Source organism: Lissotriton helveticus, chromosome 8 (assembly GCF_964261635.1).
Source record: "Lissotriton helveticus chromosome 8, aLisHel1.1, whole genome shotgun sequence".
NCBI lineage: Eukaryota > Metazoa > Chordata > Amphibia > Caudata > Salamandridae > Lissotriton > Lissotriton helveticus.
In genome coordinates this window covers 910324282-910900997 of record NC_136069.1, presented here as the reverse complement: position 1 = coordinate 910900997, position 576716 = coordinate 910324282, and the positions used below count along the sequence as shown (strand labels likewise).

General features: G+C 44.5%; 1 protein-coding gene across 2 annotated transcripts; it reads left to right on the top strand.

The window, feature by feature from the left end:
• The first annotated feature begins 310987 nt into the window (after window positions 1-310987).
• On the top strand, window positions 310988-570988 carry COL8A1 (collagen type VIII alpha 1 chain). Of its 2 annotated transcripts, XM_078657720.1 has the most exons (5): window positions 358957-359004; window positions 359726-359855; window positions 449342-449467; window positions 541606-541933; window positions 567721-570988. In XM_078657720.1, exons 4-5 carry the CDS (start codon window positions 541609-541611, stop codon window positions 569634-569636), a joined length of 2241 nt encoding a protein of 746 aa, XP_078513846.1. In that variant the 5' UTR covers window positions 358957-359004; window positions 359726-359855; window positions 449342-449467; window positions 541606-541608; the 3' UTR covers window positions 569637-570988. The 2 variants fall into 2 exon arrangements, with proteins under 2 accessions (XP_078513847.1, XP_078513846.1); XM_078657721.1 differs by lacking the exons at window positions 358957-359004; window positions 359726-359855 and adding an exon at window positions 310988-311048.
• The last annotated feature ends 5728 nt before the right edge of the window (window positions 570989-576716 follow it).

The window sequence follows — 576716 nt, the reverse complement described above, 5'->3', positions numbered from 1 at the left end:
GACGGCGGTCTAACAGCAAAAGGGGCACAGAGCGGTTAAGCAGGGTATATGGCGAGGTGACTGGAGCATGAGGGAGCAAAGCGGAAACCCTAGCCTTGGAAAAATACAAACAAGGGCGGCGATGTAGTAACTACCTAGAGATATCATGTACCTGACTCCAAGATGGCGTACGGGAAGCAGTGAAGGCCCAGAGCTTCATTTAAGAGACATTGCATCAGCCTGAGAAAGAGGACGAACTCGCAGTGACAGCGTGGCATCCTCAATATCAGCGCGATCCTCGAGCTGGGTGCTCTTTCTGCCCTCCTGGGAATCTATTATTACGGGGGCTGGTGCAGACTGCAGTCAATACCAGTCCCGATCGAACCCTACAACAGGAGATGGTCAGCATTACAAAACAATCCCACGCTCCATAGCAATTCCTTGAGGGGAAGGGATCTGCACTGGCAGAGAGAGCTCTCTGAGGTGTCCTGGTGCCACCAAAAAAGGCGACGAACAAGGTCACCAGGTACTTCGCAGCATCAGAAAAAAGGCAGGAACAGGACCCCAGTGGACAACCAGGTGCAATGGCTCTCAACATAGAGAACCTGCTGGCCTCTCTCAAAGACATGAAAACTGAGTTATGGGCAGAAACCAAACAGGACCTGAAGAACTCAATGGAACAACTGAAGGCAGACTTCTCTGTTCGTATGTCTACCCTCCAACAGGATGTTGGCTCAATGGGCTCCTGAGTTCTGGAAATTGAGGAGCATACGCAAGACCTGGAAAGCTGCACCAAGAGGATGCAGGAAAAACAACTTGAGCTTCAATCGCAGCTTCAACAGGCCGTCCTGAAAGCAGAGAATCTAGAAAACAGGTCTCGGAGGGAGAATATTCGGATTAGGGACCTGGAGGAAGGCACGGAAGGACCAGACAAGGAGGCCTTTGTAGAAGGGCTCTTCGTCGAAACTGTGAGTCCACGTCAGCTGAAGATCAAAATAGACAGGGCACACCAAGTTGGGTATCTGCAGATGGGCGAACAACGTCGCACGAGAGATGTTCTTGTTAAGCTCCACTCCTTTCAAATTAAAGAAACAATATTACAAGCCATCAGGAAGAAGGAAGAGATTGCATTTCAGGGGCATAAATGCCAGCTGTTCTAGGGCTTGGCACCCACCACAATGACATGCAGACAACAACTTACGCCGATCACCACCAAGCTCAAGGACGACAACATACGCTACAGATGGACATTGCCATTTGGGTTGGCCTTTGAATTCAACAACAAATCTTACCATATATCCGGACTGGAGGAATCCTACGCATTTTGGGCATTCTGGCCCCTGAAGCTGATGACAGTCGAAGCACCTCAAAAGACTCAGACGTGATATTACGGCCCAGGCAACAATGGCGCACAGTCATGAAAGGCAAACCGCGTGGTAAATGAGGGCCAAGAGCGCTCCCTCGTCTGTCAACAGTTGTCCACACCTTGTTCCTTAGGAGACGGCCATGAAGACACAAGAGACAAATGTGAGAGTAACGATGTTGGTCAAAATGGACACACTCTCATTAGGATAAACAATTCGAAATAGACTTTAGCACCACAGACCACTCTTATAGCTTTTACGCTAAGCTGAAGTCATCCGTTGGTGGGGACTCTGGGCACTGCCCATGTCTCCAGTTATTAGTCTGGTATACATCATTGCTGAACTGGCTGGTGGTCCATTGGTTGCCGTGCTGAAGAATGATGGGAAGTTTGGGTTTTTCTATGGGGAGAGGCTACCTGGTGGTGGGATCAAGGACTGAGTGCTCAACCATTGCAAAGGGGGAGGGCTGGAGCGACAAACTCTGTCAAAAACAGTCATTGTAGACAGCAAACACGGATGGGTAAAGGAGGGGATCAAGGAGTCACAAAATGGTATCATGGTGATGATAGCTTCATGGAATATTAAGGGCATGAATTCGCCTCTTAAGAGGCAAAAAGTCTTGAAGTTCCTCACGGACCACCAATTTGAGGTGGAAGCGTTGCAGGAAACGCACCTGAAAAAAACAAATGGGATGTGCCTCCGCCATAAAAGCTACACACTAATCTATAGATCTTATGCCAACTCCAAACAAAAAGGGATAGCCCTGCTGTTCCACGAAATTCCAGACTGAGGCCATTAAGTCCGATCCATATGGCAGAATAATTATGGTGAAGGGGAGACTGAGAGGCTAACTCTGCACATTTATCTCCGCATATGTTCCCAACACAGGGAAAACCGCTTCCCTGACCTCACTCTTAGTTCAAATAGGCGTATTTGCAGAGGGCTCAACAATACTCATGGGTGACTTTAATCTGACATGGCAAGCAGAGGTGGACAGTACACACTCGCAGAGGGCAGCAACAAGCCTCTTTTCTAAGGGAAGCAAGCAGAAAATACAGGCTCTGGGCCTTCGTGATGCATGGCAGACGCTCTACCCCAACACCAAAGACTACACCTTTGTCTCACATGTCCACTCGACATATTCCAGGTTAGACTAAATCTTCATAAACCAGTCCCTCCTAGGCTCCCTGGAGGCCGCAAAGATACTACCGATTACGATCTCCGATCACAGCTTGGTAACTATTAGTCTGTCTTGGGGACATAATGGGGCAGGCACTCGCAGGTGGTACTTCCCGGCTCTGGTGACCAGGGATAGACTTCTGAGAGAGGAATTGAGGAAATCCATTTCTGAGCTTTTTTTAGTATAATCTCCCACAGGCCACTAAGGTCCAGAATAATTGGGACACATATAAACAGTCCTTAGGGGGAAGTGCATCGAGCTGAATTCTACTTTAAACAAGTGGTGGGCGGAGGAACGAGTAGCGCTAGAGGAGGAATTGGTAAAAGTAGAGAGGGCACATTAAACAGCGCTGTCACAAATATTGAAGAGACAACTGTGGTAAATAAAAGATTACCCTGGCAGAATTTCTAGGCATTAACAAAGTATCATGCATCAAATGAGAGACAGGATCCGTGTTGTCCAAGTTAAATGGGCTTTATTCCAATAACTCGAGTTAAAGGGAGAATATGTTCCATCACCTCTGAGGTTCAGGAAGAGTCTTCTAACAATTATTTACTGAACATAGTATATATACATTTCTTGTACATAGGCTAAGCAGAGCAAGAAAGAAAATGAGATAAGAACATGTGGGTGTACATGAGGGTGTGTACTTTGATGAGTCATAGGTAGGTGATAGGTAGGTGTCATAGGTGGGTGGGTACTTAGAGGAGGAGTTTGGATAGCTAGCTGGAACTATGCCCTAATTGTGCAACTTTGAGCATGACGTGCAATTGACGTGTAACTGGGAGGAAGCTGACTTTCAACCTAGTAGAGAGATCTCTTGTGTCAAGGCGACCAGCCCATCTAGTACAACTGATATCTAGAGTCAGGGGATGTATTATCTGATTATTCGTTCATTGCATGAGGGCTGTGAGCTCTTCTATGGATGCAAGCACTGTAATCCACTTAAACAGAGACAGAATGGCTGGGCCCTATCTATGCAGATGGGTTCTGTGTACCTTCTTCACCAGACTGTAATGTGATTCTGTAAAGCAACAGATAACTGTTATTCATAATACTGTCTTGGCAGGCCTCTTGCTGGGCTTCTTGCGGCTTTCAGTGTGTCAGGAGTCATGAAATGCAAATACATGGGCCTTATGCTACCTTAACGTTTGGGAGACTTTGATGACTGGCATTTCTAATGCAGGACATGAATGCAGAGGCCTAGTGATTCAGGCCACTACAAGGAAATGCATGGATGACATGCACATACATGTAACATAGGGTATACGCAGGGGAAACATTGGTCAGGCAAAATTTCATTTTCCTCATTCCCTCCTTGTCCCCTACGTAACCCTTTAGGATACATCTATATTCATGAGACCGTATAGTTCATCATACAGAATCATTTGTTCATCTTTAACTCTTTGTTTACGTGGATGGGGAACACAGGCAGTGGCACACAGGCCGCAAATCGCCGGGCCACACTGCAAACAGAGACAGCAACCAAATATCATAAGTAGGATCATTCCTAGGAAGGTCAGCACTTTCCATCCCCAAGCAGATATTATACCCCAGAGCCAACTGGACCAGGTCCATGTGCCTGGGTCTTGATGTATGGCATGAGCAATCTTGTGGAGCCTTGTTATTGCTTCGTACACAGATGGTGCATTATCTGGGATGAAAATGCAACAACTAGATCGGATGACTCTACAAGCTCCGCCCCTATCCGCCAAGATGACGTCTTGAACGAGGCGGTTTTGAAGAACGACAAGTCTTATAGCAGACTGTTCCTGGGTTAAGTTCGCCAGGGCAGATGCAGTCACATTCACTACTGCTTCCAGGGTTCTTGTTAATTTGCGTATCAGTTTACTGTTTTGGACGGGACCAACGAAGAAAAAGAAACCTTTGTTGAAATCTGTATATTGCTCCCAAGCTGTTTCAGTCTGATCAATCCCTGCAGAATCTGTCTCTCTCTTTTGTCTAACATGTTCTAGTCGTGAATCTCTATGATAATTTGATGGGGCTAGAAAAACGGGTGGCAATAGGAATGCTATATAACAAGTCCCACCCCAGTCTAAGGGCAGATGTACATAGGCTGTCTGACCACAAATGAAATAGGTATGGCGTGATGTTTTGAAAGAAGAAAGTCCTTTATCGTCAAACTCTACTACAGTGTTACACTCGCTATGTCCCATATGTACTGAGCCTTTCTTTTTAACACATAAATCACCTTTAGCTGGCAGGACTGAAATAAACGGTGGACCTGTATTTTGCTTGGGCTGAACATTTAACATTATAAAAATAACAGATGCATTTCCCTGTTCGTACTCTTCATTCTCTAAATCGGTTCCCTTTCTTTGGGGGAATCCGTCTTTGTCTGGAAAGCATGCTTCATTCATTACTTTATTCAGGTTTCCATATATCCAGCCACCTGGATAAGCTATGTACTTTCTATCTATTGAGGTCATTAAAGCAAACCATGCTCCACATGAACCATTGTGTGAGAACGGTAAAGGGTAGAAGGGCAGAACTCCCTTCGTTTCTTGATAAGGAGGCAGTTGGCCACATACCCAGCAATCAGTCGCATTGCTGGTCTGGTGAGAATGGTGTAACATTCGAATAAATGTATTGTTACGTAGTGCAAGTCGATATGACAATTCATGAGGAGGCAGGTCACTGAATGTGTGCTCTGCGGTGCTGTTACTGGAAGAATGTATATGTGAGGAAACGGGAAAGAAAACAAGTAGCAATAAACTGATACCAATTATAACAATGCACAGAATAAAAAAAATGATCAAGGTAACTATACATCTACTGCGTAATTTCTTGCAGTATTTTTCCTTCTTATCTCTCTTCTTGCTATTCTCATATGTGATCTTATACATGTCAGAAACCTTAGTCTAACCGATTCACCACCGGGTGGGCTTAAACAATTAAACTACGTCTGACTTACTGGATCGCTACTTAAACCTATACTCCTGCTGAGGGGTCTTTTCTAGCAAAGGTCAGTGTTCTTTATAAAAGTTCCAAAGTTCCAAATAGTCCAAAGTATCTTTTGTAGTGATGAAGGTGAGTTCGGCCTTTACGTCCTTCCACCAACTTCGGCGTCTTCCAACGTGGCTCAAGGGGACTTGAACGATCAAAATTCCGGATGCATACAAAATTCTCGGGGACAATGGCGTGTTCCTTGACCTGGGTTTTGTCAGGGAAGGCAGCTGCAACCTGTGAACAACAAGAGAGTAGTGCAGAAATCAAGGAAGCCAGGTAATCTGTCAGCATGTTACTGTCAACATCAGTTATTTACTTAAGCATAGGTGTACCCCACATATGGAATGAGCTACCATTCGCATGTAAAAGAGGGCAACCGGCAAGGCCACCATCCAATCCACGCCTTTTTCTGTACAGATCTTAGCAACTTTTGTCTTAATTGTCTGATTATGTTTTTCTACAAGGCCTGCTGCTTCTGGGTGTCGTACACAATGGAACTTCCATGTATAACCTAACAGAAGGGACACTTGTTTCATTAGTTCAGAGGAGAATGGCTGATCGTTATCTGAATAGATCACATGAGGTTATTCATATCTGGGGAAGTTCTGCGCACTAATTGTCTGGCTGTTGTCACAGCAGTATAATCTGGAACTGGATATGCTTCTGTCCATCTAGACATTGCACATACAACTACCAAGACGTACTTGTAACCTCTACATCTGTCCATTTGGATATAATCCATCTGGAGAACCTCAAAAGGGCGGTCAGGAGGATGAAATCCGCCTTGTTCCACCGGAATGCCTTTTCCTGGATTGAACTGGCAATAGATCATACATGTTCACAGATCATACATGTTCGCACTTTCTATTTCTCTGCTGCACGTAGGTGCTTGTTAAACCAAATGTTCTGTAAGCTGTCTATCATTGCCTTCTCTCCTAAGTGTGCGGGACTATGTGTTGTGTTTATTATTATTTGTACCATTGAATCTGAAAGAAACCATGTGCTTTTTCCCTTAGTCATCCAACCTTGGTCAGTCTGGACCCCTCCTTGTTCAGTCCAATACTTTATCTCATCTGTTGTGGCATGTGTCTGTATGTCAAGTACATCTTGAGTGGGATCCCTGACTGTCATACATGTTGTCAGTAATGGTACCTCTGTCCTTGTCGTGTCTGTTGGTGTCTGGGCTGTCAGTTTAGCTGTTCGGTCTGCCAGGTCATTACCCTGGGAAATGGTGTCTGTAACTTTGGTATGAGCTTTGCATTTCAGGATAGAAATGGCTGTAGGTAAATGTATGGCTTCTAACAGGGCCTGAATAAGCTGGTCATGCTGTATCTTGGCACCATGAGAGGTCAAAAGAAACCTCTCTCTTGCCACAGGACCCCAAAATCATGAACTATGCCATAGGCATATTGTGAGTCTGTATAAATGTTTACTTTCAAGTGCTTTGCTCTTATGCAGGCTTGTGTCAGAGCGATGAGCTCTGCTGCTTGTGCTGACAGGGTGTCTATTTTCTGTGTCTCTATGACTTATCAGGTCTTGTCTTGGTTTTGTCACTATATTCACAACTTCCACACAGTCATGTGGCGGTGCATTTACTGTACTTGAGGGCAAAAGTGTTGCAGGATTCAGAATGTTACAACGTCTGATCTCTATGTGTGGCTGAAATAATGTCAGTTCATAACCTGTCAGTCTCGCTACAGTCAAATGTAAAAATAAATAAAAATAAAAAAGCATAAAATGTCTACTGTGACATGGAGTCGCTAAAAACTGGCGCGTGACATAATGCTCTTTTTAATTCCGCAAATGCCAAGGTGTGTTCTTGTGTCCTAGGGAGTACAGTCAAAATGGCTGCCTTCTGTGTAGTTAACTGTATGAGTGGTTTGGCTAGATATGCATACTGGGGAATCCATTGCCTACAGTAAGAAGTAAGGCCAATAAATGGTTATGTTAGCTGTATACCTGGTGTACCCTCCTTGGAAAGCAAGTGTTGTACACCACTTGCTTTTCACAGAAAGTGTAAGACTGTCAGAGATGCAATGTCACAGTCTGGTACTGATCTTGCTGTAATCAGAATGTCGTTTATGTACTGTATCAGTGCTGTGTTGGTAGGCATATAAACACTGACTAGCTGTCGCATTAACGCTTGACTGCAAATGCTAGGACCATATGTCATCAATCCAGCAAAAATGAATTACATAAAAACAAATAAATAAATATTCTCAATTCAAAAGTGCTATTTTTATGTTGGGGAAACCTCTTTCTAAAAGCTCTGCAGTTTATAAAAAAAAAAAGTCCTACTCTAAATCCTGGTAATAGTATGACCATACTAACTACAATATGTTCTCTAAATGTGTCTGTATAAAATCTACATTATTCTTGTCATAGACAGAAGGCCTAGAGTCTCGCCACTCCTCACCTCTGTGAGAAGCAGCCCCTCCCTCTAGAATTATGTTCGCGCTCGGAGTTTTGAATCAACTCCAAGCCGGGCTACACTGTGATCTAAAATTGAATGACTGCCAGATGCTGAACCCATTGCAAGAGCAAGACTCCTGCCAATTATTCTGTTTACACTATTTTAAACTATACATTTGCAAGCGTGACTTAACTGTAAGGAAGAGCAACTATTTGTACACAAGTCAGAGGGGCTGGGGAGGTAACTTCGCTACGAACTCACTCCTTGCTAACCTACCCCTCCCCTCAGAGCCAGGAGCTGGCTCAGTGTCAAACATCACTAAGAGGAGACAAGCCTCTCACTCGTCTCTGCTTCTCTAAAATTGGGTCGCTGCCAACGCTGAGCTCATTGAAAGAGTCAAGCGTCTGCCAAGTTCCTTAAAGAGTGAGCTGCAAGCCTCCACCCTCTACATGCGAAGGAAGCTAGTGTAAGTCGGAGCAGTGGCCCTCCCTTTACATAAACAAAGGGATCGCGGAAAGAATTGGGTTATGGCCAATAATAACAAGACAGGCACAGCAAGAGGGAGTAACCCTCCCTTTACATAAACATCTGTCCATGGGAGTCAGCCAGGAGAAGTTGTTCAGCCACTTCAAGGTCAAAAAACACATTCTAAGTAATTCAAAACATAACTGTTCCCAGGACAGAGAGCTTAACCCACGTTCTCCAACTTAACTGAAACAAATTTAAAACGTTGTAAAAAGTAAATTAATAAAGATATATATTTTTTTGTAACTAAGTGACATGCTAGCACATTAAAATAATTCTGTACTGCTACTTAAAAACTCCACTTTCTAATAAACACTTTTGTCTAACTAATTCAGCTAGAAGGCAAGACATTTGAAACATGGGCATTTGTTTAGCATGCAAATTAGCACACATAAAAGGGACAATGTGCTTCTGCACACAAGGCTATGCATTTTGTAGTTGAGAGAAAAAAACGAACTATCATGGACTGTTGGGTTGGGACTGTTCTCTGCATACATCAATTGAAGTGTCTCCACTAAATGTTTATCTGTAACCATCTGTGTAAGCATTGCAGCCTAACTGACCTCTGAATCAGACATAATAAACCCTATTTACAAAGGCTGGTGAACATATAACAGGCAGCATGTTAAATGAACACTGCTTTTACCGTGCAAGAAATAACCTTTCTATCAGCAGCCTGTCAAAGTACATAGGTGAGCCTTGAAACTAAATGAATGCAAATTAAACTAATGTAGGGGACACTTAGCAATGCATTAAGATGGTAGTGTATTATAGCTATCAAAAAGGGCCACGTTCATTAATTTACAAATAGCCACTTTTCCTAAGTAAGTGTGCAAGGGCCAGATTCATAATTTTTCAAACAAAAAAAAACCCCATGTTTTCTAATTGAGTCTATTAACTGTCACAACGCTATTCTAAAGGGCAGCTTGCATTGGGAAAAATATTCTGTAGAAACATTCCTATTTAAAAAAAAACACACGGTTGCAGTACACTAATTAAAAGAACATTCTCTAATGGGTCTATTCTATAATTTCTTCTCATCCGTGAAAACATTAAAGCACTCTCCGTGCAAAAACCCTTATCTCAATAAGACTGGTTTATTTACAACTACCGACCTCTGAGTCAAACACATTAAATCAAGTGTTCCAAGGCAAACCCTTTACAAATACACTTCTTTACTCTCCATGCAAATTTTACCATTCAATCTGCAAACTGAATACGCCCATTGGATAACATGGCAAATCGCACCTCCGCACAAAACATGCATTTTCCACCACTACCACAGCTCGGATCCTTTTCAAATTTGGCATCACAGTAGTCCAAGCTATTCCCTAAATCCTCACAAAAAAGCAACCAAATCCCTCCACTGGAACGGGTACGAATTTCCGCTCAAAAACACGCCCCCCGCAAACACCAAAAAATGCCAAAATCCCTCAACACCTTGTTAAACAGCATGTTAAAACAAATACTGCCTACTCAGTACAAGATATTAACTCTTTGGCAGCTGAAGCACAATCATTCCCCAATGACTGCAGTACATGGGAAAGTCATGAACTCATTTCTCCACGTTATCACATAACACGTACGCACATCTTCAAAACGTTTTCTCCAAGTACTTGAAAGAGATCCAGCTCTCTCCTGACTAACGTAATGATAACAAGCTCTGCACAAAACATAACCACATGGCGCTATTCACAAGCCATATTTACAAGAAACTCAACATGTCACAAAAATGACACGCTATTCACAAGGCATATTTACAAGGCGCTATTTACAAGGAACTCCACAGTAAACTTATAGCTCCAACTCTAACTCTAACTAGTTCTTCTGAGAGGACGTGATTCTTTTTCTTTGGCTTTTTCCTCTGCTAGTTTATTTCTCTCTACTTTGTTGAATTCTTTCTCTGTTCTCCTATGTGACTCTTTGCGCCATAACTCAATGGCATCTTTCTGAGAGGGTCATGACCAGGTGTGTCTCTAGGCGGGATGTTAACTGACTCTTCTAGTATACCCTTTCTGGTCCCTATCTGACGTAACTTTGAAAAAAACGGCATGTTGGAACCAAAACAATGAAAACACAATACACAGAAATAAACTGTAACAAGTAACAATCATTCACACTAGAACATCATAACATGAAAACACTAAAACAGTACCATTACAGAGAGTTAAACATGTACTTGAAAAACAGTTTTGTGCACTGAAAATACAGTACAACCATACCGGTCTCAGAAATGAGACACGTCTTTACCGGGCCCACGTTTTACCGTGGGCCCGTCTTGACTGTTCTCATTTAAAATGAGCCCGTCTTGAACTTGATGCATTCCCCATAGTGGTACTCACCGGGAAAGCAGAACTTGAAACTTGAAGGCCTCGGAAACTTGACTTGACTATGCTTGCGCCTTGGAACAGGTGGACCTCTGGAGACCTCGGACCTTGCTCTCTCACGGGCTGGGCTCTGGTTGAGACGATCCGCGTTCCTCACCGCCTCACATGGGTGCCTGGTCGCAGTCCGTCTCCTCCGTGGGCCTGAGGGAGTGGCAGGAAGTCCTGCTGGAGCGCTTTGAAGTCCGTCACGGCTGTAGAAGGGGGCAAAGACTAGACCGACAACTCCGGCGAGTGGGGAAAGGGATATGGTCCTATTCGGGCGCCAAATTATGTGGTAAATAAAAGATTACCCTGGCAGAATTTCTAGGCATTAACAAAGTATCATGCATCAAATGAGAGACAGGATCCGTGGTGTCCAAGTTAAATGGGCTTTATTCCAATAACTCGAGTCAAAGGGAGAATATGTTCCATCACCTCTGAGGTTCAGGAAGAGTCTTTTAACAATTATTTACTGAACATAGTATATATACATTTCTTGTACATAGGCTAAGCAGAGCAAGAAAGAAAATGAGATAAGAACATGTGGGTGTACATGAGGGTGTGTACTTTGATGAGTCATAGGTAGGTGATAGGTAGGTGTCATAGGTGGGTGGGTACTTAGAGGAGGAGTTTGGATAGCTAGCTGGAACTAGGCCCTAATTGTGCAACTTTGAGCATGACGTGCAATTGACGTGTAACTGGGAGGAAGCTGACTTTCAACCTAGTAGAGAGATCTCTTGTGTCAAGGCGACCAGCACATCTAGTACAACTGATATCTAGAGTCAGGGGATGTATTATCTGATTATTCGTTCATTGCATGAGGGCTGTGAGCTCTTCTATGGATGCAAGCACTGTAATCCACTTAAACAGAGACAGAATGGCTGGGCCCTATCTATGCAGATGGGTTCTGTGTACCTTCTTCACCAGACTGTAATGTGATTCTGTAAAGCAACAGATAACTGTTATTCATAATACTGTCTTGGCAGGCCTCTTGCTGGGCTTCTTGCGGCTTTCAGTGTGTCAGGAGTCATGAAATGCAAATACATGGGCCTTATGCTACCTTAACGTTTGGGAGACTTTGATGACTGGCATTTCTAATGCAGGACATGAATGCAGAGGCCTAGTGATTCAGGCCACTACAAGGAAATGCATGGATGACATGCACATACATGTAACATAGGGTATACGCAGGGGAAACATTGGTCAGGCAAAATTTAATTTTCCTCACAACTCATGGCACTGAAGGGGAAAATCAAGGCGATATACACTAACCGGGCAGAATACACACTCTTGAGTCTACGGCAAATATCCAATGCTCAGGGGGGTAAAGTGAGGACCCACTTAGGAAGGCAGTTGCGCGAAAAGAGGGAGCGTGCATACATAGGGGGTATACAGGACAAGGATGGCATTATAGTCTATAAGGATACCGACAAAGCACACATATGGGATAGATTTTGTAATGATCTTTACACAGGCATGCAACCGGACATCACTTTACAACCACAGTACCTGGTCTCAGTAATTCTCTTTACGATCACGCCCGCAGAGAAAGATAGGCTGAATGGACTGATTATGGAAGATGAGGTGAGGACAGCAATTTCGAAACTCAAACTGCACAAAATGAGATGGAGAATTGCTCTCATTCCTGTGATAAGCGAAACGATAACACCTGCGTTCACCCCTGCCCTCAAGTTCAGCTGGGTGATGGCGTATTTTTTGCTGAGGTGCTATATATATCATGTGTTTAGGGCAGGCGGAAGTGGCGTGGGCGGCCGCGTGGCTATCACTGCTGCAGCCGGTGCAGTGGCATCATGTCGCGGAGGTAGGAATGGACTCAGCCTATAGAGCATTGTTCACAGAAATGTAAGTGGCCTCACGCTCCAAGTTTATAAACACAGAGCCTGCCTTTGGCATGGGTCTGCGTTTAGTCTTTGTGGAGGCCATGGGGGAGGAGTAGGTGAGTAAGGGGAATAGGGAGGAGAGTGAGGAACGGGTTGAAACGAGGGGGTAAAGACAGAGTAGAGGAGGATAGAAAAATGAGGGAAAGGGATATTGACAGGGCCGGACTGGGAACCACAACCGGCCCCGGCAAAGTACTCGGCTGCCACCCCCTCCCCACTCAGGGGGGTTGGGGGTGCCGCCGAGCTCTTTCCCGGGGGCGGTTTTCGGCCGCTTTTATTATTGCTATGCTGCAAAAACGGCCCTGTAACAAAACCGGCCCCCAGGGGCCCAAAACCGGCCCTCACCCATGCGGCGCACCGGGGGATTGCCCTGTGCCCACTATGGCCAGTCCGGCCCTGGATATTGATGAGAGAGAAAGAAGATAAGCATGAGCAAAAAAGGCAAGGCAAATGGAAAAGAAAGATGCCATAAATAAGGATGTTAGAAGGGGATGGGAGAAGTACCAAGGAGAGACAGAAGAGGGTATAGAGACACAGAGGAGACAGTAGAAGGAAGGAAGAGAGCTGCGAAGGAAATACTGGTAGAATAAAGAACTTAGGGGCATATTAGCAAGGGTCATATCGCCGCTTTAGCGACACTTTTTGCCGCTGAACCGGCAATATTTTTATCGCCCTATTAGCAAGCTGTCGTTAACAGCAGTTAGCGACAGCTTTTAGGCGATAGCGACCGGTTTGGGGCCCACTTTGCATGTCAGCGATATTTATCGCTAATGACATGCAAAGTGGGCGTACCCAAACTGTTAGCGACTGAAAGCAGTCGCTAACACAGCTATCGCCTATTAGCAAGGCAGGCTGTGCAATTAAAAAAGTTGCGATAAGCACGATTATCGCCAGAATCTAATGCCTGCCCAGACCATTACTTAACCTGTTTATCCAATGGGAGGTGGATATTCAGGTTAAGTCCCCAATAGCGTTAATACCTGAATATCGATGGATTTCCAGCGATATACATGCATTGAGCTGCTATCGCCGGATATTTTATCCCATTAGAGATAAACGTTGCTAATAGCATGTTATTTCTGTGATAATATCCGGCGATAGGCGACGATAAAAAAAAACGCGCTAAGCGTGTTTTGCAGTAAATACCGCATGTCCTTGCTAATATGCCCCTTAGAGACCCATATGCAGGAACACTAGTGCAGAGAGTGCAGTGACAGCTGAGTCCATATTGTGAGGGGCTGACTGTAACCCAAACATGTCTGTATTTGTTATTACCAACTCAGGGCAAGGGCCTATTTTCCTTGCTTGCATTAGGGCCATTGATATCCAGGCTACACCACTGGAAGGCGATTATTTAAAAGGTGAACGATGGGCCAGAATATTTTTTGAGCGGGAAAGGCGTAGTCTGTTTCTCATTCTTAACCATTGTTGACATGCTTAAAAAGACTTTTAGCCTTAGTTGAACGTTGTTCGGCTGGAGCTTTCGTAGACTTCCTTGAGAATTGTTCAGCAATACATCCATTAGGCCGAGTTTAGCAGCTACCTTGCACATTATGCCTACCTCACTGCATGTGGAGTAGGTGAATGAAAGCAAGACTGAAACACAGGAGTTGGTAAAAGATCGTTGTCACGTTAGGAGCGGGAATCTAAATAAGAAACAAGCCCTCAGTTTTCTGGTATATATGTGTAATTGCTCAAACAAGATTGCATATAGAATCCAGATTTCAAAGTAATCACAGTATCACCCCATAGAGTTCCTGGACACCACAATGCATACTTATATTGTGTTTTTTAACTGCCAGGAGGTCACGGGCATCAACAACTCTATAAGAAGCAGGGACTAGGACACACCAAAAAAGCCATTCCAGGTTTTTTTTGTTTTATTCCGGTGCCTGCACTCCCGAAGTTATAAAGGGGTTAAAACAAACTACAAATACCAGCATTCAAAGAAAAAGCCTTCACATGATAGGCAGCTCACACTTGGAATTTGTAAACTTGAGAGAACAGGGGCTTTGCCTTGTAAAATTGCAAGTTGTACATCCACATGTTTATTTAGAAAATGACTACAGACAGCATGACAGTTCCATTAAAATGAACTACACACGTATTCAATCAGCCATTCTTGCAGTGACTGCATGACAAACCAGTTGGACAGGGAAAGTAATGCGGTTTCATATTTTCCCACATGGCTGTTGTTCTAATGTTTCCTTCCTTTGGACAGTTTTTCCTTCCTCCTGTTTTTCCATCCCTAGCTTCTGACTATTCCCGCCCTCTTTAGCCGCCTGGTTGTGAAGGGCATTTGCCTAGTTAGCAGACAGTGCATGTGTGCAAGCCCTGGACATTTCGCTGCCAACATGCCCTTCCCATGTTAATTATCCGAATGCCAGATCAGCCCTCAGGGAGTCTGAAAACGTGGGGATTCTTGAAAATGTTTTGCAACCCACAACTAAGGGAAGACGGCAGAAGACACTATAAACAAGGCACAGCATTAATCCAGTCCACCTTGGGAAACAAATGTACCAGTTGGTCAGCTGTCACCCACTGTAAAAGAAGTCAGCATATGAGAATCCCTGCAAGATTAGAATTGATGCAGTTTCTCAGAGGAATGGAAAATAATTTAAATAAGTTGTGTGCGGGTGTTAACATGTGCTCATGGGAAGATAATAGTGTGTGTGCTTCTTCTGCGGTACTGGAAATGAGTGCAACCCATTGGGCCCAATAAAATCTTTTATTTGGAATAAGTTTATTCAGAATGTGCATAGCATGTGTATTATAGGAGAGCAGGAGCTCAATTGAATGTTACCATAGCACAGGCTATCTTGAGAAATCTTTGCTTCTGACTAAACCGTAGCCATGTTAGAATCGGTATTGCAATCTTAAACTTGAATATTAACTTTACAAAGCTTTAGAAACAGTTCTATCCACATGTTGTTATATGGTATCCCTTTAACAATGTAATAACTGCACTTTCACCATTGCTTTATTAACCTTCTTGCTTCTCACATTTGCTTGAAAATGCACCATTTAATCTCTCTTTGTTCAAAATTTTCTCGGGGAACCCCCCCCCCCCGAACCTCCCTTAAGATGTACGGTCTCGCTTGCTGCGCTTGCTCGACTCTGTGCACTCCACAGAAAGTTTACGCCTCATCACTTACAAATGTCACCAGCCACCACTGCCTTCAACAAAGCTTTACAGCCCAAAGGTTAACCTAATCCTGAAGCCACATCAATCCTCACATCGTGACCAAAGAGACTTGTCATAAGTGAACATTACAGCAGTTCCTATACCGGACGGTATAGTTTGGCACAAGGTTGATTACGATATATTCGGTCCAACTGAACTTTTAAAAATTTCTCAAGTATTTAAAATTTCATTAAGTGATATCATTACCCCCTGTACATTTTCTGATGATTGGGGGGACTCTGAAACTGTTAATAACATGAAGTTTAATTTTGAGAAAACTGCCGCATTTCCGAACACTGAAATGTTAGAAGGTACTGCAGACTATGACACTTTGTATTGTTACCAACATTGTGGTCATCATATCCTGCGCAAATCTATAACACCTAGAAATGTTTTTGAGTACCATCAGAGAGAACTTTGCCCTACACCACCAAAAAGCAGTTCACTAACATTTGCACAGAAATTTTCAAATTTTTCAGGGTTTAACACTTCTGACCTGACGTCATTTTATTATAAAGTTACACCGACATCGGTCACTGAAAATGATGTTGACAAACACCAAACAGATTTACTCTGCTTCCTTTATTGCCCAATTGTCTGAACAGGGTTTTGACCTAAAGAAGGATACTATAGACTTAAAATCAGTCTGTGGTTCTAGGGACTCCAGGGAACAGAAGCTCTATTTAGAGAATGCCTCATTCCACAGCAGATGATATTTCTAAATGACACTGTGCGTCAGACTTCCTGTGTTGGACTCGCCAAGAACAAGAAACTGAACACACCTTGGTTTCCAACACCATCACAGATGGAGGCTGCAATCTTTGCGGGCAGGCAATGTGCCTTGGCGTTTTATCAACAGTACGTCTCTGTTTTCTGAATATAATCTAACAGATAAACAGGTAGAAATGCCACAAAGGGGAGCTAAATATACAACGCTGCGTTTTGAAAAACTGGATAGATTACCATTTACAGTGGCTGAATCGCCATCAACGAAATGGCTAATCCACATAACTCTACCGGTCACTACTTTTCAGTTTCAATATTGCCTAGAGCAAAGGCAGGTGGGCAAATATGAAAAGACGGGTAGGGAATACATTAAGGAATCTTGGGAATTACCATTTTGATGCCGGAGCAGGGATCGAGAAGTGTTTCTAAGTGGTACAAACTGCAAGAACGCTTTAAGCGGTTCTCTCATGTGCCAGGACATTTCACTGCACAAAGCATGTAGTGGTTCGGTAACGAACTTGTCCTGCCACATGAAAGGGACTCCAGCAGCCGTGATTACTCCTGTATTCGAGCAGCTCTTTAATGGGAGTTACTTGATGCTGAATGATCAAGGTTGCTGTGGAATGCTTCCAAAACCAACCATAAAGATTGCCTCGTCACCAACATTTAAATCCACAATGGGGGAACGTTGAACACGCTAACCAGTCGTATTCAACAAGGTATTTTTATTTTTACCTGATTGAATCTTCAATTATTCAAAAAGTTCAACAAAGGACGAATAAACACATACAAAGACACTGATCTACATCACATATTCATATCATAATTACCATGTTGTTCCGCTATACAAATAAAGTGCTCAATTCACTTAAAATAAACAAACAAAAATCAAAAATCACAGTGGGTGAATAATTTGTAACACACAGAGAATTTCAGTCATATGTAACATCAAACAATACATTTGCCACTATAGAGAGCAATTAAAGCTCAAAGAAAGAAGAAAACAAGATAAATTTATAAATTTTGACATCAGCGAAAATGCTGGTAAAGGGAATTGGATCACAGAAAATCTTTTCTAACAGGCCGACGCGTTTCGATTCCAGTGAGTTATTTCCTGGAATCTCATCAGGGCGCAAACAATTCTGTCTGTGGGGAAATTAAAAAGGAAAGCGAGTTGGAATTTGGAACTGAGAACTCTACTTCCAACAACGTGACGCTAAAGTAAGGAAATGAACCTACCAGATTAAAGGGGTGCGTGATTGCACGTGGTTTCTGTCAGTGCAAAATCGGGCTTCTTAGACATCTAATAAATACACTGGACGGGGGGCCACCTGAAGGATAAGTAATTGTTGTCAGACTTATGAAATCCGTCTGGATTTAGCCACAACCGTATGTTAATGAAAGGGTGAAAGGGTGAAAGGATCAGATTGTGCACCCTGGGGAGGGGGGACAAAGAATTAGGGTAATGGATGGAGGCTTTGGCTAAGTCATTGTAGCAGGTATGTAAGAACGACGTACCTTTATTATACAACTGCGGGGCTTCGTGTCTTTCTTTCTCCGGTTGTCTTCATAAACATTCAAAATTGTGACCGCATCCGCTGGAGGAATAGCGGGACAAGTAAATTAAAAATGAATGGCTGGAAAGTTATTTTGTAAAAAAGCAAAAGCAAGCAACAGCGGAGCGTCGCCTACCTGTCACCTCTCCCGTCCCTGCCCAGGCGTTTTGTGCCGGAACCAAGATGGACGCCAGGTGTGTTTACCTGTATAAAACTCCCGGGTGAGAAATTATGCATTGTGGGAACCGTAGTTCATGGCCCCGTCAGCAAGTTGTATGCGTGTTGTTGCACAAATATTTGGTTGCATTATTGGCTAAAAGGGGGGATGGCGGCGGCAGCCCGTGACCAGTAGTTTAAAACCAAAAGAGTTTTGAGAAATCACAATGAGAGGCAATGAGGCAATGAGAGCAACCGGGGTGTCCGCGATACGCTGCGGCTCCGTGGTATTACACTCTTGTAATTTCAGAGAGAGTATTCAGACCTGTTTGTGCACTCTTAAATTTTAGGATAAGGTATGCTTCTTTTTGAAGAAGCTTTTTATCCACATCCACATCTCGGTTTGAGGATCGGAGTGTATGTAACACCGTCCACTTCAGATCATTTGCATCGTGTTTTTGTGTCACAAAGTGATCGACCATTGGGGCATTGGCGGTTTTGTTTTTGATCCTCGACCTATGCTGGCAGATGCGGGTGTTGATTTGCTGTGTGGTTTTCCCTATATAAATTTTTGCACAGGGACACTGGACTAGATAAACCACATTTTTTGTTTTACAATTTGAAAATTCACTGTGTTTCCATCTGGTCCCTTCATGATGGAACTCGTCACCTTCTATGGTGTTTGGGCACACTACGCAAGTGCCGCATCTGTGATGGCCTGTAATTGGTTTAAGGTTCCATTGAGTTAGTAGATCACTTTTCTTTTTAGGTAGAGAAACATCGGCCCTCATAATTTGTTGACCAATACTTTGGTTTTTTTTGTATGCAAACAAAGGCCGTGGAAAAGGACATTCCAGGTTTGCAAGTAAATGCCAATTGCTCAACACGGCTTTCCTCAATTTGTGGGTATCAGGTCCAAAGGTTGAAACACAAATCGATCTGTCGAGGGCAGGTTTGGTTCTTTTTTCTAACAAGGTTTCTCGGGGGGTGTAGCGTGCTCTTTTTAAAGAGTGCTTCAACAGTTTTTTCGGATAGCCTCTTTCCTTCATTTCCTGGCAGAACCTTTCTGCGTGGGATGAAAAATCTTCCAAGTGGGAGCAGTTTCTCCTAATGCGCAATAATTGCCCATAAGGTAGATTGGATTTGAGATTGCGAGGGTGGGCACTCTTGTGGTGCAGAATGGTGTTTCTATCCGTCTCTTTTTTATACAGGGATGATTTTAATTCCCCATTGATACATGTCATTTCGACGTCAAGGAAGGTCATTTTTGAATTGCTGTGTGCAATGGAGAATTTAATATCGCCATGCCTGTTATTTAACCAATCGTGGAACGCCGCCAGATCGGTCTGGCTCCCCTGCCACAGGAGCCAGACGTCATCTATGTAGCGAAACCACTGCAGGATATGATGTTTGTATGGGTTATTTCTTTCAACGAACCTCGTCTCATATTGTGCCATATACAACACGGCCATTTCTGGGGCATAAGGGCACCCCATCGCGGTGCCCTTGACCTGCATGAAAAATTCGCCATTGAATGAAAAATAATTCTTCTTTAAGGCAATTTCGGCCAATTTGAGAATAAAGGTGGTAGGCACTTGGTGTGGCCTTTCTCTCATCTCTAGATAAACTTCCATCACCTCTAACGCTTCTTCCTGAGGGATCTGCGTGTAGAGGGAGGTAACATCCATAGTGACCATTAACTGGGAGTCCCGATCGAATTTGGTGCCCTCTACTTTAAGTAAAAAATCGGTGATATCTCTCAAATAAGATTTTACTTTAGTCAAAAATGGCTTCAAAAAGAAGTCCACATACTGGGAAAGAGGTTCCAGGCAGGAGTCACACCCAGAAACGATTGGACGTCCTGGGGGATCTTGCAAGCTCTTGTGAATTTTGGGCAGGAGATAAAGTACTGGAGTTCTTGGACATTTTTTAACCAAATATTCATGTTCTTTTTTGCCCAAGAATCCTTCCTCAAAGCCATTTTCTACTGTGTCTGAGATGAGTCGTTGGATTTCTTTCACAGGATCTTCGGTGAGACGTCTATACCAAATCTGGTAGTTAACTTGTTTGGTGCCTTCCGCCAGATATTTATCGCGCGCCCAGACAACCACTGCCCCGCCCTTATGACGAGGCAATCTTTATGGTTGGTTTTGTGTAATAAGGTCCAGAGTCATCACCAGTCCCAAAGGACCTGGCTCCTTTTTTTTTGTGGAATGCTTCCAGGCATTGCCTATCTGGTCACTGTGAACTCCAGGGTTACTTGCTGTATGCAAGTATTGTTTCCCCCAATGAATACAATCAGGGAGGCGCCGCTATGGTCTTCATTGAATGTTTCCTTTATACAGTTTGATACTATGAGCAGACTGAGAGCCATGCTTTTACTGCAAACCGTACCCTTAACCTTCGCCCAAGATACCATATGGGTACCCTAATATAGGCCCGGGTAACATCATGCACCTTCACCTACATTATCCTCCCTACACTACACAATAACAGGCCTTTAGGATTGAACCTTTACCTAGTTTCAGTCTTGGGCACAGAAGGAGGGTTTTTCCTGAAAAATAGCAGTCTATAGATTCATCAATAGACTCACATAATATGAATGAATATTCATAGGTGTTCTTGGAAACCAGGCAGGGGCATAATATCTACGTACAAGGTTCATCACCATACGTCCTCCTCAAATCCAACAATGGCTAATACAAGAAACAAGGGACAAAGGAGCCCTAGATACTTTCTGTATAAATACAGCACATCTTGCTAGTGTTAGCTAGAGGGAACCAAGACTTCCAGGCTGACACACTGACCAGAGACGCTCAGGCTCCTGCATGCAGACGCTCCACCGACAGTGGTCTAAGCATCCCTTGCAGGGTGTCCGACTGGAGACCAGGACAGTGTCCCACACTCTCTTGCTTCAGGTAATGGGTTTAGACTAAAACCTAGAGGGATTCTTGGCTTCACACCTACTCACATGCTGGGTACACTTAGGTACATCTAGACAGGCATTGTAGGAGTACGCGCTTTCTTTTATCATGCATTTTATATCCATATATGTGTTTATGACTATTGCAAAATAGTAGAACTGTACTATCCTTTTATGTTCACTGTACTGCTGTCCATATATATCTGCTACTGTCTAACGGTTGTTGCAGCACATATATTTTACGCTAGAAGAACAACTGTGCAATAAATTCTTATTGTTACATGCCCAACTGTTTCTTCCGTGTAACTCTCTGAGACCGAATAAGTGAGCACTAGTGACTGAGCGAAAGATAGTACATTTTTTTCACGATCCTGGGGGATCAGGGTTGTCATGTTCTAAGCTTGCCAGAAACTATTCTCTCTCCGATAAGAGGAAATTCGAGTGGCACTGTGAGCTAGCTAATGCAAACATGCTAACATTCTCAGTGAGGGTGCTCAAAGCCAGTCTGCCACCAAACCTGCAGTGCAAATTGTCCGAACGCGCAGATTCTTTATAGGAATATATAGGGACTACACAACAGGATTGCTCCCCATAATTATTATACACAATAAATCCCTGGTATCTAGTGGGTTTCAACACAACCCTCCCCCAGCTAGTATGGACAAAACAATGGCAGGTCTAGCCTGGGGGGGGGGTGGGGGGGGCGGAAATATGGAAATAATATATTGCCCCCTTGGGAGCGACCCTCGCCCACTGGGTCACTCCCAAAAAAGGTCAAGAATGGAATCCCTGGTTCCTAGTGGGTTTCGCCCCCCCTGAGGGGGGCTGATTGGCCTAAAAAACAGCAGATTCAGCCCCAGGGGAGGATGAAACATGACTACACATTCCCCTGGGGGAGTGACCCTTGCCAACAAAGAGAAGCGTCCCTGGAGGTCCAGTGGATGGATTCCTGCTCCACAAATCGTGGGCCTCACCCACAATCATGGAGCAGGAATCCATTCAAAACAGTCACGGGGAAAGGAAGAACTCTTTCCTTTCCTCCTGCATCTGTTTTCCCAAAACATCCCCCCAGAGAAGGAGTTTGGCCAACTTTAGTGTCATTTACCGGGTGCCCACCCCGGTTTATTCTTCCTGCACCGGGTGGCTGCCCGGATTATTGCGTAACGTGTTTCCCCTTCTCCGGGCCGCTGTGCTGCCTGCGAGGACCCGGAAGTGCTGCTGTTGAGAACCGGAAGAGGACGGGAGCCCACCCCAGCGGAGTGCAGCCGAGGAGTGTGGGAGGAGAGCCCCGAGGAGCGGGAGCTCTCCGCCGGACCAAGTGAAGCACGGGGCTCCCGGGCTGAGCGAGAGCCCCGAGTGCAGCCCGACAACCAAGAGAGGAGTCCCCCGGCGAGACCCCGGTGAGTAGGGCCAAGGAGGGGGCGCCGCGAGATCCAGAGTTGTGCCTGAGCGAGGCACCAGTCCAATTGCCCCTCAGAGTGGCCACACTTGGCAGCGGGACGCTCCCACATTGTCCCGCAGGCATTTCCGTACTTCAGTGCCCACGAGGCTCAAAAGGGGGCATTTGTTTAGAGCCGGAGAGGCTCCAGCTTGTAAGGGGGCATTGTCCCTCGAGTCCTCAAACGAAGGGGGCCATTGTTGTTAGAGGGGGCGTTGGGGCACATTGCCGGTGCCCGCCCCCCTCCTGCCTGCGCTAGCTTGGTTTCTGGGCATTCTTTCCTTCGAGCCCACGAGGCTCCAGTCCCCACCGGCATTTTGTATTCAGAGCCTGCGAGGCTCCCACGTGGTTGGGGCACAGTGGTGCCAGAGCCCAAGAGGCTCCCACATTGTTCTTGGGCGCGACTGTTCTTTCCAGAGCCCCGGGAGAGAGAGCCAGGAGGCATGCTGGGGCCAGGCTCAGTCCTACAGCTGCCCAGCACTTAGTGGGCAGCTGCTCGGTTTAGGAATCTAATGGCGCAATCTTCCTTGGCTGCCTGCGCAGCCTGCCCTGACTTTTCTGGACAAAGGGCGTTTATAGCGCCTGAGAGGCCAGTTGGCCTGGGGGAACAGTTCTGATGTTGTGCCCTTGCGTGGGGTACATGTTTTTGGCCATATGTGATCTTTACGCAATTGTGATGCCCGCCTAATGTTATTGCTGCATCATGTGTAATGTTTTATACCTCTGAATGTATTGTGGTGCTTAGGAGGTTGTTTTTCCTAGCATAAGGTTATGTTAGTGAGTTTATGATTCCCTGCGTAATATTCTCCTAAGGTGGTTAGGGTTGCGTAGGTGGTACTTACCTCTTACCAGTGGTTACTGGTTGTGTGCTCTATTTTCTACTTTGTGCTACAGTTATTATTGTTCTATGCTCTAAGTGCTATTCCTACAAGTATTATTATTCCTACAAAGTGCTAATTCTACCAAGTGCTAAGTCTAAAAGTGCATATTCCTGACAGTGGTCCATGTGGCCCTGTCCTGTACATATATGCCCTGTAAATTCTGCCCGTGCCTATGGCACATTGTAAAGTGTGTGTTTCTTATCTAATGTGTTTGGTATAATACAAAGGCTATTTTTATATAACCTTGTGTGGAATTCCTTTTGTGGGGCGCCTTGGATGTTGTTGCTGGGGGTGCGTGCGCAAATACTTAACCTACATTGCCTCCGGCATAAGCTTTACTGCTCGCATCACGTTACCTAGAGGGTGAGCAGGGGTTATCTTTGGCATGTAACTCCCTTGCCCTGACTAGAGTGGTGGTTTCTACCTGACTTTGGCGCAAGCCGCAGCCAACTGGAAATCCCATTTCTAACACCACCTAGACAACAACACACACAACAGCAAAGCGCTCTTCAACATCGTGCAGGAACTCTCCAACCCCAGCTCCAACACCAACGACATCCCACCTTCGCAAGACCTGTGCGACTCCCTTGCCACCTTCTTCCATCGCAACATTGCAGACATTCACGACAGCTTCAATGTGACGACTGCCACGACAGCCACTGAGACCTCCATCCCCACAACCGCCATCCGCACCGACCCCATGCTCTCCTTGACCAACATAAACGACGACAACACCATCAAAATGATTACCACCATCCACTCCGTCAGACCCATGCCCACACCACATCTTCAACAAAGCCAGCACCACCATCGCACCTCATCTCCGGAAAGCCATCAACATCTCCTTCAAGACAGCGATCTTCCCGGAGAGCTGGAAGCATCCTGAGATCAAAGCCTTACTCAAAAAACCCAAGGCCGACCCCAAGGACCTCAAGAACTTCAGGCCCATCTCCCTGCTCCTGTTCCCGGCGAAGGCCATCGAGAAGACAGTCAACAGACAACTGTCCCACTACCTCGAGGAGAACAACATCCTGGACCCGTCTCAGTCCGGGTTCTGCAGCCACCACAGTACCAAAACTGCCTTCCATCGCTGCCACTGATGACATCAGAGACCTGCTGGACAATGGCGAAACCACGGCCCTCATCCTCCTGGACCTGTCAGCAGCCTTCGACACTGTCCGCCACCAGACACTACGCACACACCTCCACGACGCTGGGATCCGAGACAAAGCTCTGGACTCGACCACCTCCTTCCTATCTGGCAGAACCCAGATCGTCCGCCTCCCCCCTTTCCGCTCCAAAGCTACCGAGATCATCTGCAGCGTACCCCAGGGCTCATCCCTCAGCTCGACATTGTTCAACATCTACATGGCACCGCTCGCCCACGTCGCCCGACTGCACGACCTCAACATCATCTCCTACGCCGACGACACCCAACTGATCCTCTCCCTCACCAAGGACCCCTGCACCGCCAAAACCAACCTCAATGAAGGGATGAAAGCTGTCGCCGAGTGGATGAAGAACGGCCGTCTGAAGGTAAACTTGGACAAGACGGAAGTTGTCATCCCCGGCTCCACACCCTCGGCCTGGGACGACTCCTGGTGGCCAACCGCACTGGGAACATCCTCGACTCTACTCTGCCCATGACCAAGCAGGTCAACGCTGTCTCGTCCTCCAGCTTTAACACCCTCCGCATGCTCCGCAAGATCTACAGGTGAATCCCCACTGAAACAAGAAAAACGGTCACCCAAGCCCTCGTCAGCAGCTGGTTGGACTACGGAAACACCCTCTACGCAGGAGCCTCGGCCAAAACACCTGAAAAGTCTTCAATGCATTCAGAACGCCTCTGCATAACTGATCCTCGACATCCCTCGCCACAGCCACATCACACCCCACCTGAGAGACCTGCACTGGCTCCCCATCAACAAGAGGATCACCTTCAAGCTCCTCACCCACGCACACAATGATAACACACACAGAAGCTCAGTGAATTGAGCACTTGCCACTGGCATCTAGGGAAATCTAGGGACTAAACATTACGAGTTAGAGTCCTAGCTAGGCCAACATAACTGTTCCACCTTCTCGATGTAGGTGAATTGTGCAATAGTAAAACGTGTTTATTTGCAGTGCCTAGAAATGGCACAACTGCAGTTGTACGTGGTATCGAAATAACAGTTATAATAATATCATCAAATTGCTTAAATATACCAGTTCCAGTTATGTCCATCATCAGTCTTACAACTAACATCGTTTAGAAAAGGTAAATATAAATAACGGACTAAAACTGATATAACGTCTAATAAAGGCACACGTGTGGTGTGGGGGGCCTGAGTGTGGTCCCTTAGGAGCCGAGCGCTTAGAACAGGGCCTTTGTATTGGATTGGATTGAGGGGACCAAGCTGGATGAAATTTCAGGAACCATCTGCACTCACCAAAGGGACTCCATCTTTTTGAGTTACGCCACTGATCGGAGTCACGTCTGCATTCACGTTTGGAGCGGATTCCTTTCTCCGAAGTTACACTGCGGTGAGAACCCCGGGCCCACTTCACAAAACGCGCAAGGAGGCCGCCTCGCAGAAGGCAATTCTTTGAAGTAAACTCTGAAGAATAAACAATCACTTCTAGGTGATAGAAATTCCTGAGCCGGGCTCTCCACTATCTCTTATTTACTGCATTCCCCATGTTCATTGCATCCTTTTTATGCCTGGAATTTACTGCCTCAAACATTGTGTTTTAATGCAGCTAATGTCGTTTATACACACATTAATAAGTGACCTTAGAAACGCCTCATGCTCGCGCTCACTTTCTCAAGGATCGGAAAACGCCGTTTTTCCGCTTCTAAAATAGACAATGACTAGTTTTTTTTGGCGGCCTTTAAAATCATAAGAATAAAACGCAATACAAATAATTTCCCCATATATTGTAAAGTAAAGATCGTAAGCCAGGTGGAAGGGCTAGCGAAGGGGCCAAATCCTTCGCGCTATCTCTCTTCCTCTATACTAACTTTCCTATGCATCTGCTCTCTCTAAAACTCTGAAACCTTCCTCGCTTGACTGTGCTTCCAAAATCTGGAATTTTTAATTTCCTTCTGCTAAATGTACTAATCCCTCCCTCGCTGCTTTCAAATGTAAAGTTAAACTCTTCCTATTCAGAAGATTTCTTCTCTCCCATATATATCAACTTTTTGTCTTGTAGCACAATCCGACCATTGCCTTCGCTCTCCCGCCAATGTGAAGATTGCTATTTTTAGCTCTGCCTCTTTGTAAATTCTGTATATATCCTCTCAATGTCCCTCCTCATGAAAGTTGCTATTTTAAATTGTGATATATATGTATTTCTCCCTTTATCCTCTTCGTGACACTTTACTACGGACTCTGTAATCAATTGATCAACCAGTCAATCAAAATATTTTTTTCGATTATTTAAAAGTAATCATAAAAGTAAGAAACCACTCAAATCAAGCCAATCTTCAAATATTCCATTTAAAAAATCAATTAATCCTCCAACACATTCATAAAACTCAAATTAAAAACGTATAACAGTTAATGACTTCCGGAATCTAAAAAGAAAAAGAGGAAACCCGGCTTCATACTGCATGAGCTGGAAAAGAATGTGGAAAGGTTAGGGCAGGTTTACACCTTCTGAAATCCAGCTCCCTTAGGCCTGGTTGGCCAAAAAATTCCTTGGTCTGTCATAGTATTTACAGAACACTATAAAATGTAGCACACATTGCTGTGAAGAATCATCAAAAGGCATAGAGCCAGCGAGCCTGAGTCCGATTGGTTCAATGGTAAACTCAGTTGTCAAAGACCGTAGCCGGTTTCAAATCTGGCCACAATAGAACGCTTCCATGAATTGTTGACCAAGGTCAGCTATGGCTCCATTCCGGTAGTTGTCATAATTCCAACGTATTAACTACTAAACAGTTTTCGAGAACCCAGCACATTCCACTCTTTCCTCTTTTTTCCACAAAATTCTCTTATTAGCGACAGCTTGCCCAAGCTCACAAGCTCTGTAGGCTTACTAAATAACACACCCCTTCCCAGGGTTTCAAGCCTGACTTAATGTAAGAGAGCCGCGAGATCTTTAGTCCATACTCACAGGACAAACCGTCCTGAATAATATCCCTGTTTAGTTTCACATGGTGGTTGGTCCATATAGAACAACACAATAGGAGTTATGTCAGCTTCATTTGATATTCTATGTAGCCCGCTTCTAACTCTTCGTGGATGATATGATTTGAAGTACAGGGGGTATCCCAAATACCAGCTGGAAAAAAGATTCTCCTATATGTGGAGACTACTGACATACTAATAGCCTCAAATAGTAGAGCCATAATACATCACAGAGAGGAATTTACAAATACAGATTTCCCTAAGGGCCACAATCAATTTGCCACCAATATTAGTTGCATAATTAAACACAAATCATACTACCGCAAGAACAATTGCTTTCTAATAAGCAGGCAGGGATCCCAAGTCACAGCTTCGTCAAAGGTCACGCCCAAATAAGGGAAATGGTGTGCTCTTTCTAAACAATGGCCCTTAATGGCAAAAAAAACTGGCACTTGATTTTTCACGACCACAGTTCCTAAATAAAGTTTTCCTAATATTGGTTTCAAGATTAATCCTATCCATGAAATCTACAATGGCATCAATTAACTTTTCTAGGCCATTAGGGGATCTTGCAATAACTGCCACACAATTACTCAGATGAATCTAAGAATCTGCGGGGGACGCCCAAGCTGCACAAAGTGGGGGGCCATCATCATATCTTTACTTTAAAATAGTTGAAACACGATTCCACAATGAGGGGGCTCTTTCAGGCAGTCTCTGGCATCTGAAGAGCGCGTTTGTGGTGCAGGTAGCAGCAGCAGAGCAGGTCGGGGTGGAAAGGTAACTTGGGTCATACAAAAGTAGGGGGAGGGCTCTCCTGCACCTCGTGAGTTACCATAACTGAGAAGGAGGAGGGTAGAAGCTTGCCACAGTTCAATGAGTGTGTCTGAGTGAAAATATTAAGGTAATACATGCCCATGTCTCGGTCTGTTCACTATAAATTTGATTTCAGTGACGTGCTTCACAGTGAAGACGATTTTAACGTTAGTCTCACTAGAAGCTGGGACGTTGTTCACTGTGAAGGGTCTTCAGGCATAGGCGCGCTGTATTTGAAGCATTTAGCTATCTTTTATCAGAGGTTCAATAAACATCAAATGTTAGCTATCTTTCTCCCAGTGGACATTCAGCAGTGAGCAATCTTTCGCAGTGGTACACTATACATTCAGCAGTCTTTAAACACAGGTTAGTGAAGTCAAGTCAAGGAATCTTATGTAGCGCACATATTACCAGAAGTCTATGGCGCTTGCGGAGGTTTCAAAACTGGGTCATATCTAGTTCTGTTTAAAACAGCCATGTTTTCAATTCTTTGCACAGAAGTAGCCAGCTCCAAGCAGTTTAATTTCATTTAACATAGCATGCACCTCGATACTGACCTGTGCAGTTGATATCACCAACTATGACTCAAAGGTTACATTTCAAATTAGGCTGGTGGGCTTGTCCTTCTGCCTTGAGCAGATCATACGTAGGGGTCATCCCTAGGCGAGTCCCATACTCTTGTGTCGCTAGCCCCTGAATGAGACACAGGAGTCGGGAGCGTATGGTAGTACGTCTTTATTCTCCTGCTACCATACTCGTACTGTACTGTTCCTGTTCCCGTATTTCCCTTTCCGCCCCCGCCCCTTCCTCCTTGCCTGCCCTGTCTTTATACAGAGGTTAGGCATAGCGATATGACACCTCCCCCTTTTGTACAAAGTCTTACTGTCTCTCAGATCTCTTCAATGAGGCGTGTTGGTCGTCTGACCTGTCTTCTGGGGCGACCAGATTGCTCTGGCGTCCTGGTGCGGAGGTCCGTGACGTCATCAGGTCTCGCTGGGCTATAGTGATCTCGGTCACTGTTTCCACTTTGGCTCGTTGAGTCGGTGGAGGCTTCACGTGGCTGGGCCTCATAGTGACTGTTGGAGTTGCATTTCTTGAAGTGTGAGATGTTTCTAGTAAACCGTTTGTGGTCAGCTTCGGCTGTGATCATAGTTCCTTTTCGTCTGCTGACTTTAAGGGGATGAGCGAGGTAGCGACTGTCTGCTTTTGTTCTTCGGTCACGCCGGACCATCACCCAGTCTCCCTCTTGAATGTCGGTGTGTTTGGCCCATCTGCGCCGGTTGGCATAAGTCTTCATTTGTAGTTTCTTTTCATAGTCTATTTTGTCTAGTGTGTCATGATCGACGTTTACAGTTTGTGGCTGGAGTGTCCTATCCAGCGTGGGCAGTCGAGTGCGGGGAATTCTTCCTAGCATCACAGTGGCTGGGCATTGATTAGTGGTGTTGTGCGGCGTGGTGCGATATGCCCGTAGTACTTCGTTCAGGGCTTGCTGGATGTCCCGATGAGCTAGCTCTGTTTGCTGAACTGCCTTTTTCAGAGTCACCATAAAGCGTTCCACCATACCATTGGCTTGAGGCCACAATGGTGTGATTTTCTGGTGTTTGAAATTGAGGTGCTTTGCGAACTCTGCAAATTCCTGGCCGTTGAATGGGGGCCCGTTGTCAGATTTGACTCGCAGCGGGATGCCCCATGCTGCAAAGATCTCGTCGAGAACTGGGATCACTGTGGTCGCTCTGGTAGATGACACTAGGTGTGCGAATGGAATCAGGAATATTCGTCCATGACAACGACAATGTACTGGCCTGATTTTAGAGGACCAAAGAAGTCGATGGCAACCTGTTGCCATACCCCTTCTGGCAGTTCTGACATTTGGAGAGGAGCAGGTGGTTCTTCACGACTCACTAATTGGCACGGGACACAGTCTTTGAGGGTGGTCTCCACCATTTGATCTATTGTGGGGAACCAGACACGTTCTCAAAATGCCTTCTTCGTGGCACTTATGCCTCTGTGGCCTTCATGGGCGAGGTTGATCACTCCTTGTCGTAGTCCTTGTAGGATCACAATCCTCCCCCCTCTCAAGAGTAAACCGTCTTCACTGATGGATAGTTCGTCCTGGACATGTTTGAATGCTATCAGGTCACGGGTGATCTGACTGGAGTCTTGGGGGGAGTCCCGCACATGGCGTCAGGAATTGCTGCACACGCAGTCCATGGCATCTTGCAGGACTGAGTCTTGGGCGGATGCTTCCCGGATGGCGTCCAGTGGGACTGTAGGTGGGCAGGCGGTGTCAATGATAAAATGAATGTATTCTTCTGCCAAGGAGTGTGCCACGCCTGTGAGTGGTTGAGGGTGTCGGGAACTATAGTCAGCCGGATTTTCCGCTTTTCCCGGTTTGTGGACAATGGTGTAGATGTAGTCCTGGAGACGTAGTCCCCATCGTTCAATGCGCGGAGGCATCTTGGCTTTGGGGTTGCCGAAGATGGTGACAAGGGCTTGGTGGTCTGTGATGATGGTGAAATGTTTCCCATACACAAAGAGATGAAAATGTTCGCACGCCCACACCACTGCCAGGCTTTCTTTCTCAGGTTGAGAGTACTTTTTCTCAGTAGCTGTGAGGCTGCGGCTGGCGTAAGCAATGATGTGGCGTTGGTCTGAGTCCTCCTGATATTGCGCCAGAATGGCACCGAGACCCACGGGACTGGTGTCAACGGTGATTTCCGTTCTCTTTCTGGTGTCAAAATAGGCAAGATTGATGGCTGAACTGACAGCCTGTTTGATGTTTGTGAATGCATGTTCACATGCAGTCGTCCATGTGAACAGCTGACCTTGTCTGGTGAGCTCTCTGAGGGGATGGCTGATGGTAGCGTAGTCCCGGATGTAGAGTGCGCAGTAACTTGCCATTCCGAGGAATGAGCGGAGGTCACCGACGTCTCGGGGCGTTGGGGTGTCAGCCAGGGCAGACACCTTCTCTGGGTCCGGTTTCATTCCATCTCTGGAAAAGATGTGACCGTAGAATTTTAAAGTGGTCCTATGTAACTCGCATTTGTCTGCATTTAGAGTTAAGTTGGCGTTCAGCAATGCATGGCATACCCTGTCCAGAGCAGTATCATGTTCAGTCTGGTCCTTTCCAAAAACTAGTAGGTCGTCGCTGTAGTTAAAGGCGTTGGGAATTCCTTGGATGACTCGCCGAATGGCCTCTTGGAAGATTTCGGCGGCCGAAGAAATGCCAAAGTTCAGTCGCTTGTAGCGAAAAAGGCCTTGATGTGTTGTGAAAGTCGTGATGTATCGCGATTTGTCGTGTAGCTCCAGCTGGTGGTAACCTTTGTTAAGATCAAGTTTTGAGAATACCGTGGCTCCATTAAGGCGAGCAATCATATCGCTGATGTGTGGCCCCGGGTGGCGTTCCCGCTCGATGGCAGTGTTGGGCGCACGCATGTCCACACATAGACGCACTTTATTGCCTTGTCCTTTCTTGGGTACCACCACGACCGCCGATACCCACGGGGTCGGTCCTGATGTGCGCTCGATGATGTCTGTCTTTAGGAGATCTTGAAGCTCATCGTCTACAGCTTGTTGTAGATGAAAGGGTACCTTTCTGTGATGTTGAGATACTGGGGTCACACGCTCGTCGATGTGCAGTTTTACTTTGAAGCGATTGAGTTTACCTAGTCCCTTGAAGAGGTTCGGGAACTTTGCAATGATGTCGGGGGCATCTTCAGTCATGTAAAGAAGTTCCACGAGCTTTAGTCTTTCAGCTGTTGGCAAGCTGAACAGGCAGTCGGCTAGGTCTGGGCCTTCGACGACATGGACATAGGCTGGGATTGTTCGGTCCTTGTATGACAGAGTTGTGTTGAAATGACCTAAACATGGCAGCGGTTTTCTCGACATCCACGTGAATATGCGGACAGCTGCTGGTTCTAGTTTGGGTCGTGGTTTCATGCTCTGGTACTCAAGTGCGCAGATGTAATTTAGGGACGCTCCTGAGTCGAGGACAAACTTGGCAGGGTGATTTCCTATCCGGATGTCCAGCTTCGGGTACTTCTTCAGTCGATCCGGGTCCGACACCATGCAAATATATTCATCACTGTCTTGTGACACAGGTGTGTGTGACAAGGACTCACTGGACGTTGATCTTTGTGATCGATGCGAGCTTACTGATCGGACACTTGACCTGGAAGAGCTGGAAGAGCGTTATTCCCTTCCTTTTACCGCACGGGCATGATGTCGTGTGGTAGGTCGGGTTTTGGAGGGTCTTCGCCCTGACCGTTGGGTCTGACAGACCGTCTCGAAGTGATTCTCTAAAAACAAACTAAAAACCGCCGCCACCGCCGAGAGTCATACTTACCTTGAGAAGCCCACAGAAGCCGGCAGACTTCACCGCCATTACCGCCGCCACCACCAAGAGTCCAGGGGCATCGGACACCGCGCCGCCGCTCCGGGAGACTTCAAATCCCGGCAGGCATCGCGGCGGCGCGTCTGAGTGACGCGGTAGCGCCCTGTGAGCGCCAAAACAGAAGCATAAAGGAGGGAGAACCCCGGCAGAGCGGGGGAGACAAACTAAAAACCGCCGCCACCGCCGAGAGTCATACTTACCTTGAGAAGCCCACAGAAGCCGCCAGACTTCACCGCCATTACCGCCGCCACCACCAAGAGTCCAGGGGCATCGGACACCGCGCCGCCGCTCCGGGAGACTTCAAATCCCGGCAGGCATCGCGGCGGCGCGTCTGAGTGACGCGGTAGCGCCCTGTGAGCGCCAAAACAGAAGCATAAAGGAGGGAGAACCCCGGCAGAGCGGGGGAGACAAACTAAAAACCGCCGCCACCGCAGAGAGTCATACTTACCTTGAGCAGCCCACAGAAGCCGGCAGACTTCACCGCCATTACCGCCGCCACCGCCAAGAGTCCAGGGGCATCGGACACCGCGCCGCCGCTCCGGGAGACTTCAAATCCCGGCAGGCATCGCGGCGGCGCGTCTGAGTGACGCGGTAGCGCCCTGTGAGCGCCAAAACAGAAGCATAAAGGAGGGAGAACCCCGGCAGAGCGGGGGAGACAAACTAAAAACCGCCGCCACCGCCGAGAGTCATACTTACCTTGAGAAGCCCACAGAAGCCGGCTGACTTCACCGCCATTACCGCCGCCACCGCCAAGAGTCCAGGGGCATCGGACACCGCGCCGCCGCTCCGGGAGACTTCAAATCCCGGCAGGCATCGCGGCGGCGCGTCTGAGTGATGCGGTAGCGCCCTGTGAGCGCCAAAACAGAAGCATAAAGGAGGGAGAACCCCGGCAGAGCGGGGGAGACAAACTAAAAACCGCCGCCACCGCCGAGAGTCATACTTACCTTGGGAGGCCCACGGAGGCCGGCGGACTTCACCGCCATTGCCGCCGCCGCCGCCGGGAGTCCGGGGGCATCGGGCGCCGCGCCGCCGCTCCGGGAGGCTTCAGGTCCCGGCGGGCATCGCGGCGGCGCGTCTGAGTGACGCGGTAGCGCCCTGTGAGCGCCAAAACAGAAGCATAAAGGAGGGAGAACCCCCGCATCGCGGGACGCGAGCGGGACGCCCGGGGCGAAGCCCGGGCAAAGGGCGGGCCCTCTACGGCCCTCATCGGCAGGAGGAGGCAGGAGCAGGGCCAGAAACGCTGCAGGTGTCTCCTTAGTGATTCTTCTTTAAGTAAGTCTTATGTGTCATCTAATTTTATTATTCAGTCTGAGCAATGTCTAAAAAACCTGTTGCAGTTCAACAAAATAAGATAAATAATTATATGGTTCAGACTGTTCAGAAAATCAACATGCAAAGGAGGGAGTCTTTGGGGTTGAGCCTATCGCCTGATCTACTTTGCCCTTCTCCACCTATATCTGCTTCTATTCTGTCTGATGGAACAATAACGCAGGATACTCACAGCGTAGACTCTATTGCTAATATTACACCTCAAGTTATACCTGGAACTCCGGAGAATGTTACTCCGGTCTTTGAAGGCTTGCCCATTGAAGTTAATACAGACATTGACATTGATCATGACCCTGAGCAAGACACACAGTCACAGGTCTCCGTCCTAGATCAATCTCTTATAGGACATGCTGGTAGACCTAAACGCCAATGCACAAAGAATCCCTCAAAGCGGGGGGGCTTACGCTCAGGGACTAAGCGGAAGAGGGCAACCACTCCAAAACACAAACAAGTGACTCATGTTGAGGATCATCCTACTTGTTCCTCTGAGGAAGCCCTACTTGAGAAAATCGCCAATCTCATTGAGATGAAAATCAATATCATTGTTAAACCTCTCATATCTAAGATCGATAAATTGCAAGCAGAGGTCAAGAAGTTAGGCGCACTCCAAAACACAGCTGCAAGTGGTATTGAAAAAATTATTATGTTAATCACTCATCCGGATAACAACCTTAGAGGAGCTGAAGCAGGAAGTGATATGGGTGCTGGAGATGGAATAGAACTGCTTGGGGAGAATCCAACGCAACTAACCCAATCAGTTATAAATGAGGGTCCCATACCAGCATGCTCCACATCAGATCCAACTCTCTTGGTTAACAATCCTCCTGCACAAATACAAGTACATGCTCAAACTCATTCTACGGATTCCTTGCAATTCATCGTCGAGGCCACACCAGTGGTTCTGGTCCTCGCAAATGTTCCCCCAATAGAAGGGGGCACAGCTGAAAGTTCAAACTCACTTTGCAGCAAAGCCCTACACTGGTTAACCAGCAACATGCGACTAGCACCAGGGGGGAAACATCATCTTGCAAGCGTGATTAAATCTGCAACCAGGGTTCCTTGGCTAGGAAACCGGCCAAAAAAACTAAAAGGGGACTGTGTGGCGGTGAGCTTCTCAAATCCAGACGTTCTTCCCAATATTCTCGCAAATATCTTTCCTCCCCAACGAAGAAGAGGCACTGTTGTTCCCCTTACTTTGAATTTTTTTTACGGAGAACAGCAGAACGTATCTTTCCCAAGGACTCCCGCTCCAGGGTGGGATACCAACTGGGACTCTCACCTCAGATGGGGCCAAGATTTAAGGAATAACGCCTCAGTTCACCGTCATCGTCAACCTCCAATATTTAATCCTGTTTCACAGCCACTGGAACTTTTTAACCGCTTTGCGCCACTTTCATTTATGGACCAAAACGATTGACTTTTGCCAACCGGAGATAACAACTCTGAGGGTCCACAGCTTGCTCTTGGTCCGTTAGCTCATTCTTCAGTAAGTGTTGGGGTTCGAAGAATTATGAGCTGGAATATCGCCGGGCTCAGAGCTAAATTTAAAGATAAGAATTGGCTGGACTTAATTAGAAACTATGATATTCTTGCTTTCCAGGAAACTTGGGAAACATCAGATTGTTTGGCTTTAGATGGCTACTCTCATTTTTATGTACCTGCAGATCCCAGTAAAGCAGGTAGAGCAAGGGGTGGGTTGGCTGTATATATTTCACTTGATGTTAAAGGAAAACCAAGGCACAATAAGTCTAATACTAAAAATTGTTTAATGGTTGAATTGACCTCATCAAACTCCAACCCTATTTTACTTATACATTTTTATAACTCCCCAGCCAGTCAATTTCCTACCGAGCATTTGGTATCCCTAGAGGATCTCTTATCCACTTATACTCTGAATAGTTCCCACGGGTATGAGGTGATCCTCATGGGAGATTTTAATATTCACCCTTGCCAGGCAGGTTGTCAAAGAGAAACAGAGGAATCTTTTTTATATTCTCCCACGCCGCATTTCGAACACACACTTAGTGGTGAGGCTCTGGAACTCTTTTTGGCTACCTTTAACCTTCATGAATTTTGTACCTGCTCTAATGATTTGAGGTTGCCGACATATGTGGGCAAGGACCGAGGCACAATTATTGATTATATCTTTGTATCTTTTAGAGTTTTATCTGATGTATTTGTCTATAAAGTATTAACTTCTGTTTTTAGCGATCATAATCCTGTGATTTTAGAGGTTTTAGCTCAGGGAGTCTTGGGAAATAGGACGTCTGACAATTTCTGTGCAACAGACTTTGTGTTGAGAGATCAAAATCGAAGGCTTAAATGGGATAAAGTTACCCCTATAACCTTCTTACAAGACACATTGGCCAAGGCCGAAGGAGAAGTTGCCATTTGCTTAGACAATAATAACTCTAGCGTTACTATTGTTGAGGCCTTCAGTGTTATTTGTCAACAAGTCAATATAGATCTGACTGTGAAGGCAAAGTCAAACAAGACAAAGGGCCCCAAGTGGTTTGACACAAATTGTTCTAAGGCTCATTCAACTTTACTCAAAGCCTTAAAGAACAAACCTAGAAACAGAGTACTGGTAGCATTCTTAAGAAAACAATATAACTTAGCTATTCGAAAGAGGAAATCCGAGATAAAAGATGAAGCCTGGAATAATCTGCTACTGCCTGAGACACAGAAAGACAGTGCTAAATTTTGGGCAGTCATAAATCACCCGTATTTTGTAGGGCTAGACCATCAAAGAGCGGACTGTATTATCCCAGATGAACATTGGGTGACACATTTTAGTAATATTTACTGTCAAACTAATACGATTACAGAATGTGCATTTCCCCCTTCCCAATCGTCAAATCCCATCTCTCCTTTCACTCAGGATGAGGTGAAAAAAGCTATCAATGATACACTCTGCAAAAAGGCACCAGGACCAGATGGGGTTCCGGCAGACTTTTTTAAGAGCGCCCCTGATTTTAGCTCAAAGATTTTAACTAATATTTTTAACGCTACAAGGGAATTTATCTTCCCCTCTAGCTGGGCAAACTCACCATAGTGCCAATTTTTAAGAAGGGACAGAGGACAGATCCGGCTTGTTACAGGCCAATTTCCCTTATTGATTTGAGCGTAAAAATTTTGGGGAGAGTCCTCTTATCAAGACTAACCCTTATTTTAGAAAGTAAGGGCATTTTATCTAACGCACAATATGGCTTTAGAGCCAAAAGAGGAACTTTAGACCAGTGCCTTAATTTAGAACTAATTTTAAATAAATACGTGATCGCCAAGGGGGGTTCATTATACATGGCCTTTATGGACCTGTCATCAGCTTTTGACCTGGTCAACAGGGCAAAGCTGTGGAGGATCCTCCTGGCCATGGGCCTTGACCCCCCCCTTGGTTGAATACCTGGCTGAGTTACACAAGGATCTCATGACCTCAGTCAGAGTAACTAGGGAAGGAAGATGCACTTGTCACTTTAAGTCGGAGAGGGGGGTTAGGCAAGGGTGTATACTTGCCCCCCTCCTCTTCACTTTATATATTAATGACCTAGAGGCTGTAATGATAACATCCCACAGTGATATCCCGCGTGCAGGGGAGACAAAGATACCTGTACTCCTGTACGCAGACGATGCTGTCCTTCTGGCACGCTCCGGAGTTGCGTTAAACAAACTCCTTGCATCGTTTGGGACTTTTATGTCATCATTGGACATGAAAATTAATACAGATAAATCACATGTAATGATCGCGGGATCCGCAGGCAGGAAAAGAAAGTCGCCAACATTTTTCTGTGCAGGAAAGGAGGTCAAGAGAGTCCCCTCCTTCCCATATTTAGGAGTGACTTTTGACGATAGGGGCACTTGGGGCCCCCAGCTTTTGGCCAAAAGCAGCGCTGTCGCTAGAGCGGCCGCAGGGCTGCTAGGGTTTGTCAAAAAACTGGGTGCCCGTCCCATGGAAAGTATCATCAAAGTTTATAAATCCAAATGCTTGTAAGTCGCCCAGTATGGCTCTGTAATTTGGGGATATATTAGTCCAGCCAAAATACAGAATGTAGAAAATAAATTTCTGAGATCTTTGCTCTCTGTCCCCCAATCAACTTCGACCTTTGCATTACATACAGAGTTAGGTCTGGGCTATATCTCTGATATTTTAAAACTAGCCCCAGTGATTGGCTGGATAAAAACATGGCTCAACCAGGAGCTTACTTTAAATCATACCATCCTAATAGATTGCTTAGCCCTGGATAGAGCTCTCTACATTCCTTGGTTAAGATACGTTAAAACGCAGCTTACCTTGGCAGGCCGCCCGGAGCTCTTCTCTTCCCCAGAGGGGATAACTTATGATGATTTAAAATCAGTCAAAAACACCTTAACAAATTTATACGCCATGGAGAGGGAAGAAGCAGAGCTAAAAAAAACTACGGTCAGGAAATATTGTATGCTCTCCTCAGCTCCAGGAATGGAACCTTATCTCCTTTTTATTACAAATTCCTACCATCGTTTTCTCTTAACGAGATTTTGTTTTGATTTAATTCACTTCGTACTGGGTAACTTCAGAAGTTGGTCTAGACCCGATGACGCCGAACCATGCGACTGTGACCACTTCTCAACACAGGACACGATGCACTTTATTATGTTCTGCGGACATTACACTGAGATCAGGAAAAGTTATCTGCTCCCTATTTTACGTAACCAGGGCTTTATTCAGGTTAAACCAGCCCTGTTGTTTCTGCAACTTCTCCCTAATGTTAAAGTAGCTTTCTCAGTTGCTAGTTTTTTGGTTGCAGGTGCACGTTTAAACAAGCATCGCACAAGGCACAGGCACTTTATCTTTGAAAAATGAACTTTCTCTTTTTCCCATTTATCTAAATGAGTTGTGTTTTAATATGTCCTTTCTCTTAGCTCTTTTTTAGATATTTATGTATGTTGTATTGTAGATTAACTGTTTTTTATATTAATGATCGCATGTTTTAAATTTGCTAAAATGTTTTGTGCTTCAATGAAATTGTGATATGTAATACTGCTCGTTCTTTTATGATTTTTAATAATCGAATAAAGAAAAATTGACTGATTCTCCCTTCCACAGCGATGGCATCGCTGGCCGATGGCTGGGCACTGTCCTGAATGAGGGTAGTCCTGACCACTTCTGTAGCACGCTGGTGCCGTTTTGTTGGATTTCGTGTGTCGTGACTCGTGTCGGGATGATGTTCTCCTGGAGGTCGTGAAGTGAGCTGGTTTACTTGATCTGTGAGAGTCCGTCTTGTATTTCATTTCTTTGTGTGCTTGCATCCTGAATGCTTGTTCCTTCCTCTCGGTCTTGTGGGTCTCCATCTTCTTTGCGTGATCTTCTGCTTAGTCGTTGATTCTCGTCAGTTCTTCAATTTCCTCTAGAGTGTAATGTTTTTTTAGCAGCCGCCGGTGTAGAGACTCAGATTGGCAGCCTTCAATTATGCGGAGCCTCAGTGCGTCTTCAGTGTTGAAGTTGTCGAACTCACAGTGACGCGCTAGTCTTCTGATGCGCACGATGAAGTCGCACATGCACTCTTCTTTCTCTTGGGTGGCTAGGTTGAACATGTAGCGTTCATAATCTAAATTGCGTTTATGTAGAAATCTTCTATTAAGGGCTCCCTTCACATCGTCATAGGGGGCAGTGGCTGCGTTTGGCAGTTCTTTGATGATCTGCGCAATGTCTTTACCTACTAGGTTTCGTAGGGCTATTAGCTTCTGCTTGGGGTCATGTACTTGAGACCCGGTCATGTAATCTTCAAAATCCTCGGCCCAGCTCTTCCATTTGGGCCCCATGCTGTTGCCGGACATCAGTTCTAAAGGTTCTGGTGGCCGTAGGTAGGGTACTCCCATGTATGCCTGGGGAACCGGTGCTGGGTTGTCTTGAACTGCTGGGCCCGGTGGGTTGCCTGGAGCCGCCGCGCCTCCTGAGGCACCTGTAGAGCTGGTGACAGACATTCTGGTCTGTTTGCGTCACCCGGGTGGCTCCTATTGCTTAATTTGTGGTGTCTTTGAGTTTTCCTGCTTCTTCGTGGTGGCTTAAGGGTATAACTTTGGTGGCGCCTGACTCCAAAATGGCCGCCTCTCAAAAGTCATAGGGTATCTATGGTCAGTGCCTGACCTTAAAATGGCCGCCTCTCGGGACACACTGCACTGTATTTGGGCCTGGTTTCCTGTCTTTATGCCTCAATGCCCCTCCATCCACCGGCTACATACATTTGGTGAGTGTTTCAGAGTTCAGAACTCACCCCGGTGTTCTTGTGCTCACTCGGCAGGGCTGGGGGTCGTCACCGGCGCTTTCATCCGTTTCGAGCCGTTTCCGTGGCACAAGTTCTGCCACATTACACTCGGTTCAGACGAGGGGTCTGTGGCTGTCTTGGCCGTTGCTTCGTTTTCCGTGGCGCTTTCGTGCGGGGCTCGCACGCCCTCGGCAGCACCCGACACGACGCGCCGAGCGTTTCTGCTTTCGCGCCCTTTCTGCGTCGTCGGGTAACTGGCTGCAGACTCGCTGGTTAAAGGCCGTACACAGACGGCTGGGGCTGTGTCAGGTTGTGGTGGGTGCTCAGGGATCCCACCCTCGTCGCCAGTGTCGCTAGCCCCTGAATGAGACACAGGAGTCGGGAGCGTATGGTAGTACGTCTTTATTCTCCTGCTACCATACTCGTACTGTACTGTTCCCGTTCCCGTATTACCCTTTCCGCCCCCGCCCCTTCCTCCTTGCCTGCCCTGTCTTTATACAGAGGACAGGCATAGCATATGACATCCTGCAGAAGCTGAAATGCGTCTTTTCGGGACTGGTAGCCAGTGTTTGCTCTCTACTGCAACCAGACAGACATCAGTGTAAAGCAAACAGATATACTTTAATTGGCGGTGAACCGTGAGCGCTGGTAAACTCCGCCACTCAGCATAAACAGAGTTTTTTCTGAACTTCGCGCTCCAAGCGAAGTGCAGAGTGCGCAAAACTCCATGGGCCTTATTTATGAAGGTCTTGCGCAGCCAGTGCGTCACTTTTAAAATGGGAAAAAGTGACGTACCAATGGCGCAAGACCTTCATAAATGAGGCCCCATGAACTCTACCTCCAGAGCGGAGTTTACCACTCAGGGTTTGTCTTAACACAAAGGCTCTTGTTGAGCCACCCAACAGCCTAAAAGTTTGTTAATTTTCTTGTTAACTAATTTTTAGCAAAATAAAAGCAGACATTAAACGACCACCAACACATTAACAATGTCTAACTTAAAAAAGTAATTGTAAATATTACAATACACACATTACTTTTAAAACTGTTTGAACCCTACTTCCAGTCTTTGCGATTACTCAGAGAGTCGCGATGACAATCGCATCTTTTTTAAGAGGTATTAAACAAATTTATGCACACATTTAATAGTATTTTAGACACTAGGGGGTCCATTAAGGGGCAATCCGCCCGACATCCTTCCCTGAATTCCCCCCCGCCATATTACGATGGCTCGGGGGACCGCAGTGGAGCGAAACACCGCCAGCCACTTTTCCGCCCCAGTCGCCTGTACTGTTCCCGTTCCCGTATTACCCTTTCCGCCCCCGCCCCTTCCTCCTTGCCTGCCCTGTCTTTATACAGAGGACAGGCATAGCGATATGACATCCTGCAGAAGCTGAAATGCGTCTTTTCGGGACTGGTAGCCAGTGTTTGCTCTCTACTGCAACCAGACAGACATCAGTGTAAAGCAAACAGATATACTTTAATTGGCGGTGAACCGTGAGCGCTGGTAAACTCCGCCACTCAGCATAAACAGAGTTTTTTCTGAACTTCGCGCTCCAAGCGAAGTGCAGAGTGCGCAAAACTCCATGAACTCTACCTCCAGAGCTGAGTTTACCACTCAGGGTTTGTCTTAACACAAAGGCTCTTGTTGAGCCACGCAACAGCCTAAAAGTTTGTTAATTTTCTTGTTAACTAATTTTTAGCAAAATAAAAGCAGACATTAAACGACCACCAACACATTAACAATGTCTAACTTAAAAAAGTAATTGTAAATATTACAATACACACATTACTTTTAAAACGGTTTGAACCCTACTTCCAGTCTTTGCGATCACTCAGAGAGTCGCGATGACAATCTTATCTTTTTTAAGAGGTATTAAACAAATTTATGCACACATTTAATAGTATTTTAGACACTAGGGGGTCCATTAAGGGGCAATCCGCCCAACATCCTTCCCTGAATTCCCCCCCGCCATATTACGATGGCTCGGGGGACCGCAGTGGAGCGAAACACCGCCAGCCACTTTTCCGCCCCAGTCAGCTTGCGGCCGGGGCGGAAAATGTTTAATATGGTGGCGGTGTCTATTAGACACCGCAGCCATATTACAATGGGCTTTGTGAGATGCCTTTCCGCGGCGGCGCTGCCGACACGGAAAGGCATGCGGTCTTCACTCTGGGGGCCCCCTGCGGGCCACCAGAGTGAAGTACAGATGGGGGTGCACGTGGGGGGTACCTGTGGTACCCCCCTTCATTGTCATTTGCAAAGCGGCAGGCACCGCGCAGTGCCTGCCGCTCTGCAAATGACAATGTGAAAGTGCATTTTCAGCATTGTGGCGGGCGGTGCAGAGAGCACTGCCCGCCACAATGCTAAAAATACAGGATGTGCCCGCCACTGTGGCGGGCACATCCTAATGGCACCCCCGGGACCCCCGCGCTTATGGCGGGAGGTCCCGATTCACAATGGGATGATGGGCGGGCAAAGTCCGCCCGTCATCCTAATGGACCCTTAGGGGTTTGTTACTGCACTGTTTAAAGATATGTTTTTAGGGGGAGTTAGTACAAAAACAATCTTTTAAATCAATTTTCCATGTTTGTGAGCATTCTGAGTATCACAAAGACACCAGTAACCACAATGATCATGACTTTTTTTACGAAGTGTATAACATATATATGCACACATTTTACAGTATTTTAGACACAAGGGTTTATTAGTGCACTGTTTAAAATCATATTTTTTAAGGTAGTTTCTATAAAATTAATTTTTAAAATCGCTCTACCATTTTTACAGTGTCGCCGGGCATCCCAAATGTGTCCATACCAGTGACGGTACATGGGGAGGCTGCACTGGTGGTCGCGGCGTCATCGCGAATATCGTTTGTGATAAAAAAAAAAAAAAAAGGGAGACATAACTTGTGTCACCAATACCCCCATTTTTCAAACATGGGGGTCAGAGTACCTCTACCCTGAACCCTTATGCTACTTTCCAGAAACATTTTCCGCCCCGGGAACCGTGCCCGATATATTAAATGATAGCCACAACATTCTGGTCAGGATGCGTCCAGCCAATCACAGCATTCTCGTTGGTGCGCTTTTGCGATTTACCACGAACACGTCGCAGGTGAACCGCGATCACTGTGAAACCGCTGCATCTTTCTGTTAAGGTTGCGCCCAGCCAATCAGAACCTTCCTGCTGGTGCATGCATTAATGATTTACCTCAAACCTGTCGTGATTTAACCATGATCACAGCAAAATCACCAGGGCAGGGGGCAGGATGTGGGGAGCTGGCCGGTCTGACGGGGTCTTTAGTATCCCACCTTGGTCTCCATCAAAGTGTTTGGGTTCCCTGGATGAGACCAGGGTACCCGGGGTCGAAATTGGTTCGGGGTGCAGAGCTCCTCTCCCTTTACTGTTTATACATTTTTTTTTCAAAGGGGCAGGCCCCAGGGGATGTGGTCCCCAGGGCCGAAATCAGCTCTGGAGGGGGTCCATATGGCTCCCCTCCCCTTAGTAGTTTGTTTTTTTATGAAAATTACAAAGGCAAGGCTCCGGGGATGGGGTCTCCGGGGGTGAAATCGCCCTGGAAGGGGGACCGCGCTGCCCCCCCAGTAATATTTTATAAAAAAGGGAGAGGCCGGGCCCGGGAGGATGGGGTCCTGGGCTGAAATCAGCCCAGGGAGTGGGGCCACATGGCCCTCTCCCCATTCTAAAAATGCCTGGTCTCCAGGGATGGGGCCCCCGGAGCCAAAATTGACTCAGGGAAGGTGGGTTATGCAGCCCCCTTTCCCTAAATATAGAAAAAAGAAGAAAAAAATGCCCAGCAACTCACTGGAAGGTCTCTGTCCCCTTTTTCCAGCACTCTGCAAATGGGCCTCCTGGCACTCTGCTGTTTAGGGGATAAAGTCCCCTTGCCTCCAGAGGGTCCTGTGGGTAAACTTTTCAAAACACTCACAATCACTGGATGATGTAATCTGTAATATCATCAGTGATGTCATTTGAGATGTCATTAGTGATGTCATCAGTGATGTCACTGACTTTGTCATGAGTGATGCAATATGTGAGGTCATAAGCAGTGCATTGCGGTGGTGTGAGTTATACTTAGCTCACTAACTATAACAGCTGAATGTCACTGTTTTTTTATGAGCAAAACCTGAGCTCATCAGAGCTCTGCATTTCCCTGCACCAGCTCGTCATTTTTAATGATTATTCAAAAAGGACCTGCGGTCCTAGATATTAATATCTTGATTCTCTTAAATTTCTCAATAACTATGGAACAGATTTACACCAAATAACTGAAAGTGTGATCTGCATAACCACATCTGAGTCTTGGTTTGACAATAGTCTTAGGACTCAGAAACACGTTTGTCTTAGACTTGAGAAGAAAAGGCATACTCAGTATGACTCTGAGGATAAAGTCACCTATAAAAAATTGATTCACCATTATAAAAGATAGGTCTCCAATGCAAAAACGTGTTATTTTATTACCAAAATCAAGGCCTCCCTTAACATCCCTAAAGAACTTTTTGCAACTGTAACAAGTAAGCTTCCTGAACCCAAAAATATCGAAGTCGATCAAGACTTTTGCAATTCTTTAGCTGAGTTTTTTTCAGACCAAAGTAAAAGCAGTTTATGATACTTTTGTCTCCTCTCATTCTACAGAAGGGATGTCCATTGAGGAGACAACTTCTCCTATTTTGAAGGGGACCAACTCCACGGATGCACCAGCAACTAATATTCCCATTTTTTAAGCTTTTAAATCTATCTCTGAACCCACTGTTCTGACCCTTCACTGTCAAACAAGGTCAGGTTCCCCTTGGGATCCGTGTCACCCAAGATTTCTTTACTTAGTGCCTGACGTCATGGCTAATTATCTTAGAGATATCTTTAATGAGATGTTTTTGGAAGGCTATTTCCCTTGGAAGAGGGCCTTCATTCCTCTTTTGCTGAAGAAACCCAATTTGGACAGTAAAGATATTAACAACTGTAAGCCAATTTCTCTGCTTCCTCTTCCCGCAAAAAATAGTAGAGAAAGCAAAGAATATCGAACTTTCACTGTTCATTAAGAATAACAAACTCCTCGACGATGCACAGTATGGCTTTAGAAGCCAGCATAGTACAGAGTTTGCTCTGATTACCGTATTTAAGGAGATCAGGTGTATTTTGGATAAGGGTGGGAAGACCGCATTGATCCTGTTAACCCTCTTCTGCGTTTGACACGGCCAACCATTGTCTTGTTACTGATCGTCTTTTCGCCTTGGCCATCAAAGGCAAGGCGCTCCAACTTCTAAAATCTTTCCTCTCAGACAGAGAGCAGCTGGTGGAACTAGAGGAGTGAGGTTATATATATCTCCTTCTGTCTTCTGTGCAGAATCCCCCAGGGCTCATCCTTAAGCCTGACACTTTTTAACCTTTATGTCACCCCTCTTGCCTCCTTAATAAAGTCATTTGGCTTTGCAGTAGTGTCATATGCAGATGATACGAAAATTGTGGCATCACTGGCAGGTAGTCCAGATGGCACTGCTTCCATATTCCATGATTGTATGCATGAAATTGGAAAGTGGATGTCCAGTAACTGTCTTATGTTGAACTTGGGTAAAACTGAGGTCCTACTATATGGACGGTACACCTCTTTCTGGACTCCCAAATGGTGGCCCTAGTAATTTGGTGATCTTCCTATCCCAGTCACTAAAGGAAAGAATTTAGGAGTTTATTTTGATGACAAATTCTCCTTTGAGGGCCAAGTAAAGGCCATAACTTATTCTTGCTTTTTCATGATAAATCTTAGGAAAGTGTTAGCCATTATCCCTCCTGACCTGCAGAAATCAGGAATTTCCGTGCTCATATGGGCCAACATAGATTATTGCAATGCACATTTTTTCAACAAGCAATCACGATTTTTAATCAATTTGCAGGTTCTTCAAAATGTGACGGCGCGCCTTTTGCTTTCCATTCCAAAATATCAATCAGTATCACACGCCTTACCATCATTGCATTGGCTTCCAGTCAGAAGACGGATTGAATTTAAGTCCCTCTGCATTGCCTTTAAAGCACTGCATGGGCTCGGTCCAGATTATTTTAAACAAATATTTCTTTGGTATGCCCCAATTCTTTGCCTCTGGCTCTTAAGAAATAGCCTGACCTCCTTTCCTTTCGTAAAAGGCTAAAAACCTTGCAGTTTAATAAGTAAGATTTCCTTAGTTTTGTGCTACCTATCATCCTCAATACTGTCTTCTTTTCTTCTCACAAATGGAGTACCTGTGCCTAGACTCCTTTGTGTATTAGTGTGCAATATAAAATAAAATTTAATTTAATTTAATTTAATTTTCATATCTACCTTTCTGCCAAATTTGGTGTAATGCCTTCCAGTGGTTCGGGCTACAGGCTCGACTAAAGGTCCTATGGGAATGAACATAGGAGAATGCACTTTTTTGACCCCCCCTATTTCTCAGCCCCCACTTGAACGATCGCCCCAAAACTTTCCATGCACAGCAATATACAAGTCACTTATGTTTGAAAATTTTGGTAAGATCCGTCAAATGGTGCAAAGATACAGACAGGTCATAAAACACCTTTCCTATAGATACATGATCCTAACTATCACTACCTATTAGTGACCACCAGTAGGTAATATATATATATAGCTTTCAGGCAGCAATATCATCATCAAGATAACTCTTGTGATTATGCTTCAGCTAGAAAGAGAGATCAGAGTTGTGTCTAGTGGCAGTTTTGACATGCCATAAAGTAGCGCAGAGGGTTCATGTGCCTGCTGCAAAGAACAGATCTGTATTTTATGTGGATAGCTGGGTCGATTAGTGAAGCCAACTGTTACTAGTAACTGTAAAACTCTGGAACGCTTCTGGAGGCGCTCCTATGACCCCCTGGCCAAAAACATCTATAGGCAGGCTATTAAAGCATACCACAAACTCGTACAAAAGTCAAAAGCCACATTCTACACCAATTTGATTACATCTAGTCCTAATCCTTCCAAAGCCATTTTCGCTCTTATAAGTGACATGACAAAATCTCTGGCAGGAACCTACAACATAATATCCTCTAACCTGCAATGCGAATCTCTGGCACGCTATTTCATCAACAAAGTTGAGTGTATTTACAACTCACTTGACGCTAGAAGGACCGCCTCTAAACCATGGCCGCCTATCTGCTCCCCTGACCTTCCCTACTCCCTACAAGCCCTTCCATCTATGTCCTTTAAAGACCTGGAAACCCTGGCTGCGAAGGTGAAGTCTGGCTCCTCCGACCACCCTGTAAAACTGGACATCTTTAGGAAATTCCAGGACTGTATTTTGCTTGAGGGCTGGGAACTGATCAATAGATCGCTCCAGTCATCAGTAATCCCTAAATCTTGGAAACATGCCAAGGTTTTTCCTTTACTGAAAAAAACGGCACTGGATGCATCTCTGCCGGAGAACTTCCGGCCTATTTCTCTACTTCCTTACTTGGCCAGGGTAATGGAATCCCATGTTAATATTACCTTGAGCAAGTATCTGGAAGTTAATGAGATCCTGGACAGGTCACAAAACGGATTCCTGACTAAGTATAGCACGGAATCCGCCCTGCTGGCAGTCACAGAACAACTGAGGGCATCGCAGGACATGGGCAACACCTCAGCATTGATCCTGCTCGATCTGAGTGTGGCCTTCAACACGTCTCCCATGAGATTCTGTTCCATCGACTCGGGGAGATCGGGGTCAGTGGTGAGACTCTGGCCTGGTTTGCATCTTTTCTTTCTGATCGCTCTTTTCAGATCCAAGCCCCTCCAAATCTGTCCGGCCCGCACCCCCTCAATTGTGGTGTCCCCCAAGGCTCTGCTCTGAGCCCCACGTTGTTTAACTTGTACGTCCTCCCCCTGGCCCTTTTGGCCAAAGACCGGAAGATCAATATGATATCATACGCGGACAACACGCAATTGATTTTCACTTTCACTAACAACTCAGTGCTTGACCAGCTAAAATTTCGTGTAGATGTCCTGGCCATCTCAGATTGGATGGCTAACAACTATCTTCAACTTAATTCCTCAAAAACTGAGGTGCTTTTGGTTGGCCGTGACTTCCATAAATGGGACTATCAGTGGTGACCTGCGGCGTTGGGTCCTCCTCCCCAATCGAAAGGGGTAGTTAAGAATCTGGGGGTCCTGATGGACAATTCCCTCTCTTTAGAGCTCCATGCAAAAGAAATGGCAGGCACCTGCTTTGGCCACCTACGTGGACTCAAACACATTCTGGGGTTCTTCAAGGCTCCCACCCGACAAGTGATTATTCAATCAGTGGTTTTGTCACATCTTGACTATTGTAACAGGTTCTTAGTAGGCGTCAATAAAACTATCATGAAGAGACTTCAAAGGGCACAGAATACGGCGGCCCGCACCCTTTTTGCCCTCCCTAAATAATGTCACACCTCCTATTTTCTGCACCGCCTGTACTGACTGCCTGTTGAACAGAGAATTCAGTTTAAGACTCTCTGTATGACCCATAAGATCTTACATTGACAGTGCCCCCAGATACTGCAGGGACTCTGTACTTTTTATGTTTCAACACGAGCTTGTGCTCCGCAGACCTGCATTTGGCGTGTACCCCCAGGGTGCACAGGAGCAGAGCAGGATGCCGCTCCTTTAGGTCTTTGGCCCCTGCCCTATGGAATTCTATTTCACTCGAGGCGCGCAGTACACAAGATCACTGGACCTTTCGAAAACAGATTAAAACCTGGTTGTTTGCTTCCATCTAGCTAGGTATATGCGCTTGCCGTACTCTTGAAAGCGCTATACCTGTCTGTCCTTTTCTGCCCTGCCTCACCCTCCTGGTTTCTGTCTGCGAGCGCTGGGAAGCCCCATTACTGGGGTAGCCATGCACTATATAAGCACGCTCAACATAACATAACATAACTAGTGCTTTAATACAAATGAGAGAGGGGCTATGGAGGGATGAGGGGCACTTTGCTGGGTGGCAGTGAGGGAATGCACGTAGGAACTCATGGGGGGGCACTAAAAATGATTGTCGCACTTGGCATCACCAGCGCTGAAGGCTGTGATGATGGGTATGTGGCAAGGCAAAGTAATTCTATGTCTTTTTATGTTTTAGTGTCTTTGGAGAACCTGCTGATTTAGGAAAGAAGACCACGTTAGGTGATTTCGTTGTTATTTACTGTTGCACACATCACTCACGCACACACTCAACAACTGTTTCAGAACAACATATCTGCCATATGATAGTGTTTTAGATGGACAGTTTTAGCCAGTAGCAGACATGGCGTCTTGGTGGATGACTTCTGCACACGCCCTAACTCAGGTTATGGAGTTCTGATGCTGGATTAAAGATTGAAACAGCATATACTGAGACAGCATCTGGGGTAGAGGAAAATGAAGGAAAAAGGAGCAGAATCTGGAAGTGGTTATTCAATCAGTGGAGTCCCTTCCAATGACTCATCTTCCAGCTATTCTGAGGGACACGATGATGATAGTCATGCTGTCCCTTTGCAAACACAGTCTGTGCAGCGGGACAATAGTAACAGTTTAGACCAATCCAGAAAGCATGCACATGTGGCGGCAAGCAGTGACAGAGCTCTCTCTTGTCAGCCTCCTTATTTAGTTCAGCCCCAGATTTTGCTTTCTACTGGCAACGCTGGATTTAAAGTCGATACGGCCAACTTTTTGCCAACTGACTATGTCCATATCTTTTTGGATGTTGACTTCCTGCGCAAATTGTGCAGCATACAAATTTGAATGGTGAACAATTTCTGAGGGAGGCATTCTAGGGCCTTGTTCTAGGGCATGCCAGAAGACGCTCACTTCACTTGAGAAGTTCACAATATACTTTGGCCTTACGTGCAAAAAAGGGTTAGTGGAGAAACTAAATTGCTGTCCTACTGCTCTACTCGCACCTATTGGATAACCCTCATTGTTGCAGCGTACATGATCAGGGATTGTTTTTTACTATTGCAGCGCATGCTGCATTTCAAGGACAATTCTGCTGCATTGCCCCGGGACCATCCGGACTATGACAGGTTGTTCAAAATTAGGCCTGTCGTGGAACATTTTTCTGCCAGGTTTCCAGAGATTTATACTCCAGAAAAGAATATAGCCATAGATGAATCCTTGATTATGTACAAAAGGAGGCTGCTGGTCAGGCAGTACACTGCGAGCAAAAGAGCTCAAATCGGCATCAAGCTGGAAATGTTGTGTGAGAGCTCTACTGCCTATGCGTGCAGCTTGAGAGTGTATACAGGGAAAAACTTAATTCTAAACCCTATAGGTTGCCCTCCCATGCTAGGAATCTCAGAAAAGATTGTATGGGAGCTTCTCCAGCCACTTCTTTACAAAGGTTATTATAACTTGTATATGGACAATTTCTATATGTAAGTAGAACTGTTCAGTGTGTTGTACAAAGTTGGCACTGAGGCCTGCGGTACAGTTTGTTGTTGCAGCAAAGGATTCCAGCAGGAGTTTGTTTGTAAGAAGCTCCAGAAATCCCAGAGCACTGCGTTGCATTCTAATGAACTGCTCGCAGTCAAGTCCCTGGATAGGCGTGATGTGTACGTGCTCACTACAATTCATGATGAGAGCACTTCTCCTATCACAGTTTGGGGTCATATAGCCAAAGTTCACAAGCCCACCTGTATACTTGATGACAACAAGTACATGGACGAAGTGGATAAGAATGACCAGGTTCTTCAGCCATACAATGCGAGTCATAAAACTTGCACTTAGTACACACAACTGTTTACCCACCTGATCCACATGGTAACAAACAATGTGCATGTTTATTTATTACAAAAACAACAATTGATGGACAGAATGCAGAACAATGTCTTATATTCACCCCAGTACAGAGATCAGGGCCTAAATCCATTGTTTTTTTTACTCACCATGCCATTCCAGTTTGAACCCATCCCTAGGCAAATCAGCCTTGACCCTTTGCCCAATGGGAACAGTCCAGCCCGCATTGCCAGGCCAAGTCCTCCCTGGACTTGAAACAAGCATCCTAGGACCAGTTTTGGGGTTTCACCCCATATCAGCCAGGATAGCTTGACTCCAGTGGCATGAAGAGCATGGGACCTACATCTGGGCATACCCGTCCCACATCTGGGCATGGCCATCTCTTGAGGGTTTTATTTATTGTCAGACAACCACAGGAAGACTCATGTCTTTCCTTGACTTTTAGTTTTTCCATTATTGAAAGTCTTACTGCCACAGAAGCAGCAGCCTTCATTTCATATGTTTTGGAGGATGTGACAAGGCTGCAGGAGCGACATTTTGCTGATCGCATACCTGCAACAACTAAAAAGGCTAGACCATGTTGTCATTATAAAGTCTGCTCTAAGCAGGGAAAGAGGGGTGAGAGTTGTGTTTACTGTCCACTGTGTCCTATGTTTTCCTATATGCATTATGTTGTATCATGCAAAAGTGAAGTACTGGGGAATTGAGTGAGGTGAATACCTACCGTCCATGGGTCCCTACTTCACTAGACAAGCAGCTGTAGAATTTTATTTCTTCTGCTTCAAGAAATCATGGACTTCCTTATGGCCTGCTCGACACCTTTATCTGCTGTCAGAAAGTGGTTGGTGTTCTGTGCACCAATTGACAAGTGCATTATAGTCCCCACATTGCATATAATGGTGGATGGAACATAAGCCATGTTGTCACGGAGTACACTGTGGGGCAAAATTGCAAAGGCTTGATTAGATTGTGAACTGCTTTTTAGGGAACTTATATACACTTCACAAGCACCACTCTGTTTGCTCATGAGAACAAGAGTAAGTGTAATAAGGTGAAGACATGCCCTGTGGGACTTATTCACCAACCCTTCTACTTGCTTTGAAAATGTGAAAACTCATTATTAAGTTATATCATCAACAATGTTATTGAAACAGTGTTCAGTATATAATATCATGTCTGATAATTGTTTTCACATCGTAAGTATTGGCTATGAATCCAGTTAATAATTGAGTTTTCACACTTTTAAAGCAAAAGTAGAAGTGTCAGGGAACGAATCCCACAGGACATTAGTTTGGCCTAATACTTTAAGGCTCTTAGGCAGTATTCCCCAACATGTTTGCCTTAGTTTCAACGGTAGATATGCTCACTCAGTACAAGGAATTAGAACTCGCAGGAAAGCATACTTGGACACCCCCAACTTGCATCCACAAACTGGAAGGAATTGGATTTAGCACAGTGAGCGCACTAAAGGCGCATGAAAGCCTTTTACATGGAAGCCATTAGTAAAAGTTCACCAGGCATGCATTCAATATTATTCAGAAAGAATGAGATGGTTACTTGACAAGTGGTAAAATATAGTCAAACTGATACCGCCCTGTGGGGTATGAATGGGATGGACCCTTACATGGCAGCGGTATGTTGATGTGAGCGTGCTGATCTATTGGATTGGACATGTGGCTGGCAATATGAAAGTATTGTGTGCAGTGCACGAATGGTGTGTGAATGGACCACAAAGAGGTTGGTGCCGTGAAGTGGCCTATTGCTCACCTTCAGAAAGCTTGATTTCAATATTCAGATAATTTGGGGCCAGATGTAGGAGCCCTAATATCGGTCGGAAACTGACGATTTTGGCCGTTTCCGACCGGTATTAGGGTTTTCAGATGTAGGGGCATGTAATTTTAAGAATCGGTAATTTTACCGATTCGGTAAATATACCGATTCTGTAAAATACCGAATCGGTATATTTACCGAATCGGTAAATCCATATGTAGCTGACACTCCTAAGAGTGCCACAGGCCCTTAAGAGTCGGTATTTTACCACACAATCCTATTATGTGGTAAAATACCGAATTCAGGTGTGCATGCACATCTGTGCATGCACACCTGTGCCATGTGACACACAGACATGCCCTTAGGGCATGTATGTGTGCCACATGTCACACAAGCCTGTACTTGGGGTGCTAGAGGGTGTCAAAGTGACACCCCCTGCACCCTTGCAGGATTCGGTATTTACCGATTCTGTAAATACCGAATCAGTATTGCCCATTGATTCCTATGGGCTTCAAGGCCCATAGGAATCAATGGGCAATACCGAATCTTACAGATTCGGTATTCCTGAAATCGGAATTACCTAAATCTGCCCCCTTCCCATTTACAGACTCTTAAATACCGAATCGGTAAAATTCGGTATTTAAGAGTCTGTAAATGGGAATTACCTACATCTAGGCCAAGATGAGTATTTGTACTTTGAAGTCAGTATTTCTGGAGGTGCTAAAACCAAACAGTGTAAGTGGTCCACTAACTTAAACAGATTAGTTCCAGATTTCTAACTCTGGTGTTAACATGGCCCTTACTAAGAATTTGTTTTTTTGTGTTTATTGTCATTATGGGTAGCTGTGGATTTTGGGACCCTGCTAAGCCAGCACCTAGGCAAACCTGCACATTTTGTAAAACTAGACAACTAGGGGAGTCCAGGAGTGCACAACTTGTGTAGCTTGCACCAGTTTTATTTAACCAGAAACCCCTTGCAAAGCGCAAACTTTGCCTAAAAAACACATTTTCCTTGCATTTCTTTGAAGAAATGTCCTGGAATATGCAGGCAGCCACAAAATCTGCCAAGTCTCCTGAGAAAAATGGTGCCTCACTTCTATGGATGGGTCAAGTGCCCACGACAGGGAAGGGCCAAAAATGTATTGTGGAGACATCAAAATTATCTATAACAAATGATGTGGTTTTGCAAGGGGGGATATGCTTTTTGCTCCATGGCTCGGCGCCCATCTAGGGAAACCTACCAAACCCAGATACATTTCAAAACTTGACACCCAGGGTAGTCCAAGGAAGTGTTGCAGGCATGAATTAACTAAAGTGTTTTACCCAGAATTCCCTGCAAACCTCAAATTTAGCTTAAAAAGTCACATTTTCCTCACATTTCTGTGGATGAACGTTGTGGGTTTCACAAGACCCGCACAAAGTTCCTACGCCCCCAATGTTATCCCAGGTCTCTTGATACAAACACTACCCTGCATGTGTGAATGAGCCAAGTGCCTGCAACAGGGAAGTGCCCAAAACGTATTGTGGAACCATCAAAATTATCTATCACAAAACAACCTAGTTTTGAGAGGAGAGCACCTGTATTTTTGGTCTTGGACTCCGCAGCCATCTTTGGAAATCTACCAAAACCGGACATTTCTTAAAACTAGACACCCGGGGGATTCCATAGAGGTGTGGTGTGCAACCTCACTTGTGTGTGTGGGCCAAGTGCCTGCATCAGAAAGAACCAAAAATGTATTGTGGAGACATCAAAATTATCTATCACAATTCGACCTAATTTTGCAAATGGTACACCTGGCTTTATGGCCCTATGCTCGGTGGCCATCTAGGGAAACGTACCAAACCCAGACATTTCTGAAAATTAGACACATGGGGAGTAGAAGAAGGTATGGCTTCTGTGGATCCCCTACTGTTTTCCTTTCCAGAATACCCTTAAAACCTCAAATTTTACTAAAAGGTCACATTTTCCTCACATTTCTGTGTAGAAAAGTTGTGGGATCCACGGGCCAGCACATATTTCCTACCACCCAGGATTCCTCCACGTCTCCCAAAAAACAATTATGCCTCATGTCTGTGGTTGGACCAAGTGCCCACAACAGGGAAGGTCCCAGAACATACTGTGGTGATAACAAAATTATCTACCACAAAACAATCTGTTTTTGCAAGGGGGCACTTCATTTTTTGGTCCCGGGCTCGGCGGCCAATTAGTGAATCCTACCAAACCCAGACATTTCTGGAAAACTAGACAACTGGGGGAGTCCAAGGTGGTGTGACTTGCATGGATCCCCAAACATTTTCTTACCTAGATTCCCCTCCGAGCCTTGAATTTAGCTAAAAAGGTCACAATTTCCTCACATTCCTGTGTGGGAAAGTTGTGGGACCACCAGGCTGGCACAAGTTTCTTACCATCCAGGGTTCCCCCAGGTCTCCCAAAAAACAATTATGCCTCACTTGTGTGGTTGGACCAAGTACCCATGACAGGGAAGGTCCCAAAACATAATGGTCACATCAAAATTATCTACCACAAAAAGACGTGTTATTGCAGGTGGGTACCTCCATTTTGTCTCCAGGGCTCGGCGGCCAACAAGGGAATCCTACCAAACCCAGACATTTCTGAAAACTAGAGACCTCAGGGAGTCCAGGGTGGTGTGACTTGCATGGATCCCCCAACTTTTTCTTACCTAGAATCCTCGCAATCCTCAAAGTTAACTAAAAAGTCAAATTTTCCTCACATTTCTGTGTGGGAAATTGGAGGATCACAGGGCCCAGCACACATTTCCCACCACGCAGCATTCTCCCAGGTCTCCCAATATAGATGATACCTCACTTGTGTGGGTGAGCCAAGTACCAGCTACAGGGAAGGGTCCAAAACATATTGTGGGGACATCAAAATTATCTATCACAAAATGACCTGGTTTTGCAAGGGAGTACCTGCGTTTTTAGTCCCGGCTCGGCGGCCATCTAGGGCAACCTACCAAAACCAGACACTTCTGAAAACTAGCACCCGGGAGAGTCCATGGAGGTGTGACTTGCATGGATCGCCCAATGTTTTCTTACTCAGAATTCCCTGCAAACCACATACTTAGCTAAAAAGGGACATTTTCCTCACATTTCTGTGTGCGAAAGTTGTGGTTTCTCCAGGCCAGCACAAATTTACTACCATCAGGCATTTGCCTGATCTCCTGATACAAATTCTACCTCAATTGTGTAGGTGTACAAAGTTCCCAAGACAGAGAATGGCCCAACAATGGGCCTGATTCACAGAACTAACGTAAAACAAAATCCTAAACTTACTATAATTTTGGTATTCACAGAAGGCACTTATTTATTTTGGTATTCATAGAAGGGACTTACTCATTTCGGTATTCACAGAAGTTAGGAGTCCTAATTTTAGGACTCCTAAATGCCTTCTGTGAATACTGAAAGTCTTAAAATTAGGATTTTTCTCAATTTAGTAGTAGTAAAGTTAGGACTCCTAACTTTAGGACTCCTAAATGCATACTGTGAATACCGAAAGTCTTAAAATTAGGATTTTTCTCAACTTTACTACTACTAAACTGAAAAAAATCCTAATTTTTAGTCTTTCGGTATTCACAGAAGGCATTTAGGAGTCCTAACTTTACTACTACTAAATTGAGAAAAATCCTAATTTTAGGACTTTCGGTATTCACAGAAGGCATTTAGGAGTCCTAAATTTAGGAGACCTAATTTTACTACCACTAAACTGAGTAAAATCCTAACTTAAGACTTTCGGTATTCACAGAAGGCATTTAGGAGTCCTAAAGTTAGGACTCCTAACTTCTGTGAATACCGAAATGAGTAAGTGTCTTCTGTGAATACCAAAATGAGTAAGTGCCTTCTGTGAATACGAAAATGGTAGTAAGTTTAGGATTTTGTCTTAAGTTAGTTCTGTGAATCAGGCCCATTGTGCAGCCATCAAAATGATCTATCACAAAACAACATGGGGGGGCACCTGCATTTTTGGTCCCGGGCTCGGCGACCTTCTAGGAAAACCTACCAAAATCAGACATTTTTGAAAACTAGACACCCAGGGGAGTCCAGGGTGTGTGGTATGTGTGGATCTCCCAACATTTTCTCACCCAGAATCTCCTGCAAACCTCCAATTTAAGGGGAGCACCTGTGTTTTTGGCCCGCTCGACGGTCATCTAGAGAAACCTATCAAACCCAGATATTTTTCAAAACTAGATTCTCTAGGGAGTCTAGGGAGGGGTCATTTTCAAGGATTCCCCAATTTTTTTTTACCCAGAATCCCCTGCCAACCTCATATATAGCTAAAAGTCAAAATGTTCTTGCATTTCTTTGTGGGAAAGATGTGGGAACCCCGGGCCAGCACAAATTTCCAACCACGCATCGTTTCCCCAAGTCTCCCAATAGATCTTACTTGTGTGGGTGGGACAATTGTCCCTGACAGGGAAGGGCCCCAGACTTCTTATGGAGAACACAAAATAAACTATCATAAAACAACATGTTTTTGCAAGGAGGGCGCCTTCGTTTTTGGTCCCAGCCTGGGCAGCCATCTAGGGAAACCTATCAAACCCAGACATTTCTGAAAACTAGACATCCGGGAGAGTCCAGGGAGATGTGGCTTGTGTGGATCCCTCAAAGTTTTGTTACCCAAAATCTCAGATAAACCTTAAATATAGCTAAAAAGTCAAATTGTTCTCACATTTCAGTGTGCGAAAGTTGTGCGATCAAATTTCTCAAGAAAGGTACCCCCTATGAATACTTTTTAGGTCCGGGAGCCAGGGGGAAGAAGAACAACAACTACATCAAAAGTACTCCTGCCAAACCTGTATATTGTATCTAGTGGCCTGAAAACGGCTCAAACCTGGTTGTCCTACAATATTCAATCTTGCCATACATGGATATACAGTTGTTGGACTGCCATGAAAGGGCAAGTGGAAAGCGAAATTGTAATCCCAGTGGTGGAGCCGAGGCTGGCTCTGCTGCCATTTGAGGATTACTTTTCCTACCGCTGCCCTGACAGGCCCTCAGGGGTTTCCCCCCGACCTCTAGTATCATAATACAGTGGTTGGACGTAAACCTCTGATGTCAGGCAGAAAGCCCAATGAGTGGTTGGATAGCTTAACACATGGCAGAATGAGGCCCACTGTTTATAATGGAAAAATGTGATGTGCCTACGTTTAGTTTGTCTCCCTTTCTTGTTTGTGGGCACTTGGCCTACCCACACAAGTGAGGCACCATTTTTCTAGGGAGACTTAGGGTAACGCTGGGTGGTAGGAAATGTGTGGCTCCCTGCTGATTTCAGGACTTTTCCTCACAGAAATGTAGGGAAATTGTGTTCTTTTTGACAAAGTTTGAGCTTTGAACAGGATTCTTGGAAAAAACTTGGTGAGAGCCAGGCACCCCTCACTGGACTCCTCTGGTGTCTAGTTTTCAAAAATGTGCTGATTTGGTAAGGTTCCCTAGGTGCCAAGGAGCTTATCCCAAAATTCACAGCTAGCCAACTTTTAAAAAACATGCATTCTACTGGGCGAAATATGATGTCTCCTATGTCACGTTTTGGAGTGTTTTGTGCTACAGAATCAAGGCTCAGTCATACCTGTGGGGTACCATTATTTTTTTTGGGGTGTTCTCATTTGCCTTGGTCACTTCCAGCTGGCCTGTACGCTATCCCTCTGCCATAGTGTTCTTCCCTTATGGGGAATCTCAAGGCCTTAGCTTAAAAAGAACGGAGACAAACCACCATGTCATGTCATCAAATGGCTGTAATCATTGGACCAAATCGAGAGACTAGCCCAATTCGTTCACTTTCTGTTTGTGTCTAGAAATCACACTCCATAGCTCCTTCCCAGCCAGTCAAGGACGCCCACAACTTAGTAGCTTTTTTGGCTAAGGGTAGACTCAAATCCATCCTGCTTTGGAGGGCGTGCTGGTTGAATCCTCTGCTTATATATCTGTCTTTTCCACAACATGATTAAATTGAATAACAGTTTTCTCCCATAGCCTTGTGGGTCTCCAGATTTCAGCAACACCCCAAAGAAAACTAGTTCAGGGATTACCTGGATTTGGATATGGAGAAAATTATGCAAAAACTTTCTGCCGTCATTCCAAATGTTCTGGATATTAGGACAAAGTATGAACATATATATATTGTCTGCATTCCTTAGGCCACACTTCTCACAACATGCCTCTTCTGAGACCTTCAATTTTGATAATTTTTAGGGAGACCAAACAGCTCTGTGAATGGAAAACTGGTGGTTTCTTCTGAGATATGCTGGTTTAAACAAACTATATAAAAGGCGGAAAGTTACTTGCCATAACTGGTTGATCCTTGTATTCGGCACTATCTATCCCCAAAGGGAAAAGGGAGTACTATGATCTCCATCAGAGAGATTCAATATTAAGCCAATCAGCAGCCGTGGTCTGTGCAGGTAACAGCGGTGGGGCAGTGGGGCAGTTGCTCCAGGTGGGGGGGGGGTTTCGAGGGACGATGCAGAGGGAAAATGTATTATTTATTTAATTCTGCCTCGGATTCGTCCCTTGAAATCCCCCCAACGCCCCCACCATTGTTACCTACACCGTGGCTGCACACAAGGCTGCCACTTCCTTCTTTCATTGTGGTCTGTTGATTAGAAGCTCCTCCAAATCGTTGGTACCAGTCTTCTCTCCTCCTATAGCTTGAGTCCAGCTTTGTAACTGGTAAAATTTCAATCTTGATGGCATCTTTTTTAGTTATGTTCTGAAATTGATCCTAAGAGCAAAGTTTCTCATCTTGAAGGATCTAGACCCACTCAATAATGCCTCCTTCCCTTCGATCTACTGCCATTCTATCTTTCAAACATTCCAGTGTGCCTGGGGAGTCCCAGATTAGGGCATACCTGCTACAGTATGAGAGATTAGTTTCTTTTCTTTTCTTTTATTTGATGTTTTATATAGCGCGAACATGACCCATTAGGGTATCAGAGTGCTTTACAAGGAAAGATGCGTTATGTACAAGATGCCACAGGTAAATACAGAGATAGGGGTTAGGGAAATGTCAATAGTGGGACAAAGCCATGGGTATATACAAGAGTCAATACAGTTCCAAAAACAGTGAGCGACTTGAATGCAATAGGACACAGGAAAGGGATATATCTACATGAAATGGTACAGTTCCAAGTACAGGGTGGCCTAGGCAAAATACAAGGAAGAGGGTTAGGAAAATGATAATAGTGGGACAAAGCCATGGATATATACACAAATCAGTACAGTTCCAAAATTACCGAGCAACTTGATTACGAAAGGACAATGAAGAGATATGTACAATAAATGGTACAGGGAGCATTAGAAGGAGTGAAGGAGGTAACATGTGAAGGTAAAACAAAAAAGGAGATTAAGTGCTGAGATAAATCAAGAAAAGGCGGTATGTGCACCAAGGGAGCATTTTTGGAGGAATTTGCTCATTAAGAATGTTTTAGCTTCTTTTTTGAAGAGCGCCAGAGAAGGTAATCTTCTGATGGAGGAGGGAAGCGAGTTCCAGATTCCTGGTGCAGCTCCAGAGAATGCACAATTGTATGTTTTTACCTTGTGGAAGCGGGGTGGCTGGAGCACAAGGTCTGTGGAGAATCGTGAGTTTCTGGATCTCCCAGAAAACACAATTTTCTGGGCGAGATATGCCGGGGAGTTCGTGTACAAGGCTTTGTGAGTGATGCAGGCCAGCTTGAGTTGAATTCTGCCTTCAAGGAGAAGCCAGTTAAAGGCCTTCAGGTGTGGTGAGATATGGTCAAATTTTTTGAGCCAGATACAATTCTAGCTACTGCCTTGAGGCAAGCTTTAAGGGAGGCCGTTGAAGACTTAAGTGAGCCAGATAGTGTGGAGCAGCCTTATTCGATCCTGGAGATCACTAACGCCTACACAGCGGTTTGTAGGTCGACAGTTCCAAGGAAGGGTTTTAGTTTTCTCAAGTTGCTCAGATGGAATCTGGCAGTTTTGGCCAACGCGTTGATATGTTCAGTCATATTCAGGTTGCATTCCAAAGTAATCCCGTGAGATTTGGTAGAATCCACTATGGTAGGGGTGCAGTTGAGTGCTGTGATGGAGTTGGTCCATTCCAGGATGTCATTAGATTTTTTGGGGGGAGATGAGAAGAAACTCCATTTTTTGGGCATTCAGTTTGAGCTGGTTGTTGGCGAGCCAATGGACAGTCAGTTTCAGGGCATCATTTAGATGGGTGATCTCCTCAAGAGAGGAGATTTTAATGTAGATCTGAGTATCATCGGCATATATGTGGAAGGAGATGTTGGCCGAGTGGAGAATTTCAGCTAAGGGTTCGAGGTAGAGATTGAAGAGGGGTGGGGACAGAGTGGAACCTTGCGGGACACCGATGGAGATCGGGAAGGGAGCATATACATTGTTGTTGATAAGGAATCTCTGGGTGCAGTTGTGGAGGAAAGACCAAACCATTTGATAACGGTACCTCCTAGACCCATCCTATGTTTGAGGCGTTCAAGAAGTTTCTTGTGTTTGACCTTGTCCAATGCCGAGGAGAGATCCAGAAGGATCAAAAGACAGGTTTTGCCTTGGTCGAGGGCTAGGAGAGCATCGTCAACGCTTTGAAGAATAGTAGTTTCAGTGCTGTGCCCAGGCCTGAACCCAGATTGGAATTTGTCAAGTAGATTGAAATTGGCGATGTGTCGGCTTAGTTGTAGCTGCATACATTTCTCCAGTACTTTCGCGAGAAGAGGGATATTCAAGATAGGTCTGAAGCTATCTGGAATTTCCAGATTCAGAGTGGGATTTTTTAGGATGGGGATGACTTGCCCGTTTTTCAGGGAGTCCGGTATGGTCCCTTGGAGAAGGGAAGCATTGATAATGGTACTCCAGATGGGAACGATGAGTGAGGCGGTTGCTGCCAAGCAGTTGGCAGGGAGGGGGTCGTTAGTTGCTCACCTAATCTGAGCTCACGGACGAGCAGCCACCTGCAGGACATTTAGTCTCACTTTATTTAAGTATCTTTGGTTACTAAATCTATACATACATTTTGACCTTTCTTCTTCCACCTCATTTAGCAAGGCATCCCATAACTGGTCTCCGGCGAACTTAGTTCTTAGTCAGCAGAGACTTAACATTTTTCATTGAAAAGACCAAGCTCTCAAAATTAAAGAGGAACCTGTATTTTGGAAGAATAGACATTTTTACAGATTTGTTTTCCAAAATGTTGTTAATGAAAGATGAGACCAACTAAGTAATAGCCTGTTTGTTTCTGCTGCCAATGTCTTATTAAAATTCAACTCTGCAAATTTTTCAAGGAAACTACTGACTTTTATTCACAGATATTTCAGGTCCCTCTTTATCAATCTGTGGCTCTTCTCTATAATCCACACCATGACCTTTGTCTTTAGCGGATTGGCCGCATACCTCAACATGTTCCCAGACTTTGTTATCAGGTGGTCTAGGCTTTCCAATATTGTGAGTAGATCACCTGGGTAAAACCATTACATCATCTGCATATAGGGATATTTTCTTCTTCCATACACCAGGTGTAAAGGGTTTAATCCCCTGCTCCATCCTTATCTTTTTTGAAAAGGGCTCAATATATAAATTAAAAAGTAGAGGAGAAATGGGGTAGCCCGGTCTAGTTCCTCTTGTTATCTTGAAGCTTGATGTTAATTTGTCATTCAACAAAATTCTAGCCGAGGGAGCCATATAAATACCCCACATAACCCTACAAAACTTGTCGCTCAGATTGTAATTGCCCAACAGAGTGTTCTAATATTGCCAATTCAACCTGTTGAATGCCTATGGGGCACTGAGCGTGATAATAGTTAGGGAAGTCTTATTTGATGTTGCCAGGTCTATAGCCCCATTTAACTCATGGCTTGGATCATGCATAAACCTCCCTTTCTCCAAATCCCTATTGATCTTCTGCTTTCAGCCATCGAACTACTTTACCCAGCTGATTAGCCAATAAATTAGCTAGGAGCTTACAGTCACAGTTCTAAAGGGAGATCGGCCTATAAGACTCTCACATCAGTGGGTCCATTTCTGGTTTTAGGATTAATGTGACAACTACCTCCTCCCAGGATTTTGCGAGTGGGGGTCCACCATCCAAAATCCCTGCAAAGAGCTGGTTCATAACCTGGCATAACATATCCGTCAGGATTAGATAGAATTCATTTGGAAGCCCATCAGGCCCGACTGCCCTCCTTCTCTTGCATTTTATTAGTAGTCACCATAACCCTGCTAGGAGTTATCTCCTCATCAAGGGATTCCTTCTCTTCGACTAAGAGCTTTCTGACGTTCCGGCCATTCATTAACCTGAATCTCTGTCACATTCAAATCCTCTGTATATAGAGTTGTAGAAAAATCTACAAAGGCCTCCTCTTAGACTCTACTAATTTGTGTCCCATTATCCTACAATTTATTTCTCTGATCTCATTTCTCGTTAAGTCAGTCTTAGTTTTCCAAGCCAGGTGTTTTCTTGTGTTCTCGCTATACTCAAAATGTTCCAATTTACTGGCCTCCCAACGAGCTCTAACTCTTTCTTCCAAAGTGGCAGCCAAACTGAGCTTCTGCTCCTGGATCTCCTTCAGCAACCCCTTGTTTGAATCTTCCGCAACAGCCTGCTCATTACTATTTATTTCTAGTAAAGCTATCTCCTGTTCCAGATTTCCAACCACTTTCTTGTACTGCTTATTCATCTGAGTGAAGAGGTCAATTAGTACCCCCCTTATATACGCTTTGTAAGAGTCCCATACAGTGTGCAAGGGCAGCAGAATTGGTATTATTTTCGGAAAAAAATCTGCCGCCTTTGTTCTTAGAGTCTCAATTAATTCCTAATCTTTTAACAGGAAATGGTCTACCATCCACTTTCTCATATTTTTACCGGACCCTACTTTCAGATCTAAGACCACTGCCACATGATCTGATAGATGGACATCCAGAAATTGCAAATTTTTTATGTCTACTTTTACTGACTCATCTTCCAAGAAATCTCTCCTTGATTGATGTTTGTATTTCTTATTGTGATATGTATATCCTTTTATTTCACCTTTCCGCTCTCTCTCCAAATGTCACACAGACCTAGCTGGTTCATCAGGGATCTAATATATGCTTGCATTTTAGAGCAAAAACGTGCTCTGCACTTACTTGACTTATTCAAAATGTAATCCATCACAGAGTTAAACTCCCCTTACACAATTATCGGATATTGGGTTGCAGCCAACTCTAAACATAGGTTTTGAAGGGGTTCCATGTCGTCTATGTTTGAACCATAGTATCCCATCAACGTGGAATGTCTATCAAATATTTTCACAGTTGCAATGACCCATCTACTCTTCTTATCTGCCTTATAGCCTAATATAGAAACCTTCTCCTATGTTTTAGACAGAATAATCACACCTTTTGTATGGCAGTTTGTGTGCATGCAGACCAACTGCTGTAACCACGTCTGGATTTTAAAAGTGTCTAGGCATTCAGATTTGGTCAAGTGCAATTTTGTAGAACAATTATTTGGGCAGGAGCATCCCTCAAATATTGATAAATCTTAGCTCTTCTGCTCTTAACTCACAACCCATTAACATTCCAGGATGAGATTATAATTCTTTTAATACCCATCCCTGTCTTGCCGTATATCTCAGGGCATATACTGTGGCAGCACACCACCTTTACAAGCTTGCAATGCAAAAGGACACTTTTTATTTTGTTTTCTCCCTCTATGCTCATCACCCTGTGCTCCCCAACCCAGCACCCTGCATACACCCCCACCACCCCCAAGAACCCTCCCCCAACTCTTCTTGGCTATTGTAGCCATATTTGGACTCCACCAAGAAGTAGAGGGGAATAGCCTACTTCAAAAAAATACTGTTAAGAAACGAGTGAAAATGACTTGTGGGAAAAAGAGAAAAAATAACTAATATGGCCGACAAAAAACTATCAACAGATTACACTGCAGTCATAATACATAGCACCTGAGCCTCTTACAAAATTTCCCCAACCCTACGATTACACCTGATTCACCCTGATCTTCTTGAGTTAAATATCTGCTTTCTCTTGGGCTCTCAAATATATATTTTATTGTTGATCATCACACGCAAGGTTGCTGGGAGACTAAGCTGGGGGGAACCACCACTCCCCCTGCTTTTTTACCTTGTCCATCCATTCTCTTAACTCCCGCTGCCTATTCAGCGTGACTTGGGAGATATCAGATTTAATCTCAAAGGAGACGTCTTTCCCTGGTAAAGAGCCTGCGTTCAGAACCATATTCAAGATACTGTCCATAATAGCATATGTAGGAAAATATACCAGAATTCTACGTGGTTTAACTTTATCACATTCTTCCTGAAAGGGTCTCGATGGACCCTTTGTATGCTTTTAATCAAGATCTCTTCTGGGCCATTGCATGCGCCACTGCTCATCAATTGAGCAACTATAAAAATGTTAATGTCTTCTCCCTCGGTTCCTTCCGGCACACTCATCACCATGATATTGTTCATCCTTTCATTGTTTTCCAGTAACTTAAGTTTCTCCTAGTTTTCCTTAAATTTCATTTTCAGCCTGTTCATCTCTTGGCTATAATGAGTGGTGTTTACTCTCAGCTCTGCTACCGGATCCTCTAGTGCTTGTGTTATTTGCAAAAGAGATTCTAATTTCTCAGCAAGCCCCTTACAGACCTCCAGAATATCCTTTTGATTAGCTTGAGAAATAGAGAACCCACTTCTTAACTCCTCTAAAAGGGACTTCAATACCTGTTCCAGAGAGCTGGGCTGAGATAAAGGATCCACAAGATTTAGTGAGGATAGCTGGGAAGGGGTCAAGTCCTCGAAAGCAGCATACCTATTAGCGCATTGCTGGATGTCTATACCTCTTGTGCACATTCTTCAAAGGACCTAGGCCTAAGGTCCAAGGCTGTAGTTTCTATAATGTATCGGAGGGAAAAGACACACCAGAAGGGCAGATCCAAGATTGCAGCGTGATGGCTGTAGATATGCCTCAGATCCCTGCAGGGCCAAATTGGTACCAATGCTTGACAGAGTGTGAGCCAACAGAAAGTACAATAAGTACAGGTTCAAGACTAGAGGAGAGAGTAGACGAAAACACTCCATCAGTATCTACAGCCAGCAATGCGCTAAAAGGTATGGCAGTGGGGTACCATTTTTATCAGGAGACATGTGGGAATACAGAATAGTAGATAATTTGCTATTAGCAATTGGATATCGCTATGTTTGTGCCTTTCAAATATAAGCAAGAGTGTAACACAGAAGACATTTTACAAAATGCACTCTGAAACACATGCCTGTAAGGGTACCCATGAAATCAGAGATGTACGACAGCCTCTGCTCCTAAACTCAGTATCTGGTATACATTTCAGAAATACCGTTTTACTTCATATCCTTTTTCCATTCTTTATAATTTAACATATGAATAGCTGCATAGTCGGTACATACTGAAAAACCATTGTAAGATGCAGCTCCCTTGTAGGCTCTGGGTACCTTGAGCTCTTGAAGAACCTACAAGCCTTAAATATGCCTGCAACCAGAAGGGTCCATCAGATGTAACACCATATTGTATTTGAAAATCTGCCACAGTAAGGAGAAGATACAGATGAAAACGTAGACACAAATGGCTGTTTTTTTCAACTCCATTCAATATTATTTTAATTCAACTATTCATTTTTATAGGAAAACCTTGTAGGATCTGTACAAATGACCTCTTGCTTAGTTCAGAATACCAACTTAGGTGCTATTTTGCAGGCATGTAAACTCAAAGAAAACCAATTACTCCTGCACCATGCTGCTAATAATGTAATATTGCTTACAACCAATTGCACTTTAAATCAATATGTTGCTGCTGCTAAATGCCTGCCCAACCCTTTTTATATCTTTGCAGGCACAAAAGCCCAAACACAATTAATTTTACCTGTACGATGCTGCTCAAACTGTTTACAACTAATTGCACTTTATTTTTAATATGATGCTGTTGCTAAATATATGCCCAACCCTTTTTAACTTTTGAGCAGGCTTGGAAGCTTAAACATAATCAATTACATTTGTATTATGCTGTTAAAATTCCTCACATCTAATTGCACTTTATTATAATATGATGTTGCTTTTACATGCCTGTCTAATTGTTCTTAAACGTTAATTTTATTGGTTTGTTTACTTGCAAATTGCTATTATGGTAGTGGGGCCGTGTATTATGCCTTTTTATATATTGTATATAGTTGTAATTTTTCTTATAAAATTTATGTGTTCTATCTAGCCTTAGGCACCGTGGATCTAAACAACATTTTAAATATGAACCTACATGAGAATTTTAATAGGAGGTGTATTTCTGTTGGTGGTGATTGAAAAGTGCTTTTATGGATCTTTCTATCGTAATAAAGATTATTGAACTAGATAATTCAGAATATTCTCTAATTTGTAGAATTGTAAAGCTTTCCGGGATCCACCATGGATTTCACACCTGCTTTCAACACTAACTGAAAGGAGGTTGAAAGCACAAAAGATCAGAACAATGGGGTAAATTCCCAGTAAAATGTCAAAACTGTGTTAAAAGTGTGGTTTTCTGATTCAGGTCTGCCTGTTCCTGAAAGCTGGGAAGATGGTGATTTTAGCACCGTAAACCCTTTGTTGACGCCGTTTGCAGGAAAAAAACAGATGCTTTCTTCTGCAGCACTTTTCCCTATTTTGACCCAAAAAAACCAAACTTGTGTAACTTTAGACTCCCCAGGATGTTGGAAAAAAAGCACGTAAATTGGCCGTGGATAGCTTATGTGGAAAAATATATGGTAGCCTAAGCGCGAACTACCCCGAATAGGCAAAAAAAGTTCATCACTTGGGGCGGGTCATGGGAGAGGCCCAGCAACAAAGGGGTTAAAGGCATAAAAATATGTGAGGATAGTACAACTGAGTGGCATAGGTAGAGTCAGTGAGTGTGAAATCATGGGCAAAAATGGCTAAAAAGAAGACAAAATAAAAATGTGTTGGCAACTCAAATGAAAAATAAATACAAGTTAAACTAATCAAAATGAAATATACTCTTTTACCTCAGTTGGCTAAAGTTATCATTGCAGATGTCTTCATGTGTGACCAAAGAATCACAAAAATAAATCCTGATTGGTGAGATGAGGAATAGTGACTTGTTTATAGTGCTACGAGGTACCAGTCTTTGACAGAAAGCACTTTGAATGTCATTATTTTAAAATTGTATTACAATGTATAAAACAGGTTGCTGCAAAATATTTTTTAAGAAAAAAACAAGTGCTTTAAAATACAATTTATTTTACGTGTCCATTAAAAGAGTGCTCTCCTTTTAACGGACACATAAATTACCTCTCAAAAAGAATAACGATTTGTCACCATGAAGCTGAATGATTCCAATAATTAAAATTGACACTGGCTCCACAGCAGCCTTTATATCTGGTGATACACACATTTACATTTCCTCCACGTAGAGCGCACCTTGGTGAGAAGCCATATTTCTTTTCTTTACTCTCCAACTATCTGCTTCACAACAAAGGAGCCACCCTCCCCCCGCCCCCCTGAGAGTGGGCACTAGACACCAGTTATGGCAATCGTACTATGAAAATGACCATGGGGTGCATTTTCCTTGCTAGAATTAGAGCCCAGGTCGCCATTGTTGCCCATGGAACAGGGTCAAAGCAACTGGGGAGGAGGGGGGCTAATTGTGCTTTTTGTTGTTTTTTACACAAAGCAGCAGAAAACCTGCTTTGAGCATCTGGCCTAGTAGTAATGGCTCTGTTGAAGGGGCAGAGTAGCCAGCCTGCTTCGCATAGCTGCAGATATCATTGGTGTTGCAGTTGCATTGCAGCCTAGGGCATACTTGCTGAACCAGTGTTTCTTAGAGCCTTGGAGCAATGGCCCAAGGGATGGAAAAAATGAAGCAGAGGAGACACCTTGATTTAGGCATCAGAGAGAAGACAGGGAGAGGGATGATGAGAGATGAGAGGAAGAGGGATGGTGTGAGATTGAAACCCATGTTGTTAACAATGTCAGAGGGGACAGCAAGACGTTACCTATTGTTAGTGAAACAGGCGCAGTGACACTTTTGCCCAGGAGCCAACTGCATCACAATGATGAATCTTTTCCAATAAAAAGTGGGCATGGGGCTCATTTTCCTCACTAGCATTAAGGTAGATTGCACCCTTTGTGCAAAATTGAAGGGCAGCATGTAGTAGCTCATTTTCTTTCAGAGAGAGAGCAGACTTGTTTGAAGATTGAAGTGATGGTCAGACTTGGTCGGGAAGGAGTGAAATCAGAGAAGATAACCTGGTCCTCAGGGCCACAGCCATCATTAGTGCTGCAGGTGAAATGCATTCGAGACTACAGCACCTCAAATATGTCCAGTAGTGTTTTTGGTCAATTCTGTTCTAGTTTGATGCTGTTGCTTTTTTAGAAGTCCCACATTTAGGGGCCCATTAGGATAGCGGGAGGATTGCCCCCGCCAGGCTGGCGGTGTCAATCCGCCCGCCATCCGTACCTATATTCCCCCCCCGCCATATTAGGATGGCGGGGGGACAGCGGATGGAAAGACCGGGGCGGAAAAGGTTTAATATGGTGAAGGTGTCTAATAGACACCGCCAGCCATATTATGATGGGCTGCTTTAGATGCCTTTCTGCGGCCACTGTGGCGGGCACATCCTAATACCCCCCACGGGATCCCCACCCTTATGGCGGGCGGTCCCAATCCCTGTGAGGATGGCGGGCGGGCAAAGTCCACCCGCCATCCTAATGACCCCCTTAGTGTGTATGACAAGCTACAGAAAAGCACCCCTTAAAAACATCTCTTGATCCCCGGCCCCTATGATCATACCTCCTCCTCCCGCACCATAAACCCTTGCCATATAGTTTTGCAGGGGGGGGCAACTTCAAAATATTTTGCTTTCCTGGGGGGGGGCGGCAGAGCAAAAAGGTTTGAAGACATCTGTCTTAGAGAACAGCATGCACTACCTCTATATATCTAGATCCAATATAGTAAGTAGTCTGGTTAAGCTATAATCTCCAATTCGTTAGAAAAATCGAAATATTAAAGACCAAAATACCTCTAGCTTCAAACAATTAGCTAAAAGGTCTGTTAGCCCAGTTACTGACAAGCTATTGGCTGTGTGCATTAGGATTTGGGATGCAATTTCCACTAGTTTAAAGGTGTTGGTATGTAGTATACTTACTACATCGTCTTGTGTCATTTACAAGTAAGCCTCCCTGTCATCATCACCAAATACATGATTTGTTTATTTCCAGTTTTTTTGACAATCTTTGCCCGTCAATTCCTGTGCCTCACAGCATTATGGGTGAACGCAAGGAGACTGGCAAAGCATTTGGCAGATAGCCTATAGTGAAGGTTCAGGTGTTCAGTAGATCTACAGTTTGATCCAAGGAAAACAAGAATTCACAAAGTTAATAGGTCAAGCCTATTCGAGAGCTATTGACATTGCCATTGTGTTTTAGCTATGTTGTACTCCAGCGTGGCTCACGTTCAGCATGGCTAAAGTTAGTGGGGTAGAAGAGAGTGGCGTGGAGTGGTGTGGCATAGAGTGGCATCTCGTAGAGTGGTGAAGAGTGGAGTAGAATGCAGTGGTTTTGAGTGGGGTAGAGTGTTGTGGAGTGGCATAGAGTGGAGTGGCATAGAGTGGAATGGCATAGAATGAAGTAGCGTATCGTGGGGTATAGAGTTTCATAGAGTGGAGCTGGGCTTAGCATGGAGTAGTACAGAGTGGAGTGGCATAATGTGGAGCATAGAAGAAGTGTCATAGAGTGGATTGGCATAAAGTGGAGTAGAGTGGATTGGTGTAGAGTGAAGTGTTGTAGAGTGAAGTGGTGTCGAGTGGTGTAGAGCAAAGTTTCCCAAACTGTGGGTCTAGGCTTTTTTGGGTGGGTTGTCAAAGTCAAAACAATAAATAAAGATGCCTTTAAAATCTATATTTATCTTTGCTCACACATTCAGTCACAGAGGTCAAATGTTAGTCTATGTCTTCTGTTGCTTATTTTTTTTTTAACATAGAGACTGGTGTTTACAAACTTCTCTCACTTTGCAGTCGGAGCAAAAAAAGTAAAGTATGTGTCTTTTTTTGGTAACACTCAACAATACTTATAAATGAACTATGCACATTCAGCATTTAGGAAAGCACAGATGAAGCATTTTATTTGCAATTCTGAATTGGGATGGAAAAAAAGATTTTAATAGGATAAGAAGTAATCAAGACACTTTACTTTGTGCTGCACAAATAATAACCCACTTAAACCCTATTTTCGCATATTATAATTTATGTGCAATATAGTTTGTGTAATTTTAGTGATTATTTTGATGAAAAATGTGCTGTTTGTAATGACAATGCGCTACCACACAATGCTGTTGTTACATTAAAAAGTCCCCCACCTAATGTCCATTCAAGCTAGGTGAGCTGCAAAAATGTGTCATAATACGAAAAAGTGGGTCATGGTTCTAAAATGTTTGGGAAGCACTGGTGTAGAGTGCCATACAGTGTAGGGGTATAGAGTGGCATGGAGGAGAGTGTCATAGAGTAGAGTAGCATAGAGTGGGTTAAAGCGGAATACAGTCTTGTGTAGAGTAGAGTGGCATATAGTGGAGTGGAGTGGTGTGGTGTAGAGTGGAGTAGTATCATAGAGTGGCTTAGGGAGGAGTGTAGTATAGTGAAGTATAGTGACATAGTGTAGATTGGTGTAGAGTGTCATAGAGTGGAGTGGTGTACCGTGGAGTAGAGTAGAGTGTCACAGAGTGGAGTATGGAAGAATAGAGTGGCAGAGAGTGGAGTGGTGTAGAATGGAGTACAGTGTTGTAGAGTGAAGTGGCATAGAGTGGAGTGGAGTCTTGTAGAGTAGAGTGGCATGGAGGGAAGTTGAGTGACGTGGAGTGGAGAGGCATGGGTGGAGTAGAGTGTAGTCGAGTGGAGGGGTGTAGAGTGGCACACAGTGGAGTAGAGTCCCATAAAGTGCAGTGGTTAAGAGTGGAGTTCAGTGTCATAGAGTAGAGTGGCATCGAGTGGAGTTGAGATTCATAGAGTAGAGTGGCATCGAGTGGAGTTGAATTTTGTAGAGTGGTGTTTCATAGAGTGGAGTATGCAAGAGGTGGTAACACACTGCCATTACAGACAAAATACTTTTATTTTGAAATTAATGATACATTTTCACAGACATACAGTTTTACTTATAAAACTATGCAGCGTACAAATGATAATGTGTGGAAATCTGCATCATCTAGTGATCTGATTTATTTCCAATACATTTCAGCATGACAAAAAATGTGCTTCCTTTGTTTTTTTCTAATTCTGATATATTCTGAAATGTTTGTTCAGTTTGCTTAGAAGTATTTACATGTTGTTGTGGGGGAACATCCTTTACAACGCAACTTTTACTCCGCACTATCATTACGACGCAGCTACTACAACGCAAGTCATTACAACGACTTGCGCTGGAGGGCGCTGTAGGATAGGGAATAGTTTAATTTTCTATCCAACACCTTCCCTACTATCCACGGGGCCTGGAGTTGGAATAGAAAATTAAACTATTCCACTACCAGCGCCCCCCAACGCAAGTCGTTGTAACGACTTGCGTTGTAAAAACTGCGTTGTAATGGCATGCGGAGTAAAAGCATGCGTTGTGATGTCATACATCCGTTGTTGTGTACTAGAAGAAAACCCCACCATACAACCTTTTTATATTACCATACCCAGCAAGATTCCCACACACATCCTCACACTTTGCAGTCAGAGAAAGAAAAGTAAACACAAAGCTCCCTGAAAGACAGAACCTAACATTTGACCTCTGTCTTTGAATGCACAGCTAAAGTGACAGGATAAAAAACTACATTTGAAGATCGTTTATTGCTCATTCACATCTGAATTCCAGCATGGTTATTTTTGGGATGTTTTACCAAACCCCTACTTTTCTACTTCCAGTGCCTGTGGCATGGGCGCAACATTGAGGAAGAGAATTGTTTAAGTGATGCTATTAGCAAAGAGCACTGACCAAAATAATCAAGCTAATAGACAGAAAATTGTTCCTTACAGGCAAGATTGATGAACTGGAGTGGTAAAGATAAGTAGAATCAGTCAAGCATAAAGATAGAAAGCAAGAAACCTTGTCAAAGACATACAGCTTCTTTACTGCTTCCTGAACTAGCATACAAGGAGATAACTGAAAACACATCTACGTGTGTCGCATGCCTCACAAAAAAGAAAAACAGAGTTCTCAGAAAGCGAACACTTGTGGAAAAATGCAAGGAACCAGTCAGAGAGGTGATAAGCAGGCTGGGTTCCACAGGAAGGCAAACATACATGCTGGACAGTCTAAAACAAATAAAGCAAGCAAATAGAAAGCAAGCAAATGTGAGTTACAAACCACAAAGCCACTCATAATCAATGGGTGGAATACATTCCTAGTTAAGCTTTCAGAATGTCCCCCAGAAGCCTTTCACAATCTGACCGATACGCTGTCTGGTTGACTTCAAACTAAAAAAAGGGAGACTTTGCAGGAGGAAGGATATTACAAATTGCAACGTTTAGCACTTAAAATGCAGTCAAGTATTCTCCTTTGAAAGGATGCGCAAATGACTGTAAACAAACGTAGCCATATTATCACAAGAAGTGGTACACATCTATTCACAAAGGTAAATTGCACCTGTGAATAATTTGCACGTCTTACTCTTTTTAGTAACTTTACTACTTTTGACTTTTCACACAAACCGAGTGTAAAATTACTCAAAAGTGTAGCCATACACATCCCCACCCACTGAAAACATTGGTGAGCTAAAGTTACTACTGCCAAAAAAAAGATTATTATTTGAGCACCATACATTGCCAACCACTGAAATGGCAGCCCCACCCCAAAGAAAATGATGGAGACAGAGACTTAAAAAAAACCTCCTTTGGAAATAGTGTTAAATTACATTTTATTATTTAAACTAGTTACAAATATAAATGAATATAATTTAATTTTAAAAAATCTAATATGGGACTGCTGAGACATGGGTGGGAGGGATTGAGGGGGTTCATATTTTTTTTATGTTATGATCTTCATCAAACTAAAGCCTCTCACTAACCAGTGGATGTAGGCAAAGGTATGTGTTTGCAAATACCAATAAAACAGTTTGGCACAAAAATATCTGGAAAAAGTACATCATAAAATGTTTTCATAACCTTTTTTAATTAAAAATTAATATAACACTAATTTTCATAAACTATAATTACACTAATTTTAATTGATCCTTTGCATCACTTTTATAACATAACATATATATTTTTCAGAATTTATTTTGTATTTTAAAGCTAGAAAATATTTGTATATTGAATTTAATGTATTGAAATTAATAAATAAAATTAATTCAAAATTTAGTTCATAATGCTGTAACAATTTATGTATTTTGTTCTACATTTTTAAAGAAATATAAAAATGATTTACAATACTATTTAGCCTAAATATCTTTACTAATTTATCACAAAGTTTAATAAACTACTTTAAATTTTCCTATACCTTCGATGGTAGATCTCCACATTGACTACGGAGTCTCTATCAGGTGAAGTAAAGGAAAAAGTAAAAACGTCTACCACACTCAGAAAGATTTTTAAAATTATTTTATGAGAAATAATAATGTATATTATTTCCATATATGTATTCTACAAATGAAACAAAATGCTAAAATACAACACTCTTAACTTAATTTGAATTATATCTTCAATTAATTTAGTTATATAAAATTTAAAAAAACATTTTCGCAAAGTGTAAATTATTACTATAAGATAAATTCCCACCTAAAATATAAAGTAATGTTTTTAGTTTGCATTGATGAATAGAATTTATTCAAAGTCATTTAATCATATTTGTATACAAATAATGTTTTATTGATGTATGAATTCAAAAAAGGTTGTCAAAATATTTTCGAATTAAATAATAAATATGTTTATGTTTACTTTTTTTAACAGTAAATTATATTTATTTAAATGTTTAACTATTTCAAATAATTTTAAATAATTTAACATTATTTCGTATGGGATCTTATATATAATCCATTATTTTCTATGTGATGCTGTTAGAGTATCAGTATCAGTCGTGGCCCTTGTGTGGTACTTGACCTGATCTAGCTCTGAGCTGGAGTAATTTATTACTGTCAGTTTTTTGCTGTAACAACTTTAGAAGTATATTTTGTGAATAGCAATGGGCTTACTCCTTTGTGACTGGGTGCATTTCTCTCACTAAACCCACCCTTAACCTACCCTGTAGCCCCTTTATCTGACCACTCCCCCAAGTCACTTCCACATTTACTACTAAGGGCCTCATTACGATGTCGATCAGAAACCAAATCGACCAACTCCTTGTTGGTTCTGACCGACTAACGTTCGGTGAGTCCGACTGACCGATTGCGATGCTGCCAAGCACAGTTTGGAGAGTCTCCCATTGAGTTCAATGGGAGCCTGTGTTTTCCGATCGACAACTCAGACTCCCATTAAAAAAGGGGTGGTTGTGGAAAACCTTGCACCCTGTGCCGGGCACCCCGTGCATGGTTTTACAGGGGGTCCCTTGGGCATCCCCATGGCTCCCAACCAGAGACCTCAGAATAAAGGGGGGCCTGCTAGGGGACCCCAAAGTCAGTTTCCAACATTGTAATACATCAGTCGGAAACACGGTTGTTCAATTCAGCTTCGAACGACTTGGAGTTTCCAAATGCCGGGTGGAACCGATTCGGACTGACCAAACGGTTTGCTTCCGACCAAGAACATCGTAATCGATTGGTCGGAAATGTTTCTGACCGAGTTAGAAACATAGGTTCCGACATGGTTTAGGGGAATCCGAACGCCATTCAGAGCCTTTCTGACAGACAACATAATCAGCCCCTAAGTAGTAAACTGACATGTGTGAGGAGCTCCCCATACAAAAGATAGGAAAGGTGGAGATTTTCAATTGTAGGCTTGTGGATAGCATTTTGTAGTACTTTAGTTGTACAACTGTACTACAAAAAGTAGTTTGTGACTAGGTCCCACAGTTATTAGGGAACTTCAGCAATGTAAATTATTGTATTGCCATCAGGGTTAAGGGCATGTGCCATCACACTCTCGGTAGATTCATAGTCAAAGGTCACTTAATGTCACTTCCTGTGATGTATTAAGATCAAAAGGTTTGTGATGGCACTTCTGCCATGCCTGGCATTTTGGTGAATCGGCATCCACGTTAGTCAGTCAGTCATAAATATTTATTCGGTCTTACAAGAACCATAAAAGAACACAATAAAATTACTTAATGCACAATAACATTTTCATAATGTGCAGTCCACTTTTGAAAAAACATAAGAAAAAATCGTAAGTCAGACATATGGATAAAAAGAAATAAGAATTGATAATACATTTGCTGTCCTTGTGTATATAGGATGCTGTATCAGAATTACAGTTAAAAAACATAACCTCGCTATTAGCCATAACCAGAAATTTGCCTCACATACAGTACACTTTTAAAAACATATAAAGGAATCGTAAGAAAGGCATCTTTCAGAAAATGAAAATGATAATGCATAAAGCAGTTGCTGTCCCTGTTGAATACTTTACAAGGTGATTGGAGGAACAGTCCAAATATTCTGATTCGCAAGAAGGTTGTCTAACCAATCCTTTTCATTAGTTGTCAAATCCGAAAAATGAGAGTCTTGCCAATCAGTGTCATTGTAATGGGCAAAAAATGCATTTTAACACAAAGCAGTGCTTTCCAAATAAAGGGGTAACTACTAAGCATTCAGACAAAGCAGTGCAGGTTGTTGTGCTGACTTGCGTGAATGGGAGAGAGCTGAAGACACCGTATTTACAAAGATATGCCCCCCTCACGCTCTCTCCCTCTGCTGGCATCCTTGAGGCTGCCTAGTGCCAACATAAGCACCCTTGTCTCAAGAAAGTAGGGTGCCTGCCTTATGGGCAGAATGCATCATGCACAGAAAGAGGAATTAACAAGTAGAAATAAACATGTTTCTCCTCGTTGGGCCTCTCTCTGATATTCATACCAATAACATGCAATTCAAGCTTAACAAACCTTAGTAAATCTGGACTTTCATGAAAACCATGAGTGGATGCACTCTACGCTCATGCTCCACCCATTGAATGCCTACCTCTAAGAATTGTAACGTAACTCAATGCAAGTGGCTCCATAGCTTTACATTTCTTTACAAACTCACACAGGCGAAGTAAATCAAGCCTTGTGTGGCTTTGTAAATCCCAAATTTGCCTTTGCGTTGCACTGCGCCGAATTGTAACATTTAGAGAAATCCGACATCTGAAAATTCAATCAGCATAATAACAAGTGGCCAGGCCCCGAACTGTGCACATAGACCAACACTTCTCATCAGTAATTCATGTAGGATCGATTCTTTGAATGGCACCATCGGCTATTTTTCTGATATGACTGTGAAATTAAACCTTTCATGCTTTTTTTTTTTTTACAAAACGATGATGAAAACCAGAGTAAAAACAATGCTGACACCTGATTGTTTTTAGATAATTCTCCCCCTAACTACTTCGATGTATAGAGAGACTGGGAATCCTAGGAATGCTTATATCATTTACATTATAATAAATGTTAAGACAGCCTTCACTGTGCCAATGGTTTCATGTTATAAGAGTGGTAGTTTGGGCAACAGAATGGTCTGTAGCCAATTTTCCTGCAACTTATTCTCCTGAAAGTTGTTATTCATTTCCGCACAAGAAGATGTGTCCGGAATGGTTTGCAAACTTCTCTAAATGTGGAATTAAAAAAAAATGCAGCGTGGCTGATTTGTAAGATGGTGTAAAAGAAAGACAAGTAAAACATTTGGATGAAACACTTATGCGTGCAGTCCAAGGGGATTAGAATTGACAGCAAGAATCCTGCTTATAACAAAACATATTCAAAAGGATTAGGCACGCCCTTGATTAATAAGCCCCATAATTGCTTTGAGTGGTAGGCTCTTGTGTTTTTTCTTCGAAACATACACAACATAGGACAATTATTGCAACATGAAACTAATGGTTTGTTTTCTGTTGATGTAAGACTTAAAGGTCAACATGAATATCTGAGGATCCATGTTTAATCAAAGAAATACGGGGGATTAATTTGAAATTCTGAAAAATACAAGAAAAAACAGGCACAAATCAATTAAATTCATTATAATTTGCAAATGCATATACCTCCCAAGAGGCTCACCGAAAGTGGAGCTTAAATATCTTACAATTGCATATAAGGGAGTTAGGGGATCTCAGAGGTAACAATTGCTATTCACACACGCTCATAATCCTTTCCAACCATTTCATACCTTTAGCATTGCCCTGTGGTTTGACGGATCCCTGGTTAATAGCAGAGAAATACATCTATGAAGGATTTGAGCTGTCAGAGAACAGGGTTTACAGTTCAACCCAACATCATTTCCCACTTTGGATTAACAGTATCACATTGTGGATCTGAGACCTGATCAGCCAGCTGGTCCGTGGCCTATAAACATAAGGGTCCAGATAACGACTTTGGCAGTGCGGCACCTGGTCCGCACCTCTGCCGTACCGCCAAAGCCGTGGTCAGGCTGCTCGCCAGCTTAGGAGTTTCATCCTGTCTGGCTGGCTTTGTTTTTGATGTTCCCACAGCAGTGCCCTAAAAAATGGGCACTGCAATGGCAACGCCAAAAACTGTTCCTGCACGGCATGGACTGATAAGTCGATGTTGTGCAGGAACTGGAGTGCATGCATACAGGAGGGCACATGTTGTGTCCCCTGCATACATCCCAGGGTGCATAGGCACAAGGGGGCCATGTAGGGCCCCCTTTGTTTCCTCTCCACCTGAGTTTTCGTGGAGGAGGAACCGCCATGAAAACCATGGCAGAGAGGAAACTCCTAATATGCTTGGCTGGACCGCGGCGGTCCTGCCAAGCACATTGATGCTCCCTTACCGCTGGAACACAACGGTTCCCTGGTGGCTGCGGCAAGTCAATGGCACTCCGACCGCCCTAATCATAATAGTGCGGTAGGGAGACTGCCGCCACCGCGCCCCCATGAATGTGGCGTTACATGGACCACCAGACTAGTAATTAAGCGCAAAGTAACTAAACCTCTCCATTGTCCCGCTGAGCGGTAGAAGACCTACCAATCCTTCCTGGTCTAGAGATTTTATAACAGTCACTGTGCCACATACACGCCCAGATATATTAATGGTCTCCCAGATCTTAGATGTCCTATGGGGTCTACACGAAGCATGGATGGATTCCAAACAGGGAAAAGAACAAGAAATATATTCAGTTCAAAAGAAAATCTGTAACCTATAAGGTTTAAAGGATGTCACTCTTTCGCAAATTTGAGTGTTTTGATGGCTTTGATTTTTTCTTAATCCATCCCCACAAGCATGTTCCTGAACATCCTTTAGGAGTCTGTTCATTGCTTCAGCCACTGAGGCAAAATTCATGACAAATTTGACATAGAACTAGTACATGCTTATGGGTGACAATAAATGTTTTGCATATTAGACAAAGGCACTTCCTCAAGAGTTATCAACAACTGAGATCTTGGCTTTATAACTTCCCTTGGTATTACATGCCCAGAGTATTCCATGTGAGAAAAACTGCAAACTGGAAAGCCAGGACATCTTGCATGCGTTTAAACATCATGTGAAATGGAAGTAACCATCGGGTGTGTAAAAGGGAGTTAAGTTCCTTCATTCTTTGCAATTAGGTGCTGTCACTCTTTGTCTAGCACTGCTTGATGGTAAGCACATCTAAGGTAAAGTTTAATACAAATGTATGCTCAGGTTAACACACTGACCATCTCATCATGTCTTTGTTAAGTGGTGACTATTCAACCAGATGGCCTGATTGACTTTCCAAAGGTCTAGGCATCGGCATAATCATTGTTGCATTTTGCCTGTGTTCAATATTGGGGACAATAAGGTCGTAGAATTTACTTTCTGTATTACCCATTAGTCACAGGTTTTCCAACCCCTTATTTAGGTTATCTCTCACAATAAAAGGAACACACCTTACCTTATGCCATATGAGCAGTGTTCCTTCTTGCACTCATATTATATTTTCTAATTTTCCAACCTTATTAGATCTTTCTTCTTCTCCCCAAACACAGCTACATGGTTTGTTAATACTTGCGTCATACTCAATGTCTATTACACCCTCTCTTCAGATACAGCCAAAACTTCTTAGAAACCTGCTTTCAACACAATACAAAAATATTCTTTGTGATACCAACTTAATGTAGCCAGGCTGGTTTACAATACCTAGCCTTTGCTATGCCCAGATATGTCTTTGAAATGGATCATTCTTTTAAAAATGCTTGAAGGACTATTGTGCTTTCTTTTTGTCCTCCAGGATTTATTTTTATCAATTTATACACAAATTGTTATCAGAGGTATATAACCAGAGATATTGTACAGTCTCAGTTGTGAGTCTGACAACTAATGACATACTATATTGTTCCTCAGACGTACATTAGTATTCAAGTCCAGGGCAGGGATCTAAAGTGAGGCCAGTAATGCTCTCACTTTTATCTGGACAAAAACTGAATTCTACATTAATGTCTGGGTCTAAAGGGTTAGTGGTTTATCCATAAAGACAGTGAGAAGGTCATGACAAGATGGCTACAAGGAATAGGGAGTTCGTCTGAGTTACTTTTCTTCAGGAGGGCTTATTACCACAGAGGAGGCCCAGATGCTGCTGAAGGTATCAGTGTGGTCCAGTAAACAGTGTATGATTTGTTTGTGGGTAGCTGTGATTGCCACATCACGGATCGAATCATCATGGAAAGCGGAGTATGTTGTTTCAATCTATGAACAATGAACATTCTGGTGACCACTAGTGTAGTGTCACCAGCATGTTCATTCACCTCTTAATGTGTCTGCTTATGTCTGGAATGCTAGTGGTGTCATGTAAGAAAACAAGTTCAGCTGAGTGAAATAAGTTAAGTTTAGCTTACCAATAGAATTTATGGTAGTTATTACCTTGTGCCAACGTTGTTGGAGAGAGAAGGGCATGACCAAACCAGGTGTATGATGTTGCATTATTGGTGACCACATCTCCAGCAATCCAATGTTTGAGTCAGGTTGGCCTGGCACTGTCTCTTGGGGGCCCAGTGCCAATCATTCAACAGTTTATAAAAGTTAAATTTCAATCAAGCCTCCTAAGGTCCCTGTCATGGGATTAAAGGACTTAAGCATCAGAGTAGTCTTTTCAAAGTTTGGTTTTCAGGTTATGTTCAGAGAGGTCAGGAGTATTGTTCCTCCATTAAAGTTTTATACAGCCCAGAATGACCCCGGAACAAGAGCCCTATCTTCACAGGTAGTTGTAAACTGCAGATTGTGTGAGAGATGTTTGTAATGGTGCCAGTGCCTGTTGCAGACAATGCCACAGTTGCAAATATTTCCATTGCTGCTGTCCATCCAATTGAAATTCGCCATCCAGTGCTTCAAACGTTTTCAAGGCTCAATCTTGTAACAAGTGACCTAGTATGAGGATTTCTTTGATCAAATAGTCTTACCAGCCAAGCATGTGTTCGCCTATTCATATAGCCTTCTTTGCCAGATTTGGGTTTCTGTATGTAAACACAGGTTTACATGAAGGAGTTTGTGGGCAAAGGTCTACATCTGAATTGTGTCCATAATTGATGGGTTTGTTCTGCTTTAGGTGTCATTATGTCACCATACAGGACACTGTGAGCCATTCTCTGTCCCTTAAGGTGCTGTTCTATTGCTACCCAATCAGGTTTGTCTAGCTCCTTAAAAAAGAAGTATGCCAAATCAGGCAGATAGCCTTTTATCTTCTTATTTAGTTTGGAGATAACATGTTGCAGAAAGCGGACAGGTATCATCTCAATCAAGTAGTTGAAGAGGGGTGCTGTCACCATTTTTACCATTTGAATTTGGTCCCATAATGAAAGCCTGAGGTTGGACCATTTAGTGAACTCAAGCGTTGTTTTGACATGTTTTTGAGGCTGGTCAATACAAGGTCATTTGCGATGTGGATGCCCACATATTTTGTCACTGTGGGGGACACCTACATTGAGATCTCGATAAAGCGGTGGAGGGCATCATGTGATTTAAAGGCAGTGCCTCGCTTTTGATCCAATTGACTTCGCAGAGAGAGAATCGACCAAAGATATACTTAATCTTCAGTATTTTGTAGACAAGGAATCCTGGTTTGTGAGGGATAGCAAAATATTGTTCGCAAATACAAGTAGTTCACTTTCTCCTGCAGCTGTAGAGATGCCTGCAATGGGGTAGGAACCTCTATGCCAACCTATTTAATTTAATAAACGACTTATAAGGTTCTATATTACCACAGCACCCACATTATATTTAACTGTCTAGATATATATCATGGCATTTAATTTGAACATCAAACTTTTTGTGAATTTCAAAACCTTTTATTGTACATATAATTATTTTTATATATTTTATTGTATGAACACATATCTCTAAAAGTTATTACAAAGGTACACACATTTGTGATACATGCGATAACTGAATTTTCATAAATAATTTCTTGTAAATATCAATTTCTCGCTCTAAGTGCTCCAGGTGTGCCCAGACGTGGGTCCTGGGCTCACGGTGCCACTGGAATCAAGCTATCCTGGCTGAAGAGGGGTGAAACCCCAAAACCGGTCCCAGGATGCTTGTTTCCGGTCCAGGAAAGACATGGCTCAGCAGTTCGGGCTGGACTGTTCCCATGAGGCACTGGGTCAGACTGATTTGCATATGGCCATGTCTGAACTGCGGTGGTGGAGTGAGCTAAAGAATGATGATGGATTAAACCCAGATCAGTTGACTGGGGGTGAGTGCTTGCAATGTTCAACACTCCGTCCATTATCCCTTTTGGTTTTGCTATGATATATGTCTAGACAATTAAATATAATGTGGGTGCTGTGGTAATATAGAACCTTATAGGTTGTTTGTTAAATTAAATAGGTTGGCACAGAGGTTCCTACCCATTCGGTTTTTCTTGATCCCTCCCTCCTCTTGCACCTAAACGTAATTTAGGGGGGGGCTTTTTCCCTTTTGGAGATGCCTGCTATGGACAGAAAGGATTTAATGTTTGCCTCCAATGGTTCTAGTGCTTAATGGAAAGGATGTGGGGACAAAGAGCAGACCTGATAGCTTCCTATCTAAACAGCAAACTGTTCCAATCGAATATTATTATGGACCACCATTGCAGTATAGGAACAGTAGAGCTTCCCAATTTTTTTGCAGAAGATGATCTTTAAATCCAGCTTGTCATAGGGTCGGGAACAGATATAGCCTTCAACCCTGCTGGCACATTTTTGGCATCTAGGGATATTGGTTCCTCTTTGGCTTGATCTCTGTCCATCTGCCAGAATATATGAAAGCAGGCACATGCAATTAGCTGATGATCAATTCGGGACCAATGCAACTTGATTTCTTTGTTGTAAAGAGGAGGTATATTTCTTTAGGACCGCCATACTCGCAGTGGCGGTTCGAACACCACATTACTGCGGGCCAGCCTGCAATATTACGGGTGTGGCGGGCTGACCTCCACAAGACCACTGCGAACATTGGGGATCCAGGATCCAGCAGCGGTTGCGCAGTGGTCAGGAGCCACAATATGATGGAGGTGTTGTTGCAGCATCTCCAAGCATAGTCTGAGTTGACTTTCACCTCCCCTTTCATGGCGGCAAGGCCCACCATGAAAAGGGTGGCGGAGAGGCAACTAAGGGGGCCCTAACAGACACCCCTGCCACACCTGGCCCAGGCGGTGCATGCAGGGGGCATATGTTGTGCCCCCTTGACATTGCACCCCCAGTTCCTACACTGTGTGGCATGCATGCCACACCATGCAGGAATGTGCAGTCTGCACTCTCACAGCGGCGTTCTGCATGTTAGGCTCTCCTATGAAATAGAGGGGTTTGCCTGAGGAGCAAAGTGCAGGAATCCTGTCTTGATGTTTGAGACAATTTGATGTGCCAACATGGTGATGTCCATTTCTTGGAGTCCAGATTTTTTTTCAGTACAGCTGGGTCTGTAAATTCACGAGTGTGACCATCTATTGTGATTATCTTTCTTACCAGATCCAGTAATTAATATTTCCCTTTGTTTGAGTATTGTGTGCAAGGAGAGAAAATTAATTCTGATAGTGGTTGTCTCCCAGGAACAGTCAGGCGATATGTTTAACAAATGTCAGTTGTATTGGTTCGGACCATGTTGCTGAAAGAGCTGAAGGATAGATCGTTACTGTGTGTGAAAAAGCAGACAGGACATTATTAATGTGGGGGTCTTTGGCAACACGTTACCTTGTGATCATAAGCTGTGGGCTCTTTGGAATTCGAGGGGATGATCTTCATTGTTTGTAGGAGTTGTGGTAGCTATGAGGTAAGAAATTGCTTGATATCATTCACTTTTTTTCCAGAACCCAATAGATTTGAATATTTTCTCTCCAGCTCTGGTTTTTCAGCTCTGTAACTTTGTGTTGTAAGTTTCATATGTCTGTGCCCCGGTTGGGCATTTGGTCTATTCGGAGTTCCAAGTCCACAGCTCTCAGGTCGATATTATCTGGTTTTGTCTTGAAGAAGGTTAAGGGATTCTCTTTGTTGCAAAGACAATGTAGCCACCCTTGTTTTAGTGCCCAGTTTGTGGTTTGTAGCTGGGCCCAGTGAGCACCAGGGGTCACCTATGTTCTCACTTTGCTGCAGATTCCGCATTGCTGGGGACCAGGCTTGCCGGGTCAAAATGTATGTTATGGTAGCACCAGCACCTTGCTGCTTTCCTGGTAGCTGTGGCTGGTGTCAGCTATCATGAGAACTGAGGGGATGGGCACTTGTTCACATGGCCGCCATGAGTTTGGAAATGTTCTGCTCAGCAGAGCACTTCCTCGTTCTTCGTTGTTGCCAAGATCGTGCATTGGCAGCTCTGAGTCTTCACCACTGCCGACACAACACTTCCATGTTATTACTCACAAATACTGTCAAATGGGCCAGGTTGTGAGGAGCTGCTTTAAAGGACCACCATGCTGCTTTGGGTCAAGATCCACGCCAACTGTCCAGGATTTATGTGAGGGTGACACAATTGAGTAGGGTGCAGGACCAAAGCAGCACCCGACTGATGAGAAAAAATGGGATATATTGTGAGTACCTCTTTTTCTTGATCATTCTCATGCTAGCTTAACTTCAGTTCTAGGTGGTCGCAGGTCAGGATCTTATTGCTTGAGATTTAAAGAGGACGTGGTTGAGTTTCTTACACACACGTTGGAGGTTTCCGATGGTACAGAATCCCTTCTGACAATTAATAGTGAGGGTCTGACTACATTACCTACTAACTGTGAAGCTTTAAAAAGTCACAGTGCTGGGACTTCCTATAACCATAATCTACTATAGAAAGAAAGGAAGAAGAATCCTAGATACATTGTTTTTGGCTGACCTGAAAGCAAATGATCAAATGCATGTTTTCTGTCAGCTGTTATAAAAAAAATCAAACAAATTAAGTCCCAGCTGAGCCTTCCTAAGATGAGCCTTGCAGAGTTAATGCTTTTCAGACTTAGGCATACCTTTTATGGAAAGGGTAATAGATTTGGCAAGATTCTTGACAAAATCCTCCAGGTACACCTCGATCATAAACACGTGGGAGGAACTTAGAAGTGAGTCAGGAACATTAGTGAAAGGAAGTTGACAACTTGAAGGTTCTTTGAGAGTTCGCTAGATTCTTGTATGGTAGGAAATTTGAGACATAACAAAACACTCAGAGATTCCTGGTTTAACTGCAAGCCTCGGAACTCGCAGTGAAGCCCCGAGATGATCTCACTCTACCCATGGAAATGGCTGGGCTCAGGAAGTGATTAAGGTGTGATATCAAGCCGAGGCCCAAGGCGAGATGGTTGCGAAATTGGCTTTTGCAAGGCCTTTCTATACATCTTTACTGCAACTTTGTCTTACAACCAAGTAGCAGGGTCCCATCAACAATCATGGAGACCGTGATCCCCAAACTGATAAAGTACCTCTTAAACTGCTATCTCCCTATCACCCCATTGTAATTATTAGTTAGAGGTGAACATAAGACCTGCCAACTCACATGGTGCCACCATGTGACACACAAAATCTGCTCCCATCACACAGTCATCCAGTGAGAAGCCGATATCACATTGTGGCAGGGAAAATGAGCTGAAAACAACTGTAAATGCTGGATTTCCAGCTCGTTTTTCGATGCTTTGAACTGCTGATGTCCATTGAGGGGTGTGAAAACACTTCAGGACATCTGCACCAGCCATAGCAAGCTTTGTGTTTTTGGAGGAGGGGGCTTGGGGACAGGGTGGGGGCAAAAGTGCCTCTTAGGTACTTCCTGGCATGAGACCCCACCCTCCATGGCCTTGCCCCCTCCTTACATGGTGAGATTTTTGTTTGCAGGTATGAAACATGTTGACAAAAATTATCTTAATATTAGATTATAATAGTAGACTAAAAGCATTGCTAACTCTCTTTGTGGAAGCAAAACAATTAAGCTTTGCTTAGGTGTGCCAGATGCAGGATACTGTAAGGAAGATGGTTCACTTAATTGAGCCTCTTTGCAATCCTCCTGACCTTAACTGAAGAGAATGTGTCACAGAGAGTCAGCTGGGTGTTTCTGAATGTAACAGTCTAAAAATGTGGTTAGGGCAATGATTTATTGACTGCATCAATGCTAGTTCCAAAGTACCCAAGATTAGAATCCTTCTTAACAGGGTAAAAGTCACCTTTTGTCCTCCACAGTGAAACATGCTAAAGTTGCCACCTCTCCAGAATCCTATTTGCTCTGGCAATAGAACCACTCATGATAAGGTTCGACCTGTATCAAGATATTAGGCTGCCAAACTTTGGGGGCGTGGGTGTCGAGCATTTCATCCGTCTTCTTGCAGATAATGTTTTTCTTATTCTAGATGAGCCAAATAAATCATTGCAGGCTTTAATGGGTGAACTGGGGTCTCTTGAAGAAGCATTAGGGCTCAAATGAACCTCAATCAATGTCAGAATCTTAACTTTTCGCTTTGCTCAACTGAGGTGACTATGTGAAGAGTGTAGGAAACTGTCCCTTTTTGCACGGTTACCACCTAACATTTTGCCAGGTACATGATGCCAACTTGACTGAGTGTGCCCTGGATCCCTGGCAATCAGGCTCCCAACATAATAGCAGGGGCGTAGATACGCCCCCAACCACTCGCACAGCTTAATTGCGCCATTTCGGCCTATATCCTTTCTTTTTTTACTCATCAATATATTCTTTATATGCTTTCTTCTTTTCCTCTTTTGTCAACATTTATTTAAGTACTCATCCACACGTGAAATTGTGTGCCATTGTCCAAGTTTCTGATATTCATGATGTTTCCATACGGACCTTTCTACATAAATACGACTGAAGCAGGGTTCATCAAAAGGCAGAGTTTATTCTAAAAAAAACAATGCATTTCAGGCTGCAAGATCCCTTCTTCGGGACTCACTATAAAGAACAATGAAACGTGAATCAATTACACTTATGCCATAATATTGCATTTTGCTCAGTGAAACAGCACACATTCATATGCAATTTATTAAAATGAACACTTAATGTGAACTGTTTACTCAAATGTTCCCTCCAAAATACAAAACATTTCCAATAATGCAGCTAGTCTCCCCCCGTTATTAAAACAAACCAATACATTTTGAACTTTCATCTTTCCCTCCCTCCCTCTCATTCTACCAAACGATAAACTTTTCCCTGCTCGCTAACGTAATTATTTCTTCATCAGTTCTTGGAGGTTGCTGGCTGAAGGTTCAGCTTGCAGAGGTTCCGAAACAGGAGACAGGCTGGTAGGGCTGGGACCAAAGCAGTTGTCATCGTCCTCTTCTCTGCAGCACAGATCTTCGGTCCTTCTTATTCTTGTCTTGTTGAATCTAAGATGCAAGGTACAATGGTGCCTCTAAATAATTGATTTATGGGTGTTGCAGGGGTGGGCAGGTTGGGTCCAATGGGTACCTTCCCTGGGGTGTCATCACCCTCTCTATGCCACCCTCCTGTGAGCCTTGGCTGCCTTGAAGGAAGGGGAGCCGCCCCCCGTTCGAGCAAGGAGGAAGCGGGGGATAACTGCAAGGCATTGTGGTGTTGATCTCAGATGTCTTTGGGGCTCATAGAAGTCAAAGCGACTCCTCAGATAAGGCAGCCCAGATTTGTATAAGACACCGTGACCAAGAGTAAGGGAGGAACTTGAACAAAACGTGTTGCACCACAGGGAGCCAATGCAAATCCCAGAGGTGTTGCCTTGTACTTGATCTGCCCGGGATGCCCAACAGCACTCTTGCTGCTGCGTTTTGAATAGTTTGCAGCTTTTTTAGCTGGTATCTGGGAAGGCCAATATATAATGCATTGGCATAATCAATCCGCGACAAAATGAGGGCACGGGTCACCATTTCCTTAGCCGATCTAGGGAGCAATGGCAGAAATTTTCTCAGTGATTTGAGTGTGCTGAAGCACAATCCGGACAGTTTTTTTATCTGCAGTGAGAATTTGAGGTCCTCACTAAACCAGACCCCAAGATTCTTCACCGGACTGCCAGTTGAGTTCGGCCTGGGGTAGTCTGCAGGCCAAAGTACTTCTCTGAAACGGGGAGGGAAAGACCCATAAAGAAGGACCTCAGACTTGTCCTCATTGCATTTGAGCTGAGCCCTAGAGAGCCAGCCAAAAACGTCTGAGAGACAGTTTTTGGCTAAGTCGGGGGGCAAGTCTTTTTCCTTCCACGTAAAGAGGAGCTGAGTATCATCTGCGTAAGCTATGATCTTAGCTCCCAGCTCCTCCGCCAGATAGATTAAAGGTGTGATGTAAACATTGAAGAGAAGGGGGCTCAGGGTGGAGCTGTGCGGATCTCCTGTAGTCACCTTTCTTGGGGACGAGGAAAAGGGGGGCAGCCATACCTGCTGTGTTCTATCCTCTAAAAAAAGTTTTAATCCAGTCCCAAGCAAGGCCCAAGATTCCGATGTTAGAGAGGCGGACCAGAAGTTGACGATAAGGGACCGTGTCGAAGGCGGCAGAGAGATCTAATAAAATCAAGGCTGCTCTGCCGCCTGCATCCAAGCATTCTCTAATAGCCTCCGACATCTCCACAAGTGCTGTCTCCATGCTGTGTGTGGCCCTAAATCCTGACTGGGCTGGGTGGAGAGCACTGGAATCCTCAACAAAGTTGGAAAGTTGTTTATAGACAGCCTTCTCACACACTTTCGCCACTTCCGGGGGAAGAAAGATGGGTCGGTAGCTAGCCAACATAGCAGGATTTAAGGAGGGCTTTTTCAACAGCGGGAGCAGTTTAGCTTGTTTCTACTCATCTGGAACTGTGGCGGTCTGCAGCGATATGGTAATAAAATTATTAACTTCGGGGTTGACCATCTTGGCAGCTGCTGCTAAATACCTAGCTCAACAAGGATCGGCTGGTGAACCAGATTTCAGGGATCTGAGAATGGCCAGAGAATCCAACAGGGGGATGGGTGAAAAACCCATCGGAGAGAGGGGGCTGAATCCGAGACCAGGGCCTTCTGAGTAGCGAGTCCCTCCTGCCCTTGACTACTCATCCCAAAACTATCCTGGATCATTTGAATCTTGTCTATAAAGAAGCTGGACAACTCTTCACACCAAGAGTTGGAGGCGGGGAAGGCAATACGTTCTGCGCAAGGCTTCAGAAAACTTTGAACCATGAAAAACATTTTGTTTTAGTTATTTTTGGACTGAGAAATGCGCTCCGTATATAAATTGCCTTTAGCCATCTTGATAGCAGCATAGTACTCTCTCTGCGATTTCCTAAGTGCTATTTTAGCCAGTGGGCAGTAAGACTGTCTCCAGCTGCGCTCCAGTTTTTTCCAGGATTCCTTTAGCTCCTTAAACTCGCTAGAGAACCAAGGTTTCGAAGGGGTGTGTCTCACTCGCTTGTTAGGGAGAGGTGGAGAGAGCTGTTCCACAGCCTGTGAGATCCAATTATTAAAACTCCCTATAGCACAGACCAAATCCTTGGACGCGATAGGGCGGGAATCGGACAAAACTCTGCATAGTGCAGTAGGCTCTATTTTTTTAGTGGTCTGTCCCGAGTGGTTTTCTTTGCTGGATGAGGCATCTGAAAGGTCCAAGAGAAGTGAATTAAAAAGTGATCGGACCAAGAGACTGCTATAGGTTCTTCAACACTTTGAGGGAAATTGGAGCAGACTACATCTAGCGTATGCCCCCCTCTATGAGATGGGGACCTAATCCATCGGGACAGTTGAGCCAGGTTCAATGAGTTGCCCAATATCCTCATATCGTTGGCCTCAACAGAGTCCAAATGAATGTTGAAGTCTCCTAGCAACAAAAAATGTGAATACTGCAGGGCCCTCTGCACAATAACTTCGTCTAAAGCCTTCAAGAAGGCGCCAGGAGGGCCCGGAGGACGATATACCAAGGAGCCCCCCAGCATAAAGTGTGGGGATATGCTGAAGGAGAAGTCAAGCGGTTCCCCCTCGCCAATACCCTGAGTCTCACCCTGAATAAAAACCCAAGTGTCCCTAAACACTACTGCTACGCCCCCTCCTCTACCTATTTTACCGTTAGCCCTTGCTATTTTATACCGGATAGGGATGACCAGAACAGTGACCGGGGCCAAGAATTCATTAAGCCAGGTCTCGGTTATGAATAGTTGATCTAACTGAGTTTCTGATAAGAGCTCAAAGATGTCCGGGCATGTTTTACCATGGAGCGGGCATTGATTTGAGCCGCTCGTAAGCATCGGACATTCTGAAAGGCTGTGGGGGTGGGATTAGGCAGGACACTAACAGCCAATTCAGAGCCAAAGCTGAAGTTGCACTGCTTGCAAGTACTGTAAGGTTGTCCAACACCATCTAGTGTCTCCCACACTGACCTATCTGGGAGCCAATACTCAACAGTTCAGCGTGACTAAAAGTCTGATAACCGTGAGACAGCTCCATCGGGAAACGCACAGCATGGCAGGTGCTGGTTGCTTCTGGGACTCTGACGGGCCCCGACGGGCTTGCCTTAGGCGTGCCTTCCACACGCCTGCGGCGCGTCCATGCAGCACCCATTATTATGCAAGAATGCCCCCTCAGCGCCTCAGCAACTAGAGCACGCCTTCAGCACAATGGCGGCCTACATTATCCAGCCGGGACTCCCCGTGATGTGTGGTGCGTGAGTGAAAGTGATCCTTCATTTCAATTTTAAAATAGCAGTATAGCAGCAAAGTTTGTTTTAAAAATAAAGTGGCAGCTCAAGTTAGCAGCAGATGATATATTGTTTAACTATTTAGAAATAGCAAGGGCAAAAGGCATATGTTGTATGTCAGGAGGCCCTAACTAATAGATAAACGACATACTCTCGCAAAAAATCACATACCTAAAAATAATAAAAAGATTATATTTTATTGTTTTACTTTGCAGCAAGGGCAAAATGAAAATTTCCTAGGTCAGGTCCTTCCAGTTATTGTTAAAAGCAACACTCTGGCTTAAATTTTCTTCACTGTGCTATGTATAAGAACATTATCTGAGCAGCCGTTAGGGACCTAACTCAATGTAGGATATATCTCAGCCCATGTTCTGGATCTAAGGAATCATAACAGTCCGCTACAATTTTTTGAATAATACAGGGGAAATTCAAAGTGGACATACCATATGGAGAGGGAGACTGACTTGTGTAGTCCGATCCCTCAAAAGAATTGGGCTGAACTGTGAAGTAAGGCAATATGGGTTACAAATGTCAGGTCCCCGAGAATTTCTGGAAAGAAGTGCTTAGTGCCATATAATAGATTCCCAGATGTTCTGGCTTTTGTGTTGTGTTGTGGAGCCTATGAGATGTGAATTCCTCTGTATTTCCCAAGAGACTGCCTGTTAATGTACCACTTGCTGGGAGTGGCTAAGGGGCTGGCACCTTAAGGAAATCAACATCCTCAACCAGCATTTAATGTTTTAATGGGCTGTGGGATGTATTTGGTGTGGATAAACGGACATACATCACATCATATCAGAACTTTCTACCCCCAAATTCGAGAAGATTTGGGTTCACTGTTGAAGCATTTTTAAAGATGGATAGGTGTTTGACTCTCCTAGACTCTAGCTGCCTTGTTGTTTACTGGCAGCACGGGACGCCATTAACTGCTATCCGGAGGAACCCCTGGTGGGACGAGGGTCCCAGGGCCAGACTACTTAGCCCGCACCGCTACCTTCACTCTGGGGAGGACTGCAACCCCCAGGGTGCACCACTTTCTGTCGCAGCTGCAACGAGTGAGGGGGAGGCGTGGTCATCGCGCTTATAGCGCTGTCTCTCACCCCGCGGCGCAGGACGACGCCCGGACCAAGGGCGGGCCCGTCTGAGCCCATCAGAGACTGGAAGAGGCTGGGCAGGGCCATGGTATTGACACTTTGATATCCGGCAACTTTTCATATTATCATCTTGTTTCGGGATTTAACTGTCAGTTCCCACTACCTTTCTTCCATCTAGGTAAACGGACTAGTAGAGACTTGGCAATTTATTTATTGACTCTTGGCATTCATTACAGAAGGGGGGCAGGATGAATACGCAAAAATCTCTAACAGGGCAGGGGGTGGGTGGGATCCTGGACGCCTTCATATTGAGGGCATGAAGTTGCCCTAACAGAGCGTAGATTATACACTCAAGCAAAAAAGTTGGCTTACCGTGGTCACAAAACCATGCGCTAGATTTATTAAACCCCACTTTAGCAGGAACATCCAACACTGACTCACTTGAGGTCCCTTTGACCACATTGCCCCTTGGGGGAGAAACCCTGTTGACGCCATCACCCCTACCACCAGACTCACGAGTCTCACTAATTCCAGCTACAATAATTAAACCAAACGTCCAGACGAGAGGGCAAAAATTGAAGATCAGCCGGGGCAAAGGTTCAGCACCCCCACCTAAAAAAAGAAGAGGGAAGGGTGCAAATACTCACAAAACATCGCACTACAGGCATAACAGCCTAGGGATAGAGGTGGAAAATGCAGTCACCTCAGGAGGCCCCTAGGCCCACAATGGATAATCTTGTAACTGGGGGGATAACCAATATGAACCAGCTGGATTTCTGGGATAAACTAGAGGGTACCCTTTTAGCACTAATTAGACCTGTGATAACTAAGTTATCCTCCATTGAAGAAAGGCTACTGGGTTTGGAAGGGGCTATAAAATGTTCCCTAGCGTCCCCGCATCTCGCTGTGCAGAAATGTGGAGAGGCAGAAAAGATAGGCACTGGAGGAGAGCCCATAACTAACAACTCCCAGGGCACACCTGGATCAAGCCCTTTGCATAACACGCATGCATCTAACATCGCGCTCCCTGCTAATCCCATAGTTAACTCCGAGCGCAATGCAGAGATATTGGATCCCCGCACCCGGCCCGCCCAACAGTTCCATCAACTTTATTCAGATAATGGTCGTTGTGGCAGTAGAGGTGAGGCTTGTCTTGTGCGTGGTTCAACTCAGGCAAACCAGGTAAATTTGGCCAGGGAGCCGACTTGGGGGATTAGCGGGAGACAGAATGATAGCAATTTACCAAAGCTGAGGTCTTTACATCTCCCACCAGAGGCCACACCTTACACCGTTGTCATAATCAATGTACCCACACTGCAACACTGAGATCTCGAACACTGGTCTTCCCTGAAAAATAAGGCACTACATACATTGTCGATTAAGACAGGTCACACAAACGTTCTGTTTACAGAATTTAAGATGGCTCGCCGAATCCCTTGGATAGGTCGCGCACCCAAAACATTGGCAGGGGATTGCGTTGTGATCACTTTTAGTATCCTAGATGTGTCCAGGCATTTCCCAGTCAGCAAATGGGGGTGGGCGTGGTCCCTCTAGGTTTCTTCCATGTTACTTTATGTTATGTTACTTTATTTCTTTTATAGCGCACGGCAACTCCAAAGGAGCGTCCCGGCGCTTTGGCAAAGAAAGACAGCATAGAAAGCAACCACACAACAGAAAAAACAGAAAGAAAGACTATTTCCTAAAGAGCCATGTCTTCAGATCCTTTCTAAAAGTCAGAAGACAGGGAGCCGATCTCAGGGACACTGGTAATTCGTTCCATGCCTTGGGTGTCAGATAGCGGAAAGAACGACCTCCCAATCGTGCACGACGAATTACAGGAACATTAAGCAAAGACAGACCAGATGACCTGAGATTCCTGCTTGGCACATACCGGAAAATGCGTTTCCCAATATATTTGGGGCCAATACCATGAAGGGCCTTGAAGGCTACAGTCAGGCATTTAAAAAGGACACGCTTGGAGATAGGTAACCAATGAAGAGTGTTCAATAAGGCCGTGGTGCCAGCTCTCCTTGGGAGTCCAAAAATGGCACGGGCTGCCGAATTCTGGACTACTTGCAAACGGGTCATGAGATATTTTGGTAGACCCAGAAAGAGAGCGTTTGCGTAGTCCAGTCGCGACCCGATTAATGCCTGTACGACTGTTTTCCTGTGATTGAGTGACAGTAGAGGGAGAAATTTCCTCAACATCCGTAAGATGCCGAAGCACTTCCCAACAATGGACAAGATGTGGGGTCCAAAGGATAAATCACAGTCCACTGTCACTCCCAGATTCTTCGCCTTCACAGCAACCTTGTCAGGAGGAAACATATCCTGAGGCCACCAGGATTTCCAGTCATGTTCCGGTGCGCAACCGAAAAAAAGCAACTCTGACTTGTCAGAGTTGCATTTTAAGCCATGACCTCTGAACCACTCAAACACCGCACCAAGGCAATCCCTGATCTTTATGCCGTCAAATGACCCCTCCCTGTCACATGTGAACAGGAGTTGGGTGTCATCAGCGTAAGACACGATCCGGGCGCCAAAAGATTCCGCGACTTCCGCCAGAGGGGCCATAAAGATGTTAAACAGCATAGGGCTGAGAATGGAGCCCTGCGGGACTCCCACCTCTAGCGGAGCCATATCAGCGGAAAAAGGAGGCGCCCAGATTGTTTGTCGGCGGTCGGCCAGAAATGATTTTAGCCAATTCCACACCGTTCCTCGAAGGCCGCACTCCCAGAGTCTTACAAGGAGGGCATCATGAGGAACGGTGTCGAAAGCCGCCGACAAGTCAAGCATAACTAACACGGCCTTTCCCCCCGAGTCGAGTACTTCCCTGATAGCATCAGTGACCTCCAGCAGCGCCGACTCCGTGCTAAAATTAGCACGGAAGCCGGACTGCGAGGAGTGCAATAGGTCGTTTCCTTCGATGAAACTGGAAATTATCCTATGCACATACCGCTCGGCCACTTTTGCCAGAGCAGGGAGAAGGGAGATTGGCCTGTAGTTGGCATGTATCAAGGGGTCCAAGGTGGGTTTTTTGAGCAGTGGTAAAATCATGGCGCTCTTCCAGGCCTGAGGCACCTCCCCTGTCGACAGAGATGTATTCAGCAGGGGGTTCACCAAGATGTTAATGGCGGGAGCCACTTTCCCCAAGCATTTAGCCGGACATGGGTCTAGAGGAGAGCCGGATTTCAAGCCGGACAACAACTCTAAAGATGTACTAAGATCCATAGGGGGAAATGCAAAGAGGAGAGGGCCATGGTCGTCCACAGAACAAGGTGGCAGTAGATGACTCACAACCGATTGCGCACTAGAGAGAGAGGCCTGGATGGCTGTAATCTTACTGACAAAGAAGGTGGCAAGTTGTTGTATCCACGCATCCGTATGAGCGTGGCTAGGGGTACAAACCACAGGAGAGATAAAATCCTGGACCACTTTAAAAATTTCTTTGCAGACATTGTCAGCCTCATCAATACGATGCTCAAAATAGGCCTTTTTTGCGTCCCAAATAGAATGATGATAGGCTTTAATGGCTGCCCGAAATTTCAATTTCTCAGTTGGGTCGTAAGTCCGCCTCCAGGCCCTCTCAGCCCTCTTACACTCCTGACGTTGAGTCCTCAACTGAGGAGAGAACCATGGGGCAGACGCCCTACGCTCTCCCAGTTTAGACCTTTTAATGGGGATTAAGGTCTCAAATCTTGCCAAAAGCCATTTATGCAAGAGGACAAGATTCTCCTCCAAACTTCCCAACAAGGGGCAAGGTGAGGAGATGAGAGCCTCGGACAGCATGTCCCCAGAGAGCAGATGAAACGGGCGTGAAGTTCTCGTGGCCGCAATTTCTCTCTCCTGGACAAAGGTAGTAACCAGCAAAGAAAAGGAGATTAAAAAGTGATCCGACCAGAGTACTGGCTGTGTGGCACAGACCGAAATGGGTCTTGTTGAAAATACCTGATCTAAGGTATGGCCTTTATTGTGTGTAGGGCCTTTCACAAAGGGGAATAACCCTAACGAAGCCGTAATATCATTGAGTTTTATAGTGTCCGGATCGCAGCTATTGTCCATATGGACATTGAAGTCTCCAAAAAGAATACAATGATCTGACCTGAGACAAGAGACTACTAATGCTTCTTGCAGTTCGTCAAAGAAAGGCCCTATTGATCCAGGGGACCTATATATAAGTATCCCAGTGCAGGCCTGGAGGGAGGAAAGATGTAAGGTGAAACCAAGTGCTTCACAACCCTGTATATTCTCCACCAGAAAGGTAGAGCAGGGAGTATTCTTTTCCACTATAAGAGCAACTCCACCACCTCTGCCCGATGTTCTATCCCTCCTGAAGATGGTATAATTCGGAGGGATGGCATTTGCCAGGTCTGGCGCGGAGAAATCGCCCAACCAGGTCTCGGTCAGAAACAAACACTTAATGCTTGAATTATACAACAGATTCCAAATGTCGCTAGAGTGACAGTTCACGGACCTAGTATTGAGGAGGAGACATTGAAAGGGTACAGAAGTACTGTCAGGCCCGTTATCGGCTGGTGCCGGGAAACGCCATGCACATGACGGGCAACCTTTCCTTAGTTTCCTACCACCAGGAAAGATATGAGAGCATTTCCCTCGAGGGAGACGTAAAGCGAAGAGCTCAGCTGAAGAATAAGTCAGCATAATACAAAAGATAAAAACAACAATAGCCAATATAATACTGACCGCAGGGCCAGCCCCGAAAAGCCGTCCAGCCCCGTCCGCCTCCGGGACGCTGACGGGCGCAGACGGGCTGGACTCAGGCGTGACTCCGGCGCTGCGTAGGCGCACCCGCTGCGCGATCCCGCTGCGCTCGCAAGGGAGCTTTATGTAGGCGAACATCCACCCCCACCGAGCGCTAGTCCGCTCGTGGTCACCGCCCCCCTCCCGGCAAAACACCAGTCCAAGATGGCGGGCGCTGTTTTTTTCACCCCAGGACCCGGACCCGCTACAGCAGCGGTGGTAGCACGATTACAGTGCAAGTATGAGGGAAGAAACGCCCCAGTATAAAAACAGGGAATAAGAACCAAACACAAAATCCAAATCATAAGCAGGTAAGATTTAAAAAGTAAAGCGCGATGTTGAAGCGCGAAATGCGGAGCGCTATGCAGGGCAGCCTTTACCTGGCGAGGGAGAGCCTGGAAACCGGTCGCCTTATGTAGGCGAACATCCACCCCCACCGAGCGCTAGTCCGCTCGTGGTCACCGCCCCCCTCCCGGCAAAACACCAGTCCAAGATGGCGGGCGCTGTTTTTTTCACCCCGGGACCCGGACCCGCTACAGCAGCGGTGGTAGCATGATTACAGTGCAAGTATGAGGGAAGAAACGCCCCAGTATAAAAACAGGGAATAAGAACCAAACACAAAATCCAAATCATAAGCAGGTAAGATTTAAAAAGTAAAGCGCGATGTTGAAGCGCGAAATGCGGAGCGCTATGCAGGGCAGCCTTTACCTGGCGAGGTCAACCCATTTCGGCTCCCCAGCAGGCCCCAACATTTGAAGCCAGTGGCATTGCACAATATATATACGGCATTCCAACATCTAATTTTTTTGACCCCTCTATAGCCTGGATGGGGTAGATTGACCGGTGTTACCTGTAGTTACCTTTGGAGGCAGGGGAGAGCAACGAGATACCAATATTCTGGACCCCTCCCCGCAAGTGGGCCCACAGTGGAGTGAGGAATCAACCAGGGCCTTAACCCCCAAGTGTATAGAGGGATATATAAGTGGGAGGGGGAGATGCGGGGCTTCAGAGCTCCCTTTGGAGCAACATGTGGATATGTTAGGGATATCTACGCTACTTAATCTGGACTCTCCAAAGTAGCAGGGCTGACTAAAATTAAACTCCTGTGTACATCAGGCCCTAATATGAGCACTGTGGTGTTTTGGAATATCTCACACCCACTCACTAAGTTACAGAATCTACGGAAACCTAGCAAACCTATACATTTTTTAAAACTAGACACCCAGGGGAATTCAGGATGGGGTGACTCGACTGCCTCCCACCAGGTTATGTTACCCAGAATCCCTTGCAAATCTAAAAAATTGGGGAAAAATGCATTTTCTTCACATTTCTGTGTTGGATCAACACATTTCCACCCACCCCTCGTTCCCCAAAGTCTTCTGAGAAAAATGGTACCTCACTTGCTTGAGTCAGCCTAGTGCTTGCGACTGGAATCGGCGCACAACGCAACGTGGTCGCACCTCAATTTCGCAGTAAAGAATTACCCTTTTTTGGCAAAGTGCCTACCTGTAGGTTTTTAACCCTAGCTCTGCCGGCACCTAGGGAAACCGAGCATTCTATACATTTTTTAAAACTAGACACCCAGGGGAATTCAGGATGGGGTGACTCGACTGCCTCCCACCAGGTTCTGTTACCCAGAATCCCTTGCAAATCTAAAAAATTAGGGAAAAAATGCATTTTCTTCACATTTCTGTGTTGGAAAGTTCTGGAATCTGCGTGGATCAACACATTTCTACCCACCCCGCGTTCCCCAAAGTCTTCTGAGAAAAATGGTACCTCACTTGCTTGAGTCAGCCTAGTGCTTGCGACTTGAATCGGCGCAAAACGCAACATGGTCGCACCTCAATTTCGCAGTAAAAAATTACCCTTTTTTGGCAAAGTGCCTACCTGTAGGTTTTTAACCCTAGCTCTGCCGGCACCTAGGGAAACATAGCATTCTATAAAATTTTCAAAACTAGACACCCAGGGGAATTCAGGATGGGGTGACTCAACTGCCTCCCACCAGGTTCTGTTACCCAGAATCCCTTGCAAACCTAAACAATTGACAAAAAAAATGCATTTTCCTCACATTTCTGTGATGGAAAGTTATGGAATCTGCGTGTATCAACAAATTTCCTCCCACCTCGCGTTCCCCAAAGTCTTCTGAGAAAAATGGTACCTCACTTGCGTGGGTCAGCCTAGTGCCTGCGACAGGAAATGGCGCAAAACGCAACGTGGTCGCACCTCAATTTCGCAGTGTAAAATGGCCCTTTTTTGGCAAAGTGCCTACCTATAGTTTTTGAACCCTAGCTCTGCCAGCACCTAGGGAAACCTAGCAAACCTATAAATTTTTGAAAACTAGACACCCAGGGAAATTCAGGATGTGGTGACTCGACTGCCTCTCACCAGGTTCTGTTACCCAGAATCCCTTGCAAACCTAAAAAATTGACAAACAAATTGCATTTTCCTCACATTTCTGTGGTGGAAAGTTCTGGAATCTGCATGGATCAACAAATTTACACCCACCCCGCGTTCCCCAAAGTCTTCTGAGAAAAATGGTACCTCACTTGCATGGGTGAGCCTAGTGCCTGCGACTGGAAATGGCTCAAAACGCAACGTGGTCGCACCTCAATTTCGCAGTGAAAAATGACCCTTTTTTGGCAAAGTGCCTACCTGTAGTTTTTTAACCCTAGCTCTGCCGGCACCTAGGGAAACCTAGCAAACCTATAAATTTTTGAAAACTATACACCCAGGGAAATTCAGGATGGGGTGACTCGACTGCCTCCCACCAGGTTCTGTTACCCAGAATCCCTTGCAAACCTAAAAAATTGACAAACAAATTGCATTTTCCTCACATTTCTGTGGTGGAAAGTTCTGGAATCTGCATGGATCAACAAATTTGCACCCACCCCGCGTTCCCCAAAGTCTTCTGAGAAAAATGGTACCTCACTTGCATGGGTGAGCCTAGTGCCTGCGACTGGAAATGGCTCAAAACGCAACGTGGTCGCACCTCAATTTCGCAGTGAAAAATGACCCTTTTTTGGCAAAGTGCCTACCTGTAGTTTTTTAACCCTAGCTCTGCCAGCACCTAGGGAAACCTAGCAAACCTATACATTTTTGAAAACTATACACCCAGGGAAATTCAGGATGTGGTGACTCGACTGCCTCTCACCAGGTTCTGTTACCCAGAATCCCTTGCAAACCTAAAAAATTGACAAACAAATTGCATTTTCCTCGCATTTCTGTGGTGGAAAGTTCTGGAATCTGCATGGATCAACAAATTTGCACCCACCCCGCGTTCCCCAAAGTCTTCTGAGAAAAATGGTACCTCACTTGCATGGGTGAGTCTAGTGCCTGCGACTGGAAATGGCTCAAAACGCAACGTGGTCGCACCTCAATTTCGCAGTGAAAAATGACCCTTTTTTGGCAAAGTGCCTACCTGTAGTTTTTTAACCCTAGCTCTGCCGGCACCTAGGGAAACCTAGCAAACCTATACATTTTTGAAAACTATACACCCAGGGAAATTCAGGATGGGGTGACTCGACTGCCTCCCACGAGGTTCTGCTACCCAGAATCCCTTGCAAACCTAACAAATTGACAAAATAAATGCATTTTCCTCACATTTCTGTGGTGCAAAGTTATGGAATCTGCATGGATCAACAAATTTGCACCCACCCCGCGTTCCCCAAAGTCTTCCGAGAAAAATGGTACCTCACTTGCATGGGTGAGCCTAGTGCCTGCGACTGGAAACGGCGCCAAACGCAACGTGGTCACACCTCAATTTCACAGTGAAAAATGACCCTTTTTTGGCAAAGTGCCTACCTGCAGTTTTTGAACCCTAGCTCTGCCGGCACCTAGGGAAACCTAACAAACCTATACATTTTTGCTAACTTAAAAAAGGCACTCAACATCCGTCAAGCCAGATTAGATTACAGAAGGGTGCTAAAAGAAAGAAAACAAACTCTCCGAAATGATGCCTGGGATTCTCTACACAGCTCTGCCCAGCAGAAAGATAGTACTGCATTCTGGAAGGTCTTGACATCTCCCTTCTTAGCTCCAAGTAATGGCCCCTCCGTGGAAATAGCAATTACTGAAGAAACATGGATTAGCCATTTCACAAAGCTATATAATGAGCAGAGGAATCCAGGGTGGCAGCCGGATGATTGTAATACAAATATTAGCGAACAGATTGACCTAGAAATTACCCTTGAGGAGGTGTCTAGGGCCTTGGCGCAAAGCTCGAGTGGCAAAGCTCCAGGGCCCGATGGGGTACCGGTCGATGTGTTCAAACACAATGTCTCCCTGTGGGGCCTATATTGACCCAGGTCTTTTATGCTGGCATAAAGTCCTCCTTCCCCCAGCCCTGGACACAATCAATAATAATTCCAATTTTCAAAAAGGGTAACCCTGAAGATCCCGGGTGTTACAGACCTATCACCCTCCTGGACTCGATGGCTAAAGTGCTAGGGAGGGTCATCCTGGAGCGCCTTGCAGATTGGGCAGAGGATAGCCAGATACTATCCAATCCGCAGTACTGATTCCGTGATGGTCTTGGCACTATTGAACAGTCCCTAAATCTTTCAATATTGATAGGCAAGTATACCAGAGCAAAAAAAGGAAGCTTATACTTGGCCATTGTTGACCTCACCGCGGCCTTCAATTCAGTTAAGCATAACAGGCTGTGGGAGGTTCTTGAAAGGGTAGGGGTGGACCCACAAATTATCACGCTCCTATGGTGGCTGTATAGCGGTGCGTCCACAAGCGTTCGGTTTGGCCAGAAGGGTGAATGCACTGAAGCATTCGCAATTAGGAGAGGGGTCAGACAAGGTTGTGTCTCGGCCCCTTTCCTTTTGAACCTTTATGTTAATGAACTTGAAGATGCACTGCTTCACCAGGGTAAAGACTTTCCTCAAGCAGGTGGCCGCTCTATCCCCGCACTTCATTATGCGGACGATGCCGTTTTGATGGCACGCACTCAAAATGGCCTTCCGAGAGCTCTGGAAAGTTTTTGTATATTCATGAGTGACCTCGGTCTTAACACTAAATTAACCAAGACCTATGTCATGGGGTGTAAGCAAGGGACTCAGAAGACCTGTGAAATATTTATAGACGGGAAGAAGCTATCATCTATAAAACATTTCTCCTACCTAGGCGTACTTTTGAATCAGTCTGATTCCTGGGCCTCTACTATATCTGCTAAAAAACCTGCCATTTACTAGATCTACTGTGGCACTAGTAACTTTTGCTAATAAACTAGGTAGGAAACCCCCCCTAGAACTGTTACAAATATACCAAGCAAAATGTGTCACTATGGCAACTTACAGGGCTGGGTGTGGGGTTTTGTAGATATCACCCCGCTACAAACAGTTAAAAATATGTTTATAAGGTATATTCTCTCTGTACCCCCTCAGCACTTCCACATTTTCTGCCACGAGGAGCTAGCTATTCATTACATAACAGATCTTGTAAAACTTGAGCCCACACTGCTGTGGCATAGAGTCTGGTGTAAGGACCAGACAAGGCTAAACATGGAGATTTTAAAAGACACCTTGAGATAAGATGGGGCCTTAGCAATCCCTTTGATCAAATTTGTACATGATTTGATGAATGACCTGGGTCACCCAGAATATTTTTCAAACCCAACATCTATGATGGAGATTTCTAGAAAGGCCTTAAAGAAAGAGGGCCTCCAGGTATTAAAAGCAAATAGATTGACTGGGGAAATTTCTGCAAAAATCACAGTGTGGCGCCACCAGCTGATACGTACCACCCTGGGAAATGAGCCCTATCTATCATTCGTACCAGGAACTTTTGATAGATTCCTTCTAACTAGGCTCAGACTGGGTAACATTCATTGACTGGTGTCATTCCCGAAACTGAATGACTGGTCGCGCACCCTAATACTGTGTCCATGCGATAAAATCTCCAACCAGTCTACCATACACTTAGTCCTGTTTTGTAAATGCTATCTAGCACCAAGGAAAGTTTGGATTGTTCCATTCTAAAAAGATTTAGGGCTTAGGCAGTGCCGTCAAGCCATGCTTTTACTCCAACTATTGGAGAACGAGCACATAGCATGGAGGCTAGCTCAGTTTTTAAAAGCAGCGCTTCATATAAGGAAAATAATTTTATTGGAACAGTAACGTTTGCACTATGTTTTTAACTGTAAATTAATTGTATTCACTATTCTGCTGTAAATAATATGAAATGAAATTGTGTACATTGTATTTTGTGCTTTTATGACTGTTTTAAATAGCAGTCGAATAAAGCTTTCCTAGATTGGACTTGACTTGACTCTCCTATAAAGGTAGAGTGTTTCAGACTTGTACTAGAGAAAATTGCTCAGATGGTAGTGGAGTCACACTTCATTACAGAGGCTCAGTGCATGCATCTATTCCAGACAGTTACTTTTGTAAAACTGTGACCTTTAATTGCTTTATTAGATATCATTGTTCCTGCACTGATAATAATGGACTACCAGGCTCTACACCACAATTAGACTAGTTTACATTCAGTTTAGAGGATCACAAGTGTGTTTAATGAGTGGTAGCTTTGCATCAGGCTAATGTTTGATCATGATGGTTACTGGTTAGTAGTACTAAAGATATTTAGGATGAAGCCTGCAAGCTGAACCCTGATTTTACACTGCTGCTGTACATATGTTCAGTTGAGGCACTGGCCAAACACCAGTGATGCCCACTTTTAACTGTATGCGCTGATGAAGTCACTGGTTATACCTATGTGATGAAACACGGGTTGGCTAGACCCCTATTGAAGTTTATGATACATGTACAAATAAAGAGGATCCACTTTTATCCTCTTGACCTTTGATGATTGTTCAGGGTTCTCACATCTCTTGTTACAGGTTTTGGTCTTTTGTTCCGATTTAGGGCGTATGTGAGTGGCTGCTCCCAGCTCCCGTTCCTTTGCTGAGCATTGGCATATGGACATAAATACTTGTTACTCTCAAGACTAACTAGGAAGGGAGTGCATTATCATAACTATGGCAACCAGTTTTTTTGCTATAATGGATCGATCGGGTTATTAAATAAATAAAAAGATGAATACAAAAAAGTATAATCTTACTAGGCAAAGAATCACCAAACTTACCAAATAGCGAGATATTTATTTAGCAGGGCCTTAACCTCTTGCAATCCCTACTCTTTCAGAGTCAAAACTACAAAAGGGTTAATTTGCTTATTCCCAGAACAGGCCCGAGGCACTTATGTAAATCAGGCATGGTTGTATCATACTTTCCAGTCTAAATGGATACAGTTGACAAGGTTATCTCTTACATAATGATCAATGATTACAGAAAAGGGTGTGTGAAAATATAAAACTATCAGCAAACCACAAGCAGTGGAAAACGGATTCCAAGGATTCCTTGAGTTGCAAAGTAGTACTTGTTCACATTGTGTAGAGCGGATAAAGACCCATGCCCTGGACTCACAGGATCCAGCACATATCATGTGCTCATAGGGCCCAGGCACACACCCTGTGTTCCCAGTTTTTGATTATCCTCAAGAGCTGCAGTATCTACGTTAGCCTGGGATTGTGGCACATTTGTTTCTATTCTAGCTGTGCATGCTGATCTTTCCAAGTGAGTTCTCGTTTACATGTGTGTATGCGTTATGACAGGTGCCTTAGTCTAGTGGCTAGGTCTGCTGACTTTGATGCCTAAAACTCAGGTTGGAAGCACATCCTTTGGCATTGACTCAAAATCGTGTGATCCTGGGCACATTCCTCAATGTATTTTTGCCTAAATACGTGAAATGCGATGTAAGAATTTGACGTATCCCCCGTTAATGTACACAGTCTTGTACAAAGTCTCCCAAGTAAAATACAGCTCTAGGGTTGTTCTATACAAATATATACATGTTTCGTTTGGCATCTGTTTTACAGACATTATTTCTCTTTCAGTTCAAATAAATATAAACCACTCATGTGCATATATTGACTCAGCATTTCGTACCTATAAAGCTTTCTAGCCACCGCCGGATTTTTAAAATCTTTAGTATACTGCTATGAAAACCCAAAGCTTCGCAGCATTTAACGTGACAATTTTCTCAACTCAACCCTCAAAAATGATCTACTGCGTAGCTGACGTTTGAAGAAAACACAGATGTACTGGGAATGAGACAGCTAAAGCAATGCAGTCCCCAGGGATTTCTTGGCCAAACTGTGAGAACAATGAGTTAATTCACACTCAGGTGCAAGGTTTGCTTGGGAAAATAAAAGTAAATTCCTAATGCAAACATAAGTGAAACCCTCTGATTACTCTGCCGCGTCCCTGAGCTCGCTTTCTTCAGGAGGTTGAGATTCGGTTTTCAACCAGAAAGACATCGTTGGCTGCCTGTCAGATTTAAGAGACATTTGTGGTTTCTAAATCTTTGTACTCCTTTGTGCTTGCTGACCGTAAACATATTTTGTACTGGAAGACAACTGAGTACTTCTTAAAGAATAACATGTAATTTAAGCAGTGTACTAACCGTTTTTTTTTATTAAGTGGCTAAGCGAGTACATTTTCCGCATAACTTAATAACAATGTCATATCTGCGACCCATACTGCCATACAAATATAATCAAACATTAAACATAAAATTAAACCCGCTCTAAAGGAGCTATATTATTTTGTATATTTGATAGACATTCATTTGTATCAATTTGTATTCAGATTTCTGATGTTTCTCAATAATTTAAATGACAATACATAAGGTCAGCTGGTAACTAGATAGAGAACAAACACTCTGTGTCAAAGAACTCAATTTCCACTACGGAAACTCTTCTCCAGAGACTGCTGTTTTACATCATAGGCAGATGATCCTTCACAATGTCTCACAGCCAATATTTTATTCGGCCAAATCCATGCTTTAGTCAGCTCTTTGAACAATGTAATGTGCATTCGCATTTAAACTGGCATTGAACCTAACAGATCACATATCATTTTAACTATTAATGTTTTCATATGCTGCGTCGCATATATAACCTCAATGCTGCCATACTGAGTACAGAAATTGGTATATATTCCTGATGAAAGCTATCTAGGACCATGCACATGACGATGATTATTTTTATTCAGTGACATAACGTCAATTTCCTTAAAAGGTATTGTTAATCTAGTCATGGAAGTCTAGGGACATAAAAATTACATCTGTCTTACTGCATGATATTCTGCAACCCTGCTGCCACCATCAGTGTCCCAAGCACAGAACAAATCTCAAAATGTCCCTTTTAGCAGCTGTGGGCATTAACAATCCTGAAAGTTCAGGCCACGTGGACATTAATCTACACAATGAGTGGGCACTCAGCTACGGACATGGAGACATGCTAAGGATGCCTGTAAGACTCTCTGTTAGAAATGGGATTCCTGGTTCACTGAGGTATGCACCCATGCCAAGCCGGAACTACCTCTCTAGTCACGGGTAACCCAGATACACACTGAAAGATAACCTGTGCTCACCGTCTGGTAGCTTGGCACAGAGCAGGCAGGCTTATCTAAAGAGGCAATGTGTAAAGTATTTGTGCAACACACACAGCAACATAAGAAATACACCACAGCAAAAAGACTCCACTCAAGTTTAGACAGATAGAACATATTTATCTGAGCAAAATGAGACCAAAACAGCAAAAGTCCAATCAGTAGACGTCGAGACATTACTTTTTTAATATTAAATAAAAAATAGTGCTTAGAAGTAACAAGCACGTTTCAAGAAAAAGCGGTTCTGTCGGGTGGACCTGTGATTATTTCAAAATACAATACATGTAATGCATCAATTGTACTCTTAACACACACAAGGACAAGAGACCAAAACTATAAGTTTATGCTCAATTTTTTATCAGAAATTACTTCATTCTGTAACGAGCTGTTAGTTTATATCAAAAAATGAAATCGAATTATATATCAAATACAATTTAGTGACATTTGTGCATAGTGAAACAGTGAATAAGTGCGCAATATATACAATGACAGAGAAATGTTTTGTCTAAAATCAGTTGTACAAGAGAGGCCAGAGTTCAATTTATAACCACAGTTTCATCCTTGTTATGGAAACCAGGTCATTCTGGACCTAAAGATTACGTCGACGTTTCGACCCTTCTGCGCCCCTTTAGGTGGTCGCGGCGGGTCTTTTTCAAGACGGTGAAGCGGGGATTAAATGTGCATGATCCTGATAGGCATCGGGGTGCTATGCCTAAAGTGCAAATAAGCAGCACATCTGGGGGATTTAATCCGGTGTTGCGAAATAGCAGATAACGATAGACGGACCTCTGTCTCGATCATCCGTTGTAATGGAAGTCACAAGCAGTCAAAAGTATACTTGAGGCAGTGAGGGACCAGTGCAATTCCAAAGTTCAGGCCATCAGCGATCAATGGCAGACCAGCTACAGGAGCCAGTCGGCTCCACTGAAGAAATACCTTGGCTGGAACATTTGTCTACGTTGAGAGCCTACTGCATCCTTGTCGAGCTGTGCAAAGGGGGTCCCACGTCGTCGTCGAGCTCCCTTGAAGTGAATGCAATACGTCGTCACCAAGCTGCGATGAGTATCGACGGGCAGCTGGCAGGCTGTGGATCCGCTGTCCTCAAACAGCCTCGGCCTCAGCATCAAAGGATGATGCAGCGGAAATGCTCACGCAGTTGATGCAATGCATTAGATTTGGCAGAAATCCGCCGCAGATCCCACTTCTGAGGTCCAGAACTTGGAGGGGGGACCTCAGGCAAGGGTAGGACTTATGGAAGGCAGAGTCCAGCAGAACCAGCAGAATTGCAGGAAGTCTTCTGTGTCCCTTAGACTTCAGAAAACAGGAGGCAAGCAAGAAAGAGCTTGGTGATTACTTGGAGGGAAAGCAGAGTCCTTCCAGTAGAGTCCGGGAGCAGCAAGCAGCAGGGCATCAAGCAGAAAAGTATTCCTTCCAGAATAGCAGTCCAGTTGAGTCCTTTAAGCAGCACAGCAGTCCTTCTGACAGAGGTTCAGTTCAAGATTCAGAAGTGTCTGATTTGTGGGGGTCAGTGACCCAGTACTTATACCCAAAAGTGCCTTTGATGTAGGGGTGATTTCAAAGGAGCTCTCTGAAGGATTCATGTCAACCCAATCATGTCTGCCAGGCTATTTGGGAGCCTCACCTTCCTGTGGGGTTGTGGCTGTCCAGAGGGAATGCACAAAATGTAGCTGTCACCCACCCCAGACGTGCATTGGAGACATGCTTCAAAGCAAACAGAGTTATACGCACAGGGAAAATGTCCACATTCTGAAAGTGGCATTTCTAATATAGTAATGTGAAATCTAATTTCACCAGTAAAAATGATTTGTCATCACCATTCTAAACATATCAAACATGAAAACGTAACTAGTTTCTGATTAGGAGTTACCACTTAATAGTGCATACAGGAATTCCCACCAATGCTAACATGTGAGAGGAGTAGGTCTCACAATAGTGAAAAATGAAATAGGCTATGAGTCAGTACCAGGACATGCAAAACATAAAAGTACATGTTCTACCTTTTACTTACACAGCACCCTGCTCATACAGCTACCTAAGACCTACCTTAAGGGTGACCTATGTGTAATAAAAGGGGAGTTCAAAACTTAGCAAGGAGTTTTAAATGCCAACTTACAGTGGCAGTAAACTGCACACACAAACCCTGCAGCGGCAGGCAAGAGACATGTTTGAAAGGCTACTTCTGTGGGTGGCACAATCAGTGCTGCAGGCCCACTAGTATCATTTAATTTACGCCCCCTGGGTATATCGTATACCAATTCACAAGGCACGTACAAGTAAATCAAATATGCCAAACAGGTGTCAACGAATTATACCATGTTTAGAGGAGAGAGTACATGCACTTTAGCACTGGTCAGCAGTGATAAAGTGCCAAGAGTCCTAAAGCCAACAAAATGAAGGTCAGAAAAATAGGAGGAGGAAGGAAAACAGTTTGGGGTAAACCCTGCAATAAGTGCCATTTCCAAAACTCTCAGACTCATAATGTTCATAATGGCCTTTGCCTGGAGGATGCTTACGTGTAGTTTGGTGCAGTTGCCATTGTGCTGCTGGTATTTACTTTTAACCACATCACTTGGTAGGTGTTTCACCACTTTTAAAGTTGTGGATGGTGTAGGCTGTATAATCAACAGCACAAACTGTCCATCTGTAATAGCATTACTTTCATGACCACACCACTGTGCACGTTTCACTGATAAGACATTTATAACAAAATCTAGGAAATGTCTAAGGGCTCTTTTATACTTTTATACTGGAAGATGAGTGCACCATGATGGTAGGAGCATTTTGGGAATGGTATCATATGGGACCGTGGTGTATAAGCAGGGTTGGTGTGTAGCAACACCAGTCAGAGATGTGCTAATACCACAGCTCATTGGTACATTCATCCAGTAAAGCTTGTTCTACAACAGTCATAACCACTTTCAAGTGCAAACAGTTCTGCCAGCACGGTTAGTGTAATATAGAAACTGTTAGCCTTGCTCTCACCTTCACAGGGGGAAAACTCTCTTTTCACATAATTAATTTTGACATCCATCCCTGTGTTCTTGCATGTCTGTATGATTTCTGCCTGTGAACATGATACTTTAGAGCCCTTTGAGATGTGCATGCCGTTTGTGTGCTCTTGCTCCTGAAGAAAAGTTCAAGACTACATTAGGTTGGGCATAAAGCCAACAAGGAACCTCAGCAATAGTGAATGTTGTTTACTGTGCCCAAACTAGATGGTGCAGACATGGATAGTTGCTGGCATTTGTTTACATAGTTACAGGGCATAGGCTATTTTACCTGCATCTCTGGACCAGGGGCCCACATGCCCTCTTGTTGCATTTGATCCGTCTCCCTTAGCTATGACCTGTCGTACGGTTCATACTTTCTCAGCAAGTCTGTGCGTTTTGGACAACATAAAAGTCAAAATTGTGCAGGACTGGGTCCATGCACACCATTGGGATATGTTGGCCTTAGTCTTGGCTAGCTCACAGTGCACCACCTGTACCCCAAATCTGGTACGGTAACAGGTGGTATGCACAACCTCAGAACATGAAGACCCTGGCTCCCAAAGGACATTGTAGAAACAGATCTAAATCCTTTCATTTAGTAACTCATGCATGCCTAAAAGGAGACACAATAAATACTCACATTTGTATTTCAAACATTTATTGAAGCAATAAAATTCTTGTGTAAAATATGCGTGCTGCAATAATGAATGAAAGGAAACAGACCAGAGTACTCAGCATGTTAAAGAAAATGAACACTTCAACCATTGTGCTATTATATGGATGATATGCTTGCATATAATTTTAATTATGCTCCTACCTAGCGCTACCTATCCTAGTGTGCCTAAGGTGGGTGAATTTGCCAGAATCCCTTAGGGTGATCTAACTCCCCAGTTACCGGTGGGTATGTTTCATCTGGGAGCCCTTTCTAGTGTAGAGCAGGACACCATCACTCTAAGGCAGTAAACAGGATACAGATGGGCTGGAATTCTGGCATGGGGCGACCTCAACAGTGTCAGCAAAATGCTCCTCCCCTTAAACAAAGGAGTGATGTTGTTAATATACTAAACTTTACCCGTGTTACCATGCCGAAGCCCTAGTCAGGCCGTCATTACTCTTTCTATCATTCTATCTTTGCAGAGCTGTCGGGGAACAGACAACAACAAACATCAACATTTTGCGCAGTGAACTTAAGCATAGATGCATCAAGCGAATTTTCGATTGCAATGGCTGCGAAACAGCGATTGCGATCGCAAATTCCACTTCCGCAATGCATCAAGTGGATAAGCAACAATTTGCGAATTCACAAAACAGAGAATCGCTAAACCCGTAGAAACCCCCACTGTGATTCCTTAAAAGCGATTCTCCCCATATTCTGCGAAATCAATAGCGAATTAGCAAACAAATCGCTATCCACATGCATCAGCAATCGCAAATAGCGAAAACACAATAATTTGCAAAATCCGAGTCGTAATTTAAGGAGAAGCTAAACCAGGTGGAAACCATGAAGTCAAAGTGGAAAAACAAAATTGAGGGAAAAAACAAACAGGTGTTGGCTAAATCAAACACACTTAAGGAGACTCATCAGGAGCATGGGGAAAGTCACAATGGCAGGCCTATACATCGTGGCAAGGTGGGTGAGGCTCCAGGCTGCAGCCCAGAACAGAGCAGGATCCATGAACGCATCTTCCGGCTGCGGATCACACTACTGGGACAGACTGAAGATGAGATCTATTCCAAATACAGGCTCAATGGGGCAATGATCCTGAAGCTAATCAGAGACCTTGAGCCCCTGATGTAGCACCCAACACGGAGGACCAATGCCGTGCCCACCCATGTCCAGGTCCTGTGCTGCCTGCACCTCCTGGCCCCCGGCAGCTTCCAGGGGATAGTCGCAGTTGTAGGGCGTGTATCCCAGAGTACACTTTCACACTGACTACAGAGTTTCCTGGACGCCATGCTGAGCCAGATCCATCACCACATCACCTTCCCAACAACCCAACAGGACGTAATGCAAACTAAACAGGACTCCTATCACACCGCTCATTTCCCCCATGTAATTGGCTGCATCGACTGCACCCACATACACATCTGTCCACCCGCAGAGACCGAATACATGTACCGGAACCGCAAGTCATATCACTCCTTCAACATTCAGGTGGTCTGCAATGCGAAGACCATCATTACAGACATTGTGGCACAATACCCAGGGAGCATGCATGATTCATTTATCTTCCGGCAGAGCGGCATCCACACCCGCTTGGTCAGGGGTGATTTTGGCGAGGGACATCTCCTAGGTAAGTACACATGCCCACATACAGTATGTTAACACCATGTTGCTGCGCATGACAGGCACTGACCCTCTGCTCCTCCCTTCAGGTGACAGCCCCTACGCCCTCCGTGAATACCTCCTCACCCCATACCTCAACCCAGCAACACCACAGGAACGGAGGTACAATGGTGCGCATATACACAGCAGAAATGTGATTGAGCGAACATTTGGCATGTTAAAGAGTAGATTCCGCATCCTCCACAAGACTGGCGGGGCCCTCAAATACCGGCCCGAGATCTGCTGCTGCATCGTGGCCGTGTGCACCATGCTGCACAATATTGCCACCAAGTGGAGGATACCTGTTGAGGTGTCTGCTAGTGAGTCGGAGGGGGACGACCTGCCACCTGCACATGTGCATCATGCACACGGGGAGAATCCTGCTGAAGGTCACAGGTGCCGCGCGCACATCACACAGAACTATTTCTAGTGCATCCATACCCCTCACACAACACTGCACTCATGCAAGCCACATCAATGACTGACATGAGGAAGATTTTTTTGTCAAAATAAAGCCTTTGTTTAATTCACACGGTCTCACTGTGCTTCCATCAGCAACAAATAAGGGTACGGCTTTTAAACATCCAAGGTCATGTAACCTGAGCTGGCGTGCCTGGTTGCCTCACCACGGCACAGCCTGAAATGTCATGCAAATAGCGCCTCCTGCCGCACGCACCCTCCATGTTAGGCTGGTTCTGTCGGCATGCAGTGTTGGGCCGTCACTGCGCCTCCTGTCTATTTGCACCAGCATAGACAGGCTGCTAAGGCTAGATGCCCCTCCGCTGGCATCATCCCCCCCCACTTGCATTGCTATGGTCTGCCGCCTGTTGGTGATCTACAGCGTTGCTGACCTGCTCCAGGGCCCTTGCTACGTCAGCACAGCATTGGACCATCTGGATTTGCATGACCAATGATCTTCGCGAGAGCTGGGATGTGGCGTTCCCGATCAGGTGATTGGAACGGGTGTAGGCTGACAGCCGTGTGAGCAGCTGCCTGTGGCGTCTGCGGGTGACGTCCTGCTGCGCTACCATCAGCTGGTTGCTCTCCTTCACCGCCGTGGTCACTTCCTGCACACTCCCTGTGAGGAGACTGATGTTGCGTGCTGTTTTGTAGAGCTGCAGCTGCATTGCTGCCATGTGCTGCGCCTGTTTGCGGTGCACACGCAGCATCTGAACCTCAATGCCCAGGCCCACATTGTGTGCGTGTTGCTCCATGGCTGCTGTGGTGGGCACGGAGCGCTGCTGCCTTGACCTGCTGCTGGCGTGGGCCCGCACCCTTGCTGTGATTCGTGTCTGCCTTCTGGGTGGGGTCTGCTCCACTTCCTTATGTGCCAAGAACTGATGTTGTGCTCCGCCTGTAGCTGCAGGGGTGGCCCTGGGTGTCGGTGCAGGTGCAGGTGCAGGCTGCCTCTCCCCCTCCATCTCTTCAGGTGTCTCCGTGATGTGGAGGTTGTCACTGTCGGACATGTCAGTATCCGCAGCACCTGTGATGTGGATGAGTGCATGATTACTGGTATGATTCAGGCACCTGGGATGTTGCAACATGAATGCAGGCTCGCTATTGCTATAATGTCTGCATTCCCTGGCTGACTTTAAGGGTCTGTGTATCTTGATTATTCTGGCTGTGTTTGGCTATCAAGGCACATTTACACACTACAGGTTCCACAATGCATTTGTGCGTTTGGGAGGAGCAGAGACTGTCAAGCAAGTCAATAATCTTTATTTCGGTTATAGAAAAAACCATAAAAGATGTGCATACAATATAAAAACAATCAAGTTTCCTATTCCGCGCCCATCTTTCCCACGTAGTTTAATTGTACTAGTTGAGAGCCCATCAGAGGTACTCGCAAATATTAAAACAATAAATACATTTTTTGAGATCTAAAAACATGGAGCATCCATTAGATGTATCATAATCACAACATTACAGTTATCAATTAATTTGACAAATTTTATATACATGATGCTGTTCCGTTTTAAAAAGAAAAATATAAAAGTTGTAGGCAATACTGGCATTAACTCGTAATTCCATATCCCACCTTTATTGCTTATCTTGACTCAACTAAGGATCGGGCTGAAGGTCCCTATAGCTTAAAACCCCTTCTCCTCCTTACTAGGTCCACAGAAAAGACGTATCTGCTTACACTAAAGACAATAGATTGAGTTGTTTCAGTTCTAAATATTTTTCACCTCACTAAAACGTCTAACACCCAAAAGACGACAAATAGGTTTTATCCATTTTCTTCTAGGGTAAGTATAGGCAGAACAAAAGAATAATACATGTGCTTCATCCTCTATGTCACCAGTATTACAAAGTTCGCAACTCACCAGGTTATCCTTCCCTGCTTTTCATATCCACCTAGCGGTGTTTACTTTAATTTGTAATATACCATAGCAAAATTTTAAATACAGGGATTTAGCAAGACCTGGTAGGATTTCGTCCATAAAAGATTCAAATCTGCTATCTGTCTTCATAGCAAGATACCTCAAGGATAAAGTGCCTAATTCAGGGTTGTGTAAATAAGAGTTTAAAACAAACGCCCACTATCTTAGTTTTAGCACTTTTTTACAACTCAGAGTTAAGCCTTCAGGGTCTTCCCAATAATGTCTCAGCCCCAGCTTGTTAAGCCAATCCTCAATATGGGTCAACCATACCACCTTTGTATTATTTTTTATTTTCAAAATTTCTTTTAGAGCTTCTCTGTAGTCGATTAGTTTGTCTGTTGACCACACGCGGACCTAATACAAAAAGGGTCGTAAAACCGCGTGGTCATCAGTACGATGGATGTCCAAATCCATTATAAGAGGAAGTAAAGGTGTACGTGTGGAATGGCTAATAGTTTCCTAAAAAAAATATTATATACAGCTCCAATGCTGGGGACACAGCTTTAGAGTAGCTACTCTTGTGCCGCCTTGCTATTGGGACTAAATTCTGGGTGAGAATAGTTTTGCTTCTACCTACTTGAGTTTTCCAATCTAGTTTGGTGTCTAAAGTAATGCCTAAATAAATAAAATTTTGCACATATTCGATCCTTTCTGTATTAACAGTCAGTGTTTTTTAAAAAGTTCTATGAGGATTGACCGCCATATATTTGGTTTTAGACGAGTTAATCTCCAGTCCTTTGGCTTCACAAAACAATGTGAAAGTGTAAAGTAAGTTTTCTAATCCTTTGGGTGTCTGTGATAATAAAATAGTGTCACCTGCAAATAGGAGTGCAGGAACGTGGTCACCGCCCATCTTGGGAGAATCATGTTCGCAGCCCAAGAGGGTATCAGGTATATCGTTTACATATGAAGAGAATAATGCCGGTGCCAACACACATCCTTGTCCTACACCCCTATTTATATTGATACGAAATGTCAGTTCTCCATTTGTTGTAATTTGACAGCGATTAGATTGAGCATTAGCGGAAGACATCTTAGTTCTAGACGTTATCTTGACATTTAGCGGACTCCATTTTGTATTCATGGCAGCCATTTTGTTTGCTACATGATGCCTCTTGCCGACCATGTGCTTTGTTCTATCTTCCTGTTCATGGTGCTTGAATCTGCTCAGCAACAAGCTATATTTAGCATCCCCCACTTTGCCGCTGTCCGTTAGTGTTCACATCTGGTAGTGATTAGTTCCAGATAGGAATGTGTTTGTCAAGCCCCCAAGACTGTTAGCTGATCGATTGTGCCTCTCGATATTACCTTATATGTACATAAAATGTGCTCTTGTGCTTTGTACCTCCTTCTTTTGAGCCCCTGTGCAGGTATAAATAAACCATGCTTTCTTAGCTCGTGGTGCTACTTCTTGCAATACCAAAGGGTACTGTTTGAACCGCAGCACCACCTCCTGAGGTGTAATAAATGTTACGTTTTCTATTTCCAGTTTCTGTGCCAACTTCTTTCTATTTGGTCTGAGGACTTCGTGCAGAGAAGGGCGAACCCCTTGCACTAGCGGGTCTGGCTGAGGCCTGCACAGCAAATTGGCGCCCAACGTAGGGCTCATCGGCGACTCGGATGCCCGAAGGATTGGTCGTGACGAAGGTTTGGAACCTCGCTGAGGACGCGATCGCTGCCAGAAGAGACCCGAGTCTTGGCACCCAAGGCGTTTCTTCCCTTCTTTCCGATCCGACCATCCAGGCGGTGCCGGTCCTCGACTGAGATCTCTTCTGTTGGTTCGCCGTGCAGTGACCGTTTGGTCGAATTTAGAACTTTGCAGTTGGAATCTGGACACCCTATGATTGGTAAGAGCCTTTTTGCGGCACCTACTACGGGTTTTGGATGCCCTTGTATGGTAAGGTAGTTTTAGGAACACTTACTGTGGCATATTTGTATTTCGAAAATACTACGTTGTGGCATAAGTATACCAAAAAGGATCCTGAATTACGTTGGCCAATGCATGGGTCATTTGATGCACGGAAGATTGAATATGTGGAGCAATGTATGTTTGAGCGGAAGTCTAGACGTGATATGTTTGAATGCATGCGTATGTGGGAGAAAGAAGTACGACAACAAGAGAAGCGTGAGCAAGCGTTGATTGAGAAAGAGCAGCGAAAGAATGTGTATGAGAAAGCGTTGGAGTTGAGAAAGAAAGAAGTGAAAGAGTTGAGAGAGAGAGAGGAGAAAGAACACAGGTTGTAGGTATCTGGCCAATATCCTGTTCGACAGCCTATCTATCCTGTCCTTAATAAACCGCAAGATGATTTTTTGTTATTAGATTGACCTCCACCTCCGTATGTCGTTCCGTCCGCTCCGGCCGCAGGCGATGAGGATTCTGACACAGAGCAACAAAAAGCGCGGGACACTCGATCCAAGTTTTCTGCTAAGCGCGCGGCCGATATCAGACAAGCTGCTCGTAAAGCATTACGTAGTACTGATTCTGCTCCCGATCTTTCAGCTAGTATACAGGGATGGTCGGAAAAGGAGCAGTTATGTTTTATTGAGACATTTGCTACGGAGGTTGTAAATACTCTCTAGTATTAGAACCTAATGATATAGCAGCTGATTGTAAACAGATGCGTGATGGTCTTTTTGTTCTCTCCCAGGTGGGTGATACGATTAGACGGTTGGTTAAATTACGAACTGAAGCGGTTCACTTGAAGGAGAAGAAAAAGTTGAAAGACACAGCTGCGCAGTCCTATCCGTCCGGAGTGTCGCAGTCTCCTATCTTCGGAACACATAAGATAATACCAGTCGATATGAGGCCTATGCGGGAAGCCGCACCCTTGTATGTTCCTCCTAAAGGAGCGGGTGACAATGATGATAAAAATTCTGCTGATGCTAAAGGATATTTCGTTTATAATTGGGTGTACACTCCTTGGAATAGAGCAGATGTAATGGCGCTAAAAGCAGCATTACCCGATCCATGTAAAAATCCTGCCGCTTTCTATGAGGAAGTTGAAGGCGCTATAAATTCTTGTACTATGACCCTATGCGATATAGATTTATTTTTCGGTTTAATATTACCGCCAGACATGTGGCGGACTGTTCGTAAAATTGATGACCAAGTTATTCTTGGTGCCGATTGGAAGGTTTATAGAAAGGGAGCCCGCCCAAAAGCCACACCGGTTAATATTAGATCTCCCCGCAGCAATATTAACTAAGCTTAAAACAGTTATTCCCCCTAAAAAGATAGACTGGACTGTTCTAGCATTGTGTAAACAAAAGGTAGATGAATCGGTTTCTGATTTCTTTACACGCTTTGAGGAAGCTTTTCACGATTTTAGTGGTCAGTCTTTGATGGATGATACCCGCAGACATCTGTTTGTCGATAAATACATTACGAATCTGTTGCCAGGGATAGCTAGCCGCTTAAACGCCAGTGAAAGTTCTTGGATTACATCTTCTCCAGCATCTGTTTTGACGATGGCTCAATATTATGAGCGTCAAGAATTAGAAGCAAAAGGCAACGAAGAAAAGAAATCTAAAGATTTGAAAACAAAAGTCATGTTAGCTCAAGTCTATGGTCCGCCCTCTAGAGGCTATGATAGAGGCTACGATAGAGGTTACGATAGAGGCGGCCGAGGATCTTTCAATCCCCCTATACTCGTACGAATTTGTCTATTAATCAATGTGCGTATTGTAAGAAATTTGGTCATTGGATGGCTGATTGCCCAGTGTTGCGTGCCCAACAAAATTCACGGGGGCGGGGACAAATGAAAAATCATTCAGGTTTTTCAGGGCCTAGGGGAAATATGGATGATCGTGCTTGAATTGATATTAATGTACGAGCACAGAAATCAATATCAAATGTCTGATTATGTTCAGCCTGACCTTTACGATTCTGTTTATGCATAAGATTGCCTAGGATGGGGTAAGGAATCAGTTGAAGTTCCAGTAGATCAGACGGGTCCCTATGTTACAGCACATGTTTTGGGTTCTACTGATCGGTTTCTGGTTGCTACTCGTAGCGCTTTGTCTAAACAATTAGTTCCAAGGGCTCCCCTGTCTGGCGTAACTATTACTTCGATAGGTTTCAATGGAACACCTTCCCTTAGCCCATTGTCACAACCACTTGCATTTCATATCGATAAATTTAGTGCTCTATGTCCGTTTTTGCTTTCTCCAAACACACCAGATAATATTGTGGGTCTTGATAGGCTGAAGTATTTCAGAGCCACAATACGATTTTCTCCTGAAGGAGTGTGTGTCATTTTGAATGACAATCATTCCGAGCCTGAAAGGGTTTGTCTTGTTAAAGAGGATATTGCATTGGCTTCACTTCCTAAAACTTTGTGGGCTACCTCAGACACTGACGTGGGTCAAATGGTTATCCCACCAGTACATATTGGTGTCAAGGAGGGAGCTGTGTTACCTCGCTTGCCTCAATATAGGATTTCCCAGGAAGGTGAAGAAGCACTCATACGAATTGTACAATATCTTATCCAAGTTGGGGTTGTTGAGGAAGTTCCATTTAATGTTTGCAACAGCCCGATTCTTCCAATTCTGAAAAGAGACACTGACACTCGAGTTTATAGATTCATCATAGACTTGAGGGAGGTAAACAAGATTGTTGTACCGCAGTATCCTGTGGTTTCTGACATCACAACACTTCTTACTTTAGTCCCCCCGACTGCTACTATGTTTTCGGTTATAGACTTGAAGAATGCTTTCTTTTCGATCCCTATTCATCCTGACAGCCGATACTTGTTCGATTTCACTTTGAATAATCGATTGTGTAGATTTTGTAGAGTTCCTCAAGGCTATACTGAGAGTCCGAGTATTTACAGTCAAGCATTAAAAAGAGAACTTGATTCTTTTATGTTGCCCGAAGGTGTGGCTCTCATACAATATGTCGATGACATCTTGCTGGCAGCCGACATCCCAGAGCAGCGTGAAACGTGTACTTTGTCTTTGCTTTCCTTTCTTGCTTCCCATCATCATAAAGTGTTGCGAAAGAAGCTGCAATATTGTAGACCAAAGGTAACCTACTTAGGTCACCTTTTGTCTAAGGAGGGACGTGCATTGACATCAGATCGTATACAAGCTATTTTAGACACACCAGTACCTACTACACAGAAAGGAGTACGTGCATTTCTTGTTCTTACTTCCTTTTGCAGGCAATGGATTTTGGGGTTTTCATATATTGTTAAGCCTTTGTTAGCACTTTTGACTAAAGACACTCCCATACCTCTTCCATGGACAGATGAATGTGAAAATGATTTTCGACAGTTACGACAAGCCCTTTGTTCAGCACCAGTGTTAGGTACACCAGATTACACGAAGCTTTTTACGCTTTACGTGCATGAGAAAGATGAATATGCATTGTCAGTTTTAGTTCAGTTACATGGCGATAAGCAACGTCCTTGTGCGTATTTTTCAGCAGTTCTTGACCCTCTTGCTAGAGCATTACCTGGGTGTTTTCGCTCACTTGCGGCAAGAGTGAGGGAATAGTTTTATCACATACGCTGTTAGTGTTGGTACCCCATGCTGTTGATGCCCTTTTGAATCAAACAAAGACGCAGCACTTAATTAGCGCTCGTCTGACAGGGTATGAACTGACATTGCTAGCTCCTCACATTACATTGAAGAGATGTGCAACTCTAAACCCAGCTACTTTGTTGCCGTATCCGGTGACTCAGCCTCAGTCACAAGAAACGCATGATTGTATATTCCTGACTGAGGAACAGACAAAGGGTCGCATTGATTTGCAAGATACGCCCCTTCCAGATGTGGATGGTGAATTGTGGGTTGACAGGTCTTGTTTGAAATGACCAGATGGTACGACCTCAGCCGCATATGCAATCACCACGCTTGAAACAATAGTGGAGACAGCTCCCATACCACAGAAATCGGCTCAAGCAGCTGAATTGATAGTTTTGACACGAGCATGTGAGCTTAGTACTGATTTGTGTGTGAACATCTACAAAGATAGCCGCTTTGCTTTTGGAGTAGCGCATGATTTTGGCCTACTCTGGAAGGAAAGAGGCATTCTTACATCTCATGGAATGCAAATAATGCACGGAGACTTAGTGCATAATCTTTTGATTGCATTGACATGCCCAAAGAAAGTAGCCATAGTGAAGTGTAGTGCGCACAAGAAAGTGACAGATAAGATTGGACAAGGTAATGCCTTTGCAGATCACGTGGCGCGTTAAACTGCGACGCAAAGAAGCACTACTCCCATGTATGTAGTGAAGTCACAAGCTGAAAGATGGCATGATGCTAGGCAAGAAGTATTAGAGATACAGAGGACAGCCTCTGACAAAGAACGTGAACAATGGTCTAAAGAAGGAGAGTTAGATGATGAAGGTTGTTGGCGGAATAAGCAAATGGATAGATGGAAGCTGCCTATAGCTTCGTACAACCTATGGTTCAGATGGCACATGGGCTAGCACATGTTGGAGCTTCAGCAATAACGAAAATGCTTACGCAAGTTTGGGAGCATACAGAGATTGCTAGCACAGCTAAGAGAGTAGTACAGTCTTGCTTGATCTGTTTACAATATCATCCTGGAAAAGGAACGCGAGTTCCATCTGGAGGTTTTGCTACACCAATTGCACCTTTTGAAGTCTTGCAAATGGATTACATCCAACTTGAGCATTGTAATAACTTGAAGTATGTTCTAGTGGTGGTTTATACCTTTAGTAAATGGATTGAGGCGTACCCCACAAACGACAATACTGCTATTACTACTGCTAAGGTGTTAGTGAAGGAATTCTTCCCGAGATTTGGTGTTTGCAGACTCCTATGGAATGATAACAGACCTCATTTTGTTGGGGAAGTTATCAAGTATGTATTGAAGGGATTAGGAATTAAACAGAAGTTCCATACAGTGTTCCATCCACAATCAGCAGGATTGGTGGAAAGGTATAATGCTACTCTGAAGCTGAAAATAGCGAAAATTCAAGCTTCTACACACTTGACCTGGCCTGATGCGTTGCCATTGGCATTGTTGTCTATCAGATCAGTACCACATTCTAGAAAAGGTCTCACCCCATATGAAGTGGTATTTGGACGACCCATGAATATTTGGGGAGTTCCACAACCGAGTTCTGTGTAAGATGTACCTTGTGTCTTGATGAATGACTATTTGGCACAGTTAACCAACAGTTTGGTTTCTATTCATCAACAGGCTCAAGAAGCACTTCCTGACAGATCTACAGGTGAAGGCCATGAACTCCGTCCTGGTGACCTGGTGATGATCAAAGCGTTCGATAGGTCAAGCAGCTTGGAGCCGAGATGGCGTGGACCAGAACAGGTGCTCCTTGCCACGAGAACAGCGGTTCGAGTCACCAACAAGAAAAACTGGGTGCATAGTACCCATTGTCGGAAAGTATCGTCGACCTTGGTGGAACCTGCTGTGCTGACTGATCATCGAGAGATCTTGACCACGGAGAAAGGCCCTGCTGTATCACCTGACGAATCTGCAGAGTTCTTCCCAGACCAGATGATTCCTGGAGCATCGCGATACAACTTGAGACCGGGAAAAGAATCTACAGTTTTTTGAGAGAGACAGGTTGAGCAACCGCCCTGGGTAGTGGAAACGGATTGCCGATATGACAAGGGAGGGGGATCAGCCCTGCGTAGTGTAGTGACACCTGTCTTGATCTGCGGTGAAGAAAACAACGTCTACCCACGGGAGAAGTGCTCCTACGACTATTTTTGTTTTGTTCTATTTTTAGAGAAAGTTGATTTTGTTGCTATGATGAAAAATAAGAAGACGATATTGGGAGTTATAGGTGGTTTTACTGGTCTGACAATTATAGCAGTAATCACTTGGTCTGTTGAAATGATGGCTCCTGCCCATGAGTTTTTTGTGGTTACTACTCCAGTCCCAGAAGAACACCAGCATTTCACTCTTCCGTATCATGAGCAGAAGAATCGAGAATTTTATCTTAATAACACATTTGTTCAGATGCTCCACCACACACACAATGCAACGAACACCACTAATTGTTGGATATGTGGTATGCTTCCAGGGCATCAAAAGAAAGGAGGAACACCTTTTATTCCACTTCCTTTCTCACATAATGGTTCTTGTCGAGCCTGGTACACTCTTTTGTTTGCAACTAGAAAATCTACAGTAGGTGGACTTCTTTTCCATTTGAATAAGGAGTGTTATCAGGACAAATATGGGTATCCTCAAGCAAATAGAACTATATGAGAATGTGAGGAATACCGACCGGACAGTGCTTCTACGCCATATGTTTTCACCCACATGAGAGACTTTACCACAAGTAATCAATCTGTAATTACTGTTACAAGGACTAAAGCAGACGGGTGTGTACAAAGTACTGGACGAATCCCAGTTGGAATTAGTGATTGTGTTACTGTATTAAATATAGAAGGAATAAGCGATAGTTCATTTTTGGCTTCACGTAACACATATCTAGTATGTGGAAGTCATGGATATCATAGACTACCAGTTGGGTGGTCAGGTGCATGTTATGTTTCTTTTTTATTGCCTCCTGTTTTCCTAGCACCTGCTTCGTACCATCAAGATTTTAAGTTGTTTAGGAACATTTCAATGAATCGTTATAGAAGGACAATAAGTACTGATGATGTGGACCAAACAGAAACCAGTCTACAGCAATATGTTGATTTTAATTTGGGCCTGTTTCCTTTTGTGGGCGCTGCATTAAATAGCAGAAAAGTGTGACGATTGACTAGAGTTGTGGAAAATGAAACTGCTATAACGCTTGGAAATATCACTGAAGAGTTACAAGTTGCCAGAATTGTAGCGCTCCAAAATAGGATGGTGTTAGACGTAATGTTAGCCGATAGAGGTGGTGCATGTAAAATTATCGGTAGTAGTTGTTGTGTTTTCATTCCTGATAATTCGCCCTCAGTGTATGATGCAATTCTTAAACTGCATAAGATAGCTGCAGATATTCATACTAAGAATGGCACCTGGAGTTTTGCTGGATGGTTTTGGGCTCTAGTTTCTGCCTGGGGTTGGAAATTACTGACTGTTCTCTGTATTGCAATTGCAGTGATTTTCACCTGTTGTATGTGTATCCATTGTGGCCCAATGCTATGTTCTATGTGCATAACTGCTTGTATACCATCCAAGAAGAATACTGTGGATATAAAAGCACAACACACGTTAGATAAAGAATTAGCTGATATGATGCGTATAGATATACAGGATGAATGTTTAGATTATCCCAGAAGAGCGTATGTCTTCAGCTAATGCTAAAAGGGTCGTATTTTGTAATTTGACAGTGCTTGCTTAGCTCGTGGTGCTACTTCTTGCAATACCGAATGGTACTGTTTGAACCGTAGCACCACCTCATGAGGTGTAATAAATGTTACGTTTTCTATTTCCAGTTTCTGTGCCAACTTCTTTCTATTTTGTCTGAAGAGTTCGTGCAGAGAAGGGCGAACCCCTTGCACTAGCGGGTCTGGCTGAGGCCTGCACGACACATTTGGGCCCCATCTCACCCTACCGTAGTTCGCCTCGCGCAACCTAACAATCTGTTCCAAAATTTCCCCAGGAACACCCTGGTCCCTCAGTCTTGTCCACAGGTCATTTCTGGGGACCAGGTCAAAGGCTGCCCTGAGGTCAACAAAAGCAATATACAGATGTGCCCTTTTTATTTTAATATACTTCTAGATGATACATAGAAATCTAAACACCTGGTCGATTGTGCAGATTTTTTCTCTAAAACCTGTCTGGTACTTGGTTAGGACGCTGTTTTCCCCAATCCAAGAACTCAGCCTAATTAAAATTTGTCTCGCAAATACCTTTTGTAGGACATCAATTAGACTTGTAGGTCTATAATAATCTGGATTCCTACGATTTCCCTTCTTAAAAATGGCTACGATCTCTGCACCCCACCATGTGTCAGGGATAGGGGCACCCTTTGCAATGACATTGCACAGACAGTTGATATACGGGGCCCATATCATGTTCTCATGCTTCCATAGATCCTCAGGGATCCTGTCCAGCCCAGGGGCCTTCCCTGGTTTTATTGCATTTATGGTTTCCATAGTTTCTAGCATGCTGAAGGACAAGGGTGTCTCACTTAGGTTAAGTCCTAAGTCATCATTACCGAGGATAGCCTCATTGGTGTTTAGAGAATATAATTCAGAGAAATGGGATGCCCAGGTGTTAGCGTCTAAAAACAGATCCCTGCGAGAGGTTCCATTTCTATTACCCTTAGCGATCAAGCCCCAAAACATGGCCTGATCGTTTACTTTGCACGCTTCGAGTAACTCAGACCAGATTTTCTCATCCCAGCGTTTCTTTTCCTTGAGAACTAAGCCCTTGTAGCACCTCCTTTTCTCCCTTAGCACTGAGACATCATTACTTTCTGCAGCCGCTATAAGTTTCTTTTTGGCGTTGCGGCAATCTTTATCAAACCATACATCACCCTTGGGGGCTCGGTCTGGCTGTCCAATTTTTGATGGCTTAGGGATTTTAGTAAATATTTGTGCGAGTCCCTGTAGCATGTTTTCATAGATCCGCTTAATAGGAATCTCCTGTGCTGGGAGATTAGTATATGTGGAGAATAAATCTACGTATAACTCATAAATTTTTTAAAGGTAATTTCGTTCCCCAGTACTAGTGGCCACTTAAGTGCTTTACGATTATTTTAAACCATAGGCTCAATATCGGTATGTGTGAGGCTGTTTCTTCCCTTGGCAGTTAAATGGAATAATGGCGCACAAAGCGTCAAACTGAGAGAACAATGATCACTCTCAATGCGGTTTTCCACTACAAGATCATGTACCATCGACCAGAGTGAGATTGAAACCATTACTTGGTCTATATAGCTATTGCAACTGCTCCACTTAAAAGTTGGCTGACTTGGGCTATCTGATGGTAAGCGGCCATTGCAGGCACGTAGACCATGAGCTGCGGCCAATCGCAGTAGCTGTGCTGCAGCACTTGAACAATGGACTGCAGAACTGGTCTCAATTTCAGGGATATTATTTGCATTATCCTCTGCCTCAAAAATCTTTTTCAGGCCTACTATCGGCTCAAATTTACGGTTATAGTCCCCCCCAATAATTACCATAGTTCTCTGATCGAACATAGAAATAATATGGTCTAGTTGCTTGATAACTTCCGCTTCTTTTTTGGCAACTAATGGCCTACTGTAGACATTCAAAATACAAACTTCTCTTTTGTTTGGTCCTATAAACCTGACTCCTAAAATATCCTGACTGTTGCAATCAATTTGTTTAAAGTTGATTCCCAGCGTAATTTTTGTCCAAATTACCAGACCTCCAGAGGGTCTTCCTTTAGTTAAAGTAGTGGCAGGTATGCTAAATGTTTTATAGCCTACTTTAAAATGACTTTCAACAGCCCAAGTTTCTTGGAATAATACAATTTCTCTCTTATCAATATATTCCTGACACATGGGGTCACTTAAGTTTTTTTTAATGCCCGCTATATTCCAGGACTTCAATTTAATATTGGGTTCTACACCTGTGTCAGGTATATTACTATTTATCCTTGTATTATTAACTTCTATTATTGTGTAATCTCTATATTATTACATTGGTCATTACTAATTATACAATCACCTTCAGTTTTGTCATCCAGATTTTCCATCACAATATGTGTATTGTGTACCTTCGTTTTAGGTATTAGGTATACATGGCTGCTCTCACAGGTCCTCTCAGTAGTTGTTTTGTTAGTCATAACCTCAGTATTAATAATATCCAGAAATAGATCCTCTCCGTTACTATTTGGGGGCAACGTAGAGTCCATATTACTAATTATTAAACTTCCTGGCACCTTAGGATTTTTTTAGGGGTCACATCACTACACACACTTACTATTCTATCATCCCCAATATCCAAACCAAGTGGTGTGCTGAATTCTTCTGCTCTCAGTCAGTCTGCTCCTTCAAGTCCATATAAGTCCTCAACGCGGTTAGTAGTGGGAATGGTGAATTGATTTTTAAACCCACCCATAGTCCCTACTCGTTGTACCCCAAAGGGATTAAAGTTGGATATTGCTAAGGAATTTGGGCGATAAAAATAACTCAAGTCACAGGTATGAATACACTCCTGTCACTTGGGTAAAATCGGTCGCAAGTGTAGCCAACAACCCGTCTATCCCTAAAGTTGACAATAATAGAATCACCAGTTATATCCTTAGGTCTTCGCCCCACCCAGCTTACTCTTCGAGCATACAGGATCTCCCCGTCTATATGGCTCGGGAGGGGTCCGTTCTTATTTAACCAAAAGGTTACCTTGTTTTTTAGTTCTGGGTAAGTTTCTATTTTGTCGTTCTCTAACACGGGAACCCCAGTGAGTACAACAACATATGGGATGGAGTCTGGGGTTAAATCAATACATTTTAAGACACATTTTTGCTTTGTAGTGTTAGATGTTTCCTTATCCACGGGTAAACTTTCTTTAGTCTGCCCCACAACACCATGCTCCTGTGCTGGCCTCCCCTCCCTCACCTCTCTGCATCCCTCTCTCTCTAAGGCATTTGCCCTACTTTCAGAAGGTATGGCAGCATGGCTATTACTACTAAGTACCAAGGGGGGTGAATTACTTACAGTCGGGGTTGGCAGCAGGGTCGCTATAGCTACGGGTGCTTTTGATATGTTTACTTCGCTATACTATTCCTCGATGTACCCTCGACCAGCTTTCTTAGTGTACCAAAATTTTCTACAGTAGTCTGCTCAAGTTTCCCTAATCTTTCACTAATTACCTTTGTTCTCTCTATGGGCCAGATGTAGCTGTCCAAATACCGGTCGGAAACGGCCGAAAATACCGATTTTTGGCCGTTTCCGACCGGTATTTGGACATTGGTATGTAGGGGCATGTAAAATTACAGAATCAATAATTTTACCGATTCTGTAATTTTACCAATTCGGTAAAATACCGAATTGGTAAAATTACCGATTCTGTAATTCCAGAGTAGGTAGCACTGTTTTCAGTGCTACAAGGGTTTAAGAATTCTTAATTTACCACCAACTAGTAGTTGGTGGTAAATTAAGAAAACCATTTAAAAAGCATTTTTTTTGCTTTTTAAACAGTGCCATGTTACAGACATACATGCCCTAAGGGCATGTATTTCAGCAACATGTGCACCCATGCACAATTGAGGGGTGCAACAGGGTGTCAAAGTGACACCCTGCCACCCTTCAATATTTCCCCCAATTACCGAATTGGTATTTACCAATTGGGTAATTGACATGGATTCCTATGGGCCTCATGGCCCATAGGAAACATTGGCAGTAACAGACTCAGTAAATACCGATTCATTAATTACCGAATCATACCGATTCGGTAATTAATTCGGTAAATATACCTACATCCCGATTGCCAGTTCTTAAATACCGAATTGGTATGATTCGGTATTTAAGAATCGGTAATCGGGGATTACCTACACCTGGCCCTGAGAGAGGTAGAATTAGGAACTTAATCAGTTGCTCAACATGGGCCATAAAACCTTCAGTTGTTTGCGTCGAAGGCCGAATTAAATCAGCCATCTTAGTAGTTGACAACATTAAAAATGGAGAGAATGTCGGTGCAGATGATGACAATATAGTAGCTTGCGAGGTCGAGGTCTCTTCTGTGGCATTGTTAGTCACTTTAGAGGTTTTCATTATCTTTGGGCACCTTCCCTTATGGGCGCCCCCTCCCTGTTTCCTCTTGGCAGTGGAAACTGATCCTGCAGTTTGTTTTGGGGTTCGAGATCTTGTACTATGTTTTGTGGAAGACCTTATTAGGTATATCCTCCGTGGTGAATTTATTAGGTGAAGCAATAAGGCTACTCTTGTTTGTCAAAGATAGATCGAGCGGCCTCTCTGTCACATATTCATTATTATCTCCTTCATTAGTAGGGGTATTATTTACTTCTCTTTCTGGTTTGTTTGGGGAAATAACCGACATTATGGTCCCTGGGGAGGATCATCTCACATACATCGGTACTAGAGAAAGACGACGTTCTGTCAGGGCTATTTCGTGCTCATGTACTGATGTTGCCCTGATAATAAACTGGTCAAGCGTTCCACTGATGGTTCCCCCCGTCGGGGCCCTCCTCCCTTTCTCTGCGCGTGCCGCCATCAATGCAATAGATTACAATTCAGGCTCACCTAGTCTGCCCCCAAACTATAGACTGTTAATCAATTCAGAGCAACGATCACAAATGAATTGTTGGTGTCCGGGCAGCGCTCAGGCACGCCCACACCCGTTCCACGCTGCGGGAGGCTCAGCGCATTTTTTAGCACCTCCTGGCACTTGTATATGATGCCACGAGAGAGCGCCTCTCAGGAATGCCGGGTCTTGTAGTCCGGGACCGCCCACGTTGCCACCAGCAAGGCGGTCTCGGCAGCAGGAGCAGCAGGGCAGCGTGGATGTCCAAAGGAGAGAGTACCCGGTAAGTAAGGTCCTCAGAAGTGGCCAGCAAGTTTATGAATGAATCCCACGCTGCGGGAGGCTCAGCGCGTTTTTGAGCGTCTCCTGGCGCTTATATATGACGCCACGAGAGAGCGCCTCTCAAGAATTCCAGGTCTTGTAGTCCGGGACCGCCCGTTTTGCCACCAGAGGGATGGTCTCGGCAGCAGGGCAGCGTGGAAGTCCAAAGGAGAGCGTACCCAGTAAGTAAGGTCCTCAGAAGTGGCCAGCAAGTTTATGAATGAATCCCCAGTGCAGGGACTGGAATACTATATGGATTGCAGTGGGGGCATGGGCATTGTTAGGGTACGGGGTCGCAGTAGCATGCCCTTACCTTGAGTTTGGTGTGTGGTGCGGGAGGTGTCCAGTTGGGTAACGCCCACGCAGGCTTCAGGGTGTATGGTGTCCTCCACTAGGTCCTCCATGGGGGTGTTTTCAGGGACTGTGGAGTGTCCCCCTCCCGTAATCCTTGTCTCCCCCAGTCTCTCAGCTATTCGCTCCTTGGCATGGCCTCTGAGGTCGTACCACCTCTTTTTTAAGTCATCGATGGTCCGGTGGGTGACTCCCACCGCGTTCACCTTTGCCTTAATGTGCACCCAGATGTGCCTCTTGGTTGCCTCAGGCACCTTCCTGGACAGCTTCCCGAACAGTTGATTGTGGTCACTGTTCACTCCTTCAATCAGGTACTCAAGTTCTTTTTCACTGAACTTGATTTTGCGCTTGCGGACTTTTTCACTTGGTCTTGCAGCTTCCTTGGACATTGTGGTTTTGTTTCCACTCCTGTATGGGCACTGCAGGGTGTGGCTCCTGGAGCTCAGTTCTCTGCCTCCTCCTGTATCCAGCTCTGTGGTCTGAATGAAGCATGGAGCAGGCTACTTCCTGGTAGTGATGTCATCATTGGGCTCCAAATGCTACTTCACGTTTTTGTGATCTCGCGATGTGCGAGATCGCTATTTGCGATTTCGGTATTTGCGAATACGCAATTAGGGGGTTGGAAACAGCCGACTCCGCGAATTTGGAGGGATTACTGCGGAGTCGCATTTGGCGATTGCGGCGGGTGTGAATCGCAAATATTTAGGGATTTTGATGGTGCATCCCATTCTGTGATTTCTTTATAGCGATTTGTTATTTTTCGCAATTTCAGATTCGCAGAATGGATGCTCGATGCATCTATATGTTAGTTCTCAGACAGAATCTTCAAGGCTCATCTAATATGCCTATGAATAATGTAAATGTAAGTAAAATCATTTCAGAGAATATTATGCCATACGGGTACATAAGCAAATGTATGTCAAGTATCAGCGTTCACAAAAGATGCCAACTTTAAACGTGAGCATGTTAAATGGTGGTTTTCTGCTCAGGGTCTAAGTGACCACATAACAGTCCCTTTGTTTCCTTGAGGATTAGCTGCATTGTGCATAGAGTATTTTGGTTACTGTCTTATCAATGGAGTCATCAGAGACTGTTACTCCCTACCCCTCCCTCAAGAGGTTAATCCTTTTATATTTGCTAAGGGTCTGATAGTGTGGAAATCTCAAAGTAATCTCTCTTTGGAAAAGTTTTATAATTGGGGCAGAATTACCTTTAATTACCATTGCCCTTTTTCCACGCCAATATGTATTCTCGAGGTGTAGACAAAAGAAAATTATTATTTAAACAGACAACATTAGAATATATTGGGGCAATGCATTTTGAAATGCGTGTGTATTATATTTCTACAGTAAATAAAAGAGGGTTTAAGTCAGTTCATGAATAGAACTCTTCTTTAAAAGAACATTCTACAAGCAACTAACACAATATCAGTTAGACTTCCGAAGTCATTCTGAGGGTCTCTATTCAACAGCACATTTCTGTTGTTATCTACATGGTCAAATAAAGCTTCTTCTGAGCAAGCTAAAAGCCATTAATTCTATTTAGCTGTCTCTGCGGTTGTGCAAATATTTTTTTTAAATGTGGAGTTAAATTAATACAACTATACACTACCACTGAACACATGATTAGTAATTCTTGTAAGTTAACATTTTTAAAGAGCATGATTTATTACAGGATTGTGCACAGAATGTCTGCTTGTCATTTTTAAAAGCCCAAGGCAGATTGTCATTTGAATTTGACATGGAAGTTGAATTTGTTTGTTTATTGTTATTTCCTACAGCTCCAAGTACAGGTTTGACCTGCCACAGTGATACCTGCAACATAGCCTATTCGATGTTGGGCTCTCTGTCTACCTTGACAGCAGTGAGGAACCTTTTCAAAAGGGTGTTTACTCTTTAATAACCAATGTCAGAAAAGCATGGACAGCCAAAAAACATATCTTAGCAGTTATGAAATAAACCATATTAAAGATAATGCTGCAGTAATGCTGCTGCTCCTTCTAGTGTCAGAATTCTCCAGGCCTAAAACATAGATGTAAGATCCAATGGCCACTGGAAGATCCTTTGGACCCGATTTAGCAAAGTCTTGCATTTCCCTTGTGTCATGCAAGGTAATGCAAGGGCAGCACAACACTTAAGTCAGATTTACTAAGCTAGTCAAGACCACCTTGCATGGCCCTGCAGTGCTTCATAAATCTGGAGTAACGCAGGTCAGCACAAGTCTCTACCCTGCTACCCCTGGGTGGTGTTCCATAGTTTAGGCATGGGTGTTCCCAGGCATCCACCCATGGATTTTGGCACATTCCCAGATTTATCAAGAGTGGTAAACCTGTGTATGAGTCAAAATACTACGCCTTCCCCCAGGGAGGTGTAACAAGGAGAAATATCTTCATTATTTCCTCTTTCCATGTGTGCTGCATTCTGCAGCACACATGGAAAGAGGAAAAAGACTCAGAGGATTGTTTTGTTTAGGAAGGTTTCCCTTCCTGCAGAAAAACAACCCTGCCTGCAATGCAGGCAGCCATGCACCATGATGCATTACAAGGAAATGTGTCTTTTTGCATTTTTACACCCACATTTTTGGATTGATGCTGCTGGGTTTTTCGACTCTGAGATTGCACTGAGACCTGCTAAGCAGATCTCAGCGCCAGTGTTCTAATCCCTTAGAAAGTGTATGTCGAATTGGTTTTCCCCAATTGGCAATTACTGACATACTTATAAGTCCCTAGTATATGGTAACCAGGGTACCAAGGGCAGGAAAGGCATAGTGTCCACCCAGGGCTGCAGCACTGATTGTGCCACCCTGTGTGTACCAAAATACAAAATAGCTCTCAACCTGCCACTGCAGATTGGAAGGGCAGTGTTTTGCTGCCTGTTCAACTTTGCAAGTCAAAGAATGGCAAATCCACCACTTCCCTTCACAATATACGTAAGTCTGCCCTAAGGAAGGCTCAGAGCGTCCTATGGCAGAGAGGTGCATATTATTACCCCCTCTGCTGCTAGGCCTCCCCCCCCCCCCACACTAAGCCTTGTTTGGCTATTTGGGGTAGTTTGCACTTAGGCCTCCATAACTTTTTGTCCACATAGGGTATCCATGACAAATTTGTGTCCTTTTTTTACCAAGAATCTGGGATTCTAAAGGTTTCCAGGGTTTGTGGATTCCTCTGGGGGGGGCAAGAAATTAGCCAAAATGCAGCTAACTTTTGGGGGTTTGGGGAAAAATGGGAAAAAGAGCTTCAGAAAAAAGCAACTTTTTTCGGCAAATGACATTAACAAAGGGTTTACGGTGCTAAAATCACCATCTTCCCAGCTTTCAGGAACAGGCTGACTTGAATCAGAGAACCACAATTTTCAACACAGTTTTGGCATTTTACTAGGACATAGCCCAATTTTTGTGCTTTCATCCTCCTTCCAGTTAGTGGTAGAAATGGGTATGAAATGCATGGTAGATCCCAGGAATCTATACATTTCTGAAAAGTAGACACATGCCGAATTCAGCAAAGGATCATTTGCGTAGATCCTTCAAGGCTTCCCTACAGAAATAGTTGTAATAAAAAAAATCTTGAAGTTCAGTTGAAAAAACTACCATTTATGTCTATGTTTTCATCTGTAACTTCTTCTAACTATGGCAGATTTTTCAAAAGCATTAAACTTTTACGTCCGCTGGACTATTATGGCTGTGGAAATATATAAGGCTTGTAGGTTCACCAGGAAATTGAGTTAACCAGAGTCAATAACTGAGCTACACCTTGCACTAGTTTTTCATTGTGTACTGGTATACAATTCATTGGGCAAAATATAAAGAGTGAAAAATAGGTATAAGAAAACCCATGTATTTCCAAAATGTACACAAGACTTGGAGTTTAGAAGCAGTGCTTATTTGCACACCTCTGAATTTGTGGGTACCTATACTAGCATGTGAATTAGAGGGCATTTTTCTAAATCACTTCATTCTTACACACACTGTCTTACATTTGGAAGATGCAAATGCAGGGAAAGACAATTGGTAATAGCACGTGTTCTACTATTATGTATTCCCCTAAGTCTCCCGATAAAAATAGTAATTCACTCATGTGGGTAGGCCTAGTGCCCACAATAGGAAACGGCCCAAAACGCACCGTGGACACATCATGTTTGTCCACTTAAAACTGAACCTTTTTTTGCAATGTGACTTGCTGTGGATTTTATGGCCCTACCTCATCCGGCACCTAAGGAAACCTAGCAAGCCTGTACATTTTTTAAAACTAGACATCCAGTGAAATCCAGGATGGTGTGACTTGTGTTGCTCCCACCAGGTCCTGTTACCCAGAATCCCTTACAAATCTCAAACTTTGACTTAAAAAACACATGTTCCTCACATTTCTGTGATGCAAAGTTCTGGAATCCAAAGAGATCCGCAAATGTCCACTCACTCAGCATTTCGCCAAGCCTTCTGATAAAAATGGTACCACACTCGTGTGGGTAGGCCTAGTGCCCGTGGCAGGAAACAACCCAAAACACAATGTGGCCACATCACATTTTTCCACTGAAAACTGACCCTTTTTTGTATTGCGCCATGCATTTTGGGCCCTAGCTGGCACCTAGAGAAACCTAGAAAACATGCACATTTATGAAAAAATATATACCAAGGGCAATCCAGGATGGGGCCACTTGTGCAGCCCTCACCAAGTTCTGTTACCCAGAATCCCTTGCACACTGCAAAATTTGTCTGAAAAAAACAAATTTTCCTGATATTTCTATGATAGAAAGTTCTGGAATCTGAGGGGAGCCACAAACTTCCTTCCATCCAGCATTCCTCCAAGTCATCTGATAAAAATGTTACCTCACTTCTGTCATCAGGCCTAGTGCCCGTGACAGGGAATGGCCCAAAATGTACTGTGGAGACATCAAAACGATTGATCACAAAATGACCTGATTTTGCAAGGGGGGGCACCTGCGTTTTTGGTCCTGGGCTTGGCGGACATCTAGGGAAACATACGAAACCCAGACATTTCTGAAAACTAGACACCCGGGATGTCCATGGAGGTGTGCCTTGCATGGATATCCTAAAGGTTTCTTACCCAGAATCCCTTCAAAACCTCAAACATTGCTAAAAAATAAAATGTCCTCACATTTCTGTGTGGGAACGTTGTGGGATCACTGGGCCAGCACAAATTTCCTACCACCCAGCATTCCCGCAGGTCTCCCAATATAAATACTACCCCACTTGTGTAGGTAGGCCTTGTGCCTGCGACATGAAAGGGCCCAGACATTTCTGAAAACTAGATACCCAGGGGAGTCCAGGGAGAATGGCTTGGCCCACGCACACAAGTGAGGTGGCATTTATATTGGGAGACCTGGGGAAATGCTGTGTGGGAGAAAATGTGTGCCGGCCTGGTAAATTGGTAATCCCACAACTTGCCCACAACTTTTCCACACAGAAAATTGAGGACTATGTGATTTTTTTTAGCTAAATCTGATAGTTGGATGGGACTCTGATAAGAAAATGTTGGGGGATCCATGAAAGCCACACCTCCCTGGACGCCCCCGGGTGTCTAATTTTCAGAAATATCTGAGTTTGCTAGGTTTCACTGGATGACTGCCAAGCCTGGAACCAGACACGCAGTTGGCCCCTTGCAAAACCAGGTTGTCTTGTGATTGATAATGTTGATGCCTCCACAATATGTTTTGGGCCCTTCTCTACTATGGGCACTTAACCCATCCACAAAAGTGAGCAGTTTTATCGGGAGACCTGGGGGAACAATTGGTGGTAGAAAATGTATGCCGGCCTAGTGATCCCACAACTTTTCCACGCAAAAATGTGAGGAAAATTTGATTTTTCTTTCGCTAAATTTGAGATTTGCAGGGGATTCTGAATAAGAACATATTGGGGGGAGCCAAGCAAGCCATACCTCCCCAGGTGTTTAGTTTTCAGAAATGCCTGAGTTTTTTCAGATGGCTGCCGAGACCGGGACCAAAAACACAGGTGACCCCCTTGCAAACCCGGTTGTTTGTGATAGATAATTTTGATGTCTCCACAATACGTTTTTGGACTTTCCCTGTCCCAGGCACTTGACTCACAAGTGAGGTAGCATTTTTATTGGTAGACTGGGGGGAACAGTGGGTGGTAGGAAATGTGTGCCCGATCCCACAACTTTCCCACAAAGAGATATGTTATTGTCAATTAATCAAAGGGCTTCTGGGTAAGTAAACCCTGTGGGATCCACACAAAACCCACCATATATTCTCCCCGTAGTGAGCAGTTTCCAAGAAGATAAGAGGGCCGAAGGTCTTCACTACAGAGAGAGTATGCATTGACGATAAAATGCAAAAAACACAAAAATATTATTGCACACCCATCCACTAGTCAATCACAGGCATTTTGGTTGGATTTGGCAGAACAGTAAGTAAATTGTTCATTAAAAAAACTTGATTCACCAATGTATTTAGGAAACAAATAAGCAAAAGTCATTGTTAATATTTTCAACATTAGATCAAAGAACCACTGACTTATAGTTTGTGTGCTGTAAAGCCACATCAAGGCCCCTACCGTTTTACAGTCCATTAACTCGCCTTTCATGTGTTAGACACAGAAAACCATTCACAGTGCCAGCTGCTGGCCCAACACAATACAGCACTTAAATTTACAAGCAGTGACATTCAAGGGTCCATCACTCTCATTCACAACAGTACTAAAACACCAATCACACCACTGTAAAGCCAAACAACTGACAAACACACATCAAGCAAGTCAATACGCATACTGGCTACCAGCCAACAACACACCACCAGTCCATGCACACTGCCAGTCAGACACTAGTCTACACACACCACCCACCAAGCGCCAATCCATTCACACTGCCAGACTATGCACACTGCCAACCAAGCACCAGTATAGACACACACCACCAGCTAAGCACCAGTCCACACGCGCCATCAGCCAAGCATCACTCTACACACACACCTCCAGCCAAATGCCAGTACACATAGGCCGTCAGCCAAACTCCAGTTCACACACACACAGAAACTTTCCCGGTTGTTTAGTAGTTTTCTGTCCCCCTTGGGAGCAGATGGGTGCAAAAGTCTGCCCAATCTGCTCGGGGGGGGCAGAAAATGGCCAAAATATTGCCCCAGTGAAGGTGAATGATCCTTGCACAAGGGGCCGCTCCCCAACATATAAATTTGAAACTCCCTGGCATCTAGTGGCTTTCAGCCCCCCTCGGGGCAGATGGACATAAGAATATGGCCAATCTGCCCCCAAGGGAGGCAGAAACGGACAAAATATGTGGCCAAAAAAAGGCAAGTGGCCTTTGCCAAAGGGGCCGTTCTCCTTATTGCACACGCAATTATCCCTGGTGTCTAGTGGGTTTCTACCCCCCTTGAGGCAGGTCGAACTAAAAATATGGCAAATCTGCCCCCAAGAGGGGCAAAAAAGGCCAAAATATTTGCCATAATATATAAGGGGAGCAACCTGAACTGCATCTACAATTATTCCTAGATTCTAGTGGGTTTCTGCCCCCTTGGGAGTAGATGGGACTAATAATATGGCGGATCTGTCCTTAAGGGGGGAAGAAACGGGCAGTATAATTTCCCCCAAAAAAGGGGAAGTGACCCTTGCCTCCCCCGCATGCCAAAATAAGTTTCCCTGAGATTGGCCTAAAATATGGCTGATCTGTCCCTAAGGTGGGAGAAATGGCCAAATATTGCCCACAAAAAAAGCAAGCAACCCTTGCCCAAGGGGTCGCCCCCCACAGCCAAAAAAGGGTGGCCCCACACTCGATCACACAGCAGGAATGCACTGAAAAGAGACCCGGGGCAAAGGAAAAACTCTTTCATTCCTGCCCGGTCCCTTTTTGCCTCCACAGGGCCGGACTGGACAGTCTTGACTAACGGAGCGCGTTATAAATCTATATATAACATATAACATAACATAACTGGGAACCACAACCGGCCCCGGCAAAGTGCTCGGCAGCCCCCCCCCCTTCCCACTCAGGGGGGGTTGGAGGTGCCGCTGAGCTCTTTGACAGGCTGGTTTTTGGCCGATTTTGGTACAGGGCCGCTTTTGCAACTATGCTGCAAAATCGTCCCTGTAACAAAAACGGCCCCCAGGGGCCCAAAACTGCCCCCCCCCCCCCATGCAGCGCACTGGTGGATTGCCCGGTGCCCGCTATGGCCAGTCCGGCCCTGGACCCTCCCAGGAGAAGTAATGCACTTACCTCTCATACACACTGGAAGCAAACAGCTTCCAGTACATCCCTGGCATGTTTTGATAAAGTCTGTGCATGCCGTACATGCCAACGTCATCAGATTGCCGAGGAGGGGATCAGGGGTAACAGCAGAGGAGCTTCCATTGCCATCCTCAGTGGAGCCCCATTGTTTTGCTGTGGAAAAGTTAGAAACCCCCTGGTTAATTTAGGGTTATGGGATGGCACCCAAGCCTGGCTAACTTCTGAATGGGGCTACCCAACTGGGCACTGTAAAATGTCAGGTTAATTGTGGCATTAAACCTTACCAGATGCCCGGGTCAGATTTAATGTCACCATGAAAGCATGCAACTTTTAGAATGTTGCCATTCTGTGACCCAGCTGGTCCAGTAGCCTCACATTGGCACTGGCACACAGACATCTTTCTACCCACCTGGGGAATCGTGTAAATGACTCCCAAACTTGTAAGCACTAGCAGCCCACTGCAGGGAGAGGTGTCACCTCCCCCTTGCAGGAAGCCACTCAGGGTGTTAGCCCAAAAGGCAAGCTTCAAAGGCGAAGCTGCCTTTGGTTGGCAAATGGTATTCACGCACCTGAGGGGCTGCCCTTTGTTCAGGTAGACAAGCTGGAGACAGGGACAGAGAGGGAGATACTAGTTCCCAAACTAGTTTTCCAGTAAGTGTGTAGCCCACAGGTCGCCACACATCTAGGGCAGGCCGTGAAAGGGTGCTGGCATCTTGGGAGTGGGCAGAATGGTGCACTCTGGGATTGTTAGGTGCCACACATTGCTAGAAAGTCATCACCAGAAGGAAAGGGACCTTTTAGCCCATTGGCTAGCGATCACATGGCCACCTAAGGGCTCTTTCCTGGTTTAAATATGGCACCCCTCGCACCCTGAACCTCAGATCAGAACTGGAACGAGGACCGAAGAAGGACTACCCTGCTGCCCCTGGACTGCATAAAGTGAAGCTGCAGTGTCTGCGGGACTGCACCAGCTACACTTTTGGACTAGTGAAGTTAGTAGTGTGCTTGTGGTTCCTGGCATGGGGAAAAGTCATGCCCCAAATCAGTGACTCCAAGGATCAGTTGGTTGATCCTGTGGAACCAGCTCCAGGGAAAAAAGAGCTGAAGAAGCCCAAACCGGCAAGTTGGTAGCCACATCTAAAGGCTTGTCTCTGCCTGCCACTGTGTGACGAAAGAGACCGCTCTTCTATGGCCAAAAGTTGCACCCGAGTCCAATGGACCTGAGAGTGTTGTCAAAGTCCAGATTGGTCGCCCAAGAGGGAATCTAGCCCCCACTAAAGGATTTTACTCCAACTGCTGTACTCTGACACCAGACGTCCAGCTTCCCCTGGAATTCTACCGTCGGAAAAAGGACATTGTCGGACCAAAACCCCTGTGGCCAAAGTTGCCCCACATCACCCATGGAGCAAGGAACCACCACAAACACACTCCCTTCGACCTCACAGCAACTGGAGCATCGTGGAGCATCTTTTCATCCTGCATTTTCAGCTTCAGGATCACTCCAATAAAGTATATGGTGGTCGTGCTGTAAAGATTAGAACTAAACCGGAAAGCGCTCTTGTGGCCAAGTAACTGTCCAAATCTACCACAATGGCTCCAGACCTTCATCCTGCTGGATTTGGTTGCCCAAGTTTGGCTGGAGTAGCCGCACTAACTTTTACAAACTTTTGAAAAGTGACCAACTTTTTTGGGGGGCCAATGCTTGTTTGCAGTTGAAACTGAAAGTGATAAAACCTTTGAAATTTCATATATCTGGAACCTCCTGGTGGATTTTGTTCATATTGGACTCCATTTAAAAAAAAAAAATACACTCGATTTTTATTAATTGGTGCTGAGTTTCTTTCATGTTGTGTGCTTTCTTATTTCATTGTTTGGTACTATTAAATGACTTACACTAAGTTCATGCCTCGCTCCTTGAAAGCCATATCTACCCAGGTTTGTGAGTAGGGTTGTTCAAATGAACCTGACTGGACCCAAGACAGTTTTTGCGAGCGTCTTCCAGGGTAGGGCTACCCAGACATGCCAAATAATACACTCTAATCCTCACACACATATAATATTAAATATGATGCATTCCTGCTCTCTCTCTTTTTCACACAGTGCAGCAAGGTGTCTTGCGCGTTGCATGAAAAATTTGATACATTTGCCCCCATGTGCCTCCCACTTCACTCAGGACTGACCACAAACTGCACCAGAAGTGCACTGGCAACATTTGATGCTTTCAACAACTTCTGCTCCTGCTGCATGCACCACTGTGTGATTGTGCTTGTTCTGACTGTTTCCACCACACAATATTTGTACACACTACCACCTAGTTGGTTTAGATTCTGATTATGAACAATCCTGAAGTAAAAAAGCAAACACAAAATAAAGTGATGAAAAATAAAAGAAAGAAAGAATGGGACAGAGAAGTAAGAAATGTGTGGGAGGAATACATGTAGCTAAGCAGGGAGGAGAAAGAGCTGTGAGGGTTTTTCCTGATCTTTGTGAACTACCAAGCCGTGTGAGATTGAAATTGCAGATATTTCTCACTAACTAGAACACGGGGAACTTAGTTTGTAACTGAGAGTTGGAATGTATCACCCACCGAGTAGATTACTTGAACAGCCAAGCCCTTTTTGAAAATAAGTGACATGATGGTTTTATTTAGGTTCAGCACAAGAAAATTAGTATTGTTCAAATTAAAGTGAAATGTCCAACTATATTTACCATTTAATATAAACAACACTTCAATACCTCAGTTATCTAAATGTACGTAAAGTAAAAAAGAAACGAACAATGAACATCACAGAAATTGAATTTAGGGAGGAAATTATACAATGAAACAAAGTTGCAAAACTGGTCAACTGAGTTACACACCGTATACACTGTTCCTGATCACTGGTTATGAATGCTGTGCTATTTGAAAACAAGGGCGCAGAAGGATGATTGTGGACCTCTCACCAAAATACAATAACTTCTTAATCATGTATATTAACTGTTCATGTAAAGCTGTAAGAAAGGAAAACGCCATGTTTACACACTGTAATGAAGGGTCTCAGTGATCATGGCCAAGAGCTAAGGGACCATGAAATATCCTTATGACCCGGTATTGTTTTATGGAGGGAACACCACTGCCTGTTTATATTAACAGTCCTTGTTTGTTGGGCAGCAGCCCACTTCAAATCAATGCCAGTGCACCTATACATTTCGAAATCCCAACCGACATGGCTACGGCAGAGATTACCTATGCAGAGTGTTTTTGAACAAAGTATACTTTGCCGTTCTCGCAGAAATGCACTGTGAATGATAGGGCCAATCTGGGTTCAGAAAGGGCTGCAGCACAGAAACCGCAATCCTCAATGTGATGGATGACCTACACATGTCTCTCGACTCCAACCAATGTAGCCTCCTCATCCTCTTAGACCTTTCGGCAGCGTTCGACACAGTAGATAACAACCTACTACTCAATGTCCTACAGAAGAGAGCGGGTTTGGAAAAAACAGTTCTCAAATGGTTCGCCTCCTTTCTCAACAACCGCACACAAATTATCAAAATTAAAAGCTCCAAATCGGACCCCTCCCCATTACTAGAGGAGTCCCACAGGGGTCAGTACTCTCTCCACAACTTTTCAACATCTACATGGAGCCCCTCACTACAATTCTAAGGAACTCCAACATCCCCTTTCACCTCTGTGCGGACGACACACAACTCTACCTGGAAACCACTTCAATCGCAGGCATCCACAGACTAAATGACACACTCACAGATGTCCAACACTGGCTCTCATCCAACCACCTCAAACTTAATGAAGAAAAGACAGAAGTGCTCCTCATCTCAAACAAAAGTGAAAATCCCCAAATACTCGAATGGCTCAAAGCCTTAAACGCCCTCAATGTTCCTCTTGTTCTTACAACGTCCGTCAAATCACGGGGATCACTCTGGACGCAAAACTGGACATGAAAGAACACATCTCTAAAACTGCCAAAAGTGTTTTCCTTAAACTGAAACTTCTCTACAAACTTAAACCCTTCCTCCCCTTGAAAGACCTGAAACAGGCCACTCAGGCACTGGTACTCTCCAGGATTGACTATGGCATTGCTACTCTGACTGGAACAGCCAAATCTCGTCTAAGTCCTTTGACTGCTACCCTTAATGCAGCAGCTAGAATGGTCACGGGAACTAAGAAATATGAGCACATCACCCCGGCTCTCAAGGACCTGAAATGGCTTCCTATTAACCTACGAGCCAACTTCCGCACAGCCTGCCTCACACACAAAGCCCTGCATACAGGTAAACCGTAATATCTGGCCAATAAACTCAAGAGAGCCGGTCAGTCCAGGACCCTCAGAAGCTCCAACACGCTACTACTCATACCTCTGAAATCAAAGAAACGTAAAAGATCTAACAAGTCCTTTGCGGGAAATGCTCCAAAGATATGGAACTCCATCCCCCCCCCACATCAGGATGACCGCCTCCTTCCTAAAATTCAAGATACTACTCAAAGCCTTCTTTCTTGAGCGGGCTGGATCGTAACGAGAACCCCCCGTATGACTTTGATTGTTCACTATCTCTTTGGTCCTAGCGAGAACCAGATGACTCTCCCTTGATCTCCGCCATGTCGCCCTCATGCTGATATTGTATAGACTTTTACTTGCTACCATGTTTTCCCATACTCTCCCTACCCTGCTTCGACCTACCTGTTATGATATTATTTGTATCCGTTGTGAAGCACACTGATACCTTCGGGTCTAGCTAGCGCTATACAAAACTTACTTAAATAAATAAATAAATACAAGCACTGGCATAGCCAATAGGACTCGCTTTTGGGACCTTATAAGTATTTAGTCATGCAGCACAATATCCTTGGTGCAACAACATTAGCTGTTGCATGGTTAAACACTTATAAGGCCCCAAAGGCGAGCCCTATTGATTTGTCAGAACAGTCCATTGGGAACTTCCTGAATGCCCTATAAGGCGAGTCTGACGCTGGGCACTGGGAATTTAAATTTACTAGTTCTAACTTCAGGAGTAGGGAATGTGCAACTTTCCCCAAAATAGTCCTAGCAGCATATTTAGTATTTTAACACCATTCCTAGACCTGGAATATCGTGGGGAAAGTTAAGAATTACCCACATTTTTAAAGAAAGAGTTAAAAGGTGGTAATTTTGCATTTGTCGGAACACTAGTGGCACATCAGGCAGTACGTCCTAGCTTTTTAAGGTATTCTCATAGAGTGTTCTTGTAGTTTGTAGTTTTACTTTTAAAACTGCAACTAGTTCCTCAAAAATCAGCATGAAAAGCGAAGGCTGGCTAAAGGTGCCAGTGCCACACGGACCATGCGTGGGTGCTCATTGCAGATATGTTGTTTATCTTCAGTCCTTCGCTTGCAGTTATAGAGAGAATCTGAACGTGGCAGTGCCAGAATGTAACAACAAACCGGTTCGGTTAAACCACTCACACGTGACCTGGGCAGATTAAAACTCAGGGTGTTGCACTTGCCAAAAAGTTCCTTCCAGCGCTTGAAAGCCGTGCTTTTTTAATTAAAGCCATTAGTCAGTGATTGGTAGAGTTGCCGGATTTCTGCCCAATGAGGGTGTGTTCGGGAAGGAGGAACTCAACTCTCTTGCGACTTTGTTTTCTCCCCTAGAGTCAAAGATCAGGTAAACTTGCTGCGCATTGGATGCCAGCCATCAGTGGAGTCGGCGTGGCGGTCGAGTTCTCGTGGTGCGGGGTCGACCTGTGAGCGTGAGCCCTGGAGACCTTCGTGGCAGTGATCCTGCACACGCTGTCGGTGTGGGTGGCAGTGATGTTATATCTCATAATGGTGCCCTTCATGTTTGGCTTCTCGCTGGGGATTTCGGAACTGCACATTAAGATTTTGGTGAAAACCCTGGAGGTGAGTGACTTTTGCCTTTTCTTTCAATGCGAAAGTGCACGTTGCCAAACAGGAACACAGTTGCTGCGAAAACACGACCCAGAGTACCCGCTTGCTTTCCGCGTGTGTCTGTTTACAGTTGCAAGCTCAGTCAGAACTTTTCCAGTTTGTCCAGAGGCACTGTCTCTAGACCTAAAAATGTTTGACTTTGCTGTATTATTTTTAGGGGTTGTCACGCATAAAAGGATGTGTTACTTGGTGAATTTGAAGACCGCGAGCTGAAACCTACCCATCGTTATCACTTGACCTGCAAGAAAGAGTCTTTGAATGTTATATCCTGCACTAAAGGGCAAGTTGGACGACGTACGCCAAGTCTAAATTTCTGTCTTGTATGGGACACACATACTGCGTTTGTAGAATGTTTTCATAACAGATTGTAGAGCCAAAGTACTTTACTGTATTTTCGAGCCGATGCCTTTAAAGGTGCATGAATGAACAAGCACACGAGTGGTGCGTGCGCGCGCGCATGCCCATGACATGAGAGGAATGCCAGATGGTGCCTCTGCTCGTAACTGTGTGCGTAACCGCACGCTCGAGGCCACACAGAAAGCTGTTGTTGGATTTTTGAATGCCCACTTACTAAATGTCTCGCCAGAGCAGCGCATGCACAGGCTCAGGCGAAACCTAAAAAAAGAGAGGGGTAATCTCAAAGGGCCTTCTATAGCTGGAAAACATGCTTAATCCGCTCAAGCAGGATCTAAAGACCAAGGTAACTGGAAAGGAGAACATGGGAGATGAAGCGGCCCATCTTGCACTCAGTTATATTAAGATGTTCAAAATTTTCTACAAATTACTTTTACAACAGATTTGCTTACGGTGATTGTTATCACTTTTCCATTCACGCTCATTTTGTTTTGCACATTTTGTTTGCATCCATCCATATTCATTTAAGGAAAAAAAAAAAAAGAAGGAGCCTCATTTACTACAGCTCACTGGCAAAATGTATGTGGAAGGATTAGTAGGCAACATTATTGGGTGCAGTTACTATTTCCCAAAAGTGTATGTGCTTCTACCAGCCAGCTGTAGGCAAAGGAATTGAGTGGGTACTTCCCCTTAAGTTTACAAAGCGAGGAGACCAATGAGAGGATACTCATTCCAAAAGCACACCAAGGGTATCCCTAGGGTTTACTTAATCTAGAGTTTGGGGTCCCTTTGGGACTACACAAACAGTCAAAAGAGAAAAGGAAGGAAGGAAGGAAGGAAGGAAGGAAGGAAGGAAGGAAGGAAGGAAGGAAGGAAGGAAGGAAGGGATGTGTGGAGGAAGAGAGAGTGTAGGAAGTGGCAGGAAAAGTGGGAGAGCAAAGGAACAGGAGAACAACGCCAAAAAAAGGGCATCAAGGAATATGTTGACCATGAAATTCATTAACTTCACATGGAAATATCAAAAAACGGTTTGAAGAGGCATATGGCCCTTCAATACAGTATGTCATACTGTGCCAATTGGTGCAATTTCCATAAGGATCTGATCCAATTCAGTGTAAAAAAAAAAATTAAGGAGTGATTTTCAGATAGCTAGGGCCGGCAGGACAGCTACCTCATCGTAAAGATCATCTGTGGGGCTGTCAATGACTCACTTCCTCGACATGTCCACTCGTCTCTTCAGTCCTTTCTGGACTTCAGACTTCATGTCTTCTGTCCCTCTTGCCTCTGGTCCCTATGTCTACGGCATTGGCACCATTAAACTTCAATCCCTTCTGCAATAACCCTTGAACACCTGAATTGTCCTTAAAGTCCTGGGGGGCTATTTACCTGCATGCCAGGAACATTTTTTTCTGTGTGAAGCTGCCACGTAAAATGTGTTGCACAGAAGTGACAACACAATTTTTGCCAGAGTCACAACCACAAGAGTAATATTTGGAATGACACCGCTGGTTGTGACTCCACCAGCGAGTACGCCACCTTCCGAGAGAGCGACAGACCTCTGTTTGTTTTGGCAGGTGCCCTGTTAACTCTTCCAAATGAGGTCCTTTATAATTGACAACATATGCTAGCGGCTAGCATATGTTGTCAATTATAAAGCCTATCACAAAGACCACTGACCAATATTCAGTTCTATATTGTTTACAAACAGCAGGTTGTGGTTTCAGTGACACTTAAAATCACTAGAAGGCATCAGTGGATACAGGATAACGGATAAGGTGCAGAACGCTTTGACACGCGTTGCAAGAAATCGTCCCTCGTTGTTTGGAAAGGAACATCGCCATTTGTGATTGCCATTGAGCAATACTGATCTGTGGTTCTTTTTTGATTCCCGTCTCGAACGCTCGAATTTGGTTGATGGCCTCTAACCAAGGAATTTGATTCACTACAGATTGCAAAGTTAGTGAAATTGACATATTTCTTCCTTGATCTCTGTTAGCATCTCAGGCCCTCGTAGATTTGAAAACCCAGCAACAGAGTCAGTGACACAACGCAAGTCAGTGACTAAAGAGGGCAACACTGCGGATGCCTGCATTAAGCCAGATCTGTGAATAAACACCATGTTTATCTTCAGATGATGTATAATGATCTCAGGCAGCGCCTGAAGTGAAGGCCTCCTGCTGACGGCCATCGGAGATGATGTGTGTCAGCTTCCTGGGTGGGCCTTACAGGTTGTGTGGTAGATGTACCTCAGGCACTGTGGTCTTCATGCTAGACTGGAAAGACACGCAAACTTCATTTTCACAGCATCTGTGTGTGGTAGCGAACATTTCCATCTCATCTGCACTGATGATGTTTGATGCTGCTCCCTATTAAGTAAAATCTATTCACACAGAAAGGGCTCAGTAACTCTCAAGGTGTTGCATGGTTATTTATAGGTTGTTAGCAAGGCTGCAAAGAATGTGGAAAAGAAAACCTATTGACTAAAATAGTTTGGTTTCTGTTCTTTTATCGCCTCCCCACTCTTCCTGACTAACACAGGCCTGCTGCTAAAGTTTCCTAGGTCCACTATGTTCGAAACGAAAACAAAACATTACTGACAATGTGGTTTGTTTTCATATGCTTTCACATTCAGTGAAAGGTAATATATATAACAGTGTGGGCATGTAAACCTTAAGAAAATAAGCCACTACTACTACACCATTTTTAAGAAAATATAGAGAAATGCCATAGAGGAGCTATACCTACTAAAGGCAGTGTGGCCTAATAGCCTGAGCTGCCGCCTTAGGAGCTAGGGAGCCATTCGTCCAACACCCCGCTCTGCACAAATTACTTGAGCTTCGGTGCATCAGAAATATAAAATCTAACCTTCTGAATTACAATAACGTCAAGTCCACGCTTTATAAAATCTGCAAAATATTATATCTATTTCATGTTTAATTAGTTTGAGGACTATAATCAGAATAGTCTTACTCTACTACTATACATTTATTTGCCTTTGTCACTCGAGCATTTAGGTAATTGGAAGAAATTAGCTTTGACTTTAGCAAAGAGCGTATTTGCATCTGCATGGTAGAGAGACTACTTCAGGAGCATTATCTCTTAGCAGTTGGGTTTATTTGGTCAGTGCTTGATTTGAACCGGAGGTTTCAGGTGGGGCCCACCAGGCACTGATTTTTGGGAAACGGCACAAATTTTTCCTCAACAGACTTTGAGCCAAAGCAAGAGAGAGAAAAACATAAGAAAGGGAAAGAAGAAGGAAGAGTAAGAAGGAAAAACTGTGGTGAATGGAGAAAGCAGAATTGGAAAAGCCATGCAAAAGTGAAATAAAGAGCAAGGGAGTGTCTTGTGGCGGATTAAAGAGGCATGAGGTGGAATCAAGGCTATGTATCTTTGGCATTTGGCTCCCTTATCTTTCATGGCACCGACCACAGGTGTCTGAGCAAAACATTGTGCCCAAAACTCATTCTTGTACTAATTAAGCACTGTGTCTGATAGAGGCAGGCGCGGCCGGTACAGGTAATAGTGGTAGGCGTTGGGGTGGGGCGGGCGGGGGGAAGTCGACAGGTGACGGGGTAGGGAAAATTAAATACACATTTTTTAAAAAACACATTCCTTGAGCTCGTGGCGAGCACAATGTAAGTGGATTCATTTATTTATTTAATTTTCCCTAGCCTGTCGTCTGTCAACTTCTGCCCCCCCGCCCCCACACGCCCCACCGCTCTTACCTGTACCGCCATGTCTGGATAGAGGCACAATTGCCTGCAGGGAAGGCAGGGTCAAAATGTATGTCCTGCATTAGAAAGCGAGAGGGGATGCCCCTCTTTGGAACTAGAGCCCTCACACACCCAGGAAGCTAGGTGTCATGGGCCTCATTTATGAGGCCGTGCGTGAGTTTTGCGCTTCCGATGCGTCACTTTTTGTGACGCATCGGAAGCGTAAAACATGCCTCCTGATGCGCACTATTTACAAAGTGACGCATCTAAGCAGATGCGTCACTTTGTAAACCCCTGCGCTACATTATACCTGCGTCAGGTATAATGTATGCAGAGGGGGCGTTCACCCGCAAAAAGCCTCGTAATAGTGACGCAGTGAAATCTATGAGATTTCACTGCGTCACTTTTAGGATGCTGTAGCGTCAAAATCTTGCGCCTGCCTCACAGCAGGCGTAAGACTGACGGAAGCCCTTTCACATGGGGCTTTCCCCATGTGAAAGGAAGCATTGCTGGAGTTGCGTCACTTTTGTGACACACTCCAGCAATGCGTCACTTTTGCGCCTACAGATACGTCAGAAATACTGACGTATCTGTAACTCCTTGAGACATGATGCGCCATATTATAAATATGACGCATCAATCATGTCGCAGGGAGAGCGCAGTGAAAAGTGACGCATCGCTGTTTTCACGCAGCGATGCGTCACTTTTCATAAATGAGGCCCCATGCTTCTTCATATGGGCCTGCTCCTCGTCAGGCCGGCGCTGCAATGCCCGACGGGCACCCAATATGGGGCTCTTTTTAGGAAATCTTTTGTTCCTTGCTGTTTGGTGCAGTGAGGGTGAGGGGCCTAGTAGCGTAGATGTTGTGTAAGTGAGTTAAAACAGGTCAGTTAGTCCTAGAACTGGCTTTATTCTGGAAGGTAAACTGCCTGATTAAAAATATATATGGAGCAGCGTAAATCTAGGAGCTATGTGTCTAGATGTCTACGTTCTACTTTCAATTGGTCGACATGCTTCTTGCCTTTGTTGTCAGTTGTGTGTAGATAGCAATCTTTAATCTGGTCCTGAAGAATTGCCATTGATCCCTCTGACAACAAAGGCAAGAAATATGTTGACCTATTGAGAGTAGGACGTAGACATCTAGACACATAGCTCCTAGATTTACGCCGCTCTATATATATTTTTAATCAGGCAGTTAGTGTGGTTAGAGTTATACATAAATATACATACAAATAGTAAATTTACTCATGATTACATTTTACCAGCGATTAGGCTTGGACAATTAAATATTACATATTTACAGAGTGAATGGAGAAATAAAACATCAAAAGGAGTAGAGAGAGGTGGGGGGGAGAAGAGTCGGAGGCTGAGATTGGTGAGAGGGGGACCTGAGGGCGAGAAAGAAATAAGGCAGTCCAGCAAAAGAGAAATGTCTGAAGTTCAGCAGGATGGAGTCCAACGGACTGAAGGACACGACAAGAATCAACAAAATGTTGGATCCGGGTCATGAGCATCAAAGAAAACCATCACAAAAAGGCAGGAAGCACCAAGTCAAGCCCAAAAAAACCTGGAGAGCAGAGTTCCATTAACTAGGGTGTTTGCGTGTAGAGGCCGGAGGGCATGTCCTGCACATCAGGCATGTAGAATGTCTTCCCCAAGCAGAAAACGTTTAACCAATGTTCTCTCTGCACTCGGGCATTATCCAACTAGCACATCGGTCACTGCAGCTGCACCACCGCATAATAAAGCTCACAGTTAGGAGCCCCCAGAACACGATCTAATAAATGTCACTGTGTCAGCTGTAGCGCAGCACTTTTCTTCCCTGTACTCCAAATGAGGCAGAGAGTTGTCCTTATAAACCAGCGAAAAAGTGCCTGGGAAGTAGCAGCGGCAATGCCGTCAATAGGTACAGCAGTAGGGGCAGAGTCAACGTTTTGGCACTTCCACCCAGCCCATCGGAGACAGGCAGTGAGAGCCAGAAGGGAAGAGAATGGCACACCAATGCCATCACTCTGTCCAAACTACCAACCAGCAAGTCGGCATCAGAAAAGGAAATATTCACCCCCAAGTATATGAAGGTGTCAAATTAACATGTTAGTATGGTGGACAACACAAAAGCCCTCCGCTGATCCGTGATTCACTGGTGCGGGAACAAGCAAGACTTAGGCCAATTAATTTTGAAACTGGATAACTTCCCAAACCAGTCAAGCATTTTTTTCAGTGAGAGATGGGATGACTGGATATTGCATAGGTAAATCACAGTGACATAGGCATAGAGGGACACTATATCGAATGCCTGCATGGCTCACACCATGGCCTTGGTGCCTAATCAGCTTGCTAGAGGCTCAGTCACTAGTGTGAGGAGGAGAGGAGAGGAGATAACGGCCACCAGATGTGTCTCCTTTAAAATAGCAACGTAAGCATGGTGGTCCTTAAGTAAAGTATGCTTCATATGTTGCTTCCTAGGTGTTTCCATGCCTTGCACATTCCGGGTGAGAAGGTTGTATGTAAGGGCCATCACCATCTGCTGTCCATGTATGACTTGTTTTGTGAGATGGGGCATCCCCCCAGGACACTGTGAGAGTCGCTCAGGGTGTCCCCCGTCCGGACTCATATAACACAGTACAAAGTATATCACGTGATGCAAACATAAAAATAAAGATTTATGACAGTGAAATAAACAGTTGCCCCAACTCCCACCCCAAGGCTGGACGATCGTGCGATAGCCAGCCACAAATACTCAACAAGTACCTGTAGAGGTAAACATATATGAATAGTGTAAACATGTCCAGTCCTGAAACAGAGGGTGCATGGTAAGACCCATAAAGCTCCTTAAACTTCCATGCACCATAGACAGCAATAGGTCCCATGGTCCCCCAGTGTCCGTTCTTCCTCTTCACGTACCATGTAGCATACCTGTGCCCAGATGCTGAGGGCAATATCAGAGTCCAATCATCTTTGTGAGATAATCGACCAGACAGGGAGTGAGGACCAGACCCACTGCCCCCCCCCCCTCTCTTCCCCTCCATCTGACACACTGCATCCATGCGGGCCAGTCTCAGCATCCTAACCATGTTCTGCCAACTACGGTAAAGGGGTTTTTACTGTGAAGCAGCACACCTTCAACCAACTGCACTCTCTCCAGAGCTGCCTGTGTAGTCGTTGGTTGGGGCTGACTCCTCTGGGTGAGCTGTTTCTCATGCTCTGCATATCCCAGGCTCTGGCAAGGGATCCCTCCCCCACTCCAAACATTACTCTCTTTGTATGGATTCAGGAGTAGGCCTTCTCAGGTGTTTGAATGAAGTGCAACTCGTCCCCTTCCAGTGCTCGCAACTTGGCAGGAAAAAAGAGAGTATTTCATACCCAGCTGCCGTAGTTAGTTTGACCGCCACATAGAAAATGCACTTCCGCTGTGTAGTCTGGGAAGGCCGTTATTGTGACTCCCTCATGACACAATGGCCCCTTTGCTCTAAAAGTCAGCAAAATTAAGACTCTGTCTCAATAAATCAGGAGGCACGCGACCACAGGGTGCGGGGCTGCCCCGGGTGGTGGGACCTTTCCCAGCATCTTATGGGCCCTCTCAAAGGGGCCTTTCCAGCTAGCACAATGCCAATCAGCCATTGCTCCAAAAACAGCTCCATGTTGGGACTCTTGGCACGCTCAGGCAGGCCCAGAAATTGAACATCATTGCACCGCGAGCACCCCTCATCGTCCTCAGTCGGCAACTGTAGACTTGCAATGTCAGATTTCATGATTTGCATTTGGGAGTGTACTTACTTCAGGGAGGCCACACCATAGAAATAGTGCACTTTGTGTTCTCGACCCTCTCGATGATCTTCCAGTGGCCGCATTTAACAGTGACACCTCCAGTGTAACAGTGACAACCCTGGTCTCCTGGGTGTTTTTGGTGAATCTATGACAACATATCGAAACCAGAAAAATCGACATACAAAATTATCGAGTACTAAATATCGATAACACAAAAATCGTAAGCACACATTTCGAAATCCAAAATATCGACAATATTAAATAAACATAGCACATATCAAAAATATCGTGAACAAAAATGTAGACAGCAATATTATCGACAATACATAAATATCGACAGCTAAAAAATACAAATAAATTCTTAGTTTACACACTATAATTTAAATATTTACAATATACACTCATAAAAAATGTTATATACATAGGAAACACAACCAAAACGAAACATTCTAAATAAAAATAATTAACCATACCAAAGAAAACATTTTAAACAAACACACTTTGGGGTCGATTCCGATTCGGGAAACACCGCTCCGAATAGCCGTTCGCAGCGTATTTCCCGTACGAATCGTACCCTGCAACGTCCCCCGTATGTACGACGAAGTACGATTCGTACTAGGAGCCGTACTCCGTACGAGTCGTACAAGACACCGTACGACTCTAATCTCCATACGATTCTCCCTCAGAACCCACTGTACGCGACATCTGTACTGTTCACGGCTGTTTTTTACGACCCAGCAAGTACGATACGTGTATGTTACGCACCTTACAACCCTTTCTCTACGGGAGCTGAAAACAGCCGTAAAAGCAGAGTTCGCGCCGAAACAGGTACGGAACGGCCCCCCCGGGTACGGTGCGTACCCCCCATGATCACAGGGGTATGCACCGTACCCCTGCGATCATGGGGGTATGAGCCGTACCCCCATTGTACGATCGGTGTACGCGCCGTACCCCCATTGTACGGCTCGCACATCGATCGCACAATGGGGGTACGGCTCGTAAACCGATCGTACAATGGGGGTACGGCTCATACACCGATCATACAATGGGGGTACAGCTCATACACCGATCGTACAATGGGGGTACGGCTCGTACACCCCATGATCGCAGGGGTACGGTGGGTGTTTGTGTGCTTTTCCGTACGACTCGCCCTTACCTGACGTGGACCGTGCATACCCCGGTCCGGATCGTACTCGTCGGGTCGTACGGCATGTGTACGAGTCGTACGGTATGTGTACGAGTCGTACGGTTCACGGTTTCAGCCTTGCAATACGTACGGATCGTGACGATTCGGACGAATTCACGGAATACGGATCGTACTTCGCGACTCGGACCGACGGGTACGATTCATACGGAGAGGGCTCCGGATACAAATCGTACGGACGGTTTTTTTCCCGAATCGGTTTCGACCCCTTAATATATAATAAAATTATAAACAATATAATACCTTTTAAAAAACAACATACCTTCAAAATACCCTTCATAAAATGAGAAAAACACAGCAAAGGTCGACATTACAATTTAAAATACAGGTAAAATAATTAACGAAGTGAAAAAAATTCAAACTAACCAATAGAAACACATTTAAATATAACTAACCAATAACAAAGAACAACTAATTAACTACTCACTATATAAATAACTAAACTGAAAACTCTAACACCTTCAAGGAAAATAATCAAGGAGAAACTCTGCCACATCTGCTGCAACTTTAAAGACTAATCTGAAAAAAGACAACTACAAACATCAAAAAGTAAGTGAATAAAACTTAAATAAAAAAATGTCAATTTAAATGTAACCTGCCTTCTATCATCAAAACATAAATATAATTTTATATTTCTATCTCTCTATATAGCCACAACAGATCCAACTACAAAAAGAAGAATATGTTCTACCTACAAAAACAACAAACCAAAAAAGTAAGTATACTATTCCAATTTTTTAAACACTAAATAACTGACAACTAAACAGCTAAAATGTTCCAAATGTCAAACAAATGCCATTCTGACTTTTAATATTTTCAAAAAATGTTAAAACATGTTTTAAACACAGATAATATAAACCTAGTCTTTAAAAGAAGCCAAATGCATATAAAAATAAATTCATAGCATCAAATACACTTTACTTTCTTTCCACAGACAACTTAATAAAGAAAAGCATCAAAATATGAAAAGAACATCAACATTGATAACCAAATAAACAACACTTGGTAAGTATATAATAAAAACCACATGTACTATTAATAATGCTTAATATTTAAAAATGTTAAAAGTTAACTTAATAAAACAACTATTCCATTTTTTATATACTTGTATTAAAGATAATATGCTGGTCATAAAACATTGTATCCTACAAAATGCCAACACCAAATAAATATTTAAACATGCACTAAAATGTAATTCACTTTATTTCCACGGATCACAGAAATACAAAGCAGCATCAACCAAACAAGAACAAAACTACATACCAAATCTACTGAAATATAATTGGTAAATATATATTAAAAATGCATATATTATTACTAATGTCTAAAATATAAAAACATTTGCATATAATGTTTTATACATTTTTTCTAGAATTAAGCAATCCACAATGACTGAAGATGCAAAATGTATCACATCTCAAAAAGGCAAATTTCTGTTGTGCTACATGGGGTAAATTTATACTCAAGAGAAACAAAAAGACCTTAAAGTAAACTGGAAATGTTCAAAGTATTACTCTAACAAATGTTATGGGCGTGCAACAACCAGGGAAACAAGTGTAATAAATTCAACTGAACACAACCATCCACCTAATCTCTCAGAAATTGAGGTTAGATGTACTCTAGAAAATATTAAAGAATTAAGCAGCTCCTCCGAACTACCAACAAGTGTAATACTTAAAGAAGTACTTCCTAAAACACCTAGAGAAGCTAGAGGGCAACTACCAACAATAGCTTCTTTAAAAAGAACTAGAACTAGAACTAGAACTAAAAAAGCTACAAGACCAACAATACCAACACCTAAAACATATGAAGAGGTAATAATTCCCCCTGACCTTGCCATAACTCATAATGATGAACCTTTTATCTTCTATGATAACAACAATAAAGATAAAAGAATAATAATGTTTTCTAGAAAGCCAAACATGGATGATGGATGGCACTTTTAGTATATGTCCTAAACCATTCTAACAATTATATACCATACATGGACAATACCATAACACCTGCATTCCATTTATCTATTGTTTGTTACCAAACAAACAAACTTCAACATGCACAGAAATGTTGACCCAAATAAAAGAAGAAACAGCAGAATACTTTCCCCTAAAAATAATCATTGACTTTGAACAAGCCATGATAAATACCATCCTTAAAATATATCCTCACACATCCATACAGGGATGTTACTTCCACTTCAACCAATGTCTATGGAGACATTTACAAAAATCAACACTAAGGGGGTCATTAGGATGGCGGGCGGACTTTGCCCACCCGCCATCCTCGTGGTAATAGGGACCGCCCGCCATAAGGGCGGGGGTCACGTGGGGGGTATTAGGATGTGCCCGCCACAGTGGCGGGCACATCCTGAATTTTTAGCATTGTGGCGGGCGGTGCTCTCTGCACCGCCCGCCACAATGCCTAAAATGCATTTCAGCATTTGCATTTACAAAGCAGCAGGCACCGCGCGGTGCCTGCCGCTTTGTAAATGCAAATGAAGGGGGGTACCACAGGTACCCCCCCCGTGTGCACCCCCACCTCTCCTTCACTCTGGGGGCCCGCAGGGGGCCCCCTGAGTGAAGACCACATGCCTTTCCGTGGCGACATCGCCGCCGCGGAAAGGCACCTAAATACAACCATCATAATATGGCTGGCATTGTCTCATAGACACCGCCACCATATTATTCCTTTTCCGCCCCGGCCGCAAGGCGACCGGGGCGGAAAAGCGGCGGACGGTCTTTCCGTCCGCCGAGGTACCCCCCGCCATACTAATATGGCAGGGGGAAAACTAGTGTGGCTGTCGGGCGGATTGCCTCCGCCAGGCCAGCGGTGGCTACCACCAGCCTGGCGGAGGCAATCCGCCAGACATCGTAATGGGCCCCTAAGTGTTGATTATGCAACCAACATGACATTCTCATACCAAATAAAACACCTAATAGCCCTAGCATACATGCCAGTCACAGATGTAGCTGAGCACTACAAGCACTACAACATGTTAATAGAAAGTCCATTCTACACCAAAAATGAACAAAAACTAGCGCCGCTTTTAGACTATTTCGAGGACACCTGGGTGGGGAGACTACACAGATCAGGCCGTAGACGACAACCAAAATTCCAAATCCTTTGGTGGAATGTATATCTATGAACCCTAAACCAAGAAGCCAAAACAAACAACGCAGTTGAGGGTTGGCATAATGCCTTCCTATCTTTAACAGGCCGAACAACTCCCACTCTACACAAACTACTAACAGCTATCCAAAACAAACAAAGTTCTCAAGAACTAAGAACGGAGCAATCTGTCTTACAATTAAAACAAAAGGACTAGAATACTTAAAAACGATTGCCAAAACACTTAAAAACAAGCCAAAATATCTCAAAATATAAACAAACTCTTTTACTTTAAAAAAATAAATAATAATTGTGTCTAATACATATAGAAAAAATCAAAATATATAAACAAAATAATTATACAACAAAACACCAACAATATAAAAATAAAACATTTTCCCACCCACAATAAAATATATTTAAAATGACTTACCGTTAGCAGGGATGTAAATAGATAATCCAACTTCTTCAAAATAATCCAGTGAGTTATAAATCCATGTCAAATAAAAATAAGCCCCAACAAAATGAAAAAATACAACTGTGCCAAATCCATCGAAAATCCATAAAAAATTGATAATCCACAATCCATCAAAAACCCGAAAACGTAAAAAAAGAATAAAAACCGCTACATGAAACCCGAATAATAAAGGAAGTGTAAAAATAACATTAGTTGAAACAACTAAAATACACTACCTTTTAGAGAAAAAAGGCAAAACTTCCAGAAACGAAAAGGCTTTCTCCAAAAACCTAGAATAGAAAAAAAAACATTCCCACCCACATAAAACATAAAATTACACATTTTCAAACACCATAACATGCATCATTAACACGAAAACTTAGTAAATACACACAAACGCAATGATACTAACTCTGCCGTAAATACAAAAAACGCCTATAAGAATTAAAACCTCAATAAACGACTTCAAACATTACAACTTCTAAAACATAACTCCAGACACCCTAAATATAAAACTACTACCTTCCAAACACACTTAAAATAGTTAAAATATAAAGAAAATATCTCTTACCTTCTCAGACGTGAAGTAGCTTCCAACCGCGAGCTTGAATCTTCCCAAATGACCCAAAAAGACAAAGAGCGGTTACAAAATAAAAGACCCAAATAATAATACCAATCCAAAAATAGTTAAATAAATGATTAAATAATTTATTTAACAGAAAAGAATAATATAAACATGATAAAAAGTTTGTTAACATTTTGTAAAATGGTAAATGATGTATTAAAAAATGTTTTATTATTTTTAAATATTGTAAAATTATAAAATTGAATATTATCATATTATAATATTTAATATAATTAAAAAAATATGTTACAAAAATGTGAAAAACAATATATACATTTGCTTTATTTTCAAAAATACATTTGCTAACATTCAAAAATTATTAATATTAATAAAACAATATTAATATTGATAATATTTAAAAATGTAATTCATATTAACGTACTAAAATGTTATTATGTAAAAACTGTATAATATATTATTTACAATATATGATTTAATTCTTTTTCTTCAAATGTATATTGACATTTATATCATAATTGTTAAAAAAATAATATGCAAAATGTATCAAAAACATATAGTAATATACATTTTGAGAATAAAAATAAAAATGCATGCAACTATATGTACAAAATATATACATATGTAAAATGTATTGACATTAACAATACTGTTTCTATGCACCTAAAATGTACTTATCTCAACAACTATACAAATGAAAAATAATTTGCATAAAATAAAAAAATACAAATACTTATATATTTGTTAAACATTCATACTATTATTTGTAATAAATATTTTCTTTGATTTATGTACTATCCGAATTATATAATAAAAATGTTGGAAAAAAAATGTGTAATTTATTTAATACCTCAAAAATTACTATTACTACCATTGTACAAAAATGTGTATCTTTTTTTAATTGATAAATATATGTAACTTACAAATGTTTTTATTTAAAAAACAACATTATTTTATAAATATATAAAAACTATATTTACAATAATAAATATATTAACACATATTAAAATATAACATTTAAAAATGATTATATTTAATATGATTTTGAAAAAAATTAAATTAAACATTAAAGACTTAAAACACTTAAATATAACAATAAATTCATTTTTTTAAACATAACTAAAACATGACTCCCACTATAATATAAATTTCTTGTACAATAAATTCTAAACAATAAAATTACTAAATGTAGGATTCCCACTCCAATCTACATTTAATTGGGGTATGTGCTGCACACCGAACAAAATTAATTTACTATTCCTACTCCAATCTACATTTAATTGAGGTAGGTGCTGGACACTGAACCTAATTAATTTACTATTCCCACTCCAGTCTACATTTAATTAGGGTAGGTGCTGGACACTAAACAAATTTAATTTACTATTCCCACTCCAGTCTACATTTAATTAGTGTAGGTGCTGGACACTGAACATAATTGATTTACTATTCCCACTCCAATCTATATTTAATTGGGATAGATGCTGCACTCTGAACCTAATTAATTTAATATTCCCACTCCAGTCTACATTTAATTAGGGAAGGTGCTGGACACTGAACCTAATTAATTTACTATTCCCACTCCAGTCTACATTTAATTAGGGTAGGTGCTAGACACTAAACTTAATTAATTTACTATTCCCACTTCAATCTACATTTAATTGTGATAGGTGTTGGACACTGAACCTAATTAATTTACTATTCCCACTCCACTCTACATTTAATTAAGATAGGTGCTGGACACTAAACAGATTTAATTGACTATTCCCACTCCAGTCTACATTTAATTGGGGTAGATGCTGGACACTGAACCTAATTAATTTACTATTCCCACTCCAGTATACATTTAATTAGGGTATGTGCTGGACACTGAACAAAATGAATTTACTATTCCTACTCCAATCTACATTTAATTGAGGTAGGTGCTGGACACGGAACAACATTAATTTACTATTCCTACTCCAATCTATATTTCATTGAGGTAGGTGCTGGACACTGAACATAATTAACTTATTATTCCCACTCCAGTCTACATTTAATTGGGCTAGGTGCTGGACACTGAACCTAATTAATTTACTATTCCCACTCCAGTCTACATTTAATTAGGATAGGTGCTGGACACTGAACCTAATTAATTTACTATTCCCACTCCAGTCTACATTTAATTAGGGTAGGTGCTGGACACTAAACAAATTTAATTTACTATTCCCACTCCAGACTACATTTAATTAGTGTAGGTGCTGGACACTGAACATAATTAATTTACTATTCCCACTCCAATCTATATTTAATTGGGATAGATGCTGCACTCTGAACCTAATTAATTTAATATTCCCACTCCAGTCTACATTTAATTAGGGAAGGTGCTGGACACTGAACCTAATTAATTTACTATTCCCACTCCAGTCTACATTTAAATAGGGTAGGTGCTAGACACTAAACTTAATTAATTTACTATTCCCACTTCAATCTACATTTAATTGTGATAGGTGTTGGACACTGAACCTAATTAATTTACTATTCACACTCCACTCTACATTTAATTAAGATAGGTGCTGGACACTAAACAAATTTAATTGACTGTTCCCACTCCAGTCTACATTTAACTGGGGTAGATGCTGGACACTGAACCTAATTAATTTACTATTCCCACTCCAGTATACATTTAATTAGGGTATGTGCTGGACACTGAACAAAATGAATTTACTATTCCTACTCCAATCTACATTTAATTGAGGTAGGTGCTGGACACTGAACCTAATTAATTTACTATTCCCACTCCAGTCTACATTTAATTAGAGTAGGTGCTGGACACTAAACACATTTAATTTACTATTCCCACTCTAGTCTATATTTAATTAGTGTAGGTGCTGGACACTGAACATAATAAATGTACTGTCCCCACTCCAGTCTACATTTAATTGGGCTAGGTGCTGGACACTGAACCTAATTAATTTACTATTCCCACTCCAGTCTACATTTAATTAGGGAAGGTGCTGGACACTAAAAACATTTAATTTACTATTCCCACTCCAGTCTATATTTAATTAGTGTAGGTGCTGGACACTGAACATAATTAATTTACTATTCCCACTCCAATCTATATGTAATTGGGATAGGTGCTGCACTCTGAACCTAATTAATTTAATATTCCCACTCCAGTCTACATTTAATTGGGGTGGGTGCTGGACACTGAACCTAATTTATTTACTATTTCCACTCCAGTGTACATTTAATTAGGGTAGGTACTGGACACTGAACCTAATTAATTTACTATTCCCACTATAAATATACATTTAATTAGGGCAGGTGTTGGACACTGAACCTAATTAATTTACTATTCCCACTCCAGTCTACATTTAATTGGGGTAGGTGCTGGACACTGAACCTAATTAATTTACTATTCCCACTCCAATAGACATTTAATTGGGGTAGGTGCTGGACAATAAACCTAATTAATTTACTATTCCCACTCCAGTCTACATTTAATTGGGGTAGGTGCTGGACACCAAACCTAATTAATTTACCATTCCCACTCCATTCTACATTTAATTAGGGTAGGTGCTAGACACTAAACAAATTTAATTTACTATTCCCACTCCAATCTAAATTTAATTGGAGTAGGTGCTGGACACTGAACCTAATTAATTTACTATTCCCACTCCAGTCTACATTTAATTAGGGTAGGTGCAGGACGCTGTACCTAATTAATTTACTATTCCCACTCCAGTATACATTTAATTGGGGTATGTGCTGGACACTGAACAAAATTAATTTACTATTCCTACTCCAATCTACATTTAATTGAGGTAGGTGCTGGACACTGAAGCTAATTAATTTACTGTTCCCACTCCAGTCTACATTTAATTAGGGTAGGTGCTAGACACTAAACAAATTTAATTTACTATTCCCACTCCAGTCTACATTTAATTAGTGTAGGTGCTGGACACTGAACATAATTAATTTACTATTCCCACTCCAATCTATATTTAATTGGGATAGGTGCTGGACACTGAACCTAATTAATTTACTATTCCCACTCCAGTCTACATTTAATTGGGGTAGGTGCTGGACACTGAACCTAATTAATTTACTATTCCCACTCCAGTGTACATTTAATTGGGGCATGTGCTGGACACTGAGCCTACTTAATTTACTATTCCCACTCCAGTCTACATTTAATTAGGGTAGGTGCTAGACACTAAACAAATTTAATTTACTATTCCCACTCCAGTCTACATTTAATTAGTGTAGGTGCTGGACACTGAACATAATTAATTTACTATTCCCACTCCAATCTATATTTAATTAGTGTAGGTGCTGGACACTGAACATAATTAATTTACTATTCCCACTCTAATCTATATTTAATTGGGATAGGTGCTGGACACTGAACCTAATTAATTTACTAGTCCCACTCCAGTCTACATTTAATTGGGGTAGGTGCTGGACACTGAACCTACTTAATTTACTATTCCCACTCCAGTCTACATTTAATTAGGGTAGGTGCTGGACACTGAACCTAATTAATTTACTATTCACACTCCAGTCTACATTTAATTAGGATAGGTGCTGGACACTGAACCTGATTAATTTACTATTCCCACTCCAATATACATTTAATTAGGGTCGGTGCTGGACACTGAACCTAATTAATTCACTATTCCCACTCCAGTCTACATTTAATTGGGGTAGGTGCTGGACACTGAACCTAATTAATTTACTATTCCCACTCCAATCTATAGTTAATTGAGATAGGTGCTGGACACTGAACCTAATTAATTTACTATTCCCACTCCAGTCTACATTTAATTAGGGTAGGTGCTGGACACTAAACCTAATAAATGTACTATTCCCGCACCAATAGACATTTAATTAGGGTAGGTGCTGGACACTAAACCTAATTAATTTACTATTCCCACTCCAGTCTACATTTAATTGGGGTAGGTGCTGGACACTGAACCTAAATAATTTACTGTTTCCACTCTAGTCTACATTTAATTAGGGTAGGTGCTAGACACTGAACCTAATTAATTTATGATTCCCACTCCAATAGACATTTAGTTGGGGTAGGTGCTGGACACTGAACCTAATTAATTTACTATTCCCACTCCAGTCTACATTTAATTAGGGTAGGTGCTGGACACTAAACACATTTAATTTACTATTCCCACTCCAATCTACATTTAATTGGAGTAGGTGCTGGACACTGAACCTAATTAATTTACTATTCCCACTCCAGTCTACATTTAAGTAGGGTAAGTGCTGGACACTAAGGGGTTGATTCCGATCCGGTAAAAAGCGATCCGATTAGCTGTACGGAGCCTTTTTCCCTTACGAATCGTACACCTACAACGTCCCCGTACGAACTAGCAAGTACGATCCTAACCCAAAGCGCCACTCCGTACGACTCGTACCGAACACCGTACAACAACAAAGTACATACGGATCCACTCCGGCCGACGCTGTACCCCACGTCAGTACGTAAATAGGCAGCCATTTCCGAACCAGGAAGTACAATCCGTGTTGACGACACTCCGTACGGCTCTTTTGCTACAAGAGCTGTAACCTGCCGTAAAACCAGAGTCCGCCACAAACTGCACCCCGGTACGCGACATACACGACATGAACTCCATCTACCGTGTCATCCGAGCCCTGTACGTCTACGACCTCGTACATAGAAACCGACGACGGCGCAGACGTTGAATACAACCCACCGCAACATTGGAAGTATACCTGTATGGTGCGCCACACGCCAGAGCATCTCACCATTTCAATAGGGATACGTGCCGCACACACGTCATAAATCCCGGGGTACGGTGCATCACACGCTAGCGCATATCACCATTGCAATAGTGATACGTGCGGCACACACGTCACAGATCCCGGGGTACCGTGCGTCACACGCTAGCGCATATCACCATTGCAGTAGTGATACGCGCCGCAAACACCTCACAAATCCCGGGGTACGGTGCGTCACACGCTAGCGCATATCACCATTGCAATAGTGATACGCGCTGCAAACACGTCATAAATCCCGGGGTACGGTGCGTCACACGCTAGCGCATATCATCATTGCAATATTGATACGCACCGAACAAACGCCGAAATATGGGGGTATGGTTCGTCACATATGAGTGGTGTTTGGAAAAGACCCCCAGCAGTGCCCAACAGTAGAGGGGGTGGGTGGAGAGGCCCCCCAGCAGTGCCCAACAGTGCCCAACAGTACAGGGGGTGGGTGCAGAGGACCCCCAGCAGTGCCCAACAGTGCCCAACAGTACAGGGGGTGGGTGCAGAGGACCCCCAGCAGTGCCCAACAGTATAGGGGTGGATGCAGAGGCCCCCCAGCAGTGCCCAACAGTGCCCAACAGTAGAGGGGGTGGGTGAAGAGGACCCCCACCAGTGCCCAACAGTACAGGGGGTGGGTGCAGAGGCCCCCAGCAGTGCCCAACAGTACAGGGGGTGGGTGCAGAGGACCCGCAGCAGTGCCCAACAGTGCCCAACAGTACAGGGGGTGGGTGCAGAGGACCCCCAGCAGTGCCCAACAGTGCCCAACAGTACAGGGGGTGGGTGCAGAGGACCCCCAGCAGTGCCCAACAGTTCCCAACAGTACAGGGGGTGGGTGCAGAGGACCCCCAGCAGTGCCCAACAGTACAGGGGGTGGGTGCAGAGGACCCCCAGCAGTGCCCAACAGTGCCCAACAGTACAGGGGGTGGGTGCAGAGGCCCCACAGCAGTGCCCAACAGTGCCCAACAGTAGAGGGGGTGGGTGCAGAGGCCCCCCAGCAGTGCCCAACAGTAGAGGGGTGGGTGCAGAGGACCCCCAGCAGTGCCCAACAGTGCCCAACAGTACAGGGGGTGGGTGCAGAGGCCCCCCAGCAGTGCCCAACAGTACAGGGGGTGGGTGCAGAGGCCCCCCAGCAGTGCCTAAAAGTGCCCAACAGTACAGGGGGTGGGTGCAGAGAACCCCCCAGCAGTGCCCAACAGTGCCCAACAGTACAGGGGGTGGGTGCAGAGGACCCCCAGCAGTGCCCAACAGTAAAGGGGTGGATGCAGAGGCCCCCAGCAGTGCCCAACAGTGCCCAACAGTAGAGGGGCTGGGTGCAGAGGACCCCCAGCAGTGCCCAACAGTGCCCAACAGTACAGGGGGTGGGTGCAGAGGCCCCCCAGCAGTGCCCAACAGTGCCCAACAGAATAGGGGGTGGGAGCAGAGTCCCCCCAGCAGCGCCCAACAGTGCCCAACTGTACAGGGGGTGGGTGCAGAGGCCCCCCAGCAGTGCCCAACAGTACAGGGGGTGGGTGCAGAGGACCCCCAGCAGTGCCTAACAGTATAGGGGGTGGGTGCAGAGGCCCCCCAGCAGTGCCCAACAGTACAGGGGGTGGGTGGAGAGGACCCGCAGCAGTGCCCAACAGTGCCCAACAGTACAGGGGGTGGGTGCAGAGGACCCCCAGCAGTGCCCAACAGTGCCCAACAGTACAGGGGGTGGGTGCAGAGGACCCCCACCAGTGCCCAACAGTTCCCAACAGTACAGGGGGTGGGTGCAGAGGACCCCCAGCAGTGCCCAACAGTGCCCAACAGTACAGGGGGTGGGTGCAGAGGACCCCCAGCAGTGCCCAACAGTGCCCAACAGTACAGGGGGTGGGTGCAGAGGCCCCACAGCAGTGTCCAACAGTGCCCAACAGTAGAGGGGGTGGGTGCAGAGGACCCCCAGCAGTGCCCAACAGTGCCCAACAGTACAGGGGGAGGGTGCAGAGGACCCCCGGCAGTGCCCAACAGTTCCCAACAGTACAGGGGGTGGGTGCAGAGGACCCCCAGCAGTGCCCAACAGTGCCCAACAGTAGAGGGGGTGGGTGAAGAGGACCCCCAGCAGTGCCCAACAGTACAGGGGGTGGGTGCAGAGGCCCCCAGCAGTGCCCAACAGTACAGGGGGTGGGTGCAGAGGACCCGCAGCATTGCCCAACAGTGCCCAACAGTACAGGGGGTGGGTGCAGAGGACCCCCAGCAGTGCCCAACAGTGCCCAACAGTACAGGGGGTGGGTGCAGAGGACCCCCAGCAGTGCCCAACAGTTCCCAACAGTACAGGGGGTGGGTGCAGAGGACCCCCAGCAGTGCCCAACAGTGCCCAACAGTACAGGGGGTGGGTGCAGAGGACCCCCAGCAGTGCCCAACAGTGCCCAACAGTACAGGGGGTGGGTGCAGAGGCCCCACAGCAGTGCCCAACAGTGCCCAACAGTAGAGGGGGTGGGTGCAGAGGCCCCCCAGTAGTGCCCAACAGTAGAGGGGTGGGTGCAGAGGACCCCCAGCAGTGCCCAACAGTGCCCAACAGTACAGGGGGTGGGTGCAGAGGCCCCCCAGCAGTGCCCAACAGTACAGGGGGTGGGTGCAGAGGCCCCCCAGCAGTGCCTAAAAGTGCCCAACAGTACAGGGGGTGGGTGCAGAGAACCCCCCAGCAGTGCCCAACAGTGCCCAACAGTACAGGGGGTGGGTGCAGAGGCCCCCCAGCAGTGCCCAACAGTATAGGGGTGGATGCAGAGGCCCCCAGCAGTGCCCAACAGTAGAGGGGGTGGGTGCAGAGGACCCCCAGCAGTGCCCAACAGTGCCCAACAGTACAGGGGGTGGGTGCAGAGGCCCCCCAGCAGTGCCCAACAGTGCCCAACAGAATAGGGGGTGGGAGCGGAGTCCCCCCAGCAGCGCCCAACAGTGCCCAACTGTACAGGGGGTGGGTGCAGAGGCCCCCCAGCAGTGCCCAACAGTACAGGGGGTGGGTGCAGAGGACCCCCAGCAGTGCCTAACAGTATAGGGGGTGGGTGCAGAGGCCCCCCAGCAGTGCCCAACAGTACAGGGGGTGGGTGCAGAGGACCCCCAGCAGTGCCCAACAGTGCCCAACAGTACAGGGGGTGGGTGCAGAGGACCCCCACCAGTGCCCAACAGTTCCCAACAGTACAGGGGGTGGGTGCAGAGGACCCCCAGCAGTGCCCAACAGTGCCCAACAGTACAGGGGGAGGGTGCAGAGGACCCCCAGCAGTGCCCAACAGTGCCCAACAGTACAGGGGGGTGTGCAGAGGCCCCACAGCAGTGCCCAACAGTGCCCAACAGTAGAGGGGGTGGGTGCAGAGGACCCCCAGCAGTGCCCAACAGTGCCCAACAGTACAGGGGGTGGGTGCAGAGGACCCCCAGCAGTGCCCAACAGTTCCCAACAGTACAGGGGGTGGGTGCAGAGGACCCCCAGCAGTGCCCAACAGTGCCCAACAGTACAGGGGGTGGGTGCAGAGGACCCCCAGCAGTGCCCGACAGTGCCCAACAGTACAGGGGGTGGGTGCAGAGGCCCCCCAGCAGTGCCCAACAGTAGAGGGGGTGGGTGCAGAGGCCCCCCAGCAGTGCCCAACAGTAGAGGGGTGGGTGCAGAGGACCCCCAGCAGTGCCCAACAGTGCCCAACAGTACAGGGGGTGGGTGCAGAGGCCCCCCAGCAGTGCCCAACAGTACAGGGGGTGGGTGCAGAGGCCCCCCAGCAGTGCCTAACAGTGCCCAACAGTACAGGGGGTGGGTGCAGAGAACCCCCCAGCAGTGCCCAACAGTGCCCAACAGTACAGGGGGTGGGTGCAGAGGCCCCCCAGCAGTGCCCAACAGTATAGGGGTGGATGTAGAGGCCCCCAGCAGTGCCCAACAGTGCCCAACAGTAGAGGGGTGGGTGCACAGGACCCCCAGCAGTGCCCAACAGTGCCCAACAGTACAGGGGGTGGTTGCAGAGGCCCCCCAGCAGTGCCCAACAGTGCCCAACAGTATAGGGGGTGGGTGCAGAGTCCCCCCAGCAGCGCCCAACAGTGCCCAACTGTACAGGGGGTGGGTGCAGAGGCACCCCAGCAGTGCCCAACAGTACAGGGGGTGGGTGCAGAGGACCCCCAGCAGTGCCTAACAGTATAGGGGGTGGGTGCAGAGGCCCCCCAGCAGTGCCCAACAGTGCCCAACAGTAGAGGGGGTGGGTGCAGAGGACCCCCAGCAGTGCCCAACAGTGCCCAACAGTACAGGGGTGGGTGCAGAGGCCCCCCAGCAGTGCCCAACAGTTCAGGGGGTGGGTGCAGAGGACCCCCAGCAGTGCCCAACAGTGCCCAACAGTACAGGGGTGGGTGCATGCAGAGGCCCCCCAGCAGTGCCTAACAGTATAGGGGTGGATGCAGAGGCCCCCCAGCAGTGCCCAACAGTGCCCAACAGTACAGGGGGTGGGTGCAGAGGCCCCCCAGCAGTGCCCAACAGTGCCCAACAGTAGAGGGGTGGGTGCAGAGGACCCCCAGCAGTGCCCAACAGTACAGGGGGTGGGTGCAGAGGCCCCCAGCAGTGCCCAACAGTGCCCAACCGTACAGTGGGTGGGTGCAGAGGACCCCCAGCAGTGCCCAACAGTGCCCAACAGTACAGGGGGGTGGGTGCAGAGGACCTTCAGCAGTGCCCAACAGTGCCCAACAGTAGAGGGGGTGGGTGCAGAGGGCCCCCAGCAGTGCCCAACAGTAGAGGGGTGGGTGCAGAGGACCCCCAGCAGTGCCCAACAGTGCCCAACAGTACAGGGGGTAGGTGCAGAGGCCCCCAGCAGTGCCCAACAGTACAGGGGGTGGGTGCAGAGGCCCCCCAGCAGTGCCCACCAGTGCCCAACAGTACAGGGGGTGGATGCAGAGGCCCCCAGCAGTGCCCAACAGTATAGGGGTGGGTGCAGAGGCCCCCCAGCAGCGCCCAACAGTGCCCACAGTACAGGGGGTGGGTGCAGAGGCCCCCCAGCAGTGCCCAACAGTACAGGGGGTGGGTGCAGAGGACCCCCAGCAGTGCCTAACAGTATAGTATTCCCACAGGTTACTCCATATTTAGGAATGACAGAACTGACAACACGGGGGGAGGTGTGGCAGTCATCTTTAGAAACGCCCTCCAACTTAAGGCTTCTCCAAGCAGTTCCTCCCTCACCTTTGAATGCCTTTCACTTGAGCTTCAATTGAAACACCGTCCATCACTCAGATTCCATATCATTTACCGCCCGCCTCGTAGAGGCCCTTCGTTTATAGAGGATCTCACTGACTTCATCAGCGACCAATATACACAAAGTGACAATCAGACCTTCGTGGGTGACTTTAATCTCCACTGGGGCGTATCGCAAGACTCCTCTGCGAACTCTCTGGCCACCTTCCTTTCTACAAACGATCTTATCCAACACTGCATTGAACCAACCCACTCTAAGGGTGCAATCCTGGACCTTGTTATTTCTAAAGCAGGCATGCTTTCTACCTCTTCCCCATTCCATGTTGATTGGTCTGACCACCACCTCATCCCATTCTCTCTTCAACTTTCACACTCTATAACTCTTGGCCAACCCAAGAGGGCCATCTCCTGGTTCCGTGATGCCAAAAATATTGATGTCGGTCCCCTCTGTGAATCAGCCTTGCTATCACTTCCAAGGCTAGACCCAAACATAGCTGTCGATGATCTCACCTCCCAATGCCTCACAGTTCTTGCAGCTGAAATTAATAACGTCGCTCCACTCAAAAGCAAAAGGATAAGGCCCACTCCCTCAGCACCTTGGTTCAACAAATCCCTTTATGAGGAAAGGAAGCAGCTAAGATTCCTGGAGAAGCAATGGAGGCAAGTGCCCTCCACAGACAATTTAGCCATGCTTCGCACAGCAAGATCCAGGTACCACAAGCATATCTTCCTTGAGAAAGCGGCGCACTTCAAAACCCTCCTTGACTCCGCCAAAAATAGACCTAAAAAACTATTCGAGCTCGTCAAGTCTCCGAGCTGCTCTCCCCCTTCTTCCGAGGTGGAGGATCCTACTAAGAGAGCAGCGGATTTCGCTATTTTCTTCGATGAAAAAGTGAAATCACTTGTGGATCAGGTCGCGCATCCTACACCTCCAGAGGAGCACAAATCCTTAGCCATCTGGCAGAGCTTTGACCCTATTTCTGAAGATGCCCTTCTCAAGTGCATACGCGAAACAAAGCCCTCCAACCATTCTCTTGACCCTATCCCCAGTGCCATTGCCTTGGACTACTATACCCATTCCCTTTCCTATTGGGTCACTCTGATTAACCTCTCTCTCTGGCAAGGCTCCCTTCCTGTCCCCTTCAAAACTGGGCAGGTCACCCCTCTGCTTAAAAAGCCCACTGCTGATGCGAAGGACCTCAACAATTTCCGCCCCATCACTAACATTCCCTTCCTTGTGAAGATCACAGAAAGATGTGTAGCAAAACAACTCTCTCGTCATATCAAGGACAATGATCTTCTTGACAATTGTCAGTCTGGCTTCATGCAAAACTGCAGCACGGAAACAGCCCTACTGCAAGTGGTTGATGACGCGCTGAGGATACTCGATTCGAGGGGGTCCTGTCTTCTAATTCTCCTGGACCTTTCTGCAGCCTTTGACACTGTCAATCACAACACCCTCCTCAATATCCTTCAACAGAGAATGGGCATGGAGGGCACTGTGCTTAAATGGTTTGCATCCTTCCTCTCTGACAGATCCCAAATGATCAAAATTGCGAACAGTCTTTCTTCTCCTGTGGCGGTAGGTCAGGGTGTTCCTCAAGGCTCTATAGTTGCACCCACATTGTTCAATCTCTCTTTAGAACCACTGGGAAACCTCCTAAGCAAATCCGGGATTCACTACCATCTCTATGCAGACGACACTCAACTCTACCTCAAGGTTGCCTCCACCCATGATCTCTCCTTCCAAAGCTCTACCCTGGACTCCATCCAAAACTGGATGTCAACTCATCAACTGATTCTGAATCCTTCCAAAACTGAATTCCTCCTCTTCTCCTCCTCACTCTCTCCCCCCCCGGTTCAATCATGGATGGATCAGCTGAATCTACTCAACACTAAACCCATCATTGTCGACAGCGCAAAATCCCTTGGAGTTATTCTAGACAAAAAACTCAATCTAACCCCCCACATCAATTCTATTGCAAAATCTGCTCGTTACCAACTGCGCCTTCTTTGGGGAATCAGACGCTTCTTCCCGGAACAGGACCTTATAACCCTGGTGCAATCGCTGGTCCTCTCCAGATTAGACTACTGCAATTCTCTTCTTACTGGCCTCCCCAAATCCCACCTGTCCCCACTTAAGTCTGTTTTCCATTCAGCAGCTCGCTTCATTTATGGGGCCAAAAGAAGCGATCATATCACACCGATGTTATCCACCCTTCGCTGGCTCCCCTTCGAGGCTAGAGCTATCTACAAGACCGCTTGTATCACCCACAAAGCCTTGCACTCCTCCTCTCCTCGCTACCTGGCGAATAAACTGAAACTCTCTGGAGGCTCTAGACCCTCACGCAATGCGGAGAATCTTCTACTTGAACCTCCCACTTTCAAGAAGGAGAGAACAATGGCCCAATCCTTTTCAGGCAACGCAGTGAGAATCTGGAACTCACTCCCGCCTCAGCTCCGGACCAGGCTTTCAAAAGAGACCTCAAAGTTCTCCTCCTTCAGAGACACCTCCAAAAGTAATTCACGTCCTCTTGTTATTTGGAGGAAGACTTCCCACTGCTGATATTTTCCATGCCCATGGAAGTGCCTTCCCAGGGTATTCCTGGGGTTGGAGTGTCTGCCTCTTTGGAGTATTTTCCATGTACCTGTGTTTGGTGCCCTTGTGTAACATGCACACACCTCTTTGCCCTTGTAACACACGGTTTGCTACCTCTCACATGTTTTTATCTTTGATACTTGCACAAGTGCCACCTTTACCTACACAACGCTTGTTCGTGTGCCTGAGTGTCTAGCACCTTTTGCAGTATTACACCTCAAATGATACTTTGTTCTCTCTTGTAACTGCACACTTGTCACTTTTTTCTTCCTGTGCACTTTTTACTACCTCATGTATTTTTGGCTGCTCACAACTTTCTCTACCTCATGTATTCTGTTTGCTCACAACTGTCACTATTACCTTTACTACCTCATGTATTTTTGGTTGCTCACAATTTTTACTACCTCATGTATTCTGTTTGCTCACAATTGTCAATATTACCTTTACTACTTCATGTATTTGTGGTTGCTCACAATTTTTAATACCTCATGTATATTGTTTGATCACAAATGTCACTATTACTTTATGTAACGTAACGTATGCTTTTGTAATGTTTCTCATTATGTTCCATTGCTGTTCCTTTTGTGAAGCGCTCTGACACCTTCGGGTAAAGTCCGCGCTATATAAAAATGCATAAATAAATAAATATAGGGGGTGGGTGCAGAGGCCCCCCAGCAGTGCCCAACAGTGCCCAACAGTAGAGGGGGTGGGTGCAGAGGACCCCCAGCAGTGCCCAACAGTGCCCAACAGTACAGGGGTGGGTGCATAGGACCCCCAGCAGTGCCCAACAGTGCCCAACAGTTCAGGGGGTGGGTGCAGAGGCCCCCCAGCAGTGCCCAACAGTATAGGGGTGGATGCAGAGCCCCCCCAGCAGTGCCCAACAGTGCCCAATAGTACAGGGGGTGGGTGCAGAGGCCCCCCAGCAGTGCCCAACAGTGCCCAACAGTAGAGGGGTGGGTGCAGAGGACCCCCAGCAGTGCCCAACAGTGCCCAACAGTACAGAGGGTGGGTGCGGAGGCCCCCCAGCAGTGCCCAATGGTGCCCAACAGTACAGGGGATGGGTGCAGAGGACCCCCAGCAGTGCCCAACAGTGCCCAACAGTACAGGGGTGGGTGCAGAGGCCCCCCAGCAGTATAGGGGTTCGGGGCAGAGGACCCCCAGCAGTGCCCAACAGTATAGGGGGTGGATGCAGAGGCCCCCCAGCAGTGCCCAACAGTGCCCAACAGTGCCCAACAGTAGAGGGGGTGGGTGCAGAGGACCCCCAGCAGTGCCCAACAGTGCCCAACAGTACAGGGGGTGGGTGCAGAGGACCCCCAGCAGTGCCCAACAGTGCCCAACAGTACAGGGGTGGGTGCAGAGGCCCCCCAGCAGTGCCCAACAGTATAGGGGGTGGATGCAGAGGCCCCCCAGCAATGCCCAACAGTGCCCAACAGTACAGGGGGTGGGTGCAGAGGCCCCTCAGCAGTGCCCAACAGTGCCCAACAGTAGAGGGGGTGGGTGCAGAGGCCCCCCCAGCAGTGCCCAACAGTGCCCAACAGTACAGGGGTGGGTGCAGAGGACCCCCAGCAGTGCCCAACAGTGCACAACAGTACAGGGGTGGGTGCAGAGGACCCCCAGCAGTGCCCAACAGTACAGGGGGTGGGTGCAGAGGACCCCCAGCAGTGCCCAACAGTGCCCAACAGTACAGGGGTGGGTGCAGAGGCCCCCCAGCAGTGCCCAACAGTATAGGGGGTGGATGCAGAGGCCCCCCAGCAATGCCCAACAGTGCCCAACAGTACAGGGGGTGGGTGCAGAGGCCCCTCAGCAGTGCCCAACAGTAGAGGGGGTGGGTGCAGACGACCCCCAGCAGTGCCCAACAGTGCCCAACAGTACAGGGGGTGGTTGCAGAGGACCCCCAGCAGTGCCCAACAGTGCCCAACAGTACAGGGGGTGGGTGCAGAGGACCCCCAGCAGTGCCCAACAGTGCCCAACAGTACAGGGGGTGGGTGCAGAGGCCCCCCAGCAGTGCCCAATAGTACAGGGGTGGGTGCAGAGGACCCCCAGCAGTGCCCAACAGTGCCCAACAGTACAGGGGGTGGGTGCAGAGGACCCCCAGCAGTGCCCAACAGTACAGGGGGTGGGTGCAGAGGACCCCCAGCAGTGCCCAACAGTGCCCAACAGTTATGGGGTGGGTGCAGAGGCCCCCCAGCAGTGCCCAACAGTATAGGGGGTGGATGCAGAGGCCCCCCAGCAATGCCCAACAGTGCCCAACAGTACAGGGGGTGGGTGCAGAGGCCCCTCAGCAGTGCCCAACAGTGCCCAACAGTAGAGGGGGTGGGTGCAGAGGACCCCCAGCAGTGCCCGACAGTGCCCAACAGTACAGGGGGTGGGTGCAGAGCCCCCCAGCAGTGCCCAACAGTGCCAACAGTACAGGGGGTAGGTGCAGAGGACCCCCAGCAGGGCCCAACAGTGCCCAACAGTACAGGGGGTGGGTGCAGAGGACCCCCAGCAGTGCCCAACAGTGCCCAACAGTACAGGGGGTGGGTGCAGAGGACACCCAGCAGTGCCCAACAGTACAGGGGGTGGGTACAGAGGACCCCCAGCAGTGCCCAACAGTGCCCAACAGTACAGGGGGTGGGTGCAGAGGACCCCCAGCAGTGCCCAACAGTATAGGGGGTGGATGCAGAGGACCCCCAGCAGTGCCCAACAGTGCCCAACAGTACAGGGGGTGGGTGCAGAGGCCCCCCAGCAGTGCCCAGACATAGGGGTGTGCATTTCCTACATCATACGACAACTACCTCCCTGTATGTGTAGATCCCTAACTTGTGACACTCATGAGAGTTGCATATCAACACATCACTCACATCACTGTCACACACTGAGTGACACACCCCATGGTTTTTTTTAAGATCCCACAGCCAGATCCACCCATGTAGTTTTCATGCACACCCCCCCCCTCCAGCATGACTCAATAGTATGTAGTCATGCAACACACCACTCAACAAACTATGCACAAATGGAATTAGTAAGACTCATGTACATCCCGGACATGATGTGACTGTCCATGTGGTGAAACATGTACTCCCTCATGGAAGGAGCAGGGTAGGAAAGCCTGAGATACTAAGCACCTAAATGTGTATTTTCAACACATATCTTAAATGTGACTATCAGAATCATGAGGTCAAGGCGTATAACATGGTCATGCATAGTGTGGAAAGTTATGACGGACTCCCTGAAGGCATTAATACACAACATAAACCCCAGCACAGTGAGTAGCATGGATGGCAATGACCAATTGTCAGATAGCATCTGTGAGCAGGCATGGCCGTTGCGCAAGTGAAAGCACTAATCAATGGGAAACTATACTGAAGTCACCACAACAGCTGTGCAACTGTCTGCAGTGAATATCTCATGTGTCACAGAGGAAGGGACACTCTTTTGGATAATGTCTGTATGCAAAGTGCACACACACAAATCTATATAATTATCAGTAACATTGGGATAGCACAGAGATACCATGTTCCACCTCATTCCCATCAGAAAAATAGACATCTTTCACAATACCAAAACATTAACATCACACAAACTTGTAGGCACACAGCACCTAAAGAAATTCCCTGAAATGCAATAGTTCAGAAAAAAAATGAAATGCTTTATTCAGCGCCAATCTGTGAAAAAATTATTTAAATTACTCCAGGCTCACAGAAGGCCAATGATCAGTCCAAAATCAAGTCCATTACAGTGGTGACTATGTGGAGCCTGTCACCCAAAAACTTGCCTGCACATGTTGGACTCAGAGGTCCGTGGACCCATGGGGGCCATCATCTGAGCCTGGGTCCGGCACCACGGGGACAGGAGAGGGAAGGGTATGTGAAGTGGGCGCAGGTGGGGAGGATTCCTCCACAGTGTCAGGGTCAGCGCCAAAGGTTGCAACAAATTCAGCGCTGCACACTGCTGCCAGTTCAGACAGGCTTCCACCTGAACCCGGGGACACAATGGGAGTGGAGGTAGAGGGCTGTGAGTCAGGTGTATGGTGGCTGTGGGTGGGTGGGTGATGTGTGTCCCCTGTCCCTGTGAGTGTGCAAACATCCCCCTGAGATTGGGTGAATGTAGGTCTGCGCTTACACTTACTGTTGGACAGGCCACGGGTAAGGCTTGCTCCCTCCCCGCACGACCAGGCCCGAGCCCCGCTCCTCAGGCGTTACACGCAACAACAACCCGTTTCCCGTCTCCTATAGGGCCCCTGCCCCTGAACATCTCCACATCGTGGGCCCGATTCCCTACCGGCCCTCTCGCCCGGCCTGGGCGCCATCTTGGACACGGCACCACGAGGCCGCGTGGCCCCCGATCAACCCTAACCCTGGGCCTGGCCAGGCCCCGACATCCCGGCACCACCATCCACCCAGGAGGTGAGTGGGCTACTTGGCAGGTCAATGGGAGGAAGAGGTGTCGATGGCTCTCCCCCGCCAGGTGCCGACCGCCCCCAGCTCCCCCAGGCGCTGGCTCCACCCCCCTGCTGGGTGTCTGGACTCCCTCATCCCGGACCTCCCGACCTCCCAGTGCGAGGGTCCGGACATCAAAGGGCGCCAGACCTATAACTGGCGCAGCTCCAGAGCAGGAAGGGAGTTGTATCCTGGAGTCGAGAGACGCAGTGAAGAACTCATCCTTGACGGACTACTGGCACTGCCGTAGCCCTGCCTTGCGAACTACCGATCTGCCTGCTGGCGCTGCCGCGGCTCACTGCACCCATCTTCATCGGGACCTGCTGGCTCCGCCGCGGACCGTCACTACCTTCAACCATCCCGGGACCTGCTGGCTCCGCCGCGGCCCGATCATCTAGAACGCCGAGCTCGAGGATTGTGAGCTAATTCATCTACCACCACATCCCCCAGAGTGGTAACGAGACTGTCCCGCTACCCCCTTACCCAACCAAGAGACTAGAATAGAGGGGACCCCGGAGTCCAGACCTCCTTGTACCACCTCACCGTACTTAAAGAATTGCTTATAAAGTAACGTTGAACCTTATCCTTGTGTGGTGTACGTCAGTGGGGGGGAAGTTATTTGTCTGTACGATTGCTGGAGACGGATCTCCCCGGAGACCTCTCCCCTTATCCTCGGCCGACCCTCCCGGTCCGTCTAACATTGGTGGCCAGCGACGGGATCCGAATCAACGCGTAATCGTACAGAAAGTAGCTCACCCCACGACAAAACCACAATGTCAACCAAAGAAAGCGGATCCACCGAAAAATTCCAGATGGAGAAATTGGAAGAATACAGCCATCGTGAGTTGAAACAATTCTGCATTGAACTAGGTATCGCTACCACCGGTCTGAATACTAAAGACGATTTCAAGCACGCCATTGAGTCGTGGGCAGAAACCGGGGCCGTCAGACCCCCGGACCAAAATCTCGCAACAGCAGAGAAAGACACCACGGCTCCCGAGGAGCGAAGAACGGGTCTCTCGCAAGATGAGATCCAAGAACGAGAAAGAAACCGACTACATGAGCTAGAGATGGCCCGGCTCAAAATGGATGGCGAACTCAAATTAGCCGAACAAAAACTAAATCTGGAACATCTGCGGCTCCGAGAAGAACGGGAAGAGAAACAGAGACAAAGAGAGCTTGAAGAGAAGAGACTGGCGTACGAACACGAACGCAAACTAGCTGAGATAGACTTACGCAAGCAGAACAAAGAATTAGGAGTGCCCGAGCAACCGCGCCCCCCGGGGGTGACAGAAAGGCAGGTACACATCCCCAAGGATGTCGTTCGAGAATATTTCCGAGAGGACGACATACAGCAATGGTTCAAGGCCTACGAGATCGCTATGACCTCCCACCGGGTCGATCGAAGCGACTGGGGAGCCGGTCTATGGGGGAGGTTCGTCAATGAGGGCCGCGATGCCCTGCTACAGCTCCCAGACCATCTGATGACCTCCTATGACCACATGAAAGCTACCCTCCTCACCCGCTATGGGCTCACACCCGAAATGTACCGCCAGAGGTTCCGAAACTGCACTCGGATCCCGGGCACAACTTGGGTAGAATACGTGAACTATTTCAGCCGGGCCTTCGAGGGGTGGATCAAGGGAAGCAACGTAACGACTTACGAGCAACTCTTCAATCTCATGGTATGGGAGCATCTATCGAACAACTGCTTCGTCGAGCTCAGGCAGCACCTCCTCGACAGTAAATTAACTGATCCACGACAGCTTGCCGCCGAGGCTGACCGGTGGGAAATTACCCGAGTGGGCCGAACTGGGCCCCATGAACAGAACCGGAACAACCACGGTCAGCACCGTCCCCGAGGAGGAGGAGGGGGCCAGGGACGAGGGAGAGACAACGCCCCGGCCGCTCCCACTACCAGCACCCCACCCCCGGCCAACCGGGGCAACACCCCGGCGCGGCCGGGATACAGAGCCAATGTCACGTGTCACCGATGCCAGCGAGTCGGCCACTACGCCAACGACCCGAATTGTCCACAGAGTCAGACTACGAGACCCCGCCAGATGGCTGCCGCCGCCCTGGGGGAAGAACAAAGCTACGAAGAACATGAGGAATGTGAGCAAGAACGCCAGGAATGGGAACCAGCCGCCATGGTTCTAGCGTGCCTAGGGGGAAGAGACATGGTCCCGCGGGTCCCCCTACCCGCCAACACCCGGAAGTACAGTCAATGGGTGAACATTAATGGACGCCGGGCCGAAGCCCTACGTGACACCGGGGCCAGTGTAACGGCCGTCCGATGTCACCTGGTGACCCCAGAACAGATTCTGCCGAACGTCCTCTGCCCTGTCCGTTCAGCCGACAATTCGGAGAGTCTATGTCGGATGGCTTGCGTCCCCTTCGAGTGGGGAGGAGTCTCCGGCATGTTGGAAGTGACGGTCCGCGATGATGCCCCCGTAGACTGTCTCCTGGGAAATGATCTTGAGAGTTCCCCGTGGGCCGCCGTAGAGAGGAGAGAGCACCTAGGGATGTTGGGCATCCCGGATTGGGCGTGCGTAACCACCCGGTCCATGGCTGCCCGTGCCATCCCCCGACCCGAAGAACCTGAATGGCCGGCACCCCCTCCCCCGGTCGCTCCAGACACCGACCGTGCCGTCACCCCAGAACAAACTCCCGAGGAGCTCGTTCAGCCTCAGGACCTTCCCGGCCTGGATCAGTGGCGTCAGGAGGGGGGGCCCACCCAAGAACAGTTTCGCCACGAGCAGAAGACCTGTCCCTCCCTCGAGGGACTCCGCCAACAAGCCCTCGCCCAGAGTGCAGGGGATACCTCCGGAACCCATTGGGTCTATTGGGACAATGACCTGTTGTACAGCGAACAGAGAATCGCAGAGTTAGGGGCCAGTCGAGTACTAGTGGTGCCCCTCCGCTTTAGAGACTTCTTGCTAAACCTGGCCCACGATGTCCCCCTGGCTGGCCACCTGGGTCAGGATAAAACCTACAGTCGCCTGGTGACCCACTTTTTCTGGCCCAAGATGAGGAACGACGTACTCCAACACTGCCGGTCTTGCCCCACGTGCCAGGCCAGCGGGAAGAGCGGCCGCAAGCTTAAAGCACCTCTGCAACCTTTTCCAGTGGTCACCACCCCGTTCGAGAGGGTGGGGATAGACATTGTGGGACCCCTGGACCCCCGTACAGCACAAGGACATCGGTTCATCCTAGTACTGGTGGACCACGCCACCCGCTACCCCGAGGCTGTTCCCCTGCGAACTGTGACAGCCCCGGTAGTCGGCCGGGCCTTGATGGGGATCTTCTCCCGGGTGGGCTTCCCCCGAGAAGTCGTCAGCGACCGGGGCACAAACTTTATTTCAAAATACATGAAGTCCCTCTGGCAACAGTGTGGGGTCACCTACCGATTCACGACCCCCTATCACCCTCAAGGAAACGGACTGGTTGAGCGGTTCAACCGCACGCTCAAAGGGATGATTGGGGGGTTGGAAGAGCCCCTCCGTCGCCAGTGGGATGTGCTACTACCGTGCCTTCTCTTTGCCTACCGAGAAGTCCCCCAGAAGTCCCTCGGCTTCAGCCCGTTCGAACTCTTGTATGGGCACCCGGTGCGAGGGCCGCTCAGCCTAGTCAAAGAGGGCTGGGAAATGCCCCCTCTAAAGAACCCTCCAGATGTTTTCAAGTACCTCCTAACCCTCCGCAACCAGACCAGACGGTTCAGAGAGATGGCAAAAGCAAACCTGGAGGCCAGTCAGGAGGACATGAAAAGGTGGTACGATCAGAATGCATCCTCCATCGAATTTGAACCCGGCCAACAAGTGTGGGTAATGTCTCCCACCGAACCATGCGCCCTGCAAGACAAATGGACGGGGCCCTTCAAAGTAATCGAGCGCAAGAGCCCTGTCACCTATCTCATCGATATGGAATCTTCACGAAACCCTCTCCGGGTCCTCCACGCTAATAGACTTAAACCCCACTTTGTACGCTCAGAGCTCAGCCTCTTGATGGCAACCGACAATGGAACCGAGGAGGACTCCGAACCCCTCCCTGACCTCCTACGGTCTCGGGAGAAGGACGGCTCCGTGGACGGGGTCCGACTCTCGGAGGCCCTCACCCGGGAACAGCGCCAAGGCTGCCGAGACCTCCTGCTGCAGTTGGCCACCCTGTTCTCCCTCACCCCAGGGGTCACCCCCTGGTGCTTACACGACGTGGACACTGGAGACAGTCCCCCTGTCCGCCATCGGGCCTACCGCGTACCAGATCGGGTACGGGCCTGCATCCAAGAGGAGGTGGCCAAGATGCTCACGCTCGGGGTCATCGAGCCCTCAGACAGCCCCTGGGCCAGCCCAGTGGTACTGGTCCCCAAAGCGGCCGCCCCCGGCGCCACGCCGGAGCTTCGGTTCTGCGTCGACTACCGGGGCTTGAATGCGGTCACCAGAACAGACGCACACCCCATCCCCCGAGCAGATGAACTAATCGACCGCATGGGAGCTGCCCGCTACCTCAGCATCTTCGACCTGACAGCGGGCTACTGGCAGATCGGTCTCACACCCCGGGCCCAAGAGCGATCTGCATTCTCCACTCCTGATGGCCACTATCACTTCAAGGTCATGCCATTCGGCATGAAGAATGCCCCAGCAACATTTCAGCGGCTAGTGAACCAGGTCCTGGCAGGACTCGAAGAATTCAGCGCCGCCTACCTGGACGATATCGCTGTGTACAGCCGCCACTGGTCCGACCACCTCCACCACCTCCGAGAGGTGCTACAGGCCCTCCAACGAGCTGGCCTCACGATCAAGGCCAGCAAATGCCAAATTGGCCAGGGGTCCGTGACCTATCTCGGGCACCAGGTGGGAAGCGGTCTGGTGGCCCCTTTGCAACTCAAGATCGCTGCCATCCAGTCGTGGCAGCCCCCCATCACCCAGACCGAGGTCCGCGCCTTCTTGGGACTCACAGGCTACTACCGGCGGTTCGTGAGGGACTATGGCAGCATTGTAGGGCCCCTCACGGAACTCACATCCAAAAACCAACCCAAGAAGGTCAACTGGACCCCAGACTGTCAAGCGGCCTTCGAGAAGCTGAAAGCCGCCATGTGCTCCGCCCCGGTGCTCCAGGCCCCCGACTACAGTCGGGAATTTATCGTCCAAACAGATGCCTCCGACCATGGCGTTGGGGCAGTCCTTTCCCAGCTGAACCCCGAAGGACTTGACCAGCCAGTGGCTTTCATCAGCAGACGGCTCCTGGCCCGAGAACAACGCTGGAGCACCATCGAGAGGGAGGCCTTCGCCGTGGTGTGGGCCCTCAAAAAGCTCCGGCCTTATCTCTTCGGCACCCACTTCCGGGTCCAGACCGATCATCGACCCCTGCAATGGCTAATGCAGATGCGGGGGGAAAACCCGAAACTACTACGTTGGTCCATCTCCCTGCAGGGGATGGACTTCACTGTGGAACATCGACCTGGGCAAGACCACGCCAACGCAGATGGCCTGTCACGCTTTTTCCGCCTCGACGAGGAGAGTCCCCAAGAGGATGGGTGACTCTCCCCGCCTTCAGCTGGGGGGGACGCATGTTGGACAGGCCACGGGTAAGGCTTGCTCCCTCCCCGCACGACCAGGCCCGAGCCCCGCTCCTCAGGCGTTACACGCAACAACAACCCGTTTCCCGTCTCCTATAGGGCCCCTGCCCCTGAACATCTCCACATCGTGGGCCCGATTCCCTACCGGCCCTCTCGCCCGGCCTGGGCGCCATCTTGGACACGGCACCACGAGGCCGCGTGGCCCCCGATCAACCCTAACCCTGGGCCTGGCCAGGCCCCGACATCCCGGCACCACCATCCACCCAGGAGGTGAGCGGGCTACTTGGCAGGTCAATGGGAGGAAGAGGTGTCGATGGCTCTCCCCCGCCAGGTGCCGACCGCCCCCAGCTCCCCCAGGTGCTGGCTCCACCCCCCTGCTGGGTGTCTGGACTCCCTCATCCCGGACCTCCCGACCTCCCAGTGCGAGGGTCCGGACATCAAAGGGCGCCAGACCTATAACTGGCGCAGCTCCAGAGCAGGAAGGGAGTTGTATCCTGGAGTCGAGAGACGCAGTGAAGAACTCATCCTTGACGGACTACTGGCGCTGCCGTAGCCCTGCCTTGCGAACTACCGATCTGCCTGCTGGCGCTGCCGCGGCTCACTGCACCCATCTTCATCGGGACCTGCTGGCTCCGCCGCGGACCGTCACTACCTTCAACCATCCCGGGACCTGCTGGCTCCGCCGCGGCCCGATCATCTAGAACGCCGAGCTCGAGGATTGTGAGCTAATTCATCTACCACCACATCCCCCAGAGTGGTAACGAGACTGTCCCGCTACCCCCTTACCCAACCAAGAGACTAGAATAGAGGGGACCCCGGAGTCCAGACCTCCTTGTACCACCTCACCGTACTTAAAGAATTGCTTATAAAGTAACGTTGAACCTTATCCTTGTGTGGTGTACGTCAGTGGGGGGGAAGTTATTTGTCTGTACGATTGCTGGAGACGGATCTCCCCGGAGACCTCTCCCCTTATCCTCGGCCGACCCTCCCGGTCCGTCTAACACTTACGTGTGGGTGTGCTGGGTGTCTCTGTTGGGGTGTGTTATCTTGTGCGTCTGCGTGTATGGTGGACAGGGATGGGAGAGGGGGATGTGGATGGGTCAGAAGGAGGGGGGGGATTGACGCTGAAAGATGTCAAGTGCTGCCGTCAGTGTTGAGTCTATGGACGCCAAACTCCGACGTTGATCAGACATGTCAGCTGACATGCCCTCCATGAATGACAACAACTGTGTCATTATTTTTCTTTGTCCATGGAGGACAGTCAGTATTGACGCCTGACCAACTTGAATCAGCCAGAGTAGGTCAACACACTCAGCACTGAGGGCAGCAGGGGAGACAGGGGCAGGGGCTGCGGTGCCGGGGACAAAGGAGACACGGGGTGTAGAACGGACTCTAGGGCCCCTAACAACTGGGAGGGTGGAGATGAGTCTGGAGGAGGAGGGGACAGACATAGTTGCAGTTGATGGCATTGCTGCATATTCCCCCTCCTCCTGGGAGTCAGAATCTGAGCCGTCTGCATGGTAGGAGGTGTCGTGCTCATGAGCTCTGGCCGCCTGACTCCCCTCACCCTCTGTGCCACTGCTACCCTCCGACTCCTCGAAGCTGGTGGCACTGTTGCTGAGTCCCTCTGTCCGTTCTGTGTCAGTGTCTCCTCCTGCTTGTGGTGATGATGCTGTTGGCAACGAGAGGAAGAACAATATATCAGTAACCTGTACACATTATACATATCAGCAAGAAAAATGTGGGGCCATTTCTAATCATGGCATGCATCATGATTCACATGCCACATAACTGAGCACATATATAAGTCTTGTAATGCGCAATTGTAAGAGACACAACGCTCATTGTATACACAGATCAAAGTCACAGACCAGGCCACAACTTGGATTACAGTCACAATGATGAGCCACTGCCTGTCAACAGGAGAGGTGTTAAGCAATCATCTCTGGGAGCCAATAACATTTCCTGTAAATCATACAAAGACTACATTCTCCTGCAGCACTGCCTACGTGCATAGTGACAAGTCCACATCAGATATTACATCCTCAGCACACCCCTGACAAGGCAAAACAGTAGGTCCCATCACACCTCCCATGCACAACATCCCAAGCACTCCGTCAATGTGAGTAATACTGCCCAAGTAGTAGAAAAAATGATTCTGGCTCTCAATAACTGGAAACCTATATGAAGTAAGCCAAGGTCACATTGTTTAGCTGCACATCAATATTAGTCCCAAAGAACCTGCTACATTTCTAGTGAATATGCACACACACACTTCCCAGTGTGAGTATGCACAGTGCAAAATTAGGATACATGGACAGTGTGCACATGTAGCTAACACATGAGAAATGCAAAGCATACCAAGGACAAAGGCCACTGATGCAGACCCGTGCAGAACTCCTTGTTGAGACTCATGATCAGTGCCAAGCTATAATGAAGGGCAACCACAGTGAAAGGTTGTTGGACAGTCAAGGCACCAACAAGTGTCACAGACCCCCTCCAACATGATGATGTGCTAATCAATCTGCATACCAATACCTTTCTTCCTTAGGAGGACATGCACTAATATGAAATATACAAAGCATGACCAAATGTGGAGGAGGGAAAGGGATGCAAAAGAGCATCAGCTTAAAAAGGTCCATTTAAATGACAATGCATAAAGTGCCTGTCTGACCACACCACCCCAACTGTGGGAACGTTACCAGGCTTCCAAACACTGCAGCTCGCATGTGACACACATGACAGCAAACAGACATGTACCTGCCCCCTACTTGCTGCTGTCCCTCCTGCATCTGCCTATGTCGGTCAGGGAAAACGACGGCCAGGACCTGGAGCAGGTTGGGGGTGAGTTGGCGTGTGCCTCCATGCCGGCGTGGAGCCTCAAGCTTGAGCTGCACCCGGGCGATGTGGCGGGTCCAGCCCCGGATGTCCTGCCACCTCTTCCGGATGTTCCTGACCCGGCGGTAAGGTCCCCCCTCAGACCCGACATCCCGGACAGCCCTGGCAATGTCCAGCCAGATGTCCGCATTCTCATGGGCAGATACCTGTTATGAAAAAAAGTGAAAGTACATCAGTACACCGACTTCATGTCACAAAGACACACACTTGCCACACATTGATGATAACAACAGGGCAGAGGATGCAGACAGGAGTAGTATAATTTCTCATGTGAAAGTGGCCTGTGAGCAAACAACAATGCACTACATGCCTGTGCAAGGCAACAGATGCCCTAGGGCTTTAAAGCCACTCACTGAACATGGCTAACACTGAACAAGGTATGCTTTAGCAGGGTGTTGTACAGCACGTGACATGCTGGCACATATCCCACTACACCTAAGAACTCTAAGCAGACCACACATTCTCAAGTGAATGTACTTAGCACAATGCCGGTAAGCAGTAAACACTATTTAGATACATCATTCACTGCATGGTAGATATTTTAATGTACACACCAGGCACTGTATCAAAACTACATTGCATCTCTCTGTCCCATAATAACACAATGACTGCAGTGACACTCACACATTCATCACTCACCTGATCCCCGGGTCTCCCATACAGCTTGCTGTAGTTGGGTAGGAGGGCATCCAGCAGGGCCTGGTTCTCCTCCTCACTGAAAGCAGGTGCCCTCTCCATGCTCAGCAAAAACTGGGTCCAGGGAATGCAGAGACAGCAGCTGTGTTGTCCACTCCTATGTTGTGCAGGCAAGTGCCCTCTCATAGCCACATGCAGCCTTAAATCTGTGCTGCTGAGGGGCAGTCATTCTCAGGAAGACAGTGTGATAGTGCACATTACTTTGCATCCTATGTTTCATCCAATCCCATTCCACATGAGGCCCTGACACACATTTGTATGGTTTGAAATTTTAGCTCTAGCTACACAACAAAGATTGCAACATTGTATAGTTTTGGCCAACTGAATTTTGCAGGACACCTGTAGCACACTCAAATCTCTGTTTCCTTGACAACCAGCCTGCATTCACTGCATCCAACTCGTCCCCTAGGTGTTCCCTATGTATTTACAGGCATCCACACACAAGTACAGTGCGTGAATCGTTGCAAACGCCATGTTCCGTTAGTGATACGACCCGTACACCCGCACGCACCACTGGGGTACGCTCCAGACTTGTATCGCGTATGGGCACAATGCATTGGTGAGACGACCCCTACACACGCACGCACCACTGGGGGACGCTCCAGACTTGTATCGCATATGGGCACAATGCATCGGTGAGACGACCCGTACACCCGCTCGCACCACTGGGGTACGCTCCAGACTTGTATCGCGTATTGGCACAATGCATTGGTGAGATGACCAGTACACCCGCACGCACCACTGGGGTACGCTCCAGACTTGTATCGCGTATGGGCACAATGCATTGGTGAGATGACCCGTAAACACGCACGCACCACTGGGGTACGCTCCAGACTTGTATCGCGTATGGGCACAATGCATTGGTGAGATGACCCGTACACACGCACGCACCACTGGGGTACGCTCCACACGCGTATGGGCACAATGCATTGGTGAGACGACCCGTACACACCACTGGGGTACGCTCTAGACTTGTATCGCGTATGGGCATAATGCATTGGTGAGACGACCCGTACACCCGCACGCACCACTGGGGTATGCTCCACACGCGTATGGGCACAATGCATTGGTGAGACGACCCGTGCACCCGCACGCACCATTGGGGTACGCTCCAGACTTGTATCGCGTATGGGCACAATGCATTGGTGAGACGACCCGTACACCCGCACGCACCACTGGGGTACGCTCCAGACTTGTATCGCGTATGGGCACAATGCATTGGTGAGACGACCCGTACACACGCACGCACCACTGGGGTACGCTCCAGACTTGTATCGCGTATGGGCACAATGCATTGGTGAGACGACCCGTACACACGCACGCACCACTGGGGTACGCTCCACACGCGTATGGGCACAATGCATTGGTGAGACGACCCGTACACACGCACGCACCACTGGGGTACTGTGCGTATCACATGCTCCAGTGAATGCATGCGTACAGTGCGTTCCACAAGCTCACGCATGGCACCATTACTATAGTGACAACAGGAAAACACATGGCAGGGATGTGGGTCTGAGTTCATCATGAGGATGTCCATGTATGTATTTGCATGGCACACATACATTAGCAGGCCCCCGGTGTGGCACACAGTCATATAGCAGAGGGCATGTGAACTAGTGGCACTGTTGATGTGTGATGGGCTGTGGAGACATGACATTTGTGACAGGCAACTATGTGGTTTACATTACTTTCTGTCAGACGACGTCTTCCTCAGGGTCTGTTGTGAAGTTATAAGGGCCCACCTCTCGATACCTCCAATTCTGATTGTAATTATTACACAGAATTTTGAAGTGATCAAGCGGGGGGGGAAAGGGGTGTAGGAAGGGAACAGCTGGGAAGGAGATCTCAAAAGGAAAAGTTATTGCAGGAAATATTCTTACACCTATTTCTTGCTTAACAAATTATAAGATTCAATCTGAATTTTCAATATTCAAAAGTAAAGTCATCAACTTTTGACCATAAACATGTTTTTCTAATTTACTTTCAGTTGTGAATAGCGTCAGGATTCAGTAAATAACACCTTTACCAAATATTTGCTCACTTATAATTCAGTTATAAATAGCACCAGGATTCAGTAAATGAACATCTTTACTAAATATTTGCTTACTTATTATTGACTTGTGAATTGCGTCTAAATTCAGTAAATAAACATCTTTACCAAATATTTGTCTACTTATTCTTCAGTTGTAAATAGCGTCAGAACTCAGTAAATAAACATCTCTATCAAACATTAACCTTCTTTTAAATCAGTTATTATTCTGTTGTGAATAGCGACGAAATCAATTCTACACTGCAGTGCGTCAAAATGAAAATGGAATTAACATTGCTGTTACTTCATTTAGTTCTCCGAAAATAGCGTCTGGTTCAGGAAAAGATTACTGAAGAATAGCCTCAACAATTACATTTATAATCAAATGCATTAAAGTCTTTGAATCATACTTTTCCTTTATGATTAATTAAACTAACAGTATTCTCAAATATCAGCGCAAAATTCTACCCCTACCTGCAGAGTACGACCTACTCTACAAATTAGGAGAAACAAGATGTCTTGCAGGAAGACCTCCGGAATCAGGAAGATCTTTTCCCCAGAACGGTGAATCAGGAACTCTTGGCGCAAGTCCAGAAACGATATCGCCACGCCCACACAACTGGTCCACCGAAGGCCTCTGGTCCAGAGCAGGAAACAAGCCCAGGATCTGCAAAAGGGCGGACAACCAAGAAAACACCTGCCTCCTCTCTAACGCGCTAAGAATAGTGAGCAGGGAAGGCTGGGCGCGGTCGCGTATATAAACGTGACAACGCCCAAGCCGAATCTCACGCATGCGACCAGTCACCCAAAGCTCACGCATCTGGCGGACGCTCTTCGGGTGCCAAACCTCACGCATTAGGCGGAATGCCACAGAACACAGTTTTAACATAGTACAAGCATTGGGAACAGAATGCCATTCAGTTAGCACACATAATCAGATCAGCAAACAAGATCCCTTGGCACATTTGAACCACCAACGTCCTCCCAACGGAAAACGGTGCATCTTTCCACACAAGGTGGATGGTGGTCCGTAGAGTGGGGCGGGCCCTAGACCGCAAGCCACCCTAGTCCTGACAGTATTCCCCCCTCCCTGGAGCGGTCTAGGGCCCGGCTTCAAAGGATGAAGGAGGTGAAAACGCCGTAACAAACGAGAGGCATGAATGTTCTCAGCTGGCTCCCAGGAATCATTTTCAGAGCCGTAACCTTTCCATGAAACAAGATACCACAATTTTGAGCCCCTACGTTTGGAATCCAATATGTTCTGAACTTCATATTCCCAATTGCCATGAACCAGAACTGGAGCTGGCCGGGGAGCCAAGGTTTGACTAGCAGGCTTTAAAAGAGAAGCATGAAACACAGGATGTATGCGTAGTGTTTTGGGCAACAACAATTTGAATGTAACAGGGTTGACTTGACGAAGTATTGGGTACGGACCTATGAACTTGGGTTGAAACATGCTCTTGTACTTAAAGTTCAAGTTCTTGGTGGACAACCATACTTTATCTCCAGGGACATATGTAGGACCTGAACGATGTCGCTTATCATACTGTTCCTTATACCTTTCCTTGCTTTGTAGCAGTCGCTTGTGAATTTGCCGATGAACAGTTTGCATACGCTGCACGGTGTCTTGTACTGCTGGTGCATCACTAATATCGTTGGGCAAAGTTAAAGGAATAGTATTAGGTACATAACCATATAAGGCCTCAAAAGGAGAAGATCCTGTGGAAGAATGAGACGAAGTATTGTACGCTAATTCAGCTATCCAAAGAAGATCTAACCAAGATTTTTGAGAATCTGTAACATAACATCTTAGATAATGTTTCAATGTTTGATTCAACCTCTCAGTTTGACCATCAGTTTGTGGATGGTAACTGGTGGACATATTAGAAGTCATTTTCAAACTCCGACACCATTGTTGCCAAAATTTGGAGGAGAATTGAGAACCGCGGTCCGAAAGTAACACTGAAGGTAATCCATGTAATCGCACCACATTTTGTAGGATTAGTTGTGCCTATTGTCCTGCAGTTGGCAATCTTTTGCAAGCAATGAAATGTGCATATTTCGTTAAGCTGTCCACAACTACTAAAATGACCGAATGTTGATTGACTGATGGCAAATCAGTAATGAAATCTAAAGAAATATGTTTCCATGGTTCAGTTGGTGTTGGTAATACTTGTAATAATCCTTTTGGTTTACTGTGATCAGCTTTAAATCTTGCACAGGTTTCACAATTCTGAGCCATGACAAATACGTCTTTCTGCAGGGTCGGCCACCAAAACATCTTTTGTACTTTTTCCACAGTTTTTTTGGGACCTGGGTGTCCTGCCATAGGATGAGAATGTAACCAATTGAACACAGTTTCTTGTAAGTCTTTGGTAGGTAAATATATTTGTTTTCCATGAAAAGGTAGTCCTTCTTTGACAGTTTGATTACTTTTTGTGTTCAACCATTGCTTCCACTGGGAAGGAGGAAAGTTTTCATGAATGTTTTCCAAGAATTGTTCTGCAGTCAACAAGCAGATAACTTTGTCTGGATCGATTATGGCTTGAGGCGCTCCTTCAAATCTTTGTAAAGAAGAGTCTTTTCTGGAAAGTGCATCTGCCTTTTTGTTGTCTTGACCTGGGCGGTAAGTTAATACAAAATCATATTCCGCGAAGAACATCATCCATCTGAGTTGTCGAGGTGTTAACATTCTGGCTGAACTCATGAACTGCAAATTTCTATGATCTGTATAAACAGTCACGGTAAACTTTGCTCCCATTATATAATGTCTCCATTCTTTGAAGGCTTCAAGTATGGCCAACAACTCTTTTTCAGCAATGATGTAGTTTTGTTCTGCTGGATTCAATTTTCGGGACATATAAGCAACCGGGTGCATTTGTCCTGTGTTGTGGTGTCTTTGGGAAAGGATGGCTGCAATTGCTACATCTGATGCATCAGCCTCAATTATGAAAGGTTTTTCCACATCTGGATGCATCAAAATAGGTGCTTCAGTAAAAGCTTTCTTCAACTGTTGGAATGCATTGTCGGCTTCAGACGTCCATTCGAATTTTACTTTCTTCCTCAATAATCGTGTAATAGGAGTTACCACTGCTGAGAAGTGATCAATAAAGCGGCGATAAAAATTTGCAAATCCCAAAAAGCATTGTATATCTCGCACTGAAGCTGGCGTAGGCCACTCAGTAACTGCTTTGATTTTTCTTTCCGTCATCTTCATGCCAGTTGGTGTGAGCAAAACTCCAAGAAACTCCACTTCGAAAACATGAAAGTCACATTTAGATAATTTGCAGTACAAATTGTGTGATTGTAGCGTACTCAGAACCCTTTTGACATGTCCTTCATGTTCTGCTACAGAATTGGAGTAAATCAAAATATCGTCAATGTAGACAATAACAAAAAGATCTAAAAATTCTCGTAAAGCATCATTTAAAAAGAACTGAAAAGCCGCTGGCGCATTGCACAGACCAAAGGGCATAACCAAATATTCAAACAGGCCATATCGAGTTTTGAACGCTGTTTTTCATTCATCTCCTTGCCTAATGCGCACCAAATGGTAAGCCCCCCTAAGATCCAGTTTTGTGTAAATTACGGCTTTTTTGACTTGGTCCAAAAGAACTGGAATCAGCGGCAAAGGATACTTGTTCTTAATTGTTATTTTATTCAACGCCCTATAGTCGATACATGTTCTTAATTCTCCGTTTGCTTTTGGAATGAAAAACAAAGGGGATGCGGCCGGCGACTTGGAGGGGCGGATAAAACCGTTTTCTAAGTACTGATCCAGATATTGTCTCAAATGTTGATTTTCTTTCTCAGATAATGCATAGATTCTGCAGCTAGGCACACTGGACCCAGGTATAAGATCGATTTGGCAATCGTAACTTCGATGAGGGGGAAGAAGGGCTGCTTTGACTTCACTGAACACTTCTTTGTATTTTTCGTAAGTTTTTGGCAAAACAGTTTCTTTCTCCTCTGCCGTGGCTATTTGACTAATTGTTGATTTTTGGGTTCTCAAACAAGTTGAATGGCAAAAGTCTGATAGAAAAAACAATTCTCTCTTCTGCCAATCTATCGAAGGATTGTGCAAACAGAGCCAAGGCATTCCGAGAATAAAACCATACTGGGGTGCCTGGATTACATCAAATTGAACTTCTTCCCTATGCACTTGTTGTTTAGAATCTTCGCAGAACATAATGACTTTAGAAGTTTGCATGGTTACTGGGCCCCCAGCTAAAATTTTCCCGTCAACTGCTTGAACAATTTCTGGAGTTTCTTTCTTTTCGCAAATTATACTTAATCGTTGAGCAGTCTCTAAATCTACAAAATTTCCTGTAGCTCCTGAGTCGATTAAAACTTCCATCTGACAAGTTTCGTGAGTTAACCGAATTTGGACTGCTAATCTGAAATGTGCTTTGTAATTGGATACACAAGAATTCACAGAAGGGAAGGCCATGGTTCCCAAGAGATCTCCCTTAAAACATCTTGGGCATATTAGTTTTCCGACTTCTGATCAGTTTTTTCTATTACTGCTGCCTTGCTCACAGTGGGAAACTTTCCTTTCGGTTTCATCAAACAGTCTTTTACAAAATGTCCTTTGCGACCACAATAGAGACATTGACCGTTCTTTCGTCTAGTGTCCTTCTCCTCTTTAGACAACGGTTGTCTAAGTGTTCCAATCTCCATTGGCTCAGAACCTGATTCAGAGCTGGCAAAATGAGTTCTAGATTTATTTTCTGTTCTCCAATTAGGCTTGTCGATTCTTTTCTTATCTGATCTTCGTTCTGAAAGTCTGTGATCTAAACGTAACGTCAGATTAATCAAATCTGAACACACAGTTGGTTGTGGATCAATTTGCGCCAAGACATCTTTCAGGTCATCTTTTAGTCCTTGATAAAAGAGAGCTGCTCTTTTTTCTTCTGGCCAAGACGTTTCTGCGATTAATCGGTTAAAATGTGATAAGTAAGTAACTAAATCTCTGTTTCCTTGTTTCAGCTGAAGTAGTTCTCGATCTGCAGATAAAGTTACTGTACGTCTATCAAAAACCTTTTCAAATTCCTCAACAAAGCGTCGCCAATTATATAATAAGGTGTCGTCTTTCCTGACCAAAGGAACAGCCCAATTTGCTGCGTCACCAGTTAGATAAGAAATCAAAAATGCTATTTTGGACTGAGGGGTAGGAAAAGCTGCTGGTCTACAAGAAAAATGTAGTTCGATTTGAGTCAAAAAAATCTGGACTTTAGAAGAATCCCCTGAAAAGCGCTCTGGCGCTGCTAAAGGGATCTGAGGAGGAACAGTGACTGCTATGTTTGTAGTTGCTCTAGTACCTATGTCTTGGACGTCTTCGGGAAGGGGAGTATTCTGGAGTTGCATGTTATCAACCTTTGCAGCCAATAATGCTGTTGCATTCATTGTTTCCTTTAAATCAGCCTGCATCCGAACAATAGCTGACATCAAATCATTCATGGTGGCCATTATGACTTCGCAAACAGACCGGGAGGAAAATAATTCGTGGGCTCACTATTCTGTCAGACGACGTCTTCCTCAGGGTCTGTTGTGAAGTTATAAGGGCCCACCTCTCGATACCTCCAATTCTGATTGTAATTATTACACAGAATTTTGAAGTGATCAAGCGGGGGGGGGGAAAGGGGTGTAGGAAGGGAACAGCTGGGAAGGAGATCTGAAAAGGAAAAGTTATTGCAGGAAATATTCTTACACTTATTTCTTGCTTAACAAATTATAAGATTCAATCTGAATTTTCAATATTCAAAAGTAAAGTCATCAACTTTTGACCATAAACATGTTCTTTCTAATTTACTTTCAGTTGTGAATAGCGTCAGGATTCAGTAAATAACACCTTCACCAAATATTTGCTCACTTATAATTCAGTTATAAATAGCACCAGGATTCAGTAAATGAACATCTTTACTAAATATTTGCTTACTTATTATTGACTTGTGAATTGCATCTAAATTCAGTAAATAAACATCTTTACCAAATATTTGTCTACTTATTCTTCAGTTGTAAATAGCGTCAGAACTCAGTAAATAAACATCTCTATCAAACATTAACCTTCTTTTAAATCAGTTATTATTCTGTTGTGAATAGCGACGAAATCAATTCTACACTGCAGTGCGTCAAAATGAAAATGGAATTAACATTGCTGTTACTTCATTTAGTTCTCCGAAAATAGCGTCTGGTTCAGGAAAAGATTACTGAAGAATAGCCTCAACAATTACATTTATAATCAAATGCATTATAGTCTTTGAATCATACTTTTCCTTTATGATTAATTAAACTAACAGTATTCTCAAATATCAGCGCAAAATTCTACCCCTACCTGCAGAGTACGACCTACTCTACAAATTAGGAGAAACAAGATGTCTTGCAGGAAGACCTCCGGAATCAGGAAGATCTTTTCCCCAGAACGGTGAATCAGGAACTCTTGGCGCAAGTCCAGAAACGATATCGCCACGCCCACACAACTGGTCCACCGAAGGCCTCTGGTCCAGAGCAGGAAACAAGCCCAGGATCTGCAAAAGGGCGGACAACCAAGAAAACACCTGCCTCCTCTCTAACGCGCTAAGAATAGTGAGCAGGGAAGGCTGGGCGCGGTCGCGTATATAAACGTGACAACGCCCAAGCCGAATCTCACGCATGCGACCAGTCACCCAAAGCTCACGCATCTGGCGGACGCTCTTCGGGTGCCAAACCTCACGCATTAGGCGGAATGCCACAGAACACAGTTTTAACATAGTACAAGCATTGGGAACAGAATGCCATTCAGTTAGCACACATAATCAGATCAGCAAACAAGATCCCTTGGCACATTTGAACCACCAACGTCCTCCCAACGGAAAACGGTGCATCTTTCCACACAAGGTGGATGGTGGTCCGTAGAGTGGGGCGGGCCCTAGACCGCAAGCCACCCTAGCCCTGACACTTTCGCACTTCTCACATGAATAACATAATGGACATGTAGTCATTCACATGAACACTGTGATGGCACACTCTTCATTACGGACATCGGTCACATGATGCCAGGGACAGGGGCACTGTCTCACTGTACCAATTTAGGATATGCATGACCCTGTGTGACAATGTAATGTGTGTGCCATGTAATATATTGGACATGCTGTTTGTATTTGGTAAACGTCATCCTCCATAGGTGCATCTCTGATGGGTCGGTGTTGTGATAGCAGGTGTCTCACATGTATGCACACCATGCCACAGGGGCATGTCAGCAGCTCATGTGTGTGATGGCATCATAGAGCATTTTGCCACAGACATACAGATCTGCATTCAGAGGATGGCTGTGGTGTAGTATTGTCAAATGCAAAAATCATGCACAATATCACTGAAATGCGAAATATAGAGCACATGTGACGTGGGTGTGTTCCGTGCAGTCAGCTGTCTGGATGTGTTGACCACCTTCTCATGCAGGTCACGTGACCTGTGTCACTGACGCTATACATTGGTCTGACAACTCAGACATGACCAGATTATCTTTTGTGTGCATGTCATGTACATTTCACAGACAACAGGGGAATCAGTTTTGTGGTAAGAGTGCCAAGTAGCTTGCAAACCTGTCCATGATGTATAGGCCACTGCAGGTTCATAAGTGATTTCATGTGTGTAATCAGTGTTGATTGTGCTATGTACATTGTAAAAAGTTTTGGCTGATAGTTGTACACATTTTTACCCACACATGTCGTGCAGGGCACCCCCTCTGCCAAGGCCTTTGCCTGACTTGGATGCCATGAGGGAACGGGATTGCATCCGCCGCTACAGATTTCCACTGGAGTTGATTCAGAATTTGACGGACAGGCTGGAACCACATCTACAACCGCGACACAGGTATCCAACTGCGCTGACACCCAAGGTAAAGGTGGTGGCAGCCCTACATTTCTTTGCCACAGGTACGTTTCAATTCACCATAGGTGATGTGGGGGGGGATGTCCCAGACAATGTTCAGCCGTGTCCTCCGTGATGTCTTAGCTGCTATGTTGCAGCACATTGATGAATTCATTAAGTTCCCCACTCCACAAGAGTTGAACAATGTCAAGGGTGCATTCTTTGCACTGGGACACATGCCACATGTAATTGGGTCCATTGATGGGACACATGTTGGACTGGTGCCACCACAGGCTCAGGAGCAGGCCTTCCGCAACCGGAAACATTACCACTCCATAAATGCCCTGGTGGTGTGTCTTGCTAACATGATGATTTCCAATGTTGTGCACGTTTTCCAGGATCATGCCACGATGCATTCATTATGAGGCGGAGCAGGGTACCACAGATGATGCTGCAGCTGCGCAACCATCGGGCATGTCTTGTTGGTGGGTATACACTGTTACTCATGTATGTCTCAATGTACATTATCTCTCTCATGGCTACTCATTGCACACTCATTGACATGATGTATTGTTGTAGGAGACGCCGGATATCCGAACATGCCGTGGCTCATGACTCCACTACGCAACCCCAGCACTGCCGCAGACCAGCGTTAGAATAATGCACATGGCCAGACACGGCGTGTGATCGAGCGTACGTTTGGACTCCTGAAGAGCCGGTTCAGGTGTCTCGACAAGACAGGCGGATCACTACCATACTCCCCACTCAAGGTGTGTGACATCTTCACCGTGTGCTGCATGCTGCACAACATGGCAGTGGAGGGGGAGGTGCCACTCATCCTGGATCCTGATGAAGAGGACCATCCGCCCGTTGAGGACGAAGGCCTTGGCCAGGATGCTAGCGATGAGGAGGAGGAGGGTGATATCAGGAGTCAACTCATACGCAACTTCTTCTCATAACGGTGAGTACCTGTATAATAGTGTGAAATCTACCGCCATAGAGTGACATGTGTAGCATAATGTGTGTCCAGCATACTGTACACAATATCACTTTGATGGTTGTGTCGCAGTGTCACACAAGTGACAATGTCATGCCACACACATGAGCACAATGATTGAAGTTCGAATGTACAAGTGTACTACGTTGTTAGTGTATTGTACGTGACCATGTCTAATGGAATCTATACAGTATGTGACCCCTTGTGTACCTGTCCTTTCCAGGTCGCCCTGCCTGTTGTCTGTTTGTGTCATCTTGGTCCTCCTGCTATTCCTCTTGATGATCGCAACGTCGGGTGAATCAGCGTACCCTGCACAGACATGTGGAAATGTCAGTTTGGGTAAGGATTCCAAACAGGCAGCTCATTGTTGGAATGGTTTGTTATTGTGTGGAAACTGTTCAGGCGCATGTTGTAGGCCCATACATACATGTCACATTGCCATGTATCAAATTGCATGTTGCGCCACTCCCATGACAAGACAGTCACCTTACTTGACAGTCACCTGTTGTTGAGTTTTTAATTTGGTAAATGCATCAATGTGTGTTAACATTGACCCTGACACATTGCGGATGGCACAGGTTGCCATTGTGTGTGACATCACAAACACAGGCACTGTGGAGAATTGCTGCCTCACTGTGTGCAGCAGGATGTGTCCGAATCATCCACTCAACCTTGTGGGCCAGTACAGTTTGATTTCCTGTGAACCATGTTGTGCCGGTGTGGGCCAGTGTATGTCCCACATGTTCTGTCAATTGTCCTGTGAGTCTGTTTGCATGGATGCATTGCCCCTTGTGGCAGTATGTCATGTCACTGTCACATCGTTACCTCAGTGCCGGTGGACAACACTGCTCCGCTAGCCTTCTCAGTAAGTTGATGTTAACTTTCCTTTCTCATGATGCCAGGTATGTTGCGCTGATTACATCACAACGTTGGCCTGTAGATAATGTTCACACTTACATGGCAACAGTCCGTTGAGGTAAATGTCTGAAATCTCTTCTGCCATGCAGCATATCCTGGTCACGGTAGGGTTGTTTCTTTTAGCATTGTTCCTAGGTACTCGCAGTTGAGTTTGTTTACACATGCTTGTCCAGTCTAGCATAGTAAGGCGCAGTTGCAAGAGGCAATGAATGGCCCCTATGGTGCTTCATGTTGTTAGGTTATTTCCTTCCTCATTTGTGGAGCTGCTTACGGGTCTTGCGGGTGATGAAAACTTTCCCTTCATGACCCTCACTGATTCACAGGGCTGAGTACGTATAGTTGGCTTTGTGTCATTTGCTCTGCTATACCTCACAATTAATGAGATGGCGAGCATCAATCATACACTGTGACGTCGTTCATGACTGCATGGGTCTCATTGCATTGTAGCAGCCTAGTGAGCATCATACATGCTCCATTTTGGTGGCGACCCCTACCAACTCTCATGTGTCTGTGTTGAAGGATCTGATCTTGTGTCATTGCAAGATCTGTGATCACTAATAAGATACAGTGGCAGTGGTTACACTACTCAGGTGTAAGTGGTACAGTGTAGGTGCCAAGCTAATCTGTGAATCTGTAACTGAAAGTATGGAACCCTCATGCTTGTTTTTATTTTTTCAGATCTCCCTCCCTGCAGTTCCCATTCTCACCTTCCCTCGCCTGATCGCCCTAATTTGTCTGTCATTAGTAGTCAGACCAAGGGGATATTGGGAGATGGAACCCTTCCAGCATCACACCACTCTGATGGTCACAGGTACGGACAGTCCCTGGCAGTTGCGTGGAGAGTGTATCACCAGCATTACAGGTAACATCATTGCATGAGTGTAATAGTCGTCTGAGCAATGCCACTGCCCATGTAAATTGGCTGATGCTGCATGGCCTTGCAACTAAGTTCATACTATTGTGTAGGAACTGTGTTTCACAACGTACATTGTGCCTCATTGGTGTCACCGCCGGTATCTTTCCAGACAGCATGCTTTCAATATGGCATTATTTTCAATGATTGATCATATGTGATTATGTGTACACTGACAACAAGCATGCTGTTCGTAATGGCTAATGGACCATATTGTGCATGATGTACATGGTTGTGTATGTGTTCTGTTGCTTGCTACACACAACGTGCAGGCTACAGCTGCTGACGCAGTGTGTCCTGTGCCCCGCTTGGTATTATGGTGACTGGTCCTGTGGCCGTGATGTTTTTTCAATGTTCACACATTTTGCTGGGACTGACCCATGGTTAACCAGCCACTCCAGGCTTACATACACATGTCAATATTTGCTTAGCAAGAATCCTTGGGTTGTGTGGCTGTTTGGCATGTTCTATTGCCCTTTCTGCCGTCATGTGTTCACTCCTCCCGGCTGCAGCATCCCCAGCCATAACGCTGCTACACATGCCCCAATCCAATCCAGCCACTGTTGCACAACCGCCATGACAAAGGCAGGTCCGTCACCACCTGCAACATGCACACTGCTAGACACTCTGCTCATTTGATGACACATGTTACTGCATCAGTAGGAGGTTGTTGAGCTAGCAAGTCCCTCCCCTTTTTAATGGTGGTGGACGATTGTCCGTGGCTATCATAGGGGTACCATGTGCACACACAGATGAATTTCACCATAATTAACAGGAGGGGACATAGTGGTTGATTATTTTATCCCCATATTATTATTAGTTAGGGGATCACTGTTTGTATTTACCTCTTTGATCTTTACTCAGAGGAAGACAGAGTGGCCGATGATGAGAAGTGGTTCAACTGGCAATTGTCTGTCAGGGACCCCCTCGTGTGTTGCTACCGTGAGGCACTCTCTCTTAGCTCTCTTCATTATAAATTTTGTGAGTGGGATCAGACCTTGGTGTCAATTTCATGTAAACGTAAAACACAACATGACCCTATGGATTAGTGTAAAGGTACACCTCTGAGGCTGTATTTTTGATAGGCCATGTAACTCTTCCATTGGTTGAAAGGAATGTGTTTTGAGTTGGGTTAGGCCTTTTTGTTGTTGAACAGTGTCTGAATGGGGTGCGGAATTTTCCCTTGGTATCCACTTAGACTCCTTTGGATTGAATTACAGATGTGACACAACAGATTCATGCCCCAGACAACCTCCACACAGGGAACAGCTGACAATCATCCACCTGGTAACACGCTACCACGAACACACCCATGACAGCCTCTCAGGCTGTGTGTGCAAGTCATACTGACAACTCGACGCAGCCACACTTAACAGTGCGTGTACGTACAACCAGGTAATGTGCCTGGTACTGCACACACACTACTTCCAGCAGCAGCACATTGTGGTGTATTACCTCATTGACACACCACCACCACACATCGCCTCAAATGCTGTAACGTGGTAGTACGCAACCTGAGAACACCACTTATGCTGGGACATCACAGACGGATTGTCCAAATCCCACAGGGATCATACACCCAATCCAGGATTATGATTGGTCTGACTTAACGGCCTACACCCTCTGAGTCACATCCAACACCATGGACACACTCAGCTTTGTCAAACATCTGCACAGCCGGTTTCACACCAGCATCCTGACCAGCATAATTGTAACTATCATCTACATCTCCTACACTATACACAGATCCTGCCTAAGCCATCTACAATCAGTTGATTCATCAGTTTGACGCACTACCTACCCGTGACGGTCTCAATGCGCTGGGGGGTGCTGGTACTGATCTAAACACACTGTCCTTGAGAAGTATTGTGTAGGGCAGCAGGTCCTGGGTCTGAAGTTGACTTGTAGGGAGGGTGTTCCCGGTCTTGGAGTCGAGGTAGGAGAATGATCTGTCACTGTCCGTGTTATTCCAGATGTGAGGTACAGTGGCAAGAGCATGGTTGGTAGAGCAGAGGCTTCGGGTGGGTGTGTAGAAGGTGAGTGTGTGGTTGTGGTATGCTGGTCCTGCGTGATGTAGAGATTTGTGTGCCTGGATGTGGATTTTGGATCTTATTCTGTTGTTGACAGGGAGCCAGTGCAGGCCTCTTGGGCGTTGTGTGATGTTGCTGGGTAGTGGCAAATGAGGATCAGACGTGCCGATGTGTTCCAGATGTGTTGCAGCAGGCTCAGGAGTTTGGTTGTTGTAGCTGCGTAGATGGCGTTCACTGTCAGCTGTTGGGGAGGGGCAGGGTGACTGTATTTGCTATATTTGAGCTGATCCATAATAAGAACCTGAGGGCCATTCAGAGGCTGTTGAAGCTGGAATCAGAGATGGCGTTGTCGTGCTTGGTCATGGAGAGTGAGTAGTCCAGGATGTCACACAGGTAGTGTGCGTGTTTGGTGGGTTATGGTGCTGTTCCTACCACACACATCTATCAGGCTCCATCTAGTCTGCCAGTCCAACCTGCTTTTGGCTAATCTACAGGTTGGTGAGTCCGCCAATAGGGGGTGCGATCTGTCTAGTGATACATCCATTATTGAGTTAAAGTCCCCCCCCAGGACAATTGGGCCCGCCAAATAATGTGCTAATTCACCTGACATGCGGTCAAGGAAGTGTGCCTGCTCTATATTTGGTGTGTATACACTTCATATCGCTATGTCCCTACCATATAGTCGCCCCTCCACTGCCACAAATCTGCCCTCTGGGTCAATTGTGTGTTTCGTGGCCTGAAAAGGAACCCCCACTCTCACCGAGATTAATGCTTCCCTTGCAAACACGGAATATGATGTACTAAAAACCTGACCTCTCCACCTGTGTTGCAGTGCCTGTCCTTCTGTTTTGGTAAGATGGGTTTCCTGCAATAGCGCTATGTGCACTCCCCTCCTGACTAAATATGCATGGACTTTATGGCGCCGTGTCATAGTATTCAGACCCCTCACATTCCATGTTATGCAACATAATTCAGGTAACGTCCCCATTGCAGCAGAACAAGTGCCATTCTTTACCCTGCACATGTCTACACCTCCCAGTGGCTCCTATTTCCCAACCAGAACCCCAACTGCCCCATCCCCCCACCCTCCCTTGAACAGGTCCAAGAACAAAACTACCAGTCCCCATCCAAACCATATCAACAATCAACATACTGCTAGGCCCGCCAGTAGTCACTGTGGGCATGCCTTACGGGCAGTAGGGGTTGCTCAGTGCCAACAGGCAACCGCGTAAACTCCTGCCCCGTCCCGCTTGAATCCCCTAGTAAAACATCAAGACCCCCTATTTTCCTGGCCACTGTGCAGATCCCACTACACCTTCGTCGTTACACAAGCCCTGCATCACATAGCTATCCCCGACTTCCCCCCCCCGAGCCACCAAACCCCGGCATCCCACATCCACGACAGTGTCCCCTGGCTTGCCAGTTTCCAGCTCTGCAACAGTGATCCCCCAATGCAGATGCCATTACTCATCCAATAGTCTATCTGCTGTTGACGGTGTGACCTCCAGTCCCTTGGGGCTGTCCGCATCTGATATCTCAGTGTCTGATTGTGCCTTGTCCCCATCCGAGTCCGTTCCTTCCGGTGATTGGATCCGCTGGTCTCCCGACATAGCCGATACCGCTTCCAGCACCTCTCGTCGCTCTTCTTTAGTCTGTGACGTCAATGGTTTCCGCAATTCTCGCCGTCTTCGGCGTAGCCATTGTGATTTGTGAAGTGGATGGGCTCTTGGCAGATCTGATACCTGTTGTCCCGTACGATCCGTCCCAGCCCTATAGGATTCTAGCCATGTCCATGCCTCATCTGGAGTATCAAAGAACTGGGTTTTACCATCCAAGATTATTCTCAGCTTGGTGGGGAACAACAAGGAATACTGAAGCCCCTCTGCTCTGAGCTCCTTCTTCACTGATAGGAAGGACGCGCGGCGGAGCTGGGTCTCCAAAGTATAATCCGGGAATAGTGTCACCCTTCCGTTTCCAACCTGAGATGGACCCTCGGTTCGCGCCTTCTGGAGCAGGAAATCTCTGACTCTATAGTGGAGCAAACGGGAGTGGTGGTTTTGCCGGCACCCTGTGTGCACGCTCCTGAGTGTAGAAGGAGGATAGTCCCTCAGGGGCTACCACTGTCTTCAGCCAGTTCTCTAGATATTGTACCATATCCGCTCCCTCTTCTTTTGCAGGCAGGCCCACTACGCAGATGTTATTACGTCGATTCCTGCTTTTGGCATCCTCAGTTCATTTTTCCAGTGCCTGGATACGGTCCAATGCATCCGCCACTTTGCTCTCCAGATGGCACTACCTCCTGGATTTTGCCCTCCACTTGCTTCACCCTATCAACAAGTTTAGAGTGATCCGCTCGCAAAAGGCCCAGACCCGTTGCCACCTGCGCGATGTCTTGCTGCAAGGCGGTGTGAGAGTCCGCTATGGCCGCCAGAATGCGGTCAAACTGTTGCTGCATCCCCGGGTCTTGAGGGGTCTCCGCGGCTCCTTGCTCTGTCTGGCTGGAAGGCTCCGTGTCCGACAGCTGGGGCGTTCCATCCTTCTTCCCCTTGGGTTTCACCATGATTGGACCCTCCAACTCACGCCCCTGTACACACATGCATTCCTCCTCACTTTCGTCACCAGTGGAAAACCCAGGTATAGTTGATCAATTTCAGCTGCACCAGTCCCCAGCACCTCCCGGGTGTTAAAGATCCCTCAGGCCAGTTCGTTGTGCACCTTCAGTCATTAGGAATTGCAGATCTTATACATCAATGACTTTGTCCCGGTTATTCCTATTTAGTGCCAGCCCCAGTGTCTTTCATTCACCCTTGTGCCTGCTTCCAACCAACTCAACCCCAGGGTGCCGCCTCCAGGTGGTCTCAGTCTTGCTGCTCACATCAATAATATTCCCACTGAGGCCAAAATTCTCCCTCCGACTTCACTCCAGTTCTGGCGGCTCAGCACTCCACCAATTAGACCTTAGCATGATCTCGACATTGTCTCCCCAGCGCCAAAGTCATTGCGGGGCCATGATCCATTATCAGCCCTGTTCACAGGCATCCTTTGCTTCCAGCCGAGCCCCTCACCTCCTCCTCGAGCAATCCCCAGGGTTCCATGTCCACTCCTAAGGTGCTCCACAGAGCGCGTGCCTCTCCGGCCCCCAATTAATTCAAGATGACCCCTGTAGTCATCTAGCAGAGCATGCACCTTGACCTCTTCCCCACCTCAGGACTCTAGTCCATGCAACTCGCCTCCCATCGCTTCTTCACCATTGCAGTCAGCCCCAGTTCAATTACCTTCCAGGGCTACACCTTGTTGTTGCTGCCCAAGGACGGTCCTTTGCCCCCGCCGTCCTTTCCAATTGCCTGCCACACTCCTCCTCTCGTTATGCTGCTTATGAGGGAGCTCCAGTTCCATCCGCCCACCGTCACCAATTACGGGCTGCGCAGGGGGTCTCGGGCTGCCCCAACTAGCGCCACGCCGCCACCTCTGTTGTTTCCCTGTGCGTCCCCCCACTCCGGCCCTAGCTCTCAGGCCTCGGCCCACCCTGTGCCCCGCCTCCGCCTCCGCAGCTCGGGACCCAGGATCACCGCGCCCCAGTTACCGGTGCCAGAGCAGGTGCTGCGACTTCCGCTCTCTTCCAGGCTGCCACCTGCCTTCACGTCGTCTGCCGGTGCCACAGCGCCTCCTAGGGGGGGGGGGGTCGAGCCTCCGGGATCACGGTCTATGTTGCCGCACCGCTCCCACCAGGCCAGGCCTCCGTCGGTATGCTCCCTGCCGACCAGAGATCTCCCCCACGCTCTCCCCAATCCTGTTCGCGAGGAGATCCCCGGCCGCGCCGGTCCCACCGCTCCGCCAGCACTTGTGTCCTCTGATCCGCCGCACCGATCTATTCGTCCACCAGGATGCGCCGAGTCAAGGCTGCTGCCATCTTGGTTCCCTCGTTCGTGGCAGTCTCGGCTGCAAAAGGCTCTCACAGCTCCCTACTGGCTTTGTCAAACACTCCAGGAACCCGCCAGTTCGGGTGCCCTCCCCTTCCTGCACGCTCAAGATCGACAGGTAGGTTCAATTATCAGGGAATATCAGGATTGTATCGGGGATTGGCGCAGAGCTCAGAGCTCACGCTGTCTCTCCCATCGGCTTCCAAGCCACGCCCCCAACAGCAGCCAAAGTTGCAGAGGTATTGTTGGCTGCAGTTATGCGGCAAATGAGCGGTTTTTTTTTTAAACGCTGCATTAATGTACACCAGGTATGCGATCGTCAACGGAGATGGGAATATCCATTGGCTTTTGTACGTTGCTATCACACACAATAGCCTCTAGCTGTGTCCGTCGTGGAGTATGGCACCCACTACCCGGTCACCTTCTTCCAAGGCCGTCTGATAGAAAATATGCTGAGGGCGAGGGTAGGCACCCGCCATTTTAGATTGTCCATTAGTGTGTTTGTGAATGTTAAGTACATCACTACCCCTCAAAATGGTGCCTACTTTGTTTACATGTAGAAAATGGGAATGTTGTTCATTTGTTTTTACAACAATTTATCATGTAGTCTATTAATTTGGGTAGATGCAATATTTGCACTGTGGTGTTTATATCACTGTAGACAGAATTCTCTGTGACAGAAATATAAAAAAATAAGAATGTGTAAAAAATACATTTTAGATGTATTATTTACACAGTTTTAAAAAATGATCATGTTTAAAAAAGTAATTTTTTAAAATAAAATTAGACCAAACAAACTAATGCTCTGTATAAATATGTTAAAAACATGTATTATTAAAAGAGTTCAAAGATCCTTAGACGTTTTTTCTGTTCTGTACTGTTTTTTACTTATGTTTACCCATTCCACATGTGTCCGGTGTATTTCGTTGCAGTCCATAGTAACTTCACACAAAGGCCCACACACTGCCCGCGCTGAGCAGCTCGGGGAGCTGTCCAGTGTCTTCCTTAGATCACAGCGCACTGTCTCAGCGATGCTCCTCAACCCCAATGGCTAAGACAAAATCGCTAGCCGATGATCTCACGATAATCTCTCTTAATGTTAAGGGCCTCAACCATCCGGTAAAAAGGAGGAAAGCTCTAGAGTATATTACCAAATCTAAGGGGGACAATATATTACTTCAAGAAACCAAACTGTCCGAGGATGATCTACGCTTTCTGAACATCCATTGGGCGTCACACATCCTGTCTTCACCAGCAAATCACAAAAAAGGGGGGGTAATCACTCTCTTAGCGAAAAAAGCTAACCTTACTCTAGTCTCACACTCCCACGACGAAGTAGGTAGACTTTCCATTACAAATCTCCTAAGGGAAGACGACCCCATTCATGTAGTAAATATCTACGGCCCAAATGCAGACGACCCGGAATTCTGGGACTCTGTCTCCCGCTCATTAGAACCTATCCCTACAGAGGACCTGTTGATAGTGGGAGGTGACTTTAATCTCCCCCTTGACCCGATTCTGGATAGGCAATCCAAGTGTGCCTTCCACCCCTCCCGCTCGCATGATGCCCTCCTTCGCCTCTGTGACAGATACCATCTGAAAGACTCATGGCGCCTCCAAAATCCAGACGGTAGGGATTATACATTTTACTCTGCTCCACACAACTCCTATTCACGTATCGACTTCATTTTGATCTCAAGCCCCTTCACACATCTTATAGAGGAGACAGAAATAGCACCCAAATTAGTCTCTGATCACGCCTGTATCTGCACCAAACTGGCTGGTTCCAGATCGATTCTCCCACCCAAGAGATGGCGCTTTAACGATGAGACACTTTCAGACCCCATGAACAAATTAATAATTACGAACGCCATTGAGGAATATCTATCCATAAACGACACCCCCGACACTACACCCAATAACTTGTGGGATGCTCTGAAAGCCACAATTCGCGGGGTCATCATCACCATCAGGGCCAGGACAAACAAGGCGCTTAATAAAGAACTAGTGTCTCTGGAACACCAGATTGGTGCACTGGAAGCCCAACACAAATCCAACCCGCTTGATACTATAGTATTAGATACATTAACCAAGAAAAAATACGAATACAACACCATCACCAGCAAACGGGCAAGGGGTATGGATTAACCGCTTCAAGGCCCTAAAACTGTGCGAGGTCAACAGAGCTGGGAAATTGTTGGCCTCCTACCTCAAACATAAATAGAAATTGACCACCATATCGTCCATTAAAGATACCAGAAACGTCACACACACTAAACAGTCTAACATCCTTGACACTTTCAAAACATTCTACGAAGATCTTTACAAGAATAACAAAATATTAGACGAATCAGCCTGCACGGACTACCTCAATTCACTCCACCTTCCCAAACTTTCTGAATCTGACAGGTCTCACCTGGGCGCCCCAATCTCTAGTGCAGAAATCAAAGCAGCAATCAACACCCTGAAGAATAATAAGGCCCCGGGTCCAGACGGCTTCACTGCACCCTTCTATAAGGCCTTTACAGACCAAATTAGCCCTCCGCTCCTTAAACTTTACAATTCTACTGCAGCCAGTGGCGGTGTTTCTCCTTCAATGAGTGAGGCCACGATTATAGTACTACCCAAAGAAGGAAAGGACCCGCTACTCACTAAAAATTATCGTCCCATATCCTTGATAAATCTTGATTGCAAAATATATGCTAAAATCTTGGCGACCAGACTAAACTCCGTCCTCCACAAATTAATCAGCCCCTCGCAGGTTGGCTTCCTAAAAAACCGGATGTCTAATGACAACACAAGACTATTATGTCATATTCTAGAAAAGGCAAAGTCCTCTTCCGCACCAATGGTAGCGATAACCTTGGATGCGGAAAAGGCCTTCGACAAGGTCTCGTGGTCCTTCCTACGACAGTGCATGCATTCTTTCAACCTTGGCGACCCCTTTACAAGGATGGTGATGGCCCTCTACTCCGCCCCTTCTGCCAGGATAGCTATAAACGGCACCCTTTCGGACCCTTTCCGCCTATACCAAGGAACCAGACAGGGTTGCCCTCTTTCACCAGCTCTCTTTCTACTAGCCCTTGAGCCCCTCCTTACAGATATCAAAAATAACGGAGACATTGCGGGTATCTCCTTTGGAGACACGCGAGTCAAGTTAGCATCGTATGCAGACGACATCCTGATCGCTACGGAAAACCCTGCTAACTCCATCGCTGCTCTAATGACCTCAATAGACAAATACTCCTCCCTATCCGGCTACAAATTAAATAGAGATAAATCCGAAGTAAAACCTCTTAATGTCCACACTCCTAGAGAAGTACTGGGCGACTCCGGCCTATTCTGGCAAACAGGTGTGATTAAATATTTGGGGATTGACTTCACAGATGAGCTACTGAGTACCCTTAAACATAACGAAAACATAACCCTGGACAAAATCAAAAGTCTGTTGGACGGATGGTCACCCCGTTTCATCACCTGGTGGGGCCGTATTGAAACCATAAAAATGATGATATCCCCCCTGGTTAACTACCTCATCACGATGCTCCCACTCATGCTCTCCAAAGAGTTTCATAACAAGGCGGATAAAACCATCTCGGCCTTTCTTTGGCAGGGCAAAAAAGCCAGAATCAGTTTAAAAAAACTTCGATTAGATAAAATATTAGGAGGAGTCAATCTGGCGGATTACAAAATCTACCAAATTGCCTTTTTAGCAAAGCAGGGGTCGCACTGGATATCCTCTCAGACTGATTATACCCCAGTGTGGCTCTCTGTGGAAAGGTCAATTCTGAATGGTCTCAACCCCTGCGTCCTACTTACCATCAAATCCGCCCCAGCCTAGGACCGGGCCCTATCTTCAAGAATACTAAATTGGCTCTTCTAAAAGTTAGTAGTCACCTGCCGCAACAATTCCGACACTCATATTGGGAGTCACTATGGCACAATGCCGCCGTTACATACAAAGGGAAAACTCTAAACTACCCCTCCTGGATAGACAGCGGTATCTTATTCCCCCACCAACTCGTCGAAAACTCACTTCCACTAACCTTTAAGGAAATTCAGGATAGGTTCCGACTACACAATGTTGAATTTTATAACTTCTTACACATTAAAGTAGCACTAGCGAAAGCTAACTTGAGGGCTGTCACCCCCTCCCTCCCAGGCTTACTCACCTCCCTTAACAAATTGGGTCACCAAGTCTCTAGACTATATAAATTAATGCGGCCACAATCGTCCTCCTTAAATGAACCCCTCCAACGCTACTGGGATTCATTCTCCTCCACACCTAACTCAGACACAGTCTGGGCCAGTACTTGGGAGTCCACCACTCGCCACAAAATATGCCCTACACTCTCACAGACCAAGTTCTGGCTTCTACATAAGGCCTTCTGGACACCTAGGAGGTTGTTTCTCCATAAAATCAAGTCCGATGACACGTGTTGGAATTGTACAGGTGAGGGAGGAGACCTGGAACACCAAATCTTCAGATGCCCCTGTGTTACCTCCTATTGGGACAGAATCTTTGATTTTATACATAAAGTCCTCCATATCACCCTACCAAGAGAATTCTCAACGCTGGTTCTAGGTTTTGCCAAAGCCGTCACACTCAATGATGATGACAAAGCCCTACTGGACCTGTTGCTGACGGCTGCGGTTAAAATCATACTAAATAACTGGAAAAGCACTAACAAAGCTTCTTTTCCCCACTGGTTGAACTGGGTCTCTCACTTGCGAGGCGCTGACAACATATCCTTAACCTCTACCCCATGGCGACCGCCGCTCAGGAAAATCTGGTCCTCACTAGACGATCACTTTGACTTATACAAACCCCCTTGAAACTTGATTACTTCGCACTCATAGCGTTTCATACTGTAGGGTTCACTGTCTGTGCCTCTGTTCGGCTGTCATTCTAAGCTATGTACGCTCATCGTCAAAGTTTGAAAATTCCAACTTTCCTATGTACTATATGATTGGTTTACGCAAATGCATAACTCATGATGCTTCTGCTCTAATGGGGTGGTGCCAATATCTCTCCAGGTCATGTTATACATTCCGCCGTGTTACCTTGGATGCAACTCTCCTCTATCTGCCTGCTGGACATTATATGTGGAACCTTGTTTGCTTTACTGGTCTCGATTCATTTTCCTTTTACTATACCTTATAATACCTAATCTTATGATTTTCTAACTGTACTTAATTTTATTGAAAATGATTATTTTTGTACTGATGTATCTCTTTGAAGCTCCTAATAAAAAAACTTTGAACAAAAAACAAAACATGTATTATTATCGAAAACTAGATTAAATGTATGTTTTAATTAAAAAGTATATTATGAAACATTTATAAAATGTTTAATATTTAAGACATAGGAACCCAAGGAGAGTGAGGAGATGATAACCTCAAGTGTTCAGAAAGTTCAAGACCTTGCCACCATGGAAGAACAGGATATTATCAAAAAAGTCAGATTGAATAGGCGAACAATTCTTGATTTATGTAATCAGCTGGAGCCAGATCTTCTGCCTCACAATAGCAATACCACAGCAATAACACCAATAGTCAAATTCATGGCAGCTCTACATTTTTTTTGCCACGTAATCATTCCAATACATTGTGGCAGCATCTGATGAAATATTAAAGTTTGTGGTCGTGCACAGCCTCTATATGTTTTCCTGAATGTAATACGTCTTTACCGTGCATACCAAGGTATCGCTCCCCACCTGGAGCGTAGTCAGTGATTGGTTGGTAGCAGTTATATACCAATATACAACTGTCCCCCTGGGCACAGGTATTATGCTGACAAAAAATCCAGCTCTTTTCAAAAATAATGTGATTATTCACAATAGTTGGTAGATATTCAATTTTATTTCATTGAATTTCCGAATCAATTATTTGTTCATTTCATCAAAGTTCGAGTTTCTTTCAAAAAATGATATACATCCAATGCATTTCGGTGATAAATCCACCTTCATCAGGGATCCATCTGCAAGTAACAAACGACAAGTGCTAAGCATACTGTTTACTGACCGTTCTACTAACAACTGAATTAAAGTAAAGAATACTTATATGAAATACCACCCATGCCTATATTTTAGGAAACCAAACACAGTTCATTATCCAGCGTCTATGACAATTATAATTACTCTATGTATGATACCATTTCACTCATAATGCCGAAGTTCACCTAAAACGCTATGTTTAGGAACTCTCTTTCTACGAGATGTAACATAACTCTCTGACCAACAAGTGATACCCTGCTTTTACCGGCATGGTAATGTGAACTACACTATCTGCTGTCAACTTTTCCATAGATTTAATTCGCTATGGGGTGTATCTTAACGGTTCTCAATCACCGTTATACAAAACGTTCGTACGTTAGCGCTCTGCTCTTACCTGTTCTCGCTTTACTCTTATCTTCTAGGTGCTGCTGCGGTTACGCGCTACTGACGGTACCAGATTTGAGTTGAAATGAAAAGTTCTACGCATGCGTGTTCTTACATATGACGTATCAAGGGTACGCGCTGGTGTGTTTTTTTGCACTGTCTGCCGATAACTTTATGAACTGCTTCGCTGGTGTTCTAGTGTGTGTTAATAACAGGGTTGCTCTGTGTGTCATAAAAAATAAATAATAAACAATAAATGTCTCAATCCTCACTGACTATTCTCGATCTGGAAAATTAAGAGGAACAATATAAACCTTCTGGTGCTACATGACGTGTCCACGGAATTAACCGCCCTTAAGGCTTCTATTAGCGTTCTGTTGTAATTTCACAATGAACATGTAAAATGCACAGATATTATGTTACATTTATAAATAGCACAAAAATTCAGTCCTGTCGTTTAACCCATGAGGTTTCAAGCTGTTCAAATGAAAAATCCAATGATTCTCACGTTTTAACAAGTTGTTTTTGTTGGTGCCAATGTGAAGGGAGGGAGATGTTTGTTATTGCTTTGGATCATCTGCCACATATGGTTGGAGCAATTGATGACACACGTGTTGGCTTAGTGCCTCAACACGCCTGAGAACAAGTATACCACAATTGAAAGAACTTCCATTCAATCAATGTGCAAGTTGTCTGCTTACCAGATTTGTACATCAAAAGCATCTGTGCACATTTTCCAGCATCAGCCCATGACTCCTTTGTACTAAGGTACAACACATAGGCTGGTAGAGAGGGCATGTAGGCTCCCAAAGGTCAGATTTCGATGTCTGGATAAGACAGGTTTGCCCTCCTCTACTCACCTGATAAGGTGCGCTACATCACCATGGCCTATTGCATGTTACACAACATAGCCATGCAACAGTACATCCCATACATTAAGAGCCACTGGGTGAAGATGTTGAAATGCCAAATGAAGATGATAGTGGTGGAAAGGAAGGAATTGGCTTATATCAAGATGTTATTGACAACTCTTCACATGAACGTGAGTGTATACAGTTTTTTACATTATATGTTACACCAACTTTTAATCTTATGAGGATGACAGTCTGTCCATGAAATTGTTTAGAAAGGGCAAGTTAGGGAAAATACAGTACAAAGATTTTGTGCATCAAAGTTTTAACACATTGAGTACTCTGTTCATTTACATTGTGTCTCTTTGATTGTTCTTAGAAAATGTGTCCTCAAAATGTTTCATTTGTAATGTGAACATTTTGTAATGTAAGCAACTAATTGCTTTTGCTTTTGCTTTTAATCTGTTTTCGGTACCTTCACCATTTCATCTTTATTTGCACATTTCAAAGTTGTGAGATTTGCTGCTCATGCAAAGTACAAAGGAAACATGGGTTGATCCTGTGAAAGACACACAAAGACTTTGAGTCTTTATTGCGATACACATGATCATAAAAGACATTTACATTTAAAATAATAAACATTCCATTCCGTAGTAGTAGAAAACTGACACAAAAGAAAAGTAAATCCACAAGTTATTCCATCCCTATATACAAATATTAACTCCTTCCCTGCGGGGCTAATTCCCCTGCTGTGCTGGGGGGAGGGGGAGCACGCAGGTGCTTGTGACGAGCTCAGCTCTCCATGAGCCACGGTGGCGGTGTGCTCATGACGAGCACCACGCCCGTTCCAATGGAACGCCCAACACAGCAAGGTAATTATCCCCGCTTGGGCGCGGCGCAACAGTCCTGACAAGCTCAGTTCGTCCAGAGCATGGGAGGGGTTATACATAACGAAATCTAAAACATGATAAAAGACTGTCAAAAAATCCCAAGCCAAAATGCAGTGGATACCACAGGCTAATCGTGACAATGTTAAACATTTTAAAAGACCTGGTAATAACAATATAAGACAGTTTAACTCAGGCTCAGGCTCAACTTGTGAGCACGAATTGCCGACATCCAGTGTAGAAATTTGGCAACCGCAATTACAATTGATTCCGTGCTATCCGTTTTTAGAATCCTTAGTGCTTCATTACCAGTATTAATGCCCTTTGGCAAGCAAATGGGTTTCAACCATATGTGCCTCGGTTTTTTGTACACTGGAAAGATGAATAGAATATGCGCTATAGATTCAATCTGAGTCGGGCAAAATGGACATTTCGTACTAATCTTAGAGCACCATTTACCAGTAAATGAGTTAACTGGGAGAGTACCCACCCTAAATTGGTGATACCGTTTCCTATCACTAAAAACCGTGATAAAATCCCAGTATCCTTCAGTCTTTGGTCTCCAAAAATTCTCTTGTTAGCGAAGGCCTGGTTAAGGACATAAAGCGTTTCATGGTGACCATATTCCAATATAGCTCCTTAAAATCCTTTCTAGATGGAAAGACATTGTCTACAGGATTTTGCCACAAGAGGTTTAGGCCCATCTCGTTATAGGTGGCCTTTGCCCGCCTCAGCCATGGAATTTTACATGCACTATCGGCGTCCCTGACTTTGAGGAGAGCCTGAGCATACTGGGAGAGCTCGGGGGTTACCCAGAGCCTCCTCCAGTAGGCCACAGGTCTGTAGCGTGGCACATCCTCAAAAAAGTGACATCCCAGATCATAATAAAGGGGCAATAATGAAGTGGATTGTGGGAGGCCAGTTATGCCCCTCATGACATTGTTTTGGGAGGTCGTCAATGCCGCTAGGTTGCTAAAGCCCCATAGTTCAGCCCCATACAGGACCGAAGCGCTAATTTCTGAGTTGTAGATTTTTAACACAGGGGCAATCTGCTTTGTGTGGGAAAGGCGCTGTTCCTTTAATAGGGCACCAGACAGTGTGCATGTTTAAGGACCAACTGGTCTATGTGCGGTTTCCAATTTAGTTTGCAACCTAGAGTAATACCCAATTAGGTGAAGACTTGAGTCTGCTCCAGTGTGGCTTGATTCATGGCTACCCTCCCTCTTACGATCTTTTGGTTATGTAGCACCATGAAATTTGTCATGTCCACATTAATTATAAGACCATGGTCCCGGCAGAACACCTGAAATCTTACAATCGCCGTCTGTAGACCTTGTTGCGTTTTAGAGATTAACAAGGAGTCATCTGCAAACATTAGCAGGGGGATCTTCCTGCCAGCAAGGATGGGGTGTCAGTAGGGTGATTCATAAAATACTGGATCACCCTGTTAATATACATGGAAAAAAGTGTTGGTGCCAGCACGCACCCCTGACGAATCCCTCTGGCAATCGGGAATCTATCTGTCACCCTCCCCTGCTGACCCCATCGGACTTGTGCAAAGTTTGAATCATGAAGTTTAATTAAAAAGGCCAATAGATCCAAGGGGATATCCTGTTCCACAAAAGCACTCCACATCTTGGCGCGCGGGACTAGGTCGAATGCCGACTTGAGATCTACGAATGCAGCATATAGTGTGCCGCCTTTGAGGATCACCACGGGCCAATAAATTAAAACAAATCTAAAAACCTGGTCGATGGTGCTCGTGTGTGAGCGGAACCTGGCCTGTAGAGGGGAAAGAATATCAAACTCATCAATCCAGCCTTGGATTCCACTCAACACGAGCCTAGCAGTCACCTTCTGAATGCAATCAATTAAACTTATGGGCCTGTAATTGCCAGGATCTGAGCGATCCCCCGTTTTAAAAATCGGGATAATCTCAGCACCCATCCATGAATCAGGTATAGGAGAGCCGCTTGCAATAGCATTCACTAGGGACTGAATATAAGTTACCCACACTGCCCTATTATGCAAGAACAGGTCAGCAGGTACACAGTCTAACCCTGGCACTCTACCTCTCGGGACCATGTTTAGTGCTGTATCAACCTCCTGCTTGGTAAAGTGCAAGGGGGGGTTGCCTACAGGGATGAGGGGAGGACCATGACATAATTCAAGTTCCTCGAGCAGAGATGGTAAACTGCGTCTTGAAATGTTATACCCATAGTTCGGGTGCTACATGGTTGGAAGGTGGTTGACTGGGCTTCTCCTTGCCCCATTTAACAAAATGCCAGAATGCAACCATATTTCTATCTTTACTGGCATGGTAAAGCTCATCCCAATACTGCTTATCCCATTCCCTTTTGGCCTTATGTTGCACTAGCTTGTATTCCACCCTCGCACTTTTGATTCTGTCCTTGTTCTTGGATCTTATCACCCTGGCTAATGCTTTATAAGCTTCCCTAAATAATTTCCCATACCATGTGTCCAACGTGGGTCTAACATGATTCTTGGGTTTTTGTACATTAGAAATAACAAAGCCCTTGAGCTTTGTTAAAAAGTTCAGTGTGGATGGAAATAACTTGAAACTCAATTTCCTGCTGCGTAAGACGATTTTGGAGATTTATGGTTGCCTTGGCAACCAGCTGGCTCATAACCTCTAATGGTTCCTCATTGTTTAAACAGTTCGACCATTTTACTCTCCTGGTGTCATTACTAAGCCGTATTTCCATATGGTCGCAACCCGCAGCATGACCTTCTGAGACATGACTTCCTTCCAAGTGAAGTGACAGTACCAGTGGGTTATGGTCACTTTCCACCCTTTCCACAACAACCATGTCCTTTAGGGAGGACCAATATTCCTTGTTGAGAAGTATGTAGTCTATACGACTACTTCGCAACCCGTTGCTAAAAGTAGGAGAGCCCTGCTTATCAGTTTTCGCCCTCCCATTTACAGCCCTTAACCCATGCTCCAGACACAATACTTTTAGCTGTAATGCAGCTTCTGTCAATTTTTTAATAGGGGTTAGTGATAGTTGCAGAATATCCCATTGAAGGTCCTCCTCTAGACTAAGGTCTACATCGTTGGTGTCTAATGGTTCAAATGAACAGTTCAAAATCGCCAGCAACTAATATGTTTCCCCCGCCTTTGTACTGATCAAGATAGGAATCCAAGAGGTCAACAGTGCCAGAGGCTTTCCCTTCAGGCATCGCTCTTGCATAAACATTAAAAATTAAGAGGTCATCAGCATCTGGAATACAAATTTTAAATAATAAAATATCATTACTATCAATATCCAGATGCTCGACTTTATACCTGTCATTCTGTCTCACCCAGGTAGTTAGTTCCCCCATCGGTCTCCCCCTTTGTCCAGCAATAGCAGGTTAGAGAAAATGTAGGTAGCCTTGTCTAAACTCGGGTTCCACTGACCATGTTTGCTGCAATACCAGAATTTCATTGGATTCGATAAAGGATAACCAGTCCAATGATAATAATATATTTTTTAACCCGGCAATATTCCAGGAGGCCAAAGCGAAGTTTAAAGAACCAGAGCTAGATTTTATGCTTGGTTGTAACTGTTAGACCTGTCAGCCCGTAGGGTGGTTCCTCCTTATTTTTCTCCTTTGTTTTTGCCCTCTATTTTTGCGTCCACTGTGGTTTTTGGGTGTTGACCTTAGGTCTCTGGGCGCCTCATTATTACCAATTAGTAATGAGGTGCAGGTGCTCTTTTAAAATGGAGGAAGAGTAGGTACTCTTCTACAAAATGGTGGCCTGTCAACTGTCGCCTCAGAGTCTTGGGCCATAGGATGACATGAGGGGTTCCAGAACCTTCTGGTCCACTCTAGTCAAGCAGGGCCCAGGCTATATATAGGGGTGATATTGGACGGCCATTTTGTGTAGAGAGTCTGGTCAGGAGTGAAGGCTACTAAGTGGGGAGGTTGGTGCACTGAGGGGGATCTGACTGTCCTTTGGGCCTGCTACCCCTCTCTGTTGACGCTACCCCCTGAACGTTGACCTAGCCCTGCCATCATCACCTCACTCCGGGGTCTACATCACCCCCCCTTGTGCCTCCTTTGAGTGGGAAGCCCTGGTCTAACATTGGAGGATTGAGGGCATTTGATCTGGTAGTTGGGGGCGAGTGTTACTGCCTTCTGTCAAGGGCCAAGACTTCTGTCACTAACCTCCTCACCCCTGCTGCTGCGCGGAACCCTAGTGTGACCAGTGTCTGGCTGTCCTGACATCTCCCCTAAGCCTCCTCTCGTGTGGGGCATTGTCCTACTTCACCGCCACGGACCCTGGGGCCATTCCGCACTCTTTGCGCTTATGCCGTATCACCTCCGCTGGCATGGTTTGTGCCTTCGCTGAGGGCGCCATCTAACTGTTGGACCCCCCCCCCTGCTGCAGGGGACATCTGTCCGCCAGTTCCCCAGTGGTGGAGTCCCAGGGAACCGGCGTTGGCGTGGAGAGGGGGCCGCCTCGGAGTTGGTTACTGGGCGACGGAGGCCGGTGCAGCCCCGCCCGGCGTTGTCAGAAGGAGGCGACGGAAGGTGAGGGGCGGGTTTAGAGGAGGCCAGGCCAGAGTGAAGTTCCCTCCCGTGAGGTGTGCTGAGGGAGGAGAGACGCGGAAGAGACGGGGGAGGCCAGATTAAACCCCCGACAGGTCTCCGGTGTGGGACCTGCCTCCGGGGCCTGCCGGCATTGATTGAGGACAACAGCGGGAGTCCGGGAGTCCTCTTTAGGAAGCCTCGGGCTCTTCCAGACCACCTGACAGAATTGTTTTACCCAAAAGTAAGCCGGGTTCTGGGGCTGGAAGGAGGGGAGGCACAGTGCGCAGTGACCTTTGCTGGGCCCTAACTTTGATCGACCTCCCTGGCCCTAGTGAAAGAAAGTGATAGGTGGGCCCTGTAAACAGCGCTTTGCAAATAACAAACTGAGGGAATGTTTACCTGCTAAAGTAATGCGAAGCCATGCCTGACTGGAAGTAGGAACCCTGTTACATTGCTGGAATTAAGACCTTCCTACTTTTGGTGGATGTAACGCAGACAATTCAATGCTTGTATAATTTAATGTATTGACCTGCCTTCCTTAAGTGAAAGTATTGCTAATTCAATGTTTTATGATTTAATGTGTTAACCTGCCTTCGTCATTCTAGGTACTAAGCTGCTTGATTCCTTTTCAAAGTACCTTTACATTTAATCTGCTTTCTAGTGCTATGACTAAGTGAGGTTCGCTTACGAAATGCAATCTTATGCCATGACATGTGTTTACAAATGTAGGTGATCTGATGGCAATGCCAAAAATGTCGATTTAATAAATTGTGTTGCAACTGAAAACCCAATCGAAAGGAAAGATAACGCTTTTCTACCTTTTCTAAATCGGTGTGGTGTCAATTTTGGTGGAGGTACGCTGGGGTGCTATGTTGAGTGTGGCGCAAGTATGACAAGGTGCCTTGAAGTTAGGCCTTCCCACTTTGTGCCAGGCTACCCTAGGTGGACCGGTGACTCCGGGTCCAAAAATAACCCATTGTCACCGAGCACTACGCTGGGATTAATTACACCCAGCAATGGGCTCACTTCATTCAAATGGGTCTCAGTGGGACTATCGTCTTCCCCAAATCTATCCTCCCAATTGTTTAGACCCTCCGAAGCTTTAGAGCTTACTGAGGGAGGACCCCCTTGACCCTGGATATCGAGTTTAACCTCATGCTCTCCTGAGTCCTTAATGACAGGTCAATCATTTTCCTCCAGCGAACTAAGTGCCTTGTATCTATTGGAGGTCAAGACCGCACAATTATAGGGGCCTAGCAAATTTGCTGGTATCCTCTGTGCTGCCCCTTTAAAATGTATGCTTGATTGATGAAAATGGCCCAGCGGGAGGACATTAATAGCCTCGTTGCATACCCTAAATGAAACTTAGAACTACGCAGTCTCTATCTAGGACCTTATCAGATTGACCAGCCCAAGCAACTCTTCGAACCATGTTGAACTCGGAAAAAAGAGGGTTCCTAAGCCCAGTCCTAGTATTCAAAAAGTGAAGGGCCTTGTTCTTAAGTGAGGACCAGTGTTCCTCTTCTCGTGGTTGAAGTCTCGGGACGTTGGCCAGTACAACGGTATAGGGTGTTGCCTCCGGTGGAAGATTGAGGAAAACGTTTGTTGACATATCCCCACCCTGACCTTGTGGTCTCCCCACTAGGCCCTTTGGCCCTTCCTTACGTGTCAATGGACCGTTGTGTATAGGGGGAGATAATATGGTGGGGTTTGGGGGAATCGCTAAAGAGGGGGGACAGGCCGCAATATGAGGGGGTAACCCGGAATAGATTTTCCGCCTGACTGACACCTATAACTTCAGGCTGGCTACTCCCAGAGTGAGGGTATGGGACATTTATTAAGTGCTCCTCAATTTTAGATAGTCTCTGGTCTATTACAGCTAATTTGGACAAAAGGGGACCAATCAGGGCTAGCAGCTTGGCTTCCATTGGTTTTAAAAAGTCAACTTGAGCCTCTAATGAGTTTAGTTGTTGGAGCCCCAGTGGGGTAGGATCTACACTAGCTGCTCCTGCCTTCGTGTTGCCAGACTCGGCGGGTGGAGCAGAGATCCCTCCCCTCCCTAATGCCACACTCTTATTTTTGGCCTGTTTTGAGACCTGATGGCTGGCTTTGGGAGCACTACGCTCTTTCCTTTTCTATATCTGGGCATTTCCTCCTGGAGCTAGTGTTAGCTTTTGCTGCCTAGTAAGCATGTTGGTAGGGGTAGCTAGAGGTGAAGAGGATAAGCTATCCACAATGCATGCATTAGAGAGGCCTGGCTGTGGGCTATCTACTAGCACTGGTGATAATTGGGGGCGCAGAGTGAGGGTAACAGTTGGCTCTAATACAGGGAATTGACCTATAGATGAACATAATGGATCCAATGAAAGTCTCCGTTCAGTCAGCTATATCTCGTGTATTAACACAGATTCAGCCTGAGTGAGAAAGGCATCCAGGGTCCCCACCACTCACGCCCCCGCCACCCCTTTTCACGTGATCTTGCTCCTCCCTGGGAAAGACCGGCTCTAAAACAATTAAGGATAGATAACGATCAGCTTAGATATAAAACACAATCTAGTAAACAGAAACTATAAACCCCCCTTCTACCCAAATCCAATAACACGGGCTTACATAGAGTTCCAATATCGATGTTAGAGGGGCGGCCCAACCCAGCCTCTTCCAGCCTCTGACGGGCACGGACAGGCCCGCCCTTGGCATTTTTAAAGCGCCTCCTGGCGCTTCTCTGTGGTGCGGTGTGTGGGCGCCACAGGAGGGACGCTGGGAGTTGTAGTCTCCGGCACCCGCGTTGTCTGTAGCTGGTTTGCGGGAGTAGCGTGAGGGCCGGAGCAAGCGTGGCAGTCCCCTCGGACTGTTTCAGGCAAGGTGGGTGGTTGACAGCAGTGGCAAAAAGTTTGGAGGTGCCCGCGCTGCGGGACCCCTTGAGCACTTTTAAAGCGCCTCCTGGCGCTTCTCTGTGACGCGGTGTGTGGGCTCCACAGAGGGGACGCTGGGAGTTGTAGTCCCCGGCACCCGTGTTGTCTGTAGCTGGTTTGCGGGAGTAGCGTGAGGGCAGGAGCAAGCATGGCAGTCCCCTCGGACTGTTTCAGGCAAGGTGGGTGGTTGACAGCAGCGGCAAAACGTTTGGAGGGACCCTGTTGTACATATTCCTCAAAGACAACATGCACAGTGATTGAACTGAAGTTTTAAAGATAGAGTTAGACTTGTTTCCTGTGGAATGTTGGCACCAAGCCAATTTGTGCTGCTTAAATTGCTCTGACTACATGTGGTAGTCGGCACTCCTTTCACATTTGCAAAAACCTAATTTTGTGTTAAGTGTCTTAGGGTGTTGATGTGTGTTATAATTGTAGAGTGAACTTCTTGTAGCACAACACTTCAAGTTGTTTGCGGCTTTGCGCCACATACTGCAACTCCTATTGTGGGCCAGGAGATCTCTCTCCAGCTGATGACATAAATCAATAATAGTTAGCCTATTTAAGCTGATGTATTTGATAATATTCCGTTCTATGATGGTAGCAAGGTCTGGAAGTGTAAATGAGTAAAAGGCACTAAGTATTTGAGTTACGCATGGGTTGTAACTTTTAAGGAAAAATGTCAAACATGTATTTCTTCCAATTTAATAAACTACTAGTTATTGATCTGTTGTTGTTTTTTCTAATTTTTGAAAAATGTGGGACACATTAACTACATGGACTCTATTTATGACTGAACAATCAGTCAGTCAGTCAAAACCACTTTATTTGGTTAATAAAAACCATAAAAGAACATCACATATTTCACAATAAACAATGCCATAGAAATACTTAAAATATGAATTCTCATCTCATATGGACGACTTAAAAAGTACATAAGAGTATAAAATCGAATTTCATTAAATCATGTAAAAGTTCAGGCTACCGATACAACATAGTTTTGCCAATATAAATACAGTGATTGCCGCTAACCCAAGGGTCAATCATTAGGGGTTTATCATACTATAACTCTTTTCCCTGAGTCGAACGGCTGCAACTAAAAAACCTGCAATATAAAATATCTCCCCTGGGTCATTCAGCAACTGTAAATAAAGTAGAGCAGGTTTGACCTGTATAAACCCTTTACCCCTTAAAATTGGTAATAAAAATCTCCTTCGAATGGCACTATAACGTTCACAGAACATTATAGAATGCATAGTATTTTGAGTTGAGAAATGTTCGCACGTGCAAGGACCTAAATCAAATACCCTACTCCAGCCTTGCGAATTACCTAAGTGGATTTGGATTAATTTAAAACAAAAGCTTGCTAAAAGCTGGCGATGATAGTGCTTTCTGACTATTTTCAGATATGGTTCAATCGTAGTTGTGGTTTTTAGCAAGAAATAGGCTTTTACTGTAGATTTGGTAAGCTCTGTCTCTTCCCGCTCAGCACCCCTCAGGTTCAAGAACTGTAATCTGACCCTTGTTACATCTTCTATTCTTATTTGATCAGGAAAAATAAATAAATCTGGGCGCCCTAATTCACTTAAAATATTCTTTACATAATTTAACCACGGTTTGCTATTAGCACTCTCCAGGGCCATCACAGTCCCTAATGATCTGATGATTAAGGGTTAGTTCAGGATTAAGCCATGTCTTTAACCAACAGATAACCTCGACAGATCTGTTACATAACATGCCCCAACCTCTTGATGAATTATAAACTTTGAGGTAGACTGAGGAACAGACAGAAGGGAGCGTAGAAATTTGTTATCAACTATCTGTACCCCCTCACTGATCTTGTAACCCCATGGAGCTGAGCCATACAAGGCGATAGCCATGCATTTGGACCTGTAAATATTAAGCTTGGCTTCGATTGGTCTGGCCCCCAACCTTTGTGCAAAGCGAAGAAGAGCAGCAGTTGATCATCGCCGACTAAACAATCATTTTAATGTTGACATTAAAAATTGTATGATGTAAAGAAAAAGAAAATAAACTATTGAGAGATGAAATATAGCAAAAGTCTACGACTTTGTCTGTTTTGTTTTATTCAACATAACCAAAATAAATTAAAATATAAAATTAAATCAAAAAGTCAGACCAAAAATTAAAACAGTGAATCATGGTGAATGAAACTATTACTGTAGAGCCAAAATAGTTTGAAGTCCTATGTCCAGAATACGGCATCAGAAAGGTATATGTGTCCAGAAAATAGTCCACAGAGTTAATGGTAGTCATACACTGGAGTAAATTAGGTTCTGTGTTTCTTGCTGGTGGTGGAGGTCTTGCCATACTCTTCTGGTTGTCCCCATGAACGTCCCCTCCTGTGGCAGGTGCATCCACAGTTGCAGGGACTGATGTGGGTGCAGTTGATTCCTGTTGTGGCAGTGCCTCCCTTTCTGCAACAAATGTAGTTTGGCCAGATGTAGTTGGATGACAGAAAGGGGTAGATGTTGCTTGAAAAGCCCTGCACATATGTTTGAAGATATCACGCAGCTCCCCAATCAGTAAGCTGATATTTGAGTTCAAATTCTCCATCTGTACATTGTGCTCCCTCTGCAACTGCTTAATGTCCCTGAGCTCTGTCAGACCTGGACCATCATGTCTTGGGATCGATGAAGGGATCCCAAGACTTGGTTGATGGTGGCCTGTGTGACTGTGAACCCAGTGGCCTCACTTTGCTGGCCCACAGATTCCCTCCCACGACCCCTACCCCCACTACTCTATGCCCTTGAGCGAGTGTGCTCCATCCCACTAGTTCTTGGCTGAATTGGAGGTAGCAGTGACTGTGTATAAACAGCAGCCAGGACTGGGGGATCAAGATTGTTGTGATACTTGTTTTGACACAGAAAGTGGAGGTATCGATAGGCTGAGGTGTGATACCTGCTGGGGTGGGAGGTGTAGCTGTGGGCTGAGTGAGACTCAGTGTTGCTGTCTGCCCAGACAGACCACATGGACCAGGCTGCTACTCGTTTCCTGGACTTTCAAGACTATAGTCCTCACTGAAGGATTGATAGTGGTCTGGAATGGAGGTATCCTTAGTGGTATATGGTTATCCACATACTCTGGCTGTAGGACTTATTATAAATTAATAAAATATACACATTTAGAAAATCTGTATCATACATCTAAATATTCTGAAGCAAAATTATGAAGCAACCTAAAAGTAAAAGATAACAATTATTGTAGCTTTCAGTGGTATTATAATAGATTACACAAACAGTTTAATTGACACATAAATCTAAATAAAAAAAGCAGGTGAAAAGATGTCCTGACATGCATTAGGATGATTAGAAAGGGTACGTAAAATTTATCAAATCTTTCACACAACACAGTAGAGAGGCTAAATGTGAAATGAACCATTTTGAGGCCTAGTGGCTGATATTCTGACCTTTACACAATTTAGGGGTGGATTACGATGCCGTTCGGAAAGCATTCCGTCCAAATCGGTCTCGGAATGGTTTCCGACCAAATCGGATCTGGGGAGTCCGACCAACGGACTGATTACAATGCCTCCAGATGCTTCCAGATATGATTCGGTCGTACTCCCATTGACTTCAATAGGAGCCTGTGTTGCAATCGTGCGCTCTGTGGCGGGCACCCCATGGTGCCTGCAAAATTGTGCATGGTTGAAAAAGGGGGTCCCTTGAGTACCCCCACAGAACAGATCCGGAAGGCCCCCAAAGTCAGATTCTGACTACCGATCCCCGTCGCAACAACCTATTCGGAAAAGCTGTCCGAATCTGCCTTCGTAATCGCTCGTTCGGAAACACGGACCGTAGACCTGTACGAGTCGGCTCCGAATGACTCCGACTTTGACCAATGCGGTCGGTTTGGATTCAGAACCAACTCGGAAAGTCCAAACACTTTCCGAACATCGTAATCGGTTTGTGCGGAAACCTTTCCGAATCGGTCAGAAAGACAGGTTCCGAATCAGATTCGCAAGACCCAAATCGGATTCAGAGTCTTTCTGAACGGCATCGCAAACGACCTCTTAGAAGGATATATAGCATTAGTCAACTTTTGAACCTTGCAGAGTACATTTTCACAAAAATAATCACTTATATTCAGCATTCAAAATTACACACCTGAAAATCTTTTAGTTAATAAACTTTGATTTGAGAAACAAATAAACAATTTCATCAAATCACAGGGATAGGACAACATACCAAATTAAACACAAAAAATATTTTAAAACATAGCATGATGTAGAGATTGATCTATATATAGCACTGTGACATACATGAAAATGTGATGGGAGAGAGAGAATGAGCAAGATAAAATTGCAATCAGATTTTCACAAACCTAAAACAAGGCATCATGGTAGTAACAGACATTTCAATAAAACAGTAACAGCAATTGCAAAAATGTAAGATCAGCATACCTAGTGAAAACATATTGTTGAAAAGAAAAACATTTACAATATAATGAAACATATATGCAATATATATATATATATATATATACATATATATATATATATATATATATATATATATATATATATACATATATATATATATATATATATATATATATATATATATATATTCACGCTCCAAGGTTGTCCACCTTATGAGTAGCACGCGAGCAGCAGCTTTATTTATGTGTAGGTGAGGACGGGGATCCGCTCGTAGACGCCGCTCCGTAATGGATCTGCCCGACGCGTTTCGAAGCTCCATCTGCTTCTCTTCAGGGGCTTTAACGGAAGCGGTGTGCGCACCCGTTACACTTCTCCAATTTCATATAACTCACCCGCCAATGGGAGGCTCCAATGAGACTTCTGGGAAGTGTAGTGCGGAAAGCACACAATCAAGTCCTGTATGGACTCCACGAGTGGGCCCGTCCTCGATCCCATGTACGGCTGCTACTTCACTGCCGTGACCCCCACGTTAACGGGGTGGTGCATACTCTGCGGCTGGACTGCCGCATATAGATTCACGCTCCAAGGTTGTCCACCTTATGAGTAGCACGCGAGCAGCAGCTTTATTTATGTGTAGGTGAGGACGGGGATCCGCTCGTAGACGCCGCTCCGTAATGGATCTGCCCGACGCGTTTCGAAGCTCCATCTGCTTCTCTTCAGGGGCTATAACGGAAGCGGTGTGCGCACCCGTTACACTTCTCCAATTTCATATAACTCACCCGCCAATGGGAGGCTCCAATGAGACTTCTGGGAAGTGTAGTGCGGAAAGCACACAATCAAGTCCTGTATGGACTCCACGAGTGGGCCCGTCCTCGATCCCATGTACGGCTGCTACTTCACTGCCGTGACCCCCACGTTAACGGGGTGGTGCATACTCTGCGGCTGGACTGCCGCATATAGATTCACGCTCCAAGGTTGTCCACCTTATGAGTAGCACGCGAGCAGCAGCTTTATTTATGTGTAGGTGAGGACGGGGATCCGCTCGTAGACGCCGCTCCGTAATGGATCTGCCCGACGCGTTTCGAAGCTCCATCTGCTTCTCTACAGGGGCTTTAACGGAAGCGGTGTGCGCACCCGTTACACTTCTCCAATTTCATATAACTCACCCGCCAATGGGAGGCTCCAATGAGACTTCTGGGAAGTGTAGTGCGGAAAGCACACAATCAAGTCCTGTATGGACTCCACGAGTGGGCCCGTCCTCGATCCCATGTACGGCTGCTACTTCACTGCCGTGACCCCCACGTTAACGGGGTGCGCACACCGCTTCCGTTAAAGCCCCTGAAGAGAAGCAGATGGAGCTTCGAAACGCGTCGGGCAGATCCATTACGGAGCGGCATCTACGAGCGGATCCCCGTCCTCACCTACACATAAATAAAGCTGCTGCTCGCGTGCTACTCATAAGGTGGACAACCTTGGAGCGTGAATCTATATGCGGCAGTCCAGCCGCAGAGTATGCACCACCCCGTTAACGTGGGGGTCACGGCAGTGAAGTAGCAGCCGTACATGGGATCGAGGACGGGCCCACTCGTGGAGTCCATACAGGACTTGATTGTGTGCTTTCCGCACTACACTTCCCAGAAGTCTCATTGGAGCCTCCCATTGGCGGGTGAGTTATATGAAATTGGAGAAGTGTAACGGGTGCGCACACCGCTTCCGTTAAAGCCCCTGAAGAGAAGCAGATGGAGCTTCGAAACGCGTCGGGCAGATCCATTACGGAGCGGCGTCTACGAGCGGATCCCCGTCCTCACCTACACATAAATAAAGCTGCTGCTCGCGTGCTACTCATAAGGTGGACAACCTTGGAGCGTGAATCTATATGCGGCAGTCCCGCCGCAGAGTATGCACCACCCCGTTAACGTGGGGGTCACGGCAGTGAAGTAGCAGCCGTACATGGGATCGAGGACGGGCCCACTCGTGGAGTCCATACAGGACTTGATTGTGTGCTTTCCGCACTACACTTCCCAGAAGTCTCATTGGAGCCTCCCATTGGCGGGTGAGTTATATGAAATTGGAGAAGTGTAACGGGTGCGCACACCGCTTCCGTTAAAGCCCCTGAAGAGAAGCAGATGGAGCTTCGAAACGCGTTGGGCAGATCCATTACGGAGCGGCGTCTACGAGCGGATCCCCGTCCTCACCTACACATAAATAAAGCTGCTGCTCGCGTGCTACTCATAAGGTGGACAACCTTGGAGCGTGAATATATATATATATATATATATTTTGGCAAAGATCACTTATAAGCAGCATTACATTATGTGAAATGTTATGGACATTGAAAACTGTAATCTTATATTCAACAAAATATATTCAAACAAGACAAAACATTTTAAAATAAAAATATGCATGTTCGTATGCTTACAAAAGGTGCAAAACACATTAGCAACAGCTAGCCAAAAATGAAAAAGAGATATAGGTTTAGTAATATGTTCAACAGTGTAACTTACCAATCTCCACTCCATCAGGGATTCCTGTCAAGCCTTCAGGGAGTACGATCTGCAAGACCTTCTCTTCCCAGGGAAAAAGTTGTAAAGGGGGGCTGGAAGAACCCCCATGGGTCCTCTGGGCCTCCAGATGATGCTTTGAAGCCAGGGAATGCACTTACCCCTGCATGTCATTCCACCTCTTCCTAATTTCCTCCTACGTATTGCATTCACACTTTATTACAACCTTGATTTAATCATTTCACTCAATTCCATACAATTCAACTCCACTCAATTCCATTGTACGCCACACAATTCCACTCCACAACACATACTTCCACTACACACCACATACATCCAATCCACCCCACAAAATTCCAAATAATGCCACATAATTCAACACCATGACACATAATTCCACTCAATATGTGCCACTCTGCGACACACAATACCATTACATATAGGTCCACTAAAATTAATACCACATACTTACTATCCACATAATTCCATTACGCACAAACACACTGATCCAGCATTTCTCATATTGCTTAGCCTCTTTATGCGTCTATAACCTTCTCTCCCCTTCATTCTCTTTCTCCCACACTCTTTCCACTACTCTAGCTAGAGTTCATTCACCACTTCATACACAAAGTATTTATCACTCTCAATCCTACTTTCTATGTGATATAATTCTCACACCTGTCAATTCACCATCCCACTTATTTCCAATACACAAATACACTAAACACCACACAATTAAACCGCACACAATTCCACAACTAACAATTCCAATTCAAACCACACAATTCCACTACAAACAACATACATCCACTTCACTACAAACAAAAAACATACGTAAACAAGCATTTGCAATGCAATAGGTCTTGCAATTGTGAGATTTTGAGCTATTGGCAATGTAAATGACAATGCCTTTGATTTGTTTAAACAAACTGCAATAATAAAAGACATTGTCAACAGGTCAAAGTTTCTAAAATGCAATCTTTTAAACAGCTTTTTTTCAACAACCGCAAATTGCTGCACTTTAACAATAGCGCCTGTGTTCACTGTCAGCAGCTTTTAAATACTTTAAAGGTCCTAAAGGCATTTGAGAATTCGGAAGAATGCATTTTTTTTTTTTTTTTTTTTTAATATAGTGCTTCTAGAGTTCACGACTTGGACAGTAAACCATATATTCACCATGTTTTATGTCTCTTTTCCCTTAATGGACACATTATCAATAGCCTCCGCCGCTTCAAATGTGGCATTTTATTATCGTATTTATATATTACCCTTATAAGGTATTGAAGCAGTTGTGTAAGGCTAAAGGAGAAGAGTAGATATAACACCCAGGATAATGTGCTGCATGGCTAAATACTTTTAAGGTCCTAAAGGCAAGACGGATTGCATTGCAAATGCCTGTTTTCATTCCTTACCACCAGGTTTTACTTAGTCAAGAAGGGCAAAAAAAAATGGGCATCACCAAATCCACCTTCAATAGGGCTGGTGTTGTAGTGCACGTCCTCTAACTGCCCCTACGCTATTGAGCCATTGAAGGAAGCTTTCTGACTGACGGAAAGCTGGCGATCTGCCCGACTCTAAATGAATTGGACAGACTGAAGGTATGGCACACAGGGTACTCGCTTAAATTTTTTATATAGAGTACCCTGCCTACCAAAGTCTAAATCTTGCACTATGTTTCTTCCATATGGGAATGCAAGCAACCCCAAACATGATTCTGCCTTCTTGAACTTCATAAGTGTAACTTACTGCTCACTTTGGATAAAACAAATATTATTAGCCAGAATATAAGATGTACATGATATAGGTCATTGTGGAATTACATGGTGTTTCATCCATCAATGCCAATAAAGATTGTGCTCCTGACCTTACAATTAGGGCCTAAAATAGAAAATAATCTTGTTAAAATGTTGGTTTTTAGAAGAGAAATCACAACGTTTGTAAAGATGATGGAAATTAATGTATTATAGGTTTACTCCTATGAGTTGTGTGGAATTCCGCTCTAAAGTAAATTAATTTCACATATATCCAAAGAAGTATGCATCACAATCTATATAAATTATAGATTACTGTGTGTATTCATCACCCCGTACTTCCTCCTTCCAATTGCCCTCTGGTCACACAGTACAAAATAGAACAAATGCAGTAGGATATGTAACTTTTTCTTTTGACTTCACCTGGAATTTGATTTCCAAGTGTAGACATGTTGCCCCCCCGCCCCCCATCACCTCCTTCAATGAAATAAGTGGGTGTTGCATTTTCTTTCTGTGGAAGCACATCTTTCACAGAATTTAAATTATGTAGCAATGGCCATACAAAATGGTTTCTAATATCTACTGAATTTTAAGTTGGATGGTGTTTAAATGAGTTTGCTACACCACCACTGTTGCTGCTGCATAATATACATCATATTGTAGATTTCCCAGAGGATTTATTGCGGATGTGCAAATCCTTATTCTGTAAAGTAGTTATTTATTTTAATTTGTTTAGTGTTTTAATCCAAGTTGTTTGTAAAACAAGCATTGACAAACTCAATTACACTTGCGTTGGCTGCCAGTCTATTAACTTTGCCATTTGAAAAAAATGTTTTTGTAAAGCTTTATTACAAAAACATTTTTAAATGGCTGCTCGTACATATCCACTTGTGTGGGCACCCAGGCAGCCATCTTAGAATATTTGTAAGAAAGTTTTACAAAAACAATCGAAGATGGCTGCCCTTGTCTATGTATGCAAACAAACAGGCAGCTGGTTGGGAGAGAGTTGAAAACCCAATTCTAGGATAGTCATATCTGTATGTGAATGCTCACAAATGCACGTGCAAGGGCAGTTATTTTGGGATGGGGTAAAAGCCCATTTTAAAGAATAACGCATGGAAGCAGTGCATGCCCAGGACGTGGTGCACTGCAAGAACCGGCAAAGGCCTGTTAGCAGTGTCTGGAGAACAACCGGGTCCTCAGCCAGTAGGAAATACCTACAAGAAATTAAAAAAGATTTTTTTTTTAAAAATTGCACAATGGCCTACAAATACTTGCCATTGGGAAGGCCTGCTTTTTCTGCTTTCTCTGTGGGTAACAGTATTGTGCATTGGTGGAATACTGTCACTCACACAGAAAGGAACCAATGGCTTAAATAGACTGACGACTGCTCATGACATATGTATTGGTTGACTGAAGCTAGCAGTGGTGGCTGACATCAGCTCGGAGGAAGGGGACAAGCACACACGTTCAAATAAAATGAAAAAATATAAAAATATAGGGGCGCGCACATAAACTTGAAAATAAAACAAAAGTACACTGACCTTTCTCCTGCTCTGGACCTCTTGCGACTGAAGCTCAGCCACCAGGAAACTCCCTAGACCAATCCTGGCACTGTTCTCATGCTGGGAGAGCAGCGCCATGATTGGAGGGAGCAGCCTCACTCGGCTCGCCAAAGCACTCTGGAGGCCTGAACTTGCTTTAACCCAGCTGTCTTAAGGCAGCTGGGTTAGAGATTTCAAAGGGCGCATGTCTGGCTGGCCATCTCAAGACGGCCGGCCAAAGGGACATGCGCACTTTGAAAAGTGCACACACATGCCACCCTCCTCCCTGCTGCTGTCATTGAGCAGCGGCCCGCCCCCGTCCTTACTCTTGGTTCAGCATGGGAGGATAAAAAATAAAATGATAATAAATTACCATTTTATTTTTCATCACAGGGCTTTGGGGGGATTGTTAAGTGAGACGACGATCCTCCGCTCAAACTGAGGTGCCACCCCTGGAAGCTAGTTATGAATGACAGATGGCCTGACCAAAGAATGAAAAGGGTTGACTGTAAGCCTGGGTATGTAAGTATATAATACATATAACTTTTTGTAAAATCAAAACTGGCGGTAAAAGATAAAACTGTAAAAACAGCAGTACAGAAAACTGACATCGTTTTATAGCGCAAGGCAAATAGATGAAATGGAAAATGGCTACAAACAATGATGATTTGGATTTTCAGACCAGAAATTCAACTTTTGATGAAGCTAAGTGTAATTTAGATGTACAAAATGTTTGTATTTGTCTCGCAGTTTCTTTTTGAAGAACGCAGTTTTATAAAATCCCCAAGCATCTGCATTCACAGTTGCCTCTGATGAGACAGGGCGCACCTCTGCATTAAAGTTTACATTGCACTGTTAATTGCGCCTGTGCAAACACTGAACTACAGTAGATCTCCTGATGGAAGTCTCAGTAAGCTCTGCCCTGTTTCTGACATTCTTGTCGTGACTGTGCTTTCCTCAGTCAAATAAATACAGGCAAAGATGTCATGCCATCTTTCAGCGTGCCTGTTCCCAGACCAGATCTCATGGGAATTTGAGAAGACCGGCCTGAGGAATTTTTAAGCAGAAAATGCCTCTGCGATGTTCACACATGTGGCCGCAGCCAAAAGACACACAGTCCTGAGCCTTTTGTAGACTTGAGAAAAGCGGCGGGCCGTCGGACCTTTGGCAGGAAATCTCCTCAGCCGCAGCAGTTCTAAATTCGGATTCATGCGTTTTTCGCTATTTTTTGTTTAATTGGTTTTCACTCTTAAAATTCCGGAAAACAGCAAGAGAGGATGCTCATGGACGACTTTGGTATTCAGCTGTAGCCAACTTTTAGAAGAAGATCTAACTTCATATGAGACTCCACCAGTGGACATTTTCCCACCAAATAGATAGTGTGGTGGAGAAAATACCACCGGAGGACTCTCCTCTTTATTCGCAATTATTGCAAAAATTAGGGGCTATCAATTGCTAATCAATTTTAAATCGAGTCCTTACTGTTTTAAAGACCAGTATGAGGACAATTTGCTAATGTGAAATTAGTTCAAGAGCATAATTTTATGATTTAGGAGAACTGCGCAGAATATTCCTCTAAACACCTTTGAGCAGGTGAGCACACGTCTAATTGTAACCCATAAAGCACTGATTGCAAGTGATCTAGTAACATGGATGGGAAAGGTAAAGGGCGTTTCTATTTATGGAGCTTCGACATCAAAGCTCCATAAATGCAAATGATGAAAGACTTTCGTAAACATTAGAAAACGCTATTGGCAAATCACCAAAGCCAAAATTCTTATACTCAGTAAAGGAACACTTGAAACAGATCATTTTTACTTGTAAACATTTCCCCAGGGGCCACAAACTACTGTCTGCGGCATGCCCCAGGGCCGCACCATTGCCAGCAGTGCTAGGGTCAGGATGGTGAAAAGTGAACGTAGGGGGACGCGAAGCAGTTGCATTGTGTGGACAACAAACCAAGCCTTCACATGTCTTCTGTCGGCCACCGACGTTCTATTCTGATGCACCAAGAATGAAGGACAAAGCATTACCTTCTAATATAAAATGTGAGAATGAAAGAGATACTCATCTGGAGGCTGAATTGCAAATTGAGAAACCAGGAAACCTGGGGTCAATCCTGGCTTCCCCACTTGGCCAAATTTTGATCCTAGTCGAGTGTTTAATTTGACTTAGCCTCCTCTTGCTTCAGAGCCCCTTGAAAAACACGAGTTCAGTATGTGTGTTGTACATAACGCTCTCTTGTGTTTTATTTAGTAAACTATATTATTATTTCAATTATATAACAACCGAGGCAACACACAAGGTGCACTTGACAAATGACTTGCCTCTTGGTTCACTATAGGCATTGTCTTCAGAATGTGGGCGACATGAATGTTTCAAAGTTCATGTCTGAAAACTATCACTTCTAATAAATGTTTCTCAATGTAGTGATATAATCTAATCTGCTACTCTAAAACGCTTGTGCTTGTCAATAAAATACACTTTTTTGAAGTTTTCAGAGAGTTTATCATATTTTTACATTTTTAATGTAAGACGTTTTTTAAAATAAAGGTGTTCCTGAAGATAATTTGTCTAGGACAGCGTTTTTGCTTCTTTACCCTTACTTTAGTTAATGTGTTATTAAAGTACACCCATTTCACAGCTTTCTGAATGTTCCTGCTCTGTCAAGTGAACAGCAGCCCAGTTATGTAATCCACCAGGGGCCGCAATTTAAGGTCAAGAGGGCCGCATGCGGCCCTGCCATACATTGGGTATCCCTGAAGTAGATGGTGGCAAAGTCATGAAGTAACAGAGGTATAAAACAGAGGACTACAAATAGGCTTGTTTAATTCTTTGCTCATCTCATCTTTTCTTTAACCATAGACATGGTCCTCTTTCAATATTGTTTAATGTTAATTCCTAGGTATGTATTAAACATCTTCAATTCTCGGTTCAAACTTTCAGTGACTGTTATGTGTTAATGGATCTCGTGAACTGCATACTACTGGAATATATAATTATAGAAATAGCATGCTTGTTATGTTATCAGTTTTTGCATAGTGTGCTAATCACCTGTGAGGGAATCCAGGTGCTCTGTAGCAAGTGTGTGTGGCCAGGCCTGGGGGCTTACTCGAAAAGCCAGGTCTTCAGCTGCTTGTGAAATTCTAGGAGAGAGGAGGAGAGTCTGATGTGTTTTAGGAGTTTGTTCCAGGCTTTAGGGTCCAGATACAACGAGGCACACCCCCTGCTCTGCTCTTGTGAATGCATGGGCTGTATGCTAGTGAGATACCAGCAGGGCGGAGATATCTGGAAGGTTGGTGGAAGTGAATGTGGATGTTCAAGTAGACATGGCCAGTATTGTAGAGAGCTTTGTAGATGTGTGTGAGGACTTGAAAGTGAATGTGTTTGTGTATCCAGAGCCACTGGAGTTTCCTAAGGTGGTGTGATGTGGGTTTGATGTGGGAGTTTGATGACTAGTCTGGACCAGCTAAAAGGAGAATATATTTTATAAGTGGCGTTACTATTGTATTATTTATTTCATTAATTTTATAATCTCATATGATCTTCTACCCTGTTTGAAGATACTGGAGGCAGGAAAAGCAGCAGACTGTTACCTGCCATCAAATCATTATTTTACAGTTACCTTGTCACCTGCCCTGTTGACATCCAACTTTGTGCCAGTTGATTCAAAATCATTACTTAAAACTGGTAGGTCTCTTGACCTTACTAACAGAAGCATACTTTTGTCATGTGTCCCTGATTGGCCTAGAAGGAAACTTTGCCAATTTACAGGAAGACAGGACTTTCCCTAAAGTTGCCTTCACTTGTCACATCTACTTTTGACACACATTTTGCATTTGTGACCCTTTGGGTTAGTTTCTTGAAAAGACCAACCTTGCTTACACAAGTCAACTTCGCAAGAACATTATTGCATTTCCCTGACACTATGTACAAGGTCTACACATACGTAGTGCAAATGTGTTCGTTATTTACATCCATATGAAAACATAGCTATCTGTAGCCCACAAACAATGGCAGCCTTATCACATTGCAAAACAAAAGGGGATGTTGGAGCGAGTGTTGAACATTGCAAGCACTCACCCCAGTCAACTGATCTGGGTTTAATCCATCATCATTCTTTAGCTCACTCCGCCACCCCAGTTCAGACATGGCCACATGTAAATCAATCTGACCCTGTTTCTCATGGGAACAGTCCAACCCGAACTGCCAAGCCATGTCTTCCCCAGACCGGAAACAAGCATCCTGAGACCGGTTTCTGGCTAATCAGTCGTCATCAGCCAGGCTAGCTTGAATCCAGTGGCAAAGTGAGCAAGCAATCACCCCCAGTGCTTGCAATGTTCAACACTCCGTCCATCTTCCCCTTTGGTTTTGCTTTGTTCACCCTAAGTTGGCAGAGTATGCCCAGACGTGGGTCCCTTGCTCACTTTGCCACTGGATTCAAGCTAGTCTGGCTGATGATGGCTGATTAGCCAGACCTTACACTGCAAGCTTTTGGCCACCACAACTGCAGTCTTTAATTGCTTCCTACTCCTTCATATGCTATATTTCCTAACTCAATTGTGTTGTGTCTTAACAAGAAATCTGGCAGTTTGCATTTGTTACAAAGTGTAGAGCTAGTCAATTGGTTGTGGTATGTATATTTCAGACAATCAGAATGGCCCCAGTGACTTTGGAAAGCTTGGCAACCTTTCAAAATCCCATAGAGAGACACAGAAAATTGGCATTTTACTAACAGCTTAGCAAATGTGCCCAAACTAACTACAGGATGATCAATGATGCCTTTTGCAATATATTTGTCCTAGAACATATAAAAAACACATGAAACGCGCCTGTATTCACTCTTGGAAAAACACCGCACGGGGTACTGAGGAAGGTGATAGGCATGACGAGAGGTAATACACGTGTAGGCTCTGGAAAGCATTTAGGGCCTGCTGTGCCACCCATAAAAAAACAACATTCCAAAAGACCAAAATGGAACTGACAGAATCACTCAGAGAAACACAGATATCTTCAGTTATTCTTAATTACCATCTTTGAAAGTGATTACAGGAGTCTGCAAGAGCCTGACATCCCAGGATACTACATCCTGAATGCTCATCATAGTAGTTGACCTACACTTACCTAAATATACCTTTATCTTCACAATATTTCTGCAGTTGATATGCAGGCTATGATTTTTTTATAGCATGACATTCAGCCTACGATACTTTGGTGGAAAACTCAAAACTGTTTTCTAAATATAGTTTACAAAAATATTGCCCAATTGAGTTAATAATAAAATATCTACACCAATCGGGCGATATTTCTGTAAATTATATTTAGGAGATGATATTCATGCCACAAGATATTTATATAAAGGATATTCTGTCCTACATCCTGGGTCACGTTTTCATGTCTAGGTGTTCGCAATTGATGTCTCTACACTTGGTAACAAACCTATGTCTGTTCTTGCAGTGACCCATGTGGATTAAGTGCACCTATGATGTGTAATAGGGCCTTGCTGTGACATACCAATCCAGGGGCATAACTTTCTAGCATGTGTGGTAGCTAATTTTTGTTGATGCGGCAAGTTTTCTAGGGTTTAGAAGGTGCATGGTAATGCATAGCTGTTTGTATATAATTTCCATGGTGAGTGTGAACCTTTGTTGGCAGTCCTGGTCAGGATAGTAACGGATGCGGCTGGGCTAAGGAACTTTTTTCATTTACGGTGAGTAGAAGTGAAACTTGGTGCAAATCCACAAATTGTGCTGATTCATTTCTGCTTAACCTAGATGAAAATAAGGGAGAGGCAGACGGCACGTCAGGGTAAAACACAAATGGCTGCAAAATGCTGCCTGGTACCATCCTGCCCACGCCAATACTGGCAGCTACACCTTAATTGTACCAATGCTGAGTCACCCACTGACAGCTCCCACCTCACCTTCGCACAATCTGTCTGCCTATCTAAGGAAACTTGTATGAATTACAGGAGCAAAAACCCATCAACCGCGTTGGGATTGGGGTAAGTAATAGAATATAAACATATGGTATCCCAACTGGTGTTTATTTGGAGACAATTATAAAGGATATGTTAAACAACATTATCAAAAAGGAAAAAGGAGACTCATTCTTAGTTATAAATGTGCTCATGGCATCATGTTTATCCAAAACAGGAAAAAGGACAGGTTACAGTTGTATCAGCACTGTAAACAATTCAATTAAAACAACCCTATTTGTACTTGGTGCTCAAGTGGTGCTAGTGATGTACACGGTGGCGTTGCAAGTGACAAAGTGATCAGCAAAAGACGGCGCAATGTGACTAGTGCATGAATATATGCAGTGAATAGAAGCATAGGGAGAAGCAATAGGGAGAACTCAAAAGCTTTCCCCACTTCAAAGGGGGTACCAGGTATAAAACTGGGACCCCCAGACCGACGCTTCAGTTCCCTCCTGTACCTGTGGATCAGTAGCGGCCCATTCCCTGCCAAAGTGACACCGTTGCCCGCCATCCAAAACACCACTGCCAGACCCAACACCTGCAAAACCGCCGCTGGCTCACCGTCGAGGTGAGGGTAGCCTTCAAGCTACTCGCCCACACCTACAAATCCCTCCACATCATCAGACCCAAATACCTCAACGAAAGAATCTCTTTCCATGCACCCAAAAGAAACCTCCGCTCCGCCGACCTTGCCTCAGCAACGACCCCACGCATCTTCAGACTCAGAGCCGGGGGAAGAGCCTTCTCCCATGGAACAGCCAAAGCCTGGAACCAACTCCCATTCAACATCAGATGCTCCCCCACCCTGCACACCTTCAGGAAAAGCCTCAAGACCTGACTTTTTGGCTGACCTTGAGCTGCACCCCCCTCCCCAGCGCCTTGAGACCCTCACGGGTGAGTCGCTTGCTTATAAACCCCTGATTGATTGAGTGATTGATTGTGCTCTTCCTTATTCTTCTTCTGGGCACAAAACTCCCAGACTGCACTGCGGCCAAACCTGACTCTACATGAAAGCAGTGTCAGGATTGGCCATAGTGCTGTCAACTAGTGCTCCCAGGCAGACTAGGAGCCTCTGCCTGCTCTCTCCAGCCCCAATAATGCAGCAGGGGCTGGAGAGAGCTCCAGTGCACATGACAGTTTGGTCGGCCTGAGACGGCCGGCCAAGCCGTCATGCACACTGTAACAAAGCCCACCACTCCTCCACCAGCAGTGTCATCCCCCTGGAACCACCCACAAGATTCATCAGAGTCCTGGGGGAGGATCCAGGGGGATTCAAATAAAATAGGTTTAAAACATGTTTTATTTGAAGGTGTTGGCAAGGGGGTTGGCGGTCCTCCACCCTAATGGAGGAGCCACTGCTACTGTGGATACTACAGATTAAAGACTACTCTGCTACCAGAGGACCACGATGCTGCTTGAGCCCTGCACTGCTGCTTGCGAAGGAAGAATCAACCTGCACCCTCCATTACAGGTTGAAAAGACTCCAAGAGTCAGATGACTGACCTCCTGTTCTGAGCTACAGGGACACAACAAGCATCAGAGGCCTCTTTGCAACTGCCCAGCTGACCTGCTGTGCTTGACCTGATTGGACCTGAATTGGATCTACCTGAGCACTGTTGGCGTCTGCTGAGCTCCTGATCCCCAAGAGGTTTCCCTCAGGTACTGTATCATTGGTGTGTCATCAGTTGAGCTTCTTCTAAAAGAAAAGAAGAAGTCCTGAAACTTTGGTCTCTTCGCATCCCCAAATGGGCATGTCACACCAAGAATTTGCCATCCACTCTGCCTGCCAATGCGAAGCTCTGGTGAACCCAACTCTCTGTGCTACAGCGATCTCCAGCAATAAACGGCAATGCAAGATCTGCACTTTGTGCTACAAACTCGACAGCTCGGGGTGACTGCCAACGCAAAGCTCCAGCAACGATCGTTTGCAATGACCAATAGAATCTTCATGCTACAGCACCAACCATCTGTTATGCCTGTCCTGAACTTCGTATTTATAAAGTGACCATCGTGATGCTCTTCCTGCTCCTCATGGCCTCCCTTTCGTCCGTGAATAGACCTCTTCACGCTGGACTTTAAAAGGTAACCTTTTCAGCAGGATTAACCTGCTCCCTGCATCCAGCCTGCGATTCATCAAGGTCAGGCTAAACTTGTCACTTTCACCTGGTCTCACACAACTAGATATCCACTAGAGGTGCTTTGTGCTTTTAGGTATTATGCTTACCTTACTGAATATATTTGTGTCGTTTTGGTATCAAATAGTTTATTAAATTATACTCTATTTTTATAATTTTGGGTGGGATTTTTCTTGTGTTGTATTTTCACTTTATTGCTGTTTGCATGCTGCATAACTACTTTACACATTTCCTCTAAGTTAATCCTGACTGCTTTTTTGCTAAGCTGCCAGAGGGTTAAGCACATGTTACATTTGCGTCATTTTGTGGTTCACCCAGACAAGGATTGTGGCTGTTGCTTGAGTAGGGTGGCATCCACCTCAGCCAACTACCCAATTTCTCACACTCACATAAACAGACTCACTGCTCACCTAAACAAAGGACTGGGTGGAGCCTCTAGGATGGGCAGAAAGACATTCAGTGCAGCAGCCACCATGCCTTTTATTCCGCAAGTATCAGCAACTGATCCATGCACAGTGATTGTCCCAAGTATAGGCCTCAACGAGCCAGCTGTGGAGGAAGCTCCTGCCCATCCGGATCCCCAAACTCCTAAGGAACAGTATCCCAGGAGCTGCCAAGCAAACTGTTGGTAAGAAATAATGACAACAACAGTTTCCAAAACAATATTTACCAATGAAAACGGTTTATGTATCCTTATAATACATGGTGTATACGTTTGTTGTGTTTAGAAAGGGCTATAGACTTTAGAAAATGATTTATAAGTGCAACCTCAAATCCAGGCCTGTAAAAACAATACATCATCTCAAAGATCAAAGGAAATGAATAGCAAATGTTGGTGCAGTGCAATTTGACGTTTCATGGACTTGTGCATCATATTTACACGTTTTTGATAACAATGTTAATCTGTGGGCATCATATTAACCAATTAATGTTAGGTGACTGCATTTACATGCAGTAAAAGCCTCACATATAACAGCACTATAATCATTGTATTCTCTCATGCTATCTGTATTCGTCTTTGTTCTCGTGGATGATCTGATTTGGGCCTAGGGTTCACTCCTCTGCAAGTGCCTTATCGAGGAGTGCTTGTTAGTATGAATGAAGTCATTGTTTATTGTTGAAGACTGAGAGACTGACCTTATCTTATTCAGTTTTGGCCGTATTCATGCAGCAAATAGTGATGGGACGAACGCTTCTGTACCAGGCAGGACTAATTGGTACTAGCTTCAAGGCTGCATAGTTGTACATTCTGTGTTCAATGATGGGACCCTGGAGAGTTTACCTGCTCCTAGAGAACTTTGGCCTCTCATTGGACCGTCCAGAGGGAGTTGGTGGAACAGAGCTTCCAGAACTTTCTCCGGTGTATTATTTGTATGTTTCCTCAGACTAGTCAGCAGATCCAGCCCTGATTTCACTGAGAAAATACCTCTCTCAGCTCTGCAAATTCCTCTGGCCAGGGATCTGGAGCTTCATGCTTGAACGCCTGTTTCACCAACAAAAACCTTAATTTGGTTCTTCTGATGATGACTTCCCCTTGCCACTTTCGAAGCTTTGATTTAGATTAGGGAAGTTCCTTTATGGAACCCAACTATATTTATATTCTGTGCCTTGTATTTTATTTAATTTTGCATATTATTCCTTATAATATACAAATTCAGACGACATGTTTGTGTGGATAAGTACTGCTTCTGGATACATTGATTTACTAAATGCAGCAGCGGTCCGTGTAGGCAACAGTGGTGAGGCGGTGGGGCAGCGTGGGGGGGGGGGGGGGGGGGGGAGGATTTCGAAAGACGATGCAGAGGGAAAATTAAATAAATAATTAATTCTCCAGTGGAATCCTCCCTCGAAATCCTCCCCAACACGGCCCCACCGCCGTTACCTGCACAGGCCGCGGCTGACTAAATGATGGTTGTTTGTAACCAGACTAAATTTTGTAATTAAAACTTTATGGTTCGTACATCATCCTTGCTGTCTTTATTTGTTTCAATTGTAATTTAAATTTATTGAAATTGTAATTGAAATGTTTTGCCGATGCTAGCTCCTTTCTTATGCTTTCAGTCGACAATCAAATGTTCATATGGCCAATGGAGGATCCTGTATGACGATCCTATGAGAATTTTCAGGCACAAGAAATTCTGCCCCATCAGTCTTCATTGAATTTCAAAATCTATCATAACTTCAAAAGTACCTGTAACATAAAGATAAAAATTGCTGATGGAGCAGTGCACAGTTGCGGGGGAATGAATATAAGTATATGTATATATATTTATACACAGTGAAACCGAAGAAGACACACATTGATAGCAGATGAATATAATCAAAGTAAGGGATAAGTCTTTGCTTGTTCTAATGGAACAATAGTTTCCAATATACACTTCTCTCCTGAGGGACGATGTTACGACCCTAAGCAGGCTATATTTACAAGGTTCTAATTAGGACAAATAGAGGCTTCATTCTCTTCAGTCTTTAAAAAGTGGAGAGTCCAATTAGACCATGATCTCTGAAAGGGGGTAAGACCGGAAAAATAAGGCCTAAAGGTACTACTCACATGCCTAGGAAACCACAGAAGAAAATGTCTTTTGTAAGCAAGTTAACAGAACATGAGTTAAAACGTCTGTAATTGAAAAGGTCAGATGACAGGACCACATGGTGAAGAAGACATAAATGTCTTACCCGAAAGGATAGTGATCCCTGCGAGGATGTGTTCCTCATATTAAGGCATGCTGAACAATCAGCAAAGTGCAGATTACCTTAAGATTTCACTCACAAAAGTCATGTAGGGTTGTCCTTTATAGGTATCCTCTTTACTCGTCAGGACTTCTCGTGTCCTGACGCCTTTCAGAAGCCGCGTGTGTGTGTGTGTGCACGCGTGCGTGTCAGGGCACAAGTCAGGGTACATGCAGGTGGATGGCATCCACTGACTATTTTAACATGGTAGACGCCGTCCCATCTGCCAAGAAGTTTGGCCCGATGAAAGATGCTGAAATTGCCCTGGTGTAATTATCTAATATCAGTGCACATTCAGCAGCTTCTACACATTGTCTGTTTTCCATTCCAAGAAGCAACATGGAAGCTATGAGGGGAAGTTCACCTCCAGCTGGTCTAAAGACAAAGGCTTAATTTAGAGGGCTATCCGCGCTCCTTTTGTTCGGTCGTCAGCCTAACTGGGAGCTACCTCGAGTTTATCTACTAGATGCCAGATCAATGGACAGGAAACAAAGGCACACAGCTTGTTGTGCCTCACAAGTACTTAACCCCTTTGCTGCTGGCGTCGGCCAACGGCCGTCGCGAGCAGTACCTTGGTAGTGCAGCGCATGGCCGTTGGCTGACGTGCAATCAAACGCCCGCAGCGCGGCGGATTTTGCGCCACGCTAAACAGGTTAAGAGAAACTACAATTTAAAAATGGTATTCCTCACAAGAACATAAGAGAAACTACGATTTGGAAGTTAGCTGTTGGGACATGAATGCATTGGAATGCCAGTTGTATCCATCTGCGTGAGTATTTATATTAATAACAATTGAAATTCGACTTTTGTAAATGTTATTAATTATTTTATAGTGCTACTCATGCTAATTGTAAGGGTTAGAGCACTTTACCTCACATGCACACATTATACATTGACAATAAATTATACAAGTGTGTAAATCAATGTACAGGATGTGTTAAATAAGACTCAATGCAGGACTGCTAGAATTATGAAGCCATGGTAGAGCAAATTCTACATCAGAGTTGGCTAAATTATACAGCAAGAAAAGGCTAACTATGCAGCAAGAAAAGGCAAATTATGCGGCATTTGGTGCTAATATTACTTCAATATTTTGGAATTTGTACATATGTTAACACTATCTGGGCAAAGGATTTACCTTGTTAGTACCACTTTGACACCCAAATACAAAAATAAGCAGCAAAAAGGTGACCAGTCAACCTTTGCAAAGGGCCTTACACTGAGCTGCAACATGTGTCACTGTGCTTTTTGTAAAATTTTATCTGTTTAAACTAGAAAAAAGTGTTGTTCAAATCTGCAGATTTAGCAGCAGATGATGAATTATATGGCAAATGCTGAGAAATCATAGGTATGTGGAAACTGCTGCAACTGCAACATCACATAATCACAGTGGAGCTGAATGAGGGTTACAAGGTGTAGGAGGCACACAACGTCCTTCTCAGGTTACTGTGCTAGATAATAATGATTGCAGTGTGTGAATTGCAAACAACAAAAGGATCTATGTGCTAAAAGTTGTAACCCACATACCTATCAATGTTTAACTAAAAATCTGTCATCTGCATGTTACACAATGTGCTTTGCAGGAGACACATTAACCATCTATGCTACCTTGAGTCAAAACTGTGACTAAACAAAATACATATATCTCCAGCACACACATTAATCACCATAGTTTGTGGTTCTGAAAATCTGGACCCTGTTGTTATCCCGATATCGAGGTCCAATACCCGTGTCACAAAATATCAACGTACCATGACGAATTTAGTATCGACGAACCGATAATGATTAGGACATCATTCCTATGCATTTGCATCATAATCGAAGGTTGCTAACACCCCTAAATCATAGTTTCCGTCCCGACCCTTTAGACTGCATTTTGTAAGCAGCATCCATCTTGTGCCTTGCCCTCATGATAAGTCAATTAAAGGTCGAGCTTGATCCAAAAGGACACGTCCACCTTCCCTGACTTCCCCCTGACCTGTCCCAACTGACTCCACTGCCTTCAGCCAGACCTGTTTGGGCAGCTCCTCGCCCAGTGGCCGAATACGATAGCATCAATACATAACATTCTACAAACCATTCACTACATACAGACCATGCTTTCTGCAAACATGCACCTGTCCACGTTCCTTGTTTATGGCCAGTTTTATGACTAGGAGGTGCCTTTCTTTATTGGTGTTTCATCGATATCTGATGGGAGTTCCGGGCCTAACTGGGTAATCTATCATGAACTGGACATCTAAAATGTGGGCTTGCTTACATGACTTCGCTCTTTGTATTATTGTAGAAATATGTGTATAGCCATATCATAAACTCAAGAATTCTTGCTCGAAGCTATTATTTTTGTATATAAGGAGAAGGCTGGTTCTGTAAAAACGAACAGTCTCCCGAGAATATACTCCCCGTGTGGTGTACTTCTGGGACACGTGTTACTTGGTAGCTGCCAATAAAACTTGATCTCTGACTGTGACTAGAAGACTCCGTGTTTCTGTGGTCCGGAACAAGGGAGAACTCAGAGGTCTTCGGGTGTTATCCCCTGGCACCAACGGGTTCCTAAAAACCCGTTACCTCAGTTGGCGCCCAACTCGGGGCGATATCAAGCGGCGACGGTCCAAGCCAGATGTTCGTGAGGAGCTTCGTGTGAAAATTCCGGAGGACGGCCAGCCACTTCAGCGACCCCTGTATGTCGACGTGGTTCCGAAGGTCTTTGCTGCGAGGTTCCCCGCGTCCCGACGGCTACGAAGGACTGCTGCCCTGACTATCGCCTTGTTTTGGACCCAGTGATCCTTGGTAGAGCGAAACGATAGACGAGTCTTCTAGCGACGTCACAGATCTTCAAATACTTCAGTTAAGTATAAGTGGAGCGTCTCCCAGTCCTTAGTTTGTCCTTAGTTTTTGGTATCCTTGAGATACGCTTTGATTTGGTACTTGCAAGCCCCAAAGCCGAAGGACTCGTGTTTTCACGAGAAAATATCGTAACAGATAATCCTTTGAAGTTTGAAGCTAGACTAGTGAGCGAAGATGCCTGGTTTTAGCAGACTTGGAAACTTGTTTTGTCTTGGTTGTAGTAAGGACTCCCGATTAGAGGATTCTTGTCCGGTTCCTCCAATTGGAACTCCAACGTATGAGCTCTATGTAAAGCATGGCGTAGGTCCTATCGCATATAATGAAGTATGGATAAAATACACCCGCAAGGATGGTGTTTTAAAATGGCCCCAATATGGTAGTTTTGACTCAGAAATTTTAGATAATTTAGAGGTCAAATTGTTCAAGAAGAAAGCCCGGCCGGCGATGTTTGACTCTTTCCGTTTATGGCGTAAAGAGGCCAAACAAAAGGAAATTAAATTAGAAAAGAAAAATAAGAGAGAAAGAGGTATTTCGGTAATGCAAGCCGCGATAAAATTTAAAGACAACGAAGAAGATCAAATGAGTGAGCAGTTGCACAGGCAACGTAAAATGGCAATAGATAAATGCTATCCTGTTTTACCATCTCTTCAGCAAGAGCCAGTAAAGGAGCGCGAAAAAGATCCATTAAAGGCGCATTTGCTAAGTTCGCCACCACCCTATGCGCAAAATGCCACAGCACCTCTGCAACCTTTAGTTGCACCTCTGGTAGCTGTTATGCCGGCTCCTTTACAACACTTACCAGCTGTTCTTCAGCTGGCTTCTATTTCTCTGGTGCAGCCTCCTCAAGGCTCACCGATCACATCTACTTGTCCTCCTGTTTCTCCTACAATTTCGCCTAGCGCACCTTCTATTACTTCTGATACTCGTTCTACAAATGCTTCTGTTTCTGCTTTGCGTGACTCTGTTCTGCCACCAGTTATTCCTCCACTTTCACCTTCTGTCTGGCATAAAATGGCCAGCATTGTTACTAACATTCCTTCACCACTGTTTCGGTCGCCTAAAACGACCCCTAATACGGAACGAAGACAATTACGAAGCCAAATGCCTGATTATCAGGAGAGGGAATCATTGAATAAGTTAGCACGGAATTGGGCTATGGATACAGCGAGATATGATGTAGAGTCTGTCATGAACGTCTTCCGTCAATGGGATGAACCAACGCAAAGATACGTTTTTGAGCAGATGTGTGTTTTTCTGTGTGAGGATTTGGAAGATAATGGTCAAGAAAGCAACACTCGAGAATTGTGTAACGTACGATTTAAATTTGGGGAAGGTATGATCGTAGGTCCCGATGTTGAAAAAGCAGTTGAGATATTATTATCGTATCGAAGTACGGGTGGTAATTCTGGGTCATCATCTGAATGTGGTACATCTAGTAGGAAAAGAGCGAGACAGTACCCCATGAGAGAGGTTCCTCCGGTTTGGAGGGAAGGCGATGCAAATGCAGTACCGCCAATTCTGCCTCATTTCCAGCGTGTATGGGTACTTGTCCCCTGGAAAAGATCCGAAGTTTTAGCACTCAAGCAGACACTACCTGATCCTCGTAAAAACCCGACTGGGTATTATAAGGAGTTATCGCAAACTGCAAGCTCATGTATAATGAATTTAGCGGATATAGACATGCTGTTTGGGAACGTTGTTCCACACCCTTTATGGAGTAAAATTCGTCATACGAATCATGACCAAGAACTAGGTGACTCATGGGCAAACATTACAACTACAGATGCTAGACAAATTGGTGGTTTTAAACCTGAGCCGTTAATAGCTGAACTTCCCGGTAGGATTATCGCGTACATGAAAACAATAATGCCTGAAGTACGCGTAAACTGGGATAAGCTATCTGCGTGTAAGCAGAAGAAAGATGAGAATGTGTCTGACTTTTTCACGAGATTTGAGGAGACTTTCACCGATCATAGTGGTCAAGATATGGCTACCGAGGGTGGCCAAAGATTGTTTGTAGACAAATTCGTACATAACTTACTTCCTGAACTATGTAATAAACTAAAAGATTCAGAGAGTGCTTGGGCTGTCTCTACGTCAGCGCAGATTTTAGCCACAGCCCAGTACTATGAAAATAGGCGCAAAGAGGAGCTAGATAAGGCAGACAAAAAGACGAAAGATTTAAAAACTAAAGTTCTTCTCCAGCAGGCCTATCCGCCTCGTATGGCTAGTCAGCCCAATTATCAGCAACAACAGCAGTATTCGAGAAACGCGCAAGGAAACGAGTTTTCCCATCAGCGTGTTCCGTATGGCCCGAATCAATGTGCGTATTGCAAGGAAGAGGGTCACTTCAAAAGTAATTGTCCGGCTCTTGCGCGACGGTTAAACGGCGTTTTGGGTGTAAGGGGAAGAGGTGTTCAACATGCCCCTAGAGGTAGGGGTCGTGGAAATTTCTCCCAGAACACAGTTTCTTTTCCGCCTCAGAATTCCATGAATAGCTTTGACCAACAGAATAATGCATTGTCTAGGTCAGCTCAGTACTATGCTGACGACTATTACACCGAACACGAAAATAAGGGTAACGATTGCTAGGACAGCCATGGACAAAGAGAGGGAGTCGTTTCAGTTCCAGTAGATCAGAATGGACCTTATGTCGAGGTAATTGCCTCAGGAGTGTCAGAGCCATTTCTGCTGGATACTGGTGCTACAAAAAGTTCTATTATGCACTCGAAACTTCCTGGCGCACCTTTGTCTGGCGAAATGAATGTCTCAGTAGGTTTCTCTGGCGCCCCTGTTAGAAACCCGATCTCTAGTCCTATATCACTTTCTGTTGGCCCATGCGAATTAGAAGCACCCCTCATTTTGACAACAGGTTGCGGTGAAAATTTGTTAGGTTTGGATTTACTAAAGAGGTTGTATGCGACTCTATACTGTTCCCCCTTGGGAGTACAACTTACTTTAGGTAAGACAGTCATTTCTCCAATGTATTTGTCAAAGGAATATATTCCAGCTGAATTGTCATCACTCCCTGATATACTTTGGGCTAATGGTTCTAATGATGTCGGTCGTTTGGAGATAGCACCGTATGTCATAACTTTGAAAGCCAACGTTAGGTTGCCACGTATTCCTCAATACAAAATATCTAGCGAATGCGAAAAGGCGTTGTTGACGATCATTTATGATCTGATCGATAAAGATGTTATCGAGGAAACAACAGGAAATGTTTGTAACAGTCCAGTTTTGCCCGTCTTAAAACGCACTGATCCTTCACAACCGCCTGTATACAGATTCGTGATTGACCTCAGAGAAGTGAATAAGGTAGTTATCCCACAGTTTCCCGTTGTCCCCGACATTACTGCTTTATTGACAATGGTTCCAGCTTCAGCAGCTTGGTTCTCGGTGATTGACCTGAAGAACGCTTTCTTCAGCATCCCGATTGCTGAGGAGAGTAGAGACCTTTTCGGCTTCAATTTAGGAGGACGAAGCTTCCGCTTCAAGTGCGCTCCTCAAGGCTACTGCGAAAGCCCATCAATATTCAGCCAGGCCCTGAAAACACAACTGGACAATAGTGATCTGCCAGATGGGTCAACTCTGATTCAGTATGTAGACGATCTGCTGATCGCTGGAGACACTGAAGAAATTTGCAAACATGCCACATTGTCATTATTGCGTCACTTATGTGACATGAAGCACAAAGTCTCTCTTTCCAAACTACAATTTTGCCGACAAGAAGTAACCTACTTAGGTCACATCTTGTCGAAGGAGGGAAGGAGACTGACACCAGAAAGAATACAGGCAATTGCAGAACTAAGTGCCCCAAGGACACAGAGAGAGGTTCGAGCCTTCTTGGGCATTACATCGTACTGTAGACAATGGATACCGAATTTCTCACTACTAGCTAAACCCTTGCTGGCACTACTCTGCAAAGACACACCCAATCCTATGCCCTGGTCTGAAGATTGTCAGACGAGTTTCCACGAGTTGCGTGATGCATTATGTTCGGCTCCTGTGTTGGGAAACCCCAACTACAGTAAGCCTTTTACATTATATGTCCACGAAAAGGAAGGTTGTGCATTATCAGTCTTAACGCAACACTTTGGGGACAAACAGCGCCCATGCGCGTATTTTTCGGCAACTCTAGATCCTGTGGCTAAAGCCCTACGAAGTTGTCTGAGGGCTACCGCCGCCGCAGCTGTCTGCATTCGACAGTCTGCTGGATTAGTCATGAATAATACTCTGATCGTTATGGTTCCGCATGCAGTAGACATTTTGCTAAACAGGACAAAGACACAACATTTCACTAGCGCTCGACTATCCAGTTACGAACTTACACTGCTAGCAAGTCACATCCACATAAAGAGGTGTGATACACTCAACCCCGCTACGCTACTTCCCATCCCGACAGAAACAGACACAGACAAGATTGATAAACATGACTGCTGCTTTAGGACAGAAGAAGAGACAAAAGGGAGAGTAGACTTACAGGACACTCCCCTTCCCGAATGCAACGATACTTTATGGGTTGATGGTTCATGTTTCAAGTTGCCGAATGGTGATACGACTACAGCAAATGCCGTAACTACATTACACACCATTATAGAGACCGCGCGCATTTCCCACAATTCTGCACAAGCTGCAGAGCTGATTGCGCTTACTAGAGCATGTGTGTTGGCGAAAGGAAAGCGAGTGAATGTGTACACTGACAGCCAATACGCCTTTGGTGTGGCTCACAGTTTTGGGAGATTGTGGCGTGAACGTGGGTTCCTTACGTCACATGGTGCAAAGATACAACATGGTCAGCTAGTTAATAAACTCCTTGAGTCACTGACCTTGCCACTACAAGTTGCCATCATGAAATGCAGTGCACACAAAAAGATTCAGGATGATGTTGGCCGCGGGAATGCATTTGCAGACAAGGTTGCGAAAGAAACTGCAAGGAACACAATGAGTCGAATGTATGTTGTGGGTCCCGCTAGATGGATTGCTGATGTGGGAATGTGTGAGGACACCATTGACAGCGTGAAATCGATACAAGCCGAGGCCACTGAGAACGAGGTGAATGAATGGAGAGAAAGCACAGGTAGATTAGATGCGAATGGTTGTTGGGTCGAATTGTCGGAACACCAGCGATGGCTATTACCTAACGCATATGTACTTGCAGTAGTAACAATGGCTCATGGAATTGCACACATCAGTTCGAGAGGAATATGTAAACTATTGGCCCCAGTATGGCAGAATAGTAATATCCCAAAATATGCAGAGAATGTGGTCAGAAACTGTATGGTATGTTTTAAGTACAATCCCGGTAGGGGAACCCCAACTCCAGCTGGTCATTTTGCGCCTCCAACGTATCCGTTCGAGGTTCTGCAGCTCGATTTCATCCACATGGAGAGGTGCAACAATCTGAAATATGTGCTCATTGTTGTTTGCGCCTTTTCAAGGTGGGTGGAAGCGTACCCCCTTAAGGACAATACCGCCTTATCAACTGCCAAAGCCCTTGTCAAAGAGTTCTTCCCGAGGTTTGGTATGCCTAGAATTGTCTGGAGTGATAATGGAAGTGAATTTGTAGGACGCGTGATGAAGAGAGTGTGCGAGTGTCTAGGCATATACCAGAAGTTCCACGCTGCAAATCACCCCCAATCAGCTGGATTAGTAGAGTGCTACAATGGCACATTAAAGCTGAAATTAGCCAAGATCCAAGCCAGTACAGGTCTTAAATGGCCTGACGCCTTGCCTCTAGCACTCCTGTCGACCAGAATGACTGTCCATTCCAGATTAGGACTTAGCCCCCACGAGATAGTGTTTGGCCGCCCAGCCAACGTCTGGGGCGTGCCAAGACCAAAGAAACTCAGTGAAATAGAACACCCCGTACTGCTTGACTACTTGTGCGAATTGACAACTAAATTGCGTGTTTTACACCAACAGGTTCACAGTTCCTCTCCGCCAGCCTCTGACGATCCAGGTCACACCATCGTACCCGGCACGTGGGTTTTGGTGCGGAACTTCCAGCGCACCAACAACGAACAACCGAGGTGGACCGGACCGCACCTGGTACTTCTTTCCACGAGATCTGCTGTTCGGGTGGAAGGCAAAAAGAACTGGGTACATGGGACCCATTGTAAACGGGTCCCTCTGCCCCTTCCATACGACCGGTGGGTCAACGAAGGACTTGCTGACTCAGAGACAGAATCCGTACCTCGCTTCATCCCTTTCAGCGATGCACGTTTGAAAGAGACTGGTTCCGAAAAGGAGAGTGATCATATTTTGCAAGGACTTGTGCCACCGTCTATGCAGTTAGACACTACCGAACCTGAGACATTGTTTGAAGACCACACTGTACCTGGGAAACGACGGTACAACCTAAGATCTAGCCCAAGAGACTAATAAAAAAAAAAAGCAAACTAATGTGATTACTTTTCCCCTACGAACTATTTTTGATTTTTCAGCTCTCTCACTCTCAGGAAACTTGCTCATTTTTGATTTTCGAACCGCCATCCGGTTCCGCTGCTAGGGTCGCGGTTGAAGTCTGGGGAGTGCAACTGGGGAAGTTTTAGGTCAACGGTTCTGGTTGGTCCGAGGGAGTTACCCTGGACTGAACGGAGCGCACTCCCTGGCAGAATCAACCTACCACCGCGGGCAGCAAGTAGAGGATGGAGTTTCCAAGGGTAGAGAGACCTGCCAAACTTACGAACCTTGAAAGACAATTGTGTACGATACTGTCCAAAAGAAGATTTTTAATAATATGTGTTTTAATGTCATGTAGCATAGTTGTGTTTTTGACTGGTTATACTCTATTCGTATTTAAAGTTACCTTTTTGAATGACACCCAGCCACCACCTCCTCCTACTATTTCTCCACACTACTTTCACCCTCTACCTGAACACGAGTCTGCCCGAAGACTCGAATTTGTAAATAACTCATTCATTCAACTCCTACACCAACACCAATCCATAATGAACACATCGAACTGCTGGATATGCGGACTCATGCCACACACAACCGATAAGGGGATCCCATACTTCATTCTGCCATTCAGTTATTATGGTTCTCTATGGGATTTCCAGACCATGTTCCTATTCGCCCTAGAACCATACCCGACCCGTTCCACTGAGAGCGATTCTAGCAACAAGGCACTAATAGCAGGGATAAGAAATATGAGTAGGGATATCGACACCTATCTAACGATTCCCAAAGATGAACTCACTCCGTACGCCCGTTGGAACGTAACTAGATATGGGGTTTACCTGAGTAAGAGCCAGACAGCGAAGAAATCCCGCCCAGTTTGGATAGTACCCCACCGAGGTCACTTATGTTTACAAGGTATCGGTAGGGATCCCAAAGCACAATTAGGAAAGAGCATTTGCACGGAAACATATGTGTTCGCTTCCCGAACCTCCCCTATACTCTAAGCAGCCAAAGGCACGTATTTCGTCTGCCACGACCAAGCCTACACATGGTTGCCCCCTGACTTCTCAGGTACATGTTTTATTTCATTTCTGCTGCCTCCCACCTACACAGCCAGAGCAGATTACCATCGGACAAGGACAGCTAGGAGTGTCGTGAGTAAAGACGACACCGCAAGTCAGGAATTCGCTGACTTTGCAAAGGGTTTTCTGCCATTTTGGGGGCCTATGGTGAACAGCAGGAATATTCGTCAATTAGCAAGGATAGTTGAATCCGCCGTGATTGAAACGGCCGGAGCCCTTGGCAATTTGACAACCGAGCTTCAGTCGGATCGACTTATGACCCTTCAGAACCGAATTGCCCTAGATATCATACTCGCCGATCGTGGTGGTGTGTGTAGAGTCATCCAATCCAGTTGTTGCATTTTCATCCCTGATAATGCGCCGACAGTATACCAGGCCATCTCTAAACTACACGAAATATCTGGTTCCCTTCACGTGGAAAAAGGAGATTGGTCCTTGCTAGGGTGGTTCTGGGGCCTGATCACTGCCTGGGGATGGAAAACACTGATCTTCATTGGGATGATCTTAGCGCTTCTGTTTATGTTCTGCCTGTGTGTACAGTGCGCTCCTGCACTCTGTGGCCTCTGTGCTACTTCGTGTGTACGGAAGCCTGTGTCAAGGGACGAACGGAGTAACAGAATGATGCTACAGCAGCATCTCCACGAATTTCTCCATACCGATTTGGACTCAGATTAACGTGAGTTATTGCCTTACATAAGGGCAAAAGGAGGGTCTGTGGTTCTGAAAATCTGGACCCTGTTGTTATCCCGATATCGAGGTCCAATACCCGTGTCACAAAATATCAACGTACCATGACGAATTTAGTATCGACGAACCGATAATGATTAGGACATCATTCCTATGCATTTGCATCATAATCGAAGGTTGCTAACACCCCTAAATCATAGTTTCCGTCCCGACCCTTTAGACTCCATTTTGTAAGCAGCATCCATCTTGTGCCTTGCCCTCATGATAAGTCAATTAAAGGTCGAGCTTGATCCAAAAGGACACGTCCACCTTCCCTGACTTCCCCCTGACCTGTCCCAACTGACTCCACTGCCTTCAGCCAGACCTGTTTGGGCAGCTCCTCGCCCAGTGGCCGAATACGATAGCATCAATACATAACATTCCACAAACCATTCACTACATACAGACCATGCTTTCTGCAAACATGCACCTGTCCAAGTTCCTTGTTTATGGCCAGTTTTATGACTAGGAGGTGCCTTTCTTTATTGGTGTTTCATCGATATCTGATGGGAGTTCTGGGCCTAACTGGGTAATCTATCACGAACTGGACATCTAAAATGTGGGCTTGCTTACATGACTTCGCTCTTTGTATTATTGTAGAAATATGTGTATAGCCATATCATAAACTCAATAATTCTTGCTCGAAGCTATTATTTTTGTATATAAGGAGAAGGCTGGTTCTGTAAAAACGAACAGTCTCCAGAGAATATACTCCCCGTGTGGTGTACTTCTGGGACACGTGTTACTTGGTAGCTGCCAATAAAACTTGATCTCTGACTGTGACTAGAAGACTCCGTGTTTCTGTGGTCCGGAACAAGGGAGAACTCAGAGGTCTTCGGGTGTTATCCCCTGGCACCAACGGGTTCCTAAAAACCCGTTACCTCAAGTTATCTTACCATTATTATTCCAAGAGATTTACTGGGCTCACAACGATCTCTGCAGCAGGTGCCTCAACACCATAAGATAATTTAAAATGCAATCTTTGCAACCAGGTAAGCCAGAACAGATTTGCTGTCACGTTTATCCTTGTTGCCAATTTCTTTGTGGCAGAGTTAAAAAAACAAAAGAAGTTGCCTTTCAGATTGCTTTAGGTGACTCCACCTCTTATGACTCCATCCCCTTTTCTTTGACACACCTTCAACCTAAATGTATAGATTCCTGGAGTAAAGTTTTTCCAATTGAAGCACTGCAATAAGGATCATACACCGGGCAGTAGCAAGGCTGGAAAACTCTTTTGAGGCTGTCTCACGTCTGTCCTCTAATTTTTCTGATATGCAACTACAAACATGCCAAAACCGATATTTCTTTAATCAATCTTTGATTAAGCCACACGTAAAAAACTCAATGTGACTCTGAAACGTCAGTTTCAATTTCTACTTTGTTTTATTGAAAAAAAAAAATCTTTATCAAAAAGCATCACAAATAAACTATTACTAACCCACAACCACAATTTTCAAAAAAGCATTTTCAACCATACATTTTCATTTAGTCAATAACACAAAATGTCCTAAACAACACATAAAACATACAACAATTAATTACTAATTTAAAGGTAACATTAAACATAATCAAAGACAGGACAATGTGAACACATAAATAAAACAACAAGACAATATTGCCCAAATAGGTTTGCATGTATGACTAGTTTTCAACCTTTAATAAGGGCAAGGGCCAAATAGTGCACTATTCGCGAAATCCCCAGCATGTATCAAAAAAGGAAACAATTAATTCACATTTATATTTCTACAATTGAAAACAACAAGGGGTAATTTCATTTTATCACACTCGTTTGGATAATCAGCGGTCAACGCGTTTCGAACCCAACTGTCAATTCATAGGGTTCTCTTTAGGACCAAGAGCTATTTTTTAGATTAGCCGATCTCATCTGTTCAAAGCGAATCAGATAACGGTCTTAATGTTTCGATCAAATTATTAGATCCGATGCGGTCATTCTTGAATCATTTTGTGATTGAACATATATCTTATAAAATGGCATTTCCCTCACGAAGGATGCAGCTGTTTTAGTTCTCTGTTTGAGCCTTCAAATATCTTTTTCAAGCATAGCAGCATCCAAAAACGTGTCTTCTTGAGGTCTCTCTCTTTTGCCGGCAGGCATAGCGGCATTCACAACCGTGTATTCTTCCCAACGTGCCGAGCACCAGAGACCTGGGAGAAATAAGCAAGAAGAATACAGAAAAATTTCCACCCTGTGATTCTTTCAGAATTTAGTACACCTGGAAGATAAACATTTGTTGCACATAGATATGGGCGAGTCAATAAATTATTAGGGAGAGTCGAGCCAGAGCTGAACAAAGAAGCTGGCTTGGCTCTATGAGCCTGTGCTTAAGCCAAACCCTGGAAAGGTTTGGGTGTAAATTGTGTAACAAGCATCATGTTAGAAAATGTTACGGTGTCTTCAAAATTCAAAGAAATTTACTTAGCACGCGGAAGCAGTTCACCTTAGTACATTTGTTTTTAACCCCTTGTCTGCTGCCCGGCGGCCAACGGTCGTCACTTGCACTACTTTGGCAGTGCTGCGAACGTCCGTTGGCCGACGGTGTCCCACCCATTTTTCGAACGTTCAGCACTGGAGCTGAACGTTCGACGCAGGCAAGGTGTTTAACATGAGCTTGTAAACATTCCTGGCCACTCCTGCATTAGCTACAATGTCATTAGCAAACTAAGAAGCAGTTAGTTGTCATGTACACCCCTAAAATGTCCGATTCTTATTATAAATGGAGCAACATTGAAGTCTATTAAATCAAACACAAGTCGTTTTTGAACAGCGCACAACCTGATCTCACCTATCTGACGGTGCTCTCATATGTGGTGATCAAGAAAAAGAAGGCTGAGTGAAATAAAATACTTGCCTAAGATCACATAATTGGTGAGCTTGGCAGACCCAATAGATCGTTGATTTTCTTGTTCCACGTTGTGCAGTTCAGCCCCTAGATGGGTATCTTTTTTTGATATCCCTTAATGCTTTGTCTTCAATTCTTGATGCACGAGGTCAGAACATGGTGGCAATCAGAAGCCACATGAAAGCTTGGCTCATGTTGGGCTTCAGGGCCCAAGAAGACTTCAGTGAGCTAGAGTTAGCCACCTGGCTTAAGACTGGCTCAAGCTTGCAGTGGCTTGCCCAACTCTAGTTGCACACCATTTAAAAACATCAGCAGGCAGAATGTTTGTTCTTTTGTTCTTGCGCACTAACACCTGCCTTAGCCACCCTGACCCTTGACTTCTACTGGAGCTGGAGCACACGCGGCACATGGACAGAAAGAGGAAGAAAGAAGCCAGATGGAGATTGCTATTGTGAAGGAGTCCACTATATCCTGGCCTTCATTGCAGCTCTTGGTAGGTACTACAACCCAAGTCAGAATTTACCCCATCGCACTGCAAAAGAAATACTGTGTCTTATCTTTGGACAAAACGTTCCCCTTGGGATGCAACATCTGCTTGGCATACTGTTTTATTTCAAGGAAATGTTTCCACTCCAAAGGCTGGGTCCAGGGGTACTATCACAATCACCCAGCCCCAGTCTTGCTTCTGAACGCTAGTTTATTTAGAAATGAGCGGGCTTACAAATGAAGAGGGAGAGCCTATGCATGAGCTGAGCCATGAAATTGGCAAGTAACTAACGAAGCAAAATATGCAAAAAAGTGTATTTTGTTAATATGCAGAAACGTTTCACCATAGAATTTCAGATTATATCACTTAATTGACAGGAACTTACTAAAATTGAAAACTTGGTTTTAGTGTGAACATAGAAACATTCGTGCACACCCCTAACCTGAAAACAATGTTAATAATGAACTAAGAATCAAGTCAACTATCATAAGCACCCTAGACTTTTGAACCTAGATTATTGTTGTACATGGGGCAATACTATAGGGCCAGATGTATGACGCACAAAATAGCATCTCACGAATTGGAAGTCTTTTGCGACTCACAATTTGCGAGGCACTATTTTGCATGTACAACAGTGTGTTTACAACTGTTTGCGACTCCCAATGGGGTCGCAAATTGCGAGGCTCATTAATATTAATGAGCCTCTCGCAATTTGCGAGCCTATTGGGAATGACAGGCCCTCCCAGGAATGGTGGCCTGCTGGGCTCAGCAGACCACCATGTCTGGGACTGCTTTTAAATAAAGCATTTTTTTAAAATGCAGCCCGTTTTCCTTGAAGGAAAACGGGATACATTTAAAAAAAAAAAAAATGAGACGTTTTTGTTAAATTTTTTAAGGGCAGGTAGTGATCCCTGGGACCATTGCCTACCCTTAAAAAATATTTTTAGAGACAGTCACAAAGTGGAAGGGGTCCCCTGGGGACCCCTTCCAAATTGCAACTGCATTACCACCCGCTTGAAGAGGGTGGTAATTTGCAAGTGTTTTGCGGTCACAAAACATTTGTACATTGATTTGCGGACGCAATTAGGAAGGGAACACCGCTTTTCTAATTGCGACTCGCAATTCCTAAATAGTGAGTCGCAAATAAATTGCGACTCGCTATTTAGGAATTGTACATGGCCCTGTAGGAGTTTATCATGCGCAAACGGGTCGAAAACCCATTTGCTCATGCACAAACGGGTCGTACATCTGGCCCACAGTCTATTAGATCAAACATAAGAAAAAGATTTGCCTAGAATCATACAATTTGGTCAAGTGAGGAAGTCGGAATTGATCCCAGGTTTTTGACTTACATATTATGTCATTCTGCCACTAGATGGGCATTCCTTTATTACACTGATTTCGAAGGGAGCTGATATCTCTCACAGCATTAATTGTCCATTCCATGTGTGAATTCTGGTATTACTGATTCCAAGTTGAGCTGCCCTTCATTTGCACTGGTAAATGCGAGGGTGGTTTGGATATAATAATGGTGTGACAATAAGAACATAAGAGATGTTTGCTGCTAAATGTGGAGGTGACAACCTTTAGAGGGGGCATAGGCTATATTGTAAAAACATAATGCAGAACCCTAAATGTTTACTTAGAGTCCCATTGCTTAATTCCAGAGTTGCCATTCCCTTTTTCTTTCTCTACCATAAACTTTCTTTGACTTGATAATATTCTTGCACTTATTTTTCCATCCACTTTTTTTTGTCTTCATCATTGTTTTCCTCTTTCTCTTTCCTGTTCTTTCTTCCCACTCTGTCTTTCTCTCTAGCTCTGGGTCATGGTCTGCTGGGGAAAAATGAGCCTGAAGTTCTTAAAATGGATCCAGATGCCAACTACTGGCACTTTAAGTGATAGGTATGGCTTAATAAGCATATCGCACAAAAAGAGTGCAGGCAGCTAAGGCAATTACACACATGGAATAGTACTCCTAGTGGAGTGGGCTGGCGGTGGAGTTACTTTGTTCAATCTTGGGTAAAGAAAGTTTTACACTGGCCAAAGCCAACATTGCATTGCAAAAAGATTACGAATGTGTGAGTATTCTGCCCAACTCAGGAGTGTTGCCAAATATACTTCTTGTCCTTTGACTTCATCATACACATCCATTCTCTCCAAGCAGTCTGGATGGCTTCCAAGAATGGTGCTCCTTCGTGTTCGTTGCCTTGGCCACTAATCTGTCTCACAAGCTTCAGTACTGTTTTCTGCAGTTGCTAGGGTTGCCCCCCTCACTCAATGTACCTAACTCTTAACTTTAGATGTTCCTAATTCAACTTTGGTTCTAATTATATCTATTTTACACAATGGTGAACGTTTGAGGTGGTGTCACTATGATTCAAACATATCTGCATGCTAAATGTAAATCTCTGCAATAGTACTTTTGACCCAAATAGCTACATGAACAGTTCACCGTTATGTTCAATATTTACTTAGTATATTTAAACATTTTAAGAATTTAAAGTTTCATATTTTTTCTTTACTGATGTCGACCACTTGAATCTTGGATGCAGAAGTGTTCTCCCTGTATTCTTTCATTACCTTTTTTAGGACATTGTAAGGTTTGGGGTTGAAGCTGAAGGAGTCGCGCCCAGAGAGCAGCTAATGGCTGCAGAAACAACCTACAAGCAGGTAATAGAGTGTAATTTTTGAGTGAGTATATAGTTTGTGTCAGTGTATTGACCTCCCGAACGGCGTTTCAACAGCCGGTCGGTCTCAGGAGCTTGCTATTCCTGGAGTATGGTGTACTGATTGAAAGCAGAAAAATACGCCTCCGGGTGTCCGAAAATTGGATTTACCAAAATCCTTTGTGGGATGGGCTACAGATAATTAAGAAGAAGAAATCCATAGCGGTTGGAATAACAAACAGATAATTCTTAACAACTAAACAGTGATACCCATACACCAAAATTAGGACTTAAGGATTGGAAATTATCCATTTTACGTGGGAATTATCACCACCATTACTCCTTTATGGGGTCATCTATAATCCCTGTTTGCCCCGGTTCTAATGTCCTGATGAAGACTCGCATGGCCCAGGCTCAAATAACTGCAAGGCCCTAAGACGAGTCGAAACGTCGACGCTCTATATAAAAAACCTGGACCACCTTTCTTTCTATAATTATGTGCAGATATTAATGACATATAATTTGTCTTGAAAGTCCTATGAGATAGTTCTTGGTACTAATTGAGTGGCCAGGTTACGCAGTATGGTTGAATGTGGATCCGTCACTGCGCTATATTAACCAATTGGAATATTTTATGTCACTTCTTTGAATTTCCTTTTCTTTCTGAATCACTTCACACATCTTATTGCACCCTTTTGCTATGCTGCACCCTCTGTTCGGGGCAACCAATATTTCGTATTGAGTTATAACGTGAAATATGTGTTTTGTTTGACCCAGATACAATAGATTAAAGTATTGCTCTTGTATCTCAAGTTGATGCTGTTGCCTTTATGTTTTTATGAATATATGCATATATTGTACAGAGCTGATTAATATGTATATGCTCAAAATGTATATAATCAAGGATTGATTACTGATTGATTCAGTTTATCTAACTATAGAGGTCTTGGACCACTGTTGTATAATACCGAGTGTATACACCTGTTCAAAAGATTCTCGCTTAATTATAAACTTATATCAAAAGGTTTCAGAGAATATATTGAAAATGGTGGGAAAGAGATTCATAACACTGTCACCTGTTCTGATGGCAATAAACACACTATCAGTGATTTCACATGACTGTGAAAGGGGTTTCAGCATCATGAATTTAATAATGTAACCAATACAAACTATCTTGGTGTCACATGTTTTTCTCCGTTAATGTTCATAGATCTTATAGGCCCTCCTCTGCCTCTTTGTAATCCATTGCTATAGGTTAAAAGATGGTTGATTGCTCATAGGCATGCAGATTATACTCCGTCTAGGAAGGTAGATCCTACTGCCCCTCACAACAAATATTAACAGATGCATGGGATTTTTTAACATGATTTTGTTACCTACATAATTTTGGTGTAAGGTCTCACTAATTACTAAATTCATATGGTTAAACATCCTGTGGCAATACAGCTTGGTCTATGATGTCTGAATTAATAAAAGTGCAGAATATCCAGTTATAACTTTATCTTTCCTAGGGAATATAATTTTCCATGCTCAGAATACCAAATGCAGTGTGCAACGTGTGTTTTTAATGGTGTGAACATGATAGGTTAATTCATTTCATACTTTTGACATTCACAATTGCAGTTTCTAGCATTCTAATACAATGCATGAAATTTGCTTTACTCTTGGTGCCAGGTTTAATATGCCTACCTTGTAGAATTTAGTGGCTTGTCTGCTGTAGCTAATCAAAAAACAAACTTCATCCACATTTGGGCTGTTAATTCCTTCCGATAGGGAACTCAAGTCACAGGCTTAACTATTGAACAGCTTTCATTTGTTAAATCTTGCAATGTTCTCAAATGTATTCATGATAGACCTGCTAACCATGTGTGTGAGGTCTTAAGCTCTAATTTCACATCTTGTGTCCTCACTACCTGTGAGGTTGTGATGTCACCTCCTGTGATGCCACATACAATGTCATGCGCCATGATGCCACTTGTGTGTCTCGGTCTGTCCACCCACTTCTTTTTTTTAGGACTTGTGCCCTGGTGTGTGTGTGGTTGTGTGTGTGTGAGAGAGAAAGAGAGCTGGAGTTACAACTGAAAGAGGTAGAGGTCTTTCCTGCAAGCTGTCATCTTTGCCACAGGTCGTAATGTTAGCTTTCAGGGGAGCTTTTGAGTGGGGTTGATGATGCAAGTGTCTTTCTCTTATAAGATTTGAAGGTTTATGTGTGCAGGTGTGGCTTGCTTGCCAAAAGCAGTGATATATGAGGACCATCTATTTGTGTTCTTTCTTAAAAGCAGTGTTTTTGGGCGCCATAGTGCATTTTGTCTACATTTTGTTTATATTGCTTTTAAATGCGCGTGTGTGGGTGTTTGTTTTTCAGTTAATGGGGTTATAAAAGGTGCCTTTCACAGGATTTGAGTTTTTGAAGTGCGAAAAAATATGTTTCGCATGAACAAGCGCAGACTTATTTTCATGAGTTGTTAACATGTTGCTCATTTTCAGCCTTCTGTTTTCTTGGTGGCCGTCGCCAGGCTAATATTTTTATCTTATCAGACACAGAATCCTGGTTAGGTTGTCGAATACTTTTTATCCAGCAACGTCTGTTCTTTTAGCAAAATAGCATGATCCCTTTGTGTGTACGATTAAATGGATTTTGCAGCCAGTTGTCTGTGCTACAGTCATCGCAATTTTTGTCTATTATGGTAAAGACAGTTTGGCCCCCCAAAAATTCTGTAGGAAGTTGTGAGCTAACTTTTGCTCGGTTCTGCGCCTCAATTATTTTAATAACATGCTGTTTTTGTGAAATGCCACTATTTCAATGTGTGCTTTTAATTTTGTGTACATTGTTTTCTACGTTCGGATATGATGATTTACATAGGAATTATTTAACAGTAGCATGAACTTGGCAATGCCTTTCTTTAAACAAAACGGCTTCTTTCATTGTTTCAGGCGTGTGTTTTTGTCCAGCACTAATGCTTAGAATGTATTGTCTGGAGGGAAATAATCGTACATTTTCAGACCGATTGGCGCACCTAACGAGCTTCTGCATAGACCATCCTTCCCCCATTTCTTTTCATAGAAGTTTTAACGGCGGGGCTGCTCTGCTGTGCCCCACAGTGCAAGCACCCTGAAAACCTAAAAACGGCCACTATTTGCCGAAACCCTCATTGGAAAGTAGACGTTAATTGAGTGCCTTGATTTGTTTTTTACTTTTTGCAATTGTGGGCCATGCGTGAAAATGTTTTTTTAAACTGAGGCAAGCAAACACCACGGCCTTGTTACTTTTAGGTTCTTCAGTCAGTCTCACACCATGTATTTATTCCATTGGTCAGTGGTGGAGTTTCTCCGTTGTGCTCTATGATCTCTCACAGTGATGACATCAGCTGCTGACCAGGGCCGTGGGGGATGGTGGGTAGCAAGGGTGTATGGGTCAGCCAGTGGAATGGAAACGAAAAGGATGTGAAGGCTGCAATGTCATGTTTAACAGAGAACGATTTATTTAAAAAGTAATTGGGCCTAGAAGTTCTTTAGTTCACTTCATATTGGATTTTATCCCGAAATTATTTTTTCTTTTAAATATAATACTTGCTGGTTGCTTTTCCTTCAATTATACAATTTTTTTATATTATGTACTATTTATGTAGATATTATCCTGCTAAGCATAGGCACGTATATTGTATGCTGCTAGGCTAAAGAAATGAATCACTTACGGGTTCTTATTTTCCATGTTTGTAGTATGTTTGCACTCAGAGGGCCTGATTGTCAAAGGTAAGTTACACTTTTGAGTAAGTTTACACTTTGTAATAAGTTCTCTACATTCGATATTCACATACTCTGGTGTAGACTTACTACAAAAGTGTAAAATACATGTCTCCATTTGCCGAGTAAGGCATTTGGGTGGGTTAAGTCGCTCTCTAAACCCCTCTTAATCCTCCCTGATCCGATCCCTTTTAGTAGCAATGATGCCCCTTTTCCCTCCCACTCCCTTGTGTCCCTCCCACATTTACTAGTAAAATCTATACTTGCATGTGCTAACACTCCACAGTCGCGGCGGAGAACTCTGCACATATAAGTACAGGCAAAACTTACACTAGACTTCAAGCGATAGCACAAAACTTTGTCATGGCTCAGAAACTTATGCTCTATGACAGTCCTACTTAGGATCCCTTACCTGTTTCAAATGCTTCCAGCTCCATGAAAACTCCCAATCATTAAGTATTCCAAAACTAAAACTTCTGTGCCTAGGGTTGGGTAAGACCAGAATTACACGGACATGCATTAAGTAGCTGCTGTTCCTCATATAATGTACTACTATCTGGCATCACAGCAATGGTTCCTAGTGGGAAAAAGAAACTTCATAGCAGTGGTGTTGTGTTACATACCTATTTGCTAAGCCATCTCTGTGATTGGTCGTTAATTGGGACTATGGAACACCATACACTGAGCTATTCAACTATCTCCAGTTGCAACTCTGAGCATTATAGGAATCTAACAAGATAGGTGTCACTGGAGATCTAACAGTCATCGAGGACTGGTTGTTAAATAGGGATATAGGACAAATTTGATATCTAATATGTGCAAGATGCCATTAATGGCGACCCATGCTACAAAATCCTCTGGAGCGAAAAATTGGTTGAGGAGCTGGGTCGGGAATTCACTGAGAAGAAAAGGACAAAATTCATGAAAGAACGCACAAAACTGATCGCATGCATGAGGTGCAGGGAAAGCTTTTGTAAAATTGAACTACGCTGATACCAAACACTAGCAAAGCTCAATGAATAGGATATCTTGAAATCAGAAATATTTCAGTGTTTTTGTGAGGCACGGTCACAGTCATACATTTATTGTGGTACTGAAGTTATATACATTTTGTTAGAAAACTGCAAAATCTATTGATACCATATGTGAAGTTCAAATACGAGAGACCTGGTAATTATTCTGCTAGGCTTTTCGTATCCCAAATTCCCAAGATAGAAGCAACGTGCAATGGTACTTTGTTTTTTTTTCCAACTTTCTTTATTTACCAAAGAAGCTTGTGAATACGGTCTACATAATATCACTGTTTTACAAAATAAAGCATAGTATAAAGATGGTTGGGTAAGTGTAAAGTTTCTTAAGTATGGGTAATATGGTACAGTTGTTACTCATATCCTTAAGACGAGCAAATTTAGGCCCTTGAAAATGACTTTGAAGTCGAAGTTATTCCACCTATTGTAGAGTAGCGGGTCTGTCAGTCTGGCTGCCCCAGTATCTCTTTTCATTCTTCATAAAGATCACATAAGGGTTCCATGTTTTTCGAATTTAGGCATGTGGTCACGGATAAGTGTAGTGCGTTTTTCATTAGCAAAGATTGTCCATATTTCGGCCAGCAGACATGGGTAGCGTGGTAATGTTCTTGCATCCGAAATTGGACTTGAGAAAGTCTGGCCGTTAACAGGAAGAGTGTAAGACGCTTCCCTGACAGGGACGTATTTGGGTACAGTGGTTCATCTCCAAGGGCTTCCAAGAACAATACACATGGGTCCAGGGGTATCTGGACCTCAATTATCTCTTTTATCTTGGAAAGTAATTCTTCCAATTGGTCTGAATCGTTGGGCACCTCCACCACAGATGTATCATGTGTAATTATACTTTGTGCAGCATTACCACTATACCATCCAGTTGAGGACAGAGCTTGGGCCCTGCCCTAACACAAAGAAAGTGAATTTACACAATTTGGAACCTGCTAGCAATGTAGAAGATGATAATAGACCACACAAGGCTTCTTCAACAAGTAGCTTGTGATCTACTTATAGCTCCTCAACTACCTGTAAGTAGCTATTCTGTGTATAGCCCATCCTACTAAATTAAGAAAGTCTTTGGTTGAATTACTATATATGTACCGAAATTGAAAAACGTGCATTCGAGATGAACATCTGTTTTTTAAATAGTCATAAGCTGATGTTTAGAGAAAAATGGTTGAATTCCCAAACTATATTTAAAATTGATATTTTACTCCCATTATTACCTTGATGCTAGGTGCATTGTAGCTACGGAAGTTATGTAAAATTGGCAAAGCCTTTTTACACTGCTGCCGGCAACCCTGCCTGATGCACTGAGATGATCATAACTGGTATTCACATTTACAATAACTGGTAGTCTTGCAAAGGGGCACCACCAATATAATCTTGTATGATGTGCTCACTGTTACAACACTAATAATAGTAGTAGCCCTGGATGAATTACATTGCAGTTAAATACCTCTTATTACAGAAAAGATTGGAGATCCCGGAAATAGACAGTGGCCCAGTGCCATTGGATGACTATTGGCTTCCATTGTTAAACTATTTGTATAATTGAGCTTCCAGAATGTACATGCCCACAATACTGTCCATTGTATTATTCCCATGGAGACAGCTCAGTTGTCCAATAGTGGGAATGACAGATGTGAGGGTCTGTACCTTTCAAGGTGTAAAATACTTTTAACCCAGGATCTAGTGGAAGGAAGGGGGATAGCTGGACGGAAGATAGGGCTGTGAAGATAATGGTCTTTCATTATTTCCCCCTTTTTCTGTTTACCTTTTTTTCTTCTACCCCACCCTCCTCTGCATATATGTCATGGAATGTGTTAAACATAAAAAGAATAGAACAATTATAGCCCCTGAGAATACTAGTTTAAAACATCCAAAGCAAACATAAAGGTTTTGGACAATGTACTGTAGGAATTAGAAATATAAAAAACTGCCTTCTACCCAGCATGATGTGGCCACTCCACGTGCACCATGTTAGTGAATTAATCGATTTTCAATATCCTATCACTATATACACATTTCTCACATTTCCATACTCATCTATCGGATTCTAAATCCTCACCAGCCCAACATAGGAAACTTCTCACCAAAAGGTTCATGTCTATTATACCACAAAAGCTCTCCTCATAATTTTCTCCCATACTCCTTCTGGGAGTGCACACTTGCCATCCCTAATTAACAATGGCCTAATGAAATTCTTCTGCAACGCTGGGCAGAAGAGACACATTTATTCTTGTAAGCACTTAACAGAAGATTCATCCTTTTTACATTCTTTTTCTTTCCACAAGTTCTTTGCATTACCATTAAAACTGCAAAGCACAACATCACTTACAGCAACCTCTGCATTTTGCTCATCCTTAGCATCCACCTTCACTCCATTCAATCCATCACACAATAACGGAGTCAAAGAATCTGCAATTACATTTTTCTTGCCCCGTGTGTCTCACTTCCATACATTACACTTGCAGCTGTGAGTTTTACAAGTTATCGGTGCAATGGTTTGTAACCCTTCACCAGGAGACAAAATCAGAACAAGATGTTTCTGATTACCACCTTAATGCACAACCAGTCATGTTCAATGATTATATGCCACCTTTCTGTCGCACTCGTATCATATACAAATACCACATTCTAGTTATATTACCACACACTTGAAACAGAATTTAAGCCACACACATTTATTTGTCATTCTAAGACACTTTAGGGACTCACCACTTGCACTGGTTGTAAAAGGCTGGACACTATAAATGAAGCTAGATTGAAACCACTACTTCAATGACAAAACTTATTTAAATACCTATCTTTTTTCTATATTCAAGGATGTTTTGCTTTCCAGATTGAATCACTATACATTGTTATTCATTTAGTCGCCTTTTGTCTCTTTCAAAGGAACTGTTCAATAGATTTTAATATGGAAATCACTCACAGAGAATGTTCAATAGATTCTAACATGAAAATCACTCCATACGGGGCGTGCTTTCCAAGCATTCTATTTTACTTGAATTTTACAACTATTTGTAGGTGCCTTAAAATGACCTCTCAACATTTCATCCACTAATGTACCAAGATTGCACATTACAACAAGTGTCCATCCGCAACCTCTACGCACTTTCTTACCATCTGAGTCAAAACAATGTCACATAATGCACTCTACATACACGTTTTGTTCATCAATCGTTATTAAATAAGCAAAACATTTCTGTTCCATATTTGCCCAGAAATAGGAGATCCACTCCTGCATTGGAAGAACTTTGGTGACATTTATAATACCTGCACACTGATAAGTAAAAATCTAAATCTTATACACCAAAATTAAAAGTAAATTGCAAATAAAAACTCTATCAATGAACAAGGACAAATTCACAACAAAATGGCTCTAGGGTTTAGAGAAAACAATGATCTTCAGCAAAAGTCCTGCGAGCACATCATACTATATGAAATGGAGAAACTACCAAAAATGAAACAGAATTCCACTCTGCACATCCACAGTCAACAACAGTTGTAACTTCATATAACTTTAAAAAGCTTGGTTTACTGAATGCTCAATAAAAAGTACAGTGAATCTTCTTAGCAGATTTGTTTTTTTGTATATTTGTATTGAGAAGTACATATCACTTTATAAACAATACATTAAAAAAGTAGAATAAACAATAAATCAAATTATGGGCACACAATAAATTACTATGACATTTTAATTCAGATTTCTAAACACAAAATAGATAATACAGATATCAAAAGATACAATATCTGAGATGCTCATAAAACCTGGAAAGGAAGAAATAGCAAAAGTGGTCTTGGGAGGAGATGATGTAGATAGTATAAAATATATAGTAAACCATATATTATAGATAGTTGGAAGATAGTAGCAATAATATCATACAAATATAATATTTCTGTGGAACTATTCCTACTAATTCAACAATTTCCAATAGGTGAACTGTAAGTCCTAATTCAAATAACAGTGTTAACCTGTTCCATGCGTCGGACGGCCGTCCGACGTCACAGTGGGCGTGGGCGTGTGCAGAGGACAGCCAGGGGCCGTCCGAACCCCGCCCACTCATTATTTCGCCCGCACCGCGTTGGAATGTGCGCCGCGGTCAACGAGTTAATGGCTAAAGCATCAACAGTCCTAATAATAACAGCAGCAGCATGAATATAAATAATGATGGTAATGAATCAATAAGTAGCTGAAAAAGGAAGTGATTCCCTTATTGCACTTCCTAATCATTAGGAAAATCGGAAATATTACCAGAAATAGAATATTTATTAGCTAGAAAGGGGTCCCAAATTTGGATGAAAGTTCCAACATTGTCCTGCAATCTATAAATGAGTTTTTCATATGATGCTATTTTACACATTTCAATAAGCATTCATCATGTAGGACATTGTGGTGTTTTCCAATGTCTTAATATACACCTTTTTCCTACGGTGAGTGCAATAGATATCAATTGTCTTGTATGGTTTGTTAGATTTGGTAGATCAGTAACTAATGTTTCTGTTGAAGGAATGGACACTTGTATAGCTCTGGGTAGAGAGACAGCTATGGAAGACCAATATTCCTTCAAAATTGGACATTGGAATAAAATGTGTAGTTTATCGCTGTCCTCCTGTGGGCACTTCCAACAGGTAGATTGGTGTAGTAAACCTGATGTCTTGAATTTTTCGGGCGACCAGTACCAGCTATGAAGAATTTTGAAGAGAGTAAATTTCGTTCTGGCCTCTCTAATTCCCTTATCTATGTTTGTAATAACATCCGCCCATTCCTCATCGGAATAAGCTACAGTAATTAACCCTTGCCATTTGATGTGAAGTTGTGCTAGTAATGGGTATGTATGTTTTATGCACTATGAGATTATAAAATCCAAAGACTGCGTCTTTGAATTTCCCCCAAATGTTCAAGTATTGAAACAATAGGGACTCTTCAACTATCCAAGTGTATGGTCCTAGTCTACGAAATAGGGCTTGTTTTAGTTGTAAGTATTTCCCCTCTTTGGAGGTAGGGAGGTGAAATTATATCTGAAGCATTTCAAAGGTTTTACGCTCACCTTCTAATGTGAATAAGTGGGCCAACATTAAAATACCTGCTCTCTCCCATATATCCCAGGAAATAGTCTGTTTGCCTATTGTAAAATCCGCGTTACGCCATAAGGGGGCCTTTCCATGTAGTCTTGTATGACTCTTAAGAAGTTTGTGGGCATGTATCCAAATCTTAAGCATAGATTGAATAATAGGGTTAGAAGTTTGTAAAGCGGGTGATTTATGAATGTAAAACATTTGCACACCTGAAGATGCCTGTACAGTTTGTCTTTCAATGAGAACCCTTAGTGGGGGATCATCCTGTCTGGGCCAAAGATAAACCACTTGATATAAATGGAAGGATGCAATCAATTTTGAGATTTTAAGTCCGGGTCTCAGAGATTCCTAAATAAAGGTTTTCTTACCTTTGTCAATATCTCTCAATGTTGATTTTTTAACTGTCAAAGGCAACATACCTAAAACATAAGTGAAACAGGGCACTACAATCAATTTCACTGCCTGTACTCTACCCCAAAAGCACAGGTTAAGATGGGTCCATTTTTCATACTCTGACTTAGTTTTGACAGTAAGTGGATCTAAGTTATCAAGAATCATACGTTCTAAACCTGTGCTGATATAAATACCTAGATACTTCAGGCAGTCCACTTTTCATTGAAAATGATAGCCCTAAACAGCTGCTTTTGTTGTACCCCTGGACAGTGGGAGAGCTTCACTCTTATTCCAATTGACTTTGTAGTCAGAAACGATAGAGAAGCGAGAAATGGTAGACATGAGTGTCGGGAGTGAAGTAGGGAGATCATTAAGTGTGAGCAATATGCCATTTGCAAAAAGAAGTAATTTTTGAGATCCCTGCTGGTGTAGGAATGCCTGCTATTCGTATTGCTGCAGCCAGCGGTTCAAGAACAAGAAAGAATAAAAGGGGCGATAAAGGGCAACTCGGGCGGGTTCCTCTTTGCACTAAAAAAAATTTGGCAAGGAATCCCCCACAACTTCTTAGAAGATTTGTAAGCACATCACAGTTGACACTTTACTATGGAGTGCAGCAAATATTAGTTTCACAACATGTTTGCACAATACTGTTGAACATTAGCCTTCAAAATGTTATTTTCCAGCAATGGGAATGTAAAGCCTTTGTACTAAAAATTACGAGGATTTCATGCTCCAAAATACACCAGTCAAACTCTCTGTTTTTACTTGCTACCTAAAAAGTAAACATTTCACCAAAGAAATCCAGTAACATGTGATGTAATGGAAACAAGCATACCTCTGTATGAGAATATTTGGCATTATCGAAAATGGCCGATTGCACATATTGCTTACACAAGCACTGGGTGGACCGTGTAGCAATCTAAGCTGGGTAACAGATAATCAATTCCAATAGGCATGAATGAGCATCAAACAATGCACAAGATGGCAATAAGGTTTGAATTCAACACAAGTAAAATGGCAGCTGATGACATCGTATGTAACTCCAGTCCATAATGCTAGTAAAAAATGAAACACTAGTCACAGGCCTGCAGACATGCACAAAATCCAGTATGAATGAAGACGCTGCTAACAGCCAGGGCTGTAGATGGATACCATAGGTCAAGATGAACACCTTAAGGACTTTGTAACTGTAAGAGAGGTTGTCACTGGTACGACGATTAGCCTAATCAATCCAGTATGGTATGCCTCACACCCAAAGTCATAATAAATCCAAGACCGTTGTTGTGTTGATGATTATGCAGATCACTGTGATGGGTTTGGTACCTCACTATAGTCCAGAGTGTCACAATCAAATCCAATAAGAAGTAGTACATATAAGTTACTTCACTGGACGAAAAGACAGTTACAAACTCTAGCGGTCCTTATCCTCTACTATTTGTCCCAGTTGCCAGTAAATGAATCGGCAAACCAAGCTTTAAGGTTTTACACCCCAAAGATCAAAATTACAGAACACACTGCATTCAGAGTCATCCCAGGATACAGCCAAAGACAATACCCACACAAATAAACCCACAAAGATATTGATGCATACACTAGGTGGAGAAGCGTGGCTCAGTGGTTAGAGGCGGCAGACCCGGAAGCTGAGATCGGCCGTGGACCAGGGTTCGATTCCCCGCCTCGGCGGGTCTCAAGCTCAAAATTCCATGGACTCGACAATTCTCGCTCCGGTGCCTACTCGACTCACGGGGTCACACTCTGCGACTCTGGGCAATAGTTTGCTTAATCTCCACTACGGCCCCTCGCGGCGGGATGCCTGGCTTTCACCTTGTGGATACCCTGCCGGGGTATCTCACAGGGGAATACCAGGACGGGTTCCCTAAGCAAGCGCCTTGAGACCCCTGGGTGATTCGTGCGCTATATAAATCGAAATACATTTACATTTACATTTACTTCAGGTTCACAGACAGAATATCGATGTAAAAAGTATAGATGTAGAAAATATCGATGAAAAAATAGAATGCAAAAATATCGACTCCTTATAATTAATAAAATATTGATGTTAAAATATATAGTTGTACAAAATATCGTTTTTTATATATAAAATAAAAATTAAAAAACTTGAATATATGAAATAAAATTAATTTAAAAAAATAAAGTAGATTTAGGATACATTTTAACAAATATAACAAATAAACTTAATTAAAAGAAGTTAAACACATGTACATAATAATTAAGATATATATATTTACTTTAAAACAATTAATAAACGATTAATTTTAATTTATTTTATAATATTTTTAATATTATATACATTTTACATATATACAATAACATAAATACTATTTAAAAAAAACATTTTATTATAAGTTAATACATTAAACTATTTAAAAATCTGTAAACGTAAATTTACCAATTCTGTCAGTGCAACAGTAGGAAAAGTATTGGATAGCGGAGGGGTAAAAATTACTATTCACACTCCAGTAAGTGCAACAATAGGGAAAGTGTTGGATAGCTTAGGGGTAAACATTACTGTTCCCACTCCAGTGAGTATAACAGTAGGGAAAGTGTTGGATAGCAGAGTAGTAAAAATTACTATTCCCACTCCAATGAGTGCAACAGTAGGGAAAGTGTTGGATAGCGGAGGGGTACATTTACTATTGTCACCCCAGTCAATGCAACAGTAGGGAAAGTGTTAGATAGGGGAGGGGTAAAAATGACTATTTCCTATGACTATTACGAGGGTTACCAGGCTCACCTGCATGCCGCACCAGTCGTCCCTGGGTCCCTGATGCTGTTGGGCTCCCTGCCGCCGCCAGTAACATCGCGCGGCCGCAGAGGGGGAGACCACAGCTCCCAGGCTGCACACCGACTGCCCCGCCCACTGCCACGCATTTCGCGCGCCCGAAGGCGCTTAAACAGCGGAGGCTCCTGCTAAGGAGCGGGGGAGAATTACGAGGGTTACCAGGCTCACCTGCATGCCGCACCAGTCGTCCCTGGGTCCCTGATGCTGTTGGGCTCCCTGCCGCCGCCAGTAACATCCCGCGGCCGCAGAGGGGGAGACCAAAGCTCCCAGGCTGCACACCGACTGCCCCGCCCACTGCCACGCATTTCGCGCGCCCGGAGGCGCTTAAACAGCGGAGGCTCCTCCCGCGTCGCGGGACGCGTGCGGGATGAGCCGGGCGAAGCCCGGGCAAAGGGCGGGCCATCCGGGGCCGGTTGAATCCGGGCCGGGACACCCCTCTTGGTCTTCCGGTAAAAAGAAGGTAAAGAGAACTAACTTACAACTAGAGACTACCTATATGTACACTTTGGCTCTCCCAAAGGGACTTTACATTGGCTTTTAGGATACGCGCTCCAGCTGTTTAGCTAGCCATATCATGTCCTGTAAAGGGATTCCTAAAAACACTATCTCTCAGGGGGGTTCGCTTAAGGGAACATTGGACCACTACCTAACCAGGGCAACAACGGCAATTGATCGTGAAATAGAGAGACCAGAACGACGTCTCTCTATAGAAATTACATCTAGTAAACGAAATCCCTTGATGCCAGCTCACGTAGTCCAACATTTTTCTTTATTGGGGGAATTAACTGCAGGTACGCTCCTGTGGGACAGGGAAATGAGCGAACTGATGTTCCTACCTGCCGTACGGTAAATATAAGTCCCCAACCTAGTATACCACCTCAATTAAACGAAAGTCTTCTGGGTATTCCCCTTTCACCACCAGTTAAAGATAATACGCAACGGATAGTGCACCCTCAGGCTCCTCCTGTTAAAAGAAAGCAAAAGGGTGCCAAACATACGGGGAGACTAGCGAAACAACAAAAATTGCACTCAAGCCCCCAACTGGATAATACCACCACCCCTAAAGCATCTAAGGTATGTTCAACACTGGAACTTCCTGTATCTTCTCCACAGGCTACTCTATTGGCGCAGATCGAACATTTGGTTAAATCGTTAATATCCCCGTTGATAGAAAGAATGGAGAGAATAGGGGAAACGCTCACGGGTATTGAGGAATCCACCAAGGCAAATGCGCTACTTATAAAAAGAATGGCAGGATATAAGCATTTACAGACTTTAACTGCTACCGATGCACCCAAAACTACTACTCAAAATAATACTGCCCAAAATCAACTAGTAGTCTAAAAAATGCCAGCTTCAAATATCCAGAAAGTAACCCTAAAACCTGCAATAGTACAGAGTCCTGCTCCTAGAGTAAGGCCGAACAAAGAAGCCACGAGCCCCGATAGGATAGTTGTTAACCAAGGCATGATTCCAAGAAAAATTAACCACATACACCTACCACCGGAGGCCGCACCTTTTGTGTGCGTCCTTTCGGGAGTGCCTGTGCTTACAAAGGGAAAAATTGAAGGACAACAGGAACTAAAAAACAAGGTATCATACTGGTTAACTAAAAATCAACCCCTTCCACCTAACATCGATGGAAGAATTTTAAATGTCAGAAGGGTGGGCTGGTTAGGATCCCTTCCAAAGGATAGAGCGGGAGACCTGGTAATAGTAAACTTCAGGGATAACCATGTTGTCCCTTATCTTCAAAGTTGGCAGCCACAAATAGGAGACGGCCCTATAGTAACTTGGGAACTAGGTGACTTCTATCCTAGATCATCATATCTCCCACCTGCAAGATCGAATGCAGAAAATAACTATTCGGTTGGTAGTAGAGCCCTCTTATGGAGCAGCTATAACATACCCACTTGCAACTGATTTGACTTATTATCTGGGTTACACCTGGTGGATTGATGGGATGCAGACATTACTCCGTAGGAAATTTTCTTACTCTGTCCCTAATCAGGTAATGAAGTATAACCAATGTAATCCAGTGTTTCCTAGAACTACAGAGATTGGACACAACTATATCTGTTGTAACAGTTCCATCATTTTTAAAATATGTTTTTTATATTGTGAAAATCGATCAGTTTGGATCTTTTGTAATTACCTGATCATAAGGAAAATATATTTTATATATGAAATCCTGTTTAAATTTTTTATGTAAATGAAATTTTATGTCGTATGCTTTTATGGTTATACCTTTTAAACCGAATAAAGTACTTTGATACTGACTATTCCCACTCCAGTGAGTGCAACAATAGGGAAAGTGTTGGATAGCTGAGGGGTAAGAGTTACTGATCTCACTCCAGTGAGTGCAACAGTAGGGAAAGTGGAGGAGAGTGGAGGGGTAAAAATTACTATTCAATCTCCAGTCAGTGCAACAGTAGGAAAATAGTTGGATTGCGGAGGGATAAAATGTACTATTCCCACTCCAATAATTGTAACAGCAGGGAAAATGTTGGATAGCGCAGGGATAAAAATTACTATCCCCACTCCAATGCATGCAACAGTAGGGAAAGTGTTGGATAGAGGAGGGGTAAAAATTACTGTTCCCACTCCAGTGAGTGGAACAGTAGGGAAAGTGTTGGATAGTGGCGGGATAAAATGTACTATTCCCACTCCAATCAGTGCAACAGTAGAGAAACTGTTGGATTGGGGTGGGGTAACAATTAATATACTCACTCCGGTCAGTTCAAAATTAAAGACAAACAAAATATTAACAACAACGAAAATTAAAAAACAAAATACATGACAAATATATATAAGTATGTTAAAAAAACTATAATGTTAAATAAATATGAAAAATACCTACAAATATTATATTAAATAAGAAATAAAAATATTTCAAACAAATAAATATTTTTAATTAGAAATTATTTAGGAACAAAAACATTAATTATTACATACATTTACTTTTTTATATTTTCCATCCTGTAACATCACACAATTCACAACCCACATCTAAATAAATAACAAAAATACTTACATAATTAACATAATTAATTACCAATTAAAGAAATATTATTAATTAAAAAACAAACTAAAACTGATAACAATTAATACACTTCCCACACTTTACCCCTATAATCCCCACAACCCACAGCTAAAATTAAACTGTAGAAAAAGGGATTACACAATTAAAAAGTATTTTCAATTAAAAAACTAATAGTATTTAACAGCTAATTATAAAGTAAGTAAAATTAATTGACTCCTCACCCTTCATCCATATAAAAGTAAAACCCACACACAAAAAGATATTACCCTAATTAAATATAAAATAATTAGTTAATATTGTTATCAACAAATTAGTAAATTAATTAAACATGAATTACTTCCCACCCTTTACCCCTATAAACCCCACAATCCACACCTAAAACTAATTACACAATTACCATCATTAATTGTCAGTTAATTCATATTAATTAACAATCAATTAAGAATGAATTACAAATTAATTACTTCCTACACTTAACACTATAAAATCTCAATTAAATACATATTAATAATTAAAAAATAAACATTAATTTATTCTAATAAAATTACGTTCCACCCGATTCCCCAATAAACCCACAACCCTCTACGGACCTAAAAAATGCAAAATGTAATTAAAATAAAATTGATAACTGCTAAAAATGTAACACATATATTAAAAAACATAAACAATACTTATACAAAAAATATACATCAAATACATTTAAACTAAAATAAATAACACTAATTAAAAAATCGATATTTTAAACAACTATATTTTTGCAAACGATATATATGACTTCTATATTTAAAATTAAACAATATTTCTTATCTTAAATTCGATATTCTTGACCACGATATTAGTGCTGTCGCTATTTCTGTGTAACGATATTTCTAACTCAATATTTATTTTTATTTTTTTTTTAAGTCCTCATAGCCCGGATAATCAGAAAACTGCCCCAGATCACTTCCCCCGGGCACCTCTAGTGATCTTACTGTGAGCCAGGAATGGTACACTCTATACCTTGCAGTCTTACTCAACCATTGATGCCTGTTCCGCCCTGAGATCCGTCGGCTACCACCAGAGTATTTGCAACTTGATATAGAGGCCTAATCATTGGACTCATTTATACATTTCTGTACCCACACCTCATAAGGGAGCCAGAAAGCATTTCATCTACATTTATGTACTCTATCCAAAGTGTTTGTATACTCTATCAAGGCCAACCATTCCAATTTGCTAGGGGGAGTAGCCTTAACCCATTTCTTACATATTTTCCTATGAGCAAGTAATAATAAATACAAAATCAATTTTTTCATATTTTTTTTACATAGATTCATTATTATTTGTAAGCCCAAAGAAGACCAGCAATTCACTCACCTGCAGTGCTTCACCCAGAATGGAAAGAATTGTGTTACTCACATTCAGCCAGAAGGATCGGATAACCGGACAAGACATAAACATGTGCGTATCATCACCTTTCTCTTTGTTGCATTTAGGGCATTTGGGAACTACTCCACTCCCCATTTTAGATAGCTTGTATGGAGTCCAATAAACCCTGTGCAGACAAAAAAGGTGGTTCCGCCTTAAATTTACGGGTCGGACTGTGGAGTATAAATTGTCGTAGGATACTTGCCATAAATCTTGTATCTGTTCTCCTGGCAAGCTCCTCTCCCACAGCTCCATCGGCAGGTTGAAATCTCTATCCACCATTTCCATTAATAGCCAGTAGTAATTCGCCACCTCTTTTTTATGAATTGTTCCAGCTATCAAGCTTTCTTCCAGCTTATTTAACAGACCTGCTCCAAGGCCATCAGTACGACTCCAACTTAGCATTTGTAAATACTTAAATCTCGAAAGTTGACCACCGAACAAAATTTGGCACTCTTCCCATGATATTAGATTGCCATCCGTTATCAACTGCCTCCAGGTAGTAATTCCTACATCCTTCAGTGGACACACCAAACAGTCCTTCGACCATTCTGGAGATCCTGGAGAGTCAAAAATAGGAGCCATCCCACTGAAATAATTGATTTTTAGCTCTTTCCTAACTTTGGGGCCCATTATAATTGCGGATAATCCGCATCCTCCGGGATATTTTTTCAGTCCGCAGCTTTTCCGCTGCGGTCGCCTTCCGACCACGGCGGAAATGCTCTAACATGGCTGGCAGTGTCTATCAGACACCGCCAGGCATATTAGGATGTCTGCGGTCCTATGCCTTTCCACTGCGGCATTTCCGCCGTTGAAAGGCATACGGTCTTTTGTTTGGGGGCCCGTTGCGGGCCCCCAGGGGTGAAGGGGGGGTGGAGGTTGCACATGGGGGGTACCTATGGTACCCCCCTGCCTGTGCGTGCACAAAGCGGCAGGCACCACGCGGTGCCTGCAGCTTCGTGCATGCAAAGGTAAACATGCATTTTTTAACATTGCGGCGGGCGCTGCTTGAAGCAGCATCCGCCGCAAGGTTAAAGGTAGGGGATGTGACCGCCAGGGTGGCGGTCACATCCTAATTGCCATGGAGGGACCACCACTGCCCATGCAGACGGTCCCTCTTTCTCGGGGGTGGCGGACGGACACAAGTCTGTCCGCCATCATAATAGGGTCCTTTGTGCCAAGTTGTCGCTAGGCTCTGTAAGGTCTTTAGACGCATTTTTTTTAAATCTCGGATCTCCAAATTTTAGAATAAAACTATATTCTCACCTGTTATGTCTTTTAACATTGCTGTATACATCTTCCCTGTCTCTGAGTCATCTGGTGTTTTAAATAACCCTTTCCCACCTTTTCACAGAAACACCCAGGCGCAGTAAGATAAATCTGGCAACCTTAGACCCCCTTTTCTCGTATTGTCATCTGAGTTTTTTTCATGAGATACGCACCCCTTTGGGGGCCCAAATAAAACTAGAGATTTTAGACTGTATTTTTTTAAGCCATTCATCCTTAAAAGTCAACAGAATATTCTGGAATAAGAATCTAACTTTTGGGAGGACTGCCATTTGGATGATGTTAACTCTCCCATAGATGGATAAGGGCAAGTAAGACCACCCTAACAATAGTTTCCCTATATCCTTATATATCTTTTGAAAATTAATTTCAGGAATTTGTTTAATTTTCCCGGTGATTTTGATACCCAAATATCTTATTTCTTTTTTGACACAGCTCTCTTGTGTGGTCATGTTCCAAGCCATAATAACCGTTTTCCCTTGATTCATTTTGTATCCCGAAATCTTCCCAAACTCTGCAGCCAAGTCATATACTTTAAGTAGTGCTAAATGGAGATTTGAAGTATATACCACCAAATTGTCTGCATATAACCCTACTTTCTTCCGCCAACCCCCGGTCTGAAAAGGGAGTATCTCCTCATGTTTCCTGATTCTCTCTGCCAGGGGTTCAATATAAAAGTTGAAGAGTAGTGGGGACAGCGGGCAATGCTTTCTCGTCCCTCTAAGGATATTACATTTCTCAGATAGCCCCCCATTAATTAATATATTTGCAATCGGGGTGTTGTAAATTTGTTTTACTGCCCTGCAGAAATTTTCCCCTAAGTTGGATAAACTCAAAACCTCATGCAGGTAATACCAGTTTATTTGGTCGAACGCTTTAGTTGCATCTACTGTAATGACCGCTAATGGGACCGTATCTACTGAGGCTAGGTCGATAGCACCTATGAGACTACAGGTTAGATCTTTAAGATTCCTGCCTCGTACAAATCCTTTCTGATCTTCGTGAAGGAGTGCTCCCACCACCCCATTCAACCTATCTGCTAGTATCTTCGCAAAGATCTTATAATATGCATTTAGGAGCGATATGGGTCTGTATGAATTGCAGCAGTCTGGTTTTTATCGGGTTTAAGAATTAGAGTCACCATGGCATCATTCCAGGAAGGGGGGATCTCTTCACCTGCATCAAAAATAGCTATGAACTGCTCACTCAAGACGGGCAACAAATTATAACTTAATTTCTTGAAGATTTCTAAGGGCAGACCATCGGGACCTGCTGCCTTGCTGGATTTCCCCAACTTATGGCATTTCCTATTTCCTGCTCAGTTATAAAATTATTAACCGCAGCTTTCTGAGATTCAGATATTTTTTGCGGTAATTATTGATCTAACCACTCTAGGACTTCCGTGCTGGTCATACATAAATCTTCCTTATAAACTTCGTCATAGTATTTTAACATAGTATCCTCGATGCTTGTACTTGCTGTAATCGGGCATCCGGCATTCCCAAAATTAAGCTCTTTTATAAAGTTCTTGGCCAGATCACTCTTTGCCTTCCAGGCAAGTAGCTTGCCCCAACCTTACCCATAATTAAAATGGGCCAGTTTACTGGCTTGCCACTTTTCTTGCAGCCGCCTTTCTACTACTGCCAACAAATCTGTTTCAAGAGTTTGGATCAGAGGCTTTCCAACGTCATCTCCAATTTCATTTTGCTGAATTTTATGTTCCAAGCTCTGAATTTTATTCTCTATACTAAGAATTTCCGCCCTGCGCTGTTTCTTTTTATAGGACTGGATTGATGTAATCCTGCCCCTCAAAAAGGCTTTGCACTAATCCCAGACAATTCCTATTGGGGCACTTCCCCGATTGTTGAAAAATTATTCCTGGGATTCTATACCAAGTTTGTTTATCACCTCATCGTCAGTAAGTATGGACCGATCCAAGGTTCACCTACGTTGTTTCGCTGCCGTTGAAGGGACCACCGTCAATGTTACTGCAGAGTGGTCAGACATATGTGCTCCCACGTCGTTTACATCACGGACCTGATATTTTATCTTGTGGTCCACTAAAAACAAGTTTATTCTGGTCTGGTGTCCATATTTTTTATTATTAAAAGTAAAGCTTTTTAAGGCTCCCTACTTTTCTCGCCATATATCGCACCATCCAAGATTCTTTATTGTGTTTTTTATCAAAGCCCTAGACTTATTATACATAATACTTCCACTTTTAGTCGTACGGTCAAGGTTACCATCTAAAACCACGTTAAACTCCCCTGACAATATAGCCGGATCGAGGAAATCCAGCAATTCGGACAGCAGATCGCTAAAAGACATGGAGTCGTCAATATTGGGCCCATAATAGCCCACTACAGTATATATTTGATCACCGTATTGAATTTTTGCAATTGCCCTTCTTCCATTTTTATCCACCCTTCTATCGATGACCACCAGCTGAGGATTTATCTTTATCAGAATTGCCACCCCCCTTATAGAGAGTTGCTGTTCTGTATACACCAAGTTCTGTACCCATTTCCTGCTTTTGAACAGCTCCCTCATCTCATCCCCCATTAGGTGTGTCTCCTGTAATAAAATGACTTGGGCTGAGGAATCTTTTAGATATTGTAGAATCCTCTAGCGCCTATGACACCCCCTTAATCCGTTAACATTCCATGATAGGAATTGTATTGATGGCTTCTGATTCACTGTCATTCCTTTTCTATGTTATCTTCAATATCCATATTGCTACCGGGGTTTCGATCTATTACGATGACTTCTTTTTTTTGTTTTTTCCCCTTGCTCCCACACCTGTGCACTAAAAGCTACCCGTGGACCCCTCCCCGTCCCACCCCTTGGGAAACCCTCCTTTACCCTGGTTTTGGGGAAATTTAAAAGAAACATACCCACTTGACATCAAAAATAATAATAGCATACCGCTAAGGAACCTATGACTCAGCACTAGAAACCATGTGTGCCTGTGTGCCATATCAAGCTAAATAGTCACATCTACCCAACTCCAGCTCCTGATCTGGACCTTAGGAACCCTTCCGCCTCCTCAACCCTACGAAAGGTATGCATCTTATTGTTATGCATTACCCGTAAACTAGCTGGGAATTTTCGCTGTGCTGTAGCACCTAAGCGCTTGAAGGACTCAATCAAATTCCCCATTTCCCATTGCTTATTTGCTGTCATTTGCGAAATGTCTGATCGGATCTCAAAATTGATACCATCTACTGTCAGAGATCTCTGTTTCAATGCCTTGAGAAGTATTTCTTCTTTAAAACTAGAAGTGTGGAAACTCACCAATATTTTCCTTGGTTTCACTTTATTGACATTCCTTCTGTATGGGTCTCTATGGACCCTCTGAATATCCATACTAAGTTCTTCTTCTGACCATTTGAGTTGTAACACTTCCTTGAACAGATGTATCATGAATTTTTTTATATCTTCTCCTTCTGCTCCTTTCGGTACCTTAAGGACCCGTAGATTACATCTTCGTTTTTTCCAGGGATTCTATCTTATCCTTCAATTGCTGTTCATTCCCTCTAAGGTCACTAATCTCCTTTATATTTACCTCCACCTGAGACACCAAGTCTTTCAATCCGATCTCCAGTTGTGCAGTTCTATCAGTTACATCATACAATTTCCGTCCTAGACTCTCACAGACAGACCGGATTTCTCTCTGATTCAGTTCAGAAGTTTCAAATCTATTTTTGACCTCCACTGTCAGTAAATGTATCAACTCCGATACTGATTGCACCTGAGATTGAGGTTGCAGCTGTATGGATGGTAGAGATTGCACCTGAACCTGAGCTAACGGCTGGGGATGTATTTGTACTTGGACTTCATTCTCGGTCTCAGCTTGAATGGTCTTAGTTGCGCCCTTGCTCCCCCCTTTTTAGCTGCTCCATCAGGGGGTGGACCAATGGAAGGTCCAAACAAAATCGCCGGGGTCGCTACTTGTAGTTGACCTTGTGATTGAGGTTGTACAGGTTGAGGTTGAGCCTCCATCTTCCCAATTCTAGAATACTGAGGTTCCATAAAGTCTGTGAGTCCCACCAAAACCTGAAACCTATTTCTATTTACTATATTCACTGTTTCTACCCCGTACTTTGAGTCGCTCCTCAGAGAACCTACGGTAGGGTTTTTTAGTAGCAGTGTTTTAGGAGCTGCCTTAAAAAAGGTCCTCAAAGAAGGGGGGGTAATTTTTAAATTCAATGCTTGTGGCTCACTATTCACTTTAGGTTTCCTACTTCTTTTCGGCGTCACCCACTCTCCTGTAGCTGTACTCCCTTGTTTTAGTGGAGGCGAGATTTTAATTTCTTTATTTAAGGTTACAGAGCCCTGCCTCCCCTTCATACAGTTTTTACCCAAACCACTCCTCAAATGATATCGATTGTGTTTAGTTTTTTCACCTGTTTTTGCCAATTTCCCTACCGCTTGCTCAGGACCAGTTGCCCTTGAGCTCCCACCTACACCTCTTCTTTCCCAGGGGGCACCTGACACTTCAGGGGCAGTTTGAAAACCAGAATCAGCCCCTTCAACACCACGCACAGCAGAAATTGCTATATCACTGACCACACCTTTGCCCTGTACATTACCACCTCCACCATCTCTGCCTGCACTAACCTGCGTCAGGGAGTCGCCCTTCACCTCCTCCTCAGCGTGTGCAATGATATCTGCCCTGCCCGATCTTAAGCTGTGTATGTCTCCATTTTTGGTCCGCTGCATCAGTGCCCTGCGGCCCATGCCGAGCTCCTGAGCAGCCCGTGCCCAACAGGGGTCCAAGACCAGAGAGGTCGACAAGCCGAACGGGCAACGGAGACCCAGGGGACCTAGGGCTCCTGCCCTATTCAAACACACTTCCACTCTCTCCTTGCGAGGCATCCCGAAGGCACCGATCCAGCTCCGCCTCCAAACCGGTGACAGCACAAGCTACACGGGGCAAAGGATCCACCAGGCTTTAGGGGAAACTGCCACGAAAATGCCAAAAACGACAAAAGCGCCGCACACTGCACTGGCCTGACCCTTCACACCAACACCTCTCCACTGCGTCTCCCCAACACAGCACAGTCCAGAGCTCACCCGCGAACAGAAACCAGCAGAGGTACTAACTTAAATTATCCGCTCACGCTTTTTCGCTAATCCCCTGCCGCAACTCTTTACTTCCTGTAGCGGTCAGTTACGATCATAAATGGTGGGTAAATTCTTCATAATACCGACATACTCTTTCCCGAAACCCGGAGCCTCCCGCGACCGCGAGTCAAGCGGCCGCCATGTTTCCCCGGCCCTGGAGTTCCAGCAGTTATCTAACTCAATATTTGTGTAAGTAACTTACATTTCCAACTCGATATTCTGTCTGAATACCCTTCAGGCAATTATACTACAACATACTTAACCCCTTCGGTGCTCATGACGGAACCGTTCCGTCATGAGCGTCGGTTGGCCTGTGCTCATCCGTCATGAGTCCATAGGCCCAATAGAACCTTCAGCACAGCGCGAGTATTCGTGCCGCGCTGAAGGGGTTAAATGTATCAGCTCACAACCTTCACTCTCCAATCCAGAGACCTTCTTTACTCCATGATGCTGCGTAACATCTTCCGGCAGACGTGTCTAACTGATTTCTCTCTATCTAGAACCTTTGCCTTCATGCTTAAGCCTCCATCAAAGACTTCCATTTTTGTGATTATCCATAGGATGATGCAAACTGTAGTTGAATAGATGATGTGGTTATGAAGCAAAATGTAAAAAAACACTGACATTCTCCAGTTATGATAAGTAACAGAGCCATAAATACTCAAAATACAATGCTCCTGACCTCACACATAATGTATTTATTAATTGAGCAGATACAACCATATTAATCAAGAAAGGCCCAGCATCATAAACTATTTCACTGCATGAGAAAGACTAAAGTGCATTAGTAACCACCCTAAATTAACAAACAAATCTATAGCATACAAACAAATGAAATGGAACAATTGCAAGAAATTTATTTGAGTTAAAGTGCCCCCAAAACCCCACCAGGCCCCAAGGATTAGTTTTTTTACAGATGGAAGCGACACCTTGGCTAGGGTCACTTCCAAAGTTGGAAAATTTCTCTCTGCTGGTTTCTGCCCCCCCCCCCCCCCAGTACGGACAGATCAGCCCATTTTTAAAACCTCACTAGGCACCAGGGAACTATTTTTTTTCGCAAATGGAAGCAACCCCTTGGACAAGGGATGCTTATGAAGTGGCAAATTATTGTCTGCTGTTTTCTGCCCCCCACCCCAGGGATAGATCGGGCCATTTTTTGGTCTTTCTGCTTTTGGCAGAAAGGCCAAAGCAGAAGCAAAGCAGGGGATCACCCCCTAATTATTATTTTTTTAATACTTCTCTCTGTGTTCCGCCCCCGGGGGTGGATCAGCCCTTTTTGAAACCCCACTAGTACCAGGGATTTTTTTTTGTAAATGGAAGTAACCCATTGGTCAAGGGTCGCATCCAAAGGGGGTGATTTTCTGTTGACCATTTTCTGCCCCCCTCCCCCCCCGGGACAGATTGGCCCATTTTTGGGGGCTTTCTGCACCTAGGGCAGGGCAGAAAACCCCACTAGACCCAGGGATATTGATTAAAAGTACATGTGGGCGATCCCTTGCGCAAGGATCGACCACTATTTTTATTATTTATACGTGTGACCTTTTTTTGCCTCTACCCAGGGGTTGGATCGTCTCCTTTTGAAGGCCCATGTGCCACGGGGGGGGGGGGTTGAAAACCCACAAGCACTAGGGATTTTTTGTGAATGGAAGCAACTCCTTGGGCAAGGGTCGTTTCCAAATGGCGCCGTTTTGTATCAGCTGTTTTCTGCCTCACCCCTGGGGACAGATTCGGCTGATTTTGATCCCCTGGGCATGGACCGCCCCTCAATTTTTTTATACTTGTCGGGCCTATTTGAAGGCACATTTGGGTAGTGACATAGCGTGTTATAATGTTAATTGTTTTATTTCTTGTGAATTGCAATTGAAATGTTTTATGTCTCCCTTTTATTCTACTTCAAGGCTTTTGCTCTTTTGACTGGTGGTTCTGTAGTTTGTATAATTACATGTGTTTAGTAAGAAAAGTTTTTTGTACTATTTACTCTAAACGAGTTTCTTTTCCTTGCATGAATGTGTTTATGTAAATGGTGTAATAATAGCCGTATGTTTAGTTTCTGTTTTATTGAGTGTGAAAATCTTTTTTACATTTGTGCTTGATGTATATTTTGTTGTCTTGTGAGTCATTTGTTTTGTTTTTTCTTTATAGTGGGTTATCGTTGGTTTTTGCCGTGTCTCTGCAGAGTAGGTGCTGGTGAGTGTAGCTGTCTCTGGCAAGAGAGTCGTATAGCAAGAGGCATCTGAACTGCCGCCTGGGACTGCAAGGCTTCCCATTGGAAGAGCTGACCTCTGGGCTGCTCCAGGTATGGTGCAGCCAGCATTGCCTGACTTTACTGGTGCCCCAGGGTGTAGAGTGGATACTGAAAACGTTTTACCTATACATTTTTTTCAGTTGTTTCTGGACAATGTATTTTTGGCGGAGATTGCTGAGCAGTCTCATTTGTATGCTGAACAGTATTTGAGGGACAGCAGTGCCAGACTTAGGCCCCACTCTAGAGCTACCTAGTGGACTCCCACAAATCTGGAAGAGTTGAAGAAGTTCTTGGGTTTAACTTTTTTGATTTGCATGGTGGGTGGTAGAATATTTGTTCTGGTCTGATGATCCCACACAGAAATGTAATGAAAGTGTGTGTGTTTTTAAGCTAAATTTGATGTTTGCAGGGGATTCTGTATAGGAAAGCTTTGGGGGAGCCACGGGAGCCATACCACCGTGGATTTCCCTGGCTGTCTAGTTTTCAGAAATGTCTGGGTTAGGTAGGTTCCCCTAGATGGCCATCTAGCCCAGAACAAAAAGAGCAGGTGACCCCCTTGCAAAGCCAGGTCATTTAGTGATCAGTAATTTTGATGTCTCCACAATAAGTTTTGGGCCCTTCCCTGTCGTGGGTACTTGGCCCACCTAAACAAGTGAGGTACCATTTTTATTGGGAGGCATGGGGAAATGCTGGGTGGGTGGTAGTTTGCAGCTCCCCACAGATTTCAGAACTTTCCAACACAGAAATGTGAGGACAATGTGTTTTTTGACAAAGTTTGAGGTTTGCAAGGGTAACAGAACCCGCTGACACACAAAATCACCCTATCCTGGATTTCCCTGGATATCTAGTTTTAACAAATGTATAGGTTTGCTAAGTTTCCTTAGGTGCCGGAAGAGCTAGGGTCCAAAATCCACAGCTTGGCACATTGTGAAAAAAGGGTCAGTTTTCACTGGAAAAAATGTGACGTATCCACGTCGCTTTTTGGCCCGTTTCCTGTCGCGGGTACTAGGCCTACCCACATAAGTGAGGTACCATTTTTATATGGAGACTTTGGAGAATGCTAGGTGGGTGGAAGGTTGTGGTTCCTCACCGATTCCAGAACTTTCCATCACAGAAATGTGAGGAAAATTTGTTTTTTTTAACAAAGTTTTAGTTTTGTAAGGGATTCTGGGTAACAGAACCTGGTGAGAGCCACATAAGTCCCCCCATAATGGATTTCCCTATATGTCTAGTTTTAAAAAATGTATAGATTTCCCAGGTTTCCTTAGGTGCAGGCAGAGCTAGGGTCCAAAATCCTAGGCACATTGCGAAAAAAAGAGTCAGTTTTCACTGGAATAAAATGTGATGTGTCCAAGTTGCATTTTGGGCCCTTTCCTTTTACGGGTACTAGGCCTACCCACACAAGTGAGGTACCATTTTTATCTGGAGACTCTGGGAAATTCTGGGTGAGTGGAAGTGTGTGGCGCCCCATAGATTCCAAAACTTTCCATCACCGAAATATGAGGAAAATGTGTTTGTTTGACAAAGTTTGAGGTTTGCAAGGGATTCTCTGTAACAGAACTTGGTGAGAGCTACACTAGTCACCCCATCCTGGATTCTCTGTATGTTTAGTTTTCAAAAATGTATGGGTTTGCTAGATTTCCTTAGGTGCCGGCTGAGCTATGGTCCAAAATCTACACCTAGGCACATTGCAAAAAAGGTCAGTTTTCACTGGAAGAATGTGATGTGTTTATGTTGCGTTTTGGAAAATTTCCTGTCGTGGGTACTAGGCCTACCCACACAACTGAGGTACAATTTTTATCGAGAGACTTTGGAAAATGTTGGGAGCATGGAAGTTTGTGGCTCCCTGCAGATTACAGAACTTTCCATCACAGAAACAGAGCTTAGTGAGAGGTACACAAGTCACCCATCCTGGATTCCCCTGGGTGTCTTGCTTTAAAAAATTTATAGGTTTGCTAGGTCTACCTAGGTGTCAGCGGAGTTAGGGTCCGAAATCCACAGCTGGGCACATTGTAAAAAAAGGGTCAGTTTTTACTGGAAAAATGTGGTGTCCGCATTGCGTTTTGGGCCGTTTCCTGCCACAGGCACTAGGCCTACCAACACAAGTGAGGTATCATTTTTATTGGGAGACAGTGGGACACAGAATTGTAGAACAAGTGTTATTACCAATTGACTTTCTTGCATTTCTGCCTTCCAAATATAAGACAATTTGTAAAAAATAAGTAATTTTGAAATATGAACTCTAATACACTACTTGTAGCATTTTAGGACCCTAGTGTAATTTGCCGATTCATGCCCTTATATAGGTATAAATCACCATATCCTTATATAGGCATAGAAATCATAACCATATTTAGACATAGCTCATGCAGTCCAAATATGGCATGGCTACTTCCACTAGTTCCGAAAATCCACAAGGATTTCTTGAAAAACTCGGCTTCAGCAGCTAGGGACTTCCCCTTGCTTGAATACTGACTTGTCCAAGAACTCATGGAGTTTTCAAAGAACTGAGACTCTTTGATGACGTTATTATGTCCACCTTTACGTCAATCACGGCACCTTCAAGGTATAAATATGCCCACATTTGCCAAAGCAAACACACGGTGGTTTGGAGCAGTTCGACTATCTACTTGCCTGACGCACCCTGCTACAGCAAGTGCCGAAGGAAGCCGACTCTCCAGCAGACGCACTGAGAGAAACGCTGTCTTTTCTCTTGCCGAGAAATCCAGCTCCAGTGTTTCCAAGCTACCCTTGAGGGTTGTTGGGAAATCGAGTCCCGAGACAGAGAGATACCAGACTTCCTTCATTCTAAACAAAGGTACGGAACTGATTAGACCCTAAGAGAAATCTTGGATAGATTCTTGGCAAAAAGAAACTAAACTTATGCTACACCTTACTTACTTCTTCCCTCGTACTAGACTTAGGTTAGGTACATCGGGGTAGGCGTATTTTAGAAGCACCAGTTGAGTATTTTTAGTCTTTATTTATTAATGTAAGTATTTTATGGCTTAGAAACCATACCATGCTTTTACAGTATTATTTTATACGCATTCAACTTTACAGCCAGTATTACGATTGTAGCAGTTCATTTCTTCTGCATGAGAAAGAAGACTGTTCAATAAATACTTTTATTGAAAACGCCCGTCTCTCTATTTCTCTGCAACTCTGGTGAAACGAAGCATGCACAAATGACTGAGTAAAATATCTATCTATTGTTTGCACGACTCTGAAGATCAGTTTTATCTTGGGGAAACAAAGTTGTCGTGTTTATGTGGTTGTCAGAAACGAATCCCTTCTTGTTTATTCGAGAAAGTTTCTAGTGACCTCTGAGTTAGCTGGCACTAACAATTTAGTCAAATATATTCAATAGAGACCTAGTAGACATGTGTCCTACGTCAAATCTATAGGATATATTATTCCAATGCGCAGAGACTATTGGGAATATAGGAACTACACTACATGGCGCCCAACGTTTGGTAAGGCACTAATTTAACGCTAGATACTAGAGTAACTCGTGCTTTTCACAGAGACCACTTTATCCCGTAAAATACTCCAATAGACGTCTAGAGTGGGTTAAGGAATAAAATATCTGCCATAACTAAGTAGGACGAAAAATCCTATGTATTCGTTTTTGGTTTTGTTCTACGTTGAAGGATACAGTGTTCCAAAATATTGTGCACCTTATCTTTGTTTCCTTGAAACTTGCTCTGCAAGACTTTTCAACAAAATGTCGGATACCGACGAAGAGAACGGTAGATCCGCAGGCAATAATACCCGACCGGGTGTAGACGTTACAGGTCTCCAACAAGATGACCCGTATGCTATAATCATCCCGGAAAACTTAAGGAAAACAATAGCTATAAAGCTTATAGAAAATGGCCAATCACCAAGAGGTGGTAGAGTTATATTTGTCATAGAGGCATATGAATATCGTCAGACAGAGGTATTCAATTCATGGATTATCTTTCCACAGGCAAATCCAACGACACATGTGTTCCACTTCTACAAAATAGAGGAACCTCCAGCGGAATACTCTCCTTTCGAGGATGTTGAAATTCCACTAACTTACCAAGAGCATCAGCTGTGGTTTAAAGGTGCCCCACAACATCAAAATCACATTACCAGCCTTGGTCCACTAGGTAGACCAGGAGCAACAAGGCCGGTACTAGCCAGCTATCCACCACATCCTGCCATTGAACTAATGACAGGTCCAGAATTGTTAGCTCAGCTAAAACAATTAATTAAAATACATAGACAATTGGTTCAATATGTCATGCGGACTCTAACAGTCCAACCTGCTATATGGATTCCACAGCACACCCCTCATCAGGGGAACACAAACAAAATTACTCCACAGACAATACGATCGGTCATTGGTAAATTACCCACAAAAAGGGAACAAATTCCATTCTGGTTAGCTCACAAAAGTACTCAGATTGAGGCAGTATTCCCCAATAGTACACTTCATGAGAAACACAGGATTCTAACAATCTGTTTATCAATGGGGATTGCACCACACCTGGAGGACTCTGACATTTGGGGTACAGTCTTTGCTGCAATTTACACCAAAACACATGGTGTTCCGTCCATGGCGGTAATACCAGACATCCTGAAACAGATTAAAAATGAATACGGGGCAGAGCCTGCTTTAAATCTCGGTATGAAATTGCTGAAGGATTTCAAAAAGGTTTCAGCTATAATATTAGCTAATATTAAAGGTGAAGCAGCATCAGTGGCAATCCGCCAAAAACTAAAAGAACATGATGTAACTGAGAAACCATATGAACTTGTCAGAATAATTGAAAAATCCTATGAAGAACTAGGTAGAGATAGTTTGGGGGGGAAACCAGTAAAGCCCGAACTAACAGAAAATCCTGAACAAGTTTTTATCAAAAACACTCTCACTACTCCTAAAAAGAAGTGGGAAAATACTAGACAGACACTTCCTAAAGGGAACCGTTCTCAATCCAGAGGTAGGTCTCCTCAAAAGGAGCACTCTGAAAAAAGATATAACCTCAGAAATAGGGATAGATTGAAAAAAACTGATAGACATCAAGATACTGCTACACGTTCCTCTCGTATCTTTTGGACTTCCTCGCAGAAATCCAAAAGAAGAGGACAATCAGAACACAAGGAAGTCCAAAGACGATCAACACGTTCCAAAAAATAAGAAAACTCAATTTACCAAAAAGAAGGTAGCAAGTCTGAAAATCAGACATGCCGAGGATCTTGAGGACACAACTCAAGAACGGGGAGTGGGCCCAGACAATGCTGGACAGCACAGCAGAAGTTACCATAGCTCACAGGATCCTGAAGGATCATCTGGAGAGAGTGGACTTGAATGAATGCATTCAGGTTGAACCTGCAGATACCAGGGTTAGTTTACCACATAAGTTATATGAAGTAACACTCCGAATAGAGGGGGACATAACTAGGAAAATAAAAGCACTCTTTTGGGAAAAACTATCTATGGGTTATGACATTCTTCTAGCTGAAAAAGACTGGCCACCTGAATTTGTCAGGGAGTGCCCACATGGCGAAGAGATCATTATGCCAGCCTTCTCCAATCATATTCCTAATCATAAAAAATACACCTATGCCAGAAAATGGGCTATGGCCCAGGCTCCAGCATTATATAAAAATCATGTGGGATGGGATGAGGAATCTCCTCACCATAAGATCCATTAAAAAAATTAACCTACTACTCAGAGACAGTATCCAGTTAAGCAGGAAGCTAAATAGCAGGTCAGGGAGATCCTAGATCAACTTGAATACCAAGGAGTGATTGAAACATGCACCTCGTCAATGAACAATCCTTTGTTTCCTGTCTCCAAACCAGACAATACATATCGTCTAGTTTTGGACTACAGACATTTAAATTCCTGTTGCAAAACCTTTGCAGTACAAAATGTACAGTGCAGCACTGATGAATAACATTGTGCGCAAAAAATATAAAACTACATTAGATATTTCAAACGGTTTCTTCTGTCAAAACATTGCACCTGAAAGCAGATATTTGACCGCTTTCTCGATAATGGGGACACAACGACACTTCTGTCGTCTCCTCCAGGGATTCAAGAACAGTCCAGCGTTATTTTCAGCCAGAGTAACAGAGTTACTACAAAAGTATGATGATGAGGCATTATCCTATGTCAACGACATCCATCTTACAGACGATGATTTGGACAGGCACTTGAACAGGGTGAACACGATAATACTTGGCTTCGCCTCTGAAGGGTGTAAATTCAAGAATTGCCCACCTCAACGTCCTATTCTTAGGATACGAACTTTCAAGTGAAGGCAAAAGCCTGGCAGCAAACTTTTTAGAGAAATGTGCACTGCTCCAACCTCCAAAAACACTGAAAAACTTACAGTCAATTCTAGGATTCCTGAATTTTGGAAGAATTTACATTCTAAATTGCGCAGAAAGGGTTAAACCTCTCTACGAATTAATCAAACCTGATTTCAAACATACTAATTGGACTCAAAAACACACAGAAATTTTGTGTTCAGTGCAAACAGACATGTTAGCAACAACACATTTACAGACACGCGTAAAGGTACGAAACCTTGTAATCCGAATCATCCCAGGGAAATGCGGATTCACATAACCTAACCTTTAACGAAGATGAAAAGGTACCAATAGCCAGTCAGTCAGTCAGTCATAAGGCTTTATTTCGATATAAAACATATCATAAAAGCATCACATATTCATAGCACATTTACACAAAAAAATAAAAAATAAAGATTTTATTAATACATTTACAACAAATTTGAGATTTAAAAACAGGAAGGCAGGGATATAAATAAGAATTTTTAAAATAAGAATTAAACACATTGAGTAAGCCTTTTTGCTCTGATGGACCACGACCATGATAAAAACTTTGAGAGACCACAAACATACAATGAGCATGTATCTGACAATAAAATTCGAAGTGCCTCATTAGAATGCCTTGTGCCCAATAGTCGACATATGGGTTTAAGCCATCTTTTCCTCTGGTTCATGTAAGTGGGGCAGGCAAACAGGAAATGGGCTACAGATTCAGTTTTGGTTGGGCAAGTAGGGCAAAAGGGTGTTGTTTGGGACGGGAGTTTCCAGCGAGCAGTTAGGGCGCGTACCGGAAGAACCCCCACCCTAAGCCTAAAGTACAACGCCCTATCTGCTGATTTACAAACAATATCTAAATAAGGTTCCCGAAATGGTACATCTTTATACCTCAGAAACTCATCCGTTAGTCTACCAAGAGATGGATCACTACTAATTCTAGAAGAAACCCATCTCCAGTAGAGAGACTTTAGAGTTGCCTTCGGGGGGAGGACCGGCTATCCCAGGCTTCACTGAGACCCAGTTGGCCAAGCAGGAGCCTCACATCTTTTAACCACTTTATCTTATGCCGACCCGGTGTCGCCATAACTTCAGCAAGCCCCTTTGCGTACTTAGCAAGCTCTGGTACCCGCCACAGTCGGGTCCATAAGAGCAACGGCCGGAGTTTTGCCAGGTCTTTAATGGGATGACACCCTAGGTCTAGCAGCAAAGGAAGCATTGGGGTGCACTGTGGGAGGTATATAAGGTCCCTCAAGAACTTATTTTCGGACCTTGTTAAAGGATCTACTTTAGGAGTGCCCCACAGCTCTGCCCCGTACAGGGCTGTGCTAACACCCTTCGCTTTATAAATGTCAATGACAGGGGCAATCGATCTAACCGAAGAGGACCGCTGTTCCTTGAGAAGTGCCCCCGTAACCCTCTTGTGACTTAACAACATTTTGCAAAGATGTGGGGTCCACTGCATGGTATCTGTAATTCGGATGCCTAAGTAGTCAAATACAGTCACCCTTTCCAAAGATACATGATTTAATATTGGGGGTCGTCCTAGTTTATTCGGGGGATTCAGGACCAAGAACTTAGTTTTGTCTGTATTTATTAAGCCTCGGTGGGTGCAGAAATCCTGAAAGTTATCTAATAGGCTTTGGAGGCCCAGTGGGGTCTTGGATATTAGGAGCGTATCATCGGCGAATAAGAGGGTAGGAATCCGCTCCCCCACCAAGGATGGAGCATCAGAAGGCTTTTTTAAAAGATGTTCAACCACACCATTTACATAAAGTGAAAAGAGAGTGGGAGCGAGAACACATCCCTGGCGGACCCCTCTCTCCACCGGAATTCTGTTGGTTTTCTGGCCCCATGTGCCCCACCTCACTTGTGCAAAGTTACCTTCATGCAACCTCACTAAGATGGACAAAATATTCAGTGGAATCCCCATATCAGCCAGGACTCCCCTAAGGCGTTCTCTAGGTACAAGGTCAAAGGCAATCTTTAGATCTATAAAAGCGAAATAGAGACTACCTTTGCCTATGACAACCACCTCCCAATAAATTAACAATAGCCTAAATGCCTGCTCTATTGTCCCGGTGCCCGCCCTGAAGCCCGCTTAGTAGTCAGAGAGAATCTCGTTATCATTGACCCATTACAAGATTCTCTCCAGAACAACCTTTCCAACTACCTTTTGTGTGGAGTCTAGTAAGCTTATTGGGCGATAGTTGGAGGGATCGTCCCTGGGCCCCTTTTTAAAAATGGGGATGACCACTGCCCCCTTCCATGAATCAGTTATGGGGGCACCTTTATCAATAGCGATGAGCATAGTATGGATAAACTAACCCCAATTCGACAGGTTGGAGCGGAGAAGATCCCCAGGGATCCCATCCGGACCAGCTGCTTTTTGGGGCACAATACAACTAATCGCATACTCAACCTCCTTGATTGTAAACGGAAACGAGATGTTATCTCGTGGAGGTAACAAGGGGCTGCAATAAGGAGAACCCCAGGTGGCTCCTTGCTGGCAGGTAAACAATTTGGAGAAGTGATTGAACCATACCTCACCAGTAATATTACATGTGATGAGATCACCATTGGGCCTATTCCTGGCTCTTATGATGCTCCAGAAGCAGCTCGCATCCCTCCTATCGCTGGCCTCTCTTAATGTTTGCCAATAGAGGTCCTCCCAGTCCTTTTTTGCATGTACTATCACCAGATTATATTCTTTTCTAGCATGGCGAATTAGAGGTTGGGACTTGGTCTTGACAGCCTTGATTAAAGCTGACTTCTTGTGTCTGCATTGGGATGTATACCACCCCTGCTTAGCCTTGGGCCTCAGGTGGCCCTCCAACCCTCCCCCATGCGTCTGTAGTAGGAATAAGTTACCTATTGACTTAATGGTATCCCGGAACGCTGAAGTTACGCTGGGATGATCGGGGTGCTCCATTTTTATTTTATCTAACTCACATTGTGAGGCCACCAGCAGTGTTCCTATGGTAAAAAGTTTATTCTCGTCCATGGCTACCTTACTCCACTTTAGATGCCTGCCGCAATTAGATGGAGTCACTAATGAAGTGGACTTAACTTGTCTAGGGATAGTAAGGCCTTTTTTATTTTGCCACAGATATTTTAGGCCCAGCGAAAGTGAGTTGTGGTCACTATCAACTGTAGGTAGAATAACCATGTCCTCAAGGTGTTGCCAAAGCGTTAGATCAAGGAGAATATGGTCTATCCTTGACGTATGGTTTGCCCTATTATATGTGTGGGCACCTAGGGGATCCGAGGCTGTTCTTCCATTTGCTGCTCTTAAACCAAACTCCAGGGTCAGGGCGTTCATTTGGATTGCCCTTTGTGACCATTTTTGTATAGGTTAGATTGACAACGTAGGTATGCCACTCCTTACATCATCCTCATTGAGATCCAAAATATCCTCTGTCGCAAGGGGCTCAAATGAGCAATTAAAGTCCCCCGCGACGAGTACCTGCGTTCCGTCACGGAAATCTCTAAGTGCCCCTTCAAGTAATGTAATTGTGGGGGAAAGGGAGCTACCTTTGGTGCCTCTGGCATATATATTAAATATATCAAGGATTCTCCCTCTACTGGGTCCACATAATGAAATTCCTAGGATATCTAACGAATTGCACTGCTTTTGCGTAACACTGCAGCCCAAGGAAATGCTCACCCAGATAAGGAGCCCACCCGATGGACGGCCCCTCCCAGACGCCGGCAGGACTGCCGGTAAGAAGTATGTGGTGTAGCCTACTCTATGTATGGGTTCCAGGCTCCATGTCTCCTGAAAGATACAAATCATATGGGACTCCACCAGAGTGTTCCAATCTGGAAGAGCTAACTTTCTGGTTATTCCAGCTAAGTTCCAACTAAAAATCTTCACCAGTAGACCCTCGTCCTCTATTTGTGCCTGAGAACAATTGGCCCGTACGCTAGATAAAAGCTGCTGATCTCCTACAGTCCCAGGTGCCAGACATAGTGGCGAGAGGACTTGCGGTAAAGAAACCTTGCTCTGGACAATGGGTGTAGCTGCTGAGAACTTATAAGCAGCTTTGGGGACGGTATATGGTGCCTGGCCATTGACTCGGTCGGGCACAAACAGGCCGTTAATATCTGATTCATCCCCATCAATGGACCAGCAATCAGATTCTACAATTTCAGATGATGACCCCTGCCCTTCCCCTGAGTATATTACTCCCAGAGGAATTAAATTGGAGGGTAAGTGGGGATTCTCAGGGGTACCAATAGCTTACAAATCACACCTGTACACACAAGCTGAAATGAAATTCACTTCAACAGAAAAAACTTTTGACGGCGCTTCAAACTGCAGTAGTAAAAGAGAGAGCCATCGCTCAGGGAAAACGCATAAAGGTTGTTACTCCTGTACCTGCCTTAGAGGCAGTGACAAAAGCGAGCATTCCAAATGCAAAAGCTTTACATCCAAGATGGATACAATGGGTTAATTCTCTTGCTGCAACAGACGTTGAATAAATTTTTAACCCCTACTTGAAAACTCAAGAATTTCTCCAATACGAACAAGAATGTCCTCTGCCCACTGAGATTCTTCCTCTAGAACATTACGGATGTATAATTTATACAGACGGATCAGCACAGCCCGCAATTGGGGGTTGACAAGCTTATAGTGCAGCTTGCACAATTGTTAAAGGTCGCTGGCGCGATGGTAAATTCAGACCCATGGTCACAAAAACTCAATCTCTCGGAGACTGTACGGCTCAGCGAGCTAAACTACAGGCTTTCAGGATGGCGCTTGAAAATACCGATTGCGAATTCCCCACACTCATACTATGCGATTCGTATTACTGCGTCCAGTCTTACAATGAATACTTGCAGAACTGGGTTCAAAACGGTTTCAAAGGTGCATAAGGTGGCACAATGAAGCATAAATTGCTTTGGGAACAAGTAGTTCTATTACAGAAAGAACTACAAAAGACTCACGTGATCCATACACTGAGTCATCAGCGTGATGGCATTCACGTTGCAGGGAATTCATTGGCTGATGAAGCCGCGAAGGCAGGTGTGCAAACGGCCTCCGTAGCTGTAATCACTCATTCAAAAACAAAAATAGACCGCAAAATTATGCAAGCTGTCACTGCTTCAATGAAAGATAGTGGTAAAACACTTCCAAAAGGCTTTCCTCTCCAGTACTCACATATAACTGATGCAAATAATGTTCCTTTTGCTTGAATCCCTGGAGTGGGGGATAGAGTTATTCCAAATATGGCACACACATTGGGACTAATCTTAGTAGTACATGAAGGACTTGCTTCTGCACAGGCAGGCGTTTCAGCCACAGTGTCATTATTAAAACCACGATACTGGTGGCCGTGCATGAGGAAACAGACCCGAAACTATGTTTTAGAATGTGAAATCTGCCAGAAAATGAAAGTTTCAACAGTGAAACGCCCGACGCAGACGCCCCTTTTTTATTTTGGATAAACCACTTGCTTGTGTTTACCTGGACCACTGTGGTCCCTTACTGAGGGATGACAACTAAAAATATATTGTGGATTCATGCTCAAGATTCATTTGGATGTGGCCTCAGCGCTCGGCTGATGCCCGAACTGTTATAAAATATGTGCGGGTCTTTATCGGCACATACGCAATCGACATGCTACATTCTGACCAGGGTCCTGCTTTAAGCTCTCGAGCTTACAAGGAGGCCATGGCCAATCTGGGCATTGCATTTCGATACTCAAGTCCATTCCATCCTGGGGGAAATTCGGTTGTGGAAAGAAAAAAACGTGACATAAAGCAATCTATAAAAGCCAAGATATTAGGTTCGGTTGACGGGTGGGTCAAACATCTAATAAGTGTCCAATGTAGTCTTAATAACCTGCCAAGAAATTCTCTGGGTGGAATCACTCCATATGAAATCCTTTTTGGTACTAGAATGATAGTCGAAGATCTCTATGGTCATACTTCAGTGGTAGAACAAAAACCCTTTGATATCAAAGACCGTTTGGCTGTTTTGCAGGACTTAAATGAAACTAGAAGAAGTCTAAGCAACACAATACAAAAGCCAACGACCACTGAAGAAAAACCACCTGTCCCAGCAAGACCTGTCTGGATTCCAAAGACTCGGGATCTGGTCAGAGAGAAAATAGCGGATAAGTAGTAATTTGGGCCTTCTTACAGAAAACCAGTACCTGTACTAGCAGTCCACGGATCAAGAACAGTGTAACTGCCGCCCCTTGCTGGAAGAAAGGAGAACCGGTCCGTATCAATTGAACAGGTAAAACCTCACCATGTGGCCAATAATAAGTAGTAGGCCCAGTGGACTCCAAAGATGCAGCAGAAGACCAAATCTTGCTACAATCCAGGAGGTTCAAACTGAAAGACTCATCACCTTTGAAGAATCTGCAGTGAGAAAAGAAGGACTATGCAACAAAGCCATGGAACTTGTGCCTCTTGAACTCAAATAACAGTTCATCAAGACACTCCTGTCTACAGTGATGTAGCATCTGACTATACCAATATGTCAAGGGACCAAGCAGCTCCAGCGATTTCAAATAATCCGGATGCAATACCAACAATTGGCAGTACGGCCTCTGGCTATTTTATCAACTTTGATACGTTTTCTGTGGATCCAAGTGAACCTGAAACAACGCCAACAAACAAAACTTTCAAGGAACAAGTAAAAGAACTCTTTCATCAACTTGCAAATACATATCTGGTTGAATTTTGGATTGTGTTAGGTGTACTTTTTCTCCTACTGTGGCTCATTCTTGTTTTAAGTTTGGGAAAGCTGGGAGATGGAAAATATAGTAAAATGGACACTGCAAGTAAGAACATCAACTTGCTCATGAAGCCACACAAATCATCTCATCGTGAACAAAGAGACCTGTCATCAGTGAACATCTCAGCCGTTCCTCTACCTGGTGGTATAGCATGGGACAGAACTGATTATTACATTTATGGTCCGGTAGAGCTGTTGAAGATTCTACACCAATTTAAGGTTTCCTTGAGTGATTTTGTTTCACCCAGAACATTTTCTGATGATTGGGACTTTGAAACTGTTAATAACATGATGGCAGACTTAGAATTGTCAGCAAAACTTGCAAAACATGAATACTTAGATGGTTCATCAAATTATAAAGAAATGTATTGTTTTAATCATTTTGGTCATCGTTATTTGCACAAATCTGCAAACCCTAGAAATGTTTTAACTTATAATCAATGGGAACATTGTCCAACGCCACCAAAAGGTAGCTCGAAAACATTTTATGAAAAATGTCCATACTTCTCAGGCTTTAATGTCACAAATCCAGAAACATTTTACTTTAAAAATGTTAATAAGACAGGAATGAAAAGTATGTTGACTAATACTAAGCAAATTTATTCTGCAGCCTTTTATGCTCAATTGTCCACATTAGGTTTTGACTTTTGTAAAGACAACATTGAGACAAAAACTGTCTGGGGCACAAAAGACTGGCAGGTGCAAGGTTCAGAAACCTTATTTAGAGCCTGCATCATCCCAGAACAAATAATGTTCTTAAATGAAACTGTTTAATAGACATCTTGTCTTGGCCTGGCTAAGATAAAAGATTTAAACAAACCGTCCATACCTAAACCCACACCTGATAGTAATGGGACTACAGATGAGGAGGTAGACGTAAACTACATTTTACAACAAAACAAAACTAATGCTGAATGGAAAACATTGTTAATCTGGCCAACAGACACGAATAACTGTCAAGATAGATTCCTGAACAAGACACAAGGGTTTACAGTAACTAGGCCAGATCCAAGATATGGCCAGCGACAAAATCCAGGGATAATAACAACTTACAGTGTAGGAAAACTGTGGCTTGAGTGGCTACAAAAATCTGCACCCCCAGATATAAAACAACACTTCACTTTACTTAAAGATGGCATTGATTTGAGAGAATTCTTAATGGAACCTCGCAAACCACGTCATAAACGTTTCATATACGCCGGTATATATGTTGCTTATAATGAAGCAAGGAAATTCACGCAAATGGAAACTGCAGAACGAATACGAGAAATTGATCGTGTTAATTTAGAGAAAGCTCTCTCTGTAGTTGACAATGGTTTAACAACTCTGTCATCCAGAATGTATTCTTTGGACAGCATTGTATCCTCTGCCATAGACATAATGGAACAGGACTTGCTCATGTTACAACATGGACAGTCTCAATTGCGTTCTATAATGCTACTAGGAGCGACCCTTCACCCTTCCAGGTAGGTCGCTCCCCCTCGGCACAGCACCGCCTGTGCCCGTTCTCTCCCTCGCTGCCCCCGTGTCTCTCTACCCGGTTTCCCTTCTGCTCCCCTCGCTGCCACCTATGGCTCACTGCCCGGTTTTTCCTTCTGATCCCCTTGCGGCCCCTGTGTCTCTCTGCCAGTTTTTGCCTTCTGTTGCTTAGCCGCCCCTGCATTTCTGTGACCTTTCTACCCTTTCTTGTGACCTTTGTGCCCTCTGTGCCACTCGCTTTCCCCCAGTTTTTTGGGATCTATCTGCCCTTTCTTGGGACCTTTCAGCCTCTGTGCCACTCGTTTCTCCCGTTTTTTGTGACCTTTCTTGTGACCTTTGTGCCCTCTGTGCCACTCGTTTCCCCCAGCTTTTTGTGACCTTTCTGCCTTTCTTGTGACCTTTCTGCCTCTGTGCCACTCGTTTCCCCCCGTTGTTTGTGACCTTTCTGCCCTTTCTTGTGACCTTTCTGCCTCTGTGCCACTCGTTTCCCCCATTTTTTGTGACCTTTCTGCCCTTTCTTGTGATACCACAGACCTTGATCCACGGTCGTCACTCTCCCCACAGCACTGCAGCGAGCTGCTTGCCTTCTGCCAGACAACCCTCTGTCTCAGGGTTCGAGCCTCCCCTCAGCCCGCTCCCGCCCGCGCCAGTTGCACTTTAATTTAATTTATTTCTCCTTCTCATATCTCCTCTCAATCTGCTCTATTTCTAATTTGTTTCTTATTTTGATTCTGCCCGCACTCCCTGCCTACTTTCCTGCCGTGTCTTCCCCCTTCCATCCCGCGTCCCGCCCCGCCTCTCAGCCGATAGTCCCTCCCCCCCCTACATATGTCAGCCGCTACACGGTTGCGCAGCGGATGCGTGCAGCGGGCGCGCAGCTGGCGCGCAGAAGGCGCGCCAAAGGCAAGCCCGTCTGCGCCCATCCGCACCTGACCGCGCCCAGCAGCAGAACCCCTGGAAACACCAGGACGCCCGTCTGCACTACGACACCAACACCCTCCACGCACTCAACCCGGTCGAGAACACACCTGCTACCGGGCAACCCTGAAGCGCACCCAAGGACCCTTCACCTGCCGGAACTGCAACTTCTGCAGCATCCGGCCAGCCACACTGCTCACCAAGAAACCCAACTACCTCAGATGCATCCTCCTCAACATCCGCTCCGCCCGAAAACACACCGTCGAGCTCTGGGACCTCCTCGACTCTACCTCCCCTGACGTCGCCTTTCTGACAGAGACCTGGCTGAACCCTGCTTCCACACCCGACATCGCCATTGCCATCCCAGAAGGATACAAGATCACCCACAGGGACCGCACCAAAGGAACAAGAGGAGGAATCGCCATCTCCACAGGAACACCCTCAAAGTATCGACCAACGCCGACGACACCCTCAGCACCGCCGTACACATGCACTTCCAGATCCACACCGATCCCAACACCACCCTAAGAGGAACCCTTATCTACGGACCCCCCGGACCCCGACCACAGTTCAGCGACTCCATCACAGACTTCATCAGCACGCATGCCCTCGCCTCCATGGACTAAATCCTCCTAGGAGACCTGAACTTTCATCTCAAGAATAACAACGACACCAACTTCACCACCCTGCTCGCCAACCTCGCCAACCTGGGACTCAGACAGCTTGTGACAACACCCACCCACATCACCGGCCACATGCTAGACCCCATCTTCACCGCAAGCCCCCACGTCTCCTTCAACCGCACCACCGAACCCACTGGACCAACCACTACTGCATCCACTTCACCTTCAGGAAGCCCACCATGCACCACCACACCCAAATACTGCATCGACGATAATGGAGCTAAGTCAATGATGACCAGCTCACCACCGCCCTCGCCCAGAACCCACCCGCCGACACCACTGACCCCGACAACGCCGCCCGCAACCTCAGGCAATGGATCGACATCTGTGCCAACACCCTCGCCCCGCTCAAGACACGTCCAACAGCCACACCGGCAATAAAGCCACCTGGTTCACCAAAGACCTCCAGGCTTCCAAAAGAACATGCCGAAAACTGGAGAAGAACTGGCTCCACGAACGATCACCAGACAGCTACACCGTCCACAAGAACGCCACCCGGAAACATCACCAACTCATTAGAGCCGCCAAGAGGGCCTCATTCAAGGACCGCATTGACAACAATGCACACAATAGCAAGGAGCTCTTCAACATCGTGAAGGAACTCTCCAACCCCAGCTCCAATGCCAACGACATCCCGCCGTCACAAGATCTATGCGACTCTCTGGCTACCTTCTTCCACCGCAAGATCACCGACATCCACGATGGCTTCAAAACCACGACCGCCCCGACGACCACCGCCCCCCCCCCACCACCACCACCACACGCACCAACCATCTACTCCCCTGGACAAATGTCAAAGACAAGGACACCATCGATATCATGAAGACCATCCACTCTGGCTCACCGCTAGACCCATGCCCCCACCACATCTTCAACAAAGCCAGCGCATCCATCGCACCCCATCTCAGCAAGGCCATCAACATCTCCTTTGAGACAGCTACCTTCCCGGTAAGCTAGAAACACACCGAGATCAACGCCTTACTCAAGAAACCAAAGGCGGACTCCAAGGACCTCAAGAACTTCTGGCCCATCTCCCTGCTCCCATTTCCGGCCAAGGTCACCGAGAAAATAGTCAACAAACAGCTGACACGCTACCTCGAAGACAACAACATCCTGGACTCATCCCAGTCCAGTTTCCGCAGCAACCACAGCATCGAAACCACCCTCATCGCCGCCACGGATAACATCAGGACCCTGCTAGACAACGGAGAAACAGTAGCGCTCATCCTCCTAGACCTATCAGCCGCCTTTGACACAGTCTGCCACCGCACCCTACGCACACGCCTACACAATGCCGGAATCCAAGGGAAGGCCCTGGACTGAACCACATCCTTCCTCACCAGCAGAACACAGAGCGTCCTCCTCCCCCCCTTCCACTCCAATGCCACCGAAATCATCAGCGGCGTTCCCCATGGCTCGTCCCTCAGCCTGACGCTGTTCAACATCTACATGGCACCCCTCGCCCATGTCGCCCATCGACACAACCTCAACATCATCTCCTACGCCGACAACACCCAGCTGATCATCTCCCTCGCCAAAGACCCTCACACGGCCAAAACCAACCTCCACGAAGGAATGAAGGCCGTTGCCAACTGGATGAGGATTAGTCGACTGAAGCTGAACTCGGACAAGACGGAGGTCCTCATCCTTGGGTCCACCCCCTTGGCCTGGGACGACTCCTGGTGGCCAACCGCACTGGGAACCACGCCGACTCCCACAGACCATGCACGCAACCTGGGGGTCGTCCTCGACTCCACCCTCACCTTGACTAAGCAGGTCAATGCCATCTCCTTCTCCTGCTTCAACACCCTCCGAATGCTACGCAGGATCTTCAAATGGATCCCCACTGAAACAAGAAGAACATTCACCCAGGCCCTCGTCACGAGCAGGCTGGACTACGGTAACGCCCTCTACGCAGGAGCATCGGCCAAACTCCTAAGACGGCTGCAGTGCATCCAAAACGCCTCAGTATGTCTGATCCTCGACATCCCCCGCTGCCACATCACCCCCCACCTGAGAGACCTACACTGGCTCCCCGTCAACAAGAGAATAACCTTCAAGCTCCTCATCCACGCACACAAAGCCCTCAACGACACCGGCCCAGCATACCTCAACAGACGACTCAGCTTCTACACCCCCACCCGCAAGCTCCGCTCTGCCGACCTCGCCGCTGTCCCCTGCATCCGAAGAACAACAGCCGGAGGCAGATCCTTCTCTCACCTCGCCGCCAAGACCTGGAACACCCTACCCACCAACCTACGGCAGACCCAAAACCTACTTACCTCAGAAGACTACTCAAGACCTGGCTCTTTGATCAGTAGCAGCGCCTCCCCCCACCCCCAGCGCCTTGAGACCCTCACGGGTAAGTAGTGCACGTTACAAGTGTCCTGATTGATTGATTGATTGATTGATAGGCTGGATGTTACAAAATCTTCGTTCAGGCTATGGGCCTTGGTGTCTAATCAACACCACGTCATTGTTTACTGGATTTAACCTTACAGATAAACAAATCTCTTTGGCACAGAGGGGAGCAGACTATACGGTGCTGAGCATAGAAAAACTGGAAAGATTACCATTAACAGTTTCTGATAAACCAGCCGTTGAATGGATAATACATGGCACCATCACGATACCAGTGATTTTCCAGTTTCAGTTTTGCTTAAAACCCATACCAGCAGACCTGCATGAAAGGTTGGGTAAAGAGTACATAAAGTCGACCTGGGATTTACCTGGGATTTACCATACACACACAAATGTTGGAGTGGGGAAAAGGAGGTATTTCTTAGTGGTAAAAACTGCAAAACCACATTAAGCGGTAAACTTCTATGTCAAGGCATTAATTTATATGGAGCCTGTGATGGTTCTTCAAACAACTTATCATGCCACCTGCAGGGTTCCCCGGCAGCAGTGATTGATCCAATTTTTAGGCAGCTTTCCAATGGGAGCTACATAATGTTGAATGATCACATCTGTTGTGGAATGATGCCAGGAATAGCCTATCTCGTTAGTGTGTCAGCCAGGGTCACTTGTATGTAAGTATTGTTTCCAAAAACTAAGACAGAAGGGGAGTCGCCGCTATGGCCTTCACTGAACATCTCTTCTATACGAATTGATACTTTAAGTAGAATGAAAGCCATTCTTACAAAAAATTGTGCTACTGACCTCGTCCAGAGAGATGTATGATCTGCAAGTTGCAAGGTCCTCTATGAAGATACATGCATTATTACCAACAAACTGCCCAATACATTTCGCAGAAATGTTAGGTCGTATCTTAAACATGTCTGATATCAGTGGTATTGTACATATATTTAAGACAATTTGTTCGGGACTGTTAGCACCTTTTGAAGCAGTCCTAGGAATTTTTCCAAACTTCGTGCACTCTGTATTTGGCTGCCTGCCTCTCATTTTGGGACTCGTAGCAGGGATACTATTTTTGTTCCTTCTTCTCCGTTATGGCAAGTCCAGTCACCAGCGATACCCAGATTACCATGGAGAACGCTCTTCTGGCAATGCAGTATCATGAACGCATAACACAGATTCTTGGCTTGGCTCGTTTGAGAGATCTGAATACCACGTAGTTCCTGTCATTCAGACCAATCTGGCAAAATTGCATCTTACCTGTTCTACGATGCCTGCTTTGTGGAGAGGAATGCGTGTTGGATATCTGGCTAACACTTCCATCAGCAATGCCAACGGATGTTGACGCCTTACTGTGTCCGATAACGGCTCATGTATTGTGTTGCCCCCAACAGCTACCAATTCTGATGACGGCATTCATTGAGGTCTCACTGGCAATTCCAGCTGAAGGTGAGGTACGCAGACCAACAGGCACACAGGTACCATCGAATGCGAACATTGCTAATGCGAGTGACGCTGACGCCGATGCTTCTCATCTGTGTACAATTGATCTACTTAATGAAGTGGTTCAACTTTCATCTACTTTGGTAGACGATTTCGTTGCCAGACTAGACGATTTAATGTTTTCTTCTGACACCGAGAATAACTTTTGAAATTATCATACAGCGTTCTATGAACTCTGAATTCGAACTTCGCTTTTCAAAACAAAACTTCTAACTTTGGAACTCTATTTTTCTACAATTTGATTTGACTTTTTTCAAAAAATGAACTTTGGCACAAATAATCTGCTTAAAGTAGAACTATTCTTACAGAACAAGAATTATTTTAATACTTCCTAGGAACAATATTGACCTTATCTACAAACCAAAACAGTTATATATTCTGCTATGGGATAGTCTCGACTTTTTCTTCTGTTACTAAGAGCCATTTCATAAATGTAATTTCATGATTCATTCAGTTAGCACTGCCAATATTACACTATATGCTTACAATGAGATCATTGCTTTTAAATGCGTACTGTACAAATACTCATTTTATGTGTACATAACCATTTTTAAATGCATTTTATGTATTTTTGGGTGGGACTGTAAACACATGCTTTAGATATGTTTTAGTGCTTAGAATTTAGTAATATCGAACATAATAAAGTGGAGTGGGTGTTGTATATCATTTTAGGACCCTAGTGTAATTTTCCCGATTCATGCCCTTATATAGGTATAAATCACCATATCCTTATATAGGCATAGAAATCATAACCATATTTAGACATAGCTCATGCAGTCCAAATACGGTATGGCTACTTCCACTAGTTCTGTAAATCCGCCGCAATTTCTTGGAAAACTCGGCTTCAACAGCTAGGGACTTCCCCTTGCTTGAATACTGACTTGTCCAAGAACTCCTGGAATTTTCAAAGAACTGAGACTCTTTGATGACGTTATTATGTCCACCTTTACGTCAATCTCGGCACCTTCAAGGTATAAATATGCCCACATTTGCCCATTTGCACAGTGGTTTGGAGCAGTTTGACTATCTACTTGCCCGATGCATCCTGCTACAGCAAGTGCCTAAGGAAGCCGACCCTCCAGCAGATGCACTGAGAGAGACGCTGTCTTTTCTCTTGCCGAGAAATCCAGCTCCAGTGTTTCCAAGCTACCCTTGCGGGTTGTTGGGAAATCGAGTCCCAAGACAGAGAGATACCAGACCTTCTTCCTTCTAAACCAAGGTACTGAGCTGATTAGACCCTAAGAAACATCTTGGATAGATTCTTGGCAAAAAGAAACTAAACTTATGCTACACCTTACTTACTTCTTCCTTCGTACTAGACTTAGGTTAGGTACATCAGGGTAGGCGTATTTTAGAAGCACCAGTTGAGTTCGTTTAGTCTTTATTTATTAATGTATGTATTGTATGGCTTAGAAACCATACCATGCTTTTACAGTATTATTTTATAATACTCTTCTTGCTGTACGCATTATACTTTACAGCCAGTATTACAATTGTAGCAGTTCATTTCTTGGGCATGAGAAAGAAGACTGTTCAATAAATACTTTTATTGAAAACGCCCGTCTCTCTATTTCTCTGCAACTCTGGTGAAACAATGCATGCATGAATGACTGAGTAAAATATCTATCTATTGTTTCCACGACTCTGAAGATCAGTTTTATCTTGGGGAAACAAAGTTGTCATGTTTATGCGGTTGTCAGAAACTAATCCCTTCTTTTCGAGTGACCTCTGAGCTAGCTGGCACTAACAATTAAGTCTAATATATTCGATGGAGACCTAGTAGACATACGTCCTACGTCAAATCTATAGGATATATTATTCCAATGCGCAGAGCCTATTGGGAATATAGAAACTACACTACAGTATGGGTACCCACAATTTTGGAGATGTGCAAATAACCACTGCTTTTAAAATCTATATTTCGTTCCAATTTTGGAAATATATAGGTTTCTTTGCTACCCATTTTTCACTCTTTATATTTTACCAAATTAATTGCTATATACCCGGTACGGAATAAAAAACCGTTGCAAGACGCAGCTCAGTTTTTGTCTCTGGGTTCCTCCGGTTCTTGGTGAACCCACAAGTCCTACATATCCCACAAACAGAAGGTTCCAGGGACACATAACTGTATATTGCTTTAAAAAAAATATGACATAGTTAGAAGAAGTTACAGTTGAAAATGTTGGCACAAATGGCTGGTTTTTTCCAACTCAATTTCAATATTTTTTTTCTCAAAATATTTTTATTTTTATTTTAAAAACCTGTAAACATGGTGGTAACACAACAGTACAATAGCTGACTGAGTTCAGTGAGCAGCCTGATTAGGACAAGAGACCGTGGTACAATCATTTTCAATATAGTACAGTATGTTAACATGAAGGACACCACAGCATTACTGAAAAGGAATGACAGCATCATCCCCATTGCAAGTAAGTCCATGGTAGTTTATCCATTGCCCCCATATTTTGCGGAATTTACGTGCGAAACCTCTGCTTTTGTAAGTTGCTCTTTCCGCAACCATAAATAAGTCCATACCCTTTCCCTGTTCAATGAGGTTAGGTGCCTCAGAGGTTCCTCATCCATTAGCAAAGTCTCGCTTGGCTACTACCAGGTTACATAACAGTAGTTTCATATGTGTTATATCAACAGCCAAGAATCTGTGTCACTAAAAAGAAATTAAGCTGTGATGCAGAATTATAATGGCGAGAGAAACACGTATATTGTGCCATACCTGGATGGTCGAATCACCAAGGATCAACCAGATTCAAATCCTGTTTAATTGCAAGGATCGAAGCAGTTTTGGGTTGTAGTTGCTCTTTCGTCTTATTCAAGTTATCTAGCTTAATATTGTGAATCATCATTATTCTTATAACAGGACCATCACCATTCATATTATTGATGATATGACTAAAAGAACTCTATGCGCCTACACCCCAGATTCCACTGGGTTCAACCTTCTGTTGTCCCCAACATACTCCGAAAACAAGGATTGGTTGCACACAAGCTCTGAATTGAGTGAGTGTAAATGTTTGCTGAGTCTAGAGAAAACTTGGTTGGGGTCTTGCCTGCCTGGTTGGTGGTAATCAGTCAGCTTTGGGTTCAAGTTGTGAACTGAGGCCAGGTCTTGTGCTCAGTTTTCCTATCCCCGTAGCTTACTGTGCTCTAGATGCATGGCCTGATCTTAGGTTTTTTATTAAGCACTTTACTCCCAACACTTGGCCTCAAATCATGTATAGTCGCCCTGGCATTTGGCTAGAAGTTTTCTGTAATGCCATCTATGGCATTGTGTGTGAGGTCATGAGCAGTGCATGGGCACCATAATGTCAATTCAAATTAGGGGGCCTATTACGATGGCGGGTGGACTATGTCCGCCCGCCACCGCATCGGAGCACGGGACCGACCGCTGATGTTGTAGCGGTCCCGCCATTCAAATTAGGATGCGCCCGCCACATTGGCGTGTGCATCCTGGCCTTTTTACACTGAGGGTGGATCTGCTGGCTGCAGACCAGCTCGCAATGTAAAAGGAGTCTGCACAACATTGCCATGCACAACATGGCAGGCACCACGTGGTGCCTGCCACGTAGTGCATTGCAATGAGGGGGAGTACCATAGGTACCCTCCATGTGCACCACCCCCAACACCCTGGGGTCCCGCAATGGGCCACCAACAATAAGGACCGCAAGCCTTGGCGGCATCGCCACCATGGACAGGCAAATTTCTGCCGTCATCATAATATGGATGGCTGTGTCTTGCAGACACAGCCACCATATTGTGACCCTTTTCCGCCCGGTCGACTAGTTTTACATAATGTAAGGGATGCTTAACATGGACCCATCACAAAAAAATAATGGGGAAGTTATGGAAGGCTGGTAGAACTTCTCTTGCAGCCACATGCATCAAGCTAAAAACCGGTCGCAAGCGGGCAGATTCTCAGAATCTGCCCCTTTGCGACCGGTATGTTTGCATTTGGGATGCATAATCCCAAATGCAAAAATCGCAATTTAAGGAATCTCTAAATTGAGATTCCTTAAATTGCGATTACATTTAAGGAATCTCAAATTGAGATTCCTTAAATGCAATGCATCAATGTAAAAAAATTAGCGATTTTGCTAATAGGAGTAGCAAATTACCATGAAGTTCAACTTCATGGTAATTTGCAAAAACTTTGAAAAATGCACTTTTGTGCATTTTTCAAAGTTTCATGTTGCACACACACATGCCCTAAGGGCATGTGTGAGCGCAACATATGTGCACAGATCAATTTCAGGGGGTGCAACAGGGTGTCCTTTGGACACCCCTGCACCCTTGAAATTGCATTCTCAATTAGCGATTCGCTAATTGTGATTCGCAAATTGAAAATGTCTTCCCATTCATGAATGAATGGGGAGGTATTCCTTAATTGCGACTCGCAATTTGCGAGTCGCAATTAAGGAATATTAAGAAATCGCAATCTTTTTAGCAATTTCTTCATGCATAGCCTTTTGCTAATCCTTATTAGCGAATCCTTATTTTTCGCTAATAAGGAATCGCAAATGGCATTGTGGATGCATGTGGGCCTTGGTCTTGTTAACAGAGAAACTACCAGATATGCCTTTGTATGCTTTATTGTCTAAGGACATTTGTATCTTAAGATTGTCAAGAAAAACTGATTTTGGTGGGACCGAGCTGGTGCAGGCCCTATGTTCAGGGGTCACTGTCCAGGGCTGAAAGCTGTCCATAGCTGGTTTAGGTACGTGAGGTTGAAACATGTAGACCGTTATTTCTCATTCACATAGATACTGTTGGTCAATTAAGCCAACACTAGTATCCCACAATTGTTTTCATATTGTCCAGTAGCTTCAGAATAAAATTCTGTTCAAGAAGTTATACTGGGACAACTTTTAACATCACTACACCCTTTTGTGCACCACACTCACAATAAAAAGAACCCGCTCCACTGTAATCAGGTGTCGCAGCACACCCGGACGGCACTTGGCTGTCCGGGTGGGACCCCGATGATGAAGCAGGTCACCAACCAGGTTGGTGAGTGAGGGGTCTTCTAACAAAAGAATATTTTTCTTTTGTTACATCTCTATCTCCCTATATCCTATTCAGGACCATTGACTTGGTCCAATGGTGATACTCCTTTTGTTGTTTATTTATTTCCAAAGATTTGCATTTCTATGCATGCGTTTGTGTATACGTGTGTCTTTCTATCAGTGCTTGCACATTTGTATGTGTCTACCTGTGTATCTTGATCTAAGTGCCGCATTTGACACGGTTTCCCACCCCATCCTTATCAATGCCCTTAGATCAGCTGGCATCACCGGCCCTGCCCTCAACTGGTTTGTTAATTTTCTATCGGATCGTACCTTCCAAGTCTTCTCTTCCTCATCAGTCTCCCAAACACATACATCGGCGTACGGTGTTCCGCAAGGTTCCATCTTGAGCCCCTTGCTCTTCAATTTGTATGTCAGACCTCTGGCTGCTATTGCGGAGCAAGCTGGGCTCACCATTTACTCGTACGCCGATGATACCCAGGTCATCTACTCTCTTTCTACGGGTTCTCACTCCTCTTCCTCCTCCCTCTGCGCAGGCCTCAGTAACATCGCAGCCTGGATGTACGATAACAAACTGAAACTGAACGGGGGGAAAACAGAACTTCTTCTGTTTGGCCACAATACCACCTTATGGGGACCCCAACATTGGCCCTCCCAAATGGGCACGCTACCCATTCCATCTAAAACAGCACCCAACCTCGGCGTCATTTTTGACGACCAGTTATCTATGAAGAACCATGTGGTTAAAACTTCCTCCACCTGTATCACTATCATCAAGTGGTTGCGTAAGATCATCTGGATGCTCCCCCAGGATACTCAGAAAACCGTGGTCCAGGCCTTAATCACCTCTAGACTGGACTACGGGAACATCTTGCTCCTGGGAGCATGTAAAGAGGTGACTCGCAAATTACAGACTGTCCAGAATATGGCAGCGCGACTGCTCTGTAATCTCCCCAATTCCTCCCCTACCTCCAGTTCTCTGCGCACTCTGCACTGGCTCCGCATTGAAAGCCGTACTAAATTTAAGGCCCTTTGCTTTATGCACAGAATAAATGCCGGCCTGGCCCCACCCTATCTCAACTCCTTGGTACAACACTACTGTCCCCTCCGCACACTGCAATCATCTAATCAGCACTTGCTCTCGGTTCCCAGAATTAAAAGATCCAGAATGGGTGGCCGCTCTTTCGCCTGGCTGGCCCCCTCACTCTGGAATTCCCTTCCTCCCCGGTTGCGAACTGAACCCTGCTATCTTAAGTTTCGCAGACAAGTAAAAACTTGGGTATTTAACATGTAACAGTCTTCCCTTCTGACTCTCCCCGCTTCTTTTGGTCTCATTTGGTTTTCAGCGCCGGGAAACCTACGGGTAGCTGAGCGCTTTATAAACTTAAATATAATAATAATAATAATAATAATAATATGTTTATTTAGAAAGTTTTTTTATTGCACATAAATGACTTTACTAAAACCAATATCTGTAAAAATAACTATTGGATGGGAAAAGATTAACCACATTAGTACCAGTTTAGCACTTGAATTCAACAATCAGCAAGTCTAGGGTGCCAAATTAAACTTTAGAGAGAACATGCCAGTGCCCAGCACCACGTGTCATGCTTTTTTTTTGTTTGAGCTACAATGTGTTGTAATCTAAGATTATGCAGAAGGTTGTGGATTATGTGTCATGTTTGTGAAATACACAGTCCAGTTTAAAATCTTGAGGCTTCAAGAGTATATAATTCCATAGTTACTTTTTTTTCTACAGCCAACATATTACTCGTGTCTCCTCCCACCCCCTTGTAACCTATTTCCCATTTTCTGGTTCTCCAGCGCAGTAAGGTCATATGAATAGAAATAGCACTATGCAAATATCATCAGTCTACAATATACAGAAACAAAATTAAAAAAACATTGTCATTTCTGACACCAAGAGTTCTAATTTTCAAAATTTGCAAGACCTATTGCATAGCAAATGCTTGCTATTTTTCAGCTCTGGACTGGGGCTCTTCTTTGTGCGGCGATGCTTCTCCACTCAAATGGAGAAGCTGCCCTTCAGTCATACCCACAGTCGACCAACAATCCCAATTTCTTACAATGTTCAAATAAAATTAAAACAGCTCAAAAAGGACTGCCCGCTTTACTAATAGAGGTTTGTATGTTTCAGACAATTTTTGGTGCTCTCTTTAGGAATGTCTGGGTGGGTAACCTGGTGCTCTTTAAGGTCATCGTCTACTATTTACTGTGCTTTGAAAGTTGATATAATCAAATATGTAATGAAAAATGTGCTTAACAATGCACCATTTTGGTATGTCTTTTTCCAAAATTTTCTTGGGGGGAGAAACCCCCCAAAGGCCCCCTAGCAGTGGTCGGGATCGCTTGCTGCGCTTGCGATGCACCGGACGGGGGCTGGTCTGGCTAAATTTGACAGGGCTGCTTTCAGTTCTCAGTCCGGCCCTGAACAGGAACCAATTGGAATTTCTGAGGTACGATGTGATGTGTGTGAGGTACGGGGTGGAAACCTGAGTGTGATCCTAAATATTGATTGCACTAAAAAGTATTTCCAAACGCCTGCTGATGTTGCATTATGGGTGGTTTTGAACCTAGGTGTTATTCTGTATTTAAAAGTGATCTTGCACTAAAATCTGTTTTGCTCATAAATGTAATTGGTACCCTGAAAAGTGTTTACAAAATCCTTTTGCTGATCCATCATGCGTGATTTTGCAATTATATAGGATTTTACATCAAAATGTGTTTTCCAGCTAAGTCGTGTTTATGCTTCTAATCATCTTTTCACATTTCTGCTGATATTGTCCAAATGTGATTTTTTACCTTAGTGCAATTTAGCATACAAGTGTAATGTTGCTCCTCAATGTGATACCAAAATACACTTTTGGTGATTTTCCACCTAAAAGTGAGTGTACACCCAAGTAGAATTGGTGCTACTAAAGCTCTCCACGTTCACGCTAATGTTGCAACAATGTTGGTTTTGTATCTCAGTGTTGTTTGATCAACCAGGTGTAATGTCACACTCATGTAGACCATTTACCCCTCATGTGACGTCCTACTGCTTCATTTTTCCTCTCTACTCAGTGATTTGGAACATATATGTGATACCACTCTCCTGTTCCCTCTGCTCCAAGAGTAATTTTGTTCCTAAGTGTTTTTTATCCTACTGTGAATTTTGATCCTGAGTAGGTTTTTGCACACAAGGGTGTTTCCAAGTTCCTGTCGATGTTGCATCGACGGTGGTTATACACTTAAATGTGATTTTGCACCTGCATTTAATTTTGCATCTAAATGTGCTTTTTACACTAAAAATAGTGTTTCCACATTCCTGCTGATGTTTCATCAAGGGTGACTTAAATGTGATGTTACTCCTTAAGGGATTTTTGCGTACCTGTGATTTTTGCTCCTACAAGTCTTTTGAGTCCATGGTGATTTTGCACCTAAAATTATCTCTCCAGTCCCGCTGATGTTGCACTAAAGAATTCCGGACAATAACATGGAACGACTATTTACACAGCAAACACAGACTGAAATAGTTTGTATATCTATGCCTATCTATTTGCATGTGTTGGCATATTAACACCACAGATATTGATTATGCCAATGTGTGTTCTCTCTCATTGAGGCTGCTTAAACCTATCTCTAGTAAAATGTAAAGTATGAAGTGAGAACAAAGTTTCGTGTTGCGTGTAATTTTGTAGAAAAATTATATATTTATGTACCTTTTGTGCCTCTCGCTCCTTCAGAGACTTTCTTCCCCTGCCCATGCCATGTGCTCTCCAATTTCGTATTTCTATTACTTTATCGCTTGCCACAGTTTTATCTCGGCTGCTTTATCCTGGCCCACATGTTTCATTATCTCCGTCTCTCTGTGTTGTCCTATCCGTCACTCCATCTACCGTCCCTTCTTTGACTGTTGGCTCCCGTGACGAAACATTCCATGGCCTGTCCAAGTGGTCGCTTGTCTGTGCTGTGCTCACAGCCCACCTACTGCACTGTGGAGGCTCGGCTCCTCCCACCTGCTCATAAAAACCAAGAGCATGATAGCAGCTGTTGATCAGAATACTGCCTCAGTTCGACCCTGCCGGCCGGCGCGAGCGCCTCTCCCAGAACCTGCCAGAAGCGAGGTAAGAGCGCGCGCATGCTGCTTCCGTCTCTCTCCTCTCGCTTTACCTCATACAACTTTTTCACTTGATTTACATATTCCTAGCATCAGATGTTTTGTTCCCTGCTGTAGTGAAAGTTTGCAATATAGATAGGCAGGCAGCTTTAGCCATATTTCTGTATTTTGGTCTTATGATGGTTTTCAAGTGGGTATATCGGATAGGAGACATTATTGATCAATACGTTTGAATATATGCAGCTTTCCCGCGCAAAGCAACGGGTGCGAATTCAGTTTGGTTTTCCTAACATAGTAACACTCATGCACCAATAAATTGCATTGGCATTTCGGGGGCAAAACTATTTTTGGGAAATATAAATGAATGTCTTGGAGAATTGTGAGTGTATTTACTGCAAGCATTCGGGATCTTACTACAGAGTGGACATGCAGTTATCGAGATAAAGTTGTGTTTTAAAAATGAGCTCACGGAGGAATATCGCAGCCTCAAAGCGCTTTCCTCTTGAATATAATGCTGCAGCCGTCCAGTAAAATATGTAATGTACGTCATAAAACAGTACTGTCTAAATGGAGGAGTTCATCCAAGTGGCCTCTAGCTCACGGGTAGCCAATACCATTCTGAGCCCCTGACGCAGTGTGCAGGCTTTCAGTGGACTCTGTCAGCAAGATGTCTGTTGGTGGAATATAGAAAACGACGCTAACTTTTTAGATCTAAACGAATATTTAATGACTGTGAAGTGAAATATGTGCAGGAGGCGGCTGCAGCGGCCTGTTAGGGCCACATTCCAGGAGCCTGTTGGAATTATCAGGGCCGTGCCACATGTGGAGGCTGGGTGAGGACCAGTGAGCTGAGCAAACACCTGCCTGCTGGATGGAGGCACCACATACCGAGGGATTCTAGGAGCCAGGCGACAGGCACGCTGGGTCTTTATGTCTGAATAGCACGTGCCCCACGTGCAGGGCTGCCACAGTGCTCTTTCGCGACAGATTGACAGCATTAGAGGGGAAAGTGAATAATGCAGTGATGTCAACCGTGCTCCAAGCAGTGAATTGGCACCCACTCTAAACACAGAAGGAGGCATTTGCTTGAAACACGGAAGCCAGGATTTCCCTTTACCAGACATTATGTAGAAAGGCAATTTCTATGTCCGAGAAAGACTGCTGCATAATTTTAGGGCGTGGCACCTTTTATGAGTTGTAAACACAACAAGGTGCTTGGAGGTATCCTAACGCCTAGAAGGTTCGAGAGGTCTATCAGTAACCGCAGTACGTCCTCTCTGAATAGTATATATCACAAATGAATACTCCAATCGGCCAACCAGTGGTCAGTATTGTTAATGAACCAATTTTGTCCAGACCTGGGGGCAAAACAACAAAGAGGGAAAGAGCTCTCTAGTGAAAGGTTGTACCTAACCCAACCATGAATGTGGGGAAAGAACTATTTTTGTTTTAATTACCCTCACACACCCTAGTGGTGTCATGCTTCATCATCGGGTCACCCCGACCCCTATAAGTCAGGGTGGGCTCAACCACAGTGTTGGGAGCTGTTTTTTGAGTTAACATAAATTGCATAGACAGATGTACCAGTGTTTACCTTGGCGTTACCTTGGCATTCAATCCAAACAAGCATTGGACCGTGCGACTGGCGTGATGAAGCAGTGTTGGCTGTTGAAATCTATGTTTGCACATCATTGTGGAGAGAAATGTTGTGCTTAAGAAAATCGAATACGTGTTAACAAAAAATTGCAGTAATGGCACACTGCATTATTCTGGGGGATTCTCAGTAGCGTTTGGGATGACTAGTGTCGGCTATCGAATGATCACCTTGGTTTTACTGAAATTGTATAGTCTCTCATTTATTCCTCGCTATACTCTCTGCTGGTTTCTGTCTGGGGTGGCAAAGTGGACAAAAAACGAAAATACTAGTGGATGTGATTAATTCAAGAATTCCACCCATCACTTTTTTACTTTTCCAAGTGGGTACGCTCTTGTTGCATATTTTCCAGTTGTGGCCCTTAGGACCTGTGCTGCATAAGATAATGGTGATGTGACAAAGTTTCTTGTAGCCCCTTAGATTGTAAAGATTTAGTAGCCCTGGACTGCCCCCAGGTGGATCTGAAATAATTGATACGGCCAGGAGTAAATTAATGTCTTGCCCTTGTCAGCACTCTGGGAGACATGTGGAGCAAAAAGCAAGCAAAAACGTAAAGGTCACGTGAGTGGAGCTAGTCATCCTTTTTTGTAGAGTGGAAGGATACCAATCAAAAATTACCATTTCCATCTGGTGGAAACATAATTTTTCTCCAATAATCAGTATATTGTTGGAAGTTAATGTTTTTAAGAAAGACGGGGTGAAATAATGACTATTTCTGCTCTGATGAAGGTTCTAAGCCAGAGAAAGGGGGTCTGTACCAATCCGTTGTATGCGCCAGTGTGGCTACCGGGTTCGCTAGTGAGGATTTCTCGTGAGTAGACTTCGGCATGGCCTGTCTGGCACTGTGGAGGATGGCACATCACTTTCATGTGAAATGTCGAGTGGTTCTGACCTCCGCAAGTGGACATGCAGACATGACTCCCAGGGGTCGTCCACTTTCAGGACCCAATTTACAAGGAGTCCCGCAGCTCCACAATGGGAAACTGCAATGTAGAAATCCTGTCACGACTGTGGGGCAACCACCACGACTGTGGAGGCTCTTTGTGAATTGAGCCCTCAGACTGAGCACTGTTTAAAGACATGAAGCATGTAACTCTGAGGCAGCGATTGAAAGGGGTAACAGTGGTTGCAACATCCATTTACAGATATTGCCACAGTGAGTTTGCGGGTGTGTCTAAGGGCATGGCTACACTCATGACCACAAGAGATTTTTCAGTGCTTAATTTGTAAAAGCACAAGTGCAAGCCTACAGTTTCCACGGAAGCCCTCTGCCAAACTTCGTGGGTGGCTAATACCATTGGCTGTCTAGTCTTGATGCCACTTTATTACTCCTTCCTGTACCACCAACCATTCTGTCTATTTTCTCACCCTTGCACTTTCTTTTTCATCCCTTCTTTCTTCATATGTTTTAGTTTCTCAGTTTTTCCTTTCCTCCTTGTTTACCTCTATTCTGCCTTTCTTTCTCATGTCCGACAATAAAACATTTTTGCCTGTCCCACAAAAAACAGTGGCGGTGGGGCCCACCTGCAACCACCTGATCAAATTAAGCATTGGAATGTATAGATTTTACTGAAATACTGGCGCTCTGAAGGAGAATGTCACCCTTGCTCAGTGCCAGCTAAATGGTGCATTTTCGGCTTCGTACCCGGTCTTATCTAGTAACTAGACATGGAACTGCGGAATCGTGCCATTTGCCCCTTAGGGATGTCAAGATCTTAATTTGTCGTTTTTAAAGGTTTGCAGAATAAAGGTCATACCATACTTAATCGTTTGCTGGCCATGAGCAATATACTTTTTTGCATTCTTGCACATAATAATCCTTCCAGATGTGATTGAAAGTCTCTTGGGCAGAGGATTGGAAGGGGCATTGAATATTGAAATTGACCTTTTTCTGATAGAACGTATCCATTGCAAGGGCCAGACTGGGGCCAAAAAGCAGTCCTTGTAAAAAAACAAGTTAAAAAGAGCCCCTACCTTCATCTTTTCTCTCTCTCCCTGTTGTCTTTCCTCTCTTTTTTCGAGTTCTCCTAAAGAAACGCAACCTCTGTGCCATCTGCAGTTAACTTGGTGGGGGAGGGGGGCTACAGAAAGTAGCCAGCCTCGAGAAGCTCCAACCGACGGGGAAATATAAGTCCCGCACTGTTTGCTGTTCTGTGAGGCACATAATTGGGCCCATGCGAACGAAAGACAGTTATAGCTATAGGAATTCCAGATTACATAACATCACAGAGGATCCATGAGGTACTTGCTATAATTTTAGGAAACAGAATACTCCTGACCTATTGTTGAATTCAAATAGTAAGCCTTCCATGAGTACCTCACAGCAAATTATTTGTGAAGGTTCTCTAACAATCATGCTTATTTTTGTCTTAGATTCATGTGCAATCTTTGCCTCAGTAAGTGGAAAATGCTCACACAAAATGGCCACTACAAAAGCTAAGGCAGCCATCTTGACAATTTAAACTTCAGCTTGTGCATACATTTTAAACAGGCTAGCAGAAACACGGTTGACTGGGCTGCGGAATTGGTGCATTGGAAGACCGTAGTAATACCACACGTTCAGAACTTTCCTTTACATAAAAGGTAAAATAAAAGTAGGTGTACTTGCTGTATGTTGTTTGTGTTTGCAGAATGGGCCATTTGGAGTACAGAAAGAAGTAAAAGGCCACACTGTTTCACCGTGCCACCGGTGTTTATGACAAGCATCTAACGGTGGATGCCAGAGACAAGTTTATGTAAATTTCATAAGTATAGTTCAGGTTTGCAAAGTATATGGACAATTATGCACAGGTGTATAATTTTGAGTGAGATTGGACTCAATTGCCAATGCAACAATTAATTTTGCGCTGACTAACCAGTGCAAAAAATGACATTTTGTGCCAGTCGGTGGGGCAAATGTGAATTTAAGACTAGTGCAAAATTGCCTGGTGCCAGTGCAAACGTGCTCAGTACCAGTGCAAAATTGTCCTTCGCTAGTGCATGTTATCCAATCTGGCCCTGTGTCTGTAAAATACTGGTCTGCCTTATTGCACGAGTTTCCTTTGAATTATGTGCAGTCGCCTTTCATTTACATCTTGGTACCATGAAGCAGGCACTCTGTGGCATGGTGTGCATTTGAAATCACCAATATACATGTATACAGGACGAAATCAATGCTGCTGTCTAATGCTGTGACTGTGTTTCTTAGCAATGCTCACTACTTTTGAAAATGAGTAGTTAAGATGGCTGCCCTTCACGTTGGTAAATCAGAAGTGTGTGAAGTGGCTTTATCCTTCTCATACAAGATGGAAGTAGGAGAGCAACATTTTAGCTCAAGAACCGCCTGCTATAAGACTAGAAAACAGGCCCCATCTCTTCGCAGGGTTTCAGATTGGCTTGTGTATCTTACAGATTTTTATGTGCAACTGCTCAAGATTCTTCTGACTGATTTGTTTTTCGGCTGAATGGCCTTCAATATAGTTCTGCTTCCGGCCTTTCCATCCCAGTAGATGCATCTAGAAAATACAGCCCTACATACTTAAGCTAACCCTTCCCTTTCACGTTATGAATTTTAGAACTGTCCTGGCAAAATAATTATGGAATAGGCACTATTGTGGAGCTTGAGAATGGCACCCTCACATCTGATCGTTAGGAAAAAACTCAAGATCCTCCTATTGTAAATGCCTCTCCCCACCCATCGACCTCCTTTTCCACTTCCCCATGTCAGCTATTAAGTTGGACATTTTCTACATTTGTTTTCTGTATGTATGAATATGGTATTTCAATAGCACTAACTAAGCCAAAAGGCCCTGTACATGGTCAAAGGTAAGCATAACGTCACTGATTAATAGGAGAGGAAGGTGGTCTGTGGAGGGTTAATGCTTTGTGATGTAGTATTCTTTAAGGAGATGAGTCTTCAACTCTTTCTTAAATTGGAACAGCGTTGAGGTGGTCCTGATGCATATAGGGATGTTGTTCCAGATCCTGAGTTCAAAGATAGAAAAGGCCTGTTGTGTTGTTTTTCCTTTTTTAACACTTCTTAGTATGCAGTCTGATGGTGTACTGGCTTTGGGTGTGCTGAGATCCACTAGAGATGGTGAGCTTGTCTGGAAGATAAAAAGGGAGCTCGCCATGAGGGATTTCTAGAGAATGTAGATGGTTTTGAAGACAGTGTGGGCCGGCAAGGGGAGCCAATGGAGTTCCATCTGGGCATGAGTGATATGATCATATAACTTCAGGCCCTGAATGACAGGTGCTGAGGCTTATGACCCAAAAAAGTGCCAATGTGGAGTCTGGGAGGCCATAGAGAAGGACATTACCTCCATCCAGATGCAAGAGTAGGAGGACTTGAATATCAGAGCTGTATTTACCACAGTCAATGTGGATTTGAACATCCCCAAACTCAGACCACCTTTTACCCTGATATATTCTGGCTCATGAAACCCACCAACATTGATGTATTCCCCCTTTTGTCTTAGTAAATGCCAACTAGGACTCATGTAAACCGCACGGAGCAGCATGTAAGGGCTTTTTCTATTTAAAGTGCTCCATTGCACCCAAGCGATGCCTACACTTCATAAATGCCCTAAAATAGAATAAAATATGTTATGCAAAGATTTAGGGCTATGATGTTGAAGCCATAACTAGACCTCTCAACAGGTATATGATCGGTTGATCTAGCTGAACGAATCTTGCAGCTCAAAGGTGCTTTCATTTTCAAGTTGATGAGAGACAGTTTTCATTTTTTATGTGCAGAGATATGATAGTTAATTTTAATTTTTATTTTGTTGAGCTATAGAGTGCCTTCCTCAAATACACACCAAGAGAAGCAAAACATAAATTCCGATTGTTGAATGTCATTTATTTTGAGATATGATTTTATTGTAAAAAGCTGATTTGCAACATATTTGTAGAGTTCCCTCGAGTGCCATTTCATATGTGTGACAAATGGCAGAATATACATTCATATTAAATTCCATAACTGATCTAAGGGAAATGGTTTTCTGGTTCTTTTGAGGATCTATGCAGCGTTTAAAAGAATGTTTTCAGAATCTCGTGCCTTCTTTCAGTTCCATAAGTGAGTGAATATATATCTTGCCACTAGGGCTGGAAGTGGGCTGGGTCCTGACGGTTGTCAGCACCGGCAGTTCTAAAAAGCAGGTGCCGAGACGGGTCCCTATCAAGCTCTCCAATTTTGTCCTCACTCTCGGGGTGACAAAAGAATCTTAACTCTGCAGCAGTACCACCCTTCACTGCCTTTGAGGTAACTTTAAAGAGACTCGTTATAGTTCTTTCACAGTTTCATGATTTCAGAATGGAAGCATTTTCAATATAATATATAACGAAGCCATAGTTGTGTATTTATCTTATGCATAGGGGCTTTTAAGCCATGCCCTTAATTATATCGGCAAGGCCCATTTGAGAGACCCCCCTCAGTTTTTTTTATCCCACTTAAAGCCCTGCTTGTCACCAATGTACCTCTCCTTTCTCAAGGACACTAAATCACCTTCTTACTGATGCCCCATTGCTCGAGTATTCCTATTTCCCTACAACACTAGCACAGTGTGGAAATCAGAATATATATCTTCGTTCGAGCTATGTTATACTCCATTTTGTATGTAAAGTCTGTAATTCCGATGATAATTGAAATTAATAATAATAATAATACGTTTCTTACACAGTTTTCTCTAAAACATATTTACTGTTTGTAAGTGCTGATGTATATCATAGAAATAGGAACACAAAAGAATATGAGGAGAGAATGTAGCCTTACGGCTAGAACGGTCAACCTCGAAGCTGGGGATTTGGGCTCGAGTCTCGGCAGGGACGCTCAACTTCCTGTGATTCTGGGCAAACTACTTAATCTCCCAGCGCCTAACAACATTGAATGTGTCCGTCTGTAACAAAACTGGTGCTCATGTAAAGCGTTCTGGTAACCCGATACCTTCAGTTCAAGTTTGTGCTATATAAAACTCTAAAACATAAAAAAGAATCACTTATCCTGTGGTCTGGTACATGCAATTCAATAGTATCCCATCTACCACATATCTAAAGGGCATTAACCCCATCTATGCTTCCATATCATGAAGACTTGTCTGCAAGACACCGTAATGACAAATGAAAACCATTAAACAGGCCACACTCTCTGGATACCAAGTGTGACTTCTAAGTGTCCACCAGGGCCACTCCTCCCAATCCTGTTCCAATCTAGGAACAGCGGAAGACACGCCTCTTTCAAAAACCCTACATCACCATACAGGAGGAGTCTCAGACCCATCCACCACTCTAACCACTCATTGACTGTATCTTTGTCATTGACCATGTACAGCTCTTCACTGCCTTTTGGCTAGGTTAGTGCTATACAAATAACGCAGACATTCCAAGTGACATGCCTTTCTTTGACCATCAGCCTCACCTCCATGTTTCTTGGGGAAGGAGGTGTGATGGTCTTTGTAAAAAAATATAAGGAGCTCCATAGATGATTAGGCATCTCTAACAGGCCTTCAAGAGTATACAGGTCAGTGACTCACCAAATATTTCGCCTTGGTATGCAGGCAGAACTTTTCTTTATGCCCCAAAAGGGCTGAATTGTAGAGGTTTCTCTGAGAAAAGGCATGCACGCTTCTCCTATTGTGTCTGTGGAAACGGCAGACCTCACACAATCCAACACATGACTGCAATTCTCACTTTTATTAGTCACAGGGGAATGCATACTTGTCTCTACCTGCCCCCTAAAGTGGTTAATACATCAGCTGAGTACATTCAAATATTAACCTTAGTAAAGTTTGTGGAAAACAACAGAAGTGCTATGTTCATCTGTGACTCCTTGAGAGCCAATACAGATTGGGCAAATCTGCACCAGCATATGAATGACTTATGATGTACACAATCAGAAAATGTATAAGTATACTATGTTGATACATTAATGGAGTAGCTTAAATAAAATAGAGCTGTGTGCAATACAAGAATTTCTCATACTAGATAATACTGCCTTCCTTCCAATATAATTGTTACAATTTCAACCAAAACTATTAAGCAAAGAACACATAACTGACATCCCAAACTTAAGAGAGTCAAGGAAATACCTGTTTTTACCAGCTGTCTCACCAACATGTTCTTGTATGAGTATGGAAAGTTCAAAAGCCACCGTCCATAGATCCCTTCATGAAGCAAGCCTGCCCAGCAAAATAAGATTATCAGCAGGAACGGTCTGTAAAATGTGTACCCCCATGTGAGTGTTTATGTGTCTTTGGTGTGTCTTGAAATGTGGACTGTGAGGATGCGGCATTTTAGCTGACAGCATTCCTCTTCCAACCAAAGAATGGTAGAAAGTGCAAATCTTCTTTTTTATAAAGTTCAATCAGAAAAATGTATCACAAAAAGTATATATCCAGAAAGGACCGTCGCTCTGTGATTCTTATACGACCAAGAAGAGTCCATGCCTATCTTCTCCCTTTGTGTTTTATCGGAGGTCTTTTAGTACTGTGTCTACTCAAAAGTATTAGTGCCTAAAAATGCCTGTTTTTATTATTGTTACAGCTAAAGCTGTGGTCTTAAACATGGAGCACCCAGTACCCAAAGTTTTTCTTTGAGTAGTTGTGCCACACCCATGTCTTAGAGGTGTTACATCTGAATATTCAGGCCTGATTCACAAATCATTTTCTATGAGTGGTTTCCAGGGGTTAGACCGGCTTACTGTAGGAAACCATGAGTAAGCATGTCTTACTCTTGAAAATTCCTGAGTAAGCCATGCCTAAGCCTATTATAAGACCCACCTTCTGATAGTAAATGCAGTGTGAATCAAGCCTGGATATTTAGTTCCAATTCCCAACTGCGCCTGGTTCAAGGCATTCTTCCTGCTATCCACCTTTCCGGAGACACCCAAGACATCCTTAGTACTCTAAAATTCAATACACAACTTTGTGATTAAGATAATTTATTATCTGATTCTGCTCCTATAGAGCACCTTTACCTTCATCTACATCTGCCTTCTTTATAAATGCTTTCAAAATGGTCTTCTAGAATTATAGTGATTATCTGCCTTTTAAATGGACAAAATGGTACTAGCAGACTTTTTCTCCTGTTTCTCCTGTTCTATTATATTATATATTATATGTTATACTTAATCTGCAAGGGGTGGGCAATTCGTGCTACCCACGTTTGCTTTTTACCCAGTATGTTCCAGCTGCCCTAACACAACCATTCTTCAAGTGGGTTTCCCTGGTACTCCAAATCTTCTTGCCATATCTGTTTATGTGTACATTTGGCAAACTCTTGCCCCTGTTTTCAAAGCTGCCCATGATTCGATTCAATACCAATCTTGTAACTCAAGTACTTCTGGAGGGTGCAAGAATGTTCACCTTTTCAGTGTAATTCCTGTTCTGTCACTAGGTCCTCTCTTGCTTAAATTATCTAAATTACACCAGCAGCTTTGCTTTCATAAGTGATTTAGGGCTTGATTTAGAGTTTGGCAGATGGGTTACTCTGTCACATATGTGATGAATGTCGTGAGAAAGCAGAAGTGTATTCCTGGTTGGGGGCGAGCGGGTGGGCGGGTTGGGGAGGAGTGGCTTGCCCACTTTGAGTGCCCTGACTATTTTGTCGGCCCTCTGGGGCCAACCAAACCAGTCATGCGCACTCTGGATTTTCTCATAGAGAAAATGACCTCCCTACAGGCACCCGGCTGGGCGCCATCCGCAGCATTGTGATTGGCTAAGGGGAGGGGAGGGGAGGGAGGCTGCCGGTGGCTGCTTCCTGTTCAGCAGGCGAACAGCAGGAAAACGCGGACCTGGGCGGCCAGCAGCTGAGGCGGCACAGGAGTCGGGACCCTGCCCGAAACCTCCCCAACCCCTCCCTGAGTCATGCTGGCCACCACTGTGTTTGTTTATTTAATAAAAAAGAATAATTTTCGCATCTGAGACCCGTCTAGCCTCTAGCAAGGTCTCATAGAGAATCAATACCTCTCAAGGTGTGAAATACTTAAAATAATTAATATGTCAATGCAAAGGACCATTTGAGGAATTTCGAAACATAACTCTGGAGCCGGATACCAGTATACCCAGTGTTGTAGCATATGTATCATAATGATCACTCTACTTGACAAAGTCTTCCATTTTTAGGACTTTTTTAACTGGATATTTGGATGACACGGATGTTTGCCATCCACTCCGCCTAAAATACCTCAAATCAATGACTCTTTTCGAATTTTTTCCCTCCCCTCCTGACTTTGTCAGAAGTGTGTCTCCCCTGTTACTGCCAGGTTCCGCCCTACAAAGAGTTTCCTTTCTCTGCCTTCCCGTGTGAGAGCCTGTTTAATGGGACATTTGCAGAGGTGCAGAATTTGAACCTCTGGTGTGGTCTTCATACAGCTGTACTGTCTGAGTCAATTTCCTCAGGAATTTTGCAGCTAAGCTTCCGCATCTGCAGAGAGCGAACTGGAACCTTCTCCTGCCTGGAGTCCACAGAGACAGCAGCCAGTATTGTACAGTAGAGCCAGGTTTGTGTGTTAAAAGGGATGCTTCAATTTCCTTTACGAAAACTACAACGTAAAGGGTGTGTTGGCAAAATGTTGTCAGAATTTCATCTGACAAGGATCCTCATTACTAGTTTGTCGGAATAGAAAGGGGTATTTTCGACAAGTTGTAAATATTAATGCAGGGTGAGTTATTTACCTCATGTGGTAAATACCTCCTATTGTGAGTTTTAAAAAAGAAACTGGGGCATAATCTGTGGAGTCTGTTTTTAACAAACTATGCAATTTTTCTGGACCTTTTCTCCGATACATTTCTGCACATTTAACCTGTTGGAGTTTGTCAGGGGACAACTGCAAGGGTGTGATAATTATCACACTACTTGTAATTCTGATTCCTATGCAAACGTGTATATGCAGGGTTATAAATGTAGCCCTTAACTGGTAATGAATGCCTCAGTGTCCTAAATCTTGCCCTTTTATAGTCATTAATAGAAAATCTACATCCAAGAGAATGATATTTTGTAAGTGAAGTTTAGGGCACAACATTTTTGTATTTTTGCCAGATGATAGTTCTGTGTAATACTTTTTCTGATATATAGTCATATTCAAGGTAAACGGTGCCAAAAAATTGTTGATTTTATTTGGTCAATCTTTCAAAAAACAGAAATATACACTTTCTTTCCGTATGTATGTTGCGCACCTGTTACACTGACAGAGGAAAGTTTGTTGTGTCTTTGTTTTCAAGAGCCACACCATTAACACATGAGTCCACAACACTATTTGACAAATAATTGTTGGGCATTTATGTGCCCTTCCATGGCCTCACACAATGCCATGAAGTACTAATCTGAAATCTAGGCAAACCATAGACATTTAGGCATTCTCTTTCTCCCCTGTACGTACTCTTGCATATTGTTTGCATTACAGACAATCTGCATAAGTAATAATGATGAAAATGTACATTTGCTCATTTGTTCCACGCACGAGCTAAAGGGGGTCATTAGGATGGCGGGCGGACTTTGTCCACCCGCCATCCTATCGGGAAACGGGACCGCCCGCCATAAGGGCGGGGGTCCCGTGGGGCAATTAGGATGTGCCCGCCACAGTGGCGGGGGCATCCTGCATTCCTGTCATCGGTGCACTCAGCACCGCCCGCCACAATGCCAGGAAGGCATGTCGTGCACTTCCATGCACAACATGGCAGGCACCGCGCGGGCGGGGTCGGATCACGGGCGGGTGGCCACCGCCATGCGGGCGGTGGCAATCCGCCCGTGATCCTAATGGGCCCCATAGTGTGGGATCAGGCCTATGTCTCTGACTCAGGGCTTCTTTCCATTTTTGTCCACAAAGCAATAGGTTGCCTTTCGAACCCCCTTTGTCTGGCTACCCACCCCAATCTCTGTATGAGCGCTCCTGTACAAAAGTTATAGTTTTTAAGGCCTCTTGAGTAGCAGGGTAGTATCTTTTTGGTACATTCCCAGGGAATGCAAGCGCATTTAGAACTGATTGTGTTTTTACCTACACCGTCTCATCCTCATATACTAGTGGGTATTTGTTGATCTCATTCTTCTCACGTGTTTCTATATTAAAAGCTAGCCACTACATTCCATAACCCAATAGTGATGTTGTATTCTTTTGCTGAGAAAGTCCAACAATGCCAGACAATTACTTTACTTCCTTTTTCTCTCTGCATGAACAATAGGTAGGTAGGTAGAAAACAGGTTTATTGAGACATTTGGCCATAAAACATTCTAAAAAATAAAAACATCTATACAATATAAAATTCCCTTAAAACCCACCTGTCCCACCCATAAACCTTCCACCCTATTTTAGCCCATCCTTAAAGCTCTGTCTGACAGTATGTATAAAACGAGCAATTCCTACTGCCATGCCTAAATAGCGCATTTCAGACAGCAACTCTATTGCCTCCACCCTTTGTACTGTTCTATATATTAAAAACAAAGGTCTTGAAAAGTTGACCCAGATAGCAATTTAAAAAGCACAATCCATAAGTATATGTAACAAGGACCATTTACATTCAGGGGGTAAAGGCAGAAACCGTTGTTATCCTGGGTCATTGCACATTGGTTGTAGAACGTGAAGATAGTTTAAAATACTTTCCCATGATGAGAAAAAACATTTTGTAAGAAATTGGACTATTGGGTAAGGGGGGTGGAGGCCCCACTCAGGTAACAACCACAATCCTTGTCAGGGTGAACCACAAAAGTCACTGAATTAATCTGTGCTTAACATTCTGCTAGCTTGGCACACAGCAGTCAGGCTTAGCTCAGAAGCAATGTGTAAAGTATTTAAGCATCACACAAACAGTAATAAAGTGAAAACAACACAAGAACAATTTCAAACCAATTTTGAAAAATGTAGTACATTAAAAAAATATGACAAAAAATCAAATTAATTTTAATCAGTAGTATCTGAATTATACATTTTGTAAGTTTTAAATGAAATTCAGCACCTAAAAGATCAAAGTTTCAACTGCGGGCATCTGGTCGCACAGACCGGGTCAAAGTCAAAAGTTAAAGCTGACTGCAATGGGGTAGATTGGGCCCCGTCACTGCTTATTTCTGAAGTTAGAAAAAATTATTGAAAACGTTCTGGAGAAGGTAAAGTCTCAGAGTGCAATGCAGCAGACTGTGTCTGAGCACAAGTTGCCGACAACAAGGAGCCGCTGGACAAGGTCTGAGTGAAGCTGTTGACAAAGTCGGGAAAAGCTCAGAGTGGGAGAGGCTGGACTTCCAGGCCTAGGAGGTCATCAACTGCGATGGGGTGCTGGTCGTCATCGAGCCTGGTGAAGATTCCTATCTTTGGATTTAGAAGTTTTTCTAGAGCTCGGATTCACCCAGCGTACGAGGTTGCAGGCTGCAGCCGAAGAGAGCTCCACGAGGCCGGATGCCACTGTCAAGAGGATTTGCTGCTGCAGAGAAAAAAGTATCAGGAGCTGCGGGGAAGTCAATCCCACTGGTGATATATCTTTGCCAGATCAGCTTGCAGGTAGTTCCCAGTCTCCTCTCAGTTCTCAGCACAGTTTTTTCTGAAAAAGTTTACAAGTCCCGGTTTTGCATTTGGGTAGAAGGAGGCCACTATAGTACCACACTAAGGGTCCAGTACATGAGAAGGCACCTCCTGGGGTGTAGAACTCACTCCAGGAGCGACCAGCAGCAGCAGTTGGCAGGTAAGTTGCAGGGTCTCTGATCTTGTTTTGTCCCTGTAGCTGACATAGTAGGCTAGTGAGCTAGCCCTTGGAGTCACTTTGGTGGCCCTGTGTTCAAGGAGCAGGTCTTCCATCCTCATGCAGCAGGGCATTGAGGCAGTCCTTCCAACAGCACCGCAGCTGAGCAGTCCTTCTAAGTCTTCCACAGGTCCAGAAGTCATCTGAAGAGTGGCTCTGGTGGCCCAATATTTATACTTGGTGCCAGACGTTATTGTAAGGGGACTCTCTGTCCTATCCCCACATCTGATTTTGGACAGTTCTTCCCCTTCCACTTCCTCTGTCAACGCTCTAAACTGTCTGAGGGGGTGGGGGCGGGGGCTGGGACAAAAGGCAGGACAGGCCTGGTGTCAGGATCCTTTATGTGTTCAGGAGGCAAAGCCTTTTTAGTTGTAAGTGGCACTGGGTGCAATGCCTCCCCAGTCCCCTTGCCAGGATGGCTCATCCCTGTCCATACCTAAGCCTCCTTTGTGTTACTGTCTGGAAGCAATTCACAAACCCCAACAGCAGAGTCATTCACAGTCATTTGACCCAGCACACGAACAATAGGCACAAATGCTTAGGACAAGAAAATGCAAATTTTCTAAAAGTGGCATTTTCAGAATTGTAACATAAAGTCCGACTTCATCATAAAAGAAGTTTATAAATTGAAATTAATTTGAGTGTAAACGGCATGGGGCTTATTTACAAGCCCCTTGCACCACTTTTACGTCATTATTAACATGGGAAAAGTGACGCAAAAAGTGGCACAAGGGGCTTATAAATCTGCCCCCATATCTCTATCTGCTCCCAATCCAAAGTTAGACTTTTTAAATGGCATAAGGTTACCCTCTGTCAACAGAGAGATAGGTTTTACCGCAGTGGAAAACAACTTTAGGAGTTTTTCACTGCCAGGATATGTAAAACTTATACACACATGTCCTACCTTTAAAACACAACGCACCCTGTGCTTGGAGACTTTGGGCCTACCTTAAGGATGGCTTATAAGAATTATAAAGGGACGTTTAGGCTTGGCAAAAGGTTTATTTCACCAGGTCAAAATGGCAGTGTAAACTGCAATACAGGCTGTAGCGGCAGATCTGAAACATGTTTTAAAAGGCTACTTTAGAGGGTGGCTTAAGAAGTGTTGCAGGCCTACTAGTAGCATTTAATTTACAGACCCTGGGTGCATGTAGTTCCATTTACTAGGGACTTACAAGTAAAATAATTGTACAAATCAGGTAGATGCCAAATGTACAATGTTTTTGGCAGAGAGCACAAACACTTTACCACTGGTTAGCAAGGAAAAGGCACATAGAGCCCTAATGGCAACAAAAATGGGTTCAGCAACAGAAGGCAAGAAGCCAGGGTTGACCCTGCAAAAATGGGCAAGCACCAACACTTTACCACACCCCCTCAAAATGGGCAATTATTCACCCTATTTTTACATTTAACCTTTTTACGGACTAAAATTAGGCTAGTAAATGTGGTTAGAAAATGTATTGTGAATGCTTGTCAATTCCGATAAAGATATGACTTGTGGGTTTTTTCAGTGTTTCCAACTGCCACACAGTTCAAATGAACAGATTCATGGTCCACGCAGAAGTATGTAAATAAATACTTTTATTTACATCAAATCTACATTAAGATACAGGTAATAGATGACATTCAATTCAAGGCCCAGGCATGTCTCATGTTAAACCCCAACTAGAGCCCTGGGACTCTTGCTCAGCTCACCTACGAATGAGTTTCCCAACTTAGCAATATGGAACACAGACACCATACATTCCACATACCGCATGCCTTTCTAAACAAGTTCATTACCTCCCGGTCCCTCCAGTCCTCGTCCCATTCCTTACAAAGTGGAGCTGACCATCTCCACAACCCGAAAAAAATAAATAACAGGAGAATGCTGGGACACCTAACCCCACCCCCTCCCACTGGTAGTACATAAGTTGTACCAACCCAGCTTCCGCCTGTTCTTTTTTTCTGTCTTCCCACAGAATGGGACGTGGATTTTGCTGGTTCTTACCTGTTTGCAGTCTTCTTTGGATATCTTTGTCGGGCTGTTGGGCTGCCCTCAATGTCCTGCTGTGCGGTCTCCTGGCCTGCCGGGACCCGCATTGGTTGGCAGCTGGCCCTTTGCAGCTGGGGCGCCGTTCCTCTCGGTCTGTTCTGGTTTGGAGGGCGTATCTTCCTGTGGCTTGGACCGGTCTAAAAGACACGCTGCTGCTGTGGAATGTCCCAGACCGGTCTTGGTGGTGCCCCTAGAGTTCCTGTCTGGCTGCTGGGGTCCTGCATTACGTCCTTTTCCTCCCTGGAGACCCCTGCACTCATCAGCTCTCTGTTGTGGTGCAGGGTCAGGCCTGGTCTCTGCTTGGCTGTGTGACCACCTGGAATGCCGTATGCTGCAGGCTTTTCCCCTTCTGACCAGTGCTGGTTTGGTGAAGGGTGCCTGGGCTGGCTGGTGGGGGCAGTCGGTGTGTGGTTCTGTCTGCCTGTCCCGGTGGTGAGTACCGCTTAGCGGTTGCCTTAGGTCCTGTTTCTGCCTGCGGCCGTGTCGCCCTATTTTTCCTGTTTTCTGGTCTGCTCTCTAGTTGGACCTGGTTGTTGCCTTCCATGGGTGGGTGCCTGGGGGTGTCTGTTGTTGTTGGCTGGCCTTCCTGCACCCTTGCCTCCCTGTTTTCGTTTTGTCTCATCTGCTCTCTGACATTGAGTGGGGCGGACCTGGTTGATACCTGGATGAGTGTCCACCTGGGTTTCCCTGGTGCTGTAGGCTGTTGGCCTTTTCTGACCCCGGCACCCTGTTGCTTGGTCAGTGTTTGGGTCTCTCTTGTCTCTCTCTCTCTCTTGGGGGTGTTTCCAGATGGCCTTCTGACCGGCGCTGTGCTGGTTGTCGGTTCCTGGGCTGGCTGGTGGGGGCAGGCTATGCATTGTGCTGTCTCCTGTTCTGACCCTCTGGCCCTGTCCTTTAGGGTCCCCGGATGCTTTGGTGTATGTTTTTTGACCGATTGCCTGGCACTGCACTGGTTGTCTCTGCCTGGGCTGGATGGTGGGGGTGGGTGGTGCTGTGTGACGTCTGCCTCCCCTTGCAGTTTTTCATTTGGGTTTTACTTACTCCTCTGTGGGTCTGTCATTCCTGGCCTTCCTGCATCTTGGGTTTGGTTCTCGCCGGGGGGGGGGGGGAGGGGGGAGGGGAGGTCGTGCTAGGGTCGGCTCATGCGCTGTGCTTCTGCTGCCTCTAGCTTGTCTCCTGCGGCTGTCTGTGGTCGGCTGGTTGACCCCAGGGCTGCGCTGGTTGTGCCCCTGATGTGCCTTGTTGTTGGTGTTTGTCTATTGCCTAGCGCTGGGTTGTGGCTTGCGCCTGTGCTGGCTGGTGGGGGTTGGGTGCCATGTTGCAGTTTCCTTCTCCCCTCTTGGTTTCCTTTTTAGGGGCTTGGGATGCTTTTGGGGGTTGTCTGTCTCTCTGCTGCCAGTTCCTTTGCCACCGGTGGGGGCTGGGTGTTGTGGGTCTTCCTTCGCTTGTGCCTCTGCAGCTCCTGTTGCTTCTGCTTCACTTGTGGGAGTGTTGGTGGGGCGGTCGGTGGGCTCTGGTGTCTGCCTGCCCTGAGGTGTGTGACGTGTTGAGGCGTTCTGTTTCGCTCCTGCTTGGTGGCCCTGTTGTTCTCTGTTTCCTGGATGTGTCTTTCTCTGCCCTGGCCTTGCCTCATCCCTAGGGCTGTGGCTTCACGTTTGTTTTTTTGTTTCAGTTGTCCCTGGTGTGCCTTGTTGTCGTTTGGGCTGGGCCCTTTAGCGGTCTGGTGAGGGGCCTGTGGTGTCTCTCTTCCCTGTTCTTTTCGTGACTCTGTTGGTGCAGGGTCTGCTGGGGTTCTGTTTCTTCTTTTGCCTCTTTCAGTCCTTCTCCCCTCGGTGGGTGGTGCGCCTTTGGGTTCTCCTGGCTCGTCCCTCCTTGGGCTGTGGTGCGGCCTTGGGTCTTGCTGTCCCTGTGTTTGGCCCCTCGTTTTCCTCTGCAGGAGGGTTGGTGGTGCCTTTCCAGCTTGGTTGTGTCCGACTCCGGTTGTGGGGGCCTTGGTCCCTTGGGGATCACCTTTGTGTATCTGCCTATGTCCTTGTCCCCCCTTTTCTTTCTCTTATCGATTTGCACCTTATTTGGGTGTGGGCTTCTGGACCCTTGGTGGTTGGCGGTCCGGTGCCTGGTATTGCTAGGTCCCGGGCCAGCCTTCTGTACTTTTCTTCTAGTCTCTCCTCTGCACCTTCCTGGTACGGGCTGGGCTTTGGTGTTGGCATGCAGGTCTGGGCTGCTTGGGTCCCTCCCTGTCTTCCTGTTGCTTTCTGTTTCCGGTGTGGCCTGCCTGTGGCTGGTTTCTTTGCCTTTCCCTGAGCCCCTGATGGTTTGGGGTTTCAGGGTTGGGGCAGTTGGTCTGTGCTGCCTCTTCTGGGCCCAGGAGGGCGTGGTGTAGGTGGCATTGTGTGTTGCTGGTGTGTCTGTTGTTCAGTCTGCTGGCTTCTTGGAAGTTTGTTGGGGGCATCTGCGGGGTTGAGCTGTGGCCCTCCCTGTTTTTCTCTCCTGTTTTTGCCATGCTGCGGCTGCCCTTGGGTCTAAACTTTGGTTTTGGCGTCCTCCTTTGTCGTTCTGGCCAGTTGGTCGGCTGCTGGTTCGGTTGGGGGTTCCCCCTTCCTTCTTCCTGGTTCTTGTTCAGTGCCCGGTGGCTTTGTCTTCCCCGGTCTGTGTTAAACCTCCTGTGGGTGGCCCCGGGTTTTTGGTTGGGGGTGTCGCCCTTGATGGGAGTTGTTTGTGGCGACTTCTTCCCGGTTGTCCCTGTTTGTTTTTTGGGTTTCCCTGGTCTCTATGGCCTTCAGGAGTTTGCCTCTCCTCATTCTTGGTGTTATGCCCTGGTCTGGTTTGAGGCCTGCTGGGGTCTGTACCTTGCTATGTTCCTTGGTATGTTAGAAGGGGCGATCTCAGAGGGCCAGGTTATGCTCACCCGACCACCCCGGGACCCACCTCTCCCACAAGTACTGCCGAGTCTTAACGTGAGGTCCTCACCGGAGAGGACTTCGAGTCTAGGATCGTACACACTGAGCTCACACCGCACTAACGAACGGACACCACACCGTAGGTTTTCAGTAACAAGTTCTTTATGAACAGTAAAAAGGAATCAGCAGTCGATGGTCCAGCCGGACCAGAGTGTTCCTCGAGCCGCAACGAGGTCAGCAGGGTTCGCTCCGGAGGTGTTCTTGAGGAGCCGCGACAGCGTCAGCAGGGTTCAGGAGGTTTCACGAAGATCTATTTAGAGTTCAAGCTCGAGCCGCGACGAGGTCAGCGGGGCTCTGAGGTTATAGTTCCGTCTTTACGAGGACGAGCCGCGACAGCGTCAGCAGGGCTCCGATGTTCCAGTTCCGTGTTACGAGAAGGAGCCGCGACAGCGTCAGCAGGGCTCGAAGAGTTAGAAGGTTCAGTTTTTCACTCGGGGAGGCCAGAGGTGTGATCGAAACCGGCCAACAGGGGAAGGCCAGAGGTGTGAGAGAAACCAGTCTCTCGGGGGGAGGCCGGAGGTGCAATCGAAACTCCCTGCCTTATTTCACTCGGAGAGCCCTTTACCCCCCAGCCGGGACTGGCGCGCCTTGGAGCCTAAGTTTTGCTGGGGGCGGGGTCATCCTAGGCCCAGGGAGTCAGGGACCTCGGGAAGGGAAAATGGCTGCCGGGGGCCCTGTGGGGTGATGCAGGTTCTGGGCGCTCGGAGCCAGGAAGGAGGACGGGGGCATGCGCGACTGGTCGTCAGCTGCGGGGTCGTGCAGGGAGTTTGGGCGTACAGGGACCAGGACGACCGGGGGTTTCTGGGTGCAGGCTAGGCCAACGGGGTGCTGAGGAACGGGGGGAAACCACGCCACGAGGCCAGGTCCAACACGCGTCCCCCCCAGCTGAAAGGCAGAGAGAACTACCCATCCCCTTGGGGGTTCTCTTCACTGAGGCGGAAGAATCGGGACAGGCCGTCTGCGTTGGCGTGGTCAACACCAGGCCGGTGCTCAACAGTGAAATCCATCCCCTGGAGGGAGATGGACCATCGCAACAGTTTGGGGTTCTCCCCTCTCATTTGCATTAGCCACCGGAGGGGTCGGTGGTCGGTTTGGACCCGGTAGTGAGTACCGAACAGGTAGGGACTCAACTTCTTCAGGGCCCAAACCACCGCGAAGGCCTCCCGCTCGATGGTGCTCCACCTTTGCTCTCGAGGGAGTAGCCTCTGGCTAATGAATGCCACTGGTTGATCTAGGCCGCTTTCGTTCATCTGAGATAGGACCGCTCCGATGCCATGCTCGGACGCGTTCGTTTGGACCACGAACTCTCGGGAGTAGTCGGGGGCTTGTAGTACAGGGGCAGTGCACATGGCGTCTTTCAATGCTTCGAACGCCTCTTGGCAGGCGGGGGTCCAGCTGACTTTCTTCTGCTGTTTTTTGGAGGTCAACTCCGTGAGGGGGACTACGATGCTGCCATACCCTTTTATGAATCTTCGGTAGTACCCCGTGAGCCCTAGGAACGCCCGCACTTCCATCTGGGTTGTGGGGGCCTCCCAGGCCACGATCGCATCGATCTTGGGCTGAAGGGGTGCCACTAGGCCGCTCCCGACCTGGTGCCCCAGGTAGACCACGGACCCTTGTCCGATTTGACATTTGCTGGCCTTAATGGTGAGACCCGCCCGTTGCAGGGCCCTCAACACCTCCCAGAGGTGCTGGAGGTGCTCGGTCCAGTGGGAGCTGAACACCGCGATATCGTCTAGATATGCGGCGCTGAATTCCTCCAACCCAGCCAGTACCTGGCTAACCAGCCTCTGGAAGGTGGCGGGGGCATTTTTCATTCCGAAGGGCATCACCCGGAAATGGTAGTGACCATCCGGGGTGGAGAAGGCAGATCTCTCCCTGGCCCCCTCTGTGCGGGCGATCTGCCAGTATCCGCTGGTCAAGTCGAACATGCTGAGATAGCGAGCAGACCCTAGGCGGTCAATGAGCTCATCTGCTCGGGGAATGGGGTGGGCGTCGGTTCTGGTGACTGCGTTGAGCCTGCGGTAGGCTACGCAGAACCTTAGCTCGGGAACAGCGCCGGGGGCGGCCGCCTTCGGAACCAGGACCACGGGGCTGGCCCATGGGCTGTCAGAGGCTTTGACCACTCCTAGGGCTAGCATCTTGGAGACTTCGGCCTTGATGCAGGCCCGGACTCTGTCAGGGACGCGGTAGGCTCTGTGCCGGACCGGAGGGCTGTTCCCGGTGTCCACATCGTGGACGCACCAGCTGGTGACGCCGGGGATGAGAGACAAAAGATCAGAGAACTGTCCCAGTAAATGGCGACAGTCTTCGCGCTGCTCGGGGGTGAGGGAGGAGGAGAGACTCACTCCCTCTACGGAGCCATCTTTTTCCTTCGCACACAGGAGATCGGGGAGAGGCTCCGTGTCCTCTTCCGCTCCGTCGTTGGTGGCGAGGAGCAAACTCAACTCGGACCGCACGAAGTGGGGTTTGAGTCGGTTCACATGGAGGACCCTCAAGGGGTTCCTGGGGGACTGCACATCGATGAGATAGGTAACCTGGCTCTTACGTTCTACCATCTTGAAGGGCCCGGTCCACTTGTCCTGAAGGGCACAAGGTTCCACTGGGGCCATCACCCAAACCTGCTGTCCGGGTTGAAACTCGACCAGAGTGGCATTCTGATCATACCAGCGTTTCATCTCTTCTTGACTGGCCTCGAGGTTTGCCTCGGCCAGCTCTCGGAACTCCTGCGTCTGGTTTCGGAGGGCCAGGATGTATCGAAACACATCTGGAGGGGGAGCCGGGTCCTCCGTTTCCCAACCTTCCTTGACCAGGCTGAGGGGCCCCCGGACGGGGTGCCTGTAGAGCAGCTCGAAGGGGCTAAACCCCAAGGATTTCTGGGGGACTTCTCGGTGCGCGAACAGGAGACAGGGAAGGAGGACGTCCCTTTTGCGCCTCAGGGGCTCCTCGAGACCCATAATCATTCCCTTGAGGGTACGGTTGAATCGCTCAACCAGGCAGTTACCTTGGGGATGGTATGGGGTGGTGAACTTGTACGTCACCCCACACTGCTGCCAGAGAGACTTCAAGTACTTGGAGATGAAGTTCGTTCCTCGGTCGCTCACCACTTCTCACGGAAATCCCACCCGGGAGAAGATCCCCATGAGGGCCCGCCCCACTACGGGGGCCGTCACCGTTCGGAGGGGAATGGCCTCGGGGTATCGGGTGGCGTGGTCCACCAGGACGAGGATGAATCGGTGGCCTAAGGAGGTCCGGGGGTCTAGAGGCCCCACGATATCGATTCCCACCCGTTCAAAGGGGGTACTGACCACGGGGAAGGGTTGGAGAGGAGCCTTGCGCCTCCCTCCGCTCTTCCCGCTGGCCTGACACGTGGGGCAGGACTTGCAGTGGGCCTCCACATCGGAGCGCATACCGGGCCAGTAAAAGTGAGTGACAAGGCGGTGGTAGGTTTTGTTTTGTCCCAGGTGTCCCGCCAGGAGCCCATCATGGGCCACGTTCAGGAGGAAGCCGCGGAAGCGTAGGGGTGCCACCAGCACCCGGGCTGACCTTAACTCGGCGGACTTCTGTTCACTATATAACAGGCCGTTTTCCCAATAGACAAGGTGGGAGCCGGACGTGTCACCGGCGGCCTGGGTGGCGGCCTGCTGCCGCGGCCCGACCAGGGAAGGGCAGGAGGTCTGTTCCAGGCAGAATTCTGCTCAGGAAGGTCCGCCTTCTTGGCGCCACTGGGCTAGCTCAGGAAGGTCGTCCAAGTTTGTGGTCTGTTCGACGACAGGGCCTCGGGGATCTGCGTCGGGTTCAATATCCTCACTGGGTGGAAGCTCGGGGACTTCGGACTGCCCGCTGCCCTCCGGGTCGTCAGAGACCGGGCGAGGGTTCTCGGGTCCCATCCCCCCGGGGGTGGACAGTCGGGCGGTAATGGATCGGGTGCTCACACAGGCCCACTCGGGCAGGCCCACCATCTCCAGGTGAGTTCTTCGCTCTACCTGCTTCCACGGGGAGCTCTCTAGGTCGTTACCCAGTAGGCAGTCCACGGGCATGTCGGTGCGGACCGCTACTCGTAACTCCCCGGAGACGCCCTCCCACTCGAATGGAACCTGAGCTATTCGGCAGGTGCGGATGGAATTGTCAGCTGAGATCACCCTGCAGGAGGCGTGGGGTATAATTTGGTCTTCTGTGACTAGGTGACACCTTACTGCAGTAATGCTGGTCCCTGTGTCTCGGAGGGCCACTATGCGGTGTCCGTTGACAGTCACCTGCTGTCTGTACTTTTCGGTGTTGTCTGGCAGGGGGGCTCCGGGGACCATTTCTCTATCCCCCAGGGAGACTAAGGTCATGGCTGCTGGTTCCCACCCCTCTGGGTCCTCTACCTCTTCCTCTTCCAGGGCTACTGTGGCTAGCCGGCGTGCAGGGGGGCTCGTAGCGGCTGTCTTCTTGAGCAGGGGGCACTGGGGGTCACCGGCATAATGCCCTGGTTGCTGGCACCTGTAGCAGGCTGTGCTGATTCTGGGTCCTTGTCTAGCTGGTGGGAACCCTGCTCTCGCTGCTGGGGGAGAGGTTCCGGACTGATTTCTGGGGGGCTTCGTTGGGGCCCTGCCTGGGACCCCCTCTGTCTACCCTGACCTCCTCCTCCCCTCTGGCGGGAATGTCCTTGCTCGTTTCGGCCATAGTCTCCCACGGGCCCCCGGGGGACTCTGGTGCTCACCCAGCGATCTGCTTCGACAGCCAGCTTCCGGGGATCTGCCAACTTGCTGTCCAGAAGGTGCTGTCTCAGCTCCACAAAGCAGTTGGTGGATAAATGTTCATAGGCGATGAGATCAATGAGTCCTTCAAAAGTGGTCACCTTGCTGCCCTTGATCATACCTTCCAAGGCTCGACTGTAAAAGTTCACGTACTCTACCCACGTGGTGCCAGGGATCTTCTTGCACTCTCGGAACCGCTGGCGATACATTTCGGGGGTGAGTCCGTATCTCGTGAGGAGGGCTTCCTTCATGTGGCTGTAGGAGGTCTGCACTGAGGACGGTAGACCGAGTAGGGTGTCTCTCCCCTCGCTCAGGAATCGACCCCACAATCCGGCTCCCCAATCCTTCTGCGGAACGCGGTGGGAGGTCATGGCGACTTCTTAGGCCTTGAACCATTGCTGGATATCGTAGTTCTTGTAGTACTCTTTGACCACATCCTTGGGGATGTGGACTTTTGGTTCCGCCGGGGGAACGGCTTCTCGGTTCTCCGAGGTTCGGTTGTCTTCGCTCCGGGCCTTGAGTTCGATCTCTTTCAGGCCACGCTCGTGCTCCAGCTGGAGTCTCTTGCCTTCATGTTCCCTCTGGAGCTTCTTCTCCTACAGTTCTCCTTGCAGCCGTAACTGCTCGATGGCCAGTTTCTTTTCGGCCAACTTGAGCTCTCCTTCTATTTTAAGGCGTGCAGCTCTAGCTCGTGGCTTCGATTGCGTTCTCGGTCTGTCATCTCCTCTGGTGACAGACCTCTCTCCGTGCTGGGACTCCGTGTCAGGGAATCTGTTCCCTCACCCTCTTGAGCGTGGGTTTCGGTCTGTGGCCCTCCCTCTCCACCGTCTCCTTCTGGCGGGGGAAGATGGGCTCCGGCCTCTACCCATGCCGTCAGGGCTTTTTGGTAGTCTTCTTTGGTACTTAAACCAGTGGTAGCGAAATGGAAGTCTTTGCAGAATTGCTTCAGTTCTCGGTGGGTATACTCTTCCAGAAGGTCCTTCTGGAATGTGGTCTTTTCGCTTGTTACAGTGAGACTCATGGTTGTTCTTCGTTCAGGTAGTGTGTCAGTCGTTTTACTGTACGATCCCTAGACGTAGGCTCTTATCCCGTCGCTTGCCACCAATGTTAGAAGGGGCGATCTCAGACGGCCAGGTTATGCTCACCCGACCACCCCGGGACCCACCTCTCCCACAAGTACTGCAGAGTCTTAACGTGAGGTCCTTACCGGGGAGGACTTCGAGTCTAGGATCATACACACTAAGCTCACACCGCACTTACGAACGGACACCACACCGTAGGTTTTCAGTAACAAGTTCTTTATGAACAGTAAAAAGGAATCAGCACTCTTATTTACAAGCGATCGAGGGATCGTAAAGTCTCAGGAATTCGGAAAGAGGGAAGCGGGACGGTCTCAGTCTTTAGGCCAGTACGAAGCGTACCCTGCGCACAGCTCTCAATCCTCGAGCCGGGGGATACGGAAGATGGTGGTTGTACTAGCTGCTTCACTCACTTTGAGTCGACTCAGGTCGTGTTGGTAGCGTCGATGGTCCAGCCGGACCAGAGTGTTCCTCGAGCCGCGACGAGGTCAGCAGGGCTCGCTCCGGAGGTGTTCTTGAGGAGCCGCGACAGTGTCAGCAGGGCTCAGGAGGTTTCACGAAGATCTATTTAGAGTTCAAGCTCGAGCCGCGACGAGGTCAGCAGGGCTCTGAGGTTATAGTTCCGTCTTTACGAGCCGCGACAGCGTCAGCAGGGCTCCGATGTTCCAGTTCCGTGTTACGAGAAGGAGCCACGACAGCGTCAGCAGGGCTCGAAGAGTTCGAAGGTTCAGTTTTCCCCAAGGGTCAGCTGCGATCAGATCAGCAGGGCTTTCTTGTCCAGGATACAACTGCCCGCTAGTTCTCGGGCGGGCCTTGATATAGTCCAGTGGTCCTTTGATGTCCGGACCCTCGCAGGCGGAGGTCTCATGCCTTGGGGGGCTGGTCGTTGGAGAGGTCCGACGGTTGGCTCTTTGATCCTTTTGAAGATGCGTCCGGGGACTCCCAGACGCCCAGCAGGGTTTGGAGCCAGCACTCGGGCAGGCCAGATGTGTGATCGAAACCGGCCCACAGGGGAAGGCCAGAGGTGTGAGAGAAACCAGTCTCTCGGGGGGAGGCCGGAGGTGCAATCGAAACTCCCTGCCTTATCTCACTCGGGGAGCCCTTTACCCCCCTAGCCGGGACTGGCGCTCCTTGGAGCCTAAGTTTCGCTGGGGCCGGGGTCATGCTAGGCCCAGGGAGTCAGGGACCTCGGGAAGCGAAAATGGCTGCCGGGGGCCCTGTGGGGTGATGCAGGTTCTGGGCGCTCGGAGCCGGGAAGGAGGACGGGCGCATGCGGGACTGGTCGTCAGCTGCGGGGTCGTGCAGGGAGTTTGGGCGTACAGGGAACAGGACGACCGGGGGTTTCTGGGTGCAGGCTAGGCCAACGGGGTGCTAAGGAACGGGGAGAAACCATGCCACGAGGCCAGGTCCAACACTTGGTCTGTTCCCTGGACTGGGTCCTGTTGTCCTCGTTTTGTTGGGGAGGTGCCTGTCCCTGCTTTCGGAGTGGTTGCCTCTGTCCTGGCCTTTTGGCCTGTCCCTGTACCTCGGGTCCTTCCATGGGTTTGGGGGCCTTTATGCTGCTGTTCGGAATCTATGCTGGTATTTGCTCCTGGACGTTCCTGCCCCGTGGCCTGGGCCACCTCTGTGAGTTTCTGTGGCAGGTTCCTCTGGGCTCTATGTTGCCGGTGCTGTCTGGTTGCGGGAGCTTGCTCGTGGTCGCTACTCCCTTCCTTCCTGGTTTGCTCGGTTTGGGCCTGCCCTTGGTTGGTACTCTGGGTCAGTGCCTTGGATCTTTTGGTGAGCACCGTCCTCTTTTGTCTCTGCTGATCTGCGGGGGGCTTCCCCTGGTATGTTGGGGTTGGTCCTGTGGTTGGCTGTGTCATTCCTTTGTCTCCTGCTTTGGACGAGGCCTGTTCGGTCTTGCCTCCCTTCCCCTCGCCTTTCTGGTGAGGTTGTTGTGGGTTCTTTCGGTGGTGTGTGGAGTTCTTCCCTTGTCTGGAGGGGGTCGGTCTCTGTTGTTTCTGCTGCTGGGTTCTGAGAGCTGGGTGGTGTTCCTGTCCTTGGCAGTCTTCTCGCTGGTCGGGTGTCAATTCAGGCTTTTTGTGCCCTGTAGGCACTTCCGCTTTTTCTGGGCCCCCTTCTGCTGGTTGTTCGGGAGGAGGGCTGGTTGTTTCGGCCCCTCTGGGGGTGCCCTTGGGGCTTGGCTCTCGGAGCTTGGCCTCCTTTCTGGCCTTGCCTGGGGGTCTTGTGTCCCTCTTGGTATAGCCCTGGCTTCTTGCTCTGCCAGGTTGCTCTGGGTCTTCTTCTGTGGTTGGCCTCGTCACTGTCCTTCTGGTCGGATCAGTCTCTGGTTCTTCCTTGTTGGGTTCTCCTCCTCTGTGGTTGGTTCGGAAGTTCCTGGTGTGGGTTGGCTGTCCTTTGTGTGGTGGATCCTTGGTTTGGCTCCTTGTTTTGGCTCTTCCTGATTGTCCCCTGCTTGTTTTGGGGGTTTTGGCCCTGTGTTTGGTTGGGGGCATTGTGGGTTATGTGCTCCTGCCTGTGTTTTTTCTTGTGGTTCTCCCATTTGCTTCTTTTGGGGTGCTGCTTTCGGTGTGGTGTCCCTGGTGTTGGTGGGAGTTCAGAAGGCCTGTTTGTTTGCTTTGGTATTCTCCACTTTGTAAGGAATGGGACGAGGACTGGAGGGACCGGGAGGTAATACCCTATTACTTACACGTTAATCTTTATTACTCCTGATCCCTCTGTCCTCGTCCCACTCCTTACGCCCCTCCCTCCCTCCTGGATGGCTGCCCTTCCGGTTGGTGGCTTGGTAGTTCAGGTGGAATGCTGGGTTCGTACAGCTTATGTACTCCCAGTGGGAGGGGGTGGGGTTAGGTGTCCCAGCATTCTCCTGTTCTTTTTTTTTCTGTCGTGGAGATGGTCATCTCCACTTTGTAAGGAATGGGACGAGGACAATAGGACTAGGAGTAATGAATATTACCGGTAAGTAATAGGACATTACTTGTGCAGGCTTAGACTAAGTAGAAGTTGGTTGGAAAGGCTGCAAATACCTATTTTACAGCCCTTATTAAGCAATTATGCAGAGTGAATTTAATGCATGTTTTTATGCGTCAATTTCGCTCAGCCTGATTACGACTAGTTAGGTTTTTTCACACCCAGTGTTCCTTTGTGTAGGTGAATCTGACCCAATTTTTTCAGCCGGTGACTCTAGCAGGAAAAATTGCATGAGTCTTTGGCTGCAGTAGCAGCCAAGATTCATTCCACGTTTCTTTCCTAACAAGGGTGAGCACACAATGTTCCATGCACTAGAAAATAAATTCTCCATCCACCCCTAAACCCCTTACATTCTCAATTCCATCATACCCACAGAACTGTGCATACAGTTACCAACTGCTCAGAACAGGTGTTAAAGGTATGTGGGGAAACCCCCTGGGATGGCGAATTGCGTGTGGTTTTACATCATGAAAAATTTGGGCCACACAGTAATTCCCATTCAATGGGATTCAACTTGTAGCTGCACAGTATGGGGGTAATTGTGGCAGGTGGTAATATTAACTTGCATGAGTCAAAGGCTTGATTCCGAGGCCTTATTCAATGGCCTGATTCCAAGGCCTGATTATAATTTGTACTATACTGGCCAGTACCGTGAAAATTATAATCAGGCATTTGATTCAGTGTTTGAGAATTAAAACTATAAATTCCACATTTTGAGGTTGTACTTCCATACTGGACCCTAATCACAAAGGTATTTCATATAGGCACACAGCTTAATTTTTTAATGCAAAATCCAATTCCTGCTTCACAAAATCAGGAATTGTATGTGTAAATAGGATTTACTACACATATATTTCCACCAGTTGTACACAATTTAGTTGGTGAACATCCAAAAACATGAAAATTGGTGGGTGTTTACCAAACCTCTTGAAATAGTCCCCCCCCCCCAAAAAAAACAACCAGCTAAGGACATATTCCCAAAAATGTCATGATTAAGTCCATTTTTAAAATGGGAACGAGGGGAGAACATCCCAGAAATTGGTTAGGGCCTATCCACAGGCAAATACTTTCCCTCCAGTGAAACAAAAGATAGCAACTGCATGTGCATTATAGACAGCATTTACACATATAGAAATATACACATGTACATTTCAATGTACATAAAGGGCTACACGCGGTCTGGTTACTCTTTAGACTATGCATCTACCGGAGGGATCTACATTTGAGCTGACTGTCATATGTTAAATTACCAGTGGGCAATGCTGCCTTTTATCCTTCTGTGGTCAATAAAATGAGTAGTACTATGTGGTGTAACAACAAACATCTGTTATCTGTCAATAGTGCCTCAGGGATGAGTGTGTGCTCAACAAATACACATTGTGTACACCAGTGAGAACTTCAGGGAATCTATGAATGTAGCATGTGGTTATCATAGACATTGCCCTAATCCTTTGTCATCATGCCTTCTCTGGTGGGTGAGGTGGAGCTCTAGTGAGCCTCTGGTAATACCCATGGGACGTTCATGTAGTCCCTACTACTCACATGACAACTCTCAGAGCTCTTGACTCTCAGGGTACATAAGCAGGTAAACAGGGTGGTATCAATCATATTCTCACATAGAAATTGACTTAGGGTTTAATTATGACAATGGCGGTCCTAGCCACGTTGGCGGTGCAGGCCCTGCCGGTCTGACCACCCTATTACAAGCTGGACCGCCATGGAACTGACGCAACCAACAGAGATCAGAGATCCTTGGCGGTGTTGCAAGGGTCTTAAAGCCGCAATGTGCTTGTGGGTGCCACTGCAGCACCGTCAAACATATTACAAGTTTGCTCAATGCCACAGTTTTCATTGCAGTGAGGTATTCAGGGCCCCCTGTTGCCTCAGTGCCATGGGGTGCCTGCAGCGGGGCACATGTTGTGCTCCTCTTTGTGCAGTCACCTCCTTTCCTGCACAGCATGGACTTAACAGTCAATGCTGTGCAAGAACAGGCTTTAGCATTCCCTTTGCGGTGCCTTTTTAATAAGAACCGCCGTGGGAACACCAAACGACCACCCGCCAGACCACAAGACCCCTGGCGGGTGGCCAGCGGTCAAGGTTGGCAGTCCTGGAGCACGCACTGGCATGGTGACCCCCTCCAGGACTGACAACATTACATCAGGACCTTAATCTGTGGGTCCTCTATGTGTAAGGTACTGGTGCTCTTAAAGTTACAGCTCAGGGCTCCTGCAAGAAACCTTATGGAGCCAGATAAAGCCATATGGGTTCATCCCAGACACCTCTGGGAATGACGTGCATAATCACACTCTACTCTTCTCCTACTCTAAAGTGGACTTACCTTCCTCTGCTATAAAATGGCTTCCCGATAGGAGGAGGTTTCTAAAATGTAATCTGTGCACAATCCTTTATTATTCGCAACAACTGTGAATGTTTCCAGAAATAGTCTAGGAATGTAACAGTCAAAAAAAGGATGAACTGGATCTAGTACTTTACTGTCATAATTAGCATCACTGTAGCAACATAAAATCCTCTAAATTCTGTAAGACCTTCAAATCCAGGTGTATTTAATGACTGGTTTAAGATGCAGTCCTATATTAAATGCAGTGATGAAGGTGTTAAGATTTGCATTTAACGGACAAAATAAATTCCTGTGTATGCTGCCGTGATGAAGGCATTAAGATGTACATGCAGTAGAGAGAAAGAAGCGCATAAATAAACACTTATATGTATGTCGCAGACAGAAATAAGTTCCTGCATAAGCTGCAATGATGGAACTGTTAAGACATAGATGCAACTTCCAGCAGGAACACATTTTGGGGGCCCTGGGCCAAATCTATTTTGGAGTGCCTGTTCGCAACAGCTTTGAATTTATGATCCATTTTCACCTCTTTCATTGCCCTCTTTGGCCAGGTCACCGACAGTGCACAGGCACACTGGTCCACATTCTAAATGTGTTTACATCTAATATTTATGGACAGTGAACTGTTTTCAATATTGTAGAAGAACAGCAGCTCACTAACATTACTGCAAATAAAGTCTGTGACATATGAATATGTGAGTTTCTGCTGTGATTTGGAAGAATGAAACATAAGGCAACATTTCTCTGCAAAATGTCTGTTTCAAATTCCGTTTTCAGTTCATTCATTTTGAATATGGGTGATGTGTGCGAGTCTATTACAATCTGTTTAAGAAATATTCAAGGTCATCAGGGCAAGATTCTCTACAGAACCGAGCTGGCTCTATCATGGCCCCCCTGAAAGGCAAGGGCCCTTGGGCCAGAGCCCACTTGGCCCATGCCTTAAAACGTCTCCGACTTCCAGGAAGATGTATCTACATACGCTCATTGATTAAGGTGTTATGATGTACATAAAAATAAACAGGAAGAAGTTCCTGGATAATCCGCAGTGATGACTCTGTTAAGATATAGATGCAATAAGAAGTTCTTGCATAAGGTGCAATAATGAAGATGCTATGATGTGCACACAAAAGAAAGAACCTATACAGGCTGCAATCGTGAATGTGTTAAGATGTACATACAGTAGAGAGGAAGAGGTTCCTGTGTAAGCAAATATGCCCTTACAATAGACAGCGCTTCCTTTGTAAGCTGCAAATACTTGGCTGCAAGAAACAGAAAGACATAAGAGATGAAGGTGTTAAGGCTTAGATATAGTAGATGGAAAGAAGTTCAGGATGCAGGTTTACATGAAGAGAAACAATCTGAGGCCAGAGGACAATGCTTTCCACATATCCTTTAGACACAGATACCATGAGAAGCATAGCAATATTCTTGCCAGGACTGCAGGTTTGGTTGTCATCACAAAAATTTTCAAAATGCATTTCAAGAGCAGCTAATACTTCATATTCGTTTTATTTTTCTTATGTTGATGGATCTGAGAAATCCAATAGACGATGCCAGGAAATTCATCTGATTAATTTCTATGATCACAGTGGAGGGTCTTCCTGATTTTAGTAGTATTTCAAGAGTCACCCTTGCAGTCTGCCATCTTACTTGTTGGAATAAAAACATATGGAATTAAGTGTTTGCTTTTGTCCATGTAACTTACAGACATTGCAGGGCCAGTGGCCAAAATCCACTGATAGAAGCTGTTAAACTTCAGTCTTTCTATTCGAATTCCAAAAATTGATCTTAAATATTACAGATCATGTAACAAAAAATGGCAGGAACTTCTTTATCGGACTTATTTTTTTTATTTTGTCATGCTGATTTTCTGCTCACATTGCGTTCTCATTTTTATCCGTGTTTTTGTTGTTTCAAATAGGAGCATCCATTGAAAGTACAAGTTTTCACATATTGCTGGCAAATCATGAATGGAGTAATCAGTGCTTTGGTTGAGGGACATTATTAATGGGGATGAGATGGTAAGGGTACTAAAAGTAATGAAAGCTGAACCACAGGAGTTGAGAGGTAATGAACTGGGGAGAGTCATCAAAAGACGAATGAGGAGAATAATCTTGGGAATGGATGGAAGAGAGTAATCATGAGACTCCATGGGGAGACTGGTGGTGGAAAGCAATCATGGTGGAGTGGCGGGGCTATATCATGGTTGAAATATCGATCTACAAATATATTGACTACCACTTCAATGTCACGGTAAGTAGATACGAAGTTGAGAATAGTTAATCTATACTTCCCTATGTATACTTAGCTTGACAATATTGTGGTAGTCATTTTAGTGGATTTGATATTTGATGTTTTTGTAGGTCGATATCCATGACGTTGATATTGTGACAGTAACCAAAAAGGTGTGCTGTTCATAAAGCACAAGAAGTGGGAGGGAGATGGTAACTGTCAGTCGGATAAGGGAACCTACCACCCAGGTAGGGGATCCAAGTGACCAGAAGCAGTGGCCCTCACACACCCAAAGGGGTGTCATGCTTCATCATCGGGCAGCTCCTCATTGGGCCTGCGCTGCAGTACTATAACGTCTTAGGAGCGTGTGTGCTGGACCTACCAATTAGCTCCTAGTCCCTATTCTGTTGCTAAACCCATCTTTGTTAGCATAAGCGCTGTTCCACTTCTAACCAGTGATAAAGTGCTTGTGCTGTCTCCTTAAAACATGATAACACTGGCCTACATCCAATTGCCACATTTAATTGTAAGTCCCTAGTAAACAATACTACATGTACTCAGACCCTTTAAATTAAATTCTACTAGTGGACCTGAAGCGCTCATTGTGCCACCCGCAATAGTAGCCCTTTGAAAACATTTCTCTGCAGCCTGTAGTGCAGTTTTAAATGGCCATTTCGACCTGGCAAAATAGACCTTTTGCCAGGCCTAAACCTTCGCTTTCAATACTTATAAGTCACCCCTAATGTAGGCCCTACAAGCTCACAGGACAGGGTGCATTGTATTTAAAAAGTAGGACATGAGTGCTTAAGTTTTATATGACCTAGTAGTAAAAAACTCTTTAATTCATTTATATTACGTCGAGCATTCGAGACCTCTTGTATATACTTTAGTATATTCGTTAGTATATATACTTTAGTATATACTGAAATGTGTGTGCACTTTGTGGACTCTGGAGATCAGCCCTAGGACTTGTCTGCTTCCGCTTAGGGACTTTTTTTCTGTTCAACTGCCTCTATGTAATTGTCTTGATAGAAAATTACCAGCATATATCAGTAAAATAGCCGAATTGCTTTCTGCTCAGGGTCTTTCTTTTTTTATTTTTCTGGCAACAGCCTCTATTTAAATTTCTTGATAGAAAACGACCAGCAGAGGTCAGTAAAATACCAGAATCACTGCATTCTCTAGATTCCAGTCCATGGAAATTATCTTCCTTGAGCACCCATGGACAATAATATTTTTTCAAATCCTGTATTTTCAGATATATGACCACCGAAGGCCTTGCTTTAATATTAAAAACAGAGCTTTGGACTATACCATTTCCTGCTGAAAGGCAATATTTCTCTCCATGTGTTCCCATACATGGTGTGTCATGCAGTTTGGTGCTTACTTTTCCTCCATGCTAAAGAACAGTTGCTGTTTCAGCACCCAGGCTAATGTGCTGCATAGCTAAATACATATAAGGTCCCAAAGGCGAAACTGATTGCATTGCAAATGCTTTTTTACTGTAGTAAGGTGTATCCCTCCCATTGAATAACACTGGGACTGCTTTGAAATAAAGGAGTTTTTTTTAAAATGCAGCCTCAAAGGAAAACGGGATGTATTTAAAAAAAATTAAAATGAAACGTTTTTGTTTCATTTTTTAAGGGCAGGCAGTGGTCCTTGGGACCAGTGCCTGCCTTTAAAAAAATATTTTCGCATGCATTTGCAAAGGGGAAGGGGGCCCCTGAGGACCCCTTCCCATTTGTGAATGCATTACCACCTACTTGAAGTAGGTGGTAATTGCGAGTGTTTTGCGACCACAATTGCGGTCGCAAAACATTAGTACATGGATTTGAGACTTGCTATTTGGAAGGGATAGCCCCTTCCAAATAGCGAGTCACAAAACCTATTTAGCGAGTCGCAAAATAGTCTTTGTACATGGCCCACGATGTTTTTGCATGCGCAAATGGGGTCGCAAACCCGTTTGCGCATACAAAAACGGGTCATACATCTGGCCCACTAACTTTGGATTGGGAGCAAATAGAGATATGCTGTTAACACTCAGATACATTGTTATTTAAACCCCTCTTTAATGGTAAAGTCAGATTTAAAGTCACAATTCTGAAAATGCCACTTTTTAGAAGTTGCCATTTTCTGGTCCCAACCATATGTGCCTTCTGCCAGTGTCCTTGCTCACTTTACTGTGAATGGCTCTGCTGTTGTGGTTCGTGTAGTACTTCCAGACAGTGACACGACGGGTGCCTAGGTGTGGACATGATGGGCCATCCTGACTGAAAGACTGGAAAGAAGCTGTACCCAGCTCTACTTACACCTAAAAGGGCTCTGCCTCCTGCACACTCAAAGGTACCTGACGCCAGGCCTGCCATACCTTTTTGTCACCCAAAGGCAGACTGAAGCCTTGACAGCAGAAAGGGGAAGAACGTTCCAGAAACAGATGAGGGAGTAGGACAGGGAGTCCACCAAACAAGGGCTAGCACCATATATAATTATTGGACCTCCACAGCAACTCATCAGAACAGTCTTGGATCTGTGGAAGTTACAGAATAAGGACTGTCCTGTTGATTGAAGGACTGCCTTGCTATCTGAGAAGGAAGAGTGGACCTGCTTGCCTTCATATCAGGCTAACCAGAGTGATTCCAAAGGTCAATTGGCTGACCTCCTGTGCAAGCTACAGGGACACAACAAGCTTCAGAGACTGCCCTGCAACTGCCCAGCTGACCTTCTGCAACTGGACTTACAACTGGACCCGCCTGAGCCCTGCTGGCTTCTGCTGGACTGAATCCATATACCCAAGAAGTGCACTCCCAGGTCCTGGATTCTTGGCTGGCTTCAGAGTGTGTTCCTCCTACATAAAAGGTGAAAATCCAGATGTTTGGGCACCTTATGACTGCAAACTGGTCCGTTCATGCCAAGACACTCCCTCCCTCAATGTCCGCCATTATGAACCTCTGGTGAAACCTGCTCTTTGCGCCAACCGCAACTGTCCATGGCGACCAGCAACACAAGACCTAGACTTTGTGTGACAGCCACGACTGCCTGCGATGACCACCAAAGCAAAGCTACCGCAATGACCATCCGTCACGCTGAACCAGCTCTTTGCTCTACCGTGACGACCGCCTGCAATGCCCAACCTGCTATTAGTGCTACAGCGATGACTGTCCGAATCGCTCAGCCTCCTTCTCACTGCCTCCTCCAACATGAATAGTACTCTTTGCAGTGGCCTTGGCCTGGGCAGAGGTAGCAGAGTTCCGTTACACAGAACTCCACGAAGTGACAAAAAAAACTTAGCCGGCTACGCGGAGTTCCGCAAACGGCAGAGTACGTTACGTCATGCCGTTCATGCTGATTTTTAGGTCCGGGTGTTTGTCCCACACTATAAAATCAGTGTGAACTGCACCACCTGCGCCTCAAGTAGAAGTTCTACTCGAGCAGCAGCTTCCTCCACATGAACGGAAGGTTTCCAAACGTGTGCGGAGCGACCATCCGCACCCGCCCACGTTGAGAATTCTCGCTGGGAGGTGGTCTAGCTTTGGATTTTCCACGCTCACACTCTCCAACTTAACGTCCTCGCCCAGGCCTACAGGGGCTTAGAAGATAACATTTCAGCGGGACTAACCTGATCCCTGTATCCGACTCATTCTCAATCGCGGTTAGCTTGAACTTGTGACTTTACCCCGGTCTGGCGCAACCAGATGACCGCAAGTGCCACTTTGTGCTATTCGTGCCATTTTCTCTGAAAACTTTGAAAATTTAGGGCCTGATTTAGAGTTTGGCAGACCGGGTTACTCTGTCACAAATGTGCCGGATATCCCGTCGGCCATATTATGAGCGCATTATATCCTATGGCACTTGTAATACGGCGGACGGGCAGTCCGTCACGTTTGTGACGCTGTCACATTTGTGACGGAGTAACCCATCCACCAAACTCTAAATCAGACCTTAATGTATCTGGTTCTACTGATTTGATTTTTGTCATTCTAGTATCATTTTATTTATGATATTTTACTCTATTTTTTTAATAGTTTTGAGATTTTACTTGTGTTTTGTTCTCACTTTATTACTGTTTGTGGACTGTATAAACATTTAACACATTGCCTCAAAATTAAGCCTGACTGCTTTTGTGCCAAGCTACCAACGTGTTAAGCACAAGTTAATTTAGTGACTTTTTGTGGTTCAACCGGAGAAGGATTGTGGTTGTTGCCTGAGTGGAGCTTCCACCCCCTTCAAACAATAACCCAATTTCTTAAAGTGAGAACAGTAACATTTCAAAGGTGTTTACCTTTATATAGGGTGGGTTATTCCGGCGCCAGTGCGATGCAGTTGGTAGTCCTATGACAGTGGCGGATGGAAGACTCCAGATAGGCACAATATGTTCCTTCTCTTTTGTATTGAACAGAACTGTTTTCCACTTCTGGGGCAACATACATTTGAACTTCTGGTTCGTTTCTGATTGAGATAAGCGCCTTGCTCTCAGCCTGTCTTGACTAGTAAGGTTGTGTATGAAACTAGAGTCTGTCGGCTCCAGTGACCCCTTCTCTGCCTCCTGCTGTTCAGACGTCAGCTGTACAAATCAGGGCAGCCATTCCCTTTATGGTATTTGATTGTGTAAATAACTGCTGGTAAAGAGCTTTACGACAAATGGTCCCCATCAGTTTAACACATACATCTATCTGTTGGTGTCAGCAAGCCCTGTGAACTCAGCTAAACACATTTCAAGCTGACATTTGGCATTTTTCTCCTGCGGAAAACAGAAAGGATTTAACACGCCACTCCTCAACACTGACTTTTTGTTGCAAAGTTATGAGGAAATATGACAATTTTGTTCCACCGAACATTTTCTGATCAAACTTGCAAAACCGGATTTGATCAGCCATGTGAAATTTGAGTCATGCCACTTTGGTGAAATAGCTGTCACTACCACCCACTCAACAAAAGGTAATCATTTTCGAGACAATAATATTTCTGATCTTGCCTCTATTTATTTTTGGTTCATCAAATAATTACCAATATCGAAAGATGTATTGATTACAACCGTGTGCAAGCGCCTGATTTCATGAAAGCTGCCTCTGTTCCTTCTGTTCTGCTGTTGAAAACCAAGAGCCCTGGTTTCAGACACCCCGACCGTTTCTGGGACATCGCCTGTGGACGGTCCACGCTCAGCTTCTGAAATCAACCTCTGGCCCATCCTTTTTTGAAAGAAATATATTAATTGCAATAATAGCAAATGTCATATCAGTAATGTGTATTTATTGATTGGCTCATCTCAGTATTTATTTTTGTTAGTTATGCGGCGCTACAACAGATGCCCTTGTACAATTTATTGATATGGCTTATTAGACTAAAACAATTACTTGCACTTAAACCAATTCAAATATCCTTGTTTTATCCGTTTATACTCAGATTAAAAAATACAGCAACAATGTTTTAAAACAATTTAATTTTCAATCTGACGTTCAAAAACAGGTCCTTGAATAAATATTGTCTTCAATTGAAGAGGAGAGACCACATTCCTGACTGAAGGCATGATAGACCAATGTTCTGCATAGAGAGCACTAGAGCCCCATTGCTTCTAACCTCTTTATACTCAATGCCCATATTTTAGTCCTGCAGCTTTTGTTTATTTTTTAATATTTGCTCTTCCTCTTCATCATCAGCCGAATTACAATAGTCTAACACCACATCATGGAAGTTAAAGAATTACAAACGATGAGCACTATAGTTGCAGTCCGTTTATAACAAACTTTGTGCCCCAATTCATAGTGAGCGCCATTTTAGCCTGGATATTGTGTAGCAGTGTCTTCATCTTGCTGCCTTATGGTAATGAGCCCCGAGGAGCCACACGCAGAAGTTGCCTCCTTAGTAAATAGCTGAAAGCAGGAATGGACGCCTATTTAGTCCATCCAGATATTCAATAATGGTACTCTTGGTGGGCGTCTTCTCAGATGCTGATTTTAAAGAGTCATGTCAGAAGAATCTTATAAACAGAGGTCTCAATCACAGCGATGGCGCACTCTTTGTCTGTGCCTCCTTCGCCTTCAGCACCTAAAGGACCCAGAGAGACCTGTGACAGGGCCTTGGGAGTCCTTTTCTAATAATAGTTGACTCCGATGTTGAACTGATGGAAATGCTGCTAAGAGATAAATGTGTGGACTTTGAACCATGTTTGATCACCCCTGAATGGCGAGCTGTATGTGCATACATAATGTAACGGCTACATGCATATTGATTTCATACTGAGGGGCCAAATTATCAAAAGTACCCTGCGGTCACTTCAGGATTGTGCACACGATCTTTGCACCCCTGGAGAACTTTGGTCTTAAAGGAGGGGCTGCAAATGCCCCTTCTGAAACACAGATTGCAACAGCCCATCTCTAACACTGGGTTGATCTGAAATGGGGAATTCTCTTATTTTTATGAAGGGTGTGGGCCCATGCAAATGAGGAAACACTTTGCCTCTGCTCACTGGTTGTATTATAGACCTAGGCGCAGATGTAAGTAGCTGTCAAAAGAGGTGGTGTACAGGCACACAGTGCGTCATCTGGAGGTGCCTCCTCGAAAAAGGGAACAGGGTTCTGTGACTCAATACACCCGCCGGCAGTGGGATCATTGCCTCTTCTTGAAATGAAGCGGGGTTGCCGCCTGCATTGTAAAAGATGGGTGTGGTGCTTCAAACAGCTGGTCCACCTTTCACTAATGCTCTGTCTTCAGGGCATGTGCAAGCTCTCTGCTGCGCTGGGGACACCTCATTCATTGTGCACACTGACCAGTCTGTGCCCAGTCTACCCAATTAAAGGTTCATCTCAGGGCCGACCACAGCAGTGCACCCCATCTCTGATATTCGCCCTGGTGTGTCCTAATGTGGTCAGTCTCACAGCTCTTTTAGCACTGCTCCACAAACACAAGGCCACTTTGAATCTCAAATTAAATTTGAACTAAAATGCTCTTAATGAAGCAATGAATTAGAATGTCTATTGTTAATTGATTCTTCAATGAGAGTTCACGTAACAAAAGTTGAGTCTACAGACTTTGGTGCAAATCATTTTGCATTCAAAAAGCCACTGGCAGAGATGAGTTGGACTTAGATGGGCCCATTGTTTGTGATGCATTTCAACAAAACATAAATTTACACTCGCAAAACAATTTGCCCGAACATAATGTTACATCAAAGAGGTGTATGTAATATCACATGTCAACAAATCTGTCATAGCGGCAGTGAGTCTTTGTTCCGGGAAGGAGTTCCTTGCAAAGCAGGTGAAGAACCCCATAGTTGCAAGTTTGTGGTTATTCAGACATTTTTCTGAGGTACGCTCATAGGTTGGATATCGTCAGAAATGTACGCTTATGCAGGGTCAGAGTTATCTTATATCAAGGTGGCCATGGTGAGTGAACTCCTAGGGATTTGGTGGTCATCTGGGCGGAAGGGTTTTTTACTCAGGGAATTACCCAATGTTAAGACAATATTCTAGCCTTGTTGCATGAAATATAGCCCTAAACAGTGTCATAGCTTAATAGTAACTCGAAACTGCTGGCTGTATTTTATTTTCTTATATTCCAATGATTTTGCTGTTATTTTCGCTTTGTAATTTCCCACGTTGATCAGGGCTAGCCCGGACGTAATGCACTGTGGAGACTGGCATACCTAAATATGCCTTTACATAATATATATACATGCTAATGAATGTCACATAAATTAAAAAATATATACTAAATAAAGTAAAATTCAAAAAGCACAGCTGAGTATAATGATTTCTTTGAAACTAGGGTTGTTTATCGATATTGAAGTTTTCCAGCTGACAGGAGCTGGACGTGGAAGAGAACAGATTCATTCAGGTTGACCCAAAGATGTTGCTCTTAAAAGAGAGATCAAGAAAGAGAGAGAAAACGTTCTAATTATTCAGAAATAAACTACAACATTGCTGATTTTTTTGCTAAAGCAATGTAGAAAGGAAATGGGTCTCAGTCATTTCAAGAGTGAAACACGTGAGGTGCCAACATGTAGTAAGTTTTCATTTTCATAATTGATTTTTATAACGAAAAGGATTATAGTTATTAGCTTTGTATTCTAATTCTGTAGCATGTAGGAATTTGCATAATGGAGACATCTGATGCAAAAAATGTGAACCGAACATAGCTTTTTCCGATGACATGAAGGTCAACAAATTTAAATTCCCAACAAAAATGAGCTTATGCTTATGCGCAGGTGTTTCGCCTGTTGTCCCATCTGTGTTGGAACTGGCCAGGCATTGCTGCTTGTATGCGGTCATCCTCGGAAAGGTTGATTCACCACAACGGGCCTAGCCAGACTTCAGGAGAGCAAAGAAATATGTCTGCACTGTAGGAGATAATTGAGACAAACAACGGGCGTCTAATCAGCAGCATGCCAGCGGTAGTCGAAGTTCCATCGCGATGAATTCACAGACTTGCCCCCAAATCTGACCTTTACCCTCTCAACAGTCTCCTGTTTGCTGCTGAGAGGCTGGGGAAAGAGCAAGGAATGGAAAACACAGAAAGCAAACTTTGCTTTTTTGGACTTGTTTACTTACAGTTCTTATAGCTGTCTCCATGACTCTTGACAGAAGGGTAACGAGGCCGTTGCCAAGAGTAACAAAGGGAAAGCCTTGCCTGTGGCTGCTGCCCCTGGCTGCACCATATTGACATGAGAATAGCCTTCAGTGCATCCAACCTATTTGGGTCAGATAGAAAGAGATGCTCTCCGTCAGTATGAGGACGGAAGACTTCATTTTTGCAGCAATGTATGAGAACACATTTCTGTATACATTTAATTGTTTCGAATTAATCTACACAGTGGTGTACGTATGCCTGAAAAAGACGGTGGCAGCTGCTTGTCTATTCATATCTCCCACTCTTCTTCACAAAAGGAACAATTAACAATTTTTACAGGGCCGTCACTAGGGTTTTGGAGTGGGGCTGTGGTATTATGGGTGATATGCACCAGATCCTATGCTTTTTAGCGACCTATGGTACTCTGTCTCCTCTGTTTACTAGCACAAGGATCATCAGGTGCAATCCAGAGGTTGGTGCAGCCTCTCTTTCCTGGTCCAGGGCACAGCAGGGCAGTCCTTCTTCTGTCCTCTCTCCAGTCCAAATGTGATCTAATGTCTGGGTGCCAGGGGTGCAATACTTATGGCTAGAAAGTGCCCTTGAAGGATGCAGCATTTCCTAGCCAATGGCTACTAGGACCCTTATTGCCTGATGATGACTTCCTGCGGGTGTGGTATCTATTTATCCCAGCGGGCACTATTTCGCCCACTTTGAAGATGGCAGAACCCTTCTCTCAGTGTGTAGAGCATGGCAGCCCACCCTAGAGGTGTGGCTACCTTGACAGCTACACAGCAAGGAAAAAAACAGTTTAGTAACCAGCATCCTCTTTCTGTGCCCTGATCTTATGGCCTGGGACTCGCTCTCCCTCCCCGCAGCTCCTCCTGGTCGTTGCTGCAGCTGACTGGAAAGAGCAGGGTTCACGACCGCTCTCAACCTGCTCTCTGACTGCCCTGGTCCTCTGCCGTTTTTTTGGGGATTTGCCTGCCTTGACTACCCTTTTCTTTTATTTTGTGGTTTTTGTTAATTTCTGTTTATTTTGCCTTTCTCTCCACACTTGGTGTTTTCTCTGCTTCTGTTAACCCCGTGGCCCCTCCCACTTTGCTACTTTTCTCGCTTCCCACCTCCCAGCAGCGCTTTCCCTCCCCCTCCCCTATTTAATGGCGGTCACTGCACTGCCCGGTCGCGAAGCGGGCGCGCCCCATACGTGCCAAAGACAAGCCCGTCTGCGCCTGTCCGCCACCAGCGCCAGGGATCCTGGTTCTCTGGCCATCCACCGATACGACTCAGCCACCCTCCTCACACTCAACCCCATTAGAAATAACTGCCAGCAGTCCACGCCGAACATGACACATGGCCAGTTCTCCTGTCACCACTGCCACAAATCCTTCACCACCGCCTGCAGCCAACACCACTGACGCCCTAAAGTGCATCTTCCTCAACATCCGCTCCATGCACAAGCACGCCGTAGAGATCTGGACTCCCTCTCACCCGATGTCGCCTTTTTCACAGAAACCTGGACAAACGCCTCCTCCGCCCCGGACATCCCCATCCTGGAAGGATACAAGATCCAGAGAATGGGCTGCTCCAACCACCCAGGAGGAGGACTCACCATTGCTCACAAAAAATCCCTCCACTTCTCCACCTCTAGCGACACTTTCCCCGGGGCCGAACACCTGCACTTCCAGTTCCGGACCAGCCCCAACCCACACACCGCGGCACCCTCGCCTACAGACCCCAAGCTACCGATTCCTCTTCGCTGACCCCATCACCGACTTCATAGCTCCCCACGCCGTCACCTCCATGGACTACACACTCATCGGAGACCTCAACTTACACCTCGACAACTCCAGTGATCCGAACACCACCACCCTCCTGGATAACCTCGCCTACATCGGACTAAAACAACTCGTCACCATGCCGACACACAAGGCAGGACATACCCTTGACCCCATCTTCGCAGGAGTAAACAACATTCATTTCAGCCACATCACACAACCCCCCTGGACTGACTACCACTGCGTTCACTTCCTCGTCGACAAACCCAAACCGCCCAACCCCGCTCCACACCCGCCACAAAGAAATTGGAGCAGAGTCACCGAGGAGCAGCTCAATTCCTTCCTCAACCACAACACCATCACGGCTGCAACTGACGCCAACCTCGCAGCCAGCGAATTTCATACATGGATCTCCAACTGCGCAAACAAACTCGCCCGCTATCCAACTCCAACAGACACCGCCATAGAAAGCCACCTAGTTCACCACCGACCTTCAAGAAGCCAGATGCACCTGCAGACTCCTCAAGAAGAACTGGAGAGCCAGCAGGACACCCAAAAACCACACCACCTACAAAAACACCATAACGGAGTACCACCAACGCATCAGAACCACCAAAAGAACCTTCATCCACAGCAAAATCCTTGCCAACGCGAGCAACTCCAAGGAACTCTTTAGTATCATACAGGAATTCACCAAGCCCCCCAACGAAGCCACAGACATCACCCCTTCCCAGGACCTCTGCAACAGGCTCAGATCCTACTTCCACCTGAAGATCAAAAACCTCTACAACAACTTCAACGTCTAGACTCCTGACTCAGCAACCACCCCGCCCCCGACAGCACCAGGCAGCCCACCATCTCCTCTTGGACCCCGGTCACGATCGAAGAGACCACCTCAACAATGAAATGCATCCACTCAAGGGTTGCCATGGACACCTGCCCACCTCACATCTATATCAAGGCCTCTGCCTCCATCGCATCAGAATTAAGTCACACCATCAACACCACCCTCAAGACCGGCACCTTCCTCAATGACTGGAAATGTGCAGAAGTCAGACCCCTGCTCAAGAAACCATCAGTAGATCCCACGGAACTCAAGAACTACCGTCCCATCTTGCTCTGACCCTTCACGGCTAAAGTCGTAGAAACGACAGACAACGCACAACTAACCAGGTTCCTCGAAGACAATGCCATCCTCGACCCTTCTCAATCCGGGTTTCACAGCCACCACAGCACCGAGACCGCACTACTCGCCACCACAGACGACATCCGCACCCTCCCCGACCAAGGCCCCACCACAGCCCTGATCCTACTCGTCCTGTCAGCAGCATTTACTACAGTTTCCCACTGCACACTCGCCGCCAGACAACATGCCGCCAGCATTCAAGGAACCGCCCTCAACTGGATCCGCTCATTCCTCACCGGCAGGAGCCAGAGGATCAGACTGTCACCTTTCATCTCCGAACCCACGGAAATCAACTGCAGAGTACCCCAGAGATCATTGCTCAGACCTACCTTCTTCAACGTCTACATGGCCCCCCTCGCCGCCATCGTCAGACAGCACTACCTCAACATAGTGTCCACGCCGACGACATCCGACTCATCCTCTCCCTCACCAAGGAGCCCACCACTACCAGACGCAGTTTCCAGGAAGGAATGTCGGATGTTGCATCCTGGATGAGAACCAGCTGCCTGACGCTCAACTTGGAGAAGACAGAAGTCCTCGTACTCGGAACTACCCCCTCAGCATGGTACAACACCTGATGGCCCACTGCCCTCGGCACCTCCCCCCCCCTTCACGGACCATGCCAGAAACCTCAACATCGTACTCAACTCCTCCCTCTCCATGAACCGACAGGTCAACACGATCACCTCCAGCTGTTTCAACACCATCCGCGAGAATTTCAAATTGATCCCCCCGAGTCAAGGAAGACAGTCACCCACGCCCTCATAACCAGCAGGAACCACAGGAATGCTCTCTACTCTGGCATCAACAAGTCTCTATTCAGCAAGCTCCAGATGATACAGAACACTGCCGTCAGACTCGTCCTCGGCCTCCCCGACACAAACACATCAGCCAACACCTACGGAAACTTCACTGGCTCCCCGTCGAGAAGAGAATCACCTTTAAAATACTCACCCATGCCTACAAATCCCTACACAACACCGGACCCCAATACCTCAACGAGAGAATAACCTTTCACGCACCCGAGAGTAACCTCCGATCTGCCAACCACGCCCTCGCCAAAACCCCACGCATACGCAGAGCTAGAACAGGGGGAAGAGCTTTCTCCTACATCGCAGCCCCAAGACCTGGAATGAGCTCCCGATTGACATCAGACATGCCCCTCCCTGAACGCTTTCAGGAAGGCCCTCAAGACCTGGCTCTTTGATTGAACGGAGCTGCAGACCCATCCCCCACCCCAGCACCTTGAGACCCTCGCTGGTGAGTGGCGCTCTTACAATTCCCCTGACTGATTGATTGATTGAGTGATCTGTCCCTGGTGCCAACCTGCTACCTAAATAAAAGAGCAGCCCTTCTTGTTTGTGTCCACCATTTGCCCTTCAAAGGTGGCTTCCCCTTTGAAAATCACCTTTTGGGCTCACACCCTATGAGGCTTCCTTGTGGTCAGCATCTCTGAAAAACCACTGGAAAACTTGGCAACAGAGTGGCAACTTTATTACATTTGTGTTTACTCAAATATTACATAAAATTCGACTTTGGCATCAAGTCTGTTTTAATGTGATGATTTTTTGATACCTTGAATTGGCAACTTTAGTAGCCCCATTCAAAAGTTAGCACGGCTGAGCTGTCAGCGAGTAACCCAGCACTCACCAATGGGGCTACTAATGTTTCTGGAGTAAAAGCTACAATTTGGGAGTTTTTACTGTTAAGACATCTAAAAATACATGTCCTACTTTTTGAAATACACCACCCTACCTTAGGACTCAATAGGCCTGCTGTAGGGGTGACTTACATAGATTATAAAAGGGAGATTTGGCGTTAGTCATTAGTTTAAATGGCAAAGTAGAGTTAGCAGTTGTAAGGGGCTCTACCAGTCTGCAGTGGCAGTCTGAGAGAGGTTTCACATTTTCACAACCATGGTGGCACAAGAAGTGCTGCAGCCTTGGTGGGACACTTTAACTTATAGCCCTGTGTACCCCTGGTACCATGTACTAGGAACCTATATGTAGATAAAGTTATACCAATTGGGTATAAGTCAATCAACTATATACTTTTAAAGGACAGAGTGCTGGTACTGAGGTCTGGTTAGCAGGCCTTACTGCACTCCCAGACTTGAAAAACCAGCAGCATCAGTCCAAAACTTGGGGGCGATTATGCAAAAAGAGGCATTTGCTTACACAAGGTAAACACAATGCATATTGCTTTCATTCTGGTTCAATTGGCAAAACTGGCAGTCACAAAAAGTGCAGATAATTCAAAAAGAGCATTTGCTCCCATTTTCATTGTAGCAATAGGTGACATTACTGGTATGAATTCAACTAGCGAGGTTACTCAGCCCCAGAATTGCCCGGGAAAAACAGACAATGGATCTGGTCGATACAAATAAAACATTTATATTTTGGCCATCAAGATGATATGATGCTTTATTGTCACTGGGAAGAAAGCATGTAGAGTTTACATTTAAAATAAATATTATGACTAAGTGAGTAGAAACAACAGACTAATTACTTGGCTTAAACAAACACTGAAATTAGATTTCTGTGAAAAGAAAAGGAACTCTCTTTTCCTTATAGCAAACAATAACGCAAACAGGCTAGTTTTGACCCTAGCAAGAGTTTCTGAAAAAATAGTTTATAATGTAATTTGAATATATTTTTTAAAGTGTCCCAAATCAATTTGCAAAGTCTAAGGTACATGTCGTACTCAGGGGCTCATTAGGATCACGGATTTCCCGCATCCTCCGGGCCGGCGGAAGCCACCGCTGGCCCGGAGGATGCGGGAAAACCGCTGCGGATGCTTTAAAGACCCACCGCCAAATTAGGATGGCTGGTGGGTCTTAGAATTTGTCCGCCGCTTTTCCGCTGCGGTCGCATTCCGACCGCGGCGGAAAAGCATTAACATGGCTGGCGGTGTCTATCAGACACCGCCAGCCATATTATGATGGAGTAAAAAGTATGCTTTTCCACGGCGGCTTTTCTGCCGTGGAAAAGCATACGGACCTTCACTTCGGGGGCCTGTTGCGGGCACCCTGGGTGAAGGGGGGTGCACATGGGGGGGTACCTATGGTACCCCCCTGCATTTGCGTGAACAAAGCGGCAGGCACCGCGCGGTGCCTGCCGCTTTGTGCACGCAAATGCCGTGCATGCATTTTTAACATTGCGGCGAGTGCAGCTTGAAGCTGCTCCCGCCGCAATGTTAAAAATAGAGGATGTGACCGCCACCCTGGCGGTCACATCCTAATCTGTATGGAGGGACCGCCGCTGCCCCTGCGGACGGTCCCTCCTACTCTATGGTGGCGGACGGACTCAGGTCCGTCCGCCATCATAATCGGCCCCTTAGTCTGTATTATGTTCTGTGCAGTGGGAGTATTTGTGGTACAGTGTACATTATCAGCTATTCAGCACAATAATTGTTCAGTGGAGCCATAGAGTGTATTTGTGTCTGTACTACATTTCCTAAGGCTCATTGTATGCTGGACTGTGAATCCTTGTTTGCGTACACTTTCATCTTGTTCCTCTTTCTTCAGGAAAGTATATGTAGTTTCTAATTTGTGCCAGTGACTGCAGGGGTGGCTGATCCCCACCTGATTTTGAAAACCAGGGCTTCTATTTCATCATCAGACTTTGGCCCAGAGGAAGAGAGAGAATGGCATGAAAGAGAGAAAAAAGAAGGAAGAGAACGAGAAGAAAAAAGCATCAAAGGAAGAAAGTAAGGATGAAAAAGAACCTGCACTATAGAGGCAGGGAGTAAAGGGTGGTGGTAGAAAGACGCATTATTCAAATCAAAATAATGTAACATTGATGTTAGGCAACCTCTTCATTCAACGGGCACTTAAGAAAAATGTGCAGCTGGCAGTTGAGAATTTTTTTGAAACCGTACACTAAGGACATGCGCTTCTCCTCCTTCTTTGACATTATACATTCTGTCTGAAAAACACTGTCTCCGAATGACTGACTGCACCATTTGTCTTTTGTTCTCTTGGGGAGGTGGGTTTGATGGATGCACTGCAGATGTCACTTTTATATGAGTGTTAGCCTCCGGGACTGGCCAAAATATAACTAGTTGTTTTTGCACTGAGTGTTAAAATAACTTTTTAAACTCATTGTAAAGTTAATATGGTAATATTAATTTCATTAGCCCGTGACTTTCAAGGCTGTGATAGTGAACTGAAAAAAACAGGAATCGTCTGAGTACTTTCTAAAAATCATTCCAAGAGATTTGCACCGGCATATTTAAAGCTTGGAGACTTATTTCATTTTCTTAGGTTGAACCCTACCAAACAGGGGAACTAACTGTCTGGTTGCAAAGACATATTGGGGATGTGCTGAAAGCTTACTTAGGAATGCATTCCGCCCACTGCTTACCATTGTTTTTGTGTTTTGTAACTCACGTTTGTTTGATTTCTATTTGATGGTTTTATTTGTTTTAGGTCGTCCAACATGTCTTTGTGCCTTCTATGGAGCATAGCCTGTTAACCATTTCTCTGATTGGCTGCTTGTACTTTTCAATGAGTACTCGTTTTCCGGGAAGTCTTTTACATTTTTCGTGAGACTTTCAATGTAAGTGCATGTGTTTTCAGCTGCCTCCCTTGTTGGCTAGTTCGGGAAGATGTAAACATGCTGTATTTCTTTGAAAACGTTTCATGACTCATATATTTTTGTATGACTGATTCTACTCATTTCTGGCACTACCAGTTAATCACGTACGCATGCCTATGAGGAACAATGTTCTGTCTACTAGCTTGTGTATTTGGGTCAGTGCTCTTTACCAATAGCATAACTTAAACAATCCTCTTACTCAATGTCAAGCCCATGCCATGGGTGCTGGGTGTGAGGATGTGCTGAAGCACCCCCAAAGCAACTGTGCTGGAGATCAAAAGTTTAATGAGCTATAAAGAGGCTTTATAATTTTAATCTTGTCACATTTCCTGTGAGATCGAAGTCAGAGTATTCAATTTTTTTCTAGCACTAACCAAAATGTAAATGCCTGTAAATGAACTGTACTAATATATCAGAATACATTTGCTGCTACAAAATCACAAATAAAGCACATATTTATGTAATTATTAAGTTAGGTGGAAACAAAGATGTTAATACAATCAAATCAAATCAATACACAATGATGCCAATTTCCGTATTTTATTGTTTGTGAACTGTATAGTTTTAGCAGTAAAACTGTACGTCTGTGCACATTTATTGGTTACTTCAATGGAAAATGTGTGAACCCTGTAAATGGCAGTGTAGTACCAAACCATGCTTTAGTGATATATTTGCTATAATGGGCTCCAAAATTTACCATCAGTTACATAATATATCCTTACCACCAGTAGCGGTCGGTAGTGGGAGTAGCTGCCGGGCGGGGACGTGGGGAGGGGGTGGGGCAGGGTGGGAGGGTAGTAATCTATGGATTATGGAGGATTACAGGTAAGTAAACATATAAATAAATAAAACGAATTTCGTTGTGTGCACTGATGCAGTGAGCGCAGCGAAATTCGTTTTATTTATTTATATGTTTACTTACCTGTGATCCTCCGTAATTCACAGATTACTAACCCCACCCTGCCACTCCCCCTCCCCACATCACCGCCCAGCAGCTACTCCCACCACCGACCGCTACTGCTTACCACTCTCCTGATGAATAAATTTGCTACACTTGCTTGTTGTTTGACATTTGGATTTTTTTTTTTACGGACTTTTATATAGCTCAAACTTGACCCGGTATCGGTTATCAGAGCGCCTTACATAGCACCAGTTGCGTTACATGAGGACACATTCATTTTTGTTAGGCACTGGGAGATTAAGTGATTTGCCCAGAATCACAGGATGTTCAGCGTCATTACTAAGACTCGAACCCGGTCCCCAGATTCGAGGCCGACCGCCCTAGACGTTAGGCCAACTCCTCTCTTAATTTGTCACAATCCCTATGATTTCAGAGATGAAACCTTATTGGCAGGAACCCCATTCTGAAAATTGTTCCAGAACCACTGGTGCAAGCCAATTGAAAAATGCCATTCACACACGAGGCCTTGTTTGTATTCTTTTTTTAAACTATCCTGTTTCCTCACAGGTTTTGAAGCAAGCAGCATACTGTAATTTAAAAAGCATTTGCTCAAATATCCGGTGCTCATTTCTCAGCTTTTACTTTAGTATTGAGTGTAAGCAGCCAACTGTTTCCTGTCTGTGTGGCTCGGGGAAGAGCCGTGTTCCTGCGCGACAACGCTGGGGAGACTTAAACTCCCATAACTCCTGCAACTTGGATTTGTGCTGAAAAGCGCTCCGGGGTCCTGCGGCCGTGTAAGCCGCCAACTGTTTCTTGCCTGTGTGGCTCAGGGGAGAGCCGTGTTCCTGTGCGACACCGCTGTGGAGACTTCAACTCCCATAACTCCCTGCAACTTTGACTCACCCTGAACAGCATTCCGGGACCCTGTGGGGCAGGACGCCCGCGGGGGCATGCCTGGGCCTCGCCCCGGGCCAAGGGCGCGCCCATACATGCCAATCGGAGCCCAAAGTAGATTGGGCTGGGCCACCCCCCTAATGTGTTCATTGGACTAACCCACAATATAATGGGTAGGAAAAAGGTGTGCCAAGATGCTACGGAAGAGGTAACGATTACTTTGTTGGATCATTTTTTTGCCAAAACTGCACTGGATAACAAAATTGTGCTAACTGAAAGGAGGCAGTCTATGGTTCTTGGGGATTGTCGATCTGTCCCCATATCTTCATCTGCCCAAACCTCCTCATTATTATCTACAGCCGTCCATCCCACTGACGGTGAGCTCTCTGAAGTTGTTGTGGTTGTAACAACGTCTCCCATGGTGCTTCAGTCTCCGCTTAAAGTAGCTGCTGCTGCCACAAAAAGGAAAAGGGGACGGTCTAAACCAGCTTTACCCCTTACTTTTAATCTTTTCCATGCTCATGACGAGCTGAGCTATTCATATGGGTTGGTGATTTTAACACGAATTTGTAAACATACCGATTCAAATATATGTGGGATAACTGATCAGAAGGGGATTATTCTTGGTCATTTTAATCACCAAATTGATGGCAATGCCCTAAACAATTTGATGATAGCATGGGATTTGAACATAGTAAATCAAACATGTCCTAGCACAGGTCAATTGACCCAACATTTTCTAGGTCAGGCTCTGGCTCGTGCATCAATTTTTATATTGTTTTCTTTGTCAATGAACAGTGTACCTGTGAATTGTGAGGTTGTGATGACTGAATTAAGCGACAATGCCTTATTATATTTTGTTTTTGATTGGTCTCTTCCTAAGAGTGTGGGAGTTAAAGTAGAACCAAACCATCCTTATCCAGGAAAAATGGTTACACTTTAAAATCAGAGAACATAGTCCCTAGCTTGATATTGCCCAAAATTGTGTCCTTGTGTTATCGGGAGCTATCCTCTTGTTTGGACCATTCCTCTGACAGTACACAAGTTGTGGCAGCTTTAAGCAGTATTTTAATTGTCATAAGAGATATACTTACCTGCCAAACCACCAAGAAAAATTCTCCCTCTCCCAAGTGGTTTGATAAAAATTGCTCTCAAGCATCACTGGCTCTGCGGAAAGCAATAAAATTGTGCCCTAGGGATGCAAATATTATTAGAAACCTTAGGGCTATATATAAAACTGCAAGGCAGGAGAGAAGAACAGCTCTCTCTATGGAAGCTTGGGAGAGTTTGAGATTAGCCTCACTATCTAAAGATAATAAGGCATTTTGGCAAGTGGTTAATTCACAGTTTCTACCGGGGCGAAGTGGGCCTACTTTAGTTCTTCATATAGATGAGGCTACTTGGTTGACTCATTTTCTGAATATATGTCCCAAAGAGACATGACATTGAGGAAACCTTGGAGTTTCCATTGGATGTTTCTCCGTCAATGGAGTTCTTATTTGGATAAGATACATTTAGTACTATCTCAATCTTCAGCACTGAAGGCTGCAGTGTCCCACTGGATGTTTTCTTACTAATAGGGATATGTGGGCCCCAGTGTTGACCATAGCTTTTAATGCCATGGCTAAAATTGTCCCTCTCCCATCTTGGAGACAGTCTGTGATAATTCCAGTCTATAAGAAGGGTAATGGGGCTGACCTTGTTAATTATCACCCAATTTCCCTTCTAGACAGTACAGCCAAACTGGTCAGCAGACTGCTATTAAATAGACTGGAGAAATGGGCAAGGGAAAACAATATACTCGCGGAAGCCCAATAGGGCTTTTGGAAGGGGGGGCGCTCGACGGACCAATGCCTTAACCTTGCATTAATTACAGCTAACTATGTTACAGCAAAAAAAGGCCAAATACATATGGCGTTCATGGACCTGTCCTCGGCCTTTGACTGTGTGTCCCACAGTAAACTGTGGGACATTATGGAATCAATGGGCGTGGACCCCTCCATAACTCTCTTCATTAGAACTTCATATAGCTGGGCAGAAGCTGTGATCCGATACGGGAAAAATGGTGAATGCTCAAAACCCTTCACGATTGAAAAGGGGGTGAGACAGGGTTGTGTTTTGGCCCCCTTTCTTTTACCTCTATATACGAATAAGTTAACTGAGGTCTTGAGTGAAAAATGCAGGATTTACCAGTGGCAGGTCAAATATCAGTTCCCGTCATGCTCTATGCGGATGACGTGGTCTTGCTGGCAAGAACCCCAATGGCATTACAGTCTTGTATTGAGTCTTATTCAAATTATATGGCTGAACGTGGCTTCTCTGTTAATAAAACCAAGTCCTATGTGATGGCCTTTGGCATGGAAAATAGGAAAAAACGCATGCTATATTACATAGACAGTAGAACCTTGGAGAGACTAGAGCATTTTTCATATCTAGGCATCCTTTTTGATGATAAATTAAAATGGTCTGTAATGGTCAGAAACAGAGTGAGTCAGATGTCTAGAAGTATAGCTGGCAATTAGAAGTTTGCTTTAAACTTGGGGAATAAACCAATTAAGGAACTATTAGAAATGTATTTGGCAAAAACACTATAGCAACCTATGGCGCGTCAGTCTGGGGTGAAGCACAAGTTGACCCTCTTCAAGTTGGCTATTCCCAGTTCTTGCCCAAATATCTTAGCTCATAAGGAATTAGGTGTTTTGTTTATTTCCGACACTATAAAATTGGCCCCCTTATGGAATGGTTATCGAATTGGAAAAGGGAAACAGTCTTTCTAAATAAAACAATGTGGATATTTTATCCTTAGATCAAGCTCTTTCTATTTCCTGGTTAGCCTATTTGAAACATACCTTTAGCGGGTTGGGTTTGGAGGGTTTGTATTACTTACCGTCCCACTATATATCTTTTTCTAAAGCCCGTTTTAAGTAACTTGCATTGCCAAATGGCAACATAATATAACAAAAATCTCAGTTAATGTCTATCAAGCATTCTCATCAGTGGCAACTGGGCATTTATCTTATCTTTCATTATCACTATTATTAGACATTGCTTTATTTTGGTGAAATTTGGATTGAACTATATCACATTAAGGGTTGGTTATCCTGCACAACCCTACACAATAAATCAGTTGGTGCTTTGTCCTTGTGACGGTTCTTCCAAGCAATCCATCTCGCATCTGCTTTACTATTGCTCTTTTTATAAGGCTGTTAGAGGTCAATTTATCATTCCTTTACTGAAAAAATTCAGTCTAATCACGCATAAGCAGCCTCTGGAAACATTACAAGCACTGGAAACCCCTTATGTCTGTTACAAAATTGTTACCTATCTATTAGCTGTATTGAGGATTAAAAAGATGAATACATCAACACAAAGGATATGTTTTTAAGATTTTTTTCTTACATGAGCTTGTATCTGTTTATGTTTTTATTTAAGCTTGTAAGATCTTAATATTGGTATGTATATTACATTGAATGATACAATTTTAACACATATAAACCAGCCTAATTTGGCCACTAATTGTCGTTTTATTGTTATACACTGTTTTGTATTAATAATATTATTGTATCCATTTTTATATAGACTAATGAGCTATTAGAGAATGAATTGCATGGATGTAAGGATGTTTTTACTGGGTGTATTTTAGTCATGTTATTCATGCATTTTTTATGCATTATTTGAATGCGATATAAAGAAAGATTGATTGATTGATTAAGTGTTAACTTACAAATACTGAACAAGACTAGTCTTCATCAATGAAGTATACATATAAATTACTATATTATCTGTAATTAATATCTCAACAAACATTGTAATATATTTTAATAGGATCCACTGAAAACAGAGCAGGGACACATTCAGAGGACTTTTCACAAGAATCTAAAACCATGCAGTGCTGTAATCAAAAGCAATAAAGGAAGTGTGTGCTTGGACATTATAAATGACAATTAGAAGAACCAACCACTTTGCTCATTTTACCAGCACCACATGTAATGCAAGTCCGAATAAAAGAGCTGGTTTTTTATAGCACTTGCTACATTCACTGAGCCTGTTTCCAAGCATTTTTAATGGTTACAGATGAAAGACTAAATAAACAAGTATTGGCAAATCCAATAGCTCTCACTTTTGCAAGGGTTAGAGCTGTTCGCATTGTACATGACAATGTCTTTTACACATGTGTTATGGAGCGGAGTAGATGTATGTGTTGTGGAGTGGAATTATGTGGGTTGGATTGGAATAGTTAGTTGTGGAATGGTGTAGCGTGTATTAGTGTGGTGTGGAATGGATTTGTGTAGTGGAATGATGTGGCATGGTGTGCAGTGGAATTATGTGGATAGTAATTATGTGGTATTGAGACTTTTGGAATTATGTGGAGTGAGATTCTGTGTCATTAGGTGGAAATATGTGGCTTGGTATTTTGTGTTGTGGAGTGCTATGTAGTGGAGTTTAATTATGTGGTGTGCTGTTGAATTTTGTCGTGTGGATTGAAAGTATGTGGTGTGTTGTAAAATCGTGTCGTTGAATTTAATTATGTGGTTTGTTGGTGACTTACGAGGTGTAGAATGGAAATGTGTGTAGTTGAATTGTGTGGCATGCAACTGTGTGGCGCTGAGTGAAATTATGCTGATTGGAATTATGTGGCATGTTATGAAGTGTATTTATGTGGATTGTTGCCACATGGCATAAAGTAGTTTTATGTGGGGTGTATTTATGTGGTATTGAGTAGAGTGTAATTATGTGGAGTGTAATCATGTTGAGCTGAGTGGTATTCTGTGTAGTGTAATTGTGTTGGATGGTGTGGAATTATGTGGCAGTGAATTGTGTGGTTTGAAATTGTGTTATGTTGTATGTCACAAGTTCTGAATCTAGTCACGCCCCCCAACCAAGTGATAGAACACTGACTTTGAAGCTACAAGAAGTTGAAGCGATCCTTAGAAAACCCTTAGATCCACTAATCTCCCGCATGGATGCTATCGATCGAATCCAGGTATGCCACAAGGTACCCAGCGGCTGTAGCAATTCTCTGTATTCAGCATTTTGTTCAGACTATTCAGAAAGGATTACCATTAATGCAGATTACTGGATTTGCCCAAGATTACACAATGTAGTCAAGTGAGAGAGTCAGGATTAAAATCCAAGTCTACTGGTTCCACAGTCAACAATTTAAGCTCCAGATTTTTTCTAAGAAATTAAATGTATATATGGCTGATGATGTGTGACCTTGTGTGCACACACATTATCATGCAGTGGCTGTAATTTTTGCATATTATCTGAAAAGATGTCTGATTGGTACTTAAGAACGAAACTATAAACTAAAAATGTTTGCATGATGCCGCATTAAGAGCAGCCTGCTAGTAATGATGAGCCCTCATTGAAATAAAGAAGAAGGGTTAGAGAGGGTAAGGAGGAATGACAAGAGGGGAGGTGAGCAGTCCAGTAGCACTGAAGCTGCTGGGCTATCTCACAAAGTATTAAAATAAAAAAAAATTAAGCAGGAGGGAAGAGGGAGCAAAGGATAAGCAGCGCGGGTTGAATAATTTGAACACTTTATGCTACAGTACTTGGGGATGCCCTTGTTATTACAGCGCTTGAAACTCACTGAGACAGCTTAGGCAGTAGAGACGCTTGAAATGAGAAACACTACAGTGAAGTATGCTCACCTGAGGAGATGTCACTGATGAAGATTTTTGGGAATGGACTGAGAGTTTAGAGATCAATAAACAGAAAGTAGACGCATTCTTCACATGTATAAAACAACCAATGGAAAGGTGAAAGCTGTAAAAATTCCCATGAAGCACGTGCTAGCATTTCATAGGTCGCGCAAAGGAAACTAACAAGTAATACAACTTTAACTCACCACAGAGGATTGCAAAGCTAAAACCAGGAGAGGAAGCGAAACAGAAATGTCACCTTTCTGGCAGTGGTTGTTCACGGTTTCCAGTGTCACCCTTACAGCTGGACAACCCCGCGTTTACAGTAAGTGAATAGAGAAGCATAGCTTTAACCCCAATGGCCAGCCTGTAATCCCTAGATGCTACAGAGTCGAAAAGATTCAAGTATGTTTGTCCTTGCACGCACAATCAGGGGCAGCCATTTCCCAATGCTTACACTGGTAATGGCAATGACCTTAAGTGATTGGTCATGTTGTGGATTATTTGTGTCAACTCTGTGGAAAACAATGCTCACAACAAACAGTACACCTGTGCATCTAATACGACCATGGCTGTACGTGAGGCACGTCCTGCTGGTTTTCATACCCTGAAGTAAATAAAATAGACATAGAAACTGAGGTACTGGGTTTTTCAGAACCGGTACCGAACCAGTAACCCAGCGGTGTCAGGGAACACACCCAAAGACCTCGAGTACTTTCCTGATTTAGACCACAGAAACTCAGAGTCTTCTAGGTGAAGTCAAGGATCGATTTTATTGGCTACAACCAAGGTAACAAGCGTCCTAGAAGTACAACAACACGGGATGTATATTCTCAGGAGACTGCTCGAATTTACAAAGTCAGGCTTCTCCTTTTATACGAAATATTGTGATTTAGGCAAACATTCTTCGAATTTTAGTATACCATAGACATGTTCCTATTACAAAGAAAAAGCAGAGTCATGATGACAAGGCCATAGTTCAGTTTGTCCGGCCCACAATAAATTACTCGGCAAGGCCCAACATTTCCATCAGATACCGGTGGACCCCCAATAAAAACGGGCACCTCCCCATCATAAAGCAAGTGAAGAGAAAAGAGCAGGGACAGGTGTGAGCAAGATTCGGCAGGGTGTGTGTGCGATGAAAAGGGTTTATGGCCTGCCTCCTTGATGCTATCTCGTTCGGCCACTGGGAGAGGAACTGACCAAACAGGTTCGGCCTGGGGCAATGGTTCCAACTTGCCCAGGTCACAGGAAAGTCAATTAAGGTGTTCGTGTCCTTTGGAATCGAATTTGGCTTAATTCGCTGCCTATGTGAGGGCAACTCACAAAATGGCTGCCGTACACAAAATGGAAGCCAAGGGTTCAAGACGAAAATGACGATTTCGAGGTGAAAACGTCACTCGAATATGACGAAAATGCTTGTACATAGTGTACTAGCCATTCTCGGTCTTTTGATATAAAAATCGTCATGCTATGATGAAGTAAAATTCTCGAGTCCAGAATTTTCAGTACTACAAACCCTCCTTTTGCCCTTACATAGGCAAATTAATCTAATCTCATGCTAATCTGAGTCCAGGTCTATATTCCTAAAGTCATTGAGATGCTGCTGTAACATCATTCTATTACTTAGTTCGTCTCTTGATACAGGCTTCCTTACACATGATGTGGCACAGAGGCCACATATTGCAGGAGCACACTGCACGCACAGACAGAACCGGAAAAGAATGGCTAAGACCATCCCAATGACCATCAGAATTTTCCATCCCCAGCCGGATATCAGTTCCCAGAACCACCCCATTAATGACCAATCTCCTTTATCCACATGAATAGATTCGGAAATCTTATGCAGTTTGGAGATGGCCTGGTACACTGTTGGAGCGTTATCTGGAATGAAAACACAGCAACTCGATTGGATCAATCTACATACCCCACCTCGGTCTGCAAGTATGACATCTAAAGCGACCCTGTTCTGAAGGGTCATAAGACGATCCGACTGGAGCTCAGCAGTCAAGTTACTAAGGGCACCAGCAGTTTCAACTACGGTGGATTCAACTACCCTTGTCAATTGCCTTATGTTTCCGCTGTTAACCATGGGTCCCCAGAACGGCAGAAAACCCTTTACGAAGTCCCCAAATTCTTGACCTGCAGTGTCTTCTTTACTCAAGACACCTCTAACTATCCTTGTCTTGTGGTAATCTGCCGCTGCTGTGTAGGTGGGAGGCAACAGGAACGATACAAAACATGAGCCCGAAAAGTCAGGGGGCAACCATGTATAGGCTCTATCATGGCAGATGAAATAGGTACCGTTAGCTGCTAAAAACGCAGGGGAAGTCTGAGACCCGAAAACATACGTTTCAGTACAGACACTCTTCCCTAACTGAGCTCTGGGATTCTTGCCAGTACCTTGCAGACATAGATGACCCTGATGGGGTACAATCCAAATCGGGGACGATCCCTTTGCTTGCTGTTTCTCACTCAAAGTAGCTCCATATCCGGTCACGTTCCATCCTATATATGCAAGTGTCTCATCTTCGGGGGTAGTTCCATAAGAAATCTCTTCCTTAATCATGTCGACTATACCCTTAACCAGAGCACTATTTTTAGGATTGTCTTTTACAGAACTTAGGGGGTAGACTTCACGAGCATATCTGAACATTGTTCTGTATGCCCACACAGAACCATTGTGGCTGAATGGCAGGACCAGATAAGGGATACCTTTATCCGTTGTGTGAGGCATAAGACCACACACCCAACAGTTAGTCGTGTTCATTACAAGTTGGTGTTGGTGTAAGAGCTGAACAAAGGAGTTATTAATGAACTCTAATCTCCTAGCGGATTCATGTTCAGGGAGGAGTTGAAAAGAGTGTGGGGAAACAGTAGAAGGAGGAGGTATGGGCGATGCAGTGGGTGCAAATGTTACTCGAAAAGAGAATAAAATATATCCTTTTAAAAATATCATCACACTGAATGACATACAAATGCACAATATCAAAAAGCTTTTCTTTGTCATAATTTTACATAATTTGTGTTTAAAGTTCATTTCCTTGGCAGGTCTCTCCATCCCGAAAAACTCCATCCTCTCTAAGGTGCTGCCCGCGATGGGAGGTTGATTCTGCTAAGGAATGCTTCTGTCAGTCTAGGGCAACTCCCTTGGACCAACCAGAACTGCCGACCTAACGTCGTCAGCTGCACCCCGAAGACTTTGGGCAATCGCGGCCCTAGCAGCGGAACCCGGATGGCGGTTCGAAAAACAAAAATAAGCAAGTTTCTCAGATGGGAGAGCTGCACTTTCAAAAATAGTACTTGGAGAGAAAAAAAGGTTTTATTTGTCCATAGGTCTCGGCCGTACTGTCTGATACTGAAACAGGAGTTCAGGCTCCAAAGTGTTCAATCGCTTTGATGGTGGCACAGCTTCTTGCAAAATGTTCTCACTTTCACGTTCAGAGTCAGTTCCTTTTACACGTGCATCACTGAAAGGCAGAAAACGTGGCACGGTGTCAGTCTCTGAGTCAGCGACACCCTTCTGGACCCACTGGTCATACGGCAGGGGTAAAGGGATCCATTTGCAGTGGATCCAGTTCTTCTTCCCTTCCACTCGAACGGCTGATCTTGTGGAAAGAAGGACGAGGTGCGGTCCGGTCCACCTGGGCTGGTCGTTCTTGGTTCGCTGGAAATTCTTGACCAGTACCCAGGATCCCGGGTCGATGGGGTGTCCTGGAGTTTCGGAGACCGGAGGCAGGGTGTCGTGGACCTGTTGATGTAAAACACGCAATTTAGCCGTCAATTCATACAGATAATCAAGCAAAACAGGGTGTTCTAATTCACTGAACTTAGTGGGCCTTGGCACTCCCATATGTTGGCCGGGCGGCCAAAAACTATTTCATAGGGACTAAGTTTCACTCGCGAATGCACAGTCATTCTGGTGGATAGGAGTGCTAAGGGCAGAGCGTCAGGCCATTTAAGACCTGTGCTCGCTTGAATTTTGGCCAATTTTAACTTAAGCGTGCCATTGTAACATTCTACTAATCCAGCTGATTGGGGGTGATTTGCAGCGTGGAACTTCTGTTGAATGCCTAGCCCTTCACATACATTCTTCATCACACGACCCACAAATTCACTCCCATTATCAGTCCAGACCACTCTAGGCATTCCAAATCTGGGGAAGAATTCTTTCACAAGGGCTTTCGCTGTGGACAAGGCAGTATTGTCTTTTAGGGGATATGCTTCTATCCATCTTGAGAAGGCACACACAACAACGAGTACATATTTTAAGTTGTTGCACCTCTCCATGTGAATGAAATCTAGCTGCAAAACCTCGAACGGATACGTAGGAGGCGCAAAATGACCAGCTGGAGTTGGGGTTCCCCTACCAGGATTGTGTTTCAGACACACCATGCAATTCTTGACCACATTCTCTGCACACTTAGGAATTCCTGCATTTTGCCATACTGGAGCCAACAACTTGCAAATCCCTTTCACGCTGATGTGAGCCATTCCATGAGCCATTGTAACCACTGCAAGCACATATGCATCGGGTAACAACCATCTCTGATGCTCTGACAATTCGACCCAACAACCATTTGCATCCATTCTACCCGTACTTTCTCTCCACACACTCAACTCTTTCTCTGTGGCTTCAGCTTGAATCGACTTCACACTCTCTATCGTGTCTTCACACATACCAACATCACCAACCCATCTTGCAGAGCCTGCAACATACATTCGGCTCATCACATTCCTTGCAGTTTCTTTCGCGATTTCGTCAGCAAATGCATTTCCACGACCAACATCATCAGTCACCTTCTTGTGAGCACTACATTTCACAATCGCCACTTGCAGAGGCAAGGTCAGTGATTCAAGAAGCTCATTCACCAACTGACCATGCTGAATCTTAGCTCCATGCGAAGTCAGGAACCCACGCTCTTTCCACAATCGTCCAAAACTGTGAGCCACTCCAAATGCATACTGGCTGTCAGTATAGACAGTCACTTTCATTCCTTTTGACAACACACATGCTCTTGTAAGTGCAATTAATTCTGCTGCTTGAGCTGAATTATGTGGAATACGTGCAGCTTCAACAATTGTATGCAAAGTCGTGACCGCATATGCTGCAGTCGTATCACCATTCGGGAGCTTGAAACATGAACCATCCACCCACAATGTACCATCACATTCAGCAAGAGGAGTGTCCTGGAGGTCTATTCTCCCTTTAGTTTCTTCTTCTGTTCTAAGAAAACAGTCATGCTATTCTGAAGCATCTAATTCCTCTACAATTGGCAACAACGTAGCTGGGTTTAGGGTGTTGCATCTTTTTATATGCACATGACTCGCTAACAATGTAAATTCGTAACCTGACAATCGAGCACTAGTTAAGTGCTGTGTCTTGGTTCTGTTTAACAACGTGTCTACTGCATGTGGGACCATCACAACTAGCATATTATTCATTACTAGACCAGCAGACTGTCGAATAGAAACAGCTGCTGCCGCTGTGGCTCTTAAACAACTGGGCAATGCTTTAGCTACCAGATCCAAAGTTGACGAAAAATATGCACATGGACGCTGCTTGTCTCCAAATAACTGTGTCAATACGGACAATGCACAGCCCTCTTTCTCGTGGACATACAATGTAAAGGGCTTACTGTAGTTGGGGGTACCCAACACAGGAGCCGAACATAATGCTGTGCGCAATTCAGAAAAACTTTTCTGACACTCTTCAGACCAAGGAACGGGATTTGAGGTATCTTTACACGTTAATGCCACCAAAGGTTTGGCTAATAACGAAAAATTTTGAATCCACTGTCTACAGTAAGATGTAATGCCCAAGAAAGCACGCACTTCTCTCTGTGTTCTTGGCACACTCAATTTCGCTATTGCCTGAATTCTTTCTGGGGTCAGTTGCCTTCCCTCCTTCGATAAGAAATGACCTAAGTAGGTCACTTCTTGTCGACAATATTGCAGTTTGGAAAGTGACACCTTGTGATGCAAATCACACAGATGACGCAACAATGACAACATGGCTCTCTTACAGATTTCCTCAGTATCTGCAGCAACAAGCAAATCATCAACGTACCGTACAATTGTAGCACCATCAGGTAAAACAATCGTATCAAGCTGTGTTTTTAAGGCTTGACTATATATTGATGGACTTTCACAGTAGCCCTGTGGAGCTCGTTTATAGCGGAAGCTTCGTCCTCCTAAACTGAAGCCAAAAATATCCCTGCTCTCCTCAGCAATTGGGATGCTGAAGAAAGCATTCTTCAAGTCAATCACCGAAAACCAGGTTGCAGAAGCTGGAATCATAGTCAATAGGGCAGTAATGTTAGGGACAACTGGAAATTGTGGCACAACTATTTTATTGACCTCTCTAAGATCAATCACAAATCTGTACACAGGTGGCTGAGAGGGATCAGTTCATTTCAAAACAGGTAGAACAGGACTATTGCAAACGTTGCCTCTTGTCTCTTCAATGACATCTTTCGCAATCAGATCGTAAACGATCGCTAACAACGCTTTTTCACCTTCACTAGAGATTTTATATTGGGGAATGCGTGGCATTTTAACATTGGCTTTCAATGTTACAACATATGGTGGTATGTCCAAGAGACCCACATCATTAGGGCCAGTAGCCCAAAGAATATCCGGAAGAAACAACAATTCTGTTGGAAGTTTATCCCTTGACAAATACATTGAGGAAACCACTTTCTTACCCAGTGTAACTTGTACTCCCGAAGGAGAACAGTACAAAGTCGCATACAATCTTTTTTAACAGATCCAACCCCAAAAAGTTTTCTCCATAACCTGTTGTCAGAATAAGGGGTGCTTCTAATTCACAAGGACCAACAGAAAGGGACATAGGACTAGAAATCGGGTTCCTAACCGGGGCGCCAGAAAAACCTACAGAAATATTCATTTCGCCAGACAAAGGTGCGCCAGGGAGTTTGGAGTGCATAATAGAACTCTTTGTAGCACCAGTATCCAACAGAAAAGGCTCTGACACACCTGATGTAATCACCTCAACGTATGGTCCACTCTGATCTACTGGAACTGAAACAACTCCCTCTCTTTGTCTATGGCTGTCCGAGCAATCATTACCTTCCCAATGCTCATCTTCTGCATAGTAATCATCAGCATAGTACTGAGCTGTCCTACCAGATGCATTATTCTGTTGATCGAACCTATTCATCGAATTTTGAGGTGGAAGGGGACGTGCATTCTGGGGGACGTTTCCACGTCCTCTACCTCTAGGCGCTTGCTGAACACCTCTACCTCTTGTGTTTGAAACACCATTCGCGCGCTGTAACAGAATAGGGCAACTATACTTAAAATGACCCTCTTCCTTGCAATATGAACACTGGTTGGGGCCTACAGGGACACGTTGTTGAGTATACTCTACTCTTTGTCTTTGAAACTGTTGAGGTTGCTGATAATTATTCTGATAGTTACTCTGACCACCACTATTCTGGCCACCACCACCACGTGGCGGATATGCTTGCTGTAACAAAACCTTCGTTTTCAACTCTTTAGTTTTCTTTTCTGCTCTATCTTCCTCGTCTTTGTCTCGATTTTCGTAATGTTGTGCAGTAGCCAATATCTGTGCTGAAGAGGAAACTGCCCAAGAACTCTCTGAATCCTTCAACTTTTTACACAACTCTGGAAGCAGATTGTGCACGAATTTATCGACGAACAAACGCTGACCACCCTCTGTGCTCATATCTTGACCACTGTGGTCGACAAACGTTTCTTCAAACCTGGTGAAGAAATCTGACACCGTTTCTTCTTTCTTCTGCTTACACGCAGACAACTTATCCCAATTTACACGCGTCGCAGGCATTATCGTTTTCATGTACTCAATTATCCTACCAGGGAGATCTGCTACTAAAGGCTCAGGTTTAGCACCACCAATTTGTAGGGCATCTGCAGCAGCAATATTAGCCCATGAGTCACCTAATTCCTGATCATGATCTGTATGACGAATCTTTCCCCATAAAGGCTGTGGAACAACATTCCCAAACAACATATCGATATCGGCTAAATTCATGATACATGAACCAGCAGTCTGTGACAACTCTTTGTAATACCCTGCAGGATTTTTACGGGGATCAGGCAATGTCTGTTTAAGGGCCAAAACTTCAGCTCGCTTCCATGGGACATGTACCCACACACGCTGAAAATGAGGCTGAATTGGATGGGTTAGCTTGTAGGTCCCCTTCCCTCCACTGTGGGGGAACTTCTCTCATGGGGTACTGTCGCGCCTTTTTCCTACCGGATGCGCCATGCTCAAATAGTGATCGAGAAGTGCCCCCCTTACTCCGATACGACAACAAGGTCTCAACCTCTTTTTTGACATCAGGACCTACGATCATGCCCTCTGCGAAGTCGAACCGCGCACGACACAACTCGGGCGGGTTGCATTCCAGATCATTGTCTTCCAAATCTTCACAGAGAAAAACACACATTTGTTCAAAAACATATCTCTGCTTCGGTGCTTCCCATTGACGGAAGACTTCCATGACAGACTCTACATCATATCTTACAGCGTCCATAACCCATTTATGCACTAAACGGTTCAGTAAATCTCTCTCTCGATAATCAGGCAGTTGACTCCGCAACTGTCTTCGTTCTGTGTTAGGGGTCATATTAGGCGACCCGAGAAAAGGTGAGAAAAGATTAGTAACAGTGTTGGCCGTTCTCTGTCGAACGGAAGGGGAAACTGACGGAAGAACGGGCGGACAAACAGGGTGAGATAAGGCAGGAGCAGAGACAGTAGCAGAGGGAGCATTAGGAGAAATAGAAGGTGCACTAGGCAAAGTCGTAGAAAGCACAGGTGAAGCAGATGTGATCGGTGGGCCTTGAGGAGGCTGTACCGAAGGAGCAGGAGCCAGCTGAAGAACAGCTGGTGGATGCTGTGGAGGAGCAGGAGGCAATGCAATTACAGGTTGAGCAACTAAAGGTTGCGGAGGTGCCGTAGCGTTTTGTGCATAGGGGGTGGCGAACTTAACAAATGCGATATTAACGGATCTTTTTCAAGCTCTTTTGCTGCATCTTGCTGAAGAGGCGGCAAAACTGGATAACATTTATCTATTACCATTTTACGTTGCCTGTGCAACTGCTCACTCATCTGTTCTTCTTCATTGTCTTTATACTGCATAGCAGCTTGCATTATCGAAATACCCCTTTCTCTCTTATTTTTCTTCGCTAATTTAATTTCCTTCTGTTTGGCCTCCTTACGCCATAGGCGGAAAGAGTCAAACATTGCCGGCCGGGCTTTCTTCTTAAAAAGTTTAACTTCAAGATTATCTAGGATTTCGGTATCAAAGCTACCATATTGGGGCCATTTTAAAACACCATCGTTTCTGGTGTATTTGATCCACACTTCATTATATGTGATAGGGCCTACTCCATGTTTCACATACAGTTCATAAGTTGGAGTTCCAACTGGAGGAACCGGACACAAGTCCTCCAATCGGGAGTCCCTTTTACTACAACCAAGACAAAACAAATTTCCAAGTCTAAGACCAGGCATTTTCGCTCTCTAGTCTAGCTCCAAACTTCAAAGGATTATCGATTACGATATTTCTCGTGAATACACGAGTCCTTTGGCTTTGGCACTTGCAAGTTCCAAATAAAGATCCCAAAGGATACCCAAGACTAAGAACCAACTAAGGACTGGGAAACGCTCCACTTATACTTAACTGAGATATCGATGACGTCACCAGAAGACTCGTCTTAGCGTTTCGCTCTACCAAACTTCAAGGGTCCAAATCAGGGCGATAGCCAGGGCAGCAGTCCTTAGTAGCCGTCGGGAAGCGGGGAACCTCGCAGCAAAGACTTTCGGACCACGTCGACATGCAGGGGTCGTTGAAGTGGTTGGCCTTCCTCCAGAATTTTCACACGAAGCTCCTCACGAACCTCTGGCTAGACCGGTACCGCTGGTATCACCCCAAACGTTGGGCGCCAACTGAGGTACTGGGTTTTTCAGAACCGGTACCGAACCGGTAACACAGCGGTGTCAGGGATAACACCCAAAGACCTCGAGTACTTTCCTGATTTAGACCACAGAAACTCAGAGTCTTCTAGGTGAAGTCAAGGATCGATTTTATTGGTTGCAACCAAGGTAACAAGCGTCCTAGAAGTACAACAACACGGGATGTATATTCTCAGGAGACTGCTCGAATTTACAAAGTCAGGCTTCTCCTTTTATACGAAATATTGTGCTTTAGGCAAACATTCTTCGAATTTTAGTATACCATAGACATGTTCCTATTACAAAGAAAAAGCAGAGTCATGATGACAAGGCCATAGTTCAGATTGTCCGGCCCACAATAAATTACTCGGCAAGGCCCAACATTTCCATCAGATACCGGTGGACCCCCAATAAAAACGGGCACCTCCCCATCATACAGCAAGTGAAGAGAAAAGAGCAGGGACAGGTGTGAGCAAGATTCGGCAGGGTGTGTGTGCGCGATGAAAAGGGTTTGTGGCCTGCCTCCTTGATGCTATCTCGTTCGGCCACTGGGAGAGGAACTGACCAAACAGGTTCGGCCTGGGGCAATGGTTCCAACTTGCCCAGGTCACAGGAAAGTCAATTAAGGTGTACGTGTCCTTTGGAATCGAATTTGGCTTAATTCGCTGCCTATGTGAGGGCAAATCACAAAATGGCTGCCGTACACAAAATGGAAGCCAAGGGTTCAAGACGAAAATGAAGATTTCGAGGTGAAAACGTCACTCGAATATGACGAAAATGCTTGTACATAGTGTACTAGCCATTCTCGGTCTTTTGATATAAAAATCGTCATGCTATGATGAAGTAAAATTCTCGAGTCCAGAATTTTCAGTACTAAAAACAGGTCTCTTTTGTTCCCAATATTCTAGTCCTTAAGTTTACAGGCAAAAACACAAATTGATTTCTCAACCATGATTGACTCTAAAGTATTTTCAGGTAATCTATGGCAGCAATGCAGTCTTTGTAACTTTTCACTTCTTTAGGTTTTTCTGCAACATATGACTGCTGCATAATGCATACTGTAAACTGAGTTGCCTCTAGGTGGTTGGGAAAACTCAGTAAGTGGGTGCAGATGATGAGGTGTTTTTTGAAGTCTCAAAGTTTAGGCTAAAGTCAGTGCGAGTTTCTTATGGTGCTTTTCAATTAGTTATAAAGGTATTTAGATGACATGCTCGCCCAATACTTGCCCTCTTTGCAGAATACACAGAGCGATAACCATGCTTGTGCCATTTGTACTTTATGGGACATTGAGGCTTTAGGCACACAGCTGGCCTCCCAGCTCCCCAAACAATAGACTCGTAGTGTAACAAATACAAGACTGTGCCCAATCAAAGTCTAGAACTGCAGTGCCAGGAAACCAGAGAGAAAACACACTGCCTTGAGCGTATTTATCTGTCTGCTGCAGATTGCATACTGTGAGCAGCGATGCTGTCTGTTCCACTAAGCAGCAAGTAATTTATACATTTTGATGACAGACTGTCTGATGGGTGGTGAATGTGGGAAGACTAAGAAAGCATTAATTACCAGTTAAAGTTAGTCATTATCCCATGAATCCCATAGACTTACTAAATGTTGGGATGTACATGGCATCTTCTTTACGGTACATGTTCTCCAAAGGAGCTATGGAAGTATGCTACTTTTTGTTGGATGTTAAAAAAATATGACAGCAAATGTGCAAGGCATTTTTGAACAGCACTTTGCTCAATGAAGCAATATGCAACTCCTATATAAAACCAATCTTACTGTGCCCACATTGCATATCAATACCGGCAACGAATGATGGATATGTTTAGGCTGTTGCTTACTGTTGATCAGCACTACTGATTTACAACTGACTTGGTAAGGCCTCTCCCTTCAATGTACTTAAATGAATTTTAAATGCAGATATCACAGTCCTTATGGCATACCGTCCACCTATGACTTATTTCACTTCAAGGTAGACATGGGGATACGTTATAAAGCCACAAACGGTTTAAGGCAATATAACGGTAAACTTGCAAGACAAATGTAATTGAGGACGTTGCAATGGTTTTATGATAGTTTCCAGAATATTGTATTGCACAGAAGGAGGTAATAGGTCACATCTACCAGATTACATGACCATAACAGCTTCTTTCACAAGAAATAGTGTCACACATGTGGCAATGAAATGTCACATCAACACACTTAAAAATATAAATGTCACACACAGCATGCGGAAAACCTGGCAGCTATGAAAAAAGACAGGTTGTATGATGGAACAACGCAGGGAAATACATTGTATGCCTTAACAAAGCATTTTTTACCCTGCATTGTTTACATGCCACTACCACGCATTGTTTATATATATAAAAACAATGTATTTGTAGGGTGAGACCCCGTACAGCCCCCAACTTAGCTTAAAAGTGTGATCAAGGCATGCGTTGCACAGACAATCATGTGGTAAAACATGCATAGTAAAAAATGCATGGTAAAGGCACATTGTACTAAAGACCTTGTTGTAAAGGCTGTTTCCCAAAGATTGCAGTGGCTTATCCAGTCTTGCTTTGTTCAAACAAAGGACTGAGTAAACTACTGATACACTGCGAATAACTTCACTCCTCTAAAGCTAAAATTTGCTATATAATTAAGTGCAAAACATCACTGTTAGTCTAGAAAGTATGGCTTATGTGGGTGTAAATTTGATCAACGATTATGATTTGGGATCAAATAATGAGGTGTCTTGGGAGGTTAAAACCAAGGATAGGGCAGAAAAAAAGAGGAGGATTTTAAGATAACCAGACAGGCGCTGAAACTAAAATTGTGGGACATCATCTTTAGTTTCACAAAACCCTGCTTGAATAAGTTTGTACCTAAACAGACACTCTTTGGCCTAGCTCTGTGTACTGAAGTGAACCCAGGACTCCATATCTGCTTGCAGCTGTAAGAGTGGAGTCCACCTGGAGGTGTCCCAACTCCAGAAGTTTTAAACCCTTCCGCGAAGAAGAACACTGCTGTCAGTTTGTTGTGGAAACAAGCGCAATCCTGTAACAGAAAACCTGCGAAACAAGCAATGTTTAGAGAAAGTATGCAGAACAAAATGGTGATTAGAGGTGCTTGACGAGCAAATAACAAAAATGCTACATGGCGTACAAGCAGCATTGCACACCATCTGCACCCTACCTCCATCTAAAAGCTAATCATACTATGTAGGGAAATAAAACAGGTAAATAATCACATCAAAGTGACAGTAGCACAGTGCAGCTTATCAACCATCAACCCTACTGAAGGAAATAAAGAATATATTGGAACTTCCACCCACAAGCAGCCGTACAAGACAATCGATCTCGCACAGTTTAAAGATCCGTTCAGAAAACGCACCGTGCTCCTTGCACTGACCATAGCGATGTACTACAGCTGCCCCATCGTCAAAAACTCACACACCTATAAATGAATGTTAATAGTCGGCTGGGTTGTTTCATAATCATAACCATGAAGCCAGTATTTATTTTATTTATTTATAAAGGCCTTCTCAAGAACACACCAATCAAATGATAAGAACAACCACAACCCAGCGGCTTTCTACGCGTTCCTGACCGTGACAAAACCTTTTCATGCCAGCAATTGCTGCTCCCCTGCCAAATTGAAACACAAAATAAGAGGCCCCTAAGGCAGTTTCCCTGTGTGTTGGCTGAATTTTATATGGTTCTCTTCTCGAAACTGGACGTGGGCTTGCAAGTGACCTATTTCCTCAATGATGCAGTTAAAACACAACAGCAGCAAAAAATTAAAGATGTTTCGGCATACAGGCTCTCACACGATGAGCCAATAGCGGAGGTGTGTCTAATAGGTGGTCGAGCCATGCTGTGTATAACAAAAGAAAGGCATGCGTCTCTGTCTGAGGTCTTATGATGGGAAGGAGGTGGCAGAAGGAAAGATGCAATAAACATGGGTGCCAAAGTTGAACACGCACCCATAGTGTAACACAGGCAGGGAAGAAATATAAAAATAATGCTCAAAACGATGAATTGACAACCAAAGCATAAAGATACAGTACTTGCTTTGTGCTCCCTGGCAGGAAATGAAAGACAAAAAAGAGGGACAAATAGAAAGGACTGACCACTAGCAAGCAAGAATTATTAAAGGACACTGAAACAAACAAATGAAAAGCAGTGGGTGGGCTTTAAACCCACACAGAGGTATATACTTACGTACATACAACAGATACTAAAGTCTATACAACAGGCCTCGGAAGCTTGACCTAAAAAGGAGATTGTGAGCCCTAAGATGGTATTTCATGCCAATTCAATAACCAAGTTACTTCCTTTGAAAACTTGACTTGCTAAAGTTAGCAATAGCAGGCAGAGAAGGCTTAAACCTGGTATTGTGGATGAACAGCGATTCAGATACAGCGTATCACAGTATTGTAAAATCTGTGTCTCTACTAGAGGGCAGTATGGAATGAAACCATCAAAATAATTCTGCAAGTCAAAGTCTATGACATGTATATCCTTCACTCCATCTACACCAACCTTACATACACCTGTTCCCTGACCCTACACTGCTGGCATCAATGCAGCCCTCAGCTCCACCACAGACCATAGTTCTGGTCCCTGTGAAAATGTTTGTGAATACCCATGGTGTATAGAATGTCTAACAAGCATTTACAATGCAACGGTTTCGCCTTTGGAAAAGTTAGAGCTATTGGCAATGTAAAGGACAATGCCATTTATTTATCTGTTTTCAAAACCAACACATAAATACAATTTTTTTCATTTACAATGCCAATAGCTCAAACATTTCCAAAGGCGAAACCGTTGCATTGTAAATGCTTGTTTGTTCTTGTAGTTACATCTTAGTACTATTAGACAAAGTATATTTCCTGAACGGCTAACATCCTATAATGGAATTTGGTCAAGCACGTTAAATGGGCAGGTGCACGGGAGGAGGGGGCATCTTCGCGGTCTTGTGCTCGGTTTGGAGTTCAGGGATCTCTGTCTTCCAAGAAGGGGGGGAAAAGGGGGGGGCAGATCAATTAACAACTCAAAAGTGAAAGTGAAAGGCGGCAGAAATCTCCAGCTGGAAAGCACTTATCTGAGAGACATTGGGACTCAGGGGAAAAGAGACACTCGGAGACAGGACGGAAAGAGAAGCCCAGGAAGGGGCGGGGCCACGGGGTGGAAGAGACCCCTGTTGTTGTACGAGACAGAGAAACAGACACCCGCCTTAAAGGAAATGCAGTTCAAGTGGGCATAAGACCTGAGAAACAGGAAGAGACAGCCATGCTGGGGATGAGTCGGCCACCAAGGGACTGAGAGATTCATTTTTATGTAGAGACACCGGGGTAGGCAAACAGACACCCCATGAGGCAAGGAGACATGCAGCCAGGGTACAGACAGCAAAGCGGCTTTGAAAACGACCATTAGGGAGAGATACTCACACCCAGAAATTAAGTCCCCCCCAGTGCAGAGACTCACCCGCAGCAGCACTCAGCAGCAGAGACAGTTTGTAGATCGTGGACAGCTGCGCCATCTCGAGAATGCTGAAGAAAGGACGCAGGAGACGTGTGATCCTCTGCTTCCAAGTCAAGCTGCCTCCGACGCTTGGCGTGTCAACACTGGCGATGCGTCCTGCGCTGGTGTCTGTCTTCCGTGTGCCCCGACTGTACTGTTGTCGCTGCTGCAGTGCCCGCCCACTCAGGTACGCAAGCACTGCCACGAGGCGTATCTTGTTGCTGTGCAAGTAATGCCGGAGAACTCAAGGCGGCGCATGGTGTGCTGCAGGCTCAGAAACTGCATCATCTAATCTCGATGGCTGATGTGCCTCGAAAGTGGGAAGGAGGCGTGGAAATACCTTGACAGCAACAATTTACTGTGATTGTATTGAAGAGGGTGTGACACTGACTGCAGCCCTCATTTACTGAAGTTAGTCTTCTGGCCAGCGCCATCTGAGAGGACACGGACGGCGGGAGGGGGCGGGAGGGGGCGGGAGAGGACACGGACGGCGGGAGGGGGCGGGAGAGGACACGGACGGCGGGAGGGGGCGGGAGAGGACACGGACGGCGGGAAACGTGCACAGGACAGCGAGGGGGGGGGCGGAAAGGACAGACTTTCAGTGAAAGGGGAGGGAACGGGAAAAAACGTAACTCCGCCCTGGGAAAAAATCTCGGGAACGCCCCCGAATCTGGTCCGGCCTTGACGGACAGATCTCTGTTCCAATGGCTAGCCTCCATTTATGGAGCTAGCCAATGGGACAGGGGGGCGTATTCCAGAGTCCTTACTGAAATCAAGAGATTTCTCTGGAGGCGGAGCTAAGAGCTCCGCCCTCCAGCGAAACCTAAAAACCAAAGTTAAAGACAATGGGCCCCAGAGGCTACACCTATTGCCTTTGTAATGCTTATTTAACGGGTTGCCACTATCTGATAAGTCCTCAGCGATTAAATGAGAATCTGATTAGTCAAGGTTCATTTGAATGCTGGAGATATTTTAGCATGGAGTCATGATGACAAAAATGTATGTACTTATTTAGTGGCATTTTCATAGGCAATGTATGCTGTGTGCAGGCTGTTTCTGAGTGTCTGAACAAGAACCTTATTCATGCATATGGTATATGGAGTTCTTTTCAGTGTTACTATAAGTGCAAGTGATCCTGGTAGTACTTGTGTCTGCAAACAAAAGCCTCTATTTGAGGTTCCTATCATGCCCTATAGCATCACCGGCAACATGCCTTCTTGTCTTCCCCTGGCTGTTTTTGCATCTAATACTTTTGGGGCCCTCATTTTTCATGCAATATTTTTTGGTTTTCCATTTACAGTAGTTGTTTTTTCAGGATGTTCTCTCTTTATGTGAAATATTCTTTCTTCATGGGGTATAAAACACCTCTGTAGCGACGTCCACATTACTGTTGCTTGATTTTCCAGGGTTAGTTATCAGTTGCTGTTTCAAAGAGGTCTGAACAGTATAATTTTACCAGTGTTTATCTACTATTGATCTACTCTACTGAATGCAAAACTTCCAATGAATCACACGACTTAGTGTTTTTCCTGGTGGGCAGGAGGTCTTTGTTTTCTGAGCCTTACACCCAGTTACATGATATAAAACTTATAAAACTGTCTATGAGCTTAGTGACAGATTGCATGTTTATGATTTTCCTCCTTGTTGAAAGTATTTTTCTACACAATTTGTGATAGTCTGATCTGTATGTTTGAACTGGTCTTCTTTGGAACTATGTTTACATGCATTTCCGATCAACATGAGGTTTTCTGAAGTAACTGTTTATTTTTTTTCCCTTGACAAATGTGCGTGCGGTTCGCATTATCCATTCTGTTGGTCTGGTTTTTAACTTGTGGCTTTTGTTGATTTGCTTCTTTAGCTGCCTTTTTTTGGTTTCTTTTTAGGGTGAGTGCCAGCTCTTACGATTTTTCAACTTTAAAGATGAAAATGGCGTCTGTGCTCTTATTTTATTTTATTTTATTTATCTCTCAAAATAAAATAAAATAAGAATAAGATCAATTATAACAAACTAATGAAAACCACCACCTCGAATCTAAAAAAATGGCACCGACTTCCACTGAATTTAATCGGCAGAATAAATCTAATAAAAATTAAAATCATACCCAAATATCTATATCTATTTAGATCAATTCCTTTGGCACAAGATAGGCTTTTTTTCAAGCAATTAGACAGCGCTTTCTGTAACTTTATCTGGGGTTATAAGAGAGCTAGGAGATCGCTAAAGATGTTAAAAAATCAAACAGGATCGGGCGGTCTCAATTTTCCTGATCTAAAACATTACTTTTGGGCCTCATTTATAAGGCGTATTAGATCGTTATTAGACCCAGAGAATCTGCTTTTTTACCATTATTTACTGTTAAAAGAAAATTCCAAACAGTTTTTACTTCGCATTACAGACCCGAATTTCTACAAAAGGGTGAAATTTAAGACTGCACGGGATCTAGTAAGGATTTGGAAAGATATACTAACCCACTGTAAAAGTAACATATATCACACCCAACTAATTTTATGGGATAATCCTGGACTACCTAACATATTTAGTGATGGGGATGCCAGAAGATGGCAATCGAAAGGAATCAAGGTATTAGGGGACTTATATACATCCCAAGGCATAATGGATTTTCGTACCTTAAAACAAATATATGGACTACTCGACACATATGAGTTTAAATATAGGCAAATATACGATTTTCTAGTGCGGAAGAACGGAATCAAAGTCTTATCGAGTGGGGGTATCTGGGATATCCTAAACTCAAAAAAGGAGAAATCAATAATTAGCTTAGCATATAAGATATTGACAGATTTAAGAACGAATGATAACGAAATAATAGCTAATAAATGGAAGGTAAAACTGGGAATCAATATAACAGGAAAACAAATAACCAACTCGTACACTAATATCCATCACAATGTAAGATCCTCTAGCCTACGCCTACAACAATACAGAACTATATATATGCTATACTATACGCCAGAAAAGATCTCTAAATGGGCTTCAAATAACAATCTGGGAGAAAAAACCAAGTGTCCAAAATGTGACCAATATGCAGCAGACCTAATACATATGTTGTTTACATGTCCAAAACTTGGGGAGTTCTGGGAAGAAGTGGGAAAAATCTTAGCTATAAAAAATGTTACCAGCACACCAATTACAGCTCCTATGGTAATATTAGGTATGTACACTACAATTCAACCACATTCTGTGCTATTATCTATTTTATTATCTTGTGCTAAATTGACTTTAGCTAGAGCTTGGGTCAGCCCTAACCCACCTAACGCTTTGGAATGGTGGTATTTGGTTAACAAAATCAACATCATGGAACGTACGTTGGCAGAACTTAGAGGTGTCAGATCGCTGCAGAAATATGAGAAAATATGGGGGAAACTAGAATTGAACTGAATTGACATTAAGTTTTGATTTATGTACAGTAATGTTATTTTATAAAATAAGAGTAGATCATGTATGTATATGACGAACTAGTTTAATTTGATTTGAAGTTATATCTGAATGTACTTGTAACTTTATACCAGGTGAAAATAATAAAAAAAAAAAAAAAAGAAAATGGCGTCTGTGCTTTCGTCCTCACACCAGAACATTATAGCTTCTGTCCACTTCGCCTTTTGATGTAAACCTTCTATAGTCTATTTCAATTAGGCACGTACCTCCTTCTGCACATTGCCTATACTGTCTAGCCACATTCTACACTCTTTGTTTTTTAATACGAAGGCGGGCATGGATTATTTTTCATGTTTTGATGGTTAACGCGGTTAAATCTGGATGTATGACATTACAACGCATGCTTTTACATCGCATGCCTTTACAACGCATAGCGCTTTGGGGTGCTGGATAGTGAATAGTTTAATTTACTATTCCAACTCCAGTCCCCGTGGACACTAGGGAAGGTGTTGGATAGTAAATTAAACGTATTCCCTATCCTAGAGCGCCCCCCAGCGCAATGCGTTGTAATGGTTTGCGTTGTAAAAGTTGCGTCGTAAAGGCACTGCGTGGTAAAAGTTGCGTTGTAAAGGATGTTTCCCGTTAAATCTACATGCACCCAACCTATAACACTGAAGCTTTGGATAGCACTAGTATGTTGTTGATTTGCTCGTTAACATTTGATAGTATACGGGTGAGACTTTTCCTGCCTTCATACCTAATGTCTTCTCTCATGGTTTTTGGAATTACATGTACTTGATAAATTAGACCGAGGTCGTCACAAGCTGTGTCTTGCTCAAAGTGTTTTTTAACAGGTGGATGTTTTTTCTCTTGGAAGCAGTGTCCTCAAGTTGGATGCCTTCTTACTGGCTCATCTACGAGTCAGAACATGTTAAGATAATGCTATATACTCTGCAAGTAACACTATTCCCTTCACTTTTCTGATGGCCAGAGATTATTACAAGCTCTGCTGCCTTTATTACGTTAGATATTTTGCCCTCACTGCTCTTGTAAAATAGCCACCAATTGATATGCCAGGATATTACTGCAGAATTGCTATCAATCTATGTCGGTGCTACTCTATTGCAACCTTCTCATGCAAACCGCAGTGTTAAAGTTGGTGGAGATATCTTTTATTAGTGACTTTGGTCTTCAAGTTATGGCGCTGTACTATAAAAATCAGTGCCAGATGCGAGTCGGCATGTTCCCTAAAGTAAACATTAGTACAGTGTGCAAACTCTGCATATTCAACGTTGTGCTCACCTGCACTATTAACCAACACACACAATTGAACAAAATAGTGATCCTAGCCCCAGGGAGTTAATTAGTGATGATCCTTGCTTCATTCCCTGTTTTGTGGTACTCCACCACCTCATCAGTGAAGCAAATTGTTCTTAAACACTATAATTGCAATCCAAGATGCACTACTGATAAATGTTCCTCTCATATCCTTTGATGACTGAAATCTTCACATGAAAATCCATCATACATTCTCTTCCCAGCTTCTGTCCAATTCCTCAGTCATAAACCCGCAAACTTATTTCCGGCTCACTCCCCTCTTACATCAACATATCAACCTCCATTGATTCATGAGATCATAAGGTACTCCCTCCCAAGCCCACCAACTAAGGTTCTCTGGTCTAAGTGAAAACACAGACTCTCTGATTCCTCCTACTGTAACAATTCACTTTCAGTTCCTGTGCCTCTCCTGCCCTGTGTTTAGTCCAGCAACACAAATGGTGTCTACTCTCTGTCGTTGGAGAAAATCATGAACCCCAGATCATCCTCAGTACGAATAACTAGCCAGCAATTGCCTCACATCTACACTTAACACTGCTAAAAATTCATTTTTTTAACTTCTCATCACGTCTCTTCAATCTAACCTATTTTATCTATCCTACAGTCTCAGTTCTCTACTTTCTCCTCCGACCAATAATAGTCCTTCTAGCTATTGTTTCTAATTTTGCATCATCTGTGTCTCCTGAATGACACTCGAAAGGGACACACCTAGCATTCTGCATAGCTACTACCCCTACCTTCCTAAGCAGCTCCCTAACGCACATTTTTCAGTGTGTCGTTTTTGTCACTAATAAATCCCATGGAGCAAATCCCCATTCTAATTATAGACAACCACTGCAGTGGTCCCTTTAGAATGTTAACCTGTACACCATCAAAACATCTGTTGTGTCTTCCAGAGTCCTATCCTACCTTATCACTGGACTCAAGCTCTCTCTCCCCTGTAGCACTTCTTCTCAATTTTTAAATCAACTGTAGTTGTGCCGTTACTTCAGAAGCCGTTTAGCTGTCTCCTTCCTTACCTTCATTTGGTCTTCCCTTTTCCATTCTGGTTAACTGATATCTAATTGACTTGTCTCTCTACCCACACCACTTTTCCTATTTCAGTTTTCCTGCACTTTGTTCCATAGAGACCATCTTCACTTCACATCTTCTGCCTCCTGGTACCGGAATATTGAAGTCAGAATAATGTCTGACATAAAAATAGGGTCCTAATTACCATTTAGGAAATATAGGCCTGTTGGGGAAAATAACATAAAATCTACACCCATGGGAAGATATTTGAAGAAACTATATGTATGTCAGATTATAATTCCACTACAGGCTTCTGAAATACAACCCCTCTGTCAACATAACCACCTCTTTTTCCCTCTCAATTCTTTCTAGCCTCATCAGCATCAGTATAAAAACTGATAATTTGAAAACAAATCCTTAAATCAAATATAATATTCACAGAATCTCTACAAATACACCTGTTATGTTTTGATTGTATTTAGTTTGTGGTTGCATTCTCGAAATTGACATTTCATTTGTTAATATGTATTTTGTCAAGGTGTTAAAGAAAACTAACTAGTTTTCCAATGCTGCCAGGAACTTTGTTACGTTCTGTTATGTTGTGCATAGTTGTATCATGCTCTATTTACCCATGAGTGTATAGAGGTGCTTGACAGGTGGGTAGGTGGCCGTCTTCCAAGGACAGTTTATTTGAAAAGCCAGATGTTCAGCTTTTTGCAAGATTCAGGGAGCAATGAGGAGACTTTAATGTGATGAGAGGTTATTCTATGCTTTGGGGGAAATGTAGGAGAAGAGACAAACTCCTGCTCATTTTTTGTGTATGTGCTGTGGATGGTTTGGAGCCTTTCTAGGAGCTATTTTATGATTCATGAGTTGAGTGTCCTACTGTAGTCAAGAATGCTGGTTATCAGGGCCTGTGTGATTTTTTTCCTGATGATCTATGGTAGCCACTTGAAGAGTTTTCTCAGCATTCTCAGGATGTGGAAACAGGTGGAGGTCACCACGTTTATCTGGGTTTTCAGGTCAAGCATATAGTCTAGGATCATTTCTAAGGTTCTGATGGGGTCAGTGTGGGTTGGTGTACGTAAGAATGTTGATGCTGTACGATCTGAAGATGTCTGCCGTTGGGGTCATGTAGATGTTAAACAAAGTTGGGCTAAGAGATGATCCTTGGTGGACTCCTCAGATGAGATTCCTGGCTTTCGAAGTGTAGGTGGTATGCAGACTTTCTGAGTTTTTCCCAAGAGGAAGGAGAAGATCCAGTTGACAGTGGGTCCATGAATGCCTATTTTGTGTAGTCTTCTGATCAGGGTGAAGTGGGAGACCATGTCAAATGATGCTGATAGGCTGAGCAGAATGAGGGCCGCTGCTTCTCCTTGGTCGAGAATCATCCTGATGTCTATGGTTGCCTACTAGGCATATGAAGATGTATGGAGATGTTTAAAATATTTAAGGGTAGTCTTGAATAGTGATGGAACCCACAGTTCAACGACTGTACATGGACTTGAATGGTCTGGGGACACTATGTGACCTCTGAGTTTGCAAAATAAATATGTGAAAGACTGTTGGCAAACCAACTATGCCATGGAGTCACTAAAGGAGATTATTATGACCGGATATGTAGTAGTAGTCGAATCTTCATAGCTCATCTGGCCCTTCTTAGATTGCCATGCACCACAGCTGATCCAGAAGGCAGAATATCATTGTCTTTGCCATGTGCTAAGGTCTCAAGTGAGTAAATGGGCTGAGTGGGCCACGTGTATCAGTGCGCTCAGGCAGTAGTCTGTGGAAAACGCGGTTGGGGATGTTAGCATTGAAAGGAATGACAGAGATGGCCCATTTGTTGATGGACACTGCAGCTAGATTTGTCATCTTTAGAGGCTCCCATTGGCTTACTTCAGTACAAGTCACTGATATCACTCTGTGAGTCGTACAATGAACAAAGCAGTAGAGGGTAAGAGCTACGTCAAGGAAGTAGTTCAAAAGGAGCAGAGATTCAATATTTCTAGCCCACAGGTTGTAGTGTTGGTGGTATCTATGCCCCTGCCTCGTTCACCATTACCTGTTTCGAGAATGAGGTGCAGTAACAACACCTAAGGCTTGAAGTACTAATGTCAATCATTGTGACAGGACTAGCAGACAGCGATGTTGGAAAGAATGACAAGGAAAGCAACGGAAGTCCATATGGGGAGAGACTCATTAGGAGAGTGATGTGCAGAGAGGGTGGCATTGTGAGTCGAAGTGGGTTGGACTGGTGAGGAAACATGGGGACCTCCATACTGTACACAAAATCCAAACACTGATATTTCAATGCATGAGTTGCACAGTAGAGGGTCTGATAGCATCCGAGATGCCAGGTTGAAATAAACACTGACCCTATCCAACAAGTTTAACCGTCAGCTTAGCATTTTTATTTTTTAGTAGTGATTCTTAAGACTTTCTTGGTGGGTATATTTTCATGTATGATTAAGAAATGCAAGCGTTTCTGCCAAATTACATTGACATTTAAAGGATGGCTAGCTCATCTCTGGATGCCACTGACGGTGTGAATGGTATAATATATATAGATATTTTTCAATGACCTTTGTGTCAGTGGAACCAATGAGACACCAGTTTAGCTCAAGAGCAGTCACTTTGGATCTGTCTCAATATTGCAGATTTCCAGCGTGTTGTTGAGCAAAATGGGAGGAGAGCTGGCCAGCAAATATTTGTGGGTCTTGCTTGAGCCATAGTCTGTAGTGCCTCTGGCATGCATAACAAACGGTTTGTGAATGAGTCCCAATGTAACATGGGGAGTCCTAAGGTATAAATGGTGCCTTAAGGTTGTAGAGTCTAGTTGCACGCGGGCCCTCTTCTTTGGTACTAAATTGTTTTGGCACTATGAAGTAAAACTTTTGGCAGTATGAGCTAAGAAAAATAGGGCTAGGCAGTTCCACCAACTCTGAGATCCATCTCCTGTTGGAGCTATTAAAAGACGAAGATAAGGAGGAATGTGTTATGGGCATTAGAAACTACCCACATCTTGTTGTTAGTCAAGGAAGAGTGGATTATGTGGCAAATGTAGCAAAGCTATCATTATGTTAAAAACACTGCGGCCGCACAATTGCATAATTCAAGTGGCCCTGGACATAGCTGATGCTGTAGCCACAGCAGATTGGATAGAGATGCGCTGTACTGAGGTGTTATTTGATCATGTGTCCTATATTGCATTATGTCTGGATTCAAGTCTTTGAGAAGTCAGCATGTTGTCAGTGTAGGAGATTGCAGGTCTCCTGTTGACAAGACTCACTCATAGTGGTGGACTCTACATTGGTGGATATGCGGAGGGTTCTTAGGGAGAAATCAGTATGTAGGAGTGGAGAGCAGACAGTCATTGGCATTTTCATTAGAAACAATGAAACTGTATTTTTTAGTGTCTGGCTAAAGGCAGATTTTTTTACTCTGTTATAACAGCATATTTATATTGATAACTGCACATGTCTTCTCCTAGTGGCTGTCATGAGTGAGGGATGGCTGTGTGTTATAAAAATTAATTCTGGTTATATTTAAATGAAACAGGATCTGGATCCCTTTCTTTAGTGGCATTTCTTGGGAAAGTAATGTCTACCTGCTGCAACAAAGCATAATGTGATGCCATTGAAATTCCTTACAGCCCGTGCAAAATGAAGCCTTTCTCAAAGGACAATATAGCCCATGCTGTATGATATGTTATGTTATGTTTGAGATTTGTAAAGCTCTATTATACACAAAGGTCTCAGGGTGCTTGAAAAATAAGAAGAGGCTCAGATACTGAAAAAGAGAAAGCTAGCTAAGGAAGAGGAAAGTTTTAAGACACAACCAGAGAAGCAGATGAGATGGATTGAATGTCATGAGGCATCTCATCCCGTTCAACGTTTTAGAAGCAAGAAGTGAAAGGGCCTTCCCTCTTTAGGTGGCCTTCATAAACAAAGTAATGCTTAAGCAATATTAGAAGTGCGTCGATATCCATTCAGCTTCATTATCAGAAAAGTCGGTGAAGAGCCAAAAAGACAATTATGGGCAAAGCAGATGACTTTCAAATTAATTCTCTTCCTCACTGGAAGCCAGTGAATCCTCTGCAGTAAATACCTAGCTGAAGTACAATGGGGTGCAAGTATGACAGCGCTGACTGCTTGATTTTGAACCCCCTGAAGCGTGTTAAATTGGTTCTCTGCAATACCTAAAAATAAGGCAATACATTATTCTATCCCCAGAGTCGATAATTGCGCCATCCCACCATTATCAACTCTGGGTTAGATTTTCAACAATGACTTCTATTTAAGTATTGCTGATAACCAAAATCTTCCTCCTGGATTCTTCTGTTATCTACGGAAGAATATATTGTAGTTTACTTGGAAAAGAGAAACAGGAAGACACCACTGAAGAGACTTGAATATCCATTTAAAGTTTATTTTCTAGAATGAATCCTAAACTTTTTACATGATGCTTGGGTTGTGGGTCAGGGCCAGGACTAAGAGGCCATAAAGGGGGCAACAAGGCCTCAGGCTTGTTACTGATCTAGCGCTGAGCCAACCTCTTACAATTGGTTATCCGATGGGTCTTTCTTTGACAACTGAGAGGTGAAGGGAGTTGGAATTTGGTCAACACATATAATTAACAGTGTAACCTATCTGGCTAACAATAAGGACCAGGACTCAGTGATTCGAGTCAAGAAGTTTATTACAAATTAGCAGTTAGGTTAATGTCAATACATCTGAATACCATGCTGTAAAGGTACACAATGACAACTGGATAGCCAAACCTCCTAAAGAAGTTCAGGAACATCAGTATGTGATAACCAAACAGTTCAGTCACATCCATACAAAGAATTTGCAGCAGAATCTAATGCTCAGAGAAGAGCATTTTCTATCATTTCTCTTAAACATGAGTAAGATCTAAAGTCATCTAGTTTAGAATCTAAAATTCTTAAAGGTGATAAATGTAAAGGAGCCTCAAAATGTCGGGGGCAATGTGAAAAATAGTAAATTGAGTGAAGTATGCAATAAGTTACCAACATTTCAGAAGCTTGCTCAAGAGTCTGCTAGGGATAGGGAAATAACTGCTAGCCTAAGCCACACACAGCAAAGAATCAGAGGAGTAAGAATAGAGATTTGTACCTCTCAAAGTCTAAGGAAAAGGGTGGCCAACATCAGCCTGTGAGGACACTAGTTATTGCCACACAGATCTTCTTGGTAACACCCCTTGTTCACACCATCATGGGCTCCAGTGTCCTTCTATTCTCGCTTTGTGAGATGCAACATTAGCAGACTCTCCTAGGCCAGTCCTGAGAACGACATTGTCCTTAGTCACCTGCGAAACTTCGACTACTTGACTGCAATTAATTCTTGGGCTCTGCATGCTCTTGGTCAAGGACTTCTTCTCAAGCTCTCTGTCGCTAGTACACAAGCAGAAATGGAAAGGTATAATTTATGCATAAAGAAATACAGGCCGACTTGAGTTAATTTAATCAATGGAAGTCTGCTTCTTCACCGCCGCCTACATCATCCAGCAGGCACAGCGCCAGGAGGCACGGCTTGTCATCTGTTCGCGCCAGGAGGCGCATAAAAGCATGCGGGGGTCCCGCAGCGTGGGAGCCTGTTTCTTTACCGCCAGGAGTCTGCTTCTTCACCGCCTTCTACATCATCCAGTAGGCACAGCGCAAGAAGGCACGCCTGGTCATCTGTTCGCGCCAGGAGGCGCATAAATGCACACGGGGGTTCCACAGCGCGGGAGCCTGTGTCTTTACCGCAGGGGGTCTGCTTCTTCACTGTCGCCTACATCATCGAGCAGGCACAGCACCAGGAGGCACGGCTAGTCATCTGTTCGTGCCAGGAGGCACATAAAAGCACGCTGGTGCCCTGCAGCTCGGGACGTGCCCGGGCCGTGCCTGAGCGAAGCCCAGGCCAAGGGCTGGCCCATCTGTGCCCGTCCATGGCCCATCAAGGCCGGGCTGGGCCTACTCTCTTGGCTGGCAATCTTGAGACGACTGCATCTTGAGGCACATATTAGTTTAGCAGTGCATAGCGGAGAAGATTCTGTTGCAGCGTGGCCGGTCAGTGTAATTTTTGGCTCCCTAAAAACTTTGCAAATACTGCGGCAGGCAGTGGCCTATTTTATCTTCCCAATACTAGGTTTTTCTTGTTTCTACCAACTAGGGGGAAGAGAAAGGCTGTGCACACGGACGATCTTAATAGTAACAAGAGGGCTACTATTAGCTCTTTTTTGGCCAAAGCAGTGGGAGTCATATCAAAAGAGATTGATAAAACAGAAAGGAGACTCTCCATGGGATCAGTTGGTCTTTCGGTATTCACAGAAGGCATTTAGGAGTCCTAAAGAGGAGGACTTTAGGACTCCTAAATGCCTTCTGTGAATACCGAAAGTCTTAAAGTTAGGACTTTTCTCAGTTTAGGAGTAGTATTGTTAGGAGTCCTAACTTTAGGACTCCTGAATGCCTTCTGTGAATACCAAAAGTCTTAAAGTTAGGATTTTTCTCAGTTTAGGAGTACTAAAGTTAGGACTCCTAACTTTAGGACTCCTACATTACTTCTGTGAATACCGAAATGAGTAAGTGCCTTCTGTGAATACCAAAATGAGTCAGTGCCTTCTGTGATCACCAAAATGGTAGTAAGTTTAGGATTTTGTCTTAAGTTAGTTCTGTGAACCAGGCCCCAGGAGATTGGGGCATGGATGCCGACAGATCAGGGGAGGCGACTCCGGTGGTCGCAGGTGGATACTAATGCTCCTAACAGCTCTCTTTTTAAATCAAATCATAAAGAGATCATGAAGTGCCTTGAAGCATCTTCCTCAGACATAGACGTAATTAGTTCCTTTGTCACCTTTGCACAGACAGTAAAGGGCTTGTTAACAGTGCCGGCAGTGCAGGCCTGTTCGGACAAGCCAAAATGATTAGATAGGGGGTGCACTAAGGCGTTAGGGAATCTAAAAGTAGCACTGGAAGAGTTACCGCGTAACAGAGACAGGGTATCCATTTGCCGGAAAAATCATAAATGCACGCTAAAAGAGCGGAGGAAACAAGCCAGGGAGGAGCTGGTTCAAGCAAGTGAATTAAAGGACAGTACCATTTTCTGGACAGTTATTAATAGCCCTTGTTTTTCTGAACCAGATCAACCAAGAATGGCTCCTCATATAACACAGGAGCAATGGAAGGCACACTTTCAGACGGTCTATAATCATAAAAAAGGTGAACAAGACACTGTTGACCTGGCGTCTCTCAAATGTGATGACAGATTAACTTCTTCTTGGATGAGGTTAAAATAGCTGTTGAGGGACTGTCACGGAACAAGGCTCCGGGCCCGAATGGAATCCATCCCGACCTGCTACAGAATAATTTAGACGTCTGGGTCCCAATTTTGATTAGGGTTTTAAACGCAGCAGCACAAACAGTAATGCCTCAGTCGTGGTCTTTCGCCATTATTGTCCCCAACTTTCAGAAGGGAGACAGGGATAATCCACAGTGTTCCCGCCCCATATCACTGATAGATTCCACAGTTAAGGTTATGGGGAGGGTTTTATTAAACAGGTTATCTGAATGGGCAGAGAATAATGGAATCATCTCAGATGTCCAATATAGTTTCAGATCAGGTAATTCAACAGTTGGTCAATGCCTGAATCTCTACCTTTTGATTTCAAAATACACAATCGACAAAGCAGGTTCTATTTATCTGGGGTTTATGGACCTTACCACAGCGTTTGAAAGAGTGAATCGTAGCAAACTGTGGGTTTTATTAGAGGAGTTAGGTATAGAGCGCGTAATAATACATGTTTTGATGTCCTTATATGTGAATACATCAGCTGTAGTCCGTTATACACAGGAGGGGGGACTCACTGATAATTCTAGTTGTTCAAGAGGAGTGTGCCAAGGGTGCATCTTGCCCCTTTTTATTTACACTGTACATTAATGGGTTAGAACCCCATCTGATTGCACCCACGGTATTGCAAGTTTTAATTGATGGGTTTGTCTCCTTCACGAATACGTTGGACTTATCACCCAATTTTCATACATCTTTTGTTATGGAAATAGGCCGTCGGGGGACTAGCGCAAAATCTTACAAGGCAGGTACGGCTAGCCTAGCAAAAGTCCTGACTTTTACATATTTGGGTGTTTTATTCGATGATAAACTGAATTGGAATTACCTACGGGAGGATAATGCAATGGTCATGAAAAAAGCCCTGGGAGCTATTGCAAATTACAGCCATAGGTTAGGCACATGGTCTCCTGGGGTGATTCTGAAATTATATCAGTCATTTTGTACTTCCAAGGCCATGTACGGGAGTGAGATTTGGGGCTATAAGGCAGTTGATAAGCTCCAAATCACCCAAAGTAAATTTTTAAGACGGATTTTAAAAGTGGCGCATGGATCATCTGCTTGCGCTGTTCATGAGGAACTGGGGGTCAAATATATTATAGATCTAGTTGCAGTCAAGCCCCTACTCTGTTGGGTGAATATATAGTCCAATGAAGAGGCTTCTTTTAGTCAAGCAATCATTTTGGACTGTCTTTCCCTGGACCATGCTCTGAAAATCCCCTGGCTGAAATACATTAAGGAATCATTTAGTGCTCTAGGAAGACCTGATATTTGTATGAATCTTGAGTCAGTAAAAAAGGTGGACAAAAAGTTAATCAAAGACCTATTTTTAAAAAAAAGTAGCTCTGTGAGTGAGGTAAAGGAGCTTAACAAGCCTATTGTAAGAGCCCATGCTCTAGTTAAATCAGTGCCAGGTATGGAACCCTACCTTGCCATTTTAATTTGCCCCCATGAGCGTTTTATAATCACGCTTTTTAGATTGAATATGTTTCACCACGTAGTTGCCTCTCCCCCTGGTTTTATAGTAAGAACAGAGGATAAAGGACCCTGTGGCAGCGACAATAAGGCTCCAAAGAATATTTTTATGTAAATATTTTACGCATCCCAGACGACAATTTCTTAAACCATATTTAAAAGAAATGGAATTCAGATAGGCACGTGTTGCTCTCTTGCACCTGCAACTTATGCAAAATGCTTGTACACTGTGTGTTCTTTCGCATTTACTAAAAGCAATGATTAGATCAAGAAAATCTAGATTTGACTAAACTCAAGAGGGATATGGAATTGGCTTGGTAGATAACCGAATTAAAATGTACAGGAAGTATGACACGATTGAGTTTACAGGAAGGATGACATGTTTAATTTTATGCAATAGGGAATTTTGCATGATGTTTAAGGGTAGACTCGATACACTCCCAAGAGTAACAGCTAGAATTGGATTGTTTAGATTCCTGCAGAATGATAGCAATATGTGTATATTTATTGCGTGATGAAATATGTTTTAATGAATTTGTTACTGTTTCGAATGCATGATCTCTTTTATGGCGGTATTACTGCCAAATAAAGATTGTTGTTGTTATTATTAATCAATGATGCACATTAATATGTGTTGTTTGTGCACATACAACTACAACTAAATGACACATGTAAGTACATAATTTTAGCATTAGATTCACGTTAAACTTTAAATAAATGTAAAGTAACTTAGAATGCACGAAAAAAAGTATGACTAAGAACTACATTATGTATACCAATGTGAAAACACTAGTGCACATGTTTACATAAATCTCTCTTGTTCCTAATGTAAATATATTTTAATAATGCAAAAATCATTTTATCCAATCCCCAAAGACTATATTTCTTTTTAATAAGGTTAAAGCAAACAGTGTATATGATTCCTAGTTCTACAGTAACTACACTTCAGTACTGAATTTAAGTGCAACACTTTACATTATTAATGTTAGGACACACAAATATGTAGTGCTAAGTGCACATATATAATGTGTATTTATGATGTGTGTGGGTGGAGTTAATATTACTCTTCTCCATTACTGACCACCAAAATCTCATTTTTGTCCACGTTGATTTTCAACTAACTACCACCCATTCATTCCTTAACAATTCAGAGACAGAGGCCATCTGACTGGCAGATAGAATTGGTGAGGCAAAATAAAAGGTTGAGTGTCATCAGCGTAGGTATCAGCTCTCCAACCGAACCTTCTGATAAATTTGGATAAAGAGTGCATCCCTGCCAAGAATCACGCATCAGGCGTGACTCTAACGCATTTCAGTGCGGTGGTCCGCATCACCGCACTGAAATGCATTGTCACGCATGTAGCGTCTACTCAGATCACTTAGGCTAAAGCACCAGACATTGACAATTTTATTAGCAAGCAGCGCGCGTTGAAGAAGCAGGCACGAGGGCTGGCTGAGACAGCTCCCTATGGCCAGGGATGGCTGCCATGGTTTAATCACCGCCTTTGCGCAAAGTTGCTGACCTCATAGTCAGGTCGGGACTGAGGTTTAATTTGACCAATCCCGATTAGAGCCTGGGCGGGGCCACATTTGCAGCTAGTAGCTTAACCGGAAGAACTCAGCTGAGCTCTCAGCACGGGGCCCACCCCCGCCGGTGCTCATCAAGTAGCGGAGTGAGCCCGCGCAGTTGCTGCGGCTGGGACAGCGGTGGTGCAAATATGAGGATTGGAATCACACTCCTGGTCAGACGATCCCCGGTGAAGCTCAGACAGGCTAACAGAGGGAGCACGCTGAGTCAAGTAAGTAATCACAACATTTACGAGGCCGGCTGTAATGGCTCTTCTTATGTTTAAATTTTGTAGTATGACTTGACTTCCGTGTTCTTAGGAGTCTGTTTTAGAGTAAGTACCCAACTTAATTCCAGTGCGGCATGCGCTGGAGTAAGATTGCATACTTTTAAAGTTCAGTTGTTGCTCGCACTCTCCTACACGAAGTACAAGATTCGAGCAACAGGCATTTTCGCCTTGTACTTCACTCAAGAGATTCCCACTGTAATCTTGAAAAAGCTACTCTAAATCCTGCAATGGCTTTTCCATAATTTTCTGCATGATATGGACATCATTATGGTGAATGGTCACACGAGTGGGGGAGCACTATTTAAGTTGGACAGGAAATAATTTGTTCATGTGCAGATTAATTTGAATATATTGGTAAGGACGTAAATTGAAATTAATAATTTTGCAGTATCTGGCGATGGATGTGTAATGGTGTGAAAGAATAGTGAAGGAGTTAGGGGAGTGACTAACTTTGAGGTAGAATAGGGTACAAGAAACTTTGCATACTCTACTAGTAAGCTGTGCACCATAGGTGTAGACCAACAGGGAGTTAGAACCTTTTTTTTTTTATTTCCGCAAGTCACCCTGGAAATGGCGGCAGCAAGCATGAATCAACCGCCACCTTTCCTAACAGAGGAAGGGGAGCCAGTGCTGCCATGGAAAGATTGGAGAAAGGGTTTTGAGTCATACGTGGTTGCAATAGGAGCAAGTGGGTTTTCTGCTGTAAGGAAACAGAACATACTCCTGATAAATCTAGGAACGGAGGGAAGGAAAGTTTTTGACAGCCTACCAGATTTGGAAGGAGGGGTAGGTGAAGGTGAGGACATGGATATCTACGATAAAAGCTTAAAGAAACTAGAATTGCAATATGCAGACAAGATAAATGTAGTGTTGGAAAGACACAAGTTTTATGGAAGAGGGCAAGGGAAGAACGAGAAAGTAGGAAACTATATAGCATGCTTGAGAGGATTAGCGAACACATGTGAATTTAATGATCTGACAGAATCACTTATAAGAGATCAGCTGGTGAGGTGCACCAACAACAAAAAAATTCAGGAGAAGTTGTTGGTAGGAAATCCTGATTTGAGAAATGCCATAGATTTAGCCAAGAGTGTAGAACACACCGCAGAATGCGTGAAGGAAATGAATATAGCTGAGGGAAGTAAGGTAAATGAAATTGGGGGTAGCTGGGAGGTCAACCGTGAAGTGTATGCTGTAAAGAACATAAAGAGCAAAGACTCGTATAGGGAACAAAAAGAAGAGAAGTATAAGGAAGAAGATAGACTTAAATATTTTAGATGCGGAAGCTCCAGACATTTAGCGAATAGTACCAGATGTATGGCAAGATCAGCAACGTGCAGGAATTGCAACAGGAAAGGGCATTTTGAAAGAGCATGCAAAGATAATCCAAAAGTTAAATCTGTAAATCTGGTGAGCAATAGTGATGAGTGTGAAGAAGGGTATGTGTTATGCATTCACAATAAGGATATAGACTCTGTGAAGAGAAAAGATTTACCAAAATGTGTAATTGATCTGAATGGTGATATGATAGAAGTATTTACAGATTCTTGTTCTCAATTTACTTTCATCAATTTGAAGACGTACAAGAAAAAATCTGGAAAGAGGGGCATAAGGTTGATGGAACCTGATGTTTGCCCTATTGGCTACAACGGTGAGAGAATACCACTAGAAGGAATGTTCATAGGGAAAATATCCTTTAAGGGAAGAAGCACGTTAGGAAAAGTCCTTGTGGTGATAGATGGTCTAATCTTACTGGGATGGGCTCAACAAAAAGACTTAAGGATGATTCTAGATTCTACTAGTGAAGAACCGGTCATGATATCAAGTAAAAGGGAATGTGGTGAAGAGGCGATAGAAGGGAAAGAAAAGATGGGCAATGAGAATTCTATTGTGGAAAAAGGGAACTCTGTAGGAGTTCAAAGAGAAAATGTAAGGCAGGAAGAGATAGAACCTGCAGGGAACTCAAGTGGAGTCGTGCCCATAGTAATAGGAGCTGAAGAGGACACCAACAAAAAGGTGCTAACCAGTGAGGAAGGAAAGCATAAAACTATGAGTGTCCTTCCTCGAGGCCAGTGGGACATTGATGAGGACATGGTCATGGCTATGGATATTAGCACCAGGGGGGAAGGGACCACCCCTAGTCAAGAGGTAGAGGAGGAAGAAGTGGAAATGGGTGTTGATCCTAGGTTCTTAATTGAACTAGGAGAGCAGGAGGAAGTGATTAAGGAGGGAAGAAACAAACTAATTATCCAAGGAAGGGACTTGGATAGAGATTGTGAAACGGTACCACAAGAGATCAGTAGAGGAAGGTTAGTGACTAAAACCCAGGTTGGTCAATTGGGTTGGAATTCTATGATAAACGGGAAGTATTCTAGACTGTGCAGGTGTACTGAGAGTGATATGACTGCAGTAAGCAAGGAAGTCTGCATGTTGGCAGTTGAGGTACCCACCTCTTATGATGAGAAATCCGTAAAGGGCAGAGTAGGACCCTGGGAGGCTAAAGAAGCGGAAGCAAGATGCAACGAGCCCCAGGGGCTGGGGGTTGACATTCCTGCGGAGTGGGAAAAGTGTGTAGAATAGGAGACTATCAACTTAGTAACAGTGGGTTGTCAAGAAAGGTTAAGGAATTAAGGAGCACCCCTAACATAGATGTTGGAAAATGAGATTCGGATTGTCCGACCACAGATGAGGGAGGGACTAATAAAGGAGTTGCTATTTACATAGTCCTACATTATATCGTACAAGAAATGAATAGAATATTTTAGAAAAGGAATCATATCACTAAGGAGACTTCACATTGGTCAACGTGAGGAAAGCACTTTAGGAAACATATTGGTTGCATCTAACCTTATCAGCTGACTAGCGGAGGCCATCTACGGGGGAATCCGGAAAATAAATAGACCAGGCACCAACATAGCAATATTAAGACCTAAGGAGAAAGAGGAGGAGAAGGAGAACTAAGTAGGACATGGGAAAGTACCAGGAAGATTAAGGAAGGTTAGGTGGGGTATCTATATGCCACCCCAACTGTGTCGGGGAAGGGACTTGGGAGCAGGCATTCAAGCAAATGTGGTTACTTAGATCTGTGTCACTTAGATGTTCAAATGTTGTCTGTAGACCAAATCTCATCTCGTGCTTTTACCCTGGTAAGCTGTTCTATTATGGGGTAGGAGATGTGTTGTATCTAGCTATAAAAGTAAAGTTGGTACAGTCCGACCCCTCTGTTCTGCCCCAGTTGGGATGACCCTTTCCTACATGTCAAAGTTCTAAGTCACGCTCCTGTCAGTACTTGACTGGCAGGGTTATGGATGTCGTGTATATGTTCTTTCGGAATAAAGGACTTCAAGTTATAGAGCGTGGTTCTTAATTACAATACCAGGCTCTAATCTTTCCCCTGCTGCACTGCATGAAGGCCCAACAATCCTCATTGAGCACGGGCGGGGGGAGGGAGGGGGAGGTGTTTGCACTGTAAGATGTCCAGGCAGTGATTTAGATGATCATGATACACTTTTTACGATCCCCTTGCCACTCTCCACAATTGTGGTGGGGGCACCAGCCTCTCTGCACACCACACACAGCTGTGCCCTCCCCAGGCTGGCTCCATCGTAGGTCAAAGTCAGCTGGTCTTTGTGGATAGGCCTCCCCCCTCTGAGGTACTTTCACTGTGGTGGTTCTTGTTTGACTCCATATATGTTTACAACGGAGGTACCAGTTTATTTAGCTGATGGTGTTGCGCAAACTAGTTACTTCCTGTGACATCAAAGTAGAACCATCACGGATATAACTTGCTGACCCTTGCCACGTGTAACTTAAATCACGGTGACAATTTCACTTGGGAGCGATGAGGCTGAACATGCCTTATTGGGAACAGGAGCACGAGGACTTTATTTACAAATCTCTTTTATTAAGCATGTGCATTCCGAATAAGCAAGTAAAAAAAAAATTGTTCAAAGTAGCAGCTCATTCCAGCAGTATCTTGCCACGCATATGTGATTCACTATAACAAACCATATAACATGTATATGTGTAATGAAAATGTTCACCCCTTTGCCTTTAATGATAGAAATGTATTGATACTCATTTCAATGGTACGTATGCAGATGTTTATTGATACTCATCTCAATGGTACGAATGCCACCCAACGCAGAGCAAAGAAATACTGAGCTAACCTGGCAATATTTAAACCTGTGACCATGAGATGAATCCCAGAAAAGCGGATACATTATTGCATAGAGCCAACAGGCCCAGCTAGGAGTAGGGATTGCACTTTGCTTGGACCTGGCATTGGGGCTAGCTAGTTGTTGTGGTGCACACATTTACAAGCTCATCACTGTTCAGTGTCAGATTGTAAGTATCTGGAGACTGTTAATCTAAGTCAAAAATACAATGTGCTTTAAGCCGGCCTTGTTTTGACCTAAATGAGTCCCTCTCACTCTCAGTTTTCCAATGCTGCGGGGCTTAGTGCTCATGTCGTCAGCAGCAGTCGAGGGAGCCTAAGAGTCACTCAGCTGATTATTAATAAATTATGAACGTCGCTTTATCTTTTTTCCGCAATTTTAGTTAAAGTTTGATACATGATTGCCGTTTATCAATTATTTCCTATGCTTTGCAGCACTTAACTTATTAGAGTTTCCCCTTGCTCAAATTGGTGTACTTTCTGATATTTTAGTGTATCCCTCGTCTTCATTGTTTGATTTTGCTTGCGAGAAAATGTCACTCACAGTCTTTGAAATGCCACTCATATTTACACTAAAATTAGGGAAATGTCACACATAGCATTCTAAAACCTTGGCAGCTATGAGAGTGGATGTTAAACCGACAAGGGGAAAGCACAGACCCTCGTGGGACTCTATGGGTATGCAAGATAGGTTCGGAAAACAAGTTATTCAGAATTGCTGTTTGAAATCTATTTGTAGACTGAGATGAGCGAGGCCAGTGCTTTATCCGCAGTTCAAAGATCAGATAACTTCGATTTTAGCAGATTATTGGCAACAGTATCTAAAGCTGCTGACAGATCTAGTAGAATCAAACCACAGGTATGGTTACAGTGAGCAGCCTTTAACTTCTCCCATGATCATGACGAGCTGAGCTTGTCATGAGCCACGGTGGCTAGTTCCCCCGCTGTGCTGAAAGTTCCACAGAAACGGGTGTGGCCGTGATGAGCACAGCGCCACCGTGCTGCGTGACGAGCTGAGCTCGTCATGAGCACAGGGGGTTGTGCACGCCCCCTCCCCCCAGCACAGCGGGGGAATCAGCCCCTGCAGGCAAGGGGTTGAAGGGTCATCTAAAACTGCTGATAGAGCTGACTCAGTGTTTCTATACCAGTGAAAGCTGACTTGGGAATTGTCTATAATAGAAAAAAAATCCAGGTAAGGGGAGAGGACACAATGGTTTCCTAATTCTTCACCACTGCTCGTATAAGGGTGATAGAAGACAGCTTGCTGGATCTTCAGAGTCAAGTGTTTTTTTTCAATAAAGATTTCATGTATGTCATGACATACTTGTTCACATGAGTTTACCTGCATGAGCCTCGCCTTCAGAAAGTTGTCAGTAACATTTTCCTTTTTTTTCTTCAATGATCCATGAAGGCTTATGCTACTTTGATCACTACATTTTAAAAATGTAATTTTATTAGCATGAAACGCTTTTCGAAATACAGAGCAGCTTGGCAGCAAATGTAGCTGCCAGGCCCCCCAAAAGCATTACGTTAAAAAAACGTATTAAAATGACTGACAGGAGAGGGAAGCAATAGAGAAGGGGGTGAAGCAAAGGAGAGTGTGCAGTGAGTGTGGGACTAAAAGAGGTGCTCCATTACTAGGTAGCATTGGAGGCGTTCTGGAACGCGGAGCAGCTCAGCAGCGAATGGCAGCTGCTAGGCGCTCCCAAAAAATACCTGAGAGGGAAGAAGAACAACTGAGGAGTCGGTGCCCTCGCCCCCACAATGTGGAATGCCCTTCCTGGCAACATCAGAAGCATCCAAAATCATGGGTCTTTCCAGAAGGCAATAAAGACCTATCTCTTTCCAAGTTGATACTTCATCCTAACCCTGCTGCCTTCTTTTTTCTCTCTGTTAGTCTCTGGGATCAGCGCTGGGAGGCCAAGTTGCTGGGGCAGCCATGTACTTTACAAATCTCGTAACATAACATAACTGGTGCGTGAAGGAGAAGGAACCGGAGTGAGTGTGTGAGGTGGTAGAAGCTCCACACTTGAGAGAGTAAGAAACCACTTGCACTCTAAAGTAGTTTCCAAACGTTGAGCAGTGAGAGGAAGGCAAGCCATTAAATAAGAAGCAATCAAATGAGAGTGACAATAAGGCCTGCCAATTGTAAGCTATGAGCAGGCTCTAAGCCCACTGTACGTTTTTGGTGTGGTCCACAAGTTGCTTTCACCTACCGACAGCTAATAGCTGTCCATAGGCTACAACCTAAAAAATGAGTGGTAGAAAGCTGGTACGGTTAGATAAGTCTGTGCATACCAAGTATTTTTTCTGTAGACAGCTTACATTTGGCATCTGTTTTCACTAGTGAGCTGTTCTTGATGGTAAGACAAACAGCACAAACCAAGAGAGCACTGGCTATCAACTAGAAAGGCAGGAAAGCTCAAAAGGCGTGGACTAGTGCATTAGAGCAAACCCCCCCTTGATGGCTGGTTTCAATTCAGCTGGTGTGACCTGTTGTTTGGACAGTGTGAAATGGTAGTCTCGCTACACTTCGTAGTGGATGCCTTAGATGTTCTTTCACCAATGATAAAAAAATTCTGTCATCAATTGCTTGCAAAATATTGATAATTTTACCAGCATTGCTCATTAATGAAGCACAAACCTTGAATGATTTGCTTCTCAGTGCTAATGTCAGGCGTTACTATGGGCTAACTCAACAGGACTCGTTTTAGCTACTCTAGAAGAATAAATGTTTGAGTCAACCCTCTACTGTCTTTAGCATTTGTATTTATCTGTGGAGCATCGAATTGGTGCTCCCATTGCAATCGCCTCTGCAGGGTGAGCATGGAAAGAGTGTTGGAGCATTTGGTTATGTTGGCATCTGTCAGTTTGCGCCACCTAATTATTCGAGTTACTATCAGTGTTGCCTTATTAGCAAAATCACCTTGAAAAGATACAGGGACACTTCCTGGGGGTCAAAGGTAGTGCTGCGTCATTTCCTGTGATGTCATCAGGTGTCAAAGGGTGCATCAAGGTGTACACGGTGAAGTTCCCGAGTGCAAGTGCAACTCTAACTTTCATTCTTTTGAGGGGGACATATTGTGTGCCTTAAAACAGAAAATAACACTGATTATTTATCACAAGAACAAACAGCCAGAATTAAGGTATTAAGAAGTGCATGAAACCCAAGTTATCATAGTTAGCAATGCTTTCACTATGTTATGTTATGTTAGTAGGAATTTTCAAAGCGCATGGTCACCAGGAGGTTTCATGGCGCTGATCTTGGGCAGAGTGAAGACGGAGGTGGATTATGCGTGGACTTGCTTGAATAGCCAAGTCTTGAGCGCCTTTCTGAACCCCAACAGGCTGTCGAGCAACCTTATTTCTAGTGGTAGAGAGTATAAGAATTTAGGGGCGAGGTAGGAGAACCTACACCCTCCCTGGAATTTGAGTTTGATGGCAGGGGTAGTCAGTAGCTGAAGGTGGGCAGACCGCAGGTTGCGGAATGGGGCATGCCTTACAATCATACAGCTGATGAATTTGGGGCTCCTGCAGTGCAGAGCCTTGAAAATTAGGCACCGTGTCTTGAAAGCTGCACGTAGGGCCATAGGTAGCCAATGAAGTTTGGATAGCAAGGGTCTGGCAGATAGCCAACTAGGTTGTTTATGAATTAGTCTCGCTGCCTGACTCTGTACCAATTGGAGGCGTTTGAGTAAGAACAATGGCAGACCGAGGTAGATGGAGTTGGAGAAGTCGAGATGAGAGAGTACCAGGGCTATCACGACCTGTATGAGAGCTGAGTGAGTCAGCAGGTGGGCGATCTTCCTGATTTTTCGTAATTGGAGAAAACAGGTAGAGACCACTGCCCCCACTTGACCCCTGAGCGAGAGGTCTGCATTTATGGTGACCCCAAGGCTTTTCACGGAAGGGGAGGGAGTAGGGGGGGGGACCCAGTTATGTTGGCCAATAGTGTGGGCCCCAGGAAATCTCACTCTTCCCTGGCAAGACTAGTTTAGTCTTGCCCGGGTTGAGTTTAAGATGGTTAAGGTCCATCCAGCACTGGATGTGAAGCATAGTGGCTTGGAATTCATGGACAGAATCAGAGAAAAACAAGGTGAAGACGAGCTGAAGATCATCAACATAGTTGAAGGTAGTTACCTTCTTATTTTTTGAGGAGTGAATCAGGGGCCTGAGGTAGAGATTAAATAAGTGTGGGGACGGGGACGAGCCCTGTGGGACCCCGCATGAGGTAGCGATCTTAGAGGCAGTGAAAGGACCGAGTCGTACTGCCTGGGTTCGGCCTTCAAGGAAGGACCTAATCCAGTTGTAAGCGAAGCCCTGTATGCCGGCCTGTTCGACACGGTCCATCAGAATTTTATGATCGACCGTATCAAACGCGGCCAACAAGTCCAAGAGCACCAAGGCCTGAGGAACGCCCTTGTCCGCATTTGCTATTAAGGTGACCAGTACCGCAAGGATTACAGACTCAGTAGAGTGAGCGGGCCGAAAGCCAGCTTGGTTTGGCTCTAGGTGGTCTGACTGTTCGATGAAATTAGAAAGGCACCTACCCACATGTGCCTCTTAGATCTTGGCCAGAAAAGGGAGGAGAGAAATAGGGCGATAATTAGTAGGATTCAGAGGGTCAGCCCCTGTTTTTTTTATTAACGGGCCGCTATTGTGTTCTTGAAGGCACTAGGGACCTTGCCCTGTGAGAGAGACTCGTTAAGGAAGGGAAGCACACTATGAAGTAGGACGGAAAAAGCGTCCCTTAAGATATGAGGAGGGCAACAGTCATTGGAGGAACCAGATTTAACGCGGGTCATTAAGTCTGACAAAATCTGAGAACATATGGCAGAGAAGTGATCCATGGTAACTGAGTTAGTTGTCCGGTTGTCCGGGGGGTTCCGTACTGGAGATGGTAGGGATGCTGGCTTTGATACTGGAGATTTTGTCCAAGAAAAAGTTATTCAAAGAGCTGCAAAAATCTTGGGTAGGTGTTTGTTTGGGAAGTATTCTCTCAGCATTTCAGAGGTAGCTTGACTATCGTGAAGATCTCCTTCGGCTTGTTCTAGGCGTTTAATATTCTGATAGAGAAATAAGCCGCTTTGGCTTCCAATATGGCTTTTTTATACTCTTTGCGAGCTAGCAAGAACTGCAGTTTATCTTCAATGGAGTATCTTACCCTCCATTTTCTTTCTTTCAGACGGAGCTCGAGTTTTTGCTTTTTTAGCTCGGTGGAAAACCATTTATGGGCGTCTGTATGGCAGGCGCGGGTGAATTTAGTAAACGGGGCATGAGCATTGCAAGCCGTCAGTAGCCAATCGATCCTTCCATCGAGTTAACATCAGGATAAAAGGAGGGTGCTGATCTGGCCAGGGTTTGGACAAATTCCTGTTTATCGAGGGCTCTCCACTTTCGTGTCATGCCTTCCACCTCCGTGGGAGTCTTGGTCTTGAAGTTAAAAGTGGCAGTGAATTTTATTAAGTGATGATCAGACCATATACATGGTGAGATAGTGGGCGCCGTCAGTATAAGGTTAGAGGACCAAATTTGGTCCAGAGTGTGTCCCTTTATGTGTGTGGCAGAAGATAGATGCTGGGTAAGGTTCAGGTTGTAGAGCAGTTCGGATAGTTCTACGGCGTGTGGCCCGCCGAGGGTGTCGTTGAACCAATAGTTCAAGTCGCCTATAAGTAGAACATTGGCATGGTTTGTGACAAGGTTGGCCATTTGTTCGCTCAAGGAAGGAGGGAAGGTAGACATGGATTGGGGGGGTCGGTAGATATGCACACAAATGAAGGAATCAGTGTTAGCATCGAGTTTAATTGCGATATTCTCTGCTGCTGGGAGATTGAGGGGGCTAATGGCAGTGAACTTGTATTGAATATGTATGATAGTGGCTACTCCGCCACAAATTTTTCCTGAGGGCCGATTAACATGCAATATATAGTAATCTGGAGGGAGTGCCGCTAATAAGTCTGGAGTGGAATCCTGGGTTAGCCAGGGTTCTGTGATCAGAAGAATGTCTGGTTGTTCTGATATGAGCAACAGAAAGATATCTAGCTGGTGTTTGACCAGGGAGCGAGTATTAAGATAGAGGATGCACAGGGCGGAGTGTTTTGCTATTATAGGATCGGGGATAGGGGAGGGATGGGAGAAGGGGTGGGGGGAACGACATGGCGATTCTGTGTTTGAGAGATACCATTGTCCCTGATGCGATTGTGGGCAGCAGGGTCAAGGGGGGGCACAGTTAGGCTAATGATCTAAGTACCTTAGAGGAGTATTTTTTAATTTTGGCGCCCCCGCTGCGCACGTCCGCTGCACTCCCGCCCTGCAGCATGCATTTTGAGCCTGGGCCCCACCTCTGACTCTGCAGTTTTAAGCAATTCAATTCAATTCTAATTGCACGCTAGCAGCATCGGTCCACGCGGCATCCCACTACACAAGATTGCCCGCCCCCGCGCTATGGTGTGCTTTTGAGCCTGGGCCCCGCCTCTGACTTCTCCTCCTTCCAGCCAATTGGCTAAGACCTAGGGGTGGAGATTAACAGAGCGTCAGGGGTTTAGGCAAGGAGCAGCGAGATTGAAGTAAGTTTGTAAGTAAATGCAGTTTACACAAATTCTAAAAGCAGTTTTTAGCAATTCAATTCAATTCTAATTGCGTGCTAGCAGCATCGGTCCGCGCGGCATCCCACTACACAAGATTGCTCGCTCCCGCGCTACGGCGTGCTTTTGAGCCTGGGACCCGCCTCTACTAGAATTCTCTATTTAAAAATCAATGTTTTTGCAACAGTAACTATATTGGCTCATGCAAAAATATGAGCATAAGAAAGAAGGAACTAATTTTCTATGATAAAGTATTACAAAAATGTCCTCAACATCAAACGTGTGTTATAACAATCTAGCATAGTCGTTCGGTACAACTCAGAGGTCAACAGAATGATTTAACTAACATAGAAGGTCACACACAAAGTTTATACTAATTAGCAAGCATTCTTTGCTGTTATGCTATGTTGTGTAGATTTATAGAGTGCACTATTACTTGGGAGGGTATCCTGGTTCTGTGCAGGTGTGTGTCTAGCAACACCTAGGGCCTGGTGGTACTACTAGAAAAGGCAGGTCATGAGTTTCTTGCAGAATTCAAGAAGTTAGTAGGAGGCTCTTATGTGTAGAGGCATGCTGATGCGATCCACAAAGGTGGCGGCCAGATTATTCCCACAGCCAGGAGGGGCCTCTATGCCTGAGTGCTGACTGCGCGGCCCAGGCTCATGGAGCCCATTTATCTGGTGGAAATTCAGTGTCCGAGCAAGTGGTTAGACGAGTCTATAGTGTCTTGCGCAAGTGGTTAGAGGAATCTATAGTGTCTTGTCATCGCATTAGCAGCGATGTATAAGAAGGCTCAACCGTTGTGGCTTGTTTTTTGTATGCGTGGAATTTATGCAAATAGGAGTCCGGACAAGTGGAGGTGTCTGGAAGGTTTGTGAAGGCAGATGCGATTGGTGAGGTATGCTGGGCCAGTGTTTATTAGTGACTTGAAAGAGTGGGTAAGGAGTTTGAATTGTATTCATGAACAAGTCACACCTTAGTCTGGAGTAATAAACAACTACTCACAGTCAATACCTTATAAATTGGCCCCATATTATCTTGTACAGTGTTTACAAAAGCTTAGGAATTCACTTGGAGCACTCATCAATACCGTTTTATGCGGCAGAGTGATCCTCGCATAAGATGTACAGAAAGGGGACTATATTGCATTAATGAATCCATTTTACAATGTATAGGGAGGGGTGACATGTGTGGAAAATAATGTGGGAAATTAAATGTGTATAAAATGATTTCAAAAATGTTCGTTTTAACAGTATTCCTATGCAAGTATAATATATTTTAAAAATACACATTTGGCGAGGTAAAATAGGCATGCACACCACTGCATGTGAATTTCATGCATTTTTGCACATAATTCAAAGAACACCTATACTAAATCCCACATAACACTTGTGACTTAGTAAGAATGTGCACGTTAAAATCATGCATAAACATAAATTCCGCTTTATGCAACTAAAGCATGTTTCATTAAAACTTCCATACAAAACAGTCTGGCTTGTAAAGCACTTGCTTAATGCTGATGGGGTTGCTTGGTGCTAGTGATCTATGTTTATTGCTACTCAAATCAAAGGTGCTCATTTTATCACCCTAAGAAAGTTGAAAGGCTGAGTGTGCGCACTAGGATTCAAACGTGATCACAAAGTTAAAATCAAACTCTTGTGATAGATGCACAGGTCCACTGAGCCGTTCCATTCTTGGGCATCATTTGTGCTGACAGCTCTAAAATCAGTCTCCTGTCGCTTGAGCTGGCATTCAGAGGGTACATGCACCACATGGCCCAGCAGTTCAGGCTGGACTTTCTTTTTGAGGGAGAGTCAAGACTGATTTCTATGTGATTGGTCCCTGTCTGTAATGTTAGAGGTCATCTAGAAAAAACTTTCTATGACTTTGGTTATCAGCCTTTTTGCTTTGCCAATGCATGCTCTGTTTTAGCACAGTTCTTGTAAAACTTTACTGTTGAGAAAGCATGCGGGCTCTCCCTAATATATATTTAAAAAAAAGGCTTTGGCTTAAAGCAAAAATATTTTTGGGTCTCTAAAGCACGTATCCTTGGTACAGAAGGCAACAACTTTGTGGATGGATGTATTGCTTCTGAAAGAGCAGAATGCCATCACTCACAGTAAAGATAGTCAATGGCTGAAGTGGACTGACTCATTACCCCATGCTAGTGGGTGGAGGAAAAATTTAGATGACACAAAAACGGACCAGTGGGTGAAAAGGGATGGATGAAAGCCCGTATAAAGTCCATAATTTTAGTAAAATCATACGGTCTTGGAAAACGTCAGAGCTAGCAATGGAAACTAAAAAGGGATAGAGCAGTGGCCAACTAATGTGCATTTTAAATGCCTTAATTAGGAAAGTTATATAAAAGAGGTAGAGTTCTGTATAGCCCAGACAAAAAATAAGAAATGACATTCGCAGTCCAGACTATGGAGGCTGATGTACTGCCTATTCACCAGTCCTTATGCCACGCACGCTCAGTAGGCTACAGTAATGTATTCCAGATTGCAAGCTAGGTTCAGAGGCAGTATTCTGCTTGGGTGATGTATCCGTGATGCATGGCAATAATAGCTTGGAGTAAAATAATATGTGGTGGCCTGCTTCTTTCCACGTTTTTGATAGTGTCATTTTAGTAGAAAACATAATACTTTGGGGTTATCAGTTTACAAAGATCTACTCACTTTCTTGACAGGAAGCGGTACACTATCAATAAGCAATGTCTAAACTCAGCAAGCAACCAGTGGCATTGAACGATGAAGCAAGAACTAGAAAAACAAGAATTTCTCATTTGGAGAGTTCTGCTTTTTCATATTGAGACAGTGTATGAAATTAACTAATCATTCGTGGAATGTGACAAAAAGGTGGCAGGGGAATAACTAGAATAGGAACACCCGCAAACTCATACAGTTTTCAATATTCACTAACATACAGAATAAAGTGGAAAGTTATTTTTAAAGGGCATGTTCGCCAACTAGGCATTTTGGCGCTAGATAGATAAGAATAGTCAAAGATAGCACAGATCATCCTTAATTATCAAAATGAATGGGATTTAGCACTTTCCTAGATAAGGTATAGATAGAAATTGACTTTATTCCTAACAGGAGATTGTTTCAAAGCTTAGGGCTCAAAAAAGAGATGGTTCTACCCACAGTTCTTGATTTCCTTATTCGAGGTAAAAGGAATAGGAACAGGACCATTTAAGGAATATTAAGACTGAATTGGGAAGCCAGAAGGGATGTTTCAGTCTTTTAGTCCACTACGTGTATAAGAGACCTGCGGGCACATGCATCAACGATAATTGCATTCGCAAACGGTGCGAATCGCAATTTTCGGTCGTTTGCGAATGCAATTATCAAAATTGCAATGCATCATGTATTTCGCAATTTTAGGAATCGCAATCATGTTGCGATTTCTAAAATTGCGTTTGCATTTCAGAAAAGGCAATTTCAGATTTCTGAAATACAATGCATGAACATTTTTAAATTGCGAATTTTCAATTTGGAAGGGGTAAATTAGCATGAGGTTGAACCTCGTGCTAATTTACCGAAAACCTTCAAACATGCAAAAAAAAGCATTTTTGAAAATGCACTTTACACACACACATGTCCTTGGGACATGTGTGTGTGTAAATTGCAGTTAAGTTTAATTTCAGGGGTGCAGGGAGGGGTTCTTTGGACCCCCCCCTGCACCCTTGAAATTGCATTTTCAAATTGCGATTCGCAATTTCAAAATCGCAAATTGAAAATGCCTTCCCATTGATTCCTATGGGCCTCTTGGCACATAGGAATCAATGGGAAGGGTTTTCCTTAATTGCGATTCGCAAATTGTGAATAGCAATTAAGGAAAATTACCGAATCGCTAAAAAAAAAGCGAATTATTCATGCATTGCCGTTTGCGAATCCTTAATTGCGATTCCTTAATTTTCGCAATTAAGGATTCGCAAACGGCAACATTGATGCATGTGGCCGCTGGTCTTAAATACAATCCTCTGCTTAATCATCATCCAGTGCAAGGAAATGCAGGATGTCATCCAGCTCATGTTTTTTAAATACACAAATTAGGTGTACAATACGTTTTGGGTTCTCTGAAGTCGCTCTAAAGAAGATTCCGGAAAACCTAGGCAGAGAATATTCATCATCAATCACTTTATTTCGGTCAGGGAACCATAAAAGCACAATATAAAACAATAAAGTCACATAAAACATACAGAGGTATGAACATAGTTCACCACGATACATACTATAGCAGATTAAGACTAAATTGCGTTCATTTGGGAACAGTTACATTTTGGTGAGCCTCCCTTCTTTTTATGGTACCAGACAGCAAAAAAACTCATTAAGAGACCCCAAATGGAGTTAAAAATGGGTCCGCCATGCCATCCCGACAGTAATATGAGACTTCAGTTGAAAATAAAATCCATAAACATTCGAAAAATTGATGGCAGAGAATATTACATTAGTCAACCCTGGAGATTATATAATAGGATACCACTTAAGAGTGATATTAAGATGGTAAAAAAGGGAGTATCTTTTTGCATTTCCATTTTGTAAAAGTAAGACAATGTCATTTAATTAATCTGTGACTCTCTAATGTGAGACAAGATTCAAAGGCACAGATATTCTAACATTAGGAACAGCGGTTTCCACATTTTCTCCAACTCGCAATTAGGAAATCGCTATTCCTAATGTATGCAACTTTTATTTTTAAATTAGCCGTTCCTAGTGGGTCATAAATCGACCTACCTCATGAATATCAATGAGGCAGGTCACAATTTGTGACCCACTAGGACTTACAGCCATCACAGGGATAGTGGACTGCTGGGGTCAGCAGACCACCATGTCTATGATTGCTTTTGATAAGCGTGGCCCAAATCCACCTGAGTGACTTACCTCACTCTCCTATAGTTACCCAAAATAAGTCAGCCGGACAGTGGAGAAGAATAAACAATACAAGTTTATTAGGCCACAAACTCCCATATGAGAGGGCCCTATATCGACCTCACCCCTAAGAGTGTGCCGAGAAGGACTAACTCACATCATCATGGTGATACATTATATTACGAGAAAACAGAGTAAAACACGCCCATAATGGAAAAGTACTGGTCCACCAGAGGTGTGGACAATGGCCTCATACAAGAGGCATCTGCACCTGCAATAGCAACACTTGTTATCATCTCCCAAGGACACAGAGCCAGGCCGCTACATCCCCAGCGCATGAGAACGGCCTGATAAGGAGTTTCGCTAGCAGGAGTTTCAGTTACAGTAAACCAAGAAATGCATATATGCTGACACGAGGAATTACTCCTATTCCTACGGGAGGGGGAATGAGCAAGTACACTTCGCACGTAAAGAGAATAATCCAAAATGGTGGCACACATGCTAAGCTAAGAACACTGCAAACAATATCACACGCATAAGTGAATAACTGCATAATGAGAACATGAACGTAAATGCGTAAGTGTAAGTAATTAGTTAGACACATTCCGCTAACTTCATAAGCATAATGTATGCAGGGGGCGGGGCTTGGGATTGACGTCTATCAGACCCTCCTTTTAGCGGACTGTGGCTAACACGTTTGTTTCCATTTATTAACCAAAAGGAGGGCCTTTACAGCAAAATCTATGGGCAGGGGAACTTAAACCATAACATCATCATGAATCAGTATTAGCCAATTCGCATCAGTAAGCTCAACAGCAGGGTATTGTTTCAATCGTTTCGTAGACTTCTTCAAATTGCTGGCACACATGGAGCAACAGGGAGGAAGGCAATAAACGCAGAGGCAGCATGACAGTAGAAAACCTACAACACCTATAATGACCATGAATATTTTCCAACCCCAGGAAGAGAAAAGACCCCACAACCATGTCTGTAAGGACCAGGTACCATTATCTTGATGGAGTTCAGCAGCCAACCTATGAAGTTTCTGCACAGCCAAGTTAACAGTCGGGGCGGAGTCAGGAATATATACGCAACAAGACGTCCCGATGACGCGGCAAGCTCCACCCCTATCTGCCAGGATGACGTCAAGAACCATTCTATTCTGAATCGTAAATAATCTCATAGCCTGCATCTCTAGTGACATGTTAGCTGCGATATCAGCTTCAGTGTTCACTACCTTTTCCATAACCCGTGAAAGGCGTCTAATGGATCTACTATTAAAAATAGGGCCCCAGAATGGCAACAGACCTTTAGAAAAGTCATTAAACTGCTGCCTAGCGGTGTCTGTCTGATCGACGTCATCAACTTGAAGATCCCTCCTTTTTCGCTGTTCTTGCCCCGCGTCAAACCTCCTATGTGTCTTGTGATAATCTGAAGGTGCTACATAAACAGGAGGAAGTAAATACGCCAGGTAGCATGTCCCACCCCAACCCTCAGGCAACCACAGGTACCCGTTATCACCGCACACAAAGTAGACATTAGGGGGAGTGACAAGCGAAGGGCTAAGGGTCAACCTAATCGAGGTGGTCACATTACAAACACTATCACCCACCTTTATCGGACCTCTACCCTGTATACAGAAATAAGGAGAGGGTCCCACCACTGCTAGGGGCACTAAAGAATGACCACTACTGTTCGTAGTGGGAGGGTGTCGGTATGCTAGAGAGGAGTTTAACTGTAGAAAACTCTCTCGTACTTTATCAGTATCATTAGGTACCAGAAACTTGTCCAACTTGTTCGAGCAAGTCTTTAGGAATGTTTGATCAAAACGTCCATCAGTAAATAACCGTCCAAGGGATGAGGGAGGCAAAGGGCGAACGCGCATCGTCAATGTAGACCTACTGTCAGGGAGTCGTGGGGTAAGAGAGTCCGGCTGCTGAAAAAACTTTACCCTACCAATTAAAGTGTACCAGCCCACGCAGCTATTCACAGGGGTCAGTTGCAGTGCCAGTAACCTGTCCTTCTTATACGCTGCAGAAGGAAGCAACCCACATACCCAACAATCTGTCACATTGTATACCGCGTGTGCATGATGTAACGTTTTTATGAAGACATTATCACGGTAACCTTTTCTCATACATTGTTCACCATAATCAACAGTAATCATATTATGCTCTGGTAAGGGAGAAGGGGTAGGAACCATCTTGTGGACTGGGTAAGCTTTGTCTAGGAAAAACAGTATTCCAAGCATGATCAGGAAGACAATAATGAGCACCACAATAACCACAATTTTACTTTTTCGTGATAGAGCACGCCATGGTGAATCTTGTTCCGGCCTGCGGGGAGCAGCAAAAGGCTGTTCCTCATCGGGTATTGGACGACCAAAAGGGTACATTTCTGCTAAAGAACGGGGCAAGGGATATCCTAAAAGTTCCGAAAACTAAGGACACTACTAAAAGTTCAGACACTCCAAAACCGGCCAGAGGGGTTCTTCACCCTTCGATGGGCTGTTCTCCCTATGTCCGTTAAAGCCTCATAGGCAGGCTTTCAGCTTCGCGAACCCTATTCCCTCGACGGAGTCACACAACTGTAGTGACTCAGGAGCACTAAACTTGGGCCCACGTTTGACTCTAATGTTCCATCCAACAATGTCTTCAGAAGTGCACCAGGGCTCCTTTCAGCAGTCCATCCCTATTGCTACACTAACCTATCGACTTCAGTCCACTCCTGCCCCTATCTCAGCCCTTCTTCCAGTGCTCAATTCGTTTGCCTCTCTTTCCTGGGCCGCAAGTTATAGCGAGTGCTCCCTCGCACTTCGTGATCTGAAAACAGAATTGGTGGATCAATCGGACAGGAGGTGGCTTCGGTCACCGGAGCACCGTGACCGACGGAAGCCTTGCTACTCGTACTCAGGGCTGGCTTTCGTGCTTTGTCGTCGTGCTCCTCCCCAATCAACACAGCATCAGAGAAAGGGAGATACTTAGGCAACGATTCTGTTTCGTGATCTGCAATGCCACCTCTTACCCAGGCATCATAGGGTAAAGGCAGTGGAACCTTTTTCACATGAGAGGCATGCGTCCACGCCTTACGTCCGTCCACTCGAAGTGCGGTGCGGGTGGTGAGCAGCACCAACCTCGGCTCAGACCACCTGGGCTCCAAACAGGACTTCCGCTGGTACTTCTTGACGACAACCCAGTCCCCTGGGTTGATGCCGTGACCGGGCCCCTCAGGCAGCGGTTTCAGTGTGTCTGCTACCTGCTGGTGAACAGAATGAAGATCTTTAGTCAAGGCATACAAGTAGTCTGTCAACATAGGATATTCTATCTCTGAGAAACATTTAGGTCTAGGAACTCCCCACACATTTGCTGGCCTGCCGAATACAACTTCATGGGGAGAAACACCCGTCTTGGAATTTACTGTAACTCGTGTGGAGAGTAGAGCAAGGGGAAGAGCGTCTGGTCAACGCAACCCAGTACTTTCCTGTATCTTGGCCATTTTCAGTTTCAATGTACCATTAAATCTTTCAACTAAACCCGCCGCCTGTGGGTGTAAGGCTGCGTGGAATTTTTGAGAGATTTGCAATCCCTTACATATATTTTTCATCAGTTCTGCATTGAAGGAGGTACCGTTATCACTCCAGATCACCCTAGGTAATCCGAACCTGCTGAAGTATTCCTTGATCAACATTTTAGCTGTCGACATGGCTGTACAGTCTTTTGTTGGAAAGGCTTCCACCCATCTACTGAATGCGCACACCACCACAAGTACATATTTAAGATTATTCACTCTTTCCATTTCAATGTAATCCATTTGTATTACCTCAAAGGGGTATGTTGGAGGTGCAAAGTTACCCACAGGGACAGGTGTTCCCTTCCCAGGATTGTGTCTTAGACAAATCATGCACTGTTGTACCATGCGTGTGGCCACCCTGGAAATGTTCTTATTACTCCATACGGGGTCTAATAATTTACATATTCCTTTAGCGCTTATGTGAGCTGGTCCGTGGGCCATCGTCACCACTGGAAGGACATATGCATTTGGGAGCAACCATCGTCTTTTGTCAGTCACATCCGTCCAACACTCATCCGCATCCAGCTGTCCCTTTCCATTCTTCCATTCCCTCAGCTCCTCCTCAGTCACTTTCTCCTGTATGTTTCGCACACTCTGTACAGTATCTGAAAACATATTAATGTCTGGTACAGATCTAGCCGGTCCAGCCACAAACATTCGCGGGAGTCTGTTCCTGGCAGTTTCTTTGGCCGTCTGATCTGCAAACGCATTTCCTTGCCCCACATCATCAACCACTGCTTTGTGTGCGCTACACTTTATGACTGCCAGCCTTCTGGGAAGCGTTAGAGCCGTCAGCAAGCGCAATATCAATGGGCCGTGTTGGATGCGCTGTCCGTGTGATGTTAAAAATCCCCTCTCTGCCCACAGTCTTCCATAACTATGAGCTACGCCAAAGGCGTATTGGCTGTCAGTATAAATGTTCACATCCAATCCTTCACTCAGTTCACATGCACGCATCAACGCTATTATCTCTGCGGCCTGAGCTGAGTTATACGGGACTCTAGAAGTCTCCACCACTGTGTGTAATGTTGTCACTGCATATGCTGCTGTTGTGGTGCCGTCCGTTAGTTTAAAACAGGACCCATCAACGTACAACTCTCCGTCAGGGTTATCTAGGGGTTTGTCCGTCAAATCTACTCTCCCTTTTGTTTCCTCCTCCGTTCGGAACAGGCAGTCATGTACTTCACCAGTTTCCTCATCCGAAGGGAGGGGCAACAGTGTTGCTGGGTTCAGGGTAGCACATCTTTTTATCGTCACATGTGGGGCAAATAATGTCATCTCATATCCTGTCAGACGAGCGCTAGTTAAATGCTGCGTCTGTGTTCTGTTTAGTAAAATGTCCACTGCATGTGGTACCATTACCGTAAGAGCTGAACCCAGTACGAGCCCTGCCGACTGTCTTATCGAAACTGCAGCAGCCGCTGTAGCCCTTAGACAGCTCGGAAGCGCTCTTGCCACATTGTCGAGCATTGCAGAGAAGTAAGCACATGGTCTCTGCTTCCCTCCAAAATCTTGTGTTAAGACAGACAACGCGCAACCTTCCGCCTCGTGCACATAGAGTACAAAAGGCTTCTGGTAATTGGGTGTTCCCAAAACGGGTGCAGAACATAAAGCAGTTTTCAACAACTCAAACGCTTCCTGGCATGCAGGTGTCCAAGGTAGGGGCTCACACACTTCTTTCGTGGTCAGATACAGCAGGGGTTTCGTTAGTAAAGCATAATTAGGTATCCACTGACGACAGTACGATGTTATTCCCAAGAATGCGCGCACCTCTCGCTGCGTGTTAGGTACTGCCATGTTAGTTATTGCCCTGATGCGTTCTGGTGTCAGCCTTCTCCCGTCCTTCGATAGGAGGTGACCGAGATAAGTAACCTCCTGTCGACAATATTGGAATTTAGGGAGAGACACCTTGTGTCCCTTCTGAGCCAAATGGTATAACAATTTAACTGTCGACTCTCGGCATCCCTCCTCATTGTCGGAGGCGATGAGAATATCGTCCACATATTGCAACAAGACATTGCCCTGTGGGAGCTCCAAATCATCTAACTGTGCTTTTAATGCTTGACTGTAAATACTGGGGCTTTCTGTATAACCTTGAGGAATTCTCGTAAATCTAAAACTGCGTCCGGCCAATGAGAATCCGAAGAGGTACCTGCTATCTGGGTGTACGGGTATACTGAAGAACGCATTCTTAAGGTCCAATACTGAAAAATATTTTGCTGACGGAGGTATCATAGTCAAAATGGTAGTAATATCAGAAACCACTGGGTACTGAGGCTCAACCACTTTATTAACATGGCGTAAATCAATCACAAAACGATAGACATCAGGTGTATTCTCACCCTCGGCACCTGAGGACCTTTTCAGTATCGGGAGTATCGGGCTATTACAAATGTTAGAGTCTGTCTCCTCAACCACCCCTGATCCGATCAAATCCTGTATAATCTGCAACAGAGCCCTCTCTCCATCTCTAGAAATCTTATATTGAGGTATGCGAGGCAGCTTCGCTCCCACCTTAACATTTATGGACACCGGTGCAATGTCCATCTTACCCACATCAGTATCGCTACAGGCCCACAAGCTCGGAGGGACATCCCTGAATTCAACTGGGAGGGGTTCATCCTTTGAAAAACATTGCTGCGCATGCGCGACCGAAGGACCCATTGTAAGGTACACACCATCCGGAGAGCAGTAAATTGTAGCATGCAATCTTTTTAACAGATCCAAACCCAGCAAATTCTCACCACAATTCGAAGTCAAAAGAAAAGGGGAGTCAACAGTAAAGGGGCCAATCGTAAGTGTCAATGGCTTAGAGATGGGGCTAATCACCGGGGTACCAGAAAACCCCACTGAAACATTAGTCTTGCCAGACAGAGCTGCCCCTGGAACCTGAGAACGTGCTACAGAACTTTTCGTAGCGCCTGTATCCAATAAAAATTTCTGATGAGATCCCGACAAGTCTGCCGTTACATAAGGCCCACGTTGATCAACATCCACAGAAACAGGTCCCTCACTCTGCCCTACGCTGTCCTAGTTATAAGAAAATCCAGTGAAATCATCCTCGGCGTACGCATCGTTGTAAAACTGTCTATCCCTTCCTTCAACATGCTGCCTATCCCTTCCTCCGTCAAAATAATTTCCTCCAGGCCTCCTACCCTCCTCAGACTGCCTATTGTCTCTAGGCGCTTCTCCCCGACCTCGTCCCCTACCAGGTCCAGCCTGGGACCGCAGTAGTGGACAATCCTTCCACCAGTGCCCTTCCTGTTTGCAGTTAGCGCACTGGTTGGGTCCCAAACGCTCTCTTCTCTCTCCCCTCCCGAAACTACTTCCTCGACCACCTGACGCGGGCGGGGCTCCCCGTCCTCTGCCCTTCGCTACTTGCTGCAACAAAACCTTCGTTTTCAAATCTTTCGCCTTCTTTTCCTGCCTGTCTTTATTCTCATTCTCTCTATGCTCATAATACTGGGCCATGCTTAAGATGCCTGAGGGGGTAGATGTTGTCCATGTACTTTCAGACGCTTGCAGTCGGGCTGATATTTCTGGCAGTAGATTCGTAACAAATCTATTGACAAAGAGACGCAACCCGCCATCTTGAGAGATATCCTGCCCGCTAAAATCCATAAACGTGTCCTCAAAGCGAGTAAAGAAATCTGAAACTGCCTCATCCTTTTTCTGTTTGCAAGCTGTTAACTTATCCCAATCTACCTTTTTAGGAGGAATGAGTGAATGCATATATTTAATTATGCGCCCGGGTAATGCTAGTATCTCAGGTTTCGGTTTTTCGCCTGGCTTACGTTCCTTATCCCAATCAGTAAATTCTGCCCAAGTCCCGCCTAACTCCTCTCTATGTTCCGAACCCTTCACCTGTCTCCACACATCCACGGGGACCAATAATCCGAAAAACAGTTCAATATCTGCTAACGTCATTACAGTTGAGGATGCTGCCTCTGTTAATTCCTTGTAATAAGCCGTTGGGTTTTTTCTAGAGTCGGGTAACTGCGCCTTCAGAGCTAATACCTCGCTCCTTTTCCAGGGCGTATACACCCATTGTTCTTGGAAATGAGCATCTACACGTGGTCTCGTTACTGCCAAGGTGGTCGGGTCTATTATTTCAGATACCTCAGGGTGAAATATAGGGTGTACCTCACGCATTGGATGTATCCCCGGGAAGTGAGTCTCACCTGTTACCGTTAGCTCATTCCTGTATTCCAACAAATACCTCAGACTACGGAGCACTTCCCCCGCACCAGTATTAGCCCTGTAAGCATGAGCCTTAATATCGCGAAGAATCGCCGGTGCCTCACCGCCATACCCCTGCTCCCATAACGTTATCAGGGTCGTTGACATGTGCCACAAAGCGTGCTGCTGCATTAAAGGCTCAAAATCCTTCATAGTAGACCAAATATCTTCTAATGAATAAATGTTATTCCTGGCCCATTGACAAGCTTGATTAGCTACCATTGTTTTCTCGTCTAGGGGTACAGTAGCGCGTGTGAGTAACTTTCGTACCTGATGGAGTAGACCTCCCTCCGCTCCTCTAGCAGGTGTTCGCAACGCGCTCTGAGGGGTGGCGCTGGCAGAAACAGTGGGGATAGCAGGGCCAGCAGAGAGCACCGGGGATAGCGCAGCAGACGCAGGGCTCGCCGCCGAGAAAGGGAGCAAGGGTGCCGTGGTAGAAGGGGAAGTAAGTCCCCCTGCAGAGGAAGCAGGTGTACCGGACAAGGGAGGGGCACCGACTTGGGGAACTGAAACCACCGCCTGTGGGGCGAAATCCCCAAGCACGGGGTACAGTGACTGTGGTGCATATGGGGGAGGAGGTCGAGCGCTCAAAATATCTTCCATCTCGTCTACGTCCTCTTCCTTTACCACATAGCACTTATTTTCCAACAACCGAAAACGCCTATCTGCGCGCTCAATCCGCAGTTCATTCTCTTTCTTAGTGTGTTCTCTCGCCTTTTGCGCCATAGTCTGAGCCGATCTTTTCTGAGCAACCTTCTCTTCCCTTATCTGCCGTTCCCGTACCTCCTTCTGCCACATTCGCAAAGAATCAAACATACTCTGGCGGCTGCGTCTAGCAAATAACTTGTCTTGTAAATAGTCTAATTTTTCTGCATCGAAAGAACCAAATAGGGGCCACTGCAAATCCACATTATCCATTGTATACTTATGCCATAAAGAGGAAAACAAAATAGGAGGCAAGCCGTGTTTGACGTACATGTCGAAATTTGGAGAACCTTCCTGAGGGGCAGGTTGGCTCTTAGCCAATCTCACATCTGAAACCTCATCACAACACCCGAAACACCGCAATTTACTAAAGCACTGCATTTTGTAATCCTACAACACACAATAACACAGGGAAAAATTCACAATATCATATGCATATATTAATCAAACATAATCCGTACTAAAACACGTGTTACCAAATGGGACAAGGCCCGTCGACCAAGTCCTGGGAAACCTGGACACTACCGCAGACTGAACAGCCTACACTCGCTGTTCCGAGACTGGGAAACCAATCCGTTTCCCGGGCAGCACTACAAATCGGCAGGTGCCACACCACGCGGGACCCGGCGCTCTCCCGTAAATCACCACATTAGGTGTTCGGGCGAGCCCAAAATCCTCGCGCAGCAAGCCACTCACCAACCCGCAGTACTATCCAGTCGGATTTTTCACAAACCCTCGTTCCCCAATCTCCATCAAGTCTGTCAGAGCGTTATCCACGCCCTGAGTTTCCCGGAGCACACTAGCCCCAGAAGCACACCGGCTCCTCCAATCACCAGAGACACACCGGTCTCACGGAGCACTCCGGCCCCTCAATCACCAGTCGGACCACTTACCTTCCGTGCGTGGTCCCGACTTCTACCGTTCTCCACTTCCGGCTGGCTGGACCAACACGGTCAGCTCCAAGGTTCCGCCTTCCGGACTCCGGCGTAGGATCACGGACCAAGACCTCCTCCAATCAGCAGGGTGGGGCAGCGCTGCGAGAACCAAGCTCGGCATCAAAGTGGGTACCCGGACCCACCGTGCCGACCAGGGGGTCTCTGGCCTTCTGCTACCCACTTACGGGTGAGAAAGATCCTAATCGCGGAGTCCCTGTTCGGGCGCCATCTGATAAGCGTGGCCCAAATCCACCTGAGTGACTTACCTCACTCTCCTATAGTTACCCAAAATAAGTCAGCCGGACAGTGGAGAAGAATAAACAATACAAGTTTATTAGGCCACAAACTCCCATATGAGAGGGCCCTATATCGACCTCACCCCTAAGAGTGTGCCGAGAAGGACTAACTCACATCATCATGGTGATACATTATATTACGAGAAAACAGAGTAAAACACGCCCATAATGGAAAAGTACTGGTCCACCAGAGGTGTGGACAATGGCCTCATACAAGAGGCATCTGCACCTGCAATAGCAACACTTGTTATCATCTCCCAAGGACACAGAGCCAGGCCGCTACATCCCCAGCGCATGAGAACGGCCTGATAAGGAGTTTCGCTAGCAGGAGTTTCAGTTACAGTAAACCAAGAAATGCATATATGCTGACACGAGGAATTACTCCTATTCCTACGGGAGGGGGAATGAGCAAGTACACTTCGCACGTAAAGAGAATAATCCAAAATGGTGGCACACATGCTAAGCTAAGAACACTGCAAACAATATCACACGCATAAGTGAATAACTGCATAATGAGAACATGAACGTAAATGCGTAAGTGTAAGTAATTAGTTAGACACATTCCGCTAACTTCATAAGCATAATGTATGCAGGGGGCGGGGCTTGGGATTGACGTCTATCACTTTAAAAAAGGCATTTTTTTAAAATACAGCCTGTTTTCCTTAAAGGAAAACGGGATATGTTTTTTTTTTAAATAAACCATTTAACTTTCATTTTTTAAGAGTAGGTAGTGGACTGTGGGAGACCAGTGCCTAATCTTAAAAATACTTTCCAAGATTGCACAGCTGAGAGGCAGTTTGTTACATTCTCCGCGCTGGCTGATTCTAATTGATCCAGTCGGACAATCAACTCTGTATCATTGGCATAAGTTATTGCTGAGTGACTCAAAGGCTTGTATAAGCCGCAATAGAGGACTCATGTAAATATTTAATAGCCTGAGCGATATGGTGGATTCTGATGTACTCCACTCACAACTTCATGAACGCTTGAATGGAATGTTGGAAGAACTACTGTTTGAGTGTTATTATTTAAAATGGAAGAGAACCATGCTAATACAGAGCCTTTCATTCTGGCATTCTTAAATCTATGTGGCAAGATAATGTAATCCAATGCACTAAAAGTTCCTGATAGATACAGCAGTCACAAAGCTGCAGAATCTCCCTGGTCAACCATGTGTCTTAGTTCATCAAACTCTAGAGCCAGATCAGTTTCTGCACTTCTACCAAAAAATAAAACGAATGGCGAGGAGTCAAGCTGGTTTTCTTCATCTAGGTGTAAAACGAGTTGTTTGGCTAGAATCTTCTTTGCCATCTTGCTGAAAGGTAGTAGGAGTGGTCTGGGTCTACAGGGCTCTACAATCTCAGGATTAAGGTTGTCTTTTTTTAGGAATGGCTTGACCACTCCTCTTTCCCATTCTTCCTCAAAAAGGCAGTGAGATAGACTCCTGATGTTAGTAAGAAAATAATTAGAGGTTGGGCGCACACCCGTAAAAAAGAAACAGGGCATGGATCATCCAGTGAGCCTGATTTTGTCTGATTATGGACAGACCCAACTTGAGTAGCCGTGAAGAAATTGGACCACATGTTCTGGGGATGTTACCTAAACCTAAGATGGTAGTACACAAATAGAATGATTTTGCTGTGAGGAGTTCCTTTTTATGTGGTTTTGGTTTGTCCCTGGAAGCTAAGGCATCGCTGGGCTCATAACAAGGTGTTTACTGGCGATCCATGTCTAGTGGCATGTACATGAAGCAGGCAGAGGTAATGGGTGTGTTAATTTGCTTATTTAGTTAGTTTAGGTTACAGTTGCTAAGAATCTTCTTGGCCACATACTGAAGGACTTTAACAGCTAATAATTGTCCTTCTCCTCATTTTGAAACTTTGCAAATGTGCTTTTATTTCAGACATATAAATAGGGGTGGCCAATTGATAGCATTTAACACCCGCTGCTAATTGCATTAACAAATGTTAATATATTGACCAGAGGATAATAACAACTGATTATCGTTGTTATTATTGCAGTTGGTAATAAAGTAACATCAACATTGATTAATAATGCTGTTGATGCATCTCCTCATCTTCTAAGTACTCCATCTGTTAAAAGCATTATTTTACATACGTGAAAAATATGTTTTTTCAAGATAATGTATGGTTTCTATAATTTGTAAAGAGGTAACATGAGGAAGTCTAGAACTCTATAATATGGGTTTTCGTTAATTTAGGTTCAGCTAAGTACTGTGAAACGAATAAGACAGGCAGTTTACAAACACCACCTATTTAAATGTGGTGTATAAAGTATTATTGGTATGGAGTAACACATGTAGTTCTTTAGATTTGCGAAATTTGGAGGAGGGGTATATTTATGTGGCAAGTAGTGGTTCAGTAATGGCTCACCATTCTTATAAAACCATTCATTATTAAGGATAGCCATTAATGTAGGGGACCGTAAAATTAAAATGAAATAAAATTGTGCATGCACAAGTTTAGCAACAAGTTCCTTGAATCTGATTTGCAAAGCTTTATTTCATGACACGCTCAAAGCATATTGGAAACATAACAAGGGCTGATGCGCAGCATTACCCCTTCCTTCCAAGTCAGAAAGCAAAATCTAAGAATATTTGTTTCGTACTACTTTATTAGCTGTCACCTACTCCTGTATATCCAGGTGAAAGGCACATTTACTCATCGGGAAAGGTTTGGTGAATTTGATTCGCAGTCTTTTTAGGTCGAGCCCTGAGCCAGTGCTGCTCTGGGGTTGATCTGTGGTAGTTCACTACGTGAGGGAAGCCCCGCACACTCCCCGTCCTTCTTTTTCATTAGCTTGTGTCTCTGTCCTTCCTAGATGCTGCCTTCTGATTGGTTTATAGATTTGTTGATCCCTCCTTATGACGGCAATGTCATCATTTGTATCCTTCCATCGCTACTGGCCCCTTTACTTCGAGTGTTGCGCAGTCTGTGTTATTTAGATTGTGAGCACTATTTTCTTTAATGGGGCTCTCTTACTGCCCGTGCCTTCTCCCCCTCCACCGCACTACAGTTGTTTGTGCCTTCTCTCCCCGCCTGCCCGCACTCCCGTTTGCAATGCAATAGGTCGGGCGTAAATGCGAGTCCTTTTATATTGCAAATGCTTGTTTTTTACAGGAATTCTTTTTTTAGTTCCATTTCTGTTAATTTAAATTCAAATTCAAATCCAACGTGAATGTCATGTGAGAGGAGTGGTAGAGTAAATGCAAACATTTGTAATTTCTATTCCACACTAATCTGTATTACTAAATTTACACCTGAATGAACCAGAATTAGATAGACCAGAAGGTGGGGAAAAGTGCATCATCATACTTATTTTGACAGACGGTCATGTAGGAAGGGAAACCATGCCATAGGAAATGCTTTCCATGAAACAAAACATACAGAAATATAGTTTTTGAATTTTACTACTTCCCTAATATTTTTCAATCTGTAGACTTTACATAGAAAATTGAGAAAATGTAATGCAACAGAAACTGTAAGAAAATTGTAAACTCCCCTAACAATGTATGTTGCTCTTTAAATCCGTCCCACAGTATAAAAGTTCTATTAACATGTTATGTTAATTATGGGTGAGTATGGTAAATACAGTTCTTGCAGTACCATCATAGCTCATTGGGGTCAAGGCACGATGGCCAATAAGCCTCTTTGCATTGCTGTTAATGCATTATGAGATAGGAATTATAGAGAACAGGAATCACAGTAGAACTACTGGCATAAAGTGCCCTATGCACATTTCTCACTTTTAAATTGGGATCTGCGTGTTCCTGTCCCATATTCACACTCCATACACCCAGTAATTCACAACACAAGCAACAGCATTTACTTATCCATGAAACACCTGGTATTGGTTTTGGTATTGGAATTTATTTTTGAAAAGATGCTTTTAGACATAAGTGATCAAAAAGATACTAGGGCCACGTGCCTGCAGCCCTTTATGAGGTAGTCTTAAGTGTGTGCAGTATGGCTAGTACATAAAGGATGACAAGAATTCAATATGCAGTGGTGGAGCGGTCTACGGTGAGAGGTCACTATATCATATGATATGGTGACCAAAAGTGTAATATATACTAATGTGACCAAGTCTACACTGTGAGGTAAGAATGTTTTTACTACTCTTAAATCTACTTATTCTCACCTCCAAGGTAAGCATAAGTGAAGTTCAGAATAGTAATCATATATGAACCTTCAACTGAAGTGGCAGGTCAATGAGGTGGAAAAGATTATATGGTAGATCCATACTGTCGATCGCGATATAGTCATACACAGTCACTGTCTACATTTAATACTCTGGTGTTTCTGTAGTCATGACTTGAGGTAAGATGTCCAAACTTCTAGAATATCTTTGCCTAACACCTGAGCAATCTAGCCAAACTGAAAACGTATTTTTAGATTTGGCATTAACCAGGACTGTTTTATTTTACTAAAATTATGAATGTATATGATATAGTTATAGAGGCTTTTAGCTAGCCCTCTTCAAGAATTGGTCTGTTGTTGTGTCATTAACATTTTTCTTCCTCCCATTTGAGCTTACTTCATGTGGAAAATGGTCAGTCTACTTCAGTCACTAGCTAACTTCACTGTGAGTAAAGGCATTTGGCCTTTCACAGGGTGCACACCCACACATCGTTGAACCAGTGGCTACTTTGGCAATGTGTGCTTTTTGAGAGCAAGAACATATTTTGCTTCCATTTTTTTCTATTTATTGTTTTTTTTTATATATATATTTTTGAGTGTCAAGCAAGAAAAAAAGAAGTTTTACAAAAACCTGGGCAAAACAAGCATTGACAAGGTCAAACGACTAGTTTAATGACTGTGTTTGAATCAATACTCATAAATTCTATATCTTCCATATTCCGTTTTCTCTCCTTTATGAATTGCCTACTGCCTCCCAACTTGGTCCGACCCCTCGAGGCGCTTGGGATGTGTAGCATCTAAATAGGATCTAAATAAAAAAATAAACAAGTGGTTTTCTTTAGATGAATACGGTCTGCCTAGAAGGGCTCATTCTTTGGCAGCACCGGAGGGCAGCCTTCAGCATACAGAAAACGGGGCTCGCGATCTCTTCCAACATCTGTGAGCTTCATTTAATCTTCCAAAATACCTACGTCATACGAGTCATTCTTTTTAGAAGAACAAAATGTCAGCTGTTTCGAAAACATGTTTTGAGGTCCTTTAGCGGACCAGCCAATAACATCACCTAGACAGACAGCATTTTTCTGCTTTTGCATACTTTGTTTTTGTGGAGGCCGAAAGTGCAAAATACGCCAGAAGTTGGATGAGCGAGAAAACGACACGCCCCTTTCTTGTTTATAGCGATGGCAATGTTTTAAAACACATGCCTCATAATAAAGCCCAGCCACACTAGATATTTATTGATTAGTTGCAAGGTTATTTTTTACTTTGCTTCCATCTGTCATGGTGCTCCCTAATGGGACTCAGTGAAACTTCTGCCGTTCCGTGTGCATCTGCGACGCCAAAATCTATTCCAGGTTCGTATTTATAAGCGAACAAACCTGGCTTTATAACACACAAGCAGGAGCCAGTAGTCTCGAGTCGGACAAATTGAGGTGACATAATACCCAGGGGTGGTATTATCGTAGACTGATAAATGCAGAATGACTCATCTGTCCAGAGCAGGCTCTCAGGCCCCCATAAAGAGGAAGGAATGGCTGCTGATAGTCTCATTCATGGGAAACATACCTCTGAGTCTGAAGAAAGTGAGTGACTTCCAGGTTATAAATAGTGGACATGAGCAATGGATTTCTGGCAAGCACCACGCACAGATAACTCTGGATAAATGTTCCTTTGATGGACTGGAGCTCACTTTCCCTTACACGCGCTCCCAGGCCGAGAGGGCGGGTTAGTCCAAATGTTTCCCCTGTATTCATCCGTTGACTCCATCTGCAAGGGGTTAAGTAAGGTAGCAGGGTATTTATGGATAGAGGGATGTCTCTGAAAGTTTCAAACTTTCGAAACTTGAAAGGATACCTAGGACTTTTTTAGTGACGTTATTGGTTTATTTGGTCTCCTCTGTTCTGTGCCGATTACACTAACACTAAATGTATCCCTTAAGAGCTTTAGAAAAATCACTGGTCCTGTAGCATGCCTGGAGCATGACTGCATTCATCTCAGCTCCTGCTCCTCATTGCTTCATCATATTCTCCATCTATTGTGGGATGTTTGATAGTGGACCACAATAATTGACTTGCTTTCTTTTAAGGAGGGGAGTGAGAAGACTAAGGGCCTTATTACGTGTTTTGCGGTCCTCCTGCTGTGCCATCAGGAGAACCGCCAAGTCCATCGAGTGTTCCCCTGCCGGACTACAACAGTAATCCATGGCGGGCAGGCGGTGCTGCGGTGGTCTCACTGCGGTAGCTGTATGAGGCTTATAGGTGAGCCTTAACTGCAGACACTGCCATGACAACACCTGCAGCACGTTCTTGCACTGTGTGGCATACATGCCACAGCGTGCAGGAGCTAGGGTTCAATTTGAGGAGGGGACAACATGTGCACCCCCCAGCATGCACCCCAAGGACCTGGAGTGGGAGGGGGTGCTGTTAGAGCCCGCTTAGTTGCCTCTCTGCCACCCTTTTCATAGCAGGCTCACTGCCATGAAATGGGCGATGGACAGGCAACTCAAAATATGGATGGTGGTGCTGCAGCAGCACCCCCAACATAGGGCTTCCTCCTTCTGCTGTGCAACTGTCGCAGCACCCTGGATCCTTGGCAGATCTAGCGGTCCGATCGCTACACTCAGAAATCTGTGGGCAGACCTGTAGTGGTGACAGTGGTCGGACCGCCACCGTGAGTCGGCTGTCCTGTGGACTGCCATAATAGTAATAAGGCCCTCTGTCTTAGGATACCCAATCCAAGTCTCAAGTTCATCACTGCAACACCATTCATATGCTAGCTAGTCTCAGGTCTGTGTTGGAAAATAAACTAGTTTGACTGTTTGTGAATCTGGCTGGTGTTATGGCAGGCCCAGGGCATAGATTAGACCCACTCGAAACTGGGGGCACTACCCCCTGCATCTAAATTAGCTGGGAGTGATGGGCCTCTTGTGGCACCTGGTCATTAACCTTGTTGCATCTGTGAATTTGGCATGATTTGTTGTAATCTTGATGATTGCTTTGACTCCTTCTTGAAAATAGTAATACCTCAGGGCCAACAAATGGCATTTCAGATTGAGCCATGACCAAACCATCTTTTTTCTCCACAAGGTCGTAAATGGCTAAACATGGTATGAGTGAAAGCATGAATCAGTAAATTGGTTGCAGAGCAACACCAAATGTAGAAATTTGCATTTGGTGGGAGGACAAATGTCCACAGCTGTTTTTACCAGCTGTCCACATCACTGTTTTTTCCATGGGTGTCTAAATTTACCATGGTATTTTTTTCCTGGATAGGTGTGAGAAGCCCCCAACCTAAGAAACCCCCAACCTAAGAAACCACCAACCCGCTATTCTAGTGCCCTCAATGATCACCTGTGGCAACCCTTGTTACAGGAGTGATCCTAAAAAGGATTCACCACCCCAAAGGTCTCGAGTAGGAATCGTTGTTTAAACTTCCTGCTCAAGGGACTTGGGCTCAGCAGACTGAAGGGTGACTGAATTGAAAGATGTTATCCAATTATCTTTTATGTTCTAAGATAAACACAATCAATGGAGATTCTTGTTGGATTACAGCACTTGCATCTGAGATCATTTACTTACTGTACATCATTGGCCATTCAGAAGGGGTCCATGAACTTCCCCTAACTGTCAGCTTACTCTTTTGCAGTTCCATTAGGGTATGGCACCAGCTCTCCATTGATGCCTACAGCCTAAGGACAACTGATTCCATTTTAATTTACTTTTTTGTGTTTTGTTTTTCATGCTTCATACATCTATCTTCCATGCATGTCTCCATCTTGTGTTTCATAAATTGCTGGAGTATTTGGGTTGCGCTGCATGACATATGTAAGAGCCTTTTCATCGATAAAGGGCATCTCTATGTAAACGTGCTTCCTTATTAAGTAGGTGGTATATTTTACTGCTGAGCAGTAAAATCCAAGTTGCCGGGGATTACATATTCAGATTCGCCTCTGTGGCTCGAAACTGGAACTTTGGGGCACATGCATCAAGGGTTTTTGCATTCGCAAACGGTGCGAATCGCAAAATTCGGCCGTTTGCGAATGCAAATCCCTTTTTTGGGATGCATTAAGCTTTTTGCTTTTTTTGCAATTTAAGAAATCGCAATTTATTTGCGATTTCTTAAATTGCGATTGCATTTAAGAAATCGCAATTTTGCGATTTCTTAAATGTAATGCATGATTTTTTTAAGATTGCGAAATCGCAAATAGGTAGTGGTAAGTTACCATGAAGTTAACCTTCATGGTAATTTGCGAAAAACTTTCAAAAGTGCACAAAAGTGCATTTTTGAAAGTTTCATTTTACACACACACATGCCATTGGGGCATGTGTGTGTGAAAAATGTACTTAAAGGTACATTTCAGGGGTGCAGGGGGGGGTCCTTTGGACCCCCCTGCACCCTTGAAATTGCATTCTCATTTTGCGATTCCTTAATTGCGAATCGCAAAATGAGAATGCTTTCACATTCATTCCTATGGGCCTCTAGGCCCATGGGAATCAATGGAAAGGGATTCCTTAATTGCGATTCGCAAATTGTGAATCGCAATTAAGGAAAATTAAGAAATCGCAAAAAAAATTGCGATTTCTTGATGCATAGCCGTTTGCGAATTCTTAATTGCGATTCCTTAATTTTTGCAATTAAGAATTCGCAAACGGGAACATTGATGCATGTGGCCGTAAGCATCTTGCTCTTTTGCTTACGGTATACCTGCTCATCGCTCAGCGGTTACCATGTGCCCGAGATCTACAGCGCATTGTGTAATATTCACATATTTATTAAGATGAGCTTGTGAAAAGTGTTCATGACACTTTGCGAAATTGAGAATTGTCTGTCTTTATTTCCCTTTGTGTCTAATTTGTTGCATGTGCAAGAGATGACATTAATGAGAGTAAATTCATTTCTTTACAAAAATGAAATTTAGTAGTTGGGGAAATAAATGCAAAAATCCTCCTGATTTTCATATTGAAAGCCTGTGAAAAAAAACACGTGGAGAATCCGATTTCATTTGGGTGTTTTCCACTAGGTGCACAGAGCATCGGTGGAAGGGGCATGGAGCCATTCAAGGGTAAAAAAAGTCATCATCAATTTCAAAGGCTCACAGCTATAATTATTGTTTTCATTACAATCTATTAAGTTTTTAGTGGTCCATTCTAACATTTTTAAAAGGCTAGACCTTAAACACAGTGTATCTTAATACACCCTGTCTGTCTGGTCAGATGCCTACAGTCAGATCCACCTTACAAATACTCCATAGTTGGGAGATGATCCTGGAGTATTTTCAAGACTTTTACATTCTTCCTCATTGATCGCAACATCAATGTTTGTGTCACTGTCATCCCACCCAAATCACTTTGAAGAGGCTTCCAACTTCATGATGTACTTTATATGTTATATACAAATATGTTGCAGATGATGCTGCATTAAAAAGTTGTTGTTTGAAAATAGTAAGATTCCATCCCTTTGGACAGGTTGTGTAATGGAACAACGTATGCGTTTATCACGCATGTCGGTTCCACTCAGCCTCAACAATACAAGTCTTAACCACGAAAATGCCTCTACCACGCATCCTTTACAACAAGCTATGCGTTGTTAAGGCATGTATGGTAAAGACATAACCATGGGTAACACGTGGCAGGTAAGCCATAACCCACGACTCCTGCCCCCTCCCTCCTGAAAACCAATCCCTTCCTCCCAAGCCCTAGAAACTTCCCTTCTCCCAGTCCTAAAAACGAACCTGCCCTACCCTAAGCCCTAAAAACGACCCCAACTCCTCTTGAGCCCTAAAACCTACCTCGCCTTCCCCTAATTCCTAAAAACTACCATCACCCATCCCTAAAAACTACCCTGGCCCTCCAAGCCCAAAAAAATATTATAATACCTGTCCCCTGCCCTGAGCCCTAAAACAGCCTCCACCCTGACACCTAAAATGACCCCTCCCTCCTAAAAAACAACCCCCTTCCCCAGCTCTGAAATGGACACCCCAGCCCTGTAAATGACCCATCCAGCCCTGAAAACTACCCGACCCCTTGGCCCTGAAGACTACACCCACCCATAGCTCTGAAAACTACCCTGGCCCCCCAGCCCTGAAAACGACCCCGACCCCCCAGCCCTGAAAACTACCACAAACCCTCCAAATCATACAAACTACCCCCCAAAACCCAGCCCCACTTATCTCACCGCATCGCTTCCTCTCCCGATCCTCCCTACTGCTTGGCTGCTTCCTGCTTCCAACAGCCAGCAGGTAGACCGCGCATTAACTTAACCAAGCATGTGCGTGGTTAAGGCAAATGCGTGGTTAAGGCAAGCGTGGTAGCACTTGTGTAGTAGGAACATGAGTAGCAGATGCTGCCGTGTTCTGACTGTTTCCCCTTTGGACAATGTCTTGGGATGTGGAGAAACTCTATTACAACCAATAAGAGGATAGTATTAATATTTAAAGTGATTAGTCTTTTAGCATCGTCTTCTTCAACTAAGCAGGGACTGAGAGTCAGATGAATGAAGGCTTTTTGTTTTTGCAAAAGGTCAGATTCAGAATGGTATGTATTATCATTTTGCAAGTGAAATGTGGTCACAAAACATTATTACTTAGTGGTGACCCATTCACAAACAGGAAGAGAAGCCAAAGGGGACCTTTTCCCTATGTAAATCTTGACAAAAGCATTTGTTAAGAGTAGGCAGGGGTTCAATCGACCTCTGCTTACTCTAAAAAAATGTTACTTAAACATTTCATTTGTTTCTTAAATGCATCCTGTTTTCCATTCAGGAAAACTGGTTGTATATGTTAAAAAAAGGGCTTTATTTAAAATCAATCACCGACAATGTGGACTGCTGACTGAAGCAGGCCACCGTTCCTGTGATGGGTGCAATTCATAGTGGGTCGCAATTTGCAAATTACCTCATTAATATTGATGTGGTTAACCAACTTATTAGCACATAGGTCAGTTCACAAAAATAGCATAGTAATGTACGGTACAGTGCTTGCACGCATGAGCCTTTCAGCCTCAGCGCTCCTACCTGTACCCAATAATTTACACATTAGGGTTCACCAAACTCGTCTAGGGAGTACATAGGCAGGACAAACAAATAACAGATGGCCAAGTGCTTCATTACAACTCCTGCAGGCAGGACAGATGTTATCCCCTGTGTGGGCCCACTTTGCCTTGAGAGAGTTTAAAGGTAATGAGCCTGCCCTAAATTGAAAATAAAGCTTCCTATCTCTAGGACTAGTAATATTATCCCAGTAAAATTCTAGCCTGGGTGTAAATTTTCTTTCTAGGAAGACTCCCGTCATAGAAGATGGGTCACTCCTACTCCAAACGTTAAAAGCAGTCCACTCCCAATACTTCTCTTTCATAATGATTTTGGATGGAAAGGAGGCCTCTACAGGATTCTCCCACAACCTTCGCAAACCCAAACCTGTCAGGCTATTTTTGATGCCCCTTACCCAACTGATGTTATGAAAGGCATCAGATTTAATTACATGTAAAAAACCTAGAGGATATGATGAGAGTTCGGGTGTCGTCCACAGTCTACGCCAATATAAAATAGGGCGCAGCTTGGCGACATCTGTAATAGCTTTCCTTCCCAAATATCTAAGTGGTTCGAGAGGGGTACTTTGTGGGAGACTAGTAATGTTGCGGAGGAACTTATTTTCAGATAATGTTAGGGATGCAGTCTTTTCAAACCCCCAGAGCTCGGCGCCATAAAGCGCAGAGCTAACAGCTTTAGATTCATAAACTTGGAGGACTGGTCTCATTGGTTTAGTTAAAGATTTTTTGTGCTCCAAGTTTATGGCTCCCGCGACTTGTCGATGTTTCAAAGCGGCTAAGTCAATATGGCAATCCCACTTGAGGTTCTTCTCTATCTGTATACCGGATAAGTAAAAGATCTGACCTGTTCTAAAGGTTGTTTATTCATAAAAACACTCCCCTTAAAACTTCGATGCGAATTAAAAGACATGAATTTTGTTTTAGACACGTTGACTTCTAGGCCTCGAGCAGCACAAAAATCTTCAAAAATTAATAACGCTCGCTGAAGGCCACTTGGAGTCTTAGAAATTATAAGCGTGTCATCCGCAAACATTAAAATGGGGATTTTTACACCTGCTAAAGACGGAGCATCTGTATTCACTGGCAGCAAACGGTCCACTATACCATTAATATACAAAGAGAACAGCGTTGGTGCCATAGCACAACCCTGCCGAACTCCTCTTTCAACTGGAAACTGGGAGGTGACCCTACCTTGACCCCCCATTGAATACTAGCATAATTACCCTTGTGTAGCCTCATTACCAATGTTAAAATTTCAGGAGAAAGACCTAATTCCTTCACTGTCCCCCATAACCGTAAACGGGGGACAAGGTCAAAGGCTGCACATAGGTCAACAAAGGCAGCATAGAGGCTGCCCTTGCCCAATGCCACCGTCTTCCAATATAAAAGAATAAAACAAAAGACCTGATCGATGGTGCTAGTATACTTGCGAAAACCCGCTTGGAAGGGGGACAATATACTATTCTCATCAATCCAATCTAAGATTTTATTCAAGATCAACCTCCCGACAACCTTCTGAATCGTATCAATTAAGCTGATCGATCTATAGTTTCCTGGTTGAGTTTTGTCTCCTTTTTTGTATACTGGGATTATCACAGCCCCTTTCCAGGAGGACGGGATTGGGACACCCTGGGCCGTAGCATTAGCCATTAACTTAATATATCTGCTCCATCGTTCTTTGTCGTGTAAAAACACATCAGCAGGGACACCATCCGGTCCCGGTGCTCTTCTCCACGCAACTGCACTAAGAGCAACTAACATTTCTTACAAATTAAAAGCCTCATCAATATAAACAAGCATTTACAATGCAACGGTTTCGCCTTTGTGAAAGTTAGAGCTATTGTCATTGTAAATGACAATTTTTTTATTTATGTGTTGGTTTTGAAAACAGATAAATAAATGGCATTGTTTACAATGCCAATAGCTTAATCTCTCGCAAATGCGAGACCTATTGCATTTGCACACACACAGAGAGCCACCCACACACACACAGAGCCACCCACACACACACAGAGCCACCCACACACACACAGAGCCACCCACACATAGAGCCACCTACAAAAAAAGCTAGCCAGACAGAGCCCCAACACAGACAGAGCCCCAACACAGACAGAGCCCCAACACAGACAGAGCCCCAACACACACAGAGCCCCAACACACACAGAGCCCCAACACACACAGAGCCCCAACACACACAGAGCCCCAACACACACAGAGCCCCAACACACAGAGCCCCAACACACACAGAGCCCCAACACACACAGAGCCCCAACACACACAGAGCACCAACACACACAGAGCCCCATCACACACAGAGCCCCATCACACACAGAGCCCCATCACACACAGACCCCATCACACACAGAGCCCCAACACATACAGAGCCCCAACACACACAGAGCCCCAACACACACAGAGCCCCAACACACACAGAGCCCCAACACACACAGAGCCCCAACACACACAGAGCCTCAACACACACAGAGCCCCAACACACACAGTACAGAAAATAAGTTGAGGACTGTGCACCAACGCTCTGTAATGAGTACACATTTGCAGGCAGCTGCACACTGTAAAGAATGCATGCTTCCCGGGCGGGGGCGAGCTACCGGCCTCGGGATTGGACGGCGATGATCTCACGCTCACCGGAGCCTGCGATAGAGGCACCAAAAATAGCCTGATCCTGAAAAGGAAGAGAAGAGGAGATGTTGCAGTCAGCCGCCGCAGAGCGCAGGCACACACACCACACACACACACACTTCTACTACCGTGCATTACAGCACGGGCACCGCCCAGGGGCTTCAGGTGCGCCCAGCGGCGGGGACCCCAGTATGGCTCACTGGACAAACGTGATGTTTGTATACTTACCGCGCAGCTGTAAGCAGGGGTAAGCAGGGTCAGGAAATAATACCCCGTAGAAATACATTTAGCACACTATCCTTGTATGGGAAAATAAGAAAACGCGTGCACGTGTTTTAGATCCGCTAGAAAATAGTGTATAATTATAGCTATTCTTAAAATTACATTTTAATGCAGTGCAAGAAATTAGCTCTTTTAAAATAGCACATTGATTTGGGCGTGTGTACACATAATATCTATTAAGAGCGTGTGCGGAGTGGGCTGTGGGTGGGATACATGGCGATCCATGGATAAGCAGCAGGGTGCCCGCTTCCTGATCAGTGTAGAAGCTTCCTGGGCTCAGCACCAATCCTACCCACCAGGCCTGGGCAGGGGCTTCCGCCACCGCTCGGCCTGGGACCGTGTGATAACTAGGCCAGCTGAAGGGACCGCTCCTGCCCTCGGGAAACAACCCTGCTGGCTGCAAGAACTGTGTCTAAAGGAATTATTTCATTTTTCGAAGGATTCCGTTTTTTTAAATATTGTAGCGCCAAACATTCTGCCCGCTAATGACAGCTTCATGGCGCACTCTTAACTAGATGTACGTGAAGGTTTAACCAGGGTCAAATTCAAAGTGGGGTACATGCATTTCAGGCAAGCGGACTGTAAGAGAACAGTCACTGTACTTGGCACACACAGCTGGCATGAGGAGCACCAAGGTCAATGGGCACCAATGGCCAGAGAGGGGCTGGCGGGAGCTCCAGGAGTGAGGGCGGAGGGATGGAGGGAGAGAGCAGCGTGAATCTCTCCAAATCTAATGAAAGCCCTTCCTAAGCCTGATGTATTGCACCTGGCAGTCACTTGGTCTGCTCTAGCTATTGAATAATTGAAAGGGTCTGATCGGGGGGGGGGCTTCCCGGTAAGTGTCTCTACATATGTACATTTCCAGGCGGACCTGCTCGGCTCCCCCTCTCTGGAGCAGCTTTAAGTGTTCCACTCTTGGTTGCCGGTCTTTCCTTCCCTTGTTTATTCGTTTCCTGTCCCTTGCGCTCTTTCTATGGTGGGCGTTTTTGCGGCGGTGGGAGGCACTGTCTCTTCTGGTGACCAGAGAGAGCAGACACGAGGGGCACAGATTGAGCGAGGAAAGAGGAGGGGTGAGAGGAAAAGAGACGGCAGGAGGGGAGAGGGAGTGAGAGAACGAGAGAAACCGAAACTGTAAGAGGGAAGAGAGAAAGCTGAGAGGGAAAGATGTGGAGAAAGCACAAGAGAGAGGGAGAGAGAGAGAGAGAGAGAAAGGGGACGGAGTAAAGGGGTACCGGCGGGTCATGGAATGAGCCGAGAGGGCAAGAGGTAGATTTGGAAGAGGAAAGCAAAAGAAAGATAGGGCGAGTACAATGTATTAATGGAGGACGTGAGAGGATGGGAGGGAGAAAGGAAAGGAGGGGGCATCCGAAATGAAGAGGGGTGTGTGAGGACAACGGTGAGCGGGCAGGAAGGACGGCGAATGGAGGAGGTTGAGCTGGTCAGGGTGCGAGGAGAAGAAAGAGAGGGAAAGGCAGAGCGAGGAACCAACGAGGAAATAGAGGGGAAACGCGAGAGGGGACGGCTGGGGCAGAAGAGAGGGAAGGTAGGGGGACATTTAAAAAAGTGTGAACGGGACTGATGAATGGGGAGGAGCTGGGGAGGGAGTCTTATGGGTGAAGAAGACGCGAGGGACAGATAGGAAAGAGGACGAGAGAAGAGAGCCAACGGCGGGCAGAGGATGGGGACGGAGTGAAGACAGGCAGGAAAGGATGAGATCACCAGGGAAAGAAGAGAGGACAGTAAAGGGAGGGGACGAGATTAATGAACAGAGGCCACTGGGGTAAGAATAAACTGTTGGCGAAGTGTAAGCTTACAAGAGAGGCGGAAAGGATTGCGGGGGAGATGACGAGTTTTACTCCGCCCCACCAGGCAAAATATTCGTAAACCCCAACTCCACCTGGGTAGATCCAGTCAGAAGAGACACCAGCTTACTGGGTGCCGCAAAGGAAGTTACGGCGTGGAAGGGTGCAGAAAGAGGCGAGTGTATATTTCTGAAGATTTATCAATATGCAAACACACCATATGTAAAGCTGTCACCGTGCCTCTAAACGCTGTTAACAACAATGGCTACAATAAGCCGACTAATAAAACGCTAATTGTATTGCCTCCCGGACACACTTTCCCAGCGATTCGACCAAGTGATAAGCAGATCTCTCCAGGAAAACCTTAACCCGCTCAGCTACCTCATCAGCGCGCATTCAGGCTGCCCCGTGCCAGCCCCGGCCACCCATCCTCTCAGGCGCGAGGCCAGCGAAGGAAAAGAGAGCCATCGAAAGCAATATGTCTTGTTTGGCGGGGAAGGGGGTGTTTAGTGTCCGCTTGAGGGGGACAGCGGGAGGGGGGGGTCGGTAACGGTCACACGGACAGCGGGAGGGGGGGCGGGGGAAGACAGGACAGCAAGCACACCAAACCGAAAAAATATATAAGCAAGAAAAAATAATTAAGGAAATCCACGCTGCCGTCTAACACAACAATCTATTGTTTAGACTCAACTATGTCCTCTTACAGACAGGGTTGTTTTTCAAAGGAGCTCAATTCTGATGGGAATCATCTGTGCCAGGATGAGGAGACTGGAGGAATACAAACCTCCCTCAACAAAAATGTACGCCGAGATTCCGAGCTTTAGTCTTGCAAACAGACAGCAAAGCTAAACCGGGGCCGTTAAGGGTGCGGTTAGCTCCCCCCAAGTCGCAGGATAAAGTTTTAAGAAAGATGAAAAATACGCCCTGAATGGGAAGTAAAGCAAACATCGGCTATAAGCATATGTAGCTGCTGGTGACTAATCCTAGAAAGCAAGCCAATCGGAAAGGAAAGCTGCCCGTCCGCGGTCACGTGACGCACTCATGGGAAGCGCCGGATGGCGCGTGGTGGCCTGCACAACAGCTTGTTCACGGTCCACGACCCTTCGGTGCACTCAGCTGCACTCAGGGACGTCTACTCGGGGCTGTCAACTATGCCCCAGAAGGCGGGTTTTAAATAAATACAGAACGTGCACTGCCCATTTATGAGCAGGCCACAGAGGTAAAATACTAAAATAACAGCATTCGTTTACATATGCAATCACATAAATTAGATAATACTGTCCCATTCCACGTGTAGGATTTGTGCCCTTAGCTCCTAAAACTGAGACCCCACCAGACAGTGTTTTTTTTTTTTAACATGCATAACTTAAAGTGCCATTAAACGGTGTGTCAACCCATTTCTAGTCCTGGGCTTTTCGGTCATGGGTCTATATTGTTATCAGTTGTTATGCTATATTTTTCTGTCGCTGCCCATAAAGACTACAGCTCCTAGAATACATTCGGTTGTGCAATGACAGCCAAGCAATCGAAAACGGTGTCCTTAATCTAGCACCGCGTGAGGTAGGTAAAAAACGTACCAATGAAATAAGCAATATTTACAAATAATACTCCACGATGCTATGAAGGTCAATGCCATGTTGGAGTGTACTTTATAAAAAAAATAACGCATTGCAGTATGTCACCCTTCAATCACAAAGCACCAAAATAATTAAATATTTGAACTGCCAACACACTTTCAAGGTGTGGTGAACGGAGAGGGATACCCCACCGAGACCCCGAATTTCCAATCATGGGCCTTCTTTTTACAAATGACTTCTCGCGTGGACTCACGCCAAACGGTTCAGTTATGCTAAACCTAGAGCCTTGCTCCAATAATGGACGGATATGTTAATGAAAAGCACATGCGTGGAAAGATAGCGTCCGGATGAGAAATCAATCTGCCCGCTTTACTAGGAACCAGTGTTTTGTTGGGAATGAGAAATCACACCAAAAAATACATTAAAAAAAAAAACTGTGGTCAGGGTCTTCCCAGCTGAGCCCGGCTTCATGGGAAAGAACCCGGACAGCTGGGCACGCGTCCGGCGTGGGAGGCCTCGGCGTAGACCGGTCGTTTGATCCCCAGCACTTAGGCCGAGGTTTGGCTCGCTGGGGCCCCGCCGAGGACGGTCACACCAGCTCTGCCCCAGGCCGGCCGGCGCTGCGTTTCCGCGGCTCATCACCGGGTCCAGCAACGGGACAGTGTTTCATTTCATTCGGTGACCAGCCGCATTGTAAGAATATAATGCTGTGCTGTTATATTACAGGTAAAAACACCAAGTTCAAAACGCATAAACTGCAAAGTAGTCCGTCACAATCTGCGACAACTGCTTTCAAGTTGCATGTTTTACATTAACAAGGATGATAAGTCTCTCGCACAGCAAGGCTCTCTGTCGACTCTTCCTTTAGCTTTGCCTCTTTGCCCAGTCTGTCACCAGCCCAGGAGTGGGCGCAGATCGAAAACAGACCACACAAGGCGGTCCATAAGAATGGGTGTGTGCCTTTGTTAATCCGCTGGAGTTGGTATTACACTGGGCATTGAGTAACGGTACAACTGTACGGGGTAGTAGGTCAATAGGTGATACAATGTGCAATACATCCGGGTATTTCTTGATGCCCGCACCCCTTTGCGGGTTAAACCTTACAGAACTACATCAATGTGTATGCATTTAAATGCTTAACAATAAAACTAAAGAAAAGTAAAGGGTGCAGAAAGTTTAGTAACGGGGTACTTCAGCAATCAGGCGTGAGCTCCCCAGCACCATCTTCCTCCTCTAGTCCGGCGCCCCCATGGGAGACCGGCAGCTGACGGGTTCAAGGGCGACCCGATCCAGATGTCCCCTCATGTGTACCTAAGACATCCCAGCGGGAGGCCTTCTGCAGGGTACGATCGGCAAACAAGTGTCATTATACCGCGCTCTGCCCCGGGGAAGTAGAGACAAAGGACAGCCACACCCAAGGCAGGCAGGCACATCGCCACATGTCCGTTCCCAGAATCCCTCTTGCCAAAGGGGCAATAAGTAGTTAAATTATACAACTCCGGCCAAGAGATCTTCGAGTGGCTTTCAAAAGAGGAACAGAGGGGGAAACGATAGAGAAAGACTTAACAGCAGCCCCATCCATTTCTGAAAACGCAAGCCTTCTTCTTTTCTTGCATCACGCAGCTTTCCTAGTGCTGCCTGTAACGCCTCTCCGCACTGCGCTCAATATTATTTAATTGCACAGACATCTAACGCTAGCTCCCGAGAGCTGGGGCTAACCCCGTACTCCATTTAGGACAAAACCACTGTGCACCTGGGTACTCTTACCGATGGGCCCGGGGACTTTGCAGCCCCTCTGACGGCTCCCGGCACTCACCTCTTTTACCGGTGGGAGGCTTCCGGGTGTTGTGAATACCTCTCTCCTGAAGGGAGTGTCCGTGATTCACTCTTAGCCCCGCCCAGTCCAATGCCGCCCGGTGCGGTGGACCTGCTCCGTTCACAGGGCAGGCGAGTGTGGGAGGAGCGCTCCGCGGAGAAAGGGTGCGAGTAGGGCAGAAACACGAGCGCAGGACAGTGCCGCCTCTGCCCCGGGCTCACGACCTGGGACGGGCCCGTCCCTCCCCCTTCCTGTCTCTGATTCAAATGAACTTTATTGCCACGACAAGGCAAACGGGGTTGCCGAAGTTAACCGGAACGGCAAGTCAGCCCTTCCTTCAATATACAACATTAGTTCGGTGGTCAGGGCTGTGCATTTTACAAGTTAGACAAGCTGTGGCAAAGAAAATTTGTACAATAGGCAAACCACCTACATCTGTTGCCAGGCCTGTGCATTTCTCCACACCTTATCGCTTCTGGCCCATGTGATGAGGAGACAAATGTTACACAAGTCAGGTCCCGGGCCGGCAGCCAATCACAGCGCGGCCCGGGAATGACGTCAGGTGGGTGTCGCGGGCCGGCAGCCAATCACAGCGCGGCCCGGGAAATGACGTCAGGGGGTGTCCCGGGCCGGCAGCCAATCACAGCGCGGCCTGGGACAAAGGGGCGGGGCTTAAAAAAAGCACCAGAAACGCCCCCGAATCGCGTTTTCGAGAGAAAGCGCGATTGACAGCCTCTGTCTCCCAATGGCTAGCCTCCATTTATGGAGCTAGCCAATGAGAGGCAGAGGCGGTGCCGACATCCCTACTGTAGACAATAGTTTTCGATCTGGGAGTGGCACTGCGTGCCCCTCGCCAGGTCGAAACCTAAAAACATAATTAACTCCTTCCAATTGGTCATCTGAAGCATTGCGCGCATACTGGGGCCTAAAATATTCAACGCATCCCTCCTGGAAAACGTGATTTAAAGGCTGGACAGGTTGTCCCCCTCTGTCCCACTTAATAATGTTCCAGAATAATTTAGTGTTATTCTGCATACTGACTTCTTTTAGATCCTGCCATCTAAGTTCGTCCCATGAACGTTTGGCTTTATGGATAGTCTTTTTGTATTATAAATACGGCACACATACCCTGTTTGAGGCATAGTGCTCAAATGCACTGCCCCTAGATCAGTCGCAAACTCATGCTGCCCTGGGGTCAGCGCATTCAAGTGAAATACAGAGTAGCTGTTTAAAAGCTACTCCATGTTTCACAGGGCAGGTTACAACCCACATGCACTTTCAAGAGGAGAGAGAGGACTCATTGTAGGCAGGTACAGTGAGTGACGGCACCCACCTGCAGGGGGATGTATGGAGGGTTCATGGGACCCCCTTTCTCCCCTTCAGAGGGCTGCCTTTAGGAGGCGCTCTGAAATTGTGCCATCTTTTCTCTTTTTTGCCTCTGCGCCCTGGCACATAGGCCAAGTGATTCCCTCATTTGAATAGGGCCATGCCCCCATGCAAATGAGGGAACGACCTCTTATGATAGCAGTGGGGCAACATGTAAATTCGCGCTATCAGTGTTACAGAAGGGGTTGCATAAGAATCTGCATCTCCCTCTGTAATACCATTGTGCCCTGGGACACACAAAGTGGGCACACCTGCTAGTACTCCCCCCCCCCCAGATGATAAAAATGAACTTCAGTTAATGAATACCTTAATAAAAGTTTGCATTTGTCCGACTAAGAGAATATAACCGAGATGATTGCAAGATTTTGGTACCATGTATGTTTCTTGTGGATTGTCTACAGTTTCATCAATGTAGCGATGCGATGCATGAGCAAATCTGACCTTTCCTGGCCGTTCCTCATTCATTGTTTTTACTCTGTTAAAATAAATGAAAAGGTGAAGGTAAAGCTGAACACATTCCACAGATAATGTTTAATTCCGTGGTGGTCATGAGATGCTGGGGCCAGAAACGGATTTGCTTTACTCTTTCCTATCTAAAGCAGAGGTTACTGGAAGCTCTGACTGAGCAAATGGGGCCTCTCATGAGTTAGATCATCCCAACAGATTCTCATTCAAGTCAGCTTATTTCCTGCACTGAGACTGTGAAATCCGGTGCTGCAGACTTCAACTCTCTTTTGAAAAATGTGAAAAAGCTGTTGCTAATGTCCCCGGCTGCTACTGTCATTACTGGCAGCCATCTCACTGGTCCCATGTGCCGCTCTTCAGAAGGACAAGGTCTGTTAAACTGGTATAAACCTGTGCTAAACTTAATTCGACTGGAATCAATCTGTGTTAAACTGATATCAAACTGTGCTAAAACACCTACAAGACAGCACTATTCTACAGTATCCATTGGGAATAATCCCCATGAGTGTAAACTCTGGTATATGCACAACAATACTTCAGACAAACAGTGCGAGTTTGGCATTTGAAGTTCAAGCACACCCGATTGTACCTGTGAGGAAAATTAAGCAGTAACCCTATAAATAATGGTCTGGATGATGTTTGTTACAAATTATAACCTTCCTGGTATTCTCTTATCAGCTGAATGCAGCTGCATATTAGTAGGCGGTCACTTTTTATCCCGGTCAAAAGCTTCAGTGTGACTCCTTAATTTAGGAATTGTTCTCCAGAGTTAAAGAATTTACAGGCCCATACATCAATATTGCTTTTTGCGATTCCTTAATTGCGAAAAATAAGGAATCACAATTAAGGAATTGCAAAATGCAATGCATCAAGAAATCGCTAAATAAATTGCGATTTCTTAATATTCCTTAATTGCGACTCACAAATTGCGAGTCGCAATTAAGGAATACCTCCCCATTCATTCTTATGGGCCTAGAGGCCCATAGGAATGAATGGGAAGACATTCTCAATTTGCGATTAGCAATTTGCGAATCGCAAATTGAGAATGTGATTTCAAGGGTGCAGGGGTGTCCAAAGGACACCCTGTTGCACCCCTGAAATCAATCTGTGCACATATGTTGTGCACACACATGCCCTAAGGGCATGTGTGTGCACAACATGAAACTTTGAAAAATGCACAAAAGTGCATTTTTCAAAGCTTTCGCAAATTACCATGAGGTTCAATCTCATGGTAATTTGCCCCCCTAATTGCGAAATCGCAATGTTTTTAAGTTTCATGCATTGCATTTAAGGAATCGCAAAATGCGATTCCTTAAATGCAATCGCAATTTGAGAATTCGCAAATATTTGCGAATTCTCAAATTGCGAGGGCCTTCACCCTTCATGCATTCCAAAAGCAGATTTTGCGATCGCAAACGGCCGATTTTTGCGATTCGCACCGTTTGCGATCGCAAAATCCTTTGATGCATGTGCCTGTTAGTGCCTGAATTAGCATTTTCTGGATAGTGCCCTAACCAACAGGGTGGTGGAGGGCATTACCTCCACCATCCTGTTGGCGCTCTGTCAAATTTAGAGATAACCACCAGCCCAGTGGTGATCTCTCTACATTGAAAGAAACCTATGTCACTGAGGCTTTTTTTATGTACAAAATTTTGGTGAGCAACTGCCATCGGTTTTGATGGCCATTGACCAAACTTTTCAAAGTTTTTGTTTTTCCACAACAAACCCCTAAACCTGGAGTTTGTTTCAGAAAATCAAACTAATGACCCCCACACCCTATGATTTTGCTCTCATTGTTCGGTCATTATTTTGTTTTTGTCCCGAAGCACCACTTCTTTCCTGGCGGGAACAGAAATGAAAAAAAAAATTAAACTATCCACTTAATTAAGGCAGGGGGTGTAATGTCAGTCCTCTGATGACCCCTTCCCCATTAGGCTGTCAGAGGAAGTTCTCCATAGATGTAGACAATTGCAGCTCCATCAATGGAAAACCTAAGCTCTGCCTATTCCTAAACGAAGCAGGCACACCAAGGGTTTGGCGAAAGGGTACTCCATCGCATATACAATGGATGTACCTGCCCACCAAAATATAAATCAGGCCCTTAGACAAATAGAAGTCAACTATCATATGCTTCTGTGCTGGATTTATCACACCCTCTCACACTTTTCTGCTTTTCAGGAGAGGCTAGCCAGTAATTTATTTTAACATTCTTCCGACTGGTTTGGCACTCACTTTGGGTTTTTGTGACATTAATCTGGTGACTTAAAAGGTCACCATGTTGGCATCAGTTTTGTCAGATGACAGGATTATCAAGTGGAATCATATTGCGTCTTAACAACCATTAAGTCTTCCACATGGAAGCAGTGGTGGTTCAAGTAATTCACCCTTTCTTTCTGCTAAACATTTTGTACAATTTCAATTTCAATACTGTCACATGCGTAGTAGATTTTTCGTAACCACCGAACATTCCATTGTCTGAATATTAAAAGGGCCTTTAAATGGTATCTGAATAGGACTTTACGATTGCATTATGATTTATCCCCTGCATTCTTGGGTCCCTTTCAATGTTGAACATTCTTCGGCCAGACAGAGTGAATGCTCCTGTTGGGTGCTTTGGAAAGCTGTGGCATTCCAGACACCCATCCTGTCTGATGACATGTGTCGAGCAGCCAACCAGCCAATGCTCAAGACTCTCTTCAGGTTGAGTATCCGGGTTAGTTACATGTCACCCTCCCACACATCCTCCCTAAATGAGAGCTTCCTTTCCTTTTCTGCTAAAAATACTAAAACAAGATGCCTGCTGTGTTGAGGCAGTAGTTCATGTGACTCAGTTCAATAAGGTAAGATTCAATAAGCACTTACTTAATGGATACTAAAAACCCATTTAAAATGAGAGCGAGGGGGACATATTTGACAATAGTGTTGCTTTGCTTGCCTTGTTCCTTTTGCCTTATAAATTGTAAATGGTAAACAATACATGCCAGCAACCTTGCCCAGCCCTTACAGAGAACTAAAACAAACGGAAGCACCTTCTATCAGCCCCCACCCATATCATGATGACCACAAGAAATGTTACTAAAATACCAAATAATCCTCAAAGCCTGTTGGAGGGCCAGAGAAATACCTTCCTGCACACGAGTGGATGTGAACCTGAGGTTTTAGGCATTAGGTCACATTGAATGCCAGCATACTCTATCCTCACACTCACAAAACAAGTAATTAGCCAGGTAGGTGACCAAGGACCACCTGGGTTGTAAGTATCCGGTATGTTCCTTTCAGAGAGTGTGGTGGCACCCGGGAGCGGTAGCAAATGGACATGAACATAGAAATGCAAATGTATCCCAATCGTATGACAATTCAGAAATTGTATTTTATGTTGTAGGCGACTTCCCTCCTAGGACTGTAAGGCAAGCAACTTTGAGTTATCTCTTCTGGTATCAAAACAACATGTATGATGAACATTCCTCCATGTATGATGAACATTCCTCTTAATTGTGTTAAAACGCAGTTATGGCGACTTTGTCAAATTAACTCATTTTGTCATTTTCTTAGGCACTGATATGCAAATAACTGAAACCGTTGTGTCTACTTGAAAATTTCTTGAGTTCCAGACCTGGCCTTTTGGAAAAAAGGTGCACTGTTCGTTCCATTGTTCTACACTGCGGCCAAAGTTTTATTGTGAGTATTTATCGTCGCCTCTACAAGCAAATGTATAGTCTTGAATTATTCTGTGGTATCAGAAAAGTAATGTTCAATGAATCTGAGGTATGACAGGTACTCAATGATACGCAAGAATTCAAGGTAGTCACTACAACAAAGTCGCATGACCATTAGTTGGCAAGAGAGAGCTGTTTCTAGCTATCAAACAGGGTTGAGAGCAGTGATGGAAAAAACACAAGAATACATAAAATGAACACTGTAAAGGGGGCATAACTTCCAAGTAACTTGGATAGTTGGGAACTTCATAGCAAAAACTGAAACCAATATCTCGGTTCACCTTTGCAAATAAACAAATGAGTCTATGGCATCTCAAATGACATCCCGTCAACACAAATCTAAATAGGTAACATGCTACACTGTGAAAACGTCAATAACATCTACCACAAATGGTGAACATTTTGGACAAGTCCTGAAAAACCAATCAAAATTTGTTGAAATCGATTTTAGCCTGTTATGTATCCTCTAATCAATAATAATGTGCATGTGCGTATTATTTTTGCTGGTCACCCAATATCTGTATTTTTTTATGTCTGGTCCATTACATAGTACACACAATTCCACAAGGTTTGAAGTTGTGTGCTATGTAAACAGAGAGGTTAGGAATACACGTGCAAACTGAGAAGAGCACATTTTCTTCATATTAATGGTGACGTAACTGATTCATTAAAACTTTTCCGTAAATATGACTTACTCTGCGAAGTTCAGGAGTACGTTACAAGTAACTGCGTAAAGTATTAGCATTTACAGAAAATACTTTGTTAATTAATCGTAAAAGGGTGGTCCACACTTTCGTTGAATAGAATCTGCACTTTATTTCAATTGAATACAGAATGTCATTCATGGAAGAGGGTATGCACTTTCAATGAAAGTGAATCTGCACTTCCAATACGGAATAGCTGCTTAATCAGCAAGAATGATGCGTTACGACTCAGCGGGTTCCTGAACATTTTCATTAAAAAATATTTGTTGTTCTTCACCAACAATGGTTGTTTTTTGGACATTATGCCTAGTTGCTTTTTCAAATTCTGGTTTATCATGTTTTACATTACTCTGTCAAAGCTAGCCTCTACTTTCATTCTGGAATGGTCCTTTTGTTAGGTTGGTGAAAGCACAATTTTCTTTTCTAGCTCTGATACGATTCTAAAATGATTTTTGATAATGTCTTAAAAGCATCATCCAATTCAATTCCAATACTGTGAAATGTTTGAACTATCTTCCAAATTGAAGGAGAAAGGCAGATATTCGTTTTTACTAAAGATTTAAAATTGCAAGAAGGTATTTTAGAATTGTAAAACCAGACAGCAATATAATATCAAAAAAAGATGCACTAAATTGGCTCACAATCAATGACCAAAAAATAGAATCATAGCAAGAAACCAAATCCAGCCTCATCATAGATACAACCAGAATATCACCAAAACCGGTATCTGGAACATATGTGGAATCAACTGATAAACTGCTGCTATAGCAAGTATATTGTCATTTAACCAGCCTGTCATTTCCCTGAAACGTGCGCATGCAACACAGCTATCCTTCATGCAACTTTCAATCAAAACAAATACTGTGAAAACAGTCAATGTCACCTTCTTTGGAAGGATTCCTCTTGTGTTAACATCACGTCCTTAATGAGGATATGTTGAAAGTGGCCAGCCTACCTCCTATCCTTACTAGGCATTCCCCCGATCTCTAACCTTCTCTGCATCCTGTCATATGGGGTCCCTTCTCAGTGTACTTTAGAACTGAAGAAGCAGACGAGAGCTCTGTATTTTGAGCAACCACACTTGAATTTCTATGAGTAGAGCATGTACATGCCCTTATTGAAAACCAAGTATAAGTCTAAATTGTATCTGATGTCCTATGTATACACCAATCCCAGCTCAACGTCCATGTGTGCCCTGTAAAACACCTACAAAAGAGAGGGCAAACATACTGGTAATCACTAGATGTGTGAACTGGTGTTTAACTCGTGTCAACCAAAGAGACACATTTAAATGGACGTTACTACAAAAAAGCAAACAACTATTGATACAGTGAAATTTTTTGGTGGTGAAAACTATGATTTGAAAGATTGAAAGTCTGCCAGAAAGCTACATACTGGTGGTTGGACTATTGAGATGGAAACATTTGCTCAAACTCAGGGGTCAACTGGAACTCTTTAATATAATTTAGTAAGATCTTCTAAATCTACACGACTGTACTGTTTACATGTTAGAAACTCATATTTAACATATTTGTAATACCAGATAGTTTTCAATGCTATCTTACAATACATGGATCATAAATAGGGAGTATTTAGGGAAATACATGTTTTGCAGTGTAGTGGTGCTTAAAATAGGTTTGTATGTTATAGATTGTTCTAATTAGTTTACCCTCTGTACTTTTAATAGCTAATCAATATTGACTCTCCTTCCTTCCAATAGCTGATCAGTGTCGTTTTCATAATTGTATTTCATTATTCTTGTTACCTAAAATGCTAGAACATGAGATTGTTAATATTTCTAGTTTCCATGTACAGGTTTAAAAAACAATTGTGTGGGGAAAAAAATCACAAATTTGCCAGAAAATACAAGTTGTCATCGGGCTGTCTATCAACCATAAACAAGTCCTCCCTCATCATTAAATAAAAAGCCACATCATGTGTTAACTAGACTAAGCTAAAAAAATAAATGTCACATGTGCCTTCTTGATTATGTCTATGCATTTGGATAATGTCATACTCCATCCACTAAGATAAATTGTTACAAAATGCGCGAGTACACATTGTTATACTGACAGCTGCGTTTCTCCATTTATGAGGTCTCTGGGTCTGCATGTAAACGGTGTCTATTCCTCTCTTTACCATGTTTTCACCTTAGCTACCAATAAAGTATGTTAAAACCATCCATATGTTCCTTTGGCCACATATTTTCTTTAGTGGTCATCTTTGAATGCACTCCCAGTGGCCGTGTGTGGAAGCTTCAATTCGGTTGTGTTTTCTGACTCTTTAATCAACACTTTGTTCCCATTACCATTCCATAGATTTTCAGTACCAAAGAGGGTACGATGAACTCTGCTTGCATATCTGCTTTTGGACAGCACATCTGCAAAATCAATTTCAATCCAACACATGGTATATTTTCTACCTTGCATCTCATGTCTTGTGTATGCTGTTTGCATCATCAACTTTGTTCACTGGCCTTTGAGTCTCCTATTCTGCAACCACTTATTATATGTGTCAAATGACATATTCAGGTGTTCAGCTATACATACGTGAGCTCTGCCTTTGTGGTCACTATCTACCTTCAATCCACACTTTCCACTTTTTTCCAATCTTTGTTCCCATTTTGATTCTCCACAGCCCATAATCTCTTGTGCCATTTGTGGAAGTCATCACATCATCTGTTACTCGTCAGGCCCATCTTACTATCTTCTCTCTCAGTAAGTATTTGTCAATCCTACCTCTAGGGGATGATGGTCTTTTCTGTACACCAGCTCAACTTCTGACGCATTTCCATTACCTGTACTACCCATCATACTGCCCATTCCAGTTCCATGGTCGGACCATTTTCTAATCCCATTCAAAATCCACTGCCCACATACAGATACTCACAGAGGGAAAAAAAACAGCTATCCGCAACGGACATGGAAGCGTTTCTCTCAAGATACCTTTAGCCAACTATTAGAGTTAGGGGGTCCACCAGGAGGCGCAGACTGCGAAAGCGCCAATAGCAATCTTGAGAAGGGTATTCTAAACGCTCTAGATGCGTCAGCCCCGATGTGCCCATCAAAGACAAGAAGCCGAGATAGAAAGTCTGCCCCTTGGTGTACGTCCGAGCTGCAGATTGCCAAATCAGAGTGCAAAAGACTAGAGCGCAAATGGCGGGTAGATTTTTGCCCTCAAACTAAGACCACGTACAAGGAGGCACAGAGAAAATATAAAATTAAACTTCGTAGTACTAAGGCAGCACACTATAAAAACCGTATTGAGGAGGCAGAAAATTCCTCGAGAGAGTTGTTCAAAATTTTTAAAGAGATCTCAGTAGTAGCTAATACTAGTTCCCCAGATAACGATTCAGTTGAGGAATGTAACAGAATAGCCAAATATTTTGCTGGTAAGGTTCAAGATATCTACGCCACCTTCTCGGGCGGCATTGTATGTGGGCGAGACTTTGAGGAAAAAGTGGGGGCTAGTCGGGTAGAGAACTGTCTCAGAGTCTTTTCGGTACCCCCTCCAGAGACACTAACCACCATCTGTCAGGATATTAAATCAGGTTCCCCTCGAGACCCAGCACCTCCTCGGGTGCTGGGGGAAAGCATCTTGGTGCTGGAACCCTTTATTAGGCATGTGCTTCAGGTCTCTTTTGCCTCCGGAACTCTCCCGGATGACTGGAAGAAAGCGATAGTTCTTACCATCAAAAAGAAACCAAATGTTAGCCTTGAAGTGCTCGATAACTTAAGACCTATCTCCTTACTGCCGTATGTGGCCAAAGTGGCAGAGAAAGTGGCCAACATACAACTAATGGCCCACTTAGAGAATAACAACCTCCTGCACCCCTCTCAATCAGGCTTTCGACCGAGTTTCTCCACGGAGACGGCCCTATTGAGAGCAACAGAGACACTGCGGCAAGGAGCGGACTCCGGACACACCATGGCACTGATAATGCTTGACCTCAGTGCGGCGTTTGACACTGTAGCTCATTCCTTCCTGCTACAGTGTCTAAACAAAGTAGGGGTCGCGGAGTCCGCGCTAAGCTGGCTGAAAGCATTCCTTACTGACCGAAGTTTCCAGGTTCAAAGGGGCTCGTTTAAATCCTCTGCCATAGCACTAGAACAAGGGGTCCCCCAGGGCTCAGCTTTGAGCCCAAGTTTGTTTAATCTGTACGTGGCACCCTTGGCAGAAGTGGGGCAAGCGTATGGAGTGGAGTTAGTCTCCTACGCTGACGATACCCAACTGCTGATCTCCCTGTCCCAAGCCCCCGAAACTGCAGCATCCAACTTCAAGGCCTGTATGCATGCTTTAGCAGGTTGGATGAACTTGCACTGTCTAAAGCTCAATGGCTCCAAGACGGAGGTTATGGTGATTGGAGGAAGCAACTCAAGCTGGACAGTGGACTGGTGGCCAACATGTTTAGGCCCCGCGCACAATCCCTGTAAGGAGGCAAAGAACCTGGGAATATGGGTTGATCCCAAACTATCCTATGAGGGCCACGTCAACCGGCTAGTGGGTAAGTGTTTTGGGATATTGAAAACCCTTAATCACACATTGGATTTACTCCCGCTGGAGGCTCGACGCACCATGACACAAGCTCTGGTCACGTCCCGTATGAACTACGGTAATGTGCTGCTCCTAGGCACTACGGAAAAACAGCCTAGGGCGATTGCAAGTTCTTCAAAATACAGCCGCCCGTCTAGTGTTGAGACTTCCTAAAAGAGCAGCTTCTAAACCTGCTCTGGCAGCGCTACACTGGCTACCAGTCAGAAAGAGAGTGATGTACAAAGCGCTCCTAATATGCCACAGGATTGTATGGCATAAAGCACCATCCTATCTTCATGACTTGGTACACATTTATGAACCAGCTAGAGCAATACGCTCAGTAGGAGCGGGTCTCTTAAAAATCCCCCAAGTCAAAAGAGCTAAATTGGGTGGTCTCTCTTTCAGAATGTTGGCAGCCAGCAACTGGAATAGACTCCCGATCAGCTTAAGACTAGAAGGATCTGAAGTTAAGTTCAGAAAACTTCTTAAAATCCATCTGTATAATCTTTAACTTCACACCCTGAACAGAGGAGCTTCTACTACTGAGCGCTTTTCTTCTCTCCGTAGCGCGGGGACACGCCGAGAAGGCGTCACCTGGCGCTCTATAAATCTCTTTTATTATTATTATTATATTAAGTAGTACCAGGTTCTGCCCTTGTCTTTTGCTCCCAAGAACTCAACTTGGGATATTGATTTCTCCTTTCTGCACTTCCCTCGTGTCTTATATAGTTCTAGCTCCACAAACTGTCTTATTTCAATTTACTAACTTCTAGCTCACCAAAAGCATCCTTCTCCCTAAACATACCGCATCTTTCCCATCTCCATACTCTTGCCACTTCACTCCACTTTCACCACTTTGAATCATTACGGAACTCTGTTCCCCATCCAGATAGACCATGCTGTCTCTGCTCTTTCTTCATTCCCCCTAATGTTGCCCTAGATCTCTCCTCTACGTTGACATGCTGCAGGTGGTGCCCTAATCTTCTCACTTCACCTGCCCAACATGTGGTGCCTACTGCCTACCATAATATTTTTCCTTCTTATTGCACTCCTCCTCAGTGACGACACTGAAGCTGTCCCAACTCAGGGGCTATCCTTCTGTTCCTCTGCTACCTTTCTGTGTTTACTCCTCAGTCTCTGTTGTTCCATCTCTTTTGTGGCTCTCCCTAGGCTGTATGGGTCAGACTCCCTCAGGTCCTGTTCGTGGCTGCCAGGTAACTTGCAGTCCTCTGTCTCCTAGTGCACTGATTCAGGACTGCATGTGCTGTATCCCACTCTCCTCCCCTATTACAATTTCCCAATACGCTCCATTGTCTGTCAACCAGTGTTCTTTGGTATGTGATTTAAATGTTTTATTTTGGGGGTCCACTTCATTGTCCTCACCTCTTTGCCCTCCTTTATGTTTCCCACCTCTCTCACATCATGGAGGAGTTGCACGCAATATCTGCAAGCAGAACACCCAATGAGGCCTTCTCAATGCACAATGCTGTCCCAGCATGCCAAGGGTTAGTCTGACTCATAACTCGCCTCTGTAATATCTCTGCTCTGCACTGCGGCCTGAAGGTCAGACAATGCTTCTGTGGTCCGCACCTCTTCCACACACCTGTTCGTACTGCCTTTAAATTTGTCTGCAAATGAGAACTTATTCTTCTCCATCAATCCTGAATGTGGTGCTATCATCACAGGAGCTGGTAAGCCGGTTTGTGCATGCTTCCTAGTTTCATCTGCCCTATTTATCCCTTGTTTGGCAGGAGGTGTCCATCTCTTGTTCCGCGACACTTCTGCTCATCATTCTAGTAGCTTATGAGAGAACACACGAAGAATTTCTATTATCATATTATATTGTGTTTAACCCAACATAAGTATTTAAGTGCATGAGTGAGATATAGAAAAATACCACATTCCAAAAGTAGATGGGCTGGATTTAAGGCTAGCTATAGTACTTCTCCACATGCAATATCTGACAAGGACATGGCTACTGAAGTCCCCCAAAGCAGAGTATGCCTCACTATATATGATCTCTTCACACTGCCTGCAATCAATCAACTTAATGTATTTTCCAACAATCATAGTGTTTTCTAAAAAGATATTGATATGAAAATAGAGATTATGTGACATTGGGAAATGCTAACTTCAGAGCCACTGGCTAGAAAGAACATACTACGAATTAGAAATACGTCTTGTAAAACTCTTTTCTTGTGTGCCTGCTCTAAAGATGTATCACCATCATCTCAGAAGAAAGGTAGTCTTTCTGTCCAGTTTTAAAAACATTTGTGAAAGTATGGCCCACAGCAGAGGAGTTTTGTAGAGACATCGGCTGTTAGGAACACATTAGCCTCTCTACATTCGTTTAGGCCCAATAATAACTCAAGAATCTTCTTTATAGATACTTAACTAGGAACATGGTGGCTATAAATTGTAAGCAACTGTTATGTAGTATGTGGGCCAAGAAGACATCATGGACCTGAAATGTATATGTTGCAAGCTGAATGGGTGAGAAGTTATTATTCCCACCTACTTGGGAGGGTATAAAGGTACCTGCTGGGCATTTATGACAGTGAAAGTAAAAAATAAAAAAATAAAAATTGGGGGGGGGGGCGGGTATATATAATGTGAACTTGACCCAAAGGTATCGGAGCTCATGACAGACGCATTCATTTTGTTAGGCTCCGGAGGATTAAGTGATTTGCCCAGAATCACAGGATATTCAGCTTCCCTTGCCGAGACTAGGACCTGGTTCCCCTGCTTTGAGGCCGTCTGCTCTAGCTATCACGCAAAAGGATCACTGAGAAGACAAATGGCAATAAAACTGGTGTTGGATTGTGTGATTATTGCAGGTGCTCCAATCAAGTGCCAGCACTATGCTGTCAGATATCACACCAACACTTCGTTTTAGAGCAACATTAAAATGTATTAACTAGTAACATCGTTATATATAATTTACCGTGGAATCACTCCAGATATTCAATTACTGCACGTATTGCTGGAAAGAAATAGTGAGTTGAGTGAAAGATAATGCACAGAAAAGCAGTGAGATAATAAGCGGCTATATAGGTGTAGTACAGCAAGGCTGTTCTATGCACCCCTCTGGGGTCTCATCAACTAGAGGCACCATATTGTTCAGAGGCATATTAAATGAAACACTGTTTCCGGGGGAGGGGTGCAACTAAATATCACTTGGCCTAGAATAAGAGACATTATATCACGGTCTTGCAAAGATCAGGTAAACAGCAGCAGATGACACTTAAAGCCCGATTTAGTGTTCGGGGAAGGGTTACTCGAATACACAAACTTATATTACAATTGCATTATATCCGGTGGACCGGAGATCTGCCATGCTTGTGACACAGCAGTGTCTGCCAAACTCAAATTCAGGCTCGTAAAATATAAGGTTTCCTTCTGTAACTTCACATAAAAAAAAACATTATATTGTCACATAGGCCAAGTAAAAACACGCCTGCAATAATTTATGCAATGGGTTCTATGGCTTCCTGTTGTTTTCGGCTGTAAATAATGAGTAAGGATGCTGCATACCAAGTTGTTCTCTACTCTTGCTAACGGCAATCAGAATACCTAATATATACTCAAGCTAAAAAGTTCACCTATCTAATAGATATTCTTTTTAAGGTGAGAACGGGAACAGAAAACGGTGGATAACGAAGTGATACCAATGCAAACCATCAAGGAACTTTCACAAAGGTGGAACTTTGTGGTGTGCACACAAGTTTAGAAAGCACTTTCAACTGTGCAAACGGTGGTCAGTACATCGACATAATGCGGCCATAAGTGATTGTACAGATTGGGAGAAGGGAAAGAAGGCATCAATCCCCATATTTTATGTCGGCATCTCGGAAGAGGCTTCTTCATGTGAATATGTATAAACTGTGAAGAAAACAATAACAATGCAGGGAACATCTCCCATTCAGATAACTCTAAGCAGAGGGATCTTCCATGGAGAAACTCTGAATGAATGGCATGGCGTTAGGTTCTAGTTACAATTCAAAAAATCTATAAACATGGATAACTCCGCTGAATAGTTTAACTAAGTGGATTCCCAGGTTCCCAGGTTTAATGGAGTACTAAATGCGATAAATCGAATAAATAAAAGTAAGTAAAAATGGTGTGGGTGCTGATTGCAAGTTTTGCTTTCAGCCCCGCTTGATCTCAACTCTTACGTGTATGTTTTTAACACATGTAACTACGCTCCAGCAACTTGTAACTATGCTCTGAAACTGTGTAACTTGTAACTATGTAACTTGTAACTATGCTCTCAAACAATGCTCGTCCTCATGTAAAGCGCTCTGATACCTCCGGGTCAAGCCAGCGCTATATAAAACTATTCAAATAAATAAACTAGCCTAGAGCAGACCTTCTTTACAAAAGGCTGAGACTTCCAGCACCCTTGTTTTGTAACGCACAGGAACATCGTAAACCTGAGACAAGAGCCGCTTATTTTTTCTCACTTCCATCTACGATTGTATTTGTGAATGTGGCTTCAAGTGAAAGAGCCGTATGAAATGCATTTGTAATGCTGCTAATGTGCTGTAATGCGGTCTTGGGGCCAGATGTAGGTGGCCATTTACCGACCGGTAACGGGGTATTTGGGATGTAGGGGGGCAATTTTACCGATTCGGTAAATTTACCGAATCGGTAAATCTACCGAATCTGTAAAATACAGAATCAGTATTTTTACCGATTCTGTAACTTCGGGAAGTAGGTGGGACTCTTCTGAGTCCCAAAGGCCTTTCAGATTCGGTATTTTACCACCCAATCCAATTGGGTGGTAAAATACCGAATCCGGGTGTGCATGCGCATGTGTGCATGCACACCTATGCCATGTGACAGACAGACATGCCCTTAGGGCATGTCTGTGCGCCACATGGCACACATGCCTGTATTTGGGGTGCTGGAGGGTGTCAAAGTGACACCCCCTGCACCCTTGCTTGAATTCGGTAATGCCCATTGATTCCTATGGACTTCAATGCCCATAGGAATCAATGGGCATTACCGAATCGGTATTTACCGATTCGGTAAATACCGATTGTTACAGATTTGGTAATTCAATTACCGAATTTACCTACATCTCCCTCCTTCTATTTTACCGATTCATAAATACCGAATCGGTAAAATTCGGTATTTATGAGTCCGTAAAATAGAATTACCTACATCTGGCCCTTGGAGTCTTCATTGAGAGCAGTCTTATATTGCTAGCAGTCATTTGCGTTGTTTTTCTCAGTAGCTGCCTATGCAGGTAAGCACAGTGGAGCGGGGCAGGAGTGGAGCAAGGGTGGTGAGGGTGAAAGTGACAAATGATGGGATAGGGTATGTAAAATAAATGAATAAATAAAACCACTTACCTTGCGCTTTCCGCATCGCCGAGTCGGCGAGCGCAAGGCAAGTGGTTTATTTATTTTACATTCCCTATCCTGTTGTTTGTCACTTTCACCCCCCCCCCCACCCCAGCCCTGCCCACCGCAGTTACCTGCACAGGCCGTCACTGTTTTTTGTGTGTCAGTGTTTAATTTGCATTAATCGAGTTATGGTGAGATCTTCATTGTTCAGCAATAACATCAGACACAACACATCTTTCTGTTTCATCATTGGTACACTTTCCCATCACTTTCTCACACTATTGTTATTTGTATTTCTACCCTAAATGAATTTAGGTATATTTGTCATTATTGCTTGTGCCAGATCATAAAGTTTAATAAACATGCATTTTAATTGTGATACTTTTAAGGCCGTATTCACAAAGATGTTGCTGTGAATAGGGGTGACCTACTATTGTACTTCTTTCTACTTAGTGCTGAATTTTAGGAGTAAGCCAGGAGTGCAAATGGCCATATGCTGGAATTCAAGAGCAAGTCAGCAGTGCTTCAAGAGTAAGTTATGTATAACACTGAAGGGGCTAATCCATTATGCCTGGGAACCGGAGTTTCGGAGAAAAAAAAACGAAGGTTCCTTCAGTAGTAGTTAGCAGTCTATTGAATGCTTATCTATGCAATAAAGTTTACACCTGGGACACATACACATATGCAATTTATATTTTGATGATTGTATGTGTTTATGTGTCTATTGTCTGTACTCTTCAACATAGGTATCTTGATTACTAATGCCAATTAATTAGATTATTTTTCGGTCATGTGATGACCAATTCATTTACCCCGAATGTTCAATTGGCAACTTAGGACCTGTGTATAGGAAACCATTAAATTATGATCACTGTGCAATTTGGCCAAGTGGTGCAATGTTTATTGCATACAGTAATTACTACGTACAGTAAAGCTCTCACCCTTTGTTACATTTCGGCAGGTCAATTTTGCTAGAATTTAACAAGGGAAAAAAGCTGAATTTGGTGAATTAGGCAGAAAAATCACGTTATTCTCCAAAAACTTGGAATATGCAATAATTATTGCATCCAATAAATTCAGAACTCCTTGGTGTCAGATCTTTATGGGGTGCAATAATAATCCTGCCATAAATGTTCTTGATGGGACTCCTTTTTTATTTTTCAAGAGTTTGTCACAGGGAAATATTTGTGAATTGGACCCATAATGTATAAATGATATTCCCCCAGGTTCATCAAGAACACATTTTGCTATTCCTTAATAGCGAAAATACCGATTCGCTATTAAGGAATAGCAAAATGCTATGCATCAAGAAATCACTAAAAAAATAGCGATTTCTAATAATTTAAGTTTAATAAACATGCATTTTAATTGTGATACTTTTAAGGCCGTATTCACAAAGATGTTGCTGTGAATAGGGTGACCTACTATTGTACTTCTTTCTACTTAGTGCTGAATTTTAGGAGTAAGCCAGGAGTGCAATTGGCCATATGCTGGTATTCAAGAGCAAGTCAGCAGTGCTTCAAGAGTAAGTTATGTATAACACTGAAGGGGCTAATCCATTATGCCTGGGAACCGGAGTTTCGGAGAAAAAAAAACGAAGGTTCCTTCAGTAGTAGTTAGCGGTCTATTGAATGCTTATCTATGCAATAAAGTTTACACCTGGGACACATACACACATGCAATTTATATTTTGATGATTGTATGTGTTTATGTGGCCCATAGGAATGAATGGGAAGACAATCTCAACTTGCTAATCGCAATTAGTGATTCACAAATTGAGATTGCGATTTCAAGGGTGTAGGGGTGTCCAAAGGACACCCTGTTGCACCCCTGAAATTGATGTGTGCACATATATTGCGCATACACATGCCCTTAGGGCATGTGTGTGCGCCTCATGAAACTTTGAAAAATGCACTTTAGTGCATTTTTCAAAGTTTTTGCAAATTACCATGAAGTTGTACTTCATGGTAATTTGCGTGCCCTAATAGCGAATTCGCTATTTTTTTCACTTTCATGCATTGCATTTAAGGAATCTCAATTTGAGATTCCTTAAATGCAAAGAATCGCAATTTAGCGGGGAACATCCTTTTCAACGCAACTTTTACAACGAAGTACCTTTACGACGCAACCATTACAGCGCAACTTTTACAACGACTTGTGCTGGGGGGCGCTCTAGGATAGGGAATAGTTTTAATTTACTATCCAACACCTTCCCTACTATCCACGGGAACTGGAGTTGGAATAGTAAATTAAACTATTCACTATCCAGCGCCCCCCAACGCAAGTCGTTGTAACGACTTGCGTTGTAAAACTTGCGTCATAAAGGCATGCGTTGAAACGTCATACATCCCAATTTAGCGAATTCTTAATTAGCGATTTTTGCATTTGGGATGATGCATCCCAAATGCAAAAATACCGGTCGCAAAGGGGCAGATTCTGAGAATCTGCCCCTTTGCGAGCGGATTTAAGCTTGATGAATCTAGCTGATTGTCTAGTAAATGTTACACTCCCCCTGGTGTCAACAGATTTTAAAGTTTGGTCCTGTCCCACAGAGACGAGTCTGTAGGCATATTTTTTTTTTGTTAACTTTATTTTATTGAGTTTCAGACAAGGAGAAAAACATCGTACAAGTGGCACAAAGTGCTGCAAATATGTAGGCATATTTTTAAAAAAACTTTGAGGATCTTAGTTCAATATATATGGACAAAAAACGTTGTGGAGTAAAGTCACTTATTAAATGGTTGACTTCTACCCTATCATATAAGATGTGCTGATCAGACCTTGCTCCCTTGTGTTTTCACATTTGCAAATCCAGGGCCTGGAAAATTTGTCAGCATTTTTAGGGGGTCCACCAGCAGAGTTTAGTGAACATTCACAAACTTGTTTGTTTGTGGGTTATTACCAGCATTTTGGAGGTACTTTTCCACAATTACAACATTCACAGAATTATTCCTGCCTCGGTCAGGAGGAGGCAATGCTTTGTAACAGTGGGATTTCTAAGAAAACATCCCACCCCACAAAAACATTTATGGGGGTGTAAAGGAAACAGTTGGTCCAAAGGGAAACAGTCACCAGGGAGAAAAAAGAGGGAAACGTTCTCTTTTGGATCTACTTTCTTCATGCAGGCTGTAAGTATTTCAGTACTTTTGTCTATCAACAAGTTCTGGAATTATTTTTTTCATCTCAGAATAATTGTATTAAATGTCGTAAGACAATACAACAGAAAACATTGTCTGGCATAGTGGGGTTAGATAATAGGGTCAGGGTGTACATATGAGGAATAGCAATAGTGGTGTAGGCAAGATCATTAGTGATAATAATACGGTATACAATGTAGAAAACCCTAAGGAATATGGCTAGTATCTAAAAGGAAAGAGAAAAACATAAACTTAAAGACAGAAAAGAGAAGGATAGAAAGAAGAGAACGGGGATGGGCATCCAGTGGGGGAGCAAAAAGGGGGCTGAGGGGGTAAAAGAAGTAGGAGATGAGGGAGAAGTTAGGGGGCTAGGGTGAGGGAGTGAGGGGTGGAGGGAAGGGATAGAGGAAAAGGAGGTAAAGGGTGAGGATGGTATCGCATGGAGAGCATGTTATTGGAAAGGTTGTGTGATGTTAAGGAGTACATACAACTGAGCTGATATGGAAGATGGGAAGACTTTGTGGTGTCATTAAGACAGAGGCGTATGAGTCCAATCTTGTCCAGATAGTTTGTCTCTTCTCTGAGGCTAGCCTCATAAAAGTGAGTACGTTTCTAAAAGAACCTCAAGAAATTCACAAGTGTGTTCTATATGTTGAATTAACTCTAGAAAAATAAATCCCAAACTTTCTTTCTTGAAATGTTCATAATCACTTTGTGCCATTCTATTTCTCACTTGCACATCCACAATACTCAAAAGATGCGCTCTCATGAAAGATTGACCCCAGGGGAATAGGGCGAAATTGTTCATTTTCTGAAGCACTCATCTTCAATCCCATCTTTCCAATGCCTTTAGAGTTTTCCCAGTACTTTGCCTTATAAAAACACACATATTTTAAGCGAAAATAGAACCCATTTAAAATGGTATACTATTGTACTATTTTGCAGAATGAAGAACTGAAACATTTTCGAATTGAAGATTAAAAAAAGCTTTTGTGCAAATGATGTGTTTAATCAAGTAAGCGTGATCTATATTTCGGATGCTGCATAATTTCATGAGAATAAGCAGAGAATACGAATGAAATACCAGATAATGGGTCTTTACGTTTTATTAGTTTGTTTTAGCAGATTGTAAATATGTATGTTGTGGTTTACAATATGTCCCTTAGACAATCTAAAGTTGAGTCAAATCATATATTTCTCTGGGTTATGAAGCACGGAGTCTATTACAAGTGTAGCTACGGCTAATACAGCAGACACAATTTTACCGGGGCCCAGGGGTCTGAGAGGCTCTCTACATCCCAGTTACACTTGTCATTTACTCCTCAATGGGGCAATGGGGGCATTGCACTAGCATGCATTAGGACCCTTGCTATTATGCCACTGGCTTCTACCACACTGGCAAAAACTCTGATCTCAAGTTTAGCGAAGAGGGCACTTTGTCATAATGGCGAAAGAGTATCCTCTCTGCCAAACTCACGGTCCGTCTGCTCATTTTAAAGATGGACAGACCGACAGTATGTCAATGACAAGGCCTACTCCAACCCCATCGCTGATATACTCTTCCAATGGCCCAATGGAGTACAGGCCATTAGATGTAAGCCTTTCTTTTTGCTGTCAATCACCGCAAGGTAAAACCTGGCAGTGAGGGGTGGTAAAAATAAAAAAGAATTACCCCCACAGCATGGGACAAAACTCCCATGGTGTAGAGGTAATTAGTTTCAATTTTTCAAACACAATCTCCAGGTAAGGGAGTGGGTTTTAACCCCTTGCCTGCGGGGCTGATTCCCCCGCTGTGCTGGGGGGGCGCGTACAGCACCCCTGTGCGCGTGACGAGCTGAGCTCGTCATGAGCCATGGTGGTCGTGTGCTCATGACGAGCTGAGCTCGTCACGGCCACACCCGTTTCTGTAGAACGCTCACACAGCAGGGGAATTAGCCCCGCATGTGAGCGTTCTAACGGTCATGACGAGCTCAGCTCGTCATGAGCAAACGGGAACCGTGGCTCATGACGAGCTGAGCTCGCCATGAGCATGGGAGGTGTTAAAAAAAGTTTACATTTGTAAATGTTTGATGGTCAGCTGCCATGTTTGACAGCGCCATCTATCAAACCTCTGCAACAGTGACAGGACCAGCCATAATGCCGGTTCCTACCAACCTTCACAGATGTCCACAAGGCTGGTGGAGATCTCTACATATAATGGCTGGATGTCTGTCATTGCAGCATAGTCCTTTACTCTAAATATTACTCCATCCTACAATGTCTAAATCAGGCCCAATTGCAGCATGTACCTGCTGGCATAATTTAAACATGTGACAAAGATTTCAATTTAAAATATGTAAAGCCATTACTACAAATCACTTACTTTTTGTTGAGCATGGGATTCCAATGAAGTAATATTCTAATTTTTGAGAACTAAAAACACCCAATAAGCCCTGATGAACGTGTACAGCAGACAACACAAAAGACGTTCCATTAGACAATAAGTCAGCGTTTATAAGGAAAGATTTGAAAGCACAATACAAAAATAACTAAGAAATAGATGGTTTCAAAATATATTTTTTTCAGTTGTGAAGTGTTTTTAACAAGCTGTTCTTTATGAGCCAGGTGAGCTGGAAATTGCAGACCTTAATGGCAGTAAGTTCTTCAGATGTTTCCTTTCAAAAAGACAACAGCTCTGGTATACGTATTAATGAAGCTACATCAGGGACAGCTGAATTAAAAATGATACATAGGGACTCGATTGCATAAAATCTACTATGACACGCTACCCACACCTAATAACGTGTTCTGTAAAAATAGTGGGCCAATCACATTCATGCCCTGAGCATGAATGTTTCATGACTTTTCACTCTCAGAAACCGACTTCACTTTTCGCTTTTATGCTGAATTGCTATATGTGTATTGTTTATTGCACACACAATGTGCAAGTCGCCGCCTACACAGATTATCCACACCACAGGAAGAAAACAATGGGTGAACCAAGGCGTAGCCTTTTATTGGACATAATAGAATCAGGGTGAAAAATGTGTCCTTCTTTCGCATTCGTGAAATCATGGTAATACGGGAAGTAATTCAGCAGGCCACTCAAAGAGAAAAAACAAACATCAAATACCACAAGGCCCCAATCATGACACATCTGCACCATTTGGTGAAAGAAACATTCAGTGGCAGACTTACATCACCACGTCCTCTCTGTTGAAGCAGATTCTGATTATCAAAAAGGAGAACAGTGAGGTTTGGCAATCAGAAACAGTTTAAGTTTATTTAAGCAATAAATGCTACCAGTAGCTGCCACATCTCTTATAGTTGCGTGCTGGAATTCAATTTTCATTAGGTTCATGGCATGCTTTATACTGTACAGTAGGTGCAATAAAGTTAAGGTTGCCTTCCCTTGGGACAGAAATACTTGTACAGTGGGTCATGAATTGCTTGTTTACAGCTTGATCCCACTCTGATAGAAAGGACCATAAATTCAACTGGAGGTTACATTCTGACTAGGTTCAGGTGGCTGGGTCAGTCCAGTAAAGAGTCCAATTCTTGGGTTTCTCAAATTTTTCTGCTGTCACAAGGCAAGGAGATCACTTGCCATCTCATTTTCTCCCCCGCTGCCAGAATCGGCAATGGGCCCAAGATAGTCTGAATGAAGAGCTCATGCCTCCTTGGAAGACAAGTGAACCCCATCCTTATGAAACAACTCCACCCTGGATAGCTGAACAAACTGTGCCATATCATGCCCATAGAGGAACCAGACAGAATTATTTGCACCAAGTGATTAAGCTTTTTAGAACTTATTCATGATGGGCATATCCCGGGGCCTGAATTAGCACGATATAACCTCAGACCACAAGATTCCAGCATTCAGTATTTTATTTCTTACTTTGGAAAGGGCCAAGAATAAAGTCTCCTTTATGCCCGCCTCCCCAATGGAACCATATTGCTGCCCCCGGCATGGATAGTGAAGATATCATGGGTGGGCAAACCTTTATCGAGTGCCATTTAGAGGTGACCAAAAAGGTTCTCCAATCGGAGCCCCCTAATACCAACCTAATGATGCTTGACTCCTGCTACCAGTTGGGTCCTCTCGAGCCCAGATCCGCGAAACTTGTTGCCAACTCTATGGATAAAAGAGTGACCACACCAACAAATAGCCATGAGCCTTTGCTTGGAGGCTGCTGAAAAAGACAAGAACTGTTAACGGTACTATGAGATCTGTCAATAAGACATATGCCAGTACCCCAAGACCAAATGTGGCTTGACATAATGCACGAAGTAGGAAGACCTCCATCTACCTACACCTTTGATGACCTTTAAGGATGGGCCCAATGCTGCTGCAGTAGTGGCTACATTGACATCAAAGTAGTGAGAGCTAAGTTTGTTGTCTCTTCACCCTGCAGGGCCAAAGGGCATTAACATATCCTTTTGAATTGGAAATGTGTGAGTAGGGCACCACCTGCATGTACCAGCAGCTTGGTGTATCCACTGCAAGGGCGACATTGAAGGAAATCCGGCAACAAGGCCACTGGGCAATAAGCAGTGCCCGGAGCTGCACAGAGGTGCACCCAAGTCCATTTCCAAAGTGGGTCTGTCTTCGATCGCTTTGCTCTTACCCATAAGGAGCCCCCTGACGATATTATGTCAAACACATCAATCCCCGTATAGTGCCCCTCTTTGGAGGTCACCGCCAACTCAGAGATCCTGAATGCTCCAAAAAAAGCTAAGGTGTAATCCAGATTAAATAACTGAACTTCGTACTGGGATGAACAGACCTGGGGTAGGATGTCAATAATAAGCGTCAACCGAGCTACATCAATAGGTCTCCTGCTATCCTGTGCCACAGGGACCAGGCGCTCCCATCCCTTGATGGTGCTCTGTACTCTAATGTCCTTGGTCGGATCCCCAATACCCCACAGGTCGGTGAAGAAAGCAATTGCTGGCATCTGCCATCTTACTAATGGAAGGGATTTTTCCCCGAGCCCTCTGTCTAGCCAAGAATTGCAATGCCCCCTCTGGGCAAAAGCATTCGGAAATGTCATGTGGTGAGCTAAAAGACACATCATAAGGTCGCCATGCAGCCTCATATGAAAGTTTTGTGTTGTGGGCCTAGGATCAAGCAATTACTCTGGGACAACGGTGCACCAAGCTTCCACAATTCCACAATTCCTTGGGGAAGTCCGTCATCACCTCATCTGCCTGTGGCCACCACCCTCTTAATTCTGCCAACTTAAAATGGGATAGGGTGTCAGCTTCTATGTTTTCTTAGCGCTGGGATACCTCCGGGTGACTACGCGCTTTATAAAAATAAATAATAATAATAATAATAATAATAATAATAAACATGCTTGGCATAGAAATATACATTTGATGTGAGGCCACTGCAGATGAAGGCCTTGAGCAGCCTCAAACTATAGGGCATCTAGCGCTCTGATTGTTAATCGCCTCCACCGCTGACATGCTGTCGGACCAGAAGATGATTCTTCTATTCGCTAGGAAAACACCCCAAATCACCAAAGCCGCAATTGGGAACAGCTCCAAGATTGTGACGTTCCGGGTGAGACCAGATGACACCCACTCGGCAGGTTAATGCTGCATACACCACGTGGTGCCAAACACCGCCCGAAACCTACGCTCCCAGCAGCATCTATGTGGAGAGCCAGCTTTTTGTTGGACTGCACAGGTTGGCGCCACAAGACCGTCCTATTAAAATTTGACAGGAAGTCCTTCCATATGATATGTACAGATCCTCCCTGACCTCAGGAGACAGTCTAGTATAGTGGTGTTTGAGCCAGAGACCGGACATGTTCCTGGCAATATCCTTGAAGAGCATGTTCCCCATGAGAATCACTTCAAGTGCAAAGTTTAGCTGATGGACTAATACCTGCAGTTGATGAAGCCTGACTTTTTGAACCAAGAGATATGATTCAATAGATTCCCTGAAGGCAGACATTTTGCTCTGGAGAAGCCTACACACCCCTCCCACTGAGTATATTTCTATACCAAGGAAAGAAATACAGGTAGTTGGGCCCTCCGTCTTGTCCTCAGCCAACGGTACCCCCAATACTTCCACCAGTTTGTGAAATCCCAGCAGGGCCTTCCCGCATGCTGGCGAGATCAGGAGCCCCATGAACAAAAAGTAATCTAGGTTATGCACCCTGTCATCAGAGGCCACCAAGTCCCTGACTGCCCACTCCAGGAACCTACTAAAGGGCTCAATCAAGGAGCATGCTATGGCACACCCCATGGGCATGCACAAGTCCACGTAAAATTTCTCTTCAAAAGTGAAACCCAGAAGGCGTGTGTCATTGGGATGTACCAGCATGAGGTGAAAAGTTACCTCTATCAGATGTGGCCATCAATGCCCCCGCCCTAGCTTCTGCAGCTTGGAGATCACCTCATCAAAGGCAGTGTAATGCACTACACATAAATCCTGTTCCAGACCATTGTTGACAGACAACCTGGGGGAAAAGGACAAGTTGTGAATCAGCCGGGACTTGCCTGGCTCTTTCTTTGAGACCAGCCCTAATGACAAGCAGACCAGAGCTGCACATGGAGGGGAATCAAAAGGACTGGCCATCCTCCCCGCCAGCACTTCCTTCTGTAACTTCTCCGTAGCAATCTCAGGTTGGCACATCACAGACATTTGATCATTGGCCGGCGCTGGGGTTGGAGCGTCATTAGAAGAGATGGAAAAACCATCCCTAAAACCATAGTACAGAAGGTGAGCATTGTGGTTATTTTTGTATTTCCCGAGAAGGAGAGATAACACATGCAGGTGGATAGGTGACGAGAGCTCGGTTGGTATCGGGGTAGAGTCAATGAACTTTGGCTTTGGGCTGCTCCTTTGGTTTTCCAAGTTTTTTAAAATGCCTCATCTTGGGATGCCCTTGTGCTCCGCCGGATGAGATTCTGCAAAGCACCTCTATGCTTGAACTTGCATGCTGCTCTACTGTGGCATTCTTTCTTGATGTACTGCCAGCAGGCAGACTTTTTGTCCCCAAACATCTTTTTTGGCCCGCAAGGACTGAGAATATTTTGACAAGGAAGGAAACATGTTGAATTGGGAGTGCCAAATGTTAATCTTCCTTAAATCCCATGCTATCTCGGCCTAATCGCCTTCAGCTGCCTAAATTTGATGCTGTATTGTAATCAGGCTGAGCCCTGGAACTAGGACACGGCGTTGTGTATTAAAGACATATAACCAAACAACTGGGGAGCCAAAGCAGGGAACTTTTACATTAGGATAGCTGATTAAATGGAAAAACCTGTTACCCAGTTCTTCAGGGACAACTCAACCCAAACCTTCTTTAGATTCTGCTCACCCGCTTTTGTCTTCCCCAGAAGCACAGCTGCATTTATTAAGTCTAAAACATCACAGAATTGACCTTTGTGGTTCTTTTCCCAAGTTTCTGCTGGCAGATGCCATGCTTTTGCCAAAAAAGGGGACAGAGAGTTTGAAGTTGAACCGAAAAGCATGGAATTGGCAGATAGTGCTGGCTGCCCTGTCCGCCAACCGTGGTGTGACCAGTGATCCGCTGGATGCGCCTTAACTTGGTTGGCTGCACCACTGTGTTCACCTCCCCCTGGAGTTACCATACTAGATGTAGATGCTGGCCCAGTCCCTACTACCAGTGCAGTTCAGAGTATAGGAGGGGAAGTGGCAGCAACAGCAGTTACAGTTGGAGGCTGCGGGGACAGGGCCACTGCTGCTGCCTGCACAAGTGTAGGGGCTGACCTGGCCAGAGAGACACCATCACCCTGTAATGCTGGGAAAATAACCATGTTACTCTGGCCCACAGCCCCCACAAGAGCAATATAATAGTGTTCAATGTAACTCTGCCCTCCCGCGTGGGACAAAGGCGATTGCCCCACTGACTCACCCTCCACTGTGGATGCAACCTGTGCCTGGGTACTGGTCTTTCTCCTTGGCGTAGGAAGGGCGTCCTTGTAGCATGCTGGTACTTTTCTCTGCCGCTTAGGGAGAGGCGCTGCTGGCTGCTGAGCCATGCCCCGGCCTTCAGACTCCATCTTGAGGGCCTGATCAATGCCATGAGCTTTCGCTGCTTTCCAGATCTCCCTGAAGGAGCGAAGTTCTTCCAGCATAGCAGGTCTATTCATGTTCAGGCTTGCAGATTTCGGGGATCATACTAAGTGGAAGAAAGAAAAGGCAGGTAAGGCGTGACATACCAAGACCTAAAAATCTTTAAACGACCAGCCTAACCCACTGGCTTGAGGTACCATATGTGTGTGACTGTGCACACTCAAATGACTCCCGCCCCCACCTGCCCGGTAGAATAAGATAGATCATATGTTACTTATAGGGCAAAGGGGCACCAGAATATGTACTAGGGACCTCTTGATCTGCAGACAAGTGCTTTACCAGTGAGCTATACACCCTGTGTGCCCACAAGAATATTGCACCGCTGTTGCACTAGGCTGCTTAAGAAACAAATCGTGGGCATGGCAAGTTAGCTGGGAACTAGAGCACTTCACCTTAGCACCCGATTACCATATTCCAGGTCCGATTCCTATATTGCTCTAGAGGCCAAGGTAGTCCTGCATTGGAACAGGACGCAGCAGCATTTCACATCCCGCTCCAACCACTGATGCCACCAGCGCCATGCCTGATGGAGCCGGGGCCTTGCAGTCAGCAGTGACAGTGAGCAAAAGAGAGATGTCGGAGCTGCACTGGGCAAGACATACCAACTCACGGGCGAGATCACGGCTAGGCCAGCACCTTTTCTATGCCTGCGAACAACATACAGCAGGAAGGGCAAGCATCAAATGGAGACAGTAAAGCTAGAGAATGCAGGCATTTATACCGCTACCTCCTGCATGCACAGCACACCTGATGCATTGTAGCAAGTTCCCCTACCAGAAATTGTTTCTCCCCCATCACTGCCAAGATTTCAGATTGCTATGTGTGATATTTTCATAATTTCAGTGTAATTATTAGTGACATTTCAAAGACTATGAGTGACACTTTCGCGCAAGCAAAATCAAGCAATGAAGACGAGTGAAACATATATATATATATATGTATGTATATATATATATATATATATTCACTGAAAAAACCATAGGTTATAGACCATATATAGTTAGGAATTAGCATTTACAAAACCTTGAAAATTCACTGAAAAAACCATAGGTTATAGACCATATATAGTTAGGAATTAGCATTTACAAAACCTTGAAAATTCACTGAAAAAACCATAGGTTAGAGACCATATATAGTTAGCTGGACATTTTATTGACATAAAACCAATGAAATTCCATATATAGTTAGTTGCACTAACTATATATCGCGCACCCGCAATCCACTGCTGATGATGTCACATATTACATCATTCATGACATGGTCAGTGACATCACTGATGACATCACTGATGACATCTCAAATGACATCACTGATGACATCACTGATAACAACATCCAGTGATTTTTTGTTTCTGTAAAGTTTAAATATGTCTTACATATTGAAGAATGAGTGGATGTGTAAGTGTCTGGACGAAGGATTTAGTAGGTGCATGACTGACTGTATGAGTGAGTGATTAAATGTGTCTCACTGAGTGCATGGGTTAGTGACTAAACTGTCTTAATTTGTGCATCATTATGTCTGTTGTTCTGTAAACTGCTGCATGTGTTGATCAGTAGCTATATGAGTAACTATATGGGTTATTGATTGATTGCCCAAGTATTTGTATGGGAGACTGAGTGTGTGTGTGGCTAGCTGGGAGGTGTGTGACTCTGGGCAGATCAATGTGTACTTGTATCAATGATTGTATAAGAAGGTAAGTATGTGTTAGTATATGTTTGAAAATGTAAGGTGCTCTATGTTTAACTGTATAGACAAGAAAATGGAAGTGTCATTGATTCTTTACAGGACTGACTAGGTGTGTGAGTAACTCCATGGATGAGTGGCAGACTGTGAGTGTCTGTATAGGTGTATGAGTGCATATGATAGTGTTGTAAAGATGAGTGATTGTATGTATGAATGATTGTATGGGTGAATGAGTGAAGGTGTGTGTAGACGTAGCAATCAGTGAGTGCGTACGTAGTAACTAGTATTGGTGTGTCAATGGTTTCAAAAATTATACTCTGTATTTAACACTGGGTGAAACAGAGGTTATATTAAAATGTGAGGAGATGCATTGTATTGTCACATGAATGATATCATCAGTGATGTGGTCATTGATGTCAAATGAGATGTCATCAGTGATGTCATCAGTGATGTCATTTGAGATGTCATCAGTGATGTCATCAGTGATGTCACTGACCATGTCATGAATGATGTAATATGTGACATCATCAGCAGTGGATTGCGGGTGCGCGATATATAGTTAGTGCAACTAACTATATATGGAATTTCATTGGTTTTATGTCAATAAAATGTCCAGCTAACTATATATGGTCTCTAACCTATGGTTTTTTCAGTGAATTTTCAAGGTTTTGTAAATGCTAATTCCTAACTATATATGGTCTATAACCTATGGTTTTTTCAGTGAATTTTCAAGGTTTTGTAAATGCTAATTCCTAACTATATATGGTCTATAACCTATGGTTTTTTCAGTGAATTTCAATGGTTTTTTAATAGCAAATATCATAAGCTGTCGAATGTCAAGTACGTGGTAAGTAAAAACATTTTCGTGTTTATGCACACTGATCTGCTTTGAATGCTGCCCCCCACCCCTCATTTCTATTAGGAGTACTCTCTCTTTGCAGATAGTGAAGGGTAGTTAACGCAGGCCTTTGCCCCCGTTGTAATCCGTCGTGCCTGCTTCTCTCTCCATTTGATTGATTGTTCTCTTTGGTTCATTCTCTATTTACAAACAAGCACAGAGTCGCAATACTCTGTTTAGTCTTTGCAGATAGCGAAAAATCGTGTAAAAAAACAAAAGGAATCGAGCAAAATCAGTAGGCCACTAATGGGATCTCTTTTTGACCTCGCTAAAATAGAAACATTAGGAACAACCTGTTGAAAATAGCAATGTGTATGTACATAAGCGGCGTTCATTTGTGTTCACAGTACCCCTTGTTGATTGTTTGAATCGAGCATTGAATTGTTCGAAGTTGGTTCTCTTAAGGATCTTCTCTGCCTGCAAACAAGGAAGAATAGGAATATTCTCTCTCCCTTTGCAGATAGTGAAGGGTAGGTAACACAAGCCTTTAACACGTCGTACCTATTTCATTCCTCATTGATTGATTGATTGTCCGAACATTGACTGTTTGGGAATTAGTTCTTTTTGGAGGTATTCCCTGTTTGCAAATAAACGTAGGAAAATCTTTGCAAGTAGTGAAAGGGTAGGTAATGCGGACCTTTCTCCCCCGTTGTAATCTGTCATGCCTATCTACTCCCCACTGATTGATGCACCTGTTTCACCCGGACCATTTACTAGAGATATCTGGCCCAACAAGAGAGCACCCCTAGTGAAAAGGACATATGCAATAATAACGAAGTGATCACTGTATCCTGTTAACAGAAACTTTAGCATGAAACAACCTGGAAAGAAAAGAATAGGAAAACGAAAATCAGTAGGCCACTGATGAACTTTTTATTAAATAACAAACAAAGAAATGATAACAATACGTAATGATAAAACCTATTATTGTCCTAGAAACAAGAAACGTTAGAAGTAAGCCCGTAATAAGAAACCTGAAAACATCGCCCCTCACTGCCCCAAAACGTGTCTGTCCCACCGCCTGCCACGGCCAAATAACGGCAAACTGGGAAAGATAGAAGTCAGCAGACATCCGCCCCATTCTAGAAACTTCCAAAGGGCAACAGGTTTTCGGCTACGCCCAGCCGGAAGCAACACATATAAGGCGGGTCCTGCTGCCACGCCTCGGAGATCATCACGTAGGGTGTAGCCGGAGGAGAGGCCGAGGCCGAGGCCAGCGGGACCCGGCCAGGGGGATTGACAACGCTGGAGAGTTGCAGGGGGGGGAATGTCCGTGTCCTCGACCCTCCCCTCTCTCTCCCAGTCTGGCCGCGGTGGCCCTTGACAGTTTCAGGTAATCCCGCCACATTCTCTACCAGTCCGGCCACCAACGGCCGGGGCCGATGGGATCCGGCTGCAGCCGATAAACCAAGGAACCCGTTCATGGGGCCAGAGCAAGGGGCGTCCGGCCGACATCCACCGGAAGCCCGGCCCGAAGACGGACGGGACACTTCTTCTTTCTTGAATAATGGCTTTGACAACACTGGGGGGGATGTCTTGCACATGCCTCCGACCCCCCCCCCCCTCGTCCTCATCGCCTGGTCCGGCCATAACAAATCTCAAGCGAGACGCCGTGGGGTGCACTGGGAGGGAGAGACGGTGCGAACAGGCCTCTCCCGCCTCCCCAGTGGAGGCTTCCCACCTGCACCCTCAGCGCTCCAGGTGCCCGGAAAAGGGTTCTTCCACTGTGGCGATGCTGCAACGTCTCGCCCGGCAGGGTGGAGCCCGTCCGCTCATTTGACCCCGCGATCGCCAGTAGCTACCGAACTCTCAAAATGGCGATCGACGTGGCAAGAGCGGGCCCAGCATAAAGAAATGGCCCGGTCACTGGTTGACTCCACCACAGTAGTCCTCCACGACCTTGAAGATTCTAGAGGAGCCGCGGGAGTCTCCGACCCCCGCAGACACCCCCGATGGGGAATGACTGCCATGATCGCCCGTGGAGTGACGAAACTGTATCCGCGGGACGCCGGCGCTCCCATGCTGGCGCCAGCCTCACTTTGAATTACTAGAATCCTGCAAACCTCAGTTCCGGTGAAAGCACACTGTGACCCGGTAGGAAAAATTGTTGCACCCCCTCCCCTTTTTGACTGATAGTTCAAACCACCGATCCTTTCCTTTGCCCGTTTACCAGAACTTTGGACTGCCTCCCCCTCTTTTACATTTTCTAGAGAAAACAAAACATTAACCACTACATTAGCATAGCAGTTGACACCAGAACTGTTTTCAAATTGAAAACCAACAACATCTTCAACAGAATCATTTTTGTTTCTGCTGTGACCCTGCTACAGCACAGGCATTGTCCCCAGCAGTAATTCTGCAATGCCGGTAAGAATACCTGTGGTGCCTACTGGACCCCACGCCGTTATTTGCTGGGCGGCAACTTACTAGACATCACCTTTGTGCCATCTAGATTTCAGCGCGTTCTGCTGCCTTGGAACTATTCGCACAACAGACTGCTACTGACGACCCACCCCCAGGCAACATCTTCTGAATTTTCATAATTTGAAAGAACAAGTAACATGTCCTCATCAGGAATTTCCTCATGAAAAGTCTGCAATGATGATTCTTGTAACTCTATGGTCTCCAAACATCCGATAAATTCGCCATCAAGAGATTGATCAAAAAAATCATTCAAGTCATCTCCTCCTTGTGAGAAAATTTCATTATTGGTGCTGTCAATTTCAATAAATGTATTGGATAATTCAAAAGAAATTGCCACGGTCTCTTCGTTGTTTAAATGTTTTTACTGTTTTTGTTTTGTTGTATATATTTATAAGTTATTAAAGTTTTATAATCCTACTACTTTGTTGGAGTGCTATATATTTTTAATGTGACACATAAATGTAAAAACTTTGATGTACAAAGAGTCATCCCTGGAATCTTCCGCTTCAGGCTCGGTCCCCTCCCCAATCACAATACAGGATGGTTTTCAGATAGTAGGAACACGTGTGGTGTGACGGATCTCATCGGGTGTGGGCCTTGATCTACTATAACTCCTTTGAAGAGGGGTGATTCTTTACAGCTGGGGCCATAAACTACATCTGCAGGGCTAGCTGATAGCCTGGACAATCGGACACAGAGGAAGAGGAGTGTCAGAGGGTGCGGTAGTGAATAGGGCGAAAGGGAGGTGTCGGGCGGGCACAGAGTGTGATTCTCAGGGAAGAGCAGCGCAGATGGGGAGAGGTTTATTGCCCATGCATAACACAGAAAGCGGGGGTGACCAGTGCCTGGGGAAGATGCTTGCGAGGGTGGGGAGCCATGCTACGAATCGACAGCGTGCAGAGAGTGGGTCTGGTCAAGGCATCTAAAATGGCTGCCGTGCACGACAAAAGTGTGGCATTTCAAAAAAGGCAAGATGGCGCAAACAATGTTTTTCAACACTTCCTCATTTCCTTCGAATCGAACGTTAACAGACGTTGGTGCATATTACCAAAGTTAAGCGATATTTATCGCTAACGATGCTTACCAACGAATTTTTTACCGCTAAGCATCGTCAGAAATTATCGAAGATAAACCTTGCTATTATCAAGGTTTATCGCAAATGCGATAAAAAACGACCGCAATGCATTAATATCGCTGAAAACTCAGCGATATTCATGCATTACCGAGCTAATGCTCTTAGCCATGTTATCCACCTCCCATTGGATAACATGGCTAAGAACTGCTCAGGGCAGGTGTTAGCGCGAATATCTCCAAAAGTTGGTAATAGGAGATATATATCTTGCATGTTGTAATGCAAATTATTGTGGTATATGGAACTCATACCATAATCTCTCAGGAAAGCAGAAACTGATCCTTTTGGGACCGCCTGAGAAGGCCTAGGGGGTGAGGGGTACTCTACTTTGCCCCCTTTTCACGTTCCGAACTATTTTATTTTACTCTCTTCTGTAATTACACAAAATAGCAGCGATAAGATGCATCAGAGACACACAGTGAGAGAAAGGAGGCAGGAGATGAAGAAGAGATGTCAAATACACATTGGAGATAATATAGTGGGAGAAGGGAAGTAAATATGAGTAAACTTACCATGTAACATAAAAATGTTGCACTCTATACTATAAGTCTCATTTTATACTACAATCACTTCGCTACAACCTCATAAATTAAAAATAAAAATGAATAATGTCTCAAACAATTTTTGATTTCTAAAAATAAATTTATTCTTCTGAATTTTCTAAATTTGAAAGAACTAGTAACATGTCCTCATCAGTAATTTCCTCTTCAATCATCTCATCTGGAATCTCCTCATTAAAAGTCTGCAATGATGATTCTTGTAACTCTATGGTCTCCAAACATTCGATAAATTCGCCATCAACAGATTGATCCAAAAAATCATTCAAGTCATCTCCTCCTTGTGACAATATTTCATTATTGGTGCTGTCAATTTCAATCAATGTAGTGGAATCATTCAAGTCATCTCCTCCTTGTGACAATATTTCATTATTGGTGCTGTCAATTTCAATCAATGTAGTGGACAATTCAAAAGAAATTACCACGGTCTCTTCATTGTGAGCCATTTTATTTTGAAATTGCTTGCTGTAAATTGCAGAAAAAAATAATCACTTTCATTTATCGTTTTTAGTAATACATAATATAAAACTAACTTTATCAAGTATTTAGTATAACAGAAGGACTGCAAATAAATAACAGAAAACATTTTTCAAATTATCTTCAAGTGTACAACATAGTTCCCCTTACAAATTAACAACTCACCTTTTTAAAAGTAGGAGAAGTGTTAGTACTGTGTAAATCAAACACCAGAAATTCACCACCAAAAATTCCTCACAAATGTACCTCAGACAGTAGTATCACAAAATGGCTGTGGTTTCCTCTCATTTGAGATATATAGATAACCAATTAACTTTCATCACACACAAATACAAAACCAAAGTAACATTTTAATTGGTTCTAAATTTCAACACTTTCAAATGTGTTTTCCCCATGCAATTTTCCATAGGACATTTACATACGTCTACAGCCTGAATGGCTGAACGGAATTACACCAAACTTGGCAAAATGGTACATCAAACCTAAGAGGTCAGGAAGGATCTACTATGCCCCCTTATGGTCATTTGCCCCTTCGCTTTGGCCTCCTCTTGTCTCTCGATCCTACCGAGAGACAAGATGGCGGCCGCTACGGACTGTTTGGAATGTTTACAGATGCCGGAGAACCAATCAGCTTCGCAAAGCTCCGTAACGCGAAAAGTACGCGAAGCGGAGCGCTGTTACAGATATATATCTTTTTTTGAACGTTAATTTCTCAAAATCCACTGGAGCACATATATTGAGACCTAGCAAAGGCACATCGGGCTACCAGTCCCTAATATTTTGCCAAGTTTCGTGCAAATCCATTCAGCCGTTCGATTATTATTATTATTTTTTTTTTTTGCCCCGCGGGGCCCTTTTAAAACCTCCACATCAAACCTAGGGGGTCAGCGAGGATCTACTATGCCCCCTTATGGTCATTTGCCCCTTCGCTTTGGCCTCCTCTTGTCTCTCGATCCTACCGAGAGACAAGATGGCGGCCGCTACGGACTGTTTGGAATGTTCACAGACGCCGGAGAACCAATCAGCTTCGCTTCACAAAGCTCCGTACCGCGAAAAATCCGCGAACCGGAGCGCTGCCCGGTCCGCTGTTACAGATATATATCTTTTTTTGAACGTTAATTTCTCAAAATCCACTGAAGCACATATATTGAGACCTAGCAAAGGCACATCGGGCTACCAGTCCCTACAATTTTGCCAAGTTTCGTGCAAATCCATTCAGCCGTTCGGGCTAACAGTGAGGCCAACCGCCCTATGGGAAACTCAATGTTAAAAACACGTTTTGGGACCCCCCCTTTTTTCTCGGCCCCCCCTTCACGAAACCCCCCCAAATTTTCAGGGGCTGCTCAGAAACAAAATGTTCCATTTTCCTGAAAATTTCAGCCAATTCCGTCCACAAACGCCAACGTTATTAGACATAGAATTTTCAAAAATCCCATAGAGAAAAAATCCTAACTATATATACCTACTGGCGACCGCCAGTAGGTAATATATATATATATATATATATATATATGTTTCCAATTCCGCTCGAAAACGCCGACTGCGGCCCCGCGGGAAGTGGCACCCACGCCGGTCGAGCAACCGGTAATCACAAAATGATGTAATTATATAGCGAATGCACGCAAATTACCATTTAGTAATGTCTTCCAATCTCAAATGTGTAAATAGTTACGAGGCCACGTAAGTCCTGTTTCTGTGTCTGATGTACCTTTACTTTATAAACAATGGGAACACGCCTATTGGCTAACGTGATCAAGGCTGTCCGCAGCCGAAACATGTTGTGTTAGCTAAATAAACACCCTTGGAGCAGCAGCTGTGTTTGGTGGTATTTTGCGGACTGAGAGCACTTTGAATTTGGAATTTTGAAAGATATCAAAATCACCTGGGGGCCTTAATGCAGGAGAGGAACTCCTATCACACCTTTGAGTTGCAGCAATTGTTACGATGAATTGGAAATGGACTGTGTCTTCCCTAAGAATTATATTTTTTTGTTTTGGAAATTAACCTGGAATTTCTGTTTGCGGAGGGGCATTTAACTATAGTATTATACTAATGACATTAGGTGCCTAGTAAGAATAGGTACGAGGATGCATGTCATCATTGATATACAGCATTTCTGTTAATTAAAATACTGGCTCTAGGCTACAGTACGTTATTTAGCCTAGTCATGTCCCTCCACAATTTGGGAACCTGTGATGATCGATTGCAATGAGGGTCATGTCGGCATATACCGATTGGATTGTTGACATATAAGATGAATTAGCCCATCCAGGGCTCAATCTTGTATAATATTGTGATATATGTATAGATAATTGCTCTTTCTTATGAAATAGAGCTGTTTTGATTATTAGTACTGTGCTGACCAGTCTAAAACATTGCATGATTTGTTTGCATTAGAATTGTTGGGCAATTCACCACTGTAAGATGGCGCCCAAATATTTGAGTTAGTAGTCCATTGTTTGTTTCAGTGGACGCTGCTTTATTTTGCTTCCGCCTTGCCGCCGCCAGCTGACACTGACGAAGGCAATAGCTGAAACGCGTTTGTTTTACTTTGCGCAATAAACTTTATAACGGAGTTAACCTGCTGCGAGTGCTTTTTCTGGAGGGTTTGCAAACCACGGAGCTCGAGATATATATATATATATATATATATATATATATATATATGTATATATATATATATATATATATATATATGAAATTACACCAGAGATTGAAGCTGGTAACAGCCAAGCTTCAACCCTAATAAAAGTCATTACCTCGAGCTGAGCAATCCACCCCAGTAGGGGAGTGGAGCCCCTACCTGCCCAGCCCCGCAGCAACCACCAGATCACATCAGCCGCAGGCAGCCTGTCACAGAGCTGCAGGCTATCATGACAGTGACAGTCCGGCTCAGCACTGAAAGTAACGTAGTTGCATTGGACCTGGGCGACCAGCACTGACATTACTGAAGGCAAAGATGAGGGTGAGGACCCAGCACGAGGACCTCAGACTCCACGTCCTGCTCCTCACCGCACCAAATTGTGTTAACACTGACAAACACTCAAGGGTGGTAAGTGGTTGAAACAATTGTCATCGTGTATCAATCAGCATGACTGGCGCGTTGGCGACTCACACTGCAACAAGGGAGCTGGCTCAGGCCGCGAGCGAGCCACCCCCATGGCAATCTGCCTTAGACTTTGGTCCAGGCTGTCACCTGTCCTCACTGAGTCCTGGCAGCTGGCACTGCAAACCGACAGTGACAGTCAGTCATGACTCTCCGTGACTGACCCATCCACTGCCCTAATTCTCTTGGCTGGCTCGGAAATTATAACTGAATGCTGCTGCGGCCTTAATTATAATACCCCACAACAGAGACCGGGCGGCCTTGATTATATTGGCCCATAGCAGAGTGCGGCATCCCAGCCTATCAAGTGCAAGCAACAGCACTGCACCATGATTGCGGCAGGGTTCCTCACAAACAAACTCCCTTCTCTGGCAGCCAGCAGGATATGAGTAAGCCTGGGCAGAGTTTGCAGAATTCCGGTACGCGGAACTCTGCAAAGTGCAAAAAAACTCCACCAAGCTACACGGAGCTCTGCAAGCGGCAGAGTGCATTAGATAAATGCAGTTCGCTTTGATTTTCAGTACTGGGTGCCTGTCCACACTGTGCAATCATCATGAATGGCACCATTCACAGCGCAAGCGGGTGCTGCTTCCTTACTGCCACACAAGTTGATTTTTTACTCAAGCGGCAGCTTTCTCAACGCGAACATACGGTTTCTCAACATGAGGGGTCGCAAGCATACACGACCACTCGCAATGAGAAATCTGACTGCTCGCATTGAGAAATATCGCCAGGAGCTTGATTTTCCGCGTTCGCCAACTTAACCTTGATGATTGCGCACAAATAAAAATCTCTCCGGGAGGTGGATTTTCCTCGCTCGCGCTCACCAACTTGACATTGAGTGCGGATGAGGGAAAAAATCCTGCTACGCGTAAGCTCGGCGTAACGCAGAGGGCGGAAAACTCAGCAAACTCCACGAGTGGAGTAGAGTTCATTGCCCAGACTTAGACATGAGGTACCCCAGCGGCACCCTTAATAGTAGCTATTGGGCACTGGCTGTGACGTCAGTGATGCTGATTGACTAAGAGCCACATGGCGCTGCGGGTGATACATTGTAGCAGAGAGCCTGCAGCTGCCAGGCCTTAGCACAGCTGGCAGCACCGCCCAAGCCCACGGAAGCAGCGTCCCGGCGCAGGCAGACCACAGGCAGTGCCTGCACACAACTGCAACACACAAGTTTGCAGCCCTTCATTGAGTGTGCACTTGAGACTGACAAGTCTATGCGTTATGCAGGACAATGCATTTCAGTGCGGTGATGCGGAGCACCACACTGAAATGCGTTAGTCTTACGCCTGATGCATGGTACTTGTCAGGACTGATCCCCCAACCCTGACACACAGGCTAAGGCAAAAAAATAAACATAAGAGAACATGTTGCAAATGGCGGGATTTACAAGCTCCCAGTTGTGGACACATACATCAGAACGCCTCACAAAACAGTTGAAAAGCATGAAACTATACAAAAAGAAAACAATGCACCAAAAACTGCTACATTCTTGGGGTCCCCTCCACCGCACCCTTCATCCCTCCTCTAACAAGCTCACCTTCACAGGGATGATGGGACGAGCGAAGCAGGAACAGCAGCGGCCGGTGAGCACAATTTCATTGAGTGTCTCCAGGTGTGATGCAGAAGAAAAAGGGGCTGCTCCTGTTGCACACCGCAGTAATGCTCCCCGACCCGTGGTGCACCTGGTTGACATCACGCCCCCGTATCACCACAAACAACGGGCTCCAATCCCAGGTCCTTGCCTGTGACGTAACTAATGGCCCCCTACCTCTAATTGCGGGGGGCGCCTACGCATTCTTATTAGTCTTGTAACTTTCATAAAATATCCTTTAAGTACATGAGATAATTTATAGTAAAAACTTATTTCATCCTGAAAAATATTTCTCATGCTTTCTGCCGTTCTCTTTCTGAACATATCTCTCTTTCTGTTTCGTTCTCGCATAACTTGCTCGTGCTCCCTTTTCGTCTCGCCTGAATCAAACACTGACAACTCTATCTTTAGCATTGCACTGACACAGAGATGGTTTGATCCAAACATGGGAACGCCTACAAGACCCTAAGGCAATGGTGAACATGTGGCTGGTTACCTGCTTGGCTGAGGTCCATGTGACACATCCTACAGCTGATCTACTCATGATCTATCTAACATCTTCCCTTTGACCCCCCCTCCCTGGCAGTGGTTCAATCCACTTGGCTCAAGATGTCATTAGGTCTGAGACCAGCACTAGATCTTATGATAGTAGGCTCCATTTTCTGAGTGAGTTGCACGATATAATTGGAGCTGAGGTCCCACTGGCCCAGGGCCCTTCTTATTGAAATAATGGAATGTTATATTGCCGACATAAACTATTTACCAGAGGGATACTGGACTGCAAAGTAATCCATGGTAAAGGAAGGACTAACATGTCCAACCCATTTCTTATACGTATTTTTACTTTCCCCGGTTTTCATGGTAACAGGGAAAACCCGTATCTCTCTTTTTCGTATGGGAGTGAACATTGCACAAACATGGCTGGCTTAAAGGAGCCCTATTTTCATCACCTCAGGCTACCCGTAGTAGTTTCTCAGACATTCTATCGTCCGCATCCATCTTCACCGAAGGACATTGTGTTTGGAGAGCTGGCAGCAAAACAAACAGTGTTGAATAAAAGGCGGGATCGGAAAGCTGGTGGAGCCAAGGCTTGATTTACTCAACCTTCAGAGGACAAAGTTCACAGCATTCAGCGAAAAAGCCTCTTGGAATGTGAATACTTCAGGGCTTGGGAAGAAATAGCCAGCTCTAGGTTAAAAGAGTTACGATGGATGTACGTCATGTACGTGCTTGTTTACGGAGACAGAAAATGTTAAATACCAATGCAGATAGTGCAGTTATTTAGGCAATTGTCCCTCTAAAAATATGTATTCGCTGGTCATGGGAGTAAGTTTGACCTTTACCTTATATTTACATCCTGTGCAATCCCTTTTCAAGACTTTCTTTTCTATTGGGTTTTCACGCGGTCAACCACATACATATGTGCTGGGAATGGTGGGCACACTGAAGGAATTCCAAAAAGCTTAAAAGGCAAGAATCCACCTTGGAATTTCTGGACTGTTTTTCTCTTCCCCAGCACCACTAACCATTCCCGACCAAAATTACCCCAAAAAACTCGAACTTTGTCCTGCCTCACCCTTAATTTGACAATGTGGGCAGAGGCTTGGTGTGAATTTCAAAAGGGAGCTTGTTTCGTTGGATAGAGTTTTAATGCACATAATTATGGCCCTCTGATATTTACCCAAAAGCATATTTCCTCAGGGTGAAACCCCAGCTGGTTAACACAGACGTGCAGAGCTAGGCGAGTCTGAAAGTGGCCGGTAATATATACTTCCCATTTCTGACAAAACTTTCTAAGTGTTAATCCAGTCATGCTTTCAAAAACACCTTCGAAGGATCTGACAGACGTTTCTTCTACCGTGAACATAACCACGAGAATTGCCCAGTCATTCGCTCCCTACCTCAAGAGGACTAGAAATGAATATCCCAGAAGCATGTAATTAGAAACAGGATGAAGACATAGATTCGATACGTTCCTCTTACAGCGCGCAGTGAACATAAGCCTGACTTGGTGTTAGAAGATGCAGAACATGCTAAATTTTTTGTGAGTGAGCATTTTCTCAAAAATGGCATTGACAGCAGTTTCGCCTATAATGTGTTACTTTGAAGCTATGTATCTAAGCAAGGAACCATTTCCCAGCAGGGCTCACTCCTGAATGGAAATCAAGGGCAGTGCTTGGCACATGTGTTCTACACCTGAAGTGTATCTTTGGTTTTGAAGTCCACTGGTGAAGGGGCAATCCTCAAACACCACTTAGCCCTAAAGGTTCTTTTAAGCAGTTGCCCCCACGAGAGCATTCTCCAGTACTTTACATGTGAACTCAGTCCCAGATGTACCTCAATGTTGAGTGGACACACAATTAATGCATATACATGTTAAATGATACATATGATATCAATCAATTTTCATACGCAAAACGATTTTTGTGCTTAACGTTGTTGTGAGTGCAGTACTAACTTGCATTGAGAGGCATAACCCAAACCCTTGATAATGCATGCAAAATGAGGGCAATGTTGTGGGGACAGTGCAAACAGCTGTAGGATTCCAGGCAAAACCGTGTCAATTAAAGTCGTGAAAAGTAGCTCAACCTGGTTTTGCGTGGTTAGCGCTAAATGAAAACAAGAGCAAACAGTGGGCATATGAACACGTAATCACATTTTTAGGCATAATGCATGTCATATTTACATAATTTAAATGAGAGTTGCACATATTACCCAATTTACCACTGTCAGAACCTCTTTCAGAGGGCCGCAGAGCACGCAGTGGCTACTGAGCCCAATATGGGGGCTAAGGCATTTTAATCCCGAAGTCCCATTGTCTGACCTACTCTGGGTCCTAGGCAACTGGGCCAAGTACCCCTTCTGCACTTGACTCTCAGTTCTAGCTGTGGACACAAAGTCAAAGACTTTCTTGCGGGGGGGGAGTGTAGATACAGGTTAGTGAACACGACTCAAAGTGCACAATTATGTCAATGAATCAATGTCCAATCAAATACTTGCTTTTATATGAAAAAGTATTTTATTTCTGACTCTACAAATGCAAAGACATAACACTCATAAGCAACAACACAATCCCCTTGAGGTCAAGGCTCTAGTATTTATCTGGAAAATCCCTCTCCCACACTCTTCCTTGCAATGTGTTCGGGGTTGTTCCCTATTCACTGAAAGCTACAACCAGGGAATTTTTATTAGTAGGCCTTACTCAAAAGTCCTTTTTGACTCTTACAAAATGGTCAAACGTGTCTATGGTGCCACAGCATCTTCTGCAGCCCGTCCAAAGGGGCCCGACAGGCCAGTTTCACTTACTTACTTAATAAATCTTTATTTAGGGACAAGGCCATAAAAGAATAAATAGGAATAATATAATTAAATAGAAGAATAATACAGTTTGCAGAGAATTCCAAGGCCAGTTTACTCCAGCAGCACATAAACGTTCAGTGTTTTAGCAGGTGCCCTGACCATGAGTACTTGAAGCTCTTGTCCTGTTCGGAGGAGTCGGGCTGCTCGCAGTACACACGGCAGCACCCGGCAGATATGGTTTTAAAAATGTCCTGTGGGTGCCCCTTATGTAAATATTTACCTCCATTGCCAGGACCAGCATTTTGCCATGGTGGCCTCTTTTGCCCAAACATTACATACAATATGGCAGTGCCATCATTTTCCTAATATTGCTTCTCTTGCACTATGGAGATCCCTTATCACACAGGTTGACACATTGCACATCCCCTAATCCCTGCACTGGAATGATTGTTTATTGTACCTCACTAGGTAGAGGTGATCATTGAAACTGGTTGTTATTAAAGGCTTAGGCTTGGCATGCTCCTTTACAATGTAATAAATTAAAAAAAACATTTTATCAGGCTCTCGAAAAAGACAACATTGTTCATGACAACAGTTCAGTGCAAATTGTGTACAATTAAAACAAAGTCATATACAAAAACTAGCAGTCTTTTTGATTTTGTACTCAGGGTGTCATGTAGTTCCTAATAATACATAAAATCTGCACGTTTAGACAACATAAACTTACTGTATTGGTGTCAAGACTGATTCCAGATACCCGCAAAGGATATATTAGCCTTTAGACTAGCTAGCTCACAGTGCCACTGTAAGTCCCCTAACCTTACCAAGGAGAGAATAGTTTTTGGCAACTATTGAACATGACAGCCCTTGATCATTCAGGGATTGTGGAAACTACACTACTTTTTGCTCAGTCACTCGTGCTCACTTGGTCTGAGAGAGATACACAGAATAAATGATGGGGACGTTTTCAATAAGTATTTATTGAACCAGCGTCATTCTAGTATAAAACATGTTTGCTGTGACAATCATTAGATAGAAACATATATATACGATTACCAGCACCAACAGAGAAAATAAAAGGTCGAATTCTGCCATGGTGCTAAAATAGTGAATATATGCAGGTATATATATACATGGAAGTAATCAAGCGTACTCCTACTATTTGGACCCTATCTAAGTATACCTAGCATGTATGTTGGTGTAAAGCCAAGAATCCCCTAGGAAAGAGCCAACCCCATTACCTGATGGGAGAGAATGAAGGACTCCATCTTAGTCTCGAGTTGGACACCCCCCAAGTGATGTTAGACCACTGCGTGCTGTAGTTTCTGCGTGCAAGACTCTCAGCGTCTTGTGTCAGCATGGAAGCTTCTCATCTGGTTTCCCAGTGAAGATGTGTTTCTTTTATACCCAAAAATAAGCTTCAGGGGTTCTACCTAAATGTGTAATGGTACTGTGGGCCTGTCATCCAAGGATGACGACAGCTGTGACTTTTGTACAGAATTATTATACAAAAGATGGTAATCCTGCTGTGTATGTCCTGGGCAGGGGATTAAGATATGAATTTAAGAATCCTTATGCATAATAAATTAGGCTAGTTTTCGAAGAAAATCGCAGAGCATTTATTCACCACATAACCAGGCAAAAGTTCAGCGCCAGTGCCTTTATGGAGAGCAAGGTAAGACAAATGTAGGTAAAAGGTCGAGCAGCTACCTAGGCCTTCATATGGGGGTACACTGGGGCTCATAACAAGGGCATTTATGACGTGCAAACCAAACTTAGTTAAAAGTTAAGGATAAGAACAGAAATAGCAAGTTAGAAGGTAGAAAGAAATGGCAGAGGAACAGTCACTTCTTGTGGTCTGTGAAGGATGAATAGTGTGGGGGAAGGGCTTACTGGTCAGTTTGTTCAAAGAAGATATTCTGCCAGTATTGGTCAGGGAGATGTGTGGACATCCTGAGGAGGTGCTTTTGATGGGAAAAGCAAAGTTTATTTTATGGCAAAAGCAATGCTCAGGCTGCTCAACACACAAAAAAAATTGGTTTACATCTTCAAGACTATTTTGCTAGCCCCAATTTTACACTTCAAGCATGGGCCAAGAGCATGTGCCTGTGGCCAGTCTTTTCTGCAGTTGCAGAAAAGTAACTTCTAAAGAAACCGGGGTGCATATTTACTAGAAAATGTCGGAGCGCAGAGCAGCCCCAAATCTGGCAGCCCCACGCACCAACATTTTCAAAACACAGGGATGTGCCATATTTCCTCCAATACGCCAAATCCCTGTGTTTTTTCCAGCGCTGGCACTAAAATTAACTGCCTATAGCCAACGCAGGAACCCTTGCACTATAGTGCAGGGGTGCCTGAGTAGCAGGTGTCCCTTCCTGCACATAAACAGTCCATAATGGCTATTTGTTAATACTATGGGCCAGATGTAGGTAGCCAAATACCGGTCGGTAATGGCCGAATTCGGCCGTTACCGACCGGTATTTGGCTTTTGAGATGTAGGTGGGTAGTTATTTACAGAATTGGTATATTTACCGATTTGGTAAATTTACCACTTCGGTATTTTATCGAATCGGTAAACATACCGATTCTGTAAATCCATATGTAGGTGACACTCCTAAGAGTGCGACAGGCCCTTAAGAGTCGATATTTTACCACCCAATCCTATTGGGTGGTAAAATACCGAATTCAGGTGTGCATGCACATCTGTGCATGCACACCTGTGCAATGTGACACACAGACATGCCCTTAGGGCATGTATGTGTGCCACATGTCACACTAGCCCGTACTTGGGGTGCTAGAGGGTGTCAAAGTGACACCCCCTGCACCCTTGCAGGATTTGGTATTTACCGATTCTGTAAATACCGATTCTGTATTTCCCATTGATTCCTATGTGCTTCAAGGCCCATAGGAATCAATGGGAAATACAGAATCTGTATTTACAGAATCGGTAAATACCGACTCTTACAGATTCGGTAATTTTTTACCTACATCTGCCTCCTTCCAATTTACCGACTCTTAAATACCGATTCGGTATGAGTCGGTATTTAAGAGTCGGTAAATCGGAATTACCTACACATGGCCCTATGTGTGCTGCAGAATGAGGCCCACATAGAAAAAGCAAAAAGGAGGTCAAATAAAAGCATTTCTCCTTGTGCGCCATTCTAACGCCTGCTCTTGCATGGCGTTAGTTGTTAGTGCTGCCACAGATTTACACCTCCTTCTAAGGCTGGGACAGTGTCAAAAAGAAATGGGTGTTGCGATGGAACGCCCACAGCAACACCTATTGCATTCCCCCTTTACTACAGAGAACTGCGGCAGAAAGGGGCATAGTTCAAGGTGGGGTTCAGCCATGCTAAGTGGCTTAGCACCACCTTGTAAATATTGAAAATGGTGCTACATCACCGGAGTATCAAAAAAGTGATGGTTCGGTGGCAATAGGGGCTTGTAAATATGCCCCAAGCTCTAAGAACATTATGAAAGAAAATAATTGTACAGACCCATTCACTATACAATTGATTCACCAAATCGCATTTAAAGAACCTACCCAGAAGAAACTGTTTAATAAATGCTTAATTTTCCGCATACAAGATCAAAGAAGAGGGTCTTTAAAAAAATAAGCAGAAAGCAAATGAAAGCAAATGACTAACACAGATAAGTACTGTTCCACAAAGGTGTGCTTGGATAAGGAAAGAGACAATCTGAAGAAACTAGAATTTAACACATTTAATTCCCGACTCTAAACATCATGGAGTTCAAACTGTTTTACAAAAATCTCAAAAGTGAAATGCATCATAGAATAAATGTGTAAAGGGCCTACTGTTGTAATGGCACATCGATCCTATTCACACAATCAATTTTGGAGTACATAAAGTAGAACTCCTGCATATACTCCAAAGTTCAGTTGAAAAACCTCAAGCTGGAGATACCCACCTCTGTCTCTCCAATTTTACTTTTTTAGAGATCTCCGCTCTGGTGACAACAATTAACTCACATGAAGGTTACGGTTTTAACAGTAAATGTAGATGGGAGAGAGGTGAGAAATGGGGAATACTTACTACAATAATGGGTTTGGCTTTGGGAAATTAAAGGAGGGGTTTTAAGAAGGACCTGCCAAACAAAAACATACCCACGAGTGAGTACAACAATTCCCCTTCACAAAATACACACCAACATCTACTTCTGTTGTACAGCTGGGAAATCAGGTATAAATGTGCTCCAGCCAAGCTATGGAGTAAATAATTCACCACACGCCCAATCACTGGTACTGTAACACACTACCATAGAAATCAATGAAGACATGGGAAAACACTCATATATAATAATCTATGGAATAATATAAATACATTAAAATAGATGAAAATTGATAATACATTCATTTTAAAATATTTCAAATAATATTTTTTCTTTTACATTAATTTGTAACCATTAAATTACATTTAGAATAAATTTAATTTAAATTGTTCTTAATTTCAAAATAATATCAACATAAAACATAATTTACAAGATTATAGTACATAAAATACAACTGATACTGTAAGGAGTGTGAGAATTAGAAAATCCAATTAATTTGTTTTATTTTCGAAATATAAATACGTAACATTAATTAGTATGTTACATTTTTGAGCTGGTACATTGGGTATTCTTAGGGTCTGATTAAGAGTTTGGCAGTGCGGGAGAAGACTACCATACCGGCGACCAGTTTCCGCACAGCCAAACCTGTGGGTGCACCTCTTGCCGGATTACAAGTTTCCTTGTGTATGGCTGGCTATATGGGCGGTCCCACGGCAGTGCCCCTGAAAATGGGCACCCCAGGGGGAACGCCAAAAACAGGTTCTGCACGGCGTGGAATGTAAATTCCAAGCTGTCCAGGAAGGTTGTATGACGATACTTAGCATGCCATTACTTCGCATGCTTTTAGTGCGATGTTTTTACATAGAAAATGCCTTTACTTCGCATAATTTTAATTAGCATTCAATTACTACGCAAATGCATTAATAAGATATTAATTTACTTTTACTTCGCCTAACCTTTCTATGCATACCACTACTTGGTGATCATACACCTACCCCCTGTCCGTCCCCTACACTTAACCACTACCCTGCACAACCCCCAACACTACCCTGAACCCTAAAACACTACACTACACTACAACACTACCCTAAACACTAAAACACTACCCCTAGCACGACCCTACCTCTACCCCAAGTCCATCCCCTACATTGTGACTCTATCCTACACTACCCCCTTACACTACCCTAAACACTACCCTACACTACACAAACACAACAACACTACCCCAGCACGACCCAACCCCTACCCCAAGTCCTTCCCCTACACTGTAACACTACCCTACACGACCCCCTGACACTACACTAAACCCTAAAACACTACCCTACACTACACAAACACTACAACACTACCCTAAACCCTAAAACTCTACCCCCAGCACGACCTTACCCCTACCCCAAGTCCTTCCCCTACACTGTAACACTACCCTACACGACCCCCTGACACTACACTTAACCCTAAAACACTACCCCAGACTACACTAACCCTACAACACTACCCTAAACCCTAAAACACAACCCTAAACCCTAACCTTACACTACCTAAACACTACCCGCTACACTACCCTACACCCAAATACACTACCCTAACCCCACAACACTACCCTAAACCCTAACCTTGCACTACCTAAACACTACCCTCTACACTACCATTCACCCAAATACACTACCCTACACTAACCCCACCACACTACCCTAAACCTTATCCTTACACTACCTAAACACTACCCTCTACACTACCATACACCCAAATACACTACACTACACTACACTAACCCCACAACACTACCCTAAACCCTAACCTTACACTACCGAAACACTGCCCTCTACACTACCCTACACCCAAATACCCTACCCTCCACTACACTAACCCCACAACACTACCCTAAACCCTAAAACACTACTCTAAACACTAACCTTACACTACCTAAACACTACCCCCTACACTACCCTACACCCAAATACACTACCCTACACTACACTAACCCTACAACACTACCCTAAACCCTAAAACACTACTCTAAACAATAACCTTACACTACCCAAACACTACCTTCTACACTACCCTACACCCAAATATACTACTCTACACTACACCTACACAACCGTCCCTACTCCCAAACACTACCCTGCACGACACCACCCTAAAACAGTAGAACCCTACACAAGTACACAACCCTGAACCCCCCTACACAGCCCCTACACGACCCTACACAGCCCCACTTACCTCTTTCCACGCGTGGTTCCAATCTTCTCCCCCTTCCTGCTTCCTCCGGCTTCCTATGTCCTCTGCAACAGCAGCAGCAGCCGACCCAGGGAGCAAATGGTTGACGCAACGACATCCGAAAATGGCGTCCGCCCACTACGCATGCGTTGTAAGTACGCATGCGATGTAACAACAAGCGTACTAAAGGTGACGCTTTGTTACATCTCATGCGTACCAACGCTTGCTTAGTAACGGTACACGAGGGAAAAGTCCGCGCAGTAACGGATGTTTCCTGTCCAGGAACTGGGGTGCATGCATTCCCATGCACTTGTGCAACATGGGCTCTGTACGCCTCCTTTTTTTCAAGACCTTCAGCCTTACCATGGAGTAAAGACCTCCATAACACTGCTGCCAGCCCTGAAACTGGTAATATGATTGGTGTACCGCACCACCACCATCAACATATTACTATGTCCCTGACCACCGTGCCGCGGCTAGGGAACGGCGGTTCCCTGGTGGCTGCGGCAGTGCAATGGTGGTCCGACTGCCGAAGTTGTACTTGAGCTGTCGGACTGCCGGTGCAGCGGTGGCTAGAAACACACTGCCACGTCCCGTGAGTCTGGAGGTCCTCAAACTGCCAGACTCATAATTTGGCCCTTAGATAGTCCTAGATGAAGAGGAGATAGGGAAGGGAATGATTACATTTATTATTAAGTTAATATATATGTTTGCCACTAGTAGTAATCTCCACAAACGGTCAGAAAGGTATTGATAATAACTTATTGATTGTTAGTTCTACCGTTGGAGTGTCCAGCCTTTTATTTAAGCTGTGGAGATAGGTAAGTCTGAATTTAGCTAGAGATTTCCGCATCAAAACAGTGAATTCTATGTATGAGGAGATCTCTGCCTAGGAGAAGGTGGAGACCACCACATACGGAGATCTCCACATGTTAGCTTACCTTTGTTATTATGGTCCTTTGTTGTTTGTAAAATCTTAAAGAGGAATTCTAAAGGGAAGGATAATATTTAAAATCTCCAAGCACAAGGTGAACAAATATTTAGCAAATAAACTTATATATTAAAGCATGGATAGTCATGATGATGCAACACATGATGCGATCTGATCGGTATTTTTAAACTATTAGGGGGGTGGGAGCGCACCAGACACGCCCCAGCGTAATTACCTCTTGCATGATGGTTCACGTAGTTCATGATTTCTTGCTCAATACTCAGTTCAAAGTGTTCATAGCCAGTGCTGTATCATTTATTTCCAATTCGTATCCCTAGACACGTGTTTCATGATTCCTCAATCGTCAGTAGGGAAAAAAGCAAAGTTCATAGGTTGCAGGGCGTGCTGCCGTCATCTCTCAGGACCAGTTCCACTCACAGCATGAAGGCGCAAGCTCCCGAGCTCGTCAGCTCAGCGGCTCGTGAGAGCCATTTTTAAACTATTAGGGGGGTGGGAGCGCACCAGACACGCCCCAGCGTAATTACCTCTTGCATGATGGTTCACGTAGTTCATGATTTCTTGCTCAATACTCAGTTCAAAGTGTTCAAAGCCAGTGCTGTATTATTTATTTCCAATTCTTATCCCTAGACACGTGTTTCATGATTCCTCAATCGTCAGTAGGGAAAAAAGCAAAGTTCATAGGTTGCAGGGCGTGCTGCCGTCATCTCTCAGGACCAGTTCCACTCACAGCATGAAGGCGCAAGCTCCCGAGCTCGTCAGCTTGGCGGCTCGTGAGAGCCATTTTTAAACTATTAGGGGGGTGGGAGCGCACCAGACACGCCCCAGCGTAATTACCTCTTGCATGATGGTTCACGTAGTTCATGATTTCTTGCTCAATACTCAGTTCAAAGTGTTCATAGCCAGTGCTGTATTATTTATTTCCAATTCGTATCCCTAGACACGTGTTTCATGATTCCTCAATCGTCAGTAGGGAAAAAAGCAAAGTTCATAGGTTGCAGGGCGTGCTGCCGTCATCTCTCAGGACCAGTTCCACTCACAGCATGAAGGCGCAAGCTCTCGAGCTCGTCAGCTCGGCGGCTCGTGAGAGCCATTTTTAAACTATTAGGGGGGTGGGAACGCACCAGACACGCCCCAGTGTAATTTCCTCTTGCATGATGGTTCACGTAGTTCATGATTTCTTGCTCAATACTCAGTTCAAAGTGTTCATAGCCAGTGCTGTATTATTTATTTCCAATTCGTATCCCTAGACACGTGTTTCATGATTCCTCAATCGACAGTAGGGAAAAAAGCAAAGTTCATAGGTTGCAGGGCGTGCTGCCGTCATCCCTCAGGACCAGTTCCACTCACAGCATGAAGGCGCAAGCTCCCGAGCTCATCAGCTCGGCGGCTCGTGAGAGCCATTTTTAAACTATTAGGGGGGTGGGAGTGCACCAGACACGCCCCAGCGTAATTACCTCTTGCATGATGGTTCACGTAGTTCATAATTTCTTCCTCAATACTCAGTTCAAAGTGTTCATAGCCAGTGCTGTATTATTTATACACTACCCTCGGTATTTTTAATAAAAGAGTAATTGGAAGGAAGCTGTTCTGCCTCAGTTCAACAAGAGGGCAGCAAAACCATGTCCTGCAAAACCTCAATCTTAAATGTGCATGTTTCTGGAGGACTTTGTCAGGTAAATAGGGAGTAAGATATAAAAATACATTTAAGAAAGAGAAACTGTTCAAATCACAAACATTATGTTAAAAGCAATGAAAAAAAACAATTGTAATTGTAAAAGTGTATGGTCCTTTGAGAGGAAAAAAAGGGATGAATAAAGGACTCAAAATATTAATGCTATTGATATAAAAGATCAAAAGAAAAATAATGCTGTAATCACATATATAAAACATTTAGCGCCAAATGTTAAGAGGCCACAAAACATAGACAAACATCTCTGAATTATAACTGTGTTCATAAATACAAGACTTCAATTGGATATACAGGGCATAAAGTGCTAGTCATATTAAGTATAAGATACTGGCCAAAAGCAAGCTTTATGAGGGAGTAAAACAGTTGTGTTAGAAAGGATGAGTATACGAAGGATGGCAATACTGAGTATATAAGGCCCATAATTAAAAACATCTATATTTAAGTGTGATATTGCCATTAGCACAATTTTGGGATGTTTACAATATATGTGCATACATTATTGCTGCTTGGTATACACATTTTGATTTTTCTAAAAAAGGCAACACATTGAGCAGTGTTTGGTGATTTGAAAACACAACATAAAGAAAAACAGTACATTTCTGTGTACCCTCTAGGAAATATGCATACTAATCAAAGCAATGCAAAATACATACTCGTATTGCTCTGTTCCTCATTTCAAATGTGCTTATAAATGCATTTAATACTTTACAGACAATGTTAATCTCAGAACAAGAACTTCTATTCAACAGTTAGTTTATAAAATAAAGTGGTAAATTCATTATTATAATTTATCAATAAGAGGAAATTAACGATTTATAAATTAGTTGTTCATGCAAATATGTAAAACAACTGTTGGGTGTTTTTTGTAAATAAAGCAGTTCTTGTTAACAATATGTAAACCCATACAAAGAACACTAGATAGGTTATTTAGATAGGTTATTTCATATCAAAATGTTATTGAACAATTGCCAAAGCCTCAGTTTTAACCCTTTCAAACACAATACAGGAAACTAACAATTCACTCCAGATCCTAAAATATACATAAAACTATCACAGATACTTTTGTTACTCTTATTACATTGAAGCTAAAAATAAACACACCCAAGTAAAAGGAGGATGTGTAAAATGAGGAAATAGGTATGTGAATATGATTGCATATGGATGCACCACAGTAGGTAATGCTGTACATTATATTGGACTGAATATTATCTTAAGTCTCACTCATTAATGACTTCATGCTCATCAATTAAAATGTTCATGCTAAAATACTATATTCAGACAAATATATGCCAATGTCAGCAGTTTAGTCATGCCGATTTCCATACCCACTTCAGTATCTCTGAATACTGAATTGCCCTCCATAAGGCATACGGCATGTCTTATTATTGCTAACTAGGTAATTTATTGGATCATTATGATAGGATTACTACCAAAAGCTGCATAATCAGATGTTTTCAAAGTATTTACATGGAGGTTGACAACATCCTTTGGAATTATGAGCAGAAATTAAAGATCCTGACAAAAGACATGAAAAATTATAAAAAAAGATGGCGCAGGTAGCTGTGATACTGAAAACTGAAAATGAAGTACATATTTTTTGAATAGAAGTTAGTGAGTCAGAAACATTTTAACAATTGTTCCATGATGTGGACAATGTATAACCATTCAACTTCACAATCGAAAATCAAAATAATAGGTCAAATAAAATAATATTAAATTAATGACATTATCAACCTACGTAAGTAAAAGTGGAAAATGAAGAAGGGTTCCTTCAATACTAGTTGGAATTTTATTAAAAAGAAGCACATAGAGAGCTAGAAAAGTAATTTTAGCTGAATGTATTATTCTAATTGAAAAGTCTCCTAGGTCCTGATTACAACTTTGGCGGTGCAGTGCGGCGCCTGGTCCAACCCGCCACCCCACTGCCAAAGCCATGGTCAGATTGCCCGCCAGATTAGGAGTTTCCTCCTGGCTGGTAGACTTCATTTTTGACGTTCCCACAGTGGTGCCCTGAAAATGGGCACCGCAGTGGGAATGCCAAACGACAGTTCCTGTAAGGCATGGACTGTGAAGTCCATGCTGTGCAGGAACTTGTGTGCATCCACAGGGCGTGAAGCACCAGGGGGCTCTGTAGGGCCCACTTTGTTTTCCCTCTTCCACGGTTTTCATGGCGGTGGAACCACCATGAAAACCGTGGCGGAGAGGAAACGTAATATGCTTGGTGGGACAGCGGCGTACCCGTCAACCATATTACTACCTCCTGACCACCGCAACACCGCCAGGAAATGGCGGTTCCGTGGTGGCTGTGGCTGGGCAATGCGGGCTGACCACCCTTGTTGTAATAGGGTGATCAGGAGACCGTCGCCTCTGCAAGGCTGGTGGTACATGGACCGCCAGACTCATAATCAAGGCTTTAATCTCTTAATCTTCTTTACTGCCTGATTATTAAAACCTTTGCGAAGCAGTACACAGTGAAATTCATTAAAAGTTACAATGAAATACATTAAAAAGATAAATAAAACATAAGATTAGTATAGTGCTTTTGTGGAAATTGGAAAAGTAGATAAGAAAGTAAATTGTAAAATATGTATATATGTTACTTTTCCTTTCCAAATATCAAAGCTTCCATCCTGATATGTTTACAAATTGTTTTACTGACACATTTATAGCTACATCAAAAAATAAAATAAAACATTGGGCCTCATTTCTCTGGCTGTAATGCGAGAGTCCGACCGCCATCGCAGCGGGATTGAGACTGCCCAACAAGTAGTGGTGGGCGTTCCCATCAGCCAAATTTTGATAGGACCACCATGTAGGGGTGAGAAATGGTATATTTTTTACTGCAGCTTGTACCGCAACCCAGAAAAGGGCTGCAGCTCAAGCCACAGTAGAAAAAGTCATGTTTTCATACATCCATGCACCGTGTTCCAGGCACCACATGGTGCATGGATGTTTGGTGGGGCACCATATGTGCCCCTCTGGCCACATCACAGCGGTCCATGGGGCACAGGGGCCCTGCTTGGGTTCCCCAAAGTCCCTTTCCGACAGCCTTTTCATGTCAGTGGGACCACCATGAAAGGCTGTGAGAATGGGACATCCGAATCCTTACAGCCATGCCTCCATGTAGGGATTAGTGTCCGACCGCCACCCCGACAGGCTCCTTGAGCTCCTGTAGGAGGCAGCGGTCTGTCCCCAGACCGCTGCGGTCTGACCGTCTGCATCATAATGCGGCAATCGGACCGATGGCATGGATACTAGTGGGACCACTGTTGACGGCCTCTCAATTGGGGTCCCACCGACATCCAAATGAGGCCTATTGTTCTGCAGGAATCATGAAAAACATAAAATAGCAGATTATCTTTTGAAGCTAAAAATATTAATGAAAATTGTGTCTAATCAAAATAATCAGTGCTGGAATTCGTAAAAACAAATTACCCGATTTTACTCAGATTATGAGTTTGCTAAAGTTCCATTTGAAAGAATTAGTTGTAATGCTTTGGTGTTGTACTAATGTTATTTATGAATAATGTTTGTGTTTTAGATCTTGTTGTTGCAGATAAGGTTGAAGGTGCTCCCATTATGTAAAACAATAAGTAAACAAGCATCTGCAAAGCCAAAATGTAGGTTGTGCATATGTGCTTGTAATGGAGAAAAGTAGCACCAGGGTGGTGCTATTACTCCTTGCAAATGAAGAACTACTCTATCCAACCTATTTCCCGACAACATAAATGAAAGGCAATTACAAATGTGTAACAATCAGCAAAATGTTATGGGGCTGTATTAATTTCATTATCACTGCCGAAGACAACTAAAACTGTCTGCAGCCAGAAGCTAAAAAGAAAAAAACCTTGCCATGAAAACCACGAGTTCCTCAAGAAAAAAATTACCTGTGTGAAGTCTCTTGCATTACTTTTTCCTTTGATTGTTGTCATAGAATCAAAGAAAATAGAATATATAAGGATGCATACTTTTAGAAGGACATCTAAGTTCTGTCATTTTTGGTATGATGTCTTTTAAGGACTTGTGTGTCGTCATGTTGATGTGGGTGAGCATAAATGGGGGACAGGTATGCCCAGACGTGGGTCCCGTGCTCTCCATGCCACTGGAGTCAAGCTATCCAGGCAGATGAGGGGTGAAACCCAGAAACCGGTCCTAGGATGCTTCTTTCCAGTCCAGAGAGGACCTGTCCTGGCAGTTCGGGATGGACTGTTTCCATTGGGCACAGGGTCACGACTGATTTGCATATGGCTGGGTTCAAACTGGAATGGCATGGGGAGCAAAAAAACGATGGATTTAGGCCCAGATCTTTGTACTGGAGTCAATGTATGACATTGGTGTGCATTCTGTCCATCAATTGTTGTTTTGCATAAATGTACCCCAACATGGTTAAGCAAAGGGTTTTAAAGGGTTGCTTAAAATACAGACCTTATATATCATCCTTATTTTTCCTTGGATTCATCTTTAGCTTTCAGAACACAATAGACAGAAGTTAGGAACAGTACCGTGATATTTGGCCCTCCAGGCACAATATTTGGTCACTTTCTTAAGAATTTGCTAATAGCCAAAACTTAGATGACTGAGTTAGTAGATTTCCAAGTTTCGTGGAAATCCGTATCGGGCCAAAAATCATAGGAAAAGCAAAATATGGCTTTTCAAAGGAAAGTGCAGCTGAATCATAACTACACAGTGGATGTGTATATGTAAGAGAGATAAACAGTGGGGAACTTCCTCTGTTAATAGTTATGCATTATTACCCGTAATTAAGGGCGTTAATCATTAGTATTTGATTGATTTAAACTTATGAGCCAGTGCTGGAGGTGTTAATGAGGGTAATCAGTTTATTAAACTCCACACACCTATTGTTTCTAACCCTGAACCGTCTGCTTTCACCCGAAACAGCATATAGCATTGGCAAATGGGCCAGCCCTCTTCAACTATATTGCACTTAGAGTGACAGCATTTTGGCTATCACACCAGCACATCTACAGAATAAATGGTGCACATCTGCACCAGATTGGTAGCCTAAGGGGCGCAATAGTTTATTTTTACTCTTTTTCTTTGAAAGCATATGCCGTCACCTTTAGACAACAGCATTTTACATTAATTTACTTTTACTCTTTTAATTTCCATTCCATTCCATACAAATTGCACGCCTGCAAGGCCAGACCCATTGGCTGTGCGAGTGCTTGTTACTTGGTATGTGCCTGAACTAACAAAAGAAGAAAGACTTCAACTTGACTCGTGAAACGTGCACTGCAGTGCTAGAAGTGGCACACGTTTGACAAGAGTCAAAGGCCGGCTGTAAAAGTTATATCTAGGCCAGTCATCTCTTGCTGGGCGAAGACACTTTCTTTAAATCCTCAGACCTTCAAAGGAAATGGCAGGGCTAGGTCACTCCCACAACAGGGTGGCATATGCTTATTTTCCTACGACCATAAACATTTCAAGGAAAGCACCTAGTTGGCAAACGGCAACATAAAATTGAAGATCCAGTCAGATGGCTTGAAATATGGTTAGGGACGTTGGCTACACGTCATGAAATCTGATGGACAGAGAAGGATGGAAGAAGACTGTGAGGCAGGCACAACAAGATAGGGTGTGTAATATCCTGGTGTAATACTTAAACCTGAAGCTGAGTGGTCTCTCTCACACTCTCTGGTAAGATGGAACATTTTTAAAAAGAGGGGAGTGGGGTAACAAGTAATTCAAGATAAGAAAGCCAGACAAGTCAGACTGCAGCGTCAAACATCTGCTATGCTATTCCACTTTGGTTTCCGCGGTTACTTGGATTAGTTATAGCTTTTAAAAAAGTGATTTCTCACCTCTCTGCTGTTTAGTGCTTGTTTAGTTCTCCTCTTAGTTGTAGTTGGTTTGCACTAACGCTCAGGTGTGGGGACTAGGATTTATTTTTCAGCATTCAACTTTCATCCCGAATGAGAGAGATAAAGGTAGAACATGGAGAAGAAGAATGAAGAGAAAGATTGTTAACAGTGTTTAAGCAAGAAAGCACAGATGAAAAAGAACCCGCAAGAGTGAGATCAAGAAAGGAAGGCCCCGATTCACAAACTGCATTTTGTAGTAGGTAATCATGCACTACAATATGCAATTTACAAACCATGTATTAGGAGCGCATGGTTTTTATAAACACTGACACCCATTTGCTGGACCCAGGCTATACAAAATTAAGTGGAGAAGTACTATGGGAGATTTTGCTGCTGCTGATAAGGGACTACAAGTCCCAGGAGACCTGCCATCTACCGAGTGTCCTGGGGAAAGGAGGAGGGGCTCACTAACTTTGCGCTATAAAATACTGCCTGTCCCCAAGCTGTACTGGACGCGCCAACGTGCGTGCCCAGACTAAGACGGGGCCAAGATGGGCTCGTCTTAGCCCATTTGAGTCAGGAAGAGGCAGGGCAGGGACACCGCTCTAACCCCTGGTACTGTTGGATACATTATTGGATGTAGGAATTGGCAGACTCTGTGAGGACAATGAGTTGGTAAGGTTTTTTTTATTTATATTAAAGGGAACGATGATGTTGCTTATTATTGAACCAAGGTCCACTGGAGTATAAAATAATTTGCCACTAGGTCGGCTTAAGTGACAGATTGAACTGATTGGATTAACCTAACCTGTGGAATTGATGCCAATTGTGAAATAATGGGGAAGAGGAAAGCTCGTGGCAGCCCACAGGGAATAGTAAGCAGCAAAAGGGCTGCCCAACATGCTGCAGGAAATTGCCATATAGACAAGATTGAGAATCTTATTGAAGCAGTGTAAACTATCTTTAATAAGGGGAAGAAGATGGATTGTCCTGACACAGGCCCGGAAATTGCAGGAATAATCAAAATGGGACATAAAAATGTTAAGACATCTATGCACACTTCTGACAACATTTTGACTAATAGAGAAGGGCGAGATATTATAATAACTAGGAAACAGGGGATGTTAGCACTGAGAATGATATGAGACAAACCCAGGGTAGTTTGGTTGAATGTAATACTAATAATACTGTCTATATTCCCGAGGTACCTTGTTCGAATCGTAATAGTCCCCTTGCTGAAGGAGGGTCTGCGTTTTTCGCTGGCCAGGGAAACACAGGCAGGTACCTTACCCACTACGATGGAGCAGGGGCGGCCTTAGGCATGTGCAAGCTGTGCACCTGCACAGGGCCACCAAACCCCAGGGGCCACCACGCCAATATATATCCTTAATATAATAATCCTCTAAGGATGGATACATATTTGCGTAGCGGCCCCTGGCTCTGTTCCACTTCCAAACACCCTGACCCCCCCTCTTCACTGGCCTCAGCGCTCCGCCTGGACCCCCTCTTCCGGGGCCCCCTACCTACGCTCCCTGCCCAGGGCTGCCATGAGCCTAGAACCGCCCCTGGATGGAGTGTTATTGTAACAAAAGTGTGAAAGAATTTAGAGATCTTATTGGGCAAATGGGGGGAGAAATTCGTCATTTATGAACACAAGTTGCCCAATTAATGAACAAGATCGAGAGGGTGGGATTGCCCCAAACGTCGGAGAGTGATGATGGTTGTAATGGGACAAGACACAAGGAAGAAGGAAATAGGATAAAGGGGAAGGAGTGAACATACAAGGGTATGTAGAACCTATGAAGAAATACATTCTAACCAAGGATGATGCAACTTTATGTAATACTAAATGGAAGAGTATTCAACAGAGTAGGGACCTCATATACTTCCCCCCCACCCCAGCTCTTTCCACAGACCCCCACAGCATGCCCCAATACATAGATGGAATCAGAAAGAGGAATAAACCTCAAAGTTTGCACGGTGGGTGGATAAGGAAGATCGGCGGAAATTGGGAAGTTGACCATCAAGATGAAGGGGGGGGAGCCTGTGCAACTAGACTATATAGAAACACTGCTAAAAAACTATACATGATTAATGTCCCTAGGAGGCCTATGGGAGCCAATGAGGATAGTGAACCGCTCAAAAATAAAGTGATACATTGGGTAAGAAATCACAGGCACTGCTATTCCCTGATAAAATCAGATCTATTAGGGGCGCAACGTTGCATCTCACAGGATGAGTATTTTTCCTAGATAGCCCTACAGCTGAGCATGGAGGAGTATGCAACTGGGCTAGTGAACTTAGATTTGCGAACCTCCCACCCAAAGGGTTTTATAATACAGATTACATTTAACTTGCCATCCAAGGAGCATTCTACTCTTAATGTGGGCATTAAGCCCCCCCTTAACTCGGGAAGAGTCACATAGACATATGGACATTGGTGGACTACCAAAGCAGGGAGAGGTACATTTAATACATATCTCCCCACATAGCTCGGATTAACCCCTTCGCTGCGGCGGCTATTCCGCCGCAGCACTAAGGGGGAGGCGGGGCCGCACGGCGCTCCCGTACTCGTGACGGAACCGCTCCGTCACGGCCCTCGGGTGAGCTGTGCTTGTGACGGAACGGTTCCATCACGGGCCCGCCCGCTCTTTAGAACGTCAGCGCATGCGCGGAATTCGTGCCACGCAGGCGCGGCGAGCGGGCCGTGACGGAACTGTTCCGTCACCAGCACAGCCCACCCGAGGCTCGTGACGGAACCGTTCCGTCACGAGCACGGGAGGGGTTAAAGAATGCAGCTTAATCTGCTCTCTTGGAATATAGAAGGAATACAATCTAAGGTGATTGACCCAGATTGGGGAAACTTTTTTTGATAATGTCCATATGTGTGTGTTACAAGAAACTTAGGCTCTACAACCCATATTCAGGGTGGGCCACATAAATTCTAGTATAAAAGCTAGATCATCAAATGAAGATCACCTGTCAGGAGGCTTAATAATATAGATCAAGACCTCTTTAGCATGTAAGATAAGAAGGTTACATTTTAAATCTGCTGATTTTCCTGGCCTTGCTATTACCTCCACGAAGGGGCATTTGCACTAAGACTGTTGAACATCTACAATCATCCCTCTAGTCCGAGTTATGAGTCAGAAACCCTATTGGGCTGAGTCGAAATTTTGGGGAATTTCAATACTGGAAGTCATCTTGTTATAGTTGGGGACTTTAATTAGACATTATCACCACTGGATTTTATTCATACTCTTGCGCAAGGGGAAGACAAGGAAAGGGGTATTTCAAGATATCTGAACTCCACTCTGAAGAGAAGTTGCAGGGTAGCACTGCAGATAGCATCTATTTCATTATCATATGGATTATGTGCACGTAACAAGCGCACAATTTCAGATAGATGGGCCAATTATACATTTAAAAGGGCAAGCTCTAGAAGTAGGATTGATTATGTATTGCTTGATTTACATTTATGGCCCAAACTGTGGGACATGAGGTCCTTGATAGATCTGACAGCGACTATAATACCCTAGTTCTTAAGTTGATTAATATCCCATACGTGATTAATAATCACTTCCCTTGCATGCATGTTAGATCCACCCATTGTATACTCCAGTGATGGCAGAAGGATAAAATAGCCCTCTGTACAATTGCTAAGGGTACTCTTGCCTAAAAATATACTGCAGTTACTTCCTCCTTTTGTTTGCTTGGCAATCAAATACACATTGAGCTGACTGGCATGCATATATTTAATAACTTACTTGCATCTGTCAATAAATATTTTTATAGAACTTCTAAGGCTAACAATTTTAGATAAAAGGAGTCAGAATGGTTCCATAAGGATTGCAAGATTGCCAGGCATAAAATGATTTGTGCTGTGAAAACTGGTTGCAGAACCGCTATAGCAAAAGTGAGGACATTGTATAAAAGATCACAGATACTCACCAAGAAGAATTGGAAGGAGGAAAATTGGTAAGAACTGGTCAGGCCTGGACTGGCCGTTGCGGGCAACGGTAATCCCCCGGTGCACCGCAAGGGTGGGGGCCGGTTTTGGGCCCCTGGGCGCCGTTTTTGTTACAGGGACGTTTATGCAGCATAGCTGCAAAATCGGCCCTGTAACAAAATCGGCCGAAAACCGGCCCCGGCAATGAGCTCGGTCGCACCCCCAACCTCCGCCCAGGGGGGCCGGCCGAGCACTTTGCTGGGGCCGGTTTTGGTTCCCAGTCCGGCCCTGGAACTGGTTAGAGTAGCTACAATGAAAGAAAGCCGGTCATTCTGGCACCTGCTCGCCAATGGGGTTCTATTCATTGTAAATTAAGACAATTTTTATATCCAACCACACGTTTGGGGACAGCATTTTTCCAGGGTATATCCTATCAAAGAGACAAGTGAGGGACCTGTTATTCGAAGAGAGGGTCTGACGTAAGCCCAGGATTGAGGCAGTGATAATTCAGTTACCTTCACCATGGCTAAAACAATAACATCTAATGAGTGCATGAAAACGTGAAAAAGTGCCATGTTTGAATAGACTACCTAGTGACCTTTATTGCTCTGAGCCGGTCGTATGGGGTTATCTACTAAACATAATTTCGAATGCTTTAGTGAAGAGGGCTGAGATACAGTCCATCTCTGTCTGCAGCCGATCTTTGGGGGGTAAATCAGTGGTTTGTGTAAGGCCAGGCCACTACATATTCAGTTGTACATGTCAGCTTCTCCCCTCCCTCTTACCCATCAGTATGCAGATGAATGGAGTTGCAGCTGAGTGTCCTGCATTTGTAGCTATCTAGAGGGAATGCACAAAGTGTAGCTGTCACCCCGCCCCAAATGTGTATGGGAGACAAGTTGTAAGGCGCAGGAGCTTAGAGCAGAGAAATGTTCACTTTCTAAAAGTGGCATTTCTAGATTAGTAATACCAGATCCAACTTTACCGCTAAAGAGGATTTGTCATTACCAATACCATGGTATAAAACATAAAGCAGCTACTGGAATTACACTTAAAAGGCTATTTAAGGAATACCCAATGTTGACCTATGAGAGGAGCAGGCCTCACAGAACTGAAAACAAACTTAGATGGTTGTCACTTCCAGCACCTGCAAAACAAAAAGGTACATGTCCTACCTTTTACTTATTCAGCACCCAGCCCTTAGGGCTCCTTATGGCCTACCCTAGGGGTGACTAGTATGTCATGAAAAGGGAGTTTAAGGCTTTGCAAGTATTTAGAAATGCCAAGTCGAGGTGGCAGTAAACTGCACCCACAGGTTCTGCAGTGGCAGGCCTTGGTTAGGTTTGAAAGGCTACTATTGTGGGTGGCACAATCAGTGCTGTAGGCCCACTAGCAGCATTTGGTTTACAGGCCCTTGGTTTAGGGGATTCCACTTTACTAGGGACTTATAAGTGAACTAATTACACCAATCATGGATAAACCAATTGTCATCACATTTTAGGTAAGAGCATAGTTTCTCACTTTCGTGAAATGAACTGCAGAAGCTGGATGATGATCATTTGAACAGGTTTTGAATGGAGGTGTTTGTCTGTTTCTGAACGTATCGTGCTGTCTTCAGCACATTTATTACCATGTAAATTCCCTGAAAGTTTCTAAATTTGTGCATGAGCTGCAGACAGCACTGCTTGGTGGTAGACATAGACTAAGAACCACAGCTCTGTGTTTCTGAGCTGTGCGGTCTTGAGCTCAGACTCTAACCTCTACTGTTACAGAGTTGGTGCATGCACACAGAGATAGTCCGGATTCATTGCATACGTAAATAGCTCTAATCTGCGTCTATAAACTTTGGTCATGATATGCCCCCTGCAATGTAATAAATAAACCCACCCAAAATAGTTGATAGCTGGTTGTACATTTATTTGCCTAAACAACAGGAATAATTCTGCTTAGTAAGTTGGCTTTTACACTGTCTGCTGCTCTGGTAGAGACGTTGCTGCCACAATTTTACTGTAGTAAATAATGAGAGTAGTGATATCATTTTATTATTACATGTTAGCTGTGATGTCACATGTAGGATGCAATACGGAAATGAGAGACATGTTTTCATATAAGGATTGTAGGGCTGCTGCTCGTAATAACATCAACAAATGAGTCCCAGGCACATAGCAGCCTGCCCACTTTTTAAAATCAGCATTGCACATGAAGATATAAATTAAAGCTGCAGCATTATGAATTACATTACATGTTGGCCTGTATTTTAAAATGAGCTTATATAGGATCACGCAAATCTTTAAATGGTCTCATAAAATATCTTTTTAGCGCTTTTACTACAAAACGTCTTCATATGCCATCGCCTACAAAGGATGAATGCTGAGGTTGTACTAATCCTCAGAGCTACTGGTCAAATCAATAGATACAGCAATACCTGGTGAAACTACTCATTGAGTGAGATGGGAACAGCAGTAACGAATCACTTTGTAGTGGAAAGTGATGTTCCTCCTATGTATGGCTGAACGAGATGATCATAAATTTGAACAACTCCATGAACTTTGAAAGAGAAAGATAACCTAAATATGAAAAGGGGGAGGATTACACATGTACCTAGTACCTATTGGCCAATGTTGTTCTGAATTTTTCTGACAAAGAAAGGCTCAACCTTATACCATGCTTGAGGTTTCCGCACTTTCTGTCATGCAGTCTTGCCAAAATTGCCCTTGAGAATTCCAATAGAAGCCCATGTTCACACAAGAACATGGGCTTCTATGGGAATTCAAAAGGGCATATTATCAAGCCCATTATCGCCGCTTTAGCAGCAGCTTCCTGCTCAGAGTCCTAAAAGCTAACAAAAACGGGTTTACAAAACAGGATGGGGATGTGATAGTTGCAGTGCTTATTACCAACATAAACAAAAAAAACAGCTCATGAAGAAGCTGTTCAAACTTTCCTCACAAACCTAACAAGAAGGAGCAGTGCAAGCCACTCAAATACTGGGTAATGTAGCAAAAGCAAACACAATGCCAACTTTCCTCACACAGAGCAGCTGGAGTACAAATAGCAGTTCAAACGTTTAAGGACAAAATTGAAAACTGTGACCTGGAAGTTAGACGGAGATTCCTACAGCTGCCAGCAGGTGCATTGTTCAGTTAAAATATCATATTCAGCTACATACTTTGCCTCACTCAGTCACCATCTTGTTAGCACCTTAGTGGAATTAACACGAAACAGATATCAAAAAATGAAATGACGGTATGCTGGGCTGGGTCCCGATAGAAGGATGGATTGTGTTCACTTCTGCGATCGAGTTCAGTGATTAGGAAAAGAATGGACTGCCATTCACAGGAGGCAGGTTGTGGCTAAAGAGCAACAGCTGGAAACGGGCCCACAAAATAATCCATCCAATCTGAAAAGCAAAAGTCTAAAAACTAGGTTAGGACAGCCGATCTAGATCTCCCTGAACATGAGAAGAGAGTCATCCTGAGCAGCAATTAGTCAATCGTGTTCTCAACATGAGCCCAATTCTCACTTAAGTGCTTGTTTCTGCATTTTGTGTATGTGCACTACTATATATGTAGTATTAATACAGTGTTGCAGGTTTAAAGTCTTATAAATAAATTATGCTGCTAGCACTTAACATTGAGGTACAAAAGGGGGTGGTGATGGACGGAGCATCTGAGCCAATCAAACACTCACACCCAGTCAAAAGATCTGGGTTTGATCCATCATCGTTCTGTAGCCCATGAGGCACAGGGTAAGACTGATTTGCATATAGCCATGTCTGAACTGGGGTGGCAGAGTGGGCTAAAGAACGGTGATGGATTAAACCCAGATCGTTTGACTGGGTGTGAGTGTTTGATTGGTTCGGATGCTCCGTCCATCACCACCCCCTTTTGTACCGCTTTTGGCCTCCATAAGTGTGGCAGGGTATGCTCAGACGTGAGTCCCTTGCTCACTTTGCCACTGGATTCAAGCAAGCCGGGCTGAAGACGGCTGTAATGCCAGAAACCGGTCCTCGGAAGCTTGTTTCCGGTCCAGGGAAGACATGGCTTGGCAGTTCGGGCTGGACTGTTCCCATGAGGCACAGGGTCAGACTGATTTGCATATAGCCATGTCTGAACTGGGGTGGCAGAGTGGGCTAAAGAACGGTGATGGATTAAACCCAGATCTTTTGACTGGGTGTGAGTGTTTGATTGATTCAGATGCTCCGTCCATCACCACCCCCTTTTGTACAGCACTTAACATTGAGGCACTCACTTATATTTACAAATTATGTGAATCACAAAGTGCTGAAGAGTAATACATCAGATACAAAGGGAATGTCTCCGACAAGTATTGACTCACTCAAACACTCCCCTGTCTAACTTACCAAATAGAATTTAATAGGGTCTCGCTCTTTGTCCACCTTAATGGCGCCATTGACTTAAATGGGATCTGACTTATAAAAACTGATGGTCTCACAGCTCTCTCCTGAGACAGTTGGCCACGCTTGGCCAAATTACCTCCCAGACAGAGCAACCAGGTGAACTTCCACCATAAAAATTAAGTGGAGGACCTTAACCTGCCTTTGCTGAAAGCTTGCTGCTGAATCAGCCTAGACTGACTGAATTATTTTTTAAGAGCACTATTGCCGAGGCGTCTTGGCACTCAGGTGTGTGCGGATGGTGCTACATTAACAGATCTAGGTCATTGCAAAAATCCAGGTATTCAACGTTTTTCTGAATAGCCTCTTGTTGGGTTGTAGTTGAGTTTGTATAGGGAAGGTGTTCCATAGTTTGGCCTCTTGGAATGAGAAACCCTTTCCTCCCCATCTGACTCTTCATGACTTGGGGAGACATACCAACCCCATATTTGCGGACCTAAGAGAGCGTTATGGCACATATCGAGAGAAAAGGTGTCTAAGATCTGCCGCTCCTCCTCCATAGAGCAATAAGCACAAAACAGAGGGCCTGGAAGTCAACTCGTTGTCGTACTGCAAGCCAGTGTAACTGCTTTATACCGTTGGACGTCGGGTGATGTTTGGGTAAGTCCAGTAGTAAATGGGCGGCCGCATTCTGTAGTGACTGAAGTTTGAAAAACTGTCTTGTGCCAGCTCCCAAGTACAGAGCATTGCAATAATCGACTCTCGACAATACCAAGGCACCTACTACTGTTTTCCTTAGTGAGAAAGGGATAAAGGGAAGGATGTTTCGTAGGACCTTTATTGTGAAAAAGCAAGATGAGGTGACTTGGTTAATTTGAGAGCCAAGTGTTAAGTCCTTGTCAATCAAGAAACCTAAGTTCCTGGCCTTAGGCACAGGAACATGGCTGCCGGCTTCGGGAGGCCACCATAGTTGGCTCCATACCGAGGGTTTTTGACTAAACTCAACTTCTGCTAGAACCATGCTGCTAGAAAGGGCAGCATGGTCCCTACTCCTTTCATGGCTGCGTAGGCTGGTGATTGCTACTGATTTTGATTTGGATGAAGAGCTTTTGTCTGTCCTCTCCCCTTGTGTGCTGCATGGTCCAGTCACACAACTGGTGGGGGTTTTCAGAATTATGGCATTTTTAAAAAAATGTTCATTACAATATCCTTGACCCTACTCTTGCTGTTGGCCTCTAGCCCCCTGCATGCATGTTTGAAATGCTTCATGCTTGCCAATGACAATCCTCTCTCTAGTCTTTACTGTCCAAATAGGCTGCAAACCTAGTCCGTCCTCCTTCACTCTTCTCCCCCGCTGCTACTGCCAGTGAGATGCAAGGAGGCAGAAGACTAAAGAAATAGTGGCATCTTCCTTCACCAGGCCAGGCTAGCGCACTTTCACACATGTAGGCCCAGATTCTGAAAGCTGACAGACAACGCAGCACAGCACCCAAAGATGCTACACTGAGTTTCATGACAGGTAGGGAACTGGAGAGCACCATATTCACATATAAATGGCTCTCTCCTCCCCTCTCCCTAGCAACGGCTGATTTCAGTTACCGAGCGATACACGCACAGCTTGGCACCATAGCGCTAGGGTGTGTGTGTGTGTGAGTCTAGCATAGGTTTTGTAAGGGAAAGGTATCCTTCCCGTATAAAATACTTTGATTAGACAAGTTAAAAATCTCTTCCTACTTTGTATGTGTGTTGCACAGTGCAGCACACATGCAAAGTCGGAAACGCATAGGGAAATGAAAACATTTCTCCATTTAACGCATGCTTTTCAGAGGAATCAATTTTGGCACTAAACCCTTTCTACTGATGTTTAAGAATAGGGTTTAGCGTAAAAAGCATGGGAGGTAGCACGGGTACGCCCATGTACCACCTATGTAACGCTCCCTTGAGGCAAAGTAATGCAGAGCAGCGTTTTGCATTACTTTTCCATACATACCAACGAGAATACCAATTTGCGTTGGTTTGTGAATCCCAAAAAAGAGTTTGCATCGGTTTAGTGTTACAAAAGTTATACTAACCCAACGCGAAACCTTTGAGAATCTGGACCATTGAGTGACAGGAAAAAAGTAGGCATGCAGTACATTAGCCAATAACCTGGCAGTAGTTAATTTTTATGATGAATGGACAATATCTGTGCAGGCCTTTGACGTGTGTATGAAATGGGACATGAAGTGAAAATTCAGAGTATTTAATGTGCTTTAAATTCCTAGATGGACGGTGGAACAGGAAGCTCGCACCTGCCTAGGATTGTTTTTTTAATTGGGTCCACAGACCTCTGCATGCAGTTTTGTGGGACATAGCACCCGTCCCCTAAAATAAGTGCCAGTAGGGCCCATCACCACAAATGAACCACTCTCTTAGGGCACCATAAAGATTTGGGGTTTTATAAGGATAGAAATAATTTGCTAGAAAATCTAATTAGTCGCGAGGGGAAACAATGGATCATTCATACTGATAGGAGTACAGTAAATTCTGAACTGTTATGACAGGGAGTCTGGCCATTTAGCATTAGTGCATCGGATAGGTTCAGTTGTCAGTTATTGGCTTCTGTGAAAAGTCTGTTTTTCAGATGTTTCTTGAAGAGTCAATAGTGGGTGAGGAACTGGGGCCCCATTAATCGTCTTTAGGCACATAGTCTTTGAGTGAATGATCAGAGACTCCTCAATTTGATATAAAGTGGATCCAACCTTTGTAGGAACACGGGCCTTGTGCCAGAAAGCCTTATGACTGGTGCTAACATTTGTGTGGGCGTTTGAGTGGTGCAACACAATTTTGTGCTGTGCTCGTGGGCCTAGATAATAAATATGTGCTACGTCTTGTGTCAAATTCTGCCATGTGAGCTTCCATGCAAAGCTTTAGTAAATCTACTCCTTCAAATGTAATCCACTGGCTAGGAACTGGTGGTATTATGTCAAGGAAGGCTTAATGCCATCAAGATTTTACCAGTTAACAGCAAGTCTTGTTATCTGTCTCCATTTGCTGTGATCTGCCAATGAGCTTACGTACACCATTGTTAAACACATTGCAATAATCCAGTTATGGTACTCTGTGTAGCTCGAATAGGTGTGTTGTATGGTGCAGTGGTAGAATTTTGCGAAGAATAGAATAATTGGTAGTAATTCCATTTGACCACTGAGTTTATGTCCAGATGTTGACTTTGCTTGTATGGTCCTTCCTAGTATATGAGAATAAAGACCCTTCAATAGGGATGGTTACCTTCTCTGTAGCTCCCTGCACACATTTATCATTTGATACCACTCAAATAGAATACTTCCTTCATCCAGTGATAGATATGGTTCCTGTAGTTTATGATGGTACTCTGGCTCCTGTTTTTCTATCCAGATGAAAGTGTAATTCTCTACCATCCACAAATACCAGAAATTGTACCCAGTGTTACAAGCCTTATTGACTATAAAGATCGACAACATAAGGTGAGGGTGAAAGTTAATCCTGACAAGTCAAACAGAAAGCTATTACTCAGGGCAGGGCACTCATTAGCACCATCTCTTGGTTCACCCCTTTCACAAAAAGCAACACCCCACAGCCTAATTGTTCATACCGTTCATGGTAACATGTACAATGGCAATTCCCCCGGAGACTTCCCACAAACAACTATAATGTGTGCCAGTGGTTGTCCCATTTTGAGGCAACCTATGCCTCTAATGAGGCACAGGACATGTTCCCTGGGCCATTACTTAACCAAGCTATCGGACCACTCATTTTTACTGAGGAGGAAATTGAGAAAGCCATAAGGGAGACCTCTAGCAATAAGGCCCCTGGTCCAGACTGTGTCCCTGCTGACCTCTGTAAAATTGAACCCCAATTTTGGGCAAATATTTTGGCCAATGTTTTTAATGCTTCTGGTTCATTAGGGTTCCCACTTTCATGGTCCCAATCGATTATCATACCTGTTTTCAAAAAGGGTCAGAGTGGGGATCTGCAGTGTTATAGACCGATTTGCCTGATCGACTCCTCTGTTAAAATATTAGGAAAGGTGATTTTAGCTAAAATTACAGACTGGGCTACGGAGAATAAGATCCTATCTAATTTACAATATGGGTTTAGAAAAGGCAGAAGCACCATGGACCAGTGCCTCAATTTATATTTACTAATAAATAAATATACCATGGCTAAGTAAGGATGTCTAAGGATGGCATTTATGGGCCTATCCTCAGAATTTGACCTGGTTAACAAAGCTATGGAATATTTTGTTGGATAAAGGTCTCGATCCCTGTTTGGTGCATTTTCTGGCTGATCTTCATCATGACCTCACTGTCTCGGTTAGGATTACCCAGGATGGTAAACGCACAATAACTTTTAAATCAGGTAGGGGCGTCCGCCAGGGGTGCATTTTGGCGCCCCTGCTTTTTACACATTATGTTAATGACCTGGACAAGACATTAGTGGAGGCATCCCTGGATATCTCGCATGTGGGAGGCTGCCCTATTCCGGTTCTCCTATACGCGGACGATGCTGTTCTTTTAGCACGTACCGCGGTAGGCCTCCAGCGACTTTTAGACGCTTTTGGGGCCTACATGCAGTCTTTAGATTTGGTAGTAAATAACGAAAAGTCTCATGTTATGGCATCTGGTAAGAAAATCTAAACCTTTTTATTGTAATGGCTTGGAAGTGACCTTTTTTCAAAATGCAATCATCCGATCTTGCTCAGGTCTATTAGGGTTTGCACAGCGGTTGGGGGCAGACCTATTGAATGCATTTTAAAAATATACAGAGCAAAGTGCCTGGCCATTGCGGCCTATGGCTCTTCTATATGGGGATTCAAAGAGCAGGCAGGGGTTCAGTTAGCAGAAAATACATTTCTACGTAGCCTTTTGTCCGTCCCATAATCTACCCCAACTTTTTCTATACATTAGGAATCGGGGTTAGGCAACATTTCTGATAACTGGAGTACTGCCCCGCTGCTCTGCTGGCTCAAAACCTGGTTAAATCCTGAATTAACTTTGAATGACCAGATTTTACGGGACTGCGTTAACCTAGACAACTCGAACAAGATTAAGAAGTTGTCATATGTTAAATGTATGCAGGCTAAAATAGGACGGCCCGAATTATTTGAAGCTCCCGAAAAGATCAGGAAGGAGGATGTGCCTTGGGTGAAAATGAATTTTGTGAATTTATTGATGTTGGAGCGGGAAAAACTGGAGTTAGTAACCCCTTAGTTAGGGCCCATTTTCTAATAAAAACCACTATTCTTATTGAACCTTATTTGGTAATAGTGAATAAGCCTTTTCATCGCTGGCTCCTAAATAGGTTCCGTTTCAATCTGATCCCTTCTATATTAGGTGACTTCCAGGGGTGGTGCAAACCTGAGGCCACAGAACCCTGTCAATGTGACAACTATTCACCCCAGTATACCCTACATTTTATGATGTTTTGTCATTTTTATACTGATATTCGTATGAAGTTTTTAATCCCCATCCTGAGAGGAAGGGACTTTTTGCAGGTCAGACCAGCGCTACGTTACTTGCAAATGCTGAGCAATCCCTGGCATATATTTAACATTGCGTGTTTTCTTGTTGCGGCAGTGAGGCTTAAGAAAAACAGAAGAGTGTTGATGAGTGTTCTCTAAGCCCTATTGTTATTATTTATGGAAATGTAAAATCTTGAGAATCTTGGTTATTATGAATTTCACATGAGTGAATGTTTTATATATTTAGTCTAAATGTTTTATCACTGTCTATGTATGTCGTATTTTGTATTTTTATGATTTTAATTAATTGAATAAAGTGGATTGAACGAAATAACTATAATGTGACATTCTAAGAGACTCCTGTGACTGGAATTCTTGACTTGCTAATGCTGAATGTCTTCAGCCAACATTATACCATGCTAGGTCTTACTTGTAGTGCCCATTTCTGCCTCAATCCACCTCAGCACTCATCCTTCCTGAAACATCCTACACTCCCTCATCTCAGCATTCAACAGCTAGCTAGATCATTACCACTACTGACAAAATAACTAAATCTCTCAAAGCCTCTACTTTCTTAGCTGTTTCTCTAAATGCTAGTCTTTGTTCAGACACATAACCAACCTCTGTGACAGAATATGAGCTTCTATTTCACTTTGCCTAGATCAAGACTAGGTCCTGCAAGAACTTGGAACTAATGTCCATTGACCTTTTGCTTACAAAATATGATCACTTCTGGAAAACAGAGAAATATGGCAGAGGAAGTACTGTGGTTCTCATTACTATGAATGTAAGTTTGTGGAAACAATGACCCACATTATGCTATGACTACGTTGAATATCTGTTATCACCAACCCAACCACTTCACTCATATGTGAAGTCATGTATCAGCACCTGCAAAAGGCTCCCGTAATTTCCAGCTGTTATGCTCGATTTAGCACACTTTATCCGTGCATTCACACCAAACCTAATGTGCCCTGGGAAGTGACCATTTGGGCTGACAATCCTGAACTTATGTTCTCTGAAAATCAAGAAGACATGCTCAATCCCCTTGACCCATATCGTCAAAAACGTCCATGTTGTTGATAAAAGGCTGAACCCAGTGTCACTCATCACATCACCAAGTGGCATTCAGTTACACAATCAAAACTTCCACACCGTTCATTATAAGGTTTTCATACTAGTCTTCCCATCTATGCACCTTGTCACAAACTGACCTCTGCTAACAGACTTTTTGTCATCGAACCAATTGTCATGCATGCCACTGGTCCAGGTCACCTTGTGATTCGTAATGCTGACAGGCAGTGTATGGCGGAATCCTGGACAGAAAATACTAATTTTTGGGTGAAACAATGAAGTAGTGCTCACCACAATGGAGCAAGGTTTTGACCCAATTAGATATCTCTGCAACTGTGTATACAACAAACAACAACATCCTCTTAGTCATCTCAAACGAGGATGGGTATTGAGGGCTCCATATTACAATGGTCTAAGCCTCTCCTCTCCGGCTCTACACTTCGGATTATCCTGTTTTGCATCTCAAGCCCCCAACATCCCTTGTGATGGTACCACATGTTTCTGCCTTATCCCATCCCCTTTAATGTCGGCCTGGATCTTCTAGCGGGTCCTTACCAGGTACTATGCCAGTTATCCCATTCACAGAGATGGCAATCAGACACTCTTCAAATTGGAAAATATGTCTAGGCCTTATCAGTTAACGAGGACTAATTTATGCAAGTGTAAAGCTGGATGAACAATAGTTGCCTTAATAATGCAAGATCAACGGCCTGCTCACTCAACCAGGGAACTATAATTCCATTCCTTTTTACTGCAAAACGTCCATGAGACCTGGCTTCCCACAGGCACACTCTATTCAACACGGGAATCCCACTCCTTCAGTGGACTGGTAAACAGCATTAGAAAGACAACATTGGATCTTATGTACCTTCCTGGGCTGGACAGGCCTTTTATGCCAATGCAAAACAAAAGGGGATGATGGTGTGAGTGTTTGATTGGTTCGGATGCTCCGTCCATCACCACCCCCTTTTGTACCGCTTTTGGCCGCCATAAGTGTGGCAGGGTATGCTCAGACGTGAGTCCCTTGCTCACTTTGCCACTGGATTCAAGCAAGCCGGGCTGAAGACGGCTGTAATGCCAGAAACCGGTCCTCGGAAGCTTGTTTCCGGTCTCGGGAAGGCATGGCTTGGCAGTTCAGTCTGGACTGTTCCCATGAGGCACAGGGTCAGACTGATTTGCATATAGCCATGTCTGAACTGGGGTGGCGGAGTGGGCTAAAGAACGGTGATGGATTAAACCCAGATCGTTTGACTGGGTGTGAGTGTTTGATTGGTTCGGATGCTCAGTCCATCACCACCCCCTTTTGTACCGCTTTTGGCCGCCATAAGTGTGGCAGGGTATGCTCAGACGTGAGTCCCTTGCTCACTTTGCCACTGGATTCAAGCAAGCCGGGCTGAAGACGGCTGTAATGCCAGAAACCGGTCCTCGGAAGCTTGTTTCCGGTCCCGGGAAGGCATGGCTTGGCAGTTCAGTCTGGACTGTTCCCATGAGGCACAGGGTCAGACTGATTTGCATATAGCCATGTCTGAACTGGGGTGGCGGAGTGGGCTAAAGAACGGTGATGGATTAAACCCAGATCGTTTGACTGGGTGTGAGTGTTTGATTGGTTCGGATGCTCCGTCCATCACCACCCCCTTTTGTACCGCTTTTATTCCAATGGGCATTTTCTCGATGGGCTGGAGCCCTTGAAGGCCGGTATGAAAACCAGGGGCAACACCTGGTGCTCTGTCACTTTGCTCAGGCTAACTGCAGCCGGTACAGGGAGGGTTGAAGAGAGCTAGAGAGGGAGGGGAAAGGTAGGCGAGAAGGCAGGGGCAATGGGTGACATTTGAAAGTTGTGGGGCCGCAAAGTGATTTGCATACAGCACCGTTGCGAGCGAGCGCAGCGAGCGAGCCTGAACCCCAAAAGGGGAGTTGGGGGGATAACCCCCCCCAAGAACATTTTGAAAAAAAAGAAGAAAACTCGAGCATTTTCAAGCAAATTTGAGAAAGCAGGAAGGTTAATAAAGCAATTGTGAAAGTGCAGTTATTACATTAATAGATGGCATAACATAGGCTTTACATGAGCACTAGTTTCGTAACATCAAAGTGAACCCCTAAGTCCAAGCATTTATCTAACATTGCTCAGCAGTCTGTCACCAGAGTCAAAGGAAGCAAATATTTTATGTATGCCTATGGAAAAACCTCCAAAACCCGCCAACTTCCTCTTAAGTGATGTCTGACTCCTGAATGGCAAAGACACCCACTTGCATTGAATATGTGTATCTCGGTGGCAAGAACCGGCTACATGGTGCACACAAAGATCACGCTAAAAGTTATGGGCACACCGAGTCCACCTCGAAAATAAATACCAGCTTGAAATACCATGTTTTAACAGTGTGGCTCACGCTCGCACCATGAACAGCTTGAGGCAATTTAATAAAGGCATGTCAGTCGGGGGCGCTAGGTGGCGCCAAACCAAGATGGCCGCACTGGTGTAAGGCTCTCGCCAGATCAAGCACTTATCACTATCCTGCACTATCCTGACCGACGATACCCACCTGGACACCACTCCATCGTGTCCACCACACCGTGCTGAACACAGCGGTACCTCATTTGCCGGGAATGCCCAGCTGACTGCCGAGCAAAGTGCAGGGGAACTCAGGGCGCGGGACCGGGTGGCTGAGGATGCTGCTGGAGGGCGGACTGGCCTGCCGGGAGAGGCCGGTGCTCTGAGGCCTGCACGGACCTGCCGAGTGACTCCTTTCCTATAAGGCTGGTTGCTACACACACCCGGCCTGAAGGGCTGCCGCCGCTGGAGCATCGCTGGCTGCGGTAAGGGTGAGCACGACCTGAGGACTGGGATTCTTGCCATCGGAGGTATCCTCGGCCCCGTTTTACCTCCGGTGGGAGTTACAAACACTGTCCCCTGAGGCCTGCGTATAGAATCGGCAGAGCTGACCCTCTCCTGGACCTGGAGCACTAATTAGGCAGAGCGGCGCCCATAGCGCCGGCATTAATCACCCGGCTGCCGCGTTTGCCCGTCCTGTTGCTGCGGACCCTGGGGCCCCCCCCTGTCCGGCGGACTGGTCCCTCACGTGACCCCGGGGCTTTGCGGCCTACATGCAATCGGCCGGTACATGAACTGCCGGCGCATGACACTCAGCCCTGCTACCTGCAAACCAAGGCCCTCGCCACTGTGGGACCCTTCAGGGAGGATATAAGTGACCGTATCAGGCCCCCCTACATGCGTGGACCAGGTGAGACCTACTAACTGCTACGGCCTACCCCAGCTCATAAGTGCGCCCAAAACGCTGCAACACCCTGCCCGAGGTGGGTTGCTGGGAGCGACTCCCCCCCCCTGGATTGTAACGCCACTTTTGCTATTCCCACACACCGGATATGACTAAGCCCAGTGCTCCCAGTGCTGACCTCCCAACAAGCAGCACAAAATAGCGAGCACCTATGCAGAGGCCAGTTTGATCGGCGGCCATAGTGAGGGAAATCGAACTAGGGGAGAGACACTTTCTGTGCTTGGAGGCTGGCGCACTATCACTGGTGAGGTGACACTTGTTGTGAGACGGGTGCCAAATACTGCGTACTGTAGCCTGCCCCCCCCCCCCGTCAGGACTGGAACATATTGTGGGTCGCCACAGAATGGCCTGAGCGTCCCATTGGTAATGCACTCTAGCGGTGAATCATAACACCCTACTGGTGCGGTCCGCACCTGCACACAGCCTCGCTGATACCTGACGGCTGAGGACCCCGGCCCCCCCCCCCCACCTACCTGGGGTTTGAGACATCTGGCGGTCTTCGGCCAACTCCCCGGTCTTCTCCTGCCAAATATACGACAGCTCCCCACTAGCCGTGGTCCATCTGCATCCTGGCGGCCTCTTCCTCCGCGACATCGTGGACACCTAGACGCGACATGGGCCGCGCTGATGCTAGACAATCAAAAATCCCTTTTGAGTCCAAAAAATCTTCAAAAACGACGTCGGAGGTGGAGAGCAGCCCTACTGCCTCAGCCCCGCAGGAGGAAGACTGGAAAACTATTTTGCTCGGCATGAGGCAGAGCCTATTAACAATAGACTCCAAAATCAACACCATAAATACGCGCATGGACAGCGTAGTGGCGAAACTAGAACATCACGACACCCGCATAAAGTAGTCCGAAGACAGGATTTTGGAATTAGAAGACGGGGCCACCTCTACTAACAAACAAGTCACGCAAATGGACAGACTACTTAAAATAATTGCGGAGAGGAATGAGGATTTGGAAGCGAGATCCCGCCGCAACAACGTTCGCGTTTTGGGCCTTGCTGAGTCCACCAACACAGGGAACATGGAGCTTTTTATGGAGAAACTAGTGGTGGAACTATTTGGGAAAGACTCCTTCTCCTCACACCTCATCGTGGAGAGGGCCCACAAGTCCCTGGCTGCTCGCCCTCCTCCTGGTGCCCAACCACGTCCCATCATTGCGCGCTTTCTAAATTACAGAGACAGAGATGCGGTGCTGCGACGTGCGAGAGAGCTGGGGACTGTGAACTATGGCAACGCAACACTGTCCTTTTTCCCTGATTTCACCCCCTCGGTCCAGGAGGCCAGACGCAAGTTTACAGAAGTTAAAAAGAAACTCCAAGCCCAGGAGATCCCATACGCAATGCTTTACCCAGCAAAATTAAAAGTGTCGCATCACGGCAGGCAACACCTTTTCCTGAATCCGCAGCAAGTTGAAGACTTTCTCAAGCAGCACAGAAGGGAACAGGCCAGAGACGAGACGGAAAGACAACGCTCCAGGTCGCAATCACCGATGTCGCATCAGGACTAAAAGGACATGCTGGCAGTTTGACCACTAGTAATCTGGACGCTGATCACATGCAGTCGGAACACTATATGTCCCGGTGAGGTACTTTTTCTAATTTACTCTACGTTATACTTGAGTGCTTGATCGCCCACCTCCGTCCCGCAATAGCCGACTAGGTTATACCTGGTTGCCTGTGGGTGTAAGTGAGGAGGTGGATGGCAGGTCTGGCGCCCCTAGACTCTGTCCCCAATGGGTGATCCCCTAGACACCTCTACCCTCCTTAGGGCAGAGGCATATGTAGTTCTCTCTTTTATCTTAGGTATGTTGGGGTGCGGGGAGGGGGGGTGGGGACTATTTACCCGGCCAGTTGGGGATGCCGGTGTGGGTGGGCAGACACTCCGAATTAATACTGTCGCAATTAAGCTGTCGTCCACACATGTTTGGAGTAAGCTGGACGGGGGGGAAATTGGGATGTACTGTGGTTGTACTGACATTCTTTGCTTCATTTTCCTGGATGATGCATTTATATGTTACACAGATTTGTATAGGTTTAGATGGGTGACGTAACAGGCGCACGGCCGACACAACAATTCCAGCTGGTCTCATGGAATATTCGCGGACTGAATAACCCACGTAAGAAGAGACAGATTCTGGGTTACCTTGACAGGCAGGGTGTGTCAATTGCCATGCTCCAAGAAACACACCTATTGCCAGGCAGCTCTCCTATGTTTGCATCTAGATGGGCCTCATGCAAGGTGTTCTCCTCTTATTCGAATTATGCCAGGGGGGTAACTATTTTAGTCAGGCGAGGGATGCACTTCACACCTACTGGGTCCGAGGTAGATTCGGGTGGTAGATATTGTATGATCTGGGGAAAATTGCATACACACTCTGTCCTTTTTGCGTCCTACTATGGCCCCAATACAGATGATCCTTCTGCCCTTCTCACTATGTGGGGCAAAATTCAAACATTGGGCATAGGTCATGTTATACTGGGAGGGGACTTCAACACAGCCTTGCAACCAGGCATGGACAGGTCTCACCCCCAAGCGTTACATTACACACGTACCCAACGTACGCTATTGGCCTTGGTTGAGGAACACCATTTCATTGATGCCTGGAGACACTCGCACCCATCCATAAGACACGGCACACACTACTCTGCGGTTCACTCCACATGGGCACACATAGATTATGTGTTCTTGTCGGCTGGCCTCGCCCCCTGGCTGGTTAATACCATACATCTTGCCAGGACATTCTCGGACCACTCACCAGTTCTCATATCGCTTCGCATTCCCCTTGACGTCTCCCCATATCTAAGCTGGCGTCTTAACCGGGCGCATCTCACAGATTCGGCCTTTAAGGCAGAACTTGACCAAGACATACAAGACTTCTTCGAGCGCAACATTGAGTCGGTCGACAGCTTCACAACGGTATGGGAGGCCTTTAAGGTCACGGTAAGAGGGTGGTGCATTGCAAAAGGAGGTGGCGTCCTCAAAACTCTTCGGGGCACGTTACGCAAACTAGAAACCGAGATCAGAGACTTGGAGCGAGACATGACACATACTGCTCATGGACAAGTAGCTAAAGCACGACTCAGGGAGAAACTAAATGAGTATGCCGAAGAGGCTGAGAAAGAGTGTAAGTTCCTGGGGAAACCGTATACTGCGCATATTTACGGTGAGGGAGACAGACCCGGCAGGGCACTCGCCACTGCTGTCAGACCACCTAGGTATAATAGCTATGTTGCGACTTTGCTAGACGAACACAATGTTCCGCAGAGAGACCAAACAGAACAAATACGCATCCTTAGGGATCACTACACTGCCCTATATACCTCCCAAAGATCGGCACCTATCGGTTTGAATACGTATCTAGATGACACTGCAATTGCTTGGCTAGGCCCCTCACAGCAGAAGTTTCTTCATCATGAACTCGAGCTCGATGAAATAAAGGATGTGATCATGTCAATGAAGTCGGGCAAGACGCCCGGATCGGACGGGTTGCCAATCGATTTCTATAAGGCCTATATTCACATACTCGCCCCAATACTGAAACAAGTATATTATACTGCCTTGGAGGAGGGTTCTTTGCCAATTACTATGCGTGAAGCCCTGATAACATCCCTGTTAAAGCCCGGCAAGCCGCCAGAACAATGTGATTCATATAGACCTCTCTCATTGTTAAACACCGACGTTAAAATATTGGCGAAAGTACTAGCAACGCGCCTTAATCTATTGATGGAGCGGTTAGTCTTGCCTGACCAGGCCGGTTTTGTCCCTAACAGGGCAACATCACATAATCTGCGAACCCTTCAAGCGGTGCTGCAGGATATTGACCCTCGTTGTGAGGCAGCTGCGGGTTTTCTAGACGCCACGAAGGCGTTAGATTCCCTCGAATGGGATTACCTTCTGGCCCTTTTGGAACGGATGGGGAAACCGTTTAACTTCCTTGATTGGATCCGACTGCTGTACTGCAAGCCGCAAGCTTCAGTCCTGCTAAATGGCTCCCGTTCAGCCCCCTTCGAGATTCGTAGAGGCACCCGACAGGGCTGCCCGCTCTCCCCGGTCCACTTCGCGATAGCCATTGAACCTCTGGCTGCGAAACTCCGGCAACATCACAACCACCGCTCTTTAATATACCCCGAACGTCAGCTGCTCATTGCATTATATGCAGATGACATGACACTGTATGTACACAAACCGCAAGATAACCTTAACCCTCTCTTGCGGGAGATCACGAAGTTTGGGGCCATTCCGGGGATTCAAATAAACTGGTCTAAATCTGCTTTATTCCCCTTGACAGACAAGACCCAGCAATTCCCTTTAGACTACCCTCTAATATGGGAGGCAGATGAGATAAAGTATCTGGGCATCAAGGTGACAAGGAACAGGGAAACCCTCATTAGAGCAAATTATGGTACCGTTCTTGATAAATTGACTGACACCATCACTAAATGGATCCATCTCCCACTGTCAATGGCAGGACGCATCTCCTTAATTAAGATGGTGATCCTCCCCAAACTGCTATATCTCTTTACTAATATTCCATATAGTCCAGGATCATATTTCTTTCGTGCCCTCAACTCCCAACTATCACGGCTCATCTGGGGTGGTAAACAGGCCAGGATCGGTCTGAAAACTCTAATGTAGCCCTATCATCAGGGCGGTTTTGATGTCCCTAATTTTCAACGCTATTACGATTGTGCCCAGGGCCATTTCGCTGCGTACTGGCTTCACCCTCCTCCCTTCATGGCTCATCTAGCGGTAGAGGACGGATACATGAGACCTATACAACCGTCAGGTTACCTATACTCTGTGGCCCGAATATCGGATCGCGACCCCACCACTGTTGACTGCACGGTACGAGCTTGGAGGCGACTGGCTACCACTATGGGGGTCGAGTTCCTATACTCACCGTGCATGCCCCTTGCACATGACCCTAGACTAAGCATCTCCTGTGAGGAGATCGGCCGTAAAATGCTCACGAAGCTGGCGTTTCATACCTGGGGCGATCTTTACCTCCAGGGGCAGTTTCGGACGTCGGCTCAGTTCTTTGGGGACACTACCCCCTCGGTGATGGAGACATTCCTGTATGTCCGGTTACGTCAGAGTGTGAAAGCGGTCACACCTAGCTTCCCGGATGAGCCAGACGTTATGGCGCCCCTGCATGCCCTTCTTCAAGCGGACGTGCCAAGGCATGTAGTCTCCATGCTATATAAACATGCTCAGGCCGTATCGTCGCCCCCACCACTTAGAGCGAGACACGACTGGGACAGAGATCTAGACTCTCCATTGTCAGACGACCAATGGGAGGGAAGCTGCTCACATACCAATGCTGTGACCGGCAATGCTCGTCTCAGACTAGTACATTTTAAATTTGAACATCGACTATGTTACACCCCTGCCAAATTGTGCCGTTTTGGACTTCGGGATTCTGATAGATGCCTTAGATGCAGGAGCGAAGGTGCGGACTTCTTCCACCTGGCGTGGACACGTCCCGCTGTAGCGGCATATTGGGACGAGATATTTAAAGCTCTGTCTGAAATGATCGGGGTGAGTGTCGCGCCCTGTCCGAAGATTGCCCTACTGGGACAGTCGAACCCGGAGATAAAGGTACACCGGAAATTTTTCGCACTAAGTCTTTTATTAGCCAAACGCCATGTGGCGTGCCGTTGGGGTCGAGGACGGGCACCCAAATTCAAAATTTGGTTGTCTACAATGTCCACTTGGCAGGATCAACTGCACAATTATGCTGACCTCTTACCTCACCGGTCACGTCCCAAAGACCTATGGGGTCCCCTCACTGCTTATCTACTTCGTGTGCAGGGCGACAACTCGCCAGGGGCAGATGGTACCGGATAGGTGGGGTAAATTGGTCCGTCCACCTTGCATGGCACTGGGTCTAGTCCCAACACAGCGTCGATTTTGCTTTATCCCTCCGCCTCCATACCTCGCGTCCTTTATGAGTCAATTCACATAGAGTACCCTTGGGAGGTGAACACGGGATACTCACATGGTACGCGAACACGTAGACAACCCGAATACATGCCACACCAGCAGGGTTAGCCAAGCTACTGGCCAGCGTCCGATCCGTCCCCATACTGAGATTGTGTACACATAACAATAGCATATCATAGGTAGTATAGCATCCAAGGAAGTTACATATTGTTCGGCGCACTGATCGGAACATAGACCACTTCTCCCCCCTCCCATATCAGCTAGAAAAACTACAACTGGTGTGGAGTGCCGATATACCCGAGGCTGGTTATACATTGCCACAGAGGACCACGCTCTGCTACTTTACACCATCAGCTCCTATGCGCCACATACAAAGTATGGTGGGAAATCGTGGGAGGGGACAGACATTGTTGAAAGGTTATGTAAGTTAGAAAAGATAAAAGAAACCTCAAATGTTTCATTGTTTTGACGAGCCTTGTAAAATTACTTGCTTGAACATGTATTCTTACACAGCTTAAGACATTTTATATCGTGGCCGGCCCGGAGGGGTTGTAGGCGGCATGCTGTGTTAACACATTTGACCACTCTTTCCTCTCTTAGAGGAACAACACATTTGATGTCGACTTTTGACTTGGCTGCCGGCCTGTACATACAGGTTGTAGGCATAAAGCTGTGTACCCTTTATTTTTTGTCACCAATAAAGGTTTTGAAGAAAAAAATAAATAAATAAATAAATAAAAAAATAAAGGCATGTCAGTCGCAATGATTTAGATTATCAGCTTTCACAAAGTGCTAAAACAAATGCCGTCCTGAACAATTTGTTGTCATTCATTCCAAATTTATTCCAACAATCAATGTCATACATAACAGCGCCATGAGACCCAACAGGGTGTATGTCTGCGCCCAATAAAAACCATTAATAATTATAATAATAAAAATAATAATACAGGGCTCTCTCAGTCTTCCGATTTCCACGCTGGTAACTAAATGATCGCAGGGAGTAACCAGGGCCTTGTGTTGGAGTCAATTTATGACTGAGTCAAAACTGCAAGAGCGTCAGGCAGATGGGGCTTAGAGCTGCCAAAGGGCCACCCTGGGGAACCTATGTAGCCAAATGGAAGGCCCATGGGACAAAAACAAGCCAAACACTAAAAGCACCTCCTAGGGGAACAAAAGACAGCCTTTTCAACCGTAAACACAGTACATTATGCACAATAATTACCTTGCATGGTATAAGACACATTTTTGGATTCAGCATTTAATCAAAAGCGCGTGTCTGACCCAACAATTAATTGGATATATTGTCTCCCAAGAATCTCCTGGATGACTTTGCACTGTGCTATAGCCAGGGCCACTGGAATTATTACTAGATGCAAACTACAAAACTAGTCTGAAGCAGGCAAGGGTACGGGACAGGAGCGGCTGCCGTTGTGCCGGGCTGCTTGGAAAGTGAAAGCGCGCATGGCGCTCTGAATGTTGCAGGAGGCTAGGTCGTGCCTGCAGTAGGAGAAACTCATTAAAGAAAATAGTCCTTACAGACTAAATAAGACGTACTGTGTAACAGAAGTAAAAGGGTCAGTCCTCATGGGAGGTTAAAAATGAAGACAAGGCGGTACTGGAGGGACTAACAAGCCTATTAACGAATCTGAAGCCAGCATTTACAAAGGACAATGACAAGCCAATGAAAAATATGGGCAGAGAGTGGGCAGAGCTTCAACGCCATACTTGAATAGAGGCTTGACCTAAAAAGATGCTATGACTAGGCCAGAGTTGGAGTCATCGTGTTTTTTTCAACTGAAAGAATGTTGCACAGCAGCACGGGAAAGTGGAAGCCAATCAATGGTGAGTAATAAGGGAGCAAAAAGACGGTTTTAAAGTTTTTTTTTGTTAACAAAATATTTCGGCAACAGTGCATGCCTTGTCTCAGGCGAAACCGAAGTAAACAGGGCTTCAAGTACCCCGCATGCTCTTCTATGGTTTCCATTCCTTCCTCAAGCAAAGAGTAGGCTTTTGCTGGCTTATGGCAGAGAGCAGAATCAATCCTTCCAAGTCATTAGGGGTCAAAGGGTGGCAGGTCACTTCCACTACCCCTTGTGAGCCAGGGAATGTACATTCCAAGTCCTTATGATGGGTAAAGGAGCCATAAAACATTCACTTAAGTGTCTTGTACAGTGTGTAAACGTGGCATCTATCTCTGAATGTCTGGACAAGACACTAAACCATTGACAAATCCATTGCCTTCTTCTACTCCTTTCGAGAATAAAAAAGTCATTTTCCTCTCTAAATGTATACATTAAACAATAGATTAAAAAAAGTAAAAACATTCCCGCTTTTTCTTGTTGACTATATGCCGTCGGCTACAAAATCCTTAGCTCCTCTCAAAAAGAATACTTCAGTGTCCACTATGCCCTCTACAGGTCTCCTGCATCAACCGTCCCATAATCTACCCTGTGCACAAATCCCTCCCATAGCACCAACACCTCTCAATAAAACTATCCCAGAACGCAAATTCTGTCAACCCAGTACTTCCACAGCACGCTCCAAACACATCCCTAGCCAATCCTTCCCCCCGCCCCCAACACATTTCTTATAGCTCCACTGCCCAAACCCCATCCAAAGCCCCTCTATATACATCCCGCCAAGCCCTACACAGCCCTCCTAGAGACCTATCCCACCAACACATACCTCCAATCACTCCCTCCGCCAATCCCCTTCCACAGCGGTCTTTAAATAAAGCCCTGCTGCATCCCCCACAATACAAGGCTGCATTCCCTTGGTCCTACACTCCCTCAAATAGGACCCTGTATTAATAAAAGGAATAATAATTAAGTCTAGCAGAGGCACAAGTTTGTGGAAAATCAGGGAGGTTGTTTTTTGGAATTCATGCACATTGGAGAGCAAGGTTTTGTCATGTCGATTGTGCAAGGGCAAATAAAAAAAAATGCAACGTTAACTCGCTGATTATTTTGCCGATCATATATTTTTGTGTGGCCCCAGTCTCTGGTGTAATTTTCCATTTCACCTGTGGCTGCGTGTTTGTATCCTGATACCTGAACACAGAAGGTCCCAGTCTGGCACACTTATCATCCTACACCTCAAAATATGACCCGCTCGGACTTCCATCTCCCTTGTGTACTCTCCTAATGCAGAGAAGGGGAACAGGGGCTGCAGTTTTGGGAAGGGGGTGGGGGTTTATATGTTGACAATGCAAGTGGGCGTGCCCTCTGACTCCCACTCCCCCTCGTCTTTCAGGATTATAATAACCATCAACTTTGTTTGTTTCCTTGGTGTGAACAATGACCCCCCTCAACGTCGTTATATTAGTGCTGTTAGTCTAATCAATCTACACCTCGTGGTAACATAACGGAAGGGTATCTTGGAGCTGAAATAACAGATGATTAAAGTTACCCAATTCAATGGTACTCATTTTGTCGACCTCTGGAGGATGAAAGGCTGACTGGAGACCCAGGATTGGAACCTGTGACCATGAGGTCAAACACAGACCATTTGAGTACGTGCATTAACCCACTGAGCCTCCACATAATAAAGCACATAGTGCAAACTTCCATCTTTTTGCAACATTATGGATCTGAGGTTAAAACTGCTAACATATTTCTTCACACACCATGAACTGTGCACTATTCTAGCTGGCTTATCTGATAATAATTTACTCTGATATACGTTAAATAGTCGTGAATTGAGTTTGATTAACAAACTCAACATTGATACTTCTTCACTTCTTAAGAATGCATAAATAAAATACGAAAGCATACACAGTTGAAGACAAGCTGCCCCCTCAGTAGTTTTTGTCTATACAGGGGGCCTTTAGGGACTCACTTAGACTTAGGGGAAAACTGGCCTGTCCCAATAAATCTAGGTAGCGCCCCCAACCTTTGTTCTAACCAACCTGCATCTCAGTGCAGAAGCTCCTAGACTCTCCCGCTTTGGGTGCTATATGATTCCATGCACTCTGACTATACCATTCTCTCAGGCATGGTGGGGGGGTTGGAACTAGGTCACTATGAAACCATGAAAGGCCTAGAGACGACAGCCCTCGGTCATTAGGAGCGAACCGAACATTACACGGGCCGAACGACCAACTCACTGACTGCAATAATTAAATAACTCCAATCTCGGCAGATTAAAACTGTTGTAGAAATATTTCCAAACCCAATTCCGCGTCCGTCATCCAGAACCAAATGCCTCAATCGCACGATTGCTTTGCCTTATAAAGGTAGGGTGACCAGATTCTCAAAACAAAAAACGGGGACAGGTCATAGACATAGAAGTAGGGCTACAGTTTGCAGTAACCATCAACGTGAAAGTAGGACTATGTGACAGCTGTCAGATATAGAAATCTGAGAGACAGTGGTTATGGAGACTTGAGGGGCACTGTTAAAGGGTACTAGTGAGGGAATCCGTGGCAGAGGTGGCCTCTCCCTCCATCTGTCTCTCTCTGAATGTCTCCCTCTCCAACTGCCTCCCTCGACTGCCTCCGTCCGACTGCCTCCCCCCGACCGCCTCAGTCTCCCTTCCTCTGTCTTACTCTCTGTCTCCCTCCCTGTCTGTCTCCCTCTGTCTCACTCCCTCTCTCTGTCTCCCTCCCTGTCTGTCTCCCTCTGCCTCTGTCTTCCTCCCTCTCTGTCTCACTCCCTCCCTGTCTCACTCCCTCCATACGACTGTCTCCCTCCCTCTGTCTCCGTCTCCCTCCCTCTTTCTCCCTCTCCCCCGACCCACATTCTGTGGGTTCCATAAGGGTCTGTGACAAAGAAGAAAAAATGTTGCTTTCATTCTTAAATCGTTTTAATATTTTCCTGTATTGGTGGTGCCCAGGTGTGCAATGCCCCTCTCCACTCCCTCCCCTGACCTCCTCCATGCCCATGGCTCACAAGGGCATTTTCCATTGAACTGAATTGTTTAGGTTTTGTTTTCGTAGAGGTTACAAGCCACAGTGTGCAGAATGATGTAAATGTGAAAGCTTCTATAGGGCTTCTTGGCAGCTTTTCTTTCCAATGCACCGTGATCCCGGGGCTGCTGCAAACCCAAGGCCAACACACTGGACCCAATAACCCACCGTATTCACCCATTGAAGGGCCCTTTGCCAAAAGGACTATCCACAAATGCACAGGGTGCAGCAAAGCTGGGTAGTGTCTGAGTTAAATGGATCTGACCTCTACATTCTTGCTGTGTGTACATTACTGCTCATAGAATGTATGGATTTTCTGACAGACCAAACCAATTTGCGTGATGTTAAACATTTTACGTTTCTAAACCCATTGTTTCCTTTAATCATGCATAAACCAGACCACAAGTTCTTCTGGGAAATGTTTTGTTATTTTGGTTTACCTTTGACGGCTACCGAGCACCACGAATTTTTTTAAAGAAAATCTTTAATGGTGTATAATTGTGATATTGTAGTGGTTTGGGGATGCACAACGCTGAGAATAACACTGGGTTATATTTTTTTCTCACATAGAAGACTCTCTGAATCCCGCCCCCCCCCCCTCCGTCGTCTGTGTGTGTGGGGGGACACAGCTTCCAGGGGACACACACAGCCGCACCCGAGCACTTAAGAGGTCTTTAAAATACCATTTTAGTGCTAATGAGGCTTTGTTGTTATTCACCCCTTATCAAAGCCCCTGCAGCGCCACTCTGCCTGTTGCTGGAAGGCCCGCGGCGGGGTATGCTAAAACCGGGACATTTGAATGTTTTACCCGGACGCTGTTGCAAAACCCGGACATTTCTCTACTTTAGAGAAAAGTGTCGGGACACTTTTCAAAAAACAGGGACTGTCCGGGGAAAACCCGGACGTCTGGTCACCCTATATAAAGGGTGGTTTAGACTCTGGAACACTGTCACAGGCAGGCAGTCTGATCGCCGAGACTTCCTTACCGGCCTGTGGTGTGAACGGGCCACGGGTGTTTGTCCTGAAACCCCAGGCTGAGGCTGGCAGATGAAGTATTTAATTTACACAGTACACAACATTAGCACAACATGGAAAGAGACAAAATGTAAACTTTCCTTACCTGTACTGTACCCTGACTGTGACGCCGGTGACGGTGAGGCGGGGGGAGTCACACACGGTCTGCTGCTTGCCTGCTGCCTGCGCACGCCAGGCTACACGTCACAGCGGCGGGAGTCAAAGTCAGACAGTGATTGGCCTGCACTGGACCAGCCAATCCTGGCGGCTAGGGGGGCACCAGACTGCTCGCCCTTTCTCCCTTTGAAACCCCGGGGGCTGCAGCCCGCCCCCTGATACTCTCTCAAGGGGAACTTCAGCAGGGGCTGCATCTGCGCATGCTTGCGCTAGGTGCTAGCCTGAAATTTACTTGCGCAGTACTGCTGCAGCTGAGTGGACTATCACTCAAGCTGCAGCAGGCCCAGCCCCCCACCCAACCCCTCCCCCTGCGCACTCCGGAAAAGTCAGGTGTCTCCTGTAGCGCTCGCGATCAATTTTTATTTTACTAAAATAAAAATACTTTTAGTGGGGCTGCACCCCTACGCCCCAATGGACACACCGCTGCTGCGAGAAGGTGATCAGAGAGGAAGAAGAGAGAGTGAGGAGAGGAGAAGAGAGGGGAGGGAGAGGGGGAGGGAGAGAATGCAAGGATGGAAACACAGAGATTGCACGAGGAGACAAAGGGAGCGGGGTTGGTTTGAACATTTTTGCCAGGGTTACCTTTGTTCTCCATTCCAGCCCTGTCACCTTCTCATGTGATGTTCCCTGGAGCAGCTATCATGCATCGTATTGACTATTGCAATAGTCACTAAACTGCAGAAAGAGAAAAAGAGGGTTGAACTTGAGAAGGTTTTCCTCAGTGAATAATCATTGCCAGGCCATCCCATGGATATGTTAGCAAACCATTCTCATTCTAGCTACCAACCCGCGCCTAAGTTCAGCCTTCAAAAACAAACCATGTCTCTGACCAGTAATCTTATCAATGTTATGAGGAATTGTACCCATTTTATGTGCTTTAGTGCCATTTTCTGCACCAGGGAGATAATGAGATTGCAAATTCTATGTGGAAGAGGCCACTGGCGTACACGTTGGGCCCAAGAGGGCCAGCATCATTGCCATCCACAGTAGATCAATTTACAAAGAATGAATCTAAATGGAACTCATTTACACAGCCACTGATTGCCCTACAATTATAGCTTGGATCTGGCCTTGGCTTAAACTATCTCCAGATAGGTCTCAGGCAGACATAAATATAACAGTTCCCACATGATGGGCCCATGAAACCAAAACATGCAGAACCTTAGCTGTTAATTTTTTGCTTAACATAATTTGTGTTTTTCAGCTATGCTTACTATCTATACAGACACGCGCTCAGAGAATTTATTCATAGACGTTAATGTAAATATTCAAAGTCTGAAAAAAGTTCACATGCGCCGTTAGTTTTTGTTTTACTTTGTGAGAAAGTATAGGTCAAACTTGCGAGGCAAGGCATTTGAAAGGCTTATAACTTTAGCAGCTTTTTTAGAAAGCCTTTGAATTGCAGCCAGAAGTAACAAAAACATATAGAACGTCACCTCTGCGATGAGGCTTCTCAGCCGTTTTCGTCCAATAAAACCACAGGGGCATTGGGTAAAAATCAAAGAGTCTATCCATGTCACGAAACTCTTCAAAAGACGCTACATCAGGGATATGGGTTTGCTGCTCCAAAACAAAACAAGCATTTGCAATGCAATAAGTCTCGTATTTACAAGTTTCGAGCTACTGGCTTTGTAAATGACAATACCTTTTATTTATGTGTTGTTTTTAAAACAGATATATAAAAGGCATTGTCGTTTACAATGCCAATAGCTTAAACTCTCACAAATGCAAGACCAATTGCATTGCAAATGCGTTAATGATATAAAATGTTTTATAAAGCGTTAGGAGAGAGCATTTGAGAAAATAGAGCTTGGAGGCTGTAAATAAAGCCTACCGAGTAACAACACAAATAACGGGGTGCCGTCATGGGAGGTTACAAAATGAGACAAGGCGGTACTAAGGAGAGAGCACTCAGCCTGTTGACCAATGAACAGGCACAGTTTACAGTGGACAATGGAACACAAGCCATTGAAAAATAAGGGTGGAGAATGGGCGGAGCTTCAAGTCCCTACCTGAATACATCATGCCTCGCAGCGCAACGAGTGCGCTGCCCAGGCTCCACCTAAAAAGGGGAACCAAATATCATCTGCACTGCTGGAAATGGAATAATTTTACTCTGGGAACTCATAAATTGGGAGTCAATGTATAGCAGTGGAAAGGTGGGGGAGTCCTGAAGGGTGGACTCACGAAAAGCAGAGTCTGAAACATACATTAATATTTTTTAAAACTCTTATGTTAACGAATTGGCAACAAGGACAAATGTGATAGGAAATCTGTTCTGTCTTACTAATTGGCCACAAAGAGGCCACATTTTAAGAGACATGTGGGTGTTAATGCACTTGCAGCAGAGATCTTTGTGGGCCTGCCAAGCAATTTTCATGACATAATAATAATGTTTCACTGAGGTCAGCCTGGATACTTGCTCAAGCGCAATAAACATGGTTTGTTCAGGGATGTGGTTGAACCTCCCTCATTTCCTGCACTGATCTTGGAGGAACCAAAACCTGATTGGTTGAGCAGGATTTATTTATTTGTTTGTGAAAAGAAACGTTCATATTCATTACAAATCCCCCAGGATGGGTCAGGATAGTCATCATTTCAAATGAAGTGCTGCCACCGTACAAGAGTTAACAAAATCAATCCTTGAAATGTAGACAATCTACCAAGATGTGGGCGATCTTTCTTAATTAAAAGATGTGTCACATTGTTCAATGTGTAAAAGCAATTATAATGCATTTGGTTGCAAAAGGGGAATTCATGATGCCCCTCTATTATGCATATTGATTTGTTTTTTTCTAAAAACAATAAAATGTAGTCACACAAAATATGTCACATCGTTTGACAGGCTGCAAAATGATTACCCTATCTCTTGTACATCTGTTCAAGCTTCAGCTGTAGTTATAATTGAATTTGGAAAGTCAAATGTCAACAATGTTCTTCTTAGTTTTTCATCATTTACATGTTTTTTTTCTCTTTCTTAGTAAGGTGGAGCGAAGGGTATCTGCATTTTTGAGGCTGAGGAGGATGATCTCGGTTTTAGTGCTGTTAGGGCAGTTTCAATTGTTTTCCATCGACTTTATAATATGATTGATCATATTAGCCCAATCGAACTGAATTTGGAAGGGTCCTTGCATGTACTCATTACATACAACAGCACAGCTCCAGCTCCCATCCACTATGCATTTTAAGACAGTTTCTGAGGCTCAACCTGCCCATAACTCATGTACATGATAGGGTAAAAAGGCTCTCAATGCCAGTAGCCTATTAATTCCAATGGGCCCGGCAACAGAAGTCATGGGCCAATCGGAATTAAGAGTTTACCAGGAACACTACTACCCAGTGGTATTCTTCCCAGAGTTTTCCACAGCTTCAAGTAGGTGAATTTTCCAGATGGAATACCAGAAAAAAACATGTGGGAATTTCCACAAAACCCACTTTTCTCTTGTTTCTCAAAGCTCATAATTCCTGTTATTCTCCTTCCGAAATTTCCAAGACAATCAACAACGATAAATCTGGTGGGTTGAAAATAACAGAGATTTTTACAAGCCACTCAACTTGAGTGCCAAAGAACCTTATTGATTTTGTTTTAGTTATCTGTACGTTTGGGTTGGATCAGGATGTTGATGTCAAGGCACTAAAGTGTACAGAAAAGAAGGAATTAATCCCAGCCACTGGCAATTACTTGGGCGTCATCCCAGTCCATCTTTCAATTGCAGACCATGACACCTCAGTTTGGACCCAGACATATGCAAATGACCCTTGACCCTGCTCCAATGGCAACAGGCCAGCCCAAACTGCTAGGCCAGGTCCTCCTTGAACTGGAGCACAAGCATCCCAGGACTGTTTTCTCCATGGTTAGGGATCATTAGCCAAGATTAGAATGGTTCCAGTGACACAGTGTGCATCATACCCACGTCTAGCCATACCGGTACCACTTAGGGTGATACATTAAAGCATACAGAAAAGTGATGGATGGAATGTTTGAATTAATCTCAGCCACTGAGAATTACTCAGTGTCACATCCCGGTCCTGGGTTGCCTGTATTCAGATTAAGGTAGGACCTTGCCTGGCAGTTTGGGCTGGGCTGTTCCCATTGTAGCAGGATCAACACTGATTTTTTTTATGGCTTAATTTGTGCCGGTGGTTTCAGGGGCTCAGCACTGGCACTTAATTGTCAGCACCGGCTCTAGTAACATTCCACCACATGGTGGTGCTGTCTTTTTAATTGTGAGATGAACACAAAGATCATGTTTATTAAATCAATATGTATTGAAATGATTACTACCAGACTCTCATGGCATTATTAGAACATTGGAATGTTGGGAGCTCCATTGAAAACAATGGAGTGCTCTGGGCTTATAATGGCTGGTATAAGCCTGGAGCTCCAACATTCCAATGTTTCTTTGTTCACAGCACTGGCTGTGAACAAAGGTTTCAGGGAACCTGAGGGGATTCCAATCCCCTCACGCTCCCAAAAAGCTTTATTTTTTTGTTAGAACATTCTGTCCTCTAGTGACAGAATGTTCTAATAGCCTTATAGCCCTTCGTAGATGGGCTATACCGCTATTAAAGTCCCTCTCCCTTGTTAAAGGCCCTCGCCTTCGGCTTGGGGCCTTTAACGCTGGAGAGGGCCTTTAATAGCCGGTATAGCCCTCTACGGCAGCTATAAGGCTATATTAAAGCTTTGTGTGGCCTGAAATAGTCTGAATTGTCACAGGTGTAAAAGTGCAATGGTTAGGTGTTATGTTGTTACTGTCATTGGCAGCGCTGACAGGGTATGGGTGGTGCAGGCTGAAGTGGTCTTCCAGGAAAAGCACGGCACTTAGTTTTTTACAAATTAAGCACTGGTCCCAACTAAGGTGGCATGGTGTGCAAACTAATGATGGACTGTGCTGCGGCCAGTGTAATTACCCGGGGCTGAGATTCATTCAAGCATGCCATCCATCACTTTTTTGTATACTGTTTGTTGATGTCCAGGCAGCAACAAGAACAGAAAACTGTCATGCTACTCTCACTGTGTAGCCTTAGCAACATGGCAGTGCTACTCTCAGCCTCCCAGAAACACAGTGGTTATTTTACAGTGGAAAGGCAGAGAAATTATAGTTTCTTAGTTTGGAAAAATAATTTTTGGTGGGAGAGATAAAATCCACTACTGCTGTCATAAAAGACATCCCTCTTAGATCAGATAGTCCAAAATCTGATCGTAGGAAAAATATATTGTAAAATTAATTGGCAAAAATCAATTGACACCTGCCACGGTGCGTTTAGCTCTCATACAACTTATTATGTAAATATCGCCCATTTTTCTCTCCTATTAGTTGTTATTTTGCATCTGCATGTTTAGTGTCATTACTGTTTACGGGCCTAAACCAAGTTATCATCATCATCACGCATTCTCCAACTGGTGTGTGTTAGCCACTCATCTACAGATAAGTAAGGTCAGCATGCCTGTGACTCCAGGGTTGTTTTTCCTCCCTGGTATCTAATTGCTTGAACCACTTCCTTTAATATCGAGCAGCCATTTTAAATCTGCGTCTTACTTTCTATGGCCATTGTTTTTGTCTTGAAATGCTATTTTACCCGGACATAGGCGCTGGAAATAGCGGCAGCAACCTCAAATCAACCATGCTGGATTTCAGAAGGTGAAGGAGCAATAAAGATGCCTTTAAACTTCATAGGTCAAATGCCAGGCAATAACTTCCGTTTATTGTTTTAAAATGGAGATTGGGGTTTACTTTCTCTAACTGCAATGCAAGATGATTTGTAAAGTGAGCTATGTGGCAATCTTGCATGGCTACAGTAGATGTCATTTTAAAATGTAAATACCTGTAAATGAACTGTGCAAATGTTTCTGACTTCATCAAGGGTTCCGAAAGCAGAAACAAAGCACATTTTTTGTGATTCTGAAGTGTGAATGAAGCTAAGATTTTAATACGGTCACATTAAAACAAGACACTTAGGCCCAGATGTAGGTAATAGCAAATTACCGAATGGTAAATACCGAATTTTACCGATTCGGTATTCACTATTAGGTAATTGCTATGTAGGTAAAAAATTCGGTAAAAATACAGAATCTGTAAGATTCGGTAATTACCGATTCTGTAATTACAGAATCGGTATTTGCCATTGATTCCTATGGGCCTTGAAGCCCATAGGATTCAATAGCAAATACCGATTCGGTACCGAATCGGTAAAATTACCGAATTTACAAGGGGGACAGGGTGTCACTTTGACACCCTGTTGCACCCCTGTTTCAGGCTTGTGTGCCATGTGACACACAGACATGCCCTTAGGGCATGGCTGTGTGCCACATGGCACAGGTGTACATGCACAGATGTGCATGTACACTAGAATTCGTTATTTACCATGGAATAGTATTCCATGGTAAATAACGATTCGGTAAGGGCCTGTGGCACTGATTACAGTGCCACCTACATCTTGATTTACAGAATCGGTAAATTTACCGAATCGGTATTTTACCGAATCTGTAAATTTACCGAATCGGTAAATATACCGATTCTGTAAATAAAATGCCCCCTACATGCCAAATCCCAAATACCGGTCGGTAACCGTTACCGACCGGTAATTGGCGACCTACATCTGGCCCTTTGTTCCTGAAACACAATTTTCACACAATGTCGTTTGTGCGCTTTTTATTAGTAAACAACTGCTTGTCTGAGCAAATTGAGTGTCTATTTCAATGGAGGATGTGGTTTGTAAATAGAAGTGGAAGGTGCATTAAATGGTAGTTCCACGTTACAGTTCTAAGACATTAGTCTCAAGACACCTCGTTAGAAGAATTGACATCCCACTTTCGTTTTATGAAGGCCTGGCTGATACGACTCATTCATGTGCTATGTCTGCCATCTAGTATCCACATAGGTACATTGCAGTCATCATAGGAAATTCCATTTAAATAAGGTACTTTGAAATTATGAAGTTGCATTTTTCACAGTTTACTCTGTACATTTGTTTTATATGAAAGGGACTTTTAAAAAACACGAAATAGCGTACCCCACAGTATGAAAAAAGTTAATTAAGACACTGTACAGTAAAGTTTTCAGTAAACGATAATACAAAATAGAGGAACGAAAAGTGGAGACTAAATAGTAGAAAGTAGACTTTACAAAGTGTAATAATAAAAACTGTGAACACAATTCATGGATTCGGAAGGACTTAAGTGGAAGGTGTGGGAGAGAGTTAGCAGATGAGATGGTACAGGGGTAAAATCTTAAGGTGGTATCTCCCGTAGAATGACAGGGACAACAACATGGTTAGGGTCATGGAAGGAGCAACTATTAGGGATTAAGGTAAAACTTAATATGCGTACTGTCAATTCACAAATGTAGTGGGAAAATATTTTTTTAACCTCTTTATTTTTGTTTTTTCCATAAACATACATGCTTGCATCAACTTTTTTACTTCTTTTTTCACTTTTATTTTTTGTAACCTAATTTATTTCATACAATCTATATGCTTGTTGACACTGTGAAGTTTTTTTAAAGTGGACACGAAGTTAATCTATCAACTTGTTATAAACATTAACTGTATTTTTTTCCATGAACCATTTGGACCCCGACTGAAGTCTAACTATTTTTGGAACCAGTGGGAGCAGTGAGGTTCCTATTGGCATGTCACGTTTTATCTTTTCTTCTACAAACAATATGAAGCTCAGCAACACTAGATGAAGTAGCAGAAACACGTCTTGTGTATATTAATGAAGTTTAAGGCATGCCTTTGTTTGGAGTCCCTTCCAGCAGTGCCTTCTTAATGCCTGGGTGCGCTGGGCAGTTGCCCGGGGTTCCCACGAGCACAGGGGCCCCATGCAGACCAGAATTTAATACTAATTTTCCGTTAAATATTTTTATTCGGATGTATGTCATTACCACGCATGCTTTTACAAAGCATGCCTTTCCACACAACTTTTACAACGCAAGTCGTTACAATGACTTGCGTTGGGGGGTGCTGGATAGTGAATAGTTTAATTTACTATTCCAACTCCAGTCCCCGTGGATAGTAGGGAAGGTTTTGGATAGCAAATTAAATTCCCTATCCTAGAGCGCCCCCCAGCGCAAGTCGTGGTAACGACTTTCGTTGTAAAAGTTGCGTGGTAAAGGTACTGCGTTGTAAAAGTTGCGTTGTAAACGCTGTTTACCTTTTTATTCCTGTGAGTGGTTGTGTAACGGCAAGGCCCAGTGCACTGCTTTGCCCAGGGGCCTAAAATGCTGTTAAGAAGGCCCTGCCTTCCAATGCACCATGCCCACAGAGAAGAAAATACCTCCGAATGGAGAAGAAAGGAAAACTATTTTGCTGCGTACAATAATGATTATAAGATAGAATATGTACAATATTTATAATACAGTGCCACTGAGAGCCAACAGAATTCGTCTCCATGATCTTAGGTACCTATTCCGTTCTATTCTAATGAGCCACCTTTCTGAAGCAGGTCTGCACAACAATGTTCTTGCTTGCCTTAAGTCCTTCCTGTCAGAGATGCCAAGGCTCCTGGTCCTCTTCACTTGTGTTGCACCTTCTTACGGTGGTGTCTCCAGGGCTCCTCAATTAGCCCTATATTTTTCAATTAATATGGACACCCCTTGGCCCATCTAATCTGATCTTAGGGCCGCTCTCATACGGCCCACACCGATGGCATCATCACTCATGTTGACAACTCGGACAAGGCCCATTGCAGGTTTGGGACCACAGTCAGCCTCCTGCACGGACGCCTGCTCCGATAACAAGGAGTCCTTGATTTTGGTGGGTCCTTCTACTATCAACTCTTCTCTCTGTGGAGTTCATGTTCTCACCGCCCCTCCTGCTCTGGTCAAATCTGTGAAAAACGTTGTCTTTTACTACTACAGCTCCTTTTCTGGGTAAACTGTGTTGCCTTCACCTGTTTCTTTCGCATTAGGATACTTCATAAAAGTAGACCCCCATCTCGCATTTGACTGTTGTAAAATCGTGATACAGCCAGTTGTTATGCTGTGTCTCATCTTTGGCAATTCAATCTGTTTGGGACTTGGTTCCTACTTGATTCGTCATCTTGATGCAAAATATGGCAGCGCGGCTCATGGTTGGATTCCCAGCCCTGCTTTTACTGTCCCCAGGTTGGGGATCTGCACTGGCTCCCTGTCGCCAAGAACTCATGGCTCAAAGTCTTCTGCATCTGCTGTCAAGCCCCACACAAAAATGGCCCTTTTACTTACAGCATCACCAGGTCCCTTATGTCTTCACTCAGCATTTGTTCTCCGCTACTCTCTCAGCATCAGGAAAGATTAAGTGGCCGTTCCTTCTCAGCCAGGCTTCCATGCTCTGGAATTCTCTTTTTTCCTTTGTCAGTTACTCAACCAACCATCTTCAATTTTACAAGAAATAAAAAGCTTACCTGATCCCATTCACCAGCTAACCCAGCTGTCCCTGTCTCTTACCTCAGCAACAGCGTGACCGGATATCGGCGCCTAGCAGCACGATGTTGAAATTTCATTCATTCATTCATTCATTCATGTTGTAATCTATGAAGTATGGTAAAAAATGTCAATGAATACAGATATCACAGTTTGACTTTATAGTGACATGAGCATGCAACAAATAGGTACCTTTATTACATTTGCTATATTTAGATGATGTGCTTATTAATTTTTAATTATTTAATAGTTATCATGTAATCTAATTATGAGCAGTGCTTCAATTAGCCTAGTAAAAAAAACTCTTCGCACAGTGAAATACATGCCACTATATTGAAAAAAAAAGATTCAACCTTTAGCTATAGTTTTAGCACGCAGATCAACAGGAAATGCAGCATTTATGTTTCTTGTCTGGGAAACTTTGACTAAGTGTAATGCAGTCAGGAATTGACAAGACAGGTGTGCTTGGATTGTATATGCAGCATATATCCTTGATGGTCTTCCAAATCATTTCCCAAAACGTCCACTCTTTATAGCTACTTTTCTGCTCCCATTAAAAGTATTAGATTAAGATGTGAAATGTAACCGTATGTATAAGTGGAAAATTACACGATTTCAATGTGACTTTTAGAAATATAATCAAGCTTGACAGGATGACCAAAGTAGTGCATAAGGATAGCTTTACCTGGTGTTTGCTTTCCTGTTCTAATAGTTAACAATCCACCTTCTCTTTTACATCTCATAGGTTATGGCGTTGTCGTTGCACCCAAAGCAGCTGCTGGCTCTGACGGTGGCGATTCACCTACTACTGCTGAAAACCACCCAAGCAGGCGCCTACTATGGGATGAAGCAGATGCCACCACAGGTTCCGCAGTATCAGGCGCATTCCCAACACCTGCCTCTTCTTCCCTTTGTGAAAGAGGGTCCTCCGGTGGGCCACAAGGGGAAGGACATGGCGCACCCGCCCTACGGAAAGGAAATGCCTCATCTGCCTCAGTATGGCAAAGACTTTCCACAAATGCCCATGCTTGGCAAGGAGATGATGCCACGGAAAGATGGGAAAGGTAACCAAGGTAAGCGGACCTGCCTTTACAAACGCGTATTCTCTAGCAGTAACCCTGTATTTGCTGAAGAAATATTTAAGACATGCAAATCCCTGTCTCATCCCAGCTCTTCCCTTTACTGTGTGCCATCATACTGTACACAAGCATGAGGTGCCCTCTTGTCCTCACACTGGAATATACTGAATGCATAGGGAATATTGACGGAATAAGATTGAAGGGTCACAATATCGTGGCCAGAATATCAATGGACAAGATACCGAAGTCCTAGTTGCACAAAGGTAGGTATGGATCCACCATTCTTAACTCCACCTCTACATACCTTGAAGATATATATATCAGCAAGCCGCGTGCATGTGAAGTTAGGTATGTCAATATTTTGTTCCTCAGTATTCTGGTCACGGGCTCGGATATTTTGTCTTCGATGTTCTTGACCCACACCGAATACACTGACTCGCTGTGCAGCCGCCAACTATCCAGTGTGTCAGCCATCCAGCTCAACTATCCCCAGAGACAGTCAGCAGCACAGAATCTCTGGACATATGCTTTTTAAACACACACTGCAGCTTCCTCTCATCATGAAGCATCTCTCTCCCCCTTTCAGTCTCTTCACCTCCACTTTGTTTTTCTATGTGCACCAGTCCTTGATTACCTCTCTTAGCCTCTCGCTCCGGGCGGTCTCATGTGAGCACTAATAGAACTGCCGCAGGCAGCACTGAAACAGTGGGATGTTGATTTCTATGCGATCCCACGAAGTGGTAATTACACTAAATTCGAGCGAAACACCTGTTTTTTATGATTATTTAACCAGATCTCTGCCCTCCCCACCTCAATTGTATGCCAGTGCCTCAATGGCGAAAAATAGCAAAAATCCAAATGCACTGTTTTGAATGCTACTCTGACCTGACACATTCGTTCAGTTACACCTTACGAAGGGCTTTGTAGACTTGAACATTGTATGATGCCCTCAAAATGCAAATGGAGAATATCGAAAACGTATTATTTTTTTGTCTCCAGACTATATCAAATTGGCAGACTCTTTTTTACATAGACACTTTTCATATCTGTCCCATTGCCTTTTTGAGGTGCATTCTATGTACAAGGGCAGGGGGGTGCCCTGAGGGTCAATGGGACCCTCTTTCTCCCCCTCCCACGCCCCATGAAAATGAGGGAACGCCTTCTCAGTTTCCAACTTTTATTCGATTATAAAGTAGTATAATCATAAAAAGTACATTTTTATAAAAATCATTAATTAATACAATAAGAGAAAAGATCATTTACTTGAAACAGTTATAATGTTAAAAAACAGTTTTACGACGAATTGTTGTTACTGATTTTAAAAAGGTCGCTATCAGTTTCGCTTCATGTGGGTTTTTCGGTGTCTGAAGATAAGCGAGTGCTGGATATGTATGTCTAAGTCCGCTTGAACGTAGGAGCGGCAGAATCCATTTTTTCCTTGCTAGTCTATAGTATTTGCAAAACAAGATGACGTGGACCGTTGATTGTTTAGAAACCCCATCACAGGGGCAGCATATCAAATTTCGAGACCAGTTATTCAGTTCAGGAAATGAAACTGTGCGGAAGAAAAGGTCGAACCGTAATCTTGTCAGTAGGAATTTTTCATAGTTCGAAAGAAAGAACGTCAGATAGGGCTGTATCAGTTTCCCTGGCTGCAATATGCGGATTTTTTCATTTTTTGTTTTAATAATCTCAGCTTGGTTGCGAAGCTCTCTTAAATGGCCCATGCAAAGTTCTTTCAGCTGTTTCCTAGAGATGTCTTCTATTGATGGTGGTTCGAGGAAGTATTGCTCACGATCTAGATCTTTAAGGAGTTTATGGACATAATTGAGCCACGGTATTTTTCTCCAGTGCGCTAGGCCGAGGCATTCAGTGATAAGGGAACGTGTTATGTGGCTTTCAGGATTACACCATATGCGGTGCCAGAGTATAAGGGGCTGGCATCGTATGGTGTCTATTATGTATTCCATGCCCAGCTCCCGATGTGTTGATAAGGTCGGGGAGCTTTGAGGAAGAGCTAGGATATAATTAATAAAAGCGTTCTCCGTTACCTGTAGTTGATCAATGCGTCCGTGGCCCCAGATGCCTGCTCCATACGTGGCCACACTGTGGCATTTTGCATAATAAATCGTTAGCAATTCCGCTGGGGCTGGTTTTCCGAGTTTTCTGGAGAAAGCACTTAATGCTGATACTGCTCGGCGAAAGTTGAGGTTCCTGGCTTCAATTGCCTTGTGCCAGGTCATTGTGTCTTCCACAAGTATTCCCAGGTAGGGGTATATCGATGTTGTTTCCAGCTTGTTATTATTAATGAATATGGGTTTTGAGGCTCTCCGTTTTGGTCCGATGGTCATTGTGAAAGTTTTTTTAATGTTTACTTTTAAACCCAGGGAGTCCATGAATGCCACGTATTTATTCAGCTGTCGTTGGAGTTGATTAGGTGTCCGAGCCAGGATGACCGAGTCATCGGCATACAGGAGGATGGGTATCGGGCGGCGTGCTACCTGTGGAAGGTCCTGGCTCCCTTCCAGCATAGCCTGTTCAATCCCGTTGGTATATAGATTGAACAGGAAGGGGGCCAGTACACACCCTTGCCTTACTCCTCGTGATATTTTGAAGGAGCGTGATAGTTCGCCGCCGGTTCCATAGCGGACTCTGCCTTCCGCGTTGGTATATAATTCCCTAAGGAATGCTAGTAACGATGGATCCACTCCGAGGCTAGTCAGGGTCTGCCACAACTTTGCGTGCTGAACGCAGTCAAAAGCCGCGCTCAGGTCTACGTAGACCAGGTAGATGTTACCTCCTTTCGCGCGTGTGTATTTACCGGCCAGGAGGATCAGGTTTAAGGCCTGTTCCACCGTCCCAAGCCCCTTCTGGAAACCATATTGCAGGTCTGTGATGGTGTTGTTTTCCTGGGCCCAGGATTGTAAACGGTCCAGGAGTAGTCGACCTGCGATCTTGCCCGTGGAGTCCAGAAGGGAGATTGGACGGTAGCACGCGGGGTCATTTCGGTCCCCTTTCTTAAATATTGGCAGAAGGGTAGATGTTGACCATGATGGAAGAAGTCCGATTTCAGTGACTGCAGACATTACCCGGGTGATTATTAATGACCAGTAGTCGCTGTTATGTAAAAACAAGTCCATTGGTACCCCGTCTGGGCCGGGAGCCTTGCCGGTTTTTGAGGCTTTAATGGCCTTTCTGACCTCGGTAACTGTAAAACGTAGGTTAATGGGATGGAAGTTGTTCTTTACTTGCTCCTGGATTTCTAATTGGGGAGTGTCCGGTGTTGGGCCAAAGATTTTTGTAAAATTATTGACCCAGTCATTCTCAGTTATTGCCACATCTAAGTGATGGGGGTCAGTGATGTTTTCTAGAAAAGGCGATCTTATTGTCCGCCAGAAAGTGACACTGTCTTTTTTTAGTGCACTCTCGTGTAATTGGCGCCATAGGTCTTGCTTCATCTGTCGCCTACGTTTTTTCCGGGCGTTATTGTACTTTTTCCGCCGGTATGAAATGAGTTGGACATCTCTGGGTTTTTGTCGAAGGGCTTCTTTAAGAGACGTGAGGGCCTTTCGGCAGTCAGAATCAAACCATCTCGTCGTGGAGGGTTTTGATTTGTTTGCTGTGTTTTTGAATAGCTCTTCCCTAATTGCTCCTTGAATGTTATTGAAGGAGGTAATAATTAGTTCGGGGGATGCCTCTGCGGACAGGCAATTCATTAACCATGGTTGCGTTTTTGCTATTATTTTTTGAGTTGTCTCTTCTGGATCGATCTTTGACCATTTAATGGTGTAGCCGTTCTTCTTTTTTAAGGTCAATGATTGTTGGTCAAGAGAGCTGACTTTGTTGGAAGTGAGCCCACTTTTCCCGTGAGGAGTTTCACACTCAGGGGGTAGTGGTCGCTAATTGGACTGGTTCCTACTTTATAGTTTTTCAATAAGCCTTTACAGGTGTTTGAGGCTAGGATAAAGTCAATGGTTGTCATGCAGCCTCGTCCGTGGAAGGTGGGTAAAAACTCCTGCACCGGGTTGACTAGTTCATTCGCGAAGTCTAAGTCCAATGTGAAGAGGATTTCGTTAAGCTTATTTCCACCCGGGGTATGTACAAAGTGAGGGATGGGATTTCCTGATTCGTTCTGTAGTCCACAGATCCCACTTTTATGATTTGGACATAGGGTTTGATTAAAATCGCCTCCCCATATGTAGTTGAGTGTTACATTGAGATTTGTGCTTTGTAGTGAAGATATAAATGCCACCATTTCGTCTAGATGGGAACAGCTTTCTAAGGCACCTGCATTGTTGTAATAGTTTACAAGTATGAATGTATTTTCCGTTACTGCTATCTGATGGGTAAATTGAATGATTTGGAATATAGATGTTTCCTTTAATAATTTCACTGTGAGTGGAACAGTGTTAGAGAAGTAGATCGTAAGTCCACCTTTAGGCCTTCCCATGGCACTAGGCGTTGCTTTGGTAAAGAAGGTCTTATAGCCCACTAGATGGAGAGGGGTTATGCGCCAGGTCTCTTGTAGGCACAAGATTTGGTAACTCTTTGCGGTATTCAACCATAAAGGGCATGTTATTTTTGCGGTCAGGCCTGCGATGTTCCAATAGGCTATACCTACGCTTGTGGCCTCTTTATCTTTCGCGTTAATGGTTATTGACAAGTTGTTGGTGTTGACTTCGCTTGCTGCGTCTAGCTCGATGTTTAATCCCTGGCTGGTATCTACTTCTACTGAGGGAATACTAATCCTGAAGTTGTTTAGATGGGATGTTGGTGTCTCAGGTGTAAGGGCCAACTCTAGCCGTGCTGTATATTGATTCTCAGACACATAGTATTGTGTGGTGTCAGCTTTGTGATTATAGGGTTTGTCCAGAAAAGGTCAATCGACCATTTCAAGGCAATCGTAACGATTTTGGGTTGGGAAGCCCTGCCATCCTTCATATGCTTGATAGGGTCTATCCTGCCAGTAGGGAATTTGGCGTTCTATATACCTTTCTCTTTGTCTTTGTCCACCCCCAGCTATGTAATCATGCGGGTATTCTTTCTGGTTCCATGGTACTTGGTGCCATGGGTCCTGATTTCGTGGATCTTTGGGATGTTGGTGCCATACCCAGGGTGGAAGATTGCGATGTTTCGCTGGGGGGTAGAAGAATGAAAGGTGACAAGCATCTATTCCCCCTTTCTTATCGAGTTGAGGCCACGCGCAAATGTGGTCTACAGTTGCGGGGTCTCTACAGGTTACGATGATACAGTCACCGCGTATTGTTTTTTTCATTTTGCCTATCCAGGCTACCCTTCGGGCTGCGGTGATCCCTCCCGAAAGATGGGATTCGAGGGGTCTGTTGATACTAAGCCACTGCATGGCCTTATTTTTTAATGACCATGCAGTTTCTGGTGTGTCGTCTGTTAACTCGGGTACTCCTGTTAAAACTATTGTGTAGGGAGTAGCTTCCGGGGGCATGTGGGCAGGGCGTCTAATTATAGAAGGTTTTTTTGGTGTGTTTTTGGGTGTATTTTTGAAAGATTTTTGAGGTGGCAGGGGATTCGATGTATGGAGTTCGGACTTTTCTGGACAGATTCTGCTGTAATCTGTATTTGCTATTAGGGGTGAATTGTCTACTGCAGTTGTATCTGTGGGTACTGTTTGCTGTGCTATTTTAGGATGTGGTTTCTCCTTCTGAAGGTGAGGAGTGTTTACGTTGGGTTTGGGTGTTGCGGTGGTTTGTTTTGGGTTCTTCTGCGCTATTGATATTGGGTTTGGATGATTGGATGTTTTCTGCGTGTGTGATTGATTGTGCTTTTTAGATAGGTGCGAGGTATTACGCTGCCCCTTTATGTCTATCCGAGTATTAGAATCTAGAAGGGTGGCCGAAATTATCGTTAGTTGGGCTTCAAGGTTTCTGATACTTAGCTGAATTGGCTTTAAATGTTGATATAGTAGGTCTTTGGTTGTGGTGAGGACTTGTGAGGTGATTCTGCATGTCTTACATTGGTTAGAGGTGTTATCATTTGAGATTGCCTTGTGTGGAAGAGTTATTTCGGAAATATGTAGTATGCTATTAGACGTTGAGGAGTTTGAATGGGTCGTTGTGTGTTCCTGACCCACTGGACTACGTGTTTCCCCACTGTTTATTAATCGGGTTTTCGGTATTGCTCCTTCTCTCTCACCTTGCTGGAGCAAATTGTCGGTGGGTTGGATAACTCCCTTAGTTTGGCAACCAGCTAGGTCAGGGGTTGCTTCCAGGTCTTCCGATGTTATGGAGAATTCCGACTCTGAATGCGTGACCGACAGGTCGACTACCGATGGTACTGTGTTCAAGTCTGGAGCTGTTAGAGTCACGGGAAGGGAGCTATTTGGGGTATTGAGGTTAATTGGAGAGGCGGCGTTTGCTATGGCGCCTAATGAAGATCGCTTTGCGTGTGCGTTCATGAGATCTAATGATACTCTCTTCTCCATTAGAGCTATACTTTGGTTAATAGTCTCGTTTACCCGCGTTATAAATAGGTCGATGGGGCCAGTTACTTGTGCTACCTCCTGCGCGTGTTTGGATTTAGGTTTGGAGGCACTTCTTGTTTTGGGCGGCATACTTATTTATCACTGGGTCGTTGTTGAAAGAGGGATGGCCCGGTCCGGTCTCTATCGGGCACTAACGGGCAACAACGGGCCCGCCCTTGGCCCGGGCTTCGCCCGGGCTGCGTCCCGCGCAGCGGGTGTCGCGAGAAGTTGTAGCGCTTCGCTGGGGGCGGGGCACTAGAAGGGGGCGCGGCTCTCACAGGAAGAGGACCAGCTGGAGATGGTGAATGCTGGTCCTCGCAGTCCTGGGGCCGGCGCCTCGTCCTCCTCTGCGGCCTCGCGCTCCCAGTCGCTCAGCGGGTGTTTGGCTGGAAGGCTGTGCTACACCTGTAGCGGGAATCAGTGGCAGGAACAGAAAGAGAGTCTGTAGGCGGTGAGTCTTTCTCCACGAGTGGCACCCGCGCTGCGGGTGCCGCGAGAAGTTGTAGCGCTTCGCTGGGGGCGGGGCACTGGAAGGGGGCGCGGCTCTCACAGGAAGAGGACCAGCTGGAGATGGTGAATGCTGGTCCTCGCAGTCCTGGGGCCGGCGCCTCGTCCTCCTCTGCGGCCTCGCGCTCCCAGTCGCTCAGCGGGTGTTTGGCTGGAAGGCTGTGCTACACCTGTAGCGGGAATCAGTGGCAGGAACAGAAAGAGAGTCTGTAGGCGGTGAGTCTTTCTCCACGAGTGGCACCCGCGCAGCGGGTGCCGCGAGAAGTTGTAGCGCTTCGCTGGGGGCGGGGCACTGGAAGGGGGCGCGGCTCTCACAGGAAGAGGACCAGCTGGAGATGGTGAATGCTGGTCCTCGCAGTCCTGGGGCCGGCGCCTCGTCCTCCTCTGCGGCCTCACGCTCCCAGTCGCTCAGCGGGTGTTTGGCTGGAAGGCTGTGCTACACCTGTAGCGGGAATCAGTGGCAGGAACAGAAAGAGAGTCTGTAGGCGGTGAGTCTTTCTCCACCTCCCTATCCTTCGTCCAGCGCTTTGCCTTTTCTCCTCCTCATCCAACCGAGCAGGAAGTGCACGGCAATCCATAGGGATCCTTGAAATACTGGTCCTGACGAAAGCCTCAGTATCTTTCATGAAGGCTGAAGCATGTAGACTGCAAGGAAGGATACTTTCGATATAAGACCTTGCATAGTGTCTGTATTTACTTTTAACATTGCAAAGGTGATATTTTGATAATAACGTTTGTTGCCAGTATCTTATTTTACAGTTAGGGTCCCTGAAATATCTCTAAGGGCGCCCTGAAAGAGATCAGATTGAAGCCTGCGGTGGAAGTATTAGACTCCATCGCGAAAACTCTATTATGAAGCATGCCTTCAGGATTTCCCAAAGGGTGACAGTTTTATAGTAAAAATTCCCCACATGCCACTACAGCCCAGATGGACTGGACACACAAGGGACCCTTCTTTGGATTCATATAAAGTAATTTCAGGGAAGTAGGGGGATCCCAACTGTTTTTCTCTCTCCCTCCGTTGATTATTCAAGATTTTCAGGATATCCATGTGAGCCAAGTGTACATTTTCGAATCTAAATGGGGCTCATTTAAAAGGTCAACTGTTATGCTGAAAATATGACGATTCCGGCTCTCATGGAAAATATTGGTCACCCTGCTCTAGTTACATTGTTAATGCTAATATTTAAAAGGCTTTGCAAAGGTTTCTTTGCACATAAAGCAGTTTGAATGATAACCAATTACAGTATCACCATGATGCTAAGAATTAGCTGTCAGAGGTGGTTGGATTTATTTTTTAATAAAGAGGTGAAAGCATTAAGGTTGCATCACAAATCCTTTCACTTGTATCACCGTTTGCAAAGAAGATAATGTTATGGCAGTCTGTCAAATGAACATGGGCCATTGGTAGTCATATTATCAATTATGGATGTTACTTACTTAGTAATAAGTGTTACATACTGTTCACTTTAATGCCTACTGGTATGCATCTGTCGGAACCTAATTTAGCAGGTTATTTTTTTTGCTCTGACTCAATGTTTACATAACTTTGTGTCACCTCAGAAATATGTTTCACTCAGTTGTATGTGGCCTGTTGAAATATTTTCACAGTATTCTATTTGGGCAGATGCACAATTCTAGACACATTGTATTCACTGAAGGATACTGAAAGTGTTTGGATACATTATTTCAATATTTTACGTTGTTCTAGGAGAGTTTGGAAAGGTAGATTTATCAAGGTTATGTTAGACTTTAAACTGGGTAAGAAATAAAGTCAACCTGGATGAATAGAGATTGATGGTAACGACTAAGGGAGTATTTTTAGACGTTGGTGGAGTCAGGACAACTGACAAAAATAGGCGGATATCCCATTTACCCTGTTTAAAGCATGGGGTGGAAAGGACATACACCTATTTATGGTCAATCACTAATGAACCCCCTAACTTCATGAAAGGAATGATAGTTAATGTCTAATACCATTAAGATTCAACAAATGCAATTTAGTTGACAATACAGTTTAGTAGTTAATAAAACATTTTAGCCAGTAAGTGCAGGGGTATGCCATTATCAGTCCCACATAGCTATCTAAATAAAGCATTTTGGAAAACAATTCTGTGGTATGAATCAAGATTTAGGAAATCCTAGACATAGGAAAAATTAAAGTCAAGTCCGGACAGGATTTTGTGGCGACTTCATTGTGTGCACTTTAATGTAAAGCCATATTGTGGACTTCACTTGGGCTACAAAAACACATCACTTTTCTGTTACATTGAGAAGTATCCTAAAGTTTATAAACGTACTCCCTATCAATGTATACAATTTGTTAATAAAGTCCTGGATCGCAAAGAGGAACAGGACAATCTGATGGACAGATAAGGTTTTCACCAATAGTGCCTCCAGATGGGAATGCCACATGTTCCATTCTTCTGGGGTGGGAAGCCTCCTTGTACTTGACCTGCAGGGTGGAGTTGAGGGGATGAGTTCAATCACCAAGTTAACTATGGAGAAGTCTTTAAAGAATCTGAAGATTGTATCTTCTCTTTTGTATTGGCTATGACTGCCTGGTACAGAGATAGGAATGGCAAAGTGACTGGTCCAATTCAGCGGTATGGGATGTTTACCCTGTCCCATGTGGTGCACTATGTTATAAAAAGGATCCAAAGAAGACGAAAGAGGCTGAATAAGGAACAGTAAGTAATAGAAGAGAGAGTAAGAAAGACTGAGGATCTCTCTCTGCCTTGCCCTGCATTGGCAAGGCCTGGGTTTACCCTTTGGCACATGTAGTAGACGGTATTCTGATGACACAGGAGGATGAGCACAAATACCATATAAAAGAGTATTGTGAAATACTTAGGAAGATTCCTTATGGATCAATCCCTGCTATAACTGCAAAAGTGAGAAGGGCATAGATGCACAAATATACCAACATGGAGGCTGCGAGTGGATATCCTGAAGGATGATGGCTTTCTGCGCAGCATCAGGGGCATGATTAAACTATATTTTAATAATACGAACATCAGAGCCACACAGTGAAAGAGTATGAAGGTAGCATTACAGGAGAATTGTGTGTAAAAAATATATAGTACCTGACTACAGGTAGACCAGGTGCTTACGAAACAAGAAGTGGACTTGTCCCAGTCAGATCAGGAGGAGGGCACATAACAGGGGAAGTGCCAGGACTTAGGAGTGGTAAGATGAATTTTTAGTGCAATATGGGACAAGCTAGATACGTTTATCCACAATAACATCAGCAAGACACTTTATAGTGAAGGGGACAAAATATGGAAACTATTGGCCTGGTTGCTGAAAAGGGAGCTTCCCAGCACAATGGTAGCGGGACTACAAGACGATCTTCGTGAAATGGTGGGCACACAAAGGGGGTAAACGGCATTGTATGTGCATTTCAGTGATGGAGTATAGTCATCCACATAGGGAAGATGATTTAGAGTATGACAGTCACCTGAATAAAACAGAGCTCTTGAAGCTGATGGACATACTATTAACTATATATTCTGTAGGCAACTATGTTGCACGAGGAGCTAATGAAGCAGTTAAAGATCTGAAAGCTGTAAAGACACTGAGTAGTGACATCTTTCTTGCAGATGTATGTGAAACGTTTCTGGAATTATTTACTAAGAAATTGATGGAGGTGATTATAGAAACTAAAATACAGGCATGCCACCCACAACTGTGACATAGAACGTGATCACAACGGCTCTGAAACCAGATAGGGAGGAGAATCGCAAATGTGAAGTGACACTAACACAAAGGCTGAGCAGAGCATTAGCCAGTAGACTATTGAAAATAAAGGGAACACCTAAACATTTGATGTGCCCTCTGAAGCTGGAGCTCTTTAAGGAACAAGACATCCCAATGATATCATTGGTGTGGGCCAAGAGGCGCAGCAGCGTGTAGCTGGAGTCTCTCGAATTAAACTGGGAAGAATGGTGCAGGAGTCTGCCGGATGCGAACTTTATTATATGGCAACTCAGGTACAGCATGCGGTGAAATTGTTGGAGGAAGTGGACAATTGTGAAAAAGGACAACTAGATGGCACACATACAAGAACAACTTGTAGTGTATTGTTTATGATGAGAAGTACTGTGCCAGTCTGCTACCCGTATGTTATCCAAAAGGTAGGAAAAGTCAGTGAAAGGATAACGTGAAAGTGAATGAGAAGACATTGATATGCGAGTATGGGCAGGTGGAGTTTACAAATGTTACAGATTATAAAATGTGGCATGTCGATTGCTCAATGAAAGAAAGGCGGATGAGAAATATTGGGGGATCCTTGACCCAAGGGCAGGTCTATCCTCTTTGTGAGCATGCAGGAAGCATTTGCAGGGAGACTGCGACAATTCCTACAATACGCCAGATACTCATAAAGGGTGAGGGAAGAGTGGAAGGAGTTCGCCCTTCAGTTGACAAACACCCATGTCATGATGTTGTATCTCTCACAGAAAGACAGTCTAGCATCCATCATATGACGGGCACTGAAAGAAGGCAAGAGAAGGAGTACCTAGGGTATCAGAGCTAGAAGGGGTGGACAGTACTGAGCACCTTATGGAAAACCATGGGAGCTGGCATGTCTGCAGGTTAAAACAAGTCTCTAATAATACAAGGTTTAAACTGGTCCAGTTTAATGATTGATAACATTCCCAAACTTACAGTAAAGTATTTTGCTGGGAAAGACACCACACCTCTGGAAAGTCAAAATTCAATATCTTATGTTAAATGCTAGCACAATGTTGCATTGCTGTACACAGGACGAGACCTGTGGCCCACAGATAAAAGCACTGCAAAGAGGCATGATTGAGAGTGCAAAAGCAGACAAGGGGCAAATGAAGGCAACTCGATAAGAAAACAAATTGTCAGAAGATTTAGATATATGGGCAAAAATGATACAGAAGTTGACAAACACACCTTAAACCAGGCCACCCTGAGATGACAAAAAGCATAACTAGGTGCAAGATGAATAAAGACTAGTGGCCTGATTTAGATGTCAGCGAACAGGTTACCCTGTCACAAAATATATATCTAGAATGGTTATGTTTAGGTACTTTGTTGCCCTGGGCCAGAAATAGATGGATAATTGAGGAGAAAAAGTAGGGTGAATATCAGTCTTTCTTTTGCAGCTCTAAGCTTGTACTGGAATAACTGCTTTTTATTGTTCCTCAACTCACTCACAAAATTTAAATTTAAAAAAAGAAATCATCTTGCCCCAGAATTTATTTATTCCAGAGTTTTATATAGCACAAACTTTACCTCAAGATATCAGAGCGATTTACATTAGCACCAGTTGCGTTACAGATAGACACACTCATTTTTTGTTAGGCACGGGGAGATTAAGTGATTGCCCAGAATCATAGGATGTTAAGCGTCCCTGCCAAGACTCGAACACAGTTCACCAGCGTCGAGGTCGACCGCTCATGCCGCAAGGCCACATCCTCTCCCCTTTATAGAATAGAGGGTGAATTAGGGTATCCAGTCAGTCAGTCAATCAATCAATATAAACTTTATTCGGTTTTAAGTGTAAAAACCATAAAAGCAGTACAAACTTAAATAACACTTCTGATAATATTCATCCTACAATCATACATATAAAATACAATAAAAAAAACACAGTTATTAAATATAGCCCTGCAAAAATATTAATCACAGCTTTTCCACAGCCTTACAGCAACTTTTAACAAGCATTTGCATAGCCAATAAGGTCGCCTTCGGGACCTTATAAGTATTTAATTATGCAGCACAAGATCCTTGGTGCAACATCAACTAATGCATGGCTAAACACTTATAATGTCCAATGCCCAATGGAGCGACCTATTGGCTATGCCAATGCTTGTTTTGGAGAGGCTCTGCCTGGCTCATGGCTGAGCTCCCACTCATTCCACTCAAGCTGCCACCGCCGTCAGTTTACATCCTGATTTACTGACTGTTCAGCCTCATAAAAAAGGAGGCTACTTTTTTCGTTCCCTTCAAAACAGGTTTAAGTAGGAGGTAAATAATCAGTCCACATCGCTGATGCGGCTGAAGCTGGGAGATTCATGATCAGAAGGTACACTAAAAAGGAATTCAAATGACATACTTATAATGGCATAAATTAAACTGAGTTTCCACAATACTTATTGTTAAAAAATAAATAAAAACAGGAGACAGTGGACACACCTAACATGCACCACTAGGGTATGTCCTAGAGCCGATCACCTGCAGTAGCAAGCCCCACTCAGTTGCACTCTCAATGTCTTTGGTATGTCCCTTTACCCACCAACCTGTTTTATACTGATATACCAACCACCACCCACCTCTCTTATGGATTAATTAGTATTGACTTTAACCTAGCTAAAGCTGGTGGTTTTATTAATGCGGTCTACTTGCCTGGCACTATCCATTCCAAAGTTAACATTCTATTGATGAGCGTAGGGCTGAAGGAATACTTGGAAGGATCAGAGAAGTACAGGCAGACATAGGGTAAAAGTAGCAAAAATATAGGTCGAACTCCCAAGAAAGTGTCCCTTTCATGCCATGGCACCCCATATGGCCACAAACTTCGTTCCATGTTACGCCATCCTCATGGTGCAATGCTTGGCCCCTCTCTATCCACCGGACGTCGGTCTGTTCTTCTCGTGCTCACCCCTAAACCACCCCTCTTTTGCCCCTCCCATTACTCTCATGCACAGGTTGCTCCACCTGCGTGTCTGGTCTGCTATTCCCAGCTTTGCCTATTAAAGCATGGAACCCTGGAGAGTGAGTGAGAGTTCACAGAATGCGCCCATGAATTGACCGGTGGAGGGGATGCGCGACTGCTCTCGTGATGGGGATGGGGCCTTCATGTTTGCTTCGGAGTCTGTGGGGAAGTGGCACCCAGGTAATACTCCATTAACACCATAAACTTCCGTTCTATACTTCTGGTTGTTCACAAGTAAAAAAGACAACCATCCAAACCACACCAGTTGTCACGTTGAAAGATGAGGTCCATCACCATTTAATGGCAATGTTTAGTTTATTTCCTAAAGTTAAGAGCAGGCTGAAAACACATCTGTGCTCCACTCTGTCAGCTCCTGATCGCCCTTGGCATTTGATTACATCAGCATGGAATCCCAGTATCGTCAGCAACTACACTTTACATAAGAACCAACAGAACAGTAAGTCAATGTATAAGTTACTTTTTACCACTGATTCAGCCAGGGAAACCAAAGTGGACTCCAGGTCTGAACAACCAATAATAGCTTCAATGGTAGCGGACACTCACAAATATCATAAAGGGTTTTCTTTCAATCCTGCCTTTTTACTAGTAACAGTGACTCATGCCTGTGGGACTTCGTAGTAAGAAACCCTGTGGGACTACCCTCCACACTGACTGCCCCACTGCAAATATATGAAATGTAAGTGCTGTAAATGGCAAAGCACTCGAGAAAGGGGGCCTGTTGTCCCAGTATTAAAGATTTCGTGTTTCCCTTGTGGTGTGGGTGCCTGGATCGGGCAGGCTCCCTAGAAGAGTCTTCTTGGGGGTCCAGTGGTCAGTCCTGGTTGTCCGAGGCAGTTCGGGTGTTTGATATTATCACCCAGCTTCCTTTGCTTGCTGGGCGGATGAGGGTGAGGCAGGAGGCCAGGACAGGGTCTGAAACAGAGCAGGTTACTTTTACACGTGAACCTTTGCATTCCTTTTGCACTGCGAGCACTGGTGAGGTTAGGGGTGAAGTCAATATGAGGGCTTAGGATAGATGAGTAGGGGCTGGATGTCGACATAGGGACTCAGTCTTAGTCACAGGGTCCAGTCACAGGACAAGAGGGGCTGATAATGTCAGAGGAGGCTGGGGGGGGCAGGCACAGGGTGCACACTCACTTGTGTGAGAAGATTGAGGTACAGTGTGGAATACTTGGGTTCAGGTGAGGGGTCTGCTCAAACTACCAGTTGAAAGCACTAGGTACCTGAGGATTACATACACTGCGTAATACAGGTGCACGAAAGTAAGTTTAGTTTCCAGATGAGGGTCTGCTTGGGTGAAGTTCAAAGGGGTGTGGGGGGTTGTTCACATGATCACATACAAAGCTATCTTTAATACAAGTGCAATTCGGGCTTTACTACAACAACACACTCAAACTACACACATAAATCCGCCTATATAATAACTGGACTGTGAATACGGCAACGCTAGTGTCAGTTAAACGCTATACAAACACTATATCACATGACGTAATGCAGCCCTTGCGCCACTAGGACACGGCGTTAGTCTTGGTGCGCTACATAAGGTCACTATCATGCTGTGTGGTGAAGTGAGGGTGCCTGCCTGCTGACCTGGGCAGCTGCACACAACAGTGTACTTGTGGAATGTTGAGTGAGCGCGCGCAGTACCACTGTGGCAACCAGTCAGTGCACGTGCGCACTAATTTACCACTATCCAATACCTTTCCATTACTAAATATTATACCGGTCTATTCTAACCTCACCTGCCATTGTCCAGTGTGACTCACCACTAAACAGTACGCAAAACAGACAGATACAATGTCCATGGATCACTTTCACTCAGGTGAGCGAGTGTACCTTGTCTATAAAGGGTGCCCAGATTCCGAAAGTGTCACGGGACCGTGCACAATGTGATAAGCGCTATATAAAAGCACATGACGTGGGTGGCACGGCCCGCAGGGCAGTCACTCTGGCATCCTATCGGATGGATGGCACAGGGCACCTCAGCTGCTCCCCGGGAGCAAGTCTAGTCACTGCTGATATGTGGTGCAGAGAGGCGGAGAAGCGCTATAGAAAACACAACTTGGGGGGCACAGCCCTGGGGGGCAGGTACCCTGGCATCCTATCCGAGGGATGGCACGGGGCGTCTGTGCTGCTACCCGAGAGCATGTCTGCGAAGAAGCCGCTTCTCAAGACAGATCGACGGAAGGGACCTTTGGCCGCTCAGCTCCTGCCGGCACAGCAGGCGCCCGTTGCCTCCTCTTAAAATCACCTGGCTGCAGGCATTACAGGCTCAAGCTCGGTAATGACGGCTCTACACACCGTCTTAATATCCACGCACTGTAAAATCGCACCCTCTACACCAAACCTTTAAACCAACAAGCGCTTCCGAATTTCTGCAAAGCGCGGTTTGTTTCTCAATGAAGAAAAGATGCAGTAGGACTAGGGTGGGGGGGGGGGGGAGAAACACCCACAGAGCTGTAGGTTTAATTGAAGGAATGGAAATGGCATAGGAAGACATAATGTGTGTGTTTTATTTCCTCTCCTTCACAGAAGCAGCCTTCTTTTAAAACTGAACGCAGGAGAGTTGCATTCCAACGTCATTGTGTTTTCTTTTTAAATTAACACCCCTTGTTGTGGCTCCTACACTATGAGCACAGCTCCACTGTGACTCATGATGAACTGGGCTCGTCATGAGCATGGAAAGAGTTAAAATAGTTCCTATCTCATGTACATTAATGCTAGGTGGGTCTCAACAGTTTGTTGTGGTTCTGAAAAGTTGGGGAAGCATTGTGTGTAGATTTATTTACAAAGAAGCAGGAGGAAATTGCCCTTGGGTTTACAAGTACAAGATCGAAGAAAGTAATAGGGTAGCAGAAGGATGATAGAATATGACCTTGCCATCTAGGTTATTGCCAGATACATTATAAACAAATAATATTAACTATTTCTAGAGATGAAGAGTATTCAGCCTAATGAGGTGGCTGGTTGTGTAAATATATCTGGATGAGTGTCTGGAGTAGGAACAACCTTAGACAGTTTCACCAGAACAGCAGTTTGCTGGAGGGCAGAGAAAGTGGACCAACAAACATCATGATTTGGCAACATCACCAAGATTATGCTCGACACAAAACAGCGATTTGCACATATGCACATAGAACTAGTGCTCACTGAAATACAGACCAAAGCCCAAATGTGTTTTATAATCCTGAATGTCATTTTTTTACAATGATGCAACTCTAGTTGGTCTACCTTGCACTAAAAGTAGAAAGCTTTCCCTATCTAATCTCACAATACGCCTTGAGTGGCAAAAAAGAAAATACATATGGTTGACAATATGCTATATGCAGGACTAGTCAGCCAGGGCCTCCACACCCTAGTAAATAGGAGACCACCCCAAGACCTTCCATATCATATTAGTAAAGTGCTTCCCTTCAATAAAATCCTGGAGATGCAGGAGAAATCCACAATATTCTGCAAGTGTTGAGGATGTGCAATGAGGACACATTATATCAAATTTGTTACAAAAGATTCCTAAAATATGTCCATCCAAGTTGAAAGGAAACCAGACCCTTAGGAGAAGTCTGAAAAAATACCTCAGTTGCAGTGAAATAGCAGGAGCCAGGAATGGGAGAGTAAACAATGGAAGATGAAGGAGATCAAGGGGAAGGAAATGTCTTGATGAAGTATGACAAGCCAGGGCACAAAGAGTTCCAAACTTTAATAAAGCACAAAAGAAGTGACGTGATCCTTAGCATCTCAAGCTTTTCTACAAGAGAACCAAAAGAAGCACTGATGAGTATGGTGTTAGACAAGCTCACTCTAGCATTAGAAGCAATATTGGTTCTCAGAAGCGACCTGAAACTCCTCAAGTGACCATCGATTTTGAAATGGTCAAGAGAGAAAGATTGTATGATAGTCGGTGCGGCAAGCGGGACCTAATACAGACTTTCCAAATTAATACAAATCTGAAATGAATATTTTCACATCTCAACACCATTCTTAAGTGGGATGATACCTCATTTTTTGGAATGAATCCTTGACCATCAGCATTTCCAAGTGAACATAACAGACAGCTAAATAAAATTAAAGGAGTAGCCAAAACAAAGGCCGAAAGAAAAATAAGGCTTAATCAAGCTTGTTACATTGAGAGACTTGCGGTAGAGGATGATATGGAAAAAGGCATTTGATAGAGATAAAAACCCTTTGAGTTAGGAATCCCATACGAAATAAACAGGGTATAGGGAAACACAAGGAATACTTTAACAAACATTTTCAACAGGAGGCCCAGTTATTTTTGTTTCAACAAAGATAATCATTATGGATTGGGATGATGTGTAGTTGGGAATTAAAGAAGATAATGCACTAGTATTTAAACACAGCATCTTTTTATTGTAACTGAACTAACAGTTACATTGTTTTTTTTTCTGTTTGTTGTTATGATATCACTTCATATTGCCTGACATAAAAGCCAATGGCGAAATGTGGTCTACTTTATCACGTAATTGCGTTTTCAAATAAGAAAACACTGCAAGCAATTTATGTAATTATTCAAAGTCTGTTTGTGATACAATTTAAGTGCCTCATAGAGCACCATATGATCTAATTAGAAGTGATTACCTCCTTATAGTCCTTATCACTTCAGGTGCTCTTCACATTTATGATGAGCTGATTGATAGACTTGAGAGCTAAGTGACAAGCAAACCACTGCTGCCCATGAAGGAATCCTGGTCCAGTGAAGATAGTCTTTCTCTCATGTCTATTGATCACTCTCATAATACCATCAAACTCCCATCCCACTTCCTGTAAGCTAACCAGCCCCCATGGGGTGAACTGAGGGACTGGCGGTGAATTGCAGTATCGTGATGCTGAAGTTTCATAGTAAGATAATTAAAATTTCTTTGACATTTTCAGGCTATTACAACCTCGGACTGGTATTTGGCTGATGAATTAAAACTATAGCAAGTACAGCCATCTCTCACCTAATGGAGGCTACGAAGAAGAAGGTAGAGAGGCAAGAAACAGTATTCCTGTGCGAGGCATGACTCTATTGCATAAGCTACTATTTTGATAGAATGTCCCTTCATACAGTTAGAAGATAAAGTCCGGATTAGCCAACCTTTGACTCTTAAGATCTATCTCAGTTAAAGTAACAATTCTTTCAAAAAGTATTAGCGGAAACCAGCTGCAGCCGCTGCAGGTAAGAGCAGTGGGGTGGTGGGAGCGGCTGGGTGGGATTTTAAGAGACGACCACGAGGGAAAATTAATTATAACATTTTCTCTTGTGGTCATCTCTCGAAATCCAGCCTCCACCCCCCCCCCCCCCCCACCCCGAGCTGGCCCCACTGCTTTTACCTTCAGCGGCTGTGGCTGGCAGAAACCCAGATAGCTACGCAATTAGCATTAGACAGGGAAAAAACATTTAGCCTTCACCCAAGAAGAAGGGAGTGCCCTGGTAGTCCTAGACTTTATACCAAGAGGGAAGGAATCTCACAAAACTCTCAGAACTTGGACATGGCAACTGCTAATTGTAGGTATTGAAGGTCTCTTCATTCTTCCCACAGACACAAACATCACCAAAGAAATTGTGTTAGTGGTACACATTGGTGTAACCCCTCTTAAGCACCAACCACAATTCTTCTCAGGGTGAGGCACAAGCAAACCCTAAATTAACCGATCCTCAACCCTCTAGTAGTTTGGCACAGAGCGGTCAGGCTTAACTCAAAGGCAAAATGTAAAGCATTTGTGCAACACTTCAAACAGTAGCACAGTGAAAACACGCCACAAAAGGAGCCCACAACAGAGTTAGAAAATAGAGTAATTTGTATTAAATAAAATGAACAAAACTATAGAAATCCAATCAGTAGAACTGGAGATATTCAATTTTGAAGATCTTAGTGAAAATAGTGCCAAAAGGCATAAAACGCCAGCTGTGGATATCTGTTTGCACCGGACCCGGACAAAGTCACAGGTTTAGGCTGACCTCGATGGAGTGCAGCTGGCTACATGGAGTCAGTGAGGCCCACAGAACAAAGTACTTTAAATCCCGGTTTGTCAGCACTGCGAGCATCCATTTAAAAAATGCATTGCGCTGATGAAGCAGTACGTCGGTTCCTAGATGCGGCAAGACTGTGATGTGAGGTCCTGCGTCTTCTTCAAGGATCCCATCAACCAGGGCTTGCAATGCGAAGTCCGGAGTCGAGGGTGCGCTGTGCAGTTGGGGTGATGCGCGGGATCTGAGGAGCTGCGAGGTTGCGATGCGGAGTCCATTTTCATTATTGAGGCTGCCGTCGATAAGAGATGCAAGGGCCTGTGCTGAGGCTGCACCCTGCAGCAGCAGTTCTGATGCCGTGATGGGCTGCAATGTGATGCAGGTCTTTCCAATGGTTCAGATCCACGCAGTAGCAGCGATGCATCGGTTCTGCTTGGGGTTGCGCAGCAGATGAGATGAGTTGGTTATGTTGGATACACAGAGGCTGGCAGAGCACCATAGGCCCACTTCTAATGGTCCAGGACTGGGGAGGCACTATTTGGCAGGGTAGAATCACAGATGGCAGAGTGCAGGTGCTGAATCAAGGTTGTTGGAGCCTTTCTCGCCCTGAGACTCAAGTAAGGAGGCAAGTCAACTATCACTTGGAGTCACATTTGGGTTTTGGGTTCAAGAGATGCAGTCCAGCAGAGCGGCAGTGCTTCAGCAGCACAACAGTCCTTCTTCCTGGCAGAGTATCCACAGGTTCAGAAGGTAACTGAAGAGTGGGTGTCTGATGTCCAGTATTTATACCTAGGTATGAAGTTGAGGTAGGGGAGTAGCTTCAAGAGGTTTTCCTTTAAAGTCCCCAGGCAACCTGACTCCCCTGGCCCGGTTCCAAACTAACTACAGGTGGTATATAGCTCTTTGTGTAGAGGCAGGGCACAACCTATTCATGTGTAAGTGGTCCTGTGCCCAGCTCCTCCCTCCCATCCTGCTAACAAAGGCCCATCCAGGCACACTTAAGCTCCCTATTGTGTGTGGCTGTCTAGAAGGAATACACAAAGCTCACCGTCAACTACACAAAGTCATGTGATCCATGGACAGGCTACAGGCACTAAATGGCTAAGGCAGGAACTAAAAGTGAAATTTCCAAAATTGTAATTTTAAATCTGCCTCCACCATAAGTTTGGATTTTTCATTACAATTCCAAAGCCACCAAACATGAACTGGTTACCTATACCCATTTGAAAATGACAGCTTATTAAATGTAATAAGGTAACTCCAATGTTAGTCTATGGAAGATGTAGGCCTTGCAGTAGTGAAAAACAAATTTAAGAGTTTTGTTTTTCTACCAGGACAGATACAACTTAAAAGTACATGTCCTACTTCTTATATGCACTGCAACCTGCCCTCTGAGCTGCCCAGGCCCTACCCTAGGGGTGGCTAATATGCATTAAAAAGGAAGGGTTGGGCATGGTAAAAGGGTTATTTTGCCAGGTCGAAATGGGCACTGAAAACTACATGTTATGTTATGTTATGTTATGTTAATATTATTTTTATAGCGCGCAGCTGCCCCAGCAAAGGGGCGTCCTGGCGCTTTTGACAGGTACTATAACATAACACAGAAAAGGAATAGGAAAGAAAAAAAGGGACAACTACTCAGAAGCAGGAAACAAGAAAGTTTTGATGGCACGCCTGAAGGTGAGCAGATCATTCAAAGCTCGGATATGCACCGGGAGCGAATTCCACAGCCCCGCAGCAAGCACCCGGTAAGAGCGGCCACCCATTCGGCAAAGTTTAAAGCGAGGGCAAACTGCCAGATGAAGAGCCTCTGATCTTAAGGATCTCAAAGGGATGTAGGGAATAAGCAAGTTAGTCAGAGCCGGCGGCAACATACACACAGGCTGGAATGACAGGCCTGAGACATGTTTAAAGGGTTACTTAAGTGGGAGGCACAATCAGTACTGCAGGTCTACTAGTAGCATTGAATTTACAGGCCTTGGGCGCATGTAGTGCCACTTTACTATGGACTTACAAGTAAAATATGCCAATTGGGGATCAGTCAATGTTAACATGTTTTATGAAGTGTACCATTGCACTTTAGCACTAGCTAAGTGTGCAGTTCGTCATCTTGGCAAATCTGGAAGTAGAGAAATGCAAAATTAGGCCCTGTTCAAAGTGGTGCCTAGACTCAACCTTAGCATAATACACAACACATGGCGGATGACCTCCCTTTCTTTGCAAGTCTTACGGTATGGGTCTAAAGCAACCGGAACATCCAGTTCTCATTTACAACTGGTTGCTATAGTAGCAACAAGGAAGTAAACAATTGCGGACAATCAGGCAAAATGTTTATCATTCAGAGGATCAAATAGTGCCTGCTGGAGCACTAGAATATTGAGAGAATGTTCAAGCAAGTCAGAGGAGTGTGAACAATGAACCTCCATTTGGCAAAACTACAGATCCATGCAGCTACCAGTTGTACAAAATCTTCAAGTGATTATCATGTTTCCCTGAATTCCCGGGTTTGAGGCCCTTTGCCATTGAAAGGTAGAAATTGTCAATTCATTTTACGTTTTCTTATGGAGAAACTACAACCTCTGCAGAGACTGGTGTTGTAATACAGGAAGGCCTGAGTCACAACCCCAGAAAGAGAAATTTGACCAATGGGGCCTAGAATAAGACCCCATAGCTGGTTTCTTGGAACTTTGCTTTAGAGTCCTTAAAGAATAACTGTTTGGGAGGTTATTTTCCAAACAAGGTATTGTAAGATAGCTGAAGGCAAAGAACAGACACACCAAAGATGGTAAACGCAGTCCGGTGGGAAGTCATGGAATGAACCACTCTCATTTGGGAGAAGATGTGATAATCTAATTCAGTCTGAGATGAAGAAGTTAAAATAATGTTTTTACCCTAAACCGAGCACAGGAAGCCCTTTGAAAGCCACAGAGTTAGGTGTACTTATTATGATTATAAACTTCCTCAATTGGACATTGCTGGATATTAGTCTTGTGTAGAGACAGAAGGATGCATCCAAGGACTTGAGGAGTCTGCGTTAGGTCACCCATTCACAACACAGTCATGGACATTAAGATGTTATGGAATATCATGGAAAACTATTATTCTTATTAGCTGCATGTTGCTAAACCCTTTTACGAAAGATCAGTATTGATTTGAACACAGTGGTAGGTGCTTAGTGTTTGAGACATGCAAAATATTAATTTGTTTTGCACTTGTCTTAATGGTATTCTGGTGGTATGACTTAAAACAATAAAGGATACATTTTGTGTCACACACTCATATTAGTATTTTCCTTATGTTAATAAAAGAAAATCCACCCCTTCACATTCATGCACTACACTGTCTTAACACTGAACACTGTTTACTGTAAAAATGTCTAGTTTATTCAAGGTAATCAAATCTTTACATATCCAGAATTACGATCTTATATAAAACATCCTGTATACAATATTTCATTGATATAACACAATATTATTCTAATATTTTAAAACCATTATTCATACTATGTGCAAAATATCATCACCAAAATATCTCAATATTACCTAACACAAGTTTTTTGTTGAAAACAAGCATTGGCATAGCCAATAGGTCTCGCTTTTGGGACCTTATAAGTGTTTAGCCATGCAACAGTTGATGTTGTTGCCCCAAGGATATTGTGCTGCATAACTACAGGAAGAAATGGAGAGAAAGAAAGAAAGAGAAAAAGAAAGAAAGAAAAAAGAGAAAGGGAAAGAAAGAGAGAGAGAGAAAGAGGGAGAAAAAGGGAGAGAGAGAAAGAGAAAGAAAGAGAGAAAGGGAAAGCAAAAGAAAGAGAGAGAAAGAGAAAGGGAAAGTGTTGACGTTTCAACCCTAAAGGCGCACAACTGATATGTTGCGGCGGGTCTTCATCAGGACAGAGAACAGCCTAGGGTAGATGAGACATAGTGTAAGTGGGTGTTCTTAAATGAGCTGAGATTAGATGTGGACTGGTGATGAATATTACTCACCCCAAATACCAGAGACGTCCCGCGCAGTGTGAGGGAAGCCAGATGGATCTAACAAACTAACGACGGTTGGTCACCGGGTTCTAATGTAACTTAAATATATAAAATTAAAAAAGCGCACTACTGGGGATCTGGTCTTACTTGCCAAAGTCAGGAAAGACGTGAAGAAAAACTCAGAAACTAATACAAAAGTGAAACCATCCCATCCAAGGGAGACATACGAATCACAAGCAATCTAAAAGGAAGTTCCAATACATAGTTTTATGGTCTGCTTGGGTCTGTTCCGTTTTAAATATAGCGCACTGGCTACATTGGAAATCTAATCTTACCTATGGAATAGCTCGAGGACTGGAAATATTCCAATTTAAGGCAACATGAATGAATCAGAGCCGGAAGACCTGTGAAAAACCCGAGTGAGAAGAATGGGGGTGAGAGGAAAGAAGGGGAGGGAAAACGGGAGGGAGGGGAATTATTAAAATCAAATATATTGAAAGGAAGGCTCAATCCTATTTAAAGCTTGAACACCACAACGGTAATTAAGTCTTACCTGTGGCTGAATAAAGAGGCTGGAACAATCAGACAAGTTTGGAATGAATCCAGGCAAAAAAGTCCTAAAAAACTTAAAACGGGGACTGTCAGGGATTTAAAAAACGGAGGTTGGAGGAATCATGAGGAATCAAAGGTTAACAGAGAACTCACCGTAGAAGCAGGCAGCCGCTTTGCAGTCTTGAAACTGACTGCGTGTCACTATATTAAATAAGCAAGCTTGCACCGGCGTGCACAAGGACGTGTTGTAGCAGCTGACTGCTTCTGCCAAAGTAGACCTCAATCACTCTGACGGAGACCTGTTTGTGGTAGCTATGGGCCGTATGCTGTGTGCGACGTAGTGCAGCAGCTGACTGATGCTGAAAAACACTCCAACGTGTATGCCCTCATGACAGCTACAAGCTTTATGAAAGCCAGACCAGTTCTGCCTTGATTATGAAGACAATGTCTCAAGATATTCAATAAATAAACAAAGGGAGCCAAAGAGAAGACTGCTTTTGCCCAAGCGGGCCGTCAATCACTCTGACGTAGACCTGTTTGTGGTAGCTATGGGCCGTATGTTGTGCGTGACATAGTATTGCAGCTGACCGATGCTGAAAAACACTCTAACTTGTATCCGCTCATGACAGCTACAAGCTTTATGAAAGCGGGCCAGTTCTGCCTTGATTATGAAGACGGTGTCTCAAGATATTCAATAAATAAACATAGGGAGCCAGAGAGAAGGAGCAACAACACCAGCGGCCGCGAGACACGCTCTGTGGTAGGGGAGGGGCGTTGAAGTGCGAGGAAGACAGAGAGGCAGAGCGAGGCGCGCGCGCTTGGGAGAGCGAGAGGAAAGCCAGATGGCTCCTCTGCTCGTAACTGTGCGCGTAACCGCGCACTCTATCCCACCCAAAAAGTTGTGGTCGTCTTTTTAAAGCCCACTCACTAAATGTTTTACTAGAGCACCGCATGCGCTAGCTCAGGCAAGACCTAAAAAGGAATTACTCTGATCTATACAATCACAGAACTGACAATTACCATAATCGCTCGAGAAATACAAATTCCATCACAAGATAACTTGTGATATTCTGTACATAGTATGAATAATGGTTTAAATCCTTTAGAAAACTATTGAATTATATCAATGAAATATTGTATACAGTATGTTTTAAATATGACAGTAATTCTGGGTATGCAAAGATATTCTTACATTGAATAAACTAGACATTTTTACATCAAACAGTGTTCAATGTTAAGGCAGTCTATTGCATGCATGTGAAGGGTGGATTTCCTTTTATTACCTAAAGGCGTATTCTAATATATGGTGTTGACAGTGAGAGTGTGTAACACAAAAGGGATCCTTTCTTGTTTTAATTAATATTTGACCCTGTCCCTTTTGGTTAGAGGGGTAGCACTACCATATTTGTGGAATTCTGGTGGTATTGTCATTTTTTTAATGTTGAAATGGAAACAATGCTCCATTTATCATGAATATTTGCTATGACCTGATCTCCTTCCACGTATGTGTTTCTGTAAGTGGTTGCACTTTTATAGCGGTTAATATTTTATTCATTTGTTTCCTTCTAGAAATGCCACTGTCTGCACAAAGAGGAGAGCAAGGTCCACAAGGAGAGCCTGGAGTAAGAGGGCCACCTGGACCTCCAGGACCACCAGGTCATGGACTCCCAGGACTAAAGGGAAAGCCAGGACCACAGGGCCCAGCAGGTTATCCAGGTGTTGGCAAACCAGGAATGCCAGGAATGCCAGGAAAATCTGGGGGCATGGGGATGACAGGACCAAAAGGTGAACAGGGGCCAAAGGGAGAGAAAGGACACATGGGACTGCCAGGACCACAAGGGCCTCCTGGTTCACCAGGTCTTCCGGGAATTGGCAAGCCAGGTAACCAGGGCTTGCCTGGACAACCAGGGCCACGAGGTGAACCAGGATTGAAAGGACATCTAGGAAATCCTGGTCTTCAAGGGCCCAAGGGGGACAAAGGAGTTGGAATGCCAGGCTTGCCAGGGCTGAAAGGTCATCCTGGGTTGCCTGGCCCTTCAGGACCAGTAGGACTTCCAGGTATTGGAAAACCAGGAGTAAATGGGATTCCAGGCCAGCAAGGACCAGCGGGCAAATCTGGACCACAGGGCGAACCAGGTCTACAAGGCCCAGTGGGTCAACTAGGAGCACAGGGACCCCCTGGCCTTCCAGGAATTGGAAAACCAGGTCAAGATGGAATTCCTGGCCAAAACGGATTCCCTGGTGGAAAGGGTGAGCAGGGGCCTCCAGGTTTACCAGGAGCTCTCGGTTTACCAGGTATTGGCAAACCTGGATTCCCAGGTCCAAAAGGTGACCAGGGTGTAGGTGGTCTTCCTGGTGCACTTGGGCCAAAAGGTGAAAAAGGTCACGTTGGTGATCCAGGAATAGCTGGCCCTCCAGGAGAACCAGGCCCAGTTGGGCAACCTGGTGCAGTAGGACCACCAGGAGTAAACGGGTTCCCAGGACCTAAAGGGGAAGGTGGGGCGGAAGGTCCTCTTGGCCCAGTTGGCCCTAAAGGTGAAACAGGGTTACCAGGTCTTCCAGGAAATCAGGGGTTTCCCGGTGAAGTAGGTCCCCAAGGTGTAAGAGGGCTACCAGGACCAATTGGACCAAAAGGGGAGGGTGGTGATAGGGGTCTACAAGGTCTTCCTGGGGGTTCAGGGGCACCTGGACCTAAAGGAGATGCAGGAATCCCAGGAGACCAGGGCCCACAAGGCCCCACTGGAATCCCAGGAATTATTGGGCCAGGCGGTCCAATTGGAGAGCCTGGTTTTCCAGGCCCTAAAGGTGAACAGGGTGTGGCAGGAAACCCTGGACTTCCTGGGGTAGGTGCACCAGGTATAACAGGACCAGAAGGGCCAACTGGAAGACCAGGACCTTTGGGTCCTACAGGGCAGCCCGGGCCACCTGGGCCCCCTGGACCTCCTGGTATGCCTGGCCTTCCTGTGGTTATTCCACCAACACCGCCAAGCATGGGACAATATTTGCCAGAGATGGGACCAGCAATTGATGGAGTGAAGAGTCAACCAGACTACAAAAATAAAAAAGGAAAACATGGAGGAGTCATTTATGAGATGCCAGCATTTACAGCATCAATAACCACACCTTTCCCACCAGTAGGAGCGCCAGTGAAGTTTAACAAATTGTTGTACAATGGTAGACAGAACTACAACCCACACAGTGGCATCTTTACCTGTGAAATTCCAGGAGTGTACTACTTTGCGTATCATGTTCATTGCAAAGGCGCAAATGTGTGGGTGGCTCTTTACAAAAACAATGATCCAGTAATGTACACATATGATGAATACAAGAAAGGATTCCTCGATCAAGCTTCTGGAAGTGCAGTGCTACAACTCATGCATGGAGACAGCGTGTATATTCAGATGCCATCAGAACAAGCTTCAGGACTCTACGCTGGAGAATATGTGCATTCATCATTCTCTGGATATTTATTGTATCCGATGTAAAAAGGAGAACAAGCAAAACTCTGAACACTTATTGCTTCACAATTTTATATCAATGAAAACTAAAGTGAATACATTTTGGATCATATCTTAGGAAATAAAGCATCGGCGTAGCCATCTACGATAATCACAGTGTGAAATATGAGCAGTGTGAGGGTCCTGCTCACAGCGGTTCTCAGGTCAGAACACTATTGGCACCTGTGCTGGCCAGATTTATGCAAGCCCATGGTGAATTTTGTCTGGGTGCCTACTCATTCCAATGCAAAAACAGTCATAATCACTTGACTAGTGTCTTATGTAAATACAAGGTATGACCGTCTGTATCTCAATCATTAGCATTTGAGAGCGATACATTTGAGCTTATTGGAGCCACAGCATTACACATGAGAATTTTCCAGCAATACAATCCTGACTTCTTTAGATGCATTAAGATGTCAAGGCAAATGATACAATCCTGTCTGAATCCCCATTGTTGTCCTATTTGTCCCTAATGAACTGAAGAAAAATAATATATATGTAAATCTGTTTTTTCTGTTTATCTCTCTGACAAATGTACCTCTTGTGTTTACCATTGACAGATGTATAGATTTGCATTATGTACATGGAAAATGAGAGCACACAATAGTATTGAATAATGTTTACATCTGAACACGTAATGTTCAATGTGCCAAATACATCTCATCATATACAAAGCAAGAGTAAAATACTAGAGCAAAGCATATCACTAGAATGTCAAGGAATTTAATGTTGTCAAAGGGGGATTACATTTCTATATGAGCACAAACAAGCCTCCTCAATTTCGATATACAAATCCAAATAAAATGGAAGGTACTGTATGATCATCCTCGTGCTAATCGTGTAGCAAATACTTTTGCTACAAAATATTTAAGCTAAAGAATTAAAATGCAGTGCAATGATTTGTTTCTTTTGCGTTTCACAGTAGACTGTGAACGACTACCTTTATTGATTTTTTGTGTTTTTTTAAAGTAAAACTTTAGCAAGTGGGAATAGCAAGAACCTAATATCTTGTCAAATGCTATTTTCTGTAAAAGTAAAACGAGAAGAAGTGGAATGAAGTCAGATTAAACGAATTGAAATAATGATACTAACTATTCCTGGCAATGCCTTTTTTAAGTGGTTGGTTGTTGTTTAGCACCCAGAGATTTTGTAACAGGAAGCTCTAAATTTTGTACCATGTTAAATATAAAGGAACGCAGAACAACAGAGCAGTGACAAAAAAACTGGAGGAGAGGATTTGGTAAATGTTAATACAAATTGAGATGTTAATGGCTGATAACTTTTATATTTAAATTTTTGTACGGATTTGAAAGGTATCATTAAATGTTTGAAAATGATTCTTTCTCACTTCTTGTGTTTGTAACCTTGATAAATCAGCTCGATTGGATTTGTCTAATGACTTTGAAAGATACTATTTGTTCCAGCAAAGCGAAGATGTAAATACTTCTAACCGGATTCTCAAACTTCAAAACAAAAATTTGAAATTTGCTCAACTGGATTATTCTTTTTACAAGTACATTTAGAGCTTTTTGAATTTGGACACAATTCTAGGAGTACACCTTGATATCTAAAGAAGTCAAAGATACCCCTGAGTTTTGGTTTTCAGGAATGGAATTTCTGCATGTGAATGGTAATGTGCAAAAACTGTTACTTTTTTTCTCAATGTGGGAACATGTGGGATTTTTTAATTTTTTTTTTTTTTGCTGAGCGTAAAAAATTTGTTTTGTTGAGAACACCCACATCCCATGGTTTTGTAACTATTCACCAACTTGTGATGGAGAACCCACCCTAGCTTCACCCAAGAAATAGGAACACAGGCATTCCATCTGACTGTGAAAACCGCTTTTGCAAAATACCGCCCTTTCTGACTTACAGACTCTTGAATGTGATCGTATCCACACAAATACTTTTTTGTGCACCTAATTGTAAGTTTGGTATGCAAAAAGTTTTAAGGTCAGGTCCATTTGCAGAGATATCTTACTGCCTTTGTTTATCAGTATAGAGCTATTTAAAGGAAAATGTTTGAAATGGCTCTAGAGAAAATCAAGGAATTGCAGAAGACTGGTCTTTGCCCTAGCAAGTGAAATCTGCTGTGGGTTTTCAAAACCCTGAACAGTACGAAAAACATCCAATCGTGTATTCCACATGAAAATTTCTTCGAGAATGTTCACAGAAGCCCATCTTGTGGGTTGCAAACACTTAAATCGTAAATTCCCCTAAATGCATCCATTAAAATGCTGAGCCATGTAAATAGTTTCATTGGATTACATTTACAAGTCAGTTTCCCCTTTACTCTTCTCTTTATGGATGTTTAAAACTATTGCACAAAGCGAACTATTTACCATCATGAGGTGTGTTAGAAGAGTATTCAGTTTACCAGCAACATAAAAACAAAATTGGCAAAGCCAATAAGTCTGTTGTTGGTGTTGTCCGGCAGCCTTTGGTTATGGTAATTTTTGTTTTGCTTTGTCATGGTAAACCAGGCTTTTATCAATCTACAAAACATCATTGGCAAAGGCAAAAATATTTAGTTGTTTCAGAAAAACACTCATTACCATAGTAGCCCCTGACCCAGAAGGGTATTCATTGTGTGTCAATGTGCTCTTTGTAAAAGGGCAGCATGATGTAATTCAAAGAATAGTCACCCAGTGGTTGAAGTGTGCTGACCCATTGCCACATGAGGCATGCTGCAGAGGCCAGATGACAAATGTAAATGACAGAACTACGGACTAATGGATGAAGTATGTCTAAAAACTGTATAAGTAACTATATTTTACATATAATGTTAGTAAAAGGTCTTGGCTAACATCTAAGATCTAAGAATCATATCAGTCAGTCATTGGCTGCCAGCAGCTGACCCTTATTAATGCTGTTTTGCAATAATTTTGTAAAACGTTCTTATAAGTAGATAGGCTTGCAAAGGCAGCCAGGTAGAAGTGCTTGCAAAGACAGACAGATGGAAATGCTTGCAAAGACAGATAGACAGATAGAGATGCTTGCAAAGACAGACAGATAGAAAGGCTTGCAATGACAGAGAGAGGCTTGCAAAAACAGAGAGAGAGGCTTTCAAAAACAGTTAGAGAGGCTTGCAAAGACAGACAGATAGAGCTGTATAGACAGACAGCGTGAGCTAGATGGATGGATGGATGGAAAGATAGATAGATAGATAGACAGATAGATAGATAGACAGATAGATAGATAGATAGATAGATAGACAGATAGATAGATAGATATGCAAAGATAGGTAGATATATGGGACAGGATATTTGGATAAATAGCAGGGCTTCAATTAGTGAATATAATAATATTTTAATGTCTATAAAAGCACGACATACAAGAACACTAAGGGGAACGCAGAGGGTCACTGCTGGTGCAAAACTATTACACTGCGGCATAACACATTCACATACCTGGGGGTCCACATATCCCACCTCCCAGACCTAGTGTGGAAACTTAATTTCCAGGGCCTTCACCACTTCACTCGATCGAGACCTTCATCGTTGGCAATGACTGCCACCTAACCCGTTGGTGAGCAGCGCTTTTTAAAGATGGTGTGCCTTCCGCAGTAACTATATGCATTAGCACACTTCCCGCACCCCATACCAAGGCAATGGTTCAGCTCCCTAACCTCCAAGCTGACTTCCTTTATCTGGGTCGGGAAGCGCTATAGGGTGGCCTTCACAGCGCCATGCAAGTCACCTTTTGACGGGGGATATTTATGCATACTACCTGGCGGCGCAACTAGGCCCATCAACAAATGGGTTTCAAGTTGATGGACTGACCCAACATACCACCTGGAACTCCATGCATTGGGATTTGAGGGCCTGCTCATAGCCCTGTATGGGGAGTCAGTGTCAAGGGAGATGCCCTCCTGTCCCCGTGTGGCAATATGCTGCTGGAGGGTAGCACTGCGTTTGATTCCCTGGGATCGCAGGCAAACCAAGCTCACCCCCCTGTGGTGTAGCTCGTGGCTCCGTCAGTTCTCTTCCTTGAGGGTATTCTATCAGTGGGATAGCATAGGTATCACATACTTGGGCGATGTTTACAAAGGGATGGCACTGATTTTCTTCCAAGAGCTGCAGGAACAGTACACCATAGCCCACACACAGTTGTTTCCCTTTCTCCAAATGTGACACGTCATGGCAGCGCACCTCTGATATCCCTCACCCCCCCACCCCCCCCCCCCCACCCCCCAGGCACACAAATCCCAGAACACAGCCCGCTAAAAGCAAAGATACTCATGGGGTGATTGGGGAAGGGAGCAATTGCCCAAATCTATTGTACATTGATCATCCATACCCCGGATAACTGACTCCCTTTGCCAGAAATGGGTTGGATGGATGGGAGGCTTGAACAAGGATGATTAGTGAGAGGCTTGTATGGCCCCTAGAGAACTGGTGTATCTCCGTACGATTGTGCATGATCCAGATAAATTACGTACATGCAGCCTACCTGTCTCCTTTATGCATACAACAGATGTTCCCTGCTGCTGGCTCCCTGTGTGCATGCTGCAAGTAGCCTGCTGCCAACCTCCTGATTGTCGCATGGAACTGCCCTGGGATGCTGCCATTCTGGAGCAGGGTGGAGGGAGCAGGGAATTATTGAGGTCCTGGACAATGATCCCTCCAATTATTCTTCTTCGTGTGCTGCAACAGAATGTTTGCGTGCACAAGTTTATAGCTTGTGTGTGCAACTGAGTGCTAAGATGTGCAACTAGGAAAACAAACTAGCTACCACTTGAAGGTTGATAACAAGCATTCGGAATGTCAATAGGCCTGGCTTTATTTGAACGTGCCTCTTTAGTCATTAATGGGTTTAGGTACATAGTAAGTCATCATACATGCATTCTGTTACTCATCCTTGCACTCATGCATCTATTCATCACAGAGTCACTCTTGCATTCACCCATTAACACAACAACAATAAAATGCATGCACAAACTTAGGAAAGAAATTAAAGAATAAAAAGAAAAAATGCTATATCCTAAAAACGGCAGACATATGCTTGCAATAACAAAATTAAACAAAGCATCAGCTGGCCATCTTGCAATGGTACTGTACATAGTGTATTGTTTTATAGTTGGATCTGACCACCATATTACAACCAACATGTTGGCTATTTTGCAATGTTAAAAACAACAAAACCTTATGGATAATATTATTCCATGGTGATTTAAATGCAGTGGCTGTACATTTTGCAGTACACTGCAGATGGAGTGAGCGGCAAGCAAGGTGTGAGTTAGAATAGCCTTTGGAGGTGTGGCAGGTGTTAATCATGAAAATAAAAAGAGAAAAAGGAAAGAAATGAAAAGGGACCTATAACTAGAACATGGAAAACTAAAGGACTGGCCCACCAACCTTGGCACTGAAATGCACTCATTTTCTGGTGGCTGTGCACATGTGGTCAAACAAAAGTCATTCACAGGACAAGAGAGTCAATAACTGAATTGGTATATATACCACTGGTATATATAGCTGGGGTATATATGTTTTTTATTACAAGATCTTGACAGACAACTAAGCCTGTCAGAACTTCTGAAGAGATTCTAGAAACAATATTATCAGTGCAAATCGTGTACCCCTAAAATTTGTCCACTTGGTAATAAACACAAAGTCTTGCCTAAAAATGGATCTATGAGATTTCATTTAACAAAATATGTCTGGAGGCTTTAACAGGGAACAATAAACATCCAATCTCAAAGACCTATTGGTTTTGACAGGTGCAGTTCATAATAAATAAAGGAGGCCTACTGCCTTTGCCAGGACTTATCATAAGAAATAGATCAGACCTATGTTACATGAAATAACGTTTCCGAATGAACTAATCAGATCTATAGCATTTGTGGTTGACTCATCACTGTATTCGAGGCAGGCCAACTGTACTGAGCATAAGCTTTACTACAAGAAAACCATCAATAAAATTGCACATATATTCAAAATTACAGTTGTCTAAACATTTTTACAAAAATCTAAGAAGGTCTAACAAGGATTATCATAGTGCAAATCTTCTATGTCCACAGTTTATTTGAGTAAGTCGTCAATACCAAAACCCTTCCCTACTACGGTAATATTTGAAATTCCATATAAGTACCATAACAATCCCCAATAAAGGCCTACTGGTGTTAACAAACACGTTCACAATAATCAACCCAGTCCTACTGCCACCGTCACTAAGTTTTTTTAATAAACAGATCAGACGCATGGCATCGGACATAACTTTTCTCAGTGAACGAATCCGGTCTATAGTCATTTTCCTTGGCTTCACACCATAACCAGTATAGTGTGCAAGACCTTATAACCAGTGAGCGTAACGTTATAAAATTACAAATGCGATTAAAAATATCTGTTGATTCTCTCTCACAGTTGTCAACATCATTAGAAATCAGAAAGACCACTGCAAAAGATTCTGGTACTTGAAGTTTTCGGAAGCATTTGCAGACTATAAGCAGGGCCACTGGAATTACACAATTTTGCAGTTGCATTTTCTGCATATTTATGGATTTTATATATTTGCCCCTTAATCCATCATCTGCTGCACAATCTGCAGATTTTAACAAAAAAAGGTTTATATTACAAGAGCAAAAGGATAATAAGTTACTAAAAATGCGGCAAGACAGGTTGTCACACAGTGGAAGGCCCTTTGCAAAGGTTGACTGGTCCTCTTTCTGTTACTTATTGCTGTATTAGGGTGTTACTACTAAGGTGATCCCTTTTTCCAGACAGTGTTAATCTGTGCAAAAAGTACCAAATTAAGGAAGCAATACAACCACATTCTTCACAATAATTTGCCTTTTATTGCGGTAGGATTTAGTCAACCACAACACATAATTTGGTCTTCCCTGACCACATAATTCCAGTTGCTCTGACTATAAGTAAACAGGAATGTGGTACTACTCTCTGTAACCTTTCTGTTACATCGGATAGAGGACCCTGAAGACAGAATTACCTAAGTAGTAGGACTGTGAGGATTAATTGTACTGGTTATTTTTTAAACTATGAAAATCCGCATCAGTGAAAATCAGAGGAGTTTTGAATAACACAAACATGGGACCTACATGGTCGTACC

Bases quoted from the DNA above. Each gene is read 5' to 3' on its own strand.
- COL8A1 (XM_078657721.1), top strand. From the start codon at position 541,609: ATGGCGTTGTCGTTGCACCCAAAGCAGCTGCTGGCTCTGACGGTGGCG. The intron at 541,934-567,720 runs GTAAGCGGACCT...GTTTCCTTCTAG, and splicing joins AGATGGGAAAGGTAACCAAG to AAATGCCACTGTCTGCACAA.